At 43.3% G+C, this 512,661-nt stretch overlaps 7 protein-coding genes, 1 long non-coding RNA gene, 2 other non-coding genes and 3 pseudogenes across 31 annotated transcripts; 6 read left to right on the top strand and 7 right to left on the bottom strand.

The window, feature by feature from the left end:
• Positions 1–5,842: 5,842 nt before the first annotated feature.
• On the bottom strand, positions 5,843–35,511 carry LOC117082067 (anthrax toxin receptor-like). The gene is made up of 17 exons (XM_033208560.1): positions 34,486–35,511; positions 29,869–29,940; positions 28,339–28,410; positions 26,796–26,802; positions 26,286–26,360; positions 26,122–26,155; positions 25,046–25,122; positions 24,900–24,968; positions 24,459–24,539; positions 24,308–24,368; positions 19,571–19,669; positions 12,675–12,744; positions 12,062–12,140; positions 10,318–10,407; positions 9,023–9,061; positions 7,833–8,000; positions 5,843–6,446 (listed from the first exon to the last, which is right to left on the bottom strand). The coding sequence occupies exons 1-17, from the start codon at positions 35,121–35,123 to the stop codon at positions 5,919–5,921; spliced, it is 2,259 nt and encodes a 752-aa protein (XP_033064451.1). The 5' UTR covers positions 35,124–35,511; the 3' UTR covers positions 5,843–5,918.
• Positions 35,512–87,508: 51,997 nt separating this feature from the next.
• On the top strand, positions 87,509–92,949 carry LOC117082066. Its single transcript, XR_004436437.1, has 3 exons — positions 87,509–87,670; positions 88,325–88,344; positions 92,938–92,949. It is a non-coding gene; the product is annotated as an uncharacterized LOC117082066 (long non-coding RNA).
• A 5,234-nt stretch (positions 92,950–98,183) lies between these two features.
• LOC117082065 lies at positions 98,184–98,649 on the bottom strand (annotated as a pseudogene).
• A 20,978-nt stretch (positions 98,650–119,627) lies between these two features.
• MSMB (microseminoprotein beta) lies at positions 119,628–132,174 on the top strand. Its single transcript, XM_033208559.1, has 4 exons — positions 119,628–119,737; positions 125,633–125,738; positions 126,655–126,760; positions 131,938–132,174. The coding sequence occupies exons 1-4, from the start codon at positions 119,735–119,737 to the stop codon at positions 132,065–132,067; spliced, it is 345 nt and encodes a 114-aa protein (XP_033064450.1). The 5' UTR covers positions 119,628–119,734; the 3' UTR covers positions 132,068–132,174.
• A 2,567-nt stretch (positions 132,175–134,741) lies between these two features.
• NCOA4 (nuclear receptor coactivator 4) lies at positions 134,742–158,893 on the top strand. Of its 9 annotated transcripts, XM_033208552.1 has the most exons (11): positions 134,800–134,924; positions 138,805–138,868; positions 148,223–148,377; positions 149,624–149,764; positions 149,948–150,036; positions 150,336–150,444; positions 151,243–151,332; positions 151,849–151,992; positions 152,478–153,461; positions 154,135–154,275; positions 157,384–158,893. In XM_033208552.1, the coding sequence occupies exons 3-11, from the start codon at positions 148,237–148,239 to the stop codon at positions 157,387–157,389; spliced, it is 1,845 nt and encodes a 614-aa protein (XP_033064443.1). In that variant the 5' UTR covers positions 134,800–134,924; positions 138,805–138,868; positions 148,223–148,236; the 3' UTR covers positions 157,390–158,893. The 9 variants fall into 9 exon arrangements, with proteins under 9 accessions (XP_033064441.1, XP_033064443.1, XP_033064442.1 ...); XM_033208550.1 differs by lacking the exon at positions 138,805–138,868 and having other exon boundaries at positions 134,742–134,924; XM_033208551.1 differs by lacking the exons at positions 134,800–134,924; positions 138,805–138,868 and adding an exon at positions 141,872–142,026.
• A 1,339-nt stretch (positions 158,894–160,232) lies between these two features.
• LOC117082060 (mitochondrial import inner membrane translocase subunit Tim23) lies at positions 160,233–194,409 on the bottom strand. Of its 2 annotated transcripts, none has more exons than XM_033208547.1 (7): positions 194,129–194,409; positions 191,337–191,395; positions 184,241–184,334; positions 183,923–184,007; positions 181,512–181,570; positions 177,841–177,951; positions 160,233–160,764 (listed from the first exon to the last, which is right to left on the bottom strand). In XM_033208547.1, exons 1-7 carry the CDS (start codon positions 194,232–194,234, stop codon positions 160,649–160,651), a joined length of 630 nt encoding a protein of 209 aa, XP_033064438.1. In that variant the 5' UTR covers positions 194,235–194,409; the 3' UTR covers positions 160,233–160,648. The 2 variants fall into 2 exon arrangements, with proteins under 2 accessions (XP_033064438.1, XP_033064439.1); XM_033208548.1 differs by lacking the exon at positions 160,233–160,764 and adding an exon at positions 171,287–171,661 and having other exon boundaries at positions 194,129–194,402.
• Positions 172,074–172,180, top strand: LOC117082945. The gene has a single exon (XR_004436858.1). It is a non-coding gene; the product is annotated as a U6 spliceosomal RNA (small nuclear RNA).
• Positions 182,081–182,281, bottom strand: LOC117082902. Its single transcript, XR_004436828.1, has one exon. It is a non-coding gene; the product is annotated as a small nucleolar RNA SNORA74 (small nucleolar RNA).
• Positions 193,971–327,108, top strand: PARG (poly(ADP-ribose) glycohydrolase). 5 transcript variants are annotated; one of them, XM_033208544.1, is made up of 18 exons: positions 193,971–194,111; positions 201,293–201,359; positions 202,269–203,255; positions 204,147–204,330; positions 213,514–213,636; positions 213,764–213,847; positions 227,496–227,570; positions 258,222–258,314; positions 263,953–264,110; positions 275,201–275,280; positions 279,534–279,594; positions 283,236–283,311; positions 287,450–287,597; positions 301,588–301,666; positions 303,144–303,252; positions 312,959–313,064; positions 325,746–325,874; positions 326,853–327,108. In XM_033208544.1, the coding sequence occupies exons 2-18, from the start codon at positions 201,322–201,324 to the stop codon at positions 327,005–327,007; spliced, it is 2,685 nt and encodes an 894-aa protein (XP_033064435.1). In that variant the 5' UTR covers positions 193,971–194,111; positions 201,293–201,321; the 3' UTR covers positions 327,008–327,108. The 5 variants fall into 5 exon arrangements, with proteins under 5 accessions (XP_033064435.1, XP_033064436.1, XP_033064434.1 ...); XM_033208543.1 differs by lacking the exon at positions 193,971–194,111 and adding an exon at positions 194,437–194,646; XM_033208542.1 differs by lacking the exon at positions 193,971–194,111 and adding an exon at positions 194,437–194,923.
• LOC117082061 lies at positions 233,558–234,626 on the bottom strand (annotated as a pseudogene).
• A 76,233-nt stretch (positions 327,109–403,341) lies between the features above and the next one.
• On the bottom strand, positions 403,342–404,437 carry LOC117082256 (annotated as a pseudogene).
• Positions 404,438–414,049: 9,612 nt separating this feature from the next.
• OGDHL (oxoglutarate dehydrogenase like) lies at positions 414,050–443,244 on the top strand. 9 transcript variants are annotated; one of them, XM_033208817.1, is made up of 23 exons: positions 414,050–414,078; positions 417,872–418,076; positions 419,836–420,006; positions 424,653–424,755; positions 425,156–425,271; positions 425,423–425,577; positions 426,424–426,570; positions 427,569–427,659; positions 430,112–430,291; positions 430,424–430,552; positions 431,319–431,498; positions 431,800–431,952; positions 432,543–432,645; positions 433,179–433,307; positions 434,281–434,431; positions 436,955–437,082; positions 437,955–438,133; positions 439,528–439,599; positions 439,718–439,843; positions 439,932–440,004; positions 441,290–441,453; positions 441,630–441,784; positions 442,531–443,244. In XM_033208817.1, the coding sequence occupies exons 2-23, from the start codon at positions 417,873–417,875 to the stop codon at positions 442,652–442,654; spliced, it is 3,033 nt and encodes a 1,010-aa protein (XP_033064708.1). In that variant the 5' UTR covers positions 414,050–414,078; position 417,872; the 3' UTR covers positions 442,655–443,244. The 9 variants fall into 9 exon arrangements, 8 of the variants coding, with proteins under 8 accessions (XP_033064708.1, XP_033064705.1, XP_033064711.1 ...); XR_004436519.1 differs by lacking the exon at positions 414,050–414,078 and adding an exon at positions 414,087–414,167 and having other exon boundaries at positions 417,871–418,076; positions 441,271–441,453; positions 442,531–442,818; XM_033208814.1 differs by lacking the exon at positions 414,050–414,078 and adding an exon at positions 414,087–414,167 and having other exon boundaries at positions 417,871–418,076.
• A 31,413-nt stretch (positions 443,245–474,657) lies between these two features.
• On the bottom strand, positions 474,658–492,801 carry CUNH10orf53 (chromosome unknown C10orf53 homolog). The gene is made up of 3 exons (XM_033209155.1): positions 492,643–492,801; positions 478,316–478,435; positions 474,658–477,648 (listed from the first exon to the last, which is right to left on the bottom strand). Exons 1-3 carry the CDS (start codon positions 492,737–492,739, stop codon positions 477,584–477,586), a joined length of 282 nt encoding a protein of 93 aa, XP_033065046.1. The 5' UTR covers positions 492,740–492,801; the 3' UTR covers positions 474,658–477,583.
• Between the last annotated feature and the right edge of the window lie 19,860 nt (positions 492,802–512,661).

The raw sequence follows: 512,661 nt of genomic DNA, 5'->3' as shown, positions 1-512,661 counted from the left end.
ACAGTAGATTTGCAGGCATCCTGAATGGTGGATGACAAACTTGGGTTTTCTAATCTTTATATTTATTCTACTGACGTCCCAGGCTACCATGCTTGTGTTACCAGGCTGACAACAAAGTTGAATGCTTCTATAAATCAGGCCATTTTACAGTGAATTATGGCCTGTACACCCTGAACAAAGACTATGACCAATCGACTGAAATACTGTTGAGCTGCCTATACTGCCTGAACTGTGACTTGATTGATTTGGGACAGTTTGCTTCATAAGAAATATTGCTAAGGAGTTCACTTTGGTCTTTGGATATCATCCTCTTTGTAGTCATCCTAATAGTCCCTGTGGTCCACTGCACCCTCTGAAACCTTCGATGTTTTGTATGCAACAATCCGTTGAGCATAAGTGGTCTCACTTCCACTAAGTCAACAACAGCAGACAAAAGTATTGAACTGGCATGATGTTGTGACTTGTGAATTCCATGCTGAAATCAAATAACTCATTTATGATGGTGACAGAGAGTGGCATCAATGCCCAAAGTTTTGGTCAACCTCTCCAAATTAAGAGGCCTCTCAAAAGAGTGAAATTGTTAAATAAAACTAAAATTTGGCCTGAGAAAGCCTCCATACTCACATATTTGAGTCCTCACATATGAACCACAACCTAACTCAGTACATAAAAAACTGAAAACCCAACTGTGGAGTGTGCTTCTATAACAGGAGCTGAGCCTCGGCCATTCACAGCAGCCACACTTCAGCGACTCACAGCAGCCAACTGTTCAAATGAGGAGGACACACAGAGCTGTCGCCAGTTCCGCTGTTTCCGTACCTCAGTTCCGTTTTCTCTACGTCGTTTTCTCTTCTCTGTTCAGAAATCTTATTTGACCCTGTGGTAGCCCTGGAACCTCTCTGAGTCCGTCCTGATTCTGGGGGCTGCCCTATTTGGAATCATGTTTTGTTTTTTTCTGCTCAACTAAACTCTGTTGCATTTAATTTGTCTGACGTTTTTCTTTTGACATGTGTCAAACAATCCTTAAACATCCATAAGTGCACTTGAGCTCACCTGCATACACGCTGTCAGTACCAGGGGCTACCACCACAGTCACACGCTCTATTTATTCCAGGGAGTGTTTGCGTGATTCGGGCCCACTATTTTATCAGCCTCTTGTTTTTCATTATTTTTGTTTTGTTTGGTGTTTTCAGACGGAGTCTTGCTCTGTCGCCCAGGCTGGAGTGCAGCGGCACAATCTCGGCTCACTGCAACCTCTGCCTCCTGGGTTCACGCCATTCTCCTGCCTCAGCCTCCCGAGTAGCTGGGACTATAGGTGCCCGCCACCACGCCCGGCTAACTTTTTGTATTTTTAGTAGAGACGGGGTTTCGACATGTTAGCCAGGATGGTCTCGATCTCCTGACCTCGTAATCCGCCCGCCTCCGCCTCCTAAAGTGCTGGTATTACAGGCATGAGCCACCGCGCCTGGCTGTTTTTCATTATTTTAATTTTTGGAGCTTAATGTTTAACATTGGATAAGGCAAATCTTCTCTCACTGCTTTTCTGTATTAAAAATTCCTTAATGATTCTTAACTGTCTATTTTTTTCAAGTGAACTTGTCATTTTGATAAAATTCCCTAAAAATGTTTCATTACAATTTTCACTAAAATAACATATTAAGCTCATGAATTCCTCTGGGGAAAGTTGACATTGTGCTCTAGATTTTTATATTTTCAAATTTGTCTTGTACCAATAAGTAAAGTTTTATGGTTTCTTTTCATCATGGTCAGCACGTTTGTGTTACACTTATATATGGGTATTTTGTTTTTTATTGCTATTGTAAAGAGAAAGGAATCTTTCATGTTTATTTCCACCTCCTTTGTTTCTACTTATTTATTGCAAAACATTCCAGTAAAAACTTAACCACAATAATTCCAGACCTAGTGTTTACCCACTGCTGAGGGATCCCCTTGATTTCCTCCGGAGCAGGACCCAGGGCACTAACACTGAGGCCACCTCGTCTCCTCTGCCCTAGCCTATCCCAGGAGATACAGGGAGCCGTAAGGTATGGGTCTGCACTTGCACTGATGGAGACGAGCAGGGTTGGGGTGCCTCACAGTAGAGGAGACATCCAGGTGGCTGCCCCCTGAATCCGTGGGGTAAGTGTAAGGTGGTGACGAGGTTCCTGGAGTTTGAGAGGGTCTCCTTCCTCACTGCCTCTCTACTGATGGCAGATATCTAAGCCAGCAACTGATCACTTCTCACATCAACTCAACCACTCTAAGGTGAAGGGACATTTCCTGAAGTGATTGGCAAACAATCAGAAACCTTAATTCCCAGTGCTTTGGAGTTTTGGCTCAATCTTTGGATTTCCTGATTATGTTACAGAAATGTGTGTGCGTGTGTGTGTGTGTGTGTGTGTTGGGGTGGAGGGGTGGAGGGGTGGTGCTGAGGAGTCGAAGGAAAGCTTGCTATAATTGCACTACCAAAGTTATGATCTGAAACTTTCCCAAAAAGTACTGGCTTCAAGAACGACTGCAAGTTGGGATTCCCAGATAGTTGGAGGCCACAGCCAGCCTGGCTTTGCCACGCCTGTCCCTTGGTCTAGCGCCCTCCATGGGCACATGATCAGGAAGAGAACTCAGGAGCTCCATGGTCATGAATGCATCCTAAGGCCCGTCTGCATTAAGCTCCAATTGTTACCCAGAACAACTCTCCCAGCAAACGTGAGTACAAATTTAGAAGGAGGTCTGCAAGTGACAGTGTGAAATCAAGATATTAATATTCACAAATGTATCATGTGTAAATTTCAGTAAATCCTCATTAGAAGTTGTTGATAGTTTCTTGGAAATCATGACTTCCAATGAAACAGAGTACAAGAAAACCAACTGGATCATAGATTAATTGATACTAGTAATTTAATTTAAGGTCCTGTGGCATATATCTAGTCATGAAGACATCACCAAACTTCTAAATTAAAACCAAAATGCTTCTAATATTAAACATTGACATAAATGTGAGCTATACATACCCTTAAGAAAAGTTAATAAAAGCAAATAACATAATTATTTACTCAGTTATTCTAGCTTAGGGTCGCAGGAGGCTGGAGCCTGTCCCATCAGCTCAGGGTGCAAGGTGGGAACTAACCCTGGACAGGATGTCATGTCCTTGCACGTGCACTCACACACCCACACACTCACACTGAGCCCACAGAGACACGTCAATCCACCTGATGTGCACATCTGTGGGATGTAAGTGGAAACTGAAGTACCCAGAAAAATTCCCTGCAGCCATGGGAACAACATGAAAACTCCACACAGACATTGACGACAGCCGGGAATGGATTTTTTTCTGATCAGCATCATCATTTCTCACTCAGTGTTCAGATGACGTTGAATGAAACGTTATTTGAGGACCTGCTGTGTGACATTTTGCACTGAAGAGAGAGATGCACTTGCAGGTGTTTCCATAGATCACTGACAGCAGGACATGGGGTGGAACCTGACTCAGACATGAGCCTCCCCTCGGGTCAGTTCATAGCCCAGCTCTACCACTCAACTTTCAAAAAATTTATTCAGGGAACTGAAGGTGATGGAGCAGGGAGACACACTCAATTTAAAACAAAAATTGAAAGTAAACAAGACTGACTGCTTTTGCCACAAAAATGTTGAGGTTTTTGGTAAACTGAGCCTTTGATAATTTCCTGCATTATTATGTGCTGAAATGCAAAGATGTTTGGGTTTGCCGAAACCAGTAACTAAACAAGGTTTTAAAAGGCAGCAGCTCCTCTAAATTCAACAGCACACTCCAGTTGAACAGACTCATCAATGTCCAGAGCTCAACACACCCCCAGGTCAGCCCACAATGCCAAGTCAGGAAGAAGAGTTTGGAAATAGCCTCCCCACAAGGCCGGGGCATGGACGGAGAAAGAGGCATGCACTGGTTCTGTCAGGATCCCCCACATTGCTGAGGGCCTGAGTGAGTCTCTGTCTGCGGGGAGATCCTGGAAGAGGGGTGCGCAGCACACAGGTGGCCTCTTCACTCTGCCGTGAAGAGACAGACAGCCTACGCCCATTCTGGGCAGGAGACGTCTCACTGATGCCTCCACAGCCCTGCAGTTGCAGTTGGGCTGCCTGGCTCGGGCCGAGTCACCCTCCCAAGTCTGGTCTCCAGCGGTTTCTCCCTGAGATGCACTCTCTCTCCTCCAGCCTCAGGGCTCCTTCTCACTCAGGGACCCCTGGCTCAGGCAGGAAGGTCACATTCCTAGTGTCTCCAAGCAGGAAGCTGCTGAGCTCGCCAGCAGCCTGGCTGGTGTCTGGCTCTGTACACTCAGGACTAGGATTACACAGGGTTTGTGGCTCTGAAACGGGCTGCAGGTCTCAGGGGTACGCATCCTCTTTAGTGCATGACTCATGTTAGACCCTGGGGCCAGCACACTGAAGGCTTAAAGAGGAGAACCGGGAACTCCTGCCAGATTGTCTGAATTCTTGGGTACCCAACAGAAATCTTACAAGACACTCAGTTGGGTGTTCAGGACTACAGTTGGGAAGGACAAGGTCGAATTAGGTTGTGGCAGAGAAGCTAGAAGGAGCCCAGGTCCACAAGGCATAGTTATGGGCCTCCCTGGGTTAGGGACAGATATGGGGTTGATTTCTGATAGCGCTGGAGGCAGCTACTTACTATCTGGGTGGCCTTAGGCAACTCTCTGGGCCACTCTGGGCCTCTATTTTGCCATTGGTAAAACAGGGATTGTCTCTCCTTTTCCAAGAATTGCAAGGTGGACTTCACACGATGACAGTGGCAAGGGCCTGGCAGAGCCCTGAGCAGCAGTAAGTGCCCTCTGTGATGCAATTACTCTGCCCCCCACCACCACACCCCTAAACCTTAGCTTCAAAGAGCTGCCCTCGGGAATGAGACAATTTCAGACACTTGCTCCATCCCCTGTCTCACCACACTGGACAGGAAGGCCATTTCTGGCCCTTTCCCATGCCCACCCTCCCATCTCTTGCCTTCCCTCTGCTTGAGGTGCCTGTTTTCACACTCAGCCATCAAGCTCTATCCATCCTGCCTAAGTGTCTCACCTGTTCAGTGCATAAGGCTGGACTAGTGCTGTGTGACTGGAACTGGACTGTGGCAGTGTGGAGAGGCCTCATGGGACCTCGGATGGAAAATGGGCTTCTGTGCAAGTGTGGCTGGGATTGAGAGCCCTGTGCAGAGGCACAGAGCCAGGAGCCCAGTGGCTGGAGGAGCCATGCATGCCTCTGACACCGGCGATGCCCTGCCAGGTGTCAGCACGCCTCCCAGGGGCTCCTGGCCCGTTTCTCATTAGCAGTGTCCAGAGGCTTGCAGCCTGCGAGGCCTTCTCAGTGTGCAGCCACCTGGCCACTGAGAGCCTGTGCTGGCCTGATGCAGGAGGTCTGGCCAGTGCAGGTCCCTCTATAAACCCTGGGGATGAGATCATCTTCCAGGTGCAAAGGGCTGGACTGTGGGAGGCACAGGCAGATGAGCCCCAGGCCGAGCCAGGAGCAGGGCTCACCAGGGTCCCGGAGCCTGAGCAGAGAAACCCCTTGGTGCTGATCCAAAAGGAGAGCAGTGCAGGGTAAGGGCAGGAACCAGGCCCAGTGCATATCCAGCCCTATCACTCGCGGGCTTTAGGAGCAGGGATGTGTCACTTAATCTCTCAGCACTTCCGTCCCCTTCAGTAAACTGGATAATAACAGCACGTAGGTACAGTTACTGGGAGAATGAAAACAGTGAAAGCGTGGCCTAGGCTAGCAAATGGCCCATGGGAGGACTCTGTACATCACTGAGGCCTCATTAATAATTAATAGTCCTCATTCATAATAAGTTACAAAGAGAAAATCTTGACAATATTTTCCTCCCCATGGTCCCAAGGCAATGACCCAAGGAAGGAATCCTTATTGCCTGTTAGAACCAGTCAGTGTTGCCCAACAACCCCGTTAGCCATCCTAGCCAGCACTCCTGGCCCCAGGTGATGAACAAAGGAAGTGCTTGGGTCCCATGTCCCGAAACTGGCTGGGATGCCCATGGGCACCGTTTCTGTGTGTCTTGTGCCGTCCTCTTTGGCAGATGCCTGACATGGCTCTCTGAGCCACAATCCCAGAGGACAGCAGTCAGGGGAAAGCAGTGGCCTTCTGTCCATCAAGTGTGTCCCTGCACCCCAGCTCACCTGGTCCCTGCTCTGACACCACATCCATGGCACCTGGCGGCAGCTTCGGTGAGAGAGGTCACGGAAGATATCCAGATTGCCCTGAAAAGCAACGTGGCCACGAGGAAGCCATGCAGCCTGGACACTACCTCCAGAAGGCATCAGGACTCCCCAGCCACCCACGGCTCTGTCCCCAGGAACACACCTAGACAAAGCTTCCATCTCCCCTTGGGGGAGGGGCCTGGCAGCCTTGTGTACTGGGGACGTGGTCACTGTGGCCACAGAGAGTTTTGGAATCTAGAACAAAACAGCATTTTGCTGAAGGAAGAGGAAACGACAGGGGCAGATTCAGACAAAAAGTTCAAAGACAGGAGGAGCCTGTGGTTCCGAGCAGAGGTCCTGAAGGGGAGCATGAGTTGGGTACGGGGCCTGGGCAGGAGCTCATGGAAGGGAGGAGTCTTGCTGCTGGGAGCACACAAGGGGAAGGCAGGTGAGAGGACCATGCCCTGCTCAGGGAGTAGGTGCCTGACACCAGGGAAGAGAGAAGAGGAAGGCAGAGAAAAAACAGGCCAGAAAACAGCCCAGGACCCATGGCGGGCAGCCCCTTGGCCACTTGGTGCTGCAGTCAGGCCTTTCTGGGCCCTGGTGGGGATGGGATGAGGGCCGTGCATTGCAAGGCACTGCAGGCCGCTGGCAGGTGATTTCCTCTCCCCGGAGGTTGTGTTTCGGCTTCTCTGTGCCCCACACTCCGGGGAGAGACAGGTCTGGCTTCCCCAGATGCCCACTGAGGCTGCAGAGGAGCCTGACACTCCCAGAAGAAAGCAAGAGATCTGACCACAGACAGAGCCAGGACCAAGGGGGAGAGGGGCAGAGCTAGGCAGGAATGCCGGGGTCCTTCTCCCTCAACACCAGCCACCCAGGCGCCCGCTCTACCACTGTGCAGGGCCCCTGCTGCTGCCTGGCTGGGTTCCCCTCAGCAAGATGGGCCCTGTACCTGCCCATGAAGGAGGTTTCCTCAGGGAGAGTGGCTGTTGTGTTGGCTCCGGGGCTCGAGCTCCTGCACAGGTGTCTTGTGAGGGCGCTTTCGGGTCTCCACCTCCTCCCCTCCCTGCAGTGCCTGTCAGCCCATCTCAACAGGCGACAAGCCCACTCAGGGACAGCTTTTCCTCACTGCCTGAAGATCCTACTGCCCGGGCTGGCAGGTGCCCCTGGCATCCTTGGAGTGTTCGTGGTGGTGAGAACATGTGTCAGGACTGGTCATTTCTATTTTTTTTTCTGATCTACATGACCTTTTGTGGCTCAGGTTGCTTGACCCATGCACCTGCAGGCAGGTGGTTTAAAGCTGAGGCCACTGCCAGAGCTGAGGCACTCCTGTGGGAACCAGGGACTGATCAGACATCAAAAGTTGCCACTGTTCAGAAACATGGATCCTTCTAGAGAGGGAGTTCAATGTGCAGGGACAGACCTGGTGGTGCAGGCGACAGGAGCCCTCATATATGCCTGCCACTGGGGCATGAGGGTGAGGTGGGCATCTGGTTGCTCTTGACATCAAGTGACCAAAGTCCCGCCCCCATAGAGCCTGCCTTCCTCCAGGGCCCAGGCCTCTGCAGTGGGACCCAGCTGCCCCCTCCTCCTGCAGTCCCAGCCTGGGGTCACAGCCCCTCTCCACTGTGCCCTTCTCACCTCTATCCCTCTCATCCCGCACAATCCTTGGCATGCACAGCAACAAACAATCACAGTGGGGCAGGTGTTTACAGGAGCCGGGGGCGGAGGTGGGGGCGGAGGTGGTGGAGGCAGAGGCGGTGGTGGTGATGGTGGTGGTGGAGGTGGTGGTTTCTCCTGCTCTGGCTCCTAAAAAAGGAAAAACAACTATCTGCTGACAGTGCTGGCGGGGCACAGTGCTGGCCACTCGCACATGTGTGTCTGGGGAATGAAAGGACCAGAGAGAAACCCACACCACAGGGGAGGGTCCTTCATGTGTGAAACACGCAAACTCCTCCTAGTCGGCAGACAATGCTCTTCGCGTAAATGCCAACGACTTCAACTCTGTCCCCTTGGTTCTCCTGTGGCCGCCCTTGTTCAAAGAGGTCTGCTCTGGGGGCTGTGCAATGGTCCCAGCATTTGCAGGTGACTGTCCGCAACCACCTGGTTGCAGATGCAGCCTCCCCGAGCCCACTCTGCAGCACCGCAGAGGCCACCCTTGGCCAGGGAGGCCTGTTCCCACCCCATCCCAGGCCCAGGGCCTCCTGCCTCAATTACTCATCATTGCCCATGGCCCCTGGGGTGGATCCCTGACCCAGGTGAGCCACAACCTGCTCCCGGACTCATGGCCCCTATGCTCACTGGGCTGGTGTCCCTCCCAGCTCAGTGCCCGCCAGGACTCCCCCATCCCTCAGCCCTGCAGTCCCGAGAGGCTAACACCAGGCAGCCCCTTGTCCCTGCCAGGAGACATGGATCCAGAGAGGCCAAACGGAGCCAGAGCTGCCTCTGGAGCCTGGGGACAGGGCCAGGTCCCTGAAACGCGGGGCTCCTTTTCCAGAGGGCCTCCGTCCTTAGCATCTTATAAAAGGTCCTTGGAGCATTGACAGAAGAGACCCATTCATTCAGGACAGATCATCACAGTTGCTGAAACTGGCCACCCCAGGCTGTGAATTGGTGACAAGGCTTATGTTAAGGGGTGTAGGGAGCGGGAAGGGTGTGCTGGGGACATCACTGTGAGTTCCCCATCTTCTCAGGCTCCATTCTGCCCCTCTGTCACCTTCTTCTCTGCCCAGGCAGGTGGAGGTCATGGGGCGCAGGCTTCATGGCACTCTTGGTGAAGGTCAGTGGGCTCCTTGGGATGTGACAATATTGGGACCAGAACTGCGACTTACCTTTTCTGGCTTCTGCACAGGTGGTGGCTCCTTGACAGTCTAGAATGTTCAAAAGAGACAAACGCAGGCCGGATGGGGGTGGGTGGGCTCTGTCTTGGCCCTGCACATAGCTGGGACCCTGGTCTGGAGCACCAGGAGAGAGCACTGCCTTTGGGGTATCACTCTGGCCACCCTGAGCCTGTGAAGTTGTACCCGGCAGGCTCCTCCTCCCGGGCCTCAGCCTCCAATCTTACCCAAGGGGAACCCCTGTACCGCTGCTGTGGGGTTCCTAGGGGTCAGCCAGGCCAGGAACCAGGTCCCTAGAGAGGCCCAGCCCCTACAAGTGTCCTTCTCTGCCCACAGCCACATGGAGAAGACAGCGCCCGCCCCACTTCCCTTCCTCAGGGAGAGCCTATCTGTCCCCACGAGACCTCCCTGACCTCCCAGCCTCATGGCTGAGTTCCTGGCTTCCTCCCCTTGTGGCTCCCTATGCAGACATGAGCCCTGCGTATTCCCTGGGCTGAGCTCTGTCCTCTCCTCCCTCTGCTCTGTCCTCTGCAGCTCTCAGAGCTGGGTCTGCCAACCCCAGGTCCCAGCACCCCTTCCACCCTCCCTGCCCCAGGCTCCGTCTCTGCTTCTGGGTCCTGCTCTGCCTTACAGAGAGCCCTTCCCACTCCTGTGGGATGGAGATTTCACCCTCAGCCCTGACAGGACAGGACTGTGAGCTGCCTGTGGGGAACGGTGGCTGCTTCATTTCTGTCTCTCCCCAGCCCAGCATGGGGCCCAGGGGAAGCCGGAGCTCAGTAAAGACAGATGAAGGAATGGGGAAGGCACCAGACATGTGCCGAGATCCACGCTGGTTCCTCAAGGCACAGACAGCTGGGGGTTACAGCACCGTCCTCCATTTGGGCCATCAGGACTTCATGGGGGACCCTGTCTTCCTCCCTCCACACAGAGGCCGCCTCCTGGCCCTGTCCATCTGAGGCTTCCAGAAGTCCGGATTGTTGAGGCAGCCCTGGTTTCAGGGGTTCTGGGGTCACTTCTCTCTAGGAGCCAGGGCAGGCCTCAGCCCCATGTCCAGGGCATCCCCGGCCAGCTCTCTGTGGCCAGCCCGGGGCAGGAGGCCCTGCAGAAGCCCAGGCTTGCTAGGCTCTGGGAACGTGTGGACCAGTCTGCCACTCCCCGGGCTCATGTGATGAGCTGGGAGCTGAGGGAAACTTCCCACAGGTGGGATCATGGGGCAGTCACATGTTAGAGTCCCTCAGAGGGCGGGCCTGTGCCTGGGCCCCAGGGCTGGGCAGGCAGGGAGCACTTGCCTTCTTGCAGCACAGCCACCAGACACAACACAGCAGCAGTGGCACAAGCAGCAGAGGCAGCAAAAAATAGAGCCAGTTGCTGAAAACACCCTGGTGGAGAAAGAGAGCACCATGAACCACACCTAAGGGATAGAGGAATGCCAGGCCTGGGAGGGCCTGGGTGGCCTCTTCCGGGTGCCCACCACTTGGCGGCCCATCTGCCCACTCCTCACTCTCCCTAGCTGGCCCCGAATCCGGGTACCACAGTAGGGCCAGCGGCCAGGGCTGGGCCCCAGAGAGCTACAGACCCTCTCTCTGGCCCTGCTGAAAGTCTCTGCCCCAGAGCCCTGACAAGAAAGTCCCGGAAACTTCTGTGGTCTGATAAACCCTCACGGCACATTTTGCCTGTAGCACAGGGCTTCTGTGAGAACCACAAAATCTACAAGTACAAAGACAGATGAGGGTGGGGGTGCTGTGGCCAAGAGAGGTGCAGGTGCAGGAGCAGGGGCAGGAGACCCGGGTCCATCCCCCACAGCCTCTCTCCCCACTTCCAGGCTCTGCACCGTGGGCACATCCATGCACCCCTCTGAGCCTCAGCCTCCACACCTGTGCAAAGGGAATGAGCCGCCCTCCCTGGGGGCACTTGTGTGATTTAGAGAGCTCAGACAAAGTCCTGGCTCAGAACCAGGGCCACATGGGGTGTAAGCAACGGGAACACTTCTCTGGGTGTTCTTCACAATAAAGGAACCTCAGGCTGCATCCGTGGGAATGCAGGCTGCTCAGGCCTTCCCCAGATCCCAAGCTCTACTTAGAAAGAAGGCTGGAGAGGGGAGGGGAGGGGAGGGGAGGGAAGATGACTGTGCTGGGAACCCAGCTGGCTGAAGGAGAGGAACCACTGAGGCTGAGCATGAAGGCCGCTGGCCAGCTGGGAGCCCCAGGGCTGCTCCTGATGTGTCTGTCACAGTTGGGCCATCAGTGAGTAGATTCCTGATGGGGAATGCATGCATTCAGCCTGCAGATCCATGTGTGGATGTGCAGGTACAGGCAAGGGGAGACCCAGGGGGAGGGCTCTCAACACTGGTGTGTCCTCACAAGTAAGACTGGGTACAAGGCGGTGGAGTGGGCTCTGGCCTCCCACCCATCCCTCCAGCACATCCTCCTGCCTATGCAGCCCTGGGCCAAGCCGCCCAAAGACATGGAGCTCTGAGGAGCAGGCAGCTGGGGCACAGCACCTCCATTCCCAGGGGCTTCTTGGAGCTGAGCCCAGGTCCGAGTGCCTGAGAGCCTTCCCTTCAGCCAGCAGGAGGGGACATACTGCAGGGCTTGGCGAGGGAGCAGAGAGGGACATCTCAGAGGCCTGAGCAAGGAGGAGAGGCAGAAAGGGGGCTGAAGGCATCTAGGAAATGACAGCAAGTGACCACCAGGCAGGCTTGGGGGCCAGGGTCATGAGCAGGTTCAGGACCAGATCAGCAGCTGGGGCACCAGTTCAGTGGCACACACACACCCTGACGGCAGTGAGTGGAATCCTCCAGTGCTCCTGGGTCTGAGGTCCTGGCCTAGAGGTGCTGGACTCTGGCTCCTGGCAGATAGCCTCCCAGCCTCACCCACCTGCACCATCTGGAAGCCTGGTTGGAGCAGCCTCAGGTGCCTGCTGCACACACTACTTGCTGGGACTGCCTGGGAACTGCCTGCCCTTTCTGTCCTCCCCAGGGAGGAGGCTCTGGACAGTCCTCATACGTGTTTGCAGCCCCATCCTGGTACTCACACATGTGGTGCTGGTGACGCTGACATTGCTCTTGAAGAATGTTTTGCCATTGTTCAAGCTGACTTCAATAAAGTACTCCCTAAAGCACAGAAAACGCAGATGGCGAGAGCCAGCCCGGAGAGATGCAGTTCTTGCCCTTGGCCGGTGGACAGCATGGGTCATGAGAGGTCATTCCCCAAATACTTGCAGGTCAACTCAGCAATGATGACCAAAGGGTAAGTGGGTCAGGCAGTCAGGGGACCTGCATGGGGTCTCATGCCATTGTGACTGTGTCCTAAATGACCAGGGACCACTGCTTGGTGTCACCATCCTGGCTCTTCTGTATTTAAAGAGTCTGTTGGCTTAACTCTGAGAGGCAACCTGAAGCAAAGGTACCATTCCTCGGGCAATCATCTCCTGCACCCGGCCCTCCTCACAGACCCTAGGACACTGCAGATCCCTGAATACCTTTGGGGCCACCAACAAGGGATGTGGGGAGGAGGCTGCTCTTTGCCCAGCCACAGACATGGGCTGCCCCAGCAGGGGGTGGCATCCATATTCTGTACACCTCACGGTGACCAACCCTGACTCCCTGATCTCTTGCCCTCTGGGGCCTCCTGCCAGGGACACTTACTCTCCAGGTTTTTCTAGTTTTGGCCCAGGGCAATTCATGGAATTATTGTCGATACTGGTTGGCTTTTCATCTAAAAGAAAATGACATGAGAAGAATGTCAACGCACCTGTCTGTCCACTGTTCCTCCCCATGTGTGTCCTCAGCATGCAGGGCTGACCCTGTGGCCCAGGACCGGCATGTGGGCTCTGCCTTCCTATCGCATAGACCCCTGCAAACACCTGCCACACCCAGGCCCTGTGCAGCGCTCTGCTGTGTAACAGGAACAGGCAGGCAGAGCCCCTGCTCTCAAGGACTCACCTTTAGGGATTGCATGGGACACAGAAAACAAAATAAAAAACAGGACAAAACAGATGACAGAGAGTGCAACGTGCTGTGATATCCATGACCAGAGGAGGTGAGGGGACCAGAGGGAAGGGACAGTTGCTTCATTATGTGTCACTTTTCCTCTCTTGTAGAGCCACAATTTCTGGTCTAGAAGAGCATGAAATGATGCAAGGCCAGGGATTTGCTTCAAAATACTCTGTGGTAAGGGTACCAAGGAAAGCAGGTGGGGGCAGGTTAAGAATGATTGAAAGTAGGTGATGGCTTCTTCAAGTTCATGGCACAATTCTTGCTACTTTGTATAGTGTTGTAAACTTCCATGAAAAATAAATTCTCTCTGAAGAGGCGACAATCCAGTTGAGATTGAAAAGATGAGGAGCCAGCCAGGCAAAGATCCCAGGCAAGGGTGCTTGGGGCTGAGAGAGTGGCCTGTGCCAATGCTCCGGGCAGTGACTCACTGACCTTGTCAAGGAGGGAAAGAGGTGACCCAGGACAGGGAGCAGGGCCTCGTGGGCCCTGGAAAGGGGTTGGGGTTTTATTTCTTGTGCAGTGAATCTGTCCAGGTTGGGCAGATCCAGGATATATTTTGAACATGGAGGCAACAGGATTTGCTGGTGGGATGGATGTGAAGAGGAAGCTCGGAGGAGTCAAAGATGACATTTGAGAGTTTGACCAGAACAACCAGGTGGACAGCAACACAATTTACCAAGATGGGGAAGCCTGAGGAGGGGACTGGGTTTGTTTGTTTAAGTCTGCAATTTTGTTTTCCCATTTTTATTTATTTATGTATTTATTTACTCATTTTTGTGGGAGCATGGTGGGCTCAGGAGAGTTCCGTAACGTGTAGACATGGAACCTTCTCACTCCTGAGCCCACACCCTTTTCACGCCTCCTCAACTGTGGGGGAGGGCATGGGCATCTGCCTGCTGGCCTTGATCCAGCTCTCTACCCACTGGGCTTGGCTGCCAGGACCCCGGCTTCTCAGGGTCCAGCAACTACCTGGCCAACCTAGGACTGGCAGAACCCGTGGTATCGACCTTTTTGCCAAGGATGATTTCAAAACAATGATGGCATCCTCCTCATTTTCCTGTAAAAATTTTTGTTTTTGTTTTTGTTTTTTCACCTCCCTCAATATGCACATAGTTTACTCTGGCATGTGTTTTCCATTGCAATGCCCTGGTCCTGAATAAATAGCATTTCTGTTTAGAGACACTCTCTCTGTTTGTTGTTTCGGTTGTCAAAAATTGCATCCAGGCGCTTCCAGAACCCAGAACCAGGCTCTGCCCCTGCTTCCCCATAGGGACAGATGCAGGACAGGGAGAAGTCTCTCCCTGACCTGCACCTCCAGGCTGGCATCAGTGGCCAGGGAAGGCACGCTGCCATCTAGTGGGGAGTGCAGGGGAGGCGTGTTCAGTGGTGGCCAACACTCCAGGGACATTTTCAGGGGATATCTTCCTAATAGTGAAAATAGGTTTAAAGGTTGTTCTCAATTATTTTTAAAAATAAGCTTCTTTTTACTCCTGGACAAGCCATCAACCAGGAGCAGAATGGCCATCTACGCAGGTGCCCAGAGCTGTGGCATGGGCTCCCCGCTGCGAGACGTCAGTGCTGGCCTGTGTATGGAAAGGTAGACGGTAACCTCCAGGGTGGGAAGCCAGTGCAGCCACAGGCCCACAGAGGAGGCAGCTGAATGCCCTTCATGGAGGTAGGCTGGGTACCCCCTTTCCCAGCAGCTGCCATCACAGGGAGGCAGAAGGCCCTGGTAGGGCAGCCAGATCGCCTGGGTCTGCTTTCCTGCCCTGCAACATGAACTGTATGGCCCTGGGCAGGCTCTTCCATCATGCTTCTCTCTAGTTCTCTATCCATACGGGAAAGTTGTCAGAACTAAAATGGAGTCATTTGTGTTAAAAAAAAAAAAAAAATCCATGACAAACAGGGCTAAGAAAGGCTGCAAATAGAGGGTTTTTATGCCTATATGTCTGATAACAAAAACTATCACAAAAGACTTTGCAAAAACCACAACCTTGCACAAAAGCCATTGCAAACTTAACATAAAAAAATACTTCCACAGGAACATGTGCCCAAGAACTGCCTGTCCAGCCTTGGACTAGTGTCACCCTTGCTATTGATCTGTTTAGACAAGGGTAATGATCTCAAAACAATTCCCTAATCATTTCTCCTTTAAAAGCCTTTGTCTTCTGTTACCTTCCTGATTATGCACATTACTATGGCACACATATTCGCAGTGCCGGGCACTGTTCCTGAATAAGTACTGTTTTCTTTTAGAGAGAAACTCTGTTGTTTAGGTTGACATAAATGGTGTCCAGACGTAGGACCTGGAGTAGGACCACTATTGGAAGAAATCAGCCATTCTTGGAACTGGTGTGCAGTCGTCACTTGAGCCCTTGGAGCTCTCTGTTTCTGTGGTTGCCTTTTCTACCCTGGAGAGTCTTCTCTCAGGCTGAGCCTCCTACTTTTGGGTAGAAGCTCTTGACTTCATTCCGCATCTGATTTGGATAAGGCCACTGTAACCAAAGACTTTACATCCCTCCTGAAATGATAACAATGTTTTGTCTTTTCTGGCAAATTCTTTCTGGTATAATGACAAGTGTTCTTCTGATTTGAGCACCCTTGTTTCTACATAATTTACATTTGTTTGTGAGGCATGTCTTTTCTGGCAAATTCACTTTTAGTTCTGCATGCCTAATTAAATACTTTGTTTGATCTGCACACCTGGGTTAAAATCTCTGTGAACAATGATTTTGGTTCATTGAGCTCATTTGGTTCTCTGTGAATCATTTGGTTCTCTGTGAACAATGATTTTGTGTGTCTGTAATTGATTTGGCTCTTTTCTCTTGCTTGTTTCTGAAAATATTCTCCTGGTAAAAATAAGTTTCTGAATAATGGAGGCAGGACGGCTAACTAAAAGCCACTAGGGCAGTTGTCTCTGTCCAAAGCACCAGTCCAAACTCCTGACCTTTCCTGACAGGAGATTTTCAGGATTTTCTTTGCACTGGAGAGATCAAAAAGAAATGGAATGGGATTCTCAGGCATGAAGGCATGCCAGATTTTCTGGGATTCCAGCCAATTACATATTATGGCCCATTTTTTGCACATGTTAAAACTGATGGGCAAATTCCATCAAGGAAAATTCAGAGCCAAATAGTCATTATTCGAACTCTCTAAAAAACTCTGCCAATATAGAGTTAACATGTAGAATCCTCTAAATTCTCTTTCTGTCTCTATTTCTGTCTATATGCTTCAGATCTGCAGACTTGTCTACTGGTATTGAGATAAGCTCACTGCTTATGGCATTCCAGCCAAGATTTTCTTAAAACGCCAAAAGGGGCGTTCAAATCAACCACTTTACAAATTACAAAAGCTCCATGGTAACCAACGACCTAGACACTTTTTAGAAATGTAAATTTAGGTTTGTCTAACTAACAATTAGAGTGATGAAGCAGTTAATTAAAACATGAATAGTTTGAAAAAAGGACTAGATAAATGTTTATAAAAGTTAGGCTCTCGGATTAAACAGGTCAAAATCTTAAACTCAGAGCAGTAATATATCTCAGTCTGGCATAAAAATTTTGCTTTGTGTGACATGCAGGGACCAAAAAAAAAAAAAAAAAAAAAAGTAAAACCCAATACTACACTAACCCAATACTATACTAACCCAACACTATACTAACCAAAACTGCTAAGATGCTTTCCTTCCCAGTCAAACAAACCGGAGTAGCAAACAAAAGATACATTCAAGGCTACTTGGAGATTTCGTTTTTATCATCTAATTCAACCAGTCATAGCTAAATGTAAACACTGCAAATTTAACTCTAAATTCATTTGAACCTCAAAAAGAAAAAAAAAAAAAAGCAGCTTGTTAAAAACAAAACTGTTATAAAAACTGTTTTACTCAAAATTTTTATCAGTAGCCCTCACTGGATTACTGATAAGGGCAAATAAAGTTTAGCCATGTGAACAGTAACCAACTTTGTCAGACATATAATTTGTATTCGACAGACTTTTATTTTTTATGTTTTTAAAATTTTTTGTCACCCAGGCTGGAGTGCAGTGGCACAATCTTGGCTCCTTGCAACCTCTGCCTCTTAAGCTCAAGTGATCCTCCCATCTCAGCCTCTCGAGTAGCTGGAAATATAGGCCTGCACCACGACACCCAGCTAGCTTTTTGTGTTTTTGGTAGAGCTAGGGTTTCGCCATATTGACCAGGGTGGTCTCAAACTCCTGAACTCAAGCGATCTGCCTACATTGGCCTCCCAGAGAGCTAGGATTATAGGCATGAACCACCTCGCCTTGCCACAACAGGCTTTTTATTAACTGGTGAATTTGTATGTTCCATTGTCTTATGACTAACATTCTAAAACGTAAGCTATAAAATCTTTGTGTGTGTATATATATGTTTAGGTGTGTTTACACATACGTACAAGTTTTATGTTGTGTCTACTTGGTAAAATCTGACATAGTCATCCAGAAATCCCTTAAGGAATTCTTTTTAGAATGACTTAAATAAATGAGTGCTCATGTAAAATATATGGTAATTCTCCTGCCTCAGCTTCCTGAGTAGCTGGGACTACAGGCACCCGCCACCACGCCCGGCTAATTTCTTTTTTCTTTTGTATTTTTAGTAGAGATGGGGTTTCCCCGTGTTAGCCAAGATGGTCTCCATCTCCTGACCTCATGATCTGTCTGCCTCAGCCTCCCAAAGTGCTGGGATTACACACGTGAGCCACCATGAGCAGCCAAAACATTTTCATCAAAAGGAAGAAACTGCGAACGTTGTCAAAATCAAAATGGAGTTAACATGTTTAAAAAAAAAATCCTGGCAAGTTGAGATGGGGAATTTTATGAAGAGAGGATTCACGAGCTTGTATACCTGATAACAAAAATGATCACAAGTCTCTGCAAAACTACAACCTTGTACAAAGACCATTGCAACCTTACACAAAAAATACTTCTGCAAGGACATCTGCCCAGCTACTGCCCATGCAACCTCACAGTGGGGTCACCTCTATTATTATTGACGTTAGTAGCCAAGAAGAATTAACTCAAACAATTATGTAACCCTCCTCACATCTCCTGTAAAATCGAACCTTCCTGAATATGCATGTAGTTTCCTATGGATGCGCATTCCCACTGTGATGCCCATTCTCAGATGAACATCATTTTCTTGTAAAGAGCCCTTGTCTGTCTGTTATTTAGGTTGACACATACAAAGGAATTTCTGTCAGGCTGCTTTGAGGATTCAGGGAGATACTCTGTGTAAGGTACTTGGCACAATATCTGATGTAAGTGCTCAATAAGCGTTAGCTTTCCTTAGAAAGGGGCTGCTCAGTCCCTAAGACACTCTCAAGAAAGTATAACCCAGTGAAAACCGAATTCCCTGAGACCATCCACACAATGCTGATGAGTGGGAATGTGGGAATGACAGGCCCAGCCCTTCCTATGTACTCATGGAAAGGAGGAAAATGGCCAAGAAGCCTCTTGGGGGAAGAGAAGTCATCCTGGGATTAGCACATGGCCCTGGAATTAGATGTCAGTGAACATACTATCATCAGATCAAGTGAATGTATCAAGGGGCCACCTGGGAAGATCAAGGAGGATGCAAAAATCCAACTGCACCCCAGGCGCTCAGTGGGGAAGAGCACACGACCCTCCCCAGCACCCAGGGCACAGCGTCTGCCTGGACTGTGCACTTCGTCAGGCTACTGCACCATCACAGAGGTCCCCTGATGCCTAACTATTGTCAAATAACAGGAGATTTTTTAAAATACTATAGCCCTTCCATGAACCAACTGCTCTACACATGTGATTTTGCATAGTTAGGTGCAACTGTGGCTGACCATCTGTAATATGAAAATCTACATTCAAAATGCTTCAAAATCTGAAATTTCTTGAGCACCAACATGATGTTCAAAAGAAATGCTCAACAGAGAAATTCAGATTTCAAATTTGCGGTTTGGGATGCTGAAACATAAGCATAATGCACACATTCCAAAACCTCAAAAAATTAAAAACTAAAACATTTGTGGTCCCAACCATTTCAGTTAAAGAATGCACAGCCAGCACCATATTGGCTCCATGATAAATTGAGAAAACAGAGGCTCAGAGTAGAACACTCATCTGGTCAAGGTGACACAGGCAATGTGTGCCTGAGCCAGGATTCCAGGGCCCAGGCCTACAGGCTGGCATCCTCCCTCAATGCAAGGTAAACACACCCCTCTGGGCAAGCTACTGGTGCACCTGGCCAGCCAGGCTCAGACTTCCGGGGCTGCCACCATTTCCCAGGAGTAGCCTTGTGGGCTTCGGGTCCTTCCAGCCTCACTGAGGGGGAAGCCCTGATCTGAGATGCTCTCTTGGGATTTGTTACTCCCCGGCTTGGCAGATGAAGGGAGGGGTGGCCGGGCTTCCCAGTGCCTCCTTCCACTTGCCCTCGTGGCCTCTAACTCCACCGGGTCCAAGGGAATGGCTGGCAAGGGCTGGGAGGCTTGGCTAGCTGTGGGGAAAGGCAGCACTGTGTGGGAAATACGTGACTCAGAGGCACCGAGGAGACAACTCACCAACGATAGTGCTTTCATTGAAGATAAATCTGCAAATAACTTCATCCTGTTTCTTTAGATTCTGAAAGCCATTTCCATGAACAACCACACAGTAGGGTTCTGCAAGGACAACGTTCAAAAGTCTGAGTGAGGAAGAGTAGGCAGCTGCCTCCCCTCTGACCTCCCTGTTCCTGGAGATCCAGCCCCAAGACCGAATTCGCAGAGGCTCCTGTAAGGAAAGAGCTGCGTCTGAACCAACATCTATGTGCCCACTGGGTCAAATCTTCACCTGGTATCACTGAGGGTCCAGGAGGAGGCGTCTGGACCTCAAACACTCAAGGGCCCTCTCCCTACCATTCCTGAACCAACACACTAAGGAAAGGCCTTGGTCTCAGCACAGGTAGGCTCAGAGTGCTATTCCTGCCCTGAAATTTGTGGTGCTCCCTCGGGCCCCAGGCGTGCAGGCCGTGCACTCAGCCAGGCCCTCCCTGATGTAAGGTGTAAGCGGAGCCATAATGCTGCCTGAAGACACCATATCTCATGCCTCAGCTGGGCACCCAGGCCTGGATGCCTCCTTCAGGGCTGCTGAACACTCGGGGTCTCTCCTCCCTGTCTTCTGTGTGCCTGTGGCAGGCAGGACACCCATAGTGGCAGGGCCAGGACTCAGGTGCGGCAGGTGAGTCACCTAAGACCCTGCTCAGGGCAATCCATCACAGAAGCCCTGTTTTAACTGTGATTCCAGAGACCTACAGGTGATTCCTTATCTCCTGCTCTTTCTGAACCAGTAAGGACCACAGGACACCCACTCTGAGGCTCAGGGAGTGTGTCTTTCCACCATTGTGGCTACTGCCATGAGCCAAAGACCACAGGGGACACATGCAGGTGAGGGCTGGCCCCAGGAGCCAGCCAAGGTTCCCGCAGGTCTGAAGCTGCCAAGGGCATTGGCCTCCACCCCTGCCTCCTGACCCAGGCCCCACGCATTCCAATCCCTGCTGATGCCTGGGGTGCCCCCAGTTCATGCACCCAAGGAAAGCTTCCTGTGAACCCTGCTTCCTGCCTTCCTGCAGCATCACACCTTCAAGGCAGGCTGTGGGTGAAGCTGGCCTGCTGACATGCTTTCTGAGGCTTTCAGAATGGGAGCCGGCAGTTCAAAGTCTGAACATTTCCCATAAATATTGAGATTTCCAGCTTTCTTGGAAAATGGGAAATGTAGGCCTCAGTGGGTTGTGTTTCTCCATGTCAGCTCCTGGCTGGGACCTAGGGAACCACGCTCCTCAGATGAGGAGCTCCGAGGCCCACCTCACTTCAAGGCCCTCAACACTGACTGCTGACATCAGCTGGCTGAGCCTGGCCTACTCTTCCTGCTCAAGGTGCCAGCCCAGGCCTCATAGGCACTCACATGATGGATATTATGCTGCCCTCGGAAGAACCTGGGCCTGGTGGGGGCACTGAGGCTGTGAGAGACAACAGGAAATGCCAACTTGGTGCCCTGTTCTGAGAAACTAGATGCGGGCCCCCGCAGGGCAAGCATGGAGTTCTCTCCCACCGCTAAGGCTGACAACAGCTACTTCCAAATCTGATGTTGCCAGATACTCTCAACGTCTTCCCCACTCAGGCTTCCAAAAAGCCCTGGCCAGCCGGACACTGGGCTCAGTGTGTGCCCGGGAGGGAGCAACTGGGCCTGTGGCCTGCGCCCCTTTGTCAGCCCAACTTGGCCACTCCAAGCAGGGCTGAAGGCTGCCCCAAAGCTCCATGGATGGGGTCATTGCAAATTACATCCTGGGCTGCGTTAGGACTATGTATTCTATGTATTGCAAGCAAGCATTTTTTTTTTTTCAAGGCAGATGGATAAAAAGAGAGAGAGAGAGAGAGAAAGGAACATGGCCAAACATATATTGTAAAATCCCAATGGTAGATGTAGGTGTGTTTGTGTTCATTGCACAATCCTTTCCACTCACCTATAGGTTTGAAAATTTCAACAATAAAAGGGTGGAAGAAAACCAAAGAACTAAATAAGAAAATTATGCTTAGACATAGACAACCAGAACTCATGATACATCCTGGGTGACAAGTGACTGATGAGAGGGACAGACCAAGCCCTTGGGCTTCAGGGAGTCAGAGGGGCTGGCTGGTCATCAGGGAAGGCTTCCAGGATGAGTTGCCCTTTGAACAGGGCTGTGAGGGACAGGTGGGCTCAGCCCTTCAAGGTGAGGCAGGGCTTGCAGAGTGCCTATGCCCCACCTGGTCCCACCTCTGCACAGGGCGCCCAGAGCAGGGAGTGGCCCCTGGAGGGCCTGGGGTTCCTGCTAAGAGCCTCAGACACCTGCCAGGCTAGAGAGGGAGGTGCCTGTCAAAATCCTCCAGCCATGTGTAGGGGATGGCCTCAGGATGGGCCTGGAGCAGTGAGGCCACTAGAGGCCTCTCCCAGGCTGGTTATGAGGCCGAAGGCTAAACGGGGGGAGTCTGGGCTGCGTGCCTCCCCACCTGGACTCCTTCCTGGGCTTCTGGGGTGCTCCTGGCTTCTCGGCAGCAGCCTGCTGAGAGGGCTCATTCTGCTGCATTTGGGTTTCAGGCTCCTGCCTTGGCCCTTCCCTCCTGTGACTGTCACCCTCCATGTAGGGCAGCTTTGCCCAAGTTAGCCAACAACTGACAGTTCAGGGCTGTGACTGCCAGGCCACATGGGCAGAGGCAGAGGGCCGAGCTGGTGGGCAGAGGGCACCTGTCACCTCAACTCAGCTGCTTCCAGCTGAGGAGTGACGACTCACATCCTCACCTGGGGTTGACAGGGCTGCTCAGACGCCACAGCCTGTGCATGTCCAGGGGACATCATCAGAGGAGCACAGCTGTCACAACTGCTGCACGGCTGAGAAGCTTTAAATCAGGAACAGCAGAAAGAGATCCCAGTGGGGAGGGGAGCTTTCTCTACTCCACCCCCATCCTCAGCTCTGCATGGGGGAGAGGCAGGCTCGGGGACAGAGCCCATGACCAGTCATGGAAATGTCAGCCCAGCTCCTGTTTCAGGAACCTACCAGCTCCCAGCCCTGTGCCAGTCCCTGCACAGCCCAGTGCCTTGGGACTCACGACAGACCCCACAGCATCTTTTCTGTTCATGGGAGGCACCTCACTGACAATGGGCAATTTGTTCCTGGTGGTGTGCCCATGGAGAGCAGAGCTCAGACATGGATGGTGTGTCTGTCCCCACAGCCTAGTGCCAGGGCACCCTGCAGTGAGGAACAGGGAGGCCAGAGCCCAGCTGCTGGAGGGCCTGATGGTTTTGCCAAGGGCCTCGTGCTGTCTCCATGGAGGGAGGACACCCAGGGCTCCCTTCATCTCCCACAGCCGCAGTTGTGCAACTGCCAGCCATGCAGAGCCCCAGCCTGCACAGAAAGATCTCAGCACAGACAGAGGCATCACAGAGGCCCTCACAGGGCTGTCACCACCCATGCTGGGACCCCAGCTGGCAAGAGGGCATCCTCACTACGTCCCAGACAGCATGGACAGGCACTGGGATTGATCCTGTAGGATTGAGGTGAGCTGAGGGTGTTTGTGTGGACGCCTTTGTCGGGCTATGGAGGTTTCCTTCTGCTTACAGGATGCTGCGGCATGTTGACGCCCCCACTTCTTGTTCTTCATCCCCTGAGATAACCGCTTGGTTCCTGTTTCCCGCTTTGTTGATGTGGTAAATTACACAGATATTTCAGCTCCTGCACCTGCCTGGCCTTCCTGGGAGGAGCCCTGGCTGCTCCAGGCCTGTGGTCTGGGTTACCTGCTGCTCCATGCCATTTGCTGGTGTTTCCCCGAGAGCTTCTCACACGTCTTTTCTTGCTTTAAACTTATTGTTGTGAGGTAACAGCACACTAATTGTACATAGGTACTCACAGTCCCACCTCCGCATATTCTTCCCACACCAATAGACACTCATGTTCACAGCCTTGTGGGCTACACATCCACACCCACTCACCCATGCACACTGCACCACAAACACACTCAACCCACCCCGTACCACACACATCACACCACACACCACACACCCGAAGCACACACACCCACACACCACACACACACATAAATAGCAAACACACATACACCAAAAATACCAAAGACACACCACACATCCCATACACACACCACACACGTCAGCAACACACTCCCAACTCCCCATATGACACAAACACACACTGGACTCCACATACCTGCATACCAGACAGCCTTCCCACACACCAGCAGCCTTCCACACACCAGGCAACCTTCCCACACACTCCCACAAAACCCTCACTCATGCCACACACACACACTGCACATACACCACACACACACGCATATATGTCCCCTACATACACTCACACCCCCACATACATATTACACAGCACATCAGCTCCCAAACATACACCCCACAATACAACACACACAGATGCATCACTCATGCATACCCCACACACCACACTCACAGCACATCTACACACCCCTCACAATCACACACATTTCCACAGCACACAGACCACATATTACCCTCTCCCGCAGACTTCACACACATCAAGCCTCCCACAGCACACCTTCCCACACTACACACACTGCACCCACACAAACTACACACATCCACCACACACACCAAACACACACACACCACATACACACACCACACTCACACTCCCCACACACATCCTCCCCCACACATACCAAGCAAATGCACACACTCCATACACGATTGCACTCATGCACACCACACTGTGGCTACCATGGGGCCTCCGCAGCTCTTACCTCCTACACACACAGTGGGAGGCTCCACTGATGTCATGTCAAGACAGACCTTTGACGTGAGCTGGAACACAGGAGGGGTGGGGCGGGGCAGGGAGAGTGAGCTTCCAGCCACAGGAGCCAGGCCCCCAGCCGCTCACCTCCACCCACTCACAGCATCAACGGTGTTTCTCATGGCCTTGAAGCCATTCTCCACTGCAAATACGTGGTCCGGGCTGTCTGCAATTGCTGTTATCTACGGAGAGCAGAGCTGGTTTGGATCCCCACCAGGAGGTGAGGATGCAGCAGACCCCAGGCCCAGGGAACAGTGTCTTGCCCCCATGCTTTGGGGGCAGCAGAATGTCAGGCTCTGAATGTTGCAGCCTTCTCCAGCCAGCAGCCCACTCTTGGGGAGCGGGGAGCTCTTCCACCCTCCCCTCTGGCGTGGTGGGATTTATACAACACACTGTCAATCACTTCTGCAGTGGCCATGGGTTGGCCCATCTCACTTGGGGCAGCTTAGACAACCGTCCTCGGGGTGGCCCTGGGAAAGCCACCTGGGACGCCTTTCCCCACTAGGCTCGAAAGTGGCACCTGGTCACTTGTTTGGAATTATCTGGTCCAGCTTATAAGCGGCCACACCCACGGTGTAAACGTTGGCCCCCAGTTTCCGAGCCTTTTGAGCCTAAGGGAAAGAAGGCATTGAGTATTAGTCATCAAAATTCATGAAGCAAAATGCTGGTAAGTATGAACTGGACTCACTTCTCTGAGAGTGTCCTGAAATGCATGTGCCACCAGTTCTCCATCAGTCATAGCAATAATCATGCTGGGAACCTTGTCTGTAGAAGAAGCAAAGAGTGGCCTGCTCAGCAAAGGCACCAGGAGTGACCTCCAGAAGCTCCGGAACCCCTGCAGGTGGCTGGGCCCACAGCACTGCCCACTCCAGGGCATGGCCAGGTGCCCCCACCTCATCCTCCAGAGGAGAGGCTGCCAAGACCCAAGCACCTGCCACCCAGAGACCCCCTAGAGTAAGGGAGGTCTCAGCCCAGCACCCATTTTACAGAGGAAGGGCTGAAAGGAGCACAGTCTTTCCCACCAGGCTGCCTGAACCCTCACCCACTAGCAGCCTGCACCACCTCTGCCTGAGAGCAGCTCCAGCCAGGACTCAACAATCACAGGCCTGTCCCACGGGCAGGAGGAGGAGCTGCTGGGCCCTCCTGTAAGAGACAGGCTCAGGGAGGCTCTCAGGGGGCTGGGTCTTGCTGTGAGCAGAGCCTGCAGGCAGCCCTGCCAACATCTCTGGGCCCAGGAGTTCAGGACTCCAGGTCAGTGGCACCTGGGCAGGGAACCCCACAGCCACCTCAATGCCTTTCCTCACCAGCCCTGCTTTTTCCTGACAAGAGCTGCAGCGACACGGTGGGGAGGGGAGTTGGGGGCCCTAGACAGCCTTCTGTACCGCATGAGACAGGTCAGGGAATGCAAGTCACTCGGAGGGGAGACATAGAAGGGAGGAGGAAGACTAAGGTGCGTGCAAGGGTGCAAACCCCTTGGCTCTTCTCTTTTCCTTTTCACACAGCCCAGCTGGAGGGCAAGCACCTCAGGGTTATGAGCACCAGGGGTGCACACGCAGGATCCCACACAGTTCTCAGTACTCCATGGGGCAGGGGCTTACTATGCTCACTGCACCAGGGAGGGACCTGGAGCTCAGAGCAGGTGAGCAACTTGCTCCAAGAGGCAGGGCAGGTGTGGCCTTGCAGAATCTGCACACAGAGCTCTCTGAGGCTCTCGCCCAGCTCTGTTCCCCCTATGGGACCACCATGGGGACGGCAGGTGCTTACTTCCGGAGTTGAACGTTTCAATCTGTTGAATTGCCTGCAAGAAAATGAAGAAATATTGAGCCTGGACAGTGAGATGATCCCAGTGATGCCCTAAGATTTTGTAGGTTAGGGTTAGGGTTAGAATTAGGGTTAGAGTTACAATTAGGAGATCAAGGGGTCTATACCTTTCTAAATCCTGCCTGCATGAATGTGTGTCCTTCAGGTACAATTTTCCGAAGCTGGTCAAGACCATTTTCATTCTATTCCTGAAAAATATTTAAAAAGGTGGTTGACCTGGAAAGACATTGACTGTTAAAAATAAGCTCCCAAGCTCTCCGGGAGCCACTGTTCTTTGTGCAAGGCCTCCCGGATGAAGGAAGGAGCCAGGCAAGGGCTTTGTCCTGCTCATTCCTCATCATGATTTTGACCAGAGATTTCAAGCCCTTCTGAGCTCATCCCAGTTACAGAGAATGCAGGGCTGGGGAACTTCCCCAGGGCCCTGCTTGGACCATCTCTGGTGACAGTGGGAACTTCCCATGGATGAGCAACTGTGGGTCAGGAACTGCACTGAGGCCGACATTCCTAACCCTAACCCTAACCCTAACCCTGAACCGGGAATGGGCAACTGAGAGTCAGCCACTGACAACGGGGTTGACATTCCTAATTCTAACTCTAATCTTCACCCTAACCCTAACCCTAGCCCTGAACTGGGTATGGGCAACTGAGAGTCAGCCACTGACAATGGGGTTGACATTCTAACTCTAACTCTAGTCCAAACTCTAACCCTAACAAGGACTCTCTTGTGTTGGGCACTCCATCCTTTGACAGGTAGGGCTGCATTTGGGAAAAGTCATCCTGCTAAGCCCCCAGCCCTACACCCAGCCCCGATGGCCCCAGACCCCGACCCTGACTCAGTTTCCTGCTCTATCTTTACCCTGACACAGGAAGTACCAAATCTGCTTAGTTAGACTGCCTGGCCTCTTGACTTTCTGTGCCCCTGAAACAAAAAGACCAAAGGCTGGAGAGGCAGCCCCGACGGCTGTGCATGCAGGGGCCGAACACTGATCTGCAGGCTGGCTGGGGGATGTGGCCTGTCAGCTGCTGTTAAAACAGACAGAATAGGCTGGGGCAGCCAGGACTGGCTCTGGTGGCAGGACTGGGACCGGCCGGGGACTCAGGGTCAGGCTAATCCAGTGTGACAGGCTGAGCCTGCACAGCAAGGCTGGGCAGAGCATGAACCCTGAAGGATGGCTTCCCACTGTGGGCAGAGCATCCCTGCTATGGCCGGAGCTCTAAGAGCCCTGCCCTGCCCAGCCCAGGAGGGGAGGAGGCCAGGCCCATCCATACCCAGAAGAGGCGACGGCCTGGCCTTTCTCTGGCCATGCCCAAACCCCACTCCCTGTCTGGGTCTCCCACCACCGTCCTCCCCCATAGACTTGCTTTTTACCACCTCACACCCACTCCAGTCTCTCTGACAAACCCACAGCGCAGGACACACAAACTCAAGCTCCCCTACCCTGTATTTTCTCGAAGCTACAAGTGGGGCCCAGTCCCCCATCCAGTCCTCAGTGTCCTCACCTCTCTTCTGCGCTTCACCTCCTCTGGGCCCAGTTCCAGGCATGTGCATTGGAAGGGCCCTCACCTCCCACCAAACAGGAACTCTGCAGTGACCCCTGCTGGGCCTGGGCTCCAGCTGCCTGAGCTTGTTCCTCCTGCCTCCCTCCACTTTCCCAGCCTGCCCTGGATCTCAGAACCCCACCCAGGGACTCCCCAGTCTGGGCCTGCCAGCATTCCTGCACTAAAGCCCCACGACTCTCACCACCAGCTCTGACCCTGTCTCCCTCCTGCACTGGCCAGGACAGGGGGAACAGGCACAGAGCAGCCGCCTGCACAGGTGTGTGTTCACAGGACACCCCCATCCCTCCGCCAGCCCCTGCACCCCGGGAATCCTCACAGCCACCTTTCAGGGAAGGAGGCAGGGCAGAGAGAGGGCAGGGGAGCGTGAAGTGGGGGAGGCTGAGAACTGGAGCACAGGGGCCTGCAGGTAACCTTGCAGCCATGGGTAGGAAGGTGCAGGGGAGCCGGGGCTAAGGTCAGGTGGGTACTGTGAGTTGCCCTGACCAGCCTGCCCTGTGTGCTGTCAGGCTCCCAACCAAGGTCTCCGGGAGCCCCTCAGCTCCCTGGAGCTCCCTCTGGCCAAGCTCACCAGACCCCTTGGGGGATCCAAGCAGCACTCACTTGTCTGAGGTGAGTGGCAAGACAGTCTGGCCGTCTGTGGAGTAGGTGATGAAGCACATCCGAATATGTGAGCTGTGAAGGAATCATGTGCTGGTGAGAAGCCAGAGGCACCGGCTCAGAAGCCAGGATGGTGAGGCCAATTCCGCACCTCCCGCCCCAACTCTTCCGCTTTGGAGTCCCTTGCTGGACACAAGGAGGTGAGATAAATGTAGTGAAGGACTCTGAGGCCTGTGGAAACAAGGGCTCCATAGAAGAGAGAGTCAGGATGGCAACTCACTGCATCCCCACACTCCCAACACCCCAAAGACACTTGCACACACACATGCACACACAGGCGCACACACACATGCACACACAGGCACACACACATGCACACACACATGGACATACAGGCACACACACAGGCACACACACCACACACACGTATACACACACACGCACACACTTACACATGCACCCACACACATGCACCCACACATGCACACACTCACATGAACACACATACACAAGGCACCCACACGCGGGCACATGCACACACACACAGACACATATACCTTATAATGAACAGGCAGGGAGATGCACACACAGCCCTCCCAGCTGGCCTCCCTTCTACTGGATAATTCTTTGCCTCTTCACCCCATTCCCTCCTCCCCCTCCTCTCCCTCATTTCTCCTTCATCTCAGAGGAGTGACTCCCTATTGGCAGCCATGCACACAGCCTCCCTTTCCTCTCCCTGACCCTCCTTCCTGCTGGCTGACCCTGAGTAGCCCTCAGTGACAGTGCTGTCATATGTCCCCAGCAGAGCTCCTAATGGCTCCTGCCCTATTGCCCACTCATTTTACCCACAGTCATCAGACTTTTCTTCCTTAAGTGCCATCTAGATCACGCCACTCTTCTGCTCAAGAGCCTTCTCTGGCTCTCCATGGCTCACAGCCGGAAATCTCAGCTCCTTGGCCTGGCACAATGAGCCCCTGTGGCTTTGGCCTCAAGCTGACCTGCCCAGTCCTCTCCTAGCCCTCTCTGAGCTAACCTCGTTCCCAACCAAGCAAGACCACTCACTCCACCACAGGTCCCGGTCTTTTCCATCCTACAAGACCCGGTTCAAAGACCCACATCCTTGGAAGCCACCGTTGACTTTGTCCTTAGGAGTTCCTGCTTTTTCCTTCAACCTTCCAGGTGAGTTCTTTGTCTCCTACTTGAGCCCTCAGCACTGTGTAACCTGGGATTCCAGGACTGAGTCACTGGTTTCCCTGCCTATTGTCCCTTCCCAGCATGTGATGTCCCCAAGGGCAAACTGCCTCTCCTGCAATATGCCTGGGCTTACAGGCAGGAGCCAGCCAAGGCTGCTGAGACCCGATGGAACCAGTGAGCACTGGCCTCATTCCTGCTTCAGAATGCCACCTTGTGCTCTGTGTCCCCCACTGAGGGACTCCCACGCCCACCCCATCTGATGGGATGTGCCCTCTGCCTGCCTTCCAGAGGAGAAGCTCTCTGCAGCTCAGGGGAGGCTGCCATGTGGGAGATCTATATCTTTGGAACCTTGCCACTGTTTCCTCCACCCACATATAAAGGTCAATCCAGTTGTTGTTCACGCTGCCAGACCTAAAACAAAAGGACACAGGAGACGTGGGTCAGGGAGATGAGTGCATCTGTCAGGTGGGCAAGTGTCTGCCCTGCCCCCAGCCTCCCAGCAGGCTCTTAACAAGCTCGCCTGACCCCAGCACAGCTGAGGCTGGGGTACACACCCCAGTGGCCACTGGATCATCCGAGGTCGTGAGTTTCACCAGTTGAGTGGTCAGCATAAGGTGACCACCCAGCCCCATCTGCCTGGGACTGAGAATCTTCCTGGGATGTGGGGCTTTTGCTGGCCATCCAGGTGGCTGATCAGGTTAGGTGGGGCACTGTGTAGAGTGAAAATGGGAGAGAATGTATTGGTTGGAAAAGCCCCCAATGAACAATCCAAATATGGAAAATCAACCAAAAAAGTTTCGTGTACGATAGCATCAAACAGAACAAAATACTTAAGAATAAATTTAAACAAGGAAGCAAAAGAAATGTATACTGAAAACTGTAAAACATTGCTGAAAGAATTTAAAGATACAATAAATGGATAGATATTGCATGCTTATGAATCAGAAGGTACAATAATAATATTGTTAAGATAACAATGTAATCTGTATCAAAATCTCTACACCATTTTTTTTGCAGAAATAAAAAATTTGCACTAAATTACATATGGAATTTCAAGGGACATTAGTTATACAACAAAAAAAATCTGAAAAAGAAGAACAAAATTGAGGATACACACTTCCTGATTTCAGAATTTATTACAAAGCTACAGTAATCAAACTGTTATGGCACTGACATAAGGACTGACATATAGAGCAATGAATAGAATAGAGAGCTCAGATATAACCTGTCATGTCTGTGGTCAAATGATTTCCAACCAGTGTGCTAAGAACACTCAATGTGGGAAAGAACAGTAGTTTCAAAAAATGGTGCAGGGAAAATTGGATGTCTACATGCAAAAGAATGAAGTTGGACCCTTCTATAAACCATTACAGAAATTAATTCAAAATGGGTCAAAGACCTAAATGTAAAGGCTAAAACTTTTAAACTCTTAGTAGAAAACATAACTTTTATGACATTAGATTTGGGGATTTTTTTGGATATGGCACCAAAAACACAGGCAACAAAATTAAAAATAGAAAAGTTGAGATTGTATCCAGATTAAAAATTTTGTGCACCAAAGACGCTACCAAGGGAGTGAAAAGATAACCTGCAGAATGGAAGGAAATATTTGCAACTCATATACCTGATAAGGGATTAATATCCAGAATATACAAAGAACTCCTACAACAACAATGAAAAAGAAACAACAAAAAAATGCAACAACAAAAAAATGGGCAAAGAATTTGAATAGACATTTCCTCAAAGAAGATATGCAGATGGCCAATAAGCACATGAAAAGATGCTCCACCCCACTAGTCACTAGGGAAATGCCAGTGAAAGCGGCGAGGAGATACAACTTGACACCCATTGGGTGGCTATTATCAAAAGCCAAAAAATAACAAACGTTAGACTTTTGTTGATGGGAAAGAAAAATGGTGCAATCCCTGTGGGAAATAGCTTGGCATTTCCTCAGAAAGCTAAACATAGGATCACCATAGGATCCATCAATTCCACGCCCAGGTATATACCAAAAAGAAGTGAGAGCAGGGACTCAAAGAGATACGGGTACACCGGTGTTCGTAGCAGCATTATTCACAATAGCCAAATGGCAGAAGCAACCCAAGTGTCCATCAACAGATGAAAAGATAAACAGGCCGGGCGCAGTGGCTCACGCTTGTAATCCCAGTGCTTTGGAAGGCCGAGGCGGGGGGATCACGAGGTCAGGAGTTCAAGACCAGCCTGTCCAATATGGTGAAATCCTGTCTCTACTAAAAACTACAAAAATTAGCCTGGCCTGGTGGCATGCCTCTGTAGTCCCAACTACTCAGGAGGCTGAGGCAGGGAGAATCGCTTGAAACCGGGAAGCAGAGGTTGCAGTGAGACAAGATCGTGCCACTGAACTCCAGTCTGGCAGCAGAATGAGACTACAACTCAAAAAAAAAAAAAAGATAAACAAAATGTGGTACATATACATACAGAGAAATATTATTCGGCCATAAAAGGGATGAAATTCTGATGGATGCTACAACATGGAATAACCTTGAAAACATTATGTTAAGTGAAAAAGGTCAGACAGAAAAAGTCAAATATTATATGTTTGTATGATTATATTGTGTGACTCCACTTACATGAGGTACCTACAATAGGCAAACTCATAGATAGAGAAAATATATTAAAGGTCATTAGGGCTTGGGGAAGGGAGGAATGGGGAGTTATTGTTCAATGGGAATAGAGGTGTTTTGGGTTTTGGTGTGGATGGAGTTTGAGACAGGGTCTCACTCTGTCACCCAGGCTGGAGTGCAGTGGTGTGATCTTGACACACTGCAGTCTTGACCTCCAAGGCTCAAGCAATCCTCCTGCCTCAGCTCAGCCTGAGTAGCTGGGAGTAGAGGTACACATCACCATGCCTGGCTAATTTTTATATGTTTTGTATAGACAGGATTTTGCATGTTTCCCAGGCTGATCTTGAACTCCTAGACTCAAGCAATCCTCTCACCTTGACTCCCAAATTGCTGGGATTACAGGAGTGAGCTACTGCTCCTGGCTGAGAATAGGGTTTCAATAAGCAATGATGAAACATTTCTGGAGATGGATGGTGGTGGCTGCACAATGCTGTGAATGTATTTAATGCTGCTGAATTGCACACTTAAAAATGGTAAATTTTTGTTACGTATGTTTTCCCACAATTAAAAAATTACTCAAAAAAATACAATGGGTCACTCCCACTTAGAGGCCTAAAAGGTCACCTGGCCAAGAATAGAAGCGCATGGGAGGCTGATTCATTTTCTTCCAGCTCAATCCAATGAATGAACCAATGAATAATGAGTCTCATGAATAAGCTGGACATGAATGACCAAAGAGTCTCCCCGCAGGCAGTAGATGTTGTTCTGCCAGGAAGACTACTGCAAGATTCTCAGGGTCCCGCCCAGCTGCATGGTCTTTGGATGGGCTTTGGAGTCACACAATCCAGAGTTTCAATTCAGCGCCGTGGATGTCTATCTGGAGGCTGTGGTGGGTCATTTCCTGGCCATGGCCTGCCTTATTGCCTCCTCCTTACAATGGGGCAATACCCTTTACCTCTAGCCTTGTTAGGAAGAATCATTAAGGTTGCTTTTGTCTGCTCCCTTTACATCCATTCTAGGCACTCCCTCTGCATTCCCCCTCATCCAGTCTGTCTGGGATTGTATCAGGGCCTCTGCATTTCCTTTGAGTTTCCAGGCTGTGACTCTGCCTTTCCTGGCAGGTCCCTTCATCCCCATCCTCTGTCATTGCCTCTGACCTGCAAATTCTCCCTTCATCCTCATCACACTTGGCAAGGTGAAAATGAAGATACCCTTTTTACAGATGGGAGACACGAAGGCAGAGAATGACGAAGCAACTTGCCCAAGACTATGTGGCCAGTGAGTGGAGTCTGCCTGTCTCCAGAACTGAGTTGCTCCTTCCCCAAGAGTAGCAGAGCAGTTACAAACCATAGGAATTGGTGGGCTGGGGTGCACATCCCCTAAGCATCAGTGTCCGGGAGAATGAGAACATTCAGAGGAACTTCAACCTGCGATGCTGGAAAGAGTGCAGCACAGGAAGCCGGAGTCTTGTCACACCAGCTGTCTCTGGATGCTTCCCCAACCTCCAGGAGCCGCCCTTGTCCAGGAACCAGATAGAAAAATACCTGCACTACTCACAGCCCAGGATTGTGGTGAGGTGCCAGGAGTGCAGGGAAAGGGCTTTGGAGACCAGAAAGTGCTTGCTTTCCAGAAGACTGCACCACTGCTGCTACTGAATAAGCACAGAGAGTATTCCCACCTAGCAGGAGGAGTGGGAAAGGGAACCCAGGCAATCTCTCCAAAGCTGAACATTGCCTCTTTCCTTCCTGGTGAGCCAGAAGGTGCCTAATACACAGCCCAGTTTCCCCAGGGCCACCCTGAAACAGACCCAACTCTTCCTGAAGGTGCAGGAACTATCATGTGGCTCCCCAAGTTGTAGAAGAAGCACTTAGAAGCAGCCAACCAAAGGCTTTCTCTAAGCAGTAACATTAGAATGACCAACACAGGCAACAAAGCAATCTCTCTGGGGCCCAGTAAAACAGAAGTTATTTGCGTGAAAAACAAACAAGCAAAACAATACAAAAACCCCAAACATCCACAGTGCGCTTCTGAGAACTGAGAAGCAGGTCCGAGCAATCAGCTGTTGCAGCAGCCTGAGGATGAGGATGCTGCCCCAGCTGATGGGTGGATAGGGGATCGTCCAGAACCCCTTTGGTGGCTTTTTTCCTCATCCAGGGGAAGCACCAGGGAAAAGACAGCCATGGCATTCTTTGTGCCTCAGAAAATCAGGAGGCCTAGGTCTGGTCTGACCAAAGGGCTGGCCCTGCTTCTGTGACGGAAGCTTGCATCTCTTTGAGTGGCGTCCTGTCCCTAGTGAAAAAGAGGTGATGGCTCCTGAGGGTGACCCAGGGCCAGAGCTGGAAGGGACACTCACTTGTCCAAGATGAAGTAGAGGTCAAATGAGCCCTGGCATCTGTGACCTGCTTGCCCCTGGCGCAAGTGCTGCCTCCATCCTGGGCCATGGCGGTGGTGGGCCCTCCTGGAGCCCAGGGCCAGGCGTTGAAACATTCTCCAGACAGGTCCATGGTACCGAAGGCTTCCTGCTCTAAAAAGCGGTGGAGGAAGCAGCAGCAGGAAGAGCAGGAAGCAGGGCCCCCAGCGGCCATGGCTCCTCATTATCTGGCCGTCCCTGTGACCCCACCTCACTCTTGGGTGCCTGTGCCAGGGCCCAGATAGGCTGAGCACAGGCCACCTCTGGCCACCTTCTCTGGCGCCTCCCCTTATGCTCAAGGGCCACACCCTTCCTCCTGCCCTTTCACCAATGCACACTGCGGCCCTCCACCAGGTACCTCCCCAGATCGCAGGGACTAGGGTCAGCAGCTGGCTCTGGGAGACTTGCCTCCAGCTACCTGCCTGGCCCTTCCCCCACCCTGGGGACAGAATTCCTTTATGATTGACAGGAGGGTTGACATGGTGACTTTGTGACCTGCTGCTCTTCCCAATATCCTGCATGTTGACAACGCCACGGGGAGGCACAGGACCTTTGGAGGGGCTACAAGAGGAAGCCTCCATTTCCCTTACAACAGCCCTCACAGTGTCCCTTAGAACCACTAGACCCTGCCATTTGTTCACTGGAAGAGTTAGCCCAGGTGACAGGTGAGGACATTGCTATGGGTGAGGAGGTCAAGGACTGGGAGGCCAGAGTGTTGGCGATGGGAGGTTATTTGTATGACACTTAAGTCCCCCAGGAGATGGCAGATCTGGAAGAAGATGGAAACTGCGGTGTTGCCAGAGTCCTTGTGAATGAGGGACATTCCAGTTCTCTACTGCTGTGTAACAGACCACCTACATTTAGGGACACAGAACAGGCACATTTTATTACGCTCACGGATTCTGATGATCAGGCACTCAGGGCAGAGTAGGGAGGGCTTCCTCATGTCTGGGGCCCCAGATAGGAAGGCTTGAGCAGCCCGACGTGACTTGAAGGATTGGGCACTGGAATTATCTGGAGGCTGCTCCACTCACAAGTGTGGCTCCTGGGCAGGAGGGCTCAAAAGCTGGGCTCAGCTGGAACTGTGAATGGAGACCCTGCATGTAACCTCCCCGTGTGACCTGGGCTTCCTCCCAGTATGGCAGCTTCAGGGTGCTTGGGCTTTTACAGGTGGCCCAAAGTTCCGAGAGTGTTTTCAGTGAGCACAGCAGAAATTGTAGAACTTGTTATGACATCACTTTGGAAGTCACACAGTGTCACTTCCACTGTACTCTATTGGTCCAAGCAGTCACAGCTGCCAAGAGTCAATGGGAGGAACACTGGCCCCCTCTCTAGGGCAGGAGTGTGGACGGGTTCACATCCCAGTGTCAAAACTGCAGTAGGGGCTAGGCGTGGTGGCTCACACCTGTAATCCCAGCACTTTGGGAGGCCAAGGCAGGCGGATCACCTGAGGTCGGGCGTTCGAGACCAGCCTGGCCAACATGGGGAAACCCTGTCTCTACTAAAAATACAAAAAATTAGCCAGGCATGGTGGTGCGTGCCTATAATCCCAGCTACTAGGGAGGCTGAGGCAGGAGAATCGCTTGAACCCGGGAGGCGGAGGTTGCGGTGAGCCAAGATCACGCCATTGCACTCCAGCTTGGGCAACAAGAGCAAAACTCTGTCTCAAAAAACAAAAAACAAACCAACAAAAAAACAAAAAACTGTACGACCAGTGCTTTGTGTGTGTGGAAAAACGTGGGCACTGATGAATGAGATTCAAACAGGACTCAGAAAAGTGAGACTGTGACTGTTAGAAACACCTTAATCGGCTGGGTGCGGTGGCTCAAGCCTGTAATCCCAGCACTTTGGGAGGCCGAGGCCAGCAGATCATGAAGGAGATCTAGACCTGGCTAACACAGTGAAACCCTGGCTAACACAGTGGCTAACACAGTGAAACCCCGTCTCTACTAAAAATACAAAAAAAATTAGCGAGCGTGGTGGCCAGCGCATGTAGTCCCGGCTACCCAGGAGGCTGCGGCAGGAGAATGGCCCCGGGAGGCAGCGCTTGCAGTGAGCCGAGATCACGCTGCTGCACTCCAGCCTGGGCGACAGAGAGAAACTCCGTCTCAAAAAATAAATGAATAAATAAAATAAAATAAGAAACGTCTTAATCAATTTTATTTTGTATGCACAAGAGTGATATACGAATAAAAATCCTTCTCTAATAAGTCTAAAACGTATCTTTCAATATGTGTAACATACAAATTACAAGTGATAAAAAGTATTGGGTTAGTCTGGTTTTTTGTTATTTGATTTTTTTTGTTTTGGAATTGTATTTAATATAATGGAGTATCTTAAATAAGGGGTATTTCAGAATGAATGAAGCCTGGTATGTTTCCTTCAAAAGCATATTTGAGCTCTCTTGCTTCAGCATACTTTAACATTTTTTGCCTGGTGGTTAGTCATCTCCTGGTGATTTACTTTTTTTTTATTTTTATTTTTTGTAGAGACAGGGTCTTGCTATGTTTCCCAGACTAGTCTCCAGCTCCTGGCCTCAAGGGATCCTCTGGCCTTGGACTCCCAAACGCTGAGATGAGAGGTGTGAGCCACCCTCACTACCCTCTTTGTGGTCTTAATTTGTGATTTCCTAATTACTAATGGGAACTGGTCACCTACTCACTTGATTTTGGTCGTTCATGGTTCCTCTTTGAAGTGCCTAATGACGGCTTTAGATGTCTTGGCTTTAGATGTCTTTGCTTTAGGTGTTTTTCTCCTTCACATTGATTCAATAACAGTCTTTATATATTCTGGATATTAATCCTTTATCACTTGCTGCAAATATCTTCTTTTACTGTGTGGCTTGATTTTTTTCACTCCATTTATTGTTTTTTAAACAACGCCTAAGTTCTTAATTTTAAGGGACTTGAACTGTCATTTTCTACCCTGGCCCCCTCCCACCGTACTCCGGTAACAGTTAACTTCCCAGACACCCCTACGTTCTGGGGTCGCCGAGCCCGCCTTCCTGGGGGTCACAGCTGGGGCCTGGGAAGCGAAGCCTGCGGGCGCTCCCGGGAGGAGCTGAGCGTTTCGGATGCGGGGGAGGTGCAGCTAGCGGGGCCGCCAGGCCGCTCTTGTTGCCCAGGCTGGAGTGCAATGACGCATCTCGGCTCACCGCAACCTCCGCCTCCCGGGTTCAAGCGATCCTCCCGCCTCAGTGAGGTAAGGAGGGCCGGCAGGCCGCGGGGGTCCACGGCGCTGAGGGTGCAGCAGGCACCGGGCGCAGCCCTCGCCTATCGCTGAGGTCCGGCAGGCCCAGGAGCCAGAGGTCCGGGCGCCCAGGGTCAGAGGGCGGCAGCGAGAGCGGGCACCGCCTCCAAAGAACGCCCTCGCCCTCCTGCAGGGCCGGTCCTGGTGCGAGCCAGCTGGGGGCGGCTCCGGGGAGCTGAGCCGCGGGAGGGCCGGGCCGCCCGGCGGATCAGCAGGGGACTTTCTCCTGGTTTGCGGTTTCTCTGGCCCGCGGCGCCCTCCCCGCTGGGGCCGCCCAACTGCAAGCCCCGCCCCGAAGGCGGGTTCAGCCAGGAAGGCGGGGCTTGGTGTCCTCAGGGCGCTGGCGCCAAGTTCAGAGCAGCGCGCTGGGCTGCGCGTTGGCGGCTGCGTCTGCACCTCCTCCCTGTGCGCCGCCTGAGAGCCCGGGAGAGACGCGCCCTCAGGTTGGCCAAGACCGAGAGCAAGCGGGCGCAGGCAGCAGGGCCCATCTCACTTCCACGAAAGGCAGCGTTCTTGAGTCCTGCCTTTGACGGCAGCGGGGCGTGTTCTTCCCTTCCCTCTGTCAGCTTCCTCCAGCTCTCTCCCATGTCCTCTCTGAGTTCCGTTGCTGTCCCTGTCCCTTGGTTCTCTGCTTCTTGTCTCCTTGTCCTCTCCTGTTTCTCTCTCATCTCTCCCTTTTTCTCGTGTCTGCCTTATTGGCTATTTCCCTGTCCTGCTTTGTCCTTTTTCCCTCTGTCTCTCTTTCAGCCTCTCCCCTCACGCCCTCTTCCACTCTGACTATAGGCTTCCTTCTCTTTTGCAAGCCAAAATTCTTCTTAGGTTTTTCCCCTAAGGTGACTTCTTGGCCATAATTGTTTGCATCCCTTCCCTCCCCCCCCCGCCAATCCCTCTCTCTGTTCATCTTGTAGTGCCCCATTATTCTCATCCAGGGCTTGTGCTAGGTGCTGGCATCATCAGCCCAGATCCTTTCTCCAACAGATTATGTTCAAGGATCTGCACATGTAACCCGTTCAGTGCCTTTCCTGAGAAAAAATACATAGATGATCAAATTATGAATCTCTGAATTTTCAGGGTCAACTGAAAGAAAATACCTGGTTTTAGATACAAGACAATTGAATCCTTTTCTTGACATTTCGCCTTTACTCACAGAGGTACAGACAGCACAGCAGGAAGCTAAACCTTGCAGAAGCTTTTAGGGGACATTGCCACCCACACCTTCTGTGCAATGCCAGGTGCAGGGGAGGGAAGGGACAGGATACAGACCTGGGTTATGGGAAGACGGTGGAAGGCCGGGGCTTTGCACTTGAAACATTTGGGTGAGACTGACTGGAAATGAGAAATAAACAGTAAATTTCTAAAATATGTAGTTGCTTTGCCTCCTTAGAAATAATTGAACCTGATGTTGTGGTATATTGTGATGTTTAATGATATTCCAGCTTTTGACCAGCTTCTGTGGAACATCTCTACCCTGCCCTGCAGACTACCCTGTGACTGCTGGAAGTGCAGGCCCTTTGTTGCATGGAGAGGATGCAAACCACATGCTGCAGCTCCCATGCCCTTTCTGAGCAGATTCCTCAGAGGGGGTGCCTGACATCAGAGATGAATTTCAGCCACTATCTCCCAAAGAGGCAGATACAGAAACGTCACTCCTCTCAATGACCCTGAGCAAAGCGCTCAAACTCTCTGAGCCTCAGCTTTCCATCTGTAAAATGGGCTCGGGCTAAGTTGTCTCTCCAGTCCATCCCAGACCTACACATGTACGACTAGTTGGATGAAGCCAGTTCTCCTCCTTTTTCCAGGAAAAACTGGTCTGCTTGAAGCCCCATTGCTGAGCTTCCATGAGCTCCCACAGAGAGACATACACATTCACACACATACACTCACATACAGTCACATATGTTTGGACGAATGGAGGCAAGATGGCGCACTTCCGGGTTCTTCATCACCAATTTTTCCCACGCATGCGAAAATGCAGCCGGCGCCCAGGAAGGTGCAGACCAACCTGGCATGTGCCATGTGATGTCAATTCGAAGAGACCAAGATTCACCTGGTCGCACCTACGGAACGCCCCCGACACGCTCATGCCCCGCCTATTGCCCTTCCACTCCTAGAAAAGCCGCTCCCGGTGAGCGTGCTGCGCGGGCTTCCTCAGCCCCCACTCTTGTCGGGACTGCATCAGGAACTCTGCCCGAGAGCTCTACTGGGCAACTCTCTTGGCCTCCTTTGCCGGAGGCCGACAGACCTCATCCTCTACACCTTCTTCCCTGAAGCTAGGTAACCAAAAAATAAATTTGCAGTTTTGCTCCTAGCCTTGCCTACTTGCTGGTTCTTTTGTGCTCGCTCTGGTGGTCTTAGAAAAACAAATCAGTTGGTGCCGAACCCGGGAGGAGACCCCTCCTCAGGCCTCTAAGGGTTGAGGAACCTCCTCCTGCTCCCACGCCGCAGACGGACCAGGACCTGAGACCCGCTTCCCTCACTCTCACGGCCTCTCTGGGGTAAGTGCCCTTGTCTCCTCTTTACCTCCCTCGGCGCAGGTCCAAGGCCCACTTTTGAGCCACCAAGTGGCTCGGGAGACCCGTTCAGGACAGGGACGTCCGCCTGAAGGTAATCTCCACCTTGGCTCCAAGAGCCTCCAATCTGTCTCTGGTGGGTCCAAAGGACGCTTTGAAGCCAGGCAGAGATCACTTCCATTTCCATTGTGTCCATTGTGTAAGTAAAGAGGAAACAAATGGAAAACCCCCAGTCCAAATTTCCAAAGAGCACCCCCTTAGGGTGCCTCCTAGCCAATTTAAAAACCTTACAGCTCGAACAAGACCTTAGGAGGAAGCTGTTAATTTTCCTTTCCACTGTGGCGTGGCCCCAATGCAAACTAGACAGTCAGTCCAGAGGGCACCCTAGACCGCAATGTTCTGATCGACCTCAGCAATTTCTGCCAGCAGCTAGGCAAGTGGTCCGAAATTAATTACATACAAGGCTTTTGGGCCTTACGCTCTCGTCCCGACCTGTGTAGCCAGTGCTCTTTGGCCCAAGTTATGCTAGTCAAGGACGCCGGCTCACAGAAACCTGAAAAAGAGGAGTCTTCATTCCTTTCTGTTCAGCCGGAGGAACTAGGGTTTCCTTCCACCCCCGCACCCTCACCCCCACCCTACACTCCTCCTCCTCCCCCTGTCCAGACTCCTCCTTCCTCCTCCTTATCTACTAGTAATCCACTCGGTCCCGTGCCTCCTTCGGGGCCCCCAACTGGCTGTCTTGAGTCCCCTGTCTCTGCCCACAGCCGCTCTAAGTGCCCTGATGATGCCCCCACTCCTGCCCCACACCTTCCTACAGTGTTAGCACCTTTGCGAGAGGTAGCTGGGGCAGAGGGGGTAGTCAGAGTACATGTCCCTTTTTCACTGGCCGACCTTTCCAAAATTGAGAAGCATTTAGGTGATTTCTCAGCTAATCCTACAATATACATAAAGGAATTTAGATACTTTTGTCAGGCCTATGACTTAACTTGGCATGACCTCCAGGTTATCCTAACCTCTACCCTAAACCCTGAGGAGCAAGAGCGCATCCTACCGGCTGCCAGGCAGCATGCCAACCAACTACATTTAACTGACACCGCTATTCCACTAGGGGAGCAAGCAGTCCCCTCGGCAGACCCAGAATAGGACTACCAAGTAGGCCAGCCTGGGCACCGTAGGCGAGATGTAATGGTCCAGTGTTTGTTGGCTGGTATGCAAGCAGCCTCAAACAAAACTGTAAATTTTAACAAATTAAAAGAAATTATTCAAAATCCAGAAGAAAATCCAGCCACATTCTTAAATAGGCTGACTGAGGTTCTAACCCAATACACCCAGTTAGATCCGGCCTCCCCCACAGGGGCCACCATTTTGGCGTCTTATTTCATTTCTCAATCAGCTCCTGACATTCGTAAAAAACTTCAAAAGGTAGAGGATGGTCCTCAGACACCAATACAAGACCTAGTTAAATTAGCCTTTAAGGTCTATAACTCCAGAGAGGAGACGGCTGAGGCACAGCAGCAGGCTCACCTTGAACAGAAGGTGCAGCTCCTAGCGGCGGCTTTACAGCCTAGTCGTAACCCCAGACCAGAGAGCACACACCCCGCAGACTCCAAGGCTACAAAAGGAGCCTGCTATAAGTGCGGCAAGGCAGGACACTATGCCAACAGGTGTCCACAAGGTCCCCGAGCCCCAACGCAGCCTTGCTGTAAGTGCAAGGCGTCAGGACATTGGGCCAGTGAATGTCCTAACCCTCGTCCACCAGCAACCCGCTGCCCTGCTTGCCAACAGGAAGGACATTGGAAGTCTGATTGCCCCACCCTAGGAACAGGTGCTGCATCTCCACGTGACTCCCTTTCCCAGGATCCTGGGAGCTCCTTCCAGCTCCTACATCTGGACGACGACAACTGAAGGTGCCAAGACTCGGGGACCCCCATCACCCTCGCCGAGCCGCAGGTAACTCTCCTGGTAGCGGGTAAGACAGTTAATTTTTTAATCGACAGCGGGGCTACCTATTCTGTTTTGCCATCCTTCTCTGGACCTAGCCTTCCATCCAATATCTCTATAGTAGGAGTAGACGGAAAGCCATCCACTCCACGAAAAACTCCACTCCTTAATTGCTGCATGGCCAACAATTACTTTGCACACTCGTTCCTCATTATACCCTCATGCCCTACCCCCTTACTAGGCCGAGACATCTTAAGCACCTTAAAGGCCTCCATATTCATTCCCACCAACCCATCCACTCCCCTTCAACCAAATGCTTCTTCATCCGTACATCCAAATACCAACCATAGGCCCTGACCTTAACGACGCCCCTTAACAGCAGGAAGTAGCCAGACACCACGGCGCCCCTTATCACTATTATCAATAAAAGGTTGGACTGTTTGGACGAACGGAGGCAAGATGGTGCACTTCCGGGTTCTTCATCACCAATTTTTCCCACGTGCGCGAAAATGCAGCCGGCGCCCAGGAAGGTGCAGACCAACCTGGCATGCGCCAGGTGATGTCAATTCGAAGAGACCAAGATTCACCTGGTCGCACCTACGGAACGCCCCCGACACGCCCATGCCCCGCCTATTGCCCTTCCACTCCTAGAAAAGCCACTCCCAGCGAGCGCGCTGCGCGGGCTTCCTCAGCCCCCACTCTTGTCGGGACTGCATCAGGAACTCTGCCCGAGAGCTCCACCGGGAGACTCTCTTGGCCTCCTTTGCAGGAGGCCGACAGACCTCACCCTCCACACCTTCTTCCCTGAAGCTAGGTGACCAAAAAATAAATTTGCAGTTTTGCTCCTAGCCTTGCCTACTTGCTGGTTCTTTTGTGCTCGCTCTGGTGGTCTTAGAAAAACAAATCAACATACACAGACACACACACAGTGACACACATGCACTCACACATACACGTATACATATATTCAGAGACACCAAGTCACCCACACACACACAAATTTACACACATGCATATACATTCACACACACATGCAATCACACATACACAAATACATACATGCACTCCCTTACACAGGCTTGCAAACTCATGCTCACTCTTTTTCACACATACACACACACATATTTCCCCAGTATAACTAGTATTGTTCCTAGGTACAGCAGCCTGCCTGTGTCATCCTTCTGGTTCTGCTGCACCTGGCACCACCTCTGCAGGTGCCCCGCTGGGCTGCCATCATGGCTGAGACAAAGTTTGCCAACCACAGCCATGCTGCCCTGAACAGGAGAACTGTCCAGCATGCCCTGAGTTAGGATGTGACAACCCTCTTCTCAGCACTAAAAATGGGGACACAAGGTCTCACAGCAGGACAGAACATTTGCTATCAGGATGCTTCATGGTATAAGATTAAGACTTATCATTTATTGACTACGTAAGTGTCTACATGACAGATGCTCCTACACCTTATTTTATTTAATTTTCACAACAACCACATGAGGTCTTGATCCAAGTGAATTTATCTTCAACCTGCCAAATGTCATCCTGATAAACTCAGGGCAGCATCCCAGCTTTTAGAGACCATCGTGGATTTGGTCACTGCCAACTGCTGATTTAGATACCCCACCCAGCTTCACACTCCAGTGCTAACATCCAGATCTTAGTAAGAAGAATGAGGAGGAGGAGGAGGGAGCAAAGGAGAAGACGAATACATAATGAGAAAGAGAGGGAAGATGAAAAAAGGAAGGGGAGACATAATAATAGCAACGAGGAAGAAAAGGAGGAGAGAAAATTAGGAACTATCTGGGGACTTTTCATCCCACCCAGGACCCGCGAGGGTCACTGCTGTTGCTGCATCAGCACCACATGGAGTAAGGTCAGAGAGGCCAGGGCACAGGATGTCCTCCAGAACCCCAACAGAACAAGGGCCAGACTGAAGCCCTTCAAGGTGGAAAATGACATGAGTCTGGCTGCCCCTCATGTCCGTCTCTCCCTTGCCTACAGACTCACAGCCTTCTGCTTACTCTAGGATCATTTCCAGGGTCAACATCAGATTTGAGTCTCACCCACCTCCAGGCTTCATCCCCAATGCCTCTCCCACAGCACCTCAGATGGAGGATCTCATTCCAGGTCACACCATGCCCTGGCCAGGGCGTTCTCTGGTCAGGGCTCCGAGCACACACACAGCAGCCCAGCACTGCCTGGCTCCTGCTTTCCTCCGGGGACCCGCCTGCGCCCTTTGCACCTGCAGATCCTCCTCTGTCCAGACCACTGTGGGCACAGTGTGGCTGCGCCCTCCTCCCCTTCACAGACACCAGCTGCCCTAGACGGCGATGGATCTATGAAGCCCTGTTCTCCTTGCTCCAAACATGATATGAAAAGATGCTTTGTGATCGTCAACTCTCCTCAGTAGGCTCCATTCACGCCTGGGCTCTCGCCCCCAGACACTCTTTACTGACCCTCGTCACTCCATCATTATGAGTGTCCTGGGAAGGGCTCCTCTTGGCTCTCGTCCCTCTGACCTCAGCAAGACCTCCCTCTGAACCACACAGATGTCTCTCATTACCACCCCACATCCTTCCTACTTGAAAGATCCAGATTTAGTTCCAGGACTCCCCAACTGCTTTCAGAGCCCTCAGATCACAGGAAATCAAGTGATGATCTTTGAAACTTTCTGAAACTGAGCTCCCCAAGTCTACAGGAGATCTAACCATGCCTGGCCTTCCCCACCAACACAGAACACATCTCCCCAAGGCTCCCAACCCACATGGGCCACAAATCGGGGTCCGCTATTACCCAACTCAGCAGGTGTTGCAGCCTGGGAGATGAAGCCTCACCAGCCCCACCATGTTAAAAGCTCGTGGTTCTTGGTTTATCACCCATCCCCTGGGCCCTGACTGCATACTGATCATTCACTCATCTGGGAACCACTGGCCACATTCTCCCACATTATACCTTAACCAGGTTGTTCCAGGTAACCGAGATTCCAATCCAGCTCTGCTGTATCCAACCTGTGACCTTGGGCAAAGTGTGGATCCTCTCCATGCCTCTGCTTTCTCACCTGTAAAGAGGGTCACTTTGGCTCTCTCTTCACTGGATTGTTGGAAAGATTAGATTGATTAGTATAGTAAAGTGCTAAGGAGCCTGGCTCAGTAAATGTTAGGGCGATCAGTTCTTATCACACTGAGTGCAAAGGGATAGAGTCCACTCCATGGAGGTCTTCCCATCACTCCTGAGCTCTCAGGGACCAGCAACCAACAATGTTTAATGAATGACCAAGCAGCCTGGGCATTGTTCTCCCTTCCCCTCCAACTACAGAAGAAATAACTCTTGGCAAACAGCTCGATAACCTCTTTTTCCTGAGATGTCTGAAGGCACCCGCCCCAAGCCAACTGGCCAGCCTCCAGCTGTTCTGAGCTGCAGATCAGGCACCAGATCTTATTCAAAGACACCATATACCCCCGACCCCCCACCCAGTGCTTTGCTGCATCTACCTTTCTCTTCAGCTAAAACAAGAGCAGAAAATACCTCCTGTCTTCCAATCCTTTGGTGTCCCTAGTCTCTGGAGAAGCTTCCCAGACTCTTTTGGAAGATTCCAGAGGACAATCATCTATGGGTCTCTTCTGCCTATGGATTATAAGGTCCTGGGGTTTCCTAAGAAAGGGAATACACCTGTTATCCTCCTGGCTCTGGCATATTGAGGAAACTAAAGGTGATCCAGGCTTTTCCAGAGGCTGGCTGGTGGTGCTGGGGAGATGAGCACTTCCTGGCCAGCCCCTGTAGGCTCCGTGGCCAGCTATGCCTGGACCTTCTAGCAGCAATGCCTGCTGTATTCCAGCAAAGCCAAGTGCAGGAGTCCCAGGATAAGGCAGCCCCCAGTCCTGCAGTGAGGGCGGCCCTAGTACAATACAGCTTGGCCACATGGACCCTCATGGGGTGGATGCGATCCCATTACCCACTCAGATGCCTGGGACTGTGCAGAAGCAGGGCCAGTGAAAGCAGAAGACAGATCCAGTGCTTCAAGGGGGCCCTGCTATGCGGATTGAGAGTCTGCCATGTACATGGCTGAAGATGGCCAGGACACAGAACAGGGAGCAACAGCAGTACTCATTGCCTATTGCCCAACAATGCCAACAGGCAATGAGTGGTGCTGTGTGGAGTGATATATCAGACATAATATGTGCTGAGGCTGAAGCAACATGGAAGTCACATAATGGGACTGAGTTAGCTCTCAGTGCTCTGCCTCCAGGGCATAACTTGTGTTTTAAGTCAGCCCTGCAACTCACTACCTGCCTGACCTCAGGCAACCACTCTAGGCCTCAGTCTTCTCATAAGTAAAACAGGAATGGTGATCTTCACTTCAGGGGCTCACTGACAGGACTCAGCAGGGCTCTGCGCATGCCAGGTAGCAAGAGCACAGGAACAGCAGCTCTCTTCCTAATACAACTAGAGAATAAAGGTGGAACCCAAGATAGTGGTCCCAATTCCACTGACAGCCTTCAAGGAAAAAGTCCATGATTTTACTTCAGCTACACCTTCCAACCTTCCCAGGTTCCTACGATAGCATCACCCTAGGATAAAAGTGCTAAAGCCCAAGACTTAACCTTGTAGTTTAAAAAAAAAAAAAAGTGATTAAATCTTTACAAAATGTGCTACCCCCTGAATTTCTGAAAAGAAATCTGCTAAGCCAAGCAGATATGATGATTAAAATTATTTGAAAAGTATACCCCTTTCCCTAAAATTTTGATGTGTTGGAGGTCAGTGACTAGATGATTTAAAAGGGAATTTAACTCTTTATTCCAGAAAAAGTCTCATAAATCAAAGTTCCATGCACAGACCTATGATTTTGTCCAACACTCTTTGATCTAAAGTGAGCAAATTCTTTCATTAAATACACTTCAATCTACTTCCATAATATTTAATCTCTATTCATTTCTGTGTGATTTCTCTATGACCATATTTCCTTTTCTGCATCAACTAAAAAGTTAAATTAGCTCAACGATCCCAATAAACTCCATCATCAGGTTAAACTATTTCTAAGAATCCCAACTTCAAGCTTTAGCTGGTTATTAACAAGATATATATATACACACACACATATATATACACACACAAATACATGTATGGTGTGTGTTTGAATATACAGACACATATATCATAAAAACTCATTAAAAATGAAACCACATCTCTCTGACAAGATTACATTTTTTAACAAGAAGCAGCAAAAAATGCCTTGATGTATAATTCTTCTATTTTATCCCTCATAAATGAATCTGACTTGCTTTTCTAGATTTTTTTCATTTAGTATGCATCTAAGACAAGTTTTTGTATTAATGTAAAATATTTTTATCTTGGTCTTCCTGATGTACACAAAAACATTAATTTCAAATGCCAAAATTATTGTTATAAAATGTCTAATGTCTCTCTGAGGAGTAATTAGGCAACTTCATTTCCATACATCAGTGGCATTGGCAATTTACTGTTATTATCTTATTTTCAGGCTCCCTCAAATGTTTCAGGTTGAAAGCCCTGGCCTCCCACTGTCTTCCCACAACCCAGCTCTGTATCCTGTCCCCTCCCTCCCCTGCACCTGGCATTGCACAGAAGGTATGAGTCTCCTTTAAATGCTTCTGCAAGGCTAGCTTACTCCTGCAATGTCTGTGCCCATTAGTAAAAGGCAAAATGTCAAGGAAAGAATGCAATCAAGCTGTGACTCTAAAACCATATGTTTTCTTTCGGGTAACTCTGAAAAGTCAGAGATTTATAATTTGATCATCTGTGTATTTTCCCCCTGAACAGGTTACATGTCCAGATCTTTGGATATAATCTATTGGAGAAAGGATCTGGGTCTGATGCATGGTTCTTACCCTAGCAGCCAGCCCAAGAAGATAATGGAGCAACATGTCATGAACGGAGGGATGGGTGGATGAAGAGAAACGCAGCCCAACATGTCTCCCTACAAGAAAAAATAAATCAAAAGGAGAATTCTTGCTTGCAAAAAATGAGCGTTGGATAGGGAGAATGAAAAAGGGAGAGGGGGAGAGAGAGGGAAGAGACAAGACAAGGAAATAGCCAATAAAGCAGACACAAGAAAAAGGGAGAGATGAGAAAGAAACGGGATGGGACAAGGAGACAAGAGGCAGAAAGACAGCGGACAGGAACAGGAATGGGACTCAGAGAGGACCTGGGAGAATGCGGGAGGAAGCTGGCGACAGAGGGAAGGGAAGGACCCCACAGTCAAAGTCAGGACTCAAGAGCGCTACCGTGAGGAAAGGCAGTGGAAATGAGATGGACCCTGCTGCCTGCGCCCACTTGCTCTGGGTCTTGGCCCACCTGAGGGCGCTTCTCTCCCAGGCTGTCAGGCGGCGCGCAGGGAGACGGTGCAGACGCGGCCGCCACCGCCAAGCGCCCAGCGCGCAGCTCTGAACTTGGCGCCAGAGCCTTGAGGACACCAGGCCCCGCCTTCCTGGCTGCACACGCCTTCCGGGTAGGGCTTGTGGGTGGGCGGCCCCGGCGCGGGAGGGTGCCGCAGGCCAGAGAACCCGCAACCCGGGAGAAAGCCTCTGATCTGCTGGGCAGCCCAGCCCTCCCCGGGCTCAGCTCGGCGGACCGCCCTCTGCTGGCTCGGTCTGGGCCGGGCGCCGGCGCCTGCGGGAGGGCGAGGGCGTCCTTTGAAAGCGGCTCCAGCTCTCGCTGCCGCCCTCTGGCTCTAGGCTCCCCGACCTCTCACTCCTGGGCCAGGGGGGCCTCGGCGATGCGCCCCGTTGTCTGTGGCTCCTTCTTCGCCGAGGATCCCCGTGGCCTCCCGGCCCTCCCTTCTGGAGGCCCCGCTAGCCGCACCTCCCCAGCGCCCAAGTAGCCCAGCTCCTCCGGGAGCGCCCCGACGCCTCCGCTTCCCTGGCCCCAGCTGTGACCGCTCAGCACTTTGCCAGGAAGTGGGGCTCCGCGACCCTTAGAACATAGAAATGTCGGGGACTTAACTGCCCCTGGAGGGTGGGAGGGGGCCAGGGCAGAAGGACATGGTCTGGACGGAATGACCGTGGGTAGGTGGAGACAGCGCTGGGATTTGGAGGACCTGGGGTTTCCCCTGCAGTGGGGAGTGAGGGTAGATGGGGTACAGTCTCAGGTAATTACACTTCTTGGTGCTGTTGCAGGCAAGTGTGCATGGGTTACCTTGCTTGAGCCCACGGTGCAAAGCAGCTTCGTTTGGAGAAGGGAGAATTCTTGAAGTTCTGAAAGGGAAACCACCCAGAGTCCCTGCTCCCTCATTCATTAATTCCGTCACTCAGTGGGTGTTCTGACGTGGTAGGGGTGAGTGGGTGCGGGGAGATAGGCTTTGGAGGGTCTGTTGCAAAGATGAAATCCTCAAGAACAAACATAAGTCTGAGGAGGGGGAAGTTGGGTTCAGAATATCTAGCAAAACCTTAGAGATGGTCCTGTTACCGGAAAGGGGTCCCCATCCAAACCCCAAGAGAGGGTTCTTGGATCTCAGGCAAGAAAGAATTTAGGGCGAGTCTGCAGTGCAAAGCAAAAGCAAGTTTATTAAGAAAGTAAAGTGGTTAAAGTACAGCTACTCCATAGAGTGGGACGTTCCCAAAAGTAACAGGAGTAAAGCCCCCATCCTAGGTACAATGCTTGTATAGCTGGGGAGATGTACTCTGCGAAGGAGTAATGTTAGGCAGGGACCTAGACCCAACATGGCAGTACCACCTGACATGGCGCGCCCCTTGTGGGGACTTTACCCGCTGGGATTTCCTGCTAGGACTTTTCAGCGTGAAAAGCACCCTAAGCCCGCCAAAACTCCCCACTCTTGCGCAAACTCCTGGACACCTCATTCCTCAGAGATCCAAACCTAACTCAGGAAACTGAAACCTACAGACCCCGCCTACCTGGCCCTATAAAAGGCCCCTGATACCTGCCCCGCCCTGGACTTCCTGGGCCCTCCTCCTAGGGGACCGGTGAACCTCCCCGGGGAACCCAATAAAGGCTACCTCTGTTCTCATCTGCCTCATGTCCTCTTGCTCGGCTCCCCATTACATTACATTGGTGCCAAAACCGGAAGGAGACCTCTCCCCGGACCCCTGCCAGTCTGGGCAGGCTGTCCTCTCTGGAGCCAGGACCTCCTCTCCGAGCCCGGAGTCGTTTCTCCAAATCCAAGACTCAGTTCCATCACTGCTGGGTAAGTTTTCCCCCGTCCTGCAGGCTCCAGGAGTCCCTGCCTGAAAACACGGCCATGTCAGGGCTTCCCCCCTCCCTCACTTGTGACCTGGGCACCAGGGACTAGGAGACATCCGACCTCTCTGGAAGCTGCCATACCCCGCACTCCTTGTGGCAGTGGGAGGAGGTTCCCATTGCCTCCGGACTGCCCATCTCAGGATCATGGGGCCTGCCCAGTCCAAACCAGACCCAAAATCCCCTCTGCGGTGCCTCTTGGCTAATTTCCAGACTTTAGGTCTCAGCCAAGACCTAAAACGAAAGCAGCTTATTTTCTTCTGCACAATGGCATGGCTGCAGTATGAATTAGATAATTAGTCTCAGTGGCCTGCAGAAGGCACTCTAGACTTTAACATCCTCATAGATCTGAACAACTTCTGCAAGAGACTAGGCAAATGGTCCGAAGTACCCTACCTTCAGGCCTTTGGGGACTTGCGCTCCCGCCCAGACCTCTGTGCCCGATGTTCGTTGGCCTAGGTCTTGCTTGTGAAATCTACTCCCTCTAGCAAGGAGAAGGACGATTCCTCCTCTTTCTCTGAGCCCCGCTTCGGTCCCCCGCTCAAACTCCCACTTACTCTGACCCGTTGGCATCTCCGTCCTCGTCGGCACCACCCCTTCCCTCCACTCCTCCTGTGTCCCCACCAAACCTGACAGACCCTGTCTCTCCTACCTCCTCCTCCTCACCTGTCTCAGCCCATACCTGGTCCAGGACCCACCTCCTGTGCCCCTTGCGGGAAGTGGCAGGTGCCGAAGGAGTGGTCCAGGTCCATGTGCCATTTTTGTAGGCAGACCTGTTTAAGATTGAAGAGCGTGTAGGCTCTTTCTCAGCCAACCCCACTCTGTATATAAAAGAGTTCAGATTATGCCAGGCATATGACCTCACCTGGCATGATCTCCATGTCGTTATGACCTCAACCCTGTCCCCTGAGAAAGGGGAGCGTATCCCAGCGGCAGCCAGGCAGCATGCTGACCAGGTTCACTTAACTGACCCCACCATGCCAGTCGGCACTGAGGCAGTGCCGTCAGCTGAGCAGGACTGGGACTACTAGGTTGGGCAGGCAGGCCGCCACCGCCGAGACGTGATGGTCCAGTGCCTTCTTGCCGGCATGCAGGCAGCCTCCAATAAGTCAGTCAACTTTGATAAATTAAAGGAGGTAGTCCAAGGCTCAGATGAGAATCCGGCCGTTTTTCTTAACCGACTGACTGAGGCACTCATTCAGTACACCCGCCTTGACCCTGCCTCCCCTGCAGGAGGAACCGTCTTGGCTACGTACTTTATTTCTCAGTTGGCTCTGGATATCCGGAAAAAATTTAAAAAGGTGGAGGACGGCCCTCAAACTCCCATCCAGGATTTAGTCAAACTGGCTTTCAAGGTCTACAACTCCAGGGAGGAAGCAGCTGAGGCCCAGCCACAGGCCAGGCTAAAACAGAAGGTACAACTCCAAACCCAGGCCTTGGTAGCAGCCCTTGAGGCCCGCTGGCTCCAGGAGCTCTCAGAGAGGAGGTACTCCCCAAGCGCCACCTGGTGCCTGCTTCAAGTGCAGCAACAAAGGCCACTGGGCCAAGCAGTGCCCCAACCCTAAGGAGCCAACTCGCCCCTGTCTGAGCTGAAGGCATATAGGCCATTGGAAGTCAGACTGCCCCAACCTGAAGACAGTCACTACGCCTCCATGTGATGACCCTCCTCCAGGTACTGGAGGCGTCTTCCAGCTCCTCGACACCGATGAACATTGAAGAGGCCCAGACTCGGGAACCCCTCTTACTCTCGCCGAGCCCAGAGTTATGCTCCAGGTAGCGGGTGAGTCCATATCCTTCCTTATGGACATGGGGGCTACCTACTCTGTTTTGCCTTCCTTCAGTGGCCCCAGCCATCCCTCCACTGTCACGTTCATGGGAATTGATGGCACTCCCTCCACCTACCACCAGACTCCTCCTCTGTTTTGCCGCCTGGATGGCTCCCTCTTCTTGCACTCATTTCTTACCATTCCTTCGTGCCCAGTCCCCTTGTTAAGACGAGACCTCCTCTCCAAGCTAGGGGCCTCAGTTCACTTCCAGCCCAACCCCTCCCCGCACCTCGCGTTCTTCTTTCCCCTCCTCTCGCCTGATAAACCCCGCCAGGCTGACACCCCACTCCCATTTCCGGTCCCCATTAACCCTAAGGTGTGGGACACCTCCACCTAGATCATTGCCCAGCACCATACTCCAGTCCGCATCTGGCTGAAGGACCCCTCCAAGTTTCCCTCTAGACCCCAGTTCCCTGTCTCCCTTGAGCACCGACAGGGACTAAAACCCATCATCATGCGCCTGCTCCAGCAGCACATTCTAGTCCCTGCCAACTCGCCATGCAATACTCCTATCCTGCCTGTACGGAAAAGCTCCAGGGCCTACCGCCTCATGCAGGATCTACACCTCATCAACGAGGCAGTAGTCCCCACCTTTCCAGTTGTTCCTAACCCATATACACTTCTCTCACGCATTCCCCCTGATACCACCCATTTTACTGTCCTTGACCTAAAGGATGCCTTCTTCACCATTCCCCTACATCCTGACTGTCACTTTCTGTTTGCCTTTACATGGGAAGATCCAGACACTCATATTTCTTCCCAGCTTACTTGGACTGTTTTGCCTCAAGGGTTCCGAGATAGCCCCCATTTTTTCGGACAGGCACTGGCACAGAATGTTAGCCTCTGTCCCCTTACCCACAGCACACTATTGCAATATGTAGATGACTTATTACTATATAGTCCCTCCTGGGAGAGCTCCCTTGCAGATACTGCTACACTTTTAAATTTACTTAGTGACCAAGGTTATCGGGTTACCCCGGCCAAGGCTCAGCTTTGCACCCCTTCTGTCACCTACCTAGGCATACTCCTCACACCCACTACAAAAAGCCTCATGGTGGATAGAATAAGCTTCATTGAAACTCTCCAGCCTCCTCAGGATGTGGAAGAGCTCTTGTCCTTCCTGGAACTGGTAGGGTATTTCAGGCATTGGATTCCCAACTTTGGGGTCCTAGCCAAGCCCTTTTACCAGGCTGCCAAGGAAGCGCCCACCGGACCGCTGTCCGACCCCTCATTGGTTGCCAACTCTTTCAAGAAGCTTCAGGACTGTCTCCTTTCTGCCCCAGCTCTCTCTCTCCCCAAACCCCTTCGGCCTTTTCATCTATTCACCGAGGAGCGCCAAAAGGTAGCTACTGGCCTCCTAGCCCAGCCGGTTGGATCCACATACCAGCCTGTGGCCTATCTCTCCAAGCAGTTAGACCCCACGGTCCAGGGCTGGCAACCTTGTCTGCAAGCCCTGGCGGCTGCCACAGAACTTACCAAGGAGGCCCTCAAGCTCACCCTAGGACATTCTCTTACTATCTACTCTTCTCACTGACTGTCAGATCTCATCACACAGTGTCTCAGCCACCTCACCCTGTCCCAGCTTCAACAGTTCCACCTGCTATTCATTGAAAACCCTCACATCACCCTCACCACCTCACCCCCTCTAAACCCTGCTACCCTCTTGCCCACTCCAGGGTGCGATTCCACCCCCACACATTCCTGCCTGGAGGTTCTCACCACCTTGCGGCCGCCCGCCTCGGTCTTTCAGAACAGCCATTAGAACACCCAGATCGTACCCTGTTCGTGGACGGGAGTTCTGTCTTAACCCCCGATGGCCGCTGGCAGGCGGCATACGCTGGCGTAACAGCAACCCAGACGGTCAAAACCAGGCCTTTGCCTTTAGGCACCACCTCCCAGAAGGCTGAACTCACTGCCCTTCCTCGTGCCTTGCTTCTCTCCAAAGGGCAAAGGGTTAATATCTACACAGACTCCAAATACACCTACCTTATTGCACACACCCACTCCCTTCTCTGGCAAGATTGTGGGTTTCTTACCACCAAAGGAATGCCAGTAGTCAATGGACCACTTATAAAGAGGCTGCTTGATGCTCTCCAGGCCCCCAAGGAGGTAGCCATCATCCACTGTAAAAGCCACCAGCATTCTAAGGACCCTATGTCACGGGTAACAATCTAGCTGACTCCACCACACGGGCCACCGCCCTCACTTCCTCCCCTACCCCAGCACCTTTACTCTTTCTTTCCCCCACATATTCCCCTGACTACTCTCCCCAGGAGCTTCAAACCCTGACGGCCCAGCCCAGTGCTACCCAAGCGAGGATGGATGGGTGTTCATTGACAGCCAATTAGCGCTCCCTCAGACTCAGGCAGTGCGGTATTGACCGACATACACCGCTCTCTCCACATAGGGCCTAAGCTGTGTATACTTCCTGGACCCATCCTTCACCTCCCCTCACTGCAGGCCCAAATTAGGAAGGTACATCAGCAATGTGGCCACCTGTTCAGCCCGCTAACCCTCAAGGTAGGCTCAGGCACCCAGGGCCCACTCATCAGCTAAGGGGTCACCAGCCAGGGTAAGATTGGCAACTTGATTTTACTCACACATCTCAGCTATAGCCGACCCAGGCATCAAGCCCCAGGACAGCAGCAACCCTTTTTCATGGCTAACCTTAGTCAGGGAAGGGGCTCAAGTAGTACACATGGCCGGGGTACACAACATCTCTCGTTGTTTCGTGTGTGCAGCCTTGAATAAGCCCCCACTGGTTGCGGTACCCTTAGCCAGTCCTTTTAACTCCTCTAACCTAACCCTCTCCTTTCTCCTTCCCGGCCAAACCCTGGGAGAGGTCCCCTTGTTCCAAGACCCACTTAGACAACAACTCCCCTTTTGCTACTCCACCCCCAATGCTTCCTGGTGCAACCAGATCAGATCTGCGCCTCCAAATCTAACCGCCCCTCCAGGTGGTTTTTGGTGCAATTCCACCCTGTCAAAAACCCTCCATGCTCCCAACACTACCCTATGCGTTCCCATCCCCCTAGTCCCCAGCCTAACCCTATACAGTGAGGCTGAGCTATCCTCCCTCCTGCCCTCTGCCCGCCCCCACCAGGCAAGGGCAGTATTCCTTCCATTGATGATCAGGGTCTCTTTAGCCTCATCCCTCATAGCCTCTGGCCTAGGAACCAGAGCCCTAACTCATTCTGTCCAGGCCTCTCAGGACCTTTCAACCCGATTACAGGTAGCAATTGAAGCTTTTGCGGAGTCCTTGGCTTCCCTCCAATGGCAGATCACCTCAGTCGCCCAGGTGGCAGCCCAGAACCATCGGGCACTCGACCTCCTTACAGCCGATAAGGGTGGCACCTGCATGTTCCTCAATGAAGAATGTTGCTGCTACATCAATGAATCAGGACTAGTAGAAACCAATCTCCTCACTCTAGAAAAGATTCGGGAAGGACTCCATCAGAGAAACTTCGGATTGGGGCCCTCATTTGGGTGGTGGCAGTCATCTATAGCCGGTTGGGTCCTACCTTTTCTAAGCCCCTTACTAGTCATTGGCTTCTTGCTATTCATAGCTCCCTGTGTCCTCCACTTCATCCAGGACCACATAAAGGAAGTCTCCTGGGTCACTGTCAATCAGATGCTCCTCCACCCCTATACCCGAGTTCCGACTTCTGAAGAACCCCACAATGACCTATACCAGCAGGAAGCAGCCAGATGAACATGTCGCCCCTTTTTCTTATTAGAAAGAGGTCAGAATGTTAGGCAGGGACTTAGACCCAACATGGTGGTACCACCTGACATGGCGGGCTCCTTGTCAGGAGTTTACCTGCTGGGACTTCCTGCTAGGACTTTTCAGCACACGAAAAGCACCCTGAGCCCGCCAAAACTCCCCACTCTGCACAAACTCCTGGACACATCATTCCTCAGAGATCGAAACCTACAGACCCTGCCTACCACGCCCTATAAAAGGCCCCTGATACCTGCCCCACACGAGACTTCCTCAGCCCTCCTCCTAGGGGACTGGTGAACCTCGCCCATGAGACCAATAAAAGCTACCTCTGTTCTCATCTGCCTCATGTCTTCTTGCTCGGCTCCCCATTACATTACATTTGTGATAAAGGATTAATTTTCTTAATTACTATATTTTACAAGAATCAATATTATTATCTTTAAAGCAAAATTAGGAATGCCTTTGTTCTCCAGATATCGGGATATCTGGACACTCCCAAGTCTTGGTCTGTTTAGTAAACATTATTAATTTGTTCCAGGCCGGGCACGGTGGCTCAAGCCTGTAATCCCAGCACTTTGGGAGGCCGAGACGGGCGGATCACGAGGTCAGGAGGTCGAGACCATCCTGGCTAACACGGTGAAACCCCGTCTCTACTAAAAATACAAAAAGCTAGCCGGGCGAGGTGGCGGGCGCCTGTAGTCCCAGCTACTGGGGAGGCTGAGGCAGGAGAATGGCGTAAACCCGGGAGGCGGAGCTTGCAGTGAGCTGAGATCCGGCCACTGCACTCCAGCCTGGGAGACAGAGCCAGACTCCCTCTCAAAAAAAAAAAAAAAAAAAAATTTGTTCCCTTAACTGTGAACATCTAGAGGCTAAGAATGCCTAGCTTTCTGAGAATGCAGCCAGGAAGTCCCCACCTCATTTTCCTGGCCCTCACTCACAATGGAATTCCTCCGGTTTGACTGCCTCTGACAGTGCTAAAGCAAAACTTTTCTTTTATGGAAGAGAGAACATTGAGGAGCAGAGACATCAAATCCGAAATGCAGAACATCAAAACAAAGAAAACAATTTGAAAGCCACCAAATTCAAAACATAGATTACCCAGGAAAGACTGGCGGTGAAACCAATGATAAAGTTGCCACGGCCACCAGTGATATGTCCTTGGGTGTCTCAAAAATAGAATTCTGTATCTATCTGGAATATAAATGTGAGCACAAAATGAAGGTATTGTCAGATATGCAAAGTGTGAGTTTACAACCTGTACAACCTTGATGAAAGGATTAAGAATGTATTTCAGAAAGAAGGAAACAACTCTGAAGAGTGGAGTTCAAGAAATGATGGTGAGCAAAGCAGCTGGCAACACACTGATTAAGGTGAGTGGCTAGATACAGAAAATAATGACCATCACCAATATGGGGAGTTTTCTGAAAATAAAAGGGGAAAGAATAATTTCAGAGGGGGGACCAGTTCCAGGAAAGTTTATCCAAGCAACTGGGGAGACCTTGAGCCAGCTGAGGAGTCTGAGATTTCCTAGGCATGGGCCTGCCTTCATATCCCTGCTGGCCTCTGGCCTCTGTGAGGGGTGTGGTCTTTCTGTGAATGTGGTGGCCCACTGTGGTGGTAGAGAGTGGATTCCCAAAACACTCCCTTCCCCCAGTCATACTCCCCACGGTCAGAGATCTGATTGGTGTAGTTTTGTGCTCCCCACAATGTACTCAACTTGCCATTTAAAATCAGAATTTGTCTGCTAAAATCCAATTCAGCACCGTGGCTTTTGCCTGTAATCCCATAGCTCTGGGAGGCAGATGTGGGAGGATTGCTTGAGGCCAGTCTTTGCAACATAGCAAGAACCTTTCTCTCAAAAACAAACAAGCAAACAAACAAAACAGGAAAACAAACAAACAAAAAAACACAGAAAACAAAATTAGTTCGGTGTGGTGGTGCACACTATAGTCCTACTTACCGGACTGCGGGAGGCAGGAGGATCACTTGAACCTAGAAGTTCCAAGTTACAGTGAGCTATGAGTGTACCACTGCACTATAGCTTGGGCAACAGAGTGAGACCCTGACTCTTAAACAGAAATTGGCTGGGCACTGTGGGATCACACCTGTAATCCCAGGACTTTGGGAGGCCAAGGTAGGCGGATCATTCGAGGTCAGGAGTTCGAGACCAGCCTGGCCAACATGGTGAATCCCTATCTCCACCCAAAAAAAATACAAAAACTGGATGTGTTGGTGCGCACCTGTAGTCCCAGGTACTCAGGAGGCTGAGGCATGAGAATGTCTTGAACCCAGGAGGCGGAGGTTGCAGTAACCCAAGATCGCACCACTGCACTCCAGCCCAGGCAACAGAGTGAAACCATGTCTCAAAAAAAAAAAAAAGCAACAAAAACAAAAAATAGCTATATACTTTAAAAAGACACATCTAATACATAAGGACATAAAAAAGTTTAACATAGAAGGATGGGAAAAGATACAGAGATATGACCGGAATGCTGGGGAAACCAAAAGGAAGTGGGAGTCTTCAGCACAGAGAAAACATGACCAGGGTTTGAGAGGATCAGTTCCCAATCAGCTGCATTTTACAGACAGCCATAACAATTCTAAACTTGTATGTGCCTAATAAAATAAAACAAAAAACATAAACTATAAGGAGAAATTGTGAAACCCACTATGCATTTGAGAAATTTCAACACGCATGTGTCGAGTAGACACAATGTTTCTAAACATTTAGAAGATTTGAACAACACAATTAATAAACTTGGTTTTAATGGTCTTCTAAAGAATCCTCCCCCAAATCATGTATTGAAGCAAATCTCAATAAAATTCAAAGAAATAGTGTCATACAGACCATGTTCTCTGATTATAATGCGATTAGGTTGGAAATCAATGACAAAAAGAATTTTTTAAAACCACATAAAATTGGAAGTTGAAAATTGAATGTATCAAAGCAGAAATCAACACTGAAATTAAAATATTAAAATCAACTGATAATAAAATATTACATATGAAAACTTATGAGATTCAGCGAAAGAGAAGCTTAGAGGGAAATTTGAGGCCTATTAGGTTTATTTTGCAGCAAAGAGGGGTGAAAATAAAGAGCTAATAATCCAAATGAAAATATGAGAAAAAGAGTAGCAAAATGAACCCAAAGAAAGTGAAAGGTAGAGGATATTAAGTAAATAACTATAAATAGAAAACAAAAATACAGCCGGGCGCAGTGGCTCAAGCCTGTAATCCCAGCACTTTGGGAGGCCGAGACGGGCGGATCACGAGGTCAGGAGATCGAGACCATCTCTGGCTAACACGGTGAAACCCCGTCTCTACTAAAAATACAAAAAGCTAGCCAGGCGAGGTGGCGGTGCCTGTAGTCCCAGCTACTCTGGAGGCTGAGGCAGGAGAATGGCGTAAACCTGGGAGGCGGAGCTTGCAGTGAGCTGAGATCTGGCCACTGCACTCCAGCCAGGGTGACAGAGCAAGACTCTGTCTCAAAAAAAAAAAGAAAAAAACAAAAAACAAAAATACAATAGAGAGTAATAACAAAACTAAAGGTTATTTGAAAGGTTTGCTAACATAGACAATACTCGAGTGAAATTGATCAGAAAACAAGACAGTGCTTCCTATCCTTTTTTGTTTTTCATTATAATCTCCCCATCCTGGGAAATGTTTTAGGCTTTATTTTTCTTAATAACCTCTCCCCACTAACCCCCATGAAAATTTGATTCCACATATATACTAGATTGCCCTTTATGTACTGTATACATATCTGTGCTTTATATTTTAGAAGAGTAAGAGCCACCCAAGGCTAATTTTCACTCCTTTAGGGACAATATCCTCCCTGTCTAGAATGCCTAGAAAAAGAGAAGCCACAACTAAGCAATAATAGGAATTAAAAAGATGTAACTACAGATAGAGCAGAAATACAAGAATTAAACATTCTGAACAATCTTATAACAAGACATACAAATGTTCAAATTCCTAGAAAAATATGTCATATGAATTGGCAGAAATAGAAACACTAAGTAAGTGTTAGGGCTGGGCATGATGGCTCATGGCTGTAATCCCAGGACTTTGGGATCCAAGGTGGGCTTATCACTTGAAGTCAGGAGTTTAAGACCAGCCTGGGCAACATGGTGAAACCCTGTCTCTACTAAAAATACAAAAATTAACCAGGCCTGGTGGTGCACCCCTGTAATCTCAGCTACTCTGGGGGCTGAGGCAGAAGAATCTCTTGAGCCTGGGAAGCAGAGGTTGTAGTGAGCCAGCATCATGCCACTGCACTCCAACCTGGGCAACAAAGTGAGTCTCCGTCTCAAAGATAATAAGAATAATAATAAAATAAATAAATGTTAGTCTGCTCTGGGTGTCATAAGAAAATACCACAGCCTGGGGGGCTTAAACAATAAAAATTTATTTGCTACCAATCCTGGAGGCTGAAAGTAAGGTCAAAGTGCCACCAGGATTGGTCTCTGATGAGACTCTTCTTCTTGGCTTGCAAATAGAGACCTTCTCATGGAGTTTTCACATGGCCTTTGCTCTGTGCATGCTTGAAGAAAAAGCTCTGGTGTCTCTTTCTCTTCTTGTAAGGACATCAGTCTTATTTGATTAAGGCCTTACCCTTATGACTTCATTTAACCTTAATTACCTCCTTAAGGCCCCTATGTCCTAATACAGTCACATCAACTGGTTAGGGCTTCAACATACACATTTTGGGGGAGACTGAATTCATAACATTGAGGAACTATTAAATTATATCATTTAAAAGTCTTCCCAAAAGAAAACACAAGGATGATATCATACCAGATATTCAAAGAGCAGATTATATTTATCGTGTTCAAAGTCTTTCCTAGGAGAAAGAGCAAACCTCCAGGTGCGTTTTATGAGTCTCCTATGACCTAATACGAAAAACAGATAAGGACAGCACAGAAATCGGAAAGTATGGACCCATCTCTCTCATGATCATAAATAAACAAAAAGTTCTAAACTATGACTAAACTCTAGCATGTTTTAAAATATCATGGCCAAGTTAGGTTTATTTATAACATTTTAAAATTGGTTTTGCATGCATTAATGTATCTAAACATACTAAATTTAGATTACTGGACTGAAATACATGTTCATCACAAAATACCAGAAAAAGCATTTAGATAAAATTCAACACTTGTTTGTGACTTGTAGCAAACCAAGATTAGTAGAGAAACTTTCTAATCTGATAAAGAATTTCTACCAAAAGCTTTCAATGAATATCATTGTTAATTGTGATGGTAGAAATATTCTTTTTAAAGTCAAGAGTGCCTCCATCACTAGTCAACATTGGATTGGAGAACTAGTCAGCACAATGCATATTCTTTTTTAAAAAAAATTATATTTTACAATAAATCAAAATGAATCTACAGATAAATTCATAGAAGACAGTTTAGCAAGGTGGGTCAATATATGAACATGTAAGTACATTTCTGTATATGATACACAGTTTAAAAACTTTTAAATTATCATTTACAATAGTAGTCAAATGTAGCGTATTTTGGGAATGCACTGGACAAATGAGGTCAAGATCTTTGTAGGGGAATTTATATGAAAGGCATTGGAAAAGACCTGTGTAAACGGACATGTGCCATGTGTCATATTCACTGATAGGACAACTCTTACTGCAGACCTGTTTCTTCCAAATGAATCCATACATTTAATGTTATTGTAATCAAACATTAACAAGTTTTTGGGAAAGAGGAGACTTGATGAGCTGATTCTAAAATTTATGTCAAAGAGCAAATAGCCAACAATTACCAGAAGTAAAAAAGGTGGATGATTGACCGTATTGTGTGAAGACTTGCTGTAGAACTTTGTGTATGTGTAAGATGAGTCTAGGTTATCTTCCGGTTACCCCCTTCCCTCTCCCCATTTAATCATCTGAAAGGCACAAACTGTATTTCTCATGTGTATATGTCATTCTCCCACGTATCCATGCCAGGTTCCCAAGGGAACGCTGTACATCCTAGTTGCTCAGGCACCAGGCTGTTGGGGCCACCTGAGTCATACCTAGACTCTTAAAACATTTTCTGTCCAGAAGTGACACACATTACTTCTGTTAATTTTCCACTGGTCAATCAAAACCTGCCACGAACATGGCAGGGAGCACAGTCCTTCCCTTAAATGGAAAGGGACAGTGATGGACGGTAATACAGTCTTCCCCCATATAGTCATTAAGATAGTGTGGTATGGATGCTGTCAATACAAGTCAATAGATAAAGAGATTGGCAGCCTGGCCAACATGGAGAAACCTAGTCTGTACTAAAAATACAAAAATTAGCCAGGCACAGTGTGTATGTGAAGAACTGTGTGTATGTGTCAGATGAGTCTAGGTTATATTCCGGTTACCCCCTTCTCTCTCCCCATTTAATCATCTGAAAAGCACAAACTATGTTTCTCATGTGTATATATCATTATCCCATGTATTCATCCCAGGTTCCCAAGGGAACACTGCACATCCTAGTGCCTATAATCCCAGCTACTCGGGAGACTGAGGCATTATAATCACTTGAACCTGGGAGGCAGAAGTTGCAGTGAGCTGAGATGGTGCCACTGCACTACACAGCCTGGGCAACAGAGAGAGACTCCATCTCAAAATAAATTAATAAAAACAGATTCAAATATATATGGAACTTGAAACACAAGTAGTGACAAGATCAGTGGGGAAAAAATGGAATTGCTGGGACAATTTGTTATCTACATGGCAAAAAATGAAATCAAATATCTGGCACAAATCACACTTATAAATTAATTCTAGGTAGAATCAAGACTTCAATGTGAAAGGCAAATCTTTAAAACTTGTAAAATAAAATGTATTTCACCTGTAACAGGGAAGAAATTCTTAAGATTCAAAATAGAGCAAATATTAAAGTTTAAGAAAATGACAAGTACTTTGGGAGGCCGAGGCGGGTTGATCACGAGGTCAGGAGTTCAAGACAAGTCTGGCCAAGATGGTAAACCCCATCTCTACTAAAAATACAAAAATTAGCTGGGCGTGGTGGCGGGTACCTGTAATTCCAGTTACTTGGGAGTCTGAGGCAGAGAATTGCTTGAACCTGGGAGTCAGAGGTTGCAGTAAGCCGAGATCACACCACTGCACTCCAGCCTGGGCAGCAGAGTGAGACTCTGTCTCAAAACAAAACAAAGCAAACAAACAAACAAGCAACCCACCACCACCACCAACAACAACAAAACAAAAGAAAAAGAAAATGACAAACAACTGGATTAAAATGAACAGCTTTTGCTTTACTAAGAGACAACAGAGTGAAAAAACAAGCCACACCATGCAAGAAGATATTTGCAACAATTGATAAAGGATTAGTATTCAGAATTTAAAGAATGTGAATGAATCAATAGGCAAAAGACAAACACCCAAATCAAGAATGGACACACAGGCATGAGTAGGCACTTCACAAAGGAGGGAACACGAATCACCCAAAATCATGTGAACAGATGAGCAATCCTTTAGTAATTAGGAAACTGCAAATTAAGACAATACTTTTGTCTATTGATTAGACATCAAACAATAATTAGAAATAAAAAATCTAAAATATGGCGCTACCAAGAGTCATGAAGGATGTGAAGCAAGAAAACCTAATATGCTTTCGGAGGAATTACACCAACTTTACCCATTTTAAAATATCACTTATTTAAAATAATCCATTATTTTAAACACCACTCCAAAGCAAGACAAAACCCCCCAAAGTCCACTAACCCAGAGCTTTTTATCACTTGTAATTTCTTTTTTTTTTTCTGGAGGAAGAGTCTCAGGCTGGCATGCAATAGTGCAGTCTTGCAATCTGCAACCTCTGCCTCCCAAATTCAAGTGATTTTTCTGCCTCAGCCTCCTGAGTAGTTGGGATTACAGATGTGCACCACCATGCCTGGCTAATTTTTGTATTTTTGGTAGAGATGGGTTTCGCCATGCTGGCCAGGCAGCTCTCAAAATCCTGACCTTAAGTCATCTGCCATCCTCAGCCTCCCAACTGCTGAGATTACAGGCATGAGCCACCCTGCTTGGCTGTCACTTGTAATTTTTGTGTTAAATATGTTGAAAGATCTATTTTAGACTTATTGAAGAAGGATTTTTAATCATATATTACTTCTGCATACAAAAATGAAGAAAATAAAATTAAGGTGTTTCTAACTATCACAGTCTAACTTTTCTGAGTCCAACTTGAATCCCATCATCAGTGCCCACGTTTTTCCACACACTAATGTCTCTGCCATTCAAAGCATTGGTCATACAGCAGTTTTGACACTGGGATGTGAACTCGTCCACACTCCTGCCCTAGAGAGGGGGCCTGTGTTCCTCCCATTGACTCTAGGCAGCTGTGACTGCTTGGACCAATAGAGTACAGTGGAAGTGACGCTGTGTGACTTCCAAAGTGATATCATAAAAGGCTCTACAATTACTGCCTTGCTCACTGGAAATACTCACTCTTGGAACTTTGGGCCACCTGTAAAAGCCCAAGCACCCTGAAGTTGCCATGCTGGGAAGAAGCCCAGGTCACATGGGGAGGTTACATGCAGGATCTCCATTCACAGTCCCAGCTGAGCCCAGCTTTTGAGCCCTCCTGCCCAGGAGCCACACTTGTGAGTGGAGCAGCCTCCAGATAATTCCAGTGCCCAATCCTTCAAGTCATGCGGGCTGCTCAAGCCTTCCCATCTGGGGCCCCAGACATGAGGAAGCCCTCCCTACTCTGCCCTGAGTGCCTGATCATCAGAACCTGTGAGCGTAATAAAATGCGCCTGTTCTGTGTCCCTAAATGAGGGGGGTCTGGTGCACAGCAGTAAAGAACCAGAATGTCCCTCATTCACAAGGACTCTGGCAACACCGCAGTTTCCATCTCCTTCCCCATCTGTCGTCTCCTGGGGGACTTAAGTGTCATACAAATAACCTCGCATTGCCAACACTCTGGCCTCCCAGTCCTTGACCTCCTCACCCACAGCAATGTCCTCACCTAAGTCACCTCGGCTAACTCTTCTAGTGAACAAATGGCAGGGTCTAGTGGTTTTAAGGGACACTGTGAGGGCTGTTGTAAGGGAAATGGAGGCTTCCTCTTATAGCCCCTCCAAAGGTCCTGTGCCTCCCCCTGGCGTTGTCAACATGCAGGATATTGGGAAGAGCTGCAGGTCACAAAGTAACCATGTCAAGCCTCCTGTCAATCATAACAGGGAATTCATAACAGAGTTGGGGTAGGAGGTGGGGAATTGGCATCACTCGCCCCGGCTTCTGAGCCAGTGCCTCCGGCTTTTCACCAGCACTTGATTCCGTCTCAGACCAAATATGCGGATGTCCTTCGTCACCTGCTCCATGGACGGCGACACTGTCTTGCTGCTCACCTCAGACAAGTGAGTGCTGCTTTGAGCCCCAAAGGGAGGCCTGATGAGCTGAGCCAGAGGGAGCTCCAGGGAGCTGAGGGATTCCCAGAGACCTTGGTTGGGAGCCTGACAGCACACAGGGCAGGCTGGACAGGGCAACTCACAGAACCCACCCTGACCTTAGCCCCGGCTCCCCTGCATCCTTCTACCAATGGCTGCAAGGTTACCTGCCAGCCCCTGTGCTCCAGAAGTTCTCAGCTTCCCCCACTTCACACTCCCCTGCCCTCTCTCTGCCCTGCCTCCTTCTCTGGGAGGTGGCTGTGAGGATTCCCGGGGTGCAGGGGCTGGCAGAGGGGAGGGGGTGTCCTGTGAACACACACCTGTGCGGGCTGCTGCTCTGTGCCTCTTCCCCCTGCCCTGGCCAGTGCGGGAGGGAGACAGGGTCAGAGCCGGTGGTGAGATTCCTGGGGCTTTAGCACAGGGATGCTGGCAGGACCAGACAGGGGAGTCCCTGAGTGGGGTTCTGAGCTCCAGGCCAGGCTGGGAAACTGGAGAGAGGTAGGAGGAGGAAGCTCAGGTGGCTTGAGGTAGCCTAGAGAGGTGCCCAGGCCCAGCAGGGTACGCTGCAGACTTCCTGTTTGGCGGGAGGTGAGGGCACTTCCAATGCACATGCCCAGAACTTGGCCCAGATAAGGTGAAGCACAGGAGAGGTGAGGACACTGAGGACTGGATGGGGGCCTGGACCGCACTTACAGCTTCGAGGGGATACAGCGTGGGCTGCCGCATCTTGAGCTGCGGGGGAGGCTTGGATCTGTGTGCCCTGAGCTGTAGGTTTGGCAGAGAGACTGGAGTGGGTGTGAGGTGGTAAAAAGCAAGTCTATGGGGGAGGACTCTGGTGGGTGACCCAGACGGGGAGTGGGGTTTGGGCATGGCCAGAGGAAGGCCAGGCCGTGGCCTCTTCTGGGTATGGATGGGTCTGGCCTCCTCCCCTCCTGGGCTGGGCAGGGCAGGGCTCTCAGAGCTCTGGCCATGGCAGGGACTCTGCCCGGAGTGGGAAGCCATCCTTCAGGGTCCATGCTCTGCCCAGCCTTGCTGTGCAGGCTCAGCCTGTCACATTGGATTAGCCTGACCCTAAGTCCCTGGCCTGTCCCAGTCCTGCCACCAGAGCCAGTCCTGGCTGCCCCAGCCCATTCTGTCTGTTTTAACAGCAGCTGATAGGCCACATCCCCCAGCCAGCCTGCAGATCAGTGTTCAGCCCCTGCATGCACAGCCGTCGGGGCTGCCTCTCCAGCCTTTGGTCTTTTTGTTTCAGGGTCACAGAAAGTCAAGGAGGCCAGGCAGTCTAACTAAGCAGATTTGGTACTTCCTGTGTCAGGGTAAAGATAGAGCAGGAAACTGAGTCAGGGTCAGGGGTCTGGGGGCGTGGGGGCTGGGTGTAGGGCTGGGGGTTTGGCAGGATGACTTTTCCCAAATGCAGCCCTACCTGTCAAAGGATGGAGTGCCCAACACAAGAGAGTCCTTGTTAGGGTTAGGGTTTGGATTAGAGTTAGAGTTAGAATGTCAACCCCATTATCAGTGGCTGACTCTCAGTTGCCCATCCCTGGTTCAGGATTAGGGTTAGGGTTTGGATTAGAGTTAGAGTTAGGAATGTCAACCCCATTGTCAGTCGCGGACTCTCAGTTGCCCATCCCTGTTTCAGAGTTAGGGTTAGGGTTAGGGTTACGAATGTCGACCCCATTGCGGTTCCTGACTCACAGTTGCTCATCCATGGGAAGTTCCGACTGTCACCAGAGATGATCTAAGCGGGGCCCTGGTGAGATTCCCCAGGCCTGCATTCCCTGGAACTGGGATGAGATCACAAGGCCTGAAGTCTATGGTCAATGTCACAGAGCCCTTGCCTGGCCTCCTCCTCCATCCAGGAGGCCTTGCACAATGAACAATGACTCCCAGATAACTTGGGAGCTAATTTTTAACAATTCATGTCTTTCCACGGCAACCACCGTTTTGGAGTTTTTCAGGAAGAAAATAAAAGAGGGTCTCCACAAGCTTCAGAAAATGGTGCCTGAAGGACACACATCCATGCAGGCAGGATTTAGAAATGTATAGACCCCTTGAGCTCCAAGAATCAATTCTAGTTTACAAGGTCTTAGAGCATCAGTGGTAACATTTCACTGTCCAGGTTCAATATTTCTTCATTTTCTTGCAGGCAATTCGGCAGATGGAAAATTTCAACTCCAGGTTTAAGCATCTGCCATCCCTATGGTGGTCCCATAGGGGGAACAGAGCTGAGCGAGAGCCTCAGAGAGCTCTGTGTGCAGATTTTGCAAGGCCACCCCTGCCCTGCCTCTTGGAGCAAGTTGCTCACCCTCTCGGAGCTCCAGGTCCCTCCCTGGTGCAGTGAGCATAGTAAGCCCCCGCCCCATGGAGTTCTGAGAACTGTGTGGGATCCTGCGTGTGCACCCCTGGTGCTCATAACCCTGAGGTGCTTGCCCTCCAGCTGGGCTGTGTGAAAAGGAAAAGAGAAGAGCCAAGGGGTTTGCCCCCTTGCATGCACCTTAGTCTTCCTCCTCCCTTCCTCGTTTCCCCTGTGAATGACTTGCATTCCCTGAATGCGTCTCATGCAGAAGGCTGTCCACAGCCACCGACTTCCCTCCCCACTGTGTGGCTGCAGCTCTTGTCAGGAAAAGGCAGAGCTGGTGAGGAAAGGCATTGAGGTGGCCATGGGGTCCCCTGCCCAGGTGCCACTGACCTGGAGTCCTGTATTCCTGGGCCCAGAGATGCCGGCAGGGCTGCCCGCAGGCTCTGCCTGCAGGAGAGCCCGGCTGCTCCTCCCTCTGCCTGTGCCACAGGCCTGTGCTCGTGGAGTCCTGGCTGGAGCTGCCCTCAGGCAGAGGTAGTGCAGGCTGCTAATGGGTGAGAGTTCGGGCAGCCTGGTGAGAAGGGACCTGCCCCTCTCAGCTCCTCCTTTGTAAAATGGGTGCTGGCCTGAGACCTTCCTCACTCTAGGGGTCTCTGGGTAGCAGGTGCTTGGGTCTTGGCAGCCTCTCCCCTAGAGGATGAGGTAGGGGCATCTGGCCATGCCCTGGTGTGGTCAGTGCTGTAGGCCCAGCCACCCGCAGGGGTCCTGGAGTGTTGGGGTGATCAGACTCAACACCAGATTGTGGGAGTGAGGAAGTCCAGCAGAGTCAAAGGAGTGAGAAAAAGACAGCTTGAGAGAGAAAGTGGGACCAGGGGACCATCGTGAGTGTGGAGGCTGCAAAGGCCCCAAGCTCTGGGAGTCCATGCTATTTATTGGTGCTCAAACAAAGAAACAGGTGGTGAGGATGTGGGGGTTGAAAGGGAACGGTGTATTAAGTGAATGAGAAGCATATAGCTGCTTGAGATAATGAGAGTGCTAGAAGCAAGGAGCCAGCAAGTCTAGGAGACATGCAAGCCCTGCCTCAGCTTTTCTCCCAACACTCAGCTTTTCTCCCAACACAGGAGCGTTCGGAGTTCACTTCTGGGGCCTGTTGTGAGTCCCAAGGCACTGGGCTGTGTGGGGACTGGCACAGGGCTGGTAGCTGGTAGGTCCCAAAAACAGGAGCTGTGCTGACACTTCCATGATTGGTCCTGGGCTCTGTCCCCAACCTTGCCTCTTCCTGATGCAGAGCTGAGGGTTGGGGTGACATAGAGAGCTCCCCTCCCCCTTGGGGTCTCTTTCTGCTGCTCCTGATTTAAAGCCGCTCAGCCGTGCAGCAGTTGTGACAGCTGTGCTCCTCTGATGATGTCCCCTGGACATGCACAGGCTGTGGCGTCTGAGCAGCCCTGTCAACCCCAGGTGAGGATGTGAGTCGTCACTTCTCCCTGGAGGCAGCTGAGTTGAGGTGACAGGTGCCCTCTGCCCACCAGCTCGGCCCTCTGCCTCTGCCCATGTGGCCTGGCAGTCACAGCCCTGAACTGTCAGCTGTTGGCTAACTTGGGCAAAGCTGCCCGACATGGAGGGTGACAGTCACAGCAGGGAAAGGCCAAGGCAGGAGCCTGAAACCCAAATGCAACAGAATGAGCCCTCTCAGCAGGCTGCTGCCGAGAAGCCAGGAGGGCTCCAGGGAGCAGGGAGCCCAGACTTCCCTGTTCAGCCCTAGGCCTCATATCCAGCCTGGCAGAGGCCTCTGCTGGCCTCACTGCTCCAGGTCAGTCCTGAGCCCACCCCCACACATGGCTGGAGGGTTTTGACAGGGACCTCCCTCTCTAGCCTGGCAGGTGTCTGAGGCTCTTAGCAGGAACCCCAGGCCCTCCAGGGGCCACTCCCTGCTCTGGGCGCCCTGTGCAGAGGTGGGACCAGGTGGGGCATAGGCACTCTGCAAGCCCTGCCTCACCTTGAAGGGCTGAGCCCACCTGTCCCTCACAGCCCTGTTCAAAGGGCACCTCATCCTGGAAGCCTTCCCTGATGACTAGCCCGTCTGACTCCCTGAAGCCCCAGGGCTTGGTCTGTGCCTCTCATCAGTCACTTGTCACCCAGGATGTATCATGAGTTCTGGTTGTCTATGTCCAAGTATGATTTTCTTCTTTAGTTCCTTGGTTTTCTTCCACGCTTTTATTGTTGAAATTTTCAAACCTATAGGTGAGTGGAAAGGACTGTACAATGAACACAAACACACCTACATCCACCACTGGGATTTTACAATGAATGTTTGCCCATGCTCCTTTATCTCTCCCTCTCTCTCTCTTTTCATCCATCCACCTTGAAAAAAAAAATGCTTACAATACATAGAATACATAGACCTAAGACAGACTAGAATGTAATTTGCAACCACCCCGACTAAAGCTTTGGGGCAGCCCTGAGTCCTGCTCAGGGTGGCCGAGTTGGGTTGACCAAGGGGTGCAGGCCACAGACCCAGTTGCTCCTTCCTGGGCACACACTGAGCCCAGTGTCTTGCTGGCCAGGGCCCTTTGGACACCTGAGCGAGGAAGATGCTGAGAACATTGCCTGATAGCATCAGATTTGGAAGGAACTGCTGTCGGCCTTAGTGGTGGGAGAGGACCTAATGCTTGCCCTGAGTGGGGCCAGGTCTGGTGAGTCGAGGTCAGTCAAAAGACCAGCATAGGGTACCAAGCTGGCCTTTCTTGCTACTGTTTTGTTTTGTTTTGTTTTTTGAGACAGAGTCTCACTCTGTCGCCCAGTCTAAAGTCCAGTGGCATGCCATCGGCTCACTGCATCCTCTGCCTCCTGGGTTCAAGCAATTCTCCCACCTCAGCCTCCCAAGTAACTGGAATTAAACAGGCGCCTGATACCGTGCCCACCCAGCTAATTTTTTTGTATTTTCAGTAGAGACGAGGTTTCACTAAGTTGACCAAGCTGGTCTCGAACTCCTGACCTCTGGTGATTCACCCACCTCGGCCTCCTAAAATGCTGGGATTACAAGCATGAGCCACCATGCCTGGCCATTTCTTTTTGTACTCTTGTACAATTATATGCTTGCTTTATAAAAATGAACTTATTCTACATATATGTTATTACATTATTAGGACCTGTTCCCAAATGACATATTACATTTTCATCATTCTTTTTAAAACATTTTTTCCTGAGACAGCATCTTGCTGTGTTGCACAGGCTGGAGTGCAGTGGCCTAATCACATGTATATATAATAGAGGCAGGACTTGAATCCAGATCATACAGCTTGGAAGTGCTGGGTCTTAACCACTAAACTACAGTGAGTTCTTAAGCTGTTTAACTGAGTTATTGTACGTTACAAAGTGGTAGTAGCTGTTCTTATCTGGAAAGGTTTTCTATGATTTTTACAAATATTAAAAATTACATTAATATGTTAGATTAAAAAATATTAAAATATTATATATATATTAAAAATATATATATAGGCCAGCTACAGTTGCTCACGCCTGTGATCACAACATTTTGGGAGGCAGAGGCAGGTGGATCATGAGGTCAAGAGATTGAGACAATCCTGGCCAACATGGAGAAACCCCACCTCTACTAAAAACATAAAAATTATCTGGGCATGGTGGCGTGTGCCTGTAGTCCCAGCTATTCAGGAAGCTGAGGCAGGAGAATCACTTGAATCCGGGAGGTGGAGGTTGCAGTGAGCCAATATCGCATCACTGCACTCCAGCCTGGGCGACAGAGCAAGACTCCATCTCAAAACAACAGCAACAAAAAAACTATTTGTTTCTTTGTTTTGAGACAGGATATTGCTCTGTCAGGGTTCAAGCGATTCTCTTGCCTGGGCCTCCTGAGTAGCTGGGATTACAGGCATCTGCCACCACATCTGGCTAATTTTTGTATTTTTAGTAGAGACGGGATTTCACCACGTGGGGCAGGCTGGTCTCAAACTCCTGACCTCAAGTGATCCACCTGCCTCAGCCTCCCAAAGTACTGGGAATACAGGCATGAGCCACAGTGCCAGGCCTATATATTAGATTTTTAAGCGGAAAGGTATTTGCTCAGAATCTTAGATCACTTGAGCCCAGGAAATTGAGGTTGCATGCCACTGCATGCCAGCCTGGGTGACAGAGAGACACTCTGTCTCAAAAAAAAAAAAAAAAGAAAAATCCAAACAGTTGTGTTCTAAGTAGGATATGTAGTAATCATGACCTTTAGCACTGTACTGCAGCAGTCTGTCATTTAATAAGTGATTGTGTGATCTAAATTCACAACATGGGGCGATTGATAATGCTACAAAGTTGGTTTGTTTAAAATTAAAGTTTAATATAACTAAATAAATCATTATTTTAATAAAACCAACATGCCATATGTAAAAATAAAACCCACATACAGAAATCATCTCATTTACAGGGAGAATACACCTCTCCATGCAATAGTTTTCTCATCTGAAAAAAAGAGGGATAATAGAGCCTATTTCACAGAGTTATGTGCAATTAAGGAGATAATATATACAGAGCATTTAGAAATGCTTGGCACATGGAAAGCACTCAAGAAGTGTATGTGTCCTCCGCATAATAAAGACCATGTAGGAAAAATCCATAGAGAACTTTATTCTCAATGGAGAAAAATGGAAAGCTTCTCTCCTAAGATCAGGAACAAGACAAGGGTGCCCACTTTCACCATTTCTATTCAATATAGTATTAGAAGTTTTAACCAGACTTATTAGGCAAGAAAAATAAATAAAAGGCATTCAGACTAGAAAGGAAGAAGTAAATTATCTCTGTTTGCAGGTGACATGATCTTACATGTAGAAAACCCTAAATTATACAAAATACCTGTCAGAGCTAATAATTGAATTTAGCAAAGTTGTAATATACAAAATCAACACACAAAAATCAATTGAATTTCTATATACTCATGATGAGCAATCTGAAAAGGAAATTAAGAAAATTATATTTACAATAATACCAAAAATAATAAAATACTTAGGAGGGAACTTAACTTCCTTGGTTTACTTTAGTGTGAAGACTTGCATACTAAAAACTACAAAACACTTATGAAAGAAATTAAATACACAAATAAATGAAAAGGCACCCATGGTTGTGGATCGGAAGACTTAATATTGGCTAAGATCCAGTGCTATTCATATCAAAAATTCAGTAACTTTTTTTGCAGAAATACAAACAAACCTTAAATTTATATGGAATCTCAAGGGACCTCAAATAGCGAAAACAATCTTAAAATAAAAACAAAATTGGAGGACTCACACTTCCTTATTTCAAAACTTTTGGCCAGGTGCAGTGGCTCACACCTGTAATTCTAACACTTTGGGAGGCCGAGGCAGGCGGCTCACAAGATCAGGAGCTCAAGACCAGCCTGATCAACATGGTGAAAACCCATCCCTACTAAAAATATAAAAATTAGCTGGGTGTGGTGGTGCACGTCTGTAATCCCAGCTACTCAGGAGGCTGAGGCAGGAGAATCACTTGAACCCAGGAGGTGGAGATTGCAGTGAGCTGAGATCACACCACTACACTCCAGCCTTAACGACAGAGCGAGACTCCATTTCCAAAAAAAAAAAAACCAAAAACAAACTTTTTACAAAGCTACAGTAATCAAAATAATGCGGTGCTAGTCATATAGACCAATGGAATAGAATAGAAGGCCTGGAAATGAACCTTCCAATATATAGTCAAATGGCAAGGGTGGTAAAATTGTTCAATGGGAAAAGAACAGTCTTTTCAACAAATGATGTTGTGTAAACTGAATGTCCATATACAGAAGAATGAAGTTGGACCCTCCCTTACACCAGATACAGAAATTAACTCAGAATGAATCAAATACCTAAATGTAAGACCTAACACTATAATGCTCCTAGAGGAAAACATAGGGGAAAAGGTTCATGGCATTGGATTTGGCAATTATTTCTTCAATATGACACCAAAAGGATAGGAAACAAAAGAGAAAATAGTTACGCTGGGCTTCCTCAAAATTGAAAAATTTTGTGCCTCAAAGGACACTATCAACAGAGTGAAAAGTTATCCCACAGAATGGGAAAGAATATTTACAAATTGTATATTTGATAAGGGGTTAATAACCAAAATATATAAAGAACTCCTACAACTCAATTATATAAAAGAAACAACTCAATTTAAAAATGGGCAGAAGGCTGGGTGTGGTGGCTCATACCTGTAATCCCAGCACTTTGGGAGGCCGAGGTGGGCGGGTCACTTGAGATCAGGAGATTGAGACCAGCCTGGCCAACATGGTGAAACTCCATCTCAACAAAAAATACAAAAAATAGCTGGGTGTGGTGATGCACGCCTGAAATCCCAGCTACTTGGGAGGCTGAGGCAAGAAAATCACTTGAATCTGGGAGGTGGAGGTTGTGGTGAGCCAAGATAATGCCACTGTACTCCAGCCTGGGCAACACAGTGAGACTCCATCTCAAAAAAAAAAGGCAGAAGACTGGAATAGACATTTCTCCAAAGAAGATATACAGATGGACAATATGCACATGAAAAGATGCTCCATATCAGTAATTATTAAGGAAATGCAAATCAAAACCCTGTTGAGATACCACTTCACACCCATTAGGATGGCTATTATCAAAAATCAAAAATAACTAAACAGAAAGTAACAAGTGTTGATGAGGATATAGAGAAATTAGAACCCTTGTGCACTATTGGTGAAATGTTAAACAGCACACCGATGTGGAAGACAGTATGGTAGTGCCTCGAAACATTAAACATAGAATTACCACATGATCCTGCAATTCTGCTTCTAGGTATCTACCCAAAATAATTGAAAGAAGGGGTCCAGGTGTAGTGGCTCATGCCTGTAATCCCAGCACTTTGGTAGGCCAAGGCGGGTGGATCACCTGAGATCAAGGAGTTTGAAACCAGCCTGGCCAATGTGGTGAAACCCTGTCTCTACTAAAAATACAAAAATTAGCCAGGCATGGTGGTGGGTGCCTGTAATCCCAGCTACTTGGTAGGCTGAGACAGGAGAATTGCTTGAACCTGGGGGCAGAGGTTGCAGTGTGCCAGATAATGCCACTGTGCTCCAGCCTGGACAACAGAGAGAGATTTCATCTCAAAAAAAAAAAAAAAAAAGGCCATAAGAGCCTAGGAGTTTAACACCAGGCTGGGCAACATAGCAAGACCCCATTTCAACTTTTAAAAATAAAAGAATAAAATTTTTAAAAAATTCTATATCTCCTTCAACTCTTGACCATTTTGGTCAGACTGGTCTTGAACTGCTGACCTCAGGCGCCTCAGCTTCCCAAAGTGCTGTGATTACAGGCGTGAGCCACTGCCCTCAGCCTAAGATGATAAATTTTGTGTTATATATATTTTACCAAAATAAAGCATTAAAAAAGAAGTGTGTGTGTGTGTGTTTAAATTTTTCAGTTATTTTAGCAAGGTAGGTTTACATGAAGAGTATGCTATTTAGAAATATTTATTCATCCATTCATTACTCATTTCATAGTAGGGGAAACATTCCTGTTTCTCCCCCTTGGTGGTGATAAGTGGAAATAGCTTCTTTGAATATGTGCAGGGCTTCACTGACCTTGGCCCACCCCTGTGACATGGGGCCTCAGTCAGCGAAGTACCAACTCTCTGACAGTCTATGGACTCAGCCTGCAGAGCCTGGACGAGCCACTTCTGGTGTCTCGGGAGAACCCACTCCCGATGTTTAACATGGGTTCTTTTCTATTTCCTAAGTGCCTCGGCTGGGTTGAGAAATAAAGGGAAAGAGCACAAGAGAGAGAAATTTAAAGCTGCGTGTCCGGGGGAGACATCACATGTCGGCAGGACCGGTGATGTTCCCCGAGCCGTGAAACCAGCAAGTTTTATCAGTGATTTTCAAAAGAGGAGGGAGTGCATAAATAGGGTGTGGGTCACAGAGATCACATACGTCACAAGGTAATAAGACATCACAAAGCAAATGGAGGCAGGGCGAGATCACAGGACCACCGGATGAGGTGAAATTAAAATTGCTAATGAAGTTTCCGGCAAGCATTGTCATTGATAACATCTTATCAGGGTGGACAGGGGGTGCAGAAGGAAACATCAGACTCATCCTCCCTGTCAGTCACCTGCAGGTTTTCTAAAGTGTGGAGGAGTGTGAAGCTACAGTAAGCCTGGCCCTGGTAGAGAGCATCAGTTTTCACTGTGTGCTCTCTGCATCCCAAAGCCAGACTGGTGCAAGATGAGCGTATTTATACGTGTACTCCCTGGAAGTACTCTGAGTCATCACAGGAAAACTCCAAATCCTCACAAAATCCCTTTCAGTTAGCCATACTTCCATGACCTGCTTTTGCCTTTTGCATCAAGGTTTTCATCCATGTGTGCTGGACAGTCTTGGATTGTTTTTTTAGACCCACTCTACTCCTCCCCACCCTGCTCTGTGCCCTGGGAGGATGACTTATACAGACCACGTCACTTAAGTCACCTCTCCCCCTGGCCTCCAGCTGGGTTAGGCTGATGGAGGTAGCAGCAGCTGTTGATGTAGGAGGAGAGAGAGCCTGCGGCCTGGATTTCCCCGGCTCCTTCCCCGACCGGCCATGGTTTTAGCAATAGTGGTATGCCTTTACCAAAGCTTTTGTCAGGGGCCCTCCCTCTCCCCTGGCCACAATTCCCTCCCTAGACTCTGATGATGGGTCCCATCCCTACTGCTCAGGTGAGAACGGCTCCGTGTTCCCGCAAGTCTCTGGGAACATCGCCATCCCATAAACATCTACAACTTCGAAAATCATCCTTGTGCTACATGCTATACCTCTGCAATATTTTTTCTAGCAGGACTCTGACTGATACACCAAGAAAAAAAAAAAAGAGAGAGCATGCCTGTATGGGAAAAGAAAATCACATCTCTTAAGTACCAGATTAGAGTTTTACGTATGTTACTGCATGTAATCCTTGTGACAACCTTGTGATGAAGATTTTATCATCTCTGCTCTCCTGAGAGGAAAACTGAACTTCAAAGAGAGTAAACAATTTCTCCAGCTCCTTCAAATAGTGACTAGTGAAGTTGGGATTTAAACCCAGGTCTTCCTGAAAACAAAACCCACATTCTTTCCCCTATAAGGGCTGAAGGAGATATATATATATTTTTAAATTTTTTTTTCTTTTTTTTTTTTTTGAGGCGGAGTCTTGCTCTGTCGCCCGGACTGGAGTGCAGTGGCCAGATCTCAGCTCACTGCAAGCTCCGCCTCCCGGGTTTATGCCATTCTCCTGCCTCAGCCTCCCGAGTAGCTGGGACTACAGGCGCCCGCCACCTCGCCCGGCTAGTTTTTGTATTTTTAGTAGAGACGGGGTTTCACCATGTTAGCCAGGATGGTCTCGATCTCCTGACCTCGTGATCCGCCCGTCTCGGCCTCCCAAAGTGCTGGGATTACAGGCTTGAGCCACTGCGCCCGGCCTATTTTTAAAATTTTATTCTTTTATTTTTAAAAGCTGAAATGGGGTCTTGCTGTGTTGCCTAGGCTGGTCTCAAAGTCCTAGTCTCAAGCAATCTTCCCGCCTCGGCCTCCCAAAGTGCTAAGATTAAGGTTGAGCCACCATGCTCAGCCAAGCTATGGAAAATTTACTTCTATCTATGCTGGAAAATTGTTACACATTAAATCAATCAGTATCATACATTATCAATCAGTATCTGAAAAGTAAAGCTCCACATGAGAAATTTACCTTCGAAATGTTAGATTTTATTTATTTATTTATTTACTTACTTATTTATTTTGAGACGGAGTTTCTCCTTATCACCCAGGCTGGAGTGCAATGGCATGATCTCGGCTTACTGCATCCTCTGCCTCCCAGGTTCAAGCGATTCTTGTGCCTCAGTCTCCCAAGTAGCTGGGATTACAGGTGTCTGCCACCATACCCATCTTTTTTTTTTTTTTTTTTTTTTTAGTATAGACAGTCTCACCATCTTGGCCAAGTTGGTCTTGAACTCCTGACCTCAGGTGATCCACCAGCCTTGGCATCCCAAAGTGCTGGATTATAGGAGTAAGCCACCACACCTGGCCAGATTTTATTTTTTAATCAGGCATTTAAAAATTTAAAAACCACTCCCATTCAACATAGTATTGGAAGTTCTGGCCAGGGCAATTGGGCAAAAGAAAGAAATAAAGCGTATTCAAATAGGAAGAGAGGAATTGTCTCTGTTTGCAGATGACATGATCCTATATTTAGAAAACCCCATCTTCTCAGCCCAAAAACTCCTTAAGCTGATAAGCAACTTCAGCAAAGTCTCAGGATACAAAAACCAATGTGCAAAAATCACAAACATTCCTATACACCAACAATAAACAAGGAGAGAGCCTAATCATGAATGAACTCCCATTCACAATTGCTATAAAGAGAATGAAATATCTAGAAATATAGCTAACAAGGGACGTGAAGGACCTCTTCAAGGGGAACTACAAACCACTGCTTAAGGAAATAAGAGAGGACACAAGCAAATGGAAAAACCTTCCATCCTCACGGATAGGAAGAATCACTATTGTGAAAATGGCCATACTGCCCAAAGTAATTAATAGATTCAATGCTATTCCCATCAAACTACCATCAACATTCTTCACAGAATTAGAAAAAACTACTTTAAAATTCATATGGAACCAAAAAAGAGCCCACAAGGCAATCCTAAGGAAAAAGTACAAAGTTGGAGGCATCACGCTACCTGACTTCAAACTATATTATATTATAAGGCTACAGTAACCAAAACAGCATGGTACTGGTACCAAAACAGACATATAGACCAATGGAACAGAATAGAGACCTTGGAAGTAACACCACACATCCACAACCATCTAATCTTCAACAAACCTGACAAAAATAAGCAATGGGAAAGAATTCCCTATTTAATAAATGGTGCTGGGAAAAACTGGCTAGTCATATGCGGAAAACTGAAACTGGACCCTTTCCTTACACCTTATACAAAAATTAACTCAAGATGGATTAAAGACTTAAATGTAAAACCCAAAAACATAAAAACCCTAGAAGAAAACCTAGGCAATACCATTCAAGACATAGGCATGGGCAAAGATTTTATGATAAAATTGCCAAAGGCAATTGCAACAAAGGCTAAAATTGACAAATGAGATCTAATTAAACTAAAGAGTTTCTGCACAGCCAAAGAAATTATCATCAGAGAGAACAGGCAACCTACAGAATGGGAGAAAATTTTTGCAATCTACTCATCTGACAAAAGTCTAATATCCAGAATTAACAAGGAACTTAAACAAATTTACAAGAAAAACAAACCTATCAAAAAGTGGGCAAAGGATATGAACAGACACTTCTCCAAAGAAGACATTTTTGCAGCCAATAAACACATGAAGAAAAGCTCAACATTCCTGATCATTAGGGAAATGCAAATCAAAACCACAGTGAGATACTATCTCATGCCAGTCAGAATGGCAATTATTAAAAAGTCAAGAAACGACAGATGCTGGCAAGGCTGTGGAGAAATAGGAATGCTTTTACGTTGTTGGTGGGAGTGTAAGTTAGTTTAACCATTGTGAAAGACAGTGTGGCGATTCCTCAAGGATCTGGAACCAGAAATACCATTTGACCCAGCCATCCCATTACTAGGTATATACTGAAAGGAATATAAATCATTCTATCATAAAGGTACATGCACATGCAGCACTATTCACAGTAGTAAAGACGTGGAATCAACCCAAATGCCCATCAATGATAGACTGGATAAAGAAAATGTGGTACATATGTACCATGGAATATTATGCAGCCACAAAAATGAATGAGATCATGTCCTTTGCAGGGACATGGATGTAGCTGGAAGCCATCATCCTCAGCAAATTAACACAGGGAGAGAAAACCAAACACTGCATGTTCTCATTCATAAGCGAGAGCTGAACAATGAGAACACATGGACAGAGAGGGGAACGACACACACACAGGCCTGTCGGAGCAGAGGCGAGGTGAGGGAGAGCATCAGGACAAACGGCTAATGCATGGGAGGCTTAAAACATAGGTGACGGGTTAACAGATGCACCAAGCCACCGTGGCACACATATACCTATGTAACGAACCTGCACGTTCTGCACATGTATCTCAGAACTTAAAGTATAAAAATAAAAAATAAAAATAAATTTGTTAATGTTTAAATTTTAGAAATTTGGGAGGGAGAATGCATCTCTGTTAAGAATCTGGAATGCGTTCCTCTTTCTGACGAGAACTGTGTAACTTGGTGGTTTTGTGTGTGTGTGTGTGTTTTGTTGTTGTTGTTTGTTTTGTTTTTACTGCTCTGGAAACTAGGACCTCATGCCCACATTCTGATGCGGTTACAACAGCCCTTTTGCTCCCATGAAATCTCGGGTTTTCTTTCTTTATCTTGATTTGCCACTTCTATTTGATTAGCTTCCTTGTATAACCTTCGTTTAAAATCTTTTTGGGAAATTAATACAGGAATATATAAAATTAATATATGAAATTAGTCATGTTTGTCTCTTAGCTTTGCTTAGTTTGTAGTTGAAGGTGCAGGCCTAACATCTGAAGAAACACTAAGAGGATCAGGGTTGGGTGTAGACAACTGCCCAGCCTGCACGAGTTCCAGGATAGCCTGTCCTACAGCAGGAAATCAGCGGGGTTGTCTTTCTTTACACAGAAAACATTCCTTTATTAATGTGAACTTCAACTGCAATAAGCCAATGATTAAGAAAAGAACCAGTATGTACATGCCGCAATTTAGATCTAAAATATAAACATCCAAAGTGTAGAAAGAATTTCCTCCTTCTTTCATCGAATCCTGTTTGCCTAATGTATTTCATGGGTAACTTGCCACTCAGATATCCCAGGAAGCCCAAAGGCTAACACTGTGGGCGGACAAGTTGGGATGATACCAGCAGTGGTTACGTTCTCACCATCCAGTCGTGTTATAGCTACAGGATCATGAAAGTTTGCTCATGGGAAATGCAAGTTCAAATTACTCTCTCTACTGAGTTGGAATTTCTTTTAGAAATGCCTGGGGCCAGTTCATTCCTTGAATTCCAAGCACTGTTTGTCAATTCCTGGTTCCAAAATTTCTTAAAGTCTAAGATCTGAAAAGGCAACATTTTTGTTCTCTTCTAAGAGGTATATGCCTGTTTGTGTTTTAAACAGGTTTGTCTGTAACTGAAAGTTAACTGACCCCAGTGGCAAAAGGGAGAAGCTGTTAGCTTGCACAAAAACTGTCAACCACAGCCGCAGATGAAACAGGGAGGGCTGAAGGGATATGGGACAGATGCCATTAGCATCTAATGCAATATTTAGTAAAAGATGTTGCCTAAGAGGATGGTGTTATGGGGAGCTTGGAAGAGCCTGGGTAGAAGACTGCTGAAGGCATGGAGTTGGTCCACTCACCCCCTCCTCCATCTTCCCCACCAAAGAAGATGTGCTGCCTAGCTGCAGGGCTTGCGGTCAATGGGAGGCCTCTAGCTTTTGGCTCTTTGGGGGTCCTTGGTCTGGGGGTGATTTTGGGTCACCCAAGGCTGCTGCCTTCTTGGGGCAGCCTCATGCAGTCACTGGGTGAAGCAGGATACACAGGCCCCACCATTCCAGTCTGAAGGGGACAATTTGTTTTGTTTGTGTTTTTTGAGATAGAGTCTGGCTCTGTCCCCCAGGCTGGAGTGCAGTGGCGCCATCTCGGCTCACTGCAAGCTCCACCTCCCAGGTTCAGGCCGTTCTCCTGCCTCAGCCTCCCGAGTAGCTGGGACTGTAGGCATCCGCCACCACGCCCGGCTAACTTTTTGTATTTTTAGTAGAGACGGAGTTTCACCATGTTAGCCAGGATGGTCTCGATCTCCTACCTCCTGATCTGCCCACCTCAGCCTCCCAAAGTACTGGGATTACAGGCGTGAGCCACTGCCCGGCCTGAAGTGGACACTCTTGATGAACACTGTTGCTTCAGAGTGCCCTCCAGGTAGACTGAGGCTGTGCTGGGCCCACAACACCATTAAGTTTTTTCCTCTGCCCCATCAGTTTTTCCTCCTTCCCTTCCTAGGTGTGGATCTCTAATTGGTATCATGCGCCTCAAACTCCATCTCACTCGTTGCTTTTGGAGAACGCATTCCTTGACAAGTCCACCAGCCGAGTCTCCCTGTCTTTATAGAGAGCACAAGGAGGGGCACCTTTTCCCCATAGAGACCTGCCTGCTGATGGGCTCTTGTTTTCTCTAAGACCAGGCACTTGGCCAAATCATATTCAAAGGTAGCAGGGAACTCTGGTCTTTTAATTATTTCAATCATAGACGATGTTCCTCTGTAGTCATGGGCCAGGCCCCTCAGGGTGTTATCTGCACAAACGTTGAAAAGTTATGCCTCTGGCTGGGCATGGTGGCTCACGCCTGTAATCCCAGCACTTTCGGAGGCCAAGGCGGGCAGATCACGAGGTCAGGAGATTGAGACCATCCTGGCTAACATGGAGAAACCCCATCTGTACTAAAAATACAAAAAAAAAAAAAAAAAAAATTAGCCCATGCAGTGGCACGCGCCTGTAATCCCAGCTACTAGGGAGGCTGAGGCAGGAGAATCGCTTGAACCCGGGAGGTGGAGGTTGTAGTGAGCCGAGACTGTGCCACTGCACTCCAGCCTAGGTGACAGAGTGAGACTCCATCTCAAAAAAAAAAAAAAAAAAAAGTTATGCTTCCTAGAAATACTCCAGAAGACTTTGTCTCCAGGAAATTCAGTGCTCTCTAGCACACAGCATCCCTGGCACCTCCATTAGAACTGGACTGTTCTCTGGCTGTTAGTGGAAACAGCTTCAACTCCAGAATGTTCCTGGTATTTGCTGGAGGATAAGGCATGGAACACAGATACAGTTATGCTTGCCGATCCTGTTCAGTCTGAACTCACAGCACAAAAAAGGAGTGAGTTTCCAGAATGTTCAGCAGGCACTTCTTCTCATTTCTACAACTAGACGCCCGGTGTAATTGAGATATTTTCTCATTGAATGAATATGTGCAGCAGTACCAGTCATACTTCTCCATTCTGGGCAGCAGAACTCAATGGGTGTTTTAGTCCATTTTGCGTTGGTATAAAGGAATACCTGAGGCTGGGTAACTTACAAAGAAAAGAGGTTTATTTGGCTCACGGTTCTGCAGTCTGTGCAGGAAACCTTAGTGCCAACATTTGCTTCTGGGGAGGGCTCCAAGGAGTTTCCAGTAGCGACTGAAGGGGAAGGGAAGCCACCTGTGACATGGCCACAGAGGGAGCAAGGGAGTAGGAGGAGGGAGGCCCCAGACTAGCAACCAGATCTCTGTGAACTAGTAGAGAGCACTCACGCATTACTGCAGGGAAGGCACTAAACTATTCATGAGGCATCCACCCCCATGACCCAAACACCTCTTTTAGACCACACCTCCGACACTGGGGGCCACATTTCAACATGCGATCTGGAGGGACAGATATCCACACTGCATCAGTGATAAAGACTCGACTCTGCCTGCACTAGTTATATGCGTGAGCCAGTTCCTTAATCTCACTGTGAGTGTGTTTCTCCATCTGTATCATGGGGATAGTGATGCTTGGCTTACAGGTCTGTGCTGCGGATGACAAGACATAATCTATTTCAATGCCTAAAACAGATCCTGACACTAAGCACTCCACTAAGGGTAGCTATTATAGCCCTGATAGTGACTACTATCAGAACTCCCTCTTAGCAATTATGGCTTCATTAGTGTCTTCAGTAACTAAGAAATGAAAAAGAATATTGGGTCCATAAACTCTTAGGAAATTTCGCTGGCCTCATGATGCCCACCACCTTCATGGTGAAGCAGGAAGAGCTCATAGGAAATCACAAAGGTTCACATAAGAATATGCCTGGCTGGGCGCGGTGGCTCAAGCCTGTAATCCCAGCACTTTGGGAGGCCGAGACGGGCGGATCACGAGGTCAGGAGATCGAGACCATCCTGGCTAATACGGTGAAACCCCGTCTCTACTAAAAAATACAAAAAAACTAGCCGGGCGACGAGGCGGGCGCCTGTAGTCCCAGCTACTCGGGAGGCTGAGACAGGAGAATGGCGTGAACCCGGGAGGCGGAGCTTGCAGTGAGCTGAGAGCTGGCCACTGCACTCCAGCCTGGGCGGCAGAGCAAGACTCGGTCTCAAAAAAAAAAAAAAAAAAAAAAAGAATATGCCTGTTCATGTTTTAGCATCTTTCCCAATCTTCTCAGCTCCTTTCGTCATCTTGACAAACCACATCTCATAAATAAGCGGTTGAGACTATTATGAAAGAGGCAGGAAAGCAGAGTAGCTGATGTTTTCTTTTCAGATCTTCTCTTCACCATGTGAGTAATTGTCATTTTGTGGTTTCCAGCACGGTCAGCTGTCAGTTTCCAGTGGCTCCAGGTATTTGAGATGTTAAGTGACCTTTTAAAATGCCACTTAAATCCACATGCCTTTTCCCTGACATAAGTACAGCTAAGACAGATACTCACTTTATACACATCCTGCATAAGCAAGCTGAAGAACCACAGCTATAGGTTTGTTTTTTGAGACAAGGTCTCACTCTGTCACACAGGCTGGAGTGTAGTGATACCATCATGGCTCACTGCAGCCTCAACCTCCTGAGCTCAAGAAGAGATCCTCCTGCCTCAGCCTCCCAAGTAGCTGGGACTACAGGCATGCACCACCACACCTGGTTAATTTTTAAATTTTCTGTCGAGATAGGGTCTCGCTATGTTGCCTAGGCAGCTCTTGAACTCCTAGGCTCAAGTGATCCTCCCACCTCAGCCTCCCAAAGTGCTGGGATTACGGCTATGAGCCACCCCTCTGCTCCCCTTGCTGTAGTTATTTACTTAGACTCTAAACCAAAGAACAGGCTTCTGGCCAGGTACAGTGGCTCAAGCCTATAATCCCAGCACTTTCGGAGTCCGAGATGGATGGATCACCTGAGGTCAAGAGTTTAAGACCAGCCTGGCCAACATGGCGAGACCCTGTCTCTAATAAAAATACAAAAAATAGCTGGGCATGGTGGCGGGTGCCTGTAACCCCAGCTACTCAGGAGGCTGAGGCAGGAGAATCGCTTGAACCCGGGAGGCGGAGGTTGGGGTGAGCTGAGATCGTACCATTGCACTCCAGCCTGGGCAATAAGAGCGAAACTCTATCTCAAAAAACAAAGCAAAACAGAACCGGCTTCAGTGCCCCAAGGCACAAGGGAATGGAGACAAGGACAGGGGGATGTTGCCCACAGGTGAGATTATAAAGGAATTTTATGAGAATAAACCGTAGGGAAAACAAAGGCACCGAGGGTCAATGCTCCCTGCCCTTAGAGAACTGGAGAACAAGGACAAATACAAGGTCCCAGCAGGTGACTACAGACTTCTGACCCTTAGGCCCTGTATTGCCCTGTTGGTTCCATTTTAGCATCTACCTTTTAAAGCATGTTCACCAGTGATCATTTCCCTAATTCTTCCTATCTGTTTTTGGTAAGTGTCCCCTGCAGTCTGACAGAGAAACAGAAATCCAGCTGACCATATGTATGCTAGTATTCTTTTCTCTCAAGTTTGTCGTTGTTGTTGTTTAAGACAGGGTCTCGCTTTGTCACCTGGGCTGGAGTGCAATGGTGTGATCATAGCTCACTGCAGCTTCAAACTGCTGGGCTAAAGCAAGCCTTCTGTCTTAGCCTTCCAAGTACCTGTGCCCACCAAAGCACTGGGATTATAGGTATAAGCCATCACACCCAGGCCTCCTCTCAGGTTTTTGTTTTGTTTTGTTTTTTAATTTTGAAAGCTGCTGGCTGGGTGCGATAGCTCACGTCTGTAATCCCAGCATTTTAGGAGGCCAAGACAGACAGATCACCTGAGGTCAGGAGTTCGAGAAGAGCCTGGCCAACATGGTGAAATCTTGTCTACTAAAAATACAGAAATTAGCCAGGTGTGATGGCACACGCCTGTAATCCCAGCTACTCAGGAGACTGAGGCAGGATAATTGCTTGAACCCAGGAGGCAGAGAGGTTGCAGTGAGCTGAGATTACAACATTGCACTCCAGCCTGGGCGACAAGAGTGAAACCCCGTCAAAAAGAAAAAAAGAAAGAAAGAAAACAAAAAATACCAAACATATAGTATCTAGACTAAACCACTGTTAACATTTTGCCTCATTTACTTTTTGTCTGCTTAAATTTTTTTCAGAAGCAATTTGATACAGACATCATGTCACTTCATCTCAGACTACTTCAGTTTCTATCTATCAAGAACTAAAATATTCTCTTACATAACCATAATATAATTACCTATAATTACCACACTCAGAAAATTCAGTATCCACACACTATTTCTTAACAGGTATTCGAAATTCCCCAATTCTTCCAGTGACATTCTTTACAGTGATTTTTCTGCAGTCCCAGATTTAATCAAGGATGCTGCACTGAATTTATGTGCCATGCTTGATAATGACATGGTTGGCTTCCGACCTGAGAACTGACCCATAAAACTTGTGTAATGGCAACTGCATTTCACATCCACTACAATTCCCTTTTTCCACATGGGTCTCTGTGATCAACTCTGATCCTGCATGGTTAAGCCAAAACCAGTGTCTTTCACTGTACTTTGCCCGGCCCTTACCAACACATTACCGATCAAAGAAAGCCCCAAGATAGACCAGGGTGTGCCACAGCTGTTACTTGGGGCTTTCCTCACATCATGTCCAAGCAGCTTCAGCTCCCCTTCAATTGCATCCGCTAACAATCCTGAATTGCATTTTTGAATCTAGGACTAGTTTTTAATGCCCTCCAACTTGGATACATGGTTTCTTCATCACTGAAGCCACTGACAAAAAGCTTTGAATTCAACTCTGATTTTTCCCTCATTTGGTCACCTCAAGTAGTAAATTGAATCACTTTACACTACTGGTTTTGTGGGTCAAAAACAAATATGTCATAAGTTTCGGTGTAAAAAAAAAATTACTCTTGAGTGACTCCAACACCTAGAAACCCCACAGCTGGCTCTAGCCCACTTGGCCAGCACTGTGGTTTGACTGGCTCCCCACTTTTGTACACACCCCATTTCAATTTTGCTTTCCCACTAATTATTTTATTATACTCTTTTTTGAAACCTGATAAACCCCTTCTTGTTCTTTTTCAGAATTATTCAGTCAACTATTGCTTATTTTTCAATGTTAGAATCAGCTTTTCTAGTACTAAAAGTACCTTGTTGGTCTTTTCCAGAAAGATTTATAGATCAACTTAGGACAGTTGACATCTTTATGATTTTGGATGTTCCTATTCAAGAATAGAATGTGCCTTTTGATTTAATCAAGTTATCTTTGTGTTCTTTATAAATTTTTAATAAAAGATTTATTGAAATATAATTCAAATACTATAAAATATGCCATTTATTTTGTTTCTTTATATATATTTTTAGAGACAGAGTCTCACTCTGTTGTCCAGGCTGGAGAGCAGTGGCTCCATCACAGCTCACTGTAATCTCGAACTCCTGGGCTCAAGTGACCCTCCTGCCACAGCCTCCCAAGTAGCTGGGACTACAGGCACACACCACCACACCCAACTAATTTTATAGTTTTCTGTAGAGATGGGATCTCACTATATTGTCCAGGTTGGTCTTGAATTCCTAGTTTCAAGCGATCCTCCTGCCTTGGCCTCCCAAAACGCTGGGATTACAGGCATGAACCACCATGCTTGGCCAAAACATACCATTTTAAACTGTATATATCACTGCTTTTTAGCATATTCACAGAGTTGTCTAACCACCATCACAGCCAATGTTTGAACTGTTCATCATTTCAAAAAGTAACTCTATAACCTTTAGCTATCACCCGCAGTCCCCTATTCCCCCATCCCCTAGCAACCACTAATCTGTTTTTTGTCTCTCTGAATTTGTCTATTCTGGATAGGCTTATCTAAAGGGAATCATATAATACATGGCCTTTTATGACTGCCTTCTTTCACTTAGCACAATGTTTTCAAGGTTTAGCCATAGTGTAACAAATATCAGTATTTCCTTCCTTTTTATAAAAACATTGTGGTAGGCCGGACGCAATGGTCATGCCTGTAATCCCAGTACTTTGGGAGGCCGATGTGGGTGGATCACCTGACATCAGGAGTTCGAGACCCGCCTGGCCAACATGGTGAAACCCCGTCTCCACTAAAAATACAAAAACATTAGCTGGGTGTGATGGCACACGCCTGTAATCCCAACTACTTGGGAAGCTGAGGCAGGAGAATCACTTGAATCCAGGAGGCGGAGGTTGTGGTGAGCCGAGATTGGGCCACTGTGCTCCAGCCTGGGTGACAAGAGCAAGATTGTCTCAAAAAAAAAAAAAAAAGTTGTAGTAAAATCACATACAAAGTTTATCAACTTAACCATTTTTAAGTGTTCATTTCAATAGTGGTAACTTTATTCATATTGATATGCAACAGATCTCTAGAACTTTTCCATCTTGCAAAAGTGAAACTCTGCGCTCCCTGGACAGCTGTCCATTTTCCTCTCATTCCAGCCCCTGGCAACCCCCCTTCTACTTTCCGTCTACAGATTTGACTACTTTAGATACCAAATAAGTGAAATCATACAGTTTTTGTCTTTCTGTGACTGACTTATTTCATTTAGTACAATGCCTTCAAGGTTCATCAATGTTGTAGCATGTGACAGTATTTTCTTATTTTTTAAGGTTGAATAATGTTACAATTTTAATAATTATATATCATTATAATAACTGAATAATATTTGCAACAATACAGTTGCATTGTATGTATAAGTACATTTTAAAATCTGTTAATGACATGTGGGTTGCTTTCACCTCTTGGCTATTGTGAATAATATTGCAACAAGCATGAGTGTGCAAATATCTCTTTGGGATCCTGCTTTCAATACTTCTGGGTATATACCCAAAAGCGGGATTGCTGGATTATATGGTAATTCTACTTTTAATTGTTGTTGTTGTTGTTGAGATGGAGTCTCGCTCTGTCGCCCAGGCTGGAGTGCAGTGGCGCGATCTTGGCTCACTGCAAGCTCCGCCTCCTGGGTTCACGCCATTCTTCTGCCTCAGCCTCCCCAGTAGCTGGGACTACAGGTGCCCACAACCACGCCTGGCTAATTTTTTTGTATTTTTAGTAGAGACGGGGTTTCACCGCGTTAGCCAGGATGGTCTCGATCTCCTGACCTCGTGATCCGCCCACCTCGGCCTCCCAAAGTGCTGGGATTACAGGCATGAGCCATTACGCCCGGCCTATTTTTAATTTGTTTAGGAACCTCCCTACCGTTTTTCATAACAGCTACACCATTTTACATTCCCACTAACAGTGCACAAGGGTTCCAGTTTCTCTACATCCTTGCTAGCATTTGTTATTCTGTTTTCTTGATACTAGACATCCTAACTGGTGTGAATTGATGTCTCATTTTAGTTTTGATTTGCATTTCTTGAATGATTAGTGATGTTGAACATGTGTTCATAGGCCTGTTAGCTATTTATATATCTTCACTGGAGAAATGTTTATTCAATCAATTGCCCATTTTTTAATTGGGTTATTTGTTTTGTTGTAGTTGAGTTGTAAGAGTTCCTTACATATCCTGGACATTAACTCTTCCTGGGATATGTGATTCACAAGTATTTTTTTTTCCATTCCATAGGTTGCCTTTTCACTCTGCTCATTTTTTTCTTTGACATAAAGAAGTTTCAAAGTTTGATGTAGTCCCATTTATCTATTTTTGATTTTGTTGTCTGTACTTTTAGTGTCACATTCAATAAATCATTGTCAAATCTCATCTTATGAAGTTTCCCCCTATGTTTTCCTCTAAGAGTTTTATAGTTTTACATTTTAGCATTTAGCCTTTAATCCATTTTGAGTTAATTTTTGTATATGAGGTTACAGACATGAACCACCATTCCCTGCTATCAACTTTATTCTTTTGCATGTGGATATAGTTTTCCCAATACCATTTGTTGAAGAGACTGTCCTTCTCCCATTGTGAGGTGTTGGTGCCCTGGCTAAAGATCATTTGACCATATGTACAAGGGTTTATTTCTGGGCTCTCTATTCTGTTACATTGATCTATATGTCTATCTTTATATCAGTACCATATTGTGGTTTTTGGGGGTGTTTTCTGAGGTGGAGTCTCACTCTGTAGCCCAGGCTGGAGTGCAACGGCACTATCTCAGCTCACTGCAACCTCCACTTCCAGATTCAAGTGGTTCTTGTGCCTTAGCCTCCCAAGTAGCTGGGATTATAGGTGTGCACCACCACTCCTGGTGAGTTTTTGTATTTTTAGTACAGACGGGGTTTTGCCATGCTGGCCAGGCTGGTCTCAAACTCCTGACCTCAAGTGATCTGTCCACCTCGGCCTCCCAAAGTTCTGGGATTACAGGCACGAGCCACCTCACCCAGCCTACACTGTTTTGATTACTTGTAGCTTTGTGATGTGTTTTGAAATCTGGAAATGTGAGCCCTCCAACTTTGTTCTTTTTTAAAGATAGATTTGGCTATTCAAGGTTCCCTTGAGATTCCACATGTATTTTAGGAATTTTTTCCTATTTCTGCAAAAAATATCATTGGGATTGTGATAGGATTGCATTGCATCTGATTGCTTTAGGCAGTGTGTACATTTTAACAACACTAGTCTTTTCTAATTCATGACCACAGGATGTCTTCTCATATATTTGTGTCTGCTTTAATTTCTCTCAGCAATGTTTTATAGCTTTCAGTGTACAAATTTTTCCACCTCTTCGGTTAATTTGCATGTTATTATTTTTTGATGCTATTGTAAATGGGATTATTTTCATAATTTCCTCTTGTGATTTTTCATTGTTAGTGTATAGAAACTCAGCTTTTTTTGTGTGTTGATTTCATATCCAGCAACTTTGCTGAATTCATATATTAGTTCTAACAGTTATTTTGTGGAATCTTTAGGGTTTTCTATATACAAAATCTTGTCATATGCAAACAGATAAAATTTACATCTACCTTTCCAATCTGGATACCTGCTATTTCTTTTTCTTTCTCTCATTCTCCTCCAGGACATGTCAAAGTTATAGGGATTATGTAGATTTGGGGGTTATGTGTGTTCTTCTTCTCCTTCTCCTTCTTCTTTTCTTCTTTTTTATTATTGAGACAGGCCTTTTTTTTTTTCCAGCCTGTAGCCCAGGCTGGAGTACAGTGGTGCCATCATGGTTTACTGCAGCCTTGATCTCCCAGGCTCAAGCTATCCTCCCATCACAGCTTTCCAAGTAGCTGGGACTGTGGGCATGAGCCATTATGCCTGGCTAATTTTTTATTTTTGTAGAAATGATCTTTTGCCATGTTGTCCAGGCTGGCCTTGAACTCCTGGGCTCAAGCAATCCTCCCACCTTGGCATCCCAAAGCACTGGGATTACAGGTGTGAGTCAGCACATCCAGCTGTTCTGTTGTCTTCTGTCTCCTCATGTTTCTGGAGAGATATTCGTTGTCTCTGCCCATGCAGTCCCTTTTGTATCCAGTGACTCTGCTATTTCCTTGGGATCCTGGGACATAGGATTCCTTTGGGAAAGTGAGAGCCCTGCGGCTATTGGTCTCATCTCCTGGATGCACCCCTCACTCTTTCCTCTCTGGGGTCCTTCCATGTCCCAAGGGGCCTCTGGAAGGAGAGGCTAAAGCTCTCCCTGCACACAGAATTCCAGCTTTTCCTCTGCTCTCCTTGGGGTTCACAATCCTGCTTCCTTTCAGTACCATTGCTCCTTCCCTGGAGCACTCTTCTCCCTTTGACTTTTTCTGAAAACTTTCTCATTCTCCTTCAAAATGAAAGCCAAGGAGCATTACTAGCTAGCTAGGCTTTCTGCCTTGCTTCCTGTCTCCCCAATGCACTAGAGCATCTGACTCCATGGTTGAATAAGAGGAAAGGAAAGAAAAGATTTGTGATAACTGGAAATGTTGCTGCCCATATACCTCTTCCTTGCAGACCTCCAGAACAAACTCTTCCTATGGAATGATAAATGATGTGATGTGATAATGATGTATGTGATAAACCTGAATGCTGTAAGCCCAACAGGTCTTCCCTCCAGGTCTACATTCCACTTCCCTCACCATTCTCCGTAAAGCATGATTTCTGTCACGTGGTGGCATCTGGAAGATCAGTGTTTAAATTCCACTACAGAGTAGCTGTGCAGCTCACTTTTCTGAACTTCAGTTTCCTCGTTTGTGAAATGGGATAGTTATTTCTTCTTTCCTGGATTGTTGTGATTATTAGAATGAGACTGTATGTGCAAAGCAAGTAGCACAGTGTCTGGGTGGAAGAGTTTTAAAAAGTGAAGCTATTGTTATTCTAACCTGGGCCTCTAGCTCACTTATAATGGAAAGCCCAAACAGAAAAGACTCATTTTGACCAGAACCCTCCCCTGCTTCTGGCCTGGCTGCACTCACAGAAGTCTACGAAGACTGAAGACTGTGCAGCAGAGCCCAATATTACCCAGACCACAGCTCACACATGCTCTTCCGCACCCACCAGAAAACTTCTTTATTCCTCTGTGGTGGATTTAATCTTTCTTACGAGCCTCCATCCAGAGAGCGAGCAGGGCAAGTATAAGGTGAAAGTGGACTTCACCCTTTTTTTTTTTTTTCTTTGAGACAGAGTCTTGTTCTGTCATCCAGGCTGGAGTGCAGTGGCCCAATCTCAGCTCACTGCAATCTCCGCCTCCTGGGTTCACACCATTCTCCTACCTCAGCCTCCCAAGTAGCTGGGACTGCAGGCACCCGCTGCCATGCCCAGCTAATTTTTTGTATTTTTAGTAGAGACGGAGTTTCACTGTGTTAGCCAGGATGGTCTCGATCTCCTGACCTCGTGATCCGCCCACCTCAGCCTCCCAAAGTGTTGGGATTACAGGCATGAGCCACCACGCCCAGCTGAAAGTGGACTTTACTCTTGCCAATCTCATTCTTTACCAATTTATACAGCAGTCTTCAGGAGGATTCAGTCTCTTCCGGAGAAATCCACAAGTGTTCCTATGTCTTTGCCTCTTCCTTCCTTTGTCCAATTCCAATAGTACAGGCCAGGAATCCCTAGTGCCTTTGATGATCTTACAGAGAGCCAAGTTTGTTGGGGTTCCTGGGCCCCTTGTCTTGGTGTACTTGGTGTGTATTAGTGGTCTGGTCTTGACTCATTCAGGCTGGTAGTCTTCCCTGCGAATTGGCCCCACTGTGGTCTTGTGATGCTGCTGCTTCAGTTCTGGTTGTTATTCCTGTTCAGCGAGGTCCACTTCATCCGTCCAGGGAGGCCTGCTTTGCCAAGTGCTCCAGCCAGAGTTAGCTACATTCTGTGCTGCCTGCCTCTCAGGGGGGCTTGGAACCTCAACATCACCAGCATATCACACATGGGCTCTGTGCCGGCCACTGCTCTCTGCCATTGCTGTGCTTTCACCTCCAGCTTGCTGCAGGCCCCCAGCAGAAAACCCTGCCAGGACTTCAGATGGACAGAGCCCCTCTGTTGTTGGCTTTCCTTTAATCTAACATGTTGTTTTGACTAGGAATGCTTTTGGCTGCAAGTAACAGAAACTCTAACAGTGACATAAACCATAAGCGTTTTCACAAGGTCCTGGAGTGGGTGGTATCAATGGTTTGGCAACTCTGTGAGGTCATTAAGAGCCTCTCTGTGTTGTCCCTCTATTGTACTTGGCCTATTTTTCTTATCCTTTTCAGTTAATCATCATAAAATGGCTGCCTCAGCTCCACCGATCATGTTCGTGTTTAAGGAATGTATAAGTGAGACCAACGAGCGCAGGCAATGTTTCTTTTGTGCTGGTCCTTTTCATTTGAAAACAAAACGTCTTCCCCAGAAGCTCTAGCGGAAGCTTATGTCTAATTTGTCAAAACTAAGTCATAATCTATTCTCAAGGAAGGCTGGGCAAGAGAATATTTGGTTTTTCAGCCTCTTCAGGAGGAGGTTACTGAGGAGAAGGAAATTGGGGGTACCTTGTGAGTAATCATCTCATGTCATCCACCTACTTCCCCTTTTGGGACTTTGGAGTAGAAAGGGGAGATTAGGAACCACTGCTTGACCACTGCTTCCTGGAGGAGCATGGACAATGGGAAAGAATGCAAGGTCTGAATCCTTCATAGGGATACTGTAAGTATCAAAGGAGATTATTTATATAAGCAGTTAGCATTATGCTGGCACAGAGGAAGCATCTGATAGAAGTTTGCTATTGTTATTCTTTTTACTGATACTATTATTTATTGTTAATGTTGCTGTTTTCTCCTTTCTTGACTCCTCCAGGCCAGAAGAGCCAGGCTTTCCACTTCTCTGACAGAAAATATCCCTACTTCATATCCTTTTTCTATTGCAACAGTAAAACTCCATTATCAAGTCAGACTTGCTTTTGAGTCCTATATAAAACTTAAGTAGAGCGATCATACAATTTATTATACAAACTGGAATGCTTTGGAGAACAAACAAGAACACATTTTGGTGGAACTATGGGAGTTCAAGAAAGAGGAAAAACATTTAAAAACAACACTTTTTGAGTAATAGCTTTGTTGAGATAGAATTCACATACCATACAATTCACCTTGCACCTCAGTGATTTTTAATACATTTACAATTGTTCAACTATTTCCACAATCTATCTTAGAATATTTAATCTCTCCCAAAAGGACACTCTGTATCCTTTAAATATAATCCTGCTATTCTCCATCCTCCTCAGCCCTAGGCAGCCACTAATCTACTTTCTGTCTTTATATTTTGGCCTATTCTGGACATTTCATATAAATGGAATCCTATGATGTGTGGTCTTTTGTGCTTCCTTCTTTCACTTAGCATCATGTTTCCAAAGTTTCAAAGTTCACCCATGTGATAGCATGTATCAGTACTTCTTTCCTTTTTATTGCTGAATAATGTTCTATTGTATAGATAAATCACATTTTCCTGTTCATTCACGTACATGTGGATTGTTTCCACCTTTTGGCTGTTGTGAATAATGCTACAATGAACAATCGTGTACAAGTATGTGTTTTTGTATGTTTTTAACTCTCTTGGATGTATGCCTAGGAATAGAATTACTGGGTTAAATGTAACTGCACGTTTAACCCTTTTTTTTTTTTTTTGAGACGGAGTCTCTCTGTCACCCAGGCTGGAGTGCAGTGGCGCGATCTCGGCTCACTACAAGCTCCACCTTCTGGATTCATGCCATTCTCCTGCCTCAGACTCCCGAGTAGCTGGGACTACAGGTGCTCGCCACCACGTCTGGCTAATGTTTTGTATTTTTAGTAGAGATGGGGTTTCACCATGGTCTCGATCTCCCAACCTCATGATCCACCTGCCTCAGCCTCCCAAAGTGCTGGGATTACAGGCGTGAGCCACTGGGCCCAACAACTTTTTTTTTTTTTTTTAGACAGAGTTTCACTCTTGCTGCCCAGGCTGGAGTGCAGGGGTGCAATCTCAGCTCACTGCAACCTCCACCTCCTAGGTTCAAACAATTCTCCTGCCTCAGCCTCTGGAGCAGCTGGGATTACAGGTGCCCGCCACTATGCCCAGCTAATTTTTATGTTTTTTAGTAGAGACAGGGTTTCATCATGTTAACCAGGCTGGTCTCAAACTCATGACCTCAAGTGATCGACCCACCTCAGCCTTCCAAAGTCCTGGAATTACAGGTGTGAGCCACTGTATCCGGCCATTGAACATCTTTTTATGTGCTTCTTGGCCAGTAGAGGACCCTTAAAAAACTTTTAATTTTGACCTAGTTTCACCTGTACAGAAAAGTTATAGAATAGTTAAAACAAAAAACTATATATCCTTCACCCAGATTTCCCAGCTGTTAACACTTTGCTCCATTTCAGCTATCATTTACTCTCTCTCTCTCGCTTGCTCTCTTTCTTTCTTTCTTTCTTTTTTTTTTTTTTGAGATGGAGTCTTGCTCTGTTGCCCAGGCTGGAGTGCAGTGGCACGATCTCGACTCACTGCAAGCTCCGCCTACCGAGTTCATGCTATTCTCCCGAGTAGTTGGGACTACAGTTGTCCGCCACCACGCCCGGCAAATTTTTTGTATTTTTTGTAGTAGAGATGGAGTTTCACCATGTTAGCCAGGATGGTCTCGATCTCCTGACCTTGTGATCCGCCCACCTCGGCCTCCCAAAGTGCTGGGATTACAGGCGTGAGCCATCGCACCCGGCCTATCTCTCTCTCTTTTTTTTTTTTTTTTTACTCAGGCTGCAGTGTGGTGGTGCAACCTCTGCTCACTGCAACCTTGACATCCTGGGCTCAAGCAATCCTCCCACCTCAGCCCCCACAAGTAGCTGGGACTATAGGTACGCGCCACCATACCTGGCTACTTTTTGTATTTTTTGTAGAGATGGAGTTTTGCTGTGTTGCCCAGGCTGGTCTTGAATTCCTGAGCTCAGGCAATCTGCCTGCCTGGCCTCCCAAAGTGCTAAAATTACAGGCTTGAGCCACTGTGCCCAGCATCTGTCTCTCTCTCTCCCCTCACCTTCACGCATACACATTTTTTTTTAACAATTTGAGAGTAATTTGCATTCATCGTGTACCTTTATCTATGAACACTTCAATGTGGAGTTCCTGAGAACAAGGACTTTTTTTAATGTGATCTCAGAACATTTATCAAAAATCAGAAAATTCAATGTTGATAAAATAATATTATGTAATCCATAGTCAATATTCAAACTTCACCAGTTGTCCCAATATTCTATGTTCGAATCCAGGATCACAGATTACATTTACTCATCAGATTTCTTCAGTCACCTTTCATGTGAAGCAGCTCCTCAACCTTTCTCGCTCTTCAGTAGCCTCGATAGTTTTAAAGAGTTTAGGCCAGTTACTTTGTAAAATAGGTTTGTCTGCGGTTTGCTTGTGATTAGATCAAATTATGGATTTAAAAATATTTGATTTTACTTATTTTTGAGACAGGGTTTCACTCTATTGCCCAGGCCAGAGTGCAGTGACGCAATCATGGCTCCATTGCAGCCTCAACCTCCCAGGCTCAAGTGATGCTCCCGCCTCAGCCTCCCGAGGATCTGAGACTAAAGGTATGTGCCACCACACCCAGCTAATTTTTTGTATTTTTTTTTTTTTTTTTTTTTTTTTTGAGGCGGAGTCTCGCTCTGTCGCCCGGACTGGAGTGCAGTGGCCAGATCTCAGCTCACTGCAAGCTCCGCCTCCCGGGTTTACGCCATTCTCCTGCCTCAGCCTCCCGAGTAGCTGGGACTACAGGCGCCCGCCACCTCGCCCGGCTAGTTTTTGTATTTTAGTAGAGACGGGGTTTCACCGTGTTAGCCAGGATGGTCTTGATCTCCTGACCTCGTGATCCGCCATCTCGGCCTCCCAAAGTGCTGGGATTACAGGCTTGAGCCACCGCGCCCGGCCAATTTTTGTATTTTTTATAAAGATAGGGTTTCACCATATTGCCCAGGCTGGTCTCGAACTCCTGAGCTCAAGCAATCCTCCTGCCTTGGCCTCCCAAAGTGCTAGGTTTACAGGTATGAGTCACAGTGCCCAGCCTAGGTCATTCCTTTCGGAATCACTGCAGGAAGCACCCTCCCTGAGCTCAGGAGCACCAAGAGGGAGAGTAGGGTGGGAGGACAAGGCAAACCTTGTTGACTAATCCTGTGGACACCAGCCCATTATTATGCAGTTAGTCTGGGGGAAATAAACACAGGATTTCATGTTTATCTACCTGAAATATTATCCTTATTTATCTACCTTAATCACTCCTCCTTTTAATGTTGAACAAATTAAATATTTATCTGCCTTAATTCCTCCTCCTTTTGACTGTAGGACAAACTAAATATTGATCCTACCTTACACCCTCCTCCTCTTGACTTTAAGACAAGTCAGATGAAGAAATGTCTTTGCTGACATTTTACTTTATTTTATTTTTCTGGTAGTGTGGCAGGTGGGAAGGTAAATGTGACCGGAGAAGGCAAAAGAGGGCTAGATCCTATGATGGGCTGTGTGCTCAGGCATGGAAGGAATGGGACTTTGCAAGCATCAAAGAAAAGGGTGCCTGTGCTGAGGGAACTGTGTGGGGTTAACCCCTGAGAAACAGAGGCTGTGTCTTCACCCCAGGCATGTTTATGGCACAACAAATAAAATAAGCAGGAACTGTTTTCTGGGGGAGAAAGTTTCCTTTTTTTTGTTTTGTTTTGTTTTGTTTTTGAGTCAGAGTCTCGCTCTATCATCCAGGCTAGAGTGCAATGGTACAGTCTTGGCTCAGTGCAACCTCTGCCTCCTGGGTTCAAGCAATTCTCCTGCCTCAGCCTCCCAAGTAGCTGGGATTACAGGCGCCCGCCACCACATCTGGCTAATTTTTTGTATTTAGTAGAGACGGGGTTTCACTATGTTGGTCAGGCTGGTCTCGAACTCCTGACCTCAGGTGATCCACCGCCTCAGCCTCCCAAAGTGCTGGGATTACAGGTGTGAGCCACCACACCCGGCCGAGAAAGTTTCCTTTTTTTTTTTAATGGTGAAAAGATACACACATATTTAGAATTAGCCAGCTGGACTCAGTTTAGATTATTCCAATTTTGTTGGCAACATCCAAAGCATCGTAATCAGGAGCCAGTCAGACATATTTCTTCTTCTCTCTATCAGGCCGAATCAGGATGCTGACCTTGGCCACATCAACGTCTCAGAGCTTCTTCATAGCCTGTTTGATCTGGTACTTGTGGGCTTTAACATCCACAGTGAACACAAGCGTGTTGTCGTCTTCTATCTTCTTCATGGCGACTCAGTCAGAGGAAACTTGATGACAGCATAGTGGTCCAGTTTGCTTCTCCTGGGAGTGCTCTTCCAAGGATATCTGGGCTGCCTCTGGAGTCCAGCGTCTTGGGCCGCCGGAAGGTGGGTAACGTGAGGATCTTCTTTTTTTTGTGGCTGTGGACACCTTTCAACACTATCTTCTTGGCCTTCAAATCCTTTGCTTTGGCTTCGGCTTTAGGAGGGGCAGGAGTTTCCTTCTTCACTTTTGGCGTCATCTTGTGAAAAGGGAAAGTTTGCTGTCTAATACCATTTTCACTTCTCCCGAATTTTGTGGATCGTTTCTTGGTATCCACCCCAGACCTCAAGAGTGTGGGCTGGATCTTAGGGATTGTGAAGTCTTCATTTCCCTGTAGTGAGACGTGGGGCATGACTTTAGATAGTGTGAGGGAAGAAGATCTCCGGGCACTTTAATAGAATGGAGAAGCAGGATGGGATTTGAGAGGAAATCTGATTTTGAAAAAAGGAGAACTGGAGTTGAGTTGGTAATTAACTAGGCACCTTAAAGGTCATTCAGCATGCCCATCTGCACAGTGGGTATAATCGCCCTACAGAACAAAACCAAAAAGGCAATGGAGAGGAAGCTATAAAGCACAGTACATGTTTAACTCATTGTTACATAAGCTAGCCAAAGGCTTCACAGGCTTGAATTCATCCCCCAAGTTCTCTTTCTGTACTTGAAACTCTGCCTTAGATTGCTTAAAACTTGAGAAAGAGAATATCGCTTCCCCTGCCTGCCTTCTTGAGTACACTTGCCTACACAAAGATGCACATCCTTGTTTGTGTGTGTGTGTCCATTTGCTTTGACATTCTTGTGAAAGTCAAAGTTTCCCAGCTCTTGACATACACAAGTTTGTTTGGTGCAACCTGTCAAATGCATCCCTTAGAGAGGCCCTTTGATACTCTGGGAAAGATATTGGACTTAGAGTCAGAACGAAAAGAAAGAAATGTGACATGTATAGCATGCAATGAGTTGGAGTTTTACCTGTTTTGTTTTAATTTCAACAAGCCTGAGGAGTAGCCACAAATGTACCCAGTTCACAAATGAGGAAACAGGTGCAAAAAGGTTGTTACCTGTCAAAGGTCGTATGTGGCAGAACCAAGATTTTAGCCCAGTTATGTCTGATGAACTTAGCTTATGCTCTTTAAACTTCTGAATGCTGACCATTGAGGATATCTAAACTTAGATAAATTGCATTTTCTCTCCAAGACTATTTACTTATCAATACCGTAATACCACCTTTACCAATCTATTGTTTTGATATGAGACTCAAATATGCCAGATATGTGTAAAAGCAACCTACAAGCTCTCTAATCATGCTCACCTAAAAGATTCCCAGGATCTAATAGGCTCAAAGAAACTTCTTCTAGACATATAAGAGAATATTGGATTATGCAAAAATTCATTATTAATTTATTTATCCATCCTTTAATTCAGCAAACATTTATCTGCTATTGACTTTATGCAGTGTGGCCTTTTAAGGATTGGAGGACAGGTGAAGAACCAGGGGTGCCAGAATGCATCCTCCTACTGATGAGGTCAGTACACATTTGCATTTTAAAATGCTCTGTCCAGCTGGGCATGGTGGATCATGCCTGTAATCTCAACATTGGAAGGCCAAGGTGGGAGGATTACTTCAGCCCAGGAGTTCAACACCAGCCTGGGCAACATAGAAAGACCCCATCTCTAAATCAATCAATCAATCAATGCCCTGTCTTTGAAAATAAAACTCTTTAAGAAAGCTTTAATGGGCAGGGTGTGGTAGCTCATGCCTGTAATATAGCACTTTGGGAGGCTGAGGCAGGAGGATCACTGTAGCCCAGAAGTTCAAGACCAGCCTGGGCAACATGTGAGACCTCATCTCAATTTTTAAACAAATAAATGAATACATACATAAGGAAAGATAAAAAGAAAAGTTTAATGAAAAAATACAGTGTAAAACAAATATCTTGGACCTAAAAGTATTTTTGTTCAAGCTACATATTGTGAATCACCTTTCCGTGTTGAGGATACAGAATATGTAAGCCCAGGAAACTAGGCAGAACGTTCATGTACTAACTAATCAACCTGAGGCAAGGCGAAAATGAGACTAATCAACCTGAGGCAAGGGGCAAATGAGACAGAACCTGCCTCCGGTCTATCATAAGTGGAAACTTTCCCTCTGATGTATTTTTTTGTTATTCAATGTAAAAGGATAAAATCTCTCTAAAACTAAAACCTTAATGTTTGTCAGGAGATACAAACCATGACCAACTAATTATGGGAAATCATAAAATATGACCGTATGAGATCTAGACGGTTTACAAAGTGTACCCATTGCTAATCACTTTAAACATTAATGAACTTAAAAGTGAACTTAACGGAGATTGGGATTTTTCTTTCCTGTTGTATTAGTCAGCTCGGGCTGCCATAACAAAATACCACAGACTGGGAGGCGTAAGTAACAGAAATTCATGTCTCACAATTCTGGGTGCTGGAAGTCCACAATCAAGGTGCAGGCAAGGCAGACTTCATTCTGAGGCCCCTCTCTTGGCTCATATGTGGCCACCCTACCACTGCGTGCTCACATGACCTCTTTGTGCTCCTGGAAAGAGGGTGCGGGGGGCAGAGGGAAAGAGAGGGAGAGGGAACTCTCCGGTGTCTCTTGTTTCAGGGACCCTAACCTAGGCCACTTTGGCCCAGGGACTGTGGGGTGGGGGGTTGTGGCTGCTCTGCTCTGAGTGGCCAAGATAAAGCAACAGAAAAATGTCCAAAGCTGTGCAGCAAAGACAAGTCACTGAACAGGGATCTGCTCATCAGTGTGGGGAACTCCAAGTCAGCCACCCTGGAGGCGAGTCCCCAAAGAGCCCATGCAAGGTGGCATCAGCAGAAGAAGGGAATTATCCCCATCCTTGGCACATTCCTCACTGACCTGGTGGTGCTAGACACTGCGATGAATGGTTATGTGGATGGGAATAAGATGAACTCCCAGAAAAGGAGCCCCAGCTACTCAGGTGGCTGCAAATCATTACAGCTTTCACCCCAGGGAGGAACTGGGGGCCTGGTTCTGGGCCAGAGAGCAGCCCAGTGAGGGTGAGAGCTACAGCCTGTCCTGCCAGCTGGATCCCCTGTCCTGGTCAACCAGTAATACCCTCAAGGCTGAGCAGGTCAGGCTTCCCGGAGCTGGCCCTGGGAAGCCAGCCCTGAGGTGAGTAGACTCCTGCTGTGGTACTGAGACAACATTGTCATAAATTCAATGCGCCCTTGTATCCCTTTTTCTTTTTTACCTATCTTCACCTATAATCACTATGCGTACTAGTCTTTGTTAGTGTTTCTATTCCACTTAATAGAGATATGCTATACTTAAAAAAAAAAAAAAAAAAGGGCCGGGCATGGTGGCTCACACCTATGATCCCAACACTTTGGGGAGGCTGAGGCCGGTGGATCACAAGGTCAGGAGATGGAGACCATCCTGGCCTACATGGTGAATCCCCATCTCTATTAAAAATACAAAAATTAGCCAGGCGTGGTGGCGTGCGCCTGTAGTCCCAGCTACTCAGGAGGCTGAGGCAGGAGAATTGCTTGAACCCGGGAGCTGGACGTTGCAGTGAGCCGAGATCACGCCACTGCACTCCAGCCTGGGTGACAGATCGAGAGTCCGTCTCAAAAAAAAAAAAAAAAATTCCTATCATGGACCCTGTCTTTATGACCTCGTTTAACTTCAGTTACTTCCTAAAGGCGCTACCTCCAACTGCAGGCACATTGGGCATTAGGGCTCCAACATAAACATTTCAGGGGGACAGAAACATTCAGTCCATATCACATATTATCTCCTAATAGTACAGCCCCCATGCACTATGATTTCTGAGTATTTGCAAATAGCTGATTGTGTGCTGTCTTCCTTGTACAGGTGTTTATAATGAACTAAAACAATGACAATGCTTTTAGCCCTCTCGAATGCATATCACAGCAGGGAAGCTTTGCGCATCTCTCATCCTGAGTGTTATTCCCCTCCCCCCAATCCCCCCGGCAACACTTACCTAGGTCTTGTCATCCTTCTCCAAAAAGTACTGCATATCAGAACTTTATGGGAAAGGGAGGAGACACATTTAAATTGCAGGCCTTCTCTGACCCTGTTTTTAAAAATACTCTTTATTAATATTGTCAAAAGTATAGGAGTATGCAAAGAAATACATTTAGTCCCAAATCTCACTTCCCAATAACCCATATCAATTTTTTTGGGGGACGGAGTCTTGCTCTGTCACCCCGGCTAGAGTGCAGTGGCGCGATCTTGGCTCACTGCAAGCTCCACCTCCCGGGTTCACGCCATTCTCCTGCCTCAGCCTCCTGAGTAGCTGGGACTACAGGCGCCAGCCACCATACCCGGCTAACTGTTTTTTTGTATTTTTAGTAGAGACAGGGTTTCACTGTGTTAGCCAGGATGATCTGGATCTTCTAACCTTGTGATCTGCCTGCCTCAGCCTCCCAAAGTGCTGGGATTACAGGCGTGAGCCACTGCACCCAGCCTTTTTTTTTCTTTTTTTAAGCGATGGAGTCTTGCTCTGTCGTCCTGGCTAGAGTGCAGTGGTGCAATCTCACTGCAACCTCTGCCTTCTGGGTTACAGCGATTCTTCTGCCTCAGCCTCCCAAGTAGCTGGGATTACAGGTGCTCGCCACCACGCCCGGCTAATTTTGTATTTTTAGTAGAGACAGGGTTTCACCATGTTGGCCAGGCTGGTCTCGAACTCCTGACCTCAGGTGATCCACCTGCCTCGGCCTCCCAAAGTGCTGGGATTACAGGCATGAGCCACCATGCCCAGCCATATTGGTATTCTCTAGAATGATATATTCAGGAGATTAGGAAAATGTAAATGATATAGAAAGTGTAAAATGAAAATAAAGCCGGCTGAGCACGGTGGCTGATGCCTGTAATCCCAGCACTTTGGAAGGCCAATGTGAGCAGATCACCTGAGGTCAGGAGTTCAAGAGCAGCCTGGCCAACATGGTGAAACCCTGTCTCGACAAAAATACAAAAATTAGCTCGGCATGGTAGCACATGCCTGTAGTCCCAGCTACTCAGGAGGCTGAGACAGGAGAATCACCTGAACCTGAGAAATGGAGATTGTAGTGAGGCAAGATTGTGCCATTGCACTCCAGCCTGGGCAACAGAGTGACACTCAGTGTCAAGGAAGGAAGGAAGGAAGGGAGGGAGGGAGGAAAATACGGTCTCCAGCTCTCCCTATTCCAGCCCTTCAACGGCAAAGCAACTACTATTATTATTCATTTGTTCATTTATATAAAAGTACTGAGCAACAGTGCTGGGCATTGTTTGGGTTGCTGGGAATACAGTGGTGAGCAAGATATGTCAAGTCACTGCCTCATGGTACTGGCACTTTAGTGGACAAGGCAGACAATAAACACACAAATCCATAAAGTAAAATGAGGCAGTGGTGAACTGTGAATGAAATGCAGTATGAAAGAAGAAAGTGGTGGGAGGGAGTGCTGTTGTGGGCTCTGACCTGAAGTGAGGGAGTGAGACTATGACTATCTGGGGGAGAGAGGGCAGCCAGGGCAAAAGCCAGGGGCCAGAATTTCTTCAGACATCTATGATCTTGATTTCATGTGTTTTTCATGTGTTTAGAAAATGAAAAAAATGAAGCATATCTGCTGAAGAGCTGTCTGTTTTCATCACTGACTCTGTAAAATACACTGTGTGTTACTTTGCCAGCTGCTGCATTAGCCTTCAAAAGTATTTGAAAACTTAAGATGAGCTACAATTTTTTGCAAACTTACATTCCTTTCTGTGGTATTTTGTCCCGCAATGGAAGCATAGTAATTATTTAATGCAAGTGTTAGCAATTCTGTACCAACTTTGAATAACATGAAAAATTTATTAAAATTTAAAAAATTAAAAATTTATTTAAAAAAAGAAGAAGAATTTGCTCGATTTGTTCAAGGAACATCAAGAAGGCCAAAGTAGCCAGATCAGAGTCATGAAGGGGAGAAGTTTAGACCCTAAGATTAGGCAGGACCTAGGATTTAAGCTGGGGGCAGGTGATTCTTAAGAATTCTGAAGTTTGAGGATAATGATTTGGTCAAACTCTCTTACCTTATAAGTGGAAAAACTGAAGGCAGATCAATGACTGCTTGATGCTTTGTCATGTTTCTCTTAACACAAAATATTCTCTCACAAAACAGATTTATCTCAGACAGAAACCATATATTAACTATCTCAATAATTCCAGTGCTTAGTACCATGCTTGGTTGGCAATAAGGGCTCAGTAAATATTTGCTGAATGTCAAAATCAACTGACCACAAATGTAGGATTTCTTTCTGACAGAGCAGGAGCACCGTCATCTCAGACAAACACCACCACTTTAAAAATTCCAGCTCCCTTTCTAGCCTCATGCATTTCAAGGAAATCACTTCTCTTCTACAAGCAGCCAGAAAAAACAGACCGTAAAATACAAATAAAACAGCTCAGGCACCAAAAAAGGTGGGGAAAAAGTCTCTTGGATAACTGCCAAACTTTACCCTCATTCAGTGGGCCCCAGTAAAACAGCAGGCCTTAATAAGCACATTCCTTTCCCTTCAAGTGCACTAAAATAAAAAAGGTAAAAGCAAATTTGAGGGGTATGCCTGCAACTGCAAAAAAAAAATGTAAAAACAAACACACAACTCTCCCTCCCAAATAAGCACAACAACAACAACAACCACAACAAAAACACAAAAGAAGTCCAAGTCTCTAATAAGCTATCCCACCCTAAATTCTTAAAAACTCTTAGTCTGTAAAAAAAGTGTGCCTCTAACCTAACTTGGCCAAAAGCTCCTCTCAGGTTTGTTTTCTCTGAAATAAACCTGTCTTAACTAGCAAGCCATCTTTTGTGTTTATTTCCTCTTTCTTTAATTCTTACACTTTCTGGACTCTCAATTTCTCTATTTCCTTGATCTGCATATCTGCCCATATGCTAGTATCACACCATCTTGCTTGCTGTGGCTTTGTAGTGATAAAGGTTCTCCCTGACCAAACTTTAATCAGGCTCCTCTAAGCCCCGTTTTCAACTAAGCCTCAATCTTGGCCTATAACAACTGCAGACTCTGGGCCACGCACAGTGGCTCACACCTGTAATCCCAGCATTTTGGGAGGTTGAGGTGGGCAGATCATCTGAGATCAGGAGTTCGTGACCAACCTGGCCAACATGGTGAAACCCTGTCTCTACTAAAAAAAATACAGAAATTACCCAGGCACGGCAGAGCACACCTATAATCCCAGCTACTCAGGAGGCTGAGGCAGGAGAATCACTTGAACCCAGGAGGCAGAGGTTGCAGTGAACCAAGATCGTACCACTTCACTCCAGCCTGGGTCCAGCCTGGGCAACAAGAGTAAAAGCCCATCTCAAAAAAAAAAAAAAAGATAAATAAAAACAAACTGCAGACTCTCAGTGCAAATGATTTCATCCACCTCCGACACTAAGAGACTTCAATAAACACTATCGTTTCTGACAGTTCATGGCCATGTCCTTAGGATGATGACCTCAGCCCCCTTACGTTTCTGCCCAATTAAATTCAATGCTCCCCAGATAATTTATGATTTATGATTTGTTCCAGGCAAAGCCTGAATATAGGCCCCTGAACCCCCTTTTCCTAAAGGATTTACTTTAGAAAACTGGCAGTTAGAAATCCTTTCTCTGTCTCTTGGAAATGTATCTTCTATAACACAGGAATGTCTTTCCCAAGGACCTGGGAGCCATCGCTTTGAAATGTAATCATTAGGTACGACAGAGCCTCTGTCTCCTAATTTTGGTGGTAGGGTAGGACCCTGATATTGATAAGCAGCAGTCCACAATTTGATAAGCACAAGTTCACAATCTAGTCAATGTACTCATTGATCAAACCTCCCTCCCCTCAACTAGCATCCTTCAGTACTTTTCCCTTAACACATCCTAGCATTTAAAAAGCCTCCTGCCTTCTGGTTTGGTAGAATTGAGCTCAATTAATGCTGAAGTGTCTCTTCCCTGCTACAGTACTCTGAATAAAATCTGTCTTGACATTTTTGACAAGTCTGGTGCAAAATTTTTCTTTAACAATAGTGTTGAAATTGGAAAGTGTAAGTTTTTTTTTAACTTTGTTCTTTTTCAAAATATTTAGCTATCCTAGGTCATTCGCTTTTCTATATAAATTTTAGCAAAAGCTGATCAATTTCTACAAAAACCTGCTGGACTATTTTTTTTTTTTTCTTTTGAGACCAAGTCTCACTTTGTTGCCCAGGCTGGAGTGTAGTGGCACAATCTTGGCTCACTGCAACCTCCGTCTCCCAAATTCAAGTGATTCTCCTGCTTCAACCTCCCTAGTAGCTGGGATTACAGGCAGATGCCACCATGCCCAGCTAATTTTTGTATTTTTAGTAGAGTCAGTGTTTCACCATGTTGACCAGGCTGGTCTCGAACACCTGACCTCAAGTGATCCACTTGCCTTGGCCTCCCAAAGTGCTGGGATTACAGGCGTGAGCCACTGCACCCAGCCAGGACTGACTTTTTAATTTTTTCCCTTGATTTCACAGTATTTGGAATGGACTCACTTTCTTAGGAATCGCATTAATTGTTTTTTAATTGGCAGGAATTTATCAATAAATTGGGGGAGGACTGCCATCTTAACAATATAGTCTTTTAATCTATGAACATGGGATTATTTAAATCAGGGATTAGCAAATTTTCTGCAAAGAACCATATAGTAAAAATATTTGTGGTGTTGTGGGCTATATTCAACTTTGCTTTGTAGTGTAAAAGCAGTTGTTGGCCAGGTGTGGTGGCTCATGCCTGTAATCCCAGCACTTTGGGAGGCTGAGGCGGGCAGATTACCTAAAGTCAGGAGTTCAAGACCAGCTGGGTAACATGGAGAAACCCCGTTTCTACTAAAAATACAAAAATATAGCCGGGCATGGTGGTGCATGCCTGTAATTCCAGCTATTTGGGAGGCTGAGGCAGGAGAATCACTTGAACCTGGAAAGTGGATGTTGCAGTGAGCCAAGATGATGCCATTGCTCTCCAGCTTGGGCAACAAGAGCAAAACTCCGTCTCAAAAAAAAAAAAAATAGTGTTTCAATAAAACTTTATTTACAAAACAAACAGGGGGCCAGATCAGGACCATGGACTGTAGTTTGCTGCCTCTAATTTAGAACTTTTTCAATTTCTCTGAGCAAAGTTTTATAATTTTTATTGTAAGTCTTGCATTTATATCATTTAACTCATTTCTAAGTACTTTATTCTTTTAGGTGTTATTGTGAATGAAATTTTGTTTCCTTAATTTCATTTTCACGTTGTTTATTACTAGTATGTAGAAATACAATTGAGTTTTACACATTGGCCTTGTATACCTGAACCTTGTTTGCTAAACTTATTTATTAATTCCAGTAAAATTTTTTGGTAGATTACTTGGGATTTTCTGCATACAGATCATGTGGTCTACAAACAAATACAGTTTTACGTTTTCCTTTTCATTATAGGTGTCTTTAGTTTACCTTTCTCTCTGTTTCTCCCTCTACCCCCTTTTTAATTTGCCCTGGCTATGACTACTAGTACAGTGTTGAATAGAAGTGGTAAGAGTAGACGTTCTTGCCTGTGTCCTATACGTGAGTGGGAAACATTCTGTCTTTCGTCATTGAGTACATTAACTGTAGGTTGTTTGTAGTTGCCCTCTATCATATTGAAGAAGTTTATTTTTATTCCTAGTTTGTTGAGAATTTTTACCATGAATGTATGTTGGCTATTGTCAAATGCCTCTGTATCTATTGAAATGACAATCTGATGTCTTTTAATCTATTAATCTAGTGCATTATATTCACTGATTTGGGGGTTTTGTTGTTTTTAATTAATTAGTTTTTAAAATCTCACCGTATACTAGAGAAAGCATTACTTGATTTTTGGATGTCACACTAACCTTGCATTTCTGGGATAAATCATACTTGGTCATGGTGTATAATCTTTTGTATATGTTGATGGATTTTGTTTGTTAGTATCTTATTGAGTATGTTTGCATCTATATTCATGAGAGATATTGTTCTATAATTTTTGTTTCTTTTGGTGTGTTTGTCTAGCTTTGGTATTGGGGTAACACTGGCCTCATTGAAGGAGTTGGAGCAAGATCTATCTTTTTTTATTTTCTGAAAGATTATTGTGAAAGACATACTATTTCTTCTCATCTTGTCATGTAGTGTTGTGTCCTGTCCTGTCCTATCCTGTCTGTTTGAGATGGAGTTTTGCTCTTGTTGCCCAGGCTGGAGTGCAATGGCATGATCTCGGCCCATTGCAACCTTTGCCTCCCAGGTTCAGGTGATGCTCCTGCCTCCCAAGTAGCTGGGATTACAGGTATGCGCCACCAGATCTGGCTAATTTTTTTTTTTTTTTTTTGAGACAAGGTCTTGCTCTGTCACCCAGGCTGGAGTGCAGTGACATGATCTCGGTCCGCTGCAAGCTCCACCTCCTGGGTTCACACCATTCTCCTACTTCAGCCTCCTGAGTAGCTGGGACTACAGGTGCCCGCCACCATACCTGGCTAACTTTTTTTGTATTTTTAGTAGAGACGGGGTTTTGCCGTGTTAACCAGGATGATCTCGATCTCCTGACCTCGTGATCCACTCACCTTGGCCTCCCAACGTGCTGGGATTACATGCATGAGCCACCGCACCCTGCCTAATTTTGTATTTTTAGTAGTGATGGGGTTTCACCATGTTATAGAGGCTGGTTTTGAACTCCTGACCTCAGGTGATCCACCTGCCTCAGCCTCCAATTTGGCTAATCTTTTTATTTTGTAGAGATGGAGTTCTCACTATGTTGTCCAGGCTGCTCTTGAATTTCTGACCTCAAGCAATCCTCCTACCCGGGCCTCCCAAAGTTCTGGATTAAAGGTATAAGCCACCACGCCTGGCCTTAAAATGTATCTTTTATATATACGTCTTTCTCAAAATTGGGTAAAGAGAAACAGACTGGCACTGGTATGCATTTCAAGAAAAATAGGAGAAAGCATATTTACTTAGGAAAGTGAGGCTCTTAAGTACCTCATATACAAACATCATACTGGCTTCACTGGATTGTGTTACCTGACTTGCCCCCTGAGCATTTGAACTTGCTACCCATTGATAGAGAATTGACTCCCTCATTTGCCAAAGAGGAATCTGACACCGGGTGAGGGTGAGCACTTGATTGGCCAGATACTCACCCCCAGCCAATCAGCAGCAAGTTCCTTTTCATCCCACCCACAGGCGGAGATTAGTAACCATGTCTGACAGGCATTTACTTTCCTCCTGGTGAGTAGCTGGAAAAGAGAGTAGTTTGGAAATATTTGGAAATAGCACCGTTTTTCTCTCACGTATCTGTGATCTGGAAGCCCCCTGACTGCTTCAAGTTGTCCTGCCTTTCCAGACCCAACCAATGTTCATTTTTTTTTTTTTTTTTTTTTGAGGCGGAGTCTTGCTCTGTCGCCCAGGCTGGAGTGTAGTGGCCGGATCTCAGCTCACTGCAAGCTCCGCCTCGCGGGTTCTCGCCATTCTCCTGTCTCAGCCTCCCAAGTAGCTGGGACTACAGGCGCCCGCCACCTCGCCCGGCTAGTTTTTTGTATTTTTAGTAGAGACAGGGTTTCACTGTGTTCGCCAGGATGGTCTCGATCTCCTGACCTTGTGATCCACCCGTCTCGGCCTCCCAAAGTGCTGGGATTACAGGCTTGAGCCACCGCGCCCGGCACCAATGTTCATTTTACATGTGTTGATTGATGGCTCCTGTCTCCCCAAAAGGTATAAAACCAAGCTGTGCTCTGACCACCTTGGGCACAAGAACCTTGTGCTCAGAACCTCCTGAGGGTGTGTCAGAACCTCCTGAGGGTGTGTCAGGGGTGCATGTCCTCAACCTTGGCGACTCGGTGCTAAGGCTGTACTAAATTACTAGGCTGGTTAACATCTATTGGAATTTCTTGATGCCAAAGGCCGTGGGAGGCCTGAACACATTGTCAAAGGAGGAGGAAGGGGAAGGAGAAGGGCTGCGGGATCCCCTGCATAAAAGGCCCCATGCTAGTGGCAGCTCCGCCTTCTGCTCCGGGGCTCAAAGGTGCTTAGATCTCTTCACTTGAGTGCAGATGCTGCCGGCCCTTTAGGCAGGTGTGTGAGGGAGGCAGCCTTGGCTGTAAAGAGAGCACTGGCTTGGCTGAGTGTGGTGGCTCACTCCTGTAATCCCAGCACTTTGGGAGGCCAAGGTGGGCAGATGATTTGAGGTCAGGAGTTTGTGACCAGCCTGGCCAACATGGTGAAATACCATCTCTACTAAAAAAAAAAAAAAAAAAAAATACAGAAATTAGCCGGGCATGGTGGCATGTACCTGTAATCCCAGCTACACAGGAGGCTGAGGCAGGAGAATCACTTGAACCCAGGAGGCGGAAGTTGCAGTGAGCTGAGATTGTGCCACTGCACTCCAGCCCGGGCAACAGACTCCATCTCAAAAAAAAAAAAAAAGAGAGAGTACTGGCTTTTGGGCCCTTAGGCCTATTATATAACTGAATTGTGTCAGGCCTCTGAGCTGAAGCTCAACCAGTATAACCCCTGTGTCCTACACATATACATCCAGATGGCCTGCAGGAACCAAGAAGTCTGGAGCAGCCAAAAAACCACAAAGAAGTAAAACAGCCAGTTCCTGCTTTAACTGATTAACCAAAATTACAACATCTTACCATTGTGACTTGTCCCTGCCCTACCTTAGCTGATTAATCAACTTTGTGACATTCTTCTTCCGGACAGTGAGTCTTATGATCTCCCAACCATGTACCTTGTGACCCCCTCCTCTGCTAACAATAGATAACCACCTTTTACTGTAACTTTCCATTACTTACCCAACTCCTATAAAGCAACCCTTCCCCATCTCCCTTCGCTGACTCTCTTTTTGGACTCAGCCCACCAGCACCCAAGTGAATTAAAAGCTTTATTGCTCACACAAAGCCTGTTTGGTGGTTTATTCACTCGGATGTGCTTGACAAATTTGGGTCTGCTTGCCCAGTACAGTTAAGTCCAGATATCCACACTGAGGTTGCAGCACTAGAAAGGAAGGTATTTATTCACAGAGCCCTGAACAAAGGGGACCAGGCAGCTCATGCTCAAATCCTGACCTCTCTGAAGGCTGGCAGTAAGGGAGGAGACCACCCCTCATATTGTCTTATGCCCAGTTTCTGCCTCCAAAGAAAGAAGTAAAAACTAAAAGGCAGAAATGAAATCCACAGGCAGACAGCCCAGCACCACACCCTGGGCCTGGTAGTTAAAGATTGACCCCTGACCTAATCGGTTCTGTTATCTATAGATTACAGGCATTGTATAGAAATGCACTGTGAAAGTCCCTATCTTGTTTTGTTCCGATCTAATTACCAGTGCATGCAGCCCCCAGTCATGTACCCCCTGCTTGCTCAATCAATCATGACCCTCTCACATGCACCCCCTTAGAGTTGTGAGCCCTTAAAAGGGACAGGAATTGCCCACTCATGGAGCTTGGCTCTGGAGACAGGAGTCTTGCCAATGCCCCCTGCCGAATAAACCCCTTCCTTCTTTAACTCAGTGTCTGAGGAGTTTTGTCTGCCACTCGTCCTGCTGCAGCAGATGTGAACCATGAAAATTTGAGACAGGTGTCAATTAATTTAGAAAGTTTGTTTTGCCAAGATTGAGGACATGCACCCGTGACACACCCTCAGGAGGTTCTGACGATATGTGCCCATGGTGGTCAGAGCACAGCTTGGTTTTATACCTTTTAGGGAGACATGAGCCATCAATCAACATATGTAAAATGAACATTGGTTTGGTCTGGACAGGCAGGACAACTTGAAGCAGGCAGGGGGCTTCCAGAGCACAGATACGTGAGAGACAAACGGTTGCATTCTTTTGAGTTTCTGATTAGCCTTTCCAGAGGAGGCAATCAGATATGCATTTATCTCAGTGAGCAGAGGGATGACTTTTGAGTAGAATGCAAGGCAGATTTGTCCTAAGCAGTTCCCAGCTTGAATTTTCTCTTTAACTTAGCTATTTGGTGGGGGCCAACATAGTTTCCTTTCACACAGGTAAGGGTTTTTAAAGGCAGGGGTAAATTTTCAGGAAAGCACACAAGTTAGACGAAATTGTAAATCTACAAGGAGGGTACACATTGATTTGACCCAAAAAAGGTGAGATATCTTGAAGCAGGGGCTTATAGGTCATAGGTGGATTCAGAGATTCTTTGATTTGTAGTTGGTTCAGGAGGCGACACCTCGTCTGAAAATTTGGGGTTAACAGAAAAGAGTATTAGCTTTAGCTCATGGGCGTGGCTTTCAGGTCCCTCCGGAAGAAATTTAGAATGAAGGAAGGTGGTCGAGTGCAGTCCTCAGCTCCCACTATCTGAGGTCTGCAGGCCAGCAGATCCATTTGGTGCGGGTCCAGGTGGAGGTCCAGGTTTCTGAATGACAAACTCAAGGACATGTGTTAAGATGTTTGTTATCTTTAGTTTCTAAAGGGAAACTAAACATCTCTGTACTCTAGCTTCCTTGGCTATTGTTTTGGGCTACTGTTACCTTCCTGCCTAACAAGTTACTTACTTCTCAGGGCTAGCTGGATGCCTGAAATTTCCCTTGAAGGCACTCAAGATTTTCCTTTATTTTCATGCTTGGTGGTGGAGCTGGGGGTAGTGGCACAGGCTCCTAAAAAGGGGTCCCTGCTACATCTCAGGCCTGGGTTTAAATTCTCGCTCTTTCTCACTATCTGAAAACCCTGAATAGTTGTTTCTATCCGAAAACTTCAATGCCCCACTGGCAAAGTGGGGGTGAGAAGGCCTGTTTTGTTGTGTTGCCGTGAAATCCCTGAGGTAATGCATGTGTGGACATGAGAGGCTCTGGCTCCCCTCCCACTTCTCAGCCCTCCACCCTGGGGTGGTTCTGGAAGGCACTGCTCATGGTAAGGACAGAAGATTGCTGGCTGGCGTTCTTCTCTCTGATTCAGTGACTGCATTTATTTTGCATGTGCTCTATGAGGAGAATGAGGGCCTGTGATGCTGGTATAGATCAGTTCAGATATACTGGTGGGTACGTGGCTGCTGCCCAAGACTTCTGAGTGCCCCCACTCAGTATGTTGGATCTCCTGGCCCCTCCAGACCTCAACATCATTCAGAAATAGAAGGAGTAGAACCTGGCACAGTAGGGTGCCCCAGACTGACTGCTGGCAGCTGAACTGAAGGGTCAGTGGTTGAGCCATACTTGTTGTTCAACACTTTGAATACCACATCCAGAAAGAAAATACAAGCTCCCTGTCACCCGAGCCTTCTTGTGACCGTGTTACATTCAACACAAGACAAACATCAGCTTCACAAAAGGGAGTGGTCTCTGGGACAACCCATTGAAAGTGTGGGAGGCAGATAGTTCCTGGGTTCTGTGCATAGTTGCTCTAAGCTGTAAACACACGCTCCTTGACCAAATACCCTTTAATTCACTTGACAAACAAGAAGCTTCCAGACCTCCAAGGGGATGCCCAAGTCTTCCTTTTCTCTGGGACAAAACTTGGTTTTGTTTCTTAGGTTTCTCAGTGGCTAATCCCAAACATGTTTGCTTTCGTCCCGTTTCTTTGTCTCAGTGTTTTCTCTGCTGTTTTCACACCTCTCTGGATAAGCTTTCCAAGTTCCTTACAGAAAACAAGAAAGATTATTCACAGGCAGTCATCCTGGTCCCTGGCTTGTCAGCCTCAATGCATTCCAGTGCACTCTTGTGACACCTTATCCAGAGTAGCCATGGCTTACAGCATTTACAGTGTTCTTTCTCGCTATTCTATTAGTGGCTTCCTTTTCCAGCTCAGTTCTTTGCCTGGATCTCCAGGATCTCTATCCTATCGTCACCCTCACCCCATGTAGGGGGTTCATTTCACCCTACAGCATTTCTGTTGCTGTAAAAAGACCCTCTACTGCATCCTTTGGCGTGGAGAATTTGTCTTATTATATTTCTGAAGCAAGAGATTATGAAGAAATGAATCCACGGGTGGGGGCAGAGTCCATCTTTCTGGTTTCTGCAGAGTGAAAACTCTCATAATGCCTGTCCTAGACTGAGCCCCTCAGTCCAGAAGCTGGTCCACCTCTGGACTTAACACTTGAGCTGAAAACATCTTTTCTTGCCCATGCTCATTTTAGTTCAGTTTCCAACAGAACAGAATCCTGACGAATACAGAAACGGGTCCTGCCACAGGGTATTACAAAGATCGGGCTCTACAAAGTAAAACTGCCAGGGTGTAAGTGGACCCTCAGGGAGGTTGGCTTTTGCCAGGCTGGGAATTGGGCAGTACTCGCACACTGAACACTTTTCCATCTGTCCCTTCATGCCTGCTTGTCACGGGGAGGCTGGCTTTTATGGAGGGGGTCCCTGAGAAGGAATGGGGCCAACGGGGAGGGGAATGGGATCCACATTGCGTGTTTGGGGTAAGGAAGACACCCAGAGGGAAAGTGGAACGAACAGGAGCCGGTGGAGGGCAATGTGCAGGGTGGGGGTGGGGGTGCAGTTTCACCTGTGGTCTCTGTGAGATACGAAGTAAGATTATGTTCTGGGTATGAAGTAGGCAGTTGGGTGAGAGGTTTAAGAGAAGAGATCATGGTTTGGAAAGGCTCTAGAGCAGGATGGGAGAGGGAGTGGATGGGAGACAAGTCATCGGCTTGAAGACTGGTGAGGGGAACCCCCACCAATCCTGGTGTTAAATCAAGTTTAGCCTAAAGCCTTCTCCTCACATATTTTAAATTCACCCTAAAGTTTTATCTGTACATGGTGAACTGTAAGCTAACTAGACATAAATAGGCTGTCACCTACTTTCGTACCAAGTAGCTGAGTCTCAGTCAATCACAGCAGCCAGACTTCAACCACTCACAGGCAGCCAGCTGTTCAAAGTGGGCTCAAATAAGACAATCACCACGCCGTCACCAAGCCATCTGTTTCTGTACCTCACTTCCACTTTCTGTACATCATTTTCCTTTTTCTGTCCATAAATCTTCAACTATGAGACAGCGCGGGAGTATCTCTGAACCTATTTTTTCCTGGGGGCTGCCTGATTCACACAAAGGGTTCTTTGCACAATCAAACTCTGTTAAATTTAATTTGTCTAACGTTCTTTTAACACTGGGAATGATGGCGGGGCACGGTAGCCCATGCCTGTAATCTCAGCACTTTGGGAGGCCAAGGCAGGCAGATCACTTGAGGTCAGGAGTTCGAAACCAACCTGGGCAATGGTGAAACCCCATCTCTACTAAAAATGCAAAAATAGCCAGGCATGGTGGTGCATGCCTGTAGCCCCAGCTACTGGGGAGGCTGAAGCACAAGAATCACTTGTGCCCCGGAGGCAGAGGTTGCAGTGAGCTGAGATGGCACCACTGTGCTCCATCTGGGCTACAGAGCAAGACCCTGTCTCAGAAAAACAAAACAAAACAAAAAAGCCCGGGAATGAATGGCAGCCCCTGCGACAGCATCAGCCCAAGGGCTGTGTGACTCCATGGATCTTGAGGTGTTCTCTGGGGCTTGTAGGGCTGACCCACAGGTGGGGATAGTGTGGCTGTAGTCAGAGTTAAAGTTTAAAATCTCTACATGTCAAAACATATCATTTGAGAGATAAAAATGTAAGTGAAAATTTCTGATTCCTTAGTTTTAACTCCAGAATGGATGTGCTGACCATGAAAAAAATCAGGGAAATATTTAACACATGTGACACTTGAAGATTAATATTTTTAATATATTAGGAGCTTTAACTAATCCAGGAGAAAAATATAAACACCCCAAACAGAAAAATAGCTAAAGGACATGAGTGAACAGGGTATTCACAAAAGAAGAAAAACAACTGGTCAATACATATACAGAAAAAGGTCTAGGCTGGGCGCAATAGCTCACGCCTGTAATCCCAGCACTTTGGGAGGCTGAGGCGGGCGGATCACGAGGTCAGAAGATCGAGACCATCCTGGCTAACACAGTGAAACCTCATCTCTACTAAAAATACAAAAAATTAGCCGGGCATGGTGGTGGGCGCCTGTAGTCCCAGCTACTCGGGAGTCTGAGGCAGGAGAATGGCATGAACCCGGGAGGCGGATCTTGCACTGAGCCGAAATTGAGCCACTGCACTCCAGCCTGGGAGACAGAGTGAGACTCTGTCTCAAAAAAGAAAAAAAAAAAGTATAATCTTGCCAATTAGCAAAGAAAAATAATTTAAGACAAAATATTTCAAACCTATCAGAGTAATAGGTGATAATCTAAGAGAATTATAATTTTCTTTTACCCAGAAATTCTACCTCTATTAATTTCTTTTTTTTTTTTTTTTTTTTTTTTGAGATGGAGTTTCACTCTTGTTGCCCAGGCTGGAGTGCAATGGCGTGATCTCGGCCTATAGCAACCTTCGTCTCCCAGGTTCAGGTGATTCTCCTGCCTCAGCCTCCCAAGTAGCTGGGATTACAGGCGTGAGCCACCTTGCCTGGCCTCTATGCATTTATCTTAAAGAAATTAGTGTAAGTGTGAGAAATTTTCATCTGAAGGACCTGGATTTCAACAGTATTTCTAATTATAGAAAAAAAAAGTCAGAAACAACCTGAGTGTTCAACAAGAGGAACCTGACCAAATAAATGATGGCCCAAATCATTCCATGGAATAAAATGTGGCCATTAAAATAATAATCAGCCTGGGCATGGTGGTTTATGCCTGTAATCGCAACACTTTGGGAGGCAGGAGGATCACTTGAGCCCAGGAGTTCAAGGCCAGGCTGGGCAGCATAGCAAGACCCTGTCTCTACAAAAAATCTAAAAATTAGCTGGGTGTGGTGGCACACACCCATAGTCCCACCTACTTAGGATCACTTGAGTCTAGGAATTGGAGGTAACAATGAGCTATCATGGTGCCACTGCACTCCAGCCTGGGCAGCAGAGCAAGACTGTCTTTTAAAAAAATTAAAATAAATAAAAAGAAAAATAAATAATTAAAAGAAAAATAAGCCGGTTCCATCTCTAAGGATGACAGTTGAGGTAGGATCAACACTGAAAACTAATCAAGCAGGTTTGGACAGAGCTGGCTGTCACACACCCAGAGAGCGCTGCTCATTTCATTTGCCTTCTTCCACACCTGCTCTGAGCATCCCTTTCTCAACCCCTGGGGTTGGAGTAGATGAGCTCATTTCAGCAGCAGTGTGGGTTGGTCTTGCCAGGATACTTTTTACTTGGGAATACCTGAGATAACCCAGGTGAAATCCTGTTCTGGGCAGCTGCTCTGTGCCAGGCACCCTGCCGGTCACTGGAAGGGACACTGACAGCAATAGGTCACAGTCACCATCTTGGTCACAAAGTTCTTAATTGCAAACAGTAGAACTTGCTCTATGTCATTTGAGGTGGAAAGAGATTTATTAGATAATTCAAGCCTCTACTAAAGGCCAGAGACACAGGCTTTCTTGGCATAAGGTCAGGTAGAGCACTGAAACCACACTGCTCCAGCAAGACCACCTTGCTACCAGTCACAGTCATGGCCCCCGTGCATTGACACTGCACACTGGACTCCAGAAACCCTTGCCCTAAGAGCCAGAACCCTCCACACCACCATTCCTAGGGAGATTCTGTGTGATGCCAGTGTCCTTGAACCCTCTCTGAAGAGGACTTGTTGAGATAAGAGTGTTTTGGAGCCAAGGTTAGCGCCTGTGCCCTGGAGGCAAGGAGGTGAGGGCAGCAAGTCCTAGTTGCTCTCAATGTGAGGCAGAACTTTCCACTTCACACTACAGGAAGTTCTTCAGACTTCGAGTTTTAAAAGTAACCAAGGGGCTACAGTGCATGATGAATGTGCCCCAGTTTCCTGGAATTTAGTCAATGAACACTTAATTTATGCAGGTGAAGGCAGAAGTGTGTGGCACGCTTGGTGAGTGAGGAGGCAGCCAGGCAGCACTACAGCTCTTCTAGGGAGCAGGAGAGTGACCCCAAGCTGTGTTAGGGGTGGTGAGGCTGATTTTAGGGAGGGTAGAGGATGGTGCTGGAAAGGGCCACTGTGACCAGCTCAGAAGAGCCTCAAGGACCCTCTGGTCAGGAGCGTGAACTCTCATCTGTGGGCAGAGGGATCTCGGTGTTAAATTTTAGGAACTGTAGCAAGCTGTGGCAAGGTGTGAGGGGACTTCTTGTGATAAAATTGTCTTATGAACTCAATTGTATCCCCCCAAAATTCATTGGTTTAAGCCCTAACCCCCAATATCCCAGAATGTGACTGCAATGGAGACACGGCCTTTAAAGAGGTGGCTCAAGTAAAATGTAAGTTATAGTGGACCCTAATCCAATATGGCTAGTGTCCTTATAAGGAGAGGAAATTTGGACACAGAGAGAGACACCAGGGATGCATGCCATGTAAGAGGCAGCAAGAGCGTGGCCATCTGCAAATCAAGGAGAGAGGGCTCAGAGGAAAACAAGCTTTCCCCAGTGGCTTGACCTCACAGTTCTAGTTTCCAGAGCTGTGAGCAAATAAATTTATTTCGTCAAAGCCACCCAGTTGCAGTGTTTTGTTGTGGTGGCCAGAGCAAACAGATAAAGTAGTAAGTCCCTGCAGCACCCTAGGAGGTTCTGCTTGTTGCCATTCCCCAAAGACCATCCTGGCTATGACGAGGGCAGGCGTGGTTGTTTGGGAGGAGACCACTGTGGAACAAAGAGAAGGAAGGCTTGCTTGACGCAGCAGGGAGTAGACTACAGATTCAAGAAGGGCTCTAGAAAGGTCCTGCGATTGAACTTGTCAGGGTAACTCAAGCTGTATGTAGTTCTTGCTCTCCTGTGCCCTGCAGGATGGCTTGACCCATTTCTGTTCTCATGCCAGACCCTAAGGGCAGTGTCATCTGGGCCATAGACCCAGGCCTAATGGGTCTGGTGAACTGACTTGTGGGCTATTCTTATGCCTTCACAAAACCCACCTTCACCACCTGGCTGTTGTGACTGGCATCCCTGAGGCTCTGTTTCTTTGTGTGTAAAATCAAATAAGGACAAGTCATGTGCTAGCAATCCACCAGTATAGGGCGAAGGCTCAGCAAAGAGGAGTTCTCTCCTCCTCTGCTCTTTCAGGTCAGGAGCAAATGCAGATCGGGGTGGGGACAAGGTAAACACATAACTTGGGTGGAGATCTGATTGATTAATAACTCATAAATCATCTGAAACCATACTTTCCTTTTGCTAGTCAACCCTCTGTAAACACTCAATGTGTTCTCACCTTGTTATTCCCAATGATGTCGAAAGCGTAGTTGCCCTCTCCAGTATAAAAGTTGGATGCAACTTTTCCTGTATGTACCTGTCTATAAGGAGTCCTGCTTGTCACAATGGTAGGTAACTGGTTTTATATATAAAGGCTAGAAAAGCAAAAGAGAATATGTATTCCTTATTTTAATATGCTGTGATGTGTGCTTCTACCGCATAGCATTGAATGGTAAATGTGACCTAGTTAGGAATCTTCTGTTATTACCTGCAATTCAATGTGCAGAGTACGAGTGTCTGGGAGCTTGCGAAAATTGTAATGAGTTTAGCACTAGTTCTATTATCTAAGACATAAGTTGTTTCTCCTTCCAGTATTCTGGGGATCAATTAAATTTCATAGGTGTCTCTGATTCTTGGGTCCCATGTGAGTAATTTGAAATTAAAAATAGTTTCAGAGCTACATGACTGCATTGGTTTTGAGATGAGGGAACTGAACCTGGGGAGGGGAAGGAGCTGCCACTGGGGTCTCACCGCAAGCCTGTGAATGAGCTGAGATAGGAACCCAGGCATCCCTCTCTCGCTGCCAGGGGCTCCCAAACTTGGCTGGGCAGTGGAACTCCCGGGGGAATTTTGAAGAACACTGACACCCATCTTCCACCCTGACACTCTGATTTAATTGGGCTGCAGTGAGAACAGGGCATCAATTTTAAAAGCTGCCCAGGTGATTTTAATGCTTACTCAAGTTTGGGAATCATTTTCCTAGGCCCTTTTCACTATCGTGTGTTAAGGAAGAATCTTGGGTTTTGGGGGTTTTATTTGTTTGTTTATTTGTTTGTTTTTGAGACAGGATCTCACTCTGTCGTCCAGGCTGGAGTGCAGTGGTGTGGTCATGATTCACTGTAGCCTTGACCTTCCTGGGCTCAGGTGATCCTCCCATCTCAGCTTCCCAAGTAGCTGGGACCACAGGCGAGCGCCACCATGCCCAACTAATTTTTGTATTTTTTTAGAGACAAGATTTTGCTATGCTGCCCAGGCTGGTCTTGAAGTCCTGGGCTCATGCAATCTGCCCACCTCAGCCCCCCAAAGTGGTGGAATTACAGGTGTGAACCACTATGCCTGGCCAAGAAAGAATTTTGCTTCAAAATTTATAAAAACCCTTGCAAGCTTTTCTTTTGTCTTAAACTTGATCTTTCTTAAAACATTCTTTGCTAACTCCAGGGAATGAACTGGGCTGCTCTTGGGGCTGCAAGCGAGATGAGGCAAGAAGCAACCAGTCAAGTGGGAGGAGCCAAGGGAGGCCGGAGAGGGTCCTCAGTAGGAGACCCTGAGCCTCCTCTGGGCCACTCGGCAAGACAAACGAACTCTCAGAAACTGTCCTGAGACAGAACTGGGGATGGTAAAACAACAGTGGGGTGGGAGGTCCTCCCCATCTCCACTCGACTGGCTCCTCCAGCCCATCCTCCACGCAGCCTCACAGTGAATTTAGCAAGCTGTGGAGCTGGCAATACTGCTGCCTGCCTAAGATCCTGAGGACCCCCAACTCTTTATTAACTTAAATTTATTAATTTATTTATTATTATTTTTAGTGGAGATGAGTTTTTGCTATGTTGCCCAGGCTGGTCTCTAACTCCTGGGCCCAAGTGATCCTCCCACCTTGGCCTCCCAAAGTGCTGGGATTGCGGGTGTGAGACATTATGCCTGGCCAGACCTGCAACTCTTGATCATGGGATAAGACCTTTCCAGGAACAGTAATGTACCTAAAGAGACACAACTTCTAAGAGCACTGCCAGTCTGCTTGATCTAAGGCTAGCAGCACCATCTAGAAAACCCAAGCCCATTCTGGCATCGTGGTGTATCTCCTGTGCCTGCACACATCAGGAGCTCAGGATTACTAAATGCAGGAAAGGAAGACATGAAGGGAGGGAAGGCTGGTGGCAGAATAGAAGACAGGAATGAAAAGAAGCTTTAGAGCCTCTCTACTCAGGGGTGGGCCTCACACCAGCAGCGTGGGCATCACCTGGGAGTTTCTGTGTAAGTCTGAAGACCTACTGAAGCAGAATCTGCAGGTTATTTAACAAGCTCTCTGGTCAGGCACAGTGGCTCATGCCCATAATCCCAGCACTTTGGGAGGCTGAGGCGGGTGGATCATTTGAGGTCAGGAATTTGAGACCAGCCTGGCCAACATGATGAAACTCTGTCTCTACCACAAATACAAAAACTAGCCGGGCATGGTGGTACACTCCTGTAATCTCAGCTACTCAGGAGGCTAAGGCAGGAGAATCACTTGAACTCGGAAGGCAGAGGTTGCAGTGAGCCAAGATTGTGCCACTGCACTCTACTCTGGGCGACAGAACAAGATTCCATCTCAAAAACAAACAAAACAAAACAAAACAAAACAAAATAAACTCCCAGGAATGCACATTAAAGCAGCACTGGGTTGGTCATTGTACCTGGGTTCTCACCTGGGAGACTAGGTAAAGATACTGAGGCACTGACCCTGAGATTGTGGGTTTCCTATGAGCTCCCTGGGTAACTCTAATGCTTACCCAAGTGGGAGAACCCCTCTTTTTACAGGGGAGGAAAACTGAATTTCAGAGAGAGAGAGAGAGAGAGAGAGAGAGAGAGAGTCAGTGTTAGGCTATTTCTGAGATACTGTCAAGTGGGTAATCTCAAAATTAAATAATTTGCTCTCTGCTGTCACCATGTTTGGACTCTCCCCTGGTGGTTCAATCTCGTGCCTCTGCTCTAGAGCTGCAGGAGACTTGGGGATTTTGCACATGTCACTTGTCCTGGGATGCAGCCCTGCTTGTCCCTGTTGACTCTCCTGCTTTGTGACTCAGTGAAACAAGATCCACAAGATTCCAGTGATCCCCAGTCCCCCAAGAGCCCTCTTTCTGCATGAAAGGAGTAAAAATGCTGTCAACAAGGCTGGCTTTTTGGGGGAAAAAAGTTTAGGTTTCCACCCTGATTTCGAGCTGAAGGTTACTCAAAAGAAGAATGAAACAGAACAAGTGCCTCTCCAAGTCCTGGCTTGAGCTGAATGTATCAAGCGTTGTGTTGTTTTTAAAGAATTTCTTTCTTTCTTTCTGGCTCTAAAACTCATACATTTTATTGTAGAAAATTTAGAAAATAAGAGGAAAAGTCCAAAGAAGAAAATTGTCTTAATCCTCCTATCCAAAAATGACTTGTTATTTGATACAAAACCCTCAGTGTGTTCTGAGCATCTCTCTCCGCATCACGGGAATCACGTTTTCATAGCCTGCTTCATTTCATGTCGTGACGTGTGGTCATCATTTGCTCATGTGACTTCACCTTCTACCCTGCTGGCTCGCCAGGTGTTCTTCTGAGTCACTGTTCTCCACCAGCTCTGTTCTTGGGCATTTTGTTTCTTTCCATTTTTCCACTGCAGTGAGCATCCTTGTGGAGGAGTCTGTCTCTGTGTCTGTGCCATTTTTAGGATCACATCTTGGAGATGAAAAGGTGAAACCAAATGTTGTAAATGGTTTTAAGAATGTAGATATATAGTAGCAAATTGTTCTCCATAATAATTGTTCAAAGTAAGTCATTCTTGTGCATATCACCTCCCATAGATGTCTCTATTTCCCTCTGGGCATTATAAATTAAAAGATTATTCTCACCATCCCATTATGTTTGTATTTCATCTACATATTTACATTTCTTTTGTTATCAGTAAGTTGAACTTTTTCATGTGTTTATTCATCATTTCTGTGTGTGTGTGTGTGTGTGTGTGAAATGCCACTTTATTTCTCTTGCCATTTTTCTGTTTAAGATGTTTTTCTTCCCCCATTGGTATGTAATGATATTGTTCTGAAAATTTGATATCTTTCTAATTTCAGTTATGTTCTTATGACATTTATATTCTCAAATCTATTTTTTTATGCTTAGAATAAGTATTTATGTATATATGCTGTGATTATTTTATGATCTCATTGTAAAAACTTAACCCTTGAATCCTTTTAGAATTCATTTCACTAATGGGGACTCAAGTAGGAAATTAACTTTGTTTCTTTCCCAAATAGTTCGCCACTTGTTCTAATACCATTTATTGAATAATCGCTCTCCACAGAACTCAAATAACATGTTTATTTTATAATAAACTTCTACATATATTTATACGTTCTGGGTTTTCTTTTTTTCTTTTTTATCTTATCCAACTACCTTTGGAACTTTCTAGGTTTTCTATTTTTATCCCTGTGTTTGCCTTTTTTTTTTTTTTTAAAGACAGGGTTTCGCTCTGTTGCCCAGGCTGGAATGCAGTAGTGCTATCATGGCTCACTGCAGCCTCAACCTTCCTGGGTTCAAGCGATTCTCCACCTCAGCCTCCCAAGTAGCAGAGACTATAGGGGCACACCACCACGCCCACCTAATTTTTGTATTTTTTGTAGAGATGGGGTTTCACCATGTTGCCCAAGCTGGTCTTGAACTCCTGAGCTCAGGCAATCTGCTTGCCTTAGCTTCCCAAATTGCTGAGATTAGGAGTGAGCCACTGTGCCCTGCCTATCTTTCTATTCTTATATGAGTAACATACTACTTCAAGTAACATCATTTCATAATAAATTTCAGGAATCTTGCAGAATAAATGCCTTCATTCCCATTGTCAAAAGACAAAATTACAACACATTTAGTTTAAAGATCTTAATTGACTTTTTTTTTTTTTTTTTGAGAAGGAGTCTCACTGTCTCTCCCAAGCTGGAGTGCAATGGCACAATCTTGGCTCACTGCAACCTCCGCCTCCCAGGCTTAAGCGATTCTTCCGCCTCAGCCTTCAGAGTACCTGGGATTACAGGCGCGTGCCACCATGCCCAGCTAATTTTTCAGTATTTTAGTAGAGAATGGGTTTCCTCATGTTGCCCAGGGTGGTTTCAAACTCCTGAGCTCAGGCAGTCCACCCGCCTCAGCCTCCCAAAGTGCTAGGATTACAGGGATGAGCCACCATGCCTGGCCCTTAATTAACTTTTACTTGTAAGTCTATAATCAGGCAATACCTCATTCCATAAAATAGATTGAGTGTTCTGCAGAGCTGACCAGAGAAGTTTGGCTTTATAGACAGAAAGAGCCAGAAAAAGCAGAAACAGAGAACAAAAAGTAAATTGGTCTTTTCAGAGTGACTTTGCTTATAAGTTAAAGCAGAGGGGACTTTCTCATCATGTCAGCTAAAACTGGCCTGTTGGGCATTTGGCTATTACTTCTCACTCTCTCCTAATTTCTTAGAAGGTTGGATAAGCAACTTAATTTTGGCTTAGTGACAGAGAACTTCAGCAAGGGCGACTGCATTTTGATTTGGTCTGTTGGGCCTAGTGCAGGAGCTCAGTCCAAACACCAATGGCCTCCTATACATTTTATTTAACACCATCTTCCCTTTCAAAAGTTCCCAGAAATTACCGTGTTAAGGTTTGTTTGTTTATTTAGCTCATCTCAAAAAGATGGCAAAGTCAACTAGATACTTTTCCTTGTTCTAAATTTCAGTATAGATTAACTGGTTTGTTCGTGGAGTCATAAAAGATGCCATTATGACCTAGGAAATGAAGTTCTTAGCCTCACAGTCTGTGTTTATAGCCTGGCCCCAATTTTTTCATCATATCTCCAACTAATCCAGTTAACTACAATAAGCCTTCAACTATATATTTGTGTTGCTTCTCTTCTATATCTTTGTTAATGTTTCATTCTTCTCATGAAACTCCTCATTCTGTCCTTTAAGTCTTACATATGCTGCAAAGAAGCTAAAAATTGCCTTATTTGTAAGGGTTTCCTGAACTTCCTCTGCAATGAAACAGCACACTTATCGTTGTTGCCCCATGCCTGTTGACTCCTGTTTGCCTCTTTCTGTAGTTCATGCTAGTGACTTGTGCAGGTCTTGTTCCCTCGCTAGGTCATCCGAGGTTAGGAACTCCACCTCATAACCTCTCACCAGAAACCAGCTGAGGTCCTGGTACACAGCACTCAGTCAAGGATTATCCTCTGAATTAATTCATTCTCCACCCTGACTTTTCTTCACATTACAGAATGTTCTCCTGGGCGGCTTCGTGATCTTTGCCACCTTCGTGACTTTATGCAATGCATCATGCTATGTCATACCTAATGAGGGAGTTCCAGGAGATTCTACCAGGGGTAAATCTTGGCTTTTCAATGTTTATTATGCTATTGCAGCCTGGCAGATGGACCTGTCTGCAGACGAAAGCCTTTGTGTTTCCGTTTGTTTGTTTTTTGAGATAGTCATGCTCTGTCTCCCAGGCTGGAGTGCAGTGGCACCATTTTGGCTCACTGCAACTTCCTCCTCCTGGATTCCAGTGATTCTACCTCCTCAGCCTCCCAAGTAGCTGGGACTACAGGTGTGTGCCACCATGCCTGGCTAATTTTTGTATTTTTGGTAAAGACAGGGCTTTGCCACATTGGCCAGGCTGGTCTCGAACTCCTGACCCCAGGTCATCCACCTGCCTCGGCCTCCCAAAGTGTTGGGATTACAGGCGTGAGCCACTGTGCCTGGCCTCACTTGGGGAGCCTTCTAAGAACACAGTAGCCTGGGTCCTGCACCCAGAAATACTGATTTCATTGTTCTAGGGTAGAGCTGAGACATGGGTGGTTTTCAAGTACCCAAGCTGTTTCACATGTGGGTTGAAACATCCCAGGGTTGAAAACCACCAATGCAAAGCAAAGGGAAGTGTAGAAGTAAGAGACTTATCCAGAGATAATCCAGCAGGAAAAAATATGGTCCCAAGTACCCATAGGCTCACATGGCTACCTGATTCAAAAAAAGGGCCTTATATTTTTCTTGAAATATCTGTTCTGAAATAAAACTTAGAAGGATGTAAGCTTTCTGTAAGAAAACATTATCAGCAGCATGAACTGAACAGTACTGGAATTAGCCATGGGTGAATACAGGAGCACCATTCTTAGATACCTTTAAAATTATTGAGCTCCTCTCTCTCTGGGAGGGGTATAGATAGTAGGGGAAGGACTCAATGTCCTGATAGGCCTTGTTCTCATTGCATGACTGGCACTGATGATGTTGTGTGTATTGTTTTAGAATGCACGGATCTCGAAGGAAACAAACACCCGATAAACTCGAAGTGGCAGACTGACAACTGTGAGACATGCTCTTGCTACGAAACAGAAATTTTCTGTTGCACCCTGTAAGTCTCAAGCCAGTGCTGGCCAAGAGGGGGATATAGCTGTTCTCTGAGGAACAGCTACTCCCTCTTGCAAAATTCCAACCTTCAGGGGTTTAGTTTTTGTTTTAGTTTTTTCTAGACTTTATATAGAGTAGTTTTAGATTCACAGCAAAACCGAGCAGAGGTACAGAAATTTCCCATATGCCTCCCACCCTCACACATGCACGACCTCCCCATTATCAACATCGTCCACCACAGTGGTATATTTGTTATGATTGATGAACCTACATTACACATCATTATCACCTGAGTCCATAGTTTATGTTAGGGCTTACTCTTGGTGTTGTGGTATTGGGGGGTTAGCTTTCAGTCCTGTTTCTTTTTAAAAAATTGTGGGCCAGGCGCAGTGGCTCACACCTGTAATCCCAACACTTTGGGAGACCGAGGCAGGCGGATCACGAGGTCAGCAGATCAAGACAATTTTAAATGTATACTTGAGCAGCATTAAGTACATTCACACTGTTATGGCATCACTGCCATCCACCTCCAGAACTTGTTCATCTTCTGAAACTGAAGCTCTGTACCCATTAAGCAGTCACTCTCCATCCCCTGCTCCCCAGCCCCTGGCAACTACCATTTTACTTTCTGTCTCTATGATTTTGACTACTCTAGGTCCCTCATATAAGTGGGATCATACAGTAATTGCTTTTTTGAGACCGGCTCATTTCACTTAGCACAATATCCTCGTGGTTCATCTGTGTTGTAGCATGCGTCAACATTTCCTTCTTGGTGGTTCATCTGTGTTGTAGCATGCGTCAACATTTCCTTCTTGTTCAAGGCTGAATCATATTCTGTAATATGGAGAGACCACATTTTGCATCTCCATTCATCTGTTGATGAACACTTGGGTTGTTTTCCACCTCAGTCTGCTTTCTTTTCTGTTGTTTTTGAAACTTGATAAGTAGCTTTATTCCAGTCGGGCTCCTGAAGACAGGAAAGAATATCTAAATGGTCTGACACTATTCTAGAGATTGGCCCGGTCATCACTGCAGTCTGGGCCTTGTAGATTTGCAAAAACAGCAGTGGCTCTGAGCATAGGCAGAGGGATTAGATGTGAGGGGTAAAGGGAGGATCTGTAGTGTGCCTTGCACCATAAAACTTATGCTGTTTCACTGCTCAAGTTTAACTCACGTCAACCCAAAGGCTATGCAGATGTTTTCTGCTGGGTTGCTATGGACACCAGAAGTCTAGAACTTGAGCGGACAGAACACAGAGTACCCTCAGTGCGGTCCTAATTTACCTGTTTCCTCAGCAGCTATGTCCGTACCAGCTACCTAACTCCCAACCCCCCAAATCCATCTAACTTCTTCCTGTAGCCTTGGCTTGTAGTGTTTTGCAGGAACAGGAATGGATCTGATGGCAAAAGCATTGGTGTCAAGGGGCATTTCCCAAACTTGTCTAATCACAGACTCACCTGGGAAGCTTGATGAAATACAGATTCCTGGGCTCCATCCTAGAACTGATGATCAGAATCTCTAGGTGAGGGGCCAAGGAATCTGAATTTTAACAGGTGCCTCGAGAATCTTATGAGGACACCATGAGTAGAGAAGCAAGCACTTAACTTAGATCGGAACACCTGAGTCCTACCGAACCTGAAGTGCCTGGAGAGTTCCAGCCACATTTACTGAGGAGGCCCCATGCTAGGTGCCAATGCAACAGAGGAATATTGGACTGAGAGATGGCTGGCTGCTCAGAGCAGGCTCCTGGGCATCGCATTGGCCAGATCACTGGGTATTACAGCTGAGCCTTGATTTTGTGGCTCCAGGGATTTGTGATTGTCTTTATATCAAATGTTAATGTCACTCTGGTAGAGTGTGATTGTATCCCAGCCAGGTGAAGGACTGGTGACTGATCCCTCCCTCACAAAGGAGCGCAGGTCCCTGGCGGCTAAAGTGTCCATGTCACTCAGATTTGGCATCCCTGCCCTATTCTAAGATTCTCCACTGTAGGCTGGGATTCTCATGGGCCTGGTGTGGAAAAGAGCCAGGCTGCTCCTTGCAGTGAAGAGGGAAGAACCTCACTATTGGAGTCAGAGTAACTTGAGTCTGAATCTCCATTCCCTTGTATACTAGCTGTGTGACCCTGAGTAAGTTTCTGAATGTCTCTGAGCCTCTGTCTCCTCACAGTATAATCAGGTATAATCAAGTGGCTATAAGAATTAAATGAGATTCTGCTATATATTCTTTAACCCAACAAACACTTAAGGTCTTCTCTGTGCCAATTCTGTGTCATGTGAGCCTGGGACAGTAACTGACACCTGGTCAGTTTTCTTTTTTTTTTTTTTTTGTTGAGACGGAGTCTCGCTCTGTCGCCCGGGCTGGAGTGCAGTGGCCAGATCTCCGCTCACTGCAAGCTCTGCCTCCCAGGTTTACGCCATTCTCCTGCCTCAGCCTCCCGAGTAGCTGGGACTACAGGCGCCCGCCACCTCACCCGGCTGGTTTTTGTATTTTTAGTAGAGACGGGGTTTCACCGTGTTAGCCAGGATGGTCTCGATCTCCTGACCTCGTGATCCGCCCGTCTCGGCCTCCCAAAGTGCTGGGATTACAGGCTTGAGCCACCCGGCCCGGCCACCTGGTCAGTTTTCAAAGTGCCCTTTCCTTTTCTCCTGCCATGCTGCCTATTCCATTTGGCACACTGCTCCACAAAGGGGAAATGAATCAACGCCTTCTTCTCTGGAAATGCCTCACTCCCTACCAAGTTTGTTTTTCTCATGAACTTTTTTCTCCTCCATGGAAAAATACAAACTTTGATTAAGCTTTTTCTGGAAGAAGTTTTTGGACCCACTGCACCCTCTGTGGGATGCTGCCCAGATCTCAAGGTGCTCAGTGGCAGTGGAGCCTGAGGCTGGGGGCCCAGGCAGAGGCTCCAGGGCAGGGCATGGGAGATGTCCTGGGCTCCACGCTGCTTGGACCCAGGGCTAGCTCCCTGGCTTGGGTGAGGAAAAGGCAGTGGGAGACAAAAGGCCAAGGTCATCCAACCACTGATTCTGGATAGCTGAATATCCAATGTTGACAGTTTCTCTTCCCTCTCTCTCTCTGCAGTTTCATCTATAGAGCTAAGTCTGGTTTGCATCGAAATAAGCATCCAGTAATACGCCCTTTGCCTTACCAACTTGTACTTGCACACAGGCAGCAGAGATTCACCATTTCACTTCCTACCACGAACTAAAAGAATTGTATCTCTTCAAAAAGCACCACTTTATTTTTAACGTTTTTTTAAATTGTGGTAAAATATATACTACATAAAATGTCAGTGTAACCATTTTAAAACGTACAATTCAGTGGCATTAAGTACATTCAGAGTACTATGTACTTTTTAATGACTCCAACCTGAAACTCTATATCCATTAAACAATAACTCAGATTCCCCATCCCCCAAACCCATGGTAACCTCAAATCTACTTTCTATCTCTATGAATTTGCCTACTCTAGATATTTCATATAATTCACACGATGTTTGTCTTTCCGTGTCTGGCTTATTTCATTCAGCATGTTGTCAAGGTTCATTCATGTTGTAGCATGTATCAGTACTTCATTCTTGTTTCTGCCGGAATAATATTCCATGGCATGGCCATACCACATTTTGCTTATCCATTTATTTGTTGAACACTTGAGTTGCTTCTGCCTGTTGGCTAAAGTAAGAAATGTTGTTCTGAATATTAGCATACAATGTTTATCAATATACAAACATTGGCATATAATGTTTGAGTCCCTGCTTTCAATTCTTTTGGGACATATGCCCAGGAGTAGCTTTGTGGGTCATATGGTAATTTTTTGTTTAACTTATTGAGGAGCTGCCAAGCTGTTTTCCACAGCAGCTGCCCATTTTACATTCCTACCAGCCAGCAATCACCTTTAAATATGAAAGGTTTTAAATGACATTTCCCCCAATTTTCTAAGTAAAACATATGAATTATAGAACCATGGGGAAGTACAGGAGAAAAAAGAAGAAAAACGTACTCATAATCCTGACTACGTAAAGATAATAACTATTAATATTCTATATTATTTATTTATTTATTTGTATCAAAAAATTGACACAGGGTCTCACTATGTTGCCCAGGCTGGTCTCAAACTCCTGGGATCAAGCTGTCGTCTCACTTTAGCCCCCGAGTAGCTGGGATTACAGGCATGTGACACCATGCCTCAGCTTCTATCATCATTTCTTTATGTCTCTTTTCTACATTTTTTTTCTTTTACATAGTGGATATCAAATTTTATATCACAATTTTGTGGACTGATTTTTCCACTTAATATTCTAGCATTGGGCTGCGCATGGTGGCTCATGCCTCTAATCCCAGCACTTTGGGAGGCCAAGGCGGGTGGATCATTTGAGGTCAGGAGTTCGAGACCAGCCTGGCCAACAGGGTGAGACCCCCCCTCCCATCTCCACTAAAAATATAAAAATTAGCTGGGGGTTTGCGCGCTCCTGTAATCCCAGCTACTCAAGAGGCTGAGGCAGGAGAATCACTTAAACCTGGGAGACGGAGGTTGAAATGAGCTGAGATTGTGCCACTGCACTCCATCCTGGGTGACAGAGTGAAATTCGTCTCAAAAAATTAAAGTAATAATAATAATAATAAATATTCTAGCATTAGTATCATCTCATCTCATCTCATCTCATCAGAACTCTTCAAAATATTTGTATGAACTGCAGCTCAATTAGAGGTGGTCTCTGATTTTCATCAGCTTCTCCCTGGGCTCCATGACACTGGCCCGGAGTGACTCATTGCTCCGGTTGCTTGAGAGAGCTCCTTTGCCAACAGGCCTCCAAGTCAGGGCTGGGATTTGTTTCCTTTCCGCATTCTATCAACAATATGCTGGCCGCTTCCTGAACAGGGAGGGTGGGAGGAGCCAGCATGGAACAAGCTGCCACTTTCCAGAGTAGCTAGACTGGCCCCTGGGCCTGTCAGCACCTACTGCTGACCTTCTGTGCCTGCAGGATGGAATGTAGGGGTAGGCTGTGTGACTCTATGGTACAAAGTGGTCCAGGTTCCTGGAGGCCACACTCTGGGGCTGCCAGCCAAAGGGTGCCCTTAAGTTGGAGCATGGGTGACTTCCTGAACAGAGCTGGCACTGGGGAGGGGGTGCTGGGGGTCCTTTCTCTTCTAACAGGCCCCTGTTTTGTCTCAATGACAGTGTTTCTACACCTGTGGGTTATGACAAAAACAACTGCCAGAGAATCTTCAAGAAGGAGGACTGCAAGTATTTTGTGGTGGAGAAGAAGGACCCAAAAAAGACCTGTTCTGTCAGTCAATGGATAATCTAATGTGCTTCTAGTAGGCACAGGGCTCCCAGGCCAGGCGTCATTCTCCTCTGGTCTATGATTGTGTAGCCATGCCTATCAGTAAAAAGATTTTTGAGCAAACACTTGAATATGTGTGTACTTTTAATTTATAACTTGTGTATGCATTGATTTAATACACATTATAAAGAATATAAAACATTTTAAAAGAGAGACAAAAATACACATGAATGGCCAGGCACAGTGGCTCATGCGTATAATCCCAGCACTTTGGGAGGCCGAGGCAGATGGATCATTTGAGGTCAGGAGATCAAGACCAGCCTGGCCAACATAGTGAAACCCCATCTCCACTAAAAATACAAAATTAGCCGGGCATGCTGGCAGGCACCTATAGTCCCAGCTACTCGGGAGGCTGAGGCGGGAGAATCACTTGAACTTGGGAGGCGGCGGTTGCAGTGAGCCAAGATCACATCAGTGCACGCCAGCCTGGGCGACAGAGTGAGACTCCATCTCAAAACACAAGCAACCAACAAAAAAACCCAAACCCAAACAAAACAAAACAAAATAAATATGAATAAAAGTTCTATTTTTCCTAAGCTCTATAATAGGTCATTGTGCATCCCTTACTTGGGGGAACACTGCCACTCTTACTGTCTCTGATGTCTGCATTCTGCTGCCCGTGTCCTGCTGTCTGGCGAATGATGAAAAAAATGTATGTCTTCAAGCTGGAATTAGATCCCTTTACAGTGTTCCTGTTTATCCCTCCTTCCTCTTCATCAGGAAGTATCTTCTGTGATGTGTCCCCCACATTCCTCTGTGTTTGCTTGAGGTCAAAGCAGCTTAGAACAAGACAGCCTGAAGAAAGTGCCCCCAAGACCACATGCAGCCTGAGGGGAATTAAAGGCCAGAGGCTCTGCCTTGCAGATAGAGCGTGGCCTGGGTGCAAGGCCCCAGTATCAGTTATCTCTTGCTACACACAGACCACCCAAAACTTAGTGGCTTAAAACAATGACAACATCGATTCTCTTTTGATTGTTTCTGTGTTAGAAAACATCTGTTCACTCAACAGGTCTATACTGAGCACCTGGGTCAGGCAGTGCTCTGGACCTGGGGATACAGCAGTGAAGCAGGGAGATCTCAGGAGAGAACTCTGCTCTCCTGGGGCTTGGAGTCAGCTGTGTGTACGCGACAGATCAGAAATGAGCAAACAGTCATCTGTTGAACAATCAGTGGGCAACTGATAAAAAGCTTTATTTTCCCCTGTCCCCTATCTGTTCAAACATGCTATGTGGGCCAGTTGAGCAATCCAGACAGGTCCCTAAGCTTTCTTGGTCACCTTCGGATAGTTTAAAAAAGTGGTCTGAGTTACATTTTGAGTTATACAAAGTCTCATTCCAGGGGCTGCATCTGAATTGAGAGGCAATGGGGGACAGGAGAGTTAAGGGCTCCTTCTGCCTGAGGTCATGTTCTAGGCTGACTTTTCATGGGACTTTTGTGGGCCTCTCTCTCCACAGCTCTCCTTCCACTCACAGCCTATGGCTGTTATCTTAGCTTCTGCATCAGAATCTGTGTCTCCTGTTGTTTTCTAATGAGGTTGCCTTGCCCCTTGTAGGAGTCACTCTTGGGTGAGATCCATAAAACCCTGCTATGAACATCTCCTTTGCTGAGGAATGTGGGGAAGCTGTTGGCAAATCCACATGTATGGAGGACCTCTGTCAAAACTGATGCAGAAAGAAGTGCTATTTTAACATCTGGTCACAAGTAAATAATGTGGGTTATAATCTGGGCTGTAAACTGGACGTGGTGGCTTATGCTTGTAATCCTGGGTGAGGTGGGAGGATCGCTTGTGCCAAGGAGTTCGAGGCCAGTCTGGGTAACACAGCAAGACCCTGTCTCTACAGAAAAAAAATTTTAAACCAGGCATCATGGTGCACGTCAGTAATCCCAGCTACTCAGCAGGTTGAGGCAGGAGAATCGCTTGAACCCAGGAGGCAGAAGCTGCAGCGAGCCGAGATTGCACCACTACACTCCAGCCTGGGTGACAGAGTCAGACCCTGTCTCAAAGAAAAAAGAAAAGAAATAAAGAAGCTGGGTTCTGACGTTTATGTATTTACTCAATGTATTTTTTTCTTTTCTTTTCTTTTCTTTTTTTTTTTTGAGACCCAGTGTTGCTCTGTCTCCCAGACAGTGTAGTGGCGAGATCTCGGCTCACTGCAATCTCCGCCTCCCGGGTTCAAGCAATTCTGCCTCAGCCTCCTGAGTAGCAGGGACTACACGCGCGCGCCACCGCGCCCGGCTAATTTTTTGTGTTTTTAGTAGAGAAGGAGTTTCACCGTGTTAGGATGGTCTCCATCTTCCGACCTCGTGATTCGCCCGCCTCCGGTTCCCAACGTGCTGGGATTACAGGCATGAGCCATCGCGCCCGGCCTATTTACTTTAGAAAAACAAATGTGGCAAAGGTGGAATCATACAACATATGGCCTTTTGTGTTTTATGATATTCATTTTTGCATCTGAACGTTCAAGTTAAATAATATCTACCTTGTGAGGGCATCTGAATCACTTAGAATGGTCCTCGGCACAAAACTTGCCTTAAAAAAAATTTGCTTCATTTAATTTCGATTTATTCACCAGGGGCTAAGAGACGTTGTGCAAGGGCTGGGAGAAAGTGTGCGCCTGCGCTCTGCGCCTTCTAGAGGGCAGTCAAGGGCTTCTGCTGACCCGAGGGGAGATCTCGCGAGACTTTCAGACGTCTGGCAAGAGGCGTGCGAGGAAGATTGTGTTGTGGCGAGAACTCTGCCTTTGGGCCCTAGGTTAGTGTGGGGCCGTGTCTCAGTCCACCCAAGGTCTCCTCGGATCGCCCAGAGAGGCACTCGGACCTGGTAAGAACGCCGTGGGCCGGTTGGAGGCTGGATGACAGCTGGCCCCCTGGGCCCGGGCTTGTCCGTCTCCTTCCCGACCTGACCGACACCGGGCCCGGCCTGCCTTTTCCTCCCCTTCCTTCCACACGCTAGGCCCAGGCACCTCTTCCTGCCTGCCCGCCGGTCCCGGCCTGCCTTCTCCCCTTCCTTCCACGTGCCGGGCCCGGGCCTGCCTTCTCCCCTTCCCGCTACACGCCGGGCCCCGGGCCTGTCTTTTCCTCCCCGACCCTCCTCATGTCCGGCCCGGAAACCTCCTGCTCCCCGCCGGCCTTCCCCTGGCTTTAGGTGTGACAGCTCCAAGTTTCCTATTTCTCTCGCCTCTTGCCTGGATCTGGGGCGTGGCAAGGTCTGTTTTGCCGAACGAGCCCAGAACACAATCCGTTTCTAGCTTGTCAGGTGGAAATACAAGTAAGATACTGGGGGGTTTTTTTGGCCCTCTGTGTGCTAAACACATACCGTTACATTTAGTTCTCCCAATAATCCCGAAAAGTAGCTTGATTATCTCTGTTTTACAGATGAGAAGAGTGAGGCTTGCTCATTCAGTGGTTCATCCACCAACAATCATTTATTTGGTGCCTGTTATGTTCAGGATGTTGAGGATAGCAATGAAAAAAATGGACACACTCCTAACTAAATCCTTGTGTTGGGAACAACAATAATCATAAGCTTACGTGGCACGGGATTTAATATGGAATGATGCCATCAAGAGTGGCAGAAGTAGAATGACAGAAGTCAGAGTACTAGAATTTATCTGACCCCACGGGCAGAGCTTTTTTCCTTTTAACTGTGCCTTTTTGTGTCTATCTAATCAGGGTCGGGTTCGCCATAGTAACTGCTTTTTGGATGGACTTAGCTTTCCACCACGCACTTGGTAATTTGGAACTAAGTTTACAGAGACTGTTGAGTTAGTTATTGGAATGAGGATGGCACAGGAAGTCATAGTTGGCCCATTTCTGTACCGAGATCCTAGTGTGACATTTCCAAACTTTAAAGTACATGAGACCGTTTGAGAAAGACTTACCCTAATGATGCAATGGAGGGAGATTCATTTGCTGCCCTGTGGCTTAGGCAATTTACTTGGTTTTCTCATTTGAAGATTTGCTAGCTTGTAGATTTGTTCAGATAAGTAAATGAGATAATATATGTAAAGTCCAGCACAATAACATTCCTTTCACTTTCTCCTTCCCTCCCTTCCAGGGAGCCTTTGTCCTTGGGTCTCTGAGGAAAATCCTACTCTTTGAAAGTTTTGTGATACTTTTTATCTAAATAAATCTCTACAATCACATTATTACCTTTGTGCAAACAGGCATTTCGGAAATAGAAAAAAACACGTTGAGCTATTGAAGGAAAGGAAGACGTCCTTCTCAAAGGGGGAGAAGATATTTTAGAACTACATGATACCTCTGACCCCTGTTTTTATTAAATCAGCATAGCTGTGCCAGAATCTCAGGAGCCCGTGTAGGGGTTTCATAAAACTCCATAGGATATCCTGACACATATCCCTCCCCCGGTTTGAGAGTCCCTAAGTTAGTGTTTTATAATACTTTCCCTCATATAGTGTTAGCATTCAGAGCCAGTCATTGCTGCTGTTGATGGACTTTGAACTCTGTCTCTTATTTCAAAGAATTAGTATTTTCTGCTTTGTTGGCGAATCTGTGACATGAGTTCTCCTCTAGGTGGCATGTTCACCATTGTGTTCTCAGGGACTATCACAGTAGTGGCAGTTTAGGTACTCCATAAATAGTTGTTGGATGAATACATAATACCTTAATACTTAATGATTCCTTCAACATACCTGGTATGGTTAGGGACTTTGGAGTCAGATCTGGGATTAAATCTTGGCTCTTCTACTTGGAAGTTTATGACTGTAGGTAATATATTTAACCTTGTCAGGTCTGCTTTTTTTTTTTTTTTTAATTAATGGTGATGATAATAGCCACTTTAATGGTTTGTGAGTGCTAACTGAGATAATGAGTTTAAAAAAAAAGGCTTGGCACATAGTAGACTAGATGTAACTACTTACTGAATTCATTTACTCAGTAATTAATTATTGAACACCTACTATACAACAGTGAACAAAAAGACAAAGTCCCTACCATGCGGAACTTACCTTCTAGTATGTTTTCTAAAGGGAGATCAGAAAATAAATAGTTGCTACGTGCCAGATTGTGGTTAGTACTATGGAGAGTGATAAAGCATATTAAGGGGGAGTGGAGGCAAGACTTTTAAAAATAAAAGATGGTGAGGAATGGCCTCACTGAGAAGATGACCTCTGAGCAGACACCTGAAGGAAGTTAAGGCCTGGGCTTGATACTTGGAGGAAAGTGCAAGGGCCCTGAGGCAGAAGCATCCTTGTTATGCTAAAGGAGCAGCAGGAGGAGAAGAGTGGGGTAGAGGGGAAGAGTAGGTAGCAGTCATGAGGTTTCTGCAGGAGTCCTGGAGAGAGATGATGGTAATGAAATTGATGAACTTTATGTCTTTCTTTGTTATATCCTGTTCTTTGACAAAAAGTAATAAAAATAGCTAATACTTACATAGCTCTTATGTGCATCAGGCACTAGTTTAAGTGCTTTACATATACTAGTCATCAGATCTTTCCACAAAGTATACCTAGCCTCAGAAAATGAAGATTTGTCACTCTTCAGGATATACAGTGGAATGTGCTGCTGGTTCAGAGAGCACTTTCTCAAGCATTACTGAAATCAGCAGTGAATTCACTGCCTCTGTTCACATACTGGTTAGGTTGCAAAGGCAAGCCTAAAGTGTCTATAACAGACCACCCAACCAATATGTGTGCACTTGGGTTAAGTTCAGTTTCATGGAAGAACTGTAGAAGGCCATGACATTAGGCCAGGCGCGGTGGCTCAAGCCTGTAATCCCAGCACTTTGGGAGGCCGAGATGGGTGGATCACAAGGTCAGGAGATCGAGACCATCCTGGCTAATACGGTGAAACCCCGTCTCTACTAAAAAAATACAAAAAAAAAACTAGCCGGGTGAGGTGGCGGGCGCCTGTAGTCCCAGCTACTCGGGAGGCTGAGGCAGGAGAATGGCCTAAACCCGGGAGGCGGAGCTTGCAGTGAGCTGAGATCCGGCCACTGCACTTCAGCCTGGGCGACAGAGCGAGACTCCGTCTCAGAAAAAAAAAAAGAAGGCCATGACATTTTTTATTACTCTTCTTGCTATTTTTTAGTCCTTTTAAAATTTTCATCCAAGGTTTTCATTTTGACTTTGTTTTCATGTAATTATGTCTGGACACATTGCTTCAACATAGAACGCACATGAACCATATGGCGGTCTAGGCTGGAATGGGGGTCCAGTTGACCACTGTTGCTCTAGCTAGTAGGCATTATACTATCTCCATGTATGTCAGGTAGAGGAGCTGCCATATTGTCCTTCTTAGCTCATCTTCTTTGATTGTTAAATCATAACATTGCAGTGCTTAACTTCTGATATGAATGACTGTACACTCTTAGTCATTCTTATCCCAAGTTGTCATCCCTAATTTTGCTTGACTTAATTAATCAAGATGTTCCTCTTTGGGGTTAGCAGTGTGTTTGGGGACACCTTTGGGGCTTAATATGCCTCTTATGCAGCATTACCTAAGCGCTCTACAAATATGGCAGTTTGGTTCAGTGAAGTAGTGAGTAGCTCACAAAATAAGTTAAAAGGTTTTGTTGTCAGTTTGGTCATGGGTGAGAAGTCTTAATACTGAGACAATTACAGCTTTCAAAAGAAGATAATCTCAGGTGTGTTTTGAGCTTTATTTTGGCATTATTGCTAGTCCTCCAGGCTTTAGAGGAGGGAAAATACTAATATTTTATCACTTGTTGGCTTCTATAGGGAGAACCACAAAATGTTTGCCATATAAAATCAGGATAAAATGGCATTATTACTGTGATAATAGGTAAGTAACATGTTTTCCTATCCTTCACTATATTATGGCAAGAAGTTTCAAGTTGAATATCGTCCCCCCAATATTCAACTTGAAATTCAGTGAGAATTTCTGTGGTACCGCCAACTCTGAAGAAAAAATCCAGAGTTGGCTGTAAAATACAGTAAATGTGTCCCCTTTAAACCACAGTCTTGCTGCTGTTTGTGTGAATCCATGAAGCTGAGCTTAGCAGGAAAGATACTATCTCAGCACTTATTCTGGGATCATACTTTCAGTGGCAACACCCTTGCCAGCCTTGTCTTGTTTGAAAAAATCCCAAAGGTCATAGTTGTGCTAGAAACATTTTCTTTCTCTGAAAAAACCTTCCTGCGTTAATACAGGCCTTAGTGGGACATCAAGTTGATTATCTATGTTTAAAGCAGAACTATACCATACTTACTGTGGCAAGTCTGAACCTAAACATTAATTTATCATATATTCATCCGTTTGTCCAAAATGTCTTAGGCCTCTGTTGAATTTAGGGCAAAGCATTGTACAATGCCAGGTACATTCTTCTCTTTATGTTGATTCAGTGGCACACATAGAATGTGAACGGTTGGTAATGCCAAGGTACCGCTACCAGGCTGTCTGCTCAGTATTAGGATGTACAAAGCTATTAAATAAATAAGACATGGTTTCTTCTCTCATGGAGCCCTCAGGCTAAGGAGGCAGGCACGTAACAATAGGGTAACGTGTTACAGGCGTCCTGCCGGAAACCCATACAGATTACAGTGGTCATGCAGGAGGGAGCAGCCAAGTCTACTGGCCAAAAGTATTGAGGAATGAGGTGCTGTGTCAGGAAAGACTTTGTAGTTAGCGATGGTGACTTGAAAAGCAGGCAGGTAGGGAGAAGAGGAGAGACTGGCATTGCTGGCAGAGAGAGCTGGCATAGCCAAGCTGCACAAGATAAACCAAACTATCCTATGCATAGAACAGCTGTCCAGTAGATTAGGGTGTGGGAGCTGTTCTGGGAGACAGCAGGAGAGCCACAGTGAGGCTAGGAAATAGAGAGCTGTGATGGTTAATTTTAGGTGTCAACTTGACTGGATTAAGGAAACTAGAAACGTGGTGAAATGTTATTTTGAGGTGTATCTGTTTCCAGAGGATATTAGGGTATGAATCAGAGTGGATTAGGTGGGGGGAAATCCACCTCAGTGTGTGTGGGCACCGTCCAATCTGCTGGGGCCCAGAGAAAACAAAAACAATGAAAAGGCAGATCTGTCTGCTGGAGCTGGGATACATTCCTCCTGTCCTGTCTTTGGACAATAGAACTCCAGGCTTCCCAGGCTTTGGGCTTCAGGACTTGTGTCAGTAGTCCCTTGGGTTCTCAGGCCTTTGGCTTCAGACTGAGATTTACACCATCTGCTTTCCTGGTTCTGCGGCCTTTGCACTTGGACTGAGCCATGGTACTGGCATCCCAGGGTCTCCAGCTTGCAGACCAGCCTGTCATGGGACGTCTCAGCCTCCTAATCACATGAGCCAGATCCTCTAATAAATCCCCTCTCATATCTATGTCTGTATGTATCTTTATGTCTATATCTATGTCTGTCTATATAATGGTCCATCTCTCTGGAGAACCCTAACTCAGAGCCTTATTGTTTTTAAAAGAAATTTGGACTTTATCCTGTAGGCAAATGGGGAGCCATAGGAGAGCTATGCTGCTTTAGATGAGATGATCTACTTGGGATGGATGGTTGTTGTTTTGAGACAGCATAGAAATTCTTGAAGTAGAAGAGAGGTAAAATACGTTATGCATTTTTCCCCTTTAGAACCTAAACATTTTATAAAGACACAAGGTCAAATACTGAAGCATAAGGGAGTAAAATCTATGTGTAAAGTGGTCTGAGTGCAGAATTTTAGATTTTTATGATTTTCTTTCTCCTTAGTCTTTTTATGTTTATGTAATATTTAATAAATCACATCATCATAGTAACGGCTACAGCTGGCTTGAGGAGAAACACAAATGAATATAGCTGTGAAACTCAGTGAAAATATACAGTAGCTGAAGACTTTACTGTGCTGGGGCATTGGTCAGGATCTTTTAGAGAGGGAATAGAGACCATCGGTTAAATAGGTGATGGCCAACAAAGTTTCTTTGTATTTACATTGTGACCAGCCGTTTTTCAGAGGTAGATGAAAGTTCCTGACATCAGTTATATTTTAATAGACTTAAGAATTCCTTCTTTGTTGCCATTGATGTAAATTAGTACAAAGGACCATAAAATTGTAACTTTAGTCATTCAGAAGTATGTCTAGTTTTTTTGTGTCTTTATGAAATGTATTATCCAATGAAGGCATTTGGAATTAGGGAGAAATTTTCTTATTTTTGATAATGAATGCCTGGATTGGGGTCCCAGAAATTGTATGCATCACAGACAAAGCAGGCATTTCCACTCTGTTCATCTGAAATCTAAGGGATACTTAATTTAGGGTAATGGTTCTTTAGTGTTCCCCTTTGGTGTTTCTCATGCGATTTTGCTTTACTCTATTAACAAAAATAGCTTTATATTCATAGAAAAGAGCAAATATTTTACATTCAAAAAATCGACTAAAAAGTAATAGAGTTACAACTTTGTCTAGATTTCATCTTTTGGCCTGATTGCCTATGCAGGCTATGAGGATTATCTCGGAGAAAAGGGAAAGCTAGAAGTACCATAAGCATGATAGTCACAGGTAGGTAGTGCTATATGCCAGGCACTGTCCTAAACATTTTAGTTCATATAATTCATTATGGTTCATGTAATTCTCATTGAGCTGGGCCCATTATGGGTGGAGCAAGTCGGGGAAAGGAGAGGCTGGAGAGGAGTCCCAGGTGCCATCCTAGGTCCCTCTAGCTGGCGTTACCCTGACAAGCCGGGCGGGGCAGCAGGCGTCTAGCGGAGAGGCCCAGCGGCGAGGGAGCTGCGCGGGGGCCGCGTCTGCCAGCGGGGACTGGTGGGGAGCAGGGCAACAGTGGGCGGAGTTTTCTGCTCCTCCCCGGCCCCGGCTTGAGCGCTCCAGTTCGCTGGTGGCCGCCGTGTGACGCGCTGGCGGGGCGCGGCCCGGGCTCGGGGACCTTCCGCACTCGGGTCAGCGGTAAAGCAGCGTGTCGTTTGCCGGGCAGCTGGCGCGTCGGTGACCTGGCCTGTGAGGTATGTCTGGCAGCCCAGGGGCCGTAGCGGGAGCCCTTGAGGCCGCCGGTAGCCTTGCAGGGCTAGCGCCGGGCGGGAGCCAGGACCCCGCGGCTGACTGCGCGCATGCGTGCAAAACGGCGACCGGGGCTAGGGCGAGGGCGAGGGTGAGGGTGAGGGTGAGGGTGAGGGGTCCCTGAGGCCGTTTGGAAAGGGCTTTTGGGAAATCTAGAAAGCCGCATGAGTCAATGTTGCTTTCGAATTAGAAACGCCTTGCGGTCGGTTTTCAGTTACTACTTTAGAAAATTGATGTGCTGGGATTTATTGCTCTCGTTTACTTGTGTAAAGGTGGACAATCTGAGCCTAGTGAACTCTGAAGTGTTAAATCTTCAAATGTTCAATAGTGAATTTATTATTACCTTATTTTAAATCTGTTGCGATATTAACGTTTGTTTGTGTGGTTTTAAAAAGATTACAGAGAACCAGGTTCTGGATTTCAGAAACTGCTTGTCTTGATAAGGAATTTAAAGTGGGCTGGGGCTAGGGTAACATGTATATAATCCTTGAGTTAATGAGTTGTATAAAAAACAACCTTTTTAAAAAAGAGGGAAGAAAGAACGTGTGAAGTGAAAAAAGTCTCAAGGTAAAATTGCAAATTATTTTTTAATTTATAATTTTTTTAAACTAAAAGCTTTCCAGATGGTCTAATGCAGGTTGTCTCATCAAATAACCAAATTGTTCAGTTAGTATTTCGAGTGTGGTATTCATAGAACACATAGGTATCCTGTGGATAGATGCTGCGCTTGGCCTTTTAGCAATGACTAGGATGCCAGGCAAATAAGTAAAAAGTAGAGGTCTTTGGAGGGGGAGAGGCAGGTGGCAAGGGGGGCAGAGAATGTTAGAGCTGGAAGGTGAGGTTAGAGATGATCTGGTCTGAGCTTTCATTCTTACAGACAAATGAAGCCTGGAGTGGCTGTGATACAGACGTTGAATCAAAACCATTTGCATTGGTATTTGGCAGTGTTTTGGTTTTTCTGAGCTTATCATGACATACAAGAGTACTGTTGATTTATTTGGTTTTTTTTTTTTGAGACAGAGTTTCGCTCCTGCTGCCCAGGCTGGAGTGCAATGGCTGCGACTTCGGCCCACTGCAACCTCTGCCTCCCTGGTTCAAGTGATTCTCCTGTCTCAGCCTCCTGATTAGCTGGAATTACAGGCATGCACCACCATGTCCGGCTAATTTTGTATTTTTAGTAGAGACGGGCTTTCTCCTTGTTTATTCAGGCTGGTCTCGAACTCCCGACCTCAGGTGATTCGCCCACCTCAGCCTCCCAAAGTGTTGGGATGACAGGTGTGAACACCCGACCAGTACTGTTTATTTTTGTTTGTGTTATTCAAAGCAGAAGATTCTGAACAATTGTGGTTATAATTTACTGAGGACTATGAAAATTGACCGAAAATCTTAATGGAAGTTATGTTAATTTTAATCTCTAGTGTTGGCAAATAAAAATACTTTATGGGTGATAATACACTAAAGGAAGAACAAGTTCATCTGGGAGAGAGAACCCAGGACTAGACCTTGGGAACTCTGTTCTGAACCCAAATCTTACCCCTTCTGGCTGTGGCCCTTCAGATGGGTCATTTAAACTATCTGGGCTTTTTGTGGCTTCATCTATAGAATAAGAGTGTTATATTAAAGAGATGGCCAAGATTTTTTCAGCTTTATTTTTTATTTTTTTAAAGAGGCTTGTGAGGAGCTATTTTTCAGCTTTAAATTGTAGTTTGTGTAGGTCACAAGAGTTATAGCTCTTTGGAAATTTTATGGTTAAGCCATACAGTAATGACTTATATAGTTTAAGGAATTCCTCATTGAGGAAACTCCAGGTTTTGTTATTCGTTAGAAGGGTATGTATGTTTCTCTCCTCCTCCTTTACTTCCTCCACCCCCAAAATTAGGACAGGGATCCTAGAGGCAGGGAAGTTTTAGAAAGCACTTAAACTTTTAATGTTGTCTGAAACATGAACATTTAAGGCAGTCCTGTTTTGAAGATGGTAAGGCAATATTTTGGATTATAATGGTGAAGATAAAAAGACATTTTTAGTAATCTTTTTTTGATTTGAATATTAGGATCAGAGCTGATTTGGTCCAATCTTTTTACAGGTAAGAAAACAGTCAAAAGTATCCATACTTGGTATGTATTAGAGGATTTAGACTATTGAGTTTTTGGAGTAAATAAAAGATTGCCTTTTGCTATGCTGTATAGTGAAGGACTCGATGGAAATCTAATATTTATTCAATAATCACCATCTCCTTCCCCCTAAGTCTGTGAGTCTGTATTCCTCACATATGAATTAGGAAGTTAGGTTCCACAAGGGCAAATGGTGCAAGGTCATAGCCCTGATAAATGGCTAAAGTTTTCTGTCAGATCCTATTCACAGCCTGTCAGCTAAACCTGATAACAATAACCACTGTAATGTGGAGGGCTTATGGTATGCAGGCGCTAGGCTAAGTGCTGGTATACAAATAATGTCTCACTTTAACCTTACTGCAGCCCCTCTGTAGCTACCATCCTTGTCTCCCATTTTCCTGAGGAAATTGAGGCCCAGAGAGGTTATGTTACTAGCTCAGGGGTCTCAAGCTTGGAGACACAGTCAGAACTCAGGTTTGTCAGACTCCAGAGTGATCTCTTGATGGTCATGCTTGCCACTCTGGCTCTTGAACCTGAAACAAATGGTGAATAACTGTTGAAAATGGCCATGCGGGCTAGTTACCTCATACCAGTCTCTTTGGATGTAACATTTCGTACAGCTGGCTTAGGCTTCAACTCATTGTGATTTGAATTCATCCATGGTTGGGGCTCTTCATTTCAGCTCTGAAGGTTTCTTCTTCATCACAGTGCAAAAGGGCAAGCGTTTGCACAGCTCCTTTCTTGGTATCTGGGCTCTGAAAGCTGACAGTGCTCTAACTGCGCCACAGGGAGGAGGAGGGACAGAGAGAGCCAAAGGCAACAAAGGGGCAAGCATCCTGGGACTTACCATAAGGAAATGAAACAAGTTTACTTCGTGGCTGACAAATGAGTTCTCAAGATGACTTTTGAAGGATAACACTCCTTTTAATTTGAAAAAATGTGATAACTGTGTGTGGAAAAATCAGTTTTGTAACTTTTAAATCTCATCCTACATTCTGTCTATAGCTGATAAGGGGAAAGTCCAGTGTGTGAACTCTTGCTATATTCTACTCTTACTGTGTAATATTAATACTTGTGATTGAATTGAGAGTACTTGCTTTAGGAATCTAGTAGTACAGTCAGCACTGTATGTGTTTGAGTTTGTCTCCTGTATGTTCCGGAATTCTGGAATTTTGACATTGTGAAACAACAATTTTACTGATTAAATTTTACACTGTGCTAGGCATTGTGGCATTCCACACAAATGGTGAGGATCTAAGAGTGGGAAATTTGGCACAGGTGAAGAAGGCTGGGTAACACATTTGAAAGACTGCTAAACATGTCTTGCATGACTGACCTAAGTGCAAAGTGAAGCAGCCCGTCACACTCCAGCTCTCCAAATCGGAGTCAGCATTTCACCTGTGTGATGCAGGTATTTTTCATAGTCCCTGCAGTGAGTTCCAAGTGCACACTAACGCTTCTGCCTAACACAGGCAGCTTATGGCATGCAAAAGGAGGATGCAAGGTAACCACTGTTGGTGTGTCCAGGGTTGGAAAAATTTCCACAGGGATTTCTGTGAAATCCAATTAAGGCAACCCTTTCTTTTTAAGAGATGATTATGGAAAAAGAGACTGATGAAACAAAATCAGCAAGGGGAAGTTTTAAAATTTCCTGAATTGTTCAGTTTCTTGTAGAAACTCTAGTTCCTGAATCAGAGTGTTTTGCTGAGATAGTGGACAGAAAGTTTGTTTTGCTACTCTTCCTACTTCTCTCAGAATACATTATTTCTGAGGGAGGAACTCACCACTTTTGTCTTTATCCAGCTTTCAGCTAGGCCTCTGGCCCTAAACTTAGTCTTAAAGATGCAGTCAAGGCCTGGCAAAGTTCCTTTGTCTCAAATGGGCAGTCAGCCACTTGGAAGACTGCCCTGGGTAGGCCACTTTTCACCCCAAAGCTGGCTTCTCCGAGAAAGTCATTGCTTTCAGGACAGTTAGGAAGTTATTTGATATATTGCCTAACATGCCTCCTATTAACCTTTTTTACCCCCTTGTGTCTGTTCCAAACAAATTTAATTCTTCTAGTTGACAGGTCTCCACGTACTTGAGAATGGTAATCATGTCCTCCTGGAGACGTCTCTTATCTAGGCTAAACAGCCTTCCTTCCTGGAGAAGTTTTTCATGGTTTTGAGGCCTCTTTCCCTTTTCTAAGTGTTCTCTTCTAAAGCGTGTTACTCAGAAATAAGTTTTGAATTTAGTCTAATAAACATGGAACATGTTAATCCTGTGACAAACACTATACTTTTGGTAAATGTAGTCAAATAGTATGTAAGTTATTTTTTCCCACAGACCCAGCACACTGCGAATTCATAGAGAATTTACTTTCAGTTAAAGATTTCCACCCTTTAAAAAGGGTGGAAAATATTCTTTTCCTTGCCCTCCTTGATTAAAGTGAAAAACTTACATTTTGTTTTGTAAGATTGAACAGCTGTGTAGATATTGTTTTGGGATCTGCTTCTGTCACAGCCCCATGTTACCTCCAGCTTTAATGTTTGTCTTCTATGTTTTCATACAAGTAATTATAAAAAACAGGGATGTGCCTCTAAAAACTTTACACACTGGCCTTAGTCTGTCATCCTTTGAGTATTTTGTAAAAAATAATCTTCTTATTCAGTTTAATTGTGCTTCTCTTTAGCTGATATTCACTTTGTCCACAGTGATATATAGTCTTGCCACAAGTCTTCTGTCATCCCTTGGTGTCTACAGCATTACCTTTACTTGCTGGTTTAGTAAAACAATCCAAAAGGAAATAACTGGTATCACAGGGCTTAGTGAACCTATTCTGAGCTCTAGTAATCACTGCTGTCATTTTCTCAGTGTTTAAAAATCATGTCATTGTTCTTCCAGTAGCTTTTGTCAAGTTTTACTTCATGGCTTTACTGACACTCTTGTGTTGCAGTCTCATTGTATCATTAATGCTGTTCTTCCCGTTTCTGTTTCCTATCGCTCCTAAACCCGAGCTTTTTAGAAAACTCTGTATTTATGAATTTCTGTTTCTCCTTTATATGAGAATCATATGAAATCATTTTGTCACATATAATGTTATATATAATGCACATTGTTTTATATATTATATATTACATATATTCTCTATATAAAAAACATGTATCTCTATATCTGTTATATTCTTTTTTGTTGTTTTGAGACAGAGTTTCACCCTCTTACCCAGGCTGGAGTGCAGTGGTGTGATCACGGCTCACTGTAGCTGCGACCTCCTGGGCTCAGGTGATCTTCCCACCTCAGCCTGCCAAGTAGCTGGGACTACAGGTGCACACCACCACATGTGGCTAATTTTTGTATTTTGTAGAGATGAGGTCTTGCTATTTTGCCCTGGCTGGTCCAGAACTTGTGGGATCAAGTGATCCACCCACCTTGGCCTCCCAAAGTACTAGAATTACAGATGTGAGCCACCGTGCCCGGCCCTGTGTTATATTTTTGAGAGCTTCCTAGCTGTGAAGTCATTCTTAAGTTCTTCCTAAATAAAAAAAAAAGTTCTACCTTAAAAGGGGAAAATAAAAATTCTATCTTCTAAACAGTATTCTAAACTTGATTGTTTGCAGCTTATTTTCAAAGTAATCAAAGATCCTTCTGTACCTTTTAGTCTTCATCTCTAAGTCTACAAAGTGGAACACATACCTCATATGACTATATGTGTGTTATAAATAGAAAATTATATTCTAATATTGGCTTTTAACTTTTTAGGACACTGTATGCTCTGTTGATTCAGGACAATTAGTGTATTTTTCCAGAAATAGCTATTCACATGTAAAGTGTTACTAAAGTAGATTATAGAGTTTTATGGCAGGAACAGTGGTAGAGGGAAGGGAGGAGACAATATTTATTAAGAGTATCTTATGTGCTAGCTCCAGTGTTGGAAAGTAATCTAAGTAGTTAGTAATGGGAGTTGGCTGGAATGATCATTTGAGGGATGATTGAAAGGTGGTTTTTGGTTGTAATTATGGTGCTATTTATATATATTTTTTTCTTTTAAAGGAGCAGTGAGGAGAATGAATACCTTCCAAGACCAGAGTGGCAGCTCCAGTAATAGAGAACCCCTTTTGAGGTGTAGTGATGCACGGAGGGACTTGGAGCTTGCTATTGGTGGAGTTCTCCGGGCTGAACAGCAAATTAAAGATAACTTGCGAGAGGTGTGACATGTGCTTTTCTCTTCTCTTGTCTGGACTCTTGGCACAGGGCTGGTTAGAGCATGGCCAAGGACTTGGTTTCTCTGTGCCAGCAAAAAATTTCACCCCATGCCTTGCATGGTCTACTTGGTCCCAGTCAGTTGCCTGATACACTGGTGCCTTTCATTCCAAGGGGAAATAAGGCAGGTGCTAGAAGAGTCAGGAAGACCCTGTGCCATTCTAGAAAATTTTATTCAGCATGCATTTTTGATTACTCCTCTGTGTGATTCCTCAGGCACTGTAACCAGTAAAATACGAAATGAGTGAGCAGTATCCTCTCAGCTGCGTCCTCTTGATTGCATGAAGGATGCACTTGAGCATCCTCCCATCATCTTTTAACTGGTTAATGGCATTGTTCTGTAAATGACTATCTGTTAGGGCAAGCCAGAGTGAAATCTGTTGTTGGTTCCAGTCGTATTTTGTTGTTGTGTGTGTTGTGACTTTGAAACACAACTTTATTAAACAGAAAAAAAAAATGTGTTTTAAAATATAGTTTCTTATGTGTATTGTCATGGATAATTTATGGACTGTTTTGACTTTTTCCCTTGGGATTTTTATATTTAGCCCTGTTTGAATCACTGTTTATGCTTCCAGAAACATTAGTTTATAATTTTACTTAAATTGTCTACCCTAATGGTCTTCTAGCTATTGACATGTGGTGGCACATCTCTTTACTAAATTGTTCTGCTGTAAATGGACTGCTCATTCTGTGGGGTGAGAAAAGAGATAAGGGGGCTAGCTATTAAGTAATACTCTGTCTTTATTCTGCTGATAAACTTGTAAAACCATAGGTTTTTAAATTATGTGGAAAACTGAGGGGGATCAGCATTTCCTGGTACATTCTTGTATTTTCTCTTGATTAGGACACCCAAATTAAACCTAATCCTCTTAGAAGGATGGGTATTGCAGGAGGATTTTAGAGTTTAGGTATGCCTTTATGGCTGGGATTCTTAAATTGGGGTCCATAGGGCTTTAGTGGGTCCTTGGGTGGGCTTTGGAACACTAAACCGTGAAATTATAGGCAAAATCTTGAAAATACGCATTTTTTCTGGGGAGATACTTCATAGATGTCGTTGGATATTAAAAAGGATTTGTGATCCCCCCCAAGCCCTCCCTCGCCCCAAAAAAGTTTAAGAACCTCACTATTCTGCGGGAAACATCGTTCTTTGGGATTATAACACTAGGAAGCTAACATGTATGTGTTTCTTAGGTCAAAGCTCAGATTCACAGTTGCATAAGCCGTCACCTGGAATGTCTTAGAAGCCGTGAGGTGTGGCTGTATGAACAGGTGGACCTTATTTATCAGCTTAAAGAGGAGACACTTCAACAGCAGGCTCAGCAGCTCTACTGGGTAACGTGACTGCATGGCTAGAATTGGTTTCAGCATGGCTTCTGGTTGCCAGAGAGTATCTTCCTTGTAATGCAGTGTTAATATAGATCAGATAAAAGTTTAATCTCAAGTTCTGTTTGGTAACTTGAGTATATCTGGTGCTTTTGGTATCATTGTGGCTAGATGGTTTCATTTTTCTTTTAGTTATTGGGCCAATTCAATTGTCTTACTCATCAACTGGAGTGTACCCAAAACAAAGATCTAGCCAATCAAGTCTCTGTGTGCCTGGAGAGGTAACAACCTTTTTTGCTTATTTTAACTTTTGACTCTTTAACTTTGGTATACTAAGAGAAAGTCAATTTTGTAACTCATTGCATGTGTTATATTTAACTTGTATGTTGCTAGGATAAGATCATTCTGCTTTATGTATTTAATATTATACTTGCTGATACATGAATAAGCCGTCTACCTTTGGTTGAGTTTCTTAGAGAAGTGTAATCATTTAAAATTACTCACAATTTGACTTTTGTTTTGGGTGAAGTTGATGAAACAGATATTCCTTAAAAATAGCCAATTTGTTTTTTTTCCCCAGACTGGACAGTTTGACCCTTAAGCCTGAAGATTCAACTGTCCTGCTCTTTGAAGCTGACACAGCTGCTCTGCGCCAGACCATCACCACATTTGGGTCTCTCAAAACCATTGTGAGTAATCGCATATGCTTCATTGGGCACTTCTCATATCTGTGGCATCACAGCTGGTCTTAAAAAAAATTACTATGAGTAGTGACTTTCTTGAGAATTTGATTAGTTTCAAAAATTTCATGTTCTCAGCTGGGCGTGGTGGCTCATGCCTGTAATCCTAGCACTTTGGGAGGCCGAGGAGGGCGGATCACTTGAGGTCAGAAGTTCAAGACCAGCCTGGCCAACATGGTGAAAACCTGTCTCTATTAAAAATACAAAAAAATTAACTGGGTGCCTGTAATCCCAGCTATTTGGAAGGCTGAGGCAGGAGAATCGCTTGAACCCGGGAGGCGGAGGTTGCAGTGAGCTGAGATCACGCCACTGCATTCTAACCTGGGTGACAGAGTGAGATTCTGCCTAAAAAAAAAAAATTCATGTTCTGCTTAAGTTGCCTAGGTTGGTAGTTCTTGGAATGTAGTACAGACTCAGTGATACTCTTTTGGAATGCCTCATGTATCTCTCCAAATACTTCTGATATATTTTTTGTAAAATTTATGGCTTGAATAGTTTTTAATAAAGAACCAAACATTTGGGTCTTGTTAAAAGTGGTAATACAGCCAATTCTGGTGAAGATTTTTTATATAATAGTTATGTGGTAGAGTATTCTCAAATTTGATAACTACTTTGTAAGTCATGGAATTTAGTGTTAACAGTATTTCTAATGAAATGATAATGCTTTAACATTTTTGAAATTTGGAATTATTTCACTTTTTTGGCAGCATAGCATAAATAACATGATTAAATTATCTCATTTCATAGCAAATTCCTGAGCACTTGATGGCTCATGCTAGTTCATCAAATATTGGGCCCTTCCTGGAGAAGAGAGGCTATATCCCAATGCCAGAGCAGGTAAAATACCATTTTGTTTTTGGTAATTGAGTCATTACTTGGCTTATATTTCCATTGCGTTTTATATAGCATTAAAAAATACTACTGTTTGTAAAAAGGCACCAGTGGCAATGAGTTAGTTTATGAAATTGAATGCTTCCCTTGATATCTAATGCCAAATAGAAATTTAGATATCTTGTTGGGGCTAACAGACAAAGTAATTATCAATCAGTTCACAGGAAATTATCATTAGCTGTTTTACTGATACTGGTTCTCTGTGAGGGATCCTGTTTATAATTTGTAGAGATGATTTATTTCTAAAGGAATGGCAGTGTGAATAAAGGATTCTAGATGTTTTAGTTGAGAAGAGCCCTAGAGATCAACTATGTCTCTTGTTTTATAATTGTGAAAATTTAGGCTCTGGGAAGGCACATGACTTGCCCAGGGTCAGTGGCAAGCCAAGATTAGAGAGTGGCTCTTCTCCTTTTCTGGTGAACTTTCTACTGCATTTGACATTCCTTGTTAAATGATTAACAGAAGTCAGCATCCGGTATTGTAGCTGTCCCTCTCAGCGAATGGCTCCTTGGAAGCAAACCTGCCAGTGGTCATCAGGCTCCTTACATACCTAGCACCGACCCCCAGGTCTGGTTCACCCAAAAGCAGACCTTGGAGAACAGTCAGGTCTGTTGCTGCTTTTATTGTTTCTACAGTAGACGCAGCAGTAGGTGGGGTTAGTTAACTAATCAATAGTAGTATCTGTCATTGTTAAATTTTTGGTTGTAGAATTGCTTGAACCTGGGAGGTACAGGCTGCAGTGAGCCAAAATTGCCCCACTGCACTCCAGCCTGGGTGATGGAGTGAAATTCTGTCTCAAAAAAATAAAAAAACAGAACAAAAACCACTTTAGCATCTGGCATGCAGTAGGGGCTCAAGAATTTGATGAACTAGCCGGGCATGGTGTTGGGCACCTGTAGTCCCAGCTACTTCAGGAGAATGGCGTGAACCTGGGAGGCAGAACTTGCAGTGAGCTGAGATTGCGCCACTGCACTCCAGCCTGGGTGACAGAGCAAGAGTTCATTTCAAAAAAAAAAAAAGAAAGTGCAGACAGAATCTCCCAAGCAGTCATAATTATTCTGTCAAACTAATACTGTGTACTTTTTGTGTAGACTTCTCCCAGAGCCTGCAATTTCTTCAGTAATGTCTGGGGAAACCTAAAGGGCTTAGAAAACTGGCTCCTCAAGAGTGAAAAACCAAGTTATCAAAAGTGTAATAGCCATTCCACTACTAGTTCTTTCTCCACTGAAATGGAAAAGGTTGGAGATCAAGAGCTTCCTGATCAAGATGAGATGGACCTATCAGATTGGCTAGTGACTCCCCAGGAATCCCATAAGCTGCGGAAGCCTGAGAATGACAGTCGTGAAACCAGTGAGAAGTTTAAGCTCTTGTTCCAGTCCTATAATGTGAATGATTGGCTTGTCAAGACTGACTCCTGTACCAACTGTCAGGGAAACCAGCCCAAAGGTGTGGAGATTGAAAACCTGGGCAATCTGAAGTGCCTGAATGACCACTTGGAGACCAAGAAACAGTTGTCCACCCCCAGCATGGTTACAGAGGATTGGCTTGTCCAGAACCATCAGGACCCGTGTAAGGTAGAAGAAGTGTGCAGAGCCAACGAGCCCTGCACAAGCTTTGCAGAGTGTGTGTGTGATGAGAATTGTGAGAAGGAGGCTCTGTATAAATGGCTTCTGAAGAAAGAAGGAAAGGATAAAAATGGGATGCCTGTGGAACCCAAACCTGAGTCTGAGAAGCATAAAGATTCCCTGAATATGTGGCTCTGTCCTTCTAGAAAAGAAGTAATAGAACAAACTAAAGCACCAAAGGCAATTCCTTCTAGAATTGCTGATTCCTTCCAAGTCATAAAGAACAGCCCCTTGTCGGAGTGGCTTATCAGGACCCCATACAAAGAAGGAAGTCCCAAGGAAGTGCCTAGTACTGAAGACAGAGATGGCAAACAAAAGTTTAAAAGCCCCATGAACACTTCCTGGTGTTCCTTTAACACAGCTGACTGGGTCCTGCCAGGAAAGAAGATGGGCAACCTCAGCCAGTTACCCTCTGGAGAAGACAAGTGGCTGCTTCGAAAGAAGGCCCAGGTGAGCATAAACATCAAAATAGCACTGTTTGAGTTTTATTTATTCATTCATTTATTTTGAGATGGTGGGGGTCTCTGTCACCCAGGCTGGAGTGCAGTGGTGCAGTCTCAGCTCATTGCAACCTCCCCTTCCCAGGCTCCAGCATCCCCCTGCCCGCACTACAGCCTCCTGTGTAGCTGGGACCACAGGCATGCACCACCATGCCTGGCTAATTTTTTGTATTTTTGGTAGAGATGGAGTTTTGGCCTGGGGTTGGTCTCCTGAACTCCTGAGCTCAAGTGATCTGCCCGTCTCGGCCTCTTAAACTGCTGGGATTACAGGCGTCATCCACCACACCCGGCCTAGAGTTTTATATTTCATAATCCCAAACCTTCCAAACTGGCCAGATCCTTAAATATGTTAAATACTAAATGTGGAATGGAGGATTTATGAATTTTTTTGTGCATTTTCCAGGCCTAAGCCCCATCCTTCAGGAAAGAAAAGAATCTAGCCTGTTTTATTGCTATTTATGGAAAATATTTGGGGTAGAAATAACAATTGTCACCTTTGTTTTTGGTTGTTAGAGAGAATGGCCAACATTTAAATTATTCTCTGTAGACCCTATTTGAAGGATAAGTTGGTCTCACGCCTCCTAGTTTTCATGAAGCAACCTACTCTTTTTCTTTTATTGCAGGAAGTATTACTTAATTCACCTTTAGAGGAAGAACATAACTTCCCCCCAGACTATTACAGCCTCCCTGCAGTTTGTGATCTCTTTGCCTGTATGCAACTTAAAGTTGATAAAGAGAAGTGGTTATATCGAACTCCTCTACAGGTGGGTACATGCTACCAGCGTGAAAATTAGCTTATAGCTATTTATAAAATAAATGTTTTGTCTTACATATGAAGTCATACTTGGCTCATTGAACCATATCCCTTTTAATAGTATGTATATTAGGCAAGTGAGGGTGGGACGGGGGAGCTCATAAAAAGTTCATGTGTTTTAATTGAATTTGCTTTATGAACTAACTAGGCATACTTCAGCGGGAACTTTCAAGATGTAACCGTTGGAAATTTTCAAATCCCATGTGGATTCTAATAGCTTATAGACCTACCTCGAAGGTGGGTTTGGTTCCAGGCCACTGCAATAAAGCAAATATCCCAATAAAGTGAGCTACACAAATACTTTGGTTTCCCATTGCATATAAAAGTTGTATATAATACACTGTAGTTTGTTACGTCTGTAATAACATTATGTCTTAAGAAGAAAACAATGTATATACCTCAATTAAAAAGTATTTTATTACTACAAAGTGCTGAAGGTCATCTGAGCCATTCACACAATCTTTCTGCTGTTGGAGAGTCTTGCCTTGATGTTGATTGCTGCTGACTGATTAGGATGGTAGCTGCTTGAAGGTTGGGATGGCTGTGTCAATTTCTTTAAATAAGATAATGAAGTTTCCTGCATCATTTGACTTTTCCTTTCATGAAATACTTCTCTGTAACATGTGATGCTGTGTGATAGCATTTTGTCCACAGTAGAACTTTCAAAATTGGAGTCAAATCATGTTGCTCTTTATCAACTAAGTTTATGTAATATTCTAAATCCTTTGTTGTCACTTCAGCAATACACAGCATCTTCTCCAGGAGTAGATTCTATCTCAAGAAATTACTTTCTTTGCTCATCCATAAGCAGCAGCTGCTCATCTGTTTAAGTTTGATCATGAGATGGCAGCAATTCGGTCACACATTCAGGCTCCACTTCTAATTCTACTTCTCTTGTTGTTTCCACCACACCTGCAGTTACTTCCTCCACTGAAGTCTTGAATTCCTCCAAGCCATCCATGAGGGTGGGAATCTGTTTCTTCCAAACTCCTGTTAATGTTGATGTTTTGACTTCCTCTCATGAATCATGAATGGTCTTAGTGGCATCCAGAATGGTGAATCCTTTCCAGGTTTTCAGTTTACTACTTTGCCCAGATCTATCAGAGGAACCTATGCAGCTAGGGCCTTAAAAAATGTATTTCTTAAATAATTCTTGAAAGTTGAAATTACTCTTTGATCCATAGGCTGCAGAATGGATGTTTTATTAGCAAACATGAAAACATTAATCTCCTTCTGCATCTCCATCAGAGCTTTTGGGTGACCAGGTGCACTGTCAATGGGCGTAGTATTTTGAAAGGAATGTTTTTTCTGAGCAGTAGTTCTCAACAGAGGGCTTAAAAGATTCAGTAAACCATGCTGTGAACAGGTACACTGTCATCCAAGCTTTGTTCCATTTCTGGAGCACAGGCAGAGTAGATTTAGCATAATAATAATAATAATTATTATTATTTTTGAGACAGAGTCTCTGTCGCCCAGGCTGGAGTGTAGTGGCTCCATCTTGGCTCACTGCAAGCTCCGCCTCCCAGGTTCACACCATTCTCCTGCCTCAGCCTCCCGAGTAGCTGGGACTACTAATTTTTTTGTATTTTTTTTTAGTAGAGATGGGGTTTCAATGTGTTAGCCAGGATGGTCTTGATCTCCTGACCTCGTGATCTACCTGCCTCGGCCTCCCAAAGTGCTGGGATTACAGGCGTGAACCACCGCGCCTGGCCAGATTTAGCGTAATTCTTAAGGGCCCTAGGATTTTTGGAATAGTAATTGAGCACTGGCTTCAAGTTAGCCACCAGTGGCCAGTGCAGTGGCTCAGGCCTGCAATTCCAGCACTTTGGGAGGCGGAGGTAGGAAGATTGCTTGAGCCCAGGAGTTCAAGACCAGCCTGGGCAACATACAGTGACCCTGTCTGTACAAAAATTAACAAATTAGCTGGGTATGGTGGAGCATGCCTATAGTCCCAGCTACTCAGGAGGCTGAGGTGAGAGAATCTTGCATCTGGGAGGTCAAGACTGCAATGTGCTATGATAGCTCTGCTGCAGTCTTGCCTGGTTGACAGAGTGAGACCCTGTCTCCAAAAAAAAAAAAAAAAAAAAAACAAAGTCACTGAACAAGAGAGTCAGTCTGTTCTTTGAAGCCAGGCATTGACTTACTTCTCTAGCTATGAGTTCTAGATGACTACTTCTTGCAATAGGAAGTTGTTTTTGTCTACACTGAAAATATTGAGTGTAGCTACCTTCATTTATGATCTTGGCTATTCTGGTTAACATGCCACTTCACGCTGCATTTTTGCTATGGAGATGGCTTCTTTCCTTAAACCTCATGAACCAACCACTGCTAGCTTCAAACATGACTTCTGGTTCCTCACCTCTCTCAGCCTTCATAAAATTGAAGAGAATTAGGGCCTTACTCTGGGGTTAGGCTTTGGCCTAAGGGAATGTTGTGGCTAGTTTGATCTATCAAGACCACTAAAACTTTCTCCATATCAGAAATAAGGCTGTTTGCTTTTTAAATCATTCATCTGTTCACTGGAGTAGCACTTCATTTTTTTCAAGAACTTTTCAGCCAGAGAATGAGAAGCTAAAACACAACAAAAAAAAACACTTTGATTTTGTGCTCACAGCTTGGCTGGTCCAAAAGGCCTGCCCAGCTTTCAACCTCTCTTGGCCTTCAACGTGACTTTCTCGCTGTTTAATCATTTCTGGCTTTTGATTTAAATAGAGTGAGAGATGGGGACTCTTCCTTTCAGTTGAACACTTAGATACAATTGTAGGGTTAATAATTGGCCTAATTTCAATCTTGTCTGTCTCAGGGAACCAGGGAGGCCTGAGGAGAGGGCAGAGAAATGCGGAAAGGCTGTTTGTTTGGTGGGCTTTCAGGACATACATTTATCGATGAAAAGTTTACCATCTTTAATGGGCACAGTTGATGACACAAACGCTCAATTTGTAAAAAATACAATATAACAAGGTATACCTATATTGGGAAATGAGTCAGAGCTTTAAGGCAGGGAAAATTTGCTTTTATTCTTCAGTGAAGTAACTTATCTGTGGGCATTTCTTTACAGATGTGAAGGAATGGACAAGAGTTGAGCAGCCTTTCTGCCGATTATCACACATCATGAGCTGAATGACTGCGGCTTGCCAAATCTTTGTGTTTTTGGGTCTGACCAGTTAGCTTAGTTCTTCTCCTGCCTAATTTTGAACTAGTAAAGCAAAGTGAGTCATCAGATTATGAGTTACTGTTTAAAAGAAAAATGCTGTTTATTCATGCTGAGGCGATTCAGTTCCTTCCTTCTTACAGAAGTATTAATTCACCCCACTAGAAAAGCAGCATCTTTGTGGATACGTCTTTTTCACAAACCTCCAAGGCTCCTTAGATTGGGTCATTACTAAAAGTACATTAAAACACTCGTTTAAAAATGAATTATTTCCGTAATCGAAGTGTATTGATGTATTCTAAAGCTAGTAAACTTCCCTAACATTTAATTGCCCTACACATGCTTCTTTTGCTGTGGGTTTTCTCCTGTTAGTGGTCTGAAATAATGATTTTCCTGTTCTATTAATATATAGTGTATTTTGCACAAAAAATTAACCTGGTCAGTAGTGATTACCAATATGTATTAATAATCTTGGCAATTTTTGACATTTTAGCCCATGTTAGTTCTACATTATTCTTAAAAGAAACTCAGCTACTGCAAATTTTGTCTTTCTGTAAATGTTATTAAAATATCCAGTGAGCTCTTTTAGAAGGACTCAGTAATATTTCAAGACTATTTTTGAGGTAGTTCTAGCCTTTTAAAATATTCTACAGACCTACGGGGCTTAAAAGAACCCCAGTACCGACTAAGCAAATAGGCAAAAGATATGTTGGAAATGTAGTATAGTACTTGAAACATTCACCATCATAGGGATTATTGGTGCATCCTGTGTAAATGGAAGCTGAGCTTGACACCTGGTGCTTTTAACTAGGGATAAAGTCGTCCTCTCACTGCAAGCACAGCATACCTGTACCTCCAGAAGTGACGTTTTAGTGAACAGGCCGTTTTCAACACTTGTGCCTTGGGGTGATCATTGAAGCTTTGTGAAAACTACTGATGTTTTCTCAGTCTCCTTAAAGTTACGTCCATGCTTTAAAATGTCTCTGTAGGAGAGAAGTGGGTTTATGTTTTCTCTAAGATATCTTTGCTGCTTTCCATACTTTGAAACTATTAAGCTTCTTAACTGCCACTTATTGGAAATACTTCTGGGGAAACTTCATGGTCCCACAATGTCATTGCCATACAGCTTCACTAGAGTTCTTTGAACCACAGCTGAAAAGACTTTGTATTCTTTTTTAATTCCCTCTCCAGATCTCATTTAGGAGTATTATAATAAAGGTGGTGGGCAAAAACAATGTAAGGAGCCTTTCCAGTTATCTTGAGTTGCAGCTCTGTAGTTTCTTTTTTGAGGCCAAACACACTGTATTTTACAAGTCAAAATATAATTTACATTAATCACTATGTTAATGAGTATGTGAAACATTCTTTTGCATTGATGAATTTTGTATCTGCCTCCATTAAAAGCATAACAGCCATAGCTGTTGCGTGTTCTTTGTAAAACTATTTGTCACAAAGTGTGGTGTTATATAATGTGATAACTTTTGGTTAGGAATCCAGCTGAGAAACAGCTTGAGCATAAAAATAACCAGTGTATTTTATGAAAAATTAGAAAACAATAGGTATATTAACCTCCATTTTCAGTCTTTTATGAAAACTATTCACATCTATTAAAAAAAAAACCTACGGGACTTCAGCTAAGACTCAGTGCCTTTCTACTGGATTCCTCTTACTAGATGCATCCAAAAAGGCCCTAGTTTACTTTCTCCAATCATATAGCCACCAGGTATTTAATACAGTAATATTTATGTGTATAACCTGTAGTGCAGTTATACATGATTAACTTCATACTGTGGATGAGAAAACAAACTCAGAAATTAAACAGCTTGGCCTCATGTCCTTTAGTTTTCCCAAGGCTTCCTAGAAAAACATCTAGCTCTTGGTCAGGCACGGTGGCTCATGCCTGTAATCCTAGCACTCTGGGAGGCCAAGGCGGGTGGATCACCTGAGGTCAGGAGTTTGAGACCACCCTGACAAACATGGTGAAACCCCGCCTCTACTGAAAATACAAAAATTAGCCGGGCACGGTGACAAGTGCCTGTAATCCCAGCTACTTGGGAGGCTGAGGCAGGAGAATTACTTGAACCCAGGAGGCGGAGGTTGCAGTGAGCTATCGCGCCACTGCACTCCAGCCTGGGCAACAGAGTGAGACCCTGTCTCGAAAAAAAAAAAAAAAACTAGCTCTGATTTATTCCTATTGAGGAGTTAATATGTATGGAATGAAGCAGGATCGTTGGAAAGATTGTTCTAGTATGCTAGTCTAATGGTTAACCTGAAATACCTTGAGGTAGTTTAGCATCAGCTCTATTTTGGTGAATGCCACCAGTAGCTCATTTCTTTTTTTGAAATGGAGTTTCACTCTGTTGCCTGCGCTGGAGTGCAGTGGCATCATCTGGGCTCACTGCAACCTCCGCCTCCTGGGTTCAAGCGATTCTCCAGCCTCAACCTCCCGAGTAGCTGGGGTTACAGGCGCACGCCCACCACACCCGGCTGATTATTGTATTTTATTAGTAGAGACAAGGTTTCGCCATGCTGGCCAGGCTGATCTTCAAACTCCTGACCTCAGGTGATCCTCCTGCCTTGGCCTCCCAAAGTACTGGGATTACAGGCGTGAGCCACTGCACCCAGCCACCAGTAGCTCATTTCAACACAAACATGAAGATGTTGTTTTGCCTTAATTGGGACAGAAAATGCCGAGAGTTTACCTTTCACTTTATACCCAGGTAGATACTTTTAAATTGAGACAACCACTATGTTTCTGTGTTGGAGTTACAACTTTAGTTCTGTTTTTACCCTTTATTTGGAACACAGTGCGATATTACAGTTTTGGATCATTAAATGAACAGACTTGGTGATATAGTACTGACAAGCACAACCTGAATTCTGGGAGTAAGTGGTTTTCTAGTTCATGGGGGAGGAGAAGAGATATGTGCAAGATCTTCTCCAGAGGAGAAGAGAACCATGGTTCTCAGTGAGTCACCAAAGGGCTTTGGCTTCAACTCACTAATGGCTGCAACAAGTGCCAGTCTTGGTCAACCATCCAGGATTTTCATCACAGCAAATCAAAATCTCCAATTTTTCAAACTAATTGTAGGTAGGAGAGAGGATAACTCCAGACTGTCTTATAAAATGATCTAGATACTAAGTGTCCTCCATTCATGAGTTGGCAAAATCTTCAGAGTGACTGTTGGAGCAAAGAGCCTTTCATGTGCTCCCAGTTATTATATAGTGCATAGAGGCTGGTAAGTGTTAGTCCTGTCAGACCACCTCGTGCTATCCCTCGAAGACCACCTGGGAAAAAGAGACAAAAGGAAAATGAAACAGCCATATATTGCATAGTGCCCTAGCATGATAGGGTTAAATAAAAAGTGCTGTGAAATGGGCTGGGCACTGTTGCTCAGGTAATCCCAGCACTTCAGGAGGCCAAGGCGGGTGGATCACTTGAGGTCAGGAGTTCAAGCAGCCTGGCCAACATACTGAAACCCTATTAAAAATTCAAAAAAATTGGCTGGGTGTGGTGATGTGTGCTTATAGTCCCAGTTACTTGGAGGCTGAGGTTGCAGTGAGCCGAGATCATACCACTGCACTCCAGCCTGGGCAACAGGGTGAGAGAAGTGAGACTCTGTCAAAAAAAATAAAAAGTACTGTGAAATGGGGAGAGACCATTTTTTAAATAAATCAATACTCCATCTCAAAAAGGAGATAAAGTTTTTAAAGTAATACCACTTGTGTACACAATACATATGACTTGACATTTTCATGTTCACATTTTTCCCCCCTACTTTCCAACTTGTTCCTATGGCAGTTTATTACTGGAGCTGCAACTACAACAGTCATTTCCTGCTAGTAATATGATTTAGAACTCCACTAGCACTGTCAATGGATTTAAAACTGTAATGTAAACAACGTGGCACCCTATTTGGAAAGCGTATTAACAACCTTTGGACTCTGGATGGATCCTCCAAATATTAACCTTGAAGATTAATGATGGCCAGGCGTTGTGGCTCACACTTGTAATCCCAGCACTTTGGGAGTCTGAGGCAGGCTTGAGCTCAGGAATTGACAATAACCTAGGCAACACGGCAAAACCCTGTCTCTGCAAAAAATAGAAAAATTAGCTCAGTGGGGTGGCATGTGCTTTTTGGGAGGCTGAGGTAGGAGGATTGCTTGAGCCCAGGAGGTTCAGGCTGCAGTAAGCTGAGATTATGCCACTGCACTCCAGCCTGGGTGACAGAGTGAGACCCTGTCTCAAAAAAAAAAAAAAAAAAAAAAAAGTGGTACGATAGCTATAATCACACTTTGAGTTAGGTGCTAGTGACCACCCCCTATTGCACACTGACGCATCAATCTCCCACAATTAACAAGCAGTGAGGGACACCTAGCATTGTGCTAGCTGAAAAGAATTCAAGAATTACAGATATTAAACTACCTGCTTGAAAACAAGTGAACAATTCTATATATGACAAAAGATTAGCAACAAGGATTTCACTTGCAATGGAGAAACAAAAATATTTCAATCAGTTACTTAAAAATAGTCCCCAAGTGTAAATAAGAGGAAGCTACAAATAAATTTCTCAGAATAGAAAATGCCCCAACTGTGTATGGTATTCAATGTTAGTCTTACAAACGTTATATAGCAAAGGGAAACCAAGCTATGACACTTCTCAGGAATGGGGGTGCCCAAAGCAGCTTTTTAAAAAATGTGATGTCCTCATGCAGCTCCATGAGTAGGGATCATAACCTTCAGGTAGCCATATCTGTACCTAGAGTATATTTGTTCCAAGTCATGTGTTAGGGAGACAAAGGTACAGAGGAGTTGTGGGGGTGGCTAGAGGCCCTTTAGCTCTGTGTCTGTCAATTCTGTGACATTCAGTGATGTTGCTGAGTTAGAACATTTCAGAACCATTTCTGCAATGAGTGTCCTACCAGATGGCTTCAGCTGATGGATTAAAGGGCCACTCCCCCTCCAGGAATCTCTCCAGTCTGAAGACTTCTGATAGCTGACCTGCTCTTAGTTTTCCAATGCTAAGTGTCATAATTATCTCTCTCAAACAGAAACTGCAGACATTATCTATAAAACAGCTGTCAAACATGTGTAGGGGGACCAAAAATATTTTTAGGAAGCCCCAAAAAACGCCACTAAAAGTATAATGTGAGGTATCTTCTTGACGTTCACATCATCTCTTTGTGAACTTACCATATTCAGACTATAGGCAGAGCAGTTAAACTTCTAACTGTATTCAGTGTGGTTGAAAAATTGTAATAATTGGAAAATAGTGTACACTCAAAATAATCTGTTCAGTTTAATAAGGATCAACCTCATGTCTCTGCCTAATAAATCAGTAAAAAGCTGCAGAACTGAAAGTGAACTATAATTAGACCAAATTCCTAATGTGGAAATTATTAACTATGAGGCACAGGAGAATAAATGCTAAAGGTATCTGCAACAGCATTGCTATGGCTCAGTTATTAGATCTAATTTTGAGTGTAATAAGGATTCTTCCAAGCAGGTAGCCAAAATGTAGTAACTCAAAACCCCATTCTGAACATAAAACCAAGCAATAGCCAAGGTGCCCTCACCACTGTTTGTCAGTGGAAAAATGATGACGGGCCGGTAGTTGAAAACACAATATTTTTGCAGACATTATTTCCTATAACCACACATTCAACTTCAGATTAACTCCCCTGAACCGATAGTCAATAATCCACAAGACTGTAAAGTCAGTCCATGGGCTTTGGAAAGAGCTGCAAAACCACTGCTTCTAGCCGGTTCTTTGCTTTGTGCATTCTAAGAACATGGTATCTACTTGGCCATTATGGAAGGATTCTCACATTAGTTCTCAGCTATCAAATAACAAGCTTCCCTGGGAATCCTCTTTGGCATATGCACTAGGGGTAACATAGTGACAATGGAATCTATAAGGCTTTAAGACACTTGGGGGCCAGATGCAGTGGCTCACACTTGTAATCCCAGCACTTTGGAAGGCCAAGGTGGGCGGACTGCTTGAGCCCAAGAGTTCAAGACCAGCGTGGACAACATAGTGAAACCCCAGCTCTACAAAAAATGTAAAGAATTAGCTAGGTGTGGTGGCATGCATCTGCAGTCCCAGATATTTGGGAGGCTGAGGTGAGAGGATTGTTTGAGCCTAGGAGGTGGAGGTTGCAGTGAGCCAAGATCGTGCCACTGTACTTCAGCCTGGGCACAAAGCCAGACCTGGTCTCAAACAATAAAAATAAGAAAAATTTTAAAAAGGCCTGGCATGGTGGCTCACGCCTGTATCCCAGCACTTTGGAAGGCCAAGGTGGGCGTATCACTTGAGGTTAGGAGTTCAAGACCAGCCTGGCCAACATGGTGAAAACCCGTCTCTATTAAGTATACAAAAATTAGTCAGCCATGGTGGCGGGCACCAGTAATCCCAGCTATGTGGGAGGCTGAAGCAAAAGAACCGCTTGAACCTGGTGGGTGGAGGTTGCGGTGAGCAAAGATCGCATCACTGGACTCTAGCCTCTAGCCTGGGCAATACAGGAAGACTGTCTCCAAAAAAAAAAAAAAAAAGGATTTGGGACACCAGTAACATATTAAATAATTTACTCCCCCAAAAGCTTTCTATTTTCTTGTCAAATGAATCAAAAACTTAGTTCAAATCAATGAAGTTACTTCTTAAAAGCCAAAGAGAAAAAAAAAATCATCTCCAACAAGAAGACACTAAACATTGGTGTTTGTACTTAACACATAGCTAATCTTCACTCAAGGGTGGCCGTTTACCACATACCAGCCAGTTCTAATTGTAACTGTTTCCATTAATTCCAGGGTTTCCCAATTGGTTGATCTGTTTGCAAGTTTAAGGGTCTCTTAGGGTTTCTTTACTCAAACAACTCTACACAACTAAGCACAGGAGGTTGATAAGCAAAGGTACTTGCTTTGAACAGAGTAACCAAATAAGGCCAATGGTCAATCTCTATAAAGCAAAGCAAATATGACTTGTGTTTCAGTTTTACCTCCCGTATTTTGGGATCCTTATGTAGTTCTTCCAAAGTGATAGGCAAGCACCACTTCTTTTATACATGAGAAAATGAGGCCCAGAATATTTAAGTGCCTTGTTTGTGGGATACAGGGCTGGTGAGTGGCAGAACTAATGCATTCAAATGACAATGACTTTAAAGCACAGATTAGCATATATCTTTCTTAGAAGGGCCACATAGTAAACATTTTAGGCTTTGAGGGTCAAAGGCTATTGTTATGTAGGTACTTATATAACTATTTAAAATTTAACTAAAAAATGTAAAACTGTAAAACACATTCTTAGCCTTCACACAGCAAATAAACAGGCAGCTGGCCAGCATGAGTTGATGGCTCCTGCTCTAGGAACAGTATTACCTACATACTAACATGACTACTAAATACCACTGTTGGGAACTGTTTAGCAGTCTTAAAATTTTAAAAAAACTTTTTAAGAATTATGGTACAATACATGTAACATAAAATTTACCACTTTAACCATTTTTAAGTGTACATTTCGGAGGCATTAAGTACATTCACACCGCTGTGCTACCAACATCTACTTTTCCTTTATTTTTTCTTTTGAGACAAGGTCTCACTGTCGCCCAGGCTGGAGTGCAGTGGTGTGGTAAAGGCTCACTGCAGCCTAGACCTTCTGAGCTCAAGTGATCCTCCCACAACGGCCTCCTAAGTAGGTAGGACTACAAGTATGCACCCCCATGCCAGGATAAATTTTTTATTTTCTGTAGAGATGAGGTCTCCCTATGTTACCTAGGCTGGTCTTAAACTCTTGGGCTCAAGTAATCCTCCCGCCTCAGCCTCCCAAAGTGTTGAGACTACAGGCGTGAGCCACGGTGCTCCGTGTACCAATATCTATCTTCAGAGGACTCTTTTCATCTTACAAAACTGAAACTCTTTGCCCATTTAACAATAACTACACCCCATCCCGGCCATCTTCCATTCTACTTTTTATCTGTATGAATCTGACTATTCTAAGTACCTCACATTAGTAGAATCACACAGTATTTTTTTGTAGATGGCTTATTTAGCATAATGTGCCCAGTGTTCATCTGTCTTACCATCTGTCAGAATTTCCTTCTTTTTAAAGGCAGAATAATATTCTATTTTATGTATATACCACATTTTTCTTTTTTGAGACAGGGTCTTGCTCCTGTCACCCAGGCTGGAGTGCAATGGTGTGATCATGGCTCAATGCAGCCTTGATCTCCCCAAGCTCAAGTGATCTTCCCACCTCAGCCTCGGGAGTAGCATGTACCACCATGCTTAGCTCATTTTTTTGTGTTTTCAGTAGCTATGTTGTCCAGGATAGTCTCCAACTCCTGGGCTCAAGCAATCTGCCCATCTGCTTGCCTTGGCCACTTAGAGGCTATCTTTTTTTTTTTTTTTTGACACAGGGTCTCACTCTGTCACCCAGGCTAGAGTGCAGTGGCACAATCAATGCTCACTACAGCCTTGACCTCCTGGGCTCAGGTGATTCTCCCATCTCAGCCTTCCCAGTAACTGAGACTACAGGTGCCCACCACCAAGTCCGGCTAAGATTTTGTATAGACAGGGTTTCCCCATATTGCCCTTGCACTCCTGGACTCAAACAATCTGCCCACATTGACCTCCCAAAGTGCTGGGATTACAGACATGAGCCACCACACCTAGCCTGTATGGCTCTTGTGAATAATATGCCATTATGAACATGGGCACACTAAACACCATTCAACTTAAAAAAAAATAAAACGTTAAGAACTGAACCAAAATGGCTTAGGTGAAAATAAAATACCAAATTCTGCTCTAAGAAAAGGAACGAACATTCACTGAATTATACCTTCAGCAATAAGCACTTAATGGAACTTGTTTCATTTAAAATGCATCACAATCCTGTAAATTGATAATCATCATACCCTAATTGTATAGATGAGCACAGTATTAAGTGGACCTTTTTCAAAAGGTCATACAGCTAGTGACAAATATTTCCAAATTTTTCATAACATTTCTTTTTTTTTTGAGATGGAGTCTTGCTCTGTTGCCCAGGCTAGAGTGCAGTGGTGCGATCTCAGCTCACTGCAAGCCTCGCCTGCTGGGTTCATGCCATTCTCCTGTCTCAGCCTCCCTAGTAGCTGGGACTACAGGTACCCACCACCACGCACGGATAATTTTTTGTATTTTCAGTAGAGATGGGGTTTCACTGTGTTAGCCAGGATGGTCTCGATCTCCCGACCTCGTGATCTGCCCACCTTGGCCTCCCAAAGTGCTGGGATTACAGACGTGAGCCACCGTGCCAGGCCTAACATTTCTGTTTTAAATAGCTTAATTAACTACACGTTCTATATTCTTCCCTCTGAAAGGCAGCTTTTTTTGGTTAGGTTGGTTTATTATTCATCAGACACCTGATTCGCTGAGGAATTCTGTTTTTCAGTAATTCATCCACCACAAATATCAGGTAGCATTTTTACTTCACAGACCTAAAAGTCTTAAGTCTTAAAAGGATTGTAAAATCTAAGTTTTCCTGAAATATCTGAGAGGCTTTTTTTTTTTTATTGAAAATAGGTTGCATTTCAAACTTTATCCATAAGAGCTCACAACACTTTCTCCAACAAGCATGCCCATGTGCTCACTTAAACAGAACTCTGAGTGAGACAGTAAATACCTCATATGCCCTTGAAAATTTTACCTTGGCATAGAAAAACCTTGTTAAGAACCTAAAAATAATTTCACTTTGAAAGTCTTCAGGGTTAGGCAAATGTTAAACTTCAATTGGCAGCACAAGGGCAGCACCAAGCCAGCAACAGTTTTGTTGGGCCAAATTATGTGGAAAAAGATCAAATATTTTAAAAACAGAAGATTTCACATAAAAATCTGGGATCCCAGCTTCTTCTGAATAAATGAAGTACACTCACTATGCAGAGTGGCAAATGGCTGGAGTTGAGTGGGGGGTGTTTCTAGCCCAACAGAAGCTCCAGCTCACCCCCTCCACTCCATTTTCTTACATAAGGGAAGCCACTATGGTATCTCCTTAAGGGCAGCCCTGAATGTAAGAATGTACTGAGTTAGCATCTAATTTAAGGCATATTATATGCATTCTTAAGACAGAGGAAAAGGCTGAATATTTGATATTATCAAAAGAAATGACAGTCTAACTTTCTATGGCAAGGACCTTCTTGCAGTAGTAACATAACATAGTCTGGAACACCTCCAACATAAATTATGAAAAGAAAGCTCTTGGCTCAGAAGAGAAAAAGCAAAAAAGAATACTCATTAATTCTGTGTCATGTGACAAATAGATTTCAATTTCCATTGCAATTGTGGAAGAGGTAAATAATCTGCTGATCCAGAATTCCAACATGGGCTCACACTTCCTGTTTTAATAACTCGAAACACTGAAATCACTCTAACAAGGCAAATCAATGTCTTATTAATTTCTGGTTAAAAACAGACCCAAGAAGACAGGGCACATACATAAATTTTGTGTGGTGGGAATACAAATACAACTTCAACTTCCAGATTCATGGATTTGGAAATGACCTTAGGCACTCTAAGTATACCACGAGTGAAGAAGTTTACATTCAGGGAATGGCTAATCCTGCTGACCTAAACTATTTCCAACTCCCAATGTACTCTTTAAATACAGACATTTTTAAAAAGAGGGGGCTGGGCACAGTGGTTCACATCTCTAATCCCAATACTTGGGAGGCCAAGGGGCGGTGGATTGCTTGAGCTCAGGAGTTTGAGACTAGCCTGGGCACCATGGTGAAACTCCGTCTCTACAAAAAAACACACAAAAAATTGCCAGGCATGGTGGCGTGTGCCTGTAGTCCTAGCATCTTGGGAAGCTGAGATGGGAGCGTCACTTGAACCCAGGAGGCAGAGGTAGCAGTGGGCCATGATCACACCACTGTACTCTAGTCTGAGACCTTGTCAAAAAAAAAAAAAAAAAAAAAAAAAGGCTCAACACAGTAGGTACAGAGCTATTTTAGGAGAAAGATCAGGAGGAAAAAACTAGCAGCTGTCAGATCAAACAGGCTTATTTATTTATTTATTTTATTCCTTTATTTTTATTTTTTTTTTCCGAGACGGAGTCTTGCTCAGCTGCCCAGGTTGGAGTGCAGTGGCGCAATCTCGGCTCACGGCAACCACCGTCTCCCTGGGTTCAAGTGACTCTCCTCTCTCAGCCTCCCAAGTAGCTGGGAGTACAGGCACCCACCATCATGCCCGGCCAATTTTTGTATTTTAGTAGAGATGGGGTTTCGTCATGTTGTCCAGGTTGGTCTTGAACTCCTGACCTCAGGTGATCCACCCGCCTCAGCCTCCCAAAGTGCTAGGATTACAGATGTGAGCCACCACACCCAGCATTTCATATTTCATTTCATTATTTCATTTCAAGATGGAGACTCACTCTATCACTCAGGCTGGAGTGTGCCACCACACCTGGTATTTCATTATTCATTTCATTATTTCATTTCTTCACTTCATTTCATTTCGAGATGGAAACTCGCTCAATCGCCCAGGCTGGAGTGCACCACCATACCCGGCATTTCATTATTCATTTATTTCATTTCAATTCATTTCGAGACACAGACTTGCTCTACTGCTCAAGCTGAAGTGTACCACCGCACCTGGCATTTCATTATTCATTTCATCATTTCATTTCACTTAGAGATGAAGACTCACTATCGCCCAAGTTGGGCGTGCACCACCACACCTGGCATTTATTTCATTTCCTCATGCCATGTCATATCACGTCATTTCATTTCGAGACAGAGACTCGCTCTATTACCCAGGGAGGAGTGTGCCACTGCATCTGGCATTTCATTATTCATTTCATTTCACCCAGCATTTCATTACTCATTTTATCATTTCATTTAGTTTCATTTTGAGATGAAGACTCGCTCTTCATCTCTGGAATGCGCCACCACACCTGGCATTTCATTATTCATTTCATTTCATTTCACCTGGCATTTTGTATTTCATTTCATCATTTCATTTATCACTTCATTTCATCTCATTTCAAGACAGAGACTTGCTCTATCGCCCAGTCTGGAGTGCACCACCACACCTGGCATTTCATTATTCATTTTATTATTTCATCTTTTCATTTCATCTATTTCATTTTTCAATTTCATGATGTAGACTTGCTCTATCGCCCAGGCTGGAGTACACCCAGCATTTCATTATTCATTTCATATTTCATTTCTCATTTCATTTCATGACAGAGACTTGCTCTATCACCCAGGCTGGAGTGTGCCACCCACATTTCATTATTAATTTCATTATTTCATTTCATCATGTCATTTCGAGATGGAGACTTGTTCTATCGCCCAGGCTGGAGTGCAGTGGCGTGATCTCTGCTCACTGCACCCTCTACCTCCTGGGTACAAGCAATTCTCCTCTCTCAGCCTCCCAACTAGCTGGGATTACAGGCACTTGCCATCATGCCAGGCTCATTTTTGTATTTTAGTAGAGACGGGGTTTCACCATGTTGGCCAGGCTGATCTTGAACTCCTGACGTCAGGTGATCTGCCCGCCTCGGCCTCCCAAAGTGCTAGGATTATAAGCATGAACCACCAACACCCGGCATTTCATATTTCATTTCATATTTACTTCATCGTGTCATTTCTTTCATTTCATTTCAAAATGGAGTCTATCACCCAGGCTGGAGTGCAGTACCACACCCAGCATTTCATTATTCATTTCATTTCATTATTTCTTCATTTCATTTCACCCGGCATTTCATTATTCATTATTTCACTTCTTCATTTCATTTCATCCCATTGCATTTCATTTCGAGACAGAGACTCACTCTTATCGCCCAGGCTGGAGTGCACCACTGCACCCAGCATTTCATTATTTCATTTCATCTATTTCAGTTTTTCATTTCATTTCATTATTCATTTCACCATTTCGTTTTTCATTTCATTTCGAGATGGAGACTTGTTCTATTGCCTAGGCTAGAGTGTGCCACTGTACCCAGCATTTCATTATTCATTTCATTATTTCATTTCATCATTTCATTTGATCATTTTTCATTTCATTTCATTTCGAGATGAAGACTCACTGTACCCAAGCTGGAGTGCACCACCACACCCGGCATTTCATTATTCATTCATTTCATTATTTCATCTCATCATGTCATATCATGTTATTTCATTTCAAGACACAGACTCACTCTATCACCCAGGATGGAGTGCACCACCACACCAGGCATTTCATTATTCATTTCATTTCATTTCACCCGGCATTTCGTATTTCATTTCAAGATGGAGACTCGCTCTATTGCCCAGGATGGAGTGTGCCACCACACCCAGCACTTCATTTTGTTATTTCATTTTTTCATTTCAGTATTCATTTCATTTATTTCTTCATTTCATTTCAAGACGGAGACTCGCTCTGTCACCCAGGCTGGAGTGCACCACCAAACCTGGCATATCATTATTTGTTTCATCATTTCATTTCATCACTTCATTTCATGACAGAGACTTGCTGTATCGGCCAGGCTGGAGTGCACCACCCGCATTCAATTATTCATTTCATTATTTCATTTCATGACGTCATGTCATTTCATTTTGAGACGGAGACTCGTTCTATCACTGAGGCTGGAGTGCAGTGGCACGATGTCTACTCACCGCAACCTCTGCCTCCTGGGTTCAAGCAATTCTCTTCTCGCAGCCTCCCAACTAGCTAGGATTACAGGCACCTGCTATCATGCCCAGCTAATTTTTGTATTTTAGCAGAGACAGGGTTTCACCATGTTTGCCAGGATGGTCTTGAACTCCTGACCTCAGATGATCCACCTACCTTGGCCTCCCAAGTGTTGAGATTACAGGTGTGAGCCACTGTGCCCGGCCCCAAAAGGCTAATTTAAAGGTAGACTTCTGATACTCATGTGATTTTAATTCAGATCTAATGCTTCTTTAATGAATTACATAAATCTTCTCCAAAAATGTAAAATGTTAGTAGATTCCCTGTGGCATATGAGAATCTATTCAGTAATAACCAGTCCTCTATTGGAAAAGAAACAGCTGTAGTTTTGCTATCATCAATAAGCTTAGGAATTTTAGAGCTGCCTTGTCACATATTCTCAGAAATAAGTCCTCAGAAACCAAAGGATACGGGCAATGCCTTCCTCTCCAAAACACCCTGAACTATTAATCCTATGTCTTCCTTCCATAAAAAAGTCAGCTGAAAAACAAAGTCATTTAAGGTAAAAGGATATACAAATTAGGCAACTCTCATTAAGGTTATTGTTAAGAGGTTCTATTTATCAATGTCTAAATTGAATACCAGCCCTTGACAATTACACTTCACATACCAAAAAGAACCTCTGGATGCTTTCTACATTTCTGTTGCCGCCATCAACATTTTTCCAGGAAGTAAAAATTCATGTAAAACATATAATTGGCAAAGTGCTAACTGCCATAATACATAAACTGTTCCAACAAATCGATCAAACCAACAATATGATAAAAAATAGAGAAAGGGTATGCCACCAACCACTAAACAAAAAAAAGGTGCTCAATCTCATAAGCAACCAGGAAAAAGCAAAGTAAAACATTAAAACGGTTCACCACCTAGCTTAAAAAAAAAGTGATGGGTGCTCGCTTCGGCAGTACATATACTAAAATTGGAACGATACAGAGAAGATTAGCATGGCCCCTGCACAAGGATGACACGCAAATTCGTGAAGCGTTCCGTATTTTTAATTGAGGCAACAATTAATAGCCTACCCACCAAAAAAAGTCCAGGACCAGATGGATTCACAGCTGAATTCTACCAGAGGTACAAGGAGGAGCTGGTACCATTCCTTCTGAAACTATTCCAATCAATAGAAAAAGAGGGAATCCTCCCTAACTCATTTTATGAGGCCAACATCATCCTGATACCAAAGCTTGGCAGAGACACAACCAAAAAAGAGTAAAATTCTCTATCCCTGATGAACATCGATGCAAAAATCCTCAATAAAATACTGGCAAACCGGATTCAGCAGCACATCAAAAAGCTTATCCACCATGATCAAGTGGGCTTCATCCCTGGGATGCAAGGCTGGTTCAACACTCGCAAATCAATAAACGTAATCCAGCATATAAACAGAACCAAAGACAAGAACCACATGATTATCTCAATAGATGCAGAAAAGGCTTTTGACAAAATTCAACAGCCCTTCATGCTAAAAACGCTCAATAAATTCGGTATTGATGGAACGTACCTCAAAATAATAAGAGCTATTTATGACAAACCCACAGCTAATATCATACTGAATGGGCAAAAACTGGAAAAATTCCCTTTGAAAACTGGCACAAGACAGGGATGCCCTCTCTCACCACTCCTATTCAACATAGTGTTGGAAGTTCTGGCTAGGGCAACCAGGCAAGAGAAAGAAATAAAGGGTATTCAGTTAGGAAAAGAAGAAGTCAAATTGTCCCTATTTGCAGATGACATGATTGTATATTTAGAAAACCCCATCGTCTCAGCCCAAAATCTCCTTAAGCTGATAAGCAACTTCAGCAAAGTCTCAGGATACAAAATTAATGTGCAAAAATCACAAGCATTCTTATACACCAGTAACAGACAAGCAGAGAGCCAAATCAGGAACAAACTTCCATTCACAATTGCTTCAAAGAGAATAAAATACCTAGGAATCCAACTTACAACGGATGTAAAGGACCTCTTCAAGGAGAACTACAAACCACTGCTCAGTGAAATCAAAGAGGACACAAACAAATGGAAGAACATATCATGCTCATGGATAGGAAGAATCAATATCGTGAAAATGGCCATACTGCCCAAGTTTATTTATAGATTCAATGCCATCCCCATCAAGCTACCAATGAGTTTCTTCACAGAATTGGAAAAAACTGCTTTAAAGTTCATATGGAACCAAAAAAGAGCCCGCATTGCCAAGACAATCCTAAGTCAAAAGGACAAAGCTGGAGGCGTCACGCTACCTGACTTCAAACTATACTACAAGGCTACAGTAACCAAAACAGCATGGTACTGGTACCACAACAGAGATATAGACCAATGGAACAGAACAGAGTCCTCAGAAATAATACCACACATCTACAGACATCTGATCTTTGACAAACCTGAGAGAAACAAGAAATGGGGAAAGGATTCCCTATTTAATAAATGGTGCTGGGAAAATTGGCTAGCCATAAGTAGAAAGCTGAAACTGGATCCTTTCCTTACCCCTTATACGAAGATTAATTCAAGATGGATTAGAGACTTAAATGTTAGACCTAATACCATAAAAACCCTAGAAGAAAATCTAGGTAGTACCATTCAGGACATAGGCATGGGCAAGGACTTCATGTCTAAAACACCAAAAGCAACGGCAACAAAAGCCAAAATTGACAAATGGGATCTAATTAAACTAAAGAGCTTCTGCACAGCAAAAGAAACTACCATCAGAGTCAACAGGCAACCTACAGAATGGGAGAAAATTTTTGCAACCTACTCATCTGACAAAGGGCTAATATCCAGAATCTACAAAGAACTCAAACAAATATACAAGAAAAAAACAAACAACCCCATCAAAAAGTGGGCAAAGGATATGAACAGACATTTCTCAAAAGAAGACATTCATACATGTCCGGAGCCATGAGGCCCGGAATTAGCCGACCTCTGTTGCTTGATCTCCGCAAAGCGGAGACAGGACGGCACATTCCCGGGTTCTTCATTTACAAACCCTTCCCGCGCGCGCCTAAGTTTTTCCCGCGCGCGCCAAAACTGTTGCCGCGCGCGCCCAAACTGTTCCCGCGCGCGCCAACCTTTCCCGCGGGCGGGCGCGTAAACATTTTCCCGCCCAGGAAGATATGCAGCCTAGGGCGCAGGCGCGATCCCGCGCCCGGGAACAGTACAAACCCAGGGCGCATGAGCGATTGTAATTTGAGAAGACCCGGCCCCCCGTCACCGCCCTGGCCCAACCTCTTCCTCTGCCAGCCTATATAAGGCATGACCCTGCATTCAATAAACGAGACTTGATCAGGCTACTTGTCTTGTCTCCATTTCTTGTGTTTTCTTGTCTCCTCCATTCCCACTCCCCCTTCCAGGGCCCGTTCGACTGTCCTGCAGGTCGGGACACATACAGCCAACAGACACATGAAAAAATGCTCATCATCACTGGCCATCAGAGAAATGCAAATCAAAACCACAATGAGATACCATCTCACACCAGTTAGAATGGCAAGCATTAAGAAGTCAGGAAACAACAGGTGTTGGAGAGGATGTGGAGAAATAGGAACACTTTTACACTGTTGGTGGGATTGTAAACTAGCTCAACCATTATGGAAAACAGTATGGCAATTCCTCAAGGATCTAGAACTAGATGTACCACATGACCCAGCCATCCCACTACTGGGTATATACCCAAAGGATTATAAATTATTCTACTACAAAGACACATGCACACGTATGTTTATTGCGGCACTATTCACAATAGCAAAGACTTAGAATCAACCCAAATGTCCATCTGTGACAGACTGGATTAAGAAAATGTGGCACATATACACCATGGAATACTATGCAGCCATAAAAAAGGATGAGTTTGCGTCCTTTATAGGGACATGGATGCAGCTGGAAACCATCATTCTTAGCAAACTATCACAAGAACAGAAAACCAAACACCGCATGTTCTCACTCATAGGTGGGAACTGAACAATGAGATCTCTTGGACTCGGGAAGGGGAACATCACACACTGGGGCCTATCATGGGGAGGGGGGAGGAGGGAGGGATTGCACTGGGGAGTTACACATGATATAAATGATGAATTGATGGGTGCTGACGAGTTGATGGGTGCAGCACACCAACATGGTATAAGTATACATATGTAACAAACCTGCACGTTATGCACATGTACCCTAGAACTTAAATTATAATAAAAAAAAAATTTAAAAAAAAGTTAAAAAAAGTGATGGTAGGCCAGGCGCGATGGCTCACGCCTGTAATCCCAGCACTTTGGGAGGCTGAGGCGGACAGATCACCTGAGGTTGGGAGTTCGAGATCAGCCTGACCAACATGGAGAAATCCTGTCTCTACTAAAAATACAAAAAATTAGCTGGGCATGGTGGTGCACGCCTGTAATTCCAGCTACTCGGGAGGCTGAGGTAGGAGAATCACTTGAACTCGGGAGGCGGAGGTCGTGGTGAGCCTGGATTGTGCCATTGCATTCCAGCCTGGCAACAAGAGTGAAACTCTGTCTCAAAAAACAAAAAAAAAGTGATGGTAGATGACAACACTGGCAAAGGTTAGCAAGTACTGGAAGGGTCATTTGGTAGTAGTCATTCACGTTTTAAGCATGCAGATAATTTGCTCAAGTAACTTATTTTTAGCAATTTATCCTACAATTAAAATGTATGTACAAAACTGTATGTACTACAGTGTTTAAGAGACGGCCTCAAAGGTGGTATTTTGTACAATTCTTATACAAAAAAGGCATATTTTGTACAATTCTTAAAGGAGTTAACACAGCTTTCCTCTTGGAAGTCAACAGACTATATGTAAGATTGAAAAATCAAGAAAAATCAAGACAATAATATTATTTAGAAACATGAAAATAAAAAATAATGAATTAAAGCAGCCTGGGCATGGTGGCTCACACATGCAATCCCAGCACCTTGGGAGGCTGAGGCAGGATGATTGCTTGAGCCCAGGAGTTCAAGACCAGCTGGGACAACACAGTGAGACTCCATCTCTGGAAAAAAAAAATTAGCTAGGTGTGGAGGCATGTGCCTGTAGTCCCAGCTACTCAGGAGGCTGAGATGGGAGGATCACCTGAACCCAGGAGGTCAAGGCTACAGTGAGCCCTGATTGTGCCACTGCACTCCAGCCTGGATGATAGAGTGACTCTGTTTTAAAAAAATATTAAAATAAGCTGGGCATGGTGGCTCATGCCTGTAATCCTAGCACTTGGGAGGGAGAAGGGTGGGTCACCTGAGGTCAGGAGCTTGAGACCAGCCTGACCAACATGGTGAAACCCTGTCTCTACTAAAAATACAAAAATCAGCCAGATGTGGTGGCATATGCCTGCAGTCCCAGCTACTCAGGAGGCTGAGATGGGAGAATTGCTTGATCCCAGGAAGTGGAGGTTGTAGTGAGCTGAGATCACGCTGCTGCACTCCAGCCTGGGTGACAGTGAGACTCCATATCCAAAGAAAAAAAAAAATTAAAAGTTGCCTTTGGGAAAAGGGAATTAAGGTGAGACATATAAGAACACTGTTGCACATCATTAAAATCTTTCAGATGTTAAAAAGATAAAAACCTTGACTTAAAAAATCATGTATGTCGATTATTTTGGTAAAAATAAAAATTAAGTAGCCAAAGATATATCAACATAATAAAAAAGCTAAATTAGGCATTACTTGAATGTATGCTTCTAAACTAGTAAAAATTGATCACAGAAGAGAATTATCTGACCCTTGACAGGAACATGTTGATCTCCCAGTAGAGTAAGATGATCATAGGAATAAGATGCTCTAAACTGACTTACAGGGAAGTCATTCCTGGGCTTTGACCTTGGGTGTCTTGTGATAGTTTAATATGCTGATGTCACAGGTCAAACTACTGTTTAAAACAAAACCAATTCTGAATATTCTATTGCTTAGTCTGTCCAAGATTAAAAAAACTAAACTAAAATGAATGAAAAATACAGAAAAGAATCTTATCTTCTTAATGTCAAAAAACCACCACAAACCATATGATCCAAGAATCCCACTTCTCGTATATATCCCAAAAAAGAAAAGGATCTTGAAGAGGTATCTGTACATCCACATTCGTAGCAGCATTATTCACAAGAGCCAAAAGGTAGAAGCAACCCAAATATCCCTTGATAAAAGAATGCACGTGCAAAACGTGGCATACATACACACAATGAATATTATTTAGCTTTAAAAAGGAAGGGAATTCTGGCACATGCAACAACATGGATGAACCTTGAGGATATTATGCTACATAAAATAAGCCAATCACAAAAGAACAAATATTGTATGATTCTACTTATATGAGGTGCCTAAAACAGCCAATTCAGAGACAGAAAGTGTAACATTATCAGGAGCTAAGGAGAGTGGTAAATTGGGAGGAGGCTTAATAGATATAGGGTATCAGTTTTGCAAGATGATAAAGTTCCCGTGATTGGCTATACAATCATGTGACTATAATACTAACGTACTGTACGCTTAAAAAATGGTTAACGTAAATCTTATGTTTATTTTACCACAATTAAAAACCAAACCATACCAAAATAACCATAAAGTTAGAACACTAGATTTTACTGCAATAGAGTGTAGTTTCCTTGAAAACCATGAATTTTAAAAAGCGCACTTCAAGTGTATTAAGAGATGGTTCTCCATTCAACAGTACTCACCTGTACATTTATACAACATGCCTGTCATGGTTCCAGCTGCTACTGTGTTAAGGTCATCTTCTGCACCTCGTGTTTTCTCAATGATGACACCAAATGCACTATAGAGCAAAGCTAAAGAGGAAATGGAAGTGCTCAGTGACAAAATAGTGATAAAGTGTGATATTATGATATACATATATTGGTTTTCATCCATGGTTCCTAGCTCATAACTCCCATAGCCCTTCCTAAGTGACTAAAACAATCACTTATTAAAGTATTTGTCCTTGGTTCAGGAAGCAGCTTTGGAACAGCTTCAGAGGGACAAAGGTGAGGGTCTTTTTTGTATTAGTGGGGCACTTCAGGCCTCAGAAGCAGCCTCAGAAAACAGAATATCTCTCTGACCTTCTCCTGTTCTCCTTTCACCTGCTCCCTTTTCTCCTCACAGAAGGACTCTAATCTTTCCCCACCTTTCTGTCTTGGAACTGGTCATAAAGAAATTCTATGACCTACCTTGTCTGATTGCAGGCCATAGGATCCCCATTTCAGAAGAGATCGTACCCCATACCCAGGAAGAAGAAATGCTGCACAGAAAGGCCAAGGAGAATCTGGGCAGACAGGCCTTGCTGGGGTTCTGCGTCCAGTCTGTTAGTAGTAGAGCATGCCCTTTTTGTCCAGTCACAGTTCTACAAGGTTGTCCATGCTTCAGTCATGCCTATTCAATCAATTTTCCATATGAGGCCCAAGTGGATGGGGTCAGAGGACTTTCTAGACAGCTGAACTTGTGGGCCTTGCAGGAAAGCAAGAAAGAACTCACCCACGTGTCAGGAGGCTAGTGCACCCCAACTTCAGTGAAATGAAAGCTCCTGCACTCAGGGCCCATCCAGGCCTCACCTTATGCATTCCTTGACTGGGCTGTTTATCTGTATCCTTTAAAAATATCCAGCCAGGTGTGGTGGCTCACAAAGTTTCTGTAATCCCAGCACTTTGGGAGGCCGAGGTGGGAAGATCACATGAGCCCAGGAGTCTGAGACCAGCCTGGGCAACAACATAGGGATACCCCCTTCTCTAAAAAATATTTTAAAAAAATTATCTAGCATGGTGGTGCATGTTGCCTACAGCCCCAGCTCCTTGAAAGGCTGAGGTGGGAGACTTGCTTAAGCCCAGAAAGTCTAGGTTGCAGTGAGCTCCACTGCACTCTAGCCCGGGTGACAGGGCAAGACCCTCTCTCAAAAAAAAAAAAAAAAAAAATCTTTATAATAAATAGGCAAATGTTAAGTATGTGTGTTCCTTTGAGTTCTGTGAGCCAATCTGATAAATTAATCGAACCCAAAGAGGGGGTTGTGGGAACTCTGACAAAGCTGGTTGGTCAGAAGCACAGGTAAAATAACCTGGGGCTTGTGATCAGTATCAGAAGTATCCAAAGTGGGGCTCATTTTTGTGGGACAGAGTGCTCAACCTGCTGATCTAATGCTATCTCCAGGCAGAACTGAAATGGGAGGACACTCAGCCGGTGTCCACTGCAAAAGAGATTACTCGGTATATGGGGAAATATTCCCACATAACTGGTCACAGATATATCCTATATTGACTGTTACAGTGTGAGAGCAGAGGAAAAACTGTTTTTTTCAACACAAAAGTCAGTATGGCAATTATATTTAGATAAATTTATCCAAAGATATACATGGAATGATCACTAGAACAGTTTCTAATAGCAAATACCTGGCAACAAATTTTGTACCATCTGAACTGATTCAGAGTGACTTTTCATATAATGGTATACAGTAACTTAAAAACCAGAAGAATCATTTTCACTAACAAGTAAAGCAAGGACATGTGCACATGGTACACGACTAACTGGCTATGCAGAGAAACGCTGGAAGAACTCAGAAGAAACATCAATAGTAGCTATTTCTAGAAAGTACTGCTAGGAAGTCTCAGGAAGTATATTTAAAATTTTCATTTATATGCTACCCATAATTTCTGTACTTTGGATTAAAGACACACACACACATATTTCTAGTATAAGAAAAAACAGATTGCCGGGCGCGGTGGCTCAAGCCTGTAATCCCAGCACTTTGGGAGGCTGAGGCGGGCGGATCATGAGGTCAGGAGATCGAGACCATCCTGGCTAACACGGTGAAACCCCGTCTCTACTAAAAAATACAAAAAAAAAAACTAGCCGGGCGACAACGTGGCGGGCGCCTGTAGTCCCAGCTACTCGGGAGGCTGAGGCAGGAGAATGGCGTAAAACCCGGGAGGCGGAGCTTGCAGTGAGCTGAGATCTGGCCACTGCACTCCAGCCTGGGCCACAGAGCGAGACTCCGTCTCAAAAAAAAAAAAACAAAAAAACAGATTTAAAAAAAATGTGAGGTTTGATTCTCACATATTATAACACCAGCACCATTTCATTTTAAAGTATCTTCCCCCAAGCCATCCTTCTATGCTCTTACAGATTCCTATCTGGAATGAATATGTTAAACTTTTCAAGTTCTTTCTCAAAATTATAGCTACACTTGACCCTTGCAACAATACACCGTGCTCAGCCTTACAACTCCTCTACCGCAGCATTTTTATACGTCTATGAAAGCTCATCTTCCTCTTCAGCTTATTTAACTGAAACCGATCATGAGCAGAACATTGTTATTGATCATATTACAGTGGGTATGCAGAGGGTGACTAGTCATCCTAGTTTGTCCAGGACTGCGGGGCGGGCGGGGGGGCGTGGGGACGGGGGTTATTGGAGCATGGTTTCTTGGACTTTTCTCTGCAAGTCCTAGGCAGACAAGGATGGCTGGGCTGACTAGGTATACAAGTAATTAAAAGAAACAGAGGGGGGTGACTCAGTAGTAGGGTGGGAGGAATGCAGACATCAGAAACATATGAATGCAGCCATCTCTTAGGATCCAAAATGTGAAAACTGGCTTTACAGTGTGAAGATATACTGCTTCCAAATTCTGTGACAAGGCAGGCCCTTACTCTGCAATAATAAACATCTTTTCTATGGTTTCAATGAATTTTCTATGTCTTCCCCTCCTTAATCTGCCACAATTTAAATTGAGATTTCCAACTAAGTTCATAAAGTATGAAAATTGTGGATGTCAGGACCTAAGCCTAAGAGATCGATTCCAAGTGATCAATCATTCATAAACAATATGGTATGAAAGCATTAGGCTCTAATTAAGCACCAGTAAATTACCTTTTGCCTAGAACTGCAAATGTTTTCATTATCTACAAAGAACCTATCCCAATTCTGGCAATTAGGTGCCTGGAATCTACTCAGGTAAACAGACTAATGAACAGGATATTAAAAAAACATAGCAAGAGGGCCGGATTAAGGTATCTTGTATCACTACAGGACCTTTAACCTTGCCTAATATATCAAGCTCTTTACTTTGGACCTAAATTATCTGGATTTCATTTAAACATGATTGGGTGTTGTGCTTGGAAAGGAGAGTGTGCAGTGTTCAAAAGATTTTAAAAATTCAGAAATGGTATTCAGAATGGTATCAGCACCTGAGATTATTTCATAAGTTAGTTCATGGTCTTTCCCTAAGTAGTATCTACATTATGCAATGGAATGGATTTAAACATAATTGTCTCCTATCCTAGGACCACAATATCAGTTGATTAAATCATTCATGATATTTGTACATTCTTTCTTTAACAATTTATCAAACGAGATCTCTACTTACCCAGAGAACCTAGAGTATTAGCCCAAAGTGCCCCTTGCCTAGTCACCATATTCAAAATCCTACCAGGGCAGAAAGAGAAAGAATCTGTATTTAGAATCATTATTTCTCTAGTAACCTTTAAAAACAGTAATAATAGCTATTTAACATGTCTAGATCCAAGGCTCAAAATTTTTTAAATTCTAAAATATATCTTAATATCTCAGATTTCAATAAGGATAGTTTTTACTCTACATAAGTGAAAATTAGGTTAAAACTTTCAAGACTTTGGGCAATAACTGAGGAAAACTCTTATTATTAAATGTATAATACAATGAATACACATTAAATATATATAAGGCTTTGAATGACAGCCTGGAACGTATTTTACAGAGGTTTACAGAAACTAATCTATGTAAAAGATGCCACTGTTAACTATGACAAGCTAGCTTCTAAAAGGTTCTTTTTGGAAGGGGAACATATGCTTAGAATGTTAAAGAGAATCAAAGTAAAGAATATCTAAGTACAGAATATAAAGTAGAATTAAAGAGAAGGAATCAGCCATCTAACTGGGATACACGGGGAAAGCATCCTGTGTCTGCTCCCAGACTAGAACCAAGCAGCCAAGGTGAATGCTCAGCACACACTCAAGGAAGCACAGTCCTGCCTTGCACCAGTGCCAGACACTACCAGAACAGTGATGGAGGCAACCGGATGAAGAGAAGACATTCCTCTCCCAGCAGTGTAACACCATTCCAGGAATGGTTCTGTCCAGATGGCTGACTACTGCTGGAAATTATGGAAATACAGTAACAAAGAGTGAAGGAACTCATTCAGTTTAATTATGAAACAACTCATTTAATTAATATTCTATAGAAACAAAAATTTGTATTGCTTCTGAAAGGTTGTTTTAAAAAATCAGTAAAGTTTACAAACAGAAGTACATTGTTTCTAATTATGTTACATATTTACTAACGTATTTTAAGTTCAGCCATTATTTTTTCATTTTTAACAAGCATTTTAATAACTCATTTTAAGAAAGGAAGCAAGCTGTCTTTTCTAGATCTACTTCCAAATTTGTATTTAATATGATATTGGGGTTTTTGTCTCAAAATAAGATGGGAGAGGAGAAGGAGATGGGATAGAACTGGCCGTGGTTGAGGATGGGTTATGGTCCATGTGTTCACTATGCTAGGTCTTTTGTCTACTTTTATATATTCAAAATTCCCCATAATACAAAAAGTTAAAAATATTATTGAAGCAAGGGACAAGTAATAAAAATACTGAAGGATCTAGGCTGGCAAAGCACGGACAGAGATCCACACAGTTAACAGGAATATAAAAAACAAGGCTAGGCGCAGTGGCTCACGTCTATAATCCCAGTACTTTGGAAGGCTGAGGCAGGAGGATCACCTGTGTTCAGGAGTTTGAGAACAGCCTGAGCAACACAGTGAGACAACGTCACTACAAAAATTAAAAAATTAACTGGGTACAGTGGCACGTGCCTGTAGTCCCAGTTACTTGGGAGGCTGAGGTGGGAGGATCACTTGAGCCCATGAAGTCAAGGCTACAGTAAGCTGTGACGGTGGCACTGCACGCCAGCCTGGGCAACACAGCAAGGCCATGTCTCTCAAAAAACCCCACAACGTAAAAGGCGTTCCAGTTTCCCATGGTCTAGTTCTAGCACATCTGGTGCCATCTGCTGGCTGAACAATATGAAAGGAAGATGGAGTTTAAAGCCTCCTAAAACAAAAACAGTAGCCATTGAAGAATACATACTCATGAAGCATATATGAAGCATAAAAATGGGCAAAACTAAACATATTGTTTAAGGAATATCAGGAGGGACTGGCCATGTTTACTTCTTAAGTAGGGTGAAAACATACTTTCCAATCCTTTTAGCTGTACTTTCCCTTTTCTGCAACTTCAAGTTCTAACAGAAAACTGTCTTATCCTTTTGGAATTAACTCTTTAAAATTTATCTGGCTCATCATTTCGGAAACGTAAAGTCAAGACAGTAAGAAGTTCAAGTCAAGTGATGGCAGCTTGAGCCATCACTCTCATGAGCTGCTTATGTCTTTATTACCATTTCCTACGGATCTGCATGCCCCCAAACAATCCAAAATTCTCATCAGCAATTCAACAATTTGAAAAGCATAGTCACAAAGGGTTGGAGAATGTAACAGGTGTAGCTGAGAAGTCAGGCTGGCGTAGCACTAGCTGACTGAGGGACAATGATTCAAAAAATCACTCCTTTTTAAAAGCTTAGAGTCAGTAATCTGATTCCTTAGTTGCTTTTGAGTAAGATTAAAAAACAGACAAAAAAGCACATAACTATGCTAACCATCTGTAATCTCAAGGGTGTACTCATCAAACCAACAAAACAGAGCTTAATATTCAAGTATCACTACATAAGATGGTTACATGAGACTTACTGTACATTTCTTGGTTTGGACCAGGCCATGTTCTGGGTTTCCTTCAATCCTAGCCGAAGACCATTCATTGCCCCAAACGCAGCCCCTGGTAAATCATAACAATTCACCCAGATAAGAGAGCTTTACATTAAAAAACAAACAAACAAAGAAACTCAAAACTGCATAACTACACTTCTGATTCTTTTTCATTTAATAGAAAAAGACAAATGTAAATATTAAAAAAAAACCCTGAAACCAACATTCTAACTGCTTTTGATTTTAAGCACCCTCAACTGCTTGAACTGAGCACACTTGAGAAAAAAGTATGTCAACACTCACCTGTCATGCAACATCCTCCGATTGTAAAGAAGGCCAGCTCAAATCTGCCCCGGGTTTTATTAGCTCCAGTAGGTAAAATAAACTCATCTGTATCCTAAAAGGATAATAATGAAAACCAAGCTGAGGGTTCCTCAAGATACAAATCTTGTAAAGTCATCTTTTTTAACATTTCAAAGTAGTTTTTCACAGAAAGTAAACCTTAAATTAACTCAAACCTATACTTAAACAAAAATAAAACTTTCTGCAACAGTAATACCTAAATCAAAGTGAAATGAAATAGGAAACCCAGTTCTCAGAAGGGAGTCTCATTAAAGACTATTTCCTTCATAACTTAAACCTGACAGATTTGTGCAAAAGTTAAGTTTAGAAAGGACAGCTCTACAGAAAGGAACACTGAAAGCTATTAGAAGAATAGAATAGACAAGCAGTCTGGAAGAAGCAAACAACTTTCATTCTGTAGCAGCTATTTATTGTCCTTCTTTCCATGTATAAAGCCAAATGTTCAAAAAAATGAGCAAAAACTAATAAAGTACAACAGTTTGGATCAATTATGCAAGGGCAAATGACCCCCTTTAAGAATTCTTATCTGTTTAAGGAGTATATATTCCTTTGATACTCTTAGAAAGCTACAGATCCTCTTTCTAGTAATTGTATATACAAACTGTGGCATGAACCCCTGGAAGGTCACCCAAAATACTAAGATTGAGAAATGACATTCTTAAGAGCAAAATATGGTTACCAATTTTGAAGAGTCAATACACCTTTATGAAAAACACACTCAAAAAAAAAAAAAAAACAAACAAAATTCTATCACCTTGCTGGATTAAAACACACACACACACACACTCATTTTTGGCAAGCTTTCCATGTAAAGATGGTTAAAATAAGCCTCCAGTGGCTAGGTCACACTCTTGGCAAAAAGACATAGTGTGTTACATTTAACATAGTAAAGACCACTGACAATTAACATTCTCCTACATCCTTGTGGCAAACACTGAACGCTGATTCCGAAAAGTGTATTCCTGATCAGAAAACTGTGGTTCTGCCTTGGTTTTTTCTTTCTGGCATGTGCACACATCCTCACCAAAAATTGCAAAAGTAAACAAGCACATCCACTCTCATCACATAAGAACGGTCTGCTGGGCAATAATAAAAACTGAATAGATCTCATGTCATAGTATAGAGTTTTATAAATTTTGGATTCTTCAACTTTTAAATTAATGACTTAGTATTAAACTGTGCTTTTTGTTTGAATTTTTTGAAATGCTAGATTCAATGTGGTAACTAATTATCCTTCATTCTCAGGCCATGGTTCCTGAGAAGAAGAAGAAAAAAAAATATCCTTCAATCCAGAAACAGATCACTAATTAAGAACAGAAAACGTGGCCAGGAGTGGTACCTCCCACCTGTAATCTCAGCACTTTGGGAGGCCAAGGTGGGTGGACTGCCGGAGCTTAGGAGTTTGAGGTCAGCCTGGGCAACACGGTGAAATCCCGTCTACTAAAACACAAAAAATTAGCTGGGTGTGGCAGTGTGCACCTGTAGTCCCAGCTACTTGGGAGGCTGAGGGAAGAGAACTGCTTGAAGTCGGGGCGGAGGCCGAGATCACGCAACTGCACTCCAGCCTGGGTGACAGAGCGAGACTCTATCTCTAAACAATAAATAAATAAACAAACAAACAAACAAACAAAAAACTTTGAAAAAAAGGCTGTGATGAACATTATCAAGCAAGCACAAGTGCATGTCACCAACTCATTCTCCTGCTAGTAGCAACTAAAAAATAAAAATATAACAAGGGTTGCAAGCAAATGTCCAACACACAAACAAGGTTGTTATCAAAGTATGTTAATATGTTGAATGTAAGGAAGACTTACTAAAAAGCTCCTGTTAAACCTGTCCTGCTGACACTCCAGGACACTAGTATTACTAAAATCCCCTAAGTACCAGAGTTTGCTAACACAGAAGATAAATCCAAGAATGTGTATCAATGTACTTGCTAGAGAAAAAGAAAAAAAAGAAAAAACGTTTTTAACTTATAAATTTGTGTTTAACAATATAGATGTCAAAAATATTTAAATTTTCCTTATTTTTGTACCAGATGTTCACCTGGGCTAACAAAAAAATTACTTGATACAATTAAAAAAAAATTCAATGAGGATGTTAAGAGTAGTGATGATACAAAAGCATTAGTAAGAGAAACTACAGTACTGCATCAGATAAAAGTTAGTTAGGCACAGTGGCTCATGCTTGTAATCCCAGCACTTTGGGAGGCCGAGGTGGGAGGACTGCTTGAGCCCAGGAGTTCAAGACCAGCCTGGACAACATAGACCCTGTGTCTATTACTAAACAAGAAAAAAAAAAAAAAAAAGCTGTTGCCAAAGTCACAACATGGTGAGTTGAAGGTACTATTTTATTTAAGATGTCTCTAACCTTCAAAAGTATAAACAAAAGTTTTACAAAATGTAATTTCTATTAAGGTATCTTTAAATGTAAGGTTTCCTTAATTATTTCCAATAACAGATGAGGTTTACAAAACACTTTTTTAAGTCTGAAGTCCCTCTAGAATTCCAATGGAAGATAAATGTTCATGATGAAGAATGAATTCACAAGTGTTTTGGGGGGATACTAACTATTTTATGTCTAACCTTAATAGGCCCCACCTAGCAATGCAGGGCCACAATGATACTGAATTTGTAACTAGATACAGAGTACAACCTCTAAGTGTCGATTCAACATTAAAGCAAAATACATGCAACTAGTTTTGAAATTTTGAGTAAATTGACAAAGGGGCACTTTTAAAGCAAAAAAATCAATGAACACCCAATGTTAAAATATAACATTTGAAAAACATTTCAAAAATAACGAAGCTTTAAACTGGCAAGGTCCAAATCATCAACTTGCTTCAATCTGAACACTTAACACAAACAAGAAATGCGGCCACTGTCAGGTGCTGTTAGTGATTCAACTCTGAAATAAAAGGTTCTAACCATAACTCTTAAATAAAAAATAAAAAAAAAAAAAAGCCAGGCATGGTGGCTCACGCCTGTAATTCCAGCACTTTGGGACGCCAAGACAGGAGGATCACTTGAGGCCAGGAGTTAGAGACCAGCCTGGGCAAACAAGCCAGATCACATCATCTCTACAAAGAACGTGACAAAAAGAATTGGCCAGGCGTGGTGGTGTTCACCTGCAGCCCTAGCTACCTGGGAGGATGAGGTGGAAGGACTGCTTGAGCCTAGGAGTTTGAGGTTATAGTAAGCTATGCTTGAGGTTACAGTGAGCTATGATGCTGCTGCTGCAACTCCAGCCTGGGAGACAGAGTGAGACTTTGTCTCTTAGGAAAAAAAGAGAGAGAAAACAGAGTCACTGATATGTATCTCATGCACCATATAATTCACTTACTTAGCGTGTACAATTCAGTGGTTTTTAGTATATTCAGAGTCATGCAACCAAGACTACAATCAATTTTAAAGCATCTTCATCACCCCCTGAAAAAATCACATACCCATTAGCAGTCACTGTCCATTTACTCTCAACCCTTGGCAGCTACTAATCTACTTTCTTGTCCATATATTTGCCTATTCTGGACATTCCATATAAATGGAACCACACAATACGTGGTCTCTTGTGACTGGCTTCTTTCATTTAGGAAGTTTTAAAGGTTCATTTATATTGCAGCATAATTTAATAATTTTTTTATTGCCAAATAATATTACATTGTATGGATATGCCACCATTTTTTTTCAATCATCAGTGGATAAACATTTGGTTTGTTTCCATTTTTTGATTATGAATAATGCTACTAGGAACACTCATTCACAACTTATGTGCACAGAGGTTTTCAATTCTCTTGAGTATGGAGTATATGTAAGTGAAATTGCCAGTCATAAGGTAACTCTATTTTTAACACTTTAAGAAACTGCCAGACTGTTTCCAAAAGCAGCTGTATCATTTTACGTTTCCACCAGCAATGTACAGAAATCCAATTTCTCTACATCCTCAACATGTATTATTTTCTTTTTGATTATACTGATCCCCATGGGTGTAAAGAGGTATCTCATTGTGGTTTTATTTCTCTAATTAATGTTACTGATCAGCTTTCATGTCACTATTAGACATCTCTGTATCTTCATAAACGTCTACTCAAATCCTTTGCCCATTTTGCAATTATTTTTTACTAATGTTTTAAGAGTTAAAAAATTTAAATATTCTAGATATAAATTCCTTATCAGATACATAATATGCAAATATTTTCTCTCAATCTGTGGATTGTCTTTTCCCAACTTTTTTTTTTTTTCCTTTTGAGACAAGGTCTCCATCTGTCACCAAGGCTGGAGTTAAGTGGCTTGATTACTCTCACTGAGACTTGACCTGCTGGACTCAAGTGATCCTTCCACCTTAGCCTCCCTAGTAGCTGGGACTACAGGTGCACACCGCCACACCCCGCTAATTTTTGTGATTTTTTTGCAGAGGATGGGATCTTCATATGTTGCCCAGGCAGGTCTCAAACTCCTGGGCTCAAGTGATCCTCCCGCCGCAGCCTCTCAAAAGTGTTGGGATTATAGGCGTGAGCCACTGCACCAGGCCTTTTTCCATTCTTTTTTTTTTTTGAGGCAGAGTCTTATTCTTTTGCCCAGGCTAAAGTGTGGTGGCGTGATCTTGGCTCATCGCAACCTCTGCCTCCCAGGTTCAAGTAATTCTCCTGCCTCAGCCTCCCAAGTAGCTGGGATTACAGGTGCCCAGCACTGCGCCTGGTTAATTTTTGTATTTTTTAGTAGAGACAGGGTTTCACCATGTTGGCCAGGCTGGTCTCGAACTCCTGACCTCAGGTGACCCACCCGCCTCGGCCTCCCAAAGTGCTGGCATTACAGGTGTGAGCCACTGCACCCGGCCTCCATTCTTGTTGGTATTGGCTGAATCACAAAATTTTAAAATTTTGATTAAATACAATCTATCAACATTCTTTTTACCACTTGTGCTTTTGGTATTACATCCAAAAAATCACTGTCTAATCCAAAGTCACAACTACTTGTGCCTATGATTTCTTCTAAGAGTTTGACAACTTTAGTTTACATTTAAGTCTTTAATTCATTTGGTGGTAACATTTCGTATATGGTGCAGGGTCAGGGTTCAACTTCATTCTTATGCATATGGATTCCAGTTGTCCTAACATCTCCCCCGACTTCTCTTGGCATCCTGTTGACAAGCAAGGTCTTTCTTCTGGACTCTGTATTTCATTAATCTATGGATTTATTCTTATGTTACTATCATGATGTGGTTCTGTAGAAAGTTTTGAAATTGACAAGTTCAAGTCCTCCAATTTATTTTCTCAAGGTCATTGGTCATTCAATGTACCCTGAATTTCCGTATGAATTTTAGGATAAAAGCTTGTCAATTTCTGCAAAAAAAGCCAGCTGGGATTTTGACAGGCACTGCACTAAATCTGTTGGTTAATTTGGTGAGTACTGTCATGTTAATATTAAAATTTCCAGGATCATAGCATGTGTCTTTCCACTTAATTTCAATAATGTTTTATAGTTTTCAGAATATGTTTTGCACCTGGTCCATTTATTTCTAAGTATTCGCTTTTTAATGTTATTGGTAATGAACTGTTTTTTGTAATTTCACTTTTGTAGTGTTCACTGCGACTGTCTAGAAATATATTTATGTATATTGAACTTGTATTCTGCAACTTGCTGAACTCGATCATTAGTTTTAATAGATTTTTGTGATTTCCCTTTTGATTTTCTACAGATAAGATCATGTCATTGGTAAACAGATAGTTTAACATCTTTCTCAACTTGAATGCCATTTCATGCTCTTGACTAATTGCCCTGGTCAGACAATGCTGAATATAAATGAGAGTAAACATACTTACTTTGTTCCTGATCTTAGGGAGAAGGTATTCAGTCTTTCACTATTAAATTATGTTAGCTTTGGATATTCTCTAGATGCCATTTATCAGGCTGAAGCCCCTTCTGTGTCTAGTTTTATTAATGAATTTAGAGATAGAGTCTCACTCTGTTGCCCAGGCTGGAGTGTAGTGGCGCGATCTCAGCTCAGATAAACTGCAAGTTTTATCTCCAGGGTTCAAACGATTCTCGTGCCTCAGTCTCTCAAGCAGCTGGGATTATAGGTAGGCACCACCACGCCTGGCTAATTTTTGTATTTTTAGTAGAAACAGGGTTTCACTATGTTGGCCAGGCTGGTCTCAAACTCCTGGCCTCAGTGATCCGCCCGCCTCACTTCCCAAAGTGCTGGGATTACAGGTGTGAATCACTGTGCCCAGCCTAGTTTGTTTTTATAATCATAAATGGGGGTGTTGGATGTTGTCAAATGATTTTTGTGAATCTACTGAGATAAGCACATGGTCTATATTCTTTCCTTGATTGCTTTATTATAAATTGATATGGCACAATACATTAATTTTCAGGTGTTAAATCAACCTTGCTTTCCTAATATATCCAAGATATATTTCCTAATATATTTTGGATTCAAAAAGATACTCTTTGAAACTTTTGATGCTTAGTCAAAAGAACCCTGATATTGTAAACTGAGCTTTAAAACACACTTTGTCTGTAATCCCAGTACTTTGGGAGCCCGGCCAACATGGTGAAACCCCGTCCGTATTGAAAATACAAAAATTATCCAGGCGTTGTGGTAGTCCCAGCTACTCCGGAGGCTGAGGCAGGACGACAGCCTGAATTTGGGAGGCTGAGGTTGCCGTGAGCAAAGATCGCGCTACTGCACTCTAGCCCGGAGGACAAAAGCAAAACTCCATCTCAAAACAAACGAACAAACAACAACAACAAAAAAACCCCACATACTTTGTAATTAGGCACCCCAATACTTTTATTGGGGTGCTTTGAAAAATTAATTCCGTTCTAGTTTTAAAAAAATAAGCCTTTGAAGGTAATTAACTGATTTCAGAGAGATGCAGGCCAAGCTCCTAGTGTTTGTGAGGAAAAAAGGGTGAATGGAGACCAGAAACTTACTGTCTCCAGAAGTGTATGTCATAGTTCAAGTCAGCATAGCACTTGGCGTTTTTTTTTTAATGGTAAAATAATGCACCAAACTAGTAAAATCTTAATCTTACCTGCACGAGGTATCGCGGATCCACATTTAAATAAGGAGACAGAGGGTTCATACCAGTTACTAGAGAGAAAACAGAATGTCACATTGCAACAACATTCTTTAAGTTAATTCGGTTAGAGTTAATCCAGCTCCTGATTGTTACATGTGTTTGCAATTTTTATAGGCTCACTGAAGGCGAAAATTTTTTCCCATTTTATCCTCCCTGTCAGTTTGGGGGCTGACTCAGGATATCCTCAGACCCTCAATCCCAAACCAGGTTTTCCACTGGTGGCTCAGGCTTTTACACCAGTAAGATATTCGCAGTGTCATAGATCAGATTACTGAACTTACAGGAAGTGTAGCCTAGGCCATTTATAAAGTAAATTTCTTTCAATTTAGTACAAGAATGCTTGGTGACTATGTAAATTGCAGAATAAGACTGAGAAAAGACTAATCAATTCCATGGGAAAAACAGTGGTTGGGTTGGGTTTTTTGACTGTGTACATGTTGTATGTAAGTATTTCAAGGCAGTTCCTTCACGTATTACTATTAACGATTGATTTACTATGGCAAAGTTGAGAATCCTTGGGTCATGACCACAGGTATGTGGGTCTGTGCAAAAGCAAACACAAAGTTTCAGAGGGCCAGACCTGAATTCACTAACACTGAAAACAGTAAAACCTATCAATCTTTGGATTCTTCTGTATCTCAGCAGTTAATTCACAAATATATGCATCACCTATGCCTCTGATCTTTTCATCAATTATAAGTCCTGTTTATTCTATTTTCAACACCTATTTTGAATTGTGTTACTTATCTCTATTGCTACCATCCTAGTCAAACCATCATATCTCACAGCAACAACTTCCTACCTAACTCCTTGCTTTCTCTTGCCCCTTCAACTCACTGTCTACATAGCAACTACAGTGATTTTTCTTAAGAAAATCCAAACTCCTTACCATAACCTACAAAACCCTACATTAGCTGTCATTCCCTACCTCTCTGATTTCACAATCTTCAACTGATCCAACTCCCTTGTAACTATGAAGACAGAGTGGTCTAAGAGTTGTTCCTTAAACATACCAAATTTGTTTTGTTTCAGGACATTTGCACTAGCTAATTTCCTGGATACTTGCCTCCCAAGCATTTGTACTGTATTTGGGTCACAGCTCAAATGTCAACTCCCTTAAGATGTTTTCCCTAACCCGTTCTAAAATGGCATCCTGCTTCCATCACAATCTCATGACTCTGCTTTATTCCCTTTTACAGCACTTACCGCTAACTGTAATGTTTTAATTTATGTTTGTTGGCTTACCTCAGTATTATGTAAGCTCTGTGAGTGCAAGAGTCTTCTCAAAACAAAACAAAACAAAAAAACACAAAAAACCCACTATAGTCCTGCCCCCAGAAAACTAGCTAGCACACTGTAAAAGTTCAGTAAATGGTGTTCATTCCCTGGTCCCTCAATTTACCTTCAAATCTTAATCAAATTAAGGTAACAATATTGTCACATTAAGGAAGCATATGCCGTTTGTGCTCTGAAACTCAGAGATATTAAGATTAATATGAAACTGTGTTCTAAACAGGTAGAGTGGTAGCTCAGGCCTAGGAACCCAGCACTTTGGGAGGCTGAGACAGGAGAATGGCTTGAGCTCAAGAGTTTGAGACCAGCCTGGGTAACACAGGGAGATCCCATCTCCGTAAGTCAAAAAAAAAAAAATTAGCCAGGCGTGGTGGCACGTGCCTAGAGTCCCAGCTACTTAGGAGGCTTAAAGGGGAGGATTCTTTGAGCTCAGGAGTGCGAGGCATCAGTGAACTATAATCATGCCACAGCACCCCAACATGGGTGACAGAACGAGGTCCTGACTCTAAAAACAAAAAAAACCAACAGAACAAAACACCTTGTATTGTAGATTCCGTTTTATGACAAAGGTGACACCAGGGATATGAAAGGTCTTTTCTTTTATATTTTTTTGCACTAGTCAGTCTGAACATATTTTGCTGTTGTTGTCCTTTAGTATAAAACACCTAGAAAAATATTACAAGGATTCTCTAAAAAGAAAGTACTTTCGTAAAGGCTTTATCCACGACCAACTGCCTATCTTTAGGTCCAAGTTCTATTTATCCAGTTGAATAACCACAGTTACAAAGTACTAAAGTTCTGGAAAACATATTCGCAAGACTGAGGAGAGGCAAAGGCAAGGTATTTTATGCCTCTGTATCCTTTATGTTGCTGCTTATTTCCTTTCCTATAATTCTTACCTGGCTTCTTTCTTCATGTCTATATATCACCTTTAAAGTTCAGCTTACTTCCTAGCTCCTAAAGATAGTTTCCCAGCCTGTCCCAAGTCATATTTATTTCTCACTTATATGCAATACTACTGAATGTTCTGTCCTGACGGCTACTTGGGGGTTCAGAATACGTCGCTGTGTACTAAAAAGTTAACTGCGGCTTGCTATTTGGAATACATTTACTCCCAAAGCTGGGCTCTACTCTTAATCAAGGGCCAATCACACGGCCCACCACACACAAAAGACACGAGGCTTGGCTATAAACCTAAGAAAACATGCATGATCTCGCGAGTCCAGGTCAGTCACGGACAGCTTCCCCGGGAGATCCGTGGCCCTTTTTAAGGCCTTTCGATCTTGAAAGAGCAGCCATGCAGACACACTAACCCCACCACTGGTGCTGAAGCTTGTAAATGCCAGAAAGGAAAAAAAAAACAACAAAAAAACATAAAACATGGGACGCGCAACTTTAGTGAACACGCAAGAACCAGTCAGAAATAATCGCAAGGTAGGCCCCATACTTACGCGGGACGCCAGCCAAATCCGCGTGCGAGTAACCTGCTCCGCCGGCTCCAAAAAAGCCGGCCAATCCCCCTGTGGTTTTGTTGCCGCTTCCCCCGCCTCCTTCCATGGTATCTCAGCAAACCGAGTGGTTCCCGCCGCTGTCTCGAGTCTGGGTGGTCCGCTGGGCCGTTGCTCCTCAATAACAGCGGGTAACCCCCGCGTTCCTAGCGCCTCCTTCACACGCTGACCTTCCGGGCGCCGGTTCCTGCTAAGCGCCGCACTTCCGCTTTGCGGCAGTGTGCGCCCCGGAAGCCGGAAGCGCCTGACGGCAGCTTTCCGGTGGTGGGAAAGGGAACGAATCCCGAATCAAAGCGGCTCATTCTGAGGCAGGTGGGGTGCCAGTGGAGGAGGGACGGCAAGAGACTGTTTACGGCCTGACTTGGGAGGCCGGCGGGTCAGCAATTGCGGAAGCAGGAAGCAGCGGAGAGGGAATGGTGCGGGGAGGCGCTGAGAAGGAGGTGCAGTCCATCCCTCTCACGGTTAGTGAATGAGGCTCTCCGCCCGGGCCGGCCCGGGGACAGTGCGCTGCGGGTCCCAGCATGAATGCGGGCCCCGACTGTGAACCCTGCACCAAGCGACCCCGCTGGGGCGCCGCTCCAACTTCGCCGGCTGCTTCAGACGCCCGGAGCTTTCCCAGCAGGCAGAGGCGCGTCCTCGACCCCAAGGACGCTCACGTGCAGTTCAGGGTCCCACCGTCCTCGCCAGCCTGCGTCCCAGGGCGGGCGGGACAGCACAGAGGCAGCGCCACCTCGCTTGGTACGTGGGAAAGTAAAAATCTTTGTCCTTCGCCTCGGCCGGAACCTTCTGGTCTCAGTCTGAGAACCCAGGGTCTCCAGTCACTCCTTTCTGGTCTTGTGTGCATTATCATGCTGAGGTCCACTTGCTGAGCTACCAAAGCCACTAGTGGGTGAATGGGGCCGCATTTTTCCCAGTGCTATTGATGTGAGAAACTGATGAGCAAGTCACTCATAGGGCGGAAAATGGCAGGAGACTCCACCACCTGTTTGCTTCTTCAGATTTAATTGAGAAATTGCCTTAGTCGTCAAGGAGATGTAATTGTGTATGTGAAACAGTGGGACGCTTTAGCCTCTAGATAGGAAGAAAACAACTTCACTTGTTCAGATTCTGGGTCCCAGGGTGCAGAGCTGTTAGTCTAAGCTGGCATTGTACCCGTCCCTGGCATGCAGTGTTGAACAAGAGAAGCTTGGCCTCTGCCTTCATACCTTGAAATCTATCTGGAGAGATAGACAATAGCAAAAGTTAATATAATAAAAGGTAATGGATGTTCTGATAGATGAAGGACAGATTGTTCTACCTAATCTAATTTATGGGATCGAAAATAGTCTTCCAGAAGATGAGATGCTTATTCTGAGAACTTTAGAATGAGTAGAAGTTAGATGAGGAGGAAGTAAGGGAGTGTTTCAGGAGTGCAATTGAGGCCGGGCGCGGTGGTTTACACCTGTAATCCCTGCACTTTGGGAGACCGGGGTTGGTGGATCACCTGAGGTCAGGAGCTCAAGACCAGCCTTACCAGTGTGGTGAAACCCCGTCTCTACTAAAAATCAAAAAAAAAATTAGCCGAGCGTGGTGGCGGGCAGCTGTAATCCCAGCTACTCGGGAGGCTGAGGCAGGTGAGACAGGAGAATCGCTGGAACCCGGGAGGCGGAGGTTGCGGTGAGCCGAGAGGGCACCATTGCACTCCAGCCTGGGCAACAAGAGCGAAACTCCGCCTCAGAAAAACAAAAACAAAACAAAACAAAAACAGAAGTGTAATTGATACATAGAGTGAACGCAAGAGAGTGAGAGATGAGGCTGCAGGGTGGTACAAAAAAGTCAAATCAAATTGGATATGTAGACATTGCTAAGGATTTTGAGCTTTAAGGGCATTGAGAAGCTACTCAGGGATTTTTAGGAGGGGAGTGATTTGATTAGACTTATTTGTTGAAAAGTCTGTGTGGCTGGTGTGTGGACAATAAAGAATGGATTGGAAAGGAACTCAAGTGGAGTCTCAAGACTCAGTTAAGGAGCTAATCTAGGTTGGAAAAAATTGTAACTTAGACCTGGATGCTGGCAATAGGGAAGGGGATGGATTCATGAAAGAATGGGATGCTTGAGAAGAAATATTTCTGTGCTGGAGAAGTAGATTGGGGAGTTCTTGGCATAAACATTGTAATGGATGCTATGGGCATAGATAACATATAAACATGTAGAGAAAGTAAAGGTTGACCTAGGGCAGAAGCCTCAGGAACACCGAAGTTCAAGGGTAGACTGAAGAGAAGCGGCTGCAGAGGTGGAAGGAAAGCCTGGCTTGTGTTGTGTCAGGCAAAGGAGAGCATTTCAAAAAGGATGCATTCGTTAACAGTGTAAGAGGCTGGGCAGAGCTTGGGCAGTTCTCTGATGAGGAGTGTACACTTAGATGTCTTCATACTTAGGGGCAGTACCAAGCCGACTTTCACTGAGCCTTGAAGGATGAGGAAGATTTGCTGTATAAATCAGGAGGAGAAAGAATTATACATGCAGAGGGAATAAGACATGCAAAAGTTGGTAAGACTGGAGCATAAGATGACAGAGGAGTGTCAGATGAGGCTGAGTGGCAGGCAGGAGCTTATGAAGAAACTCAAGTTCCATTTTAAGGAATTTCAACCTTATTCTGTGGTTGATGGAGAAACCACTAAAAAGCTTTTAAGTGTGGGAATACCATTTGGTTAATATTTTAGAAAATATGGCTTAAACAGTGGCTTTTGGACTTTTCTAACTGCAACCCACAGCATAAATTTTATCCGGTATACAGAGTTAGAAATATATGTAACCTGGCAAATAAGCCATATTTATAACTGAAATAAATGCTCCATGAAATAATACTTAACTTTACTATGTGTGATGCATTCTTGTATTGTCTGTGTTATTTCATTGAAAATTGACTGGTTATTTGTAGTTTGTAGAATACTGGATAGTCAAGACTATAGACAGGGAGACTAGTTGCAAGAAACACGGCAGTTGTCTAATAAGTGATGTGTTTAAAGGGTATACGAAAGGGATGGCTTTAAAATTTAGGATGTAGATTTCAGAGAACTTGGTATAGGGGAGAGGGAACTGAAGGTGAACTTCAGGTGTGTGTTCAGGTGTACATCAGCTCCTGTGACTGGATAATTTGTGGTTTCATTAACCTTATTTGCATGTAAAGAAGGAGGAGTTAGTTGCAAATAGGGGTGAGGACAGTCAGTCCTCACTGGTTGTATCTTAAGATTTCTGCAGAAGAGGTACCAAATGAATACTTGGGGCTGTATTTCACGTGTTTAAATGTTTTCTATATACCTGGGACAGGACACCAATTAACAATATTCAAAGACTATATTTGTATCAAAAGCCCATTGTTTGAATTTTTGGGATTCCTTTAGGAACTTGGTATTTAAATTTTTATACATAATTTTCTTAGGACAAGTAGGTGGGGTAGAGAAATGGATATTTACTCATTATCTTTAAATTTTACATTATTTATCCTCCTGGGCACGTTTCTTATATTGACTGAAATCGCAAATTTTGCTGGGCATGGTGACATGCACCTGTAGTCCCAGCTACTTGGGAGGCTAAGGCAAGAGGATCACTTGAGCCTGGGAGTTCCAGTCCAGCTTAAGCAGCATAGCGAGACCCCACTTCTGAAAAAAGAAAAAAAAAAAATCTGCAAACTTGCAGATTGGCAGAACTCAGCATGTTATTCACATTGTGATGATAAAGGGTTTATCCAGATGCGTTGCTATGGACTTTTTGTGAAAGTGGAGCGTGCCTTTGAAATGCAGGTGAATGTTACTGCATTTTGTGCCTTTTGGCTCTATCTATAGCTGTTAATTGAATGACCTGCTGATTAAAATACACTGGTTACTGAGTAATGTTACTGATGAGAGTAAATGTAAATGGTGTGAAGTCAAAGTTGAAGAATTACTGATCTCAGTGGGGAAAAAAAAGACTGGGTGGAAATGTCGGGAGATAACATATTTGTTGAGTGTTTTGTGAGACTGAACACAATATTTTCTCTAATTTTTGCATTTTAATTGATCAACATAACCCTTAGAAGTAGGTGTTGTTAGCTTCATTTTCTGGGTGAGTAAATAAAGGCTTAACAAAATGAAGCAACTTGACCAAGATGGTACTAGTAAGTGACTGAACAAAGATCTCAATCCAAGATGATCTGACTCTAGATCTTGTATCTTCGTCACTTCTTATTGCCACTCTTTTTGCCTTGTTGTGACTATTTCTAGTGAAAAATCACAGGAAACCTGGAAAGCATCATTTTATGCTTCAGGAGCAAGAGGGATAAAGCTCTGACACAGTCCTGTGGTGTGTTGGGAAGGAAACCTTAGGAAGCCAAAAGTAGTGATATTGCAAAGAGCAGTAAGCAGTCCTTTCTCTGAGGCCCTAAGAAGGACTGATCAGTGTTTTATTAGCAGAAGATACTGGTTCCTCACCTCTTGCTTTTCCTCCTTCATCCCTTCCTCAGGCTTCAGGAAACCTGAAACTGGAGAGAAAACACATTCTCAGGGTCAGGGCTACATGAGAGAGCTCTCTTCCTCACCATTGCTGGAACACTCCTGGTTTTTCATGAAATGATGTGTGCAGTCTTTAGGTTCTGTAGACTTATCACTGGAGTGTGTGCTTCGTGTGTGTTGTAGGAACCTAGTCATTGCATCTTAACATTAATCCTTATATTTATGGAAAAAAGATGTTTTAACTTCTAAACCAACTCAAAAAATGAATGTTTTGGCATATTACTGGTTTGTAATTTGAGGAATTTTTTTTTTTTTTAAGATGGAGTCTCACACTGTTGCCCAGGCTGGAGGGCAGTGGCACGATCTCAGCTCACTGCAAGCTCCACCTCCTGGGTTCACGCCATTCTCCTGCCTCAGCCTCCCAGTAGCTGGGACTACAGGCGCCCGCCACAACGCCCGGCTAATTTTTTGTATTTTTAGTAGAGACGGGGTTTCACCATGTTAGCCAGGATGGTCTCGATCTCCTGACCTCGTGATCAGCCCATCTTGGCTTCCCAAAGTGTTGAGATTACAGGCGTGAGCCACCACGCCTGGCCCAATTTGAGGATTTTCTAAACTATACTTGCTGTATTTGATATAAAGAAAATAAATAGAGAATACAGAACTATAGAAAAAGTTTCAGAATCAGATGGTTTATCCTCTTACTCCCTCTGACTGAGGCTCATTTTTTTCTCTGAAGCCTGATCTGCAGAAATGCTAAATAAAATCATTGAAGTAATGGTGTTTAACAATGAGAAATCACTATGCATGATTACTTTTTTGTGATAGAAACTATTTTTGAAACACTAATCAAAGATTTTTACTAGTTGGATTATAAGTATTTTGTGGAAGGTAAAGATTATATAGCAACTGAATATTTTTCTGGTATAAAATTCTCCCTGTCTGAAATGTATTTTGATTATGCCATTATCTCAATGAAAAATAAACTATTGATTTTCGTCTGTTTGAGCCTGCATCTGTTTTGCTCAATATGGTATTTGAGGAGAGGTAGGTAAATAAGAAAGATCCTGTGACTTAGTGTGCTAAGATTCTTACATTCAATTTAGTGAGTATCTCAAATCTTAAACATTTGCGAATGTTTAAGATTTTATTTCTGATACTAAAATATGATGTACATTTAATCCCTGTTCAATATGTTAAATTTTGACAGCATACTTACTTCTAATGATTATATAAAATGTGGCTTGTATTTATTTATATTGCATCTCCCTTTCCTGAGCTATCAATTCTACTGTTGCTACTATCTGCTGGTGTGTTGGGAAGGAAACCTTAGGAAGCCAAAAGTAGTGATACTGTTTTCTATCTAGTTACTTCTTTGGCATCTCAAATTTAGTATAGGCAGAATCGACCTAATCATACTTTTTCCCTAAACATAATTCTCTTATATTCCATATTTCTACTTAAGGCTGTCATTATTTTTCAAGTCTCTCAAGCCCAAAGCTTAAAGTCACTTTTAACTTCCCCTCTTATTGTGAAGTCTGTAATGACTCTCCTCACTTTTACCACTCTCACAAGGACTAGTTTATGTTCTTGGCCAGTCACTGTTCAATCTAGTGGATTATCAAAATCACTTTTGGAAAAAAAAAAAAAAAAGATTCCAGCTCCCCTCATGCCTTCATCCTACTCACATATAGATTCTGATTCAGTAGGACTGGGTGTGGCTGGCTTCCTGATGATCCAGATGGTTTAGGAACCACTGACCTGGACTAGTAGCTTTCTCCCTGGTTTCTGGCAATAAGCTCTTCACTCTTGCCCCTCAGATTTATCCTCCAGCTGTCATGCATGACTGTGAGCCTCCTAGATGAGAGGAATCATATCTTTCAACACATTTTTTGTACTTCTCTTTGTGGGTCATTCAAGATCCTGTTGTATGATATGATCCTGGCTTTTTCAACCATATTTTCTTTTGCTTTCTTTTTAAGTTCTTTATATTTCCCCGATATTGGTGCTTTTGCTTATAATTTTCTTTTTATGTGACTTGCATGTTTACTTTTCAAGGCATAATTCAAGCCTTACCTTTTCCAAAGAAATCATACCGATTATGCCCCAGTTTCTCCTGTTCACCGAAGTAGTGTCTTCCTCAGAAATAACCTTAATTCCTTTATCAGGACCTCTTTTAATAATAATGATAATTAAGAATCAACATTTACTAAGCATAAACCAGTAATGCCCTAAACACTTCACATAAAGTATTTTTACTTAAATTAAGCCTTATCTCATGAGAGATAGTTATTTTGCACGTTTACAAATGAGGGATCTAAGATACGGAGAAATGACCCCTCACAGAGTAACTTAGGAAGCTAATGGGAGAATCAGGATTTGAATGCAAATGTTCTGATTCCATAGCCTATGCTGTTATCCGTTACGCCATACCAACTCTCTTAGGCACCAGTCATTTTCTACCCTGTGTCATATGTATTAACATTTATGTTCCTATCTTACTGGTATTACTTGAGGGCAAATACTTGAGTTATTAATCTTTTGTTTAACCTGTAGAACCTAGCATAGTTCCTTGCACGTATAATATGCTGTATATGTTTTCTGTTTGAAGGAATGTGTGAATATACATTTTTTTTTATAGTTTTCAAACAAAAGACTATTACCAGTTGGATGGACACTAAAGGAATCAAGACAGCGGAATCAGAAAGGTATAGAGACATTCCTATATAGAGAAATTAATAATAATACATGGATGTTTTATCTTGTTGCTTTAGTATTTTCTTTCTTTGTTCATGCTTTTCTTTCTCCTTTATCTATGTTAATTCAAAATCACCTTAAAAGTAATTTTTTAGAGAGTCTTGTGTGCCAGGGACGGTCCTGTATACTTGAAATACTGAGATGAGACAGGAATAGTCTCTGTTTTTTTTTTTTTTTTTTGAGATGGAGTCTCGCTATGTCACCCAGGCTGGAGTACAGTGGCGAGATCTCGGCTCACTGCAAGCTCTGCCTCCTGGGTTCACACCATTCTCCTGCCTCAGCCTCCCGAGTAGCTGGGACTACAGGCGCCCACCACCATGCCTGGCTAATTTTTTGTATTTTCAGTAGAGACGGGGTTTCACCAGGTTTAGCCAGGATGGTCTCGATCTCCTGACCTCGTGATCCGCCCGCCTCGGCCTCCCAAAGTGCTGGGATTACAGGCATGAGCCACTGCACCCGGCCAGTTTGTGTCTTTAAGATACTTACAGTGTAGCAGTGGCCACACACACAAAAACACATACTTACTGCCTAGTGTGATGGATGCAATAGTAAAAGGTATGAGAAGGCACAGTGGTGGTTAGTGTGTAGAAGAAACAAATGTTCAACTTTACTTTTGGTCCCTAAAGTAAGACTGCATAGAGAAGTGAGTGACATTTATGACTTGAAGGAAAGGCAGGTGTTTGCCAGACACACAGCTGCAGGGAGGGCATTAGGGGCACATGCAAAGGCATGGAGTCATGGAAGACGTGTGCTCAGGTAACTAAAGGGAGTTTAATTACTGCTGTGACACTGGGGGTATGATTGGATAAGTGACTTTTTTGTATTATAAGTTGTTTTTAGTTCTTTCTGTTCTCTTGTAGTTTGGATAGTAAAGAAAACAACAATACAAGAATAGAATCCATGATGAGTTCTGTACAAAAAGATAACTTTTACCAACATAATGTAGAAAAATTAGAAAATGTTTCTCAGCTAAGTCTTGATAAGTCACCCATTGAAAAAAGTACACAGTATTTGAACCAGCATCAGACTGCAGCAATGTGTAAGTGGCAAAATGAAGGGAAACACGTGGAGCAGCTTTTGGAAAGTGAACCTCAGACAGTAACCCTGGTACCAGAGCAGTTTAGTAATGCTAATATTGATCGGTCACCTCAGAATGAAGATCACAGTGACACAGATAGTGAAGAAAATAGAGACAATCAACAGTTTCTCACAACGGTAAAGCTTGTAAATGCAAAGCAGACTACAGAAGATGAACAGGCCAGAGAAGCCGGAAGCCACCAGAAGTGCAGCAAGTCTTGCCATCCTGGGGAAGACTGTGCAAGTTGTCAGCAAGAGGAGATAGACGTCGTGCCAGAGAGTCCATTGTCAGATGCTGGCTCTGAGGATGTTGGTACTGGACCAAAAAATGACAACAAATTGAGTAGACAAGAAAGTTGCCTAGGAAATTCTCCTCCATTTGAGAAGGAAAGTGAACCCGAGTCACCGATGGATGTGGATAATTCTAAAAATAGTTGTCAAGACTCAGAAGCAGATGAGGAGACAAGTCCAGGTTTTGATGAACAAGAAGATGGTAGTTCCTCCCAAACAACAAATAAACCTTCAAGGTTCCAAGCAAGAGACGCTGACATTGAATTTAGGAAACGGTATTCTACTAAGGGAGGTGAAGTTAGATTACATTTCCAATTTGAAGGAGGAGAGAGTCGCACTGGAATGAATGATTTAAATGCTAAACTACCTGGAAATATTTCTAGCCTGAATGTAGAATGCAGAAATTCCAAGCAACATGGAAGAAAGGATTCTAAAATCACAGATCATTTCATGAGACTGCCCAAAGCAGAGGACAGAAGGTAATTTTCTGTGAGGAATATCTCTCCAATAGCATAATATGCTTTATAGTTTTGTAAGGGAGTTTAACGAAGCTATGATTTCTAGTAAAGCAAAGAAATGGTTTTGTTTCTTGTTAACTACTTATGCGAAATTTAAACCTAGACTCTAAAGTTTAAACTCTAAAAAGGCTAGAAACAGAAAACAAGAAATAAAATGAGTATTAGAAATCAGATTTTTAGTTTCATGAGCTTCCTTTTGGTATTTATGGGAATAACTAGAACATGAAAATACTAGGTTGATAGCAGCTACTGTTTCTTCAACCAGACATTCTTGTAGGCCATTGTGTATTACACTTTTTTTTTTTTTTTTACACTGTTTAATGCCGTGACAGGCAGACAGATGGTATTATACTCACTAAATGTGAAAACTGAGATTTGGGTTAGAGAATTCGCTGGAATCATGCACCTTCTGAGTGGTAATGCTGGGATTTAAATCCAGGTGTGTCATATTACAAAGCTTATATTTTGCCATTACCCCATATGGATTCTTAAATCCCATCCATGATTTCTGTGATCTGAGTTTCCTGAGATAGTACAGTCAGCATGCAATAGTGAGTTCACTTCATTGAAAATTACTGTGTAGATGATACTGTGAACCATGACTCATTTCTGTTTTGAGAAGGTGATTTACATGTGTTTGGAACTTTCTTCCACAGACTGTTAAAAATAAGCTCTTGAGTTTTATAAGCTTTATAAGTTTTTCTGTTGATTGTAAATATAAAACATAATGAAATGAGTGACCAAGTATGGCATACTTTAAACAATAACATCTGGGTAAGTTTTGTGCTTGTGTATCTAAAGGAATTAAAACAGCAAATAATTTGTGACTAAATACATTTGTCTTGACCTTAGAAAAGAACAATGCGAAACCAAACATCAAAGAACAGAAAGGAAGATCCCTAAATACGTTCCGCCTCACCTTTCTCCCGATAAGAAGTGGCTTGGAACTCCCATTGAGGAAATGAGAAGAATGCCTCGATGTGGGATCCGGCTGCCTCTCTTGAGACCATCTGCCAATCACACAGTAACTATTCGGGTAGGTAGCACCTCTTATCTATCATAAGAGAAGACTGGAAGTCCTCATTTGTTGTGGTATTTATTAAGTGAGAAACAGACCAAGGCTTAGAAAGTTCTGTTTTCTGCATATATAAAATACTGAGAATCCTACAGTATGGAACGATGTAGTGATAACCTAGTTAATATAGAACCTAACAAATTAGCAATCGTTAGCAATCATTATCAGCTGATGGTGAAGTTTTTTTTTTTCAGTATTTTTAGGAAACCCCATTGGATTCTTTTTCTGTCTTTTTACTCAGTTGATAGAATTGTGTACCCATTGCACAATCCTGCATTCGTCCCTAAATTTCAAAGTTACGTATAGTGTCCTTAAATCATTATCCAGTTGTGCCTTTTTTTTCCAGCAGGAGACCAGAGTTTTCTTATTAGTCAAATCAGTCTCCTCGAGCATTCGGAGGTCAGAGTTTTTAAGGATAATTTGGTGGGTTGGGGAAGGCCAGTGAGTCGAGAGTGCTGATTGGTTGGGTCAGAAGAAGAAATAATGGGAAGTTGAAGCTGTCCTCTTGTGCTGAATCAGTTCCTGGGTGGGTACCACAAGATCAAATGAGCCAGTTTATCCATCTGGATGGTGCCAGCTGATCCATCAAGTGCAGGGTCTGCAAAATACCCCACGCACTGATCTTAGCTAAAGGGTCGGAATCTTGTAGCCCCCAGCTGCACGACTCCTAAACCATAATTTCTAATCTTGTGCCTACTTTGTTAGTCCTACAATGGCAGTCTAGTCCCCAGGCAAGAAGGGGGTTTCTTTTGGGAAAGGGCTGTTACTATCTTTGTTTTAACATTATATTAAAACATTTTAACAACATTGTAACAAAACATAACAAAATACTAACATTTTATGGGAGTTACGAGCCAAGAACCTGGACAAAAACCAATGTGAATATCATAACACTACACTAACAGAAACTCTGTGCATATTAAATAATTAAACCTCCTTCCCTGCTTCTCCTAGTTCTTAGTAACCTCTTTTATACTTTCTGTGTGTTCTTGCTTTTAAAAGCCAACTTCATTGAGATATAAAAATTCACCCATTTTAAGTGCTCAATTTGGTGATAGCATCCATTTATTGAGCTATGTGACCATCACCATAATCCAGTTTTAGATTGCCATCACTTGCTGGGTAGTTTTAAACATTCATCTATTAGTCAGGTTTTATATAGATTTCACACGCAGTACTAAAAAAAATTGATGCGCTCCTTCTTAACATACAATTTAGTGTAGATATGATTAACTATTTTGAAATTCAGAATTCTTTAGCATATTTAGAGGTGAGAGTAACATTGAGCAGAGTTATGGGGTTTGAGCTGAGCTCTAAAAGATGAGCATAACTTTCTGAGGTGGACTTAGTAAGATAGGAGACTTCCAGACAGATATATAAGAGTGGTAAGAACAGGCTGTATGGTTGAAAACTATCTGTTTCAGAAATGGAAAACAATGCCTTTGCTGTAGTGTGGAATTTGGGTGGGGAATGAGGAAGAGACTTGAAAATTGGATTGGGTTCATATCACAGAGGGCTTCAAGTGTCAGGAACCAGACTTAAGTCATGTCTGTGCAGACAGTATTTGTGCTGTAGCAAGATTAATCAGACAGCTGCATGTAAGGAAAACAAGTGAGGATACACTGGGAGCCGGGAGAGGTAATGTTAGAGCCCAGATAAGAGATAAGTAAGGCAACAGTATGTACCGAATTGTGCTACATAGAGCTGCTTCAGGGGTTCTTTTGAAGTTTGATGCAAATTTCATTTCTAAATTATATATTTAACAGTGAAAAACTTGTTAAAAAAGAACTACACAATCAAATTTGAAGATGCTTAATTCCACATTGGAGCCAGCTGTTTTTGCCAAGATAACCCATTTTTGTGTAGACCATAGAGCCAAGGTTCCCTTGCTACGTTTATCTGAAGAGTTAGCTTAATATCAAAATAAACAGTAGGTAAAATGTTACCATTTGCAACTGTATAGGTGCGTGAATCAGATAAAGGGTGAGAGAGATAAATGTAAACTGAATGGTAGATTGATGTAAGCTTTAACTCTCATCCCTAACTCCTAATTTCTAACTTTGTATTTAAAACTATCTTATCATCACTTATTGATATTAGAGTAAGTAAAAGTTACTATAAAAACTGTATTTCTTTTTTTTTGACGGAGTTTTTTGCTCTTGGCTCACGGCAACCTCCACCTCCCGGGTTCAAACAATTCTCCTGCCTCACCCTCCCAAGTAGCTGGGATTACAGGCATGCACCACCAGGCCCGGCTAATTTTGTATTTGTAGTGGAGACGGGGTTTCTCCATGTTGGTCAGGCTGATTTCGAACTCCTGACCTCAGGTGATCCGCCCACCTCGGCCTCCCAAAGTGCTGGGATTACAGGTGTGAGTCACCGCGCTCGACCAAAAACTGTATTTCTAAAAATAGCTTTGGTGTGACTTTAACTGACTTTATGTCAAATTTCTTAGGGGAAAAAAAGGATTCTGCTGTTTTAAAAAGCTTGAAAATCATTGAGATAATAATCCTGGGGATAAAAAAGAAAATAGAAGGCTGCATTGTTTTGAGGTAAAATTGATAGAATATGGTAAATTCTTAAATATGGGTGATAAAAAGGAGTTGTTGATAATGCATGTAAAATTAAGGTTCTTAGTCTGGATTACTGAGATAATGTTAAAGGTGAGGAACTGGAGAAAAGATTGACAGAGGGTGTTAAGTGATATTTTTAGCTTTTTCTCCTCCTCCTCTCTCCCACCCTCCCACAAAGAAAACCCCAGCCATCCTATGCCATCATTATTTAATCTCTGTAGTTAACGTTTCTTTCTTAGGTACCCAGTGACCCTCGGGTTTTTAAAATCTTCTATTTTATTACAACAGTAATGCAAGATTATTGTAAAAAATATGCAACTATTATGTGAAAGCATGTAACTCAGAAAACCCATCTCTCAGTCCTATTCTGAGAGTTTAACAATTTGTTGTATTTTCTTCTAGATTCTTATTCCTGAATATGATAATAAGATATAAATGTAATTAACAGTTACTTAATAGCAGTGTTTAGTTATTAAGATTTCAGATGTTAATAGTTACAGAATTTGAAATAGTAAAATGACAGTTGGGCACGATAGCTCACACCTGTAATCCGAGTGCTTTAGGACGCCAAGGCAGGAGGATTGCTTGAGGCCAGGAGTTCAAGACTAGCCTGGGCAACATAGGGAGAGCCCATCTGTACAAAAAGTTAAAAAATTAGCCAGGCATGGTGGCACAGGCCTGTAATCCTAGCTACTCATGAGGCTAAGGCGAGACGATTACTTGAGCCCTGCAGTTTAGCCTGGATGACAGAGTAAGACCCTGTTTCTTGAAAATAAAATAAAATAAAGCCAACATTTAGCTTTAGAAAGGTAAGGCAATCTGAAATTTCACTTAGTGGTCAATTTCCAACAAACACATGCATGTATGCATGCACGCAAACACACACAGAGCCACACACAAAGCATATTACCTGTATGTTCCCCTTTGTGTGAAGCTCAACTGGTACCTATGCTGTTTTATCAGATGATATGGAACATCCTTACAAATCACCTTTAGGACGTTCTTATGAGGGTGAAAATACTTTCAGCATAACTGCTGATTCTGTCACAGTTGACTTTTTTTTTTTTTTTTCTTGCTCTGTCACCCAGGCTGCTGGAGTGCAGTGGTGCGATCTCGGCTCACTGAAACCTCTGCCTCCCGGGTTCAAGCGATCCTCCTACCTCAGCCTCCCAAGTAGCTGGGACTACAGGTGCATACCACCAAGCTCGGCTGATGTTTGTATTTTTAATAGAGACGGGGTTTCGCCACGTTGGCTAGGCTGGTCTTAAACTCCTGAGATCAGGTGATCACCTGCCTGGGCCTCCCAATGTGCTGGGATTACAAATGTAAACCACTATTCCTGGTCTTCTTCTTTTTTTTTTTTTTTTAAAGAGACAGAATCTCACTCTGTCACCCAGGCTGGATTGCAGTAGCAGTTGTGTGATCTTGGCTCACTGCAGCCTCCAACTCTTAGGTTCAAGCAGTCTTCCCACCTCAGCCTCCTGAGTAGCTGGGGTTACAGGCATGTGCCACCACACCTGCTAATTTTCTAAATTTGTAGCTATGTTGGCCCAGGCTGATTTTGAACTCCAGGCCTCAAGTGATCCTCTAGCCTCAACCTCCCGAAGTGTTGAGATTGCAGACGTGAACAACTGTGCCTGGCCACATTTGACTCTATAGACATTTCTTTTCTTTTTGGAATATACTCATCCTTTGGCTCCATTACACAATATAATCCTAAATTTCTTTCTTCCTCCTTAGCCAATTCTTATTTTCCTTTTAGGCTGTTCTTCTGTGTGTGACCAGTAAGTGTTGTTGGAGTTCCTCAAGCCTTTTTCATAGGTCCTTTTTTCTTCTCTCTCTCTCTGGTTCATCTCACCCACCCTTGTGGTTTTAATGATCACCTATATAGATAGCTCACAGGTTTCTTTTTCTTTTCTTTTTTTTTTTTTTTGAGAAGGATTCTCGTTCTGTCGCCAGGCTGGAGTGCAGTGCAGTGGCTTGATCTCTGCTCACTGCAACCTCCGCCTCCCGGGTTCAAGTGATTCGCCTGCCTCAGCCTCCCGAGTAGATGGGACTACTGACGCGCGCCACCATTCCCAGCTAATTTTTGTATTTTTAGTAGAGACGGGGTTTCTCCATGTTGGCCAGGATGGTCTCACTCTCTTGACCTCGTGATCTGCCCGCGGCCTCCCAAAGTGCTGGGATTACAGGCGTGAGCCACCGGCCCAGTTTATTTTTCTTAAGTTGCAGTGTTACTAAACTGAACCTGGGTACACTCCAGTGCCGTAAAGCCAAACACCGACACTGACATCTGTAGCAAGAGAAATAAGGGTGTTTGTTTGCAGGGCACCGAGCAAGTAGAATAGGATAGCTATTGCTTAAAACTTGACCTCCCCAATGGCTTACAAGCAAGATTTTTTTAAGGTAGAGATATATTCTAGGAAAGCAGAAGTTACTGGCAAAATCATACATCAATATGTGGGGGTTATACATTGGTTTAGTCCCAAAAGGCAGGATATCTTGAGGTGGGGTGGCAGAATTCAGAGATTCTTTGATTTGCGATCAAAGGCTTTGTCTAGAAACTTGGGATCAGCAGAAAAGAATGTTAAGGTTTGGCATGTGGGTGTCACTGTCTCCAGGCCCCTCAGGAAGAAATTTAGAACAAAGAACGTCAGTCAGAGTTCAGTCTTCAGTTCCCCCTTATGTAATGGTGGTTAGCATTTTCCATTTGGCAGAGTCTGAGTTTCTGAAAAATAACTCAGAGACCTTTATCAAGATGTTATCTTTATTTTCTATAGGGAGCAACACATCTTGTGGCTCTGACTTCCATGAGAGGCTATTGGTTTAAGCTGTTATTACCTCCTTGCTTATCTGGTGGCTCATTTACTTCTCAAGTCTAGCTAGGTGCTTGGAATTTCCCTTGAAGGTTTGGGATATGATGAGGTTTCTCTTCAAATAACCTGATCAGTCGTTTATTCTTTAATTCATAGTACCCCCCTCCCTTTTTTTTCTTTTTCTCCTTTTTTCCTTTTTGCCTTTGTTAGATGCCCAGGCACGCCACAGTACCAGGCATTATCAGTACCAGCTCACATTCCTTTCCTTATTTGGAAAGAGAACTAACTTTCTAGCTCATTACAGACATGCCTTCCCCTTTCCTCTCTGCTTTCTTTCACATGCCCACCTATCTAAAAAAAATCAAATGTTTAGCCAACCGGGATTAGTTTAGATTGTACGACCCAACCCCAGCCAACAGGGAAAGGGTACAGAGGCAGGACTTGCGTTAGGAGTAAAGGCTCTTGCGCCCCTTTGTTCAGGTGTGCTCTCATGGCGACTGGCCAAGGAGGCACTCCTGCGCAGAAGTAAAATTGCTTTGCTAAGAATCCTTTATTTGAGTGTTCAATTTCCTTAGGATTTTGAGCATTATTCCTAACACAAGGACTTGAGATTTTCTTTTATTTCCTTGCTTGAGGGCACCCCAGCAGGCCCGTAAGAGAGCTCCCTGCTCTGTCTCAGCAGATGTTTTTATGAAGCTGCCTATTTGACAGTCTTCTTTCCATAGTTGTTCCCTTTTTAAGGAATGTTGATGAATAGAGTCAAACTCTGTAAAATATTTAAAGAAATTTATTATAAGCCAAATATGAGTGACCTATGTCCTGTGACATAGCCCCAGGAGATCCTGAATATGTGTGCCCAAGGTAGTCAGGCTGCAGGTTGGTTTTATATGTATGAGAGAGGTATAAGACATCACTCAATACATGTAAGATGCATATTGATTTGGTCCAGCAGGCAGGACAACTCGAAAGGGGCTTCCAGGTCATAGATTCTCTGCTTGGCAGTTGGTTAAGAGAGTTATTATCTAAAGACCTGGAATCAATAGAAAGGAATGTCTGGGTTAAGAAGGGTTTCTAAAGACCAAGGTTTTATCGTGCAGATGATGCTTATAGATAACAGGCTTCAGAGCTCTTATCAGACACTTCATTACTTCTCTCCTGGACTGGATCAGGGAAAACCTGGAAAGGGAAGGGGATTCTCTACAGCAGCAGTCCCCAACTTTTTGGCACCAGGACCGGTTTTATGGAAGACCATTTTTCCATGGGTTGGGGGATGGTTTCAGAATGAAACTATTCCACCTCAGATCATCAGGCATTAGTTAGATTCTCATAAGGAGTGTGCAGCTTAGATCCCTCACATGTGCAGTTCATAATAGGCTTCTTGCCCTTATGAGAATCTGATGTTGCCACTGACCTGACAGGAGGCAGAGGTCAGCCTCACTCGCCTCCTGCTATGTGGCCTGGTTCCTAACAGGCCATAAACTGCTAGTCCATGCCTGTCTGCATTCCGGGGGGTTTGGGACCCTTGCTCTACAAAATGTAGATTTTCCCCGTAAGAGACAGTTTAGCAGGGCTATTTCAAAATATTTCAAAGGAATATATATTTTGGAGTAAAGTATTTCTGTTTCTTTCAGCGCCTGGTATCTGTCATGTTAGTATCTTAATTGCTATAAAGAGTCTGCCTTGTCAGTCTTAAGGTACCTGTTTTAATTTTAATGCTGGTCAGTCATGTCTAAATTTCAAAGGGAGGAAGGTATAATGAAGCATGTCCAACCACCTGTTCCCATCATGGCCTGAACTAGTGTTTTGGGTTTGCTTTAGAATGCCCTTGACTGAGGCAGGGGTCCATTCAGTTGGTTAGGGAGCTTAGAATTTTATTTTTGTTTCACCTTTTTCCTTGTTAATTTTTTAGCCTTTAGAGTTAAGCTCAGTTACCATTCCTCAAGAAAGCCTTACCTAAGTTTACCACATAAACTAAATCTGAGCTGGTCTCATAACACAATGTTCCTCATATTCATAACGTATTACAAGTGAAATTATATATTTATTTATGTGATTATACTCTGCAGTGAAGTACTCATACATACTACCACATGGATTACTCTTGAAAACATTATGCTAAGCGAAAAAGGCCAGACACAAAAGGCCACATATTATATGATTTCTTTTATATATAATATCCAGAATAGGCCTAATGTTAAACTTTAAACCATAATCTCTTTCTCTTACCAGTGGCAAATCTGTATGGGTCTGCAGCAATGCTAATACTAGCTCCTTAGAAGAAAGGATTTGACTGAGGGGCATAAGGCAGAATGAGAAACCAAGGCAAGTTTTAGAGCACGAGTGAAAGTTCATTAAAAAGTTTAGAGCAGGAATGAAAGAAAGTAAATGCACTTGGAAAAGGGCCAAGCAGGCGGCTTGAGAGATCAAGTACATAGTTTGACCTTTGACTTGAGGTTTTATATGTTGGCATGCTTCCAGGGGGTTATGTCCCCTTCTCTCCTGATTCTTCCCTTGAGATGGGCTGCCTGCATGCGCAGTGTGATTACTGGAGTTGTACACATGCTCGCTTGAGGTATTCTTCCCTTACCAGTCGAATGTTCTTATAAGGTCATATACCAGTTAAACTTTGCCATTTTGCTTCCTAGTACACGTGCTGGGGCTGACTTGCCCAACTTCTAAGATCTTAACAGGAAGCTGCTGATCACCAATTTCAGATTTTTCTATCTATTGGGTGACTCCTTTCCCTGGCGCCAGCTGCGTCCAGTTATTTTAGAGAAGCAGTTTCAAGGCTGCCTGTGCATCACTTGAAGGGTGTCTGACATTCCTGGTGGTGGTAAGGGTCCTGTCCTGCCCTGCTCATGTCTGACTGGCTACCTACTGTAACACTTCCTCAAACTTTTACTTAATAGTTACTATAGTAGCATATGTGTGTACATATATATTTGCATGTATGTGCATACACATGTATACATGCCAGATTCTAGCTTACGTATTCAGAATACAAAGTTAATATGGTTATTTTCAGGAAGTTTGGGATCTAATGAGGGAAAGAAAACAAGTGTGCTCTAGCATGATAATAATCTAACAAAACAAGATAAATAGCTGCCTACTTTGAAGTTTCTAAAGACTTCATAAAGGTAATGAAAATTTGGCAGAGTTGTGAAGGTGACAATAGAGATTAAACCAGATACAGTGGGGGAGGTGGCAATTGGTAGTAGTGGTATTAAAAAGAGAGGCCACAGTTGTATGTATACAGGGATGTAGATATGAAAATGAATTTGCCATGTTTAAGGAATTTTAAGTGTTGTTTAAGACTTATTTGGAATGAGTAGTGTTTTGATAAGAAAGTATATGAAAATCGGGATGACATAATCAGAGTATAGGCATTATAGCATTAGAAGCCTGGGAGTTCCTTAGAAAGATAATGTTATTCCAAAGTGAGGGTAAGGGTTTTATGGGGGCTGGATGTGTCTAGCAACAGCTGGAGTTAGGCAGAAGGATAGGAACCACTTAGTAAAAGCTGAGGCAAGGAAGGATTCCTAGGGGGTATGGAGCTAGAATATGTACTGTGTCTGGTGACTTGGAACCTGATTAAATAGAGGTGAGGAATGGGAAGAGCTGAAGGATTCTTTGGTGATTTCTTGCCTGGGAGCTGGTCTTTATTTTACAGCATTTGCTTTGGTTACTTTGGATTATTTTATAGAAGATAAATTTAGTTTTTATGCACTGACAATTTTGTTTACCCTCAATTTCAGGTAGATCTTTTGCGAGCAGGAGAAGTTCCTAAACCTTTTCCAACACATTATAAAGATTCGTGGGATAACAAGCATGTTAAAATGCCTTGTTCAGAACAAAATTTGTACCCAGTAGAAGATGAGGTAAGAACAAAACCGAGATTCTTTTAGTCTCTGAAAAATGGTTTGGTACTTGCTTGTTTCACCTTTGATTCTGTGATGCAAAAGAACTTAGAATAACTTCCTCATATGTTTTTCTTTTTTCCAAAAGAATGGTGAGCGAACTGCGGGGAGCCGGTGGGAGCTCATTCAGACTGCACTTCTCAACAAATTTACACGACCCCAAAACTTGAAGGTATATTGTTTTTACCATTCTTGCCTCTTTATGGGCCCTGCCTCTCCTCTTTCAAAGACTTTTTGGTCTTAGTAGACTCAGGTAGCAACATTCTTTAGATGCAAAGTGCTTGCTTCCTGGCATTAAGGAAGGCTCCTTAGAGACATTCTACTAGGAAATGAGAAGAACTGAGAGTTGCAAATGACTTGCCTGGAGCCACACGGAATAATTTGGAGAACCAAGAATAATACCTCTGTTTCTTGATTCCCTATCCAATTTCCTTCAGTCCAAGCTTCTCTTTTATTTTTTGTTTTAAAATTATCGTGTTTCTGAAATACCTTTAAAAGTAAATCAGGAAAGAATTATGACTTCAGCAATATTTGCCCGAAGGGAAGCTGAGTTTCCTAATGATTAAAGTATACGTTAAGCATTCTGGGTTTTATTGCTCTTAATGTAGCTCCTAGCAGTTTAATAATTTATTAATCTTGTATTTTGGCAATAATTTATTTTTGATATATTTCATTTAAGACTGCAAGGGTAGCCATTAGATTGTTTTTCTAATATCTAAAATATGAGTGTGTGTGTATATATGTGTATATATATATTTATATTGGGGGCACTATAGCCATGAAAATTTTAATGTTTTTATAAATATAGACAGTGATAGAATTTTTTATACATCCATGAAAATGGGTTTTATTTTCTTTCAGAGACTTTGTTGTGTATAGTCTCTGTGTATAGTTTCTCAGATTTCTTAATATTTTCTACTGAGAGTTGTGTAGCAGGGTGAGCCACAGACAGAACCTCTCAGACACCGAGTTGTAGAAGGAAGGGCTTTATTCAGCTGGGAGCATAGGCAAGCTACTGCCTTAAAATCCGAGCTCTCCGAGTGCACAATTTATGTCCCTTTTAAGGGCTCACAACACTAAAGATTTCGCATGAAAGGATTGTGATTGATTTGAGCAAGCAGAGGGTATGTGATGGGGCTGCATGCACCGCTGGTCAGAGAAACAGAACAGGGCAGGGAGTTTCACAGTGTTCTTCTGTACAATGTCAGGAACATCAGTTTCTAAGTCATGAGTTGATTTTTAACTACTGGGTTTAGGCCAGGCAGACCCAGGCCTGGTTCCGGGCCTGGTGCCGGGCTGCCTGTCTTTGGTTTTACTTCATTGTTTTTTCTTAAAACAGGTACTGAATATAAAACAACATAAAACAATATGAGAGGGTCTGTTTATTCATTTCCCCCCTTTTGAGACTCACACTTTTTATTAGTGGGAGTTCTCACTCTTATTTTTGCTACTCATGTCTTTTTGTGCAATAGATTGATAGTGATTCATATAGTATACTTGCGCTGAAGCATTTTGTTGAACTAAGGTAGCAATTGATTTGTTTTCTAAGACCACCAGAGCGAGCACAAAAGAACCAGCGAGTAGGCAAGGGTAGGAGCAAAACTGCAAATTTATTTTTGGTCACCTAGCTTCAGGGAAGAAGGTGGGTAGGGAGAGGTCTGTCGGCCTCCCGCAAAGGAGGGCGTCTGCCAGGAGCGGCTTTTCTAGGAGTGGGAGGGCAATAGGCGGGACACGGGCGTGTCGGGGGGGCGTTCCGTAGGTGCTACCAGGTAAATCTTGGTGTCTTCGGATTGACGTCACCTGGTGCATGCCCGGTTGGTCTGCACCTTCCCGGGCGCCGGCTGCATTTTCGCGCGCGCGGGAAAAGTTGGTGATGAAGAACCCGGAAGTGTGCCATCTTGCCTCTGTTCGTCCAAACAGCAGTGAAGCTTTTTTATCATTTGAAGAAGTACAGGTAGCAAACAAAGGAGCAGTAGGCAGGTTTTTATTACTATTATAACTTTTATTATGAGTTTTAAATTCTCTTAGTGCTGGGAACTAATTTTTAAGCATGGCTCTCAGATTAAGTCCGTGCCACACTTGCACAGGTACATGTGCCAGTTTTGTCATATGTTAAACTATGTCTTTAACTACTTGCCTTTGGTTATCTGTGTAGACAGTAATTAATAAGGTGACATTTCTTATAGACCCTTTTTTAGTTGCTAGCAAGTAGTTGAGAGCCAGTCTATTTTGATAGATAGCATTTTTTATCTGGGTTGTTTTTTTTTTTTTTTGCCGGGCCATAATAGTCAAGCCTTGACCAGTTTTATTAGTAGTAATTTCTGAAACAGCTTGTAACCGTATAATTCAGTTGAGCATGTAGATTAGGGGTCTGATATCCCCATGAGCCATCTTGTGCCCGAGTGGCGGGTCCATAGTATTGTATGATTTTTTCAGGGGCTATTCATCATGTTTTTAATTATTTATGGCTATGCTTCGTTTTTCACGGGAAGCATAGACTGGGAAGCCCAGAAGTTCACCTGTTTTTATGGGCAGTAAGAAGAAAGATGGTTTAATAGTGCCAATAACGCAACCACCTGTCCACTGGTCAGGCAGCTTAGCGTAAGCTCTATGTCTACCTATCCAGTATAACCTGGTGGGGGCAATCTAGTCCTGCTGGAATTCTGGGTGGGCCCAGACAGTCTGCAACCTTGGAAATTTACTGAATGGATTTCTTTTTGCATAATTGGAACTCCATCATGTAACTGTTTTTGCGGTACTATTATACAGCTTTTGCCCAAGACAACTAAGCTGCCCTACAGGATGAGTGAATTCTTTTTCTTCTCTAGCTATGCAATACTGTCTAATAATTGAGACTTTTAGAACCCAAAAATTGTCAGGGTGGTTCTTTTGGGCCGGGAACTCATCAGGAGCTGGGTCCGTAGGAACTAATTCTCGGGCGTCCCATGGCCATTGATGTCCTGTTAGACTTCCTCCACAAACATAACATGAAGTGACTTTTAGAGACTGGGCTACATGTTCGGCTAATTGCAAAAACAAATTCTTAGTTTTTCCTGGAATCTCAGATACTGGCACATTTTATTCATCATAGAAAGTCTGAAATACTGGTTCTGGAGAGTCTCTTTGAACCTCTCCTTTTATTAGGATGCTTACGCTAGGATCTAGTCCTTTTTCATTAATGTCTAATGTTACGTATTTTTTTTTTTTTTCATTTTGGGTCTGAGGGGTTTGTGATTACCAATTCCAAAGGGTTGTAGCTCCCACTCATGCAGGAGGGGCTGACTTTTCCTTTTTGGAACCAAACAGGATCTTTTTAATTTTTTTTCAAGTAGCCCAAATGACACAAGACCAGTATTGACACATTTTACATAAATACAATTCTTGACAGATATACTTATTTTCTGCTGTATAACTTTTCTTTCCCAATCTAGAGAACCGCATTCCATCCCATGCTGCTTATTGTTCATAGCGGCACAGGTGTCAACTTTTTTTTTTTTTTTTTTTTGAGACGGAGTCTCGCTCTGTCCCCTAGGCTGGAGTGTAGTGGTACGATCTCGGCTCACTGCAAGCTCCGCCTCGCGGGTTCACGCCATTCTCCTGCCTCAGCCTCCCGAGTAGCTGGGACTACAGGCACCCGCCACCTCGCCCGGCTAGTTTTTTGTATTTTTAGTAGAGATGGGGTTTCACCGTGGTCTCGATCTCCTGACCTTGTGATCCGCCCGCCTCAGCCTCCCAAAGTGCTAGGATTACAGGCGTGAGCCACTATACCCAGCCAGGCGTCAAATTTTAAGCTTACATTTTTGGGGACCCCCCCCTTTTTTTTAAGCTATTACTTTACCTGTGTCACTTAGAAAAGGACCACTCCTTAATTTTATTTTAAAAACTCTGATTATGAGAGGTTCAGAGGGGTCATAGCACACATCGGGCTGGTCACTTCGTGGATTATATTCTTTGTACTGGGTGTCATTATATAAACAAGTTTCTTTTAGAGTCCTGGTACACTTATAATAACCATAAAATAATAGGACTGTAGCAGTCTTGTGTCCTACTTCAGTAACTTGATGTCTGTATACTGGGAATAGCCCTGAGTCTGAGGAAGGTCAGTTGAAGTCCTTACTGTACAAGTCCAAATTTTAAGGAAAATGAGTCCCACGATGAGTTTCCTTGTGTTTCGGCCATGTGTGGACCATTCAGCTTCCGGGTGTGACTAGAGCAGGGCTTATCATCTTTTTCAGAGTCACTTTGCAGGGCTTGGCGAAGCTGCTCCCATCCATGTACAGCTCCCAGTCTACTGGATATTTAAAGATGGTCTCGGAGGTTGAGCCCACTAGAATAAACTGAGTCCAATACTTTTACACAGTTATGTTTAACTGGGCTCTCTGATACCAGGAGCAAGGTGGCGGGGTTTAGGGTGTTGCAAACTTAGATGATTATGCGGGGATTTTTACAGAGCAAGTTTTGGTATCTAGTTAGTCTGGCATTTATTAGCTAATAGTGTCCTTTGGTATTTATTAAAATTACCACAGCATTGGGGGACTTTAGGTTTTGCCTAAGAGTTAGCTTATCTGCTTCTTGTGCTGACAGGGCTGTTGCTGCCAGGGCCCTTGGACATGGGGGCCAGCCTTTGGAAACCCCATCTAGTTGTTTTGAGAGATAGGCCACTGGCCTTGGCCAGGGCCCTACAGTCTGGGTTAAAACTCCAACTGCCATTCCCCACCCCCACACACACACATAGAGTGTAAAGAGTTTTGTCAGGTCAGGTAGCCTCAGGGCTGCGGCCGACATGAGTTTTTCTTTTTAACTCATGAAAAACTCATTGTTGGTTGTAATAGATGTAGTTTATCTAATCTGCATTTTTATTGACTGTCATTTACCAAAATATTGACTTAAATCCTGTAACTATTTGATTTCAAGCTTTAAATTGATCTGGTATTTCTTGAGGGGCTGCAGTTGCATTTAAATAGATGTGAGAGTTGAAAGATCTATAAGGGGCTTCTCTCAACTTTACAATGTATTATTATTATTATTTTTTCTCTTGTTGATGAAATGCCAGGGTGAAAGGGATAGCCAAATGAACTAAAGCACAAATGCCACTCTAATTATTTGGCAGAGTGCCCAGTAAAGGTCCACCACAATATCACCACACATCCGCTCAGGGATGAACAAGGGCTGCCTGATGAGCTCTTGAAAATTCTTAAGCTCACTGCATCCCTTCAGGTCTCCAAGTAATGCTAAGTTTGCTTCCTGCCATGAGAGACATGAAGTGGACTTAGTGTTGGGGGAAGCTGGATGGCCCTCGGGGGCTGACCTGCAGGGACTCTGGGATATAGCAGAGAGAGCTTGGCATGACTTATTACTCCAGGCTGTAGAATCCTGGAAAAGAGCTACCATGCAGCCCACGCCTGGTCGACTGGAGGACCACCTTAGTGGAAGGGGGACAGTCAGGGCCTCTGGCCTGCCATGTGCACAAGCATAACAATTGCTTTTGTTTAATGTGCAGGTGGAATATTTGATCCATTTCAACCAGGCATTTGCATCTTGGTATGCTGTCTTAATTGCCAAAGTTTGTTTTAAGTCTTTAACTTTTATGATCTTCTAGTAAAATGAATGTTTCCTTTAGCACCTGTTTTTACCAGTTTTAGACCAAAAAAAGCTAAATACCGTTTTATATTTAATAATGCTTTTTGTAGGATTTTTATACCAGATAAGCTAAATTTTACCTTTATATTAGTGTGTTATTAATTTTAATAAAACCTTGTAGATGTATTTATCCAATTTTTCATGTTTGACCATAAGGTAAGATTTTATAGACTCTTTTTAACCTTTTATAATTTTTGTTAAAGAGCGGGTTGATGTTTTAAGAAAAACCTGTTGCATTTTTACTTTAATGTCTAGTTCACAGAAAAAACTGGATGATAACCTTTTTAACTTTAGCTAATGTGTTTACACACAGAATTTTCTTTACAATTAACGTTTTAAAACTTGCTTAAACTTTTAAAACAGTTTTTTAACCTTTTAATGTAGATAAAAATCCACATTCTTTTTTTTTTTTTTTTGAGACGGAGTCTGGCTCTGTCACCCAGGCTGGAGTGCAGTGGCCGGATCTGAGCTCACTGCAAGCTCCGCCTCCCGGGTTCACGCCATTCTCCTGCCTCAGCCTCCCGAGTAGCTGGGACTACAGGCGCCCGCCACCTCGCCCGGCTAGTTTTTTTTTTTTTTTTTTTTTTAGTAGAGACGGGGTTTCACCATGTTCGCCAGGGTGGTCTCGATCTCTTGACCTCGTGATCCACCCGTCTCGGCCTCCCACAGTGCTGGGATTACAGGCTTGAGCCACCGCGCCCTGCCAAAAATCCACATTCTTATGCCTCCTTATAATCTTTTTATTAAAGGTGTGTTTTACATTTTTAATATACCTTGTACATAACTGTACTCAGGAGGCCTTATTACTTTTAAATCATATGACTTTTTTGCATAAACTTTTTTATAACCTTTTTTTCACGACTTTCACAATCTTTTGACATGTCTCAACTTTTTGACTTACTACAAACTTTTTTTTTTTTTAATAACCAGTTAATTTATTTCAGGACAAGAATTTACCATATAACATTCTTTTTATATAAATTCTGCCTCCTCCCTTTTTTTTTCTTTCTTAAAATTTTTCAACATAGTTCCTAGTGGGGTGGGCTTATTTTGCGCCCGACCCATGTTGTCTCAAGACAAAATACCACACTCACAACACACACTCACCACAAAACAAAGAACAGATAAAGAGGGCACACACACACACTTTTATTGTTTATACCAAACCAAAATCAGAATACCACAAAATCCAAAATCCAAGTACCAAGAAATCTAAGTCAAGTCAAAACCAAAATCAAAGTATCCAGCAATTCAAGTCAAGTCAAAACCAGAACAAAAGTTCCAATACAGGCACACCGTGGGTGATCAGACCAGGCCACGCCTCCACTCAGATGGAGTGGGCAAGTTCCAAAGACTAGCCTTACCAAGTCAAGTCAAAACCAAAACAAAAGTGCCAGTACAGGCACACTGTGGGTGATCAGGCCACGCTTCCACTCAGATGGAGTGGGCAAGTTCCAAAGACCAGTCTTACCAAGTTTCAGATGTCCAGACTCGAAGTGCCAGTTCCTTCCCGGTGTTCAGACACTGTGTTAATCCTCCACAGGGGCCTGCTACACGCTGCTCTGGCGAAGCATTCCACCGGGGCACTTGCCTACCCGGGAGTGCTCTTTGGATCGCCTCATTCAGACTAGCCGGAGTCTGCCACGGGGATGCTCCACAGGGCAGGCCTGAGCCGCCTAAGGGGCTGCCTCCGCCATCCATCCATCAGTTACCTCACTTCCTGGTCAGGGAACCAAGAAATATAGCAGGACGAGCCGCAGACAAAACCTCTCAGACACCGAGTTGTAGAAGGAAGGGCTTTGTTCAGCTGGGAGCATAGGCAAGCTACTGCCTTAAAATCCGAGCTCTCTGAGTGCACAATTTATGTCCCTTTTAAGGGCTCACAACACTAAAGATTTCGCATGAAAGGGTTGTGATTGATTTGAGCAAGCAGAGGGTATGTGATGGGGCTGCATGCACCGCTGGTCAGAGAGAAACAGAACAGGGCAGAGAGTTTCACAGTGTTCTTCTGCACAATGTCAGGAACATCGGTTTGTAAGTCATGAGTTGATTTTTAACTACTGGGTTTAGGCCAGGCAGACCCAGGCCTGGTGCCGGGCTGCCTGTCTTTGGTTTTACTTCATTGTTTTTTTCTTAAAACAGGTACTGAATATAAAACAATATGAGAGGGTCTCTCTCTTTCCTCACTTGCAAGTTATTGTTAAACTTTCTATACATTTCTGTAGCTCCTGTTTTTTTGCTTTACATGGAAAGCATTGATATGTTATACCATAATGTATTTTGAAGACTTTGTTCCTTGGGGACAGTGTTTCTCAATCTTCTAATGGGCTCTTTAAAAAAAAAAAAAAAAAAAAAAAAGCAGACTCTTTATTTTTATTTATTTTTTTACAGTGCAATTGATTTATTTAAAACAGTTACAAAAAGCACAACAAAATAGAGATTATTCTTAGAATTATTAATGGTTTGTTAAAGATCAGGTAGGATTACAGGGTAAGAAATGGTATTAGGTGGGGGGAGCACCTGACTGGTTCTAAGGCTTTAGATACAATGTAGTTGATTACATATTAATTCAGCCATTACATACTGGGAATAGTAGATGGGGGATCAGTAATTTATCTACAAGGAACTCCTACACAGATCCGTGAAGACATCTCCAGTGCCGTCTTTCTCCACTCCTTAGGACCCTAAAGCCACCTGGATGACAGCATTTCCATCTTTCTTTCTCCACCCCATTCCCTATCCATATATTCTTCCCAATCCTAAGGTGCTGTGCAAGCTGAGAGCAGTCAGCTCTCTGCAGCTGGAACATACACTGTTTTGGTTACAGTGATCCTGTGTGACTAAGAAGGTTTTAGGGGCAGCCTTATACTCCAAGTTAGCCTTGAGTACAGTCAGTCCCTTCCGCAACACAATTTAGATTCTCTTGAATGCAAGTATCAAGCAAGTGAGGGATCAACCCTGCCTTCAGCAATACCAACAATACACTAACCACTCATGGCTCACAACTACAAAAAGCAAACTCTTCAAATGGAGAAAATCTCAAGTTGTGCTAGAGTTTACTTAGTTTTAGTATAATGTTAATTATGTGTATACAAACATAAAACTAAATATAAACTCCTTATACTTTTTTTTTTTTTTAATTTGAGACTGAGTCTCAGTCCATCACCTAGGGTGGAGTGCAGTGGTGCGATCACAGCTCACTGCAACCTCTGCTTCCAAGGCTCAAGCGATCCTCTCATCTCAGCCTTCTGAGTAGCGGGGACTACAGGTGCATGCCACCATGTCCAGACTAATTTTGTTTATTTTATTTATTTGTAGAGACAGGGTTTCTCTGTGTTCCCTAGGCTGGTCTCCAATCCTGGATTCAAGTGATCCACCTGGCCTTGGCCTCCCAAAGTGCTGGCTGGGATTATAGGCATGAGTCACTGCTCCTAGCTAACTCCTTATATCTGTAGTGCTTGTACAGATACATCAGATTGAATTTTTTTTTTTTTTTGAGACAGAGTCTCGCTCTGTTGCCCAGTCTGGAGTGCAGTGGCGCAATCTCGACTCACTGCAAGCTCCGCCTCCTGGGTTCATGCCACTCTCCTGCTTCAGCCTCCTGAATAGCTGGGACTACAGGCACCTGCCACCAAGCCTGGCTAATTTTTTGTATTTTTAGTAGAGACAGGGTTTCACCATGTTAGCCAGGATGGTCTCCATCTCCTGATCTCGTGATCCACCCACCTCGGCCTCCCAAAGTACTGGGATTACAGGTGTGAGCCACTGCACCTGGCCTGATTTTTTTTTTTTTTTTTTTAATTTCAGGTATAATGAACCATCGTTTGATTTGTATTTATTATCACAGTGAAAACAATTTGTAGTTGTTATTCCTTTCTTTGCACAGAAATTTTCAAACCACTGATTCAAACCCCAAAATAGTTTGCTGAGAAATTCTTTAAAATCCTACATAAAGAAGAAATTATTTTGCAATTATTACTTTTCCTACTAATCATGAACAGTTGATGGATGTTGGTGGAAACAAAGATGGGATCCTTATATAGAACATCAGATTGCAGTGGCGCAATCTCAGCTCACTGCAACCTACACCTCACTGGCTCAAGCAATTATTGTGCCTCAGCCTCCTGAGTCGCTGGAAAAAAATCTCAAGTTCTGCTAGAGTTTACTTAGTTTTAGTATAATGTTACAGGCACGTGCCACAGGCGCATGGCACCACACTGGACTAATTTTTTATATTTTTTGACTGAGACACTGGGTCTTGCCATGTTACCCATGCTAGTCTCAAATTCCTGAGCTCAAGTGCTCCACCTGCCTTGTCCTCCCAAAATACTGGGATTACAGGCATGTCATTACCACATCTGGACCAAGGTTCTTTAGAATTTAACATACCTGTACTGTGGTGTATAGAAGGACAGCTCAGTCTTTTCACTATTTTTGTCTATTAATAGTACCAGCCTTCATTTCTACAACATGTTGTCATTTGGCTGTTATTTTCTAAAAACAAAATTATAAACTCACATAGAAGCAGGCAACCCAGGAATATTACCCAGAGTCCATTTGAAGAATACTATCTTAGGTTCTTTATTTTTATTCTTCTAAACAGAGGGTGTTTTTAAGAATTTTTATATTTCTTCAAATGCAAATAGAATAATTATAGTGAGGCCAGGAGCAGTGACTCAGGCCTGTAATCCCAGTACTTTGGGAGGCCGAGGCGGGTGGATCACCAGAGGTCAGGAGTTCGAGACCATCCTGGCCAACATGGTGAAACCTCAACTCTACTAAAAATACAGAAATTAGCCAGGCGTGGTGGTGGATGCCTCCCAGCTACTCGGGAGGCTGAGACAGGAGAATCGCTTGAACCCAGGAGGTGGAGGTTGCAGTGAGCCAAGATCACACCACTGCACTCCAACCTGGGCAACAAAGAGCGAAACTCCATCTTAAAAAAAAAAAAAAAAAGGCACCTGGGCGTGGTGGCTCACGCCTGTAATCCCAGCACTTTGGGAGGCCAAGGCAGGTGAATCACAAGGTCAGGAGATCGAGACCATCCTTGCTAACACGGTGAAACCCTCCGTCTACTAAAAAATACAAAAAAATTAGCCGGGCGTGGTGGTGGGCACCTGTAGTCCCAGCTTCTTGGGAGGCTGAGGCAGAATGGCGTGAACCCGGGAGGTGGAGCTTGCAGTGAGCTGAGATCGGGCCACTACATTCCAGCCTGGGCAACAGAGCGAAGACTCCGTCTCAAAAAAAAAAAATAAATGAAAGATTAACTATAGTGTTCTAAATTACACAATCTTCTTACCTCTCTAGCAATTCCTTGGTGCACCATGATTATTTCAGGAAGGGGTAATTGCGTTAATCTGAATTTCCTTTTTGCGTTTCTCTCATGGTAGATTCAATAGAACAGAGTAATCCATCAAGATATTTTTCTATCTGCTTATGGTAATTGTTTCCTTTGCTGAAAGAATGCTTTGAGAGAGGAAGAGGGAAACATTAAATCCCTCTGATTGAATATAATGATCCTTTTGCTGTTTATATATCATTTGATGTTGGATTTAGAGGGGTTAGAGACATTCAGAATTTTAAAAAGTAATAGTGTCCTCAAAAGTTGATTTTACATGTAAGTACAGTAGTACTTATATAAATAATGTGTGTGATAATTTGCACATAAAGAATTTTTTGCGCTTATTGTGAATTAGGAACTAAAAAGAACTTATTCAGTAGTTGATAACTCAAGAGTACAGAGTAGTATCCAGTTTTTCTAATGACAGGCGACCTCATAATAGACTACTTTTGAGACTTGAAGACTGAAGTGAAAATAAATACAAGCCAGAGCTTAATGCTAATTATGAAACACTAAAAGAATTAGAGAATTACAGTGAAGAATTAGAATGCAATTGCTATTTAAAATGTTTTTCCTTACCAACTTTGAAGAATAATAACGTATGGATAAGAAAGTTTATCCTTTAAAGTGTGTCATTTGGTGAGTTTTGACGTTTACACATACCCATGAAGCTCGGTTATAATCAAGATACAGAATGTTTGTATCATCCCCAAAGGTTCCTCTCCCCACTTTGCAGTCCATTCCGCTTTCTGCTCTGGCCTCAGGCAACTACTAATCTGTTCTTTTTCACTATAGTTAAATTCTGCATGAATGGAATCATAGTAGGTATGTCTGACTTCATTCCCTCAAAATGAAGATTTTTGAGATTCATCCGTGTTGTTCAGTATATTGGTAGTTTGCTCCAGTATATGCATTTTTTATTCATTCACCTATTGATACACGTTTCTATTTAATACTTTGTGAGGTTCTGAAATTAGATACCAGTGATTAGAAAAAAAAATCCTTAAAATCTAATTTTTTTTTCTTTCTTTTTTTTTTTTTTTGGACACAGGATCTTGCTGTGTCACCCAGGCTGGAGTGCAGTAGTGCAATCTCAGCTCACTGCAACCTCAACATCCTGGGCTCAGGCAATCCTCCCACCTCAGCCCCCCAAATAGCTGGGACTACAGGCATGCACCACCATGCCTGGTTAATTTTTGTATTTTTTTCTAGGGGTCTTGTCATGTTGCCCACGCTAGTCTCGAACTCCTGGACTCAAGCGATCCACCTACCTCGCCCTCCCAAAGTGTGCTATGAGCCACCATGCAGGCCAAAATCTCTTAAGTCTTCTTCTTTTTTTTTTTTTTTTTTGGAGACTGAGTTTCACTCTCTTGCCCAGACTGGAGTGCAGTGGCGCGACCTCGGCTCACTGCAACATCTGACTCCCTGGTTCAAGTGATGCTCCTGCCTCAGCCCCCCTAGTAGCTGGAATTACAAGCATACAGCACCATGCCCAGCTAATTTTTGTATTTTTGGTAGAGACGGGATTTCACCATGATGGCCAGGATGGTCTCCATTTCCTGACCTCGTGATCCACCTGCCTCGGCCTCCCAAAGTGCTGGGATTATAGGCGTGAGCCAACGCACTCAGCCTAAAATCTCTTAATTCTTAATAGAAAATGTTATGTTATGGCTTGTAAGCGAAAAATAAAGACTCTTTCTTGCTATCTTATTTTATGGATGATTTTTCTTTTTCTTTTCTTAAGGAATTTGGATGTCCCTTGATTCCAAGTAAATAAGACACATTTTGTTGGCTCATCTTTTAACCTAGATACTTAGTATGGCATAAAGTACTATTCAGGAAGCTTTGACAGAGTATTAATTTTTTAAAAACTTATTCAATGATAACGAAATTTGAAAGATTTATAGTAATAATCTAACAGAGTGGTTTTCAGACTTGTGTACCTCAGTAAAAAAAATTTTCAGTGTGTATTACCAAGATAAATAGTTGTTTATAAATTCTGCATATCTTTTACTTTATTAATGTAATATGTACAGTATAAAATAAGACCAAAGTAGATATTTAAAAGGATGAGATAAAAGGTAATTATAAATAAATAGTTCTTTCTGCACATCTAATGGATTGTCTTATGCATACCTGACTCCGAAACCAGATATATAGTATTGCCTATTCAAACAGTTAAAAACTACACCAGTAGATGGCGTATTTTGACTTTTCATTCTACATAAATGTGTAATTTATGTGAACTGCTAGAGGAAGATAATTATGTATATATATTGTATAAAAATATCTTATAGTAAAGGAAAAAAGACAATTTTTAAATATTTTTTCCTAATCTCCTCGTCCCCATGAAATTTTTAATTTTTGTTTTTTACAAAAAAAATTTATACCTCAACCCTATTAACTGACCCATGAAATTTTCTATACACATGTAAATGTATTTGTATACATTTACAAATACACTATGTATCTCTGTGTATATATAAGGTGACGCTTTCAAGGACCACCAACAATTGTGATATCTAAGTTCATTTTTTATCCCTCAAGATCCAGTTTTTGTCTATTTGGAGTATATCACCCTATTTAGAATGCATGCTTTAGGGTGTAATTGTGTTTTTTCACCTATTACTTGACCTTTCTAATCTCATTTTTTTAAGTGAATAATAAATTAGTATTCATTCTGTTTGTCTGTAGCTACTGATGGCCATATCAGTAGCAGGGGGAGGTTGTAGGAAGCTTGTCTAACATTATGAAATGTACTGGAGGTAGTTCATAAGAGGCTCTTCATGGGTCATTCACTTGTCCATAACATGACGTTTTGTTTCTCCATTTTCCACAGGATGCTATTCTGAAATACAATGTGGCATATTCTAAGAAATGGGACTTTACAGCTTTGATCGATTTCTGGGATAAGGTAAAAGTATCCTTATTTCTTTATGAAAATATTATTGACTACTCTATAAGAAGGTTTGAGAAGAATACCCATAATTCAGCCACACTAAGATAATTATCATCTTTTAGTTTTATAAATTTGCTGTTATATATATGTCTTAGATAAATATAATTAGGAGTTAATATTGAATTTTGTTTTAGTCTCTTAGAATACACATTTTCTGTTATATTTTCATACCATTATCAGCATTATCAAGGAATGTATAATAGTCCATGCTTAGATTTTGAGAATATAATGGTTCCCATGTTCTCAAACATATAGGTTGCATCCAGTTTTACCCCCAGTTACATTGTGGCAACATTATATATGTATATATATTTTCCCATATTTTTTATTGTTTCTTTAGGTGATTTCCAGAAATTACATGACGTAAGTCAAAGGGCACAAAACATTTGTTTTAAAATCTTTTAAAAACTTTTGCCATAAAATCCTTTTTCCACAGATTAATTGTAGCAATTTACTTTGCTGCCAGTAGTGGGTAGGAATATCACTTTCACAGTACCATTAGCAGAGAGAGTCTTTTAATTTGTCTATTGGCCATTTGTATATTTTCTTTGGAGAAATATCTATTGAAATTTTTTGTCTTTATTATTGAATTTTAGGCATTCTTTATATATTTTAGATGCAGATTCCGTACCAGATACATGACTTTCAAATATTTTCTCCCATTTTGTGGTTTTTTTCCTTTCTTTTTCATTTTCTTGATGGTACACTTTGAAGCTCAAAAATTTTTAATTTTGATGAAGTCTAGTTTATCATTTTTTTTTCTGTTTTCAGGATCATATTTAAGAAGCTAATCTAAGATCATGAAGATTTATGTTTCTTCTAAGAATTTTATAGCTTTAGCTCTTACACTATGACTATTGCCCATTTAATTTTTGTGTATGATGTAAATTAGGGGTCCAATTTTATTATTTTCCATGTGGATATCCATTTTGAGTTAATTTTCATATGTGGTGTAAGGTAGGAGTTCAACTTCATTATTTTGCATGTGGATAACAAGTTGTGCCAGCACCATTTGTTGAAAAGACTCTTCTATCCCCTGTTGAATTGTGTTGGCACCTTTTCAAAATCAGTTGACGTAAGGATTGTTTCTGGCCTCTCAGTTCTACTCCACTGATCTATGTGTCTATCCTTGTGCCAGTACCACACAGTCTTGGTTCCATAGCTTTGTGGTAAGTTTTAAAATCAGGAAGTGTGTGTCCTATAACTTCGTTTTTTTTTTCAAATTTGTTTTGGCTATTTTTGGATTCTTTGCATTTCACTCTGAGTTTTAGGATTAATTTGTTACTTTCTGCAACAAACCTAGGTGCTAAGGGCAATTCTTATATCATGTTAATAGAATCCAAACTAATTCTGCATTTCAAGGTAGTACCAGTAATTTCAGGATTATCTTACTGAACTTTTGACCCGTATGGCTTTTGCAAGGCAGACATAAAGTAAATAATGAAAGCCTTATCCTTGTGTCTGGAAATTGGATATCTCAGATATCCTTGAATCTAAATGTCTTTCACTGTTACAGCAATGTAATATCTGATGCAATGAAAAGTAGATCAAATTGATATAATTGTTATCCTTGTCACTTAAGTTATCAGGACATAACATTTGTATTGTAACTTTCTGGATATGTGGTTAAATTGGATATGTGGTTAATTGGGGTAAGAAGTAATGTATAATTTGATACCTTGAGATGGCAGTAAAAGATGCCATTGGTTACAATACCTCTGTCACCTTGCTATGGAGTAGTCATTTTTTCCTCTCTTCTTAATCAGAATACTCAGACAGGACCTTGTTTCCCCTTTATCTGGTGACCTTGCCCAGAAACATGCCTGAAACGGGTAATATATAGCAAGTTTTGGTGTGTTTAGTGTAGGTCATAAATATGAGATGATTACTCAGGTGCTGATGATAGTTTTACAGTTCTTTAGAGAGAAGAGTCCTTGCATTTTCGACCTTCTGATACTTATTTATTTATTTTTTTATGAGATGGAGTCTCATCTGTCACCCAGGCTGGAGTGCAGCGGCACAGTCTCAGCTCAGTGCAATTTCCGCCTTGCGGGTTCAAGCAATTCTCTTGCCTCAACCTCCCAAGTAGCTGGGATTACAGGTGCCCGCCACGTTGCCCGGCTAATTTTTGTATTTTTAGTAGAGATGGGTTTTCGCCATGTTGGCGAGGCTGGTCCCAACTTCCTGACCTTAAGTGATCCACCCACCTCGGCCTCCCAAAGTGCTGGGATTACAGGTGTGAGCCACCACTCCCAACCAGACCTTCTGATTTGCATTTACTTTGTAAACATATGGAGGGTTGGAGAAGTCCCTACAACTACACTAAGTATTCATTTCTTATTGTATGCTTTAAGTCTTTGCCCATATATATATATGATGTCTTATAGCTAGATATAAATGTATGTTTAAAATTTATGCTATATTATAAAATCTTCTGTGATATATAACTTTATAATGTTTAGCCTTAATGGTTGCAGCAGTATTCCATCAAATTAATAAATTTTCTGCTCATCCACTCCTGTGTTTGTTAGAGATTTGAGGAAATTTGTATAAAGCCTATCTAGAGATTTGAAGGTGGTTCTCCCTGTGATTGTTTGCTATTCTGTCATTATTGTGTACTTAGCAAAATACCTTGGATGTTTAATACACTTGTGTATTTTTCTATCCATCAAATCTCCAGATATTATTCTAGTACTTTACCAAGTCATGACCCACAGGGACAACATTGCCGATGCTTGCAGTGGTTAGTGAGAAGTAAGTGTCAGACATATATGTAGGTGGGATTGGTGGAAGCAAAGGTTTTTAGTGCAAGGGAAACAAATTAATGATATTTGATTTGCATTTTCAGTGTCTTGTTCTACAGTAGGAAGGCTTGTTTATAAAGGGTTCTTTTTTTTTTTTTAATTTAAAGCCAGGCTATAGTGCAGTGGTGCTGTCACAGCTTACTGCAGCCTCAACCTCCCAGGCTATATACATCCTCCCACTTTAGCCTCTCGTGTAGCTGGGACTACAGGCATGTGTTACCACACCTGGCTAGTTTTTTGTATTTTTTTGTAGAGACAGATTTTTCACCATTGTTACCCAGATTGTTACCCAAAATTGTCTTTATACAGATTTTTGTAGAGACAATTTTTCACCATTGTTACCCAGGCTGGTCTTGAACTCTTGGACTCAAGCAATCTTCGTTCCTCAGCCTCCCAAAGTGCTGGGATTATAGGCATGAGCCACTCTGCCTGGCCTATAAAGGGTTCTTTTTTTTTTTTTGAGATGGATTCTAGCTCTGTCACCAGACTGGAATGCAGTGGCATAATCTTGGCTCACTAGAACTTCCCCCTCCTGGGTTCAAGCCATTCGCCTACCTCAGCCTCCCAAGTAGCTGGGACTACAGACGTGCGCCACCATGCCCAGCTAGTTTTTTGTATTTTTATTAGAGATGGGGTTTCACCATGTTGGCCATGATGGTCTCAATCTCTTGACCTCGTGATCCCCCCTCCTCAGCCTCCCAAAGTGCTGGGATTACAGGCAGGAGCTACCATACTCGGCCTTAAACTAAGGGTTCTTAAACATTGTTTATTAGCAGGGTTTGGCAATTTTTTTTCAGTTTTTATTTTTTAATTTTTTGTTGTTTTGAGACAATGTCTCACTCTGTCGCCCAGGCTGGAGTACAGTGGCATGATCTCGGCTCACTGTAACCTCCACCTCCCAGATTCAAGCAATTCTCATGCCTCAGCCTCCTGAGTAGCTGGGACTATAGGCACGCACCACCATGCCCGGCTAATTTTTGGATTTTTGGTAGAGACAGGGTTTCACTATATTGGCCAGGCTGGTCTCGAACTCCTGACTTCAAGCGATCTGCACACCTCGGCCTCCCAAAGTGTTGGGATTACAGGTGTGAGTGGCTGCTCTCAGTCAGAATTTGGAAATTCTTTACTTAAATGTGACATTGAACTCCGAGTGGCTTGTTTTATTAAGGAAAATAATTAAATTTCACATCGTATTAAGATTAATAGTTTGCAGTTAGGTTTATTTTGAGGCTGTTGATATTTATCTCCTTAAAACCTTTCTTTGATTAATTCAGTAAGTAAAGGATTTTGTAACCCAAACTGCCTTACAACAAGAGGAGTTCATATCAACAGTCATTGTGAAGCCATGGTACTGTAATTACCTACATTCTGGTCTCTAGCACTAGAGGTAAGGGGCCCAGAAGCCCACCCTGGTGTGTGAGCACCTCTACTGGAATGGAAGTAAGGAGTATTACCTCAGCTTTTGTTATTTTTTTAGAAACCAGCAAAGATCACAGAGAGCAATCTGTTAATTTGTTATTTGTATTTATATATTTAGGTGCTACTGAGTCAAAATGGCTGGTATTTAGTATTTTCTGCATCTTCAGGGGTGATATTGGTCTTCCTCACTGCCAGCTGCTGGAAGTGCTACAAACACACAATCTGTGTTTTATGGCCCTCCTGTGTGGTGTTCCACAAAATTAAATTCAAACACTTCTGTCATTTATATTCTAAATGAATCAATATACTTACTCCTGGCATTTTTCACTGGAAAGTTGAACAAAATGTTCTATATGTTAGAAAAGGCCTCTATCAATGCATCTTGGAGGAATTTTTAAATACTTCTCTTTTTTTGTTTTTGAGACAGAGTCTTCCTCTGTCACTCAGGCTGGAGTGGAGTGGCACAATCTCGGCCCACTGCAACCTCTGCGTCTCAGGTTTAAGTTACTCTACCCCCTCAGCCTCCTGAGTAGCTGGGATTACAGGCACCTGCCACCACGCCAGGCTAATTTTTGTATTTTTGGTAGAGATGGGGTTTCACCATATTGGTAAAGCTGGGCTCGAACTCCTGACCTCAGGTGATCCACCCACCTTGGCCTCCCAAAGTGCTGGGATTACAGGCATGAGCCACAGTGCCCAGCCAAATACTCCTTTTTTACAACACCTGTGGCACTGTTTCATTTCATTCATAGTATATTAACTTGTGAAATTTACATTAAAGCTGTAGTAACTGAAGAAGAGCATGGGGGATATATTTTTAAGGGGGTTTCTTCTATTTCTGTGATGTTGGCTTCTATTTCTGGACTTGGATGTTTGCTTTATATTTATTCATTAGACTATACATATATATTTTTATATACTTTTTGAACATTTCACAATAAGTATAAAATGTTAAACTAATATAAAGAGCTTTAAATCTGCAATTGATTTATGTAACAAACTTCTTAAGAAAATGGATTAATTGTTGAAAGGAAGCCTAAGGATTTTAGTGACTATTTCATCTTCCTTTCTGTGTTGAGTTTTATGTCTGGAATTGAAAATAGAAATGTATATGCCTTTCGTTTCATCCTTCCATTGGTTTTTCCATGAAGGCTGTCATAAATAACAAAATGAGTGGTTTTGGTTTTGCTTTTGTTTTTTGCATCTGTGGCTGGTAAAGGTGGAGAGTGAGAGATGGGAGTACAGGAATGAGAGGACATTTAAAAGTAAAAAATGGAAAACCTAGACTTTAGAATGATTTTGTTGCTGTGATGAGGCTAGTAATATATTTCTGTTTGTAAACCACAATTTAAATATACATATACAGCATAAAGTCTTTACTTCAAATCATACATACAAAATAGATTATTGCAACTTAGAAATTCTGCATCTTTTGTGTTTGCTATAGTTATTAAAATATTGACTATGCATTCTCCTATCAGCTCTTGTCCTATGACTTGTCAGAGAAAGACTGTTTAAAGCTTCTATCACTGTAAATAAGAGTGTGTAATTCTATTAGTATTGAACTTGCATTTTTGTTTATGTGCTACCTAATTTAAAAGGTAAATGGGACATAATATTGAGTTTTGAATGATGCAAAATAAATTCATCATTTTATGTCTAAGCTATCTTTTTCTTCAGAACTCTCTGTCATTTAAATTTTTTTTAGTTTTTTTTTTTTCAAGAGCACAAATCCACTTTTACTTATTTACTTTTCATTAGTTTAAATCCTTGAGGGGTACAGCATCACACAGATTCTGTGTCCAATGGCCTTAGCAGGAAGATTGCTTCAGAATTTGGTGTGAACCGTGCCACTGTTTCCCTGGCACCAAGTTACCTTTCCATAGATTATTCTGGTTTTGTTTGGTTTGCCACCAGGAGTCACTTTGTTGTTCTTTGCTTTGTATACATAAGCACATCTTATGCCCAAATAGAATTCTGTTTCATTTTGGGCATAAACACCTTCAATTTTAAAAAGAGCTGTGTGCTCTCTTTGGTTCTGGAGACCCCACTTATGCTCAGCAAAAATGGCCTTGGACCACAGCCTTCCAGACATACTTGCTTTTTAGAAGTCCTGTTCCCAGCAGGCCTCCACAGGCTCCAAGTTGGCAGAAAGAGAAAGGCCATTTCAAATTTTAAAAACAGGTACAATATAATTCATTGTCTCCAAAATTGAGGCATGTATTATTATACCTGTGTTTAACTAAAGTAACAGTTTTTGAACTTGTGATTATGGAAAACTTTAAAAATTATAATGTATTGGCAGAGCATCAGTAGAAACTCAGAAGAATGAACATAAACTTGTATTAAAACATTACAAAAAAAGTTATTTCACATACACAGAGTAATGGCTGGAAGAAATTAAGTTTTGATTTATGTCTATTATGTAATAAAAAGTTAAAATATATGTTGAAATTATTAGGCAAAAATCATAGCACAAATCAGCTATGATTCAATAACGTAAAACACAATAGTTGTATGTTTATGCATCACTTGAGCATCAATGCATTCATGCATATGTGGTATACTGTGGACATCCTGGCTTTCTGAGGTGTGGCATGCTATTATGAGTAGCTTATCTCAAGGTAATTATAACTGTATCAAATATACTCAGTATTTTTGTGTATTAAAAATTTTAGAACAAAAATATTGTTAGAGGATTTTTCTTTCTACTCTCTTCATTCCTCCTCTCTCCACCCCTTTATCCCCAGACTATGTATAAACATTTCATGGAGGGTTAGTGCTCTTTAGAATAGTTTGGGAAAAGCTTACCTAAGGCAGTAAATTGTTGTAACTACCATTTTAAATCACAACAGATTTCGTTTTTCAGTATCTGAAGGAATGTGGCCTCCTTCCGTGATAGCCTTTTGGTGGTCATTTTTTGTTTTGGTTTGGTTTGGTTTTTTGGATAACACTGAAGTAAGTTTCTGAATGTATATAAACACATTATTACTTAGATTGATTTAACATTCTTCATAGATAATCTGTTTTCTGGGATTTTCTTCAAAGCTTAAAAAATATGAAATGTCTTTGTTATATTTGTCACAAAGAGCCTGTACCAAACTCCTAATCAAATGAAAGCAGCCTTGAATGTTTCATAAGACTACAGCTAATGTCTTTATCTCTCTAGCTTTCGAACCTCTGATTTGGAGTTCAGTGGAAATTTAACCTTTTTGGACCTCTTCCCTTGGTGACTCACAGTCTCTGGAATCATAAGGTCTGCATTACTTTACAGCTCAATTTAATTCATAAGAACTATAGTAGCCAAAAGAGAGCTAATCAGAGTCACTAAAATATTGAAACAGATGAATTGTGACTTTTAGATTTGTATGGAATATGTGGAATTTCTCTCCCTGATTTGGTTAATGTGTGCTTTTGAATTGGGACATATGTTGAGAGTCTGACATTTATGATATCTAAATAGTGCATATCCCAAAGGACAGATTACTCCAATTGGAACTAGGCACTTTGCTTTTATAAACTTGATGAGTTACCATGGAATATCAGTCTTAGTTGAGCACTCTATGCACTAGATCACTGATGAAGTTAGAGTTGTTATTTTGTTTTTGCAAAACACTATCTGAATTGTATTTATGTGGTAGGACAAAGCGGTTAGAAGTTACAGATACTCAAAAGTGAAAATTCATTCAGTAGACTTTCTCTTACATTCTAATAATTAAATTAAGCTAGTACTTAGTTTGTCCTATAACTCTAACCCTTCATTTGGATCAAATAGCAGTAGAAGTTATTCCTTTTAAATGTTGATGTGGTGTTGATTTCATTATCCAAAAATCTACTGTTAGAGGAGTGAAAATAATTTTATGTTTTAATCTTGCCGGTGATTTGTGTCTCTCTTTATGAGCTAGCTCTGAAGTGTTTTGGGTTTTGTTGTGTTTTGTTTGTATTTTATTAACACAGTTCAACATGATGCCTTGATTTATAATTCCTGTTAAATTAATTTACATTTATTCTTCTTATGTTCCTACTCATCAAAATAAATTCTGTAGTCTTTTTGAGTATGCTTCAAACATTTTTATCTACAAGTAACATTTCATATTTAACCCTGGAAGGACTATTATAGTATTTTTATCTGAAGGTAGAAATAATGAGTAAATGAAAACAGGATGTTAGATTTGTTTTTCAAATTTATGTAGTGTTTCAATGTGTAGCCTATTTAAACAAGCGGTAAATTTGGTCATCAAAGACTAAATAGATCCATTGGTCCTTTTATATGAGGGGGTGCTGTTGGTGCTATGGTTTACCAAAGACTGAGCCAATGGTCTTTCTCCTTATTTACTATTAGTACTAGTAGAGAAAAATACTCATCCTCGATTTATTGTGATGATAACGACAGGTAATGATTAAGTACAAGGGTCTGTCAGATTCTAAGCTAGCTAAATAATTTTTCTTTATAGTGTGTTAAAGAAGTTTTTGGTAAGCTGAGTGACATAGTACCATGTTGCCACAAATGCTCTTTAATTACATGAAAAGCATTATAAAAAGACATTTTCTGCAACAAGGGCCATTTCCAGCATAGTGAAATATGGAATATTTTCAAATGAACTCCAAAGTGATATATGTTGAAGTCTTGCTCTTGGTCTAATCTGCCTCAGTCCTGAGAAGCCTAGCTCTAAGATAAACAAAGGGCATCCACTGGGAGTGTAATGTTGGAACTGCTCACTGCCTTAAGTAACCATATGCATAGCCTCTTTCCTGATAGTTGGCTCCTGTCTCCCTTTATAATCCTTTCCTTCTTCCATGCCTGCTGCTTAAGTGGCAGACTTTTCCAGCATCACTTCTCTTGGACACTTTTATCTGTTGCAGGCATAGGTCTGTCTCATTTCAGACTCACCCCTTCTACAAGATCCTCCCTGTAGATATCTCTTTTGTGTTTTCATCTTATTTGGTTATCTGTGGCGATGGAGGTGGTAGTGCTTATTACTGAGAGTTTTCTATGTACCGGCTATAGTGTCAGCAGTATGCTTTATCTGATTTAATTCTAACAACCACCTCATGAGTTAGATGCTATTAATATTTCTGTTTTACAAATGAAGAATGGAAAACCAAGGTTTAGGGAGTTTAAGTAACTAAATGACATCTCACTTTTATCTATGGACCGTGGCACATGCTGTCAGAGTCGGTCTTTGGCATTGCACCTAGGAAAGAAGCTGAATCAGATTAAACATACTACCCAAACATTAGGTCAGTTGAAAATGGCTAGGGAAAGGGGAAGATTCATTGTAAAAACTAATTGAGTAAAGCTAGGGAGGCCTGATAAGTTCAAAGACTTGAATTAAAGGTAGAAAGAAGAGGAAAACCTTTTAGCAAAAGGTGGCCTTAATGGCCCATAGCCTTAGATCTGGCATCGTTTAGAACCACATGGCTGGGCATGTGGCTCACGCCTGTAATCCCAATACTTTGGGAGGCTGAGGCAGACAGATCACTTGAGGTCAGGAGTTTGAGACCAGCCTGACCAACATGGTGAACCCTTGTTTCTACTGGGAAAAAAAAAAAAAAAAGGCGGCAACAGCACAGTCTCAGGGAGAGCACCTACCAGCTTCCAGCAGTCTTCGTTCCTTTGAATCCTTTGCCATCTGGTTGTACTCCCTCTTCCCATTCTTGTTATCTGCCCATCTTTGACACCTCTTTTCCACTCTCCTGTTACTTGGCATCACCTTGGGCAACTTCGTTTCAGTTGATATTCATGTTGATGAACCATTTACTAGTCAGACCCAAGTCTGAGTGTGAGACCTTCTACTTTATTAACTCATGTGACCACAAATGACCAGAGCTTGGACCTGGTTATCCCCTGAGCCAGCTCCTTCTCTGAAGTCATGAACTCATAATTCTTCTCCCACCACAGCCTCCTAGTTTTTTGAGTGTCCACTGCTTTCATCCCTTTTCTTCTGGTCCACTGTGTCCTAGGTTGTATTATGCAAATATTAACACTTCATGAGTAAAGGGTTAATGGTTAAGGTGAGGGAATGTACTGCGTATTATCTCTGAGGAGTCTTACAGTAAAGAAACATGCTTGGCTTTATTTAATTAAACCCTTTTTTTTTCAAACTTATTTATAAACAGCTTCCGTGTAACAGCTTTTGACTTCCTTTGTAGCAAGTATCCATGGAGCACACTTTGCACAGCACAGTTGTAATGGGGAAGGGAGAGAAGGAGGAAGAAATAAAGGGAGAGAGGAGAGAGGGAAGGAGAGAGAGAGGGAATAATGAATCTTACTAATAGGCTTTGCTAAGAGTTCATGTTATTCAATCTCAAGTAGACCTTTGTTTCCTGTTGCCATCTTTTACATATTTCCTCATTACTCTAGGATTCCAAACCTTTTCATTGTTTTCTAATGTTTACTGACATTCCACTATCCGTCTGCTCCTACTTCATACCTCTTGTAGAGATTTGAGGACATCTAAAAGGTAAATTCTTTCAGTTTCTTCATTTTAAGGGTTTCAACATACTTTATGTTTCTCTTTCTTGTTATCGCAAAGGAAAAGCTAGTCTTACTCCATTCCTCAAGGGCAGCATGTCTAAAACAATTATACTTTAGGATACATATGTCACTGTATCTTTTCTGGCCTTGACCCTCTTTCCTTGCTGCCTGGTTAGTGCTTGCTTGACTTTTAGTATTCAGCATGACTATCACTTCTGCAATTGACTTTTTTTTTTTTTTTTCTGAGACATCTCGGTCTCCAGGTTGGAGTACAGTGGCACAATCTCAGCTCACTGTAACCTCCACCTCCTGGGTTCAAGCGATTCTCCTGCCTCAGCCTCCTGAGTATTACAGGCGTGCACCACCTTGCCTGGCTAATTTTTATATTTTTAGTAGAGATGACGTTTCGCCATGTTGGCCAGGCTGGTCTCAAACCCCTGACCTTGTGTGATCCCCCTGCATTGGGCCTCCCAAAGTGCTGGGATTACAGGCGTGAGCTATCACGCCCGACCTAGACTTTCTTTTTTTAGAGCAGTTTTAGATTCACAGCAAAATACACAGATTTCTCATATATCCCCCACTCCCAGGCATGCACACCCTCCCCCATTGTCAACATCCCCCACTAGAATAGTGCATTTGCTACAATTGATGAACCTACATTGATGCATCATTACCACTCAAAGTTCTGTAATTGACATTTTACAGTCATCTTCTATAGGCTTCCCTGTACAAGGCTGTGATTTGTTCTTTGTTATGTTCCTAGCACTTAACATAGTGAGAACTTTCAATACCACTTAATGCAGGTTATGCGCAAATCTTTTTTCTTCTGCTCTTTCTCTCTGCCAGCTTCTAATTGACTATTGGATTTATTCACCTGGATATTCCACAAGTACCTAAAACTAGCCTTGTGGCCACTCTCCAAATTCTGTCAGTGAATGGTTCCGCCATTTATCTATTCATTCACTCAAGCCAGAACTTGTTCATCATCCTGGCTGCCCTGTTCTGCCTCAGCCACCTTTTTCTGCTGATCTACCATTTCCTCATTTTATAGTGTGATATCATAATTTTACTTCCTAAATACTTCTTGAGTCTCGCCTCTATTTCTGTTATACTTGTCTTCTCCATACCATTGTCATGACTCAGCTAGTATATTGTAACAGTCACCTAGCCGACCCCTGTGTGCAGTTGGTCCCTTCAAATCCATCCTTCATGCTGCTCACACACAATGAGCTCTCTGAAGCACAGATCTTAAAACCTTCCATGGCATTTCATCTCTTTTCAGCTCTATTGGTGATATTTATGGCATTCCATGACCTTGCTTCTGCCCACCTCTGCAGCATCATTTCATGCCACTTTTCCTGTTCCAAACCTGATGGTCTAATGACTCTAAATTACTTGTGGTTCTCTGTCATGGTGTTTGCTTGCTTCTTAATCCAGCCTTCAAGACTCAGCTCAGTTTTTATCTCCTCTGAGTATCCTTTTTTGTCCTCTCAGCCTCTACTAAAAACTCCTCTGTGTGCTCACAGTAGTACCTGTGCACACCTCCATGTGCTTGTTACGTTCGGCATCATATAGCCATGAAATGTCTGAATATTTGTGAGGCCCAATTTCTCCAGGGTGTCTTAGTATTTTCTAGCTCATGGCTGATGCACAGTTAATGTTTCTTGAACTGAGTTCAGGATATTCAGGGAGAGTAGTCCAGCACACAGAAATGTGGGCCTTGAACCACAATCACTTACTGAGAGATTTAGGAATTATTTGTGTAAGGTGATAGTTGACCATTTGTGACTGGTGATTGGAAGAGAGAAAAGGTAAGGCCAGTATGCATAACCTTTATTACAGCTTTTTTAATTTATTTTTTTTCCAGAGACAGGGTTTCACTGTGTCCTCCAGGCTGGAGTGCAGTGACATGATCATGGCTCATTGTAACTTCAAATTCCTAGGCTTAAGCAAGAACCTCCCACCTCAGCTTCCAGAGTAGCTGGGACTATAGGTCCACACCACCACATCTACCTAAGTAAAAAATTTTTTTTGGCCGGTCGCGGTGGCTCACGCCTGTAATCCCAGCCCTTTGGGAGGCTGAGGCAGGCAGATCATGAGGTCAAGAGATCAAGACCATCCTGACCAACATGGTGAAACCCCATCTCTACTAAAAATACAAAAATTAGCTGGGTGTAGTGGCGTGTAAGTTCCAGCTACTCTGGAGGCTGAGGTGGGAGAATCGCTTGAACCCAGGAGGCGGAGGTTGTAGTGAGCCGAGATCACACCACTGCACTCCAGTCTGGTGGCAGAGTGAGACTATGTTGCCCAAGCTGGTCTTAAACTCTTGGCTTTAAGTGATCCTCCTGCTTTGGCCTCCCAGAGTGCTGAGATTACAGGCATGAACCACTGTGCCCAGGCTTTATAGTTGTGTAGCATTTTTACCCTAAAAAGTAGTAAGTGTCTAGAGGACAGACACCTTGTATTGTTTGTCTTGGTATTTATTTTTCACAGTGCTCGATCTAATGCCCTGGACAAAGTGGGTGTTCAATATGTGTTTGGACTAAGTAGCAACATATGACTAGAATTCAGTAGAAAGGAGAGGCTGTTCTTTTTGTTGGATTTCTGAGCTCTGTAACTTCACACTTCAGGGGCCCATTTACCTCTTTAATTCCCTACATGCAAAAGGAGGATGAATGCACCAGATGATAGATTGAACCTGACCTCTTAATGTTTTATGTGATCGTAACTATGTGCCGCATCGGTCCTCATAAGCCTTCATTTTTATATAGGCTATAAAACCAAAATTATTTCAAGAGGAATATTTGACCATTTTTATCCTTCTTTTAAAATGAATTGGGGTTACCAAAAGTAGCCTGATGCAGTTGAATAAAATTAGGTGTATTTTAAAACCTCTAAACAAAAAGCTACAGATTTAGTAATCTGTAGTTGTATCTACATATGTCTGAAAACCCTTGCATCTTCTTTTGGTTGCCCTGGTGACTGTTTCATTGGAGTGGTATAGCAAGAAAGACTACATCTGTGGAGTCCAAACAGTAGCTACTATCCATATATAGCTATTTAAATAGAAATTAATTAAAATGAAATAAAATTTAAAATTCAGTTCTTCAGTCACAGTAGCCACATTTCAAATGCCACATGTGGCTGGTGGCTGCCATCCTGGACAGCACAGATATAGAACATTTTCATCACTGCAGAAAATTAGATTGGATAGCAATGTACTAAGTCATCCCTAAGGATCCTTCTGCGTCTGACATTATCTTTCTACATGGAGGCCTGCTTACAGGGAACTTCTGAGATTTCTCAACATTCTTTAACTGTGTTTTGATTTTTTTTTTTTTTTTTTTTGAGACAGAGTCTCGCTGTCTCACCCAGACTGGAGTGCAGTGGCGCACGGTCTCTGCTCACTGCAAGCTCTGCCTCCCGGGTCAACACCATTCTCCTGCCTCAGTCTCCCGAGTAGCTGGGACTACAGGCGCCCGCTGCCACACCCAGCTCATTTTTTGTATTTTTTTTTTTCTTTTATTAGAGACGGGGTTTCACCGTGTTAGCCAGGATGGTCTTGATCTCCTGATCTCGTGATCCGCCTGCCGTGGGCTCCCAAAGTGCTGGGATTACAGGCGTAAGCCACTGTGCCCGGCCTGAATTTTTTTAAATTGGATATTACTTCAAATAATTGAGTTGTTGAGTAGAACTTGTCCATTTTTTAAAAGATCTTTTCATTGTAATAGCATTTGTTTTAACTACTAATGTATTAGCATTTTTGTTCTTTCTCCAAAGAGTGCGCTTCCACAGAGTGTCCTCAAGCCTTTTAGGAAAATTAGTTTTGTTTCATCCTTAATAAGAGTGAAGTTCAGACTATAATATTATTATTTCATACTGGATAATTTAATAATTAAATTAAGAATTAAGCACTATAATATGTATGTATGCACGTTACTTGATTTGCGTGGCACATTTTATAATACTGTGAGTGTGCTAAGCTGTCGTTGAACTACCTTAAAAATTCCTTAAGTCTGGGCTTGGTGGTTCATGCTTGTAATTCTAGCACTTTGGGAGGCTGATGTGGGATGATCGCTTGAACCCAGAAGTGCAAGACCAGCCTAGGCAAGATCGTGAGACCCCATCGCTACAAAAATTTTTTTAAAAATTAGCTGGGTGTAGTAGCGTACATCTGTAGTCCCAGCTACTTGGGAGGCCGGGGCAGGAGGATCCCTTGAGCCCAGGAGTTCGGGGCAGCAGTGAGCTATGATCGCACCAGTGCACTCCAGCCTGGGTGACAAAGTGAGACCCCCATCTCTTAAAAAAAAATTACTTAAAAATAAGTATTTTTCAAAGTATTTCTTAGAGTTCAAAAAACCTGCTAATTATTTAAAAGTATAAACTATAAAAAAAATTGAAGTTATTGCTCTTCTGTATTTCTTGGACAAATTACATCCATTTTACTTCTAGGGCTAGAAAACTTACATCACCATTAGCTGTTTCTCTGAAATTTTGTCATGTTGAGTTTGATTGCCTGTCTATAAAGATGGATAATAGTGTGACTATATGGTATTGAAAGTATCCATTGGCTTGGACATAATAGCAATGTGGTTTGGTGGTGTTTACAAAAGTGATTGATGGATATGGCCTTGTAGTCATACAGTAATAGAAGTGAGAGATAGGAAAGACCTGTCAGAGTGTCTTGTGCCAGTGTGGGTTTATTTCCTAAGGAATAATCATTTACTGTAATAGTACTGACAAGTAAATTCTTTGGAGGCATAGGATAATGAGGGTGTATTTTTATGTTTGGTCTTTCCTAAGGTAAGAATTCTGCTGTTTATTATTAGCATGAAAATAGATAATGATTGTGAGATAAATACTGTTTAAAGAAGAGCTTCCTTCATGTTTTATAAACCTACACAATTCTGTTCTTCGTGTTTAATGAAGTTTGTGTAGGAAAATAGTGTGACTGTTTTTGATTAGAGGCATATTTTGTTTCAAGAATTGGGTGAAGATATTCTTCCTAAACTGATTGTGTTCCCAGACTAGTTGTTAATTATTTGGAATTAGGAGTCATGATGGTGAAATTTCCACCACATCCAGAAAGCCTGTGAATTTTAAGCCTCTGATGGCTTGTTTTCTGAAGTGAAAAACTAATGCAGAGTTCTGTCATTAGAAAAACACCAGTGCTTAGGAGAGATTGGAAGTAGGTTTGTGGTGAGGATTGGCAGGAGGACTCTTTCTCCCTTCATTCCTCCTCCTTTGTCCCACACTAGCTGATAAGAGCTGGGCCTAGGAGTAGAGACTAAGAATGAAAGGAGATTTCATCGCTTAGCACTTCTTTTCCTCTTTTCCCCCTTCTGCTGGCAATCCTTGATGGGGAGGAAACAAAGTGTATAGCAGCCCGATTATTTGATATTAAGCAACTGTTAAATTAATATAAGGACAACCTCTGGTTATTTCCAGTGTGAATTACAGGATACTTTAAAAACTCGGTATATCTCATTTATCTATCATTAGGGCAAATAATTTCAAATGCTTATAATGAGCTGTGATTGTTATCAGCATTTCCCAGATTTGAGTCATAAACACTTTGAAAATTCATAGGGAGACTCTTAATAGCTGTTTGAAGAGGAAAACCAAACCAAAAGAAAGTGGAGGGGCAAGGTGATCCTCAGCACAGCCCTTTGTATTTGTCACCACAGCTGACTCCTGGACTCAGCCTTTTACGTCACCTTCCCCTCTGCTACCACATTGATTTTGTACCTCTCCATGTACAGTCTTATTTAGGTCTGTCTGCTAATTGGTGAAGTATGCCTTCTTAAATATGAACATGTTAGCCTGGCTATTTCCTGAAAACCAATTGGAGTTTATTAAAAATGGAGTTTTTATTGAAGCCATAATTGTCATGGGCGATACACATGAGAGATCATCCTGTGGCTGGCCTGTCAGACTTTCATGAGCCTTCAGAAATTAAGGGGAATGAGTAAGTCTGTTTTCTTGTAAGCTGTCACATTATTCTCTTCAAAGTGTCAGCCTGAGTCGTGCACAGATAAATGTTAGAAACTTTCACCTTCTCCAGTTGATTTTTTAACCCTTACATAATTTAGTAGTATGATTGTTTTTCCACTAACATTTAAATTTTTGGGACTTTTAATTTTTGAAATGTAAGCCTGTGTTTTAGACTTGGGAAAACTTAGAGGTAGTTCCAGTATAGAAAAGTTAACCTATAGACAGTTTAATCAACTTACACAAAACAAAACTATAATATTTTTGCTAAGTAATAGAGATTCTGAAAGATGATGGAGAGGAGGAGGATGAGCTTTGTAAAGTCACTTAACCCAGATCGAAAGTGTCAGTTAATTTAACATATTTTTATTGACAGTGTTACATATGAACACCTCTGTTGTAGGAATGGTGAATCAATCATAAATCTTGTCTTAAAGGAGCTTCTAGTAAATTAAGTGTCTTGTGAAAAAAAGTACAAATAAATTACAAGAGGGAGAATTACTTTTTAGCTGGAGAGTAAGTTTGGATAGACTTGAAGCAGGCTATTGTTTGAGCAAGATCAAAAGGTTGGATAAGTTTTGAAGTTAAGGAGGAAAGATATTCCAGGATTGTATCTGTAGCAGCACAAACAGATGCTATAGAAGAATGAATTTATGAGTTTCCTAGTATATAGGCTACACAGAAGGTAGAGTTTGTGTGTGTGTGTGTGTGTGTGTGTGTGTGTGTGTGTGTTAACACGCTGAATGAGACTAGATAAGAATCTAGGGTAAGGGAACTTGACTGTTAGTTCAGGGGATTTGTTCTGTATTGAAAAGGCAGCAGAAAGCCATTGAAAGCTTTGAAATGGAGCAGAAGCACATCAGAGTCTACTTGGGCAGAAACTGAAGGTGGTCTATCAGCAGGGCAACAGTTAGATTATTGTAGTAATCTTGATGAGACTGGATGAGGGGCTGAGGGTAGTTTAGTAGTGATTAAGATGAGGTAATAAATATGTGAGATCCTGCTGGATCAATCAATATAGGACTTGGCAGTTAATTGATATGGGGGTGATAAAAGAAGAAAGAGGCTCCAGAAAGTTTGTGAATTACTGGCCCATTAGATATTAATACTTTGTATATGGAGCTTTAGAATTCATAACACTGTTATATCTGAGAGCTTTCATAACTCTGTAAGTTAAAGTTATAGTAGAATTATCCTTACTATAGATGAGAAAATAAAGAATTTAGGGATTTTTCCATGGTCAATATGAGAGTAAATGCAGATCTAGGCCTATAACTAGTCTTCCACTTTCTTGGCCGGTACTTCTTTTATAGCCTTCCTCGTGAACCTGGGAAGAAAAGCTCTGGCATCTCATCCCAGTGTTTTTTTGTTTTTTGTTTTTGAGACAGAATCTTGCTCTGTCACCCAGGCTGGAGGCGCAGTGGCGTGATGCAACCTCTGCCTCCCCAGCTGAAGCGATTCTCATGCCTCAGCCACTCGAATAGCTGGGACTACAGGTGTGGGCCCCCATGCTCAGCTAATTTTTGTATTTTTAGTAGAGATGGCCAGGCTGGTCTCGTACTCTTGACCTCAAGTCATCCACCTGCTTTGGCCTCCCAAAGTGTTGGGATTATAGGTGTGAGCCACCGCCCCCAGCCACCACTAAGTTTTTGAATGTGGGCAAATTGCTTATTTCTTGGAGCTTTAGTCTCTCTAGATGCCCTTGTCGTTTCTATCTTGGAAGGATACTTTGAAGATAGTATGCAATGTTTTTGATTTTATCAACTCTTTATTCAGCAAATAATGAGCACTAAATACAATGCTTAGTACTGGGGTTCACAAGATGTTTAAATTGTTTTGTGTTTCACAGATTAGAGGACAGAAAATGCAGATAAATAATTGTAATAACCACAGTAAGTGTTCTAATACAAGTATGTACTTTTGGCTCTAGAGTCACAGAGTAAGGGGCAGTCAGGCAATCAGTGAAGGCTTCCCAGGGAGATGTGAACTAAGTCCTGAAGCATAATCTGTGGTTTAATGGTAATAAAATGTTAAACAAGGCAGAGGGTAAAATAATGCATCATCATTATAATACTAGCTGTTATTTGTTGAAAAGCTTATAATTCTGACCACATCTCTGCAAGATATTTTCATTTCATAAGTAAGAAAGTGGGTTCAAAAGGTTGTGATTTGATCATAGTATATAGTTAAGTATCACTGGAGAGTAGCAAACAAGCAACAGAAAGGATAAAGATAAAACTGAAAAAGGGGCTCAAGTATACTATATTGTAGGTATTAAAAAATAAAAATAGTAAAACTAGTGGTTTCATGACAGACAGGGGAGACTGTTTTAACATATATGAGAGACAAAGAATTAATACCTGGTAAAATATGCCTAATTAAACATTGGTTACTGTGTGGACCAAGATGTTTTCACTGATCAATTCCCTCAAACATTTAAGGAAGATGTAATACTAAGTTCACAGAAACTCAAAGAAGAGAGGAGGCAGGAGCACTTTCCAACTCATTTATAAAGCCATATATATACCTCTGATAATAGTATGTGACAAAGATTTTATAAAATATTAGCAAATGAAATCCAGAAATATATAAAAAGGATAATACATCATTACTAAGCAGAGTTTATCTCAGAAATGCAGGATTGGATTTATATTTTGAAAGCTGTGTGATTATTGTGATAGATGCAGAATAAGCACTTGACAAAATTTAGTAACCATTCAGAGTATAAAACTATTAGCAGGCTGGGAGTGATGGCTCATGCCTGTAATCTTAACACTCCGGGAGGTCGAGGCGGGCAGATCACCTGAGGTTAGGAGTTCAAGACCAGCCTAGCCAACGTAGTAAAACTTCATCTCTACTAAAACTACAAAAATTAGTTGGGTGTGGTAGCATGCACCTGTGGTCCCAGCTACTCGGGAGGCTGAGGCAGGAGAATTGCTTAAACCTGGGAGGCAGAGGTTGCAGTGAGCCAAGATCGCACCACTGCACTCCAGCCTAGGCAAAAAAGCAACTGTCTCTAGAAAACAACAACAACAACAAAAAACTGTTAACAACTATGTCCTCAATCTGATAAAGAGTACATTGTACTGGAAGTCCTAGCCAATGCAGTTAAGGCAAGAAAAAGAAGTAAAATGTTTGAAAATCAGAAAGGAAGAAGTAAAACTGTTTCTATTTGTAGTTGACAGTATTTGTTTATGCAGAAAAACCCAAGGAACCTAGAAAATAACTATTAGAACGAATTTATTTAGCAAGACATAAGGTTAGTATACAAAAATCATTATTTTTTATATACCTGCAGTAAATGAAATTGTAAAAATTTCATTAAAAATAGCACTAAAACCCATAAAATACTTAGAAATAAATTTAACAAAAAATGTGTAAGACCAGTATCTTGAAGACCATAAAACATTGCTGAGAGAAATTGAAGAAAACTTGAATAAAAGAATATCTGACATGCTCATGGACCGGATGACTCAGTGTGGTTAAGATGTCAGTTCTCCACCGGGTGCAGTGGCTCACGCTTGTAATCCCAGCACTTTGGGAGGCTGCGGTGGGTGGATCACTTGAGGACAGCAGTTCAAGACCAGCCTGGCCAACATGGTGAAACCCCATCTTTACTAAAACTACAAAAATAATTAGCCAGACATGGTTGTGGGCACCTGTAATCCCAGCTAGTCAGGAGGCTGAGGCAGGAGAATCACTCGAACCCAGGAGGCGGAGATTGCGGTGAGCCGAGTTCACACCATTGCAGTCCAGCCTGGGCAACAAGAGTGAAACTCCATCTCAAAAAAAAAAAAAAGATATCAGTTTTCCCTATATGCAGTTCCAATCATAATACCAAGCTGGCATTTTGTAGAAAATGCAAAGCTGCTCCCTAAAATTTATATGGAAACACAAAGGACTCTTATTTACAAAAAAAATTGTAAATAAGAAGGGCAGAGTTTACAGACTTACATGAATTGCTTTGAATACTTATGATAAGACTACAGTAACCAACACAGTATGTGTAGTGAGTTGAATAGTGTCCCCCAAAATTAATGTCAACCTGGACTCTCAGGATGTGGCTTTATTTGGAAATAGTCTTTGCAGATGCAACTGATTAAGATGAGGCCACACTGGATTATGGTGTACCCTAAATCAATGACTGGTGTCCTTATGAGAGAAGGAAAGGACACAGAGACAAAGACACTGAGGGAAAACGCTTATATGATGATGGAGTTAGAGATTGGAGTGATGTATCTGAATGCCAAGGAATCCCAAGAATTGCTAGAAGCCACCAGAAGCTAGGAAGAGGCCAGGAAGAGCCTTAGAGCCTTCAGAGGGAGTGTGATATTACGAACAAGTTGGTTTCAGATTTCTAGTCTCCAGAACTGTGAGATAATACATTTTTGTTGTTTTAAGCCACCTGGTTTGTAGTTCTTTGTCACAGCAGCTCAAGGAAATGAAATGAATACAGTGCGATACTGACATAACAGTCAAATTGATCAGTGGAACCAAGTAGTAAACCCAGAAACAGACCCATGTTTATACAGGCATTTGATTTTCAACAAAAGTGCCAAAGCAATACAAGGGAAAAGAAGTGTCTTTTCAACAAATGGTGTTGGCAAAACTGGATTTCCATGTGGGCTTAAAAAAAAAAATCGCCCCTTCCCACATACTATACATAGAAAATAATTCTAAATTCTAACTGAAAAAGCAAAAACTATAAGCTTCTAGAGGAAAACATCTTTGTACCTTAGGATTTGACAAAGATTTCCTAGGACATCTTTATAAATACTTGTGACGGAAGTACAAGTATTTATGAGTTTGTTTTTTTTTTTTTTTTGAGATGGAGTCTTGCTCTGTCGCCCAGGCTGGAGTGCAGTGGCCAGATCTCAGCTCACTGCAAGCTCCGCCTCCCGGGTTTACGGCCATTCTCCAGCCTCAGCCTCCGGAGTAGCTGGGACTACAGGCGGCCGCCATCTCGCCCGGCTAGTTTTTTTTTTTTTGTATTTTTAGTAGAGACGGGGTTTCACCATGTTAGCCAGGATGGTCTTGATCTCCTGACCTCGTGATCTGCCCGTCTCGGCCTCCCAAAGTGCTGGGATTACAGGCTTGAGCCACCGCGCCTGGCCGAGTTTTTAAAACTCATAAGGACGGAAGGACAAGTATTTGGAAAATAGGCAAGCTAAAGACAGGGATGCCAGGCGCAGTGGCTCATGCCTGTTATCCCAGCACTTTGGGAGGCCAAAGCCGATTGATCACTGGAGTCCAGGAGTTCAAGACCAGCCGGGGCAACATAGGGAGACCTTGTCTCCACACAAAAAAAAAATTTTAATTAGCTGGGCATGGTGGCACATGCCTGTGGTCCCAGCTACATGAGAGGCTGAGGTGGAAGGATCACTTGAAGGCCAGGTGTGGTGGCTCACACCTGTAATCTCAGCACTTTGGGAGGCTGAGGCAGATGCATTGCTTGAGCCCATGAGTTCAATACCAGCCTGGGGAGCAATGGTCTCTATTAAAATGGTCTCTATTAAAAATCCAAAAATTAGGCATGGTGGCACACACCTGTAGTCCCAGCTACTCAGGAGGCTGAGGGTGGGAGGATTGATGCCCAGGAGGTCAAGACTGCAGGGAGATGTGATTGCATCACTACACTCCAGCTTTGGCAACATAGTGAGACCCTGTCTCAGATAAATACATAGAAATAAATAAATTTTAAAAGACAGGGAGAAATATTTGCAAAATGTTTATCTGACAAGGGACATATATCCCGAATATATAAAGAACTACAATTGAAAAATTAAAAAGACAACCAACCTCATTAGAGAATGAGCAAGAGTTTAAAAGGCGTTTCCCAAAGGAAGGTATACAAATTGCCAATAAGCACATTAAAAAATGCTTGATATTGTTTGTCACTGGAGAAATGCCAGTTATAACTAGAGTAAGATAGTAGCCTGCAGGCGCTAGAAAGGCTGAAATTTAAAAGACCAAATGTAGGTAGCGATATGGAGTAGTTGGAACTCTCATGCTTTGTTGTTGGGAGTTTAAAATGTACTACAGTGTTGGAAAAAAGTCTGGCTGTTTTTTAGAAAACTGAACATATACCTACCCTATTGCCCATTAATTTCATTCCTTTCTGTGAGATATGAAAGGATATACCTACCTATGAGATATGAAAATATATACACACAAAAAGATGTATAGAATAATATATACACACAAAAAGATTTGTAGAAGAATGTTTATAGCAGCTTTACTTATAATAGCCAAAACCTGGAAACAGCCCAGGTATCTATCAACAAGAGAATGAATAAACAAATTGTGGTGTATTCATACCATAAAATAATTTTTGTATTTTTAGTAAAGATGGAGTTTCACCGTCTTGCCCAGGCTGGTCTTGAACTCCTGGCCTCAAGTGATCCACTTGCCTTGGCCTCCTAAAGTCCTGGGATCACAGGCGTGAGCCACTGCGCCTAGCCTGAACTCTAGTTGCTGATATGCAAACCAAAGTAATGGGGTGGAATTTACTGATGCCTGCAACTTACCTCAAAATGCATTAAAAAATGCATTGATAGATGGTCAGGAGAATGGACAGATGACAACATGACAAAAGCAAATATAAAATCTTAATCATAGAAACCAAATAGTATTTGGGTGTTCAGTGTATAGCTATTTTAATTTTGCTGTATTTTTGAAAATTTTTATAATTTGGGGAAAATGATTCTCAATGGGGAATAATTACAAAAATTTTTCTCTACTTTGGAATACTGTGTAGCATTTATCATTGTATAATATAGAAAGACTTTTTAGGCTTTCTCTTAAGGCAAAAACAAGTTGTAGAAAAATACAATATTTTAAAAATTGATATAACACAAAACTATGTGTTTACATGCACACATACCTAAGTTCTCAGAAGAAGTTTAGGGAGGAAATACGCATCTGTTTATATCTGAGAAGAGGATATCTTGGCAGTGGGTTTATGGGTAATATTTCTTTTCATTTACATTAATTTTCTTCATTGAAAATACATGACATTTTAAAAAACATTTTGCCTTTAGTGATGTAAAAAAATGCCCTTTTTTGTCATATTTGGTGAGAAAAAATACAAAATTGTTTGAGCAACATAATTTCAACTGATAAATGCACCTATGTGAGAGCTCTGAAAAAGAAACATAGGTATAAATATTGATTATGTTAATATTAGAAACATAGGTGATCCACCCACCTCAGCCTCCCAAAGTGCTGGGATTACAGGTGTGAGCCACCATGCCTGGCCAGGAAATTTTTTTTAAAGGAGCATTTCAGACATATACAAAAATAAAACAGGGTAATGAACCTCCCTATATCCATCACCCACCTTCAGTATTACAGGCTCATGCCTGTCATCCCAACACTTTGGGAGGCTGAGGCAGGTGGATCACCTGACTGAGGATAGGAGTTTGAGACCAGCCTGGCCAACATGACGAAACCCATCTCTAAAAATACAAAAATTAGCCAGGTGTGGTGGTGTGTGCTTGTAGTCTCAGCTACTCAGGAGGCTGAGGCAGGAGAATTGCTTGAATCTGGGAGGTGGAGGTTGCAGTGAACTGAGATCATGCCACTACACTCCAGCCTGGATGACAGAGTGAGACTGTATCGCAAAAAAAAAAAAAGAAAAAAAACAGATATATATATAAATATATATATGTTATATATATATATATGAGGACCATGGGATTATGAGGATATTTCCTCTTTGCTATTTAGGTTTTGGAGTGGTGTACTTCTTATTGAAAAATTGTCTATTAATTAAAATTTCACGTTCTAGACTTTAAATATAGATTTTGATTTTTTTATTAAAGAGGATTGTTAGTAACTTTTCACAATTTTATTGGGATCTAACTAGGTTTAGACCAATAGAGAAAACTGAGCAGCTTGTAGTATTTCTTATATTCATTGATTTGTGATTGATAACTTTTTTTTTTTTTTTTTGAGACAAAGTCTCACTCTGTTACCCAGACTAGAGTGCAGTGGCGTGATCTTGGCTCATTGCAACCTCTGCTCCCCGGGTTCAGGCAATTCTCCTGCCTCAGCCTCCCAAGTAACTGGGACCACAGGCATGTACCACCATGCCCGGCTAGAAAAATTTTTTGTATTTTTAGTAAAGATAGGGTTTCACTGTGTTAGCCAGGATGGTCTCGATCTCCTGATCTCGTGATCTGCCTGCCTCGGCCTCCCAAAATGCTGGGATTATACGCATGAGCCACCATGCCTGGCCTGATGACTTTTTTAAAGCTGTTTGCTCTGAACTGTTGGAAAAAGATCTATGGAAATATTTTCTTTTATTGAAATGACACTGGTCTTCTCATTTTGCGAGCTACAGATTTTACTTATTAATTCAAAGTTCAGTAGTCAATATTTAATATTTTCCATAGGTCAGGTATGGTACTTAGTCATATGTAAATATGTCTTTCATAAATATTAGAGCATATTTAACAGATGTATGTAGTTAATCAGATATTCAAAAGAAAGAATAAATAAGTAAATATCTCTTTTCTATTTGTATGTTTGTAGATATTTAAATAATTTATAATGTTTTGGTGTTTGGCAGATTTAGTTCCTTTATTTTAGTAGCTTGTTTCTATTTGTGGAGAGAAGAAAAAAAAATAGCCTCTCCACAATCACTATGATGTGGTTGCAGTTATTACTGCCCTCCTAGGTTAGGGCTGACGTTTTGGGGGTCACGGGGAGAGGATAGGGCTTTGCGCCATGAGATTCACAAGGTCAGTGACCACATCTGTTACTGTTTACTCTTCTGTCATATTCTGGCACAATTCCTGACACATAATAGTTCCTCAGGTATTTGTTTATCAGCCAGTCAAATGAATGAACAGATCTATAACGAGAGGAGATAGGCAAAATAGCAGTATAATTTTGAAATTCATTGTATCAATTCTGACTGAAGTATATATATTATGTATATACAGCCAATTTCTGAGACTAGAATAAAAAGTTGCTACACACACGGGCACACGCACAGATCAAAACACTCGCTGTATATAATTATCTATGCAGACTATTCAGTAGAGGGCAGGGTTTTACTTGTGGGAGAATTTAATGCAGCTTTCTTTTTTACTATCATGTAAATGCTTACCTCCCTTATAATCATCATTATCGTAATAAATAATATATGTTTATTTTTCTTTAATTGTTATAGAATATTTGATCAATGGCTCTTGCTTTTCTTGAAGTTAAGAAGTGATGTATATCTTAAATAACTTTTCCCTACTTGCATCCCAGTTTGCATTATACAGGTTATAAGGTCATGGTGATATTTTAGATTATGCATTCCATCTCAAACAGGAGTTGAGCCGCTTATGTTCTTAAATGACATTTTTTAGGTTCCCTTTTTGTGTTTCCAAAGCAGCATTAGACATAGGTCTGGAGTGTTGACAGTTGTGAAGAAGTACGGTGCAATAATGCTTCATCAGATAAATAAGAGATATTGTAAAGCTTGTCAGCAGAGGACCGCAGCAGTCACTCGTGTCAGTTTTAAAAGGCAAAGATGGGTACCCAAAGGAGACATGTCAGCCTGTTAAGACACTTAAAGTTTAATATCTTTAGGTTTAACATGGTTGACTAGTCACTTCTCTCTGTCTTTCCCACTAATTACAGTGAAAAACAAGGGACCTTGTGTGTAAAACAAACATAAGACTCTAAAAGGTAGAATGCCGCTGACCAGCAGGGACTATGGTACTGTCATGGCACCAAAGTGGTATCAGTAAAGACCTAGTGGGGAGTTTGAACTCTCACCCCAACCCAGCACTATCAAGGTACCTCTCTCACTTTCCACTTTGGGTACTAAAGGCTGACTGGGGAACATGAATTTTTACCCTCAATTGCTAGTAATGAAGTAGCTATCCCATTCCCCTGCTGGCACAGTATCACAGAAGGCCTGCTCTGGCTGAAGATTTAAATAAGATCAAAGATTTATAATACCCCAAATATCCAAATTTCAATAAAAAGTCACTCATAACCAGAAAAGAATCAGGAAAATCTCAACTGAAATGAAAAATGAACCTCAATAGACACCAACCCCAAGAGAATACAGATGTGAATTGTCTGACAATGATTTTAAAGTAGCCCTCACAAGAAGGCTGAGCAATTAAAAACATACTTGAAACAAATGAAAAAATAGAAAGTCCCAGCAAAGAAAAAAAAAAAAAAAACTATCAAGAGAAACCAAATGTAAATTTTAGAACTGAAAAATGTAATAACTGATTTTTTAAAATGGAATAGACAGGTTTAATGGAGAATGGGGATGGTAGAGGAAATAATCAATGAACTTGGAAGAAATTAAGAGAAATTACTCAGTCTGAACAGCAGTGAGAAAATGGATGAAAAACAAAACCCAGAGTTTAGATATAACATTTGTGTCATCATGTGGACAGAAAGAGAGGGGAAAGAGGGTGGGACTGAAACAATATTCAAAGAAATAATGGCTGGAAACTTCCAAAATTTGACAAAAGTCATAAATCTACAGATTCAAGAAGCTGACCGAACCTTAAGTAGGATAAACCCAGTGAAATTCATACCAAGACATACTATAATCACATTTCTTAAAACCAAAGGCAAAGAAAAAATCTTGAAAGCAGCAAGAGAAATGACACAATGCCTATACAGAAAAAGTTTGAATGACAGTGGATCTCTTATCAGCAAACATGGAGACCAGAAAAAAGTGGCACAAAATTTTGAGGACTAAGGAAATAATTGTCATCCCAGAATTCTATATCCAATTAAGATATTCTTCAGAAAGGAAGAGGAAACCACGATGCTCTCAAGTAAAGGAAAAGAGAACTTATCATCAGCGGACCTACTGTGAAATAATGTCTAAAGAAATTTCCTGAAACAGAAAAGAAATTATACAAGAAAGGAATCATGGAACATCAGGAAAGAAGAAAAAACAACAAAGAGTAAAAATATAGTAAATATAATAGACTTTTAAAAAACTTTTTTGAATGTTGTAAATTATGTTTGACTTTTTTCACTGTTTTCAAATATTGTAAAACAGTCTAGTTATCAATGTATGTAGAGGAAATATTGAAGATATTTACATTATAAATGGAGAAGGGTAAAGGAAGGTAAAGTCTACACTTTACTGGAACTGGTGAAATGTTGACACCAGTAAATGTTGATAAGCTGTATGTAATACAGTTCTTCAGCAGCTACTTTAGAAAAACATCTATTCAAAGAGATGCAGTCAGAGACATTTTAGATAAACAAAAATGGAATTTTAAACTATGTTCAAGTAACCCATAAGGAGGAAGGGAAAAGAAAACAGATAAAATAAATAAAATGAAATAACAGATTTAAGTTTCAACATATCAAAGACTACATTAAACGTAAATGACCTAAATTCGTCTGTTAAAAGACAGATTTGCAGAGTGAATTTTAAAAATGACACACTGTGCTGTGTACAGGAAGTAATTTCAGACAACAGTATAGGTAGGTCGAGAGTAAAGGTAACTTTATTTATAATAGTACAAAACTGAAAACAACCAAAGTGCCTCTCAGTAGGTGAAACTGCTAAACAAACTGCTATATTCATACCATGGAATTCTACTTAATAATGAGGAGGAGTGAACTATTGATACTTGCAATAACTTGAATGGCTCTTAAGGGCATTAAGCCATGTAAAAAAAGTCAACTTCAAAGGACTCGTATGTTTCCATTTAGGTAACATGGCAAAATTTTTGAGCTGGAAAACAAACTAATGGGTGTTAGGTGTTAGGAATAGTGAGAGGAAGGAAGCGGAGTGTGACTATAAATGGGTAGCATGAGATCTTTATTGTAGTGGAATGGTTCTGCATCTTGATTTTGGTGGTGATTACACACATGTACGTGTCATAAAATGGCATAGAATGATACACATTGTACTGGTATTCCTGGTTTTTAGTATGTTATAGTAATGTAAAATGTAACCATTGAGAGAAACTGGGGGAGAGGTAATATTTTTGTAACATCCTGTGAAACCATAATTATTTCAGAATACATAGTTTTAAAAAGCAAAAAGGCCTGTATTCCTAGCTGCTCAGGATGCTGAGACAGGAAGAGATTTTTTGAGTCCGGGAGTTCAAGGTTACAGTGAGCTATGGTCATTCCACAGCACTCCAGCCTGGGCAGACCCTGTTTCTATTTTTTTAAAAAGATAAATTATAAACAGGAAGAGTTTGAATATTTTAAATAAATCCATTAATGTATTTGTATTTTATACATTTTCAGGTATAGAGAAGCCAGTATCTTTAGTGTGTACCTCTAAAATAGTAGAATGTCATCTATGAATGTATGATTTTTTTAAAATTTAGTTTTCTTATTTTTAACAGAGTTGAGGAGGCAGATTATAAAGAGGCAGTCATTTGACTACTCTAAACTCTTTTTAAAACAAGTCCCCCTTTAGAAGATTAGGATTTAGCTCTTATTGTCACTTTCTCCACCACCATAAATGCAAACCTCATTTCTACCTCCCCATTTTCTCACTATAGTTTTCATATTCATTTCAATTACATCAGTAGTCTGTTTTTTCAGTTGGATAGTATAAACACTAGTCATACATGGACTGTGATTGCTTTTCCTCTCTTGCAAAACTTTTTGTTTTCTCCAGAATTAATCATTGTCTTTTGTTTACTTAATTTTCTATATGCTTATGATTAATTGAATTTCAAATTCTCTGAATTACAAATATCCTTCTGTTCATTCTGAATATGTTTACTCATCTTAATTTTAAAAGAGAAGTAAACATAGTTTGGGTTTTAGAGTTTTGGTATAACGAAAATTCTCAATGTTAGAATTTACCAGCAAAATCAGGGCAAATAGTCTTTGTTACCTTTTCTGTTTATACACATACCCTGTCCAGCTGCAGATAAACAAATGGTTTTACCTTTATTTCTGTTTAGTTCCTGATTTTTGTCAAAAGTCTGTTTCTTCATCGATTCCAAACATTGGTCACATAGGGAAGTAGGAAGAGCTGTGGCATAAAGACCAGAACACTTAGGTTCTTGTTCTGATTTAGTTTTAATTGACTTCAATGTAGGATGATCAGGTAACCTCCTTGGCCTGTTTTCTCTCCAGTAGTGACAAGATCAGACTAGATTATAACTGAGGCCTCTTCTAGTTAAAATGTGATTTCAAGTAGATAAAGTATTTACTTCAGTCCAGACTATATATGTAGTATCTCTAAATTAAGAATGTTGTCATTTCCAGTACTTTTAAAGAAATACCCTGATGTTTAGAAAGAAATTAGATTAAAAGGTGTTAAAGTGATGGGAAATTTTATAAAAGACAAAAATGGACCATGCATGGCATCTTTGTTGTGCTTCAAATTATGATATGGGAATGGTGGTTTTCACTTTCCGAGGGTGTCTAGAAAAGAGAAATTCTAAGACCATCAGAAACCTTATTGTTTATTACCCAGTAGATTAGATTTGACCCATAGAGTATACTTGGAAGTAATGAATATGGCTTTTATGGAGATTTCTTCAATTATAAACCGTTGAAGCTAGATGGGTCGTTGGAGGCTTCTAAGAGCGTCCTTGGTGGTCTAGCAGTTTTTAGTTGATATAACCAAAGGCAGAATGTACTGTTTTCCATTTGCAAGTGTTTTTACTTTATTGTGAATGCTCTGTGAGGGATATTTGATATTTGGGATACTTAAAGTTTTTTCAGAGGGCATTAAGGTGAATTGCTTTAATGCCAGATATACATTTGGAAATGAATTTGTAAATTTATTTATATACACCTGTTGATGTATTTTTACATGTGTTTGGTGATGCTGATAGTGTGCCACTTTATGGGGTTCCGTGAAAAGCAGATATGTGATTTAATTTCATAACAAACATATTCATCGGTTATTATATTTACTGGTTATTATTATTCACATATTTTATTGGTTTTCAGGTACTTGAAGAAGCAGAAGCTCAACATTTATATCAGTCCATTTTGCCTGATATGGTGAAAATTGCACTCTGTCTGCCAAATATTTGCACCCAGGTTAGTGGATGTAGCTTCCTCAGTAGCTTCCCTGAGACTGACAATTTAATTTCCCTTAAACTCGAATGACCAAGGTCACAGATAGAGAGAGAGAGAAGAGAAGAGAAGGGAAACAGTTTTTGCCACAAGAGTATGGTAATTTTGCTGTATTAAGGAAAAGATTAGAGGGTAGAGAGTACTTACAAAAGGACATTAAAAATGCAGCATTTCATTCCTCAGCTTCTGTTTACACTGTTGAAGCTTGTTTACTATGACTTTTTTCTCTCTTTGTTCAAATAACCTCTAACTTAAAAAAGTACTCATTATTTCAAAACATACTAATGGGTTTGGAATAACGTATTTTCAAAATGGTGTAATACTACCCACTCCTTCCTCACCCTCCCCCAAAGTAATGTATTCTCTAACAAATGAGTTAATGATACTTTCTTAACTTTTTTTTTTTGAGACAGAGCCTTGCTCTGTCACCCAGGCTGGAGTGCAGTGGCAAAATCTTGGCTCACTGCATCCTCCATCTCCCGGATTCAACCAATTCTCCCACCTCAGCCACCCAAGTAGCTGGGATTACAGGCATGTGCCACCACTCCTGGCTAAGGTTCTTTTTTTTTGGAGTGCAGTGGCACAAATCTCAGGTTACTGTAACCGCTGCCTCCTGGGTTCAAGCAATTCTCGTGCCTCAACTTCCCAAGTAGCTGGGATTACAGGTGTGCACTGCCACACCCAGCTACTTTTTGTGTTTTTAGTAGAGACAGGGTTTCACCATGTTTGCCAGGCTGGTCTCGAACTCCTGATCTCAGGTGATTCGCCTGCCTTGCCCTCCAAAATGCTGGGATTACAGGTGTGAGCCACTGTGCCGGCCTTAACTTTTAAAAATAAGGAATCCTGTATTTTATTTTGTTTGGAGTACATTAATTTTATATTCCTACATAACAAATTATGTTAAAATTAATGACTTAAAGCAATAAACATGTATTATCTCGCAGCTTCTGTTGACTTTGGGAGCAGATTAGCTGACTGAGTGGTTGTGGATCAGGGTTTCTCTTGTAGTTGCAGTGAGGATGTCAGCCAGGGCTTCAGTCATCTGAAGGCTTGCCTGGGGCTGAAGGACATGCCTCTAAGTTGGCTTACTTCCATAGCTGTTGGCAGAAGGCCCTGCTATTGGCTTCTCTATAGGCTGATTGATTGTCCTTATGACGTAATAGCTAACTTCCCCAGAGCAAGCAATCCAAGGGAGAGAGCAAGGAAGCTGCAGTGTTTTCTGTGACCCATCTTTCTCAAGGTACCTAGCATCATTTCTGCTGTGTTAGTGTTCATTAGAAGCTAAGCGATACCCAAGGGGAGGGGTATTAGACTCCACCTCTTTTTTTTTTTTTTTTTTTTTTTTTTAGACCAAGTTTCACCCTTGTCCCCCAGGCTGGAATGCAGTGGCATGATCTCAGCTCACTGCAACCTCTGCCTCCCAGGTTCAGGTGATTTTCCTGCCTCAGACTCCTAAGTAGGTGGGACTACAGGCGTGTGCCACTACATTCGACTAATTTTTTGTATTTTTAGCAGAGATGGAGTTTCACCATTTTGGCCAGGCTGGTGTTGAACTCCTGACCTCATGTGATCCTCCCACCTCTGCCTCCCATATGCTGAAATTATAGGCATGAGCCACCGTGCCCAAGACTCCACCTCTTAAAGAGAGGAGCATCAAATAATTTGTGAACGTATTTTCAAACCTCCACAGGGTTTGTTTTGTTCTTCATAATTTTATTCCTGTGTTTCTCACTATGGTGCTTGAATTTGCCTTTGTCTTCTATTTCTAGGGCCAACGCCTCTTGCTGCATGGCTGCTAGCCAGGGTTCTGCTAGCATTTTACTCCACAGGGGCCCTGTGGACATTTGGGTGGAACAATTTGTGAATGTGTATCATGGTCCCATCCATTGCATATGTCGTTAGGACACCCCAAACACCACAAATAGGGTCATTGGGGCAACCAGAAAACAACCCACACATGTCCAAATGCCTTCTTGGACTATACCATCTTCAATTGAGACCCATGAAATGTTTTCCAGTGTGATGTTTTCAATTTTATGTAACTTTAATTTCACCTTGGTAATGCATTGTGTCTGAAATAAGTTTTACTATTGGGCAGGGGAAATGTATTTTAAAACATATCTTCTGCTTGTTTCTGTTGGAAGTTATTTGCTTGATCATATTCCATGTTAGTTCTTTTTCCTTTCTGTCCTTACTTAGTAAAATCTCTCACTACCTCCTAGGTACGCCTGTCTCTTACTTCCCCGTGAAGCCTTCCCTGCCTCCCAGACAAGGTTCTTCCTTCCTGAAGCACTCAAATCATTGTTTTATAATTGTTGTCATTATATATCTCTTACCACTGGATTATAGTCTCCTTAAAGGGAGATCCTCTTTGTGTCACTGGTTTACATGGTGCTTATTATATGCCTTTTGAATTCAATATGTAGTTCATAATCAATAGTAGATAGTAGGTAGGTAGCCTTTGGGAGTGGGCCATTTAATCCTCCTCTCTTCCCATCGTGCATATGAGAGCTTCCATATTTCATTTAATGAGAAATTTTTATTCAAAAGCACCTAACTTTGTAAGCTAACAAGCCCCTTGGAACCAAAATCAGACCCCTGGGTCCTCAGCTTTTTGTCCTGGCTTCTCCCAGTGACTTTCTTCTCCATTAGCATATCAATGGGGAGAGCATCTTAATTCTGTGCTTTGCCCTCTATCAAAATACGTCTTGTCGCAAGTTAAATTGTATATGTTGATATTTAATAATTTATCACATTGAAGTACTCTAGGCCAAATCTAAAAGGTAAATTTTAGATTTATCAAAAGAAAATTAAAGGAAACACATTTGGTCAGGAACTTTTTGAAATATCTTGGCTCACAGTAACCAGCCTTTTATTTTGTTGAGCCAAGTGTTTGAAAATAAGATTTACATCTCCTCATTTCTCGAAATAATGAGTTTTTAGGCATTTCCCCTCACCAGGAGAGCAGAAATCATTGACTCTATTTAAAATTATACTATTTGTTTATTTGGGAGACAAGAAATGTTTGTGTTTGAAGTCCATTAAGCCTGAAATATTTACCATTAATTTTTAAAATCATTTTTCTGAATAATTTGGTAAATGGTAGTTAAAAACTCATTTCTTACTAAAACCAAGCAACACTTTGCTTGAAGCCATTGATGCGCTGTCACCTTTTCTACACTCTTTGCTTGGTTGTGAATAAATGCGCAGGATGGAAAATGGAGATCAATATGAGCTCTCTATTTTTCTCAGAAATGGCGATTGCTAAGACCTGAAGGGGAGAGAATTTTGTATAACATAGTGAAAATAGATTCTTTACCTTTTGCTTGTTTGTTTACCTTTGCATTTTTCCAAGAGAAATAGTTGAATTGCAAGTTTAATCTGTTCTTTTTTCTGGCAAACTCTTATTCAAAGCAATGATGTGTACTTCTGTACTTAGAAAAGCATTCATTATTCAGCACTGCAGTTTTGGTTTGTCTTGCCTGCCCTTTCCTCAGGTTCATTCTGGGTGTCGACTCCTGAGGTATGATCAGGACAGTTTGCTCTAGGCATGCCAGTTTGAGATGAGTGCAGATACCCGAAACTCTTAGTTCTGTGTCTTACTGAAGGGGAGAAGGTAAATGCATCTCTAAATATTCTGTAGGAGCATTTTGAAACTTAACAGCTGAAGGATAAACTGGGAGTTGGTCTTTGATTTTATCATGTCTTTAGAAACATTTTAACATTTAAAATATGTTGACAAAAAGAGTCAAACTCTGTAAAATATTTGAAGAGATTTATTTTGAGCCAAATATGAGTAACCAGTGACCTGTAACAGCCCCAGGAGATCCTGAGAACATGTGCCCAAGATGGTCAGGCTATAGCTTGGCTTTATGTATTTTAGGGAGACATAAGACATCAATCAATACATATAAGGGGAGCTTACAGGTCTTAGGTGGATTCAAAGATTTTCTGATTTGCCATTGGTTGGATGAGTTATTATCTGAAGACCTGAAATCAATAGAAAGGAATATCTGGGTTAATATAAGGATTTGTTGAGACCAAGATTTCATCATGTGGATGAAACCTCCAGGTAGTCAGCTTCAGAGCTTTTATCAGACCTAAAAAGGTACCAAACCCTTTCTTAATTCTCACCTGGAAAGGAATAGGGATTCTCTACAGAATGTAGATTTTCCCAACAGACAGCTTTGCAGGGCTATTTCAAAATATGTCAAAGAAATATATTTTGGGGTAAAATACTTCAATTATTTCAAGATTTGCTAACTGTCGTGTGATGCTGTACTCGAGTCAGGCTGGAATTATGTCTTATTACTATAAAAAATCTGTTTCATCAGTTTTAAGACCTCTGTTTTAATGTTAATGCTGGTCACTTGTGCTGAATTCTAAAGTGAGGAGCATATAATGAGGCATGTCAGACCCACACTTCCTATCATGGTGTGGACTAGTGTTTCAGGTTAACTTTGGAACCCCCATGGTTGAGAGGAGGGGTTCATTCAGTCGGTTGGGGGACTTGGAATTTTATTTTTGGTTTATGAACAGAATGAAACCCACTGAACACAATACTCAGGTTGTGTGGATTATACTGACAATAAAAAGTAAGTGAATTTGGTGGTATAACTGGAAGACATTTTAGATATAAAAGATTTGAAGGAAAAGTGTCTTACTCTTCTTTGACTTGGAATGTTTGATTATGCAAGAAATGTCTATCTTTTTACAACTTATACATGTTCGTATGGTGGTTTTTACATGTTCTATTAATCACTTTAATGAAGTTAGATTTGATTCTTATAAAGAAATTGTCAGTATGATGTATAATTTGGAATAAGAGGGTAAAGACTTCTTTGTTGAATTGTCTTAGATCATTTTATTTGGTACTAAGAAAGATTATTCTGGCCAATTTTTTTTTTTTTTTTTTTTTTTTGAGACAGAGTCTCGCTCTGTCGCCCAGGCTGGAGTGCAGTGGCACAATCTCGACTCACTGCAAACTCCGCCTCCCAGGGTCACACCATTCTCCTACCTCAACCTCCTGAGTAGCTGGGACTACAGGCGCCCACCACCACCACGCCTGGCTAATTTTTTGTGTTTTTAGTAGAGATGGGGTTTCACCGTGTTAGCCAGGATGGTCTCGATCTCCTGACCTCATGATCTGTCCACCTCGGCCTCCCAAAGTGCTGGGATTATGGGTGTGAGCCACCACGCCTGACCTGGGCAATAATTTTTAATATAAATAAGAACAAAATTTAGCTTAAGCAATGTTACATATTTTTGTTTCATCTTTTGTTTTAATTTTTCATTAAATGGGCAATGTGTTTTTATTTACTTGCTGAAGCAATCTTGTTTTTCACTTATAAGTAACGTTTTATATTTTCTTCACTACCATTATTATTGATTAGAAATCTGCAGTTTGTCAAGTAAGTACATTTTCTTAATCATCCCTGATAAACAGCCCTTGACTTTAACAATATTGCTGATTTAAGGATTCAAGAATGGCCTGAAATTATTTCTGCCTTAATTTAGCAAATGCAATTTGGTGCCTCTGCTTTCGAAATTGCTAAACTAATTATTGCTCTTCTCGTCTGTACTTTTTTCTTTCTTTTATCAGCCAATACCACTCCTGAAACAGAAGATGAATCATTCCATCACAATGTCGCAGGAACAGATTGCCAGTCTTTTAGCTAATGCTTTCTTCTGCACATTTCCACGACGAAATGCTAAGATGAAATCGGAGTATTCTAGTTACCCAGACATTAACTTCAATCGGTATGTTTTCAGAAAACACCTCTTTAACAATGAAAAGACAAAGGTGGAAGGAACTAATAATATTTTTTGAGTGAATTCCATAGGCCAAGCATTTTATATGCTGTTGTCTTATTTAATTTTTACAGTACTTAAGTGACATTTTCACCATTTTGCAGGCAAGGTGATTAAAGTTCATTGAGGTTAAAAGAACTTGATTGGGATCCAGGAGCTAGTAAGTCACAGAACTGAGATTTTATTTCAGGCCTGTCTTGCTCCAGAGCCCATGTTCTTTCTGTCCTCTCAGATGATTCCCCAGTTCTCTGGACTCCACATGCCTCTTCAGTTTGATTATTCATGAGAACTTTTGTTGTGCTTATATTCCTTAATGCTGAAATACTGTGAAAGGTAGAGGAAAAATCCTCCTTTCTACAAAAGTCTTATAAAATGAGAGTATAAAGTCATGAGCTGTCTTATGAGACTTAAAAAATTCAATTGTTTTGATGAAAAATGAAAGGTGATTTTGACCCTTTATAGACATGGTTAATTTATCAGTGTGAAAAAGAAAAACAAAAGAATGTTCAAACTACTTGACTAAATTAATACAGTGTGAAGGTATTGATAAAGTTTTAGATTCCAGCCATTTTCCCAAGTAACTACTTTCTCTATCTTCTACACAAACAAAAATACTGTAAAGAATCTTCTTGGCAAATCAGTGTTTTTTCTTCCTTCCTACTCACTGCTCCCATATCCCCACCTCTATTTCTTTCTTCACTTGAGAATTATCTTTATGGGACCCATGAATAGAATATATGAGTTTTCTTCCCTGATTTCAGTGTGAGACTTGAGAAAATTGCTGTAATCTGTGCCCCTTTCCCAGCAGGCTGTGTGTAATGCCCTTCACTGCCCCTGGTCACCTAGAGCCTGCCTCTGAGGGTGGGCAGTATGCAGAGTAGGAGATAAAGTCATAGAGTGGACACACAAACAAAACCCACTTTTATTTGCCATACTGCTTTTGTCTCCAAAGTAGAATGATGCAGTAACACCACTTTTTTTTTTTTTTTTTTTTAAAGATGGAGTCTCGCTCTGTCGCGCAGGCTGGAGTGCAGTGGCGCAGTCTTGGCCAACTGCAACCTCCACCTCCTGGGTTCAAGCGATTCTCCTTTCTCAGCCTCCCAAGTAGCTGGGATTACAGGTGCGTGCCACCACGCCCAGCTAATTTTTGTATTTTTAGTAGAGATGGGGTTTTACCTTGTTGGCCAGGCTTGTCCCAAACTCCTGACCCCAGGTACCTTGATCTCCCAAAGTGCTGGGATTACAGACATAAACCACCTTGCTGGGTGTACCACGTATTTTAATTTGCCCTTTTAATACAGTTTCTTTAAAAACATTTTACTTTGAACTAATTTTAGACTTGCAGAAAAGTTATAAAAATAGTACGAAGGATTCTTGTATAAAACTTAGCTGGCTTCACCTTGCGTTAACATCTTATGTAACCATAGTAAAATTAAATGAACGTTGGTTTAATGTTATTAACTGTAGACCTTACTTTATTTTTGAAAATTTTTTAGAGATAGTGTCTCACTGTATTGCCCAGGCTGGAGTACTGTGGCCTATCATAGCTTACTGCAGCCTTGAAGTCCTGGGCTTAAGCAGTCTTTCTCAGCCTCCCACGTAGCTGAGATTACAGACATGCAGCATCATGCCTAGCTAATCTGTAAAAATTTTTTGTAGAGATTGGGTCTGGCTGTTTTGCCCAGGCTGATCTCGAATTACTGGACTCAAACAATCCTCCTGCCTCAGCCTCCCAAAGTGCTGGGCTATAGGTATGAGCCACCATGCCTGGCCAACGGTAAACTTTATTTTGATTCTACCAGTTTTTCTTTCTTTCTTTCTTTCTTTCTTTTTTTTTTTGTTTTGTTTTGTTTGTTTGAGACAGAGTCTTGCTCGGTCACCTAAGCTAGAGTGCAGTGGCGAGATCTCGGCTCACTGCAACCTCTGCCTCCCAGGCTCAAGCGATTCTCACACCTCAGCCTCCCTAGTAGCTGGGATTACAGGAATGTGCCACCATACCCGGCTAATTTTTTGTAATTTTAGTAGACATGGGGTTTCACCATGTTGGCCAGGCTGGTCTCGAACTCCTGACCTCTGGTGATCCGCCCACCTCGGGCTCACATTACAGGTGTAAGCCACTGCACCGAGTCTGATTCTACCAGTTTTTCTAGTATCCTTTTTCTGTTCCAGGATCCTACCCAGAATCCCAGTTACATTTAATTACCTTGTCTCCTCCAACGTGTTCCTTGTTTTTTCTCTTCTTTCATGATCTTGACAGTTTTGAAGAGTACTCATCGCAGTTATTTTGGAGAATATTCTCAATCTGGGTTTGGCTGATGTTTTTTCAGGATTGGAATGAGGTCATGCATTTTTGGCAGAATACCACAGAAATGATCCTGTGTCCTCAGTGCACCGTATCAGTGGGATCATACTTCTTATTACTGGTGATCAGTTGGCTAAGGTAGTGTCTGCTGGCTTTTTCCACTGTAAAGTTACCATATATTTCCTTTTGTGATTAATAAATATTTTCCAAGAGATAAAACACTATGCAAATGTTGTTTTGCCTCACATTTATCCCTACTAATTTTAGCATCCATTGGTGCATCTTGTCTGCAATGATTATTACTGTAGTGTTTGCCCATTATGAATTTTCTGCTTTCTTCTTCTACATTTGCTAATTGAAATTCCATTGTAAGGAAGAGCTATCTCTTTTCCCCTGCTTTTAAAATATCAGAATGGACTCATGGATATTTATTTCGTTGTGTGAGTTTAAATTAAATAGTATTATTTATTTTACCACTTTAATTATTCTAGCTTTGGCCATTATGGCTCCTTCAGGTTGACTCCTATGTTCTTTTGATAAGCCCCATCCTTTTTTTGAGCATTAACTTTCTTTCTGGAATCATACATTGTTCCGGGTTCATCTTATATTTTCCATGCCTCAATCCTGGAATCAACCATTTTCTCAAGGATTCCTGGTTTCTTTTATTGTACAGTGGTATTTAGAGACCAGCATCTGGGTGATAGGTGTGCTCATTGCTCCTAGAGTGTCATTGTTTCTAATGCAACTTACTTCATATGAGCAGCATTTCTTATAACTCCACATGGCAGCAGAGAAATGAATTCACAATTCTCTCCAATATCAGAGTGTCAGCCCCAAAGGCCATATTTTTAGCCTTTTAAAATTGGAGAATGTTGTTACTCTCTTAAGATGAATTCTAGAATTTAGCTGGTTAGTTCCTAATATAAATTTTTAATTTAAAAATTTAAAAACTAGACATTTCAGTGCATTTATTATGTGTTTGGCAGATGAAAGTATAGCAGAGGACTTGAATATAAGCTGCTCTTAGACTGTCGTAATTCTTGGGTTATATTTTTATGACCTTCAAACATTAAAATATTGATGATAATTTGTTATTATATACGATTATTCTTCACTATCAACACTAAGGAAGGGGCAGCAAAGAATGAAAAATAATGTTATCTAAGAAAATTTCTTCAAAATCCTAGTGTTAGCGAACAGGATAGTATTTTTTTTAATATATATATAATATGCCCCCTTGATTACATAAATATTAGTTGCAAGGGGCATGTTTTTAATCTATTTTTCAAGTTTGTACAGTAGCTAAGTTTGTTTTTAGATACTGGTATTTAGTCAGTGTTTAGTTCAAATATACATGAGCAACTGCAATATTCCCCACAGTATAATGAGTGCCTTGAGGTTACAGAGAAAGGAGAAGCCAGTTTCTGAGTTCTTACTGTTACGTAGTATTATCTCATTTTCAAACCTCACGTCACAGATGCCCTTCTCTTTTCCACATGGCCTTTATTCCTCCTTCAATACTCAGTTCATGTATCAGTTTTTCTGGTGTCTCAGATTCTGCTAGGATAGGTTTGCTACTCTAGGTTCCTATGCTAGCCTCTGTGTACCTCTGGAGAGGTGCACAGCACCATGACATTTTATTAAAGATATAATTTAATAAAGGAAACTTTCCTTAAGGAAGTAACTTTTCTTGCTGTTGTTGTTTTGAGACTGGATCTCATTATGTTGCCCAGGCTGATCTCAAATTCCTGGGCTCAGGAGATCCTCCCACCTCAGTCTTCAAAGTAACTAGAACTACAGGTACATGTCACCATGCCCAGCGCAACTTTTGAATTAAGTACAAAAGGGTGAATAAGAGTTTTGCCAAGGAGAAGGAGAGATGGTTGCATTCTAGGCAGGGGGAAGAGTATGTGCAAAGGCACTGTCGCAAGAAGGACCTGACATGCCCAGAGACTGAGAGAAGACAGTGTGGTTGCAGCACAGAGAGTGAGAAGGAGCATGGAGATGGAAGAGGCTACAGAAGTAGGTGAAGGCTAGAGCATGCTGTGCCTCACTAGGCCATCTGAAAACAATTGGAAGTCATTGGAGGATTAGATATGGGGGTAGAGGGAGACTAGCACATGTGTTGAAATTTACGTTTTCAAAAGTTTATTTTGGCTGTAATGTGAGAATCAAGCAGAGGGGGGCCAGAGTAACTGAGTTTACCCAATTGGAGAGGCTATTGCAATGCACCAGGATAGAGGGTGGTAACTGGGATAGTATAGGGGAGGGGACAGAGGTGTGGAGACATTTGAAGGGGTAGCCAGAGTGATGGTGATGGACAGAGTTGGTTTATGGGTGGAGAGAGGCATCCAGGGTACTTCTTAGGTTTGTACAACCAGATGTGCGCCTTTACTGTCCCCTACTTTTCCTACTGTGCCACCTGGACTACTTCATAATTGCTTATTTAATCATTTCAGTGGGGCAGAGATCTTAACTGTCCTCTTCTTTGTTATTTTCACAAAATCTCATGCATTGTAGGCCTTCAATAAATGCTTGTTGAGTGAATGAAAATAAATTTTACAGGTGAAATATTTGAGAATTAAGTGACTTGTTTTGAGTGATGGAGCTGGTTAGTGGCAGAGTGCTAAGACTATAATTTAGACGCTTTGTTCTCAGTCTGTTGTCTTTTACTTTTCATATTATATCTTAGTCTTAGGAATTACGAGATGTTTCATTTTTAAGCCACATGTAATCAAACATAGCTTCTACCTCTGATTTTGTTAGTAATTGAGGTAGAATTGAGAGAAAACACAGAGCATTGAAATCTGCAATTGCAGGTATATAAAGAACCTGTTTCGGCCGGGCGCGGTGGCTCAAGCCTGTAATCCCAGCACTTTGGGAGGCCGAGACGGGTGGATCACAAGGTCAGGAGATCGAGACCATCCTAGCTAATATGGTGAAACCCCGTCTCTACTAAAAAATACAAAAAACTAGCCGGGCGACGAGGCGGGCGCCTTGTAGTCCCAGCTACTCGGGAGGCTGAGACAGGATAATGGCGTGAACCCAGGAGGCGGAGCTTGCAGTGAGCTGAGAGCCGGCCACTGCACTCCAGCCCGGGCGGCAGAGCAAGAGTCCGTCTCAAAAAAAAAAAAAAAAAAAAAAAGAACCTGTTTCAGAAGCGTGAGCCACCATGCCCAGCCCAGGTATTACTTTTATGTGCAGAAGAATAAAGAGTTAGGGGAAGAACAAGTCAGTTGTCAGAAATCAAGCTGAACACAAAGTTAAAAAGAGTGGACAATCTTTGTAATGTGGTTTTGAGGGTGGAATTTCATGGATTTTTTGAGGCTTTTCCAAAAAAGCTAGTGTGGATAGCTTCTTTCCAATTACACCTCCATAGACACATTGTCATTGTGTCTACTTCACCCTATTTTACTTTACTCAGCATATAGCATTTTATTTCTTTTTTTTTTTTTTTTTGAGACAGAGTCTCGCTCTGCCGCCCAGGCTGGAAGCTCCGCCTCCCGGGTTTACACCATTCTCCTGCCTTAGCCCCCTGAGTAGCTGGGACTACAGGTGCCTGCCACCACACCCGGCTAATTTTTTGTATTTTTAGTAGAGATGGGATTTCACCATGTTAGCCAGAATGGCCTCAGTCTCCTGACCTTGTGATCAGCCCGCCTTGGCCTCCCAAAGTGCTGGGATTACAGGCATGAACCACTGCACTGGGCCAATTTTAATATATATTTTTAATTTTAAAAGACCTTTGTTTTTCAGCCAAACTTCTGAGTGGGGAAGTCTGGGGCTTCTTGGCGATGGCAGATTTATCTTTTTCATTGTACGTGGTCATTTATCCTGAAGACTGAGCTAGTTAGCGCTGAAAGCATGTTGGGATGGATGGGAATCAAGGTTGGGCCATTTTTTTAAATGAAGGGACTATTAATTAGAACAATGCAACTACTTTATGTAAATGAATGTTGATTTTTTTTTTTTTTTTTTTGCCTGGGCAAAAACTATGTAATGCCTTATTTTAGCTCAAGTACCTTAGCTTACTCAGCATTATCTGAAATTCATTTACTTGCCACGTTAACCATATGAATTAGATATTGATTAGGAATTGTTGTTACTCTCTTTTTTAAAATGAGATGGACGTTTAGAGAGGGAAATCACTTCACCAGGTTAACACAGTAACTGGTAGACTTGGGATTCAAACGCAGGATATAGTCTCCTTTGAGAATCTGTGTCCTTAACCATTCTGCTACACAGTCTCCCTTTGAATGAACTGAATTAATAATTCTTACTTCATGGCTAGTCAAAAATTAGAACTATTTTTAGAAATAATTATTGATCTATTAAATGAATTAAAGCCATTTGTAAGTCCAGAGTGACCGAGACGAATTTAAGCTTGCAGCAGATAGCATTCTCACCAAATAAGAGTTTAAGTAGTTCCATTGAAGATTTGAAATCAGGCATATTCTTGTCTTCCTAGGTGATGGATGTTCTTTTGGATACCAGAACACGGAAAATGAATTAAGGCAGGTAGCCCGGTGTTAGTCTCCACAATGTTATAGAGAATCCTAAGCAGCCAGAATGTCTGCACTTGCCTTTCACTGTGAGATGGTGTGTTTTAATGAGCCTAAGCTAGCAAATAATAGGAACAACGATTGTACATCACCATTGATGCTGTCTTTTGATGACTTGCTTTGATTCTGTCTATGGAATTTTCTAGGTAGGGAAACCTCTCTACGATAAGATTCAGGGAGAGTAAATGAATTGTTAGCATAACTGGAACTTGATCACTGTCTTCTACTCAAACTCAGTGTTCTTTTATTATATCTCAATGCTTGTCATGAGCAAAATGCTCTGAGTGCTCCAGAAATGCCAAACAACCGAAAGTCCCCCCACTTTCATGTAGCTTCTGAAAGATCCAGTATTTAATCTGATGAGCCATTTGTTAAGCTGATTATGTAGCATTTTATTGTGTTATTTCCTTTTATGCATAGTTTCTATTTACGATTATAGTTTCTAACAGTGGGGAGTTGTGTGTGTGAGAGTGTATTTAATCTCAAAAGAGGTATGGCTAGCTAGTTGAATAAGAAAAATGGTAAGAGTATGTGTTGGGAGGCTGACATCAATAAATTGAATAAGTCTTCCCTTTTTTATTTATTGCTGTGTTCTTTCAGCCTGCTTAGTTATATTAAATACCCCTGACCTTTTTCCCTGCTTGCCTTTCAGGTCCTAAACATTCATATAAAGGCTTCCAATGTGATTAGCATTGATGCTTCTGAGTTTGCATGGAAACTAGATGGTCAGAGATAAATTGTGGGTCTCAGCAGTGGTCAACCCAGGAGGTTTTTACATCTGCCTCTTCCCTGGATTGAAAATGCTGCTGGGGCCATATGGCAGAGTGCCTCACAGAAGAGCCAGGAATGACTTTCTGGCTGGGTTCCGGATTATCACTTGCTCGTATTTTAAAATGGAGGTTGTAGTGCTTTGGGCTTGATTTACTGTATACTAATGGGATTATTACTTAACTTGAAATGGCATAGTGGGTTGTGGCAGGGGTGGGGATGGATATACCTAGAATAAAATTCCAGTAATGTTATCAGTATTCCATTCAGGGAAAGATTTTATTCAACTGTGTTTCTCCTTAATAAGTATGCAAAGAAAAACAGCAGCTAATAAGTATCTGACCTTTGACTGACTTCTGTCTTTGAAAATACAAACAGTTTTGTTTAGAACAAAGTAAGATTTCCTGACTGGCTTTTTCTGTTTGATTTCTTTAATAATCTATCATTATCTTTCAATTAAATGCCCAAATGTCTTCCCTACATGCGGAGGAGTTATTGTGGCCTGGTTTGTGTGCACACTGCTGACCTAAAATATGCCTTCAAGTATACATACCCAGGACTTGAAAAATCTAAACTAAAAAAGAAAGGTGTTGGGAAGTTTAAATTAAAAAGGGGGAGTGGGGGTGGGGAATGATGCTTTATGATTATGAGAAGGTCTCACTTTCTCTGAGCCTGTTTGTGTGTGTCTTTCTCTCTGTGTGTGTGTCTCTCGTGCCCTCTGTCTCTAACCCTATTTCTATCAGCCTTTCTCTTCTCTCTGTCTTCCCTGTCCCATCTTTCTTCTCCCCCTTCACCCCTTTCTTGGGCTCCAGCCTCAGTCCTTTTGTTTTCCTCCTCACCCCCAAAAGCTGTCTCTCAGATTGTATATCACTCCTAGGATGACTTTCATTCATGCTGTTTGCCTGTCTATTTATGTTATTTTTACTTGCTTCCCTATCAGATAATTCATTTTATTTGAGTGGTGGTGCATACAACTTTAAGGTTTCACAACAGCCAAGTCTGAGAATTGTCACAAGAATTTTAAACCTACTTCGTCTCCTCTGACTCTATCTCCACTTCTTAACCCCCGCAGCCATCACCACACTTTCCGCACTTCCCCCTGCTCTATCAGGAAGATGGGAAAGCGTATTTGGTTACCCAGTGATTTGAAGTTAGGACTGGAGCAATGAATAAACAGAGTACATTGAGATTATGCTTGATTTGTACCTTTAAGATTTGGACCTGCAAAATAAACCATGGTGTTCATTTGTAGTGGTTGATAATAACAGCCATAAAATCTTCCAGGAAAGTCTGTCTTGCCAGGATAATAAATCTGCAGTCTCACGAGGCTCCTAAAGTTAATAATTTGTCATCATGGTTGTGAAGTATGTGACCTTTTATGTGATTTTATACACAGATGACCACATATGGAAGCTAGGGACACTTTTTCTATGTTTTGGAGAATTATTTCTTAAGAGCAACAGCCATTTTCTCCTCACTATGCAATAGTTCTATTGAAGTACTTTTATCCTTTAATTGAATTGTATAGTACATCAGTTCATCTCTAGGAAAAGGTGGTGGCTACTTTTATATTCATACTGCTTTCCTCTACTACATAGTGAGCCTAGAAAGAGATTTTGCAATGGAGCCTAAGGTATTCATTTAGTAAATCGTATTTATTGATATAGGATGTTTAATTAAACTGCCATGTGGCTTCTTCATTTTAACTTAAATAAACTCTATTCTAGAAGAAGCCACTGAAACCTGCACCGTCAAAGAGCCTTTCTTTCAGCTGGCAACTGGATTATGAGAGTATGTGTATTAAATATTTTAGAAAGATATGTTTTTTTAAATAAGTAAAAATTATCACACAGGCTGTCTTAAACTATTTTTAAAAAGAGATCTGATTTTAGATTTGGTTAAAATACTAGCCTACATTAGTGTTCTTTTTAGGAAATAAATATTCATATAAATTGTTTTTCCAGAAATTGGCCCTGAATACAGATTTCAGATCATTGAAAACGGAACCATTTGAAATCTGCATTTCCTTTCCTTTTCCTAATTTATTTCAGTTGCTCAATAGGATTTTCTCATGGAATTAACTTTTCCCTCTCAGCGTAGTTACGTAAGCTTGCTCTTGTCATCATGAAAAACAATTACCCGTTTCAGCACTTATTAACATGGACTTTACTTGAAGGGTTTCTGGTTTTAAAGTCAGAGCACATGACTAGAGGCAGATGAAGAGTACCTCATCATTTATAGCCACTGAATCTCTATAAGTTGTAAATGCCTTTGGAAAGCTAGAGCTGATGCTCAAAAGCATGCTTTTGTGTTAGAAATCTTTTAGTGAATACTTACTCAGGTCATAATGCTTTTAAAGCCCTGCTTTTCTTTCCTCAGAATAAATTGAATTATATGTTACCAATAACAATGCCATGTCATTTCAAAGGAAACTGAATTAAGTAATCCAAGTCTGGGTTGCTGAAAACTAGATGACACAGGGTAGGCACTGTTTTAGTTATCATGCAAAGGATCTCTCTATTAGTCAGCTTGGGCTGCCATAATAAAATACCATAGAACTGAGTGGCTTAAACAACAGAAATTTATTTTCTCATGGTTCTGGAGGCTAGAAGCTGCAGATCAAGGTGCTGCTGCTTCAGTTCCTGATGAGGGCTTTCTTCCTGGCTTATAGATTGGCTGGCATCTTGTCCTCACATGGCAGAGGGAGAGTACTCTCCTTCTCTTCTTAAAATGGCACCAGTTCTATCAGATTAGAGTCCTACACCTATGACCTCATTTAACCATTACTACCCCCTCACAGGCCCTATCTCCAAATTTAGCTACATTAGGGATTAAGGATTCGACATATATATTTTGAGAGGGCACAGACATTCAGTGCATAAAAGAATCTAGTTGTTCAATTAACAAGGATTGTTGAGCCCTGATATCTTGTTATACCTGCCTGTGTCCCTTCCCCCATTTCCCTCCACTCTCCTTTCCTCACAAACACTCAGATAAGGATTTTTTTCAGCTACTGTTTTTGTTACTTATCGAACTACCTAGTAACATTATGAATTGTAAATGTTATTAGTCATTGAGAAAGTAGCTGTGCACTGACTGACTGACCCTAATTGACTGGGATGGCTAGATGGTGCCTTCTCCATGGTGGAAGATAGGTTGGAGAAATGTGGTTGGTAGCAAATGCCGTCTGATTTGAACAGCTTTGAGGAAGCCTGGTTCTAGTTGGTTTCAGTTCTCTCCAGATGCTATTTGAATCTAAACCAGTTTTCCAGTTCTTATCATTACAGAATTGTCTTCTGGAAGAATTATTTCTTTTTATTACTTGGTAGCAATATGGATGTAGTTCTGTGAATCATTAAGGCATTTTAACTCATCTTCCACTCTCTTTTGTTTTTTATCTCTTTTAGGTTGTTTGAGGGACGTTCATCAAGGAAACCAGAGAAACTTAAAACGCTCTTCTGCTACTTTAGAAGAGTCACAGAGAAAAGTAAATTCCTTTCATTCTTACTGTAATTTTTCTTGCTGATGGGAACAGTTCAAGTCAAGTGACATGTGAGGAACATTTTGTGTTTAACATAAACCTTCCTGTCCCCACCACATTGAAACAGTAGTAATGGTTCGACATTATAACCTAGATTTTATGCTTATATTGTGTATGAGCATAATGTGTGCTGTAAATGTAGGGGGGCGGGGTTTACATACTCTGAAATCAGACCCATATTCTCTGAAATCTGTAATATACGGCAAAAGATTTTCATGAATAAAAACCAGAGAAAGTATATTGACCAGGAAATAAATTTTGGATGCTCTTTATTTAAAGAAGTATTCACTAGTTTATTTGCATAAGTCAACTAACGCATTGCTTTTCTAACCATTCCTCTTTTGTGCCCCACTAAGCCTTTTGTGGAGTTCTTATAAAACTGTTTTGTACTGAGTTTTGTATCTCCGTCTTCCTCTATTGAACCTTAACATTCTTGCTTCCCCAGAACCTGATAGCAGCTGAGACAGTATTAGTAAATGTCCAACAAATGCTAGTAATGACCAGTGATAATAGATTGGTATTGCCACTCTTATCTCAGAAGCTGAATGACTGTAGTCAAGTTTCTTGACACCTCTAAGCTTCAGTTTTATCATCTATGAAATAATATAATAATGACCAATACCTTATAGGGTAGTTATAGATATTAAATAAGAAGATACATGCTTAATAAATGTAAGCTATTATCAATGGGTAGCCTTTCCTACAAGTGGATGTAAACCAGAACACCTCAAAAGTTTCTTTGTGCTGAGTAGGTGAGGTCAACCTGGTCAAGTGAAATGACTTTTTTTCAGTTCTGGGTTGTAGGATTGTCTTAAAACATGTCTTTGAATCATTTTAAGGTCATTTTTCTCATATCCTTCTTTTACTCTTGTATTCAGTGTACTTGGCATTTTCTCCCTTGAATGTGTTGCTATTGGACATTGTTAAATTTTTAGAATGAAATCAATTATCAGGATGTTGATATTTAAGCGAAAATTATATGATTCTTTGATATGGGATTATTTATCTCATAGCTTATTGAATTTCAGATTTGTGCCCTGTACTGAATGAAATATTAAAATGCAGAATTATTTGGACCTATGAGACACAAAATCAAATTAGAATTTGTAATGATTTGTTAAAAAGATGACTATTTAAGGCCAGGCGTGATGGCTCATGCCTGTAATCCCAGCACTTTGGGAGGCTGAGGTGGGTGGATCATGAGGTCAGGAGTTCCAGACCAGCCTGGCTAACATGGTGAAACCCCGTCTCTACTAAAAATACAAAAAATCAGCCAGACGTGGTGGCCGGCGCCTGTAGTCCCAGCTACTCGGGAGGCTGAGGCAGGAGAATGGCGTGAACCCGGGAGGTGGAGCTTGCAGTGAGCTGAGATCGCGCCACGGCACCCCAGCCTGGGCTACAGAGCAAGACTCCGTCTCAAAAAAAAAAATACAAAAATTAGCCGGGCACAGTGGCGGGAGCCTGTAATCCCAGCTACTCGGGAGGTTGAGGCACAAGAATCACTTGAACCCTGGAGGTGGAGGTTGCAGTGAGCTGAGATTGTGCCACTGCACTTTAGCCTGGGTGACAGAGCAAGGCTCTGTCTCAAAAAAAAAAAAAAAAAAAAAGATGACTACTTTTTTTGGCTATTCTAGGCCTAATTCGAATTATTACTCTTGGTTTTGTTTTGTTTCGTTTTCACAGTACTTTGAGTTGCTGTTTTAAGTAGAATTATTATAACTAAGTAGTACAGAGTTTACTTTTTTGTCCTAGGAGTCAAATCATATGTCTTCTCTGAAAACCAACTTGGCTTTCTAAATTTTAGGATTTCAGATACTTTGAGGAAAAAGCTAAAAGTTTGTTTTTTCAACTAGAAATGTATATGCCATTATAAGTATTGGGAATTTGAAGAAATAAATTATAACTAGACATTTTATTTTCTGACTGTTTCACTACACATGGTAATTAAGTTCTTTGTAGAAATGCAGTACAACATTGCTCTTGGTCTTCAGTATGTAAAGTTAACGGTTTAAGGAGGAAATACTAAAGAGAATAAAAGAGGTTGCAGTATAATGAGTCGTGTAGAAGTTCTGGAGCCTACTCAATAGACTTCAGAAACTTATTTAAGATACCATATTTCATCGAATCTAAGATGTCATAGATTATTTTTTAAAAGTGCTATTACGTTATATACCTCTAAGAAGGAAAAACCACTCCGGACAGGGAGTTTAGTAGGAGACCTGACCCACGAGGCTGGTACACCTAAGAATAAATGAGAAATTAATTTATCATCCAGAAAAGGGACCATAAAGAAACATGCAAGTCTCAACCTTGACTCTAAATAGAGAAAGGAAAAAAAAACATTTCTCTGAGAATTTGAACCACAAGCCCTAAGCTTTGGGTGTGCAGCCTCACCACCAGTGTGGTCCACAAAGGCCTGCCACAAAGGATTAATTCGGATGATATCAGGCTGATAGTGCTCCCAGATGACAGCAGAAGCAGATGCACATCTTTTCTGGGAAAATTCACCTCTAGAACTACGGTAGGATATCTCCTAAAAGATGATTCCAGTTTCGGAAACGTAATATGTGAAAAAACATGCCTTTTAGAATTGATAAAAATAGAATTCCATCAGGACTAACTTTTCAGTGTAGTTAAACATGTATATTTTATATTTGATGAAGATCTTGAGACTGAAATATTTTAAAGAGCATTCCAAATTAAATTATTTTCTATATAGTTTTAGATAAAGTATCTTATAGATCAGGTTTTTGAAAATTTATGACCTGTAGGTAGTATATATTGTGACTTTATTATGGGAAGTATTTGATTAACCAACGTATCCTGTTCCGAGATGAAAGTTGCCTTGTTATGAAAGAAAGCTCGCAGGGCATTTTTGTTAATCTAAGAAACCATGTTCTTCTGCCTTTTCTTGCTTTGCCAGCAGTGTTTATGAATTTCTCTTAGCATCTCCTAGTATATATGAAGAACATTTGATGTTCTTACTTCTCTGCTAAGTTACCGAATGACAAGAGAGATGTTTTCTATCATATTCATGGAATTGCTTCTCTAGTGTTTGAGTTGTTTGACCACTTACTTGTAAGTTTTAAATATGTTACCCATTTATCTTAAGATTAGATATCTAAAGAATGTAAGACCCATGTTAAGAAAAAATTTTGTTTTCTACTGCAACTGCTCCATATGGTTTTTGAGTGGTTCGTGCTTTTGACTGAGAACAAGGAAATGTGGAATTGTGCGTAGGAATGGAATGATGGCCAGGCTTTCACTGGGCTAGACACCGCCATCACTAATAGTTCCTGACATCTCTCTCTTTCCTTAAGAGCTTTTTTTCTATTCAAGAAAACAGAAATGGCATGGCCTTTTTAGTTTGTTCTTTGATTTGAATCAGACAAATTACTTCTGGCCAGCTGATGTATTTGTTTCTTTTGCTACTAGCTTTTTTTAAAAAAAGTAAATCTGACTAGAAAAGGATCTCATCCTCTAAAATTATTGACTGCATTAATAGTACTTCATCTTAATCCTCCCAAATTTGTTGCTTCTTGAAAAATATGTCATCTTTGTTCTGTAAGCTCTTAGAACCAGTAATTTCTCCTCTGGCTAAGACTGCAACTGACAAGTAGAGTGATTGCCTACTATCTAAGCCCGGGACTTAGCTGTACTAACTCCAGAGGATGTGCAAATGATTTCATTTTTAAATCTGTGGCATTTCACTTTACCATAAAGTATATAAATGTGTATTTATTCACCAGTCTTTGAATGTAGGGTTAAGTCCTTTCTTTGTAAAGGAGTCTACAAATTTGAGTTCAATTTTGTTTTTATTGCGCAAGCTGTACCAGTTATGCATCCTTTTTTTCAGTGCTTTAAAAAAAAAAAAAAAAAGTGTATTCAGCTTCAAACACTTTACCAGAAAGTACCAGCAACTCAAATCCTACTGTTGTGCTGTTGTTTGTATAGTTTTGTTTAGTGAAGTCTTATTATTTTATAGGAGTTTCTACTGTAAAGTTAACATTATTTTCAGTCGATATTCTGTTATTTTCCAGTACTAGACTTTGTATTTCCTGATTAGTTTTATAGCCAATGTTAGACCTGTTCTTTTACTGAGTTGTGAGTGTGTGTGTATGTGTGTGTTTGTGTGTGTGTATAATCTTTTCAAAATTGAAACTTATTTTGGGTATGTTTTTCTTTTATTGCTTCTGTAGAACCTACTGGGTTGGTGACATTTACAAGACAGAGTCTTGAAGATTTTCCAGAATGGGAAAGGTAACAATAATAATAAAAATAATCCTAGACCCCTAGAATTAGAAGGACTCTTTCACCATGAGAGGATTCTATTTTATAGCACCTGGAAAGATGGTTTTCCAACCTCTAATTATCCTAGTGCCAGGGAATTTCTTCTCATAAATGATCCATTAATAGCTCTCATTTTTGAAAAGGTCATGCCTTTTAAATCAAAGTCTATAACCCTTTGATTTCAACCATTTTGTCTTGGTTTTGTTTTCTGAAAGAAAGTCCTGTTTAGAATTGAGGAGTGTTGTATTTGAAGACACTAATAAAAGGAACACCAATATTTAAATGTTTCTCCTTACCCTTTTTTTTGGTTAGTGTTTGAACTTTATGGCTTTTCTTTCTGGAGGACAAGATTGAGAAAAGTCTTTTTATTATTTACATTTTAGTTAACAGTAACTGTTTAGAGTTTGTCTGAGTGGCAAGAATTTTGAAGTTTGGCTGCCCTTGTGTACTACTGGTAGATTTTGTGGAAGTTGGTATTTTCTGTTTGTTTCTTATTTATCAGAAAATATTGAGGAAATAGCAGCCAATCTGAGCTAATTCAGATTTGTAGGGTCCTTAGTGTCCTGAAATAGTTACAATACACTTAAAGAAGGGTCCTGAAATAGTTAACTATTTCTTAATCTAAAGCAAGTCCCCCAATACACGTAAAGAAGTGTGGATTAACTTTTTAAATATGTTTGAGGACATGATGAAGCATATTAAACATATTTAACCAATGCCTCTCGTTTTCACTTTCTAATAATTTTCTAATAATTTTATGATAGTGTGTAATTGTTTTGTTTGGAATTAGTGATGAATGGAAATCACTTTTAAAAAGTTAACTTGAGAAGTCATATCTGCTTAGGTGGCTTTCCTGCATTGTTTTCATCCATCAAGTGAAAGTGAAGATAAAGATAAAGTGAAGTGAAAGATAAAGAAATTGACTTCAGAAGACTTGAGTGCATGGTTTAGATGATTATTAATAGAGGGAAGTAGATAAAAGGTTAAGCAACCTGAAGAGAGAAAAAAAAATAAGCCTGAAAAAGATGAGAACATGTACAGCATTTTGGCATCATGGCATGTTAGATCTGAAAGAAACCCCAGCCGCCTACTAAACTCTTGGATCAGCTCTGTAATACCTGCGATGGACGGAGACTGGATAGCTTCAGTGATGGGAAATCTGCTGTTTCACATCAGTTTGTTCCAGTGGTGGCTGCTTGTGTTATCATCTCATGCTTTCATTCACTAAAAATGTTTTCTGCATTCATTCTCCACCATTCCTGGTTCTTCCTTCTGGAGCTACATAAATACATCTGAATTTGTAGTTTTAGCATCTGACCCTTCTTCATGTATCTTAATGGCTTCTTGACCTACTTCCCCCTCTAACAGTGCACACAATTTCATACTAAATTGATTCATTTCTTCTATTTCACATGTAATATGTATTCTAAACCCTTTATCTCTGCTCTTAACATACTCCCATTCATTGGGCCCTCTTAAAATATGGTGCCTGGAATTAAAAGTACCATTCTGCTGTGTCATCTCTATGGTGCAGAGGATTGTTTTTCTTCATTCTTGTATTAATCTCTAATAGGAATGCAGATGTTTTATTTCTGTTACTTTGGTGTAGATTTTACAGATCAATCTGAGGGCTTATTTTTAAGTCATCCAGGATCTCTACTTTGCATCTGATATTCATTTGATGCTAGTATGAAAGAACATCCATTTGTATACCACCATGTGGGAGAGAAGGGACAGGTCAAAATGCAGAGACTGGCAAGGCTGCTGTGTCAATGAGACACAGTAACTTTGCCTCTAAGTGAGACCGGGATTGTCCCCTTAGTTTTGATAGGCAGAATTTAACTTATTTTTGTTTCATTGATCTCTTTTTTGTTTTAGCTGCTTCATAAGTGAGTTGGAGAATGTAATTAAAATCAGTCTCCGAGACTCCACAGAACCAGAAACATACATTCACTTAAAGAGGGAGAATGAAGAAAAGTTGAGGATTGTTGGTGTTCCCAAGAGTAAGGGGCTAAATGGGTGCCAGGAGTTGGAACTGAATTCCAAGTTTCTGGCATGTTATAGTCAACCCTTTGATTATCAGCAAATACTTTAGCCAGGCTTAATCACAGGGAGCCAGAATCATCTATGTCTTTGACTCCTGGGGCAGGAGTTTAGAGGATGACCTATTGGGAAGTTAGAAAATGCTTCAAAACAAAACCAAGAAAAAGTTTCTAGCAGTTTCATAATTTTATTAAGAGCTATACTATAAAATTTCTAGTTTCAGTCATGGAGAATAGTTGACAACAGATGGAATTCCTGTTCTGAAGTCCTGACTGACAGCCCAGAGATTTTAGTAGTATGCTCACAGGGAGGGTCTTCCTCTGAATAAAATGGCTAGGAAAGTAGGACCAAAAAAAGGAAGTTAAAAAATATATATTAAACTTATGATACTGTTTTCTACAAGAGACTGGGAAAGTAATTTTTCTAAAAGTATGGCATACTGATTCAGAGCCTGGACCATTGAGTGAGTCTACCTAGTTTCACATCTCTCTTCACAGCTAACCAAGACTGCTTTGTTTACTAGTCTTGGTTAGCTTACTTAGATGTTCTGTGCTTTGTTCCCCCTTCTATAAAAGGAGATAGTAGTAGGGTTGTTGAGAGGATTAAATGAGTTAATACAAATAAGGCTCTTAGACAGAGCCTGTGCAGAATTACCTTCTGAGTTAAAGCTATCAGCCTGTTGGTCTGGAATTTTGCCAGAAATGTATTTAAACTCATTGAGACCAGGAAGGAATCAAGCAATTCTCAGTACTTTTCCAGCTAACCTCCTAGACTATTTTCTTAAAATATAATCATCTCCTCCCTCCCAAAAAAGATTATTGGCACTCTTACGTGAGTTAGAACTTTGAATCTCCTCTATTTCATTCATAATAATTTATATTTTTTATTCAGTAAGTGATCAGGGGAAAAATATTTAATAAGGAAAATAATGTTAACAAATGCCATTAATACAATGAAATTTGTTGTTAATCTAACGTTAAGTCAAGTAAATATCTCAGTGACTATGGTTGAAAGGGAAAGAAAATAATTATGCCTTCTGAATTATAGATGCTAGGTTTATCTGTTAACCTTATTAATAGAAAAATACCATTGTTCAGAATTTCTGTGGCATGTATTTTCATCAAGACACACACACACACACACGGTTATCAAACAGTGAAAACAGAAAATAGAAAGCCATATGAGAATCATATATGATTTATTGCCAAATTTTTTCTACATTTTTTCTCATATTGCCAACCCTAGCCATAACAAAATTTCATAGATCTTAATTTTTTAAATATTTTGCAATGTTTTTCAACTGTTTTAAAAAATAAACACTCTCATACTATTTAGAGGAAAAGCAGGTTTCAAACAATATGTTATCTCATTTTAATTTAAATATGTATATTTACGTGTTTGAATAAGGAGGATCAGTACCAAGAATGTTAACAGTAGGCATCTGTTTCTGACTTCTGAGATTTGGGGTGGTTTCAGTTTTTGAATAGTTACCTATATTTTCACATTTGTCCGCAGTGAACCACTTGTCACTAAAATAATAAGTAAAGGAATGTCTTTTTACATTGTAGATGTGAAAAACCCTTGACACGATTGCATGTCACTTACGAAGGTACCATAGAAGAAAATGGCCGAGGCATGCTACAGGTAGGTGAATCTCAGTAGTGTCTGTGTATGATTGGGACTTTTTCTTCTCAGACTTCTGACAGCAAAAGAAATTTGAAAAGCTGTTTATTTGTCTCCTAAACTGATTTAATGCAAAGAAGTATGATAGCTGAATGAAGAAAAACACCAAACAGATCACTTTGACAGGCTTGGTAATGTTGTTATTTGCCGGTGTATACTCTCTGTTTCTTACATGTGCTTCTCTCAAAAGCCTTTGACAGAAAGTCCCAAGATCTGGACAGCATCAGCCTCTTGGTTCAGACATTGATTGTAGGTTGACAGTGGAGGAAGTTCCCAGGGTATAGTCTTGACAGACTGTCGCCAAGCATTTTTATTCTTTTTCCTTAAAGGCTCTTCTTGCTCTGCCCTACTTGATGACCAGATTGAGATGTCTTTCAGCCACCAACAGCTTTGTTTAGGTTGAGGGGCCAGATGTCTAAAACTGATAAGAAAGGCCTCTCTCTCATATGTAACAGTTTCATACACATGAGCTAGCTATGCTTGCTATGTCTTTTCCCTGTTAAAAGCAGGTAATTCTGTCCACCCCTCAATCTTTGTTAATAATCTGTTACTACTTTTACCTTTAAAAAGTATTTTTGGAGAAGGGGGTTAACAAAAACCCCATGTTTAAAATATAGTAATATCTAACCTAACCTTTTGATTTATAGTGCTGCTTTAAAATTCACTAATCAGAGACAAAATGTTAGTGTTTTGTGTTCTTATCCCATTTATAAGAGCATTGTAAACTGAGTTTTCTTTGAAAGAAGCTTGTATACCATCTCATTTATACTGATAATAGTTTATTTTTCTTCCTAGATTCTTATTTGGTGCTTATATTGGTTCAGAATCTAAAGAAAGCAGTTGCCTGAAAATGGACTGATTTGTTTGAATAACTTAATGCTTACTATAAAATTTGTGTCTAGTTATTATTTAAATGAAACAGATTCTTTTTTAAATGACCTTTTATTTGGACATATTTGTAATTAAAATCTTCAGTGAGACAAACTATACTTTATTCTAAATCACCTTCTCCCAGTGGTTATTTGAGCTTATAAATAAAAATACTTAGGATAGCTGAATTAATATTTTTCCTATGCTTACTTTGGAAAAACAAAAACAAAACATTTAAATTTGTATTTACTCCTATACCTTTTTTCTGTTTTAAAACTAATCTTAAAATATGCTTAAATATTCGTTCGAATTAATATCACTTTTCCCCCCACATTCCCCTCTTGATAAAGTTCTTTCCATCTTTAAAGTCTTGGATAAACTGAGAGATTCTTAATACACATGAACTAAACAAAGTTATGGCTGGTTAGGACCACAGGAATGCTGGCCTTTCATTACAGTACAATTCAGCAAGGAATTATTTGACAACAGTTAAGGTTGAGATCCTCACCACTTCCTTGGAATATGTTGTAGATGAAATGTGAGACCTCAGCAGATTAAAAGAATACCGTAAGGGCTTCTTGCTATTAATTGTTCTCCCTACCCATGCCATGTCTCCCCAGGAGATCGGGGAATATTGTATTGCAATGCGACAGAGCTCATTGTGTAGCATATAAATTACATTATGCTGAATGGCAACAACAACAAAACCACTCTGAGGAGCGTTGTCATTCCTGTCTTTTCATCAAGTTGTAATTCAGAATCTGAGTAATCTGAACGAGTAGCTTTAAAGTGACTTGGAAAATAACTGGCTAAAAATAAAGATGCACTCACATTCTTGTTTTCATGTACTGGAACAGGTTTCTCAACTGTTGTAGAGGGTCTTTATTGTTAAGAACTTAAGTGTAAAACTTTGGTTTTCTAAAAGACTCCGGCTTTTAGAGACATACTGAGTTTAGTGTTTTTATTTCTGTGCACACCTTTCAGGTTACAAATGTTGACCTTTTATTTAAAGCATAAACAATAGCATACACACTGAATGTATTTCATGATCATTATCAAGTAGTACATAAGTTGGATAGAGCTTATCTTTTTATTTTTGTTATGTACCTTATTCCAGTAAAAAATTAAGTTAGACCAATCTTAAACCTCGTCTGTTTCAAATTCGTAGTCACAATATCATTATACTTCTAGGCACTCAGCCAGTCTCTTAGTTCTCAAGTACAGCCCATTTTATTTCTTTACTGAGTTTCTTCTCTTTCCTTTACCATTTTCCTGTTTGAGGCCCCAGTAGTGATTGTATAAACTATTCAGTACTCACCTGACCAGCCTTTTTACTTTTAGTTTTACACTTTTCCATTTATTCTTTAAACTCTAGCCTGAAATATCTTCCTAAAACATAGGTCCAGGTGTTTCTTGAATCTTTCCCAGAACCTTCAGAGGGAAATTGAGTAAAAATTCCCTAGACCTCAGACCACCTTATCACCAACTATAAGCCTCCACCTACTCTACAGTGCAGGCAAGCATGAGGAATCTGTTTACCATTCTCCTCAGCGGTGATTTACATTTCATTTTTTTTGCCCTGTGTCCTTGTGCAGCTATGCCCTCAGCCTGCATGTCAGCTGCCACATCCTCTTGTAAAACTTTCCTATCTTCCTCCCATGCCCCAATTTTAGTTAATTGTATTTTTAGGAAGTATCAAATACATAGTAACAAGCTCTTTAATAATCATCTTCTCATTCTGCTTATGCTCATTCTAACTGCTATCTAAATTGCAAATGCCGTGAGGCAGGGAACCATACATATCTTATGTATCTTTGTATCCAGTGATTCCCAGCACAATACTCAGTAAATATTTGTTGAATTGGACAGTTTAAGCCATGAATCACCCAGTGCCCATGGACCTCATATATAGTAGGTAACTAATTCTAATCAGCAGACTGGTTTCACCAAAATTATTTTCCTATATAAGCTAAAAAGTTACTCTGGTTTTTTAGCATTGGTTTTAGTACTCCAGAATACAAATCCAAATATGCAGTTCTCTCTGGTGACTCATTTGAAGTTATTCAGTGGTATGTTTTAGTATTTTCTAAGTTATTCTATGGTAAAAGAAGACTTCTATTAATTTCTGTCTTTTCACATATATTTTTACATATCAAACTATTCATACTCTTGTTTTACTGTTTCATAAAATAGGCTTTAGATTGTCATTTAGTATCAGTTGCTTTAAAGAACACTGAAGTTTTAAGACATCATATATTTTAAAATAGTTTGAAAGCATATAAGCCTCATGGTATTTAGTCAATTCTATTTTACTTATGTGTATGACTGTGTATACACACAAGTTGTGTGTATGTGTAATCTAACTCCTAAGATTGTCTCACTAAGGGAAAGATGGTTGCTATTTCTTACATATTGCCTCATGAGGCTGGCATAGTGCTGGACGCACTGGACAAATGGAAATAATGCCAGCAAGTTGAGTTCGCTTCTCTGGAGGATTGTGTATCTCTTCTTTATTAGTAGGAGTTTGGGGATCCCATCATACTACTCCACGTGAAGCATAAAAGTTTCCAACCTAATTGGAAATATTAATTTAATTGAATCTTTGTTGCTATACTAGGGGTTTTTTTCTTCCTTTTTTCCTTAGTTATATTTAAAAAAAATAATTTGTAATGTTCATGTAGTTTGGGGTTTGGGGTTGAATTTAGAAGGAAAAAAATTCGATCTCTTTATTCTTACAGTAAGGTTGGAAAAGGTTACCCAAAAAGTTGATTACTAAACTTTTCAATTCTTTAGAGCAAATGTTTGGTTACCATATTACATAAGAAAAGTTTAATTACATTAAAGTCACGTGAAATACATAAAAGGAAATTGACTAGTGAATGGGGGAGAATGACTTTGAAACCTTTCCAGACAAAGACCTCCCTTGATTTGTGGCTCCTGAGACACAAATAGGTTTATAAACAAGAATCTGTATAATACGTAATCTTTTGCCTAAAGGCTCCATTTTCCAGATTCCTTCTGTGGTTCTGGGATCCAGAGAAATGTGCAGAGGTGTTAACTGCAGTGAGATGGAAAGAGTTTAAGCAACCATAATCTGCCCTTCCTGGGAAGGTTACTTATTTGGGAATTGATTTTCGTGGGAGAGGAAAAGATGAGAGCTTAGAGACTGTGTGTTTCTTGATCATAGGTATTTTTGACCACTATTTAACATGCCACATTTTCCCAACAGGTGGATTTTGCAAATCGTTTTGTTGGAGGTGGTGTAACCAGTGCAGGACTTGTGCAAGAAGAAATCCGCTTTTTAATCAATCCTGAGTTGATTGTTTCACGGCTCTTCACTGAGGTGCTGGATCACAATGAATGTCTAATTATCACAGGTTAGTTTTGGGGAGCCTGGATAATGGGGTAGTCTTCCCCATCTGTGAATATCTGTCATGAAGACTAAACACTCACCTGGGTTGTAGAATTTAGTTTATGGTTATTCCCAAAGATTATAATAGGAGAAAACCCATCCCCATGAGTTATATAAAATGTATACCCAACCACATGACCTCCAAAGACATACATGACAAAACTGACTCCAAAGTCTAATCTTGAAGCCACACTGTGCCTCAGATAGATTTGTAGACTACCTTCAGAAGAGTATATTTTCTTCCTTATGTTTTGCTTTTAAGATTCTCTTTCACTTTCAACGATTTGAATATGGTGTGTCTACATGTGGATCTCTTTGACTTCAGCCTACTTGAAGTTTTTTGAACCTCTTGAATGTTTAGATTAATGTTTGTTATATTTGGTAAATGTTGGGCCATTATTTCTTCAAATATTTGTTCTTCCCCTTTCCTCATCTTCTGAAACTCCCAGATTATATGTCTGTTGATTCACTTGATGTTCCACGGGTCTTAGAAGCTCTGTTTATTTTTCTTCATTCTTTATTATTCTTGTTCCTCAGACTCAATCTCAATCGACCTGTCTTCAAGTTCACTGATTGTTTTTTCTGCTTGCTCTAAACTGCTTTCATTGTCACTGATGAATTTTTTATTTCAGTTATTGTGCTTTTCAATTACAAATTTCTGTTTATTTTTTATAATTTATATCCCTTTATTAATATTCTCTATTTGAGAAATATCGTTCTTATACCTTAGTTCTTTAGACATAGTTTTCTTTAGTTGTTTGAGTATATTTTAAATAGCTGATGTAAATTCTTTGTCTACTAAGTCCAACATCAGGGCTCCCCAGGGCAGTTACTAATGACTGCTTTTTTTTCTGAGTATGGGTCATACTTTCTCATTTCTTTCCATGTCTCCTAATTTTCATTTAAGACTGGACATTTAAAATAATGTAATGTGACCCTGGAAATCAGATTTTCTCTTTTCATCACAGTTCATCTTTCTTGCTGTTTTTTTCAATGACTTTTCTAAACTAATTTTGTGATGGCTGTGTGCTTTCTGTGTGTGGCCAGTGAAGTCCCTGCTCATTAGATTAGTAGTCAGCTAACACTTGAACAGAGTTTCTTAAATGCCTGAAACTAATAAGTCTCTCAGTCTTTGTTGAAGGGATGTATGTGCAGGTGCAGCCTACCTTCAACACTACACCAAGCAGTTGATGCCTCTGCCTTAGCCTTCACTTCCTGTCAGGGTTAGACAGAGGAGAGAGCTGAGGGCTTTCTCTCGTTTTTCCTGAGCATTCATATGGCCATGAGCACACATGAGCCCTCTAGATTCCTTCTTGTTTTAATATATTAGAACTTTTCAAAGCCCTTTGTGGACATCTCATTCTTCAGCTTTTCCTTTGAAGCTTTTGGTTAGCCTATTGTTTGCCCCAGCTGTTAGTCACCACCTCAGGAAGTCTTAGTGTTAAACAATGCCTGTAATTGTTTTCATCAAACCCTCACAAGAATTAGGCTTTTCCTACTGGGCAAGCTCCAAGTCCTGTAAAGCAAAGATAGCCTTCTGAGCGGGGGGCCCTCCAGGGGACCACCAGACAGTCAAATAATGATAGTTCTCTGAGAATTGGGCTTTGAAGGAGCTTCTGCTTCCTTTTGCCCCCTCTGATGGCTGCTGATTTTCACTGTGATTCAGGAATGTTAGTTTTTAAGGCCGAGATGGAGCTTGGGAGAGTGGAATGGGAATAAGGCAAATAAAACACTGCAAAGTTTACTGTTTTTACCAAGATTCAGCTGGTTTTTCTTGAATAAACACTCCCTGGATTGCTGCAAGCCTTTGGCTACTTTTCAGTTGATTCTCCCAGTGCTCATCACAGTGTTCCCATTGCTTTCATGGAGGAGAGAGTTTTCAGAGGTTTTTACTGCACCATTTTTGACTGATGTCTTTTTATCTTTTGTAAGCACCCGTTGATAAAGGAGCTTTCAATGAGTTCATCTACACCATTTAGACATCCTGTGTAAATTTTTATCCCCGTGATTCTGCTGTTTTGGTGAAATAAAGCAAAAAAAAAAAAAATTGTAAATTGTCTGACTTCATGTAGGAAATTAAGGTTGGAACCTCCGCAAAGGAATTTTTTTCCTGGATAGCGCCTCAGTCAGCCATTTGAAGTTAGTGACTTGGAGTACTGCATCCAGAATTCTGAGATTATGATCAAAATTATACTGAAATGGAAAGATAAACTCCTTTTATACTCATCACTTCCTCACCTCACATTTTGGCCATCTATCTGCATTTGTTAGTTATCATGGATACACGTGGGAAGTTACAGTTGGGCAAGGTACTAAGGGAGATGAGATTGCAAGGAATTACAGAACAAAAAAACTGGCATGAATCTATTGTTGAGCAACCAACACTTTGGCTATTGGTCTCACACTATTGTAGGGAAGCTCTGCAGGTTTGGAATGTGACTGTCTTCATCATTTACGTACATCAAATAATACTTTAAAAGATTGCTATTCCGGCTGGCTGCAGTGGCTCACGCCTGTAATCCCAGACTTTGGGAGGCCGAGGCGGGCGGATCATGAGGTCAGGAGATCGAGACCATGCTGGCTAACACAGTGAAACCCTGTCTCTACTAAAAATACAAAAAATTAGCCAGGCCTTGTGGCGGGCGCCTGTAGTCCCAGCTACTCCAGAGGCTGAGGCAGGAGAATGGCGTGAACCCGGAAGGTAGAGCTTGCAGTGGATCACACCACGGTGCTCCAGCCTGGGCAACAGAGCAAGACTCCGTCTCAAAAAAAAAAAAAAAATTTTTTTTTTTTTAGCTGTTAAGGTAGATTTGGACTGAAGACTAGAACAAAATATCCCATCAGTTTTTAAGATGAATTTACATTCTTGAAATTAAAAACTTGATAAAATGCATTTAAACTTAAAGCCAACTTGTTTCATTTGCTTAATTTCTCTAGAAAGTAGTAAGAACTGGGCCGGGCAAGGTGGCCGACACCTGTAATCCCAGCACTTTGGGAGGCCGAGGCTGGGGGGGATCACGAGGTCAGGAGATTGAGACCATCCTGGCTAACACGGTGAAACCCCATCTCTACTAAAAATACAAAAAATTAGCCAGGCATGGTGGCATGAGCCTGTAATCCCAGCTACTTGGGAGGCTGAGGCAGGAGAATGGTTTGAACGTGGGAGGCAGAGGTTGCAGTGAGCCGAAATTGTGCCACTGCACTCCAGCCTGGGTGACAGAGTAAGACTCCATCTCAAAAAAAAAGAAAAAAAAAAAAGAAAGTAATCAGTACTTTGTCATCCTCCATTAATGTTGTTAATGTAAATAAAGGATGTCATTTTCATTGGGAATAAAACAGAAATGTTAAGAGGAAAACATTAGAATATTTTCTTTTTTTAAAGTTAATTTGTCCCCATTCTAAAAACGGATTCTAATCTCCTTTTACGTAATTTCTAAACGTTCCTGCAGCTATTGTAAAATGAATGGAAAATTGCAGATCCATGACTCACCTTCAGATCTGTAATTACCTCAGGCTAAGGACATACGGGGTGACTTTTAACTCAGCATTTTCTCCCACATCCACTTAACTTTATTATAGTGCCTCCTAATTAATATCTGTGATGTGATGTTACCCTAATGGAAATGGCCATTTCATCATCTATTTGATGTCTGGACTTCTGCCATCTCCCTCCTTAGGAGACTCTTAGCCATGCACTGCAATCTATCTGCCTGATCAATTCCATTTCTTCAATGATGCATCCAGCTCAGTGAGCTAATGGCTGTGACTGTACTGCCTGTATCTGTAGAAGAGTTTGAGAAATTGGAAATAAATTAAATTTATCATCATTATGGGATATCTGGTTGGTATCAGTCTTTTAAATGACTATGAAACAGGTCATGCAAACAGGCAAATACTTTTATACAGACAGTGTTATCCCTCTGTTTGTTGTGATCCTCCCTGCGGCAGCCATGAGTTAACCTTTCAGTAAGTATAGATAGAGGGAAAGAGTTAAAATTCCAGTCTTCCCATTTCTTCTTCTTTTTTTTCCCTCTTATTTGTTTCTATACAACATCCAGAAAATAGTTTTCTGGATAATGTGTTAAGTTTTCTGAGAGTTGTTTTTCTGCTTCTGTTTGGTGAGCACATAAACCAGATGCCTAGGCATGAAACCTACTGGGCAGAGTATTCGTATATTTAACATAAAACCTGCCGCTAGTGAATCAGATTATCCCAGACATCACAAATCTTTACATCTTTTCTGAGTGTCAGCAGAGCTGATAGAAATGATAACAAGTAGACACCATCACTTATAGTAGTGGTGACATCTTCTAGAGTTACAGTACTTGAGGTGCCTGTCAAGACACCAGCTCATTGGGAAAGGTCCAAATTCAGTTGGAGTTTTCCAAAACTGTTTGGAAATTAAATATTTTTGTGCTTGTCTTTTCTAAGTTTTTAATAATCATTAGAATTAAAAGCAAGAGTTTTCTATCTACTGCATAATCACTACTGTTTGAGTGATGCTAATAAAATTTGGGTAAAATGGTGTTTATACAAACCTGCTTTCAACAACCCATTGGTAAGTAGAATTTTTTTAAATCTTCAAATATTTTTGTCCCATGTTCATTACAAACTCTTATTCCTAATCAGGGAAAATAACCATGTTTCTTACTACTAAATCTAAAAAATCATAAAGAGGTCATGCACTCTTCTTAAGATTTTAATGGATTCCTTCTAGGTTTTTCCTTAAGTGAAGGTCTTTGACTATGAAGTCTTAAAGGCCCATCTCTAGTAAGAGCTATCACAAAGGTCATTCAGTCTTCTGTCTCAGTAGCTGTTACCAGTTTACCTTTATATTTTCATCATAGTTCATTAATATACATTTTAAACAAGTTAAAGGCATTCACTTTTTTCAAAGGAGACAGTTGACATGTTAAAAGGTATCTACTTAGAAAACCCAGGATTTAACTTGTTTGGCACAAAAGTGTTTGTATGTGTATTTTTTTATTTCCCATAAAGGAGGGAAGGAAGTAAATCTAACCCTGTTCCTCTTAGAAAAGAACACCGAAACTATATTAACCTGAAGTAGAAATATGATAATTGATATTTCATATTTTTTCAACCACTTTCTTTTAAAAAGACAGAACAAGTATTTGTTTTCCGAGTTAACAGATCAGAATAGGCAGTTTGTCTTTTTATGAACAGGAAAAACAAAGCTTGTCTACTGCTAGGCAGAAAACAGAAAAGAAGGAGTAGTCCTTGCTGTCTTGGTTCCTGTCAGGCAAGTAGACCAGGTTGCTTTTCACCCCTGTGTAAATAGAATCACATATCTGTGGTTTCTCTACCCCCTTAAAAAATTTAAGTCTGATGACACCAATATTGATGGCTTTGTGGGTTTGAATGAATTTTTTACTTGTCTCATTTAGTTTCCCAAGGAATTCTATGATGTAAATAAAATAAGAATTATTAAGAACCCTGAATTTCAGATGATGAAATGATGTCCAGTGAAGTTTGATTATCTAAGGTGACCTAGCTAGTAAAGATTCACTTCGAGTTTCTCGTGTTTCCTAATCTCAGTGCAGTGCTCTTTTTACCATACCATGCATTTATTGTAGATGTGAATTTTTGGTATGCATCAATTATGTAGTGCCTTCAGATTATTTCTGGACTCATTATTTTCATATCAGTTAAATTTCTTTGACTCATTAATTATTATGTTTATTCAGCAAGTTCTTACTCAACTGCTTTTATATTCTTGCAGTACAAGATGCTAATGTAAGGCCGGGCGTGGTGGCTCAAGCCTGTAATCCCAGCACTTTGGGAGGCCGAGACGGGTGGATCACGAGGTCAGGAGATCGAGACCATCCTGGCTAACACGGTGAAACCCTGTCTCTACTAAAAAATACAAAAAACTAGCCGGGCGAGATGGCGGGCGCCTGTAGTCCCAGCTACTCGGGAGGCTGAGGCAGGAGAATGGCGTAAACCCGGGAGGCGGAGCTTGCAGTGAGCCGAGATTGCGCCACTGCACTCCAGACTGGGCAACAGAGCGAGACTCCGTCTCAAAAAAAAAAAAAAAAAAGATGCTAATGTAGATTAAAATGTTATTTGTTTTTTCCTTTTTTAAGACACAGGATCTTGCTTTGTCACCCAGGCTGGGTTATAGTGGCACAATCATAGCTCACTGTTACCTCAAACTCCTGAGCTCAAGGGATCCTCCCACCTCAGACTCCTGAGTAGCACGAACTGCAGGCTCACACCACTGCACCCAGCTAATTTTTTTTTTTAATTTTCAGTGGAGATGAGGTCTCACTCTGTTGCCCAGGCTGGTCTGAAAACTCCTGGGCTCAGGCAATCCTTCTGCCTCAGTCTCTCAAAATGCTAGGCTTATAGGCGTGAGCCAACACACCCTGCCTATAATTATAATCCCTGCCCTTGAGGAGCTGCGAGTCTAGTGAGGAAGTCGATTCCATTTCTTAAGACAGATTTATTGAGGTATAATTGACATAAAATAAACCATTTGTTTAAAGTATACAATTGCATACGTTTGGACATATGACTACACCCATGAAGCTATCTTTTGTCTGAGTTTTCATTGTTTTTTATTTTGAGTTTTGAAAGCTTTATATATTTTGGATATAAATCCTTTATCAGATATTTGTGGGATGTCTTTTCATTCTCTTCACAGTGACTTTTGAAACACAGAAGTTTTAAGTTTTGAAGTAAGCTTATTAATGTGTTGTTTTTGTTCTTCCTGTTTTGGTTGCTATAGCTTTATAATAAGTCTTAAAATCAGGTAGTATGGGTCCTTCAACTTTTTTCTCCTTCAGAGTTGTTTTGCCGAGTTTTAGAATCAGTATTTCAATGTTTACCAAAACAGCTGCTGGAATTTTGAGAATGCTTTGAATCTCTAGATCTATTTGGGGAGAACTGACATCTTAACAATGTTTTGTCCTTGACACATGTCTAGGATATATGTCTCTGTTTATTCATGTCAGTTTTTCTCACGAGTATTTTATAGTCTTCATTGTATAATTCTTCCCCATTTTGTCAGATTTATCCATAAGCATTTCATAAGTTTGTTGCTGTTGTAAATTTTTTTTAATTTCTGTTTTTATTTTTATTTTTATTTTTATTTATTTTTTTTTTGAGACGGAGTCTCGCTCTGTCACCCAGGCTAGAGTGCAATGGCGCGATCTCGGCTCACTGCAAGCTCCGCCTCCCGGGTTTACGCCATTCTCCTGCCTCAGCCTCCCGAGTAGCTGGGACTACAGGCGCCCGCCATCTCGCCCGGCTAATTTTTTGTATTTTTTTTAGTAGAGACGGGGTTTCACCGTGTTAGCCAGGATGGTCTCGATTTCCCGACCTCGTGATCCACCCGTCTCGGCCTCCCAAAGTGCTGGGATTACAGGCTTGAGCCACCGCGCCCGGCCAATTTCTGTTTTTATTCATTACTACTATGTGGAAATACAATTGATTTTCAGATTACAATTCAATATGTTAAGTGCTCTACTAATGTTATGTGCAAAGTACCTGGGGAGCATGGAGGAGGAACAATCAACCCTGCTTATGGTGTCAAGGAACACTTCATAAAAGAAATAACATAAATTTTCTAGTTATTTTCTTGATTTTTAGCATGAATATCTTGCCCAGAATTCTAGATAAATGTGTAATAATTAAAATACAAATTATTTTTAGAAGCAGTGTACTAAATAATAGACTGGAAATTCTAGTATTGAGTTTAAATCTTTGAGCTTTTGATTCTGGAAATTTTTAATCATATATGAAAATAGAGTGTTTTCATAGCTTTATTTATATTATGTGGTTTTTTATTGTGTGTTTTTTTTGTCTGTTTGTTTTGAGACAGAGTCTCACTCTGTCACCAGGCTGGAGTGCAGTGGCACCATCTTGGCTTACTGCAACCTCCACCTTCCGGCTTCAAGTAATTCTCTTGCCTCAGCCTCCTGAGTAGCTGGGACTACAGGTGCGTGCCACCACGCTCAGCAAATTTTTGTATTTTTAGTAAAGATGAGGTTTCACCATGTTGGCCACAGTGGTCTCAATCTCTTGACCTTGTGATCCTCCCGCCCCGGTCTCCCAAAGCACTGGGATTACAGGTGTGAGCTACCCTGCCCAGCTTTATATTATGTGTTTTTATGTGTATACATATGAAATTTCAGACTTACGGAAAAGTTGCAAGAATAATACGTGGAATTTTCATATACTCTTTACTCAGATTCACAGAAAAGTTGAAAGAATAATACATGGAATTTCCATATACTCTTTACTGAGATTCAACAGTTTACATTTTTGTCCCATCTACTTCATCATTTTGTCTATTTTCTTTTCTTGAATTGTTTAAGAATATATTGGAGATACTGTGCCCTTTTACCCCTAAATACTTTGTTGTATATTTCCTATGAACTAGGACATTGTCTTACATCAGCACAGCACAGTTAGTTATCAAAATCAGGAAATTTAATTTGATACAGTACTGTTAATCTACATTATAATATAATTTTGTTATTCCAGTTATGACCTTTGTAGCTTTCTTTCCAGTCTTCAATTAGTCCAGGCTCATACCTTGGTATTCTTTAAACTGGGACTATTTCTCAGCCTTTCCTTGTGTTCATTCACCTTGTATTTCTAAAGTGGATAGGCTAGTTATTTTGTAGATTGTCCTTCTTGTGTTTGCCCACTGCAAAATTAGGTTCAGGTTATTCATTTCGGTAGGAATCCCACTGAAGTGATACTGTGTTCTATTTAGTATACTTATTTATTAATATTTATTAATATATATGGAAGTATAGACACTTGCATTCTTATTGTATTCAGTGGATTATGATCCATTGCTTATTATCTGATGCTCAATTGTCCCATATTCAATCAGTGGGAATGCCTTCAAACTATTGTGTGCCTTTGACATGTGCCCGTCATTCTTTAATGCACTTTCTTCCCTGAGCATCTCCATCTTTTTAGCACAAAAAGATGTTGTAGGCTTATCTTGTATATTCCCTGCACCAGCTCTGGAATCAACCATTTCTGCAGGTGGTCCTGGATTTGTGTTAGTTTTTGGAAGCCAAGATTTGAGCTAGAACATATGTTACAACACACACACACATATACAACTGTGAATTTATATCGATACCTCCCATTCTTAACCAGCATCACAGCCTGTATTGTAGTCTTTCCCCCTTTCCATAATTGGAACTCTCTTCCCCAACTATGAAGAATGTGGCTCCCAATATCTTCAATTTTTTTCTTTTGTTTAAGCCTAATATATACAAAAGGTGGTTTCAGAACTTCTAAACCATGCCACTGCAGAAAGTAAACCTGTTAAATGGAATTCAATATTTGTTTACAGTTCTTTTATTTTTGAAGTAAAATTTACACACATTGAAGTAAGTATACAGTGTTAAATGGATAATATGATGAGTTTTGGCAAATAGATATGCTTTTATATCCCACACCCCTATCAAGACATTAAAAAAAAAAAAAAGTATCACCTCAAAAACTTCCCTTGAGCCCTTTTCTGGTCAGTCCCCAACCCCAGAAACAACCATAATTTTTATTCTTTTCATTATAAATTACTTTTTTCTTTTTTTTTGAATGTCATGTAAATATATATCATACACACTTCTGTATCTTGCTTCTTTTGCCTAGCATAATGTGAGATTTATCTATGTTTTTTAATATATCAGTGATTCTATCCCTTTTATTACTAAGGAGTATTCCTTTGTGTGATCATGGCGAATGTTTTATTAATTTTTTATCAATAGTTGGATTGTTTCCACTTTAGTTTTATGATAGTCTTTTTTTTTGTAATGTCAACTTAGCTAGGCTACAGCCCCCAGTTATTCTGTCAAACACTAATTTGGGTATTGCTATGAAAGTATTTTATAGATGTGATCAAAGTCTACAAGTAAAGGAGTTAATCTAATTACATTCAATAAGCATTTTTTTTTCCTTTGAGACAAAGTCTCAACTCTGTCGCCCAGGCTGGAGTACAGTGGTGTGACCTTGGCTCACTGCAACCTCTGTGATGCCCCTGCCTCTGCCTCCCAAGTAGCTGGGATTACAGGTGCCTGCCACCATGTTCAGCTAATTTTTGTGATTTTAATAGGGACTGGGTTTCACCACGTTGTCTAGGCTGGTCTCGAACTACTGACCTCAAGTGATCTGGCCACCTCTGCCTCCCAAAGTGCTGGGATTACAGGCGTGAGCCACTGTGTTTGGCTACATTCAATATGATTTGCATTAAATAAGTATAATCTGCCTGGGCCTGATTCAGTCCGGTGGAAAGCCTTAAGAGCAGAGCTGAGGCTTCTCTGAAGAGGAGATTCATTCTGTGCACTGCCGCTTCACCCATGCCTGAGAGTTCCAGTGCACCCTTTGGACCTGACTAGTCAGCTCCTCAATTGTGTAGGCCAATTTTTGGCAATAAATCTCTTCATATATACGTCCTGCTGGTTCCATTTCTCTGGTTGAACAACGACTGATACAAATCTATTATAAATAAACCTGCTATGAACATTATTCTTTGCAGTTTTTGTGAGCACACATTTTCAGTATTTGTTTAGTAGTATTATTATTTGCAGTTTTTGTGAGCACATATTTTCAATATTTGTTTAGTAGATATCTAGGGATGGAAGTTCTAGGTCAAAGAATATGTGTATATTTAATTTTATAAGGGATTGCCAAACTCTTTTCCAAAATTGTTACACCAATTTATGTTCTACGAGCAATATATAATGAGATTTCCACTTGTTCTACATCCTCGTCAACATTTAGTGTTGTCATTCTTTTTTTATTCTTTTTTATTTTAGCCTCTCTTTTGAGTGTATGGTGGGTTCTCACTGTGATTTTTTTTTATTTGTATTTCTCTGATGACTAATAATGTTGAGCAGTATTTCATGTGGTTGTTAGCCAGTTGTATATCTTCCTGTGTGAAGTTTATATTCAGGTCTTCTGTCCATTTTTCTAAATTGGGTTGTGTTTTTATATAGACATGTAGGAGTTCATCACGTATTCTGAACACAAGTCCTTTGTCAGATATTTGATTTGGAAATATTTTTTCTCCAGTCTTGTCTAAGCATTTTCCTGAGGTGTTTTTTCATTGTTTGTTTGTTTTTTGTTTTTGTTTTGTTTTTTTGAGATGGAGTCTTGCTCTGTCACCCAGGCCGGAGGGCAATGGCATGATCTCAGCTTAGTGCAACCTCCACTTCCCAGGTTCAAGCAATTCTCCTGCCTTAGCCTCCCGAGTAGCTGGGATTACAGGTGCACGCCACCATGCCTGGCTAGTTTTTGTATTTTTAGTAGAGACAAGGTTTTACCCTGTTGTCTAGGCTGGTCTGAAACTCCTGACTTCAAGTGATCCGCCCGCCTCAGCTTCCTAAAGTGCTGGAATTACAGGCATGAGCCACTGCGCTCAGCCCTGAAGGTTTTGACCACCAGAAGTATTTAATTTTGCTTATTCTAGTTTTTGTTTTGTAAATTTTTTTAAAACTTTTAACTAAAAAGTAAACTTTAATGTTGAAAATGCAAACTTGGGAAAGACAGAAAAGATCACACGCAAAGCTGTCACTTCGCACTTGGCAGGTTGCACAGTGGCCGGGCAGAGGCACTCCTCACTTCCGAGAGGGGGCGGCGGCCGGGCAGAGTCCTTACTTCAGACAGTGGGGCAGCCAGGCAGAGGCGCTCCTCACTTCCTAGTCAGTGGGCAGCTGAGCAGAGGCGCTTCTCACTTCCCAGACAGTGGGTGGCCAGACAGAGGCGCTCCTCACTTCCCAATCAGGCAGCCGGGCAAAGGCGCTCCTCACTTCCCAGTCAGTTGGGCGGCCGGGCAGAGGCGCTCCTCACTTCCCAGGCGGTTGGCTGGCCGGGCAGAGGCGCTCCTCACTTGCCAGGCAGTTGGCAGCTGAGCAGAGGTGCTCCTCACTTTGCGGACTATGGGCAGCTGGGCAGAGGCGCTCCTCACTTCCCAGATGGTTGGCAGCTGGGCAGAAGCGCTCCTCACTTCCCAGTCAGTTGGCCGATCGGGCAAAGGGGCTCCTCACTTCCCAGACTGTGGGCAGCTGGGCAGAGGCACTCCTCACTTCCTGGACAGGGTGGCAGCCTGGCAGAGGCGCTCCTCACTTCCCAGATGGGGCTGCGGCTGGGCAGAGGCGCTCCTCACTTCTCAGACAGTTGGCAGCTGAGCAGAGGCGCCCTCACTTTGTGGACTGTGGGCAGCTGGTTAGAGGCGCTCCTCACTTCCTGGACAGGGCAGCGGCCTGGCAGAGGCGCTCTTCACTTCCCAGATGGGTCGGCGGCCGGACAGAGGCGCTCCTCACTTCCCAGGCAGTTGGCTGGCTTGTTTTGTAAATGTTATGGTCACTGCTTTCTTTATCCTGTCTTAGAAATTGTACCTACCCAATGTCGTAAAGCTATTCTCCTATATTTTCTTCTGAAAGTCTTACAGTTTTGTGTTTTATGTTTATGTCTGTGGTCCATGTAAAAATAATTTTTATTTGTAGTGTGTGGTCACAGTTAAGGTTTATGGGTTTTTCTATGAATATCTACTTATTCCAGCAATATTTGTTAGAAAAGCTATTTTTTTTCTGATGGATTATTTTAGTACCTTTGTTGAAAATCAGTTGATGATACAAGTGTGATTTTATGGATTCTGCTTAATTCCATTCAACTCTTGGTCTTTCTGAAGGCCAAGACTAAGTAAGTGTTCAACTTAGGGCATTGAGTGTTCCAGTTTTCTTGTTTTTTGTTGCTGCTGTTGTTGTTGTTGTTCATTCTAGGTTCTTTGCATTTCTTTGTAAATTTTTAAGTCACCTTCTTAATTATTATTTTTTAATGTCTACTTGTGTTAAGATTGATATGAATCTTTATATCAAAAATTAACATTGTAACAATATTGAGTCTTCTATCTCAAGAGAGTATATGTCCCATTTAAGTTTTCTTTTTTTCATAGTGTCTTTTTTTTTTTTGAGATGGAGTCTTGCTCTGTGGCCCAGGCTGGAGTGAAGTGACACAGTCTCCACTCACTGCAACATCTGCCTCCCGGGTTCAAGCAATTCTCCTTCCTCAGCCTCCTGAGTAGCTGAGATTACAGGCACACACCACAACGCCCAGCTAATTTTTGTATTTTTAGTAGAGACAGAGCTTCACCATGTTGGCCAGGCTGGTCTTGAACTTCTGACCTCAGGTGATCCACCAGCCTCGGCCTCCCAAAGTGCTAGGATTACAGGCGTGAGCCACTGCGCCCGGCCAGTAGTGTCTTCTTTGTTGTTACATTTATTCCTAGGTATTTTATGGTTTTTGACATTATGGGTAATGGATTTTTAAAAAATGTTTATTTTCCCATTGTTTGTTGCTAGTATACAAACATACCCTTGATCTTACTAAGTTTACTTACATGCTTTTTCTTTATTTTAATTTCCCCTCTTTCTTTCTTTTCTTTTCTTTTTTCTTCTTTTGAGACTGAGTCTCACTCTGTCTCCCATGCTGGAATGCAGTGGCACGATCTCAGCTCACTGCAACCTCCGCCTCCCAGGTTCAAGCAGTTCTCCTGCCTCAGCCCCCCAGTAGCTGGGATTAAAGGCGCACACCTCCACGCCTGGCTAATTTTTACATTTTTAGTAGAGGTGGAGTTTCACCATGTTGGCCAGGCTGGTCTCAAACTTCTGACTTTAGGTAATCCACCCACTTCTGGGATTACAGGCGTGAGCCACTGCGCCTGGCCTCTCTCTTTAGTTAGTGATTCCTTAGAATTAGCTATGTAAACAATCATGATATCTACAAATAGGGACAGTTTTACTTATTTTTTTACATTCTTTATGCTGTTTTGTTTCTTTTCTTGCTTTATTGCACTGGCTGGAGAGACCTTCAGTACAGTGCTAAACAGAAGTGATTCTTGCCATGTTGTGGTAGGTGGAATGTTTTTGCCATTAAGTGTGAAGTTAATAGTGACAGATTGTTTGTTTCAGGTACTGAGCAGTACAGTGAATACACAGGCTATGCCGAGACATATCGTTGGTCCCGGAGCCACGAAGATGGGAGTGAAAGGTAAGTTTGTTTCTGTCTTCAGTATTCCATGACTAAAAACAAAGGAATTTGGGCTTGACCCTCACACACTCTCATTCCCTCTGCTTGTATTTCAGCAAGTGAACTTAAAAAGAAAAAAGAAAAGAAATCAGCATTAAGGTTCATTGTCATTTAAAACACTATTACCACCTTCCTGTACCAAAGGGAAGAACAGTGAAGATAAAACCAAAAGTCTAAAGCAAAGACAAAGAGGGGCAGAATTCTCTACAGTTCTTTACCTCTGAGCTACAGTCAGAAGCTGTGGAGGTTAAATTCCGTGTTTAAATCTGAGTAGAATAGGTTCTAATTAGAGCTTAAAGCCTTTGGCCAACTTACTAGGTTATATTTAATTTTTCTATGAAATTAGGTAGAGGAAAGCTGTGTTGTGACAGTTGACCTAATGCCACAAACCAGTTGATGGCAGAACCTGCAGTGTGCTTTGCTGCTCGTGTCTCCTATTTCTTCTTGAAATATAGTGTTCTACTTTGACAGTCTTGTTTCTAGTTTACCAGAGAAAAAATTTTGCAGAAATGCTACCTGGAAGCTTGTGGGGTTTTTTGTTTTGTTTTATTTTGTTTGTTATTTGATGAGAAAGCCATTGTGGCAGAAAGAATCAGCTCTTGCCCACGTGCCACAAATGTATTCCTCGTAATGTCTCAAGTCCATCTTCTGCTTTCTTTCTCTTTATTTTGTTTAAAATAACATTACGTAGATGTTTATTCCTGATAATTATTTACAAACCTGCATGAAGATTTCTGTTTTGGTTTTCAGTTTGAAAAGTTGCTTGGCACAGCAATATATGCAAGTTTATAAAGAGATTAAATATTTGGGATTTTATATGTTTCCAAATTATCATCTCAACCATTCCTTTCTGTTTCCATGGGCAACATGGTATTGTCTGCTTTGATGTCTTTGTTATTTTAAAAATAGTTTCTCACAGTCAGCAATTGAGCACAGTAGGTAGAATGCTGTACTGAATTATTTCACATTTGTGTAACACTTAGGATTATTTCCTGGACAGTACATAGTGATGTTACAACCCCAGTGATTTAAAGCAGATCTCTCAAAGCAAAGGAGGAATGAGCTTTTGTCAAGATGCAAATGCCATGTCCTTAGTATTAGAGGAAAACAAAGAACTAGATTCCTTTTGTTTGCCCCCAAATTCTTTAACCTCTGAGACTTACTGTAAATGATTTACCTGTTTACACTATGTCATTGTGTTGTCTCTGGGTAATTTTTCATTTTACTCTTTAATGCCTGACAGTGCACACTGTATATGCCTCAATCTAAAAATAAAGGGTGTTTCCTTTCCTTTCCTTTTGCTCAGACTTGCAGACACTGGTTTGTTTTGAATATTTTAACACAGCTAAAGTCTTGGCAACCTGACCCCTGAGAGGATTTTATTTGAGAGACTGACTACCTGTTCCTTATCTTTTCTCCCCTTTCCATCCTGTCCCAGGGACGACTGGCAGCGGCGCTGCACTGAAATCGTTGCCATCGATGCTCTTCACTTCAGACGCTACCTCGATCAGTTTGTGCCTGAGAAAATCAGACGCGAGCTGAACAAGGCCAGTAACCTTATTTCTTAGTTCATCTGGCAGCTGTCATCTATTTACTGCCATTTTATTAATGCTGAAATTAATGCTTTCTGGTAATTCTTGCAGTGTCAGTATGTCTGCCCACAGCTCTCCTGATTTAATGGCTCTGTCAGCTTGTACAAGATGTACTTTCCATTTTGTAATTGTTTGATTAGCAGCTAAGGTTGCCAGATAGGCTGTTGCTTAGTTTTAAACCCCACACATGCATTTATCTCATCAAGTACCTTAGCTGCTATGGAACACTATCATTGTAAAACCATATAGAAACGAATGAGCTCTGAAAATTTTTTCTCAGACCTGCTTAATGACATTTTCTCTACAAAGTATGCTATCAGGGTTAAAACAGAAAAACTGAAAAAGCCAGGTCAAATGTTCTATTTTAGGTAAGATTTATGATGGAATCTATTATTTTCTGTAATACTTAGTGCTGCCTACTATATTCATTTTTTTTTTATTGTATTACAGAAATATAAAAATGAGCCATACCTGTTGTTCAAATTTTCAATATTGGCGACCATAATAAATAAACTCTTTTACACAATAGAGAGCTGACTCTGTTCTCTGGATTTTGGGCTTTCCCAAAACAGCAGAGATTTTCTTTAGTTCCTCAAATTATTCACTCAGCAGAGATTTTCTTTTTTTTTCTTTTTGAGATGGAGTTTCACTTTTGTGGCTGAGGCTGGAGTGCAATGGCATGATCTTGGCTCACTGCAACCTCTGCCTCCCGGGTTCAAGAGATTCTCCTGCCTCAGCCTCCCAAGAACTAAGATTACAGGTGCCCACCACCACGCCCAGCTAATTTTTGTATTTTTAGTAGAGATGGGGTTTCACCGTGTTAGCCAGGCTGGTCTCGAACTCCTGACTTCAGGCAATCCTGCCCGCCACGGCCTCCCAGAGTGTTGGGATTACAGGTGTGAGCCACTGCGCCCAGCCTAGAGATTTTCTTTTTTTTTTTTTTGAGACGGAGTCTCACTCTGTCGCCCGGGCTGGAGTGCAGTAGCCGGATCGCAGCTCACTGCAAGCTCCGCCTCCCGGGTTCACGCCATTCTCCTGCCTCAGCCTCCCGAGTAGCTGGGACTACAGGCGCCCGCCACCTCGCCCGGCTAGTTTTTTGTATTTTTTAGTAGAGACGGGGTTTCACAGTGTTAGCCAGGATGGTCTCGATCTCCTGACCTCGTGATCCGCCCGTCTCGGCCTCCCAAAGTGCTGGGATTACAGGCTTGAGCCACCGCGCCCGGCCGAGATTTTCTTTAGTTCCACAAATTATTCACACAGCCAAGAAGACTGACCCAATTCTGAAAATCAGTGTTTCACTCCCATGAGTAGGATTTGGTTATGAGATTATTAGGATAATGAGGCTTGTGGTTTTACATGGTTATACATGGTGTGCCAGTTCCTTCACAGACTTCTGAGAATAATTACAGTAATCTAGACAGACTTTTACTACACTTAAAACTTAGTAGATATTTTGAACATAATTAAGTATCTTATATCCTGATCTGTTTGGGAGAATCTAATTTATTGTTGAACATGTTCTCATATGTATAATTTTTTAAATTTTTGTAATGTTTAGAGTTCTCAAATTTTATAAAATGTTTGAAGAATAATGCACTATTTTTTAAAGTTGAACTTACATAACAGACATCATTTATTTAAAAATAAAAATAAAAAGTAATCCCTCAGAAAAGCTATCCAGAAAGTCTGGCCTTTGTTGTATCAACAGTTCTAAAGTTCTCTTCTACCTGATTCTGAAAGTCAGAGATTTGCCTGTACTGAAGATTATCTTTTTTTTTTTTTGAAGTGGGGTCTTTTTCCCTAGGCTGGAGTGCAGTGGCATGCGCGATCACAGCTCACTGCAGACTTTCAACCTCTCTGGGCTCAGGTGATCCTCCCATGTCAGCCTCCTGAGTAGCCAGGAGTACTGGTGCGCACCACCACACCTGGCTAATTTTTCTTTTTTAGATACACCAGGTTTCACCATATTGCGCAGGCCAATTTCAAACTCCGGGCTTAAGCGATCTCCTCCCCCCTCAGCCTCCCAAAGTGCTGGGATTATAGGCATGAGCCACAACGCCCTGCCTGAAAAGTATCTTTTACTAGTAATTAGATACATTTTAAATGTAAGCCTATTTTCACTGTTCCAAACTCTTGCCTTAAAGCAGTTGTCCCCAATGCCATGAAGTTTTTATGATAGAGCATATCGAGTAGAATCAGTTTTATCTTTAAATTTTCATGAGGTTTTACTTACCTAAACATGTATATGTGAATTTGTCACATGGTCAAGAGGACATTTATATAAGCAGTAGGTTGTTGGAGAGAAATATATGAAAAGGAAAGTAGAACCAAAATGTGTGTAGCCATGATTAATACGTTAATACAAAGTGAAAGATTCCCTATTTTATGAATGAAGTCTATGCTCCCACATATACTTTTCTGTGAGAACTAGATCATTCACTTTTAGAAGTTATCCTCAATTATGATCTTTTAAGAAGGTAACTTTAGGCATAAGTCTTTTTTAAAATTGCTAGGTCCAGTTGATTCTCTCTGCGCTTGTGTATCACCAACCTTTAGTTTGACCATCCTCAGAGACACCAGAAATTTAAAAGATATATGTGAATAGGTTAAGTTAGTTGTAAATATTGGCAACATGGAAGAACATTTATTTATAGAATATAGAGTCCTCATGGGGGGCATTTTATACTAAGAATGAGTCTTTAAGTAATCTGGCAACAAGAGTTTTATTTCATTGGGAGTTGGCAGCAGTCAGTCACACTGCCTTATGGAAGTGTCTCAGAAATATTTTGTTAAATGACTTGGTTGATAATTAAATAGTTTTTTTTTTTTTTTTTGAGATGGAGTTTCACTCTCGTTGCCCTGGCTGGAGTGCAATGGCACAATCTCAGCTCACTGCAACCTCTGCCTCCCGGGTACAAGTGATTCTCCTGCCTCAGCCTCCCAAGTAGCTGGGACCAGAGGCACGCACCACCACGCCAGGCTAATTTTTGTATTTTTAATGGAGATGGAATTTCATCACGTTGGCCAGTTTTTTCTCCAACTCCTGACCTCAGGTGATCCGCCCATCTCGGTTTCCCAAAGTGCTGGGATTACAGGCATTAGCCACCACGCCTGGCCTAAATAACATCTTAGACAATGTTAATTTAGGTTTTCCAGGTAAACATTTTAGAAGTTACATGTACAGTATCTTAAATCACTCAATATGTCACAAAATGTTATATGTTTCCTAAATACCCTTCGAGTGCTCAATAAAGCCTAGTAAGTTGAGTGTCAAATCAAGTTTGGGACAGATGAAGCCATATGAAGCAGAGGGGTTCATTTTTAACATATAGTGATGCAGGTGTACATTCATTTTCAACCTGCAATTATTCATGTCGCTTATTCATGTCAATAAAGTCTAGTTTATAATTCATAAAAGATTCTTTTCAGTCAAATGCAGGTGGAATTTTTTTTTTTCAAATTATACAGATAACAATAGTAAATGATTGCTTACTCTGTGTGTTTTTTTTTTTTTTTTTTTTTTTTTTTTTTTTTCTGAGACGGAGTCTTGCTCTGTCGCCCAGGCTGGAGTGCAGTGGCCGGATCTCAGCTCACTGCAAGCTCCACCTCCTGGGTTCATGCCATTCTCCTGCCTCAGCCTCCCGAGTAACTGGGACTACAGGCGCCCGCCACCTCGCCCCGCTAGTTTTTTGTATTTTTTAGTAGAGATGGCGTTTCACTGTGTTAGCCAGGATGGTCTCGATCTCCTGACCTCGTGATCCGCCCATCTCGGCCTCCCAAAGTGCTGGGATTACAGGCTTGAGCCACCGCGCCCGGCCTGATTGCTTACTCTGTGTGAGGCATTCTACCTAGCACTTTAAATGCAGTGTCTGATTTAGTCCTAACCACTCAGGGAGGCATAACTATTTTTCTTGTCTCTAATTTAGAGACAGTGAGCTCACTTCTTAGGAAGTTCAGTAATTTGTCGCAGGCCAGTTCGCATAGCTGGTCAGTGACCAAACCAGAACTCAAATCCAGGCTCCCCTGACTTTAGGTCTTTATTTTTTTTGAGATGGAATTTCACTATCGTTGCCCAGGCTGGAGTGTAATGGCACGATCTCGGCTCACTGCAACCTCCACCTCCCGAGTTCAATCAATTCTCCTGCCTCAGCCTCCCGAGTAGCTGGGATTACAAGCATGCACTACCACACCCGGCTATTTTTGTATTTTTAATAGAGACAGGGTTTCTCCACGTTGGTCAGGCTCATCTCAAACTCCCAACCTCAGATAATCTGTGCACTTTGGCCTCCCAAAGTGTTGGGATTATAGGCATGAAGCATTGCGCCCAGCCAAATCATTTCTTAAAAATGTAAGTCCTCCACATGGAGACTACTATAACTAGGTCTGACCTTCTAGACTTTTTATGGTTCAGACTTAAATCATTGAGAATATTTCTGCTTTTGGAATAAGCAGGCATACCTGCTTATGCCTGAATCACTCTTCTTTTGTGATCATAAACTTCTGCTGTGAGCAAGCTACCTGTTAAATGCTTTTCTCAATATGTTTTTCTGCTTGATACACTTTTTCAAGGAAATTTGAGGGTTCCCTGCTATTTTTCAAATTCCTGTGAGACAAGGAAATACCTCGAGTGTAATAGAGCCTATCAACACGTGGACTAACTTTGAGAAACCACCTAGTTCAGAGCCTGGCACATGGGAAGGCATCTGATAAATGTGTGTTCTTTTATTCACTGATATATTCCAAAAAATGTGTTCTTTTAGCAAATAATTAGTTTTTTAATTCTTTCACTGAAAAAGGAAAAAGCGGTAAATGATTTTGTTAAATGTCATTGGCAACTTAATTAGAAACTAATCCAAACAACTTCTAAATTAAAGCATTTGTCCCTTATTAACTACATTTACCTATTAAAATTGACTTAAGAATTTTGGTTATGAGCAGCAGGAATCTCACATAAACTGACAGCACAACTTGGAGACAATGTTTAATATTTTGTATCTCATGTTTTGCAAACTTTGTTTTAGAGCAGAAGTCTGTGTGAAATCACTTTAGAGATGACTTGCACAATTCTAATTGTGTGTGTGTGTGTGTGTGTGTGTGTGTGTGTGTATGCATGCCAGAGAGAAAGGAGGAAAAGAAAAAAAACCCACATTTTTCTAAGTGAAAAAGCAGTAAGACCAGTTTTCATCGTCAGAATTCAGTATGGATCTCTGACCTCTGGGGACCTGTTTGCTACTTTTAAGCATTACTCACCAGTTAATAATTGAAAAGCCAATCCTACAAAGTGCTTTCCAGGCTTCTGGAAAAGGTCTGCTCCATCCAGGCTCCGCCGGTCTTATTGGACCCACATCATGACCTGCAAGTAGAGTTGTTTTTTAAGGGAGGGAACCAGTTTCCTTTTATCTGACTGATACTGTGAAGCAATGTATAATCCTGTGAGAGATCAGCTGGGTGTCATTCTAAAGGAGAATTATCTTAGGATTAGAAAGATTTCTGACTTCATCTTGTAAAAGTGGCAAATAGCGCTGCAAGAGAAGAAAGAAACCACCTGTGAAAAGTTGTATTTGCCATGTTAGGTAGGATTTTAGGTAGGATTAAGTAATGAGTATGTTTTATGGAGCTTTCTGAATCTGAAGTTGAACAAGGTGGAGAGATAGAAATCATCCCTATTTACCTTTTTAAAAAATGGATCTGTTTATTAATGTTTTTGTTATTATTCACCACCATATTTGGAATAGGACTGTTATTAAACCAAAGCTTGATAACAAAACCAGTCAATATTTTCTGCTGATATTTCTAAGAAGTTCAGCATCTGAGCACCTATAATCTTTTCATAAAATATGTGTCACTTTACTTTTCAAGAATGTTCCAAATGTATCATTTGTAGTGGGGTTTCCCTTAAGTTTCCCAACATATAGAATCAGAATAACAATTAAATACATATCCCAATCTTGGATTTTATACATCAGGAAACTAAGATCTGCATACTTCTTTCATTTTATTTTGCATTTTAGAATAGCAAAAACAATGTATTAATGTTATAATTATTTTAGAGATTAAAGTCTAATCCCAGCTACTTGGGAGGCTGAGGCAGGAGAATCACATGAACCTGGGAGGTGGAGGTTGCAGTGAGCTGGGATCACACCACTGTACCCAACCTGGGCATTAGAGCAAGACTCCATCTAAAAAAAAAAAAAAAAAAAAAAAAAAAGTCATAAGAAATCACAGAATACTAAAAACCTCAGAAAATCAGTATCAGTATCCACTGTGTATTAAGTTAAAGAACTATAGTAGATTGATTTCATATAAATGAGCAACTCTTTAGGAACAATAATTATTAAATTATTCTAGCAAATAGAATAATGTATTTACATGTTAATGAAAGAAATCTTTTAAGTACACTCATGCATCACTTAAAGATGGAGATACGTTCTGAGAAGTAGTCACTGTGCACATGTCACAGAGTACTTACACAACCTAAGTGGTATAGCCTGCTACTTACCTAGGCTAGATGGTATGACCTATTGCTCCTGGACTGCAAACCAGTTGAGTATGTTACTGTACTGAATACTATAGGCAGTTGTGATGCAGTGGTAGGTATTTGTGTCTTAAACATAGGACAGGTACTATGAAAATATGGTATTATAATCTTATGGGACCATCATCGTGTTTGTGCTTCATTGTTGACTGCAACATCACTATGCAGCACGTAACTGTCTATCTGCTTGGGCCTGCTAAAACTGATATTGAAGCCAAAGATCTTACTTAAGTGTGCGTGTGCACATTTGTGCCAGACTATTCCCCTGGATACCATTTATTTCCTGGGCCTCATTTTGAGCCTGTAGACTCTTACACCAGTTTTGTTTGGTCTCTTTTCCATTTTGTTTCCTTCTTTCCTACGTCTTTATCATTACCATTTCCTGATTGGTCTCTGGTTTTTAACTCTGGGTACCAATATTTTCATCTTGCTTCTCAACACACCCCTTTGCGACCTTCAGGACTCCCAAATTACCTTTATGTTCCCTGTCTTCTTCCCTTCCCATCAAAACTCATTCCAAGATAGGGTTGTTCATTGGTATCTTCTGCTTACTATCCTGAGGTCTCAGTGCTTCCTTTTTCTTTTCCCCCTTCTGAGTTGTTTATTAGTAAAAATAAATTGCTCTGTCATTGCAGAATATCAGGCCAGGGTATGGCCAGAGTTCAAGCTGGCTTTCTTTTACCCTTGCAGCTCTCTGATCAGTCTTCTCAAGTACTCTTGCTCTGGGTGAGGGAAAACAAACGTATCTGCCAGTATAGAGCTCTTGAGAACTCCTAGTGCCTTTCTCTATGGAGTGAGAACTTGGCAACTCTTTTGAGGCTTCTATCCTTATCTGATCTTTGTTTCTTTACCAAAGGAGTTCAATTCCTACTCATAAAAGGAAAGGTCCCCTGATTCAAGGCTCTGCCCTGGTCTCCAGCGCTTAAGGTATCCTTCTTCCTAGAAAAGGGAGAAGCCTGGGCTGACCTTCCAGAGAGGGCTCGGGGCAGCATACTACCGCTGTCTTATTTTTGACCTTACAAATGCTTGCTTCTTAACAGAATAAAATAATTTTGTATTTAATTGTTATAAACAGTTATTCTAATTTCTATGTAATTTTGTCATTTAATTTTTATCTGATTAATATTTTTTGGTGGCAGGGGTGGGGGATAGAGTCTCACTGTCACCCAGGCTGGAGTGTGGTGGCGCCATCATGACTCGCTGCAGCCTAGCCCTCCCGGGCTCAAGCAGTCCTCCCACTTCAGCCTCCCAAGTAGGTGAGACCACAGGCATGCGCCACTACACCTGGCTAATTTTTTTGTTTTGTAGAGGCAAGGTCTTGCCATATTGCCCAGGCTGGTCTCAAAACTCCAGAACTCAAGCTATCCTCCCACTTCAGCCTCCCAAAGTGCTGGGGTTGCAGCCATGAGCTTTTAAAAATTTGATCTAAACACTGAATGAGGTTTATTTTCAGTTTCATGGTTTGTTTTTATGGCCATTTTTCAAGATAGATAATTTTCCAGGAAAATTTGATAATATTTTTACTAGATTTTGCTTCTAATAATTTAAATGTTTCAAATTCTCAATCATTAGGCTTTAGTTTCACTAAGCTGTTTTTGCACATTGAAGTAAAGTTAACCCAGTTATTTAGAGACAGCAGTAAGAAAGAAACTAAAACTATCCTGACAGTATAAAACACAGAAATGAACTAGGAATCTGAGGAAGCCTCCTTCTCTCTAGGCATGTTAGAAAATTCTGACATGAAACAAAGCGGCAAAGTTATGTTTATTCTTCCAGAGGGTTTGTTCTCTCCGTTGTTCGTGTAATGACACAGACTATCTTTCAAGAGCCTATTCAAAACAAATGTAGCTCTTAGATTTTTTTGACCTGAAAGAGATTTTCAGAAGCTCCATGCGTCTGACTATGCAGGTAATTTGTGAGTGCTTGTGTAAGCTCTGTACTACAGTGTTGAATAATGATCTGGTACCAACTTATAATTAATATCTGTCAGGATTTACAGTCTAGGAGTTATAGAAGGAATAGCCTTGTTAATCCATCGAGACAGTCTGTAAAATAAATTTTTATACCTTTATGAAAACTTCAAAGAACAATTTACTATATTTCTATGTGTGGGTTTCGTAGAAGTATCTTTCTTTATCTTTGGTTTTTCTCTGGGAACATTTGTCAAGATCATTCTTTTAATTGTATTTGCTATTATATGTAAGCTATATTTTAGGCTTTGTTTGGAACTTGAGAACCCAGGGGAGTTTTGCTTTGCTGTTATATTAAACCTGTTATAGTCTGATCACTTCAGACAATAAGAATGTAGAAAGAAGGCCGAAAGACCAACTAGTTGACAGCAAAGAGGTGGAAATCAGGAACTCTGGGATCTTACACAATGGTCTTCTCATATAGAAAATGAGCTGTTCATTTAATTAATACTTAGCCAGCATCCTCAGAATATATTTTACTTTTCTCAGATTACTGACAAATTTTTAAATATTCTAGCTTAAAACAGAGCTGTGAAACTAGAGAATCTTAGAGCTGAAAGGCATCTTAAAGGTTATTTCATAACCAGGTATAGGAATCCCTTCTATAGATAGTTGCTTGCTCTTTGTTACGTATTTCAGTAGCAGGAAGCACATTTATTAATCTAGTCTCCATAACTCAGAGAGAGAATACTGAGGAGGCATAATAGTGACCCTTTGCCTGATGAAAAGAATAGTGATTAAAGCCTTCAAACAAAAGGAAAACTGTTCTAACAAGTGCCTTTCTTTTTTGGTGGTTTTTCCTAGTAGTTTATAATTGGGATCCTATGAGTTCTTGAAATATCTCTGCTATTTTCATTCCTGTTTGTTTGAAGTGGAAAAAGAAATTGGGACCTGTATTAGTTTAAGGAATTTTATTTGCTTAGCATTCAAACAAATAAATATTAGAATTTATCATTTCTTAATCTCTTCCTTGCGTAATCCCAGGTTTTTCTCTCCCTTCTTCCCTCTTTGTTTTTCCCTCTGTTTTGGCCCCTATGGAAAAAAAAATGAGAAGTTGAACGTAAGCTTGATAATGGACACCGATCCTAGTACATCAGTCAGAAACACGGTTAGTGTCTAGGCACTCACAGGCTTTGATATTTCTTTTATCCTGCAGGCTTACTGTGGATTTCTCCGTCCTGGAATTTCTTCAGAGAATCTTTCTGCAGTGGCCACAGGAAACTGGGGCTGTGGTGCCTTTGGGGGTGATGCCAGGTTAAAAGGTAAGTTGTTGTAGAGAAGGATAAAAGCATTCTGACCACGAAAAAATGTTAAAGCCAGATTTCTAATGTCCTGTCATGAGACCACAAAAATCTAAGAGAAAAGGAAAAGGAATATTTAACACTATTTTCTTTTTTCCTATTGTGTTTAAAGTAATTCTTATTTTAATTTATCATTTTCCTGCAGAGGTTGCTTTATCACTTTGATCTCCCAGGACACAGTATTTCATTGAATATTGAAAGGTTGGCAGGGGGATAAGAGCATATAATGACTGTGAAGTTTCAAACCTGAGCTTGCACTCAAGCACTTCCCTTTACTGGAGTGATTTTTATGGACAGTTATTTCATTGACTCATTCATCCACCAAACTTAATAGCACCTCTGCCACTTTCTAGGCACAGTGGTAGGCTCTGAGAATACAAAGATGGAGAAGATGTGATGCCTGCTTTGGAATTCATAGTCCAGCATATGAGAGAGAGGCAGTATGAGACCGACGCAGTACACGGGAATGAGTGCTGTAGTGGAGGCCTACGGAGCTGTGGGAGCACAGCCTGGGAGAGCTACATGAATGGCACAGATAGGAGGCATCTGGATGTCCAAGAAGCAGAAACATTTCTTATGTGTTATTGTTTGTGGTAGGAAATTCACAAAACCCGATCAACAAAGCTATTGGCCATTTATTACATTGACATTTTTTCGAAGTATCAGTTACAGAAAATAATACTATATCATTACTTGGGATGATTACTTTTCCATTTCATCCCAACTGATCTGACACCACCTGGGTGTACTGCATTGCAAATCTGACACCAACTACCTGGAGTAATTGCAGATCTTGCCTATTGAGGACAGAGTCCACAAGATTTCCCCCACTTCAGACTCCATCCACAAGTTTCAGGGGGATTCCCAGGCCACTCACATTTCTGTCCAGCTGGTTACCATTCCAGGAGGTTCCCATGTCCCCACCTCAGGTTTGATAATTCACTAGAAGGACTCACAGAACTCAGAAAAAAGTCCTGTCCTTACCATGACAGTTTTATTGTAAAGGAAACACATAAAGCGAAGCCTAGAAGGGAAAGCAGAGCTTCTACAACCCTTCCCCTTAGTGTCAGGGCACCCCACTCTCCCGACACATCAGTCTGTACACCAGTCAGGAGGCTGCACTGACCTTTGGTGACCAAAGATTTCATTGAAGTCTCATTCTGTAGGCATGATTGATTAAATCGTTGGCCACATGATTGAGCTCGGTCTCTGCCCTCCCCTGACTCCCGGGAGTGCAATCTGAATCACCTCATTAGCAGAACAAAGGCACCAGCACTCAGGAAATTCCAAGGGTTTTTGAAGCTTCTACCAGGAACCCAAGATGGCACGCCAGAAAAATTCTTTGTTATACCTCAGTTAACAAAGTAAAGCAGACATAAAACAGCCAGCTGGCCTTAATAGCCAAACTATATTTAGATAAAATTCATCTCTTTGGGAAAACTTGAGTCTGTCATAATGTAACTGCCTTTCCCCTCATCAGTAAAATGCTTCTTAATATTTTTATAAAAATGACACATTTATTATTTCTTTTAAATCCAGAAAAATACCATGAAGTATATAAAAATCACCAGAATTCACTGTCAGCATTTGGTGGCCATCCTTCAGGTCATCTCTGGCAATCTGTGTAACTGTTGATGAGGTGACAGCCTCTATTCTATTCTCCAGCCTCCTCCTTTTAGAAAGTCTGCAGTCTCATGGATAGTTTTCAACTATCCATCTACCAAACGTGGATCTACTGAGTACTCAGCATTTGTTAGTGGCTACACAGTATTCTGTTGTATGCATATATGTATCATAATTTATTTCACAGATTCTCCATTCACAGTTTGTTTTCATTATATTATAAGCAGTACTACAGTGTGTAGTACAATTATATATATATATAATGTGTAATTATCTTAAGGTAAATTCCTAGAGGTGAGGTTAATGACTCAAATAATACGTATACTTCATTTTGAACCTTGTAGATTGCACTCTGAAAGGTGATATCAGTTCCCGTTGTCTTCCTCACATGAACAGCATCACCATGACAGGACTTTGTCATTCTTTTTCATTTCTTTGAGGTTCAACAGTTTTCATGTTTATCGGCCATTTGTTTGTTTTGTGAATTGCTTTTTCATGCCTTCTGCCCATTCATCTCTTTGGGAGTAGTTTGATTTTATCACTGGCTAATAATAACTCTTCATATATTAAAACATATTAATTGTTTAACTGTTATATGTTACAAACATTTTTCTGCTTCAATTATTTCAACTGATTAGGCTGAAGTTACTGAGTTAGCTTTTATGTGTTCACATTTTTGTGGTGTGCTTGTAAAGATCTTTCCTGTCCCTTTATGCTAAAGACTTTCACCTACATTTTCTTCAAATTCAAAGACAAAAACTGCATGGTGCTATTTTCAGTGTTTGAGGAAACCTGTTTTTCACTCTGGGCTTATTGATCTTAAGACAGACACTTTTTTCCTGTCTTTCTCTTAAGTAAAATGAATGACTAGATTCAAGTCATCAATCCAGAAGCTAGGTCTGCAGTAAGCCATGGTCATTTGTGATAGACAGTTTGGAAAGCTTTATAAATGTGTTCACTTCTTTTCCTTTTTTTCTTTTTTTCTGGCTTAAAAGCCTTTCAGACTGCAGCTGTGCTTGCTCTGGTGCCTATCAAGCATAGTAGTCAAATATTTCCATTATGTAATTCGTTTCCTCAACCATTGAGATTTAAATTTTGGAGTAACTGTGACATTTCCCTCCCCTTCATTAGCCTAAATACTCATTAAAAATTTAGAATGAGTCATAATGTCCTTCAATGGGGAATTGGTTACTAAAACTATGATGCTAAAAAAAAAGAAATTATGGTACATTTATGCAATAAAATATGCTTCCTTTAAAAACCATTATAGAAATGTATCTGCTGACAGGGAAAGATGGTTTTGGAATATTGACAGATGGGAGAAATACACAATGTATGCCATATAAACCATTTTAAAATTAAATTATGAATATAAAATATCACACACAAATTTGAGGTTCTCTATGTTTATCTGTTTATGTGCCAAGATTAACTATGGTTCGTCTCTAGTGGGTGATACTTTCTGTTTTGTTTTGCTGGCGTTTTTTCATTTTTTATTTTTAGTAGAGATAGGTTTTCACTATGTTGCCCAGGCTGGTCTTAAACTCCTGAACTCAAGGGATCCTCCCACCTTGACCTCCCAAAGTGTTGTGATTATACTTGTGAGCCACCACACCTGGTCAGTGATGTTTTATACTTTATTTTTAATCTGCATCTTTTTTATTGTGAGCATATATTGTTTTTGTAACAAAAAATCTTATAAAAAACGTTCATGGTGGGTAACATGGGCAGGTATAAATCCTTAAACTTGTATTTCTTTAATTATTAATAGAAATAAGGCTAAGCTGAGCACGATGGTATGTGTCTATAGTCCCAGCTACTGAGGAGGCTGAGGTGGGAGGAATGCTTGATCCCTGAAGTTCACCGTCAGCCTGGGCAACATAGTAAGACCACATCTCTTACAAAAAAAGAAAATTATAAAAGAAAGAAGGCAACAATTTTTTTTTTTTTATTTTGAGACGGAGTCTTGCACTGTCACCTGGGCTGGAGTGCAGTGGCGCTATCTCGGCTCACTGCAGCCTCCACCTCCTGGGTTCAAGCAGTTCTGCCTCAGCCTCTTGAGTAACTGGGATTACAGGCACCTGCCACCATGCCCAGCTAATTTTTTGTATTTTTAGTAGAGATGGGGTTTCACCATGTTGGCCAGGCTGGTCTCAGACTCCTGACCTCATGATTCACCCGCCTCAGCTTCCAAAGTGCTAGGATTATAGGCATGAGCCACTGCACCTGGCCAGCTAAATATTTTTAATATGCTTGTTACTTAATTGTACATGAGTTTTGTGTTTTAACACACTTTAGTTGTTTGTTTGTGTAAGATACAGGGTCTCATTGTGTCACCCAGGCTAGAGTGCAATGACGTGATCATAGCTCACTGCAGCCTCGACCTCCTGGGCTCAAGTGATCCTCCTGCTTCAGCCTCCCAAGTAGCTGGGACTGCAGGCATGCGCTGCCATGCCCAGCCTCACAATTAGTTTTGAACTGCTTTAATTATACATTACTTTGACAACTGTTAAGAGAACATTTTAAATATATTAGTTCATTCAACAGACAGTTTACTAACAACCTTCTTCCTCAGGCAGCCAATGGCCTTAGGAGCCAGAGGCTAGGAGAGAAAGGACTAGGGGGAAATGGAGGGGCTTTGGACCCGGCTCCAGCAGCAGCCAGTGGCCTCCTCGTGTCTGTGCCACTGAAGGGGCTCCCTGTGGCCTCCTGCCTGACCTGTATCTTTCTGAGCACCTTGTGGAAGTGCATGTGAAAGCTTTTGAGCCAGTGCAAGCTCTCCTTATTTCTGGTGCTCCTAACTGTTCCAGTGACCCCCTAGTTTATACTTGGCTTTTAACATTTCATTGAAGTTTTAGCTGATTTATTCCTACCCATTTGTGTGGTGACCACCTCTTTCTCCTGTTACTTTCAAAGATAAAACAGTTCATGTATTTTATCTTCTCAGAGGGGTTTGTCACCCTTTGGTTGCCTCAAAAACTCAGCTCTCCTATAAACTCAGAAAAAGTTACAATTTTGTAGATTACAACATTTGGCCTTTTCTCATGGTTGGAGTAGAAGCAGCTTTTTTTTTTTTTTTTTTTTTTTTTTTTTAAACTTTCTACATCTCGTCTCAGCAGAGATGTTTGCGTGGGAGGGCTTCTGCCTCAAACGTACCACCAGACCCGAGGCACCCATGAGAATTTTAGGAGATAACTTAAAATTTTCTTAATGGTTAGTTTTTTAAAATTTTTGCTTTTATCTCTTGTCTAATTTTGTTGCATTGTAATCAAAGAATGTAGATAATACTATTTCTACTTTTTGGAGTTTCTCGAATTTCTCTTTATGACCTAACATAGTCAGTTATTGCAGACATGTTGGCACTTGAAAAGGTGTCTCTGAAAGGTGTAAGACTTATTGTTTTGCTGTAAGATTCTATACCTTTTAGGTCAGACTCTATCCTTCTGATTTTACTTGCTTATTTTGTGAAGGAATTGAGTTCTTTAACGTTCCTTCTTCTGTTGTGTTTTTGTAAATTTCTCCTAGCATTTCCTTTGGTGTTTACTTATAAGTTTGTCCAGCTTGCCTTATTTCTTTGTTGTTTTTGTTCTGTTTTGTTTTGTTTTGTTTTAGGTGCTTAGCAGCCTGAAGCTGTAGTTTCTAGTTTCTCTCTCTAGTGATAAACGGAAAAGAGGGATGAGGAAAGGGCTTTACTGGCCTGATCAGGAACAGAAACTGAGAACCCATGACTGTATTCTCTCCCTTGGACTCCCCCGTATATGTTACCTGACCTGTAAACAAGTATGCCATTGCCAGTTTACTATCATTAAAAGGTGTCTTGTTGTATTTTTTGCATTTTCTTTTCTATCCCTATTCCCTACCTTCAGTACCTAAAAGTGACTTGCAAATAAAATATGCTCAATGAATTTCTATTTAATAAATTTATTCAGTAGCTTGCTTCTGTGTGCCTTTAATTAATCTTAGGCTTTGCACATTTTTCTGTAACTGTCTGTCCGTACCTGGCTAATTACTTCTGTCCCTTCTAAGGTTCTACTCCAGTGGTAACTACTCCAGAAAGACCTTCATTCCCTTCCACCAAAAAAGTTCTGTGTTAGGATTCTTTTGGTTGAAAGAGACACTAATGTAGCTTATGCCTTCCACCTAAAAGGATACTGTTGCTTGATGTGGCTGAGCAAAGCAGGGTAGAGTTGACCTCAGGTATGAGTCGATCCTAGAATCAGGCTCTCCCTCTGTTTGTGTTCGTTCCTCTCCTGCCTGCTTCTTTCAATATAATGGCCTCATTTTCATCTGTCTCCTTCAGATTATCTCTGACTGGCAGTAACCAGGACCAAATAATTCCAGTCTTGCAACCCTGCAGTTGAGTGACCCAAGAAGAAAGGAGGACCCCTTAGTTTTAAAATGCCACAAAAATACTCTAATTTAACCAACTGGGATTACTTCTCATCCCTTGGACCAAATTGTTAGAGCCAAGGAATCAAGAAACACAAGATACATCCTCTAATGAGATTTAAAGGATTTCTAATTTATTTCCATGACTTATGTATATTAAGTGAAATGTTTCTGAGATATAAAAACTTTTTATAAATTTCTTTCAGACCTTATGTCCATTTATTTATATCAAACTTAAATACTGTCTTTACTAGTTATTTTGTAATTTTGGAATTAAGATAAACTCCAGAAAGACGATTTCTCTAGAAAAAGAATCTAGATGGTACTGATATGTCATTTTCTGCCATGCTGTGGTTGGCCTACACTAGCCCTTTGACTGAGTTTTATAGGAAGTGTGGTTATGGAGTTGGGGAAGGGGTGACTTCCAACCAAAAACAAGAAGTGTTTTTGGAAACAAGAAGTGAAATGCTTTTGGGACTGGTGAGCAAAGCCGAGCTCTCAGGGTACCCAAATGGAAGGTAGGAGTATAGAGCATTGGATCAGGTCACCTCAGTTTGTCTGCCACAGGCTCCTCCTCACTTTTTCTTCTTCTGCCAGAACAGATCACTCTCTCTTGGTCTCTCCCAGCCTTGCTCAGGAAGATTACTTTCTTAACATTTCTGTGTTATCCTTTTTTGTGGCCCCAGTGCTGAGAATGGGGTCTTGCATGATAATGTATATTCAAAGGTGTCTGGAGCAAGTATGTATTTCTTACAGGTTGAGTATCCCAAATCTGAAAATCCAAAATTCAAAAAGCTTCAAAATTCACCAAAAGTTTTTGAGTGCATGATGCTCAAAGATAATGCTCTTTGGAGCATTTCATTTTCAGATTTTCAGATTTTGATGCTCAACTGATACTGCAAATATTACCAAAAAAACAAATCCAAAACCAGTCTGGTCCCAAGCATTTCAGATGAGGGATACTCAACTTGTGTCAGCACCTCAGATACTGCTGAGTTAGTGGACTTGGAAAATGGCTTTAGGAATTTTTTTTAACTCTCCTTAGCTGGGATCAGCCAGGTTTAAACAATCACTGCATTTTCCCCTATGGTTTGCACAGTTACCCTTCCATTGTTGCCCCACTTTTAAGAATGAGAAACCAAGGTTTATAGATAGCTAATAAACCTGTCCCAAGAGAGCAGCTAGCACGTGTCAGAACCAACATTCAAACTTGGCCCCGTCTTCCTCAAAAACCAATATGTGTTCATTACTATTGTTGTTGTTATCAGTTGAGAACATACTGAGTGCATGCTATGTTCTAGGAATTGTACTAAATATATTCTTTACCTGTATTAGCACACAACAACCTATTTAGGTAAGTTTTCTTTTTTGTCTGTATAGGGGTAACAACTGAGGCATGGAGAGGTAAATTAGCCTTGAGTCACACAGATAGCAAGTGGTAGTGCCAGGATTCAAACCAGGATTGAAGCCCTTGTGTGCTTTTGTTATTTAATCTGTATTGGCTGCAAGCTCTGGATCTGGATCTAGATTTGGGAGTTGCCATTCTAGAAATGGTGGCTGCATTCTTGAAGAGAAAGTGTGTTTAAAGTAGGTGAGAGGACCAAAGATTGAGCCACTAGTAACATCCATAGTGGAAAAGGAGGGAGTGTCAAGATTTAAAACAGTAGCCAGAGGGCAAGACCAATTGGAGAATAAGAGTTGGCCTCGAAGAGTGCTGTGTGGTAGAAACAAGAAGTGAAATGCTTTTGGGACTGGTGAGCAAAGCCGAGCTCTCAGGGTACCCAAAGTGTGAGAGCTCACCAAGTAAGCTCAGTAGAAGGACGTGCGTAGTACTTTCAAATCTACTATTTTGGCCTCCTTGACAGCATGCATTTAAATCGTTTGAATAAACAATGTAAAGACATTGCTCTGGCTGGCATGTGGTAAGGTCTGCTTGGAGTTGACCAGCATGGATTGCCTCAGCAGCCCAGAAGCAGTGGGTGAGGGCATGTGTTCTTGAGTTGGTGTCCCAGTCAGCTCCACCACTTTCTGGCTGTGTGACCTGAGACAAATTATGTAATCTTTTGGTGCCTAAATTTCTTTATTTTCAATATGGAAGTAATAATTACCTTGTTGAGTTTTCGTAAGGAATCATGAGGTAGTGTTTGTAAAGCTCCGAGAACAGTGTTCAGCGTGCTGTAAGAGCCCAGTGTTAGCAGTCATTACCAATATTACATGCTGGTGGCCTCACACCACACCTGTGGTGTGAGTATCAATCATCTTCCCCATTTTGTGCTTGGTCCATTTGTTGCAACAGGATACTATGAATTGCTTTTTATGTTACTCATATTTATTTGTATTTTTTCATAGCTTAACATTGATGCCAAAAAGAAAATTAAAACCAAACTCCCTGCAGGTTAATTTAAGTGATTATTTTGGCACGTAGTTGTGCTTTAAGTTAGAATTTGATGCTTTTATATCATACTTGGAATCAGTCCACATACTCTAATAGACTTGTAATTTATTCTCATCTAACTTTTGATGCAAGAGAGTTCACTTAAATCATGAAGCATAATTGTATAAATGTGCGAAGATCTTGGGGGTGTTGCAGACAAGAAGGCCTGAAGACAGTGATGTTTTAAAATAAACTTTTGTCAGTGTTTACTGATGTATCTAGGATCGAGATTATCTTTCTGGCAGTTTCATTTATGTATTTATAGTCTAGCATCCAATGGAGGGAAAACAATTATAACTGTCGTTATGAATTTCTGAACTCTGAAAGAATCTTCAGGGAGCATCTGATTTAACTCCATTGTGTAATTGAGAAAAATGAGGCCCAGAGAGTAACTGGCTAAAGTCACAGAGCTAGATAGCTGGCAGAAGGCTGAGGATAGAACTTGGATCTCCTGCCTCCCTGTCCTGACTCGTCTAACACATGCTTATGGTACAATATGTACTCAAATAGAAATGGGTGTGAAACCAAGAATGTAATGTGAATTGGTTTTACTTTTTGATTTTCTCTTAATATAAAATAAATTCTATAAAGAGATAAATTTTCAATGTTTTTATTAATACTTCATTTTCACAAATGGCAAATGACTAGAGATCTAGTAGGAGATAGGATGAAAAAGACTCTTCTTTGGGTCTCTGTCTTTTTTAATAGTAAATACTTAAAGCTAAATTTTCATTTTCACTAAAAGGTAAGCAGTGGTACTTCTTGGTCAAGAAAGATGATGATTCATTAGTTCCCATTTTTATGTGTAGTTTAGGTTAATTAGGAACCTTTTGAAATAGGGTGTATTGAAGCTTTAATGTATGCATAAGTTGGTTGAGCAGTTTTAATTAAAACTTATCTCTATTTTGAAGTTAATTACTTTCAATACTCTGAGATTAATGAGGCATAGTTATGGCACCTCCCATGTTGTGGATACTCAATAAATATTAGTTTGGAAATTAGGACATACTTAGATGGTATTTTAGAATCTTACTTATATTATAATGTCATAGATTCTTTCCCAAATCTGGGAAATACTCAACTATATCAAATTTTACTGGTTCAACTTAAAATTTTTTCTTCACCTGTAATTTTTAAAACTATCTGTTTAAAAATAATTTCAAATTTATAAAAATAAAAATACGTACCTTTATGTATGCATATATATGTATACACCTGCACACAATTTTTTTCTGAATCACTTGAGCCTAACTTACATATACTATGCCCTCTTTTCTAAATACTTCAATGTGTATTTCCTAAGAATAAAATATTATCTTAAACACATTATAGTTATTAAATTCATAAATGTACACTGATACCTTATTTACTCTTTCATCTGTATTCCCATTTTGTCAGATGACCTAATAAAGCCCTTTCTAGCCTTTTTCCCTCTAGCACAGGGTCCAAGGTCAGCTACTGCATTTAGTTGTCATGTTTGTTAGCCTCCTTTTGAATCGAGAATATTTCCACAACCTTTCTTTGTCTCTTATGACATTGATGTGTTTAAAGAATACAGTGTTCTTTGAGTTTGTCTGCTGTTTCCTTGTGATGAGGTTAAGGTTATGCTTTCTCCGTCAGAATGCTGCGTCAGTGACGCTGTCAAGAGGCACTTGATGGCCATCTGACACTGCTGGGGATCTTAATTTTGATCACCGTGTCAGGGTGTTGCCCAGTTTCCCCACTGCAGAGTTGAGGGTTTTTTTCCTCCCTTGTAACTAATAAGCAATCTTTAGGAAGACAAAAGCAAAATTTTCCCTAGATTTAGCATCTGTTAATGATTCTTGCCTGACCTTTACCACAGTGGTTGCAAAGAAAGGATGTTCCTCTTCTAACACCCCCTCCACACTTACCAGTTAGTCTTTGGCTTTCTCCTGTGGGCAAGAGCTAGCCCTTCTGTTTTTTGTTTTGTTTTATCCATTTGAGCATTTCTTTACTTTCTGGTTTAACAAAATATTTTGAGATCATCTTGTACCTTTCTTGTCCAACCTATAGCATTAAGCATTTCTTGAGGAATCTAGTTCCATTTAGGGGGAATGATGGTAGAGACCAAGATCTGGGCGCTGAGTGTGGTCATTGCTACTCTGGTGTCTCCCTTTTGGCCCTTTTAGCAGACAGAGCTAGGAAATGTATGTGTACACATACAGACACACACAGATACACATATTTTCGACATCATGAGTATACACCAATGCCTTCCATTTCAGTCCATCTCCACACAGTTCTTTTTTGTCTTCCTCCATTCCATGTTTGTGTGTCCCTTCTTCCATAGTGAGACCCCAGTTCCCAGCAGCATCAACACATTTATTCATTTGCTCATTCCTCTAATATAGTTCAAAACAGTTTCAGAGTTGCTTCATCTCTATTAGTATGGTAAGCAAACCTTGTAAAAAGACTTGGGAATTCGTTTGCAGTTCTCTCTTTCTGGCCTAAGACCATATATTATGGTCTTACGGACTTATGTAAGTCATATATTGTCTTCATAAGTTGGTTGGGTTTTTTCTTTCTTCCTTTTCTTCTTTGTTTCCCTTCAGTTTAGTTATGTTATTTATTTGAACTAAAATTACGCTCATTTGTTTTAATTTACCTTCAGTTATAGGTTTCTCCCCATTCCTATTCTTAGTATTTTAATTTTAATTTGTAAATATGTAGAATATTAACATGCTCTAAAAAATCAAAACTATAAAAAGATACCCTCTTTGGCCAGACACAGTGGCTCACGCCTGTAATCCACACACTTTGGGAGGCTGAGATGGGCAGATCGCTTAAGGTCAGGAGTTCAAGACCAGCCTGGCCCAATATGGTGAAACCGTTTTCTAAAGATAGAAAAATTTATATTTTTACTAAAAATACAGAAATTAGCCGGGTGTGGTGGCAGGCTCCTGTAATCCCAGCTACTTGGGAGGCTGAGGCAGGAGAATCTCTTGAATCCGGGAGGCAGAGGTTGCAGTGAGCCGAAATCACACCACTACATTCCAGCGTGGGTGACAGAGCAAGACTCCATCTCAAAAAATATATATACCCTCTTTAATGTTTTAATTTGATTCCCGTCTTCCCTTTTATGAAGTAAGAGATCTCTAACTAGCAAAAGGGCATTTATCGTAACTATATTCAATTTTATGGTTATTTAAAATAAACCCTATCTACTGAGATTGTAAGGTAACTAAATTTTCGGAAACATACTTCAGGCTCAGTGATTTGTAACTTTGATTCCTGGAGATAGTAGATCTCGATTGTTTTTTCATTCTTATAGTACACCAGAGAATGACTTTCCAGTGTTTTCAGGAACTCTGCCTCCCGTGCTGCAGTGACCAGTGGAGGTCGGAGTACAGGAGGGACACAGGTGTGCTCCCCAGCCCATTTTGAGAACTCCTACTGTGGGATTAAGGAGAACATTAGAACCTCCCAAATGTGCCTATACAAAAGACCAGTGGCTGTGTGATAAGACACAGCAATTATATCAAGTAAGCAAACACAAAAATTTTAGTTCCAGATATAATAGAAGCGAATATAAATACCACCTTAGTCCCATGGTTTGCAGCTTCCATTATTTGTGGTTCGGCAAAGATGCCCGTGTTGGAATTCTATAGTTTGATGATACTCTTGGCAGCATATCTGAAAAGCCACACAACTAGATGATTTATGTCCATCTTGTGTTCCCCATTTCTTTTTTTTTTTTTCCTTTTCTTTTCTTTTTTTTTTTTTTTTTTTTTTTGAGATGGAGTCTTGCTCTGTCACCCAGGCTGGAGTGCAATGGCGCGATCTCGGCTCACTGTAACCTCCGCCTCCCAGGTTCAAGCGGTTCTCCTGCCTCTGCTCGGCCTCCCAAGTAGCTGGGATTACAGGCAACCGTCACTGTGCCCGACTAAAAATTTTTTTTTTTTTTTTTTGTATTTTTAGTAGAGACGAGGTCTCACCATGTTGGCCAGGCTGGTCTCAAACTCCTGACCTCAGGTGATTTGCCCGCCTCAGCCTCCCAAAGTGCTGGGATTACAGGTGTGAGCCACTGTGCCCAGCCTTGTGTTCCCCATTTCTAATATCATGTATACTAGGTTTATAAATCTTTAATCTAGCTGTGGCACACCAGCTGGTAAAGAGCTAAAGGTATCTAGATGGGAAGTGTCATTATATAACTGTGTGTTTTCTCTTTGCCTCAGCCTTAATACAGATACTGGCAGCTGCTGCAGCTGAGCGAGATGTGGTTTATTTCACCTTTGGGGACTCAGAATTGATGAGAGACATTTACAGCATGCACATTTTCCTTACTGAAAGGAAACTCACTGTTGGTAAGTAGGAGATACTCTTGACACTTGGTATCTAGATGGATTATACACCATTCAGTGGGAACACTTGCTAAATCTGGATGAATCACAGTGGGTGCGAAGAAACAAAAGCATGACTCTGAGCGGGAAGGACAAAGCTCTCGGAGGGGCAGCATTTGCAGAGTCTTTGTTCTGGCAAAGTTTCATCCACAGTCTTGATAGAGTACATCAGCTTACTAAAGTAAGGTCAAGAAGCTGGAGTTAGTGTTCATTTTTGCTTTTGTGTCTATAAAAATCTAAAATGGGAGAGATGAATGAAGGTAAGTTCAGATCTGAGAAGCACCACTGTCCTGTTTCTCAGACCTGCCAGTGCTCCTATCCAGTGTGCTTCCTACCTCAGGAGCTAAGTGTATAACGAGGGCTGCCGTGAACTCCCAGGAGGGTGCTTGGACAGTGTACCTGTATAACCTGTTGTTATCATTAGCTGAGAAGTTGTTTCTTTAAAGAGTTTTTAAAATTTGTTTAATTTATGTTGGGAAAGCCTTTCAGGCATATGAAATACATGCTGCATTTTCAAAAGCCAAATCTGAGCATATGCTATTTAGATTAAGATAAAACTGGCCAGGCGCGGTGGCTCAAGCCTGTAATCCCAGCACTTGGGGAGGCCGAGACGGGCGGATCACGAGGTCAGGAGATCGAGACCATCCTGGCTGACACGGTGAAACCTTGTCTCTACTAAAAAAATACAAAAACTAGCCGGGCGAGGTGGCGGGCGCCTGTAGTCCCAGCTACTTGGGAGGCTGAGGCAGGAGAATGGCATAAATCCGGGAGGCGGAGCTTGCAGTGAGCTGAGATCCGGCCACTGCACTCCAGCCCGGGCGACAGAGCAAGACTCCGCCTCAAAAAAAAAAAAAAAAAAAAGATAAAACTGGAGTGTTCTTTCTAAGGTTTTTTTCAATTACATACTTTAATGTGCCTCTGGTCTGACCTTTGGCTCTCCAGGAGACGTGTATAAGCTGTTGCTACGATATTACAATGAAGAATGCAGAAACTGTTCCACCCCTGGACCAGACATCAAGCTTTATCCATTCATATACCATGCCGCCGAGTCCTGTGCAGAGACCGCTGACCATTCAGGGCAAAGGACAGGGACCTGAGGAGCCGAACGAATAGCATCTCCTCCCATCTCCCACCAGAGACGTCCTTTTGAGCTGTCAGGTGTAATATATGAATTGACTTAAGTTAATATAAATGTGTATATAATTCACATTTGTGGTCAAGGACGCAATCTCTTCCACACATATGCAATTGTCAGTTGATACATCTAAACCCCCTCCATCTTGACTCACGTGGACTTAGATAAGTTTCTATTTTCTTCTATTTCAGTTTTCGTTCTTTGATGTTTATTTCTTTTGTCCATCAGATCTCTTGTGAAATCCCATGGAAGGTTGTGCTCAGCCTGTCGGGTCTCTTTCTTCCTGCCCGTATATTATACCAATTGCTTCTGCAGCCCACAGATGCCAGCAATGCCAGGAAGCAAGTTGAAATCCAGGAATCTCTTTAACTGATTTTGCTAAAAATCTCCCTGTAAGCCTTCCACTCAACTCTTAATAGGCTTGCATTATTTAAGTTTTTAAATTCTGAAAATTAATAATTAGGGTTTTTCTTCATATATGTTGCATAATGCAAACCTCCTAGATTAAAATAGTTTCTTTATTTAAGATAGAATAATTTCCAGAAATTGTCCTTTTGAGATAATCACTTTTGTCTATAATGGTTTGTCTGTCTTTTTTCTTCTGATCAGTTTTTTTTTTTTTTTTTTTTTTTTTTTTTGAGGCGGAGTCTCGCTCTGTCGCCCGGACTGGAGTGCAGTGGCCAGATCTCAGCTCACTGCAAGCTCCGCCTCCTGGGTTTCCGCCATTCTCCTGCCTCAGCCTCCCAAGTAGCTGGGACTACAGGCGCCCGCCACCTCGCCCGGCTAGTTTTTGTATTTTTAGTAGAGATGGGGTTTCACCGTATTAGCCAGGATGGTCTCGATCTCCTGACCTCGTGATCCGCCCGTCTCGGCCTCCCCAAGTGCTGGGATTACAGGCTTGAGCCACCGCGCCCGGCCCTGATCAGTTTTTTTTATACCAGTTTTGAAAACTGACTGAGATGAAAGGAAATGTGGAATAAAAGGGGATTTTCCTGATGTGGTGTAAAGAAAACAGATTCAAGAGAATTGAAGATTTTTTTTGTTTCTTGGTACTTTTTTCTTTTTAAATTAGGACTAATGTTTCTTTTGTGGTGCTTGAGGCATATTCATATAACCAAAGTTTGGGAACTGGGAACTTCATGCTGATTTGTACATAATGAAGTTTCTCAGGTATTCAAAGGTTATATAGTGAATAAATTTTCATTAATAAATCACTTTGTCAGAAACTCCCATATCATCTATATTTTATATATGTATATATAAAAATATGCTCTTTAAGTGTGTCTATATGTGAGCACATAAAATCTAAATAAAACTGGACTGGTGGGAAACAATTAGGTTTAGGCATTATCTGGGTTCTGTTTAACATCCTTTATCACAATTGTCCATTTTTAAATCTGGCGACAAACATAAACAATAATGTCTTTCAGAGGTTAAAGTGAAAGCCAAAGCCAATCCTATGTTAACCGAAAGTAGAGTTTCATCACAGAAGCACTTACTACTCAGATTTCCAAAACAATCCTAAACCACCCTGTTGATGTTCTGGTTTACCATCAGCTGTCAGGAAATGCTAATGGCGGTCAAATCCTATTCATAAGCCACTTCAGTGAATGGCCTGACCTCCTGCTACTGGCGGGAAAATGACAGGGCCTTGGCTGGTGGCCATAGCTCTTTTTGTTTATGTAGAGATTGAGAGGATAGTGAGATTTGGCACCTGAAGGCAGCCACTTGTCACTGAAGTTTTTTACCACAGTAACTAAGATTTTTAGTCATCTCTCAAATTTGGAAGAATCTGTCTTTAGTTCTGTTGATACTAAAATCTTTCCCATTCTGTGCTTTGGTTGCAGATTCATGGTTGTTTCATGTCCTCACTTTTTCTTTTCCTTTTTTTTTTTTTGAGACGGAGTCTCGCTCTGTCACCCAGGCTGGAGTGCTGTGGCCGGATCTCAGCTCACTGCAAGCTCCGCCTCCTGGGTTCACGCCATTCTCCTGCCTCAGCCTCCCAGGTAGCTGGGACTATAGGCGCCGCCACCTCGCCCGGCTAGTTTTTTTGTAGTTTTTAGTAGAGACGGGGTTTCATCGTGTTAGCCAGGATGGTCTCGATCTCCTGACCTCGTGATCCGCCCGTCTCGGCCTCCCAAAGTGCTGGGATTACAGGCTTGAGCCACCGTGCCCAGCCTGTCCTCACTTTTTCTAGCCCCACACTCGTTCCCTCCCGTGCAGCCCAAGACTAAGTGACCAGTTCTTTAAAATATTTCATGAACAGGGTAGGTTGGTTCTTGTGGTAGAGAAATCATTAATCCAAGCAAGAAGTCACCCAGCTGGGTATTCCAGAACACAGAAGGTAAGACTCTTTTGTAGAGAGCTGTGTAAACAAATGGCCTAACTCCTAACATAAATGTAAGATGGGCCAGCTAAATGCCCTTTGTTGGCTTAATACAGGAGCTAAGAGCCAGTCAGTGAGTGCCATCCCGGTTCCACTGGGACCTAAACTCTAGGAAAGTAGCACTAGAGGTTGCAAAATTATATTCTAATGGAAATGTTACATTTCCCTGTAGTGAATCCATACAAGTAGGGCAAAAGGTGAAGTGTCTTTTATTGTAGCTGGAATTATATTACCTCAATCCAAATAGTATAATTTATTCCATAAAAGACAAAATTAGCTTAACAAATGAACTTTACTTGGTTATCAAAGTATTTTAAAATATGGAGACCTTGGGGATAAATTAATACAGGAGGTTCTTGGTGGTAAAAGGTGGAGACCATCATTGTGGAATCTCGCATTTTCTATTAAGGTTTGTAATAGTCCTACAAACTTGGACATAAATTTTTAATATTTGATAAGGAACATTCACTGAAGAATTGATAATAGACTCAAAAATATAGCTGTTATCAATTAATGCATGATCTGTCCTTGAACACATATTTGCCATTATCTAAATCTCAAATTATTTCAGCTTATTTATTCCGCAGATACCAATAGACATGTTTTCACATTGCAGCATCTCCTAAATCAAAATACTTCTAAAAATTGGTAGTATGTCGGCTGGGTGCAGTGGCTCACGCCTGTAATCCCCGCACTTCGGGAGGCCAAGGTGGGTGGATCACCTGACACCAGGAGTTCGAGACCAGCCTGGCTAACATGGTGAAACCCTGTCTCTACTAAAAATACAAAAATTAGCTGGGCATGGTGGTGGACATCTGTAATCCCACCTACTTGGGAAGCTGAGGCAGGAGAATTGCTTGAACCCAGGAGGCGAAGTTTGCAGTGAGCCGAGATCATGCCATTGCATTCCAGCCTGGGTGACAAGAGCAAAACTCCATCTCAAAAATAAAAAAGAAAAGAAAACTGGTAGTATGTGTCCCAGTTTGCAGAAATTTTTCCTACAGGTACATAAAATTAAGATATTTTACAATCTATGGCATCTTGTATTTGACAAAACATGGTGATTTGAGTAACAACTATATACCAGTCACTTTGAAGCTTTGGAGCTTATAATTGTGACCAAGATAGACCGAGTCCCTGTTAACAAGTTTATACTCTGGCAGGGAACATAGACAGTAGCTATAGATAAATCTTGATTATTGTAAGATTCTGTAATATTGGAGTGGGGTAGTCAGGAAATTTTTTTAAAGGAGCATTTCAGACATACACAAAAATAAAATAGGGTAATAAACCTCCATATACCCCATCACTCATCTTCAATATTTATCCGTTCATGGCTAATCTCACTTCCACCTATATTCCTACCCATTTACCCATGCCAAATTATTACGAAGTTCATTCCAGACATTGTATTTTATCTGTGAATCAGTATATCTTAAAAAGATGACCACAGCATCATCACACGCACACATCAAAATAATCAGGAAAGGACTTCTGATTCCAAAAGATGGAGTAAACATAGTTTTCTCTATTCTTTCTTCTAAGCTCATTTAAAAAGCCCTGAACGTTATATGTAAAACAGGCAAGAAAACTTTGAAAGGTGGAAGAAAGAAGGCAGAATCGCTACAGACCTTGGGAATCAAGGAATAAAATAGTGGTGAGTTCCCTGGATTTTCTTACTGCCTTGTGTATCCCATACTTACTACCGGTTACTGGAGAACCCAACAACCCGGAAAGGCTGCATACAGACAAAGGTTCGAGAAGAGCCCGTTCTCTGTAGCTAAAGGACCAGGAAAGTGCAACCAAAAGCAATGACACATTGTCTACAAGACAGACACAAAAAAGGAAAACTAAGATAATTAGTTGCCAGCAAATCTGTCCTAATAAAATGGCTAAAGGAAGTTTTTTGTTTGTCTGTTTGTTTGTTTAACAGTCCAAAGGTCTTTTTGTTGTTGTTGAACACCTATTATGGTATGAATTAGTAGAGAATAGGTTCTGGCAGCTCAGGCTCCTTCCCATTGGTTCTCAGAAAGTGTGCTTCTCTGGGCAGAACAGGCTGGCACCTCAGTTAAGCCCAGGTACCTTTATCTTGGGCTTCCTTCTTTTTCTGGTCATTTTCCTTCACACTTCTCAGTATGCTATCTCACCCCTTAGAGTCCTTACTACACTCAATATGCATATTAATCTCTTGACAAGAGTGTTTCCCTTAATTTGTTTACAACAATGCCAACAGCATGGTGGGTAACATTGTGGACTCAGTTTTGCTATGGTAACATTTGTGGGACATTCCTTTTCAAACAGTTCCCATACTGATGTCTACGGTATGACTTTTCTTGTTAGATTCGTGTGTATGTGGCCAAAGGAACAACTGCATGTTATAAAAGGCCCAGATAACATATATCAGGTGCCTCTCCTCTTTCCTTTTGTGTTTGTCATTTTGGTGAATTATTGGAAAATGGTGGTTCTGGCTGAAATGCTAAAGCAGTTCTTGAAACAGAAAGGAAACCATCAAAGAAGGAATCTTGGAAGATCAGGGAGGAAGAGTAGAAAGAGTAAAAATATGGGTAAATACAGTACACCTTTGTAGGTTTCTAAATTACATTTATTGAAGCAAATTTATAATTCTGTCTATTGGGGTTTTCACTGAATGTACAGGAAATAATTGTTATAAATGTGGGAAAGAAAAGGGGCATACAGGTAAGGTTTCGGTTCACACAGGTAAAATGTTGATGCCAGTAGACTGTGAAAAGCTATACATAATACAATGTAGTAGCTAGAGCAACCACTAGAAAGGCAATGAAAAGACATATACTTAAAAACACTATAGATAAACCAAAATGGAATTCTAAAAAAAAAAAAAAGATCCATTAACCCACAGGAAGAAAAAAAAGAAAAACCAGTAAAAAAAAAAAAAAAAAGGCAGAAAAACCAAAAGCTGGTTCTTTGGGAAGATCAATAAAATAAATAAGACTCTAACCAGACTAAGAAAAAAGTAAAGATACAAAATTACTAATATAAAAAATGGCCAGGCTCAGTGGCTCATGCCTATAATCCCAGCACTTTGGGAGGCTAAGGCGAACAGATCATGAGATCAAGAGATCGAGACTATCGTGGCCAACATGGTGAAACCAAGTCTCTACTAAAAATACAAAAATTAGCTGGGTGTAGTGGCGCATGCCTGTAGTCCCAGCTACTCAGGAGGCTGAGGCAGGAGAATTGCTTGAACCTGGGAGGTGGAGGTTGCAGTGAGCTGAGATTGCACCACTGCACTCCAGCCTGGTGACAGAGTAAGACTTCATCTCAAAAATAATAAATGAAAGAGATGGCATCAGATGGCATGGGATAATGTCATGTATCCCATGACATTAAAGGATGATAAAGGAATATTGTGAACAACTATGTTCACAAATTTAATAAGGTAGAAGAAATGGACCAATTCCTTGAAAAACACATTTGCTTTAAATCACATGAGAAGAAATAGAGAATCTATTTTATGACTAGACTATGACTAGACCTATAATTCTTAAAGATAATGAATCAATAATTAATGACCTTCCAAACAAAGCATTTGACCCAGATTTCTGGTGAATCCTACCGAACATTTAAGAAAGAATTTGTACCAATTCTCCAAGTTGCTCAGAAAATAGAAGCAGAGAGAATCCTTCTTAATCTCTGAGGTCAGCATTACCCTAATACTAAAACAAAGACATTACAAGAAAAGGAAATTACAGGCTAATACTTCTTATGAGCATAGATGTAAAAATCCCATACAGAACATTAACAAATTTGAATCCAGAAATGTATTAAGATAATTATACGCACAACCAAATGGGATTTATCCTAGGTATGTAAGGCTGGTTCAGCATTCAAAATCAGTTAATTTAATCCATTACATCAACAGGCTAAAGAAGAAAAATAACGGCCAGGCGCGGTGGCTCAAGCCTGTAATCCCAGCACTTTGGGAGGCCGAGGCGGGCGGATCACGAGGTCAGGAGTTCGAGACCATCCTGGCTAACATGGTGAAACCCCGTCTCTACTAAAAATACAAAAAAACTAGCCGGGCGAGGTGGCGGGCGCCTGTAGTCCCAGCTACTCGGGAGGCTGAGGCAGGAGAATGGCGTGAACCCGGGAAGCGGAGCTTGCAGTGAGCTGAGATCCGGCCACTGCACTCCAGTCCCGGCGACAGAGCGAGACTCCGCCTCAAAAAAAAAAAAAAAAGAAGAAAAATAACATGATCATATTAATAGATGCAGAAAAAGCATTTGACAAAATCCAGCACACATTCATGGTTAAAAAAAAAAATGCTTGGCAAACTGGAATAGAAAGAAAACTTTGAATGTTACGAAGATTTATTTGGGGGAAAAAAGGAAAAAGAAAACTTCCTAAACTTGATAAAGAACATTTAGAAAAAGTCTACAGCTAATATCATACTTAATGGTGAGAAACGTGAAGCTTTCCTGGTAAAATCAAGAATGAGGCAAGGATATGTCATATCACCACCGTTTTTTAACATCATACTGGAAATCCTAGGTAATGCAATACAACAGTAAAAGGAAATACTCTGTTCGTAGATGACATGTAGAATTGACAAATAAGAAACTGATAAACAATTGCAGCAGGGTTGCAGGATAGAATGGTTTTTGTTTTTGTTTTGTTTTGTTTGAGATGGAGTCTCACTCTGTCACCCAGGCTGAAGTGCAGTGGCACAATCTCAGCTGATTGCAACCTCCACCTTAGGGGCTCAAGGAATCTTCCCACCTCAGCCTCCCAGGTAGCTGGGACTACAGGCATGCACCACCACACCTGGTTAACTTTTTGCATTTTTAGTAGAGACAGGGTTTTGCCATGTTGGCCAGGATGGTGTCGACCTCCTGGACTCAAATGATCCACCTGCCTTGGCCTCCCAAAGTGCTGGAATTACAGGTGTGAGCCACCATGCCTGCCCAGGATAGAATATAAAGTACAAAAGTCTATTGCTTTTCTATACACCAGCAATTAAGTGGAATTTGAAATTCAAAACACATTACCATTTACATTACCCTCTGCCAAAATGAAATACTTAGGTGTAAATCTAACAAAATATGTATAAGATGTATATGAAGAAAACTACAAAACTCTGATGAAAGATGAAAAAAGGCCAGGCGCAGTGGCTCAAGCCTGTAATAGCACTTTGGGAGGCTGAGACGGGCGGATCACGAGGTCAGGAGATCGAGACCATCCTGGCTAACACGGTGAAACCCCGTCTCTACTAAAAAAGTACAAAAAACTAGCCAGGCGAGGTGGTGGGAGCCTGTAGTCCCAGCTACTCAGGAGGCTGAGGCAGGAGAATGGCGTGAACCTAGGAGGTGGAGCTTGCAGTGAGCCAAGATCCCGCCACTGCACTCCAGCCTGGGTGACAGAGCAAGACTCTGTCTCCAAAAAAAAAAAAAAAAAAAAAAAAGATATCAAAAAGAAGAACTAAATAAGTGGAAGGATATTCCATGTTCATGGATAAGACTCAATATTGTCAATATGTCAGTTTTTCCTACTTAATCTATAGATTCAACACATTCCCAATTAAAATCTGAGCAAGTTATTTCATGGATATTGATGAACTAAGTCTAAACTTTGTATGGAGAGGCAAAAAAACCAGAATAGCCAACTCAGTATTGAAGGAGAGCAAAGTTGGAAGACTGACACTGCATGACATCAAAACCTACTAAGCAACCAGTTCTAAAATGATGGTAAATAAAACTACAGTAATTCATACTGGCAAAAATAAATAGACCAATGGAACAGAATAGAGGCCCAGAAATAGACCCATATGAATACAGTCAACTCATTTTTTGACAAAGGAGGAAAGGCCATACAATGAAGCAAAGACAGTCTTTTCAACAAATGATGCTGAGACAACTGAAGATCCCATGTTAAAAAAAAATAATAAATCTAGATATAGACCTTACACTCATCACAAAAATTCACTGAAAATGGATCATAGACCTAGATGTACAATGCAAAACTATAAAACTCCTAGAAGACAACATAGGAGAAAACCTGGTTGACTTTTTAGATGCAACACCAAAGGCACACTACATAAAGGAAATAATTGATAAACTGGACTTCATTAAAATTCAGAACTTCTGCTCTCCAAAAGACACAGTTAAGGGAATGAAAAGACATGATCTATATTTGCAAAAGATCTGATAATGAACTGTTCTCCAAAATATACAAAGGACTCAAAGCTTAACAATAAGAGAAAGAACACCTAATTAAAAATGAAGAAAAGGGCCAGGGGCGGTGGCTCACACCTGTATCCCCAGCACTTTGGGAGACTTGAGACAGGCGGGTCACAAGGTCAGGAGATCGAGACCAGCCTGGCTAACATGGTGAAACCCCCTCTCTACTAAAAATACAAAAAAGCCGGGCGTGGTGGCCGGCGCCTGTAGTCCCAGCTACTCGGGAGGCTGAGGCAGGAGAATGGCGTGAACCCGGGAGGCGGAGCTTGCAGTGAGCCGAGATCACACCACTGCACTCCAGCTTGGGCGACAGAGGGAAACTGTCTCCAAAAAAAAGAACAAAAGACTGAACAGACATCTCACCAAAAATGAAACACAAATCACAAGTAAACATATGAAAAGATACTCAATAGGCCGGGCGCGGTGGCTCAAGCCTGTAATCCCAGCACTCTGGGAGGCCGAGACGGGGGGATCACGAGGTCAGGAGATCGAGTCCATCCTGGCTAACACGGTGAAACCCCGTCTGTACTAAAAAATACAAAAAAAAACTAGCCGGGCGAGGTGGCGGGCACCTGTAGTCCCAGCTGCTCGGGAGGCTGAGGCAGGAGAATGGTGTAAACCCGGGAGGCAGAGCTTGCAGTGAGCTGAGATCCGGCCACTGCACTCCAGCCCAGACGACAGAGCGAGACTCCATCTCAAAAAAAAAAAAAGAAAAAGAAAAGATACTCAATAATAACGTGTTATTAGGAAACTGCAAATTAAAACAATGAGATGCCACTACATACCTATTAGAATGGCCAAAACCAAAAGCACTGACAACATTAAATGCTGGCAAGGGTGTGGAGTAACAAGAACCCTCACTTATTGCTGGTAAGAATGCAAAATTTTATAGCCACTTTGGAAAACAGTTTGACATTTTCTTACAAAACTAAACATACTCTTACCATATGATGCAGCACTCACACTCTTTAGTATTTATCCAAATGAATTGAAAACACAAAAACATAGATGTTTATAGCCGCTTCATTAATCATTTCCAAAATTTGGAAGCAACCAACATGTTCTTCAGTAGATGAATGGATAAAGAAACTATGGTACATCCTGGCCAGGCGCAGTGGCTCACACCTGTAATCCCAGCACTTTGGGAGGCCGAGGTGGGTGGATCACCTGAGGTCGGGAGTTCAAGACCAGCCTGACCAACATGGAGAAACCCCATCTCTACTAAAAATACAAAATTAGCTGGGCATGGTGGAGCATGTCTATAATCCCAGCTACTTGGGAGGCTGAGGCAGGAGAATCACTTGAGCCAGGAGGCAGAGGTTGCAGTGAGCTGAGATCACGTCACTGCACTCCAGCCTGGGCAACGAGTGAAACTCTGCCAAAAAAAAAAAAAAAAAAACTATGGTACATCCAAACAATGGAATATTATTCAATACTAAAAAGCAAGCTATCAAGCCATGAAAAGACATGAAGGAAATTTAAATGAATATAACTAAGTGGTAGAAGTCAATCTGAAAAGTTTACATACTGTGTAGTTCAACTATATGACAGAGTGGAAGAGACAAAATTTTGAAGAGAGTAAAATATCAGTGGTTTCCAGTGCTTATGGGGAGGAAGAGATGAATAGGTAGAGCACAGAAGATTTTTAGGGCAATGAAACTGTTTTGTATGATACTACAATGGTGGGGTTACATGTCATATTTATAAAAACCCATAGAATGTACAACACCAAAAGTGAACTCTAATGTAAACATGAACTTTGGGTGATGACGTGTAAGTGTAGGTTCATTGATTGTTAAAAAAAAAAAAAAAAAAAGTACCAGTGCAGTACGGGGCATAGATAGGTTGCGTGTGTGCGGGAACGAGCTATATGGAAACTAATTTCTGCTCACGTTTGCTGTAAACCTAAAACTATAAAATGTGAAGTTTATTAATTTAAAAAGTAGCAGACTCTAAGTCCTAATACGTTAGTAGTTACATGAACTCTAAAGACATTAAATATAAAAGACAGATTGGCCAAGCTTATAAAAATGAATGCAATTATATGAACTATATGGTGTTTGTAACAAACTTACTTCCAGTCTAGTAATATGGGTAGATTCAAAGTGAATGAGTGGAATAAAATGCATACCTTGCAAACATTAATCAAAAGAAAACAGCATTGGCTGTATTATATGAAGTAAAGCAGACCTTAGAGCAAAAAAAGTTGTCAGGGAATGAGATATGTTACATGATTAAAGGGTCAAGCCACTGAGAAGACAACAATTCTAAATGTTTATGCACAAAATAACAGGGTTGTAAAATATGTGAAGTAAAAGCCAATAGAAATAAAAGATGAAATAGACTCATCTACAATTATAGTTGGTGATTTTCAAACCCCTCTCTTAACAATTGACAAAACAACTTGACAGAAAATCAGCAAAAATACAGAAGAACGCAACACCACCATAAATCAATAGGGTCTAAATGGCAGTTATGGAACACTCTATCCCAAAACAGAAGAATGCAAATCCTTTTCAAGTACCCATGGAACACATGCCAAGATAGACTGTATTCTGGGCCATGAAACAGATTTTTAAAAATTGGAATCATATAAATGTGTTCTCTGGCACAGTGGATCAACTAGAAATCAATAACAGAAAGATAAAAATCTCTAAAGACTTGAAAACTAAATAGCACACTTTAATAAATGCATCAAAGAGGAAGTCTCAAGGGAAATTTCTGAGATATATATTAAACTGAGTGAAAATGAAAACATCAAAATGTGTGGGATGCAGTTAAAGCAGTGCTGAATGGGAAAGTTATAGTAGTAAGTGCATACATAAAGAGGAAAATTCACAAATCAATAACCTAAGCTCCCACCTCAAGACACTGGTAAAAAGAGTAAAAGAAACCCAAGGTGAGCATAATTCAACAAAATAAAGAGCAGAAATCAATGAAAATGAAAAACAAAAATCAAGAGAGACTCAATGAAACAAAAAACTAGTTCTTTGAAATAATCAACAAAATATTTTTAAAAAAAACTCATAAGACTGAAAGAAAAAATAAGACTCAAATTACTAATGTCAGGAATAAAACAAGGGATATTATTACAGACCTTCCAAATCTCAAAAAGGATAATAAAGGAATGCTCAAACAACTCTATACATATTTTTTACAACTTAGATGAAATGGACCAAAAACTCCAAAAGTGCAAATTGCTACAACTGATTGAATACATTTGCCCTAAAAATCCTCTGTGCTCCATCTGTTCATTCCTCCCTCCCCCCAAGCACTGGCAACGACTGATGTTTTGTCTCTTCCACAATGTCATATAGTTGGAATTACATAGTGTGTTAGTGTGTAGACTTTTCAGACTGGCTTCTTTTTTTTTTTTGGAGACTGAATCTTGCTCTGCTGCCCAGGCTGGAGTACAGTGGCACCATCTTGGCTCACTGCAACCTCTGCCTCCCAGATTCAAATGATTCTCCTGCCTCAGCCTCCTGAGTAGCTGGGATTACAGGCACATGCCACCATGCCCAGCTAATTTTTGTATTTTTGGTAGAGACGGGGTTTCACCATGTTGGCCAGGCTGGTCTTGAACTCCTGATCTCAAGTGATCTGCTCACCTCAGGCTCCCAAATTGCTGGGATTACAGGTGTGACTCATCGCCCCCGGCCCAGACTGGCTTCTTTCACATAGTTAAATTCATTTAAATTTCCTCCATGTCTTTTCATGGCTTCATAGCTCACTTCTTTTTAGAACTGAATAATATTCCATTGTTTGATGTAACACAGTTTCTTCATCCATTCATCTACTGAAGAACATCTTGGTTGCTTCCAAATTTTGGCAATGACTAATAAAGCTGCTATAAACATCTACATGCAGATTTTTGTGTGAACATAAGTTTTCAATTCATTTGCATAAATACTAAGGAGTCTGAGTGCTAGATCATATGGTAAGAGTATGTTTAATTTTGTAAATTAGTAAGGAAATTGAATTTCTAATTTTATAGCTCACAATAGGCAATCTTCAGGCCCAGTCTGTTTCATTGGAGAATTCTAGCAAATGTTTAAGGAATAATTAATGCCATGTCTATACAATCTCTCTCAGAAAATAGAAGAGGAGAAAAAACTTCCCAATTCCTTTTAATACCAAAACTAGGCAGAGTAAATAAAAAAAACTACAGACCAATATCCTATAGGAATATGGATGCAAAACTGCCTAAAAATATCTTAGCAAATAGCAAATAGAATTGAGCGATAAAGTGGGATTTATCGCAGGTATTCAAGGTTAATTCAATATTCGTTTTTGGTTTTGGGGGGTTTTTTTAAGACAGGGTCTCATCCTGTCGTTCAGGCTGGAGTGCAGTGGTGACAACACAAGTCACTGATCCTTTCACCTCAGCCTCCCAAATAGCTGGGACCACAGGCATGTGCTGCCATGCCTGTGGGGAAAAGAAAGAGAGATCAGACTGTTACTGTGTCTATATAGAAAGAAGTAGACATAAGAGACTCCATTTTGTTCTGTGTTTGAGATGCTGTTAATCTGTGACCCTACCCCCGACCTTGTCCTTGCAAGAGACATGCACTGAGGTGACTCAAGGTTTAACGGATTTTTGGCTGTGCAGGGTGTGCTTTGTTAAACAAGTGCCTGAAGGCAGTATGCTTGTGAAAAGTCATCACCATTCTCTTAATCTTAAGTACCCAGGGACACGTACACTGCCAAAGGTCGCAGGGACCTCTGCCTAGGAAAGCTAGGTATTGTCCAAGGTTTCTCCTCCCCATGTGATAGTCTGAAATATGGCCTCGTGAGAAGGGAAAGACCTGATTGTCCCCCAGCCTGACACCCGTGAAGGGTCTGTGCTGAGGAGGACCAGTACAAGAGGAAAGAAGGCCTCTTGGCAGTTGAGATAGAGAAAAGCATCTGTCTCCTGCTGCCCGTCCCTGGGCAATGGAACATCTCAGTGTAAAACCTGATTGTATGTTCTGTTTACCCAGAAAGGAGAAAACCATCTTAGGGCGAAAGGTGGAACTTGGTAGCTCAATGCTGCTCTTTATGCACTAAAAAGGTTTATGGAGATGTTTGTATATGCATATCAAGGCACAGCACTTTTCCTTAAACTTATTCATGTCACAGAGATCTTTATTCATATGTCTTACTGCTGGCCTTCTCTCTACGATGATCCCTTTTTCTAAGATGGTAAAGATAATAATCAATAAGTGCTGAGGGAACTCAGAGACCGGTGCCGGCGTGGGTCCTCTGTATGCTGAGTGCTGGTCCCCTGGGCCCACTTTTTCTTTCTCTATACTTTGTCTCTGTGTCTCATTTCTTTTCTCAAGTCTCTCGTTCCACCTAACAAGCCTCCCAAAGTACTGGATTACAGGTGTGAACCACCATGCCCAGCTGGTTCAATATTTGAAAATGTAATCTATCACATCAAGAAGCCAAAGAAGAAAAGTCATATGATCAATCAAAAGATGTAGAAAAAAGCATCTGACAAAATTCAAAATTCATTCATGTTAATACACTCTCAACAACCTAGAATGAGGAGGAACTTCCTCAACTTGATTTTTTTAGAAGGAGCTATAAAAATATATAGCTAACATCATACTCAATGTTGAAAAGTTAGATTTCTCACATTTAAGATCAAGAACAGGGCAAGGCTGTCTCTTCTCACCATTGCTTTCCCACATTCTACTAGAAATCCTAGTCAATGCAATAGGACAATAAAAGAACATTTTAAAAAGTCATACAGACTGGGAAGGAAGAAATAAAACAGCTTTTATTCGCAATGGAATGATTATCTAGAAAACTCTAAAGAAATGACAAAGAAAACAAACTAATAAACTATTGTAGTAAGGTTTCAGGTTACAAGTTTAGTATACAAAAGTTAGTTGCCTTGCTGTATGCTAGCAATGAACAATTAGAATTTCAAATTAAAAACAATACCATTTACATTAATGCTAAAAAATGAAATACTTATGCATAAGGCTCACAAAATATGTACAAGATCTATATGAAGAAAACTACCAAACTCAGATGAAAGAAATAAAAAATACCTAAATAAATGGAGAGATACCAGCCTAGGCCCAGTGGCTCACGTGTGTAATCCCAGCACTTTGGGAGGCCAAGGCATGCGGATCACAAGGTCGGGAGATTGAGACAAGCCTGACAAACATGGTGAAACCCCATCTCTACTAAAAATACAAAAATTAGCCAGGCGTGGTGGTGTGCACCTGTAATCCCAGCTACTCAGGAGGCTAAGGCAGGAGAATCATTTGAACCCAGGTTGGGAGGTTGCAGTGAGCCAAGATCACAACACTGCACTCCATCCTGGGTGACAGAGCGAGACTCCATCATAAATAAATAAATAATAAATAAATAAATAAATAAATAAATAAATAAATGGAGAGATATTTCCTGATCAATGTATTCAACATAATCTCAATCAAAATCCAGCAAGTTATTTTTGTATATTGACAAAGTGGTTCTAAAGTTTATATGAACAGTAAGACTCAAAACAGCCAACACAATACTGAAAAAGAACATCGGTAGACTGACATGACCAGATTTCAAGTCATCCTATATAGCTACAATAATCGAGACAGTTTGGGATTGGTAAAAGAATACAAATAGGTCAATGGAACAGAATAGAGAGTGCAGAGATAGACCCAGTGTACCCACTAATCTTTGACAAAGGAGCAAATGCAATTTGATGTAGAAATGATAGTGTGTGTGTTTTTGTTTTTTCAGTTTGTTTGTTTGTTTTGAGGGAGACTCTCACTCTGTTGCCCGGGCTGGAGTGCAGTGGCATGATCTCGGCTCACTGCAGCTCCACCTCTGGGTTCAAGTGATTCTCCTGCCTCAGCTTCTCGAGTAACTGAGTTTACAGGTGCCCACCATCAGCTAATTTTTGTATTTTCAGTAGAGACAGTGTTTCACCATGTTGGCCAGGCTGGTCTCGAACTACTGACCTCAGGTGTGCTGGGATTACAGGTGTGAGCCACTGCGCCTGGTTGAAATGATATTGTTTTTAACCAACATCCAAACTGGACATTCATGTGCAAAAGGAATCTAGACACTGACCTTATACCTTTATAACAATTAAACTAAAAAACAGATCATGGACCTAAATACAAAACGCAAAACACTATAAAATTTCTTGAATATACTAAAGGCCAAAATCTAGGTGACCTAGGTTCGGTGATGAGTTTGTAGATATAACATCAAAAACACAAACCATGCAAAAAAAAAAAAAAAAAAAAAGACAATGCCAGGCGCAGTGGCTGACACTTGTAATCCCAGCACTTTGGGAGGCTGAGGCAGGCAGATCACTTGCACTCAGGAGTCCAAGACCAGCCTGAGCAACATGGTGATACCCCATCTGTACAAAAAATAGAAAGATGGACGTGGTGGCAGATGCCTGTAGTCCCAGCTACTCTGATAATATGTATCTAGCTGGGCACGGTGGCTCACTCCTGTAATCCTAGCACTTTGGGAGGTCGAGGTGGTGGATTGCCTGAGCTCAGGAGTTCAAGATCAGCCTGGACAACATGGCGAAACCCTGTCTCTATTAAATTACAAAAACTTGGCCAGGTGTGGTGGCGTACACCTGTAGTCCCAGCTACTTTGCGGGCTGAGGCAGGAGAATTGGCTGAACCCAGGAGACAGAGGTTGCAGTGAGCGGAGATTGAGCCACTGTACCCCGGCCTGGGCGACAGAGAAGACTGTCTCAAAAAAAAAGAAAAAAGAAAGAATATGTATCTAAAGTGTACAAAAAACTCTTAAAACTCAACAGTAAGAAAACAGCCCTACTAAAAAGTAGGCAGAGGCCAGGCACAGTGGCTTATGTCAATAGTCCCAGCACTTTGGGAGGCCGAGGCAGGTGGATCATGAGGGCAAAAGTTCAAGACCAGCCTGACCAACATGGTGAAACCCCATTTCTACTGAAAATATGAAAATTAGCTGGGCGTGGTGGCAGGCACCTGTAATCTTAGCTACTCAGGAGGCTGAGGCAGGAGAATCGCTTGACCCGGGAGGCGGAGGTTGCAGTGAGCCGAGATCGCACCATTGCGCTCCAGCCTGGGCAAAAAAGTGAGACTGCGTCTCAAAAAAAAAAAAAAGCTAGACAGAAGATCTGAACAGATACCTCACCAAAGAAGATATATCGATGGCAAGTAAGCATATGAAAAGATGCCCAACATCCTAGGTCACTAGTGTACCACAAAATAAAACAACAAATAGATACCACTACAGAACTATTAGAATAGCTAAAACCTCAAACGCTGGCAATACTGAACGCTGGTCAGAAGTGGAGGTACAGGAACTCTCATTTATTGCTGGTGGGAATGCAAAAGGTACAGCCACTTTTGAAGACAGCTTCTTACAAATGTAAACATAGTCTTACCATATGAACCAGCAGCCGACCTCCCAGGTGTTTACCCAAGTGAATTGAAAATATATCCAGAGAATATCCTCACATGAATGTTTACCACAGCTTTATTTCTCATTGCTGAAATATAGAAACAACAAAGATGTTCTTCAGTAGGTGAATGCACTATGAACCATTTCATGCAGACTATGGAATACTATTCAGTGCTAAACAGAAATGAGCTGTCAAAACACTAGAAAACATGGAATAACCTTAAATGCATATAGCCAAATGAAGGGAGCTGGTCTGAAAAAGCTACATACTGTATCATTCAAATTATATGACTTCTGGGAAAGGTGAAAATATAGAGATAGTAAAAATATCAGTGGTTTCCAGGGGTTCAAGGTGAGTGGAGAGGCGAGGGGAGGGGTGAAAAAGGGGGCACAGGATTTTTAGGACCATGAGACTATTCTCTATGATACTGTAATGGTGGATACATGACATATGCATTTGTCAAAACCCATAGAATTATACAACACAAAGTGTGAACCCCCATGTAAATAATGGACTTGAGTTAATAGTAATGTATCAATACAACCCCAGCAGTTACAACTGTATCACAGCAATGCAAGATGTTAAAACAGAGGAAACTGGACTGACTTGTGGTAACTCAAGCCTGTAATCCCAGCACTTTGGGAGGCGGAGGTGGGAGGATTCCTTAAGGCCTGGATTTTGAGACCAGCCTGGGCAACACAGTAAAATCTTGTCTCTGCAAAAAATATTTTTTAAATAAGTAAAAACTTAGCAGGGCATGGTGGCCCACACCCGGGAGTGCCAACTACTCAGGAGGCTTAGGTGGGAGGATTGTTTGAGTCCAGGAGTTGGAGGTTACAGTGAGCTATGATGGCGCCGCTGCACTCCAGCCTAGATGAAAGAGCAAGACCTTATCTCTTCCTCTGTCTCTCTAAAACACACTAAGCCTAAATTCAACACACGTTTGCACCATATATCGAGGTTTTAGAGTTTACCAGGCCCTAGGGCTGTGAAAGGGCTCAAAAATTCTGCTTTTAAGGAGTAAAATTGAGTAAATGCTAAACCAAAAACAAAAACCCAACTATATCCTGGATATAATACACTTTCATGGCTTTCTTGGTAGGGGTTGCGAGGCGACAGAGTCTCACTCTGTTTCCCAGGCTGGAGTGCAGTGGTGCAATCTTGGCTCACATCAACCTCTGCCTCCCAGGTTCGAGCAATTCTCCTGCCTCAGCCTCCCAAGTAGCAGGGATTACAGGTGTGTGCCATCACACCCGGCTAATTTTTGTATTTTTAGTAGAGACAGGGTTTCACCATGTTGGCCAGGCTGGTCTCGAACTTCTGACCTCAAGTGATCCGCCCGCCTCGGCTTCCCACAAGTGCTGAGATTACAGGCATGAGCCACCATGCCTGGCCCTCCATGGCTTTTTTGTTCTTGAAAAGTCTCACCTACCTGATTTTCAGATCTGCTTTTTGTTCCTGCTATTCTGCAACTTAACTCTGATTTCCTTTGTATTGATTTTGCTTGATATATATTGTGGTTTCCTGCACCTACCTTTTGATTCATGTATTTATCAGGCCTAAAAATTATCTTCAAAGATTGTTTCTCCTTCATTTTCTCTCCTATTTCCTGGGACTCTGATTGGATCTATTTTAGATCTCATTCTGCTCTCCACTTCAATTATCTTAATTATTTTCCATTTAAAATGTGTTTCCACTTGATTCGTAGCTTGGGAAAATGTCTGGGGAGTGTATCAGCCAGCTGCCCTAGGGATGAGGACAGAAGTTCATGGACTCCCTGAGGTGAAGGGGCTGCAGCAGTGTTCCTCGTGGTCACTGAACCTGGGGGGGTCCCTAATCATGCTTGAGAGTGACTCTTCCAAGGAAGTACTGCGTGAGCCCAACCTGTAGAGGTTGGTCAGGTGGAAGCTCATCTTCTCCATGACTTTCATCACCTACTTTAGGAAGTGGTTCTTCAGGAAGCCACAGAGATGTGGGCCGGTGCTGGCAGAGTCCGTGCAGATCCAATGGGGGCAGCTTCAGTGTCTTCTCTAGGACAAGGGAGATCCAAGGGCATCTAAGGTGTGATCTGACTCATCTTGAGATAGCTTCTGCATCCTCCAAGAAGGCACTAACACCACACTGGTTTTTTCATGAAGACACTTGGTGCCCTTGGGTTTCTGTCACAGAAGAGGCACACGCCCACTGGGGACACATTGTTGTAGTCAAAATAGTAACACAGAGAAATTTAGGTGCTGGAGGACCACAAAGGCAGGTTGGCCAGGTAGGAGATAGGGGGCCTTGGCCTCAACAGAATAATTCTGAAGGATCTGGGAGCTTTTGTTGGAGACAAGATGCTGGCCACAAAATATAGTGTTAGCTGGTCTTGGAGGCAGGGGACTAGCTAAGAAGTGATCTGGAGGCTGAGGTTTGACTGGAGGTTAGAGGATAGTCAGTGTAATCCCTATCCGAATCCCAGCTGACTTTTTTTTTTTTTTTTTTTGAGACAGAGTCTTGCTCTGTTACCCAGGTAGGAATACAGTGGCTCGGTCTCGGCTCACTGCAAACTCCACCTCCCGGGTTCAACCAATTCTCCCTACCTCAGCCTCCTGAGTAGTTGGGGTTACAGGTGTGCGCCAGCATGCCTGGCTAATTTTTGTATATTTAGTAGAGACAGAGTTTCGCCACGTTGACCAGGCTGGTCTCGAACTCCTGACCTCAGGTGATCCACCTGCCTCAGCCTTCCAAAGTGTTGGGATTACAGGCATGAGCCAACTCGCCAGGCCCCAGCTGACTTCTTTATACAAATTGATGAACTGATTCTAAAATTCACATAGAATTTCAAGAGAGCCAGAAGAGTCAAAACAATCCTGAAAATAAAGAATAAAGTGGCCAGGCACGCTGGCTAACGCTTGTAATCCCAACACTTTGGGAGGCCGAGGCAGTTGGATCACCTGAGGTCAGGAGTTCAAGATCAGCCTGACCCATATGGTGAAACCCTATCTCTACTAAAAATACAAAAATTAGCTGGGCATGGTGGCATGCTCCTGTAATCCCAGCTACTTGGGAGATTGAGACAGGAGAATTGCTTGTACCCATGAGGTAGAGGTTGCAGTGAGTCGAGATCACGCCACTGCACTCCAGCCTGGGCAAGAGAGTGGGACTCTGTCACAAAAAAAAAAAAAAGGAATAAACTAGAAAGACTCACATTTACTTATTGCAAAACTTGCTGGCACCAGGAGAGACATATGGATTATTGGGATAGGTTAAGTATCTGGAAATAAATGCACGATTATGCAAGGGTGTTAACATCATCCAATGAGGAAAGAATAGTCTTTTCAACCATGATGATGAGTCGGCTGGATAGCCTCCATACAAAAGAGTTGAGTTGGAACCTTACCTCATACCACATGTAAACAAACTCAAAATAGGTCAAAGACCTAAATGTAAGAGCAGAAGCTATAAAACTCACAGAAGAAAACATAGGTGTAAATCTTGATGGCCTTTCAGTTCCTCAAAAATTTAAACATTGAATTTATTTTATTTTATTTTTTTTTGAGATGGAATTTCACTCTGTTGTCCAGGCTGGAGTGCAATGGCTCAGTTTTGGCCCACTGCATCCTCTGCCTCCTGAGTTGAAGTGATTCTCCAGCCTTAGCCTCCCAAGTAGCTGGGATCACAGGCATGGGCCACCATGCCTGGCTAATTTTGTATTTTTAGTAGAGGTGGGGTTTTGCCATGTTGGCCAGGCTGGTCTTGAACTCCTGACCTCAGGTGATCCATCCACCTTGGCCTTCCAAAATGCTGGGATTACAGGCATGAGCCACTGCACCCGGCCTGAATTAATTTTTTAGTTAATTGGATTCCACAATTCCACTTTTGAGTATATCCACAAAATAATTGAAAGCAGGGACTCAAACAGATATTTGTACACAATGTTCACTGCAACATTATTCACAATAGGCAAAAATTGGAAGTTGGTGGAAAATGTCCACCAATAGATGAATAGATAAACAAAATGTGATCTATGCATACAATGGATTATTACATAGCTTTAAAAAGGAAGGAAATTCTGACACATGCTACAACGTGGATAAAGTTTGAAGACATTATGCCAAGTGGAATATAAGCCAGATAAAAAATGGACAAATATTATATGATTCCACTTATATGAAGTACCTACAGTAGTCAAACGCATAGAGACAGAGAGTAGAACACTGGTTACCAGGGACCAGGTGGAGGGTGAGGGGGATATAGGGAGTTATTGTTTAATGGGTACAGAGTTTCATTTTGGGAAGATGAAAAAGTTCTGGAAATGGATGGTGGTGATGGTTGCACAGAACGATGTGAATGCATTTAATGCCACTGAGCGTAACTTGAAAATGTTAAAAATGGTAAACAATATATATATTAAATATATATATTATATATATGTGGTTGATATATTTTACCACAATAAAAAATACAATTAAAAAAAAAACTGTGACCTTAAATGTGCCAAAATATTTTTAGATATGACACCAAAGGTACAAACAGCAGAAGAAAAAATAGATAAGCCGACTTAATCAAGATTTAAAACTTTCACGTTTCAAAGGACTCCATCAAGAAAATGAAAAGATGATTCACATAATGAGAGAAAGCTTTTGCAAATCATATATCTAATATGGACCTGGTATCTAGAACATATAAAGAACTCTTACAGTGCAATAAGGAGAAGAAAAATAAACCAATAAAAAAATGGGCAAAGAATCTGAATAGTAATTTCTCCAAAGAAGATACACAAATGGCAAATAGCACTTGAAACAATGCTCAAAATCATTAGCCATCAGGAAAATGCACATCAAGACCACAATTAGATGCCACTTCACACCCACTAGGATGGCTAGAATCAAAAAGATAATGACAGTTGCTGATAAGAATGTGAAGAAATGGGAACCCCCAACACTGCTGGTGGGAACATGAAAATAGGCCAGTCACTCTGGAAAGCAGTCTGGCAGTTACTGCAGGGAAATTTACCACGTGGCCCAGCAATTCTACTCTAGCTACACAGACAATAGAAAGAAAAGCCCATGCCCACACAGAAGCTTGCACATGAATGTTTATACGAGCATTATTCACAATAATTGAAAGAGAGAAACAACTCAAATGTATTAGCAGGTGAATGAGCCAATAAAATGTGGGATATTTATACAATAAAATGGTATTCTGCCATAAAGAGGAATGAAGTTCTGATACTTGCTGTTATACGGATGAACCTTGTAAACATGATAAACGAAAGAAGCTAAAATTAGCAGGGCATTGTGGCGCACATCTGTAATCCCAGCTACTCGGGAGGCTGAGGTGGGAGGATTGCTTGAACCAGGGAGGTTGAGCTGCGGTGAGCTGGGATCACTTCACTGCACTCCAGACTGGGAGAGAGAGCAAGCCCCTGTCTAAGAAAAAAAAAAAAAAACAAAGAAACAAACCAACAAAAAAAGTCAAACACCGAAGACGACATCTTGTATGATTCCATTCATGGGAAAGTTCAGAATTGGCATATCCATAGAGAAAGAAAGTAGAATTGTTGCTTAGGGTTGGGGGCAGGGATGAAGGGAAAACAGGGTGATAGCCAAAGGATATGTATGGTGTTTCTTCTTGCAGTGACAAAAATGTCCTAAAATGGACCGTGGTGATGGTTGCACTTATCAGACTGACAACCAATGAATTGTACACTTTGTGTACGTGAACTAAATTTTGCAAAACAGTAAATCAGAACACTAAAGGGATGGGCCTTGAAAGTTTATGGGTTGAGAAACTGATACTCTTTTGGGGGAAAAAAAAAAAGTTTATGGGACTCATGGTGGCAGCCTTGAAAAGCATGGCTTCTTGGAAAGGAGGATTTTTTTTTTTTAGGAAAGAAATTAAATATTCTTTCCTGATAAAAACTCTGAGCAAGCTAGGAAAGGAAGCCCTTAGACTGATAAAGGGCATCTCTGAATAACGAGCAGCTTTTTCCTAATAGCGTCAAACTGGAAACAACCCAAATGTCCAACAGGAGAATAAATAAGCAATTTGTGGTATATTCAAACTACTCAGAATTAAAAAAGAATGAATTACTGATAAAATTACTAATAAAAACAATATGGATGAATCTCAAAAATATGCTAAGTGAAATAAGCTTATGCAAAAGAGTACACACCACATAGTTGCAGTTCAAATGAAATTCTAGAACAGGCAGAAAAAAAACCCGTGATGACATCAGAACGATGTTGTCTGTGAGTATGAGGTGGAAGATTTACTGAGAAACATAAGAAAACTGTCTGGAGTTGATGATGATATCCTGTATCTTGATAGGAGTTTGGGTTAAACAGAACTATGCAATTGTCAAAATTTAGCAATACATACTGGATATCTGTGAATTTCATTTTATGTACATTTTACATTTAAAAACTGCAAAGAAATATTGAGCTCTATTTAATGATACATATGATAAAGTATCTAAGGGGAAATGGACAGATGTGTACAATTTGCTTTGAAATGTATCAACATAGTATGGATTAGTGCAGGGAGAGAGAGATAGTTTCAGCAACATGTGGGAAAGCAGTAATTATAAAATGCCAATTGTAGAATCTAAGTGATGAGTATGTGAGTGTTTGCTGGAAAATTATTTTCTGTATATTTGAGCATCCTCACAAAAATGCTAGAAAAGGGCGGACACAGTAACTCATGCTGTAATCCCAGCACTTTGGGAGGCCAAGGCAGGCAGATCATGAGGCAGATCATGAGGTCAGGAGTTCGAGACCAGCCTGACCAACATGGTGAAACCCTGTCTCTACTAAAATTACAAAAATTAGCCAGGCATGGTGGCCTGTAATTCCAGCTACTCAGGAGGCTGAGGCAGGAGAATCACTTGAACCCGGGAGGTGGAGGTTGCTGTCAGCCAAGATTGCGCCACTGCACTCCAGCCTGGGCGACAGAGAGAAACTCTGTCTCAAAAAAAAAAAAAAAAAAAAAGGCTAGAAAAAGGAGAAAGAATGGCTCTTGAAACCTGGGTAGTGAAAGGGAAAGAACAAGATAGGGAAATAGAATATTGGAAGACAGAAGAGAGCCAAAAAGTTGAAGGACACATGAAATACTCGTCATACACACACTCTTCCCCCAAGCCATCTATTAGGGAAAATGCAAGGACAGTCCGGCAGTGACAGAAGAGGGAGGAGGGATTTTGTAAACCACCCAGACTCCCAATCCCATTCATGGAATGCATGCACATGGGCAGTTTTTATCCACACAAAGCCATAAGAAGAAAACAAAAAGAATCTGAATATTTCAGTCCATGAAACGCTCCCTAAAACTATGGAGCAGAAGAAAACTGTAACACAGCATTTCAATTTGTACCATAACCATAACAGGTTCACTGCCCAAAGTTCTGCCTTGCCCCTTGAAGTCAATCCCCTCCTATGGTCTAGCCCCTCTATCAAATATTGATCTGAGTTCTGTTCCTATCATTTTGCTTTTTCCAGCATGTGATGGAATCATTCATTCATCTTGAATGAATCATTTATCTTTTTATCTAACTTATTTCACTTAGCACACATTTTTGAGATTGATCTATGTTGTGGCATATCAGTTATCAGTAACTCATTCCTGTTATTGAGCAGTATTCCATTGTATAGAGGTACCATAATTTGTTTATTCATTCGCCAGTAGATGGACACTGGGTTGTTTCCAGGTTTTCGTGATTATGAGTAAAGCCCCTAGAAACATTTGGGCTTTGTGTGGGTTTGTATTTTCACTTCTCTTAGGTAAAACCCCAAAAGTCAGATGGCTGAGTTGTATAGTCAACCTTAAAAGAAACTGCCAAAGTGCTTTCCAATGTGGCTGCACTATTTTGCCTTTTCACCAGCAATATATGAGAATGACATTTGCCCTGCATACTCACCCACACTTGGTATCCTTGGGCTTCTTAATTTAATTTTATTTATTTATTTATTTTTGAGACAAAGTCTAGCTCCATTGCCCAGGCTGGAGTACAGTGGAGTGATCTCAGTTCACTGTGATCTCTGCCTCCCAGGCTCAAGTGATCCTCCTGCCTCAGCCTCCTAAGTTGCTGGGACTACAGGAGTATGCCTCCATGCACGGCTAACTTGAGTATGTTTTATAGAGATGGTATTTCACCATGTTGCCCAGGCTGGTCTCAAACTCCTGAGCTCAAGCATTCTGCCTATCTTGGCCTCCCAAAGTGCTGGGATTACAAGCATGAGCCACCACGCCTAGCCAGGTGTCTTAATTTTAGCCAAACTCACTGGAATTATTATTAAATGTTAAATATTCTTTATGTTTTCTGGATATAAGTCCTTTATCAGATATGTGTTTGGCAAATATTTTATTCCAGTCTGTGTCTTGTTTTTTCATTTTCTTGATGGTGTCTTTCAATGGGCTTTTTAAAAGTAAGATAAAGTAAAATTTGTTTTAAAAATGTAATGGCCTGTGCTACCTGTGTCCTATCTAATACATTTTTGCCTGACCAAAGTTCACAGAGATTTTCCTCCTATATTTTCTTCTAAAAGTTTTGGAGTTAGGTTTTAAACTTAAGTCTAAGATACATTTCAAGTTAATTTTCATATATGTGGTAAAGTAGGGGTCAAAGTTCTTTTTTTCACATAAATGTTCATTTATTTCAGCATCACTTGTTGAAAAGACTTTTCTTTCCTCATTGAATTGCCTTGGGAACTTCATCAAAAATTAATGAAGGTGTGTGACTCTATCTCAAGACTCCATAAACCAAAAATGAAATTCTTAACTCCCCAACCATCTTAATGGACCCCTCTTCCAGGTCAAGGGTGTTCCAAAGTTAACCTGAAAAACTGCTTCAGGCTGGGGATGGTTCTTCACACCTGTAATCCAGCATTTTTGGAGGCCAAGGCAGGTGGATCACTTGAGCTCAGTTCAAGACCAGCCTGGGCAACATGGTAAAACCCCGTCTTCACCAAAAATACAAAAAATTAGCTGGGCATGATGGCTCATGCCTATGGTCCCAACTACTCGGGAGCCTGAGGTGGGAGAATTGCTTGAGCCTGGGACGTGGAGGTTGCAGTGAGCCAAGATTGTGCCACTGTACTCCAGCCTGGGCAACAGATGAGACCTTGTCTCAAAAAGACAAAACAAAACCCAAAAATCCCAGTTCAGGCCATGATGGGAGGGCTAGTCAGACATGCCTCGTTTATACCCCCTCCCTTTTGGAATTACTGATAAAACTCTTTAAGTCTAATAAGAAACATTTACAATCTGTTCTCTCTGAAATCTGCTACCTGGAGACTTCATCTGCATGATAAAACCTTGGTCTCTACAACCCCTTATCATAACCCAAACTTTTCCTTCCATTGATAATAACTCAACAGATTGCCAATCAGAAACATTTTTATTTTATTTTATTTTATTTATTTTTGAGATGGAGTCTTGTTTTGTTGCCGAGACTGGAGTGCAGTGGCGTGATCTCCACACAGTAGCACAGCGGTTGCTCACTGCAATCTCTGCCTCCCGGGTTCAAGTGATTCTCCTGCCTCAGCCTCCTGAGTAGTGGGGATTACAGGTGCGCACCACCCTGCCCAGCTAATTTTTGTATTTTTAGTAGAGACGAGGTTTCACCATGTTGGCCATGCTGGTCTTGAACTCCTGACCTCAAGTGATCTTCCTGCCTCAGCCTCCCAAAGTGCTGGTATTACAGGCATGAGCTATGGCACCTGGGTGCCAATCAGAAAAGTTTTAAATCTACCTATGACCTGGAAGTCTCACCACCACAATGTAGATTGAACCAGTGTAAATCTTACACGTATTTGATTGATGTCTCATGTCTCCCTAAAATGTATAAAACTAGGCTGCACCATGACCACCTTGGGCACGTGTTCTCAGGATCTCCTGGGGCTGTCACAGGCCATGTTCACTCATATTTGGCTCTGAACAAATATCTTCAAATATTTTACAGAGTTTGACTCTTTTTGTCAATAATAATTTGGTGCCCCAAAATGTGGGGCCTCAGAGAAGATTTATGACCCAGAAGGACTTGCCTGTTCTTGGAGCTAAGGTACCAGTAGGGGCCCATTGAAACCTTCCCAACTTCGAGCTTCTCCTCCGGTGGAACTGGGAGGTCTTCATTAGCCCTGGACCTCCATTTGGTTGAAGATCCTTGATTTATTTTGAGCTGTTTTTTTTTTTTTTTTCTCCTGAGAAGTTGTTTAGGATCCTAATTCTAGTTCCAAGGTGCATTCTAAAGGGTCTTCTCCATTGCTTTTTCTCCCAAAATTACGCTCAATTTGCTTGTCTGTGCATTGCACAAGCAACTGAACTGTCCTTTTCATAGATAAATGAGAAACTGAGCTCCTTAGCTCTGTAGAGAGAAGGGATTTTGCTCCTCTCAGCCTAAAGGTACCCCCAGATGACAAGGGGCCAGAGTGGGAGCATCTAAGGGATTGACCCCTTGTGATATGCAGTGGCCCTACAGGGAATCCTTCAACAAAATTAGTTTTAAAAGCACACCCAGGAAATGCATATAAGAGCTGATAACTGTGTTTCATGCCCTCTTGAAGATGACAGACCTCCAGAGAGGGAAACTGACACACATCAGAGGGCAGAAAGGACTCAGTAGTGACACACTGGAGTCCCACCCACAAGCAGCACACTTTGAGCCACCACAGTAAACCCTAGGCCACAGCTCAGTTCCTCCTTTAAAAAAAAAAAAAAAAGTGGGACACAAATAATCTAAGAATGAGGAGGAAAAAAAAAAGAGAGAGAGCAACTGCCTTTTGGGCAGCCCATTGGTTTTATGGCAGCTCTACTTGCAAGTGTTTGTACGAAATAAAAAAGTCTGGCTGGGTGCAGTGGCTCACGTCTGTAATCCCAACACTTTGGGAGGCTGGGGTGGGAGGATTGATTAATTTCAGCAGTTTGAGCTCAAGGCAACATGCCGAGACCTGGTCTCTACCAAAAAATACAAAAATTAGCCAGGCATGATGGCAGGTGCTGCAATCCCAGCTACTCAGGTGGCTGAGGCGGGAGAATCGCTTGAACCTGGGAGGTGGAGATTGTCTTAATTTAATTTAATGTAACTTAATTTAGGAGAGCTAAGTAATTAAACATGAGGACAAAGTACATAAGAAAGCGGCAGCCCTTTATTGCAAATATGCACATACTCTCGGGCGAGGTTCTCCAGTCCTCAGGTAAGGGGCCAGGGAAGTCGCGCCGGCGCTCTCAGGTGAGGTTCTCCGGTCCATGAATGCAGGGGCTGAAGAAGTCACGCTGGCTCCTGCCGGCAGTGGACTTTTATGCATTGGTACTGGAAGGGGGAGGGCAGTGGGTGGGATAAGGGTGTGATAGGGACGTCTCCATAGGCATGGACGGGTAAGTTTCATCAGTCTCTTCGGATTGACATCCTGCGGCGCCTGCTCAGTTGATCTGCATTTTCCCAGGCACGGGCTGCATTTTCCCGTGCGCAGGTAAGTTGGTGATGAAGAACCCAGAAGCAACAGGGGCGGTGCCTTCTTGTTTACCTTCCTCCATCTTGTCCCTTCTGCCTCACCCAAACAGTCCAACCTCTTATTGATTATAAGAATTTGGGGCGCCGTTGTCTGTCTGGCTGCTTCCTGCTGTTAGGGGTGTAGTTAGGGTCTGAGGTTGGCAGTTGGGTGTAGGGATGCAGGAGCATTAATTGAAGGTGACTTGGGTGATTTCTTGGACCCTGGCTCAGAGAAATTTATTAGAATGGGAGCAAGACATAACATAAGACAGAGGATTAGTCTGGGAATTAGGAATGGCAGCATCTGCTGTACTACAGGCAGCAGCTATACCAGTGGTCTGGGGGTAAGGGGGCATTAAATTGTTGAAGCTCCTTTTTGATTTGTTTAATGTTTGGAGGTTGGTGTCAACCAGGCCTGATTCGTTTATATAATAGCAACACTCTTCTCCTAGGAAGAGGCATGTTCCTCCTTTTTCGGCAGTAAGAAGGTCTAATGGTCACCTATTTTGTGCTGCTACCTGGGCCACTGAGGTACTCTGACGCTGTAAAGAGGCCAGGCTTTCACCTGAAGCCTCTATGGCTTCCTGGACCTGAGTGGAGAGAGCCCATGTGGACTGAATTGAGTGGGCGAGTGCCCCTGTCCTAAGTCCTGAGGCTATTAGGGACGATGCTAGGGAAACCCCGATGACTAAGGCAAGAAAAACGGCCCATTTTTGAATTTTATTGCTGGAAGTGGTAAGCTGTGAAGCTAGCTCAGACAATTCTGCTTCGCCATATAGGGTTAAACTAGGCACTAAAGACACCGGAACGCAAAGGGATTGGGTGATGGAGGTGGGGTTAAGAGTTTTAGATAAAGTTTGGTTACACCAGAAGTAGCCACCCACGGGGGCCGTCTGGATTCCCTTGGGAGCTTGGGTGTGATTACACCATGAAGAGTTGGGAGTAGAGTAGCAAAAAGGAAGGGTTTGACTCTGTGGATTACGGTATAGTGGGACTTGAGGCAAGGTTGTTGCTTGAGAGGAGTTGGTAGAGTCGGTAGTGATATTGAAAGTGGCTGGTAGAGGGACTGCCACTAAGGGAGCTTTTCCGAGTGCAGCGCAAAGGAAGCATTGGGAGAGGTTTCTTACTCCGGCAGCCTGGGTTAAGTCAAGTCCCTGGCGAATAAGTGTTAGCCATGAGAATGGGTCCTCATTGTTAGGGGGGGGCTTGGGGGGCTTAACAGCGTCTGTATTTTTTTGTTCATGAGATTTTATGGCTGAGGTTAAATTTTGTAGGGTCTGTACACCCTTAGGGAGTTGTACTTGCTGAACGTATATTCTCTTTACCTGGATGGTTGTGGTGGGATATGAGGAAGAAGTTGATGCATATAGTCCACCTTTTACTCCCTGGGCCCACCGAGGGTCCCAGGGATCATTAATAATAGACTATATGTTCCTGATGAAGGGCTTTGAAACATATTCTCATGTTGGGATTGTGCATTGAAGTCATACAAAGGATGGATTTTGCAGTAATTGTACGGACACCCTAGGTTGGTTTTTGCCAGTAGTTCTTACAATTATATTCTGTTTGGTCATATCAGAAACATATGGCCGGGAGGCCTCCAGTGATGGAACTTAGGGAAAAGTTTAGGGAGAGGGCAGATTATTATAGAAAAGTTATAGAAAATTCGATACGAAGTTAGGATTAGTAGGAGTAACTAGGGGGATTAGAGTGAACCATAATAATGGTGGCAAAAGTGTAGAGAGTAAGTTCAACATTGCTGAAATCACAAAGGGCACCCTGCCAAGCTAGGTCTTCTATGAGAGTAAAAAGTCGGGAGACCCACTGGTTGGGGGATGGGTCGGGGAGGAGGGTATCTATGGGGTTTGTGAGGGAAAAGTCAGTTAGATGAAGAATAGTGAGGAAACAGGAAAATTTGAGGAGAGTGTGGCTCATCTAGCTTGTTTCTATCTTGGTTATTTTTAGACGGGTGGGCAACAGTTGGGTGGACTGCCACTTAGCCTGAGGGGGGCTAGGCTCTCTTCAACTGGGTAAAATGGACCCAGGAACTGTGACCTAAAAGCTTGGCTGCTGTAGAAGTGGTAAGAATTACTATATATGGGCTCTTCCACTTAGGAATAAGACCTTTGCATGTAGATCCTTGAGTAGAACCTGGCACCTGGAGAAAGGGCCGAGGGGGGTGTCTGGATTTCCTTATGTAGGTGGGGGAAGTGACCTTTTGGCGTATTCTCTAAGTAATTGTCTTAAGAGAGAGAGATAGGGCAAGTAGGGTGCCAACGGTGTGGGAAGAATAGGAAGTTCCCGTAATGCAAGAGGGCACCCGTAAACTAGTTCAAATGGGCTAAGGCCTGTAGGGCTTCTAGGTGTCGCCCGTAGTCTGGTAAGGGCAAGGGGAAGTAGGGTTACCCACGATTGACGTGTCTCTATGGAGAGTTTGGTTAAGATGTCTCATCCTAAGAGGGGGGTGGGACATGAGGGCATGATGAGGAAAGAGTGGGCAAAACATGCATAGTCCAGGCAACAGTTTAACATTGAGTTCTGATGAGGGTTAGACGGCTTACCATCTACCTCAACTACTGAGATAGTGAATGGCTGGCTAGGACCTCCATAGGTTGGCAAAACAGAATAGGTAGCCTCCGTATTGATGAGAAAAGAAATTGGCTTACCCGCTACCTGTAGAGTTACCCTAGGCTCGGCGAGGGTGGCCGGGGTCTCCGAGTGTGGGCACTGTCAGTCGTCATCCAGGTGTAGGAGCTGGAAGGAGCCTTCCGACCCTCGAGGAGAGGCACCACATTGAGGCGCAATGCCTGCCCTGCTGGCGGGGCAATCAGACTTCCAGTGTCCTTCATGTTGGCAGGTTGGGCACGGCGTGGTAGGCAGGCGAGGATTTGGACACTGTTTTGCCTAATGCCCAGTTGTGCCACACTTAAATCATGGATGAGATGTAGTGGCCAGCTTGGCCTGGGGACACTGGTTTGCCTAGTGTCCTGGGTCTCCGCATTTATAGCAGGAGTCCTTAGGAGGCTTGTAGGAGCCCTTAGAAGACTTGCCCTGTGTCTTCCCTGCTGGCAGAGTGGGCAATGCTGGTTGGAGGGCAGCCACTAAAGCTTGTGCCTGAAGCGCAGCCCTTCTTTTCTCCTTGTCTAGCTCTGCGGTCTCAGCTGCTTCTTCTCTGGAGTTAAAAACTTTGAAGGCTAATTTTTACTAGGTCCTGTATGGGAGTCTGAGGCCCATCTTCAACCTTTTTAAGCTTTTTTCGAATATCTGAGGCTAACTGGGAAATAATATAGGAGGCTAGGACAGCTGCCCCGGCTGGGGAAGTGGGGTCTAGCCGGTAAATTGGGCCAGTGCCTCTGTAAGGCAATTTAGGAAGGAAGCCGGGTTCTCATCTGGGTGTTGGATAATTTCCCTTAATTTATCAAAATTTACCACTTTGTTAGAGGCTGCCTACATACCGGCCAAGAGACATTGAACCATAATGTCTCTCCTATGGCGGCTGGGCTGCTGTGGTTGGTAGTCCCAATCTGGTTCTATGGATGGGACAGCCATCTCTCCTAATGGGACGGTGGCGTCGGTTAATGCCATTGATCTACATGTTGCCTGGCAGCTGCGAGAATGCACTCTCTTCCTCTTGGTTAAGGGAGGAGGACAAAATGACCTGTAAGTCAAGCCAGGTTAGATCATATGCCTGACAAAGGTACCTAAATTTTTGAAATGTTGCATGGGGTTGGCTGAGAAATCGCCAAGTCATTGTTCAATTTTGGAGAGATCAGCCAAAGAAAAAGGGACATGGACTCTAACTAGCCCTTTGGCTCCGGCGACCTCTCGGAGGGGGGCCAGTAGATTGGTAGGGGAGGCAGGTTAGATTGGTTAGTGGAAGGCTGATTGTAAGGTTTGGTATAGTAGTCTTTGAATGGGTATGGGCTGCAATGGGAGAGGTGAGAGGAGTGGCTGCTGAGGGAGGAGTGTCGAGAGGGGTGGTGGAAGTGCATAGGGAGGGGTAAGGGGAGTGACTGAGGGAGGGGCGTCAGGAGGGGTGGGGGGAGGTCCATGGGGGGGGTTGGAAGGTTGGGAGGGAGGTCACCCGCCGCCGGCCCCATCTGAAATGGAGGTGGAGTCCTCCTCAGTTGCTGAGGTGGGGGCCAAGGGCCGGGTTTTGCTAACAAGACCTGGGCCATTGAACATTGGGCGTACAGGTCCAGGTGAGAGCGCAAGTCCTAAAAGCCTTGGACATAATTGATTTCTGACCACTTTCCTAGCCTTTGGCAGAAATTAGACAAATCAAGTAAAATATTATAGTCAAGGGTTCCTTCTGGTGGCCATTGAGACTGATTATCTAACTTGTATTGCGGCCATGCCACTGTGGAGAGGAAAATTAGTCGCTTTTGTTTAAGATCTTGTTCTAATTGTAAAGTTTTGAGATTGGCCAGGAAACACCCTAAAGGGGTGTCTCTTGGTATTTTGGACTGGCGATTTCCCATTGCCTTCCTCTCGCGGTAGGCGGCAGCTGAACTCTATCTGGCTCCAAAGCGTCCTTTGGAGCCACCAGAGACCGGGAGGCTCATGGAGCCGGAATGGAGAATACCTCTAGGCAGACGTCTCCATCCTGATGGGTCTCCCGTGGATTGGAATGGAGGGTCCTTTGGGCAGATGTCTCCACCTTTGGAACCTCCTTGTGGGTCACCTGGTGACCAAAGAGAAAGCCTTGGGCCTGCGCAGGACTTCTGGCCAACGAGTATGAGAGGGAGGCAAGGGGTACTCACCCCTAGGAGACTTGGAGGTGTGGAAAGCAATGTCTAGGTCCTGGTCCGTCTGTGGTGTGGAAGGAGGAGGCTCCTCCGACCTTGGGGGTGCCCTGAGGAGGGGTCTCCTCCCGAGTTTCGGCACCACCTGTCTTAATTTAATTTAATGTAACTTAATTTAGGAGAGCTAAGTAATTAAACAAGAGGCCAAAGTACATAAGAAAGAGGCAGCCCTTTATTGCAAATATGCACACACTCTCGGGCGAGGTTCTCCGGTCCTCAGGTATGGGGCCAGGGAAGTCATGCCAGCGCTCTCGGGTGAGGTTCTCCGGTCCACGAATGCGGAGACCAAAGAAGTCACACTGGCTCCTGCCGGCAGCGGACTTTTATGCGTTGGTACTGGAAGGGGGAGGGCAGTGGGCGGGATAAGGGCGTGATAGGGGTGTCTCCATAGGCATGGCCGGGTAAGTTTCGATCTCTTCGGATTGACGTCCTGCGGCACCTGCTCAGTTGATCTGCATTTTCCTGGGCGCGGGTAAGTTGGTGATGAAGAACCCAGAAGCAACAGGGGCGGTGCCTTCTTGTTTACCTTCCTCCATCTTGTCCCTTCTGCCTCACCCAAACAGTCCAACCTCTTATTGATTATAAGAATTTGGGGCGCCGTTGTCTGTCTGGCTGCTTCCTGCTGTTAGGGGGTGTAGTTAGGGTCTGAGGTTGGCAGTTGGGTGTAGGGATGCAGGAGCATTTAATTGAAGGTGACTTGGGTGATTTCTTGGACCCTGGCTCAGAGAAATTTATTAGAATGGGAGCAAGACATAACATAAGACAGAGGATTAGTCTGGGAATTAGGAATGGCAGCATCTGCTGTACTACAGGCAGCAGCTATACCAGTGGTCTGGGGGTTAAGGGGGCGTTAAATTGTTGAAGCTCCTTTTTGATTTGTTTAATGTTTGGAGGTTGGTGTCAACCAGGCCTGATTCGTTTATATAATAGCAACACTCTTCTCCTAGGAAGAGGCATGTTCCTCCTTTTTCGGCAGTAAGAAGGTCTAATGGTCACCTATTTTGTGCTGCTACCTGGGCCACTGAGGTACTCTGACGCTGTAAAGAGGCCAGGCTTTCACCTGAAGCCTCTATGGCTTCCTGGACCTGAGTGGAGAGAGCCCATGTGGACTGAATTGAGTGGGCGAGTGCCCCTGTCCTAAGTCCTGAGGCTATTAGGGACGATGCTAGGGAAACCCCGATGACTAAGGCAAGAAAAACGGCCCATTTTTGAATTTTATTGCTGGAAGTGGTAAGCTGTGAAGCTAGCTCAGACAATTCTGCTTCGCCATATAGGGTTAAACTAGGCACTAAAGACACCGGAACGCAAAGGGATTGGGTGATGGAGGTGGGGTTAAGAGTTTTAGATAAAGTTTGGTTACACCAGAAGTAGCCACCCACGGGGGCCGTCTGGATTCCCTTGGGAGCTTGGGTGTGATTACACCATGAAGAGTTGGGAGTAGAGTAGCAAAAAGGAAGGGTTTGACTCTGTGGATTACGGTATAGTGGGACTTGAGGCAAGGTTGTTGCTTGAGAGGAGTTGGTAGAGTCGGTAGTGATATTGAAAGTGGCTGGTAGAGGGACTGCCACTAAGGGAGCTTTTCCGAGTGCAGCGCAAAGGAAGCATTGGGAGAGGTTTCTTACTCCGGCAGCCTGGGTTAAGTCAAGTCCTGGCGAATAAGTGTTAGCCATGAGAATGGGTCCTCATTGTTAGGGGGGGCTTGGGGGCTTAACAGCGTCTGTATTTTTTTGTTCATGAGATTTTATGGCTGAGGTTAAATTTTGTAGGGTCTGTACACCCTTAGGGAGTTGTACTTGCTGAACGTATATTCTCTTTACCTGGATGGTTGTGTGGGATATGAGGAAGAAGTTGATGCATATAGTCCACCTTTTACTCCCTGGGCCCACCGAGGGTCCCAGGGATCATTAATAATAAGACTATATGTTCCTGATGAAGGGCTTTGAAACATATTCTCATGTTGGGATTGTGCATTGAAGTCATACAAAGGATGGATTTTGCAGTAATTGTACGGACACCCTAGGTTGGTTTTTGCCAGTAGTTCTTACAATTATATTCTGTTTGGTCATATCAGAAACATATGGCCGGGAGGCCTCCAGTGATGGAACTTAGGGAAAAGTTTAGGGAGAGGGCAGATTATTATAGAAAAGTTATAGAAAATTTCGATACGAAGTTAGGATTAGTAGGAGTAACTAGGGGGATTAGAGTGAACCATAATAATGGTGGCAAAAGTGTAGAGAGTAAGTTCAACATTGCTGAAATCACAAAGGGCACCCTGCCAAGCTAGGTCTTCTATGAGAGTAAAAAGTCGGGAGACCCACTGGTTGGGGGATGGGTCGGGGAGGAGGGTATCTATGGGGTTTGTGAGGGAAAAGTCAGTTAAGATGAAGAATAGTGAGGAAACAGGAAAATTTGAGGAGAGTGTGGCTCATCTAGCTTGTTTCTATCTTGGTTATTTTTAGACGGGTGGGCAACAGTTGGGTGGACTGCCACTTAGCCTGAGGGGGGCTAGGCTCTCTTCAACTGGGTAAAATGGACCCAGGAACTGTGACCTAAAAGCTTGGCTGCTGTAGAAGTGGTAAGAATTACTATATATGGGCTCTTCCACTTAGGAATAAGACCCTTTGCATGTAGATCCTTGAGTAGAACCTGGGCACCTGGAGAAAGGGCCGAGGGGGGTGTCTGGATTTCCTTATGTAGGTGGGGGAAGTGACCTTTTGGCGTATTCTCTAAGTAATTGTCTTAAGAGAGAGAGATAGGGCAAGTAGGGTGCCAACGGTGTGGGAAGAATAGGAAGTTCCCGTAATGCAAGAGGGCACCCGTAAACTAGTTCAAATGGGCTAAGGCCTGTAGGGCTTCTAGGTGTCGCCCGTAGTCTGGTAAGGGCAAGGGGAAGTAGGGTTACCCACGATTGACGTGTCTCTATGGAGAGTTTGGTTAAGATGTCTCATCCTAAGAGGGGGGTGGGACATGAGGGCATGATGAGGAAAGAGTGGGCAAAACATGCATAGTCCAGGCAACAGTTTAACATTGAGTTCTGATGAGGGTTAGACGGCTTACCATCTACCTCAACTACTGAGATAGTGAATGGCTGGCTAGGACCTCCATAGGTTGGCAAAACAGAATAGGTAGCCTCCGTATTGATGAGAAAAGAAATTGGCTTACCGCTACCTGTAGAGTTACCCTAGGCTCGGCGAGGGTGGCCGGGGTCTCCGAGTGTGGGCACTGTCAGTCGTCATCCAGGTGTAGGAGCTGGAAGGAGCCTTCCGACCCTCGAGGAGAGGCACCACATTGAGGCGCAATGCCTGCCCTGCTGGCGGGGCAATCAGACTTCCAGTGTCCTTCATGTTGGCAGGTTGGGCACGGCGTGGTAGGCAGGCGAGGATTTGGACACTGTTTTGCCTAATGCCCAGTTGTGCCACACTTAAATCATGGATGAGATGTAGTGGCCAGCTTGGCCTGGGGACACTGGTTTGCCTAGTGTCCTGGGTCTCCGCATTTATAGCAGGAGTCCTTAGGAGGCTTGTAGGAGCCCTTAGGAGACTTGCCCTGTGTCTTCCCTGCTGGCAGAGTGGGCAATGCTGGTTGGAGGGCAGCCACTAAAGCTTGTGCCTGAAGCGCAGCCTTCTTTTCTCCTTGTCTAGCTCTGCGGTCTCAGCTGCTTCTTCTCTGGAGTTAAAAACTTTGAAGGCTAATTTTTACTAGGTCCTGTATGGGAGTCTGAGGCCCATCTTCAACCTTTTTAAGCTTTTTTCGAATATCTGAGGCTAACTGGGAAATAATATAGGAGGCTAGGACAGCTGCCCCGGCTGGGGAAGTGGGGTCTAGCCGGGTAAATTGGGCCAGTGCCTCTGTAAGGCAATTTAGGAAGGAAGCCGGGTTCTCATCTGGGTGTTGGATAATTTCCCTTAATTTATCAAAATTTACCACTTTGTTAGAGGCTGCCTACATACCGGCCAAGAGACATTGAACCATAATGTCTCTCCTATGGCGGCTGGGCTGCTGTGGTTGGTAGTCCCAATCTGGTTCTATGGATGGGACAGCCATCTCTCCTAATGGGACGGTGGCGTCGGTTAAATGCCATTGATCTACATGTTGCCTGGCAGCTGCGAGAATGCACTCTCTTTCCTCTTGGTTAAGGGAGGAGGACAAAATGACCTGTAAGTCAAGCCAGGTTAGATCATATGCCTGACAAAGGTACCTAAATTTTTTGAAATGTTGCATGGGGTTGGCTGAGAAATCGCCAAGTCATTGTTCAATTTTGGAGAGATCAGCCAAAGAAAAAGGGACATGGACTCTAACTAGCCCTTTGGCTCCGGCGACCTCTCGGAGGGGGGCCAGTAGATTGGTAGGGGAGGCAGGGTTAGATTGGTTAGTGGAAGGCTGATTTGTAAGGTTTGGTATAGTAGTCTTTGAATGGGTATGGGCTGCAATGGGAGAGGTGAGAGGAGTGGCTGCTGAGGGAGGAGTGTCGAGAGGGGTGGTGGGAAGTGCATAGGGAGGGGTAAGGGGAGTGACTGAGGGAGGGGCGTCAGGAGGGGTGGGGGGAGGTCCATGGGGGGGGTTGGAAGGTTGGGAGGGAGGTCACCCGCCGCCGGCCCCATCTGAAATGGAGGTGGAGTCCTCCTCAGTTGCTGAGGTGGGGGCCAAGGGCCGGGTTTTTGCTAACAAGACCTGGGCCATTGAACATTGGGCGTACAGGTCCAGGTGAGAGCGCAAGTCCTAAAAGCCTTGGACATAATTGATTTCTGACCACTTTCCTAGCCTTTGGCAGAAATTAGACAAATCAAGTAAAATATTATAGTCAAGGGTTCCTTCTGGTGGCCATTGAGACTGATTATCTAACTTGTATTGCGGCCATGCCACTGTGGAGAGGAAAATTAGTCGCTTTTGTTTAAGATCTTGTTCTAATTGTAAAGTTTTGAGATTGGCCAGGAAACACCCTAAAGGGGTGTCTCTTGGTATTTTGGACTGGCGATTTCCATTGCCTTCCTCTCGCGGTAGGCGGCAGCTGAACTCTATCTGGCTCCAAAGCGTCCTTTGGAGCCACCAGAGACCGGGAGGCTCATGGAGCCGGAATGGAGAATACCTCTAGGCAGACGTCTCCATCCTGGATGGGTCTCCCGTGGATTGGAATGGAGGGTCCTTTGGGCAGATGTCTCCACCTTTGGGAACCTCCTTGTGGGTCACCTGGTGACCAAAGAGAAAGCCTTGGGCCTGCGCAGGACTTCTGGCCAACGAGTATGAGAGGGAGGCAAGGGGTACTCACCCCTAGGAGACTTGGAGGTGTGGAAAGCAATGTCTAGGTCCTGGTCCGTCTGTGGTGTGGAAGGAGGAGGCTCCTCCGACCTTGGGGGTGCCCTGAGGAGGGGTCTCCTCCCGAGTTTCGGCACCACCTGTCTTAATTTAATTTAATGTAACTTAATTTAGGAGAGCTAAGTAATTAAACAAGAGGCCAAAGTACATAAGAAAGAGGCAGCCCTTTATTGCAAATATGCACACACTCTCGGGCGAGGTTCTCCGGTCCTCAGGTATGGGGCCAGGGAAGTCATGCCAGCGCTCTCGGGTGAGGTTCTCCGGTCCACGAATGCGGAGACCAAAGAAGTCACACTGGCTCCTGCCGGCAGCGGACTTTTATGCGTTGGTACTGGAAGGGGGAGGGCAGTGGGCGGGATAAGGGCGTGATAGGGGCATCTCCATAGGCATGGCCAGGTAAATTTCAATCTCTTTGGATTGACGTCCTGCGGCACCTGCTCAGTTGATCTGCATTTTCCCGGGTGCGGGCTGCATTTTCCCGTGCGCGGGTAAGTTGGTGATGAAGAACCCAGAAGCAACAGGGGTGGTGCCTTCTTGTTTACCTTCCTCCATCTTGTCCCTTCTTCCTCACCCAAACAGAGATTGCAGTGAGCTGAAATCATGCCACTGCACTCCAGCCTGGACAGCAGAGAGAGTCCCTGCCTTTAAAAAAAAAAAAAAAAGAAGAAGAAGAAGAAGGAAGGAAGGAAGACAGGAAGGAAAAGGAAAGGAAGGGAAAGGAAAGGAAGGCAAGGAAGGGAAGAAAGGGAAGGAAGGAAAAAAGAAAAGAGAAGAAAAAGTCCAAAGGTATGCCAGGTTTTCTAGTAGTCGAGCTGATTACATATTATGGTCTGTTGTGCACACTTTGAACTGATGGGCAAATTACATCAAGGAAAAATTCAGAGCCCAATGGTCCACCTGCTGAGACCAGCTCAGTCAGGGAGACCCTAATCCATCAGCGCTGCAGGAATTAAAGACACACACACAGAAATATAGAGGTGTGAAGTGGGAAATAAGGGGTCTCACAGCCTTCAGAGCTGAGAGCCCTGAACAAAGATTTACTCACATATTTATTTACAGCAAACCAGTCATTAGCATTGTTTCTATAGATATTAAATTAACTAAAAGTATCCCTTATGGGAAACGAAGGGATAGGCCGAATTAAAGGAATAGGTTGGGCTAGTTGACTGCGGCAGGAACACGCCCTTAAGGCACAGATTGCTTATGCTATTGTTTGTGGCTTAAGAATGCCTTTAAGCAGTTTTCCACCCTGGGTGGGCCAGGTGTTCCTTGTCCTCATTCCTGTAAACCCACAACCTTCCAGCATGGGCGTTAGGGCCATTATGAACGTGTTACAGTGTGTAGAGATTTTGTTTATGGCCAGTCTTGGGGCCAGTTTATGGCCAGATTTTGGGGGGCTTGCTCCCAACATGTCCCCCTTCTCTGGTGTGCAAAGAGATAAAAGCAAGGGCAACTTTGTCATGGTAAGCTACTTCTCACAGGAGTCGGAATCTGCATCTGCAGACTATACAAAGACAAACAACTTAGATTAAAAGCACAGTCATCATTGAAATCACAGAGCTTCCAAGTGTTTTTATCCGTTTTAATGGATTACTAGCTGCTAATTTGTCTGCAGCTCCTTTAAGAGCTCCAGTTCCTGGCATTAAGGTCAGGTATGCCTGGGGCGCTTTAAATATTTGTTCTTTTAATTTTGCTATATCCAAAAACAAGTTTGTAGAGTGTCCTTCTAGATGCTTTTTTATTCTTTCCCAAATTTTGATCTTATTAAGAGCATTTAATAGTTTCCACAAATCCTTATGTTAAGCTCTTAGAGCGGGCCATATCATTTGAGGTTGAGGTGCCACTATACTGACATGGTTCCAGATAATAGGAACTTTTGCCTTACTTATTATATCTACCATCTGTCCGTTTTGTTCAGATCAGCTGAACATAGTGTGACCGTGGCACACAGACTGAGAGGAGGAATTCAAGCTAAACATCCCGTTAGGGGACCAATTAATAAAGATTCCATAGAAATTGTTGTGCAGCACCTCTGTCTGTTCTGCAAAGCAATCTTCCCAAACAAGTATGTTCATTTTTTCTAACCAGGTCCAATCCTGTTTACAAATAGGTTTTTGAAGGTGGTATGCCTCAATTATAGGAGCAGATTTATTATGGTAAATACTGAGATCAGAAAGCATTTGTAACTGTGTCATAGAGTGATTGCATCCAGGCATTATTACCAGCCCTTATGAAGGAATACTTATGGCAGTGGTAATAACCGCTATCATAGATACCATTAAGTTATTCATTGTGACTGGTTGTCCTGCTTTCCTCAGGTTTTCTTCCACCATCTGTGACAGCTTCTTGATCTGTCCCCAGGTGGGTGGCTGTGTTCGATGGGTGTTGCTTGTGACAGTTGGGGTCCTCCTCAGCATCAGTCTTGACATGGCTGCAACCGGGGGGTCCTCGGGATCCTCCCGGAGTCTCTTCCTCGGCATCTGACTCATGATAAGGTTTCAGGTGTCTTGATGGTATCCAAATAGGCTGTTGATTTTGGCCTGGAGAAATACAAGCATAACCGCTACCCCAAGTTATTATTTTACCTATTTCCCAACTTTTTGTTACTGGATCTCTCCACCAAATCAGTTGTTCTGTTTCTGTCTTTGCAGCTGGTTTCTATAGATGCTGTTCAGCTGCTGATAACATCTGGCCTTTGGACAGGCTCAAAAATTTTAAAGTTCATAATGCTAGGTTCAGTTCCATCTGTGGGGTTCCATATTCTCTATCTCCCTTCTGCTTTTGCAACTGCTGTTTTAGGGAGAGATTCATTCTTTCCACTATGGCTTGTCCTTGAGAATTGTATGGGATTCCAGTAATGTGTTTAATATTCCACATACAGAAAAATGTAGCTTGGCTAGTATAGCCTAGGGCATTATCTGTTTTAATAGAACTGGAATGCCCATCACCACAAAACACTGCAAAAGGTGATGTTTAACACAGGCAGAAGACTGTCCTGATTGGCATGTAGCCCAGACAAAGTGAGAAAAGGTGTCCACACATACATGTACCTAAGCTAGTCTCCCAAACAAGGGAACATGTGTGACATCCATTTGCTAAATAGAGTTAGGTTCCAGTCTTCGAGGATTAACTCCTATAAAAGATGAGGAACGTCCATTTGGCAAGTTGGGCATCCCTGGATAATAACTTTAGCTTCTTTCCAGGTAATGCTGTATCTGCATTTGAGACCAGAGGCATTAACATGGCTTAAATTGTGAAAGTGTCTAGCATTAGATATTGCAGTATCAACTAGGCGATCAGCCATTTGATTCCCTTCAGCCAAAGGTCCTGGAAGAGGTGTGTGAGCTCTAATGTGAGTGATGCAAAAAGGATGCATTCTACTCCTAACTGCTGTTTGCAGTTGGGTAAATAAAGTCAGCAGTTGTTCATCTGTATGAAATCATAACGGAGCATTTTCGGTTAACTGTGTGGAATGAAACACGTATGAAGAATCAGAAATCACATTAATAGAGCATCAAAGGCAGTCAATACCTCAATTACAGCTACAAGCTCCGCTTTTTGAGCTGAAGTATAGGACGTCTGGAAAACTTTACTTTTTGAGCCAAAATAAGCTTTGTCATTACTAGACCCATCTGTAAAAACATTCTCAGCACCTTCAGTTGGTTTAAATTTAGTTATTTTAGGGAGAATCCAATTAGTTAATTTAAAAAACTGAAACAGTTTGGTTTTAGGAAAATGATTATCAAGAATACCCACAAAGTCAGCTAAATGGGTTTGCCAAGTAAGCCTGTTTATAAAAGCTTGCTGTATTTGTGTCTTCATGAGAGGTACAATAATTTTTCCAGGATCATATCCATGTAATTTAACAATCCGAGTACTCCCATTTCCTATCATAGTAGCGATTTGATCTAAATAAGGAGTTAGGGTCTGTGAATTAGTATGTGGAAGAAAAAGCCACTTTCCTAAGTAAGTCCTGTTCTTGGACAATAACACCAGGAATGCTGAGTTGAAAAAATTAGCAAATCTAGAGTCTTCTCTGAATCGATTCTATTTATCTGAGCTTAATGGACTTGTTTTTCGGTCAACTGTAACTCAACCTCAGCCTCCTTTGTTAATCGCTGAGGGCTAGTGAGACTAGGATTTCCTCGATGGATAGAAAACAGATTACTCATGGCATAGGTAGGAATGCCTGGAGCAGGTTGTATCCAATTAATATCCCCTAGTAATTTTTGAAAGTCATTTAATGTTTTTAGTTGATCCCTATGTATGGTTACTTTCTGTGGCACAATGGTAGTGTCATTTACTAAGGTCATTTACTAAGTAGCAGTAAGGAGTAGTAGTCTGAATTTTGTCAGGAGCTATAATTAAACCAGCACAATAAATCAAATTTTGCAAGTGATCATAATATTGGAGTAATATTTCTCGAGTGGGAGCAGCACAAAGTATATCATCCATATAGTGAATAATGTAACACTGTGAAAATTTTTCATAGGTTCAATTGCTTGCCCCACATACCTCTGGCAAATTGTTGGGCTGTTTGACATGCCCTGTGGCAACACTTTCCAATGATAAGGCTTAGCAGGCTGCAGGTTGTTTACTGCAGGAATTGTAAATGCAAACCATTCACAGTCTTGCTCAGCTAAAGGGATAGTAAAGAAATAGTCTTTTAAATCTATGATTATTAAAGGCCAATTTTTTGGAATTATAGCAGGAGAAGGCAATCCTGGCTGTAATGCACCCATAGGTTGGATAACTGAATTGATGGCTCCTAAGTCAGTTAACATTCTCCATTTACCTGATTTTTTCTTAATTACAAAAACTGGAGAATTCCAAGGGGAAAATGTTGGAGCTATGTGCCCATTTTCTAATTGTTCAGTAACTAATTTCTCTAAAGCCTCCAGTTTTTTCTTTACTTAGTGGCCATTGTTCTATCCAAATTGGCTTATCTGTTAACCATTTTAAAGGTATAGGTTCTGGAGGCTTAACAATGGCTGCCATCAAAAATTATTTCCTAATCTTTGGAGGGAACTTTGTTTTTCTGCTTGAAGTGGTTCTTTCAAACTCTGCAAATTTTTTTCTAGACCCATACCGGGGACATACCCTACTTCATGCATTGTATGTTGACTTTGAGGGCTATATAATTGTTCTGGAATTAGAATTTGTGCTCCCCATTGTAGCAATAAATCTCTTCCCCATAAATTTATAGGTACAGAAGTTATAATTGGTTGAATAGTCCCAGGTTGTCCATCGGGCCCCTCACAATGCAAAATATAACTACTTTGATATACTTCAGCAGTTTTACCAACTCCAACTATGTTAAATTGAGCAGGTTGAATTGGCCATATGGACGGCCAGTGCTGTAGAGAAATAATTGAAATGTCTGCTCCTGTACCTACCAAACCTTTACATTTCTTTCCTTGAATAGTTATTTCACAGGTAGGACATTTATCAGTAATTTGATTTACCCAATAAGCTACTTTGCCTTGTTTATTTGTGCTTCCAAATCCTCCTGTTCCTTTAATTTCACTTTGTCTCATTCCCACATACAGTACAATCAGGAGCTATGCTATGCGATCTCCTGACTCTGCTTTCCAGGGAACAGAAGTAGATATAACAATTTGAATTTCCTCATTGTAATCTGAATCAAAGACTCCTGTATGTATTTGTATGCCTTTTAAACCTAAACTAGGCCTTCCTAAAAGTAATCCTATTATCCCTGCTGGCAAGGGTCCACAGACTCCTGTTGGGACCTTTTGCGGGGGTTCCCCAGGCAGAAGGCTCACAACTTTTGTGCAGCATAAATGTACTGCAGCACTACCGGCTGTGGCGGGGCACAGACATTATACAGGGGTGAGGGAATGGCCTGAGCTGGAAATGCCTCAGTTAAGAATGGGGCCCAGGATGGGCCCTTCATGGCGTTTCCCAAAATCGGGTTCCCATCTTTATCAAACTTAGAGTGACACTGATTAGCCCAATGCTTTCCTTTTTCACATTTTGGACATGTTTCAGGATCAGCAGTTTTCTTTTTTCCCCTATCTGGCGGCCTGACTCGCTGATTTTTTTCTACATTCTTTTTTAGCGTGACCATGCTTCCCACAGTTAAAACATGCTCCAGGAAACAGAGTATTTCCTTTATCCACTCTCAGTCCTGCCATTACCTGTGCCAGCAAGGTAGCCTTATGCAGATTACCTCCAACACCATCACAGGCCTTGATATAATCAACTAAATGTGCTTTCCCTCTAATAGGTCACAGAGCAGCCTGGCAATCGGGATTAGCATTGTTGAAAGCCAGTAACTGCAGCACTACATCCTGAGCAGCCGAATCTGCAATCATCTTTTTAAGAGACTCTTGTAATCGAGGCATAAAATCAACATATGGTTCTCTGGGTCCCTGTTTTATAGCACTAAAGGAAGGGTATTGTTCTCCACCTGAAGTGATTTTTTTCCCAAGCTCTGAGGCACACTCCTCTAAGCTGTTCTAGGGCATCATCCTGCATGACCACTTGTGCATCTAAACCAGCCCAGTCGCCAACACCCAGAAGTTGGTCTGCAGTTATATTAATTTGAGGTTGGGCCTGGGCATTGCAAACAGCCTGAATGGGAGCTTCATCTGCTCATCAAGTTTTAAATTGTAAGAACCCTGAGCAGGGGTTAGACAAGCTCGAGTAAGAGCGTCCCAGTCAGTAGGAATCATCTGACTGGGAACAGCAACATTCTTTAACAGTCCCATTACAAAAGGAGAACCTGGTCCATACTCATTTATAGCTTAACTCTTTGAGTAATTTAAAAGGAAAAGGCTCAAATGTAGCTGTAATATTTCCCTGTTGATCTGGGGGGTGTATTCTAACAGGGAACTGCCAAGCCTCTGAATCACCCTCTCGTCTAGCTTGCTGAATTCCTGCCTGAATAGAACTAAGAGCCGTCGCTCAAGGCGCTGCTCGAACAGTCACCATGGCAACTACTTTTCACCCAGTGTCCTCCCAGCCCGGGCGACAGAGCGGGACTCCGTCTCAAAAAAAAAAAAAAAAAAAGATCTGGGGGATCAGTTTCTTCAAAATAGTAAGGACAGAGTGCAGAAGGGTAGGGATGAACCTCTCCTTCCTTTGCCACTTTAGCTTTAGCTGGTAAATAAACGTGCTCTGTAACCTCGTCTGTTACTTCGCTATACTCTTGTTCCTCCTCATTATCAGTGTGAAAAAGTTCCAGGGTGAAACGAACCAGACCCCATACCTGTCCCATTGTTACCCTGATGCTTCCGAACTCCCCTTCTTACTCACCACGGAGATTGCTTTAAGAGTACTGGGGTGTCCTCCAGCTAGTTTTCCATTCCAACCGTTGCTCCGGCGACCCTTCGACCTGGATTGGAGCCCCCACGATGGATGCCACTTGCTGAGACCAGCTCAGTTGGGGAGACTCTAACCCAGCGATGCTAGAGAAATTAAAGACACAGAAATATAGAGGTGTGAAGTGGGAAATCAGGGATCTTACAGCCTTTAGAGCCGGGAGCCCCGAACAGAGACTTACCCACATATTTATTAACAGCAAACCAGTCATTAGCATTATTTCTACAGATATTAAATTAACTAAAAGTATCCCTTAAGGGAAATGAAAGGATGAGCCGAATTAAAGGAATAGGTTGGGCTAGTTAACTGCGGCCGGAACATGCCCTTAAGGCGCAGATCACTCTTGCTATTGTTTGTGGCTTAAGAATGCCTTTATTTATTTATTTATTTATTTATTTTTGAGACGGAGTCTCGCTCTGTTGCCCGGGCTGGAGTGCAGTGGCCGGATATCAGCTCACTGCAAGCTCCGCCTCCTGGGTTTAAGCCATTCTCCTGCCTCAGCCTCTCCGGTAGCTGGGACTACAGACGCCCGCCACCTCACCTGGCTAGCTTTTTGTATTCTTTAGTAGAGACGGGGTTTCACCGTGTTAGCCAGGATGGTCTCGATCTCCTGACCTCGTGATCCGCCCGTCTCGGCCTCCCCAAGTGCTGGGATTACAGGCTTGAGCCACTGCGCCCAGCCAAGTATGCCTTTAAGCAGTTTTCCGCACTGGGCGGGCCTGCTTGCCCTCATTCCGGTAAACCCACAACCTTCCAGCTTGGGCATTAGGGCCATTATGAACATGTTACAGCGCTGCAGAGATTTTGTTTATGGCCAGTTTTGGGGCCAGTTTATGGCCAGATTTTGGGGGGCTTGCTCCCAACATCCACCTGCAACTATGGAGTTCTTAAGTTCTCTATTTCTCTGTTTTATTTTCTGCTGCTTAAAATCTGTTGTTACTATTCTGCTGAGATTTAAAAGAAAAAAATCACTGTTTGGATTCAACCATTTTATTTGGCCTTTTTTTTTTTTTTTGAGACAGTGTCTGGCTCTATTGCCCAGGCGGGAGTGCAGTGGCATGATTTCAGCTCATTGCAACCTCTGCCTCCCTGGTTCAAGTGGTCCTCCCAACTCAGCCTCCTGAATAGCTGGGACCACAGGTGCCCACCACCATGCCTGGCTAATTTTTTTTTTTTTTTTTTTTGTAGAGACAGGGTTTCACTGTGTTGTCCAGGCTGGTCTGGAACTCCTGGCCTCAAGCGATCTGCCCACCTTGGCCTACCAAAGTGTTAGGATCATAGGCATAAGCCACTGTGCCACTCCATTTGTTTGTTTTTGTAAACTGGTGAGTTTGTATTAATATTTCATGTCTAGAATTCTAAGTAAAAGCAACAGGATCTTGGTCTGAAGACTGTGTGTGTTTATATTTATGTACATGTACTTTATGTGTTGTGGCCACAATATACCAAATAGGCTTGAAGAGTACTCAAATAATAAACCCAAATGTTTTTCAAGTTCATGTGACATAAATAAAATCTTTAATAAATAAGCCAGCTTTAAAATTATTGGTAAATATTAGACATGTCTTAAGAATTGTCAACATTTTTGTTTCCATTGATTGATGGAAGCAGTTTCAAACTTATGCCTGCCAAATACTGTAAGATGTCAAAATTTCACATAAGAGTTGTAAAACTGTAAACCCAGCCCAAAACGAAATGATCTTTACTTGTGTAATTTTTGTTGTTACCGTTTTTTGGGGGACAGACTCTTGTTGCCCAAACTGGAGTGCAATGGCACGGTTTCGGCTCACTGCAACCTCCACTTGCTGGGTTCAAGAGATCTTCCCACCTCAGCCTCCTGAATAGCTGGGATTACAAGTGTGTACCACACACCTGGCTAATTTTTGAATTTTTAGTAGAGACGAGGGTTTCACCATCATAGCCAGTCTGGTCTTGAATTCCTGGCCTCAAGTGATCTGCTTACCTTGGCCTCCCAAAGTGCTGGGATTATAGGCGTAAGCTACCATGCCCAGCCTTCTTGTGTAATTTTTGATGAATAAGACATTTACTATTGTTGGTTTAATGAAAACAGCTAAATTCTGAGTTATTGGTAAAATACTGGTGTTTAACCTTAAGTTTCTTACCTAAGTAAGAAACTATAAGAAAGGTTAACAGGAAATAGCTTTAAATGATGACTATCACAGTTTTCATAAATAACCTAAGTAAACTATCAAAATTAAATTAATCAGGTAAATGTAATGGAATAAATGCCTGTAAACAAGCTTGATATATAATTTAGAATCTAAAATTACATTAAATAATATAATTCATTAAATATCTGGGTAGTTTCTAATTTTAAAAATTATAGAAAAACATTTTTCTAAAAAATGTGTTATTAAAAGGTAAATAGCTGGGTGTGGTGGCTCATGTCTATAATCCCAGAACTTTGGGAGGCCATGGCGGGCAGATCACCTGAGGTCATGAGTTCGAGACCAGCCTGGCCAACATGACGAAAACCTATCTCTACTAAAAATACAAAAAATTAGCCAGGTGTGGTGGCACATGCTTGTAATCCCAGCTACTTGGGAGGCTGAGGCAGGAGAATCACTTGAACCTGGGAGGCGGAGGTTGCAGTGAGCCAAGATGGCGCCACTGCACTCCAGACTGGGTGACAGAGTGAGACTCCATCTCAAAAAAAAAAACAAACGAAAACAAAATAAAAATTAGCTGGGTGGAAGACAGAGGTTGCAGTGAGCCAACACCATGCCGTTGCACTCCAGCCTGGGCAACAAGAACAAAACTCCATCTCAAAAAAAAAAAAGAAAGAAAGAAAAATCTTATAGGATCTGCTTTTGTCTGTATATCTGTTATATCTACATGTGTTATGTGGAAGTGATATTTAACTATCAAACTATATGAAGGAGCTCTCATCAATTGGCTTAAAGTAAGTTCTTATCAGACTAACGAAAGCTAGCTCTGATGCCTTTTAGTTCACATGACTATAGTAATATTTGGTAAGATTAATTTGGTAAATTTAATCTCAAAATTCTCTCCAGTAGTTTAGAATCTTAAGGTCATGTTATGTTAAATTAAGTAACTTTGGGTTTTTCACTTGGAATTTGGGTTACTAAGAGTTAAAATAGCAAAAGAGTAAAAAATGTTTTGGTGAAATTTATAAAAACACAAGGATGTTTGCTAAAGAAAATGTATTTTTTTTTCTAGTTTAAAGGCTATTTGAGTTGCTTTGAAATAAAGGAAAAATTATATAGCTAAATCTAAATGGATAAAGAGAAAGGTAAAAAGGTGGGAAATGAAAAACCTTAGACTTCTGGGTGGCCACGTGGTTACCCATCTTAAGGAGCTGCAGTGATTGCATTTAGTCACTAAAGGTAACAGTTTCCAGTGGAATTTAGAGCTGGGCCATACTCATACTCCCAGGGAGTTGGTTCATTGAATGCATAAGAAAATGCAAACTAATGAGAAAAAGATAAAATATTAAATTCCTTGCTCATTATTATCTGTAATAGCTAAAAGGAAAGTAAAAGAGTGCTGGGTTGGGCCTTAAGACTGGACCAAGCTCAGATATGGGTCTATCTCAGCTCAGGCCACCAGCCTTAAAGCTACTTACAAAAGGAAAAATTAAGCCAGGGCAACAAAAGTTACCTCTGAGACCTGTGGTTGCCAAGAAGATGGTCAAGGGAAAGGCAAAACCAAGTAACTATTAAAACCAGAGGGAATCTTTACATCCCTTGTAAGTTGGATTCCTAGGTATTTTATTCTCTTTGAAGCAATTGTGAATGGAAGTTCATTCATGATTTGGCTCTCTGTTTGTCTGTTACTGGTGTATAAGAATGCTTGTGATTTTTGCACATTAATTTTGTATTCTGAGACTTTGCTGAAGTTGCTTATCAGCTTAAGGAGATTTTGGGCTGAGACAATGGAGTTTTCTAAATATACAATCATGTCATCTGCAAACATGGACAATTTGACTTCTTCTTTTCCTAACTGAATACCCTTGATTTCTTTCTCTTGCCTGATTGCCCTAGCCAGAACTTCCAACACTATGTTGAATAGGAGTGGTAAGAGAGGGCATCCCTGTCTTATGCCAGTTTTCAAAGGGAATTTTTCCAGTTTTTGCCCATTCAGTATGATATTGGCTGTGGGTTTGTCATAAATAGCTCTTATTATTTTGAGATACGTTCCATCAATACCGAATTTGTTGAGCGTTTTTAGCATGAAGGGTTGTTGAAGTTTGTCAAAGGCCTTTTCTGCATCTATTGAGATAATCATGTGGTTCTTGTCTTTGGTTCTGTTCATATGCTGGATTACATTTATTGATTTGCGAATGTTGAACCAGCCTTGCATCCCAGGGATGAAGCCCACTTGATCATGGTGGATAAGCTTTCTGATGTGCTGCTGAATCCGGTTTGCCAGTATTTTATTGAGGATTTTTGCATCGATGTTCATCAGGGATATTGGTCTACAATTCTCTTTTTTTGTTGTGTCTCTGCCAGACTTTGGTATCAGGATAATGTTGGCCTCATAAAATGAGTTAGGGAGGATTCCCTCTTTTTCTATTGATTGGAATAGTTTCCGAAGGAATGGTACCAGCTCCTTCTTGTACCTCTGGTAGAATTCAGCTGTGAATCCATCTGGTCCTGGACTTTTTTTGGTTGGTAGGCTATTAATTATTGCCTCAATTTCAGAGCCTGCTATTGGTCTATTCAGGGATTCAACTTCTTCCTGGTTTAGTCTTGGAAGAGTGTAAGTGTCCAGGATGTAAAGGACCTCTTCAAGGAGAACTACAAACCACTGCTCAGTGAAATAAAAGAGGACACAAACAAATGGAAGAACATACCATGCTCATGGATAGGAAGAATCAATATTGTGAAAATGGCCATACTGCCCAAGGTTATTTATAGATTCAATGCCATCCCCATCAAGCTGCCAATGAGTTTCTTCACAGAATTGGAAAAAACTGCTTTAAAGTTCATATGGAACCAAAAAAGAGCCCGAATTGCCAAGACAATCCTAAGTCAAAAGAACAAAGCTGGAGGCATCATGCTACCTGACTTCAAACTATACTACAAGGCTACAGTAACCAGAACAGCATGGTACTGGTACCAGAACAGAGATATAGACCAATGGAACAGAACAGAGTCCTCTGAAATAATACCACACATCTACAGACATCTGATCTTTGACAAATCTGAGAGAAACAAGAAATGGGGAAAGGATTCCCTATTTAATAAATGGTGCTGGGAAAATTGGCTAGCCATAAGTAGAAAGCTGAAACTGGATCCTTTTCTTACTCCTTATACGAAAATTAATTCAAGATGGATTAGAGACTTAAGTGTTAGACCTAATACCATAAAAACTCTAGAAGAAAACCTAGGTAGTACCATTCAGGACATAGGCATGGGCAAGGACTTCATGTCTAAAACACCAAAAGCAATGGCAACAAAAGCCAAAATTGACAAATGGGATCTAATTAAACTAAAGAGCTTCTGCACAGCAAAAGAAACTACCATCAGAGTGAACAGGCAACCTACAGAATGGGAGAAAATTTTTGCAATCTACTCATCTGACAAAGGGGTAATATCCAGAACCTACAAAGAACTCAAGCAAATTTACAAGAAAAAAATAAACAACCCCATCAAAAAGTGGGCAAAGGATATGAACAGACATTTCTCAAAAGAAGACATTCATACAGCCAACAGACACATGAAAAAATGCTCATCATCACTGGCCATCAGAGAAATGCAAATCAAAACCACAATGAGATACCATCTCATACCAGTTAGAATGGCAATCATTCAAAAGACAGGAAACAACAGGTGCTGGAGAGGATGTGGAGAAATAGGAACACTTTTACACTGTTGGTGGGATTGTAAACTAGTTCAATTATGGAAAACAGTATGGCGATTCCTTAAGGATCTAGAACTAGATGTACCATATGACCCAGCCATCCCGTTACTGGGTATATACCCAAAGGATCATAAATCATGCTGCTATAAAGACACATGCACACGCATGTTTATTGCGGCACTATTCACAATAGCAAAGACTTGGAATCAACCCAAATGTCCATCTGTGACAGACTGGATTAAGAAAATGTGGCACATATACACCGTGGAATACTATGCAGCCATAAAAAAGGATGAGTTTGCGTCCTTTGTAGGGACATGGATGCAGCTGGAAACCGTCATTCTTAGCAAACTATCACAAGAACAGAAAAGCAGACACCGCATGTTCTCACTCATAGGTGGGAACTGAACAATGAGATCACTTGGACTCAGGAAGAGGAACATCATTCACCGGGGCCTATCATGGGGAGGGGGGAGGGGGGAGGAATTGCATTGGGAGTTATACCTGATGTAAATGACGAATTGATGGGTGCTGACGAGTTGATGGGTGCAGCACACCAACATGGCACAAGTATACACATGTAACAAACCTGCACGTTATGCACATGTACCCTAGAACTTAAAGTATAACAATAAAATAAAAAAGAATGTATTATAAAGAAGAACACACTAGACATTATAAAAAAATAAAAAATAAAAAATAAAAATAAAACCAGAGCGGATAATGTAAAGGAATGGATCTGTTTTGTGAATTGGTATCATCAGCTTCCTGAGAAACCTTTACTGTAATGGATTGTAAAACAACTACTTTAAGGACAGTATCTGTATTAGTCTGTTGTCACACTGTTATAAAGAACTACCTGAGACTGGGTAACTTATGAAGAAAAGAGGATTAATTGACTCAGTTCTGCAGGCTTAACAGGAAGCATGACTGGGAGGCCTCAGGAAACTTACAATCATGGTGAAAGGCGAAGGGGAAGCAAGGACCTTCTTCACAAGGTGGCTGGAGAGAGAGCAAGTGAAGAAAACAATGCATTTTTAAATCATCAGATCTCATGAGAAGTCACTCACTATCACGAGAACAGCAAGGGGAAATCCACACCCATGACCCAATCACCTATCACCAGGCCCCTCCCCTGACACATGGGAATTACAATTTGACATGAGATGTGGATGGGGACACAAACCATATCAGTATATTTAATTAATTAAATTCAATTTAATTATTTTTATTTATTTATTTATTTTGAGATGTAGTCCTGCTCTGTTGCCTAGCCTGGAATGCAGTGGCACGATCTTGGCTCACTGCAACCCCTGTCTCCCGAGTTCAGGCAATTCTCCTGTCTCAGCCTCCCAAGTAGCTGGGATTACAGGTGCCCACCACCACACTGGCTGATTTTTGTATTTTTAGTAGAGATAGGGTTGCACCATATTGGCCAGGCTAGTCTTGAACTCCTGACCTCAGGTGATCCACCTACCTCGGCCTCCCAAAGTGCTGAGATTATAGGCATGAGTGACTGCACCAGACCAGTATCTTTAATTTTCAATGCCAGAGAATGAAAGGGCATATTTGGGTTCATGCAGGACCCACAGCTCACTGTTACACAATCGCTGATGAATATATCTGATCAGGACACACAGGAAGTTATTCCTGAGGGAGCAGTCAGCCTGGTGAACCAGATAAATGCCACTGCCAGGTGTGTTTACCCTGAGAAGGGGACAGGGCTGTGTTGTGGGCCATTGGTCACTCATAGCTGGCTCAGAATAAATCTCTTCAAATATTTTAGAGTTTGTCTCTTTTCATCAACAATTCTATCCTTACAAACATTATGTTGAATGAAAGAAGCCAGACAGAAAACTATGCACAATGTATGAATATCTGTACCTGTATATCTATTTCAAAAACAAGTAAAATTAATATTAAGTGTCTAGAGATGCATACTTAGTAGTATAACTGGTAAAACTGTATAGAAAAGTGAGAAAGTGGCTACCTTAAAAGCTAGGATAATTGGTATTTAGAGGAGGGGGAAGTTGCAATTGAGAAGTGACGCTGTATATGCAGGAGAGGCCTCTGGCAAGCTAGAAACATTCCATTTATTGACCTGAGTAGTGGCAACCTGAGTGCTCAACATTTATGTTTTAAATGCTTACTTGTGGTTAAAAGTTGGGCAAAAGGGTAAGAGAAAAAAAAAAAAAAAGAAAGGACAGGAGAACAGAAGACAAGAAAGACAGGAAAGGAGAAAAGGAGGAAGCAAGAAAGGAATGAAGGAAGAGTTTTTAAAAATCAGCTTTATTGAGATACAATTTATATACCACAAAACTCACACTTCAATGATCTTTAGTATATTTACAGAGTTGTGCCACCCTCTAATCTTAGAATATTTCCCTCATCCCAAAAAGAAACTTCATGCTCACTTACACCCCATTCTCACCTACAGCCCTCTGTCTGAATATGTGCCTTCTTTGCACTTTTCCTAGAAATGGAATCTTATAGTATGTGGTTGTGAACCCTCAATACCTGAGACCAGTCTCAGTCAATTTAGGAAGTTTATTTTGTCAAAGTTAAGGACCTGTGCCCGTGACACAGCATCAGGAGGTCCTGATGACATGTGCGCAAGGTGGTTGGGGCACAGTTTGGTGTTATAGATTTTAGGGATACATGAAATGTCAATTACCTAAGATGTACACTGGTTCCGTCTGGAAAGTCTGGACAACTCGAATTGGGGAGGAGGCTTCCAGGTCATAGGTAAGAGACAAAGGATTGCATTTTTTTGAGTTGCTGATTAGCTTTTTCAAAGGAAGCAATCAGATATGCATCTATCTCAGTGAGCTGAGGGATGACTTTGAGCTCTGTCTGTCCTTTATCCACAAGGAAATTCCTCATGAGGGAGGTATGTAGCTTTTTCTTCTTAGTAACTATCTTTTTTAGGAATAGAATGGGAGGCAGGTGTGCCCTTAGCAGTGCCCAGCTTGACTTTTCCCTTTGCTTTCGTGATTTGGGGGTCCCAAGATTCATTTTCCTTCCACATGGTCTTTGTGTCTGGCTTCTTTCACTGTGCATAATACTTTTGAGGTTCATCCACTTTGTAGCATGTGTAAGTACTCAGTTCTCTTTCATGGCTAAATAGTATTCCATCATATGGATAGACCACATTTTGTTTTTCCATTCATCAGTTGATGGACACTTGGGTTGTTTCCACAGCCAAATGGCTGTCGTGAATAATGCTTCTATGACTATACATGTTCAAATCTTAGTACGAATGTCATTTTATTTCTTTCTCTATTTATTTATTTATTGAGATGGAGTCTTGCTTTGTCGTCCAGGCTGGAGTGCAGTGGTGCAGTCTCAGCTCACTGCAAGCTTGGCCTCCCGGGTTCATGCCATTCTCCTGCCTCAGCCTCCAGAGTAGCTGGGACTACAGGCGCCCGCCACCACACCCGGCTAATTTTTTGTATTTTTAGTAGAGATGGGGTTTCACCATGTTAGCCAGGATGGTCTCAATCTCCTGACCTCATGATCCACCCGCCTCAACCTCCCAAAGTGCTGGGGTTATAGTCGTGAGCCACCACACCCGGCCTATTTATTTATTTTTGAGACGATGTCCTACTCTGTTGCCCAGGCTGGAGTGCAATGGCATGATCTCGGCTCACTGCAACTTCTGCCTCCTGGATTCAAGTGATTCTCCTGTCTCAGCCTCCCGAGTAGCTGGGATTACAGGCATACACCACCATGCCCGGCTAATTTTTTGTATTTTTAGTAGAGACAGGGTTTCACCATGTTGGCCAGGCTGGTCTTGAACTCTTGACCTCAAGTGATCCACCCCCCTCAGCCTCCCAGAGTGTTGGGATTATAGGCGTGAGGCACCATGCTGGGGTTTTATTTCTCTTAAAGAATTTCCCTGAGAGGACTTGGTCAGTCACATGGTAACTCTATGTTTAACATTTTTGAGGAACTGCCAAATTGTTTTCCACAGCAGCTGTACGGTTTTTCATCCTACCAGCAGTGTGTGAGGATTCTACTTTCTCCACATCCTCAACAACATTTGTTATTGTCTGCTTTTTATTATAGCCACCCTAGTGGATAAGAAGTGGTATCTCATTGTGTTTTTGATTTGCAGTTCTCTAATGACTAATGATGTTGAGCATCTTTTCATGTGTTTATTGCACGCTCTACGTTTTCTTTTCTTTTTTTTTTTTTTGAGATGGAGTTTTGATCTTGTTGCCCAGACTGGAGTGCAATGGCGTGATCTCTGCTCACAGCAACCTCTGCCTCCCAGGTTCAACCTATTCTCTCGCCTCAGCCTCCCCAGTAGCTGGGATTACAGGCGTGCACTACCACACCCAGCTTTAGGATGCCAAGGTAAGAGGAGAAAAATTGGTAATTTTTTTGGCATTTTTAGTAGAGATGGGGTTTCTCCATGTTGGTCAGGCTGGTCTTGAACTCCTGACCTCAGGTGATCCACCCGCCTTGGCCTCCCAAAGTGCTGGGATTGCAGGCATGGGCCCCCCTGCCCCCGCCTCTGGCTCTACACTTTCTTTAGAGAAATGTCTGTTCAAATCTTACGCCCATTGAAATTTTTTTTTTTTATTACTGAGTTGTAAGAGTTATTTTCTTAATTCTATATGTCTCTTATTGGATATACGATATGCAAATATTTTCTCCCAGTCTATAACGTGTCTTTTCCATTTTCTTTTCTTCTTTCTTTTTTCTTTTTTAGAGACAGGGTCTTGCTCTGTCGCCCAGGCTACCGTGTAGTGCTGTGATCATAGCTCACTGCAGCCTTTACCTCCTGGGCTCAAGTGATCCTGCCACCTCAGCTTCTCTAGTAGCTGGAACTACAGGTGTGCACCGCCAGGCCCAGCTAATTTTTAAAATATTTTTGTAGAGATGGAGTTTTACAATATTACCCAGGCTGGCCTGAAACTCCTGGTCTCAAGCAATCCTTTTTTTTTTTTGAGACGAGGTTTTTTGCCCTTGTCACCCAGGCTGCAGTGCAATGGCGCGTTGTCGGCTCAGTGCAACCTCTGTCTTCCAGATTCAAGCGGTTCTCCTGCTTCAGCCTCCCGAGTAGCTGGGATTACAGGCATGTGCCACCACACCCAGCTAATTTTGTATTTTTAGTAGAGACAGGGTTTCTCCATGCTGTTCAGGCTGATCTCGAACTCCCCATCTCAGGTGGTCCGCCCACCTCGGCCTCTCAAAGTGCTGGGATTATAGGTGTGAGCCACCACATCTGGCCAAGCAATCCTCTTACCTTGGCATCCTAAAGTGTTGGGATTACAGGTGTGAGCCGCTGCACCTGGCCTCCTTTCTATTTCTTGATGGTGTTATTCCAAATGCAGTTTTAAAATGTTTATTAAATTCAACATCAATTTTTCTTCAATAATTTGTGCTTTCAGTGTTGTACCTAAGAAATAATTGCTTAATTCAAGATCACAAAGCTTTACTTCTGTGTTTTCTTCTAAGAGTTGTATATTTTAGCTCTTACATATACATCTGTGATCTATTTTGAGTTGATTTTTTTTTTTTTTTTTGGAGATAGCATCTCACTTTGTTGCCTAGGCTGGAGTGCAGTGGTGCGATCTTGGCTCACGGCAACCACTGCTTCCCAGGTTCAAGCAGTCCTACCACTTCAGCCTCCCACGTAGCTGGGACTGCAGGAACAGGCCACCACACCTAGCTTCTTTGTGTGTGTGTGTGTGTGTGTGTGTGTGTTTTTGGTAGACACAGGGTTTCACCATGTTGCCCAGGCTGGTCTTGTACTCCTGAGCTCAGGGTGATCCACCCACTTCAGCTTCCCAGAGCATTGGGATTACAGGCACAAGCCACCATGCCCAGCCTTATTTTGAGTTGATTTTTGGATGTGGTGTGAGATAGGGGATCTAACTTCATTTTTTTTTTTTTTTGTATGTGCTCGTCCAGTTCTCCCAGCTCCGTTTATTGAAAAGGAAGAAAGTAAGCAAATCAAAAATCTTCCATGGTTGCCACACCAAAGAGAGCTGTCCCAATTGCTGCATGAGTCTTTCAAGACTTTCTTGATGGTATGGCTCCAACCTGCCTTTTCGGGCTTAACACTCTTTAGTCCATTTGCAAATGTTTCTTCAAATTCAAATTAGTCTGGATGCTCTTCCCTAAGTACATCTTCCTGTGTACTTTTGTTGGGCTCTGATAAATATATTTTCTTTCTGCCTTTCAGCATCTTATCTCTTTCTAAATCCAACAAGTCTTGGCTTTGTACAGGTTTCCTTCCTGAACCTGATCTCATTTCTCCTTTCTGATGCCTATAGTAAGTGTCATCTGAATATTACTTAGGCCAGTAAAACCTTTATCTCTCTAATTTTTTGTCACTAACATTAAAAGCAACAGCGACAACAGCAACACACCTCTTTTATTTAATTTTCTACTTGTTTGATTCATCTTCCCTGCTGGAGAGAGACCTCTTTAGAGATGAACCTGTATCTCCTTCGCCATCATTTCTCCTCCAGGATTTAACATAGCATCTTTATTTTTATCTATTTTTTATTTTTATTTTTATTTTTATTTTTTTTGAGACGGAGTCTCGCTCTGTCGCCCAGGCTGGAGTGCAGTGGCCGGATCTCAGCTCACTGCAAGCTCCGCCTCCCAGGTTTATGCCATTCTCCTGCCTCAGCCTCCCGAGTAGCTGGGACTACAGGCGCCCGCCACCTCGCCCAGCTAGTTTTTTTGTATTTTTTTTTAGTAGAGACGGGGTTTCAGCGTGTTAGCCAGGATGGTCTTGATCTCCTGACCTTGTGATCCGCCCGTCTCGGCCTCCCAAAGTGCTGGGATTACAGGCTTGAGCCACCACGCCCGGCCAACACAGCATCTTTAAAGGAGTAGTGATAGATAAATGCTCATTGATTTGCTCATACCGGTGTCTTAAGGAATCAAATGGATCCATAGATTTGGGCTTATGTGAAATCCTCTTCATCTGCGAAATATGGAAATGAAAACTATCCTGGAAAAACTACAAACTAAATACCTGTGAACAGATCACTTTAAGTAATTTGGAAGCTGGATACCTAAAACGTATGTTGAAGTCTTTTGTAAAATGAAGTTTTTTCAATAAAAAGTTTTTATTTATGATTATATATAATTTACAAATTTTGTTATTTAATAATTAATATTTAATTCATGTTTTACCTATGTGGATTTTGTCTGTTTTCTGCCTTTTCTATGTTTTTATCTTTTGTGTGAATTTTCTGAAGCCTAGACAAACTCTCAGCAAACTCGCAGCATCTTAGAGACTTCTGAACGGCAGGATAGTGCACTCCAGGAAGTCAGAGTGGTAAGCTGTGGTCCACAACAGGCTGACCTAGACCTGAACACCAGCTCAGCACAGCTTAGCTGTGGGGCCCTGACAACCACCCTCACCGGACCCCAGGTTACTCATTTGAAAATGGGGCTAATGACAGCTCTCTTAGGTTGTGGAATGAATTAGAGATGAGTGCTAGAAAGCATTCATTATAGGGTCAGCATTTAATGAGTGCTAATACCAGAAGCTCCCACGTTTTTGTTTTTGTTTTCCTTCTACACATTGCAGCATGGTTTAGTCCTGGTTGCTAATGCTCTCCTTTTACTTCTCACAATCCACAGTCCCAATAGCCCAAGGACTTTTGTTACAATAAAACACCTTCACATGCCAAGACATCTCTAAACGTGGGAGCTGTATGAATTATCTGTGCTAGATTGGATGTGCTATATTATTCCACACACACAAGACCACTTAAGCAATCAATAATCATGATAATAACAGAGCATGACAAATGTCCTCTGGCATTTTTAAAAACACATGGCTTCCTCTGAGACTGGTCATTGAGAGGATCTGGCCAGTTGGGAGCTGGAGGGCCCAGGCCTGCATGGGGAAAGCAACGCTCCCAGAACTGGGGTCCTGGGCAGTGTGGACTCCATCTGCCATGGGACTGGTGTGTCTGTGGACCATTCTTGGACAACATCAGGCTTCTGAGTCCTGAGTTACAACCAGGTTTCTGCTAAGATGAAGCAAGCTCGCTCTCTCTGCCTTGGCCTTCCATGAGGCTGTTTGAAAGATTAGGCCGGGCGCGGTGGCTCAAGCCTGTAATCCCAGCACTTTGGGAGGCCGAGACGGGCGGATCACGAGGTCAGGAGATCAAGACCATCCTGGCTAACACGGTGAAACCCCGTCTCTACTAAAAATACAAAAAAAAAAATTAGCCGGGCGTGGTGGCGGGCGCCTGTAGTCCCAGCTACTTGGGAGGCTGAGGCAGGAGAATGGCCTAAACCCGGGAGGCGGAGCTTGCAGTGAGCTGAGATCCGGCCACAGCACTCTAGCCTGGATGACAGAGCGAGACTCCGTTTCAAAAAAAAAAAAAAAAAAAAGATTAAACAGATGCTACTTTGCCTCCAAGAAAAATTACTTTGCAGTCCTTTGGCACCATGTTTTGGCTTCCTACCATTTAGAGTAATTGATAATTTCCTTGCTTTTATCACCTTCAGGAAAGAAAAAAAAAAGTCCTTAGATGGAAACATTTTTTTCTGTTTCTCTTTAAATGCAGGACCCTCCCACCCGGCAGACCTGAAGGGCACTAGTCTGTACTATTTTCCCTGAGAGCAAATCTCCACTGTGAACAAAGTCATCAGCCTCTCTAATGTGCACTGAACACCCTGCACTGATTAAACCCCAGCATGGTGCCTGGAGAATGTTCTCCCTCCTTACTTGATTCTCATCCTCAGGAGACAAACAGAACATAAATTCCTTAATATGGTAGATGAGTACAGGTGTCTTCAAAATCAGATTCTAACCTGTTTCCAGCTCAGCATCATCTCTCTGAAGTCTGTCACCATCTCATCCTACCCCTTCCTCTGCTTGGAATTTCCTCCCTCTCTTCTCAAAAATTAAGTTCCTACTCATCTTTGAAGATCCAGCCCAAATGTGACTTCCTGGGGGAGATCTTCCATGACCCTCTTAGACAGAATCAGCCCTTCTCCTCCCACTGGAAGCTCTCCAGGGCCCCTTACCCTATGCAGCCACGCTTCTAAAACCCTGGAGTTCCTGCTACAATGCAGATTCTGGTTCTGGAGCCTAAGATTCATTTCTAACGAACCCCTGGGTGGTGCTGCCACTGCAGGTCCATGCAATGCTTCCAGTGGAATAACGCAGCCTTCTCAGCACAGGGTTTTGTTCTCATTTGTGTGTGTGTGTCTTACCATTCTGCTTTAGCAGGACACCGACTGGCTGTCTCATCCCTGAGTTCCCAGCCCCGAGCACAGAGCAAACCGCAAAAGTCAATGTGTTGAATCAGGACAACTCCCTTGTCAATGCTTGCATCAGCTTTCCCTCAGGTTTCTTTCTTTTCCCCTCCCCTCTCCTCTCCTTTTCTCCCCTCCCCTCTCCTTTTCTCCCCTCCCCTTTCCTTCCCCTCCCCTCCCCTTTCCTTCCCCTCCGCTCCCCTTCAGTTCCTCCTTCTCTCCCTCCTTCCTTCCTTTCTTTGTTTTCTTTTCTTTTCTTCTCTTTCTTTTTTCTTTTTTTAAGACAGGATCTTGCTCTGTCACCCAGGCTGGAGTGCAGTGGTGCAATCATAGCTCACTGTAGCCTCGACCTTCCAGGCTCAAGAGATCCTCTTGCCTCAAGCTTCCAAGTAGCTGGGACTACGAGTGCACACCACTGTCCCTGGCTACATTTTTAAATTTTTGTGAAGACAGGGTCTTGCTGTGTTGCCCAGGCTGGTGTCAAACTCCTGGCCTGAAGCAATCCTCCCACCTCAGCCTCCTGAAGCACTGGGATTACGGGCATGAGCCACTGAACTGGGCTAGGCCTCTCCTTTTTGGTGTTCACTTTATTTTAAGGCAGACCCAGACTGTTTGTATTTTAATTCAGTAAACAGATATTTACAGACAAGATACAAAGCACAGTCAGGCTTTCTCAAGACAAAAGAGCTGGTAGCTTCTGTTGCTCAGTGCCTTCCAGACTTCAACCCCCTGTTCACACGCCCATTTCTCACACTGTGTGCGTTCTGCCTGTTCTCACGCTCAGTGAGTGTGGCTGAAATCCATGGAGGTGGGGCTTGGATTTCATTCCCATCCAATTCCAGTTAACTGATGAGCATCCTAGTTTTAGACATAGTACTCTGAGGATGGTGGAGGGAAGGTGAAGTTTGCGGAGGAGGAGTGGCTCTCATCCATTCGTCTATCCCTGTATGGTCTCAGGTTCACTTTGCATCATGAGTACTCAAGAGTTAAAAGGGTCTCATTTCTTCACCCCAGATCACGTCCTCAAGCCACTGTCTTTTTTTCTATTCTCTCTGGCTTGCCTTTTTTTTTTTGCATGTAGTTTGATATGTACAATGAGTTCACCAGCAAAATTAAATTATATCATGAAGTGATAAAATGCATACAGTGGAGATGACTTGCAGTGAGCATTTGAGATGATGCCATTCTGTCCTGTTTAAAAATATTAAGCAGCCATAGCATGTCCTATCTGGAAAGAAGCTTGCAGAGATCCTCTGGTCTATACCTATTCCCAGGTAGGGAAACTGAGCCCAGAGAAGCCGCCTGGCCTCCCAGGACCCCACAAACAGAGTACATCCAAGTTAAGATCAGAAACCAGGACCCCTGGCAACTCCTTCCTTACATGTGCAACCCCTTGCTCTTAAACCTGATAGTTAGAACTAGTCTCCCTGTAATATACTTCCTGTGTCTCAGAGATTCCAAGGCCTCTTTTGGCCTCTGAAAGCTAACTTTTAAAAAATTTCACAAGGCCTCTTTTGGCCTCTGGGAGCTAACTTTTTAAAAATTTCAGGTGCGTTGCTGTTTGCTCAAATGTTCTATTGCTCTTGTTTTTCACTCACATTGTGACAGCTTTAATTCTTCAAGACTTTAAAATCCGCCCTTCTTAGGCCCTGGGCCATGCAGTTTCTATAAGACATGACCTGTCATGCCGGGTCATAATTTTCCGTTTACTTATCTGTTTCCACTGTGTGGACTGTGAGACTCCTGAGGGCAGGGATCATATCCCTAGCACATAGTAGAAGTCAGTAAGGTAAGAATCTACTTGCTAGGAAAAGGGGAGTCTCATGCATCCGCTAATCCTGATTCAGGTGACACTCACATTTTGCATCCAGATCTCCTTAATAGTCACTGACAGTCGCTGGCTGCAGGCTTAGCTCATCCCTTTGGAGAAGGATGCTGTTAGGCTGTGACCCAGAGGCTAGTTTATTAGGCCCTGCTTTTTTCCCTTGGGTCTCTTCCATGATGACTCATGCGTCTTGTAATTTGATGTCAGTGTTCAGACACAGCTAAGCTATAATGTTCTCAGAAATGGCAAAGAAAACATAATTCATCAAAGGAAAAGCCACCATGTATCTGCCACCCATGCATAGCAGAAGTGATCAGACCTTAATGACTAAAAATAGTTTGTTTTCTTGTTTTTGAGAGTCTTGCTCTGTCGCCCAGGCTGGAGTGCAGTGGCGTGTTCTCGGCTCACTGCAACCTCCGTCTCCTGGGTTCAAGCAATTCTCCTGCCTCAGCCTCCCCAGTAGCTGGGATTACAGGCGCCTGCCACCATACCTGGTTAATTTTTGTATTTTTAGTGGAGATGGGTTTTCACCATGTTGGCCAGGCTAATCTTAAACTCATGTCCTCAGGTGATCCACCTGCCTTGGCCTCCCAAAGTGCTGGGATTACAGGCATGAGCCACCGTGCCTGGCCTAAAAATAATTCTTTAGAAGACTTTTGGACACCTTTATATCATACCCCAGGCATACCAAATACTTCACATAAGATTGATTCACCCCACAATTTACAAGCTTGAGATCCAGGGTGACTCAGCAATGGATCTGGGGTTTAGTGTTAAGTCCTCGATCACTTCTTGTGTCATGGCTTGTCTCCTCTGATACTGCCATACCAAATGGAAAAACCATTTGGCAGTATCTACCATACCCCGAGACTCAGCAATTCTACTTTAGGAAATGTATCTAATAGAAATGAGGGCTTAGGTCCACTAAAAGACACATACTAGAATATTCATAGGACCATTATTTACAGTAGAAAAAATTCTAAAGTCCAACAGAGAGAATGGGTGAATGAATTGCTGTATATTCATACAACGGAATACTACACAGCAATGAAAAGGACTACTGAGACATCCAATAAGGATGAATCTTACAGGCATAATGTTGATTAAAAGAAATCAGATACAAGAGATTTATACTGCACTATTTCGTTTATATAAAGTTCAAAACCAGCCTAAGTTAATCTATGGTGATAGAGATCAGAATGGTGGCTGCCTCTAGGAAGCATTGATTGGGAGGCAGTCTCTGGGAGCCTTCTGGGATGCTGGAAACTATCTTTGTGCTTATCTGGATCACAGTTACATGGATGTATACCATGTAAAAACTAAGCCGTGCACCTAAGACTTAGGTACTTAACTGTATGTAATGACAAAAACAGCAATTACTTTTGCACCAACCTAATATATAAGTTACAGCTCAAGAAAAAAATTTTTAAAAAGGAGGACTTTAAAATTTTATCTTTCTATGTATATATACGTAGGTGAGTTTCTATTGTACAAACAAGTTTGAATTTTTTCTACCCCTTATGGCATTAGACCTTGGGCTGTTCTAATCTCTCCATGTTTTAATTTCCTCAAAAAGGGAATAATAGTAACAATATTTTCCTCATAGACTTGTTGCGAGAATTAAATAAGTTAAATTCAAAGTTTTAAAGCACTTAATATAATAGCTAGCACACAGTAAGTGCTTTGTAAGTGCTTGTTGACTATAATAGCATTCTATCAAAGCATTTTTCTTTTTTTTATTTATTTTTATTTTTTTTTATTTGAGACGGAGTCTTGCTCTGTCGCCAGGGCTGGAGTGCAGTGGCCGGATCTCAGCTCACTGCAAGCTCCGCCTCCCGGGTTTACGTCATTCTCCTGCCTCAGCCTCCTAAGTAGCTGGGACTACAGGCGCCCACCACCTCGCCCGGCTAGTTTTTTGTGTTTTTAGTAGAGACGGGGTTTCGCCCTGTTAGCCAGGATAGTCTCCATCTCCTGACCTCGTGTCCGCCCATCTCGGCCTCCCAAAGTGCTGGGATTACAGGCTTGAGCCACCGCGCCCGGCCTCTTTTTTTTATTACTACACTTTAAGTTCTAGGGTACATGTAAACAAGGTACAGGTTTGTCACATATGTATTACAAGTGCCATGTTGGTGTGCTGCACCCATTAACTCGTCATTTACATTAGGTATATCTCCTAATGCTGTCCCTCCCCCTTCCCCCCACCCCACGACAGGCCGCTGTGTGTGATGTTCCCCTTCCTGTGTCTAAGTGTTCTCATTGTTCAATTCCCACCTATGAGTGAGAACATGTGGTATTTGGTTTTTTGGCCTTGCGATAATTTGCTGAGAATGATGTTTTCCAGCTTCATCCATGTCCCTACAAAGGACATGAACCCATCCTTTTTTATGGCTGCATAGTATTCCATGGTGTATATGTGCCACATTTTCTTAATACAGTCTATCATTGCCATCAATGGACATTTGGGTTGGTTCCATGTCTTTGCTATTGTGAATAGTGCCTCAATAAGCATACGTGTGCATGTCTTTATAGCAGCATGATTTATAATCCTTTGGGTATATACCCAGTAATGGGATGACTGGGTCAAATGGTATTTCTAGTTCTAGACCTTTGAGGAATTGCCACACTGTCTTCCACAATGGTTGAACTCGTTTACAGTCCCACCAACAGTGTAAAATTGTTCCTATTTCTCCACATCCTCTCCAGCACCTGCTGTTTCCTGCCTTTTTTTTTTTTTTTTTTTTGAGACAGAGTCTCGCTCTGTCACCCAGGCTGGAGTGCAGTGGCCAGATCTCAGCTCACTGCAAGCTCCGCCTCCCGGGTTTACGCCATTCTCCTGCCTCAGCCTCCCGAGTAGCTGGGACTACAGGCGCCAGCCACCTCACCCGGCTAGCTTTTTGTATTCTTTAGTAGAGACGGGGTTTCACCGTGTTAGCCAGGATGGTCTCGATCTCCTGACCTCGTGATCCGCCCGTCTTGGCCTCCCAAAGTGCTGGGATTACAGGCTTGAGCCACCGCGCCTGGCATGTTTCCTGACTTTTTAATGATCATCATTCTAACTGGCGTGAGATGGTATCTCATTGTGGTTTTCATTTGCATTTCTCTGATGGCCAGTGATGATGAGCATTTTTTCATGTGTCTGTTGGCTGCATAAATGTCTCCTTTTGAGAAGTGTCTGTTCATATCCTTCACCCACTTTTTGAAGGGGTTGTTTGTTTTTTACTTGTAAATTTATGTGAGTTCTTTGTAGATTCTGAATATTAGCCCTTTGTCAGATAAGTAGATTGCAAAAATTTTCTCCCATTTTGTAGGTTGCTTGTTCACTCTGATGGTAGTTTCTTTTGCTGTGCAGAAACTCTTTAGTTGAACTAGATTCTATTTGTCAATTTTGGCTTTTGTTGCCGTTGCTTTTGGTGTTTTAGACATGAAGTCCTTGCCTATGCCTATGTCCTGAATGGTATTGCCTAGGTTTTCTTCTAGGGTTTTTATGGTTTTAGGTCTAACATTTAAGTCTTTAATCCATCTTGAATTAATTTTTGTATAAGGTGTAAGGAAGGGATCTAGTTTCAGCTTTCTATATACAGTTAGCCAGTTTTCCAAGCACCATTTATTAAATAGGGAATCCTTTCCCCATTTCTTGTTTTTGTTGGGTGTGTCAAAGATCAGATGGTTGTAGAGGTGTGGTGGTATTTTTGAGGGCTCTCTTCTGTTCCATTGGTCTATATCTCTGTTTTGGTACTAGTACCATGCTGTTTTGGTTACTGTAGCCTTGTAGTATAGTTTGAAGTCAGGTAGCGTGATGCCTCCAGCTTTGTTCTTTTGACTTAGGATTGTCTTGGCAATGCGGGCTCTTTTTTGGTTCCATATGATCTTTGAAGTAGTTTTTTCCAATTCTGTGAAGAAACTCATTGGTAGCTTGATAGGGATGGCATTGAATCTATAAATTATCTTGGAAAGTATGGCCATTTTCACGATATTGATTCTTCCTATCCATGAACATGGAATGTTCTTCCATTTGTTTGTGTCCTCTTTTATTTCACTGAACAATGGTTTGTAGTTCTCCTTGAAGAGGTCCTTCACATCCCTTGTAAGTTGGATTCCTAGGTATTTTATTCTATTCTCTTTGAAGCAATTGTGAATGGGAGTTCACTCATGATTTGGCTCTCTGTTTCTCTGTTATTGGTGTATAGGAATGCGTTTGATTTTTACACATTGATTTTGTATCCTGAGACTTTGCTGAAGTTGCTTATCAGCTTAAGGAGATTTGGGGCTGAGACGATGGGGTTTTCTAAATTTACAATCATGTCATCTGAAAACAGGGACAATTTGACTTCCTCTTTTCCTAATTGAATACCCTTTATTTCTTTCTCTTGCCTGATTGCCCTGGCCAGAACTTCCAACACTATGTTGAATAGGAGTGGTGACAGAGGGCATCCCTGTCTTGTGCCAGTTTTCAAGGGGAATGCTTCCAATTTTTGCCCATTCAGTATGATATTAGCTTGGGTTTGTCATAAATAGCTCTTATTATTTTGAGATATGTTCCATCAATACCGAATTTATTGAGAGTTTTTAGCATGAAGGCTGTTGAATTTTGTCAAAGGCCTTTTCTGTATCTATTGAGATAATCATTTGGTTTTTGTCTTGGGTTCTGTTTATATGCTGGATTACGTTTATTGATTTGTGTGTGTTGAACCAACCTTGCATCCCAGAGATGAAGCCTGCTTGATCATGGTGGATAAGCTTTTTGATGTGCCACTGGATTCGGTTTGCCAGTATTTTATTGAGGATTTTTGCATCGATGTTCATCAGTGATATTGGTCTAAAATTCTCTTTTTTTGTTGTGTCTCTGCCAGGCTTTGGTATCAGGATGATGTTGGCCTCATAAAAGCAGTTAGGGAGGATTCCCTCTTTTTCTATCGATTGGAATAGTTTCTGAAGGAATGGTACCAGCTCCTCCTTGTACCTCTGAAAGAATTCAGCTGTGAATCCGTCTGGTCCTGGACTTTTTTTGGTTGGTAGGCTATTAATTATTGCCTCAATTTCAGTGCCTATTATTGGTCTATTCAGGGATTCAACTTCTTCCTGGTTTAGTCTTGAGAGGGTGAATGTGTCCAGGAATTTATCCGTTTCTTCTAGGTTTTCTAGTTTATTTGCATAGTGATGTTTATAGTGTTCTCTGATGGTAGTTTGTATTTCTGTGGGATTGATGGTGGTATCCCCTTTATCATTTTTTATTGCATCTATTTGCTTCTTCTCTATTTTCTTCTTTATTAGTCTTGCTAGTGGTCTATCAATTTTGTTGATCTTTTCAAAAAACCAGTTCCTGGATTCATTGAGTTTTTGAAGGGTTTTCTGTGTCTCTATCTCCTTCAGTTCTGCTCTGATCTTAGTTATTTCCTGCCTTCTGCTAGCTTTTGAATGTGTTTGCTCTTGCTTCTCTAGTTCTTTTAATTGTGATGTTAGGGTGTCAATTTTAGATCTTTCCTGCTTTCTCCTGTGGGCATTTAGTGCTATAAATTTCCCTCTATACACTGCTTTAAATGTGTCCCAGAGATTCTGGTATGTTGTGTCTTTGTTCTCATTGGTTTCAAAGAACATCTTTATTTCTGCCTTCATTTCGTTATGTACCCAGTAGTCATTCAGGAGCAGGTTGTTCAGTTTCCATGTAGTTGAGCAGTTTTGAGTGAGTTTCTTAGTCCTGAGTTCTAGTTTGATTGCACTGTGGTCCGAGAGACAGTTCATTATAATTTCTGTTCTTTTACATTTGCTGAGGAGTGCTTTACTTCCAACTATGTGGTCAATTTTGGAATAAGTGCAATGTGGTGCTGAGAAGAATGTATATTCTGTTAATTTGGGGTGGAGAGTTCTGTAGATGTCTATTAGGTCTGCTTGGTGCAGAGCTGAGTTCAATTCCTGGATATCTTTGTTAACTTTCTGTCTTGTTGATCTGTCTAATGTTGACAGTGGGGTGTTAAAGTCTCCCATTATTATTGAGTGGGAGTCTAAGTCTCTTTGTAGGTCTCTAAGGACTTGTTTTATGAATCTGGATGCTCCTGTATTGGGTGCGTATATATTTAGGATAGTTAGCTCTTCTTGTTGAATTGATCCCTTTACCATTATGTAATGGCCTTCTTTAAAGTCTGTTTTATCAGAGACTAGGATTGCAACCCCTGCCTTTTTTTGTTTTCCATTTGCTTGATAGATCTTCCTCCATCCCTTTATTTTGAGTGTATGTGTGTCTCTGCATGTGAGATGGGTCTCCTGAATACAGCACACTGATGAGTCTTGACTCTTTATCCAATTTGCCAGTCTATGTCTTTTAATTGGAGCATTTAGCCCATTTACATGTAAGGTTAATATTGTTATGTGTGAATTTGATCCTGTCATTATGATGTTCGCTGGTTATTTTGCTGGTTAGTTGATGGAGTTTCTTCCTAGCATCAATGGTCTTTACAATTTGGCATGTTTTTGCAGTGGCTTATACCAGTTGTTCCTTTCCATGTTTAGTGCTTCCTTCAGGAGCTCTTGTAAGGCAGACCTGGTGGTGACAAAATCTCTCAGCATTTGCTTGTCTGTAAAGGATTTTATTTCTCCTTCACTTATGAAACTTAGTTTGGCTGGACATGAATTTCTGGGTTGAAAATTCTTTTCTTTAAGAATGTTGAATATTGGTCCCCACTCTCTTCTGACTTATAGAGTTTCTGCTGAGAGATCCACTGTTAGTCTGATGGGCTTCCCTTTGTGGGTAACCCAACCTTTCTCTCTGACTGCCCTTAACATTTTTTCCCTCATTTCAACTTTGGTGAATCTGATAATTATGTGTCTTGGAGTTGTTCTTCTCAAGGAGTATCTTTGTGGCATTCTCTGTATTTCCTGAATTTGAATGTTGGCCTGCCTTGCTAGATTGGGGAAGTTCTCCTGGATAACATCCTGCAGAGTGTTTTCCAACTTGGTTCCATTTTCCCCGTCACTTTCAGGTACACCAATCAGACATAGATTTGGTCTTTTCATATAGTCCCATATTTCTTGGAGGCTTTGTTTATTTCTTTTTACTCTTGTTTCTCTAAGCTTCTCTTCTCACTTCATTTCATTCATTTGATCTTCAATCACTGATACCCTTTCTTTCAGTTGATCAAATCAGCTATTGAAGCTTGTGCATTTGTCACATAGTTCTTGTGCCATGGTTTTCAGCTCCATCAGGTCATTTAAGGACTTCTTTACACTGGTTATTCTAGTTAGCCATTTGTCTAATCTTTTTTCAAGGTTTTTAGCTTCTTTGTGATGGGTTCGAACTTCCTCATTTAGCTCAGAGAAGTTTGATCATCTGAAGCCTTCTCTCAGCTCGTCAAGTCATTCTCCAGCTTGGTTCTATTGCTGGCAAGGAGTTGCCTTCCTTTGGAGGGGGAGAGATGCTCTGATTTTTAGAATTTTCAGCTTTTCTGCTCTGTTTTTTCCCCATCTTTGTGGTTTTATCTGCCTTTGGCCTTTATGATGGTGATGTACAGATGGGGTTTTGGTGTGGATGTCCTTTCTGTTTGTTAGTTTTCCTTCTAACATACAGGACCCTCAGCTGCAGGTCTCTTCGAATTTGCTGGAGGTCCACTCGAGACCCTGTTTGCCTGGGTATCAGCAGCGGAGGCTGCAGAACACTGAATATTGCTGAAGAGCAAATGTTGCTGCCTGATCTTTCCTCTGGAAGTTTTGTCTCAGAGGGGTACCCGGCCATGTGAGGTGTCAGTCTGCCCTTACTGGGGGGTGCCTCCCAGTTAGGCTACTCAGGGGTCAGGGACCCACTTGAGGAGGCAGTCTGTCTGTTCTCAGATCTCAAACTCCATGCTGGGAGAACCACTACTCTCCTCAAAGCTGTCAGACAGGGACATTTAAGTCTGCAGAGGTTTCTGCTGTCTTTTGTTCAGCTATGCCCTGCCCCCAGAGGTGGAGTCTATAGAGGCAGGCAGGCCTCCTTGAGCTGCGGTGGTCTCCACCCAGCTCGAGCTTCCTGGCAGCTTTGTTTACCTACTCAAGCCTCACCAATGGTAGGCACCCCTCCACCAGCCTTGCTACCACCTTGCAGTTTGATCTCAGACTGCTGTGTTAGCAATGAGCTAGGCTCCATGGGCATGGGATCCTCCAAGCCAGGCACGGGATATCATCTCCTGGTGTGGCCATTTGCTAAGACTGTTGGAAAAGCGCAGTATTAGGGTGGGAGTGACCCGATTTTCCAGGTGCTGTGTGTCACCGTTTCCCTTGGCTAGGAAAGGGAATTCCCTGACCCCTTGTGCTTCCCGAGTGAGGCAATGCCTCGCCCTGCTTTGGCTCACACTCGGTGGGCTGCACCCATTGTCCTGCATCCACTGTCTGACAAGCCCCAGTGAGATGAACCCGGTACCTCAGTTGGAAATGCAGAAATCACCCATCTTCTGTGTCACTCACGCTGGGAGCTGTAGACTGGAGCTGTTCCTATTCGGCCATCTTGGAACCGCCTATCAGAAGCATTTTTCAACATAGCACTCTTCATGAACACATTTCTTAAAGATTAGAAAACAAGCCATCATATAGCCATATATTAATTTATTTAGTCATTTCCCTACACTTAGACTTTTAGGTTGTTTCTAACTTAGGGCTATTCTAAATAATGCCGCAAGAAACATCTCTATGTGTGTAACTTTGCTATTTTTAAACTTCCTTCTTTGGGCTAGATTTGCCAACAGAGCATTCCACAGTGGACATTTTGAGGTTTCTGATATGTAGTTACGACTGGCTGTATGAATACTCCTATAATCTGGATGCCCTGAGATGCCATGGAGTCCTTTACCAGGTCACCCAATAATTTACCCCCTCAGAACCCATAGCTCTGGGCAGAGGAGGAGGAAAGAGATGCTAGCAGAGATGTATAGGAAGGTGGAAGGCTTGGCAAAGGAGAGTACTGCCATGTTGGTCTTGGTTGAGCCACCATGGTTAAATACCATCTTGTCACTTTCAATACTTTGGGCTCAGTAGCATAAGACCATTTATTCGGCTTTTATAACATTCTACTCCCCTGACTGTAAAGTGCTACACATTCATTTTTTTTTTTTTTTTTAATGAATTAATTCTGAAGGCTAGAGACATTTGAGATTCTGTGGGTCCCTGAGATGCTGTAAATCCAGAGCTGGGAATTGTGCCTGCAGTGGCAGAAGCTGCCAGGTCACCAGATGGCAACAGAGCGGAGGTCCAGGCGCTGCCTTTGGTCCTGAAAGTTCAGATGCTTTCTGGCTGCCCACTGTTCCACACTTGGTGGGACAAGAGCATTAACCTTTCTTCCGTGATGCAGCCAGATCTCATTTCCTTTAGTAATTATGCTAAAATCTCTAGCTTTAGGAATTAAGACAACAATGAGCCAACCTCCCAGAGATTTATTTCTTTGGTCCTGTCTTAAAATAAGGGATTGCACAACTGTAACCTCAGCCGGGCCCTTTCTCTGAGTTAGGGTCTGGTCCATGATATGACCATGGAAGGATGAGAAACCAAAGAGAAGAACAGAGCCAGACATAAATTATTAACAATAATAAAAACTTTAAAAATACGCCATTTTAAAATGTATATATTAATGCAATGCAAGCTTTCCTAAAAAGAAATGTCTGTTTGTGAATCACACACAAGCAAGGCCTTCCCATTTCATATTTCTGTGGTCTTCCATAAAAGTCATAGTAGGAAACACTCCCTAGTGGCACTTGGAAGAGAAATAACTGCCTCTGAGGAAGTGGAAAAAGGAAAAATGTTTCCAAATATTGGAACTCTTGAACATACAGATAGTCAAGATGGAGTTCTTGTTTTTTGGTTTTTTTTAGAAACGAGCTATCGCTATGTTGTCCATGCTGAGCATGAACCCCTGGGCTGAAGAGATTCTTCTGCTTCAGCCTCCCAAATAGCTGAGAATACAGGTACATCACCACACCCGGACAAGATGGAGTTTTTTTTTTTTTTCTTTTCTTTTTAGTTGCTTTTCTTTTTCAACTTTTAGATTCAGAGGGTACATGCAGGTTTGTTTCGTGGGTATATTTTGTGATGCTGAGGTTTGGGATACAAATGGTCTCATCATCCAGGTACTGACCAGGTACTGACTTCCTCATTTCCTCTCTCCCCAAGCTCTCCATTCTCTACTGGCTCAGTTTCTAGCATTTCAGTATCTTCTTTCCTGCTAAAGAACTTGTCCAGGTAACGAGTGTAAGTGTTTTCCTTCTCAACTTGTTCATCCTTCCTTACCTCACAAAACTGACTGACCATGTTAGTTTTTGAATCTTGGCCTTCCCCCAGTAGTCCCCAGTGTCTATTGTTGCCGTCCTTATGTCCATGTGTACCTGATGTTTAGCTCCCACTTATAAGTGAGTACATGCGGTATCTGCTTTTTCTATTCCTGCTTTAATTCACTTAGGATAATGGCCTCCATCTGCAACCATGTTGCAGCAAAGGACATGATTTTATCCTCTTTTTCTTTTTTAGCTGTGTAGGATTCTGTGATGTATATGTACCACATTTTCTTTATCAAATCCACTATTGATGGGCACCCAGGTTGATTCCATGACTTTGCTATTGTGAATGGTACTGTAATGAACCTGCAAGTGCATGTGTCTTTTGGTAGGACAATTTGTTTTCTTTTGAACATATACCCACTAATGGGATTGCTGGGCTGAATGGCAGTTCTAAGTTCTTTGAGAAATCCCAAACTGCTTTTCATAGTGGTGGAACTAATTTACATCCCCACAAGTGGTGTGTAAGCGTTCCCTTTTCTCTGCAGTCTTGCCAACATCTATTGTTTTTTGACTTTTTAATAATGGTCATTCTGACTGTGTGAGATGGTATCTCATTGTCGTTTTGATTTGCATTTCTCTGATAATTAGTGATGATTAGCAATTTTTCATGTTTTTTCGCTACTTGTATGTCTTTTTTTGAGAAGTACCTGTCCATGCCTTTTGCCCCATTTTAATGGGGCTGTTTGTTTTCTGCTTGTTCAACTGTTTAAGTAAAGATGGAGCTTTTATTTAACATATTTAAAGATGAACTCACTGAAAATTAAGCCACAAAGTTGGTCCTCTTTATGCATCCGTTTTGTTGACAGCCTTACCTAGAGCATACTTTTCTCTAAAGGGCTGAAGCATTCTTGATATTATGCAGAGCAGTGCCCATAAAATTTAATGTGCACATCACTTGGGAATATTGTTTAAATATGGATTCTGATTCAGTGGGTCTTGGGTGGGGCCTAGGATTCTGCATTGCTAACAAACTCCTAGATGATGCTGATGCTTCTGGTTTGTGGATCAAAGCCTGAATAGCAAAGACATAGGCAATGATGAAGTCCAGTTTCTAGAAGACGTTGAACACTCTGCTGCTGATTCTCTGAGCTCAAAACATTAAGGCCTGTTTCCTGGAGCTTCCTGAGTGATCAAGAGAGATCCTCTTTCTAGCTGTGATTCATGGTATGAATAAGGGCAAATATCTCCTTTCCCTTCCTAGGTCAACCACTGAGAACATGTTGCAAACTCTCTCTTGGTGGAGTTTAAATAATGAAGTGATGTCTTGATCTGCCAATGTTTCAATAGCTGAGTACTTCCTTACGAAATCAATCTGAACCCAACCAACAATGGCATTGATTATTCCCTAAGGCCGTCATCTCTAGCCCACACACTTCATATAATATAGGAGGCTCTCCCAATCTTATTAACTAACCTCAGCCTGTACTTCCTCCCTGCTTCCACTGGAAGTAATTACCCTGCTGGGATTTCTAAGTCACTGTGTTTATCATTGCCTAAAGATTTTTCAGAAAAGAATAGGATTAATAAGTGTCAGAGCCAGCTTTCTTAATTTTTATTATAATGCAAAAGGAAAAGAAACCAGGTGGCATTTGCATTCATATTTGTAGACTCACTGGAATTTGCGGTTCAAGAATGAAGCTAAATCTGGCAGATCAGGACTGAGTGACCTGCTCAATATTGTAATTACCTGCGAGTTTATCATATGATGGAAAAATGCTCCTGAGATAATTTTTTTTGTTTGTTTGTTTAACCTAATTTTATTCATGCTTGCCTTGGGATGGGGAATAGATCATTCAGTAAAAACATACAGTGAAAACAAAATGTCTTATCATGTGCAACTTTAAAACTACAATAATGATGTACCTTAATTACTTCCATGCACACAAGTCTAACATTCTTTTTTTTTTTTTAATAAACACAATTAAGACTTCTAGGAGCATTTTATAATAAAGTAATTCCTAATTAATTTTTCTTTGTAGATAGATCAAGCACCTCCAAAACACAAATTCCTATACACAGTAAGCATGTTACTTAAAATGAACACTTAAATAAATTAAGTACGTGGACAGTCTTAGGATAAGCTTACATTATAGATTCAGCTAGGACCATAGTGCCAAATGGAAAAAGTGTATTTGCAAATAAATTTTAAAAACTAAGTGAATTTTTATAATTAAATACAGAAAATATACTGATTTACTAAAATAAGATGTGATGTATTAACACTTCACTATAGGCCGGGCGCGGTGGCTCAAGCCTGTAATCCCAGCACTTTGGGAGGCCGAGACGGGTGGATCACGAGGTCAGGAGATCGAGACCATCCTGGCTAACACGGTGAAACCCCGTCTCTACTAAAAATACAAAAACTAGCCGGGCGAGGTGGCGGGCGCCTGTAGTCCCAGCTACTCAGGAGGCTGAGGCAGGAGAATGGCGTGAACCCGGGAGGCGGAGCTTGCAGTGAGCTGAGATCTGGCCACTGCACTCCAGTCCGGGCGACAGAGCGAGACTCCGTCTCAAAAAAAAAACACTTCACTATAAAGAATGCGCACCAGAACATTTATAAACAGTGAATGAGTCTCATTAAGAATAGTTTACTACAATAAACCCTGGCTAAATAGAAGTGCATATTGTGAAGCACTATAGTGGTATATGTTTTGCCACATACTCTTGTTACCTTGAGGTAGATAACACATGCGTACCAAATTTGGCATTCATTTTCAGTTGCTGCTGGTATTAGGTATTATGTGTTTTAAGAAATGTGTACACTATGAAAAACTTGAAAATACTCATGAATGAAAAATGTCTTAGAAAAAATAGCTATTTTCATGCAATTATGTACAGTCTCACTGTGTAAATTTCAAGGCAAGGTTTGTTTCCTGTAAAACAGATCACTGTTCTATGAAAGAATGTTCTTTACTTGTCTTAGTGCATTTCTTTTTTCCTTCTGCATTGCATTATTTTGCTCTAGTCTTTATTTTTGTGTGCAAATGACATGCCAGTTAAAATAAAAACTATCTCACGTGTAGAAAAAGAAAGTCTGGATTTTAAAAACCGAGAACTAATAAAATCCTTACTAAATGACACCATCTGATTCAAGTAAAAAATGACTTAAACATAGTAATAAAAAAAGGCAAAACACACTTCATGAAGAATACAAAGATAAATGTCTGCTGAGTGTTTTAGTTCAGATGTTTCAGAATGCTGCTGTATGTTTTATGAGGAATTTGAGGGGAAGATTTCATAGCAGAAGGTGTTAATGTGGCCTGTATTGACTTAAGTGGTGACCCAACTGGACTGCAAAACTGTGGGATGTCTATGGACTCGAGCTGCTTGTTAAAGAGGAACTTCCCACTGTTGTTCAGAAATCCTTCCTCATTTCCTCTCTCCCCAAGCTCTCCATTCTCTACTGGCTCAGTTTCTAGCATTTCAGTATCTTCGTTCCTGCTGAAGAACTTGTCCAAGTAATGAGTGTAAGTGTTTTCCTTCTCAACTTGTTCATCCTTCTTTACCTCACACAACTGATTGATGAGATAACAGTCCTCCCCACCACTCACAAACTGGCTGTCCCAAGAAGACTGGTACAAGGTTTCTAATTGAGCCAGATTTGCCATTCCTTTTTCCTGTTTTGCTTGGCTTACTGACTTTGATATCAAACTTTTCAATTCTAGTTGGGACACTGAGCTATTCAAGTCATTTAATTTATCAACAACATCAGTAGACTCATGTTGGGAACTAAGTTGAATAGTTCCTGCAATAAAGGAATCAAAATCAAATCCCTGATTCTTTTCTCTTGTCTTTTCCAGCCAGTTGCTGTGATGTTTCCTCTAGTGCTATCTGGGCTTTAACCAATCCATTCCTTTCACGTTTTGATTTGCCTTATCAGATTTTTCTTTGCTTGTTCTTTCCAATTGGAAAGATCTATAATAAGCTTGGGTTCACAGTAATGGTTCACTCTGTGTCTCCAAACTAAGTTATCTAAATATGATGATGACCTCGTTTTGTAGTTACAAGTATGGCTACACTCCAGATCACAATATTTGTTTTCATGATCATCTGGGTACTGCCAACAAGGCTCAGTAGAGTAATTGGTACAAAAGCAGGATCCTCCAGATACTTTTCCTGATCGCCATCCAAATATTTTCAGGGGTCGACCTGTACTTCTTCATCAGTGGCAACAGACAGAGCTCTTGGATCAAGCTGAACTTCATCAATGTCAAAGTTGTTATGTATAGGCCAATCATTGCCAATCATATTGCCTTTTCCTTTAGAATTATTGAACTTGTGTAAACAAGGAAGTAAACTGGCATCAAAAGGAAAGATCTTTCAAAAAGAGAGAAGAAAAATAATTATGCTTTCACAGCACGATGGTTTCTTGATGCTCATTGCATACGCCAAACGGACCTGTTGAGTTCCCCTTAGATTTGAAGCTCAGAACGTTCTACTCATATTGAGAATTAAAAAGATTGCAGTACTCATAGTTCAAGAAAGGGGCAGCAACTCTGCAGATATTTAAATAAAACACTCAAGAAACTCAAACGGAATGAGATGATACACTATGCACTCAGATTACTGTGCTAAACGATTTAACAAATATGTGAATAAATGTGCACACAACAGGCTTCTGTGAACATTCTCCTCACAGTGCATATACGTTCAGTGTTGGACTGATCCTGAGCAGCATCGTTCTAAGGTGCTGGTAAGCACTATTTCTGTTTTGCTTCTTTTCTTCCTTTGTTGCTGTATATTTCTTTTCTTTTTTTTTTTTTTTTGAGACAGAGTCTTGCTCTGTCACCCAGGCTGGAGTGCAGTGGCCGGATCTCAGCTCACTGGAAGCTCCTCCTCCCGGGTTTATGCCATTCTCCTGCCTCAGCCTCCCGAGTAGCTGGGACTACAGGCGCCCGCCACCTTGCCTGGCTAGTTTTTTTTGTATTTTTTAGTAGAGACGGTGTTTCACCGTGTTAGCCAGGATGGTCTCAATCTCCTGACCTCGTGATCCGCCCATCTCGGCCTCCCAAAGTGCTGGGATTACAGGTGTGAGCCACCGCGCCCGGCCTGTTGCTGTGTATTTCAACAGGAAGCCCTGGCGGCTGTTGGTTAACAGAAGGTGTCTTTTGTTAGTGTTCAGGTGATTCCAGCTCACCACAATCACAATCAAAGCTACCATTCATCTTACTCTGATTCAATGGGACTTCTCCGACTCATCCAGAGAGTGCAGGGACCGCGGACAGCCCCCATGTCGGCTCAGGTCTCCAGCTGTGCGGGCGGCAGTGGCCTCTCCCAGGCTCTCGCTCTCGCTTTGCCGCAGTCGCCGCCATGTGTCCTGCGAGAGAGCGCTTCTGAGGTAATCTTAAGTGAAAAGGGACTCTGCAAATTGTGAAGACACTATAACCACAACTTTGGTAAAAGTTTGAATGCCATGTAAGGGAAGAAAAACTGGAAGGAAAACACTAAATGATAAACTCAACTAAAGTGGTTGAGTTTAAACAGGAAAATATGACTATGCTTTCCTTTTACAATTTTTTGTGCTTTTTACTGTTTTTATAACGAGCAAGTATTGATATTGCAATTGAAAAGAAAATCTGGACTCTAAAAAACACTCAGTTAATGGGCCAGGTGCAGTGGTTCACACTTGTAATCTCAGCGCTTTGGGAGATGGATCGCTTGAGCCCAGGAGTTTGAGACCAGCCTGGGCAACATGGTGAAACACGTCGCTACAAAACATACAGAAATTAGCCAGGCCCGTGCCTGTAGTTCCAGCTACTTGGGATGCTGAGATGGAAGCATCACTTGAGCCCAGGAGGTAGAAGCTGCAGTGAGCCGTGATCGTGCCACTGCACTCCGGCCTGCGTGACAGAGTGAGACTGTCTCAACAACAAAAAAAAGACAACAAAAAGACACTCAGTTAAGAGACCTTAACTTCTCTCTGATTTGTTAACCATGTCAGTGTTCTTTCTTTTGTTTTATTCTTTGGTCTGTCTTCTCTGCCTATTCAGAGCTGAGGGTTCTCCCTGCACCTGTCGGAAGTCATCTGTACTCTGAAACCACTGTGAAGGCAGGGACTGCTTACGTCTCTCTCCAGCAAGATCAGGTTAGTTCTCCAAGGGTAGTGAGGAAACAATTCTCTTGACCTCAAATAAATATTAAGGCCCAGCCCTGCATAAGGTGAGGCCTCCTAGGAGGTGGTAACTGTGCCCCACAGAGGCAGGGGGCCTGGGGCACACCTTCAGGGGCCCATAAGACACCCTTGACTCTTCTTCCCTTACTACCCAAAGCTAATCTGTCCCAGCCCAACTGACCCTGCCTGTGTAATGCTCTGCGTGGGTCCCTCCTTCCTAGGCCTCACTGGTAAAACCTCCATTCACTGGGGTGTTTATGGGAGCTCACCAGTTCCCCAACCAGCCTCCACAATGACCTTTCTTTTCCTTCCTTTCTCCTTTCCTTTCCTTTTTTTTCTTTTCTCCTTTCTCTCTTTTCCCTCCCTTCTTCCCTCTGTCTCCCTTTCTCTCTCCCCTCCTTTTTTCCCCCTTTTTCCCTTTCTTTCTTTCCCAGGCTGCAGTGCAGTGCCGAGATTTAGGCTCACTACAACCTCCACCTCCCAGATTCAAGCAATTCTCCTGCCCCAGCCTCCAGAATAGCTGCGATTACAGGCACTCACCACCACGCCTGGCTTTTTTTTTTTTTTTTTTTTTTGAGACAGAGTCTCGCTCTATTGTCCAGGCTGGAGTGCAGTGGCATGATCTCAGCTCACTGCAACCTCCGCCTTCCAGGTTCAAGCAATTCACCTGCCTCAGCCTCCTGAGTAGATGGGATTACAGGGGCAAGCCACCACACCCGGCTAATATTTTATTTTAGTAGAGACGAGATTTCACTCTATTGGCCAGGCTAGTTTCAAATTCCTGACCTCAAGTGATGCGCCCGCCTCAGCCTCTCAAAGTGCTAGGATTACAGGTGTGACCACTGTGCCTAGCCAGAATGACTTTTCTACAAAATCTGACTGCGTCCCCTGCTGAAACCCTGAAGAGGCCCTACAGCGGTTTGAGGACTTAAATGTCAGGTAGAACATTTGAGACCCTTGGCTGGACCTGGCTATCTCCAAGCCCTGCCTTGGAGCACTTGATGCCAGCCACAGAGAACCCCCTTCCCTCCACCCGGTCTCGCCAGACAGCGCAGACCCTTGCTTGCCCTCCAGGCCTTGGTCCACAACACTCCCCTCACTCCATTATCCTTTCCCTCTCGCCCAGAGAGGGCGAGAAGGTCCAGGAAAGCCTCCCTGGTGTATTTGCCTCAGAAGGGCAGGCGCGGGGGTCTCCACGCTTCAGGGGCCGCTGGCATCTTTCCCGGGCTTGCCGGGGAAGATTTCCTGCGGTGGGCGCGGGCCTGGCCTACAGGCTCAGCGTCAAGAACCGTTCGTGTCCGCCTCGCCTCGCACCTTCCCCAGCGGGCGCGGCCGCGGCAGGAGGTTGAGGAGCGGAGCACAGGGCGGCCGCGTGGCTCTGGCCTCCTGGAGCGACGCGGACCGGGCAGGGAGCGAATGGGGAGGTCCCGCGCGTCTGGCCCCCTGCCAAGGTGCCTGCCCCTAGCCCGCACGCAGCCCAGGCCCCACCACACCGGCTCTCGCAGCCCCTCCCCGCCGCCCTGGGACATGACCCCGCGTCCCCTCGCGCGACTTCTGTCTGCGCTCGGACAGACACAGCCGGGAAAACTTGTTCAGCCCCGGGAATCTCCGCCCCTCCGAGGGCCTCCCAGCGCCGGGTTTCAGAGACAGATGTCGGCTCCTCCCAGCTCCCGGTCCAGTGCGCAGGCGGCGGCGTGCGCTCGCCCTGGGTCGAGAGGGGGTGACCCGGGGTGTCTGGCCAAGCGGGGTCCAAACCCGGAGTGGCGACTAAGGAGACGCAGAAAGAGGAGGTGTCCTGAGAGCCGGGCTAGACAGGCGTGGGCTCCCCGCCCCTTGGGGACTCCGCAGGAGGGCACCGCCCCAGCCAGGCCTGCTCAGAGAGGGGCTTCCCGCCGGGGCCAGGAGGGCTGGGGCGAGGGCCGGAGCATGCAGCCACCTGTGAGGGGACGGGCAGGGATGAGTGGCCCTCAGCCCGAGGGCAAGCGATGGCCTGGATGCTGTTTTCTGAAGTCCAAAATCTTGGCTGTGCTCCCCGGAGGGGGGGGGTTCGCTCCAGGAGGTGGGAGGCCTCAGTTGCTGCAGGGGAGGTGACAGCAGAGGTTTAAGGGGCTGAATTTGCTTTTGAATCCTGCTGCCTCCAAACGGAAACTCGAGTCCCTGCTGTCTCCATGTCCTGCCCCACCTGGACTGGTGGACTGGTGCTGGTGGAAAGGCCCGCTGTAATGGAGCTGGAGGACAGGATCAGATGGTTGCCTTAGGGGCTCCATCTTCCAGGGAGGAAAACCACTGGTATTCTGGAGGTTGGGGCCCAAAGGCCAAGGCTGGGAGCAGAAGAGGCCTGTGGGAGGCAGTGGTGGAGGCTCAGAGCTTGTCAGAGGGCCTCGGCAGTCTCGTGGAGAAGCTGACCATCCGGGCCTAGGATCAAAACATGCTGTGTCAGAGGAGGCGCCTTCTGCACGTTAGGGCACCCACAGATGATTTTTAGTATGTTGCAGGTCTTGATCAACTTGATATTCTTAAGGTGGTAAAATTCCCCTTTCAAAGGTTTCTTTGTCAAATAATGAAATGTTCTAAAATTGCATGGTCGGTTGCACAACTCTATGGATATGCTTAAAAAAGAATTGAATGATACATTTTATATGGGTGAATTGTATGGTATGTGAATTATATCTCCATAAAGCTGAACCCAGTAACAGATCCACACAAATGTGCTCAACTGATTTTTTGACAAAAGTGCAAAAGCAATTCAGTAGGGGAAGAACAGCCTTTCAACAAATGGTATTGGGGCAATGGGCTGTCCATAGGTGAAAAAAAGAATTTCAGCCTAAGTTTCACCCTTTATACAAAAATTAAAGGATAATATACTAAAATGCAAAATGTAAAACAATAAAACTTTTAGAAAAATGGGAGAAAATCTTCAGGATCTCGGGTGAGGTGAAAAAATCTCAGACTAAACACCAAAAACATGAGCCATAAAATGAAAAATTGATATACTGGATTTCATCAGAACTGAAAATGTTTGCTCAATGCACAACCCTACTAAGAGGATGAACAGAGAAGCTACAGGCTGAGAGAAAATATTTGCAAATCATGTATCTGACAGTCTAGCATCTAGAATATGCAAAGAGCTCGCAGACTCAACAGTAAGAAAAAAAAAAAAAAGTGCGATCCAATTAGAAAAGGGCTAAAAGACATAAAGAGACATTTTTCCAAAGAGGATATACAGATTACAAACACACATATGAAAAGATGTTCATTAGCCATCAGGGAAATGCAAATTAAAACCACAATGCGATATCATGGCATACCTGTCAGGATGGGTAACACACAACACCAAATGCTGGTGAGGATGCAGAGAAACTGTGTCACCTACACATTGTTGATGGGACTGTGAAATGGCACATCTACTCTGGAAAAAAGCAGAAGTTTTTTTAAAAAAATGAAACATGCAACTACCATATGCCCAGCAATTGCACTCCAAGGCATTTACCCCAGAGAAATGAAGACTTATGTTCACACAAAAATCTGAACATAAATGTCCATAGTAGGTTTATTTGTAATAGCCAAAATCTGAACACAATCCAGATGCCCTTTATGAGTGAATGGTTAAACAAACTGTGGTACATCCATACCATGGAATACCACTCAGTAATAAAAAGAGACGAATGACTGATTCACACAACAACCTGCATGAATCTCCAAAGAAGTATAGTGAGTGAAAAAAAGCTAATCCAAAAAGGCTACCTACTCTATAATGCCACTTACATATAACATTACTGAATCCAAAATTATAGAGATGGAGAACTGATTAATGGTTTGGAGGGGTTAAGGAGGAGGTGAGGTGGGAGGGAAATAGGTGTGGCTATAGAAGGGCATTTTGAGGGATCCTTGTGGTGATAGAAATGTTTTATACAGTAGTTTGTCCTTATCCTGAGGGGTTACGTTCCAAGGCCCCCATGGATGCCCAAATCCTCATATAGTATCAAACCCTATGTATACCCTATTTTTTCCTATACATACCTATGATAATTTTTTTTTTTTTTGAGATGGAGTCTCACTCTGTTGCCCAGGCTGAAGTGCAGTGGCACTGCTCACTGCAACCTCCACCTCCCAGGTTCAAGTGATTCTCCTGCCTCAGCCTCCCAAGTAACTGGGATTACAGGCACCTGCCACCACGCCCAGCTAATTTTTTGTATATTTAATAGCGATGGGATTTCACTGTGTTGGCCAGGCTGGTCTCAAACTCCTGACTTCAGGTGATCCACTTGCTTTGGCCTCCCAAAGTGCTGGGATTACAGGTGTGAGCCACTGTGCCCAGCCCATACCGATGATAAAGTTTAATTTATAAATTAGGCACAGTAAGAGATTAACAACAATAAGTAAGAATATAAAAGAACAATTATAATAATATACTATAATCAAAGCTATGAGAATGTGGCCAAAGCATTTATAAACAAAGTTAAGACAAGTGACAGACTGGGAGAAATGTTTGCAACATTTACAACCTACAAAATATTCTTATTCAGAATAGGTACAGAGTTTATGTGAATTCAAGCAAAACATAAACAACCTGATAGAAAAATGGACAAAGTCTATCAATAGGCATTTATAGAAAAAGAATACAAAATAAGAAACATATAAAAAGATTTTCAGTTCATGCCTATAATCCCAGCACTTTGAGAGGATAAAGTGGGCAGATCACTTGAGGTCAGGAGTTCAAGACCAGCCTAGCCAACATGGTGAAACCCTGTCTTTACTAAAAATACAAAAATTAGCCAGGCGTGGTAGTGTGTGCCTGTAATCCCAGCTACTCAGGAAGCTGAGGCAGGAGAATCGCTTGAATCCAGGAGGCAGAGTTTGCAGTGAGCCAAGATCACACCATTGCATTCCAGCCTGGGTGACAGAGCGAGACTCCATCTCAAAAAAAAAAAAAGAGAGAGATTTTAAAATTCACTTATCAGTTTTATGCAAACTAAAACAAAATGTGATTTTTCACCTATCAGATTGGCATAAATTAAAGAAAACTGATAATAAATCTTGGCAAGAATGTAAGGGAGTGGGAACTCATAAAACGCTAATGAGGAAGTATTCAGTGGAATGGTCTTAGTAGATATTTATTATACATATTAAATTCTAAAGCATATATATCTTTTGACTCATTGTTAAACTTAATTTAGAAATCAGGCTGGGTGCGGTGGCTCACGCCTATAGTCCCAGCACTTTGGGAGGCCAAGGCAGGGGGATCAGAAACTCCATCTCCACTAAAAGTATAAAAATTAGCCAGGCGTGGTGGTGGGAGCCTGTAATCCCAGCTACTCAAGAGGCTGAGGCAGAGCAATTGCTTGAACCTGGGAGGTGGAGGTTGCAGTGAGCCGAGATCCAGCCACTGCACTCTAGCCTTGGTGACAGAGTAAGACTCCGTCTTGGGAAAAAAAAAGAAATCAATGTTACCATAGTAGTTTCGCATGCACTAAAGGGAATATAGAGGAGGACTCTTTTCTCCTTTTTTTCTGTAAATGTCAAAAGAAGTGGAAATGTTCAGTCAGTGGGAGAGAAGTGACATACAGTCACCATACATCCCTACAATGAATACAACATACCCATGAAAAAGAATGAGGTGATCCTACACATACTGAGTTTAAAATAAAAATCTTCAAGACAGGGGAAAAAAAAGAAACAAGTTGTGGAACTGTATTCTAGTGTGATCTATTTCGTGTTTTTATGTGTATGTTTGTGCAAGCAATATGGATATAAATACATAAACAGTTTTGTAAACATGTTTGCCAAACTGGCCAGTAGTTATCTCTGGAGGGAAAAAAAAGAGGTGAGGTTGGGGCAGGTGGAAGGGGGCCTTTCACATTTTGTTCTGTATCCTTCTGTATCATTTAAGTTATGTACAGCTAGAATAAATAAAAACTTGCATGTTCATACACACACACACACACACACGCCACAGGGATAGGAAAAAAAGAAAAGTGTCTGTTTCTGAATATCTCTGCAAAGCCTACAGCCACTGCCGCTAATCCTCTCAGGCTTCTGAGAATGACAGCCACCCTCATGGGAGTGTTGATTGCCGCAAATGTTTGCTTTAATCAATGCAATTAGCAGAACATCAATTAGGCTAGAAGGCTGAAAGGCTCGAAGCCTTTTGATTTGCAAGAGCCTTGTTCCTGCCTGCTGCTCTGTGTCGGGTTTTCCATCTTTCTTAATTGGTGACTCTGACTTGTAAACTTTTCCACTATTCTCCCAAACTGCATCGTCTCCTTTTCCCTAGCTCGCTGAAAAGTTTCACTGTGCCCGTCACTAAAGCCAGATCACCTGTGAGTTATCTATGTCTCCACCCTCATATCTGGTCAACCACTAAACCCTCTGGAACTGATCCCCAGAAGTCTCCCAAATCTGGCTACCTTACTCCATCTCTACTGTAAGCATATAACTGCCTCTTACCTGGAATTTGAATTTTGAACATCAGAAGAGCCTTGAAGAGACAGTTCCTCTATGGCTCAGCACTGCTTCCTGAAGTAAATTTTTCAGCTTTCCTCTGATTCTGTGAGTTGCCTTGTATACAATCTTCCTATCAACTCGTTTTTGGCTGAAGCTAGCCAAGTCATTTTTGGTGCTTGTGTCCAAAGAATACCCAATGAACCCTGCCCTTCTGCACCAGATAAAATTTTACTCATCCTTCAGGAACCAAGTCAAGTGTCCGTTTACTCACTCATTCATTCACTCAACAAATATTTACTGAAAAATACCATGAGCTAGTGCTGTGCTAAGTGCTGAAGATTCTTGACCACATGAACCCCTAACTATCTCCAAATAAAGAACTTCTGGGAGATTTCAGGTGCAGAAGTTAGTTGTATTCCTTTCTTCGTGGCACTCTGTCAGCATTGATCTGGGTAATTGATTAATTACCTCATATCCACATTCCCCGTCCTCCTCCCCCGACAAGCAACCATATTAATTGGTTTGATATGTATTTGAATGTATTATTGTGAAATGCATACTGTAATTTTGAGATTAAAATTCAAGAGTGCAATAATCCAGGAGAGAGTTGATGGCAACTTGAACCACAGGTGTGTTAGCTTCCTATACAAGAAATCCCTGCATTTAAATGAGAACAAAACCCAACAGAAAACTGAAAAAAATACAACAGAAAACTCCAAACTAACAAACAACGTAAGATGCAAATCGCTAATAAGGAGAGAAATGCAGATTAAAACAATAATAGCACATTGCATCTGGTATTTTGATAATAATTAGAAAGCTGATCTCTATCCCAGAGAAAGTTTCACGCAGGATCCTAAGGGAATGTGTATGAGGAAGTTCATTGCAGCCTTGTTTGTGGCCACGGGGTGGTGAGGACAGCCTGGGTCACCATCACTGGGAGGATGAATGGGTAAAACGTGTATCAGATTTGGGGTAAGCACTTTTCACGCATTATCTCATCTTTCTTTCAAAACATTCCTAAGATTGTGGAACTTTTCATAGCATTCCCATTTTACAGACAACAAAACAAAACCTATCCTCTCCTACACACAAAGGCTGCTTGTCCTCTGGTACATTCGTCCTAGTTTTAGAACGAACACACAGGGTTCAGGGCCTCAGCCCCATCCTGCGGTCTCAGAGGGGCGTCCCCCTTTCGGCTGTGGGCGACCTAGGGCCTGGGCCGCCAGCACCGCGGACAGCGCCAGGCGCAGGGCGGGGCGACCATGGAGACGTCACGACGTGCGGAGTCTGAGGGGCGCGCGCCCGTGGGCGGCTGCGTCACGTGATCCAGGTAATTGGCACGGTGCGCGCGCACCCCTTCCGCGCAGCCCCCTGACCTGCAGCCTCCGGACCTGGCTGCAGCGTGGACCCCGCCCGCCCGCCCGCCCGGTGAGCGCGGCGACCCGCCCCTTCCCGGTCCCAGGGCCGCTGCTTCTCCTGCCGTTCTGGGGACGGGCGCCGCAGCTCCTCTCTCCCGGGTCCTGGGGCGCCGCTGCCCGCAGTCCTGAGCCTGGCCCGGCCGGGGGGAGGGGGAGGAGGAACAGACCGTGACCTTGGCTCCGCCCTTGACTGGCTGCGGCCTCCCCCGGGACCCCCAGCCCATCGCGCGCGTACCACCCGGTTAGTCCAGGGTCCTGCGCAGAGGAGCGGGCGCTCGCGGTGGGTTTCTTCAGCCCAGGGACTGCCGACTGCCCCGCGCCTTCTGTGGCCGGGGTGGGGGGGTCCAGGGCTGCGAGAGCTGTGCAGGGAATGGGGAGGGTCAGCGCTGTGCGCCTGGCGGGACCCGTAGGCAGCTTCAGACTTCCAAGGACCCTAATAGACGGTTTTAACCGCGGTCTCCGATCACAGATGAGAAAACTGAGTCCCGAGAAAGGGCGGCATGGCCTGAGGTCGTTGCTAGCATGGAAAGTGCTTCTTGTGCCCCTAGGGAGATGTGGGAGGGTGGCGGGGTAATCCCGAGGCCACAGCAGGCTGCAGTACGCATTCGCCGAACCGGAGAGACCCCTTTGACGCCCCTGGGCCGCCTGGCTCAAGCAGGCGCTAGCATCCCCTTCCCAGTGTCTTGGAACAGGCCCCATCTAATTAGAGTTGCGGTTTGTTGCTGAGCAAAGCTCATCCGCTTCTCAGAAAGTGGGGTCAGAGTAGACCTGCTGCTGAGAGAATCCAGGCTCTGCTGCTGCCCAGCTTGGAGGGCCCTCTGGGGAGAACCCTTCCCGGCCACTGTTTACTGATCTCTGCAATGGGTGCATTAGGGAAGAGTCCTCACTAGAGTACCCCAGACAGGGTCATGTGTAGGGGAGTCTTAGTGGGCATGGTGTCGGCAGTTTTCTGGGGTTGGGTTGAGGTTCTGAGATTGGGTTGGGGATGCTGTGTGACCGTGTCTTCAAGAGAAGAGATCCCCAAGAGATACCCAGGGCGACTCTGCTGGAGTCTGGACTCGGCAGGGGGTTGCACAGGGTACCTGACTCTCACTCCTTGCTGCTGTCTTTGACTGTATGGGCAGGAACTAGCAGGGCTGGCTTGGGCTCTGGCTCTAGATACTGAGCCCTCATGCCCTGCTGGGATGCAGGTGGGGGTGAGTGGCAGGCTGCCCTCCTGCCAGGCTGGGTCAAGGCCACAGCAGTGTCCAGTGGCCAACCCAGACTGTTTAGTGTTTATAAAACACAGTGTTCCTGCACCGGATCATTCTGGACACAGCCAGACTTTGTCCCTATCTGGCCCAAACTGCCCCATTCTCCTGTGGGGGTGGGAGTGGGGCTGGCAGAGGGAGCAGCTCTGACTCAGCTGATGGGAATTGCATCGCTAAGAGAAATCTGGCTTACATCTTGACTGCAGTGATCAGGGCACAGTCCCTGGAAACACACACAGCCCTGTCACTCTCTAGCTTAGCCTCTTGCACCTCAGTTTCTCTGTTTATAAAGTGAAACTGATCTGAGTGCTCACCCCATAGGATGTTGAGAAGGATTAAATGAGCACAGTATCTGTCCCAGAATCAGTGCTCCTGATGATGCCTATTATGTTTTTTCCCATGACGATGGTCTTAATATCTAGTTTCCTTGCCATAGACTGGGAATGATAGAGCGTCCTGGGTTGTTGGAGTCTTTTTGATGCTCCAGAAGAGTCTCCCTGATGCTTCAGGAGCTCCTGGGCCCAGTGGCCAGCTGGGCTGGCACAGACTTCTGTTTGCCCAGTCCTCTGGGATGGTCAGAGGCGGAACAGGAGTTGGGACCCTGGCTGCCTGACCCCAGAGCTCATGCCTGGCGCTTGGAGAGGTCCTGCTTCCAGAGGAGCTGGCCCTGAGTGCCCCGCACTCTAGGGCTTGGCATCACTGGCTGGTGGGCTGGGCCACATGGCCCAAAGCCTCGGGCTGAGGATGTGGGAGGGAAACTTAGGGCACTCAGAGGCTCCCAAGCTCACCGCCCTCCTCCCTGCAGTGGAATCTTTTTTGTTTTGAAATTTTTCTCTGTTCAGACTTGCTGCTGGTTGCCCCAGGAGCCTGTCCTCCCTCCATCAAGGTGACATTACCCCTTTTCTCTGGCTTATGTGAGTTAGAGGGAGGGCTGTGCCCTGCCCTCTGGTGAGGCCTGAACTTTTATGGAAAGTCCAGCCAGTGAGTTCCTGGTGACGTGGTTTAGCTGATGGCAGGGGTGAGGCAGAAGGGTGCAACAGGTGGCCTGTTGGCTGAGCACACCTGACCAGGAGCATTGGCTCAGGGCCTGGCCTGGGCAGTACTTGGGAGCTAGTTATACCCCAGAATGCACATTTTCTGGAGCCTGAGCTGTCCAGGGGTAGGGGACTCACTCCTGCGTGGGTGACCCCTGGTGGGGTGGTTCTTGCACCCAGCTTACAAGCTGGGCAGTCTGGGCAGGAGGGCATTAGCTGGTGTTGACGGGGAGCTCTGTCCAGGCAGTGGCTGTGCTGGAGCAGAGGAGGGGGTTCTGCTCACAGTTGGGTGGGGAACAGAGGTCCCACTTTACACATCATGTGTAGGATGAAGTGGCAGGGGTGATCTGGGACCTCAGCGGGCCCTATCAACCCCTAACCTGCCTGGATAGGGAGAGTTGGGGGTTCTTCAGGATTGGCAGAGGCTCTTAGAACTCTTACCCTCTGAGGAATGGAGAAAGCACCCATCACTGAAAGCCCAAGATTTAGGTATTTTCCCTGGGAAGGCACAGGTGACAGAGTGAGGTGAGATGAGCTGCAGGGCCTGGTTCCTCCTGGCCTGGGTGGGTTTCTGTAGCTGCCTGGGCTGTTAGCTGTCTTGAGTGGCACTGGTCGTGGGTGTAAGCTCTCAGGGTGTCCAGAGTATGGGAGCCAGGAAGGGCAGCTCCAGTCCAAGGGCTGTGCTGGGCCCGGGGCCTGCCTTCCATTCTACTCTTCATGCCCCTCCAGACCTTAGCCCTTCCTACAGTGAAGTGGGGCCATTGTTGGGCCTAGTGTCACCATCCTTCTGGCTGGGCCTGGGAGAGAGGGCACTCTGGGCCAGGATCGCAGTCACAGGGAGTCACTGGTCAGTTTTGGTCGCAATGACTAGAGCCACAGACCTCCTGAGATACTGTGTCTCTATCATCCCCTGACACCTGTGCTCATTGAATGTTTTTGTCCCTGCTTTTTCCTGACCATGCACGACACACCTGGCCCCTGGAGGACTCCCTGCCCTGGTTCTAGGGTGGTGGGCCTGTGACCCACTCCTTGGTGGTACTCCCTGCACCTGCCCTGTGGCTCTCTGAGTGGGCTCCAGGACCTAGGTTGGGTGCTCCCTGAGGCAGGGCATGGGTTCATGTCTCTGCACAGGCTTTGGGGGCTATCAGGGAAGGAGTGTGGTCTGGATGTGTGGGGCACAGCAGTGCTGGGGCTCAGGGCTGTCCGATATCTGTTGATGGAGTTTACTGAGCTGGGGGCTCCCACCAGACAGTAAGCCCAGGGAGCTGGGAGAGTGTCACATTCCTAGTCTCATCACTGCCTAGCCTGGCACCATCTGCCCAGTGGGATTGACAATTGCTGATGAGCGGACAGTAGCTTGGTAGAGCCTGTTCCTGTCTTGGTCCTGTTGTTTATGCCTCCCCTTCATTGCCTGTGTCCAGAATGAATCAGCTGAGGCTGTTGCCGTCCCGTCTTGGGGCACAGGCTGCGAGGCTTCTGGCCGCACATGAAGTCCCAGTGTTTGGCTGGCGCAGCAGGTCCTCTGGGCCACCGGCCACCTTCCCAAGCAGCAAAGGTGGAGGCAGCTCCAGTTACATGGAGGAGATGTACTTCGCCTGGTTGGAAAACCCCCGGAGTGTCCACAAGGTCAGCACCCCCACCCTGCCCTGGGCCACTGGAAGGGAGGGAGGCCCCCAGGGGCCAGGCTGTGGCAGGGCAGTGGGGGGAAGCAGCTTGCTTGCTGTGTGATCCTGGGCAGGTTTCTTTGCCTCTTAGGTCCTCAGTCATCAAAGCCTGTTGCTTTCCAGTTGCTGGATCAGGCAGTGGGTGGTGGTTTTGATGGAGAGGCCCTGGCCATGCCCTGCTCTGCCACACCTGAGCCCTGCCGTGCCCCTTTTTCATGCTCTGCTGTCTCCATATGCCCCCTTGTATGTAATTAGGGACATACATGTTTGTGTATGTATTGATCTGATAAGATAAACACTTGCTGATGGTAAAGAAAAAATTAAATCAGTTGGGAGGATGAAAAGTGAAGTTGCTCTCTGACACCTTCACCTGTAGTGGAAAGCAGTGCAGTCACATATAGCCAGAAGGTATAAGAAGTTACATAGTCAGAAAGTTCCCTCCTAATCTAGCCTCGTCTGCTCAGTTCCTGCTGTCCTCCAACTTAGTGTCCTCTATATCCTTTCAAAGACTTGGCATTAGGTAAACTTACTGCAAATGTTAACTCTGGATTTGTCTCCCTTTATGCAAAAGTAACCTGTAACACATACTATTTTGCTTCCTGCTGTTTCGCTTGGTGATGTATCTCCAAGATCTTTCCACGTCAGTACATAAAGAGCTTCATTGTTCACTCTGTCCAGCTGTGTAGTATTCCATTGCATGTATGTTCCACCCCTATTCCTGCTGACAGACATCTGGTTCATTTCTAGTCTCTGGCTGTGGCAAACAGTGCTGCAGTGCGTCATCTTACACCTTCATCATCTTGCACCTGCACAGCCATCTATAGGATAAATTCCCCAAAGTGGAATAGTTGGGTCCAGGAGTGGCTGTGTGTGTAATTTTTTGTTTTTCTTTTTTTTTTTTTTTGAGACGGAGTCTTACTCTGTCGCCCAGGCTGGAGTGCAGTGGCACAATCTCGGCTCACTGCAAGCTCCGCCTGCCAGGTTCATGCCATTCTCCTGCCTCAGCCTCCCGAGTAGCTGGGACTACAGGCGCCCGCCACTGTACCTGGCTAATTTTTTGTATTTTTAGTAGAGATGGGATTTCGCTGTGTTAACCAGGATGGTCTCGATCTCCTGACCTTGTGATCCACCCAGCTTGGCCTCCCAAAGTGCTGAGATTACAGGCGTGAGCCACTGCTCCTGGCCTGTGTGTGTAATTTTAATGGGTATTGCCAAGTTGCTTTCCATGGGGATTGTACTAACTGAGCCTCCCACCAGTGCCGTATGGGAGTGCACGGAAGACAGCGCTTTTACGTTGTTCTTCTGGAAAACACATGCAAATGCCTGTATGTGTTCACATCTGCTTTTTGCTTCTACACAGAGAGTAGCAGCCATACGTCCTCTTCTGCTTCGTTCACTTTAAAACATATCTTGGCAATATTCCATATCCACAATACCGAATGTACCTTTTTAAAAAAGACTATGTAATCTTCCACATTCTAAATGTAAAATCATTGTTTAGCCAGTTTTCTATGGATAGCCATGTAGGTTGTTTTCACATTGTCATTTTTATAAACAGTTCTGCAGGGAACATCCTTGTATGTACATCTAGGCACCCTGGGAAGACCCTGAGAGCTGTGGTCCTCAAGGAAGACCTGACACTCCCTGGGGCCCCAGCCTGGTCCACCCCTGGCTCTTCCCAGGCCCTGACCTGGCTGCGTTCTTGCTTCTCCCCTGCCTAGTCCTGGGACAACTTCTTCCGGAAAGCCAGTGAGGAAGCTTCTTCTGGCTCTGCTCAGCCACGGCCCCCTTCTGTTGTCCGTGAGAGCAGGTCTGCAGTCTCAAGCCGGACCAAGACCAGCAAGTTAGTGGAGGACCACCTGGCCGTGCAGTCCCTGATCCGGGCCTACCAGGTGAGGGGCAACTGAGGGACAGCCTGGGAGGCTGCACTGGCTCGTGGGGTGTGGCCAGGCACTGAGGGGAAGGGATCTCAGCTCCAACATCATCTTCCCAGAGAGCCCTTCTCCTTGTCCTCTACTGAGCGGCACCCACTTCTCTAGCCAGTCTTTGCCACATCACCATTCAGAGCACTTACCACCTGCTTGAATTTTTTTTTGGCATACTGACTTGTGTGCTTGTGGTCTGTCCCTTGCACACACCATGCCCCAAGTACGTGGAGGAGCACTTAGTAAGGGATCAGTTCCAGAGCCTGTTGAATGAGTATTGAGTAGATTAACCCTTGTTAATTCTGTTTTCTCCTCTAGAATGGGCATCCCAAGAGCACAGGGACTGATAGAGCAGGTGCCTAATTCATGTTTATGGAATGAATGGTTCAGTAAACAATTCTCCCCCACCAGTTGCTCCTCCTGGAGACTTAGGCTCTCTCAGGTTGGGCCCCTGCTCTGTCAGAGTCCCAGTGATGGTCTGTGTTTTTGGTCTTCATCGGATAGGACTAATTGGAGGACTGCTGTGGCGTTCAGGCCGTGACAAGCATAATCATTTGGAATATCTCTGGGAACTGCTGGTAGGAGGTATTCCGTCAGGGAAATGTGAGGCAGAAGCAAGTCACTGCAAGGCTAGGGTACAGGAGGGCATTAGCAAATGGAAATGATGCTTTGCTTCTGAATGAGGTGCCCAGTGTGTGGGATGGAATGGAGTTCCCCGTACACCACCCACCTGGGGATGAAAGAGGGAAGGTGTGCAGGGTTGGGCTCCCTTGCTGGCCTGAGGACCCATCAACTGTGGGCCACCTGGGAGCAAACAGCAGCTAGTTGTATTGTGCCTTTCCTGGCTGGCTGAAGGAAGCAGTGATCTAACCCTTGACTTCAAAAATGAAGAACAAAGATGTAAAACTGTGTATTAAATACAGGGAAATGTTCAGGGTGCTGCCCGAGAGCCTTATCTTCTAAGCACAGGTCTCAGCCCTTCAGTAGCTCTTTGTTCTTTGATTAACCAAGACGAGGCATTAGTTTTCCTGGCAGGGTGGCCTCTGGATTCAGGTGTGTTACTCTCTTGTGCCTGGTGTGGATGAACTCCCACTAGAAGGGCTGCAGCCCCTTACAGGCCAGTAGCAGGCACAGCTCTGGTTAGAATCTCCTGCACACTGTACTGAAAAAACAAAACCACTGTATTGTTACAGGCATTTTTAAACATATAAAAGGCAGAAGGGGCCGGGCGCGGTGGCTCAAGCCTGTAATCCCAGCACTCTGGGAGGCCGAGACGGGTGGATCACAAGGTCAGGAGATCGAGACCATCCTGGCTAACCCGGTGAAACCCCGTCTCTACTAAAAAATATATTAAAAAAAAAACTAGCCGGGCGAGGTGGCGGGCGCTTGTAGTCTCAGCTACTCGGGAGGCTGAGGCAGGAGAATGGCGTAAACCCGGGAGGCGGAGCTTGCAGTGAGCTGAGATCCAGCCACTGCACTCCAGCCTGGACGACAGAGCGAGACTCCGTCTCAAAAAAAAGGCAGAAGGATAGTGTGGTGAGCTCACCACCCATCAGTCATGACCAGCCTCGTTTCCTCAATTTCTCCCTTAGCCCCCGCTCACTGCTGGATTATTTTGAGGCAGATCCCAGATACAGCATTTCATTCATTGAACATTTCAGTATGTATGTCTAGAGAAAAGGACTCCTGGCCAGGCGCGGTGGCTCAAGCCTGTAATCCCAGCACTTTGGGAGGCCGAGACAGGCAGATCACGAAGTCAGGAGATCGAGACCATCCTGGCTAACATGGTGAAACCCCGTCTCTACTAAAAAAATACAAAAAATTAGCCGGGCGAGGTGGCGGCCGCCTGTAGTCCCAGCTACTCGGGAGGCTGAGGCGAGAGAATGGCGTAAACCTGGGAGGCGGAGCTTGCAGTGAGCTGAGATCCGGCCACTGCACTCCAGCCTGGACGACAGAGCGAGACTCTGTCTCAGAAAAAAAAAAAAAAAAAGAGAGAAAAGGACTCCTTAAAAAATGTGCCATGATACCATTATCACATCTAAACATAATAATGCTTAATATGAAATATGCAGTTGATATTTGTGTTTGCCTTTTGTCCTGTGCTTTCTTTTTTTCTTTCTTTCTTTTTTTTTTTTAGACGGAGTTTTACTCTGTCACCCAGGCTGGAGTCCAGTGGTGCGATCCTGACTCACTGCAACCTCTGCCCCACACGTTCAAGTGATTCTCCTGCCTCAGCCTCCTGAGTAGCTAGGATTACAGGTGCTTGCCACCACACCTGGCTAATTTTTGTGTTTTTAGTGGAGATGGGGTTTCACCATGTTGGCCAGGCTGGTCTTGAATTCCTGACCTCAAGTGATCTGCCCGCCTCGGCCTCCCAAAGTGCTGGGATTACAGGCGTGAGCCATTGTGCCCAGCCTGTGCTTTCTTTTTACTGCTTGTTTGAAGCAGAATCCAGCTAAATGCACAGGTTGCAGTAGGCTGATGTGGCGCTTATGTCTCTTGTACTTTGCAGGTTCCTCTCTGTTTCTTTTTATCATGTGGAAAAACCAGGTGGTTTGTCCTGTAGGGTTTTCCCGAGTCTGGATTTTGCTGATGGCTTCCTCATGATGTCATTTTATCCATCCCATTGTCCCATGTAATTTCTTGTACTTTGACAATTAGATCTAGAGGCTCGATCCCATAGACATTTGATTTTTTTTTTTTCTTTTTCAAAATCAGCTTCCTAGTGGTGATGGTGATGGCAGTTAGCAGCTGTGGATAGTGATTTCCTAGATCCATTAACTCAATAGGGGTTGCAAAAATGGTAATATGCCAATTCTGTTTTCCCTTCTTTATAAACTGAAGTCCTGCTATCAGGAGAAACTTCCCTTTGTTAACTCTGTTTATCCTGAGGTGCAGATTGTGTAGGAAAGACAGGATCACTGCTTGATTTTTTTCTTTTATTCACTGATTTTCAAAATTATGAGGTGATTACCTAGCACACACCAGAAGTGACTAATGAAAGTTTATCTTCCTTTTTTGGATTCATATGAATACATGAGTGTAAGCATATTTGTTGAATTTCAATCTGCTGTAGATGTACTGTCCTTACAGTTGCTCAAAACCTCTTCTTCTTCCCAGCACTCATGGTGTTTGAACACTGCTTTGATGTCAGTGTAACAAGATGCTCCAAGCTGAGCTTGTACATTTCTGCCTGTTCCAGAACTGTCCAGGTCTCTGGCTGTTTCCTGCTATTGGTTTGATCATTACTTCTGGGCCATTTCAGGAATCAGAGCCGGGAAAGGGTTTATACTGATGCTTCTAGCGTGCTGTACATGTGGGATTTGGGGTTTGTCCTTGACCCTGTCAATCTTATGGCACCATTGCCTTTTAGAGATGCCAAAAAGATGCCAGTACAATGGCTTGTTTGATTTCCCACAGCCCACATGCAACAATCTTAGAATAACAATTCTTTTTTTTTTTTTTTTTTTGAGATGGAGTTTCACCTTGTAGCCCAGGATAGAGTGCAATGGCACGACCTCAGCTCACTGCAGCCTCCACCTACCAGATTCAAGCGATTCTCCTGCCTCATCCTCCCAAGTAGCTGGGATTACAGGCATGCACCGCCACACCCAGCTAACTTTGTATTTTTAGTAGAGATGGCATTTCACCATGTTGGCCAGGCTGGTCTTGAGCTCCTGACCTCAGGTGATCCACCCACCTCAGCCTCCCAAAGTGCTAGGATTGCAGGCGTGAGCCACTGCGCCTGGCCAGCATAACAATTCTAACACTATTACGACTGGTAATAAAAAAGACTTTATGAATTTTTTTGTTTGTCTTTAGGGAATATTCCATTAGTCAGTTGGGATAGTTTCTCTCTGTGTATTTATGCCACTAAGTGGACATATTTATTCATTTGATTCGTTTCACTTTCAATTTTTAAGACTTAATTTTGTTGTATAATAATTAAAATATTTACAAGGTTTGAAAGTCAAATCTTCAAAGCAAGATAAGTTCTTGCTTAAAACTCTGGCTTCTAGCCCTGCCTCTCTATCCTATTTTGTTGCCTCCCCTAGATGATAATTTGTTTTATGTTATGTTTTTTTTTATGATTTGCCCTTCTAATGCATATATTTATTTGTGTCTTCTCTTTCTTAGATAGTGGGTAGTTCACCATACACACTTTTCTAGAATTTGCTTTTTGGCTTAACAATATTTTTTGGAGACTACCTTGTAGTATCAGATGGGGATTTTCCTTCTTCCTTTTAATGGAAAATCCTGGAGTGCTCCACTGTGTGGATCGCCCATATCCATGTGCCAGTCTCCTGCTGATGGACAGTGGGGAAGTTTCTAGAATTTCACTATTACTAATAGCACTGCAGTGAACACCTTCATGCATAGGTCTTTTTCCTGTTTTTGCCAGGTGCATGTACTTCTAAACCAGGTTGAGCTCCTTCCAGCTTACTGGCTATGGCTGGGTCTTCTAGGCAGCAGTGAAGTGGCTATGGGGCAGAGACATGGGGAAGCTTAACATTTGGAAATGGGAAGAGCGGGGCTGGGGCCCAGAGCCTCACCCTGGAGGAGGTCTGTCCAGCTGGGTCCCAGCCCCACCCTGCCCTTTTCCCTCCTCCGAGATCCGTGGTCACCATGTGGCCCAGCTGGACCCCCTGGGCATTCTGGATGCAGACCTGGACTCCTTTGTGCCCTCAGACTTGATCACAACCATTGATAAACTGGGTAAGACTGGGGACACTTCCTCAGGACAGCTATGGCAGTGCCGTGTGGGTGGCCCAGTAAGGGGCACATGGGCCCAGGGGACATCCTGATCCTTGGGAATTCATGGGGCCCAGGGAGCAGCCCACAGGGCCTCCTTTCCACCTTGCCTGTGTACTGCCTGTTGTTCCTGAGAAGGACACCTGCTTGCCACCTTCCTTAGCTTGTGTCCCATATGTTCAAGCCTGAGAGGCTTGTCCTCCCTGCCACCCTGGGCTCACTCTCACTTCTGCTCCCCAGGCTGGACCCAGAGGGAGGGCACTGGGGAGACTGGGAGGTCTGGTGAGACTGCAGGACTCCACCTGGGCCTGACCCCTCTCCCTCCACTCTGCTGCCTGGGGCTCGGCCACGCCTCCTTCTCCAGCCTTCTATGACCTGCAGGAGGCTGACCTTGATAAGGAGTTCCAGCTGCCGACGACCACCTTCATCGGGGGCTCTGAAAACACCCTCTCTCTGCGGGAGATCATTCGACGCCTGGAGGTGAGCACAGGCGGGTGTGTGCGGTGCGGCTGAAGCAGCTCGTCGGAGCTCGCCAGAGGACGGGAAGGCACTGCCTTTTTTGTTCCAGACAGCAGGGATGTTAGCCATCCCTCTTCCCTGCTCCTCATGGCGTCCCAATGTGTCTCCCCAGAACACTTACTGCCAGCACATTGGCCTGGAGTTCATGTTCATCAACGAAGTGGAGCAGTGCCAGTGGATCCGGCAGAAGTTTGAGACCCCTGGTGTGATGCAGTTCTCCAGCGAGGAGAAGCGGACACTGCTGGCCCGGCTGGTGCGCTCCATGAGGTTGGCACCACCCGGAGGGCCAAGTGGCTGGAGGTCCTGCTCCAGGGCTTTATGAGACGTCGCACGCCCTGCCTAAGAGAGCAGGAGGGTACCACATGGAGGCAGAACTGGATCGGCCTCACCGCTGGCTGCAGGGAGGAGAGTTGGGACCAGGTGTTTAGGCAGTTTGGCCAAGAGCTGGCCCATGGCAGAGCAGGTCAGGTGGGCAGGGATGAGGCTCTAGGAGAACAAGACAGCAGGACACTGAGCAAGGCCAGAAGTGGCGGGAAGTGGCTGTGGGAACATTTGGGCAGAAAGTTATCCCTGGTGTGGAGTGAATGTGGCTGCATCACCTATCTGCCCACTGGACTTTTCTGAAGCTGGGTCCCGCAGGGCTGCAGGGCTAGGGGAACACCTGACTCAGCGGCTGAATGCAAAGTGGATTCCTGAGCAGCAAGGTGTGGCCTGGAGTTTGGATTAAGCTGGGTGGAGAGCTTTGGGACTTGGCGAAGAGAGCCCTTGGAGTGTGGCAGGAGGGTAGTGGGCTAGGAGTGGGTGGGTGGTGGCCTGTGGGAGAAGCTTGGCTATGAGGAAGAGAGAGGGTGGCAGCTGGGAAAGGGTGTAGGCAGAGGCCTTTGGTTCAGCTGGGAAGATTCCCAGCCTCCCCTAACCCTGTGTTCCTTGCTGGGTGGGACAGGTGTGGTATCCATGGTGTGCCCTGGACCATTTGACAAAAGGAGGCTTTGTGACTTCCTCTGTCCTGGACATTCAGCTCTGAGCACTCATGAACAGTCCCTGTGAGCCCCAGTCCCATCCCTCTCCATCCCTTTCCCTCTCCTCTCCTCTCCCCATCCTCTCCCCAAGCAGGTTTGAAGACTTCCTGGCCCGGAAGTGGTCCTCAGAGAAGCGGTTTGGCCTGGAGGGCTGTGAAGTGATGATTCCTGCCCTCAAGACCATCATCGACAAATCCAGCGAGATGGGGATCGAGAATGTCATCTTGGGGATGCCACACAGGTGGGTCCCCCTCCCCGCTGGCATCTTGCCCATTCTCTTCCAGCCCAGGGGACAGAGGTGGGAGGGATGAGATGGAAATAGGAGCAGAGGTGTTGGTGGGACCTGGGGGAGAGGTGGGTTTTTGGACAGTTCTAAGTCCCTGGGCCTGGCCTTCTCATCACAGAAATTGCCAGGCACTCGGCCAGAGTCACCTGGGGCCGGGTACTAACCAGGTTATCAGGCACCCTCTCTCCCTGGCCATGTTGCTGCTGTCCCTAGCAAGGGTGAGATCTCAGAAAGGGGTGCAAAGTGCTCCTTGAGGTTCCTGTGAATAAGGAGAGGTGGAGGGGTTTCTTCCAGGGAAGGGAGGGCAGGGCCTGGGCAGTTGTTCCCAGGTTGTGTCTCCCACAGGCAGGTCTGTGGAGATGAACCGAGGGTCTCTGACCTGGCTGCAAGCTGACTGCATGTTTCCCTTGACCTTGATGAAGATCTGGGAGGCTTGCTCAGCAGTGGGGCTTTACCTCTGAGCTGGAGCCTGTGAGGAAGCAGGAGAGGGAGTACAGCCTGGGGGGCGGAGACCTCTGTGGCTGGGGTCCTGCTGAGTGGGCGTGTGCACATGTGCAGAGTGGCCTGTGGGAAGGGCCCTGGGCCTTTCCTGTGACCAGGGAGCTGCTTGTGCTTGGGCTAGCCCAGGACCGCATCAGCATGAGGGCATCCAAATGCATGGTGCAGGGGTCCCCATCTGTGGCTGGCCTGCCGGGAACTTGGGGTTTGTTTGTCATGGGGGGCCTGGGAATGCCTAGTGTCTGGTCAGAGGGTTAGGCAGAGCTGGCCTAGTGACCTGAGGCAGCAAGGAAACACAGGACTTCAGGCCTCGGGCCATTACAGCAGCAGGAGGCCTGAGGAGGGCTCTGGGCATGAAGGGGCTGTATTAGGCCAGGCCAGGCCTCCACAGTGGGGGAGGGAACCCTGAGGCCTACGGGCTTTGCCAGGTGAGATCCCGGCCCCTCTGGCTCCAGGGGCAGGCTGAACGTGCTGGCCAACGTGATCCGCAAGGACCTGGAGCAGATCTTCTGCCAGTTTGACCCCAAGCTGGAGGCGGCAGACGAGGTGGGTGCCACGCTCAGGTCCCGGCACCCTTGGAGAGCTGGGTATTTGGGAGGTGAACTGGGGAGGGGCTGGACTGGGAGCTTCCGGGCTGAGATAAACCTTGAGATGGATGCATGTGGAGAAGCCAGCAAGAGGCTGGGTGTTTGCCTGAGGCCCCTAAGGCTTTTGGGAGCAAGAGCTGCAGTCTGTGGTAGCTAGGAGGGCCCTTGGATAATCTGGGTCAACCTCCCTGTTTTGAGCTAGGGAATCTGAAGCCCAGAGACGCAAAGTCTTGCTGGAAGTTGGCTCAGTTCTGCTCATGTGGCTGTGCCTCCATGTCCAAAGTCCTGTCCATCAGCCAGGAATGACTCCCTTGCTCGTTTGTTTGCCCAACAGAGCCTTGGGTGGTGAGGATGGTTTTCTTTACCCATCGACCTGCTGAGGAAATGTTGTTCCTGTGCCCACCCCCTCCCTGGGAGGCCTTGGCCAGGCCTTCAGCCCAGACTGCCTAGCCTCTTTCTTTCCTTTTCTTTTTGAGACAGAATTTTGCCCTTGTTGCCCAGACTGGAATGCAATGGTGCGATCTCGGCTCAATGCAACCTCTGCCTCCCGGGTTCAAGCGATTCTCCTGCCTCAGCTTTCCAAGTAGCTGGGATTACAGGCATGCGCCAGCACGCCTGGCTAATTTTTGTATTTTTAGTAGAGATGGGGTTTCGTCATGTTGGTCAGGCTGGTCTTGAACTCCTGAGCTTAGGTGATCTGCCTGCCTCGGCCTCCCAAAGTGCTGGGATTACAGGCATGGAGCCACCACTCCCGGCCAAGTGCCTAGCCTCTTTCAAAGTCCTGCCCGTCTTCCCTTGCAGTAGCTCTGTGGGTCCTCTGGACAGTGAGCCTGTCACTCCCTCCTCTGTGTCCCTTTGCTGTCAGGACTGTCTCCTGCTGTCTCCAACCTGCTGCCTGTGTGTGTGTGTGTGCATGTGTGGACCCATACCTACTGGCTCCTAGCCTAGGTCTTTCTGACATCCTGTTCCTTTTGTTCTAGCACTTTCAGCCTTCTAAGCCTCAGTTTGCTCTTCTGTAAAACGGATAAAAGCGATGAGTCAAAGATGTGTGTATACTGGAAAACTTGGCCAAAGGATGTTTAAAATGAAATTACTATTTTTTTCAACTGAAAAAGAAATTTGATCATTGTAAAAACAACAAACAGAACAACGGTTATACAATGAGAAGATGTTCCTCAGTGAGACTCCATTCTTGTGGCCAATTTTGTTTGTGTGCTTCTGTTGTGTTTAGGTGTGTACTTCTAGAAACATTTCATGTTGATACTGACAAACCTCTTTGTCTAGCACAGCTTTATTTGTAAGAGGCCATGGGCATAGCCGTGACGCCAGGTGGCACCTTGCTGTTTTCACTTAACAAGTTGTCATTGTTTCCTGCCTGCACACAGGCTTCTTACAGCTAGAGCATCCCTTGTGCTGGACCTTGGGTTGTTCTAATGAGGGTCCTTGCACGTGTGTGAGCGAGTTTATCTGTTAGATGGTGTTGGAGTAGAGCAGTGACTGGAGCTAAGGGGGTGGGACTGAATGACCCTCCCAGGAGCTGGCAGATGTCAGCAAGCCCATCCACAGTGTGTGACGGTGCCAGAGCCCCCACCCCACTTACTCCCACATGCTCTGGAATCCTTTCATCTTTGCCAATATGATAGGTGCAAAAGAGGATTTTGTTGTAATGCATTTCTTTGTTATGAATTCAGTTGCTTATCTTTTCACATGCTTTTGAGCCATTCGTATTTTTCTGTAAATTCCCACTTGTGGCTTTTGCTCATTTTCCTGTGGAGTTTTTGGGCTTTATCTTCCTGATTTGTAAAAGCATTTTGTACATTGAGGGAATTTGCCCTTTTCCTGCATTTGTTTATGAATGTTTTTCTCAGCTTGATATGTTTCCCCTATCGCTGGGCGGGGGTTTGCTCCCCCATGACAAAGTTGTTAGAATTTAGGTGTCTTGTATGTTTTCGGTCTTAGGATATTGTGTAGAATGCTGTAAGTCTTCCTTGCTTCAGGATCGTAAAATGTTGTGTGTCCCTCATTGCTGCCCTTGGTGTGAGGAGTCGGGGGATTCAGCTTCAGTGTTTGCCGGCGGCCTGGCCGAGGGTCTCCGCACTGATGCCTAGGCCCTGCCCTTCTCTCCCTGTCTTCCCTGCCGCTGGATGGCCTTCCCCACTCCCATGCTCTCCTGCTCCGTGGTCAGTGTGCAGAGAGGCCCTGAGCCAAGGCCCAGGGTCCCTGTCTTCCTCCCTCGGGCCAGTGAGGAGGGGCAGTGTGATGAGGAGAGAGGGGTCAGGGACAGCTTGGCCCTCTGAGGCAGTGGGATCTGGGGATGTGCCAACCTGACTATGGGCTGCAGTGCCTGCCTGTGTGTCTACCTGTCTGGTGTGGGAGGGGAGGATCCATCATGTTCCCACTTCCACCTTCAGGGCTCCGGGGACGTCAAGTACCACCTGGGCATGTACCACGAGAGGATCAACCGTGTCACCAACCGGAACATCACTCTGTCGCTGGTCGCCAACCCCTCCCACCTGGAGGCAGTGGACCCTGTGGTGCAGGGGAAGACAAAGGCAGAGCAGTTCTACCGTGGAGACGCCCAGGGCAAGAAGGCAAGCTCACCTGAGAGAGCCCCAAGGACCTGGGCCCTGCGGGGTGGGCCCAGAGGGCTAGGCCCTGGGTCTCCACAGTACAGGTGCGGGGCTGGGCTACGCAGCCCCTCCTGGCTCACACCTGCCCTGTAGGTCATGTCCATCCTGGTTCATGGGGATGCTGCCTTTGCCGGCCAGGGTGTAGTATATGAGACCTTCCACCTGAGCGACCTGCCCTCCTACACAACCAACGGTACCGTGCACGTCGTCGTCAACAACCAGGTGAGCATTAGGCTCCACGCTAGGTCTCACAGCGTCAGCATTCCTGGAAATCCAGGAAGTAGCTTGGGGGGAAAGTGAGATGCTTCTGGCTCTGAGCCCACTGCTGTGCTGCTTACCAGGCAGGACCCTGATCTGCCCAGCCTTGGCATCCGGTCTGTGAAATTGGGGGACACAATAGGGAGGGATAAGCAGGGCTGGAAAGACCAAAGGAGCACCTGTGTAGTGAGTACCTCATGGAGGCTGGCTGTGTGCAGCCCCGCATTGGCAATCTTAGACACAGGGACCTTGGTGCCCTTTCTCTAAGGCAGCTGAGCTTCTAACAACTCATCTAGAGTTTAGAAAGCCTGGTGTTCATTGCCTTATTTGCATTAAGTTACATCATCTTCTGTGAACATCCTATGAGGTAGGAATTTAAGTGAGCCCTTTTTATAGATGAGGAAACAGGCTGTGGGAATGTAAGCACCTTGCCCCAGGTTGCAATTAGCAGTTTTTGGGACTGGGATTTTTCAGGCCTGTGTTCCTCACTACCAGTGTGTCAAAGTGACTGGCAAAAAAGAGCAGGCTCCACCCGGCTGGTGTTGCTGCTGTCTCCGTGGGAGCTGTTGCCGTGTCCAATAGTGGGGCTGCTCACCATCACCCTGTCGTGTCCCACATCCCCCCGGACACCTCAGTGGACCTTGAGCATCCCCCTGCTCAGTCCCCGAGGCTGGCACCTTCTATCTCGCTCTAAGTAGAGAGGCGCAGCAGGTTTCTCCTGCCTCTGCAGATTGGATTCACCACAGACCCCCGAATGGCCCGTTCCTCACCATACCCCACCGACGTGGCCCGGGTGGTCAATGCGCCCATCTTCCACGTGAACGCCGATGACCCAGAGGCTGTGATATATGTGTGCAGTGTGGCAGCCGAATGGAGAAACACTTTCAACAAAGACGTTGTCGTAGACCTGGTGGGTCTGGGGACTGAGGCCAAGGCATGGGTGGGTGACTCATCCCTGCTGTGCTGAGCCAGCCTGGTCTTCAGCATCTTCAGCACTCAGGGCTGGGAGTGCTTCTTGGATGAGAGATTTGTGCCACCAAGAGCAATCTGTGCAAAGGCCTGAGATGGGACACTCATTCGGTGATAGGTGAGAGTGGAGCTCAAAGGGCTCCCAGTGGGTGTGCCCTACCTGGGTATTCCCCAGTTTTGCAGCAGCTACATTGAGCACATAGCGTAGGGGAGGGCATGAGCCCCTCTGGCTGCTCCTGCAGGTCTGTTACCGCCGGCGCGGCCACAATGAGATGGACGAGCCCATGTTCACCCAGCCACTCATGTACAAGCAGATCCACAGACAGGTGCCTGTGCTGAAGAAGTACGCAGACAAGCTGATTGCCGAGGGCACGGTCACCCTGCAGGAGTTTGAGGTGGGCAGGCAGGCTGCATGGGCACCTAGGACAAACTTTGCGTGGGGACCTGGGGAGGGGTTGTAGATGTTACCAGCCCAGTGCTGAGCCCTAAGGATTTAAAGAAGTAGCCACTGTGGTCCTTGTCCCCAAGAGGCCCCAGTTACCAAAGGGGACCAAGAACTAAGGATGCAGTTACAGCCAGGTGGGACACAGTGGGTACTGCAATGTGGGGGAAGCCCAGCCTTGAGCAGGCGTGCAGGAAGGCTTCCTGTAGGAGGCGGCCCTGAGCTAGGGTTGTCCCCATGATTATCTATGGAGTGTTGGTCCTTCCACCTTCATGGAACTCTGAGAGCAAGGACTACAAGTTTCCGGAGTCTTCTCCGATCCGCTTGCTGAGCATACTGCAGGCCTGCCCAGCCTCGTGGTACCCGTGCAGGATCCCCTGAACTCTGAGACTTTGGCTTCTAGCCATGAGGTCCCTACTGACCAGAGACAGAGAGTTCTAGAAGAATTTGGTAACGGGGACCAGGACTTATGAGTCCTAGTGGACTGGGCCTCTGGTTGCCCAGGGCTTGGCTGCTCTGTCCACACCTTCCCCCTGATTCCAGGAAGAAATTGCGAAATACGACCGGATCTGTGAGGAGGCTTATGGCAGGTCCAAGGATAAAAAGATCCTGCATATAAAGCACTGGTTGGACTCCCCCTGGCCCGGTGAGCGAGCAGTGTGTGGCTCAGACAGACTACCCTGGGCCTTCAGGTTTTGCACTGGGATCAGGACTGGAATGGCCCTAGGTGACAGCTGTCATTGCCTAGTCTAGAGGCTGCAGGCTCTATCCCTGAGGTCCTAAAGCTGTGTGGGGCCGATTCCTGCAAGTCAAGGATAACATTGTTCTCTGAGCATGGATGGCCAGGTGCTCACTGAAAAGGGAGGGCACAGCCAGGTGGGAGGAGGGAGAGGAAGCCCTGGGCACTGGATACTTGGGTCCGGGGTGCTCAGAGGGCCTCCCTGGGGGCAGGGTTAGAACAGCTGTGACCCTGGGGCCCAGAGGTGGGTGTTGGGCCTGTTGGGGAGTTGCAGCTATGGCTGTCCAGCTGTCGCAGGTCCCAAGGGTGGGCTCAGGGTGAGTCCGAGTGACAGTGGAGTATAGGAAGCCATGGGCCCCTCAGTCCTGGGGAGGCAGGCTGGCCACGGGGATCAGAGGCCACCACTGACCCAGTGTGGACGGAGCCTCTCTCCCTGTCAGGCTTCTTCAACGTAGATGGGGAGCCCAAGAGCATGACGTGCCCAGCCACAGGGATCCCTGAGGACGTGCTCACCCACATCGGCAGCGTGGCCAGCTCTGTGCCCCTGGAGGACTTTAAGATCCACACCGGTGAGGTTGCTGGGCAGGCTGCAGCCCAGGCTGCTGGCCCCACCCCAACATTGTGCCTCGAAGGGAGGTTGGTTGGGATGCAAGAGAGATGGTGTGTCGCATTCCTGCTCAGTCTGCGGTGGGTCCACGTAGCTCTCGGCACCTCGTCTGTGCCTGTGACAGTAGCTCTTCTCAGGGTGGGCTTGGTGAGCTGGGCAGCTCCAGATGCCACACTCCCAGCTGGGTACCAGTGACAAGTCTTAGGTTGGGTTTTCAAAATAACTTTGCTGGGGCATCCCTGGGTCAGGCAGGAGAGCAGGAAAGCAAGGACTCCCATGCAGGGGCTGGAACACAGCCTGGAACTTGGGCAGGATTCTGCAGCTGAAAGGACAACGGCTTGCCGGTGCCTGGACCAGTGACCGCGGGCAGCCACCCACTCCGGGGGCCCCTTGGCTGGGGCCACTGTGACCTTTGCCTGGGAAGTCTGGAGGGTCCCCTGTGGCTGTATTGAGGTGCTACACACCCTCTGACCCACCTGGAGGAGTTCTGAGGGGGTTCCCTTACATTTTGCACCGAGACTGAGTGCCCTGGGGCAGCTACTGACAGCGTCTGGGGCATGAGCCCGCTCTGTTTGTGTGTTAGCCTCTGTGTGTGGGGCCAGCAGGAGCACAGCATAGGCCTGGGGACTTGGGGTCAGATCCGAGTACCTTGAAAGCTGTGTGATTTGAGTAAATGACTCCGTGCCTGATGGTGTCTGGAACGAGGCCAATGCTCGCCAAGTGATACCTGCTCCACCTCCCCATGGGCTCAGGGTGGCCCCTTGTCTCAGCTGGAGGAGGGATGCCTGGCCCTGGGCCCTCCTGCAGCATCCTTGCCCTCCAGCCACATCAATAGACGGCTGCCCTGCTTTGTGTGGGGTGTGTGCTGAGCACCTACATACCCCTGCCAGGGCTGGCTGTCCCGTGGCCCTCAGGCCAGCACTCTCCTCCCACAGGCCTCTCTCGCATTCTGCGGGGCCGAGCGGACATGACCAATAACCGGACAGTGGACTGGGCGTTGGCAGAGTACATGGCCTTTGGCTCCCTGCTGAAAGAGGGCATCCACGTGCGGCTCAGCGGGCAGGATGTGGAGAGGGGCACGTTCAGGTGAGCGCTGTGGGGCTCAGCATCCGCACAGGAGACCTGGAGCGGAAGCTGGGCCCGGCTTGGGGATCCCGAGGGGGGCCTTTGTTGGGGTGGGATCTTCACAGCATCCCTAGCCCCTGCCCTCTGGCGGCATTATCAGAGGGCCCCCTTGCTGACCCCCCAGGGTGAACGTGCAGAGCTCACTGCTGGGCCCAAGCTGTCCACTGAGGTCAAGCTTGTGGCCCTCTGTGGTGCTCAGGATCGTGTGTGGGGGGATTGTGTGTTGAGTGTGGGGGAGTTGTGTGTGGTATGTGTGTGTGGTGTGTTTGGTGTGTATGTGTGTGTGTGGTATGTGGTGAGTGGGGGGAGTGTATGCGGGGTTTGTATGGTACGTGTGTGTGGTGTTTGGTGTGTGTGTATGGTGTGGGATATGTGTGTGGTGTGTTTGATGTGTGTGTGGTGTGGGTGTGTGATATGTGTGTGTGGCGTTTGGAGTGTGTGTGGAGTTTGGATTGTGTATGTGGAGTGTGTGTGGGTGTGTGGTGTGTGTGGATGGGGTGTGTATGTGTGTGGTGTGTATGTGGGGATGTGTGTAGTTTGTGGTGTGTGTGGTGTGTATGTGGTGTGTGTGTGGAGTGTATGTGGTGTGAATGGTGTGTAGTATGTGGTGAGTGGGGGGTGGGTGTATGTGGTGTGTGTGTGGTATTTGTGTGGCATATTTGATGTGTATGTGGTGTGTGTGTGGTTGTGTGGTGTGTTGTGTGTGTGTTGTATGTGTGGGGTGTGTATGTGTGCAGTGTTTGTGTATGTGTGTGGTGTGTCTGTGGGGGTGTGTATGGTATGTATATGTGGCGTGTGTGTGTAGGGGGGTGTATGTGGTGTATGGGTGTGTGTGGTGTGTAGTGTGTGGTGTATGTGTGGTGTATGATGTGTGTATGGTATGTGATGTATGTGTGGTGTGTGTGGAGTGTGTGTGTGGTGTGTGTGTGTGTGTATGGTGTGTGTGGGGGTGTGTGGTGTGTATGTTGTGTGTGTAGTGTGTGGTGTTTGTGGTGTGTGTGGTGTGTGTTGCATGTTCAGTGTGGTATATGTGTGTGGTGTGTGGTTTGTGGGTGTGTGGGGGGGGTGTATATGGTGTGTGTGGTGTATATGGTGTGTGTGGTGTATATGGTGTGTGTGTGATGTGTATGGTGTGTGTAGGGTGTGTATATGTGTGGTGTGTGTGAGGGGGTACGTGTGTATGGTATGTGGTATGTGTGGAGTGTGTGTGTGGTGTGTGTGGTGTATGTGTGTGTGTGTGTTGTGTGGTGTGTGTGTGGTATGTGTGTGGTGTGTTTGATGTGTGTGTGGTGTGGTGTGTATGTGTGGGTGTGTGTGTATGGTACGTGTGATTGTGGTGTGTAGTCTGGTGTGTGTTGTGTGGTATGTGTAGTGTGTGTGGTGTGTGGTGTGTGTGTGGGTGTGTGTGTGTATATGGTACGTGTGTTTGTATTTGTGGTGTGTAGTCTGTGTGGTGTGTGTTGTGTGTTGTGTGGTGTGTGTGGTATGTATGTGTGGTGTGTATAGTGTGTGTGTTGTTTGGTGTGTGTGCGTGGATGTGTGTGGTATGTGTGTGGGGTGTGTTTCATATGCGTGGTGTGTGTGTATGTGGTGTTTGGTGTGTGTGGTATGTGTGTTGTGTGTGTGTGTGGTGTATGTGTGTGTGTAGTGTGTGGTGAGTAGGGATACGTATGTGTGTGTGGTATGTGGCATGTGTATGTATGTGTGTGGTGTATGTGTGTGTACTGCTGTTAAGCCAGCCCCTATCTTGCTTGTTTGCAGGTGTCTTTGTGAGTCCAAGTGGGGACTTGACACTTGTCAGTTGGCCACACCACATTTCCTCTGGTCCAGGGCCCTAAAATGTTCTAGGTCCTGCCTCAGTCCGCTCCTGGTTAGCAAGCCAGGGTGGTGTGGCTTCCAGGACTTGACCAGCTGGCTTTCTTATTCCTGGTTGCTCGTCTCTGCTGGTCTTGCTCCAACCAGAGCCCAGGTGGTCCTCTGATGCACCGTGAGCTACATGTCAGTCCTAGCCAGGGTCTGGGGTTCAGCCAGGCGCCCGTCACTGTGCCCACCTTGGCTACTGCACAGTGGTTTCTGTCTCTTGTGAATTGGGACAGGGCTGGTGAGATAATAAGCCAGCAAGACAGGGCAGATTCTAGGCTGCCCTAGGAGGTGGCTCTAGCTGGCACCTGGGAAGTGTCTCATCAGGTCCTCTTTATGGGTGAGAAGCTGACACTCAGGGAGGTGCCACAACTCAGTTCCTTCCCACAGACCCCTCAGTGCATGTTGTGTGTGGGCTGCCGGCAGGCAGGGGACATACTGCAAGAGGGACCACATGGCTCTGGTTTTCCACAGCCTTCTTGGATGCCATCCTGTGGGACCCTGCAGGTTTCCTGGGACAGTGACGGAGGCTTGCCTGCCTCCTGCTGCCCAGCTCCCCTGCTCCAGGTGAACAGGTACCAGCCCACCTGCCCTTTGTCCCTGCCCCGGTCTGTGTCTCTGCAGTCACCGGCACCACGTTCTCCATGACCAGGAGGTTGACCGCAGGACGTGTGTGCCTATGAATCATCTCTGGCCTGACCAGGCCCCGTACACCGTGTGCAACAGCTCCCTCTCGGAGTACGGAGTCCTGGGTGGGTCCACACTCTCCTGCAAGCCAGGCAGGCCCCAGACACCTGGGGACCAGAGATGGGCTGGGAAGGGACTGGGGCCAGGGCCTGGGAGGGGCGAGAGATGCTCAGAGGCCCTGAGGGGATGGCCCTGGGGGATGGTGATTGGGCTGCCCCCACCTAAGGCCATGTGGGAGATGAAATCGTGTCCCATCTGGGCCCCTTGGGGATCCCAGTTAGGGGGCCCTGCTTGCTTTGAGGGGGCTCTGTGGGTATCAGGGCCCCAGTGGGCACAGACAGAGAGCCCAACAGAGTCTGCTGCGGGTTCCAGCTGCTGAGCAGTCCAGTCTTGGCCCAGCCGTCCCGCATTCCTCTGAGCCCCATCTCACCTCCTGTGCCCTGCACCCTAGGAACGCTGCACTAAGATCCCTTCTCTGGGCTCTGGGCTTCCCTGCCTGTGTCCCCTGTACGTGCTGTCCCTGAGCTGCATCATTAGCTGGCTCACCTCCTCCTCACTGCCTGCCCCTTAGAGGCCAGGCAGCTCCCACCCCCAGGGAGATGCCTCTAGGGTTGTTTCTGCCCCTTCTTAGCAGCTGTGCATGTTTTTAAGGAGTTCTTCTTGACAGATGGTCCCTGCTGCCTCCCCAGGATACCTAAATATGGCTGAACCTGACCACACATGATAGCAGGGCTGAGGGTAGCATCTCTGGGCATGTTGTCAGCCCCCAGGATGGTACATTCTACCCTTTGAATCCCAGTGAATCCCTGGGTTCATCCTGGCTTGTGAGAAGGATGAGTGGGGGCATGGAGGATATACTGAGAAAGGGCTGAGTTTGACTGGAGCCACTGCTACTTGGTGACAGCGTGCAGCAAGCTCTATCTTGTCTTCTGTTTAGGCTTTGAGCTGGGCTATGCCATGGCCAGCCCCAATGCCCTGGTCCTCTGGGAGGCCCAGTTTGGGGACTTCCACAACACGGCCCAGTGCATCATCGACCAGTTCATCAGCACCGGCCAGGCCAAGTGGGTGCGGCATAACGGCATTGTGCTGCTGCTGCCCCATGGCATGGAAGGCATGGTGAGGGCTGTGGTGGTGGCTGGTGGCTTGGTGGGCTCTGGTAGGCCTCGGAGGGACGGGATGGACCCTGGGCCCCTTGTCGAGTTGAATGGTATGTGCTTTCCAGGCCCCTGGAGCACATGGGTCTGCACAGGGTGGGGTCTGCACATATGCGTGCAGCAGCTGCTGAGACGATGATGCTACCCTTGGCAGAAGGCGCTACCGCGTATGAGTGCGTGCTATGCGCCAGGCGCTGTTCAGTGCTTCTGAATGTTAACTCTTCCAATCCGTACAGCAACCTAATGAAGTAGGCCCTGTTCCTGCGTTTCAGATGAGGAAACTGAGGTACAGAGCAGGGGAGTAGGTTGCCCAAGGTCTCACAGCTAGTAGCTGGGCTTTGAAACTATCCTGTGCAGTACTGCCTGTCCTCTGGTCCCTTCCTGTGTGACCTGCCTCTGCATCTACACATGGGACAGAGGGAAGACATGCAGGCTGGCCGCGTCCTCTGGAGGCTCCTGGGCTAGCAGGAGGGGAGGAAGGAGCAGAGTGTCATGTGATACCGTCTGGTGGGGAGGCGGCCTGACCAGGCAGAAGGAGACAGGCAGGGGCCTCATCGCCAACATTATGCCCGAGCCATGTTTAGTTCTGAGCACTTTACAGGCTGCGTACTCGGCATCCTCACAACACTGGGGCTCAGTGAGGAGGGAGGTGAGGCTCCCTGCTTGGGGCTGCCCACTGTGAAGGCAGCTTCTTGGGAAGTGGGAGCTGGGCCAGGCTGGGTGTAGGGGGCTGGGTCCTTGGCCATCCCCACCAAGACGGGGCAAGTGACGGCTGTGGGGTGGGTCACCCCCATCCTGCAGGAGCCGGCTTGGAGATGCCCCTGGGCTTGTCTTGCTGCTTTCATGGAGCAGAGCGGTCCATGTGGTGAGGGTGGGCCAGGCCCAGGCTGAGTTGGGTTGGCCCCTACCTGGCTGTGTGGTCATGGGTGGTTTCTTACCCTCTCCTTGCCTCTTCATCTGTGCAGTGAGGAAAAGTCTGCATCATGGGGCTTTTGGGTATTAGCGAGTAAGTTGTGTGGGGTACCTAGAACTCTGCCTCCTGTAGCAGGTGCTCAGTCAGTGGCAGCCACTGTTCCAGGACATTCCAGAGAAAGCACATCTCAGTGTGGGCTTTTTGCTTTTTCTTCTATCCCTGCGAGTTCACACAGTGCGCTAGCTCTGGGCAGGCCCCACTGTGAGGATGCCCATTCTGCTCTTGTTCCACGTTCTTGGTTCATTTCTGTGGTTCAGGCTCCAGGGTGAGGGCGCCTCCACTGAGATGCCCTCCAGACTCTCCCCTGAGCCTAGGGTCCCTGCAGGGCCAGATGTCTGTCCCATGGTGGGGGCCAGCCTGGGCCATCTGGCATTTGCTTTCAGGGCCCAGAGCACTCGTCTGCGAGGCCCGAGAGGTTCCTGCAGATGAGCAATGATGACTCCGATGCCTACCCCGTGAGTGTTGCTGCTGTCCCCAGGACAGGGGCGCACCCTATTGTGCCCACAGAGCTAGGAGTCCAGGGTGTGGGTGCAGCAGGCAGCCACCCTGGCCATACGCATCTCGTCCCCACAGGCATTCACCAAGGACTTCGAGGTGAGTCAGCTCTATGACTGCAACTGGATCGTGGTCAACTGCTCCACACCGGCCAACTACTTCCACGTGCTGCGCCGGCAGATCCTGCTGCCCTTCCGCAAGCCGGTGAGTCACTGTCCCAGGGCAGGGGTTACACGCAGGGCCCCTGGCCAGACAGGGCCAGCTGGCAGCTGGGCGTGTGTTTCCCTTCCAGCTGATTATCTTCACACCTAAATCTCTGCTGAGGCACCCAGAGGCCAAGTCCAGCTTTGACCAAATGGTATCCGGTACGTGCCTGGCCTGGGTGTGGGGCGGCCCACACTGGGGCGGTGGCCCATCCCGTGGCTTCTGCTCCTGGGGCTCCTCCATCCTCCCCTCTGTCTGTGGCTCTGCTGACCTGCAGCAGCTCCTGGCATGGTCCCACTAGCAATAGGGTTGGGAGGCTGGCACAGTGGCTGACCTGGGCCAGCTCAGGTCATGTGGGCTGAGTCCATGGCAGAGTCCACTGGGGCCCCGTTAGGCCCTAGCAGGGCTGGTTGAGGCCTGCCAGAGGCCTGCTGAGTTTGCAAGATATTGAGTATCATTCATTCCTTGGTCCATTTTTAAAATTCATGAGCCAAACAGACATTACAGGCCCTGGGGTCCTGGTGTCCCCTCCAGGAGTCTTTGACCTTATTTACCTGGGAGTCAGATCAGATAAAACACCTATAGTTGCAGTTGAGAGGTGACTGTGATCCAGGGAAGGACAGATGTGAGGCTGGTGGAGCAGAGCTGTCTTGGAAAATGGTCCTGGGCAGTAGGCGGAGGGCCGGGAAGGGCCTCAGCGTGGACAGGGGTTGGATTTTCTCCCACGTCTGTTTGAATGTCCCCTCTGTGCGGGTGGGTGGCTGAAGTGGGCAGTTAGAGCTCTGATGTCGGGACTAGACTACCTGGGCTGCTTGCCCTGTGCTGGATTCTCTCTTGAGGGCCTGGGATCCGTTTGGCCTTTCTGCCCTAGAGTCCTCACCTGAGATGCAGGGATGCAGGGACACTACAGTAGCCTCCTGAGAGGTTTTGCAGTGGGCATGACCTGGGGTCAAGATCATGGGCTCAGGAAGGAGGAATGGATGGGGCTTGCAGGTGAGGGCTCAGCTGCCAGGCTGAAAGAGGAGGAGCATGGAGCAGCCTCCTGGGACATCTGCTGAGTGATGGGGGACTGCAGTGCTCTGCAGGAGGTGGGCACAGCTGGGCAGAAGCAAGGTTGGGGCAAAGGATGATGCCATCATGTCACCTTCTCTGTCTCCTTCAGGGCCCTTCTCATTGTACCCCCACCTCCAGTCACCTTAAACACCTTAAACATGATGCTCTCAGGGCTCAACCCTTGGGTGTCTCCACCCCTCTCCCTATGACAGCTCAGGGTGTCAACTGTCCCCTGCTCCATCTTTTAGTTCAATAGGTGTCCACTGCAGCCACAGGTCCAAACCTGCAGTTAGTCTCAGTGGCTAAGGAGAGCCTGGGGACGCAGGCCTGGTCCTGAGCTGCCCCAGCCCCTCTGGATACCGACATGTCTGCAGTGTCCTATTGGTCCCTCAGGGACCAGCTTCCAGCGGGTGATTCCTGAAGATGGGGCTGCAGCGCGGGCCCCTGAGCAGGTGCAGCGGCTCATCTTCTGCACGGGAAAGGTGTACTATGACCTGGTGAAGGAGCGGAGCAGCCAGGGCCTGGAGGAGAAGGTGGCCATCACGCGCCTGGAGCAGGTGCGCCTGAGCCCCTTGCACAGTCAACTGTGCAAGCTCATGTCGCTGGCCCCGGCTGTGGCCAGTGTGCCAGCCAGGCCAGGTGAAGGCTGGTGAGGCCCTGTGCCTCCTGTTGGGGGGTGCTGGGGACACACCGCCCCTCCTCTGGCTATGCTCCTTTGTTCTTCCCTCCCCAGATCTCTCCATTCCCCTTTGACCTGATCAAGCAAGAGGCAGAGAAGTACCCAGGTGCGGAGCTGGCCTGGTGTCAGGAGGAGCACAAGAACATGGGCTACTATGACTACATCAGCCCACGCTTCATGACCATCCTGAGGCGCACGCGGCCCATATGGTACATGGTGGGGCTGCTGAATGCCCCTCACCTCGGCCCTGAGGCTCCATCCTGGCTCCGCCTATCCCATGGGCCATGCTACCTGGAACTGGCCCTGCCTTTCTCTGGGCTGCATTTGGAAACCAAGGACTTGGCCCCATAGTCTGTGTCAGCTCTGTGCACCCTGTCTGTGGTGGGACAGCTTACCCATGAGGGCTGGGGCATCATCTGGACTGGCTTTGTGTTTGTTCTGCAGCCAGAACTGAACTAGAGAACCTGCTGCATGTCTCAAAACTCCTGCCTTTGATCTCAGGCCAGTTATGTAGCCCCTTGGAGCCTTAGTCCCTGTATCTCTACAAAGGGCAGTGATAAGATTAGATCTGATGTATGTATTAGCCCTGGCACATGGTGGGTGCTCAATACTGGCATCATGTGTCCCTGGGAAGATGGGAGAGGGTCCTGAGAAACTCCTAGAAGCCAAGTGTGTTTGTCCCCAAAGCCTTTGAGTTGTTGCCTCATTTGTTGTCCTCATGGGCAAGTGCAGTGACATGGAGGGACAGTTTCTCTCCACTCTTCTGTGGCTGCGTGACTTGAGTTTGACCCAGGCTTCGCAGCTCATTGGAAGTGGTGCCAGGGCCAAAAGGCAGGGCCTGTAGCTTCGAGGTCAGCCGTTCTCAGATGTGTGCCCCCTGCAGTCCTGGGGTGAAGGTGGGGGTGGGGAGGTGGCTAGGCCCAGCCTTCACCTTAGCTTGTCTCTCCTCCTCCAGGTATGTCGGCCGGGACCCAGCGGCTGCACCAGCCACAGGAAACAGGAACACTCACCTGGTGTCACTGAAGAAGTTTCTGGATACTGCCTTCAATCTCCAGGCCTTTGAGGGCAAGACATTTTAGAGCTGGGCAAGACCTGTGTAGGTCTCGCTGTGGGTCGGCTGGGGACCAAGGAGGTGATGGAAAGGGTAAGGGTGAAACTCCCGCCCAGGAGAGGGGCTACGGGGCCCCAGGATAAAACAGACTCACACAGTGATAGGACCAAAGAACCAGCACTGCTGGCCTTGGTGTCATGCCAGAATCTACCAGGACTGAGGGAGCCAGAGGAGTCCTATAGGCAGGCTGCTGTGCTGGCGCATCCCCCAGCTGCTCCCATCTTGCTGGAATTTCTTGTGCGGCTTCTCCACCTGCGTCTCAAGACGGACACCCAGGGACCTGTGTCTGTGGCTGCTCCCATCCTCGCAGCCCTGGCTGCTGCTCGCCACACCCTCGCTCATCTGTAAATTCAAAGCGATGTTCTCTTCTGTGCTCTTAGAAGTAGGGAGTTGAGCAGTGACTGCCAGGGGCAGCGAACCTGTGGGGTGATGTGTTTGCGCTCTGTTTTATGGGGCATTCTTGCGAGATGTGTCAGCTTCTGTGTGAAATGCAGCCACAGCTCATGTGTACCAAAGTAGAAAACCAAATCACAGAGAAATAAAAACATGCTTCAGAGAGACTTGCTGTTTTCATTTCATGTTGTAAGACTGGGGGAGGGATAGGCGGTTGAGAGAAGGTAGGGAATGGGGAGAAAGTTAAAAAAAAATGGAGAGAAGAAAATATCTGCCTCCGTGGATATTTTTTTGAGATGGAGTTTCGCTCTTGTCGCCCAGTCTGGAGCGGAGTGGCGTGATCTCGGCTCACTGCAACCTCCATCTCCCAGGTTCAAGTGATTCTCCTGCCTCAGCCTCCCGAGTAGCTGGGATTACAGGCGTGTGCCACTATGCCCAGCTAATTTTTATGTATTATTAATAGAGGCGGGGGTTTCACCATGTTGGCCAGGCTGGTCTCGAACTTCTGTCCTCAAGTGATCCACCTGCCTCAGCCTCCAAAGTGCTGGGATGAGAGGTGTGAGCCATTGTGCCAGATTTTTATTTGAGCACGAGGTAGTGTCTGTTGGCTTCTCTACTCTGGCCTTTTGTTGGTTTTGCTTCCCTGTGGAGATACTGGAGAAGCTGCCACAGGGGAGGGATGTTTTGCTTGGAACAGATCGTTTGTTCATTTATCCCCTTCTCAGAGCACTTCCTCCTTGGTGGACACTGGGTTCCAGGTGGAAGGCATCCGTCTGCTGCTGGCTCTTCACATCAGGAGTCCACTGGGGAGACATGTCAGCTGTTTAATTCATTGAGTTATGAGTTACATTGGAGGTCAATGCAGACGGCTGTGGGTGTCAGGGAAGGATCCCTGGAAGAGCTGGTGTTGGAAGGAAGAGGAAAAGAAATGAACCTCTCTGGAACAGACACAGAAATACCATAGGGCTGGCACGAGCAACCTAAAACAATCAGCATGAGGTTGGGCGGTGGAGTGTTAAGTTTCATCAGCCTCAAAAATAGCTTGTTGAAAAATTAGCCAGGCATGGTGACACGTGCCTGTAATTCCAGCTACTCAGGAGGCTGAGGCAGGAGAATCACTTGAACCTGGGAGGCGGAGGTTGCTGTGAGCCAAGATCGTGCCACTGCACTCCAGCCTGGGTGACCGAGAGACTCCCATTTCAAAAAAAAAAAAAAAAGTGTATCTTGTTGAGATACACTTTGATTCCTACCACAGGGGCTTTCAAAGTGACATAAAGTGAAAAGAATTGTAGCCCCCATTTATGTTGTGTGCCGTGTCTTGGGCCTTCTGCTGGATGTTTTGCATGTGTAATTAAATGCTGTCTGGTCTTCACCATGGCTTTGCATGTTGGGAATATGTCCATTTTAGAGACGAGGAAATCGAGGTTCATATAAAGTTATTTGCCCAAGGCCACTTGCTAAGGAAGTGGTGGTTTTGGACTTCACCTCTGTCCACAAGACCACGTTGCTTCCCTTGGGAAATGAGCTCTTCCCATACCGTGCATTCCTGGCCCCATGGAGAACCACTAGTCTGGGCTTTCCCTGCAATTGGCTGAGGCAGCAACTGGTGAGGCACCTGGGCTGTGCAGGAGCCCTTGCGGATCAGATGATGGATGTGGCCTGCCCGAGGTGCATACAGTCCCTTCCTCAGTGTGGGTACAGGAAGGCTGTAGATGGGCTGGGAGGCATCTCCTGCAGGAAGAGGTACAGTCAGCCAGGCATGGGGGCTCCTAGCTATAGTCCCAGTTGCTCAGGAGACTAATACAGGAGGATCACTTGAGGCCAGGAGTTTAAGACCCTGTCTCTTTAGGAAAAAAAAAAAAAAAAAAAAAGGAAAGAGGTGCAACCACCAGATTACCAAATTGGGGAAAACCAACCACATAAAAAAGGACTCCAAACCCTATAAACATAAGAACTAACCCTGGGAGGCTGGGCGCGGTGGCTCACACCTGTTATCCCAGCACTTTGGGAGGCCGAGGCGGGTGGATCACGAGGTCAGGAGATCAAGACCATCCTGGCTAACATGGTGACACCCTGTCTCTACTAAAAATACAAAAAAAAAAATTAGCCAGGCGTGGTGGCGGGCGCCTGCAGTCCCAGCTACTTGGAAGGCTGAGGCAGGAGAATGGCGTGAACCCAGGAGGTAGAGCTTGCAGTGAGCCGAGATAGCACCACTGCACTCCAGCCTGGGTGACAAAGTGAGACTTTCCGTCTCAAAAAAAAAAAAAAAAAAAAAAACCTAACCCTGGGAAATAAAACAAGCTCAAGGAACAAGCGGAAGGCTTTAAATGAACTGCAGTAACCAGAGGGCTAGGAGAATATTGCTGCTATGAAACAATAACAGACTATTAAAACAGACTATATTTAAAATAATTGGACATCAAGAAAATATGAAATTTTGCCAAAATTAAAATCTCAATAGATAGGCTGAATAGCAGAACAGACACAGCTGAAATACAAAATAAGTTTGAAGACAAGCCCAAGGAATTCTCCGAAGAAAGTAGAACAAAGAACAAAGATACGTATTTTAAAATTCTTTAAAGAAACATGGAGAACATAGGAGTTCCACAGTGCTGATACTGCGTCTAACAGGAATCCCAGGAGGAGAAGACACGGGGGGTCTTTGTGATGGAGCATCTGTCTCTTGACTGTATCAATGTCACTGTGTCCTGGTTGTGATTATCCTAGAGTGTTGTAAGATGTTATTATTGGAAAAAAATGGGTAAAGGCTAGGCCCTCTGTGATGTAGTTCTTACGACAGCATGCAAATTTACAGTGATATCAGATACAAAAGTTTAATTAAAAAATGAGTTGTCAGATCTGGCCACTGCGCTCCAGCCTGGGTGACAGAGCGAGACTCTGTCTCAAAAAAAAAAAAAAATGAGTTGTCTGCTCCCTGTTGAGTTGTAAGCATTCCTTATATACTCTGAAAACAAGTCCTTTACCACATGTATTTTGCAAATATTGTCAGTCTATGGCCTGTATTTTAAATTTCTCTAAGAGTGAAAGATTTTTATTTTCATAAAGTTCAATTTATCATTTTTAATTGTTTGTGTTTGTCTCTTTGGGCTGCTATAACATAATGCCATAAACCGGGCAGCTTGTAATATTTCTCACAGTTCTGCAGGCTATGAAATCTAAGATCAAGGTACGGGCAGATCTGGTGTCTGGTAAGGGCCTGGCCTCCTCAGAGATAGTGCCTTCTTGCTAGGCCCTCCATGGTAGAAGGGGCAAACAAGCCTACTCCTGGACCTCTCTTTTAAAAATTTTTTAAATTAATTTAATTTTTTGAAATTTCAATAGGTTTTTGGGGAACAGGTGGTGTGTGGTTACATGAATTTTAGTGGTGATTTCTGAGATTTTGGTGCACCCATCACCTGGGCAGTGTACACTGTACCCAATGTGTAGTCGTTTATCCCTCACCCCACTCCTACCCTTTCCCTTGAGTCCTCAGAGTTCATTGTATCATTCTTTATTTTCTTTTTTTTCTCACTCACTCTGTTGCGCAGGCTAGAGTGTAGTGGTGCAATCTCAGCTCACTGCAGCCTCCACCTCCCAGGTTCCAGTGATTCTCCTGCCTCAGCCTCCTGAGTAGCTGGGATTACAGGTGCACACCACCTTACAAAATAATGTTTGTATTTTTAGTAGAGATGGGGTTTCACCATGTTGTCCTGGCTAGTCTTGAACTCCTGACCTCAAATGATCTACCCGCTTTGGCCTCCCAAAGTGCTGGGATTACAGGTGTGAGCCACCATGCCCGGTTCCATTGTATCATTCTTATGCCTTTGCATCCTCATAGCTTAGCTTCCCCTTATGAGTGAGAACATACAATGTTTGGTTTTCCATTCCTGAGTTACTTCACTTAGAATAATGGTCTCCTGTTCCATCCAGGTTGCTGCAAATGCCATTATTTCATTCCTTTTTATGGATGAGTAGTAGTCCATGGTTGTGTGTGTGTGTGTGTGTGTGTGTGTGTATGTGTGTGTGTGTGTGTATATATATATATATATAAAACATTTTCTTTATCCACTCATTGATTGATGGGCATTTGGGCTGGTTCCATATTATTGCAATTGCAAGTTGTGCTGCTATAAACATGCATGTGCAATTATCTTTTTCGTATAATCACTTCTTTTCCTCTGGTTGGATACCCAGGAGTGGGATTGCTGGATCAAACAGTAGCTCTACTTGTAGTTCTGTAAGGAATCTCCACACTGTTTTCCATAGTGATTGTACTAGTTTACATTCCCACCAACAGTGACAAAGTGTTTCCTTTTCGCCACATCCATGCCAACACCTATTTTTTTAATTTTTTGAATATGGCCATTCTTGCAGGAGTGAGGTAATATTGCATTATGGTTTTGATTTGCATTTCCTGATCATTAGTGATGTTGAGCATTTTTTCATATTTGTTGGCCATTTGTATATCTTCTTTTGAAAATTGTCTATTCATGTCCTTCTCCCACTTTTTGATGGGATTGTTTGTTTTTATTCTTGCTGATTTGTTTGAGTTCCTTGTAGATTCTGGATATCAGTCCTTTGTCAAATGTATAGATTGTGAAGATTTTCTCCCATTCTGTGGGTTGTCTGTTTGCTGATTATTTCTTTTGCTGTGCAGAAGCTTTTTAGTTTAATTAAGTCTCATGTATTTATCTTTGTTTTTGTTGCATTTGCCTGTGGGTTCTTAATCATGAAGTCTTTGCCTAAGTCAATTTCTAGAAGGGTTTTTCCAATGTTATTTTCTAGAGTTTTTATGATTTCAGTTCTTAGATTTAAGTCTTTGATCCATCGTGAGTTGATTTTTGTATAAGGTGAGAGATGAGGATCCAGTTTCATTCTTCTACATGTGACTTGCCAAATATCCCAACACCATTTGTTGATTAGGGTGTCCTTTCCCCACTTTGTTTTTGTTTGCTTTGTTGAAGATCAGTTGACCATAAGTACTTGGTTTTACTTTTGGATTCTCTATTCTGTTCCTTTGGTCCATATGCCTGTTTTTGTTGTTGTTGTTGTTGTCGTTTTGTTTTTTTGAGACAAGGTCTTACTCTGTCACCCAGGCTGGAGTGCAGTGGCACTATCTAGGCTCACTGCAACCTCCACCTCCTGAGTTCAAGCAATTCTCATGTCCCAGCCCCTCAAGTAACTGGGATTACAGGTGTGTGCCCGGCTAATTTTTGTATTTTTAGTAGAGACAGGGTTTCACCATGTTGGCCAGACTGGTCTCAAACTCCTGGCCTCAAGTGATCCACCCACCTCGGCCTCTCAAAGTGCTGGGATTATAGATGTGAGCCACCGCACATGGCCTATATGTCTGTTTTTATACAAGTACCATGCTGTTTTGGCGACTACAGTCTTATGGTATAATTTGAAGTTGGATAATGTAATGCCTCCAGATTTGTTCTTTTTGCTTAGTCTTGCTTTGGCTATGTGGGCTCTTTTTTGGTTCCATTCATGTTAATTTTAGGATTGTTTTTTCTTGTTCTGTGAAGACCTAGACCTTTCTTATAAGGACTAATCCTATTCATGAGATATCTACCTTCATGACCTAATCACATTCCAAAGGTCCCATTTCTTCATACTATCAGCTTGGGGGTCAGTATTCCAACATATGAATTTGGTGAACACAGATATTCTAGCCATCATAGTGTCCTAACTAAAAAAAAAAAATTAAACCTAATGTTAAGATTTTCTCTTGTATTTTCTTCCATATATTTAATAGTTTTAACTTTTAACTTTAGGTCTGTAAACATACATTTTGAGTTATTTTGTATATGGTGTGAGGCGAGGGTCAAGATTTATTATTTTCAGAATGATACTCAATTGATCTTGTACCATTTGTTTAAAAGACTATCCATTACTCATGGAATTAACTTGGCACCTTTGTGTACATAATATATAGTCAATTACATAGCATAAAAATGAGAAAATATGTGCAAGACCTGCACACTGAAAGTATAAAATATTACTGAGACAATTAAAGAAACTCTAGTAAAGGGAGTTATACCATGTTCATAGATTAGAAGATTTAATGCTGTTAAGAATCAATCCTTCCCAAATTGATCTATAGATTTGACACAACCCCCATTTAAATTACATCAAACTGTTTTATAGAAATTGAGAAGTTGATTCTAAAATCTATATGTAAATATTTAGCTAAAACAAGTTTGAAACGGAAGAACACAGAAGACTTTCATTACCTAATTTCACAATTTATTATAAAACTACCATAAAAGCCTGATGGGATTTTGATTTGTATTGTGTATATATCAATTTCAGGAGAAATGATACTTTACAATCCAGCAATATGTTCTATACCTGCATTTATCTATATCTTTTAAAATTCTACTCAACAACATTTTACAGTTTTTTTAAGTATATAGGAATAACACATATTTAGCTAAATTTATCTGTAAACATTTTAGTTTTTAAAGCCACCATCAATGGTATTTTTTAAATTTCAATGTCTAATTATTAATTGTTAGTATATTAAAATGCAATTGATTTTTATGTACTGAGAACATGCTTACTAGTTCTAATGGCTTATTAAAAATAGATTCCCTTGGATTTTCTACAAAGATAATCATATAATATGCAAATAGTTTTATATCTTCATTTGAAATCTTTATGTATTCTGCCTATATTATTATTTTTACCTTACTGCCCTGGCTAGGATCTTCTGCAATGTGTTGAATAGAAGTTGTAAGAAGTTGCCTATTCTTAGAGAAAAGCATTTAGTGTTTCACTATTAAGTATGATGTTAACCAAAGTTTTTTCTTGGATGCTCTTTATCAAGTTAAGCAAAAATTTTCTATTCCTGTTTGCTGAGAGTTTTTATAAAGAATGGATGTAGGATTTTGATAAATTTGTTTCTTGCTATTGCGATGATCATATAGTTTTTCTTTTTAGTCTTTTAATATGGTGGATTACATTGATTGACTTTTGAATATTAAATGTATTTTCCATTCCTGGGATAAACAACATGATCATAACGTGTTACTTATTTTATATATCGATAGATTTGGTTTGCTAAAATTTTGATTAGGACGTTTACATCTATATTTATGAGAGACATTGTTCTGTAGTTTTTTTCTTATAATGTCTTTGTCAAATTTTGATATCTGTTGGGAAGTGTTCCATCATCTCTTGTTTTCTGGAAGAGATTATATAGACATGGCATAATTCTTCTTTAAACATTTGGTAGAATTAACCAGTGAAGCCACTTAGGCCTGGAGTTTTCTTTGTGGAAGGGTTTTAAATCAATAAATTCAATTAAAAAAATAAATTTAGGGCTACTCGTATTATCTGTCTTCTCTTGAGTGAGTTTTTGCGCCTGTTATGAGCTTGATTGTGTTCCCTAAATTCACATGCTGAAGTCCTCACTCCCAGCATCTCAGAATGTGGCTGTATTTAGAGATATGACCTATAAAGGGGTAATTCAATTAAAATGAGGTCATTAGCATGGGCCTGAATCCAAAATGACTGGCATTCTTAGAAGAAGAGAAGATTAGGACACAGACATACACAGAGGAAAGACCATGTGAATGTGAAGACACAGAGAGAAGATAGCCATCTACAGACCAAGAAGAGAGGCCTCAGAAGAAAGCAACCTTGCTGACACCTTGATCTCAGTCTTCTAGTCTTCAGAATTGTGAGAAATTGTGAGGAATTATGTGATACTTCATTATGGCAGTCCTAGTAAACTAATACAGAGTCTTTCAAAAAATTTTTCCATTTCAGTAAGTTGTTGAATTCATTAGCATAGAATTGTTCCTGCTGTTGCCTTATTAGTCTTTCAATGTCTGTAGGCTCTGTAGTAATGGCTATTCTTTCATTTCTGCTTTTGGCAATTTGTGTCTTCTCTCTTTTTTTCTGACAAGTCTGACTAATATTTATCTTTTTTTTTGGCTCTTTTCAAAGAACCTACTTTGGGTCTTATTGATTTTCTCTATTTGTTTCATTTTCTATGTTACTGACTTCTTCCCTCATCTTTGTTACTTTCTTCTGCTTATTTTAGGGTTCATTTGCTCTTACTTTGCTTTTCTTCTCATAAGAGTAGTCATACCCCATCAATTTCTCCCTACTTTTGGTTGATCTACAGTGCCTCAAACAGTTGTTCTTTTTACATTTTGTCCAGATTTTTGTAAATGTTATCAGCAGGAGGGTTAATCTGATATGAATTTCTCTTTCATTACCAGAAGCTGATCTTTGAAGGAAGCTTTGGCAATATGTATTAAAAATTTAAATACCTCCATTTCTTGGTTTCTATCCTAGAGATATTCTTATACATGTGTATACAGAAATGAGTACAAAGATTTTTCATTTCAGCATTATTCAAAATAGTGAATTAATAAATCCCTAAATGTTCCATAGCGAGGATTGGCAAAAGTTTTCTGTAAATAGCTAGATTGTAAGTAATTTAGGCGTTGTAGGCCATATGATTTCTATAGCAATGTCTTAGTCTATTCAGGCTGTTGTAACAAAAGACTATGGTCTGGGTAGCTTATAAACAACAGAAATTTATTTCTCACAGTTCTGGAGGCTGGAAAGTTCAAGATCAAGATGCTGGCAGATTCAATGTCTTGTTAGTGCCTGCTTCCTGGTTCATAGATAACTATCTTCTCACTGTGTCCTCACATGGTAGATGGGGTGAGAGAGCTCTTTGAGGTCCCTTTATAAGGTCATTAATCTCATTTATTAAGGCTCCACCTTCATGGCCTAATCAGTTCCCACAAACCCTACCTTCAAATACTATCACATTGGGAATTAGGTTTCAGCATATTTAGGGGACACAAACATTCATTCTATAGTAAGCAGCAACTCAACTCCATTGAGGTAATGTATAGATAATATGTACATGAATATATATGTCTGTGTTCCAATAAAACTTTACCTGGGGACTCTGACATTTGAATTTCACATAATTTTCATGTATCACGAAACATCCTTTTTAAAAATTTTTTAACCACTTAAAGATACAAAAATTATCCTTAGATTGCAGATCATATAAAAATAGGTGGTGGCCAGATTTGATCTATTGTTCATAGTTTGCCAAACCCTAATCTATAGATTTTATTTAACTTTATACACAAGTAAGTGATTTTTTTCTTAAATTTTAATTTTAAAATAATTATAGATACACAAGAACTTGCAAACATAGTACAGAGTACCTTTTAGCCAGTCTCCCTGAGTGGGTATGTTTTATATAATTACATTGCAACAGTACAATATGTGTATAGTTTTATGCCTTTTTTTTTTTTTTTTTTTTTTTGAGACAGCCTCACTCTCTGTCACCCAGGCTAGAGTGCAGTGGCACAATCTTGGCTCACTGAAACCTCTGCTCCCGGGTTCAAGCAATTCTCATGCCTCAGCCTCCCCAGTAGCTGGGATTACAGGTGTGTGGCACCATGCCCGGCTAATTTTTTTTTTTTTTGAGACACAGTTTCACTCTGTTGCCCAGCCTGGAGTGCCGTTGGACTATCTCAGCTCACTGCAATCTCTGTCTCCTGGGTTCCAGCGATTCTCGTGCCTCAGCCTCCTGAGTAGCTGGGATCATAAACACCTGACACCTGAGTAGCTGGGATCACAAACACCTGACACCATGCCTGGCCGATTTTTGTATTATCAGTAGAGATGGGATTTCACCATGTTGGCTAGGCTGGTCTTGAACTCCTAACCTCAAGTAATCTGCACACCTTGGCCTCCCAAAGTGCTGGGATTACAGAGGTGAGCCACTGCACCAGGCCACATTTTTGTATTTTCTGTAGAGACAGGGTTTCTCCACGTTGGCCAGGCTGGATTTTAACTCCTGGCCTCAAGTGATCTGCCTGACTGAGCCTCCCAAAGTGCTGGATTATAGGCGTGAACCATCATGCCCAACCAATGGCATTTTATTACATATGTAGACTTGTGTAACTACCGCTGCATTCAAGATACAACACCATCCGGCACCACAAAGATCTCCCTCATAATGCCTATGTATAGTTACAGCTTCTCTGCCACTGTCCCTAACTTCTAGCAACCATTAATCTCTTTTCCATCTCTATAATTTTGTCATTTCAAGAATATTATATATGTTGGGCATGGTGGTGGCATGCACCTGTAATCCCAGCTACTAGGGAGGCTGAAACAGAAGAATCCTTTGAGCTCAGGAGTTTGAGGCTGTAGTGAGCTATGATTGTGACACTGCACTCCAGCCTGGGTGACAGAGCAAGGCTTTGTCTTGGAAAAAAAAAAAGTTATATAAATGGAATCACACAATATGTTACCGGTTGAGATTCAGCTTTTTTCATTCAGCAAAATGCTGTGAGATCCCTCCAAAAAATACCTGCTTTGTGATCAATATGAAAGCTAGGCAGCGCTAAGTTGAACACTCTGATTCTATTGACATGCTTTTTGGTTTTAAATTGGAGTTGCTGGTTAAGTTGTTGCTTAAGGAGCAACTGTGTCTATGAAGCTTATATTCCCTGAAACAGTGTAGAATGTGGATCTGAAATATCCCATGGCTTGAATGCTACTTCAGTTTGCCGATCTTCCTCCTAACTGCTGAACTGGATTTCCTCATGTAGACATTTCTAGCCCAAAGGTCCTGAGGTGCTGGGGAGTGAGCAATGCTGAGAAGCCAGCAGAAAGGGGACTCCAGTCGGCAGCATTGTCTTTCTTCCTTCCCTGTGAGCCCCATGCAGCAGCCAGTGGGCCCCTGTCGCTGGCTCCCCAGGGTGAGGCCAACTGGAGGACCACACCCGCCACCCATGTGGAATCTTCCTCTGTGGAGGGTCAGAGATCTCTGCTTGGCCAAGCTGAGTCCACCAAGCTCCCTGTCTGCACCGTCTCTGTCGGCTAGTCTCAGCGCTGGGACCATGGTTGGGAGGGATCAGTGACCACACTTGCTGTCTACTGTGGTAATTAAGGTAAAGATGGGAATCAAATGGGGATGTATTTGATCCTGATATAATGGTTACGGTTCTTTCTAATTTTTAAATCATATTATGAAATATTTAAAATATACAGAAAAGGAGGCCGGGCACGGTGGCTCACACCTGTAATCCTAGCACTTTGGGAGGCGAAGACAGGCAGATCACCTGAGGTCAGGAGTTTGAGACCAGCCTGGCTAACATGGTGAAACCCAGTCTCTATGAAAAATACAAAAATTAGCCAGGCGTGGTGGTGCATGCCTGTAGTCACAGCTACCTGGGAGGCTGAGGCAGGAGAATTGCTTGAACCTGGGAGGTGGAGGTTGCAGTGAGCCAAGTGAGACTTGGTCTCAAAAAAATAAAATAAAATATACAGAAAAGTGAAGAGGATATGAGAACAGATATCAGTATATCCATCAAGCACTCATCTTGATGAAATTCTGATGTCTTGCTCTACATGCTTTCCATATTTTTACAACAGTGAAGAATAACAAATACAGTGGAAGCTCTTTGTTACTTCTCTTTTTCATCTTGGGTTTTAGCAGTTGTTTATAAATTCTAGAATCTGAGCCTTGACAGTTACATGTGCTACAGGTATCATTTTCCAAACTGTAGGTTATCTTTCCATTTATCCCATCTTTTGTTGAATAAAAGTTTTAATTTTCTTTTCTTTTTCTTTTCTTTTTTTTTTTGAGAAGGAGTTTTGCTTTGTCGCCCAGGCTAGAGTGCAACGGCGCCATCTCCACTAACTGCAACCTCCGCCTCCTGGGTTCAAGCCTGCCTCCGCCTCCCGAGTAGCTGAGATTACAGGCATGCACCACCACACCCAACTCATTTTTGTATTTTTAGGAGAGATGGGGTTTCTCCATGTTGGCCATGCTGGTCTCGAACTCCTGACCTCATGATCCACCCACCCTGGCCTCCCAAAGTGCTGGGATTACAGGTGTCAGCCACCACACCCAGCTTAATTTTCTTATAATCCAAATTATCATCTGCTGGTTTGGAAGCAATACATATTAATATTCATTTTAGTATCCATTCTTCTTTTTTTTTTTTTTTTTTTTTTGAGACTGAGTCTCGCTCTGTCGCCCGGGCTGGAGTGCAGTGGCCGGATCTCGCAGCTCACTGCAAGCTCCGCCTCCCGGGTTTACGCCATTCTCTTGCCTCAGCCTCCTAAGTAGCTGGGACTACAGGCGCCCGCCACCTCGCCCGGCTAATTTTTTGTATTTTTTAGTAGAGACGGGGTTTCACCATGTTAGCCAGGACGGTCTCGATCTCCTGACCTCGTGACCTGCCCGTCTCAGCCTCCCAAAGTGCTGGGATTACAGGCTTGAGCCACCGCGCCCGGCCGCCATTCTTCTTAATAATTCTTTTGTATGCATGATTTTATTTAAAAATCTGTTATTTAGTATTTCTAACTTCTTTAACAAAGGAACTTGTTGAATGACTCCCATTTTAGTCTTCTTATCTAAAAATAATATTGTTAAACACAGAAATTATATTATTTTAATATGACTATATATATATATATATTTTTTTTTTTTTGAGACAGGATCATGCACTGGCATGATCTCTGCTCACTGCAGCCGTGACCTCCCTTGGTTCAAGCGATCCTCCCACCTTATCCTCTCCAGTAGCTGGGACTACAGATGCAAGTCACCATGTCCTGCTAATTTTTCTACTTTTTGTACAAAAAGTGCAAGAAGAGACGGGGTTTTGCCACGTTGCCCAGGCTTGTCTTTAACTCCTGCGCTCAAGCAGTCTTCCTGCCTCGGCCTCCCAAAATGCTGGTATTATAGGTGTGAGCCACTGTGCCCAGCTATTTTTTTATTGTTAATTAAATTTAATGATGTTTTATTCATCCTTGTGCTTAGCATTGTATTTTCAATCCCACAACTTCCCTCTTGGTTTGTTTTACTTTGAACTGAAATACAACTTTGTAATTGATCTTTTTTTTTTCTTTTAGAGACAGAGTCTCACTCTGTTGCCCAGACTGGAGTGCAGTCGTATGATTATAGCTCACTGCAGCCTCGAACTCCTGGGCTCAAGTGACCCTCCTGCCTCAGCCTCCGGAGTAGCTGGGACTACAAGGCACCTGTTACTACACCCGTCTACCTTTAACATTTTTTTTGTAGAGTCGGGGTTTTGTTATGTTGCTGAGGCTGGTCTCAGGCTCCTGGCCTCAATCTACCCACCTTGTGATCATGTTTTTTATTTTCTGATTCTTTGACATCTCTGGACATTGCTAACCCTAGAGGGACTGCCACTCCCAGGGCCAAACAATTTGTGGAGTTAGTAAACAACTCCCCTGAGAATAGGCTTTCTGTATGCAAACCAACCAATGAAGAGCCCATTCCCCAATCACAGGCCCTAATCACCCCAGGGCCCAGTACCAGATAATTAAGGACAGCCCCTTTCCATTCCCCATGAGGATTAAAAGCTTGCTGAAACCAATCAAACCAACCAATCCTAAGCCTGCTTCCCCTCCTTTGTCCTTTTCTTCCCATAGAAACTAATAAAAAGGCTCTTACCCACATTTCCTCCTTATTCCCTCTGTCCCTGACCCACCGTGCAATGCCTGGCATGTGGTATCTCCTGTTTCTAGCTAGCTGTGAGTAAAACAAACTTCTTTCTTCATGACAGCCGTTTCTGTGTTTGTGTGTCTTACCACACCTGATTAAAGCAAAACCCAGTGGCCCTTAAAATAAGCCATGCCTTTAGTGAGAATCTATAGGTGGTAAGCCCTCTTAGTCTTTTAGTTATAAAAACTCTTTTATTACTCCTCATAAATGATAGTTATCTGGCATAAAATTCTAAGTTGACAGTTTTTTTTTTTTTAACCCTCAGTCCTTTGAAAATTGTTCTTCCATTGTCTTGGCTCTCATTTTGCTGATGAAAAGTCTTCCATCAGTTTAGTTGTTGTACTCTTAGCAATTTATATTTCCTTTCTGGTAGGTTTAACGTTTTCATTTCATTTCTTTTTTTTTGTTTGAGATGGAGTCTTGCTCTGTTGCCCAGGCTGGAGTGCAGTGGTGTGATCTCAGCTCACTGCAAACTCCACTTCCTGGAGTGGCTCTTCTCCTGCCTCAGCCTCCCCAGTAGCTAGGACTACAGGCACCTGCCACCATGCCTGGCTAATTTTTGTATTTTTTTTTTTTTTTTTGAGACGGAGTCTCGCTCTGCCGCCCAGGCTGGAGTGCAGTGGCCGGGTCTCAGCTCACTGCAAGCTCCACCTCCTGGGTTTACGCCATTCTCCTGCCTCAGCCTCCCAAGCAGCTGGGACTACAGGCGCCCGCCACGTCGCCCGGCTAGTTTTTTGTATTTTTTAGTAGAGACGGGGTTTCACCATGTTAGCCAGGATGGTCTCGATCTCCTGACCTCGTGATCCGCCCGTCTCGGCCTCCCAAAGTGCTGGGATTACAGGCTTGAGCCACCGCGCCCGGCCAATTTTTGTATTTTTAATAGAGATGAGGTTTCACCATGTTGGCCAGGCTGGTCTGGAACTCCTGACCTCAAGTCATCAACCCACTTGACCTCCCAAAGTGCTGGGATTACAGGTGTGAGCCACTGCACCTGGCCTAACATTTCCTCTTTTACCCTTGATGTTCTTCAGTTTTGTTACAGATTCTCTAGGTGTAGACTTATCTTTCTTTGTCCTGGCTCCATATTCATAGTGCACTCTGAGAACCCTTTCTTCAATTCTATAAATTGAATTATTATCTCTTCAAATATATATTTTTTGCTATTTTTTTCATTCCCTGCTTCTGTAACCCTTGTTAGATAGGTGTTAGAACATCTCAAAGTAGACGTCAGGTCTCATAACTGGTTTTTTCAAATGAATCTTTTAATTTCTGCTTCTCTGTGTCTTGTCATGGATGAATTCTCCAGGACTATCTTCCAATTCAGTCATATTCTTCTCTATTAGTTTCTATATAGAGTTTATCCAATCTAGTGAGTTTTAAAAAATGTCAATGACTATACTTTTCTAAGATTTTGAAATTGTTCATGTGTCCTTGATATCTCTCATTTTAGTATACGTTCTTCATTTCTGCCTGTTTAAAAGTATTTTATTTTTCATGGATGCTATTTAAAAAATCTCTTGGTGCAGCTTATAATAATTATGAAGCATTTGTCAGATTGTTTTATAAACCTAATTTTGTCTGGAGTGAGCTCATGTTCCAACGAGGTTGACTTTGTTGGCCGTCTTTTTTCGTACTTGCATTCTCCCTTATATTTGGAATGTTGATTTGCCAGCTTATTTAGAGTGGAGTGTTTTAGGCCTTTTGTGTTGTTTTGTTTCTCTTCTCTCTCCTGCCTTGTGCGTCAGTTTTTCGTTTTTGTGGTGTCTTTACTAAGCCTCATCTAATCTCATTTGGACTAAACATTATAATGAAGTTTTATGGATTCTCTTCTGCGGTGATGCTAGACAGATGTTAGGTCCAGGCAAGAAGCCAGCAGGAGATCTTGATTAAGTTATTTATCCAGCCTCCTCTTTAGGTCCAGAACCTCAAATAAACCAGTGTTCCAGGTGGTAGGTCACAGTTTGTTTCTGCCGTATTTCCTGACCAGTAGATCCACATCCCAACACCTGGTTTTAAGCAGAGAAACTGCTGCAAGCCCTCAGCCTCACGTGGGATATTTTTAGTCCCATTACCCTGTGAAAGCCAAGCTCCCGGGTTCCTTCCCTGCCCTGGTGCCAGTGCTCAGGAGCGTTGTAGCTTCTGTACTGCCACTCCTGTATCGGGGCTCTCCCTGTACTGCCTCAGTCAGTTCCCACCACAGCCTTATGAAGAAGCACCTGAGTCCAGAGGCAGCATGGCTTACGGGCTCAGTATACGAACTCTAGACCCAACTGGCCAGGTGTGAATCAGAGCTGTGTGACCTTAGGAAAGTTACTAGATGTGTCTGACCTATCATAAATTGCACTTCTGTCCTGTTTCTGCCCCCAGATATTTTTTTTATTTGTATTTTTTTTAGATGGAGTCTTGCTCTGTCACCCAGGCTGGAGTGCAGTGGGGCGATCTTGGCTCACTGCAACCTCTGCCTCCTGGGCTTAAGCGATTCTTGTGCCTCAGCCTCCTGAGTAGCTGGGACTACAGGCATGCACCACCATGCCCGGCTAATTTTTGTATTTTTAGTAGAGATGAGGTTTCACCATGTTGGCCAGGCTAATCTCAAACTCTTGACCTCAACTGATCCGTTTGCCTCAGCCTCCCAGAGTGCTGGGATTATAGGGGTGAGCCACTGTGCCCAGCCAAGTTCCAAGAGAAAATACCTGATTGGCAATTTTTTGGGGGGCTATCCATATCTTTCTTGGGTTAACTTGATTGACAGTTTACCCAAGACTGTGTACAATGAATGGGGGAGGAGCCACCAAATAAAATTGGGATATGGTTTCCAGAAGAAGGGGATTTGGATGTTGAGCAGAACACCTGTGGAGGCCCAGTCTGCTTTGCTACCAGGTAGGTGCGAGAACAATAATAGCAGCTGATATTTATCAAGTAATTTCAATTCCTTACCAGGGGGCCACCATTGTTTTCCATCCCTTCCACCTAATCCTCACTATACCTTATGAGGTATGTCTTTACTGCTATGCTACTGATTAAGATGTTGAGGTTCAGACAGGTCAAGTAACGTTCCTAAGGTCACACAGCTGAGATTCACATCCGGCCGATTAGGTCTAGAGTTCGTATACTGAGCCCCTAAGCCACGCTGCCTCTTGACTGAGGTGCTTTTTCATAAGGCTGTGGTGGGAACTGACTGAGGCAGTGCAGGGAGAGCCCCGACATAGTGCTTGGTCCTTGCAGTGGCTCAGTGCCTGTCAGCTCAGTCAGTGTGGATCTGTTGGGGTTCACTGGGTTTTCTCCATAGGTGGGGGGAGGGAGGGAATCATGTGAGCTGTTTTCTCTTTAAATACCCAAGGGAAGTTTCCAGCATAACAAGAAAGAATTCTCAAAATTTGGAGGCTGGGGTGGAACTCCGTTACACATTATCTGCCTCTGCGTTCTGTCACCTCTCTCCTCAGGTGAAGTGTAAGATGAAAACATCTTGCAGTCACCTCCTTCTCAGGACCGCTGGGCCCAGAAGGAAAGGCCAAAAACAAACAAACAAAAAACCCCAAATGCTGCTGCTTTATTGTAGATGATTCTAAAAACCAAATTTCATGTTTTTCGTGGTGGAAAAGCAATATATGTCCTTTGAGTAAAAATGAGAACCTAAACAAAAAAACCCGGAATGATAGTCGCTCACATTTACTGCTGGCTTAACCGTGTGCCAGTGGGCTCAGCTCCCTAGAGTATTTCATTTTATCCTCATAATAGCCTCAGGAGGGACATGTTATTGCCACCCCCATTTTATAGGTGACAAAACTGAGAATTGAGAGGCTGAGTACGTTTTCAATACTACAAACAGCAAGAGGGGAGCGGGCATTTACATCCCGGCTCTGCATCTCCACCCCTGAGCTGTGCATATTGTGTGGCTGACAAAGAAGACGGCAATCTTTTCTTTTTCCTATGCCCCCGTTCCATAAAATGACACACATACTTCCATCCGAGCAACCCTCAAAGCATTTGCTTACACATAGGCGTGCCCAAGGTTGTCTTGTGCAGTAAAGGGATTTGGGGCGCTTTTTTGCTGGGATCTTAGAACCTGTTGAAATGTGTGCTTTGAAGGACACAACAGCTGTCTGTGCTGGCAACTGCACACTGGGAGGGGCCATAAGTCATATAACATGCAAGTCAAGCTGTCTGGAAAATGGCAACAGTCACTGTGACAAACTGAACAACATATTGGAAAAGGGGGCTATTTTCCCAAATATTTCACAGTTACAATTTTTTCAGGACAACCTCTACAATATAGATGTTTGTACTTTGGCTAAAAGCCCTTACATGTTCTAGCACCTTCCTCACATCTCATGAAGTGAATCTGTGTGTTCTCGGCTCCTCCGCTGCCTCCTCTTTTGCTCATCAGCACTCTGCTCGCCCACCTCAGCTTCATCTGGCTCACGCAGACCTGGGTATGAGCCCTGACTCTGCCCCCAGCCAGCCTTGGGGCCATGGGCAAGCGACTTCACTCTATGAAACACAGTTTTAAGAATCTGGATAGCAAGGCCTGTTAGCTCATAGGTTGCCGAGAACTCATGAACATCCATAACGCCCATGCCATGGTTTCCGCGCTCACAGCAGGTAACAGGGTGAAGTTTCCAGAACTGTGGTCTATGCCTGCCTGGAATCAAACACAGAGAGGCATTAGCTGCCAGAGGAGAAAACAGGAAAGTGTTTATTCTTGAAAAGAGGGAGGAGGCAGAGCCCTGGGGAATGGGGAGAAGGAAGGAAGGGCTGGGCTGGGGTGGATGAGACAGAGAAGAGACTGGGGTGAGGGGGAAAATGCGGAGCTAAAGCAGTCAGCTCCTACAGCGGGGTGTGGGGGACTCAAGTCCTGGACCAGAGCTGGGTGTGCCAGGAGCTGCAGGGAGCTGTCCCTTTCCTGTGTAAGAGGAGGCCCACTTAATCCTGCTGGGCACCCACTGTTGAGTTTAGAGGCTGATGTAGCAAAAACCATTTCAGTTCTTATTACAAGTGGTAGGAAGTCTAACTCACACTGGCCTAAGAAAAGCTGATTGCTGTGGCCTGGGCGATGTACTCTGACTGTTTGGATAGGAGTTTCAGCTGCAGTAAGGCAAGGCGTGGAGTCCGGGGGACCACGTAGACTGAGAGTGGGGAGAGGCAGGGAGGCAGCGACAGCAGCAGCCCCTGTCCACCACAGTGGCCAAAAGAGACAGCCACGTCTTCCCTGCTTCACAGTCACAAGGCTCTTCCAGCCACCAGAACCTGAGAGAGACAGCTTTCCCAGCCGGTCAACTGATAACCCCCAAGAGAGAGGCCATGGAAATGTCCGCAATAATTTGTACTAAGCACTCTTCCCCGAGACATTCAAACATTTTCCAACATATTTTATTAAGAGTGCCACACTGGCCCTCAAGCAACTGTTGGGTGTTGTGTCCAGGCCTGGCAGGATGGAGCATTGATTTCCATCCTTTGTTAACTGTGTGTTTGTTGAGGGCTCACTATGGGACAAGTGCTGTGCTGGACTCTAGGGTAGGAGGCACAAAGATGTGGTGGGGGGTGGGGGGAGATGACATGCTGTTGCTTTGAGGAGCTCTACGACCCTCCCAAGACCACACACACACATATACACACACACAGATATAGGGTGCCAGGCATTCATCAGAGCCTATGCAGAGCGAGGCTGCAGGGGACCAGAGGAGGGAGCCCACCATTCTGCTGGGAGAGAAGGGAGGAGGGGAAAGATGATGGCAGGAGTTGCTACTTGAGTTGGGCAGCATTTACCAGGTGGAGAAGGGGATGAGAGGAGGGCAGAGGCCTGTAAATGTGAAAAGCCTGCTTTGCTAATCACGTAGGGCTGTGTGGTGGGCAAGGGGCCAGAGAACAGGTGAGTGAGGCTCAGATCATAAAGAGTCTCTTATGTCTGGCTGAAGAGTTTAGATTTTCTCCTGAAACCACTCAGGAGTGTCTCCGTCAAGGTTTATAGCTGTGAGCAACAGAGCTGGCTCTGGCTGAGAGAGTCTCAAAAGGAATTGTTTGAGAGGAAAACAGGATCTCAAGGAATTGCCTAGAAGGCTGGAGAAGCAGGCTGGAGAAAATACAGGGACACAAGGAGAGGCTCTGAATCCAGAGGTTCAGCCCATGTCACACCACAAAACCAGGCCTGGAAGGAGCCCGTAACTGCTGCTGAGGCCAGAAATGACAGCTTACCCCATTAACCTTGCTAGATGCTGGATGTCGTGGCTACCATGATTGCCCTGGCTGACCCCAGAAGTTGGATGTAGCTGCCGCTGCCAGAGCCACAGAACACATCATTCATTCTCTTACCACCCTTGTGCCACAAGCCCTAGAGTTGAAGTCTGGGGCCAGTGCATCCCCCTGGTGGAGCATGCGTTACTTGCTCATGTCAAGACTGTTTCCACCAAGCTCACAGTGTGGAGAGGTCCCCAAGTATAACATGACGATGGAAAACCAAAAAATAACAAATACACAGGGAAGAAACAGGGGCAGATCAATGCTTGGGAAAGATGATTTTAGCAGCCATGTGGAAAGTGGTTTGCAGGAGGAGATAGTGGAGACAGAGTAAAGAGAGAATGGAGACAGAGTAACGAGATAGGAATCCAGTGAAACAGCCTGGGGAAGAGATGCCAAATCCCAAAGCAGGGCGAAAGCACTGACATTGATGAGAAAAGGGCAGATCAGTTTACTTCAGAAGATGGTGAGGCTGTCCCCAAGTTCCCAAATTGAGGAAGTAGTTAATCGATCATAACTTCAACACGGGAATACAGTTGTAGAGACTCAGAGCTGGGAGAAACATGTTGGGTTTGCCATAAGTTGTCTGTGGGACATCCAGCTGGAGAGGTTCGGGAGATGTGGGACAATTTTTGTTTTGGGGAACTCAGTATCTGTTCACCCTTATTCTGGAAACAGATCCACCATTTTCCTTTTGTGAAATGAACCCCTTTCCCACAATCTGTCCTGTTGATTTCAGTAGGGCTGAGTTTCCCTCTTTTCTAGTTCAGAAATGAACATGTGATCCAGGCCTGGCCAACCCAGGTCACAGAGATTGGTTTGGAAATGGACACACGATCCAATCCAGGCCAATATAAAACAATATAATACAATGCAATAGAGGGAAATATTGCAAAGGAAAGGCTTTCATCCCACATGGGCTGCTAAGCTGGTGAAATGTCAGCCTGGAGCTGCTGATGGTCCTCTTGTCACTACTTGGGGTGAGCTTGCTTGAGAACAAAGACAATAGAGAAGAAAGCAGCATCAAGAGATGGAGACAGAGTCCTGCTGTCATTGACTGAACACTCATATCCAGTCATGCCTATAGCTGGACTTTTCAGGTATACAAACTGATATACTTCCTATATTCTTAAGCCGATTGCAGCTGGCTTAAACTGCTTGAAGATGAACATTTCCTGACTTAACCATTCAGATTTGGGATCTAGCACATAACAAAGAAATCAGGGCTGGAGAAAGATGTTGGGAAGTAGAGCCAAAGCTATGGATATGACCATAGAGTGTGCAGGGGAGAACACATGAACAGAACCAGAAGAGAGGCCAATACTTGGGTGGTGTACAGAAATACATTTAGAAACACTTAGAATTCCGGGCACTAATACTGGTACCCTTCTTATAAAGCACTAATGTTTGTAGCAAATTGAGAAAAACTTTAAGACAGTTAAAAATACAATGAGGCCAATGGTTTTTTTTTTCTTCCATTTCTAAGGAAACCACTGAGATACTATTAGATGCTTTGGAAGCATTTTCAAAACAGAGGAAAATGGATATCCCTCTGAGGACAGTTCCCAAGAAGCACACACTATTCAAATGTTGTGTGCTACCTGGCTTCCATGCCACTCCACTGCTTGCTTCAGAAAAGACAGCAATCAACAAGTGGTTTAAGATATTTTTCCATTATGAATTGGGTATTTAGCTCATTTAACCCATTTCCCCAGAGATGCTGAATTTCTAATGAACAGCTAAATGACTGGAACATTTTAAAGACAAGAATCAGTCAAGTCTTGGAGCCTGATCCGCAGCTGCTCTGAATCTTACTTGGTGTTATTTAGGCTGTTGCCTAAGTTCTGGTGAAACCTGAGAATTTTTGCATGAACCTGGTTCATTGTATATGGGCACTGTAGTTGGTTGTGCTTGTCATTGATTATGGTGAAGTAGACTTCCTAAGGTCAGTTTTGGGGAAATTACAAAAATAGCTTGAGTCCCATCCCAGCAATGGGAAGGGATGGAGTGGGAAAGCTTAGCACTGGGGTCCATCCTGTGGATATGGGGTGTGCTTCCAGGCTTGGCCACTTCTCTCCTGTGTGAGTGAGCTTGGTCAGGTTCCTCACCTCCACTAAGACCCAGTTTCCCCACCTGTTAAATGGAGAAAACACTGTGTAGGATGTGTAGGGCTCTTGTGAGGATTAACGGACAGGAGTTACATCTGAGATGGTCCATGTGAGGCACGTGACCAGGGCGTGATCATTGATGAATGCCAGCAAAGGAGCTCATTTTTTGTTTTTTATTAATTTTTGTTGTGTGCTAACAAAGTAGCATGTGCTCATTGTAAAAAAAATCAAACAACATAGGAGTAAAGGAATGTTTTCCTCCTGTGCTCCTACCTACTCATCTTACTTTCAGGTAACCCTGGGCAAGAATATTCTTGCTGGCATATTTTTGCTTGTGCACACACTATACACACACCAGAAAATTGTTCATGTAAATGTGATATGGACGTCTTTGCAAAACCAGTACATACAGATAGATGTAAGCACTGCATCAGTGCCTTTAATGTTGTTCAAATAGTTTGGAGGGAGGAGGCAACTGACTTTTTTGACAGTTAGGTATAATTCACATATGTACAATTCATCCATTTAAACCGTACAATTCAATGGATTTTACTATGTTCATGAACTTGTACAACCATCACTATAATCAATTATAGGACATTTTCATCATGTTAAAAAAAAGAAACACCTTATTCTTTAGCCCTCATCTTCTCAGTCCCCCTTCCCCTAGTGCTGTGCAACCACTAATCCACCTTCTGTCTCCAAATGTTTGCCTATTTGGACACTTCATATGAATGAACTTATACAACACGTGGTCTTCCTTTACTTAGAATGATATTTTCAAGGTTCATGCCTGTTGTAGTATATATCAGACTTCATTCCTTTTTATGGTGGAACAATATTCTATTATATGGATAGACCACATTTTGTTTATTCATCAGTTGATGGACATTTGGGTTATTTCCAACTTCAGCTACTATCAATAAATGCTGCTATAAAGACTAGTGTACAGCTTTTTGTGTCAACATATGTTTTCATTTCTCTTGGGTATATACCTAGGAATAGAATTTCTGGGTCAAAGTTTTACTTTTTTAGGGGTTGCCAGACTGTTTTCCAAAGTGGCTACCCATCTTCCATTTCACCAGCAGTGTATGAGGGTTCTAATTTCTTTACATCCTCATCAATCAACACTTGTTGACTATTTGATAGAACCCATATTTGTGGGTGTGAAATGGTACGTCATTGTGGGTTCGATTTGCATTTCCCTCTGATGATGCTGAGCATCTTTTCCCGTGCTTGTCACCATTTGTATGTCTTCTTTGGAGAAATGGTTTTCCCATTCTTCGCCTGTTTTTCAATTGGGCGATTTGTCTTTTTATTATTGAGCTGTAAGAGCTCTTTATTTTAGATACAAATACTTTATCAGATATATGATTTGTAAAAACTCATTGTGTGAGTTATTTTTTCGTTTTCTTGGTGGTGGTCTTTGAGAGACAAACATTTTTAATTTTGATGAAGTCCAATTTATCTATTTTTTCTTTTGTTGCTTGTGTTTTGGTTTAATACATAAGAAACCCTTGCCAAATACAAGGTCATGAAGATTTAGCCGTAGGTTTTTTCCTAAGAGTTTTATAATTTTGGTTCTTACATATAGGTCTTTCATCTATTTTGAGTTAATGTTTGTATATGGTGTGAGGTAGGGGTCCAACTTCATTCTTTTGCCTGTGGCTATCCAGTTGTCCCTGCACCATTTCTTGAGGCAAGTGACTTTTGGATCTTTCTCCAAACTGAATTATCTTATTAGTCCAAACAGTCTTCCAGTTGATTCCTGTTTCTCATATCTTCCATGGCCCTCTGCCATGCTAGGGTCTGGCTTCTCTGTCAAACTAAACACAACTGCTTTATTTTTAAAACATTATTTTTGAATGGGTAATATATACAAATTTTCAAAGATAAAAAGGATGTATAGTGAAAGATCTCCTGTTCACTGCTGTCCCTCTCCCACCCCAGGCCTCCCTCTCTAGAGGTAGCTTCTTCATGTTTCTTGCTATTTTAAGCAGATTCAATGCATACCCATATGTTCTTTCTCATTGTTTCATAAATCATAACAGTATATACATTCCTCCACACCATACTTTTTTGACCCTAGCAATATATTTTAGAGAACTTTCCATAACAGTACTCCAAAAGTCTCTCTCATTCTTTTGACTGGACACATAGAATTCCACTGAATGAACGAACCAGGGTTAATTTAATCAGGCCCTTGCTAGTGACACAGGGCAACTTTCAATCTTTTGTTATTACAAGCATTTCCTTGTATGCACATAAATTTGTTGTACAGATTTAGATAGTATCTTTAGAACAAATCCCTTTAGGGAGGTATAAAGATATATGCTTTAGATTTTTTTGACAATGCCAGATTGATCTGTAGACATTTTGTCAACTTACTCTGCCTCTATCAAGCACAAATACCTGTTTACCACATCCTTACCAATACAGAGTCCTATAACATTTTTTGATTTAGTATTTCCTTATTTATTTATTTATTTATTTATTTATTTTTGAGACAGAGTCTCGCTCTGCCACCTAGGGTGGAGTGCAGTGGCACAAACTTGGCTCACTGCAACCTCTGCCTCCTGGGTTCAAGCAATTCTCCCACCTCGGCCTCCTGAGTAGCTGGGGTTACAGGTGTGCACCACCATGCCCAGCTAATTTTTTTGGTATTTTTAGTAGAGACAGGGTTTTCACCATTTTGGTCAGACTGGTATCAAACTCCTGACCTCAAGTGATCCACCCACATCAGCCTCCCAAAGTGCTGGGATTACAGGTGTGAGCTACTGCGCCTGGCCTAGTATCTCAGCTTCAATTTGCATTGATCTTATTAAGAATGAGGTTAAACATCTTTTCCTCTGTTTATGTACCATTTATGTTTCCTTTTCTGTGAATTGTCTCCTTACATTTTTGTCTTCTTTCTGTGGGCTGTTAGCCTTTTTCTTAGTGATTTGTGGGAGCTCTCTGTAGGTTAACAATATTAGTTGCAAATGCCTTCTTCCACAAGTATTTTCACTTTTGATGTGATTTGCTTTGTTTTTAAAACCACAAAACCACTTTTCTTCTTATGAGGTTGAATTTAATCATTTTTTTCTTCTATGTCTTTGGGTTTTGAGTCATGTTTAGGAAGGCCTTCTTTATTCCAAGTTTATGAAAAATTTCAAGTTTGTGATTTTCTTTATTACATGTAAGTATTTGATCCATCTGGAGTTTATAGTAGGATAGAGACAGGTGGGAATGGAGTTGCTCCTCCAGATGGTGGTCCAGTTGTCCTAACCACATTTTAAGAATGAGCGCTCTTCTCCAGTGATTTGAAAGGCCCTTTATCACATACTACATTTCTCTTTTTGTCAGTTTTTAGATTTCGATTCTATTTTTGGCTACTATTGTTCATATTTCAATATAAACTTTATAATCAGGTTGTCTTGTTTTCAAAAAGTGTTGTTGGCATTTTTATTGCGATAACATTACATTTACATATTAATTAGGGAGTGTTGATGTTTTATGATGAGTCTCCCTGTTGTATCCAGCAGGAAGGAGTTATGATGAGAGGACTTTAGAACAGTCTAGAAATGTCCCCAGATCTAAAGCACTCAGTTTATCACAAGACCAGGCATCACAAGCCCTTAGTGGTGACCTAGTTCCCTTCACTGCATGTAGCAGGTATTCTGTGAGCACCTATCTTGTGCCAGTGTGTGGCTGGGGCTGCTGGCCACCTTGCATGGGCTCCTCCCATCTCTTTACTAACAAGATATTTTAGCAGAATGCTGCTGCTTGGATAAACAGCTCCAATTTTCAGTCCTTTTCATAGCTGGGTTTGGTCATGCAAATGGAGGCTCGTGTGAGGATTCTGAGAATTCTTCTTAAAAGGGAGTGGGTGTTGCAAAGGCCCATGGTGGATGTTGACATGATATAATTTCTGCCCAGTGCTCTGAATGCCAAAGTGAAGAAATTCAATGAAATGCAGGTAAAGGAGTAACTATGACTCTCTTAAGTAGCTGAATGCCTTGTCATCTAATTAGTGATGTGCATGAATTAATGAAGTGGAGATTCTCACGGTCCCTACCTACTCTCCAGTGAAACCACAGCCAAGGGAAGGGGCTTGGCAGAATCGGCAGGGAAAGAAGACCTTGTTGAGCTTGACTCTAGTCTGGCATGGTGAAGAGACATCAGAGGTGTAGAGTAAGTGGGAGGCCCCCGGCACTCCCCTTCCCCTCGAGGGAGCGGGGTGGGGTACACTGTCCTTGTAGGCCTCTGATGAAAAAAGAAAGAAAAGGGGAGTGGGGCAAACCCCTCTTTTTGTCCCTTCCTCCTTCCAGATACCTGCAACATGTATCTGGTGGCTGGAACTTGGTAGACATCATGGACCAGAACACTCCATGCTTAGATGGTGGTTAGCAGAGGTAGTTGGAGTCAGAGTCTCTGGGACTGAGGAGCGGCCTTAATTCTTGACTTCTGTATTAGTCAGAGTTCTCTAGAGAAACAGAACCAATAGGAGATCTATATGTATATCTATATAGTCTATATCTACATCTATAGCTAAACCTATATCTGTATGGAATTGTCACAATTATGGAGGCTGAGAAGTCTTGCTACCTGCTGGTTGAAAGCTGGAGACCCAAGAGTAGGTGGTAGTTTAAGTCCAAATATGAAGACCTGAGAACCAGGAGAGCCAGTGGCGTAAGTTCCAGTTCAAGTGCAGGAGAAGACCAACATCCCAGCTTGAGGCCAGTCAGGCAGAGAAAGCAAATTTCCCCAAATCTCACCTTTTGTTCTATTCGGATTAGGATGAGGTATGGGCTGGATGAGGCTCCCACCTTGAATGGGGGTGGAATCTGCTTTACTCAGTCTAGTGATTCAAATGGTAATCTCAGTCAGAAACATCCTCACAGAAACTCCCAGAATAATGTTTGATCAAATATCTAGGCATCCCATGGCCCAGTCAACTGGATACATACAATTAACCACCCCAACTTCGGACTGGTTTTGACCACCGTCCTTCCCTCCTTCCCTCCCTCCCTCCCTCCCTCCCTTACTTCCTTTCTTCCTCCCTCCCTCCCTCCCTCCTTTGCTTCCTTTTCTTTCTTTTCTTTTGAGACAGAGTCTCACTCTGTGGCCCAGGGTGGAGTGCAGTGGTGCAATCTCGGCTCACTGCAATCTCTGCCTCCTGGATTCAAGTGATTCTCCCACCTCAGCCTGCTGAGTAGCTGAGATTACAGGTGTCCACCACCATGCCTGGCTAATTTTTGTTAGCAGAGATGGGGTTTCACCATGTTAGCCAGGCTGGTCTCAAACTCCCTACCTCAAGTGATCCACCCACCTCAGCCTCCAAAGTGCTAGAATTACAGGTGTGAGCCACCACACCCGGCTGACTACTGTTATTTCTTCCACCGTTATTCAACGTGCTGCTGATTTTGACCCTTCTCATCCAGAGCACAAAGGCAAAGAGAAGAGATCGTCATTGATGGGTTCATCACACAGAGTCACTGGAGAGACCAGCACACCAGTGTTGCCGGCATGTGATGCTCCACCAAGGTTGTCCGTGGTGCCACGGTGGTAGGAGTGGTGGGAGGGCAGTGCAGGCTTCAAGGAGGGCCTGATAGGTGAGAAGGGACCTGAAGGCTGGGTAAGAGTTTGTCAACCAGAGAACACAGCATGGCCTTCCATGAGGAGGAAGCAGCACGAGGAAGGCAGAGAGGAAACTATGGTTTACTTTGAGGAACTATGAGAAATTTGGGGTACCCTGATTGTGTGTGTGTAGAATAAGGTCTGGGTCAGTGGTCAGACTTAAAAGGTATGAAAAATCACAATGACTTGGGGAACAATTTGTAGTACAATAGTTATAGCAACTCAGAAATATACTTCTAAGTGTAAAATAAAAGTTAATGAAAAACGCAGCAATTTGTACAAAACATATAGCTCTGGTTCTCAACCTAGTTTCCCACCATTTAACACACACTCACATCAGTGATAGAGGTGCAGTTAGCTGCAGGTTCCCTCCCCGGGTGACCATATCAGCCTCTGCTGAAAGTGTCTGCAGATTGAATGAGCCGAAACCTGATACACCCTTAGGGAGCTGTGCCCTTTTTCTCAATTCCCCTCCTCTCTCTCAAGAGTCGCGTTTGACTGCTGCCCTCCGCTGGAGCGTAGCTATCTGTAAAGTGAGGAGTACCTGTATTGCTTTGCATCCAAAGAAAAAGACCCACTAATGTAAATGCATATTTTAATAAATAGATATGTCAATAAAGGCACATCATTTATGTGCATATATATACATATGTATATCCCAAATGCGGCCTGATTCTTCTTGGTTCAGGGTACAAGTGGCAGATTAGCAATAAAACCCCAAGTTTGCTCAAGAGTGCTCCTGTGTGGTCAAAGGACCAGCCTGCATCATCTAACGTGCTTTCACTCTGGACAGGAGTGGTGGGGGCTGCATGCCCAGTGGTTTCCCTCATAGTTCTGGGCTCTAGGAGTCCACACTGCCTGTATTCACTTCCAGCAGGTTCCAGGGTGAGACTCTGAAGGCCATTGCTGCTGCTGCTGTGCTCACCCTGGGAGTATATTCTCTTCAGCCAGGCCTTCCTCCACCCTAGGAGTAGGTGCAGCTCTAGTAGAAGAGTCGATCTCTCCACATCACAGCTCCAGTGGTGCTGTGACTGTTAGCAAGATGTGAGAATCAGGGAGAAGTGGATATGCCCATGGGGTACTGGCCATGCTCTAGAGACCAGCTTCTCTCAAAACCACCAACCCGGAATATTTCCAAGCCCTTCTAGTGTCCCTGGAATCCAGGCCCAAGAACATGAGGCCCAGAGGGAAGAAACATCCCATTTCCCTGGTCTGGGTGGGGGATAACCTTCCTAGCTTTTCCCAGAATGACTGACAGAGGGTAGCCCCATTCCCCTTGGGGGAAAATGCCCACCGCTACCTAGAGGGACAACATATCCTGTCCTGACACCCTGATGCCACTTCTTTCCGTGCATTTGGCTTGTGTGCACTGGAATCAGGTGGCTCACATGTGAAAGAAGCAGATTCCTGGCTTGCTCCCAGACCCATTAAATCAGAACATGGGAATGGGGCCTGGAGTTTGCTGATAAGAGACTGCCATGCCAGTGCATTCCTTGGAGTCAGAAGCTTTGGTGTTCAGTATTTCTTATGGAGATATCAGTGGTGCAGTCTGGACTGAGCCTCACCTGCCAGGTTCCTCCCATGTGAGGAGGGGCTAACTCACCCTTCTTGAATCTGCTGGGTCTCAGCTCTTGACTTCCTCTAAACAGAACATCCACAAAACAGGGACACGAACGCTCACAAAGACCTGTGACCATGCAGGCAAAGTAGGCTCACATCTTCCTGGAGGCTCTTCCCCTCAGGCAACCTGATCTGGGGGATGAGCTCTGCCTACAGCTGGGCCACCTTGTACCTGATCACAGGAACAATCAGGCTTTTTAGGTCTCAGCTTCTCAAATGTCTTTATTTCATAGATCTGCAAAGAGTCTTTGCTTTTTCATTTGCATAACAAAATGTTTGGGTCAAGTGGTTTCCTTAAAACAAGTCTGCATATACTACAGCTGTGGACAGGAGAGCCAGGGACCTTCTCGGAAGGGTGACTGATGGTGGAATTCATGTGGAAAATGACTTTCAGACCAAAGGTGTAAACTGGAGTGTCCCATGCAAGGGGTGTCCCATGCTCCTTGATCAGGAGCAGGTGATCATCATAGTAACGGGCTACAAATGTGGTTGTTCTGCTTTTTCAGTTGGCATCATTTTTTTTTAAAATTGAGCCACCATACTGGGTATGGTGGCTTGTGCCTGTAATCCTGGCACTTTGGGAGGCTGAGGCAGGAGGATTGCTTGAGCCCAGGAATTTGAGACCAGCCTGGGTGACATAGGAGAAGCCATCTCTACCAAAAAATAAGAAAAAATATCCAGGAATGGTGGCATGCACCTGTAGTCCCAGCTATTCGGAAGCTGAGGCAGGAGGATTGCTTGAGCCCAGGAGTTTGAGACTGCCGTGAGCTACGACGGTGCTACTCACTCCAGCCTGGGCAATAGAGCAAGGCCTTGTCAAAAAAAAAAAGATCAAGCCACCAAAATAGAAAGTTAACAAGAGAAAAAAATGATAAATCTTGACATATTATTGGGCTGTTTTAAAAATGCCTTTCAGTAAAATTTTACTGTTGGCTAAAAAGAAAAATTGAACAACACTTTAAAACCAAAAGTTTCTAATAAAAATCCAGATTTCCAGCTTTTCTGGAACAATTCAGAAGATTGATACCCTGCACAGCAGCATCACTAGAGCTGAGCTGTCACCACCACTGTTAGCCTAGCTGCCTGCTCCCCACGTCCCTGGCACTCACTACGCTGTCCACCCTCTTGTTGTCTTACACCAGTGTGGTGCCCTCAGTCTGCTGCTGCCTGACTCTGGAGGCCTTGTGTGTGTGCTCTGATTTGCACGGGGGAGAAGTGCAGTACCCCGTCCTATGAGTGGGAGCATCCACTCACAGCTGCCACTAGAGTGCCTGATTACACCACTGTCTCATAGGAAGCTCCCTTCCACCAGCCTTTTCAATGTTCAGACAGTTTGGGAAGAATAGTTCTCCATGCCTTATGTCCGAGACCTGGGCTAGCATTTTCTTGTTTTTTACCTGGATTTGGCCAACCGTTGTGTTTTTTAGTGGAAATCTTATACCCCCAGGGCGTTTGTTGGTTGTCACCAGTTGAGATGTTCTCTTTCTCTAACTGTAATGCTTGCAGGGCTGGGAATGAATGTCTGAAGCAGGGGACCAGAGTAACAAATCCCAGTGTGATTTTGTTCAGGACATGTGTTCAGTCCTCCCTTGGTCTCCACACCACTGAGACGTCCCAGCAACCTACCTGGGGAGCTGATTTTTCACACAGTTCCCTTATATATGGCCCTCTTGCAAGGATTATCAGGTTTTTTTGTTTGTTTTTTGAGACAGGGTCGCACTGTCACCCAGGCTGGAGTGCAGTGGTGTGATTGTAGCTCACTGAAGTCCTGAACTCTTGGGTTCAAGCCATTCTCCCACCTCAGCCTCCCAAGTAGCTGGGACTACAAGAGCATGCCACTGCACTCAGCTAATTTTTTACTTTTTGTAGAGATGAGGTCTCACTATGTTGCCCAGGCTGGTCTGGAACTCCTGGCCTCAAGCAAATGTCCTATCTTGGCCTCCCAAAACACTGGGATTACAGGTGTGAGCCACAGCCTCCAGCCAATCGTCAGATTTTAAGGGCAATCCTACCAAGGGAGCAGATATAGCCAATAAGGCCCCAGGCAGGAACCCAGGAAGACCCCTTGAAAATCTGTTCTTTTTAAATTTTAGAAGTAAATGGAAAAAGTTTAGACATTCCAAATTTCATTTAAAGACAGTTAAGGGCCAGGCTCTGTGTGGCTCATGCCTGTAATCCCAGCCCTTTGGGAGGCCGAGGTGGGTGGATCACTTGAGGTCAGGAGACCAGCCTGACCAACATGGAGAAACCCTATCTCTACTAAAAATACAAAAATTAGCTGGGCTTGGTGGCAAGTGCCTGTAACCCCAGCTATTCAGGAGGCTGAGGCAGGAGGATCGTTTGAACCCAGGAGGCAGAGGTTGCAGTGAACCATGGTCGCGCCACTGCACTCTAGCCTTGGTGACAGAGCAAGACTCTGTCTCAAAAACAAAAACAAACAATTAAGACACAGCTATGCTTCTAACTTTATTCTAAAAGACACTTTCTTTACATGTTAATAATAATGGCATTGACTTGGCATCTTATAAAACTTAAAATGTGATTTAATCAGTGGTATTTTAAAAGCATGAAGGCACCTAAATGTCTAGCATGTTGAAGCACAGGGCACTTTTGCCTTTGATGGGGAGCAAGCTGTGTCTCCTGCTTCTGGGCCGGAAGGTGCGTGCTCAAGAGAGAGGGAGGCGAAGGAGGAGGATGACAGTACATTCTTCAGACATTTCCAAAGAGAAAGTTCTTCTTAATCAGTGACAGAGGAGGATAAGGCCACACAGACAGGTGGCTTCTATGTCAAAATCTTTATTTTGTGAGACAGGGTCTCACTTTGTCACCCAGGCTGGAGTGCAGTGGTGCGATCTAGGCTCACTGCAGCCTCTAGCTCCTGGGCTCAGGTGATCCTCCTGCCTCAGCCTCTCGGGTAGCTGGGACTACAGACGCATGCCACCAAGCCTGGCTAATTTTTGTATTTTTTGTAGAGATGAGGCTTCACCGTGTTGGCCAGGCTGGTCTCGAACTCCTGTGTTCAAGCAAATCCACCCATCTTGGAGTCCCAAAGTGCTGGGATTACAGGCAAAAGCCACAGTGTCCGGCCTTGATTTTATTTTAAGTTTTTGTTTGAAAAGTACCCCTAACACACACTTACATACAAAGTAAAAATCAATTCCACCACTAAAAACATTTACAATATGGAAGGCAGAATAACCCTATAATCTCCTCGCTGTACCTCACCTGTCCCCCACAGTCCCCAATCCCATGGCTCAGAGGAAACCTCAGTGATTTTTCCCAGCAATGCTGATTCAGGCATCATTTGCCTCTAGTCCGAACTGAAAGATAGGGCTCTGGGCACAGGCATCTCCCAGAAGCTTCTCCGGTGTTTCTTAGAATCCATGTACTAACTCGCCTTACCTGCCCTTCAGCTCCGGTCATGAAGCGAAGGAGGGCAGGTCCTCTTCGCTTGTGGTGCTACCCTGAAGGCACAAATACAACCTGGGGTGTTGAGGGGGATGCTGGAGGAGGGCATGGGGCTGCCGAGGGAAGCACTTGGTACCAGTTTAATGCTGGAGTTGCAGGGCTAGAGGAGACAGGATTCCACAGCCTTTGGAGATGAAGTTCCCACTCCAAATGCAGACAGGGGAAGCTAGCAATTTCAGTTCTCAGCATTGAAAAAGTTTTGGCCATGAAAGTAGAAATCACTGCTCAAGGGAGGGATTTCCTGATTCAAGACAAAATGCTCAGACAATTAACAAATCATGCGGGAAGAGGCTCTACGTAAAATGTTACGTTTAAGAAAAGATTCAACATACCTGCCCATGTACCCCCTATATCTAAAAGTTGAAAAAATTTTAAAAACTTACAAAATTGTGCACAAATCTCAAATGGATGAAGTCGATTTCTACATGTCTATCTCTTTATGACTATTCAGACATAAATAGAAGAAACCCAAACTGAAATACATAAAAATGTTCCTAAAGTTGTACTTTATTTTTACCTGTATTTTTCCATTTTTCTTTAATGAGAATGGATTTCTCTTGTAGCAAAATGTTATACTGAAACAAAGATTGAATGCTACATCTATAGTAACTTAAACTGGTCTTTGACAAAAAGGGACTAAATCTAGGGTTACAAAAGATATGTGAAAACCGGCACCAGACACTGGGAGGAAGAATCTTTTTTGAGCCCCAGTTTCTCAGTAAGGAGATGCTTAAATAGTTCCATAGAGTTCTAAGTCATTCACAATCCCTGAATCAACGCTGACAAGTGAAGCCTGGGCTGGGGTTTTAAAAATTATATCCCTTACTTTGTCCTGTATGAGAAAGAACTTGTGAAAGCAGTTTTATGGTCCCCGGTGGCCTCTGAAGTTCTGGGGTGCAGGAGGGTTTGAGGTTGCCTGGGGCAATGGTTAGGACTGCTCTCAGAGGGGGCAAGGCTGCAGCTCTCTGAGCGATCCTGAAGGCCCTGCTCCTTCAGCACAGGTGCCCTGGGTCCAGAGTCTTCCGTTAGCGAATCTGGTTTTCTCTCATAGGTGTGAGGCCTTCTTACCATGACCTCCCATTTGACGTCTTTCGATCAGTATCCGCATTTCCCCCTCTCCGTTACTCTACAGTTAAGAATGTATACCACACATTGGTGCGTAAGACTGGAAAGTAAAAATATCATTTTGACAAGACTGATTTTCACACTGAACACAGTGAAAACCCTCTTTAACTCTGTGGGGTGGTGTTCTACTCCAGAAGGACCAGGGAACCATCTCACATTCTGCCAAGGACTCTTTCGTGCCCTCCTTAGACAATCTTAATGCAAAAGAAGGCAGGTCATTTTCTTGTTTTAGATGAGAGTAACTGAAGAGTTGATTTCAGCTAATTTTATATTAGCAATTTAAAATATTTATTCCCTCAGGAGTCGAAATAAATCTGTAGGAATAACAAGGTTTCCAAATATTAACATTTGCTTTTGGTTCAGACTTTCAAAAGCCTTTATTCCCACCCTTCCCCCAACCTCTCTTTAATTTTACCTGTTCTGAGCTCTTTGAGTACTAAACAACGGAATCTCAGATGCTTCTGGCAACTATGTGTTATTAGTCAGGAATGGCACCTTGTTATTTGATTGCATTTTATTGTTTCCTTCAGCTCAATGTGTACCTGATATTGGAGGGCTCTCCCTGTGGGTTGGGATTGAGAGATGTTACAAATGATGTGGTTTTTATTATTTCTGTGAGCTCCTGTGCAGCCGGGTGAGATTCCTGAGGCTGTGTAAGCTGGAGGTCAGGCCCGAGTGGCCCTGCTCTGACTAGTAGAGCCCAGTGTCCACACTGCAGCACAGCCACTTCTCCCTGTATCATAGAATGGCTGGGGCAGCTGCTGTTCTGCTGACTTGAGATGCCTGTTCCATGAGGAGATCAGTAGGAGTTCAGCACGGCTATCCTGGCCTTTTCACACAATGGGTCTAGTTTACCATCGCCTCCTAGGGAAATAGATATAATTGTCTTTTGGTCAGCTTTATATACAATTTGTTATCATATCAGACATACCTATGGCTTCCACTCAGAGTGCATTTTCAAAGGCCATGGGCTGGTAAAATGTTAACTAGTTTTTAATAGAGTGTTAGTGGATTGCAAAGCTTTAACTTCTGAGCACAGAGAGGCATGCACGGTGCCAGCCTGCCAGGCCATAAGCTCTCCAGGACAAAGACATCACATGAATGTTGCTGATAGTGTCATGCACTGCTGGCATATCAACTCAAATTATCTTAGCAAGTCAGGATAGAATAAACAAGTGAAACAAAAGCAGCTTCAAAAGCAAACAATAATAGAATGTATATTATTAAAGTACAAAAAAACTGTTATCCCTTAATTCCATCACATCCCTTGAAGTCCAGGGCTTCACTTCATTTTCCTTCCTCTTCTGTTTCCAATGTTTGGGAAGACTTGAAGCATCACACACTTTACTGTGTGGTTTTGGATGTTCTCCTGTGTGTGCCACTGAAAGCACAGGGCTTTCAGTAGAAGTTTCAGTCTCAGAAAGAAACCCAGTTTGAATCCAGGCATGACATACTGATCATTTCAACTAGAAATTGAGGGACTCCTCAGAGGAGGCAAAGTCCTGGCTGGAAATGTCGCCAAAGGGCTTACCAAACTCCAAGTCCTTAATGTTGCAGTGGAAAACGACTTCTTCATTCACCATGAGTTCCACCACATTCCAGTCTTCTATCTTCTCTAGGATTACCTCGTGTCCATCTCTAGCCAACACAGCTGGGAAGGACAGAAAAGGAGGTGAGTGACATGGGGTCAGACTTCAAACTAACCTGATTGGTAGCAGTCCTCATGATGACAGTAGCTTGTCTGCCATCTAGCTGCTCATGGGTATCGCTTAACTGCCCTGGTAGGCACTTTCTGGGTGCTGGTCCCAGGTGCCCTCACCTTTGCTGGGAAGAACAGCCAGAGGCCTGAGTAATTCAGGTTTCAGTTGCTATTTGTCCCACACCAAAGTGATCTGTTAAACAATGAGCTTTCTCTAGTAAAGGGCTATTGGGCTTTCCAGAGGCTCAATCTCATAGAGACCACACTCAGTGCTGGAGAAGACTCGGGGGAATAGGCAGCTTCTTACCCTGCTGATGGAAGTACACATTGAGCACCTTCTGGAGGGCAATCTGACAGTACCTACCAAAAGCCTCAAAAAATGATTCTAATCTTTAGTCCAGGAAATTACACTTAAAAGAAAGCTTCCCAAAGAAAAAAATAAAACAATACAGGCAGATTTTTGCAACAAGATGTCTTTTCTCTATTATTATGATAGCAAAATACTGTGAATAACTTATACATCTAATAATGAGAGGATGGCCAAATAAATGGTGGAATATCCATTTGGACATTTATACAAATGTTTATGAACTTTTTTAATGGCAAGAAAAATACTTGCAATATAAGCAAAAACTTAGGATACAAATATGTATAATACATGTTTAAAATATACAGTCAATATGAATTCAAATATGTATATAGGGATGAAGAAAATACCCATTGAATATCTCTCTGTGGCGAGATTTTGGGAAATGTTTTTCTCTTTATTCTTTCAGCATTTTCCAGATTGCCTATAATAATCTGAAAAAAAAGTTTTTTAGAAAAGCTAATGAAGTAACTTTTATTCTTACCTTTGGAATCTGCATTTTGGTTACCACTTACATTCAATGGCTCCTTCCCCAGAGATCAGTCATGGAATAATTGTTGGATTTAATCTTTTTATTGTGGAAATGCAAAGGTGTGTGGCTTAGAAGAAATGATGTACATTAGACAGCCTAGAGCTCTATTTTTTCCAATGTATTTCTCCCCAGTTTCCTGGATATATTTACCCCATAACATCAATATTAGAGTGAGTGTGCCAATCATTACCTTTGTTGGTCTTCATATGTTGGGGAGAATTTTAGTTAGGATGGAAAGAGAAAACAGACGGGGGCATACTCTTTAAAGTCTTGCCATTTCAGTCAGTTTTACACGGAGTAAAGCAAACAGTTATGCCAGTTAATTGTACTTAATTACAGAGACAATTGCTGTTTCAAAATGTTGGTGTGTCCACTTCTTCATCTTTCAATCAGTTCAAGAACATCCAGCCCCAACTGTGAACATTTTAATTCTGCGATTTTAATTTCACTTCTGGAAAGGAACTTCAGAAAAAGACTCAGCAAGGATCTCCATTAACAAGACAGCACTCCCTGGGTACCCAGAGGTGGCCCTAATTGACCCGCGTCAGCTAATGCGTCTCTAAAAAATGGTTGCATCTTTTTCGTTGGCATATTTATTGTATCCTGTTTAAGTGTTTTGTTCTTAAACGTCTTTGAAGAAGACACTCAGCTTGGACCCATGACTTGTTTACATGAAGTGGTCCAGCTCGTGTGGAAAGGCAGCTGATCATCTAGGGAGACATAAAGGCAGTCCATGCGCAGAGATTTCTGGGATCCCACGCTCCCTCAGCAGCAACCCCTCAGGATGGGGGAGCTGCATTTGTCTGACAACACTCCTGGAAGATGGACTTCAATTTGACAGGAAGAAATCAGGAGCAAAACAGCTTCTCCATTCCCACCTTACACCAGCCCTCCACCCCCACCTGTGAGGCAAGGTGCTGCCACTCTGCGGTTAAAATCCAGTGCCAACTCTCTAAGGCCTGGAGAAGCGAGGGTGCATGGACTGTGAGCTAGGAGCAGCCCTATGGGAGGAGGCCCCAGGAGGCAAGCACGCTGTAACCTGCCCCTGGCCCTCCTGCAGGGCCTGCTGACTGAGCCTCATGTGACATCTGAGCTTGGAGTTTGTTTTAAGAGGAAGTGGCACTTACACAGCATGATGTAGCTCAGAAACAGTATTTGATCCACCGAATCACTCACCCTATAGAGTTGAGGGGTGCTGAATAGTGGGGGTCCACCTCATCTTCGGGCAAATTAAGTCCAACAGGAAGAAACCCTCTTAAGAGACACACCACTCCTCAGTCTGCCCTCTACAGGGGCGCAAAGTACAGGCTCTCGTGGTCTTAAAGGGCACGTGTCTTCCTCACTGACCAGAATTCTCTCCAAGTGCCTGGTTTTAATACAGGCTCACTGAAGAAGCAAACATAGAATGGCCCTGGGCACTGCCCATGACACTTTTTGACCCACAGAGTGACCTAAGTCTGATTCTTGCTAAAGCGACAAGCTGCCTCAGAGTCTACATTGAATATTCAGCCCCAGGACACTCCCTTCCCATCACTTTGGGAGGTGTTGAGCTGGCTCTAAGGTGGCCAGTGCAGGCTTAAGGGATCAAACACTAGACACCCCGGAATTCCTGCAGCTCATCCAAATGCCACCTCTCTAAATGGAGCACCCATTTCCTTCCATGAGCTGCTGTGGGGTTGTCTAGTCAAAGAAAGGTCAGATAAATATACTCCCTGAAACAAAGCCTGTGCAAAGGCAGTGGGTAAACTCCAGCATAAATCAACCAGAAGCTATAAGGCCACCTGCAGCCCGCCTGCCTCTTTGAAGTGGCACCTCATTCTTCAAGGGGGATCTAAATAAACGAAAGGGACATGCAAAAGCCTCCCTTCTTGCCGGTGCTGGTGGAATTGTGCACCATCTGCGAATGATTTAAATGCCACTGGTCAGGAAGTAAAGGTAAACAGACCTCTCTCCCTCCTCTACTCAGCACAGAGGCATACCCATGCCCACGAGCGAGGGCCGCCGATGCATAGCTAGCACAGGAGAATGGCACACAGGGTGTCTCAGCTACGTAGGGTGGATTCTATTTTCTGGATTGGTTTCAATTCCTGCCAAGCCCTCTGAGGGGGTCATTTGGCAAACTTAAGTACAGCATGCAAGGGGCAAGCGTGGCCAGGGAAATTACTTAGAACTTTTTGTTAAGCATTAGTTTAGCTTCACCAGCATTGAGGTCATAGTGGAAACATTTTGCTGAGTTATTATAATTCATGGATAATAAAGAGAGAACAAAAATTTTCAGATTGCTAAAGGCATGGTAAGTTCAGAAAAGATCAGGCCTATTTCTAAAGCCAGCAGGGCTTCGGGAAATGATAAAGAGCTGTAATTTTAAAAGAAACACAGAATTCAGATGCAGATTTTACAGAGGAGGGCCTGCAAAGGTACCACTCTCTGCCTGCTGGGTCTAAAGTTGTGGGGGGTGCAGATGCTCCCTGCTTTGCTGTGGTGAACACCGTGGCCCTTGTTGGCTGCCGGTATTACATGACTTATCATTCGTCGATATACAGAACTGACTTTACAAATCAACCACCTACTGATACCTTGCAACCCTCAAGTCTCCTTCAGCCACAAAAATGCTCCTCTTGCTCTTCTCCAAATACTCTTCCCCTCCCCTACTGTGGGAAGTGCCGCCTGCGCCTGCTGCCTTCCTTTTTGCTGTGTTTCTACCCGCCCACCTCCTGCAGGGAAGCCTTCAGCTCACCAGGTCCACAGCCCGCCCTCTCAGAGGTCAGGAAACCATCGCAATTCAATGGCTTCCCAGAGCTCCCCACCCCTCTCAGACCCACCTCCTTTCTTGGTTCTTTAAAATACTTTTGATGGTAAAAACAAATATGTTTTTTGAACTCTAAATTTAAAAAATCAAGTTATCAATGTAATGCACATTCATAATTAGTTTTTTTTTAAAAAAAAACCTTAAAATTATAGAAAAGGACAAAATTTTTAAAATCACCCCTAATTCTTCTCTCCCTCTGTCTTTTTCAGTAGCAGTAAGACCATGGCATTCAAGACCATGCTTTGTTCCCTTCGCACTGCATCGTGTGCCCCAGTCCTGTCACACACATAGAGTGGCTGCGTTCTTCTTCAGTGCTGTGTAGCATTTTACATGATGTATGCACTACAATTTATTTAGTCATTCCTTTTTCTGGTTGTTTCCAATTTTTCGTTATCACTGAGAATGTTGTGGAAAACATTCACAGCATGCATCCTTGTGCGTGCATGAGGTTTGTTTTTTCTTTTATAAGGAAGATATTGAGAAATGGAACAGCTGGATTCTACAGTATATGATCACATTTTAACAGACACTGACAAGTTGTCCTCTAGGATGACAGTTCAATTTGCTCTCCTGCTGAGGGTAAATTAGGAAAATACTCTTTTTCTCAGTCTTTAATCAGCCATGAATTCTTCTCTCCCTAGAAATCACCTCTGCTCAATAGTTTGGAGCCCACTGGTCATTTTCTTCTCGAAATGCCATCACCTGCTCCCTTATGCCTCCAGTTCTCTCCTCAGTCTGCGCCTGCTCCTCCACAGGCTGCTCCTCTTAACACACCTTGCCCTCAGGGGGGCTGTCTCGTCCTGCCATCTCCAGTTCTGTCTTTCCTTGCTTCCTCTGCAGTCTCACCTCCTGTGGTTCTAGCATTCGGCTTTATGCAGGTTGATTTTCTTAACTAAGGTTTATTCTTACAATATGCCAGGCACAGCTCTGGGCTGGGACCCAGCAGAGAACAGAACCAGACAAGAACCCCTGCCCCTTCCCTCCTCAAAGCATGTGGGGGAGAAGGGTAACAAGGTATACAGGTGAGTGCATGCTGAGGTAGGTAATCACGAGCATGAAGAAGAAATAAGGAGGGAAGGGAGAGCAGGAAGAGGGAGCCAGAGGGAAGTGCTGACGTTTTTGGTGGGATGTCCAAGGAAGGCCTGCCCATGAAGGTGACTTTTGAGGAATATCTTGAGACTGAGAGAATGAAGCTGAAAACCACGTGGGAAAGAGCATTCCAGGCAGAGCGGCTGTGAAGCCCCAAGGTGGGAGCTGGCTAGGAGCATTGAAGGACTGCAGGAGGTGGCTGTGGCTGCAGCAGCGGCCCAGGGAGAGGATAGGCAGAAGCAGGAGGGGGTGAGATCAGAGGGGCCATGAGGAGCCTGGAGGGCCATGAGGAGCCTAGGGGGCCATGTGAGCCTTTGGCTTTTCCCCTGAGTGAGCTGGGCGGGGGGGGGGGGGGGCCCTGGAATGTTCTCAGGTGTAAAGGCCGTGCTGTGATTCAGGTTTACCAGTATCAGCTGGCTGTGGTGCTGAGAACAGACTGCAAGCAGATGAGGGTCGCAGGGAACCGAGTCAGGAGGCCATGGCAGTAATCCAGGCAGGAGATGTTGGCGGGTGGACAAAAAATGCAGAGGGGGTAGTCAGGAGGCCTAAGAGGGATTAATTCTGGGTGTACTTCGAGGGCAAAGCTGACAAATTGTGTTGACAGACTAAACAGGGAGTGTGAGGGAAAGAGAAGAGTGAGAGGTGCCTGCAGGGTGTCAGGCCTGAGTAACTGCAAGATGGAGCTGCTGTGAGCAGTGGAGAGGGGAAGTGGGCAGACCTGCTGGTGGGGGTGAGTGCTAGGAGTCTAGCTGGAAATTTGGGGCTTACTAAGCCTGAGATGCCTACTCAACATGCCAGTGGCAACGACAGGTCCTGATTAAAGACATAAATTTGGAAGTTCATCAGCATATAGATGTCATTTAAAGTCAAAGCTATTCTTGACTCAAATCTCCTGCCTTCATCTTTCTTCCAAACTCCAGAACGTAATTTCTAGCCACTGGCTTAATATTTCTTAATAGCTCATTCCACCTCCCACCCTGCCACTTCTCCTCCTTAAATTTCTTCTTCCAAAATTGGACTCTTAAGGTACATCCCTGATTTCATCATCCTTTAGCTCAAGAACCTTCGCTGGCTTCCTGTTGCCAAGGATGAGACAGGCTGGACTCCCTTGTTGCACATCCTCCTCCAACCAGACCCAATAGCCTGCTGCTCCCCAGAAGTGCCCAGGCTGCCTGCACCCCCCCTTCTCAATGAACCTTCCTCAGGAACAATAAGAATTAATGCTTGCAGAGTCCTTACTGTGTGCAGTCATGGAGTTCATTACTTTACATGCACTTGCTCATCAGAATCTCATATCGGTGAGGCAGGGATTCACATTCCTCTTTTACAAACAAGGAAACTGAGGCTCATAAAGGTAAAACCACTTGATTTTCACCTTGACTACAAAGCTACTAAATGGTGGAGCCCAATTCAAACTGTAGGTGTTGACTTCAGAGTCCCTGTGCTTATCCTCTGCTCATGCCATCTCTCTGCCAGAAGTGCCAAGAATGTAGGCGGGAGATAAGTGACCAGGGAGAGGTGACAAGTAAAGCTGACAGGATTTGTGGACAAACTAGGTGGGGAGTTTCCCCCAATACTGTTAAGTTGTATATTATAACAAAACGTTCACTTATGCATTCTGCTTTAATAAAAATTTTGGTATATAAATGATCTAATGGAACTCCTACAATCATCCTGGTTGTGGCAGGAGCAAAGAACATAAAACTTCCACAAAACAGCGGAGCAGACAACTCCAAACTCCCATTCCTCTGCAGATACATAAAAACAAACAAACAAACAAACAAACCCAGAAATGGTCCGAACCAACATTGTCAAAACTCTAGAAAATGGTCAAAGGTCTACAGCAACCAAGTGAATACTGAATCAAAGAAAAGGTAGCTTTAAAATGGTAGGAAAGCTTTGTGGCATATTTGCCTGCCCTTGCCGCACCACTTCCCCGACCTGGTGGCAGTCTTGAAGATAGCAGCCTGTGTTCCCAGTATGGGACTCTGGTTCTTGATTCCAGAGGGAGCAGAGTGGACCTTATTTACAGATTACTGTGTTTGTCTGTTCTAACCCATCTGCGGGCTTCCTGAAGAACTGAATCAAGGCACTTGTGTTCGTTTGCCTAACTTGGAATTCACACAGGGTGGAAAAACTGTGGGCAGTGCTCACAAACATTGTAAAGCAAATGAAAAACCTGCAGCTGCCAGGGTAAAAGATTACAGTTGAGACACACAACAGATCTCATAAAGCCTAAGAGAAAATCTAGACAGAGTTTCTTTGAAAAATTAGGACATTCAAAAGCACCCATGTATACTGGGGAATTTAGAAAGTCAGTACAGGCTCAGATCAGGATGCACGCTCAAAAAAGACCATGAAGATCCTGCAATTTCATCACTGGCTGATCTATAGGTTCGTGAAAGCAGGAAGTAAAGGCTGAGGCAAAATTGTAAACAGCCTGGCCAAGTTTTATAGGAGTGTCTCAAAATGGAGCAAATATGCAAATAATGGGAGAGGGTTTTTGTTTGTTTGATTTTAAAGCTCCTTGCATTCAAGAAACCTTTAGTCAAAACACTGACCACAAGCTAAGCCTTCAACAGTTAGGAATGGCAAGCTCTGGGGAAGGAGGGGAATCTGATTTCCAGAAATTATACATTATAATATTTGAATGTCCAGTTTTCAACAAAAGGAATCACAAAGCATACAAAAAACTAGGAAAGTATGGGCCATGCAAAGGAAAAAATTAATTAACAGAAACTGTTCCTGAGGAAGCCCAGGCATTGGACTTACATTAAATCAACTACATTAAATATGCTCAAAGAGCCAAAGCAAGCCAGAGACAAAGAACTAAAAGAAATTAGAAAAATGATGTATGAACAAACTGAGAATATCAATAAAGAGAAATTCTAAAAAGGAACCAAATAAGTCCTGGAGTTGAAAAGTATAACAACTAAAATGAAAAATGTACTACACGGATTCAACAGCAGATTTGAGTAAGCAGAAGAAATCAGCAAATTTGAAGACAGGGCAATTGAGACTACTCAGTCTGAGGAGTAGAAAGGAAAAAGAATGAAGAAAAATGAACAGCCCTGGAGACCTGTGGGATGCCCTCAAGTATAACAACATATACCTAGTGGAAGTCCCAGGAGAAAAAGAAATAGATAAAGGGACAGAAAGAATATCTGAAGAAATAATGGCTGAAAACATCCCAAATTTGATGAAAGACATGAAAATACCTACCCAAGAAGCTCAACCAACTCCAAGCAGGATAAACTCGAAGAGTATTATATTAAGACACATTAGAAACAAATTGTCAAAATACAAAGAGAGGATCTTGAAAGCAGTGAGAAAGAAATGACTCATCACACACAGATTCTCCGTAAGATTATCAGCTTTCTCATCAGAAGCCATGGAGGCCAGAAGGCAGTGGGATACATATTTAAAGTGCAGAAAGGAAAAAACAAGAACCTGTTGTATTGGTCAGAATTCTCCAGAGAAAGAGAACCAATAAAATATATATGTGTCTGACTGTGTGTGTGTGTGTACATATACATACACAAATATATATATATTATACATATATACACATGTTCCTTAACTCACAATGAACTTAAGTCTTGAACTCATTGTAAGTTGAAAATATTGTAAGTTAAAAATGCATTTAGGGCACGTAACATACTGAACATCATAGCTTAGCCTAGTCTACTTTAAACATGCTCAGAACACTTACATTAGCCTACAGTTGGGCAAAATTATCTAATACAAAGCCTATTTTACAATAAAGTGTTGAATATTTTACATAACATTGAATACTACACTGAAAGTGAAAAACAGAATGGGGTTGTATGGGTACTCACCATTAATGTACACAGCTGAAAGCATCAGCATATAGTCAAAAATCGTAAGTCAAACAATTGTAAGTCAGGGACCATCTGTGTGTGTGTGCGTGCGTGTGTGTGTGTGTGTGTGTGTGTATATACACAAACATACTATATGACCTATATGACTTGTTTGGTTCCTTTTTAGAATTTTTCTTTATTGATATTCTCATTTTGTTCATATAATTTTAATTATAAATCTATCTATCTGTCTATCTATCTATCTATAGAGAGAGAGAGAAAGAGAGAGAGATTTTGAGGAATTGGTTCACAGGCTAGGCTACAGATAGAAGTAGAGTTTCTATGTCGCAGTCTTGGGGAGAGTCCCTTGTTCTTTGAAAAACATCAACATTTGTTCTCTTAAGGCCTTCAACTGATTGAAGAAGACCCGCTAAACGTTTTCCCCCTAAGATCGAGAACAAGGCAAGGATGCCCCACCTTTGCCACTTCTATTTAACATAGTATTAGGAGTACCAGAAAGATAAATTAGGCAAGAAAAAGAAATAAAAGTCATCTAAATTGGAAAGGAAGAAGACTACCTCTATTTGCAGATTGCATGATCTTATATCCCAAAACTGCTAGTGTTCCTAAAAAAAAAGTTGTTAGTGCTAATAAATGAAATTGGCAAAGTTGAAGAAATTAACAAAATTAACACACAAAAAGCAGTTGTATTTCTACACACTAGCAATGATTGATCTGAAACGGAAATAAAGAAGATGATTCCATTTATAATAGTATTTAAAAGAACAAAACACTTAGGAATATATGCAAACAATCAGGTGCAAGTCTTATACACTGAAAACTATAAAAGTTGCTAAAAGAAATTAAGGAAGATCTAAATAAATGAAAATGCATCCTGTGTGCATGGACTAAAAGGCTTAATATTGTTAAAATAACAATACTACCCAAAGGATCATACAGATTCTATGCAATACCTATCACATTCCCAATGGTGTTTTTTGCAGAAGTGGAAAAACCTATCCTAAAATTCATAGGGAATTGCAAGGTACCTAAAACAGATAAAACAATCTTGAGAAAAAACTAAGTTGGAAGACTCACATTTCCTGATTTCAAAACTTACTAGAAAGCTACAGTAATCAAAATCATGTGATACAGACATAAGGATAGACATATAGAGCAATGGAATAGAATTGAGAGCCTAGAAATAAATGTTCACAATGACTGATATGAATGAATAGTTGATTCTTGACATGGGTGCGAAGACCATTCAATGGGTAAAGAACAGTTTCTTTAACAAAAGGTCTTGGGATAATTGGATATCCACATGAATATCTTTTGAATGAATTTGGACCCTTATATTACACTATAGACAAAAATTAACTCAAAATGGGTCAAAGATCTAAATTTAGGAATTATAAAACTCTTAGAAGAAAACATAGGGGCAAAACTGCATAATCTTAGATTTGACAACGGTTTCTTTCTTTTTTTTTGACAGAGTCTCTTGCTCTGTCACCCAGTCTGGAGTGCAGTGGCACAACCTTGATTCACTGCAACCTCGGCCTCCAGGGCTCAAGCGATCCTCCCACCTCAGCCTACTGAGTAGCTGGGACTACAGGTGCGTGCCATTACACCCACCTAATTTTTGTCTTTTCTATAGAGATGGCTGGTTTCTACAAAAAAAGGCTGGTTTTGAACTTCAAACCAGGTTGGTCTTGAACTCCTGGGTTGAAGTGATCCACCTGCCTCAGCCTCCCAAAGTGCAGGCATTACAGGTGTGAGCCACTGTGCCCAGCAGACAATGGTTTCTTAAACAACATATCACAGGTAACATAAGAAAAACACAGATAAATTGGACTTCATTAAAATTAAAACTTTTGTGCAGCAAAGGACACTATCAAGAAAGTGAAAAGCTAATTTACAGAGTGGGAGAAAATATTTGCAAATCATTTATCTATTAAGGGTCTCATATTCAGAATATCTAAATAAATTTTCCAACTCAGTAACAAAAAAAGCACAACCAAATTTAAAAAATGGGCAAAGAACAGACATTTCTCCAAAGACATACAAATGGTCAATAAGCACATGAAAAGATGTTCAACATCACCAATCATTAGGGAAATTTAAGTGAAAACCACAAGTTACCATTTCACACCTACTGGGATGGCTATAATTAAAACCAAAGAAAACTGAAATCCTTGTGCATTGCTAGTGGGAATGTAAAAGGGTGCAGCTGCTTCAGAAAACAGTTTGGTCATTCCTCAAAAAGTTAAATATGGAATTACCATATGACTCAGCAATTTCACTCCCTTGAAACATAGGGATTCAAACAGATATTTGTTTACTAATGTTCATAACAGCACTATTCACAGTAGCGGAAAGGTGGAAACAACCCAAGTGTCTATCAACAGATGAATGGATAAACAAAATATGGTATGTCTGCCACAAAAAGGAATAAAGTACTATAATACATGCTGTAGCACGGATAAACCTTGAAATATTATGCTAACTGAAATAAACTACAAAGTAGATTGCAGGTTACCAGGGCCTGGGGATGGAGGTGAGAGGTGAAACCAGCTGGGCTTCTGGTTTGGGTAGGGATTTGGAGAACTTTTCTAACTAGAGGATTGTAAATGCACCAATCGGCGCTCTGTGTCTAGCTAGAGGATTGTAAATGCACCAATCAGCATTCTGTAAAAATGGACCAATCAGCAGGACATAAGTGGGGCCAAATAAGGAAATAAAAGCTGGCCTCCCGAGCCAGCAGGGGCAACCTGCTCGCATCCCCTTCCACGCTATGGAAGCTTTGTTCTTTTGCTATTCATAATAAGTCTTGCTGCTGCTCACTCCTTGGGTCTGCACCACCTCTAAGAGCTGTAATACTCACTGCCAGGGTCTGCAACTTCATTCCTGAAGTCAGCCAGACCACGAACCCATTGGGAAGAACAAACAACTCTGGACACGCCACTTTGTGAGCTGTAACACTCACCGCAAGGTCTGTGGCTTCATTCTTGAAGTCAGCAAGACCAAGAACCCACCAGAAGGAACACATTCCGGACATAGAGGGACAGAGTGTTATTGCTTAATGAATATAGTTTCTGTCTGGGGTGTTGAAAAATTTTAAAAAGAGAGAACAGTGATGGTTCCACAACATTGTAAAGATAATTAATGTCACTGAATTGTATGCTTAACATGGTTAAAATGGCAAAATTTTAAATACATATTTTATCCACGTTATCTTTAGAGAAAGTGAACATAAACTAAAGGTGGATTATGAAGTGAGGGTGAGTAGGTGTGGCTCATCAGAGAGGAAGGAAGAGAAAAGTCACTTATTTAGGCTGTGTTCTTAGCCAAAACTTCAAAACATTTTAAACATCACCATGCAACACTGCTATGAATTGAATTGTTGCCCCCTTCCCCCAACTTCATATATGGAAGCCCTAACTCCCAATGTGACTGTATTTGGAGATAGGTCCTTAAAGAAGTAATTAAGGTTAAATGAAGTTATAAGGGTGAGGACCTAATCTGATAGGATTAGTGTATTTCTTCTTATAAGAACAGACACCAGAGAGCTTGCTCCTCGCTCTCCCTAAAAAATCCCACCAGGTGAGGACAAGAGAGAAGGTGGCTGTCAGCAAGCCAGGAAGAGCACCCAGAGCCCTCACCAGAAGCTAACCTTGCCAGACCTTGATCAGGAACTTTTAGCCTTTAGACTGAAAAAATTTATTTCTATTGTTTAAGTCCCATAGTCTATAGTATTTTGTTATGGCAGTCCCAATAGATGAATACAAACATGGAAGTATTTGCAACACAAATTTCTCTATCAACTGTTCTCTCACAGAAAGCAACTTCCTCTGCTATTGAAATCCTACCCATCCTTCAAACTCAAACTCAAATGCTATCTCCTCCAGGAGGCGTTCCCTGATTGCTCAGCTAAAACTAATTTTTGTGTCCTTCGACTTCAGGGTATTTTGCCTGGAAGATTCTTAGTTTGGGTCATATGATGGGAGTTCATCAATGCTGATTCCTGGGCTGTCATCTCATTCTATATGTTCCCTCCAAGTCAATGACTCATGTCTTTCTATCTCCATTTCAGACTTTTTCTCTGAACTCCAGAACAACAGAGCTGATTCAGCACCTCTGTCAAGGTAACTGTAAGCACATGAAGCTTAATTCAGATGCTCCTTGACTTATGATGGGGTTAGGTCCCAATAAACACACTGTAAATGGAAAGTGGGCTTAATACCTGGATAAGCCCATCATAAAGTGAAAAATCATTAAGTAGAACCATTGTAAGTTCAGATTTGCCTCGACTTACGATAGGGTTACCTCCCAGTAAACCCATCCTAAAGTCAAAAAGTCTAAGTTGGGGACTATCTGTATGTCCAAAATAGACTGTTCCTCTGGAACTGTTCCACATATTCCTCCAAATTGTGGTCCATCTTTGGTGTCTTCGATTTTAGTGGACAGTACGTCCATCCATCAGCACTGTTTCAAGCCAGACACTGACTAGATCTGGATAACATTCTTTTTACCCTTACCTCACATATCCATCCTCTCAGGAAGTACCATTGCTTTCACTTTGATCTATAGTCTCCTTTATGGTCCAAGCTACTCTCATCTCAGCCCTGGACCACCCCCAACAGTCTTGTTTTCCTTGTTTCCACTCTTGCCCCACTGTAATCTGTTCTCACAGTGGTAACAGCTTCATCCCCTGCCTAAAACTTGTCTGTGGCCCTGCAGGATCTGGCCCCTGACTACCACTCCAGCCTCATCCCCCATCAGTTTAACAAATATTAATACATCATTTGTTGAATGCCTCCAGCCATTGCCTACATTATTAGTCCCCTCTGCCTGGAGGACATTCCTCTCTTTACCTGGTTAGTTTCTATTCATTCTTTAAAGGTCTGCTCAAATGTGGGCTCATTTAAGGCTCCACTTAAATGAGCCTTTCCAGACCTCTCCCTCTCCCCTCTCATTATGGCTAGTCACAGGTCCCACTATGGTTAGTTCCCATGGCACCACCCTAGCCTGTTAGAGCTTAGGCACAATTGTCATTTAGCAGTTAACAAGGAGATTACTTCAAAGACATTCATCACTGTTTAACAGTGTGTCCTCAGTCCCTGGAAGGGTGTCCAACACACACTGGGTGCTTAATACAAGTCTGTTGCATGAACGATTAAGAGATGGAATCCCAGCAATGCTACTTCCCAGCCATTTGACTTGTTAAAGTCACTTAATATTCTTGATCCTCAGTTTCCCAATTCTTAAAGCAGGGTTATGTAATTTTTTCTAGGGAGGTAATTTCTGTAATTTGCTGGGCACTGGGTGGGCCCACAGCTCACTCTTGGATAGAAGAGCGTTCCCACGCTTTTAGCTCAGCCCTGGAAGCCATAGGTTGCTACATCATCCTGCGGAAGACTTCCTGGAGAGGTGGCGCTTCGTCGGAGTCTGAGGCAGGAAAGCCTAGGCACGCGGCACCACCTGCACGGATGCTCAGAGGTTGGGGCGCTCGGGGCGAACGCGGCGGGCGGGGAGGCCCACCTTGCAGGCCCTGCAGGCGGAAGGTGTGGTGCTCCACCGGCAAGCCTGCCGCGCTGTAGGGTCCATAGCGCAGGATGACCACTGCGTTCTTGGGCATCGCCAGGCCTCCGCCGCCGCAGCCAAGGCCAAGGAGAAACACACGCTGCTAAGCAACCTCTCTTCCGGCCCTGGCGGGTGGGCGTGGCTACGCGCGGGGCGGGGCCGAGGTGGTGCTAGGGGATCATCCCAGCCCCAAGCTGCTCACGTGACCCTCAGCGCCTGGTCCGCAAACGCGCGCGTTCGACCTGCTGCGGCAAGTGTTAGTGATAAATAACAGCAGCAGCCAGGCACAGTAAGTTCGTGTCAGGCAGCGTGCTAAGCACTTTCCCTGCGTTGTCTGGTTGAATCAATTTACCATCCTCGTCAGTATTTTATGTTTTCTGTTTACAAAACCGAGGTTCAGGGAGGGCAAGTTGCGGTCCCAAGAGTGACAGCGGTGTAGTATGGATTGGAAACCCTTGCATTTCTTCTATTTTCTTGCCTGTTTTTGATTGATTGGGAGTATTTGTTCATCATTCGTCTTCCCCCACCTCTTTTCCCCCTTCCCGTTCTGTCACCAGTGAGGCTATTTGGTGGGGCCAAAACTGTGAATTCGTCCAATTCCCTTTTATTTGCTCAGCTCTGCTCATTGGAATTTGGACATAAAAGACATCCACCACTTCTAGGCATGGCTCCTTAAAAGTCTCCTCCACACCTGCTGTCGCCTTCTTCTTATCGGTAGCCAGATACGGGATCCCAGGGAGGACCGGAGGCTCCCGGGGAGACAGACCCAAAACGTGGGAGGAACCTGGACCACTGAGTAGCTGAGCCGAATAGAGCCCCACCCATCTGCATTTGTTGGTGACCGAGGCAAGAAGGAAATATTTATTCCATAACCACTGAGATTTTGGGGGTTGTTTATTACAGCAATTAGCCCAGTCTAGCAATCGCAATACCCTTGTAATTACAGCACTTCTTTATTTTCTAAATATTCAATTGTAGTTGATATTTTTCCCCTCCTTTTGAACAGTAAAGGGTTTAAAAAACCCTTTCTCACTAATTCTCCCAACGTGTGCTACTGTGTATTTTAATTCTCTCCACGTGTACAGTATGTTCCATGATACATATTTCTTTGATGAGAATTGGTTTATACACGATTGGTAAATAGAGGAATGATATCAGTAGAAGTTTGACATTATTATGGGTCATAAATAATTTCCTCCAACACTTAAGAGTTTTGCATCATCGGACAAGAACCACTGAATTCACCAATACAGCTGAACCCAGCAGACTATGGAGGAAGGCAGGACTGAATATGATGTCATTATTAATCCTCTTGGCTCTGTATGGTTACCTGTCCTGTCTTAGAAGGATTTACTTTCTGGTTCTCCGTAAACTTTGTACACGTCTTAAAAGGCAAAAATCCTCTACTCACTGTGGTATTTTTATTAATTAGAAATTTAACGTTGTTTTTAACTTCGCTAAAAGTTTTGTAATAAATAGTTGTTTTCCATTACTGTTCTGTTTTCAAGACTGCTTATGTTTCTTTATCTCTTGCTTTCTGTAGTTTTACTGTAACAGTAAAGGATTTAAAAAACCCTTTCCCACTAATTCTCCTAACGTATGCTACTGTGTATTTTACCTCTCTTGTGATTTGTTGAGATTCTTGAAACTGAATTAAAGTCCTTCATCAGTTTTTGGAAAAGTTTGAGTCATTATTTCTTCATGTACTGCTTTTTTTCCATTTTCTCATTCTCAGGGACTCCAGCTAAACATATGTTAGACCTTCTCATTGTAATCTGCAAGTGTCTTCTCTGTGCTTTTCTCTTTTTTCTTTTTCCATACTTCTTTTGGGGTTGTATGTATACATGTAGATATGCACGCATTCATTCATTTTTACCTGTAATCCAGTCTATGAATTTTCTTTTTGGCTCTTAACTGAGAAGAAAAGCCAGGAATTTGGTTGTTTATTCCAGTTATGTATTTTTCAATTCTAAAATTTTATAGTTTATTCTCTTTTCAAATCTGCTGTGCCACTTTCAGTTTCTTCCCAAGTTTTTTGGTTTGGCTTTATCTCCTTCATTGTAGTCAAGATAGGTATTTTATAGTCTGTGTTTGAGAATTCCATTGTTTGGAGAACCCATGTGTTTGTTCCTGTGGTTTATTATTTCCGCGGTTTTCTACGCATTTTGTCTTGTCTCCTAGAGTTCTGGTTTATTTTAATTGTGTGCTGAGCATTGTATGAAAAAATTATTTGTAGAAACAATTTGAGGCCTAAGATGGTATCTTCCTCTATAGAAGATTTTAAAATTTACTTCGTGTTAACTCCTACTTGCACCAATCCAGGATCATCTTCTTATAATTCCAGAGTTTGAGATTTTTCTGAGCCATCCAGATGACTCAAAACTGGGCTACAGTCCGTTTGGAGATTGGTTGATTTATATTTAATCCTAATTCCTGTGGTGCTGTCCTTTGGGATCCTAGCTTAAGGAGGGTGGTGACTTATCAGGGTTTCCCCATCCTTGGTGGTGCTGGACTCCAGTTCTTGTACTCTCTACTTCTGCAAGGACTGAAAAAATGCAGCTCATTCTTTAGGCTGCCTATTCAAGAGCACTAGATAGCCCTGGGGTAAGAGAAGCCCCAATGCTATGCTTACTTACTCTTGCTCTCTCTCTCATTTTCATTCAGTAAGCTCTTTTATGCTTTTTAAAAAGATGTATGCCAGATTTTAAAAGATCTCGTCTTTGAGAAGCTTAGTTCGAATTAACTAGCCTGCCATATGAGAAGCAGAAGTTTCCTTGTTGAGAGTTTGACTTAAGTTGCATTGAATCTATAGATCAATTTGAGTGAACCAACTTCTTTCTGAGGCCCTCCTATTTGTGAACTTGGAATACCTCTCCTTTATTTCGATCTTCTCCAATGTCTTTCAATATGTTTGTAATGATCTGCATATTCTTCATGTCTTTTGTTAGATTTATCTCTGGGCACTATTGTAAACATCTTTTTAATTGTGATTTATTATTTGTTGCTGGTATGTAAAATGAAATGGACTTTTATGTGTTGATTTTATAAAAGCTACCTTGACCTTTTTAATGTTTTCTATTAATTTATTTGTAGATTCTTTGGGGTTTTCTTTTCTTTTTCTTTTCTTTTTTTTTTTTTTTTTTGAGACGGAGTCTCGCTCTGTTGCCCAGGCTGGAGTGCAGTGGTGCGATCTCGGCTCACTGCAAGCTCCGCCTCCCGGGTTCAGGCCTTTCTCCTGCCTCAACCTTCCGAGTAGCTGCGACTACAGACGCCCATCTCCACGCCCGGCTAATTTTTTTTTTTTTTTGTATTTTTTTTGTATTTTTTAGTAGTGACGGGGTTTCACTGTGATAGCCAGGATGGTCTCGATTTCCTGACCCCATGATCCACCCACCTCGGCCTCCCAAAGTGCTGGGATTACAGGCGTGAGCCACCGCACCCGGCCTCTTTGGGGTTTTCTGTGTAAATAATCATAGTGACTGCAGACAATGACCAGTTTTATTTTATTTATAAACCTTTCTTTTTTTTTCCACCTTTTTATTGTACCAGGTAGAATCTCTAGCGCAACAATGAATAAAAGTGATGACAGTACATATCTTTTCTTTATCCTGATTCTCATAGGAACCAATCATTTCCAACATTCCCCTTTTAGTATGATATATGTTGTATAGGATTTTTGTAGATGCTCTTTGTCAGGCCAAGTTAGTTCTTTTCTAATTCCATTTTACTGTGAGGTTTTTAGTTGATAAATAATATATCTATTTGTGGGGTGCATGTGGTATTTTGTAATGTGCACAGAACATATAATGGTCAAGTCAGGGTATTTAGGATATTCATCACCTCAAGCATTTATAATTTCTATGTGTTAAGATCATTTCAAGTTCTCTCTTTCAGTTATTTTGAAATATACAATACATTGCTGTTAATTGTAGTCACCCTATTCTGCTATTGAACATTAGAACATATTCCTTGTGTCTAACTATATGTTTGTACCCATTAACTACCCTCTCTTCATCTCCCACCTCCACATCCTTCCCAGCCTCTGTTGACTATCATTCTGCTCTCTACCTCCATAACATGAACTTTTAAACTTTTACATATGAGTGAAAACATGTGATATTTGGCTTTCTATGCCTGGCTTATTTCACTAACATAAGAACTTCCAGTTTCATCCATGTTGCTGCAAATGACATGATTTTATTTTTTTATGGTCAGATAGTATTCCATTTTGTATATATGCCACACTTTATCCATTCATCCATCGATGGAAACTTGGGTTGATTTCATATCTTTGCTATTGCTAATAGCTCTGCAATAAACATGAGAGTGCAGGTATCCTTTTGATATACTGATTTGTTTCCTTTGGGCAGACACTCAATAGTGGGGTTGCTGAATCATATGGTACTTCTATTTTTTGTTTTTTGAGAAATCTCCATACTGTTTTCTATAATGGCTGTACAGTTTGCATTCCCATGCACCAAGAAATATGAGTTCCCTTTTCTCTGCATCCTCACCAGCATCTGTTATTTTTTATCTTTTTAGTAATAGCCATTCTAATTAGGGTAAGATGATATTTCATTGTGGTTTTGATTTGTATTTCCCTAATGATTAGTGATGATGATTAGTGATGTTGAGCATTTTTTTTGTGTGTACCGGTTGGCCATTTGTGTGTCTTCTTTTGAGAAAAGTCTGTTCATGTCCTTTGCCTACTTTTTAAATGGGATTATTATTATTATTTTTTAACTATTGAGTTGTTTGAGTTTCTTATATATTCTGGATAATAATCCCTTATCAGATGAATAGTTTGCAAACATTTTTTCCCATACAACAGGTTCTATTTTCACTCTGATGATTGCTTTCCTTGTAGTGCAGAAGCTTTTTAGTTTAATATAGTCTCATTCATATATTTTTGTTTTTGTTCCCTGTGCTTTTGAGGTCTTAACCATATCTTTGCCTAGACCAATGTCCTAAAGTGTTTCCTCTATGTTTTCTTCTAGTAGATTTATAGTTTTGAGTCTTACATTTAAGCCTTTAATCCCGTCTTCAGTTGGTTTTTGTATATAGTGAGAGATAGGAGTTCAGTTTCATTCTTCTGGATAAGGATATCCAGTTTTCCTAACACTCTTTATTGAAGAAGATGTCTTTTTCCTAATGTATGTTCTTCATGCCTTTGTTGAAAATCAGTTTGGCTGTAAATATGTGGATTTATTTCTGGGTTATCTATTCTGTTCCATTGGCTTGTGTGTCTGTTTTTATATCAATACCATGATGTTTTTGTTACTATAGCTCTGTAATATATTTGAAGTTAGGTAAAGTAATGCCTCCTGTTTTGTTCTTTTTGATCAAATTGCTTTGGCTATTTGGGCTCCTTTTTGGTTCCATAGGAATTTTAGTATTATTTTTTCTAATTCTGGGAAAGATGCTGATATTTTGATAGAAATAGCACTGAATCTGCAGATTTCTTTGGGTATTATGACCATTTTAACAATGTTAATTATTCTGATCCGTGAGCATAAGGTGTTTTTCCATTGTTTGTGTCATCTTCGATTTCTTCCTTACATATTTTGTAGTTTTCCTTGTACAGGTCTTTCATTTCCTTGGTTAAATTTATTCCTCGGTAGTTTGGTTTCTCATAGCTATTTTAAGTGGGATTGCCTTTTCTGTTTCTTTCTCAGATAGTTCATTAATGTTATATAGAAATGCTACTGATTTCTGTAGGTTGCTTTTGTATCCTGCAACTTTACTGAATTCATTTATCAGATCTGAGAGGTTTTTTTGATACAGTCTTTAGGTCTTTCTAGGTGTAAAATCACGTCATTTGCAAAGAGCAGCAATTTGACTTCTTTTCCAAGTTTGAAGCCTTTTATTTTCCTCTGATCTGATTGTTCTGGCTACAACTTCCAGTATTATGGTGAAAGGTGAAAGTGGACATCCTTGTCTTGTTCTAGTTCTAAGAAGAAAGGCTTTCAACTTTTCCCCATTCAGTATGATGTTAGCTGTGGATTTGTCATATATGGGCTTTATTATTTTGAGGTATGTTCCTTCTACACCTAGTTTGTTGAGGGATGTTGAATTTTGTCAAATGCTTTATTTGCATCTATTGAGATGATCATGTGGTTTTTGTCCTTTATTCAGTTGATGTGATGTATCATGTTTATTGATTTGCATGTTTGAACCATCCTTGCAACCCTGGGATAAATCCCACTTGATCATGGTGTACTATCATTTTAATGTGTTGTTGGATTTGATTTGCTAGTATTATGTTGAGGATTTTTGCATTTATTTTTATCAGGGATATTGGCCAGTAGTTTTCTCTTTTGGGTGTGTGTCCTTGTCTGGTTTTGGTATTAGGGTAATGCTTGCCTTGTGGCATGAATTAGGAGGAAATTCTGCCTCTTCAATTTTTTGGAATAGTTGGAATAATTGGTATTAGTTCTTCTTTGTAGTTTTGGTAGAGTTTGGCAGCGAAGCCTTCCAGTCCTTGGCTTTTCTTTGTTGGAAGACTTGATTACAGATTCAATCTCGTTACAAGTTATTGGTTTGTTCAGGTTTTCTGTTGCTTCCTGATTCAAACTTGGTTGTGTGTGTCCATAAATTTATTCATTTCCTCTAGGTTTTCCAGCTTGTTAGCATATAGTTGTTCATAATAGTCTCTGATGATCTTTTGTATTTCTGTGGTATTAGTTGTAATGTCTCCTTTTTTGTTTCTGATTTTATTTGGGTCTTCTCTCTTCTTTTCCTGGTTAGTATAGCTAGCAGTTTATCAGTTTTGTTTATCTTTTTGAAAAACCAACTTTTCATGTTGTTGACCTTTTGTATTGTTTTTATGTCTCTATTTCATTTATTTCTGCCTTGATCTTTATTAGTTCTTTCCTTTTATTAATTTTGGATTTGGTTTGTTCTTGCTTTTCCAGTTCCTTGAGGTGTACTATTAGATTGCTTATTTGAAACATTTCTACTGTTTTTAAAAATGTAGACACTTGTTACTATAATACTGTAAATTTGCCTCTTAGTACTACTTTTGCTGTATTCTATATTTTGGTATGTTTTGTCTTGATTTGCACGTGTTTCAAGAATTTTTTATTTCCTCCTTGATTTCTTCATTGACCCAATGGTCATTCAGGAGCGGGTTGTTTAATTTCTATGTATTTATACAGTTTTCAAAGTTTCTCTTCTTGTTGATGTCTAGTTTTATGCTACTGTGGTCCGAGAGGATACTTGATATGATTTCAATGTTTAATTCTTTTTTGAGATTTGTTTTGTGTTTTAACATATAGTCTGTCCTGGAGAATGTTTCATGTGCTAATGAGAATGATGTATATATTCTGTAGCTGTTGAGTGAAATGTTCTGTAAATGTTAGGTCCATTTGGTCTAAAGTGCAGTTTAAATCCAATTTTTTTTGTATACTGAGTGTGGGGGACTTCAGCAACCCACTATTATTGTATTGGAGTCTTCTCTCCCTTTAGATCTGATAATATTTGCTTTATATATCTGGGTGCTGCAGTGTTGAGTGCATATATATTTACAATTGTTATATCTTCTTGCTAAATTGATGCATTTATCATTATTTAATGACCTCCTTTGTCTCTTTTTACTGTTTTTGGCTTAAAGTCTGTTTTATTGCTATAAGTATGCTACTTCTGCTCACTTTTTGTTTCTGTTACATGGAATATCTTTTCTACCCCTTTACTTTCAGTCCACGTGTATCTTTATAAGTGAGTTGAGTTTCTTTTAGGTAATATGTAGTTAGTCATTTAAAAAATTCAGTCAGCTAGTCTATATCTTTTAGCAGGAAGATATATGTAGAAAGTTTAATATGTTTAGATTCAAGGTTATTGTTGATATGTAAGGGCTTATTTTTTCATTCTATTAATTGATTTCTGGTTGTTTTGTATATTCTTTCTTCCTTTCTTTCTCTCTTATTGTTTATCATTGTGGTTTGGTGGTTTTCCATAGTAGTAACATTTGAGTCCTTTTTTTGCTTACTTGTGTGTTTGCTCTGCTAGTGGATTTTATACTTTCATGTGTTTTCATCATGACAGTAGATATCATTCTTTTGTTTTCAAGTATAGGGCTCCCATAAGCATTTCTTGTAGGGCGTGTCTACTGGTGATAAATTCCCTCAGCTTTTGTTTGTCCTTCATTTATGAAGGATAACTGTTGGATGTAGGATCCTTGGTTGATAGTTTTTTTCTTTTAGCAGTTTGAATGTATCTTTACGTTATCTCCTGGATTATAAGGTTTCTGCAGAGAAATCCATTGTTAGTCTGATGGCAAATCCCTTATAAGTGACTGGATACTTTTCTCTTATTGTGTTTAGGATTCTCTTTTTGTTGTTGACTTTCAACAGTTTGACTATAATGTGCCATTGAGAAGACTTTTTGAATTTTATCTATTTGGGATCTCTGAGTTTCCTGTATCTAGCTGTCTAAATCTCTTACTAGACTAGGGAAGTTTTCAGCTATTATTTCATTAAATGTATTTTCTATTCCTCCCTTTTGGTTTTCTCTTTGCCTTCTGGGGCACCAAGCATTTGTATACTTGGTTACTTTATGGTCTCCCATATGTCACATAGGCTTTGTTCATTCTTTTAAGTTCTTTTAAAATTTATTTTTGTCTGACTGAGTTATTTCAAAAGACCTATCTTCAAGTTCTGAAATTCTTTTTTTTCTTCTTGATATAATCTGTTGTTGAAGCTTTCAAATACATATTTTAAAATTTCATTCAATGAATTATTCAGTTCCAGGATTTCTGGTTTTTCCTTTTTATGATAGCTATCTCTTTGGTAACTTTTTTGTTCAAATCCTGCAGTGTCTCTCTGATTTCTTTGTGTGTCTATCTGTGTTCTCTTGTGTCTCACTGAACTTCTTTGATATCATTATATTTTTTGGTATTTTATAAATTTCTTTTTCATTGGAACCTATTGCTGGAGAATTATTTCTGTGGTCCCTTGGACATGTCATATATTCTTGCTTTTTCCTGTATTTTTTTTCTTTTTGTCCTTACATTGATATATGTGCGTCTTCTCTAACAGTCACTTCTTCCAATATTTTGGGTCTGTTTTTGTAGGAGAGGACTTTTTCCTGAAGATGTATCTATGGTGTTGGGTAGGGCACTTGGTTAGGTGTGTACAGAAGTATAGTCTTTGTTTAAGTTCTTTAGCTGTACACAGTATCGGTAATGCTTGTGATTTCTTCAGTGGCTTAGTGTGCAGTTGTTCATGGAGGCCATGGTGAAGTTTTTCTGGGGACAGGAATGTCAAATGGGCCTGTCCTTGGGTCCCAGGGTGGCATACCCTAGCACCAGTGTTAGTGGGTACAGGCAGGACTATTTTGGGGCCTCCCAAGCAAGGTGACTTGCTTGGGTGCCAGTATTGGCTGTGATAGGTTGGAGAGGTGAGTGGGTCCTCATGTCCCCAGGCAGTGAACATGGTGTGGGAAATGGCTGTAGCATGTAGTGGGACAACCCTTTGACTCCCAGGCAATCCATACTGATGTTGGCAGTGGCTATGATGGGCTGAGTGAGCCAGTCCCCAGTCCTGCAGGTGGCATGGTGTGGGTGGGTGCCAGCTGTGGTATTTGTGGCAGGTTCAGTGGGTCTCTTTACAGGTCCCTGGGAGGAGTGCTTAGTTGTCAGTGGTGGTGGACTGGGCAGGGTGATCCTCAGGTCCCCAGATGGTGTGCTTGGGAACTGGTGGGGTGGTATGGAGCTGGGTGGGCCTGTCCTCAGGACCTCCAGTTGTGTGTGGGGGCAGTGGATGTGGTGGGCAGGGGTGGGGTGATCTTCAGGTTCCCAGTAGAGTACCTGTGTTTGGGCAGCAGTGGCTATGCTGTAGTCCTGCTGCTGGGAGAGCAGGTTCACTTTCAGTGGCAGCAGTTATAGGCAGATGGCTGGGGGGCATGCACTTTGCCTGCAGGTGATGGCTGTGGGCAGGGGAGCCTGTCCTTGTAGTGTGTGAAAATGCATGGGGACCCCTCTGCTGGGGGAGATAGGGTTGCTGCCAGTTGGGCACACTTTAGCACCCAGTGACAGCAGCCTGCCATGGGAGGCAGTGGCTGTGGGTGAAGTAGCGTGTCCTCAGGGTCCATGAAAATGCATGGTGGCCCCGCTACTAGGGGAGACAGGGTTACTGCTAATGACTCATGCTTTGGCCCTGACAGCAGCAGCCAGCAGCAGCGGTGACCATGGGTAAGGGATGTCAGTGGGACTCTGGGGATATGGAAATGCAGGGGCTGTTAAGACTCCAGCAGGATGCAATATGGTGGGGACTGGGCTCTCAAAATGGTGCCTTGTTATAGCTGCTTAGAACTCGGAGAGGTGTATGGGAGTTGGCATGAACTCCCTCTTTGGAGCAATGCTGTTGTGTGGTCTTTAGGCACCTCCCTATGGTAGTCTTAGGGCCCATGGGAGTCAAGGGGCTCTTCCTTGGCTAGAATTACTGGAGCCCAAGCTGGAAATATGTACTACTGGGGATCTCTCACTTACTGCTTCAGCACACTGGGGAGCCTCTCTGGGCTCCTAGCCAATCGCAGCTGAGCAGGCTCTTTTGCTTCCCTCTCTTGGTGTTTTATGTCACTTCTCTGTTGAATTCTCTTAGATGCTCTATTTGAAGTGTGATTATCTATTTGCTATTTGCGTTCTTCTATGTGAAGGAGGCGGTAAGTACAAGGTGGCTGTCATCAATGACCTTGAAGTCCCCTTTCTATGGAGGTTCTTTTAAAAAATTAAATTAGGGATGGTGAAGTTTGTTGAATGCATTTTAATGATTAGAATGATCCCATTATTTTAATTCTTTATGTTGTCAATGAGTAAATGACAGTTAGCTATTTTCTAATATTAAACGATTTTACATTCTTGGAGAAACTGAATTTGGTCATAGATGTATTATCTTTTTAATATCTTAACATTTGTTTGCTTATATTTTGTTTAGGATTTCTTCATAGATATGCATGAGTGGAATGGGTCTGTAATTTTTCTTTCTTGTATGTCTTTGTTTGGTTTAAGTATTAAAGTTATAGTAGTCTCAGACAATAAATGAGAGAGTGTAGAAGAAGAGAGAATACCCCCTTATTTATCTTAGATACAATTAAAATGATCACTTCTTTGAAAGGTTAGTAGAACTTGTCTATAAAACTTTGCACTCCTTTTTTTTTTTAAACCAAAGGGATTTTAAACCTTTGCTTCAGTTTATTTATGATTTATAAGACTATCCAGAATCTGATTTCTTCCTGCACCAGTTTTGACAAATAATATTTCCCTAAGAATGTTTCTATTTGTGTTTACATTTTGAAATTTACTGGCATAAAGTAGTTGATCTTTTTAACATCTGCTTTATTGAAGTATGTCAACTTTTTATTGATATTATTTATTTCTAACTTTCTTTTTATTGGTTTTATAAGACTTGTCTATTTTGTTAGTCTTTTCTTTTTTTTTTTTTTTTTTTTCAGTTTCTGTGAGATGCACTTCTTTTTTTTTTTTTTTTTTTTTTTTTATTATACTTTAAGTTCTAGGGTACATGTGCATGACGTTTATATCATGTATAACTCCCCAATGCAATCCCTCCTCCTCCCCCCTCCCCATGATAGGCCCCAGTGTGTGATGTTCCCCTTCCCGAGTCCAAGTGATCTCATTGTTCAGTTCCCACCTATGAGTGAGAACATGCGGTGTTTGGTTTTCTCTTCTTGTGATAGTTTGCTAAGAATGATGGTTTCCAGCTGCATCCATGTCCCTACAAAGGACGCAAACTCATCCTTTTTGATGGCTGCATAGTATTCCATGGTGTATATGTGCCACATTTTCTTAATCCAGTCTGTCACAGATGGACATTTGGGTTGATTCCAAGTCTTTGCTATTGTGAATAGTGCCACAATAAACAAACGTGTGCATGTGTCTTTGTAGTAGAGTAATTTATAATCCTTTGGGTATATACCCAGTAGTGGGATGGCTGGGTCATATGGTACATCTAGTTCTAGATCCTTGAGGAATCGCCATACTGTTTTCCATAATGGTTGAACTAGTTTACAATCCCACCAACAGTGTAAAAGTGTTCCTATTTCTCCACATCCTCTCCAACACCTGTTGTTTCCTGACTTCTTAATGATTGCCATTCTAACTGGTGTGAGATGGTATCTCATTGTGGTTTTGATTTGCATTTCTCTGATGGCCAGTGATGATGAGCATTTTTTCATGTGTCTGTTGGCTGTATGGATGTCTTCTTTTGAGAAATGTCTGTTCATATCCTTTCCCCACTTTTTGATGGGGTTGTTTGCTTTTTTCTTGTATATTTGTTTGAGTTCTTTGTAGATTCTGGATATTAGCCCTTTGTCAGATGAGTAGGTTGCAAAAATTTTTTCCCATTCTGTAGGTTGCCTGTTCACTCTGATGGTAGTTTCTTTGGCTGTGCAAAAGCTCTTTAGTTTAATTAGATCCCATGTGTCAATTTTTGCTTTTGCTGCCGTTGCTTTTGGTGTTTTAGACATGAAGTCCTTGCCCATGCCTATGTCCTGAATGGTACTACCTAGATTTTCTTCTAGGGTTTTTATGGTATTAGGTCTAACATTTAAGTCTCTAATCCATCTTGAATTAATTTTCGTATAAGGGGTAAGGAAAGGATCCAGTTTCAGCTTTCTACTTATGGCTAGCCAATTTTCCCAGCACCATTTATTAAATAGGGAATCCTTTCCCCATTTCTTGTTTCTCTCAGGTTTGTCAAAGATCAGATGGCTGTAGATGTGTGGTATTATTTCTGAGGACTCTGTTCTGTTCCATTGGTCTATATCTCTGTTGTGGTACCAGTACCATGCTGTTTTGTTAGTCTTTTCATACAGCTAACTTTTGTTCTGTTTAGCTTCTCTGTTTTTTTGTTTGTTTGTTTACTCTTTCATGATGTTTTTATCTTTATTATCTTCTTCTGCTTTCTTTAAGTTTACCATTTGGTTCTTTTTCTTCCTTTTAAGTGACACTTGGCTCATCAATTTTCAATGTTTCTTCTTTTCTGTTGTGTTTAAAGCCATGTATCTTCCCTAAACACTTTTGCTATATCCCAGAGATTTTAATATGAGGTACCCTTATCTCTCTGCTCTAAGTATTTTAAAATTTCCATTGTAATCTCTTCTTTGACTATGAGTTTTAGAATTATGTGTTTCTTCAATTCTGGAATATTCTTATTCACTTTCTGTTTGAGTAGTCTTTTAGCCCCATTTGCTGTCATCTCTCTTTCTGGAACTCCTGTGTGTATGTTGGAACTCCTTATGTTATCTTCCTTGTGTTTCTTTAATAATTTCTTTACCAAGGGCACACTTAGTGCACAAGTAATGTTTTCCACACCCCTATGATTGCATCCCCAACCAGTCAGCAGCACCTATTCCCTTGAAAAACCTTAACCTCTGAGCCTCTGGAGAGACTCATTTGAGTGATAATTCTGTCTTATGCATGGCTGGTCTTGCTTTAATTAATTTCTGATGCTTTTCTTCAGTATGAGTTGTTTCTTGTGTTGTTTGTATTTTCTGCAAGCTCATCTTTAGTGGAATGTTTTCCTATGTGGGTGTTGGTGTGTGCAGAGTGGAAAGTGGTTTTGTATTTGAGTCTGCTGAGGTCCTTTGGGTCTTACAGATCCGGGCCAAGTTGGCTTTTTGAAATTATTGGGTTAGAATCCTACTGAAAGTATTCGAAAATATTGAGAAAAAGAGAATTCTCCCTAACTCATTCTATGAAGTCACCCTAAAGCCAAAACCAGGAAAGGATGTAACAAAAAAGAAAACTACAAACCAATATCCCTGGTGAACACAGATGCAAAAATCCTCAACAAAATACTAGCTAACTGAATCCAAGAGCACATCAAAGAGATAATTCACCATGATCAAGTGGGTTTCATCCCAGGGATGCAGGATGGTTTAACATATGCAAGTTAAGAAATATGATATGTCACATAAACAGAATTAAAAGCAAAAACAATATGATCATTTCAATAGATGCAGAAAAAGCATTCGATAAAATTCAGCTTCCCTTTATGATAAAAGGGACTTACCTCAAAATAATAAAAGCCATATATGACAAACCCACAGCCAACCTCGTACTGAGTGGGGAAAATTTGAAAGCACTCTCCCCGAGGAATGGAACAAGACAGGGATACCCATTTTCACCAATTCTGTTCAACATAATACTCGAAGTCCTAGTCAGAGCAATCAGGTAAGAGGAAGAAATAAAGGACATCCAAATTAGAAACGAGGAAGTCAAACTATCACTGTTCACTGATGATATTATTGTAGACCTAGAAAATCCCTAAAGACTCCTCCAAAAGACTCCTAGATTCGATAAACAATTTCAGGAAAACCTCAGGTTAAAAAGTCAATATATACAAATCAGTAGCACTGCTATACACACACAATGACCAAGCTGAGAATCAAGTTAACTCAATCCCTTTAGTAACAGTGGCAAAAAAATATAAAATACCTAGGAATATGCCTAACCAAGGAGGGGGAAGAACTCTAAAAGAAGAACTACAATACAAAACACTGCTGAAAGAAATAATAAATGACAAAACAAATGGAAACACATACCATGCTCCTGGATTCATAGAATCAATATTGTGAACATGACCATGCTGGCCAAAGCAATCTACAGATTCAATGCTATTCCTATCAAAATACCAACATCATTTTTCCCAGAATTAGAAAAAAGGATCCTAAAATTCATATGGAACCAAAAAAGAGCCCAAATAGCCAAAGCAATCCTAAGCAAAAAGAACAAATCTGGAAGCATCATATTGCTGAACTTCAAATTATACTACAAGGTGATAGTTACCAAAACAGCATGGTATCGGCGTAGAAGTATACACATAGATCAATAGAACAGAATAGCAAACCCAGGAATAAAGGCAAATACTTAAAACTATCTGATCTTTGACAAAGTGTACAAAAACATAAATTGGGGAAAGAACACCCTGTTCAACAAATGGTGCTGGAGAAACTGGCTAGCCACATGTAGAAGAATGAAACTGGATCTCTATCTCTCACCTTATACAAAAATCAACTCAAGGTGGATCAAAGACTTAAATCTTAAGACCTGAAACCATAAAAATTTTAGAACATAACCTAGGAAGAACTCTTGTGGACATTGGCCTAGGCAAAGAATTAATGACTAAGACTCCAAAAGCAAATGCAACTAAAACAAAAATAAATAAATGAGACCTAATTCAACTAAAAAGCTTCTGTGCAGCAAAAGAAAGTAAACAGAGTAAACAGACAACCCACAAAATGGGAGAAAATATTTGGAAACTATGCATTCAGCAAAGGACTAATATCCAGAATCTATTATACAAGGAACTCAAATTACCAAGAAAAAACCAAATAATTCCATCAAAAAGTGGGAAAATGATATGAATATACATTTGTCAAAAGAAGACATACAAATGGCAACAAATATATGAAAAAATGCTCAACACCACTAATCCTCAGGGAAATGCAAATTAAAACCACAATGAGATACCACCTTATTCCTGCAAGAATGGCCATTATTAAAAAGTCAGAAAACAATAGATGTTGGCATGGATGTGGTGAAAAGGGAACACTTATACACCGTTAGTGGGAATGTAAATTAGTACAACCTTTGTGGACAACAGCATGGAGATTTCTTAACGAACTAAAAGTAGATCTACCATTTGATCCAGCAATCCCACTACTGGGCATCTGTCCAAAGGAAAAGAAGTCATTATATCAAAAAGACACCTGCATAAGTGTATTTATTACAGCACAATTTACAATTGCAAAGATATGGAGCCAACCTATGTGCCCATAAACCAATGGTGAAGAAAATGTAATATGTATACCATAGAATAATACTCAGCCATAAAAAGAAGGAAATGTCTTTTGCAGCAACTTGAATGGAGCTGGAGGCCATTATTCTAAGTGAAGTAACTCAGGAACAGCAACAAAAAACATGTATGTTCTCACTTATAAGTGGAAGCTAAGCTATAGGTATTTAAAGGCACACAGATTGATACGGACTATGGAGACTCAGAAGGGGGAGTGTGGGAGGGTGGTGAGGGATTTTAAAACAACTATGTATTGGGTGCAATGTACACTACTCAGCTGGCAGGTGCACTAAAATCTCAGACTGCACCACTATACAGTTCATCCATATAACCTGAAACCACATGTACCCCAAAAGCTATTGAAATAAAAATAAATAAATATGTTTGGCAATAATAAAAAAAATTATCGGCTTGGAGTGCCTGCTGTACATATAAGCGGTATGAATTCAAGCTCCTCATCCACATATGCCATGAGTTTATAGTTTGACTTTCTCATGGATGTCTTTTCCCTCATCTACAGCCCTGTGGATGGCAGGCTTTTTTTCTCCTCTCCTGCACTGATGAGAAACGTTTTTCTAGTTCTTGTCACATAGTCAGCATTCCTCTGGGAGGTCCCAGTTTGTGCAGGGAGTTCAGTTGCTTCTCCTGCCTTGCATGAGCTGTTATGTCTTCTCTGCTTGCAGGGATGGTGAACCCAGCTGGAGCCACTGAGGCTCTGTTCTGCTTCACTTTGGGCTCCTGCTTAGTGCCATGCTCTGGACATCTTTCTTTCTTCTGGAATGTGAGGACTTGCTTTCTTTCTCTTGAACTTGATTATATATTTTAAAACATTTCCCTTTTTTTGTATATGGTTTTGCTGGTGGAGAGACCCTTCTGCATCACCTCAGCCCATATTGCTGCACCTTAATATAAGAAACAGAGACTAAGGGGTCTGTTGGGATGTACACTGCAGAACTAGGAAGAGAAAGCCCAGAAGGAGCTGGGAGGAGCACACAGTAGAAGAACAAGGAGAGAGCTGGTCCCTGGGAGCCAAGAAAGAACAGCTTTTAGAAAGGTCCTTTTGCGGGATGTGTGACCAACTTGTCCCAGATGTGGCATATTGTTCACCTTGCAGACTCAAGAGGCTTCTTTGAAATGAAAACTCAGAAGCACAAAAACAGGGAGATAGGCTGAATTTATAAAGGGAACCCAAGGCACTGCACACTGTCTCAATCTCCCTCCCTCCACCTAGTGCTCTCTCTCTCGCTCTCTCTCTCTTTCTCACATTACTTTCCAAGGAGAACTGCTTAGGAGTAATTTGGAAACTTCTAGCTGCTCTTATGAACCTGGGAGGGACTCTTCTCTGCTTCTGTACCAACACCCTCCCTGCAGGGAGCTTCAGAGGCTGCAGGAGGGTGGCGTGGTTTTGCATGCTGCGGGTCGGCTTGCCTGCTCTTGCCCTTCTCTCAGTGTCTGCATCTGGTTACTTTGAGGATGCCTGTGACATCTGTGGTAAGAGCAAGACCCACGTTGCTCAGATCTTGTTCTTTCCTTTCCCCTCCACTCCTGCTGGACTACTCTTAGCCATTATCTCTTTGAATAGTGCCTTTTCAGCATCCTGAATCCCACAAACCCACACACATCAAGGTTCTTTTTTAGGGTCCAATTGGAAGGCATTTGGGCTTCCATTTGGAGGAATCTCAGTTCGGATTTTGTGGATTTTCATGGCTATGAGGACATCTTGCAGCTTGGAATGTATGTCAGCTGTGCAGGGCAAAAGAAGCTGTGTGCATATGTCTGTGTGAGCCTGCAACAAGAAGGCTTGGCTTTTACACCACTTCCATAGTTTTCAAACAGTGACCATCTCATATCATCTCTCTACAGCCCTGGAACTGAGTAATGCTGATATCAATATTCCCATTGTACAGATGCAGAAACTAAGCCTAGAGAGGGAAAGTGACTTACCCAAAGTCCACAGTAAGTTAGAAACAGAGCTGTGTTTATTGTCCAGGCATCTGACCTCTGAGCCTTGTGCTCTTTTCTCTGCTGCACATTGTCCACACATGTTTGTGCAGGCTTAACTGGAGACACCCACTTTCTGTCTACACCCAGGTTTCTGTCAACCTGATCACAAGCATCCCATGTAGCCTCCCTGCCCCTTACCCCACCCCATGATGGCATGCCATAGGAGAGACTTAGTTCTCTCCTCCCTTTTCTCTCCTGGCCCCTGTGTCTTTTAGATATTGGCTACTGCTGCTGGCAGACCCCAGACAAAGGCAAATGAATTATTGACCCAGCTGAGAGAATTTATGACATGATATTTTAAAGCGAGTCTGGGTAGAAACAATGGCTAACATCATCTTTCTTGGCATTACTTTTTATTGAATATAGGCTTACAATCTTTAAATAATTTGAATATAATGCTTACAATATACAGTTCTTTAATCATACATATATTTCTTTAAAGCACAAAACTAGAAATTAAAATTGAAAGGCTATACATGTATATATTGCCATAAATCTAGAACTATTTTATAAAAATATAACTTAAATATTAACTTTATATATTTTAGCAACTTAGCAGTATTGTAAGGTGGCCACATACATATGCATCACTGTTCCAAATGACTCTCTCATTTTCCATCTCTTTGGGGACACCTGGAGCAGGCTCCTTTCCCAGGATCCCCGCAGAGATGCCCTTGGCCATGGCTCAGTGTTGCCGTTGCATAAAGACTCAGTGCACCCGTGTATTATTGGAGGGGGAAGACCAGCTTCCAGCCTCTTCCTCAGAGAGAGGAAGTGTTCCCTCCTGCCAGGCATTTACTGTTTGCATTTCTCATAGCCCTCACAGTGCATAGTTTGATATCCGAATGTGCAGAGTGAGTTACCTTTCCATGTGCTTGGAGCAGATATGAGTTTGGGTCCGTCATATCAGTGTAAATAGTTTAAAAGAAAACCACCCAAACAATGTCCACTGGGGTAATGTCATCCCAAAGGTAGGCCCCATGAAGCCTCCCTGCCCCTACTCGACCCCATGATGGCATGCCATAGACTAGGAGAGACTTAATTCTTTCCTCCCTTTTCTCTCCTGGCCCCTGTGTCTTTTAAACATTGGCTACTGCTGCTGGCAGACTCCAGACAAAGACAAATGAATTGTTGACCCAGCAAGGTCCTCGACACACGTGCTCTCCAATCCTCATAGTCTTGCAAGTGGGGACATTCTTGTTCTCATTTTACAGTGGAGGGAATTGAGTCTCTGGGCATGCATGTCATTTGGCCAAGGTTGGTGGGGCTGCCTGGCCCCATAGCTGGAGCTCTCTGTCTGCCCAGAGATCCATGGAGGGAAAGGAACCAGAGGAGAACTCGGATCTGCACTGTGGTCATTTGGAAAGAACAGACAAGTAGCTTTGGGCCAACTTACAGCAAGTGGGCTGCCTTTCCCCAGAAAACCCCAGGACCCTTGTGCTGCAACTTCCTAAGCAGAGCAGGAAGGTGGCTGTGGGAGGGAAGGAGCATACATCTACAGGCCAATGACTTAAGTTTGTATGTTCAAAGGGCGGTGCCCAAATCTCTCACAACATGTAATAGAGATCCTCCATCTAAAACCAGGGGTTCAAGGGACTCACTTCTTGAGGCTGCTTGTGTTTTCAAAGAGCTGAGCAAAGGTCAAATGCCCACCCCACCTCTGCTGGCCTGTGACAGTCCAGGTCGAAGCATGGAGAGCCTTCACAGTGGCCCAAAGAAGGGAAACCTACAGGATTCCTGGGCTAGAGCAGAGTGCTCAGCAGGAAGCAGCAGGATTGGAGGGACGTGCAGCAGAACACACAGGCTCTGTGCTGCAGATTTCTTTGGTTGCTTTCTCACTCCCTTCCCCTGCCCTTTAGACTTCCTATAAAAATGTGCTCCAATGGGAAGTGCCTCTTGCATCTCTTCTATGATCACAGTCTCTCGAGACATCTTAACTCTGCCTCGGCTGACCTGTCTATCCTGCCCATGCTGGAGCTGGAACTGGGGGTGGAGCTGGAGCTGGAGCTGGGGCTGGGTTTGATTCTGGATGAGGCTGTGCCCTCCTACCAGCCCTGCTCCCTGCCAGCTGTCCCCTCAGTCCCTGAGGCCAGAAGAGAGCCCTGCTCTAGGCTCTACCACATGGGTTTTTGTCAGAGTCCCTGGATAGCCTGCTCCAAAC

This window comes from Trachypithecus francoisi, unplaced genomic scaffold (assembly GCF_009764315.1).
Source record: "Trachypithecus francoisi isolate TF-2019V2 unplaced genomic scaffold, Tfra_2.0 Lachesis_group9, whole genome shotgun sequence".
In the NCBI taxonomy this organism is placed as follows: domain Eukaryota; kingdom Metazoa; phylum Chordata; class Mammalia; order Primates; family Cercopithecidae; genus Trachypithecus; species Trachypithecus francoisi.
Note: the sequence above shows the minus strand (reverse complement) of the source record. Positions and strands in the feature narration are given on the sequence as shown.

Bases quoted from the DNA above. Each gene is read 5' to 3' on its own strand.
- OGDHL (XM_033208817.1), top strand. From the start codon at position 417,873: ATGAATCAGCTGAGGCTGTTGCCGTCCCGTCTTGGGGCACAGGCTGCG. The intron at 420,007-424,652 runs GTGAGGGGCAAC...CCCTCCTCCGAG, and splicing joins CCCTGATCCGGGCCTACCAG to ATCCGTGGTCACCATGTGGC. The intron at 441,454-441,629 runs GTGCGCCTGAGC...TTCCCTCCCCAG, and splicing joins CCATCACGCGCCTGGAGCAG to ATCTCTCCATTCCCCTTTGA.
- NCOA4 (XM_033208558.1), top strand. From the start codon at position 145,673: ATGGCATGCAAAAGGAGGATGCAAG. The intron at 145,698-148,222 runs GTAACCACTGTT...TTTCTTTTAAAG, and splicing joins ATGCAAAAGGAGGATGCAAG to GAGCAGTGAGGAGAATGAAT. The intron at 149,765-149,947 runs GTAACGTGACTG...TTTTTCTTTTAG, and splicing joins AGGCTCAGCAGCTCTACTGG to TTATTGGGCCAATTCAATTG.
- PARG (XM_033208542.1), top strand. From the start codon at position 194,707: ATGAATGCGGGCCCCGACTGTGAACCCTGCACCAAGCGACCCCGCTGG. The intron at 203,256-204,146 runs GTAATTTTCTGT...TCTTGACCTTAG, and splicing joins CCCAAAGCAGAGGACAGAAG to AAAAGAACAATGCGAAACCA. The intron at 301,667-303,143 runs GTAAGTTTGTTT...ATCCTGTCCCAG, and splicing joins CACGAAGATGGGAGTGAAAG to GGACGACTGGCAGCGGCGCT.
- LOC117082067 (XM_033208560.1), bottom strand. From the start codon at position 35,123: ATGGAGGCTTCCTCTTGTAGCCCCTCCAAAGGTCCTGTGCCTCCCCGT. The intron at 28,411-29,868 runs ATATAGATCTCC...ATTCCTTCACAG, and splicing joins ACAGTGGCAAGGTTCCAAAG to CTCACATATTCGGATGTGCT. The intron at 19,670-24,307 runs GTAAGAGCTGCG...TTGTCCTTGCAG, and splicing joins TCCCACTGTGTGTGTAGGAG to AACCCTACTGTGTGGTTGTT.
- LOC117082060 (XM_033208547.1), bottom strand. From the start codon at position 194,234: ATGGAAGGAGGCGGGGGAAGCGGCAACAAAACCACAGGGGGATTGGCC. The intron at 184,335-191,336 runs GTAAGATTAAGA...TTATCCTTTTAG, and splicing joins ATCCGCGATACCTCGTGCAG to GATACAGATGAGTTTATTTT. The intron at 181,571-183,922 runs GTAAGTCTCATG...CTGCCCTGGTAG, and splicing joins TCCAAACCAAGAAATGTACA to GATTTTGAATATGGTGACTA.
- MSMB (XM_033208559.1), top strand. The intron at 125,739-126,654 runs GTAAATCTTGGC...GTATTGTTTTAG, and splicing joins TCCAGGAGATTCTACCAGGG to AATGCACGGATCTCGAAGGA. The intron at 126,761-131,937 runs GTAAGTCTCAAG...TCTCAATGACAG, and splicing joins GAAATTTTCTGTTGCACCCT to TGTTTCTACACCTGTGGGTT.
- CUNH10orf53 (XM_033209155.1), bottom strand. From the start codon at position 492,739: ATGCCCAAGAACGCAGTGGTCATCCTGCGCTATGGACCCTACAGCGCG. The intron at 478,436-492,642 runs GTGGGCCTCCCC...TGTCCTTCCCAG, and splicing joins CCGCCTGCAGGGCCTGCAAG to CTGTGTTGGCTAGAGATGGA. The intron at 477,649-478,315 runs GTAAGCCCTTTG...CTATTTCCCTAG, and splicing joins CATTAAGGACTTGGAGTTTG to GAGGCGATGGTAAACTAGAC.